Genomic DNA, 576,716 nt, shown 5'->3' on the forward strand with positions numbered 1-576,716 from the left:
CACGCAGAAGGTGATGTTCCTCCTGCTCAATGTTCTCGTCCTCTTCCAGGGAAGACCTCTTCAGCATTCGCAGGTCATCAACCTTGGTAATATCCCCTCTGTGCCTACTATCATTGTGATGAGCTCAGCATGTTAGAGTTTTGAGGCACATTCTGTCTGGCCTGTACTGTAAGGCATCCACAGACTGAAACAAACAGTTGATGGTAGCACTCTTCAGGAGGCTCATCATCTGTACCACCATGGCCCTGATCAAAGAATGGGCCGCAGTTTATCGACATTCTGCCTCAGTCAGGGAGTTGTGTAACGTGGTCATCAGCTGTGATCAGAGAGGCTAGCCTTGTGTCAATAGATGTAGAGCTGGAAAATGCACAACATATCAGACAGCATTTGAGGGGCAAGAAAGTCAGCATTTTGAGCCAAGGACTGATGAAGGGATTCAGTCTGAAACGTTGACTTTCCTGCTCTTGGATGCCGTCTGATGTGCTGTGCTTTTCCAGCTCCACATCTACTGACTCTGGCTTCCAGCACCTGCTGTCCTTACTGTCTCCAGGGCAGCCCTGACTTCATTATAACCACCCTCATTATCATTTAGCCTTTGAAATGAAACAGGACCACGAGAGTTTTCAAGGATAGAAGTGTCATGGCTGTTCCAACATCACAGACTGAAAACCTCTGAGATGCGGTAATGATGATCACACACATCTTGCATGTTGAAGGAATGGAACCTTTTCTATTGAAGAAGTTGGTGTGCTATGATGTAGAGCTCCCCCAATGCACAGTGTATACAGCCTGGATCTGGGGAAAGCCAGCTATTGAGCTGAAACCTATTGCTCACTGGATCACTGCCCACCCATATCACGGGAAACTGATGTATAGCTATGTGATCTGGCACAAATGGCATGAGTCACTATCTTGATTTGTTTGTGGGTGGGTCATTGAGAGAACCCACACAGGTTCCCAATGATGCTTGAGAGGAGCCTGTCACGTCAAGGTTTAACATAGCTGTCACCTTGATAGCAGTGGGAATAAGATGGTCACCCACTCTTTTATGTCACAGGACCCACTGCAGCAGTTGGCATCATTCTGTGACTGTACTGGGGATTTCCTCAGCCTGTGGTGACACTGCACCTCACTCATCTGGGAAAAAAAAATCACCAAGGACAATAAGAATTTCTGCACATCCCCAGCAACCCTTCAGTTTCAACCTCTTCATGTGGAGGCTGTTCAGCATTCACTGGAGACTGCATCGCTCACAAATGGCAACTTAGCACATTACTCCACATGATTGGACATGGATCATTCTGACAAGGAGTGCCATGGAATAACTCTACATGGAGCTGTGACATTGGACTTTTATTCTAATGAATACACCACTGGTTATGCCATTAAAAAGACAGTAGGAGATTGCAAGTGTTACATGAATGCTGAACTCTTCTTCCCCCAGATCTATGTCAACAACAAGATGGAATAATGACCTGTAAACTCACATTGTGTTATACTTCCAGTTCAAGGTGACAAGAAATCAGTTCTGTGCCCCTGTGTGTGGGTTACCTCAAGATGTTCCAGTTTCCTCTGACAATCTAAAGCTGCGCAGGTTAGGTGGATTGTCCATGCTAAATTGCCCATAGTGTCCAGGGATGTGCAGGCAAGGTAGATTAGCCATGGGAAAATAAGGGTTACAGGGATAGGGCATGATGTCAGGTCTGCATGGGATGCTGTTCAGAGGGTCAGTGTGAACTTAATGGACCAATGTTCTGCTTCCACACTGCAGGGTTTCTATGAAAATGGCTGCCAATATGACTTGACTGAGGTCTACCCCACTTCAACTATGAGTCATGGCCATTTGGTTAATGCATATGAAGTGTGTTTGCCATATGAGCTGCTGCCACATGTTATGAGACTGACATTGCACTATGTTGTACAGAAAACTGTCCACTCTTTTGACAGATGACTGCTGACATTCCTGAGAAACTTCCAGGTTTTCTGTTTGCACTAAAACGCAGGACAAGACAGAAGTACTCTGAGTCTTTAAGAGCTGGCTGAATGGCCAAAGCCACAATGAAAGCATGCATGCAAACAGCTCAGACAAATTCACTGATCCAATCCTTGAATTGGGTGCCTGTCCCTGTGTACAAAAAGTACTTGAACTAGCATTGCAACCTAAGGTGCTGGTGAGCAGCAGTGTGCAGCATTAAAGAGCAGAAACATACTGTACATGAATTGGAGATGTGCCATGATGGTAAAGGGAGGTGTGTACTTGTCAAAAGCCAATATTGGTGGAAGTGTTTGCCTGCATTCATTGCCCATGGGTGTGCTCTGTGATGCTGCTGCTGGGTGTCCAAGATGGAGGTCCAGAGGAGCAAGTAATGAACTGGAATCACCAAATACTCTTCCGACTTGCATAACAGCAACTCTCAGCACTGAGTTTCAGTCTAGAATTTGGGAGAATGGACAACTCCATAGTAATTATTAATCTTGCCTCATGAGCATGAGAATAGGTGATAATTCAATCTAGTAGGCCTCTTATTGCCCCTTCACAAGAATCTCATCCTAGTGTCCAAAACTTGCTTAGAAAATGTGATGTTTTGTTCTAAATTTCTAGACAGTCCTTGCTGGACATGATACATGATTTTCTCAAATTTCTCACCATGTGAATTATTTTTCCCCTCAAGTTGCTTTTGAGAGGCTATTTTGGTATTCAGGGAAGATTTTTCATTACTGTACATAAATCTCAGGAAGTTCCATGTTGGGAGAGAAAATCTTAGGAACACAACTGGCATGTTAGCTGTTGTTACAAAGCAGTTGAAGTGAGGAAGAAGTAGCTTTGTCTGGTAGGGAGAGAAATGAAAGTTTCTTAAATTGATTTTCGGAAGAAAGGGTTGACATCTGAGTATGACCTCCTTATGTTTTCAAGACTTCATAAGTAACACAGGTGATCTCTTTAAAATAGAACATAAAATTAACATAAAGTTCTCAAAGAGTCAGGCAGTGCATATGCTGAGAGCTATTTTCCCCTGTGAAGGACAGCCTAGAGAATTTCAGAATTGAGCATTATTTAGGATTGAGGTAAGGAGAAATGTTGACTCCGTTGAGCTCTGAATACTCAGTCATTGAGTTAATTCAAGGTTGATCAACCTTTAGATGATAAGAGAATGGAGGAATATGAGGGCAGGCTAGGGAAATTGAGTTGTGCAAGTTCAGCCGTAATCTTATTGAAGACAGAGCAGACTTGTCGCGCATGGTTCCATTTTGCCGGTTATCTTTTGAATGAATTACATGATGATTTAGCATCAAACTATGTAATGCTAAAAACATCACTTGTCTATTAATATTGGTTTATTAAGAAATGTTCGTGATATTAAAAAGATTTTTTCAGCCATTTTTTGAAGGCATTACAATTGAACTTACATCATTATTTGGATGACACTTAAGGTGTCACTGTTTAAATCTCTTTGACTTTGTCAGTAGCTTACCCACAGCCTGTAATAACAGCATGGAGAAATATCTCTTTTAAAAAATATGTAGTAACTCTAGTGTAAAATCCATTTTGTTTCTGCCAGAAGATTTTCAGAGAATCATAGAATCCCTACAGTGTGGAAGCAGGTCATTCAACCCATCGAGTCCACACCAACTGTCCAAAGGGCATCCCACCCAGACATATTACGCTTCCTTATCCCTGTAATCCTGCATGTCCCATGGCTAATCCACTCAGCCTGCACATTCCTGGATGGTAAAGGAAATTTAGCATGGCCAATCAATCTAACCTGCGCACCTTCGGACAGTAGGAGGAAACTGGAGCAGCCAGAGGAAACCCACACAAACACGGGAAGAATGTTCAAACTCTATACAGACAGTTGGCCGAGGGTGGCATTGAACGCAGGTGCCTGGTGCTGTGAGGCTACTGTGCTAACCACTGAGCCACGATGCTGCCCATGCATTTGGCATGCATTACATCACTGCATTTTCCCATCATGCACATTTTGGGGGTTGCCATTGTCCTAACTCAACTGGAGAAGCCAGATAAATACTGTGACTACTAGAACAGGTCAGAGGCTAGGAATCCTGCAACAAGTAACTCCTCTCAAGTCCATTAACTATCTGCATATCCCACATGAGATGTGTAATGGACTGCTCCCCACTTGCCTGGATTTTTGCAGCTTGAACAGTATTCTCAAAGCTTGACACGATCACAAGTTGACAAGTTGACAGTAGATTGACAAATATTCATTCCCTCTAACACCAATGTTCAATAGCAACAACGTGCAACATCTTTGAGATACGTTGCAGAAATTCACCAATTGTCCTTAGATATCACCTTCCAAACTCATGACCACTACTATCTTGAAGGATGAAGATACCAGATATATATAAACATTACTTCCTGCAAGTTCTCCTCCAAGTCACTCACCAACTTTATTTGGAAATATATTGCAGTTCCTTCAGTGTTGTTGGGTCGAAATCCTGGAATTCTGTCCCCAATAGCATTGAGTTCTCTCTGCCAGTATGCCTTATAAATGTAGTGGTGTTTGTGGATAGATGTTTATTTCAGGAAGTGCTGATGATTCTAACCAATGTGTTAGCTTAATTGGTGAAGTTTGTCTTTCTGTTTGAAAAAGCTATAGTTTTGAATTTGATGCCAATCCTTTAAGCTTAGGATTGAAGATAACAGCACATGGTGCGGCACTGTTGAAAGTGGCATTCTTCAGAAAAGATGCAAAAGCATAGCCCCATTTGCCAGTTTCAATGGATCAGATACATACTAAAAATGCCAGAGTAAAGTTTGAAGGAGGGAGAGTTTGTCCATTGTCCTGGTTAATATTTTTCCCTCAATAGTGAAAAGCAGAGATCAACTAAAGGTGATTCATGTATTGATGTTGCTGGTGTAAAATTACGGCCAGATACTACAAGCTAATTCATTTTATGAAATTCTTGACAGTATTTTGGTGTACTAATACGCCGTATAAAGCAAAAATATATCTTAGTATACTTGCAAGAAAATGCACTTCTGTATAACATTTCCAATTTTTAGATGAGGAGAGAACAGGAGCAGTCATTTTATAGTGAATGTTTTCAAAATTCACTAAAAATTCAATATAAAAATTACATGAAATTAGATCAAGAACTGCTGATTTGAAACAAAATTAGAAATTACTGGAGAAACTCAGCAGGTCTGGCAGCATCTGTGCTTTGAGTCCAATCATACTTTGATAACTGAGGTTTTATTAGCTAGTATTATCCTAATGTTAGTGGTACAGATTAAAAAGGTTTAGTTTCTGCTTTATGCACAATAAGAGATTCTAGCAGAAATTGTGCCCATCTTCAAATGTTTTCATTTCTTTATTTTCTATCCAATGCACTGGCTTGCCAAAATAAACTGCCAATATCCAGCACATTCAGGTAATCTTTCAAAAACATTTTATTCTCAGTTTGCATATAAAAGCATTAGATTCCCTACAGTATGGAAACTGCTGGAATTTTTTTTAACAGCAGAGTGCTATGGAGATTGGGACTTTATGTACATTCAAGGCTGAGTTGTTTTTAAAAACAGTATAGAAAATCAATAGGGGAAAAGCAGGAAAGTAGAGTTGGGGATTATCAAATCAGTCATGATCTAATTGAATTATTAGCAGATTCAATGGCCAAATGACCTAGTTATGTTGCTATGACTTACACTGGTCTGGAACTCACTGATTAAAAGATTGGTGAAACTGCTCCTCAACTCCCCTTTAACTCGACCACCCATCACTTCAAATTGATGCACAGCATTTTAGTTGTTAATCTATTTGATATTGGTGGTAGATTCTTTCTATTCATTTGATCTAGCCTTTCAGAATTATATCAACTTTAATTAAATCTCTTTCAGTCTCTTCTGTTTCAAAGAAATTAACTCCAGTCTTTTCCCAATTGTTCAGCAACCATCACTCTAGGTGAAGTAGCAAAAACTTTCACAAAGTTTACAAAACACTTCGATATGCAACTGAGGAAGCTTTAATTGTTGCCATAGAACCTCTGTTTATTGATCTCATGCCTCTAGATATCTCTTGTTAAGCAACAATTAGCAATTGGCAATAAATGCTGTCCTTGCTATTTTCATCCAGTGAATGAATTGGGAAAAAAAAAGTACTTAGTTAATTTTTGTGTCTATTTCAGCATGATTTAATTTATAAAGTCTGTGTAAACTGTTTATTTTTTGATGGATTTTAGTTTTGTGTTGTGGCCAAGTGGAAATTATGATGCACAGTCTCAGAGAAAGGGTTTAAGAATATGGGATTGTTGATGATGGGGAATTTGGCTTGTGTTGCTGGTATTGCTCATGAATTGTTTACTTGTGTGTAGCTGAGTGAAAAGGGGACATTACAAAATTCCTTCCTCTTTCTTGTCCACCTCTCTCTGTCTTCTTGCAAGTTTGCCTCACCTCTGCATATTCTATGAGTAAAAAATGAGGTCTGCAGATGCTGGAGATCACAGCTGCAAATGTGTTGCTGGTCAAAGCACAGCAGGCCAGGCAGCATCTCAGGAATTCTATATTTATGCTCAATGTCAAGATGAAGCCTTACTAGGCCACTTCTGAAGCAACTGGTTCAAAAATGGTACTTCACTAGCAAAGAGATCATTCCCATAATGCAACTTTGCGATATGTAGAAGTATTCCAAAGACTAACTTATAAGTATTTCATGACCTCGGTTTCTTCATGTGTTTAATGTCATGTTTGTCTTCTGAAGCTTAAAAGATGACATAGACCGAAACGTGGAGCTCCAAAAAGGCAGTTCTAGCATCTAATTGATTTTCTGTGCATACTGTTAATGGTAGTTCGGTATTTGCATGTTATGTTTCTATGAAGATGTTGATTGGCATGATTCCCTGAAGGAATGTGTGCACATTGTTTCAACAGTTTCACACTGCTGCTAAAACAGGTGTTACAGAATACCATTTCCCACGCCTCGAGCTTTTTATTTCGGTGTAGGAGTTTCTCTGCCCTTTGCTAACTAGAAGTTCAAATATTACTCAAACATTTAATTTTGTAGTGCAGCAAATCCATGGAAATTGCATCAGCATGTATTCCATTTTAAGGGCTTCATGCATTTGCAGAAGCATACAAACTCAATGACATGATCAAACCTCTCCCTGAGACTTTAAGACATAGATAAGACAGACTTGTCTTTGATAACAACAAGAGCACTGTGTGCTCAGAGATAGTTCATTTACTTTTACAGGAAGGCAATGGCCTGTTAGGTTATTTTTGCTCAACCTTATTAATCCTTATCAGCAAACCAGAAAAATAGTTTTATGTAGAGATCCCATTTTAATGCTTCTTTCAGATCTATGTACAAGCAGTGTAGTGCACTCAGGGTTTCTCAGTTCACCAAATGGATCGCTTGGTGTCCTTGGGTAAGGCAAGAGGAAATGGGGTCAGCTCCTAATCAATGTCACCCGGTACTCAGACTTGGTGACCCTAGTGAGAAACTGCTACCTGGATCTAGAATCACTTACAGTGAAGAGGGGACCCAATACCTGCTATGCAAGTTCACCTCTGCTATTCCGACAGCAGTCTATATCCCACCCCATGTGGAAGTGAAGACTACCCTTGATGTAATACAGATTAGAGTGGTGCCTTGATGTAGCATACAATGCTCCAAACAGTCTTGAGACAGAATATCTCAAGGCCTTGTTCATCATAACCAGTGACTTAAATCTTGCCAACCTCAAGAATGTGTTACCGAAATGTCATCACCATACTTCCAATTCCAATACCGAACAACCCAGATGGCCTCCTCCTTCAAAGACCACAATGTCCCCTCAGACGTGGTTGACAATGCTCTCCAACACATCTCCTCCACTTCCTGCTCTTCCGCCCTTGAACCCTGTCCCTCTAATCACCACCAGGACAGAACCCCACTGGTCCTCACCTACCACCCCACCAACCTCCAAATACATCGTATCATCTTTTGTCATTTCCGCCACCTCCAAACAGATCCCACCACCAAGGATATATTTCCCTCCCCTCCCTTATCAGTGTTCCGGAAAGACTACTCCCTCCGCGACTCCCTTGTCATGTCCACATCCCCCACCAACCCAACCTCCATTCCCGGCACCTTCCCCTGCAACCGCAAGAAATGCAAAACTTGTGCCCACACCTCCCCCCTCACTTCCCTCCAAGGCCCCAGGGGATCCTTCCATATCCATCACAAATTCACCTGCACCTCCACACACATCATTTACTGCATCCACTGCACCTGATGTGGCCTCCTATACATTGGGGAGACAGGCCGCCTACTTGTGGAACGTTTCAGAGAATACCTTTGGGACACCCGCACCAACCAACCCAACTGCCCTGTGGCTGAACACTTTAACTCCCCCTCCCACTCCACCAAGGATATGCAGGTCCTTGGCCTTCTCCATCACCAGACCATGGCAACATGATGCCTGGAGGAAGAGTGCCTTATCTTCTGCCTAGGAACCCTCCAACCACAAGGGATGAATGCAGATTTCTCCAGCTTTCTCATTTCCCCTCCCCTCCACCTTATCTCAGTCCCAACCCTCGGACTCAGCACCGCCTTCTTAACCTGCAATCTTCTTCCTGACCTCTCCGCCCCCACCCCCTCTCTGGCCTATCACCCTTACCTTAACCTCCTTCCACCTATTGCATTCCCAACACCCCTCCCCCAAGTCCCTCCTCCCTACCTTTTATCTTAGCCTGCTTGGCACACCCTCCTCATTCCTGAAGAAGGGCTTATGTCCGAAACGTCAATTCTCCTGCTCCTTGGATGCTGCCTGACCTGCTGCGCTTTTCCAGCAACACATTTTTCATACTTCTATCCCACCAGAGGTTTGAACATTTTTGACCATTCCTATCCAATCATCAAAGAAACCTATTGCTCTATCCCGGATCATAATATTGTGCGCTTCCTCCAGCTTATAAGCAGAAATTGAAGCTTGACGACCAAGTACAGAAAACATTGCAGTGTTGGTCTGAGGAAATGGAAGGGCTTCTATGGGATTTTTAGAGTCAGTGAACTGGTACAAATTCCAGAACTCAAGCACTACTGTTACAAACTTCATTAGTAAGTGTGTAGATGACTGTGTGCTGAGGAAGTTAATCTGAATGTTCCCAAACCAGATACCATGGATGAACCGGGAGATCTATTCCCTTCTGAAGTCCAGTTCTGAGGCATTCAAGTCGGGTGACCCAGACCCAAACAGGAAATCCCGATACGACCTTCATAAGGCCGTCAAAGATGCCAAGAGGCAATACCAAACTAAGCCTGAGAGCCAGACTAATCAACTGGACACCTGTCGATTGTGGCAAGGCTTACATGACATAAAGGGTTACAAAACAAAGTCGAACAGAATCGTGGGGCAATAATACATATGTATGTATTATACTCAATTCATTTTACTCTCGTTTTGAGAAGGTCAGTGAAACAATGTCATCTATCCCAGCAGCCTTGGATGCACTTGCATGCATAGTCAATGCTGCAGACATTCGATCAACCTTCTTGAGAGTGAATCCATAGAAAATGACTGAGTGGCCTGGAAGGAGTCCCTAGCTGTGCACTCAGATCCTGTGCAGACCAACTGACTGGAGAATTTCCTGACATCTTTAACATCTCCCTGCTGCAATCTGAAGTCCAACTGCTACAAGGAGATCCCAGGACGAAAGAAAGATCATGCAGTGTGTCTCAATGACTACCACCCGCTGGCTCTGACCTCTAATATCATGATGTACTCTGAGAACTTAGTCATGGCTCACATCAACTCCAGCCTTACAAATAAACTTGATCCTTTGTAATTCATCTATAGCACAATATGTCCATCTCCTTGGTCCTACACCCATCCCTGGAACATCTGGATAACATGGATCTATGTCAGACTCATACATATTGACTACAGCTCCACCTTTAACATCATAATTCCAAATAAACTCATCTCTAAGCTCCGAGACCTAGGTCTTGGTTCCCCCCTCTGTAACTAGATCCTCGATTTCCTTACCAGTCACTGCAGCCTTTTAAAAGATCTGGTGGATCAGGCCAAATTCTGGAGATGTGGTTTCAAAACCAACCATGGCAATGATGAAATTTGAATTCAATAAAATCTGGAATAAAGATATGGCTTAATGGCAACTATGTAGCCATTGTTGATTGTCATAAAAGCCCATCTGTTTGCTCGTGTCCTTTAGGAAAGGATCTCTGCCTGGCCAGGCCTATGTATGACCCAGGACCCACAGCAATGTGACTAACTATAACTGCCTTCTGGGCAACAAATGCTGGGCAGGACCCACATGCTGTGAACATTTTTTTAAAAACTGTGGAATCTTCTGATCTAGTACAAATAAGTGCATATTACAAATGATCAATTATGTGTTTTTTTGGGTTAGCATTTAAGTACATTTTTCATTGATGAAACCATCATAATGAGCAGGCACTGGGAAATGCTGTCCTGACTGGATTTCTATTGTATGCTTGTGGTGAGCAAAGCACTCCAAGTTCACCAAGAAGTCTTTCATTTCAACAGCACTCAACTGGTCTGAACCCAATAAAATATCATTATTCATGCCAGGGCAAAATTCCCAGGGATCCGTATAATGTTTCATTCTGTGTCAGATCAGTTTTCCAGAGGTAGTCAAACCTTGAAGTAGAGTTGGTAGATGGCTCTAACATACTTTGACATGGTAGATGGTGCCCAGGACAACAGCAGCGTCATGAGCTGCACCTTGCTTAATATTGCACAACATCAAGCAAGAGCTCCAATAACCAGACGGAAGGATAACAAGAAAGAAACAATGATATGCTATGGTCACCAGTAGCTGCATATATCTTTCAGAAATGCTGAAGACAGGCTGATTCAGTTGCCCCTGGGATGCTGCCTGAACTGCTTTGCTTTTCCAGCACCACTCTAATCCAGAATCTGGTTTCCAGCATCTGCAATCATTGTTTTAACCTATCTGAATCAGTTGCACTTCATGCTTATGGCACGATTTTGAATCCACTTGGCTTTTCAAATGCAGCACAAGTAATCAACAGTCAATAATTAATTCCTCTCCCGGATACATATTGCTTGTCTTTATTTCTTGTCTTACTAATCTTCATTAAGCAGAAATGTGAAAACAAGGTAATGGTGCGTAAAATAAATTTAATGTCACATATCTATTTCAACTTTATATACTATGTCATGCTGTGTTGTGCAGGCAAGTGAATATTTCATTGCAACAACAAATCCTTTAGCTTCCCTTTCTTTGACTACTCCAACATGGCTAAAGCCCTTTGAGTTAGGTTGCTTGAATCACAGCTCTGACTGTTGAGATGTTCTTTGTCAATGTCTGAATGTTTCAGAGATCACGAAGAACCCAACAAGCAACCATGCAAAGGCAGACTTCACTATCAGCTCAGGCAATCGTACACGGAGCTGCAATGGGGAGGTAGGTGGGGAAAGAGGTTGAAAGCAGATCCCTTGCTTCCAAGCTCTCTTTTCCTATCTTTTGTCTCATGCCTGCATGTCCCAGCTTGTCAAGTGCTAAAAAGCGGCATTTCAGTGAGGTTTGAGATTTTTCTCATATCTTAACAAAGTGATATCCTGAGTATGCAGGTTATTAATGAGGGCCAGCCTGCATGTGGTTGAGTGTCACATCTGATAGTCCATGTTAGTGATATCCTTCACATGGATTTGGGCATTTGTGCCAATGCCTGAGACATTATGGTGATGTTCTTCACCAATCAAATGAAGTGTATCTGGCAATGCACAACATCTTTGTACTGTAGCTCCAGAATAATCTTTTTTGGCAATAGCCTTGAGGCTCAGCATCTATACCAGCTGAGCCCAATTGAGAGGACCCTGTTCCTGACAGCTCTTTTTCTATTATATATTTATCTCCATCATTTGCTGCTTATTTGTGGAGTGCGATCCATCATGTGAGAACCCAATCCTCACTGTGATGTGGATAACTGAGCTGATGGAGGATGGGCTTGATTCCTCTAACAGAACGGCACAGAAATGAATGACTCCTCTGTCAACTCTTTGCTTTCTGTCTCCTCTTCCTGAAGGATGCTTGAAGGGCCTATGGAGGGAAGGTCAGTATTAGAACTGACAAAGTGTGAAAGGATTCAAATTCATCATTGTCCACAATATCATTTCTCACTGTCTGTTGAAATCAAGCCAACATGGGTGAATGTTGTTTGGCCCATAACTGTGATATTTAATTCTGTTAGCAGGTCACTGGAAAGCTCCCATGTCACCATCTCCAAAGGCCAGACAGACTGAAACACAGTTTAGCTTTAATATCTTCTCTTCTATAGTGGGAAGTTAAATTAATTATAGCATCATCTTCAATTATCTGATAGGTGAAAGTGAGGACTGCAGACGGTGGAGATTAGAGTCAAGAGTATAGGGCTGGCAAAGCACAGCAGGTCAGGCAGCATCTGAGGAGCAGGAGAATCGACATTTCGGGCAAAGGCCCTTCATCTGGAATGAGGCTGTGAGCCAACGGGATGGTGAGATAAATGGGAGGGGGGTGGGGCTAGCGGGGAAGGTAGCTGAGAGTAGAATAGCTGGATGGAGGTGCGGGTGAAGGTGATAGGTCATAGGGGAGGGTGGACCGGATTGGTGGGAAGGAAGATGGACAGGTGGGACAGGTCATGAGGGTGGTGCCAAGTTGGACCTATTGCACTCTCAGCTACCTTCCCCTCCAGCCACATCCCCCACCCATTTATCACACCACCCCCTTGGCTCACAGCCTCATTCTTGATGAAGGGCTTTTGCCCAAAACGTCGACACTCCTGCTCCTCGGATGCTGCCTGACCTGCTGCATTTTTCCAGCACCATATTCTTGACTTCAGTTAGCTGATAGTTCCTTTGTAGATAATAGTCAACCACATTTGATATGGTGTGGTTTGTGATACCCAGTTAGAATGTAACTGGGTTAGAACTGGGCATAAGTACAAACTATAGTATATGATCAACTTTGAATGAGTTCAAACCAGGCATCATGAGTAAAACACTTTCTGGTTGCTCAGCCATTTCAGGTCTATAAAAATCGAAAGAACTGCGGATGCTGGAAATCAGAAACAAATCCAGAAATTGCTGGAAAAGCTCAGCAGGTCTAGCAGCATCTGCTGAGGGAAATCAGAGTTAATGTCTCTGATTCAGAGTTAACGTCATAAATTTTCCAGCAATTTATGTTTTAATTTCAGGTATGCATTATTCACATCACAGCTGGATTATGAAATCTAGTGTGGTATTTGTTAAAACCTCATGAAGAATTTAAGTCTTGATCCCTCCATACCTACGCCATCTACAAGGCTCATCAAAACCAATCGTTTAGATGGTTGTTGCCACAATACTTTGGCTTGATTGTTACTGAACTAATTATTCCAAGTAGAACATTGTTTTTCCTCTTGTTGTCAGTCATGGAATTAGCTAACAGAACTTGTATAATTCAAAACTGAGTTTTTTAAAATAACTTTTTTTAAATACTTGGAAAATACTTTGGGGTAAAAAATATTGCCCTCTCTGTTAAGGTGTAGAACTGGACAACAGGCAACATTTTCAATAAGATAATTGGACGATGAATGAACTCGATACATGACACCTTTAATCTGCTTTAACATAATTAACAGAGTAGGATTTACCTATCTGATCTTTAGTATAATTAACATAATGAGATCCACCCAACTCAAACAGCAGGTAATGTGAGATATTCATACGTTTCCTGTCTTTCAATGTTCACTGAGCTATGTTGTTTAACCATATCTGTTCCTGCAGATCTTTAGGGGCTGGGAGTCATGAGCACGTTTTTCCTGTCTCGGAAATGCTAATGTGGGAATGTTGGCGAGCCCTCTGCAGGATTATTGCGATCTGACACCAGCCCGGGATTGCATGGCGTCGACTGACTGCGTTCGCTGACTTTCTGCAGCTTTCTTTTGATGGAGACCCTGCTGGGAATCAGCAAGGACTCAGCTGTTCGGCGCAGTACCGTGGCGCAAATGCAACGCTGAAGTCACCATGGGTCTCCCGAACCCTTTCCTTTTGCCAGCATCATCTGGTTACTATCATTTCTTTGGGCTTTTTCTGCTCAACGTGTGGCTATCTCTTGCCCAGTTTGGTAAGACTTAAGGTTTTTTTTTAAAGTGACAGTACAACTTTTGCACACAAGTGCTCTTTTTAAGCTGCTGTTTTGCGCATTAATTATGGAAATGTGAGGGCTGATTAATATGTTTGTCAAAAGATATTGGATCTCTAAGTGCTTAATCAGTCTGCATTATAAGAGTTGGCAGTGAGATTCAGCTGGTTTACTTTAAGAGGGCTGTAAAGCTACGTGAGTGTGTCAATTGCAAGTTTTCCGTGTGTGAAGGTTGAAGACAGTTTTGTGGCAGTCTATTGCTGTGCCTAAATCTTGGGAGGTCGCTGGCAAAACTTGCAAACAACAGGATATTTTTGGTTGAGGGTGGTGGGTAGATCAGGCGAAAAAAAAAGTTGAAAAGACGCAAAATGCATTGAAGAGGATGCGGGTTTAACGAAAATAGCACACACTCCTTTCAGTTAAGGTGCCGGTTCTATCATGCTCTTGGGTAGGGGGCACGCTGTCCGCTATGGTATTCTTTATGACGGGTAATGCACATGTATTTGATTTCTTAGAAGGATTATGTTGGAAGAAATACATTGCATTCCCCCACATTGTCACAGTAGAACCAAAACAAAGTCAGCGTGCTCCTGGAAGTTGTGGACCAGGCGCAATATTAATCACTGCAGGCACCGATTTACAGTGTAGTGTTGACAGCGTTGGGAACATTATAAAGTGTAACTCTCTCAACCAAAGGGGTTGAGGTCTTTTTTTAAATGAATCCCTTAAATGTGCAGTCAATTAGTCATTCCTTTCTTGCACTGAAATTATCAGCACTATCTGCAGCAAAAGGTGTTAATTGTTGCTGCAGCAAACTTCTGCTTTAAACTTGAAAGCTTCTTACAAACCACCTTCTGATACTCTGTGGGGACATAGTACAGAAGGCACATCAACTAGTTTTTGATTCAAATCTACAATCCCTAGTCAACATGATTTAATAGGTCCATATTTCTGATTTGTGGAATCTGAGGATTTTTTTGGAAGATATTGCAGCCATCAATTAACTGCAAAATAATATCCCAATAATGAAAGTTGAACACAGCTGATCAGTGACAGGCATTTCTAGTGTCATTGGAGATAGGTATTCATTTCAAAGCTAACTTCGACACATCTGTTGGTCTCGTAATGCGTAAACCTTTGGCCATAAAAGGAAAGCCAATGAAAATTTATGACAAATTTTAACTCTACCTGAAACCTGGGAGGAATATATTTAGTCTAATGCTTGTGCAACCAAAGAAAAGTTGAGTACAGCTGAAGTAATGAAGATTTTCTGGCTGACTTTGATAGAAACAAAACTAAACCGCTTTGGTAAATTGTAGTGATTGAGGACACATGAGAATTTCTGAAATTCTCAGAGGATAAATATTAAAATTACCAGATTGGCGTTTGAGTTGAAATGGAAAGCCTCAATGGAGTCAGGAAATAATTGGCAATTACTAAACACTCCTGCTTCCAGTTTTCATTTAAATAGAAAAATAACAATGTCTCACTGACCACCGAATGCATTACAAACATTTTGGGAAGGTCAGTTTACAATAATCTGTAATAGTTTATAAAGCTAATGTCCAGAACATTGTTTGTGGCAATGGATTAGTGCTTGTTATAGATCTTGTAAAGTTGTCCTCCAGGATCATTGTCATGTGAATTTCCCCATTCTCAACTTTAATTTGAATCTAACACCACGTCCTGAGATGTCCTTGCTTCCAGGAGCAATGATGTCATCAAGAATAGTAAATAGCTAATCACACAGAAGTATTTTCACATACCTAAAATCAGGATGGGAAGGCACCGATTATGCATCGGTTTTAATATTTTACGAAGTGTGAAAGAAACGATTGGAACATTCAGAACAGATTTGAGGCAGGAGCTGAAATAAGCTTGAAAAATATCTTTTTTTAAAAAAAATGCTTTTTGTCACATCTCTGAAGGCATGATGGTTCAGTGCTTAGTACTGCTACTTCACTGTGCTAGGGACCCGGGCTCAGTTCCAGCTTCGATGACTGTGTGGCGTTTGCATGTTCTTCCCATGTCAGAGTCATACAGATGTACAGTATGGAAACAGACCCTTCAGTCCAACTTGTAGTTTCCTCCCATAGTATAAAAATGTGCAGGTTCGGTGGATTGGCCATACTAAATTGCACATGGAGTTCATGGATGTGAAGGCTAAGTGGATTAGCCATGGGAAATGCAGGATTGCAGGGCTGGGGTGGGTCTGATTAAAATGCTCTTTGGAGGGTTGCTGTGGACTTAATGAGCCGAATGGTCTGCTTCCATACTTTGGAGATTCTATAAAGTCTGATATTTTCTGAATGCAATTTGAGGTACAGTAATGTTTATCAGTGATAGTTATGAATTTAGTACCCTAACAGCCTAGTTACACTTCATTCAACAAAGGGTAACTTTTTTTTTCAAGAGTTTTACAGCGTGACTAATAATGCAAGAATGAATGTTGTCATCAGTCTATTAATTTCTGAACGATTGCGCACTGTGTAGAAGCACTGACTGCAAATTCTGGATTTCTTTGCTTCACTGCTCATATGCAGACTCCTGAAGTTCAGTTTCAGAAAAGTAATAATGGTGAAGTCATGATTCCTTAAACATCCAGCCAATGTTATCAGTAACTGGGTAGAGAGTGGAGACTGGGAGTTCAGCCAAGACAACATTGGAACAGTTGAATATGGACAGACCTGAGGGTTTCGAGAGCAGATGTGTCAAGGACAAAATCAACAATGCTAAAAAGTAAAACCAGGTGGCCTACACGATGAAGTAGATATGCATTAAGATCTCAACTCCGGATCAAATAGGATGTCAATATTGTGAACAATATACATCAGCCTGTGGTAGGGGCAGGGCTGTGGCGTCAAATTGTTGGGAAAGAATTAGAACCTGTGTTGGATAGGGGTCGAGAGTGGTGCTGGAAAAGCACAGCAGGTCAAGCAGCATCCGAGGAGTAGGAGAAACGATGTTTCAGGCAAAATCCCTTTATCAGGAATAGACTTGTTAGCTATCCACTTTAATCTCTTTGGAAACTTAGAGGAAGCTGGGTCCCATTCAAAACTGAATTTGGAGAAGCAAACTGATAACAGACGCTGTGGAGTAGTCAGTTGAAGTGGGATGTTTTCAGGGTTTTTTTTACATTTTTTAGATTAGATTACTTACAGCGTGGAAGCAGGCCCTTCGGCCCAACAAGTCCACACTGACCCACCACCCACCCAGACCCATTCCTCTACATTTACCCCTAACACTACACTATACCTAAGACTATGGAGTCAGGAAATAATTGGCAATTACTAAACACTCCTGCTTCCAGTTTTCATTTAAATAGAAAAATAACAATGCACCCCACTGACTCCAATATTATAAGTCCGAGCTGGATTTAAGACTAGAGGTCTCCGACAGATTAAAGTATTGTATGAAGAATGATAGAAGCCCTACAGTGTAGAAACAGGCCATTTGGCCCTTCAAGTCCAAGCTGCCCATCTGAAGAGCATTCTACCCACCCCATTCCTGTATCGTTGCAATTTCCCAAAGTTAATCCACCTAGCCTGGACACTATGGGGGATTTAGCATGACCAATCCACCTAATCTGTACATCTTTGGACTGTGTGTGGAAAGCAGAGCACCCAGAGGAAAATCATGTGGGCACAGGGAGGATGTGCAAACTCCACACAATCAGTTGCCCGAGAGTGGGATCAAACTCCGGTCCCTGGCATTGTGAGGCAGCAGCGTTAACCACTCTTTTGCAAGGTTTGTGAAGGTGTTAACCACTCAACATTAATGTCCAAGGTTCTGATTGACCCATCTAGATACCTCCTTGCGTTTCAGTGGACACGGTGTCTTTAAAAAAAAAATTGAGATTCAAATCACTTGCGATGAAACATCAAATTTAGTAAGCCAGGCAGCTAAATTAGATTAATTTCTCATCTAGAATCACAGATGCTCAGGTTTTCAAAATCTTATCTGATGATCTGGTCGCTCCCTTGGCCTCCATTTCTGGCTTTGATATGCTTGGCAGTAAAAGTATAATTATTATTAAGGTCTGATGTGAGCTGACAGGAACATTAGAGTGGAAGAATTGAAAGAGTTAGCCACAAACACACAAACCTTGGCTGTAAATTTTCTTATGTTCCTTTTTTTAAAAAAAAATAATCTGCAATCATGATCTATGTATGATTGAAGCCCATGTAAACAAAAGATAACTAATACTGTGGGTCTGAAATTGGCTGAGAAACAGAAAAGGAACTGTACGATGGAAAGATCTACACACTCTGAGTAAGCAGCAACTGGTTTCATCGAGCACCCTTTTATAAAGAGGATATTAAGAGGGGACTTCTTATCCAGATCCCTTCCGACCCAGCTCCAGTTCCATGTGATCTCCATCACTATGACACAATGACGGTATGTTAGCATGTTCTCAGAAGTTACATCATCAGTAAAAGTCCCTTTCATCCAATTTATTTTTATGATATTCGATTTTATCATTAACATTTAATTTAAAAAAATTGGCACTTCATGCCATTCTTTTCCCACATTCCCAAATCTCTTTTGCTTCGGGACTAATCTCCAGTGTGGCAGGTCAGTTAGCTTTGTTGGATGCTAGTTTATGGTGCAGAGTGATACTAACAGTGTAGGTTGAATTCCTACACTGGCTGATATTATTATAAAGGACTCCCCTTCTCCTCTCACTTGAGGCATTGTGATCTTCAGGTAAAACCACCACAAGTCATCTCTTGCTGTCTAATGAGAAGGCAGCCCTATGGTCAGACAGGCCAATGCTGACTTTACTTTTACTTTATTCTCCAATAGCATTCCTCCAATAGCATTTTCTTAAAGGATGAGTAGGACGTACACGTTTTATTATCGTTTCATTGGAGAACTAGCACAATATTAGAGAGGAATGACAGTTTCTGATGAGGGCTAATCTTTGAGCTTTGACCCACACAAAGACTTGAATGGAGCATCAGTGAGGAAGGATCAAGGATAAATAAATTCAAAGGAGAAGACTCCAGGGCTCAGGATCCAACCTTTTGAAATGCAAGACAAGGAAGTAAAATTCTTACTCTCCTTTTTTGTCTGCTTTGCTCTCCGGTCTAGAGACAATTGAAATGAGTAAGTACAACAAAAGATGTCCTGTAGATTTTGCTGTTGGTAAGAAGTTGAAAATTTATCCAGCGTTTCTAAGACAGAAATTTCTCCTTCTGAAAGTATCACTTTGACACATGCTGCAGTGTAAGGCTGCTGAGGTGCAAGCAAGGGCATGATTTAATGTTTGATGATCATCCCATCCCCTTCAAAGTATCTTCACAAAATCACAGAAATGCCTCACCTCACAAGGAGATTATTCGGCCAGTCATGTGTGTCATCTCTACAAACGGGGAATTCGCCCATCTCCCTGTCTTCTGTTCATGAGCCTGCACGCTTTTTTTTCCTGGATAACTTGATAATTTGGTTTTTGTTGAGTAATTTAGTGTCCTTAATGCTTGGGCTATCATCTAAAATCATCGCATGTAAAGCAGGAATTCAATTTGATTTTGTTTATTGATTGTTATAACTTTATACTGGATTTGCCTTTTTTTTTGTCTTCTTCCCATCTGTCATTATATTTAGTATAATTTAGAAATCTTAACTCTTTAAAATTTTAAACAATATTGATAGTTAATGCTCTTGAATAAGTAATTATTTCATGATAGAGGGTCAGTCTCATTGAGGATCTGCTTTTAGTGATTTTAAACAATGGTGGAAGTACGTACCGGGGTGAGAATGGGTATGGACTAAAGGTTTGAATTATTTTGTGTTAAGAAGTTACATACACAGTCACTGGAACATGCAGAAGGAGTAAGACAATTACAGCGCTTGTTAATGATTTATAGTAAAATGTAGGTTCTTTGAAGTCTAATCAAATGGATGAAATCATTATATTTCAATTGGGTAGAAACATTAGTTTTTCTTTGGTGAGCTTCTATTATAGTCAAGACTGTAGTCCAGTGTCTTTTTAGGTCAAATCACCAAAGTGACCTACATTTCAACTTTCAATGCAGTGGATGCATGTAATACAGGATGAAGTCCATTCTTTTGTTGAATTATGTACATGTAACCCTTGTTTAGCACTCTAATATGTTGCTAAAGATCGGTGTGCTAAAAGAAGAGGTGCTAAATTAAAACTTCTTTCGAAAAAGCAAATATGCAACAAAGGCAGAGTTACACTTCTGATCTGTAATTTTTACTTTAAAATCCTATTCGCTGCTTTAAATCCAACTAGTCCAAAACTCCTCTTCCTCAGTCTTTTTTTTTTGAAAATTAAGAATTCTACTATTTTAAAGGACCAGATTTTTGTCTTTTTGACCAGATTATGGATATCAGGAATTGGGAAGGTTCCAGCCTGTAAACTTGTTTCTGTTAAATAAGTACCTCCTAGCCAATGGTGAGAGGTATGGCCATGATAGTTGTGGGTGAGGGGTTTGAAAGAGCAAAATGGTAAGCTGCTGTGTCTAATGAAGACAGCAGCATGGCATGAGAGTTTTCCTCCAACAGGATGTTTTACCTGATGCAGCAGTGCTTATGTTATCACTGTAATATAAACCAGACATTGGATGATGTGGCATTGCAGAATTCAACAGACAGTTATTACAACTAACTATTCCAAACAAAAGTTACAATCCTTCAAGAAATAAGTGTCTGGGCAAATGTAAGCTAATCACTTAGAACAGAGGAACATGACTTCAATAGAACATCGTGCTTCAAGTGAACAGAGGTGAAATGGAGCCGGAGATCTTTACCCCGACAGGCCGAATGCAATTAAATAGTGATGATATCACAAACATGTTTCTGAAATGCTATGCTGACATGGTACAACCGTGAACTGAGGGTTAGGGAAAGGCATATCGAGCAGGAGCTATATTGGAAAAGTATGATACGAAGGGGATGCAGTATTGCTTGGAATGCCATCTCTCAAATGAGCGATGGATTTCAGAGTCTGTATGGTCTAGTGTTCCAGGTAGATATAAATCAAAAGTATAGTACTTAATGTTTTCTCTACCTTTCCTTGGCCACTCCATCTGTAGTGTTGTTAGTTCTTCCATTTTTGTTTTTGATTAAAAGACCTTGTATTGTATTTTCTACAGAGCAACACAATTTGGGAGATTTTAATCAAGATTAGTGGTTAATGGCTATATATACCATACTTACTTCAGTAGTGGTCATTCTTGTGTAAAAATTAACTGCTGACCTTATGCCAAAACAAATTGTCTTTCAAACATCCCTTGTATACCTTAAATCCTGACTTACAGATAAAAATCCAAAGTCTTTGCACATGTCCCTGCTCATTGTTGAAGTCAAACTTGCCCTGCTGCAAAGCTACTCGTTGATCGGATCACAGAAAGCACATTATTGAAGGCAGCCATTCAACTTGTGCCTACACGCACCAAAACATGATATCAATCCTACATCCCAGTGGTGTGCCTTGCTATCCTGTTCCCCCACCTCTCTCAAATGGAAGCCAGAAAAACCTGCAAAACTCGCTTGTAATAAAAAATGCCCTTTGCCACTTCTTTTGAGCTACTTTTGGGGGGAAGGAGGTGGGCTTGGTGGGAACAGTCTGAACTGGCAATGGAATCCAAAAATCTCTGCAATTGTGAGATATTTAGAGAAAGTAAATTCGAACCTCCAGGAACTCTCACTTGTGGAAAAGTCGCTTCCCCAGCCCACCACCCACCATTTTCCAGCTAAACATTTAGTCTTGGAAACTCAATTTTATATGGTAACGATTATACCAAAATTGATCAATTATTCACAATTTCTGAAAAATAAGCTTTGAGGGCCAACTCTTAATTAGTGCAGTATTCCTTGCAGAATAGTGAGTTTGTTTTGAAATTGTCGGGAGTCAATTTAAATTAGATTGCAGCTTGTTAAGACCACATCACAAATGTAAATCCAGTAATTTAATGATGCACCTTCTTCAGCACAATTATGTTGTGCAGAAAATTCAGTGACAAATCAATAGAATTTTAAACCACTAACCACTTCAAGTAAAACTAATTTCGTTGAACTGTAGGCTAATTTTAAGTGTGTAGCAAGCCATATGCAAATACTTCTTTTTAAGCATAAATTGATATAAACAATAGCCTAGAGGCATTATCACTAGAAACTCAGCTCATGTTCTGGGGAGCTGAAAATGTGTTGTTGGTTAAAGCACAGCAGGTTAGGCAGCATCCAAGGAACAGGAACTGGAGATATCTCCATCGCCCCTCCCCCAAGTCCCTCCTCCCTACCTTTTATCTTAGCCTGCCTGGCACACTCTCCTCATTCCTGATGAAGGCCTCTGGCCCGAAACATCGAATTTCCTGTTCCTTGGATGCTGCCTAACCTGCTGTGCTTTAACCAACAACACATTTTCAGCTCTGATCTCCAGCATCTGCAGACCTCACTTTTTACTCATGTTCTGGGGATCTGAGTTCAAATCTCACCATGATAGATGGTGGAATTTGAATTCAATTAAAAAGGTCTGCAATTAAGAATCATGACCATGAAACTATTAGCAATTCTCGGATAAATCTATCTGGCTCACCAATGTCTTTTGGAGAAGTAAATCTGCCATCCTCCTCTGGTCTGGCCTACATATCACTTCAGAGCTACAACAATGTGGTTGGCTCTCAACTGCTCTCTGAAATGGCCAAGCAAACCACTCAGTTGTATCAATCGCTACAAAGTCTTAACAAAGAAATTAAACCAAATGGATGACCTGACCTTGATTTGGGCACTGGAAACAACAACAACAGCTAACACAGCCCTATCAACCCTGCAATGTCCTATTTAGCAACATTTGGGGGCTAGTGTCAAAATTAGGAGAGCTGTCTCACAGGTTAGTCAAGTAACAGAATGACAGAATCATTGTTATAGACTGTGTCCCAGACACTGCCGTCATCATCCGGCAGGACCCAGCAGAGATTGTATACCATTGTGCTACCATCAGGAGGGAGTTTCTCTGGGGGTCATCAGTATTGACTCTAGATAACACGAAGTCTCATGGCATCAGCCTAAACATGGGCAAAGGAAATCTGCTGATTACCATGTACCATCCTCCCTCGGCTGATGAATTGGTACTCCTGCACGTTGAACACCACCCGCAGGAAGCACTGACTGCAGAAAGGGTGCAAGGTGTGCTCTGGGTGAGGGATTTCATTGTCCATCATAAAGAGTACCTCAGCAGCAGTACTGCTGAGTGAACTGGTTCACTCTTAAAGGGCATAGCTATGAGGCTTGGTCTGTGGTAGGTGGTGAGGAAACCAACAAGAGGAAAAAATACTTCATCTTTACCAGTCTGTTGGCTGTTGATGCATCTGTCCATGACAGTGTTGCTCAGATACGTCCTGCACATACAAAACGAAGAAATCCAACCTGGCCATTTACTGGCCCATCAGTCTGCTATGATCATCAGTAAAGTGACGGAAAGTGTCATTAACAGTGCTAACAAGCAGCATCTACTCAGCAACAATCTCTCTAAACAGTTTGGGTTCTGCCAAGGCCACTCAGCTCCTGACCTTGGGTCAAACATAGACAAAGTACCAACTTCCAGAGATGAGGTGAGAGTAACAGCCCTTGACATCGCGGCCACATTTCACTGAGCGTGGTACCAAGGACCCCGAGTAAAACTGGAACCAATTGGAATCAGGGCAGACTCTGAAATGAGGAGTGGTACCTGACACATTGATGGTTGGGGTTGTTAGTGGTCAGTTATCAGGAGTTAGTCAGGTAATGTCCTAGGCCCAACCATTTTCAGGTCCTTGAGCAATGACATTCCCTCCATTATAAAGTCAGAATTGGAGATGTTTGCACAATAGTCAGCATAATTTGTGACACTTGCTACATCAGCCACATCTCCTGAATGCAGATTTCTCCAGCTTTCTCATTTTCCTTCCCCCCCCCCCCCCCAACCCTTGGACTCAGCACCGCCTTCTTGACCTGCAATCATCTTCTCGACCTCTCTGTCCCCACCCCCTCTCCGGCCTATCACCGTCACCTTAACCTCCTTCCACCTATTGCATTCCCAACACCCCTCCCCCAAGTCCGTCCTCCCTACCTTTTATCTTAGCCTGCTTGGCACACCCTCCTCATTCCTGAAGAAGGGCTTATGCCCGAAACGTCGATTCTCCTGCTCCTTGGATGCTGCCTGACCTGCTGCGCTTTTGATACATGGGGACACCAACCTGCAAGTTCCCCTCCAAGTCAGTTGCCATCCTAACTTCAAAATGTATTGCTGTTCCTTCAGTCACTGGGTCTAAATCCTGGAATTCCTTCCCGATTATCATTTGTGGGTCAGCCTACAGCACATGGACTGCAGCAGTTCAAGAAGTCAGCTCACCACCATCTTCTCGAAGACAGTTAGGGAAGAGTACTAAATGCTGGCCAGCCACTGCACACGTCTGAAAAGTGAATTCAAAAAACAAATGATCGTTTAATGCGGGCCTGAGAAAACTGAAAGTTGTAGATCGTTCATTTGTGAATTATTTCAATGATTTTCAAAATGTTACAGGCAAATGACTGTATTCCTTTTTTATTATAGGAATGCAGTACAATTGTTTCAAAATCAAAGATGATGAACAAAGGCAAAAGCAGTTTATTGAGAAAATAATAAGGAAACATTAGGTAGCAAATAACAAACGGTATCGTTTGCAAAATGTATTCAATATTGATTTACAGTGAATTTAAAATAAAATCACCCTGTATCTGTCAATGCATGAGAACCTGCACAACTGTTTTGGCCATTTTAGTTCAATGTCAGTTATTTCTGTTGTGTAAGAAATAAAGCCCATTAGAATGGTAAGAGCAGTGCATTAGACCTTCAATTAGATGATTACCATTGAAGTGTATTTAATCATTTTTAGTAGGTTGGATTTTACTTACCATTCTCTGTGAGGATGTGCAATTGTTCTAACTGAAATCAATGCTACGTATTGCATGATATCTTTATTGCTGTAGGTGTATTCTGTATGTTTTTTGTGATGCAGTTCAGGTAGGGCCGAAAAAAAGGACTTAGAGGAATTCTTCCTGCATAAGTCTGGTCAACGCGCTTTCTTGCTGAAACAGTCCAATCCAGCCAGAGATTCAGGCAAAGTGGATTGGCAAGGAATCCGCATCTTCTACACTCAACAGTTCGTGCCATCTTCCAGGATTTAAAGGCCCTTAAGCCACAGGGATTCAGATCGGGTTAGGTCAGGGTGTCCGACTCTGCACCGGAGGTGCTGGGGTAAATGTGTCAAGTGTCTGTGGATTGTTGAAAGGATGTCAGCAGTGGGCTTTAAGGGTTTTCAGTACTTTACCGGGTGGTTTTAATTCTGCTAACCTTTCCTGGATAATTATTAAAATAACTCCTGACTTTGACTCAGAACGGAGAAAGTGAGGACCGCAGATGCTGGAGATCAGACCTGAAAAATGTGTTGCTGGAAAAACGCAGCAAGTCCGGCCGCATCCAAAGAGCAGGAGAATCGACGTTTCGGGTTCCTGAAGAAGGGCTTATGCCCGAAACATCGATTCTCCTGCTCCTTGGATGCGGCCTGACCAGCTGCGCTTTTCCAGCAACACATTTTTCAGCTTTGACTCAGAACTGTACATTTATAAGAGGCTTTCAGATGCCAGATAATTGCCCATCAGAGGTTTTAATTTCTAGGGAAACGCCTGAGGAGTCAGCTGCCTCAGGACATGTGCGTGATCCCAATGTGGCATTTGTGTCTAAACCGCTGCAGTGCTTCTTCTTGCTATTAGAAGATCTGGCTCACAAGAACCAAGTGAGCAAGGCCATCAGCTCCTCCGTTTTCAGTCTCCTTGTTTGGCTACGACAAAAACGTTTACGTTCTTTTAAGCAGAAGACTAAAACTCCCCTGGTGAAACAGCATTTTTTTTTTAAAGTTTAAAATATCAGTAAGGAGCTTATTGTGAGAACAATACCAAAGATGTGTTGGCAAATATACATACAGAAGGCACAAAATGAACAAAGATTAATGTCCATTACTAAAGTAAGATTTAAAAAAAAATCCTTGAGGCTCAGAGATTTTTAACCTGAGACCACTGGTTTCAATTAATGTTTGTCAGCAGTAGTGAATATTAAATTATCCATTTTGAGCTCTTGGTGTTCTGATGTTTCTTTTTTAATCACTTTATCACTGGCCATATTTCCTCCTCGAAATGTCAAAAGAGTACTTTGTCCAGCTGGTTCCAGTCACAAATTCAGCTCCTCTGCACCGCCAAAAGCAGGCTCCTGAAATAGTCAAATTGGACTCCAATATTTGGACTCCTCTGTTTCTGTCTGCACAGACGCTGCTGATCAGCTGAGTTTCTCCAGCACTTTGTTTTTAACCCTGAAATACAACTGGTTTACGTATTCCAATGTTAGAGGACCTTGCTTCTGAGTTTGATAATTGAAGATGTTGCCTTTCATCTCCAATATGTGAAACTTACACAGGTTTAAATCCAAACAGGAGATGGGGCTTCTTCTAATTGGATGGATTTGATTCAGTGCTTTTTTTTTTTGAAAAATTCAAACAATTTAGTTTATGCCATGTTGGTTTTATGAACTGTGGCTAACCTGTGTGAGTAGTTGTATGCTGCGGCTATGTCAAAGCAGGGTTTTTCTTCTTAAAACCATATTAATCAATGGAAGTCCCAGGTACTAAAATTAGGGGATTAAATTTGAAAACTTAATAGGCCACTTTTATCACTATCATAGCAGAAGGTAAAATCTGTTTCCAAATGAATATATGTGAGACATTTTCTGCGTTATTTGTCTTATCTAGCAAAGATGTATTTTGTGAGAGATTAATAAGTGCAGGCTAGATAAATATGGGTCACAAAATTTAAAGATGTATGTAGGGCATGTTTTCATTTAATTTAGCATTTGGTATATTTAGAAGATTTTTATTTTAAAGTCTGTATTCTGAAGCAAAGCAGCAGAATAGAATTTCTAATTTGCCCAGTTATTTCATCAGGGGGGTGCCAAACCGGCAGGAAAATGCAAGAAAGAAGTGCCTGACAGTGTCATGAATGGATTAAAAACAACTCTAGTGTATGTCAAGATATACTTGGGAATGGATTTTAAAAAAAAAACATATTAGACAGATTAGTCAAGATTGCTGCTATCAAACACAGAATGAGCCTCACTCTCACAATTCAGTGTCTGACCTGAGATATCACCTTTTGTATATTCCTATCGCTCTGCCTGATTGTCGTCTTGTCGTGTTATCGTGTCATCACTGACATTTGACTTTTTATAAACACTTCACATACCGTCACACTTGATCACATGCCGAGACTTATTATTGGACACTTCACTCACACGAGTTGTATGATCTCTCTGCCTGCCAACTCTGGGTCTGTGTGCCTGCTCTCTCACCAACTAAAGAAGGGGCTGCGCTTGTGATTTTCAAATAAACCAGTTGGACTATAACTTGGTGTCATGTGGCTTCTGACTTCGTTTCACCCCCCAGTCCAACACCGGCACCTCCCCACCATGGCTACCATTGACACTAGAAATAGTGCCATGGAAGAATGTGCATGTGAAAGTGTGTTGTGAACCATTGCCCCAGGTTATGAATAAATCCTATTTTGATTTTTCCTTTTGAAAGGAGTTTGCTGTGGGTAAATTTTAAATTAGATTTCACAAATAGAGTTTGGGGAAACCCATCACTGCCAATCTTTTTCAGAAAGGAAGGGAAAACAAGACCAGAAATTTTAACCCACTTCTGTTGAGGATAGAAGAGAAGAGTAAAAATAATTCAACTCACCTTTCCTTTTGAGTCATGACATCAATTAAAATATATTTGTCTTCTATTTCTGCTCCCCTGTCTGGCAAGTTATTTCATACACTTCATAGTAAGATGCTTTACCTGGATGTTAAACTTCTGTTGCATAACTCTTGGCCTTGCTGACCAGACCAGTGGTATATGGTTTCTCACCATTACAGAAGATCAGCTAAAATACGCGCTAAATAAATGTGCAAATGATCATGGGGAAAAGGGGGCTCCAAGAATGACAGTCTGCCAAGTCTGTGGTTGCTAATTCAGCATTGTGCAGTCTGCTACATGATTGCTTTTAAAAATGTGTTCATGGGATGTGAGCATCACTGGCTAAGCTAGCATTTATTGCCCAGAGTCAGCCACATTGCAGGTCAGAAGTCCCATATTGACCATAGCAGGAAAGGTTAGCAGATTTCCTGAGTCAATCAGATGCCATATTACAGCAATTGACAGTAATTATGGTCATCATAAAATTTGCTTTTCTTTTCCAGGATTTTAAAATAAAATTAAATACAGATTTCGCCATCTGCTGTGGTGAGATTTGAATCCATGTCCCCAGAATATTAGCCAGAGGGCTCTGGATTAGTAACCCAGTGACATTATCACTGTGTCACCCCCTCCCCAATTTATAAAATCTTACCTTTCAAGCATAAGTAATGTTATACATATCACAGCAACAGTCTCAGCATGTTACAAAACCAATGTTCTTCAAATATGAGGTTAAAAATGACACAACATCAGGTTTATTTGGAAGCACTAGCCTTCGGAGTGCTGCTCCTTCATCAAGTGGTTGTGGAGAATAAAATCGTAAGATACAGAACTTATAGCAAAAGTTTACAGTGTGATGTAATTGAAAAAGACCCTGGATTGTTTGCTATGTCTTTCATCTTTTAGAATGACTATGTTGGTTTCAGTTCTTTCATGTTTAAATTGCAAAACTTCTTTTTATATTAAAAAAGTTACATTCTCAAGTGAACTTTAACAATTGGTGTCATGTTGGCCCAGATAAGGTTTTGAAGGTGTTGGCTTCCTGTGAGGCTGTCTGTGCCAGAATGGTCAGACTGATTGATTCTAAAGAAATGAAATACTTTGGATGAAATTATGACTTTTGAGGGGGAAATTTCTCCTGGTTGGATACTTCAGTGTATCAATCAATCATGGCACATTAAATAGGAAGTAAATGGACAAAAAAAGTTTAGTGTAGAGGGAACCCAACCTTACATTTCAGGTCATTTTAGGATGCATTTATTCTCCATGAGTTAGCCTTAATGTAAGGCCAATCCAAATTTACAATAAGCTTGTGAAAATTAAACATTGATTCAGTTTGAATTTTAATCAAATTTGAATAAACTCTCAATAGACAATAGGTGCAGGAGTAGGCCATTCTGCCCTTCGAGCCTGCACCACCATTCAATATGATCATGGCTGATCATCCTTAATCAGTATCCTGTTCCTGCCTTAACTCCATAACCTTTATTCCACTATCCTTGAGAGCTCTATCCAACTCTTTAAATGAATCCAGAGACTGGGCCTCCACTGCCTTCTGGGGCAGAGCATTCCACACAGCTACCACTCTCTGGGTGAAGAAGTTTCTCCTCATCTCTGTCCTAAATGGCCTACCCCTTATTTTTAAGCTGTGTCCTCTGGTTCAGGACTCATCAATCAGCGGAAACATGTTTCCTGCTTCCAGAGTGTCCAATCCTTTTAATAATCTTATACGTCTCAATCAGATCCCCTCTCAATCTTCTAAACTCAAGGGTATACAAACCCAGTCGCTCCAATCTTTCTACATAAGATAGTCCCGCCATTCCAGGAATTGACCTCGTCAACCTACGCTGCATCCCTCAATAGCCAGAATGTCTTTCCTCAAATTTGGAGACCAGAACTGCACGCAATATTCCAGGTGTGGTCTCACTAGGGCCCTGTACAGCTGCAGAAGGACCTCTTTGCTTCTGTACTCAATCCCTCTTGTTATGAAGGCCAGCATGCTATTAGCTTTCTTCACTACCTGCTGTACACTTCTCTCCACTGACTCCAGTCAGGATGCATTTTCTGTTGAGTCTAAGGCAAATGCAATGCAAAACTGCCTGGAACTGACGTCACGTGTGTGTGTGTGTGTGTGTGTGTGTGTGTGTTGCAACCCTGTACACTTCAGTTCATATACAGTGGATTTGCTTTTTAGATATCTCTCGTGCATCAAGATTAATTTGTCTTTCAAGGTTACTTGATTGAAATTTTGAGTTAATTCCATGTTAGGCAACTATTTTTAAAAGTAGCTCACCTTTGTAAACTGGCAGAACATGTAACAGAATCATTTTATGTATTTATTTAGTGTTCAAAAATGTTTGAGAACCCCAATACATTGATTTAACTTGTCGCATATTCTGTGATGCAGAGCGTGTGAAATGTTCTGACTGATGTGGTTTCAAGAAACCATTCAACCTTGTGATTGGTCAAGTGTTCACAGTCATACTGTTCTGCAACAGCAACAATTGTCAATTACTTTTAAGAATATACTCCTCTGTTAAAGGTAGGTGTGCAGGTTCTGGGGAATGGGCGCAGAGCATCACTTCAACAGGTCAATCGATTTTATCTTTCCTTCCTTCTCAACCCCATTCTCCTGCTTTCTCCTCAGAATCCTTGATTCCCTTGCTAATCAAGAACTGATGTATTTGTTTTAAGTACACTCAATGACTTGGCCTCCACAGGCTTCTGCAGCAATGAGTTCCACAGATTCACTACCCTGCTGCTAAAGAAATTCTCCCTCATCTGTTTTAAAGGGTTGTCCCTTCAGTCTCAGGCTGTGCCCTGGGGTTCCAGTCTCTCTCACTAGTGGAAACATCATCTTCACATCCACTCTATCCAGGTCTCTTTGTATTTAAGTTTCAATGAGATCCCCCTCATCCTTATAAACTCTAAGTATGGATCCAGAGTCTTCAACTGCTCCTCATATAATAAGTCTCTCATCCCTGGGATCATTCTTGTCAACTTCCTCTGAATTCCTTCCAACACCAGCACATTCTTCCTTTAAATAAGGGCCTTGAAACTGCTGTCAATATTCTAAATGCAATCTGACCAGCGCCTTATACAGTCTCATCTGTACGTCTTTGCTATTGCATTTTATCCCTCTTGAAATGAATGCTAATATCATATTTGTCTTCCTAACTGCCAAGTGAACCTGCATGCGAACCTGAAGAGAATCCTGAACAAAGACTCGTGAGTCGCTTTGTGCTTTGGATTTCTAAGGCTTTTCTCCCTTTTGGAAAACAATCCTTGCCTTTAATCGTCCTATCAAAGTGCATAACCACACACCTTCCTATATTGTATTCCAAGTGTCACATCTTTGCCCATTCCTCCTACCCTGTGCAAGTCCTTTTCAGCCTCCCGGCCTCCTCAACACTACCTATGCCTCCAATTGTTGTGCCACCTGCAAACTTAGCAACAATGCTTCTCAGTTCCTTTGTGCAGATTGCTAATATATGGCATGGCCCCAAGACAGACCCCTGCCGAACTCCGCTAGTCTGCGGCTGCCTTTATAAGACCCTTTATCTCTACTTCTTAGATTATGCCAGATAGCCAATCCTCTGTCCATGCACGTCTTTGCCCCTAATGCAATGGATTCTTATTTAGCAGCTTCCTGTGGGCACCTTGTCAAAGGCCTTCTGGAAATCCAAATAGATCGCATTCAATGGCTGTCTTTGGTCTAACTTACTTGTTACGACTTCACAAATTCTAACCGACTTGTTAGGCATGACCTTCCCCAACAAAGCCACGCTGACTCAGACCTTTTAATAATGGTCGTTGGCAGGATTTTAGAGTTCTAGATCAGGCGAGCTAGCCTACAGTTTTTCCTTTGCCCCTCTCCCTTCTTTTAAACAGGGATGTTACATAAGCCATCTTCCAGTCCTTTGGCACTGTTTCTGACTCCAGTGATTCCTGAGAGATCACTCCTAATGCATTCACAGTCTCCTAAGCCATCTCCTTCAGAATCCTGGGGTGTAGTCCATCTGATCCAGTTGATCTATCCACCTTCAGACCTTTTTCAGCTTCTCCAGCACCACCTTAGTGATGGCCACTATACACCTTAGCCCAACAAGTCCACACCAACCCTCTGAAGAGTAACCCACCCAGACCCATTTCCCTCTGACTCATGCACTTAACACTATGGGCAATTTAACATGGCCAATTCACCTGACGTGCACATCTTTGGACTGTGGGAGGAAACCCATGCAAGCACAAAGAATGTGCAAAGTCCACACAGTCACCTGAGGCTGGTCCAATTTTTGTAACACGCTACCAACCTGACTTACCCAGTCCATCTGCATATTGACGTCTTCTATGATTATTGTAATAGTGCCTTTGATGCATGATTAGAATTTTTTTTGAATCTCTACTTTGTGAAAACAGGCCCTTCGGCCTGACATGTTCATACCGACCTTCTGAAGAGTATCCCACCCAAATCCACGCCCCGTTACTCTAACCTACACTATGGGTAATTTAGCATGGCGAATTCACCTGAACTGCATGTCTTTGGATTGTGGGAGCAAACAGGAGCATCTGGAGGAAACCCCCGCGGACACTAGGAGAATGTGCAAATTTCACACAGTTGCCCAAGGCTGGCATCGAACCCTGGCGCTCTGTGCTGACCTGTATATTTTCTATCTCCTGATTTATTTTTCCCAACATCCTGACTACTGCTAGGTAAACAACTCCTAATGATCTTTTACTTTGTGGCTCAACAACAGGTGACACAGTGGTTAGCAATGCTGCCTTGCAGGGTCAGGGACCCTGGGTTTGATTCTATCCTCTGGGTGACTGGGTTGGGTTTGCACATTCTCCCCATGTCTGCATGGGTTTTCTCCAGGTGCTCTGGTTTCCTCTTACAGTCCCAAGATGTGCAGGTTAGGAGATTGTGCAATTTAGCATGGCCATACTGTCCAGGATTGTGCAGGGTGGGTGGAATAGCCATGGGATACACAGGGTTAGATGGATAGGGTCTGGGTGAGATACTGTTCAGAGAGTTGGTGTTGACTCGATGAGTGGAATGGCCTGCTTCCACACTATAGGGGTTCTATGATTATTAATACTATCCACACAGATTTTACATCTCTGACTCTATCTCACTCTTGCTATTGATTTAATTTCTTTCTAATGAAACAACCTTGCCCCACTCTGCCCATCCGCCTGATGGTTTGAGAGGATGTATATATCCTTGGATGTTTATTTCCCAGCTCTGATTCCTTGCAACCACATCTCTGTAAAACCCATCTTGCCCATTAGAACAAATCTGGTTCAAATTTGGCAACGTGGAAACCAAAGTTTTATTCTTGATTTGTTGTCTGTGAGAATACTTAAGTTTGATTGGATCAACTACACTGTTTGACATCATAGTTGCATATCTGGAGATTCCCTTGACTTGATTTAAAGTTAGGTCAGGCTGAGGTGCCACAGATGCATCTCGATCCTTGCAGGTAGTTTCTTGGTGGTGAATGAAGAGTACAGTTTTGGCACTGATCGTAATGCTGCCCAGTTCATGAAAAATTGTGGACAGTTTGGTACAGGTGGAAGTGTCTTGTGAAGGTCACTCAGAATTCTCTGGTCACCAACACACTGGTTATAATGCTTGGAACTGTTAGAAGCTGCATCAAAACTTGACTGAGTTTGCCACGATAAGTAAGTAATGCTGAAGAAGCAGACGGTTGTGGTAGAGATGAGATGTAAAAGCATGCAGAATATGAATAAGAAATTAATTCAGATGTTGCACCATCAGACTACAAACTTGTTTCCATTTATGTGGACATTTGGACAGTTGAATGTTGGGTGATATGTTTTATTGCCTAATTCTACTTAAGCAATAACTGACCATTGATCATTTTAACAATCCATAAACTTGAACCAGAGTCCTCCAACAACTTCAATGCTATTCATGTTGCAAAATCTGTCCCGGTATTATCTGCTAATGTTTCTGGCTGTTCCAGTTCTTTACCAAAACTCTGGTGGGAAAAGTTATGTGTAATTTGAAAAGGTTCCATGGAATTTTCCAGCAGTTTCTTTACCCAGAGTATTTTACAATTACATTTCCACAGCTATTTTACACAGTTATCTTCAGCATTCAATGTAAGTGTGTTGCAAATTAATATTAAATGCTTCCATACTTGACAGTATAGTTTAAACCCTGCACCATTTACCGTTGAATCCCATGGGAACTGCGTCTGTATGGAGATAGCTTTGTGCAGGATTTCAGAACAGCAGCAGCAGCAAGAGAGCCCTGTGAGCAGATCACTTTCTCTTGAATGTTTGGTCTATGCCCCTTAGAGATCAGCAAGTGAAGAGAAAAATAGAAGTAAAGCTCAATCAAAATACAAAGACACAAATAGGCTGCCACTTTACATTTCACATCTTTGAGATTAACAGGTTTACAATTCCCCAGGCAGGGTTACAATCATTCAGGTTTTCAAAATGGTATAATTTGATTAAAGGAATGCAAGTGGAGGAGATTTGCTGTGAGAAGTACCTTGGGGTTTTGAATACTGCTGGAGTATAGCTTGAATGTTAATGAAAGGCATGTGTGGATTTTGTAAGCATTTTTCTTCCATCGATTTGTTCCCTATGTTCTGTACACAGAAATATAGTTTCCCTGAATGGAATAAGGTTGAGCATTCCCCTCATGATTATACAGGAGGAATTCCACAAAACTTGGTGGCCCACTATTACCTAGTGCAGGTACCAGTTCATTGTGTGTGAAGTTAGGCAATGAGAGCCACGGGGAAAATAGCTTCATTTATAGCTCCGCCAAACACTGCAGATTTATTTCCAATAAATAAATTGCTTCTAGGAACATTAGGATTTAATTGTAGTATAATGTTCAAATGAGATTCATGCAAACTGTGAAAATGTAACTGATCACATGGCTCAGTTATCAGTAAAAGAGAAGACTTAGACACTGTAGTAGAGAGTTGCATTTGAAAACACAGCATATACTTGATGGAACAGACTTGGTGTAGTACATAAGGAGTTGAAGAGTTTCACTTAGAGTTAAGGAGCAAGGAGTCTTGGTGACAGTGTGTGTATCAACAGCAACAATCCAAGATATTCCAGACTAGCGTAACAGTGTGCAGGTATCAGATTTGTTATTAAGCACGATATAAAACATTAGGGACAGGAGTAGCCCTTTGAACCTGATCTGCTATTCGGCAAAATCAAAGCTGAGCTAGTTGTGGTCTTGCAATCCATAACTCTTAGATTTTGATGATATAAAAGAATTATCTAACTCATCCCGAAGTCATTTCAGTGATTAAAAACAATGACTGCAGATGCTGGAAGCCAGAGTTTAGATTAGAGTGGTGCTGGAAAAGCACAGCAGTTCAGGCAGCATCCGAGGAGCAGTAAAATCGACGTTTCGGGCAAAATTCCATCATCAGGAGTACAGGCAGAAAGCCTGAAGGTTGGAGAGATAAATGAGAGGAGGGTGGGGGGTGGGAAGAAAGTAGCATAGAGTACAATAGGTGAGTGGGGGAGGGGATGAAAGTGATAGGTCAGGGGGGAGGGTAGTGACCCAGCTGTACTGTTTTTTTTCTCTCTTGGGGAAGAGAATTTCACAGACTAATCCTAATCCACAGGAGGGAATCTGTGTGGTGCCAGAAGAAGCAGATGAGGTCCTAATCGACTACTCCAGCTATTCACAATATCTATTAATGGTTTGGATGAGGGAGATAAATATACTAAATGTCCCATCTCTCTCCTGAAGGGGTCCTGATTGAAATTTATTGTTAGGAATGTGGAACTCTTTCCAAGAAAAGCAGTGTGGCAATCTTAGTATAGTTGCCAATCCTCAAAATCTGGCCCAATGTCTCTGACAATATAATGGTTCATCAGTGCTGAATGTGATTGTCAATCTAAATTTTGTGCAAATAACTTCTGGAATGGGCCACTAGAACATAGGGCCGTCTCAGCCAACTCCAAGCAAGTTCTCACCTAAGCTTGTACTGTATCTTTTCACTGGCGGTCACTTGACAGCAATTTTTTTTTTCTTGTCCCTCACCTCTGCAGAACTGCCTCAGTCAACCTCGCTTGAACATGTCCGTTGGCATATGCTTCACTTTGGCTGTTGGTCTTACTCCACATCAGTTAGGAAGTTGAATTTGGTTTGTAGAATTGGTCTTGATCATTATAAATCTTACAATAATTTATCAAAGCCAATGAAAAGGACAGCATTTTTCTTGGCTTGTGCAGGCCTGCTGTATTAAGTCTGTCTCCACTATATTTTTGTTGCAGATGTTTGCCAATATACTTGCAAAAAAAAAAGAGTCTGTGATTCGTTGAAGACAACCTTACTGTGCTATCACTGAACTCCAAACTTCCACTGGTGGTTGTTGTGATTTCCTAGATTAGTGATGGTTTGGAAGCCTGATTTAATGCACAAAATTTCTATAAAGTACAGGAGATCAGTTTTGCTTGCTCTTCGTTCTGCTCTTCTGTTCTTTCCCAACAGTCCTTTTTATTAGATTAGATTACTTATACTGTGGAAACAGGCCTTTTGGCCCAACAAGTCCACACTGACCCGCTGAAGTGTAACCCACCCATACCCCTACATTTACCCCTTACCTAACACTACGGGCAATTTAGAATGGCCAATTCACCTGACTCCCACATCTTTGGACTGTGGGAGGAAACCGGAGCACCCGGAGGAAACCCACGCAGACACGGGGAGAACGTGCAAACTCCACACAGTCAGTCACCTGAGTCGGGAATTGAACCCAGGTCTCAGGCGCTGTGAGGCAGCAGTGCTAACCATTGTGCCACCATGCCGCCCACACAGTTCTTTCCGTTTTCCCTTTTCAGGTTTTTTTTTCCTTTTCAGGTTTGCAACCTTTGGGGGGTGTGGGTGTTTGACTGCATTTGGTCCTACCACATTTCAGGCAGTGCATTTTGGTGTTAACAAAATGCTGCTGAAAAACCTTTTCCAAGTCCTATCCTTTTTGTTCGCTGCAGAGAGCAGGAAAGCTGAAATTTAGATGGCATATTATATGAAGGTACAGCTGAAGAACACAACGAGAAAGTAGCAGCATTAATGAATTTAACATTACAGGTCTGGGCTTATTTAGTGCATGTGTAAGTTATAAATGTGCTTTCCATTCATGATGCCTGTTATTTCATTTTAATTCTACTCAATGTGACGTTGCTTTGGAACAAATCATTCACCAGAGATTATAAACCTGTTTCTCTGCTGCTGAAGTTGTAACTGGTGAAAAAGAAAATTTTCAAGTTGTCAGTCACTTTTTCGATAAATTTTATACATGCTTTGAGAAATGTCATCTGATTAGCTCCCCACTGGGGGCATTAAACTTTAACACGTTGGGTGTTGCAAGATAATTGTGTTTTGCAATGCAGGTGTAGTACTATTATTATCTATCTACTGCTAGAAAACCTAGTTGAAACACAGTGCACATATTTTTTAGAAATTTATCAGAGTTTTTTCACGTTTCCCTATTAAGTGTATGCTATCCATAATTTTGTGGGATGAATATATTAAAGAGACCAAAGAGTTCTTCCAGCTCATGACTCGGCATGTCACAGGCTCCCATCAGGATAGACGGTTCAATATGCAGAAAGTACAACATGAAAGTTAATGATTGCTTTCACATTAGAAATTTCAAGCTGTTATGAAAAGTTGCAAGGATTAAAAGCAAAAGTGGGACATATTGAAGCAAAAATGAATTGGAGTAATTTAGAGTAATGGTGATATTTTTCCAATCTGTGTACAATTTAGTTCTCATTGAATTCAGTTCCACTTACTCAATTAGTCAGCAACTTAATCATTTGAAATGCATTTTTTTCTTATCTTCAAATCAGATCGTTAAGAAAAGCAGTAATCAGTCAATCATTTTGAAAGAAAAGCTAGTTTATCAGGCACTGCTTTTTAACGAAATAACTTCTACCCCATAACCTATTTCCTTTGGACATTGTGCAATTATTGCCATACATTCATTCCTCCCCCCCCCCCCCCCCCCCCCCCCACCTTGGTAACCGACATTTCTAAGCATTTAATTATTATAATACCTAAAATATTATTTATTTTTCACAACTGCAGAAAACATCAATATTATTCATGCCACCGAGGCATAGCAACTAGAAGCGAAAGTAAAACTATTGGTCAAAACATTTCCTTTAAGGAGAAAACTAGAAGACCAGTTTCAAAAAGCTCACTGACATAATAACAGCAACAGGATTGAATTTTATATAGTGCCTGTAACATCCCAAGTTGTGTCACATAGGCAGTGCCAAGCGAAAATGGATGATGAAGCAAAGTGTGAGATATTGGGAATAGAGGCTAAAGTTTTGTCAAACAAGTTGGTTTTGAAAATCTTTAGGAGTAGGATGTGGTGAGCCCAGTGGTTGAAAATATGGTTGCCAGTGTTGAGATAAAGGAGGGAGGGGGAATTGGTATTGATCTATTAATCAGTGGATGGAATCTCCTCCATTTCTGGATGATGTGGACCATGGTGAGAATATTAGGAAAATTTGTGTGCTATGTCAAGTGAGGAGCTTCTCAACATTGAGAGAAAGAAATCCCATTTTCCAACCAAGTGTTGAACGTCAAGACTGGATTCTCCCTCGAGAGCAGTGTGGCTTGTTTGCGTGCTTGAACATACTTTTGAATATAAAAGTCAGAGAGGTTGTCAACTCCAGGTCGCCACTTGTTCCTCTGCATCATCAACATGGACATCCAGCATCAACATCTCGGGGCACACTTCATAGGGTGTGGCTGCATGCATTCTATGTCCACAGATATTGGCATCCAACATATACCAGCCTCACCACATCATCATGGAACATCTCCAATCCACTTCTCACAAAGCTTTGCATTTTAGCGCTGCACTCTGAAGCAAATCTTTAATTTGCTGTTGTAAGGACACATTGAATATGGGGCTGGGCATCCAACTCATGGAATGAACCAGGCTGCACCCCAAGGCTGCTCACTCCTTCACTTTGATGCTGACAAATTCCTTGTCTTTGATGCTAATCCCTTTAACCACATCTTGAAGGCTAGCAATGTGTCTGTCTTCCTCTGCTGCTTAGCACAGATATGAAGTCAGGTAGCACACTGCGCTTATCAGCAATGATCAGCCAAGATTGTCTTCAGTCCTGGGTCAAGGGCATGGACATATTTCTGTATGGCACGGTGCTGTGTCAGTCTCACTAACAATATGTACCAGCACCGATGTGCCAAGTGCACTGCGTGTGTTTCAATCAAATGTCCAGGTCAAAAGTTGAAGAGAAGTAATTATCTGTCAAGTCATGGGAGGCTGCTGTCAGTCAGGAGATCCCACTATGGCCTGTCAACAGCATTGTATTATCATACTGACCTCTGTAATCATAGTATTGTGCAGGTGTACAACAGTTAGGGCTGCAAATGTTGGTCACAAGCAATCATACTCTGTCCCAATCTCCGAGTTTTCTGTCTCTGTACATCTTCTGATGCCACCTTTTTTCAGGAGGGCCTCAGAAACATTCAACCAAAGATTCCCCACTACCACGGTTGACAAGGCCTTATTTCTGCCCTGAACCCTTCTCTTTCCTCCCACAACAATAAAGTTGTCCCCTTGGCCTCTCTTAACACCCCATCAGCATCCAAAGCCAAAGGATCATATACCACTATTTCAAATGTCTCTAGCCGGATGCCACGACCATATACTCATTCCCTTCCCTTCCCTTGTTCACATGTCACAGTGACTGTTCCCTCTGGAACACCCTGGTCCACTCTGCCTCCACTCCCAATATCTGCCTCCAGTCCCAGGCAATAGCAGAAGGAGTGGCATCTGTCTTTTTACCATCACCTCCTAACCATCTAAGGCTCCAGGCATACTTTGTAGGTGAAGCAGTGATTTACCTGCACTTCATTCAATTTAGTCTACCGTCATCATTGTTCTCAAAGTGGTCTTCTCTACATTTCTACACTGGGGAGATGAATTGCGGACTGGATGACGTTCCGTCCATATCACCAAGCTTCCAGTTCCACTTCAACACATACTGCTTCTGTGGCAACATTTCTGCCATGGGCCTGCTGAAGTGCTCCAGGTTCAGTGCAAGCTCAAAGAATAGTATTTTATCTGTTGCTTGGGGGCCCTGCAGCCTATAGGACTCAATACTGAGTTCTGTCCTTCCATGTTTCTTGACCACTCTCACTCTGGTGTTTATGACATGAGTTGCTTTCAGCATAACTGACCCATTGTCTCTTACTCAGCTCTCATTTATCACTTATTGGCATTTCTTCTGTGTTGGCTTACGATCAACCATCCCCTTATCTGTATACCCCTTTCATCTCTTACATGCGCTGTCTTTTGCACATGCTTCATTCTCTCCCTCTCTCCCTCTCTCCCTCTCTCCCTCTACCGTGCACGCGCTGTCTTCCACACTATGAATTGGAAGACTAAATGTGAACCAATCTTCATCCATGTTCTGCTCTTCAACTACGCAGCAGTAGATGGCTTTGGGATGGGGAGAGATAAAGAATATTAAGGAGCTTGTTACTTTGTTATTTGTCTCTTCAGCTGTAACACTATATTTTGCATTCTGTTCTATTACCCTGATGTACTTATATAAGATATGATTTGTCTGGTTAGCATGAAAAACAATTACTTTCACTGTATCTCTGTCATGTAACAATAATAAATCAATTTTAAAAGAAAATATAAAAATGGACCATTCCAGCCCCTTACCTTTGTATTCCGATCTATTAGATCATGGCTGCTCTGTGCATCCACACTGTCCAAACCTATTCAGTACTCTATTTGGCAATTTTGTACTCTGGCAGAGACAGAAGCTAAATTAACTTTCCTCTTGCAATTGCCATGGGCTTCAAACATATTTGTTTTCCATTTGGTCGAAGAATACTTGTTCAGCTTTTTTTGTCGTGATTACTGCCAGTGAATGAGATGGTTTACTCCGATTACAAATTCCCTCCTCTAACATCGAAAAAATGACTATCTGGACTCTGGGCTTTATGTATCATCCTTTTTAGAATGTTTATTTGGAGACCAGCCACATTGCAGGCTTAACAGAACAGCTATTTACAGCTGGTATTATTTTGGTGTTGAGCACAATCTGAGATTGAATCAAATCTGTTTTTGTTTTTAGGTTTGATGCACATAATTCATTTGTCTTCAGTTAATAACATAACTAGATCAGGTTTAACTTGAGTTTATTATTCTGACTCTACCAGATGTTGTGACAATCACAGCTTTTAAATTTTCACAAGTTCTATTGGAGACTCCATTTTGTGGATGTGCCCTTTAGCTTGCTGTTCCAAAGTTTGCATCCACCTTTAAAATTGTACTGGAAGAGGTTTTATGTTATCATTAACTTGTGGATGAGTAATGATGTTGCATGAAATACATAGTAAATCACTGCCCACCTTGTGCAAACTCCAGTGTTTCCAATTTGATTACATTAGATTAGATTCTCTAAAGTATGGAAACAGGCCCTTCAGCCCAACAAGTCCACACCGACCCTCCGACGAATAACCCCACCCAGACCCACTTCCCTCTGACTAATGCACCTACCTCTATGGGCAATTTAGCATGGCCAATTCACCTGGCCTGCACCTCTTTGGACTGTGGGAGGAAACCACACAGACACTGGGAGAAAGTGCAATTCTCTAGTGGTAGTTTCATATCTGAATGAGCTTTTGAATATTTCACTTCTTCAGTGCTCATAGCTGAATGATGGTTGTTGCTGTAACTTTGATCGTCTTGATGTAGCACCTCCCTCTGTTTTTGAGGAAGCAGACCCCAACAGGAAAGAATTCCAAGGGAGGTCACAAGGCTGTACAGTGCATTTTAATTTATAATAAGTGTGTTCTCTGATCATAATTCCTATCAAAATGTTGCTGTGTTTACTTTGGAAATTAGTTTGAGATTTGAGGGAAAGTATTAAAATATAGTTTCAAAAACAAAAACAGAAATTGCTGGAGAGGCTCAGCAGGCGTGGGGCATTACCTGTGGAATCTACTCTTTTCTCATCTGATGAAGTGAACTTGCTGTGTTGAGAGAAAAAAAAAATAACTTGTGTGAACTTCCAAATCTAATCTGCCAGAAATTTCAGGATATGACTTGAGAGTATACTATTCTGAGCAATATTAGCTAGTTACATTCCACACACAACAGTTGCATAGCTTCCAAAGCACAGGGGCTATCTTGTTTAAGAGAGATTTTCAAATTATCCACATAGAAAAACAACAGAAGATTTAGATTTATGAGAACTCTATGCAACGTAGAGGCTCAATACGGAAAAAAAGAATCAGGCCTTATCATTTTTTTAGCTTGATAACTTTATTGCTTTTAATCTCAAGCCTAAGAATATAATTTGACAAATGTGATTATATTTACATAACTGATGTCTTGCACTACCTGCACTTAGTGCTGTTCTGATGTAAGTACATGAAGGGCTGAATGATAGATGTGGAAAGATATCGTGAGCAAGGGGAGATGAGGGATGTAAAATAATCCGTATATTAGTGCTTCGTTAGCTCAAATTGCTCCATCTCAGTTCACTGTTCTAGTCAAAAGAAATAGGAGACCTTTACATATATTGTTAGGATGTATTTTCAGGTCCCAGAGGGAAAAAAGGGCAGTGTACTTCCAATATATTAAGTATATTATTCACAAGGGTTGGGTATTGTTCACTGGCTTGGGTATTTGTTAAATGGTGCTGATTAATATGGTTTCAAGGGATATCTTTAAATGTTCATTACGCAGCTTCTGAAACCAATGCAGAAGATTGTCAGAAACACTGCCTACACATTTATCCAGGATTTGTTGTACTTCTCCTGTCTTAGGCACTTTGGTTAAGCTTTTGTGTTAACTCGTTTTGCATTTGTTTTTTGTTACAACATGTTAATGCACATTATTTTCGCAGTATTCAATGTCTATTATATACGACAATACTGCAAGTAACATTACCACCCCACAAATTCCAGGCTCTGACCATCACCAATAAGAGTTTAACCACTGCCCCTTGACTTTTAATGATGTTACAGCAACTGAAACCCCATCTATTAACATCCTGGAGGTTACCATTGCTCAGAAACTCAACTGGACTCACCACAATAACAGTGACCTGCTCTTGCAGCCAGAGGCTAGGAATACTGTGCAGGGTAAGTGACCGCTTGTCTCTCCAAAACCTGTCCACCATCTACAAGACACCAGTCAAGACTGTGATGGAATATTCCCCACTCGTGTAGGTGAGCGCAGCTCCTACAACACTCCAAGAAGCTTTGGCATAATCCAGGACAGAGCAGCCCATTGGCAATGCGTCCACAAACATCCATTCCCTTCACCACCGATGTTCAGTAGCAACAGTGTGTACAATCTACAAGAGGCACTGCAGAAATTCACCAAAGATCCTTAGACCGCACTTTCCAAACCCATGACCACTTCCATCTAGAAGGACAGGGGTAGCAGATATATGGGAAGACGAAGTTCCCCTTCAAGCAGCTGACCATTCTGACTTGGAAATATATCACTGTTCCTTTACAATTGCTGGGTCAAAATCCTGGAATTCCCCTCTTAAGGGCATTGTGGGTCAACCCACAGCAGATAGGCAGCTCACCACCATGATAGATATAGGACAGATGTCAGAGGTAGTTTCTTTACTCAGAATAGTAAGGGTATGGAATACCTTGCCTGCAACGGTAGTAGATTCACCAACTTTAAGTTCATTTAAGCCTTTATTGGACAAACATAGAAGAGTGTAGGTTAGATGGGCTTCAGATTGGTATGGGTAAAAAAATGAGGTCTGCAGATGCTGGAGATCAGAGCTGAAAATGTGTTGCTGGTTAAAGCACAGCAGGTTAGGCAGCATCCAAGGAATAGGAAATTCGACGTTTCGGGCATAAGCCCTTCATCAGGAATGAGGAGAGTGTGCCAAGCAGGCTAAGATAAAACATAGGGAGGAGGGACTAGGGGGAGGGGCGATGGAGATGTGATAGGTGGAAGGAGGTCAAGGTGAGGGTGATAGGCCGGAGTGGGGTGGGGGCGGAGAGGTCAGGAAGAAGATTGCAGGTTAGGAGGGCGGTGCTGAGTTGAGGGAACTGACTGAGACAAGGTGGGGGGAGGGGAAAATGAGGAAACTGGAGAAATCTGAGTTCATTCCTTGTGGTTGGAGGGTTCCCAGGCGGAAGATGAGGCGCTCCTCCTCCAGCCGTCGTGTTATGTTCTGCCGGTGGAGGAGTCCAAGGACCTGCATGTCCTCGATGGAGTGGGAGGGAGAGTTAAAGTGTTGAGCCACGGGGTGGTTGGGTTGGTTGGTCCGGGCGTCCCTGAGGTGTTCTCTGAAGCGTTCTGCAAGTAAGCGGCCCGTCTCCCCAATGTAGAGGAGGCCACATTGGGTGCAGCGGATGCAATAGATGATGTGTGGAGGTACAGGTGAACTTGTGGAGGATATGGAAGGATCCCTTGGGGCCTTGGAGGGAAGTGAGGGAGGAGGTGTGGGCGCAAGTTTTACATTTCCTGCGGTTGCAGGGGAAGGTGTCGGGAGTGGAGGTTGGGTTGGTGGGGGGTGTGCACCTGACGGGGGAGTCACGAAGGGAGTGGTCTTTGCGGAACGCTGATAGGGGAGGGGAGGGAAATATATCCCTGGTGGTGGGGTCCGTTTGGAGGTGGCGGAAATGACGGCGGATGATACGTTGTATACGGAGGTTGGTGGGGTGGTAGGTGAGAAAACCAGTGGGGTTCTGTGTTGGTGGCGGTTGGAGGAGCGGGGCTCAAGGGTGGAGGAGCGGGAAGTGGAGGAGATGCGGTGGAGGGCATCGTCGATCACGTCTGGGGGGAATCTGCGGTCCTTGAAGAAGGAGGCCATCTGGGCTGTGCGGTGTTGGAACTGGTCCTCCTGGGAGCAGATGCGGCGGAGACGTAGGAATTGGGAATATGGGATGGAGTTTTTATAGGGGGCAGGGTGGGAGGAGGTGTAGTCCAGGTAGCTGTGGGAGTCAGTCGGTTTATAGTAGATGTCTGTGTTGAGTCGGTCGCCCGAGATAGAAGTGGAAAGGTCTAGGAAGGGGAGGGAGGAGTCTGAGACAGTCCAGGTGAATTTCAGGTCGGGATGGAAGGTGTTAGTAAAGTTGATGAACTGTTCGACCTCCTCGTGGGAGCACGAGGCAGCGCCGATACAGTCATCGATGTAGCGGAGGAAAAGGGGGGGTGGTGGTGCCAGTGTAGTTGCGGAAGATGGACTGTTCCACATATCCTACAAAGAGGCAGGCATAGCTGGGGCCCATGCGGGTGCCCATGGCAACTCCTTTAGTTTGGAGGAAGTGGGAGGATTGAAAAGAGAAGTTATTCAGGGTGAGGACCAGTTCAGTCAGTCGAAGGAGGGTGTCAGTGGAAGGGTACTGGTTGGTGCGGCGGGAAAGGAAGAAGCGGAGGGCTTTGAATCCTTCGTGATGGGTGATGGAGGTGTACAGGGACTGGATGTCCATCGTGAAAATAAGGCGTTGGGGACCGGGGAAGCGAAAATCCTGGAGGAGGTGGAGGGCGTGGGTGGTGTCCCGAACGTAGGTGGGGAGTACTTGGACTAAAGGGGACAGAACCGTGTCGAGGTACGCGGAGATGAGTTCGGTGGGGCAGGAGCAGGCTGAGACAATGGGTCGGCCAGGGCAGTCAGGTTTGTGGATTTTGGGCAGGAGGTAGAAATGGGCGGTGCGGGGTTGTGGGACTATGAGGTGGGAGGCGGTGGATGGGAGATCCCCTGAGGTGATGAGGTTATGGATGGTCTGGGAGATGGTTTGGTGGTGGGAGGTAGGGTCGTGGTCGAGGGGGCGATAAGAGGAGGTGTCCGCGAGTTGGCGTTTGGCCTCAGCGGTATAAAGGTCGGTGCGACAAACTACTACCGCGCCTCCCTTGTCTGCCGGTTTGATGGTGAGGTTGGGATTGGAGCGGAGGGAGTGGAGGGCTGCACATTTTGAGGGTGAGAGGTTGGAGTGGGTGAGAGGGGTGGACAGGTTGAGTCGGTTAATGTCGCGGCGGCAGTTGGCTATAAATAGATCAAGGGCGGGTAAGAGGCCAGCACGGGGTGTCCAGGTGGATGGGGTGCGTTGGAGGCGGGAGAAGGGGTCGTCAGAGGGTGGGCGGGAGTCTTGGTTGTGAAAGTAGGCACGGAGGCGAAGGCGGCGGAAGAATTGTTCAATATCTCGCCGCGTGTTGAACTCATTAATCCGAGGGCGTAGGGGAATGAAGGTGAGGTCCCTGCTGAGGACTGATCTTTCATCCTCAGAGAGGGGGAGGTCTGGAGGGCTGGTGAAGATCCAGCATGGCTGGGAGCTAGGACCTAGTGTGGGACTGGAGCTGGGGGTGGGAGCGGGGTTAGGGACGGGGACAGAGATCAACGTAGGGGCGGGGTTAGATGTGGTGACGTTGCTCGGTGTGGGGGCGGGGTTACATGTGGCGGCGAAAGTCGGCGTGGGGGCGGGGTTATGCGTGGTGACGAAGGTTTGCGTGAGGGCGGGGTTACATGTAGTGACGAAAGACGGCGTGGGGACGGAGAAACCTGAGGCGATGTGGTCCTGCAGGTTAGTGATGTCAGTGGGGGCGGAAGTGGCTGCGGCGACGGCAACCGTAGGGGCGGAAATGGTTGTGGCGACGAAAGAACCGTAGTCATTCCCGGTAGCCGCGGGGGTCGCGAGTCCGTCGGCGATCGTGGAAGCGGTTGTCTGTGCGGTGATCGCCGGGGCGCTTGTTTGGGCGGCAATCGCGGAGGCTTCGAGGTTGGTGGGGGCGGAAGTGATGTCACGGTCGGCAGCGGCCGTTGGTGCCGCGGGCGCTGTAGCGGCCACATGTGTAATGGCGTCCGACAGGCCGATAGAAGATTCTGGAACAGTTGAGGAACCACGAGTGTGGGGGTAAGTATGACTGGTCGGCGCAACATCGAGGGCCGAATGGCCTGTACTGCGCTGTAATGTTCTATGTTCTCAAGGGCAACTCGGGATGGGCAATAAATGGTGGCCACCCAGCGCTGTCCACATCCCACAAATAAAAAAAAAACTACACTAGTATTTGTGCTGATATGTTTCTATCGGTTAATGTGTTTATTTTCCAAGACTTGTATTACGTATTGCAATTATATTTCTTCACAGTTGACATTTTTCCCCATGCTTATTTCACCACAACAGAATTCACAAAATCAAATGTTATCAGAAAAGAACTCTCCAAGGTATTTCATGATAATCGCTTTAGGAATAACTGGCGAAACAGATAATTCATCTAAAATTCTTCATAGAAATGAGCAAATCCTTAACTCCAACAGTCATCCCATTTTTGCCTTTGTTTCTTTTTGGAGCTGTGCTTCTGAACATGGTGGACTCCGTGGACATCTGTTCTCCCCCTACAACACAATCACCATCTGATCAGCTGGTACTCCTATGTTTTGAGTTTGGTGTAAAGAAACAAAAACATTAACTAGAACTCAGTGTCTGACGAGTACAATTTCTGTGTACAACTGTCAAACTTGAGTTTCTCAAAGTATTGTACTTCTTAGCAAAGAACTTTGGCACCTTTTGAATGTGCTTCAGAGTTGCTGAGCAATGATCATCTATTTTTCAAATTCATTTACAGGCGGTGGGCGTTGCTGGTTGGGCTGTATTTATTGACCATCTATAATTGCCCAGAGGGAAATTACTGTGGGTTTGGAGTCACATGCAGGCCAGCCAGGACCTCTAGCTTCCCTAATGGAAGGCCACAATGGCAGTCACCGCTAATAACCCCTGCCCCTCGCTCCTGTAGCCTGCCATACCCTCTAAAGTAGTTCTGCCTAACATCCCTCCTTATAACTTGTGTTTCACCCATCTATATTGTTGACCCCATCCCAACACATTGTCTCTATATTCCCCTAGCCTTGATTGCCCAGTCCATTTTTGTCAGATGATAGCCCCTATCCCTTCATCTCCCCCACCTCCATGATTTCATTTATCCTTGACCTCTGAGCAACTTCAAGCAGCCCCTAGATTTGACTGCCCAGAATGCGACCACTGTAGTCTTGGCTCTCTGGACTGATGATATGCGATTCCCTAACTGCTGGTGACAGCACTTCTGGACTGACCTGTTGTCTACTCCACCTGTAGTCAAACATATAGCCTGACCATGAACCGAAAACTGACTTCTCATGTGATTTTTGTCAGAAATCTCTCCATACCAAATATCGTTCAGGTGCCTTATAAGATTTGCCAATAGGACACAAAAGTCTGAATGTTCTGATTATGTTATTTCAACACTTCGTAAGATCAGATTTGAAGTTTGAATGTAGTTTTGGGCTCCTCACAACAGGAAGGATGTACAGACAACAGATGACGTGGAGTGCGTGTTGATTACGAAGCTGTCTTGTATCAGGAAACACCAATACGAGGAAATCTTTCATAAACTGAGAGTACTTAAATCAGAACAGAAAAGATTTTGATGTGCTTTGAGTGAAATACGAGTGGTAGTTCAGGGTTATCGAAAATGGACTGTTTCCAGTAGGGCTGAGGAGCCTGGAATAATGGGACATAGAAATAAGATTAACCATAACAGACGTAGGGCTGAGAGAAGTGTTTTTACACTGAGAGCTGAGGCTAAGGAATGTTACTTGAAATAGGAAATGAAACAGAAACCATAGGGTTAGTTTAAGCCTACTCTGATGAGATCATCTGAAATCTGCATCACCCCTTCTTGATTTGTGGGTGTAGTGCGAAATTGGGTGGCATATTAAGACACTCAATCCCATGCATTCCCTGCCCATCGATTTTGGTTGAAATTTCTTCTTAAGTCAACTGTTAAAAGTAGGTAGACTTGAGTCTGAAGCTAGTGGGGTTGAATGCTATGGGGGTTATAAAAAGAATATGGGAATGTGGTGGGCTGATAGAATTTGACCACAAAATAAAACACAGATTGGTTAAGCTATGGTACCTTTTTATTCTGTATTGTAATTTTTAGGCTGCATACTGAACTGAAGTTTATGGCCGAAAGCAAATTTATTGATAAAACTGTAAGAAGTGATCAAAAGCAATTTCGCAGCTAATATTTCACTTTCTATATTCACAAAATGATTGAGAACCTTTTTAAGATGCGAGTCTCGCATGCAGGCTTGCCGATATAACTATTGGCATCTTGGTTTATTAGCTGAGTGGGAGTGATCATGTTTAAAATTGCACCTTTTAACACTGGAACCTTTGAATCTTTTGATCCTGACTCCCAGTTTTGATCTATCAATAAGCAGTATGGCAAAGTGTAACTAAAGCAAAGCTTTGGTCTCTCTTCAGTTTGTTGACTTAGTTTCTAAATATCCCTGTCACTCATTCTCAGCACTGCTCAGTTTTCTCCATTGTCACTCCCCAATACCCCACACAGGGTTAACATTGTCAGGCATGCAGGAGCCTGGCCACGCTGCAGAGGAGTCTTCTTAAAACTTTTCCTGTTATTCATCACTGTTGCTTACCTGTGACTACAGTATGAGGAGAGGATGATTTCGAAAGTATGGAGCATTAAACCCGTTTCTGATGCTAAGATCAGCTTTGCCAATAAACAATGTTAAGAGCTGAAGTAGGCTGTTTAGTCTATCGTGCCAGATTGAACCAGATCAGTGGCCTTGCCATATCCCACCATGAATCACCAGTCTCGTGCTCAATGCTGGGAGAGCCCAGCTGATCCAGCTTAAGCCAGGAATACCGAACCAGTGATCCAACTTAGCCTTCTTCTGACATCCACAGCATCACCGAAGCCAATTGTTAGCCAGTTTGATATGATTAGATTTTTTTTTAGATTATTTACAGTGTGGAAACAGGCCCTTCGGCCCAACAAGTCCACACCGACCCGCCGAAGCACAACCCACACATACCCCTACATTTACCCATTACCTAACACTACGGGCAATTTAGCATGGCCAATTCACCTGACCCGCACATCTTTGAACTGTGGGAGGAAACCGGAGCACCCGGAGGAAACCCACGCAGACACGGGGAGAACGTGCAAACTCCACACAGTCAGTCGCCTGAGGTGGGAATTGAACCCGGGTCTCTGGTGCTGTGAGGCAACAGTGCTAACCACTGTGCCACCGTGCTGCCCACAAATGCTCCATGTGTGATCTAGAAATGACTGGATGCAGTGGATACAGCAAAATCTATGCACCCTGAGAACATCTGACAAACTTGTACTCTAGATATAGCTGAACACTTGGCTAAGCTCTTCCAGTACAGCTACAACACTGGCATTGACCTAATAATGGGGAGAATTACCCAGTTATATCTTATATGTGAAAAGCAGGGCAAATCCAACTTGGCCGATTACGTCCCTATCAGTCTACTCTGTCATTTCCAAAATGATGGAACTGTCATTGTGTAGCACTTATACAGCAATTACCTGCTCTATCAGGGCCACTGCACTCTTGACCTCATTACAGTCATGCAAACGAGCCCAATTCTTGAGTTGGAGTGAGAGTGACTACCCTTGACATCAAGGCTGCAATTGGCTGTGTGTGGCATCAAGGAGCCCTAACAAAACGGGAGTGCATGGAATTCCTAAATTCTTGAGCACAAGAGAAAGTGTTTGGTTGTTGGAAGCCAATCATCTCTGCCCCATGACATCTCTGCTGATATTCTTCCAGGCAGTGACCGAGGCTGAGACGTCTTCAACAACAGAAATAGAAATTGCTGGAGAAACCCTGCAGGTTTGGCAACATCTGTGGAGAGAAAGCAAAGTCAATATTTTGGGTCCAGTGACCTTTCTGCAAAACTGATTGTAGCTCAGAAAAGATTGTATATATGCTGAAAAGGGTTTGGTTAGGGTGGAGGGGGTGGTAATGGAGTAAACAGCAGGTGGAGATGGATCCCAGAGATAGAGAGAAAACAGCAGCTGGGCAGCCAAAGGGATGGACAATTCTGTGCCATGGAGAAAGAAAAGGTGATAATAAGGACCATTAGTGGGTGACAGTGGCTACTTTCATTGCAACCAACCCAACATGATAGCAAAACCAGGGTTGTGGGGATGGTTAAAGGATATGAAAGGTGGTGTTTAGGCCCTAAAATTATTGAACTCGGTTTTGAGAGGTGTTCAGTGTTTTTGTTTGTATTTTTGAAATTTCTTCACATGCTTCAGCAATGATCTTCCCTTCATCACAATATCAGAAATGTGAATTTTTGCTGATTGCATAATTTTTGGTACCGTTTGCAAGTACTTGGATTCTGAAACAAGCTCTGAATGGATGATTGGCGCAAGAAGTAGCATTCATGCCACACGTGATTATTTTTAACAGGAGAGAATCCAACTACCACCCCCTGACATTTAACAGGATTACTGTCCATCATTTCCCCACCATCAATATCCTGATATAGCTACAGAAACTAAATTGAACCAGCCATATAAAAGTAGTGTTGAGGTAAGTGGGAAGAGACTGAGGGATTTGTGGCACTTCCTGTCTTACCACAGTCTTCCCTTTATTGATAAATATAAATCAGAAGTGTGAAAGAATAATCTGCACTGACCTGGAAGAGTGCAACTTGAGCTCATCCCATTTATTTAAGATATAGATAGATTCGTGATTGTCAAGGGGATCAAGGGTTACAGAGAGGAAGCAGGAGAATGGGGTTGAGAAACTTATCAGCCATGATTGGAACAGACTCTGTGTTGAATGGCCTAAAATCTGTTCCTCTGTCTTCAGGTCTAATACTCAAGAGACTCGACAACATGCGGCTTGGTCAGTGGCATCCCATCCATCACCTTAAACATTTCACTTCCTCCATCACTGACAGCAACATGTATCATATATAATGCATTGCAGTAATTTTCCTCAGCTATTCTGACCATATGTTTCAAACTCTTCAATCTCTAACCCTCTACAAGGGCCTTAGACGCATTAGAATACCACCACTTTCCAGTTCCCCTCCAAGTTACTCAGCATCCTAACTTTGAACAATATCACTACTCCTTTGAAACTGGATCAAATTTCTGGAACACAATCTCTTTTAGCAAATGGGTGTATCTACACCACATAGACAGCTATGGTTCATGCAGTTTGCTTATGAAATCTTTCTCTTGGGAAATTAGAAATGTGAAATAAAAGCTGGATTCTGGTAACATTCCTATTCCCTGAATAAATATTTTTAAAAATCTGGATCATTCATCTAGCTTCATGTAATGTTGTCATGACTGGGAATCATTTATAATTTGATCTGACAGAAATTTGTGTCAGTAATTATGCATTTCTGATTGGAGTTAGAGTTCAGGATTCTTGAAGGTTAATCCTGAAAGATGCAGTTTCTTTGCTGTTACCTTGTGAGAGGAAGTCTGCTTGATTCCACAAGACAAAAAGGAGATCGGTACGTTAATGAGTTCACCCGGAGAGTTAATGAACCAACCATTGAAACTATTATCCATAACCATCTGGGACAGCGGATAATTTGTTATCTCATTTCAGATTTCCAGTAGGCATTCAAACACGAGGTGCTTGGAGAAATTCTGTCCATGCATACAAAGCATGATGTAGTGCATAAACAATATGGAATTTTCTGGTTGGAATTCGCACATAGGAAGGTAGTAGCCTGGTAAAATGTGCAGTGTTTTGGCCAAGTTACAGACCGGGTCAAGGGTAAAAATTACAGATTTTTTGATTGAGAGGTTGTCGAAGGAATTAAGACAAATGGTAAAGCTGTGAAAATGTGAAACGTAAATCTGTTGCAAATGAGAAAGCCTTGCATGGAAATTACGAGAACAATTTGTCAGATTTCAACCTTGCCTACCTAGAAACAGGACAAATATAGAGTACAAATAAGATAGCACTGCTTTTTCATATGTTATGGAGAAAGCCAAGTCCCTAAAATTGACTGCTAAACTCAAATGTATGCTGTGAACATTTCAATCTTACATCCATCCCTAACTGAAGCATTCACCAATTCCATCTTTCAGAGGATGTAAGAAATCCTTATGAAGATTCTAGTATACATTTTGTATAATTTTTTTGACATTTTATATGCTTAGATACCCTCATTTTTAATAGGACACAATGGCCTACTTGTTTGACACCTCAACTGCCATCCAAAATAATGACTCCCTTCACTTCTGGCAGCAGTACATCCATTGATAAGATGCATTGCATGAATCTGTCATGACTTTTGTCACGAGTCTTGACATGGCTGTCATAGGAATATGTGAAAACAAAAAACAACTACTCCACTGAGCTGCCGCCTCACAGCGGTGGTTCAACTGAAACACACTGTTTCAGACCTAATACAGGCCCATCCCTCTCCTGTTTGGAAAAGGAGAAAAGATATCAGAGTAGAGTTTTTAGGAAATTTGACCTCAAATTTCAGTTGTGATCTGAACTTGATCACAGTGACATACATTATGTAGGAGGCTGTGTTGATCACAGCTGCAAATTTGAGGTTTTTCTTGCAAAGAAGACTTTGCTCTTGCTATTGAAAGATTCTCCAATGGCTTGAGAACATTAGGGTTTAATTGATTATTTATTTAGTTATTTATCTATTTATTTATTTATAATTCCTCTTTTTACTTAAATTTAATAATTATTTTCTCTACGATGCAGGGCAGTTGACATTTTTATACCAGCACATATGTCAAACTAAGCTTTCTGCAGGTTAAGATCAGTGCCATTACAAGAAAGACATTTGTTTGGAATGCAAAATCTTAACTTTATTGTGTATATTTGAAGTGTTAACACATTTATCCAAGTAATTTCAATGGAAGCATTTTCTGGAAATTTCCTCACTGCCCAAAGAAAGTCAGAGTTAGGCAAACTTCACTGAGTGAATTAGTGATGTTATGGCTATATTTTACATCTGTATTCTGTATATCCTTTCAGAGCGTAGAACTGTCAGGGGAAGGAAAACCTTACCCTTTTTCATGGCACGTATGAGGGGTTAGGTTGCCAAATGGGCAAGATGCCAGGGTGCCGAATGAGCGAAGGGGTAGAGTGCCAAGTACAAATTGACAAAGGGGCTGAGTAAGTGATGCAGTGTCTTGGATAGTTGATTGTGAGTTGGTGAGTGCAGCGGAGAATAGGTGTTGGATCAGGGTGATGTAGGTGTGAGCCTCTGGGGCTGAGGGGGTGAAGGCCAGAGTGGGGAAGGAATGAGGTCAGATGAAGGGGAATCGATTCCTGGGTTCGGTGAAGGAGGTTTTGGTTGTGGAACAGCCTGGTGGACAAATTGGGACAGTGAGAAACAGAGATCAGGCCCGGAGCAGGCGAAGGGATGTTAGGTCCAGAATGGGGTCAGAGTTTCACATCTTAGGGCTGTCAGATCAGGGTCTGAGAGTGCAAGTCATCTGGAGGAGGTATAGTCGAAGGTGTATAAAGTAAATATGGCGTCAGTTGAATAGTTATTTGGGTGTTGCACTATATATTCAATAGTTTAACCTCTCCCAGGTAACTGGTTACTTAATTTTATTGGAACTATTTGAATTCTTTGATTTTAATGGAGACTTTTAGAGGAATCTAGGCATAGTGAAATTGTCCAGCAGAATCTTCAATTTCCCAGACAATTCCTGGGGAATCTATGATGAGGATTCTACAGGATCCCCGCACTCCTCTGCTGGCACTGGAATTACAATTGTCTAGCCAGTAGAAAATCCATGCCTAGGTTCTCATGCCAGTCTTGAATGCCAATTTCAGAGCTGCACTGTTAAAAGCCTGGATGTTAGCCAGTTGCCTGACTTTTCACCTCTGTTTTCACTTAACTAAGATGTTTCTCCAACCCAAGTGTATTACAATCTAAAATGGTGGAATCTTGTGTTGTCTTTGTTATTGTCTGAGCAGTTTGGGAAAGATGATAAAACTATGATTAATATTAATTTTTGATCTAGATTATTATCTTCAATTTCAATTGTATTTGTTTCAGTAACAGGAGTTGTGTTTATTGTTTAACATCTGATACGTGAAATGATTTTTGTCATCTAACAAGTTTTGATTGTAATTTTCCATGTTAAAAATACTGTTGAAAGAGTATTGGAACAAATGTCTTCTCATTGCTATTTTTTAATTTTAATTTCCTCTAGCCCCAGAATGCTCCCCAGGTGGACATCACATACTTCAGAACTCTCAGCGCAGCATTCACTTTGATTCGATCGAACTACAACAGTTTGCAATCCAGGACCTGATATGTGATCATTCTCTAACACCAGGATGGTACCGCTTCATGATTGGAGATGAGCCAGCAGAAATGCCAACCAAATGTATAGAAGTTAGTAGTATGTGTAGCATTTGTTTTCTAAGCATAGTCTAAATATATAAAAGTACAACATAGGAAAGTGAACTGTAAAAATGTATTCCAACTGTTGGCATTGTTTAACCATTCACATTTAGTAATTTTGAACTTTAAGTGAAAAATGATTAGAGACAAGATTGCCTTCCCATCAGAGAACCAACTTGTACTTCCATTTGTTAATTTAATTAAGGGTCAGTTAGCCCAGGTGGCTGGCTGGCTAGATTGTGAAGCACATGGTGCCACAGCATGGGTTCACTTCCTGACCATCTGAGGTTACTTTCCTTCTCGCCCTTTCCCCTAGTCTTGAGGTATGGTGACCCTCAGGTTAAACACTACCAGCCATCTCTCACTAACAAAAGAACAGCTCTTTGATGACTTAATCTTACCTTTTTAATTTGGGAAGGTTTTGTTATGGACATGTGATTTTCCTGCCTGATTTTTCTCCCTTGATTCAATTTTAGCTTTATATCCATCTGACAAAGTTGAAAGTACGCCCTATTAAACTTCCTGTTTTTGTTATCTGGTCCATTTCCAAATTTTGGGATTAGAGATTGCATCTGTGTGTCTTTGGGTCAGCATGGACAAGATGGGTAGTATAGCCCCCTTCTATTCTATATCATTTCTATATTTCTTTTTCAACTGTTTCTCACCTATGATGGGAAAGAGGTCATAGAGATGTACAGCACGGAAACAGACCCTTCAGTCCAACCCGTCCATGCCGACCAGTTAGCCCAACCGAATTTAGTCCCACCTGCCAGCATTAGGCCCATATCCCTCCAAACCCTTCCTATTCACGTACCCATCCAAATGCCTTTTAAATGTTGCAATTGTACCAGCCCCCACCACTTCCTCTGGCAGATCATTCCATACATGTACCACCTTCTGCGTGAAAAGGTTGCCCCTTAGGTCCCTTTTATATTTTTCCCCTCTCACCTTAAGACTATGCCCTCTAGTTCTGGACTACCCCAACCCAGGGAAAAGACTTTATCTATTTATCCTATCCATGCCCCTCAATTTTATAAACCTCCTATGAAGTCACCCCTCAGCCTCTGACGCTCCAGGGACAACAGCCCCAACCTGTTCAACCTCTGCCTATAGCTGAAATCCACCAATCCTGGCAACGTCCTTATCAATCCTTTCTGAACCCTTTCGAGTTTCACAACATCTTTCCAATATGAAGGAGACCAGAATTGTACGCAATATTCCAAAAGTGGCCTAAGCAATGTCCTGTACAGCCGCAACATGACCTCCCAACTCTTGTACTCTATACTCTGACCGATTAAAGGAAAGCATACTAAATGCCTTCTTTACTATCCTATCTATCTGCGACTCCACTTTAAAGGAGCTATGAAGCTGCATTCCAAGGTCTTTTTGTTCAGCAACACTCCCTAGGACCTTACCATTAAGTGTATAAATCCTGCTGAGAGCTGTCAGGCAACCACCTGATGAAGGAGCGGCACTCTGAAAGCTAGTGCTTCCAATTAAACCTGTTGGACTATAACCTGGTGTTGTGATTTTTAACTGAGTCCTGCTAAGATTTGCTTTCCCAAAATGCAGCACCTCGCATTTGTCTGAATTAAACTCCATCTGCCACTTCTCAACCCATTGGCCCATCTGATCAAGACCCTGTGGTAATCTGAGGTAACCTTCTTTGCTGTCCATTACACCTCCAATTTAGGTGTCATCTGCAAACTTACTTAATATACCTCTTATGCTCACATCCAAATCATTTATATAAAGGACGAAAAGTAGAGGACCCAGCACCGATCCTTGTGGCACTCCACTGGTCACAGGCCTCCAGTCTGAAAACTACCCTCCACCACCACCCTGTTTTCTACCTTTTGAGTCAGTTCTGTATCCAGTTGGCTAGTTCTCCCTGTATTCCGTGAGATCTAACCTTGCTAATCAATCTCCCATGGGGAACCTTACTGGAGTCCATATAGATCACATCTACCGCTCTGCCCTGATCAATTCTCTTTGTTACTTCTTCAAAAAACTCAATCAAGTTCGTGAGACATGATTTCCCATGCACAAAGCCATGTTGACTATCCCTAATCAGTCCTTGCCTTTCCAAATACATGTACATCCTGTCCCTCAAGATTCCCTCCAGCAATTTGCCCACTACCGACGTCAGACTCCCAGGTCTATAGTTCCCTGGCTTATCCTTACCACTCTTTTTAAACAGTGGCACCATGTTAGCCAATCTCCAGTCTTCCAGCACCTCATCTATGACTATCTATGATAGAAATATCTCAGCAACAGGCCCAGCAATCACTTCACTCGCTTCCCTCAGAGTTCTAGGGTACACCTGATCAGGTCCTGGGGATTTATCCCTTTACGCGTTTCAAGAGGACTGTCTCCAAATCATGTTTAAGCTATCTTTGCTTTCCAAAGACAATTTGTCAAAGCTTTTTCTGCGTGTTTCTGTGCTTCAGTTTCTTTCTAAAACAGCTTTCTAAAAGTTATAAATATTTTAAGTTTTAACTAGTCAGCTCGGCAGGTTTTATTTGTGAGGCTTTCATCATTAAGTTATGGAGCAACTTACAGCAACCACAATAATTTCTTGCCTTCATTTAGGGATTTCAACATAGTCAAAAGTCCAAATGAACTTTCCATGAACATTATCAAAACAATTGGACACCAAATCACATAAGGCACTGTAGGAGCAGTTAGAGGCTAGTTCTATGGCATATGTTATAAGAATTGATGGAGTTAACTAAGCAGCTGAAAGCATTATCGCTACTGGTGAGCAAGGAGATTCTAGAAGGTGAGAGAGCTGGAGGAGATTGAGCTTGTGACTATAATGAGGGGTGAGACCACTGACATTTGAAAGCAAAACATTTATTTTTTAAATTGAGAAGTTAAGCCGAGCCAATTTAGGCAGGTGAGCACATTAGTGCTAAGTAAACAATATTTATTGAGAGAGCATCTCAATAGCAGAGTTGTAGATGAGTTTAAATTTGTGCACAGTGAGACATGAAAATGGGCAGAAGTATTCAAAAAGACCAACCATGTTGGAATGAAGTCGTGGATGAGAATTTCAGCAGTAACTGAAATGAAGTGACGTTGGAGATGGAGCAGCTATGTGGTCGGAAGCTCATTTTGGTGTTAGCTAAGATGCCAAGACAGCAAGTGGTCTGCTGTCTGATAGAAGAGTCCTGAGGAAAGGTCAATACCCGAAACATTGACTTCTCCACTTGCTGATGCTGCTGGGCTTGCTGTGTTCTTCCAGCTTCCTGTTTGTCCACTTTGGATTCCGGCATCTGCAATGTTTTGTTCTCTAACTCAGTTTCAGAGAATGGACTTCTTCTAACAAGCTATGTAATCTGACAGAAATTAGACCAAACTATTTGTGTTTATGAAATCTTGCCACTTCAAAACCCTACGACATTGGACAACTTGGAAAAATTAGTTGTTTGGACAGAAGCCTTGGTTGAGTTAATATATAGACTAGATTAATAACATTTATTCTTTCCACTATTTCCAATTCAGTAAAAGTAATCCACAAAATAGAAGATGACCACCTCTTGTTCCTTATATTTCCAATATCATCGATAGTTGTGGGGTGGAAATTACTCTCCAAATTTATATAAGAATAAGTAATAAAATAAATTTGCATCCGTCTCATTCATTAGAGTGTAACCTGCGTCACTATATCTGTGCCCAGTGATTTCAAATCTAATCCAAAGCTCTACCTAATTTTTAAAAAATAAGTTATAATAGCCTGAGTTATAAAGCTGTACAGAAAAAAAAAGTTTCAGAAATAATATATAAGCTTATTACATTTAATTTAAATTTAATAAAACTGTCAAAATAATAAATTGAGCATGCCAGTTTTTACGGTAGAGCTACAGTTTTGGACTTGGTAGATCCTTTTCTTAGAATCAATACCATGGAAAGCAACTTGTTAACTGCTGGTAAGAGATATGCTGCTGAAGGCTTTTGTCTTTCTCTAATCCAAAAGGATGCAAGAATGTCAAATTTCAAAGACAGCAAAAGTTACTGTTGTGTGAGAAAAGGGTAATGATTGGCTGGTAAGGTGGCTCTGATTGCTGTCTATATGTGGAAATGAATAACCACGATGTTGTCCTTGCTTGTGAAACTTGGAACATGATGTCTAACTAGAGATATGATTGCAAGGTTTGTGAAGGTGTGTGAAGATATGATTCTGTTACTGGACAGCATGTGCTAAATACTCCTGATTGTGACAGGATTTACACTAACAGCCAATTGAAGGTAATCGCTTGGATCACAATGTAACTCACTGATACTTGCTACTAGCTACATTTATTCATATACCAGGATCTGTCCTCTTCAGGATAAAGTAAAATGTCTTGTCATTTTGTATTTTTTCAATTGAAACAAAATCTTAGGAGGCAGTAGTTCCCTGATGTATTTGCCTCGGCAACACTTTCACCAATCTGTAAATTTCCAACCGATTAGCATCTTTTTTTCTCATGCTGTTTTAGTTGTTTCCCACATTAAAAATTGTTGTTCTTGCAAATGTCCTGTGGGTGTAATTGGAAAGTTTCAACTAACTTGATTGCTTTTAGCACAAATTGTTCATATGTTATAAATTACTTTAAGTGCATTACTGTTCAAAACGTATTTGACAAAGCGTATTCTCTTTTGAATCATAACTTGAACTCTGATTGTAACATTTTATATGAACTCAGATGAATAAGTGTGGCACGCAAGCTCCCGTTTGGCTTTCTCTTGAAGACTCCAACTCGTTGCCTCGTCCAGGTGAAGTAAAGAAACTTACAGCCTGCGCTACATGGCAATTCTTCATGGGCAGCATCAAAGACTGCTGTTTATTTCGGATCCCTGTCTCTCTTAGGAACTGTGGTTCATTCTTTGTTTATTACCTTCAGCCTACTCAGGGATGCATGGGCTACTGTGCTACTGAAGGTTAGTAGATAAATTATCAAAATTTTTAAGTGCTGACTATCCTCTGTAGATTTAAAATATACATGTTTGAAGACCTAATCGTATTTTGGTACTTCTGATGTTTTTAAGATATAATTAACTATATGATATAACCACACACAACCTCGCATAAAATAATTTAAATGAACCGAAACTTTGTTTTATGTTAAAGCTTGTCTGAAGTATTTGAAAATGAGTCCGATTACTGTGGTCAATGTTCGGGCAAGGATGTTTATCTACCATATGCCAAACCATAATAATGAAGAATGAATCCTTAACCTTAACACTTATCTCCAAGGCAAGGCCAACATATTATCAAAACAATATCTGACTTGTCAAACTGCCTTCCCTGAAGCAGTTCAGAGCATATTATTGTCTTAAGTTTCTAAATTTCCATTGGGATCTGTGCACTTTATGAATGAATTGACAACAACCCTCCAGGTGGACACGAAAAATGTGGAAGAAGAACAGGGGATTTGTAACAAACAAAAGAAGAGGAATTGCTTGAAACACTCAGTAGGTCTAGCAGCGTCTGTAGAGAGAGTAAAACAGAGTAAATGTTTTGAGTTTGTGTGACTTTTCAATATCTGTTCCTGGTGTCCTCATCAATATTTATCTTTGGTAGCAGTATCCTTTTTAAATAGATATTATGCAGTCATTTTCCATTGCCCTATGTGGAAACTTGCTGCACATAAATTGTTTGCTGTTACCTGCATTAGTGCAGTGACTTAAATACCAGAACATTTTTGAGATTTGAGAAAGGTCATGTGGAAATGCACTTATTCATTCTTTTCTGTTTTGTTTCTTTCTGTTCCTGCTTTTCCTCCCATATTACTTGACCCCCTTGCCCCTAAGTGTTATATCCAACTCCTAACTCATACAATGTTTTGACCTTAACTGCTTAACTCCATAGGCTCACCACTGTCTAGGTGAAGCAATGTCTCTTCATCTTTGTCCTAAATGGTTTACCTCATGTCCTTAGACTGCGACTCCTGGTTCTGGGCTCCCCCCCCACCCCCCACCATCGAGAACCTCTTTCCAAGAGTTAATTGAATAGACATGTCTTTTAAGGGAACTTCAGTTATACCAAAGTAATTCAGTATTTACTATCTGCTAATTTTTATTTAATTTACAATGGAAAGTAATGTCTGAAATTGCTATCTAAGGATTTGACTCCTTAGATGACTGATAGTTTAACACTATTATAGATGTCTTTTGAATAGTTCGTATGAAATCAGATTGTTTGCATGTTAAAAGAATCATTAGACTTCCCAAGCAGTGTCTGTTGGACATGTGCACACTTTGAAATACCTTGCATTAGACACCCTTTGCTAAGGGTGAGAACAAGTATACATTGATCAACTTCTGAAAATTTAAAGAGCTTGTAGACCATTACCTTAATTTAATGGAATAGGGAACATTTTGAAGCCCAAGGTTCCAGCTAATGCTGTCACACATTGAACTGATTCGGTAGCAGTAAATATCCCACATCAGCTCTATTTTAAAGTGATAATTGACAACTTAAAATTTAGTTGCTGGTTGATTTCTTTTTGCTTTCTTTTCAATTTCTTTGAATGTTGATACCTTTTCCACTTGAGTGGTGTTGTAAGAGCTGGGAAAATTGGTGAGCTAGCTCCTTAAGGGCTTTTTGCTGATTTTAGGGTTATGCACATGCCTGTTGCTTCTGGACATGTTTCACTGGTAGAGAGAATCCTCAAAATACAAGCTGAACGGCAGACTGGCAATAGGCTACGCATAGCAGGACAAATTGTTAGACGAAGAGAGTTGTCTGAAAGAGGCCGTTTCTGCTTGGTTTTCAGAGATTGATTCTCTGACCTTGATTTTCATTGTTAATAGTATCTGAATTTTAACTGGCAGCAATATGCCAAATCTGTGTTCTACTGAGTATACCTTTACAACCACGACTTTAATATCAGAGCAGCTGCGACGTGGACTGTGTTCTCAGTTGCTGTGGTGTAGCTCTGGCATTGAACTTTTAGATTCAGAATTTCTCTAGGCAGTAACTGGAGATACTTGCAATACTTTGTAGTTAGTCATCTCTTATTACAAATTACATTTCCTCAGCTCTTTTAAGAGAGCAGTAGACAGAGCCAGCATGTGACTTCATTAAGATTGTAGGACTTGCTGTGTTGCAGAGTGATATAGGCTGCACGCACATTCCTTTGCATTGTGCACCATGCCAACTTTGCCCTAATTGGAATCGGGAGGAGAAAGTGAGGACTTTGGATGCTGGAGATCAGAGTCAAGAGTTTGGTGCTGGAAAAGCACAGCCAGTCAGGCAGCATCTGAGGACCAGGAGAATCGACGTTTCAGGCATAAGCCCTTCATCAGCCCTGATGAAGGGCTTATGCCCGAAATGTCAATTCTTCTGCACTCTCGACCCTAATGGGAATCAGAAGGGATTCTCAGCTCTCCTTGCCCAGCTGGAGAATCCTACCGGTCACTGTCCAGTATCTTAACAGCTTTATGATACTTTTTGTTTTGCAGAAGTGTTATGTCAATTGTATTTGAGCCAGCAAGTTATCTTAAAACTGTTACCGGGTGACAAGGATATCTGCTGAACAAAACCTTATGACTCCCTGGTATACAAACCATGCTCATGTGGGCAGCATGTATTCAATATAAACCATGGTGCCATATAAAATGTGGTAAAGCAGGCTGTTTAAATAATACTTCCATTACCTAGATGGCTCTAGAGGAGCTCAGTAGTACTCAGAAGAGTAAGGTCTCAAAAGTAAGTGCATCAGTGATGGTTGTGCAATATATTTGGTTGATGTGGTTGTCATGATTGAAAGCAAGCTGTGACAGGTAAATGTGCTGACTCTTGAGAGGGTGGGGGAAACCTCACAATGTTGGTCTGAGTTTTGACTGACTGTTTACTGAAGATTATCTATTAAAATAAAAGACTTAAGTGACTGAAATAGCAGGTTTCAAAATGTCTGAACATTTGCAAAACACCATTTGACAATTTACAAAATCATCAGATAGGAGCTGGGCTGGCTCAAGAGTTAAGCAACATCAGGGATAAACAATTAAAACTCAACCTCCTGAACCACTTTTAAAACATCCACTGCTTATTCTTAAACGTTTTGGAAAGCCTGTGTCTTCAGGTGGGTGCAGGTCAAGATGTTGACTCAATCACTTTGGACAATAGACTCAACAAATATGTAGAATAATCACTTTCAACGATGAGTCTGGAATAAGGATTTCTCACTCTGTTCAGACTATTTGCTAACTGGCCACTTGAATTATATGATGAGGAAACCAATCCTTTGTCTTTAAAGAAACTGAGTCAGTCATGCAGATGATGAGTAAGAGAAAAGAGAATAGGCAGTGTACCCCTGTCACACACTCAGGCATGTGCCCTTCCTCTGCTCTGACCAGTCAAACCTCTTAGGCCGTGTTTCTGAAGTAAGCCAAGCAATTGCTGATTCCAGGGGAAACAGATCGAGATGGCCCAACATCTTGATTCAGAATCTGGATAAATAATCAAACCCAGCATTAATCCATCCAAATCATCAATTTACTTTGGCAGAGAGTACATTTGGTGTAGTTTCCTAGAGCAATCTGCCAGGGAGCAGGCTACCTTGGATCAGGTAATGAGCACTGAGTCAGGTTTAATAAATGACGACCCGAGTAGAAGATCCGCTCGGAAATAATGGCCATAACATGATAGAATTTAATATCTAGTTCAAGAATAAGAAACTTGGGATGAATATAACTGTTTCACTGAAATAAAGGGAATTGCAATGAAATGAGGTGACCGTTAGTGAAAGTAAACTGGATGGATAGGTTCTCAGGAATAAGAAGAGGCAGACCCTAAAAGAGGTAATTCACGACTCTCGGCAAAATACATTTGAGTAAACGGGAAAGATTCTAAGAGGCATAAACCAACCGTGCAAGTTAAGAGGAGTATTAAGTTGAGAAGAAAAGTATATATGGAAACCGAAGTCGGTGATTGCCTTGAAGACGGGGATGAATTCAGAATCCAACAAACGTTGACTGGAAAGGTTAAAAAGAGAAATAAACTGAGGGCAAACCAGAAAGGAATATAAAAATGAAGAAGCACATCTTTAAATAAATAAAGGGAAAGCAAGGTCAAAATGAACAAAGGCCCATAGAGTTTTGCATTAATTTTTATGATTGAGGATACTTCAAATGTTCCATTAATACTAAAAAAATGGAGGAGAGGAATAAAGTACCAAGACTATCATGAAAGAAACAGTGTTAGACAGAATAATGGGGCTAAAGGCAGGTGGTTCCCTGGCCCCGATGGCTTGCATCCTCAGATCCTAAAAGGTAGCTACAGAGATAATGGATCCATTGATTGTAATTTTCAAAAAATATTGGATTCTGGAGAAAATCCAGAAGTTTGTAAAATTGCTAATGTGACATCCCTCTCCATTCAAAAAGGGAAGCAGGCAAAAAGCAGCTAAGAAGAGGCAGATTAGCCGACCAACTATTGTTGGAAATATTTTGAAATCAATTACTGAGGGAATAATAGCGGAACATTTAGAAAATCATGATCTAATTGAGCAAAGCGAGCATGGCTTCATGAAAAGGAAATCATGTCTGACTGATTTATTTGAGCTTTTTGATAAAATCTCAACCAGTGTGGATCGAAAAGGACCAGTAGATGTGTTGTATTGAACCAGAAGGTTTTGACAAGGCACCGCACAACAGGTTAAGCCATATGATTAGAGCCCATGGTGTTGGAGGTTGTACATTGGCACCAATAGAAAATTGGCTAATAGGCAGAAAACAGCAAATGGCATAAGTGGTTCTTTTTCAGGTTTGGTGATCTGTGACCTGTCGGATTCAAAAGGGATCGGTGTTGGGTCCACAAATATTTAGATTATAGATTAATGACTTGGAGGAAGGAAGTGAGTGTACTGTAGTCACATTTGCAGATGACACAATAAAAGGTGGAAAGGCACAACAAAAGATGGAGAGGAATGCATCAGATTACAGTGAGATGTTGATAGGTTAAGTAAGTCAGCAAAATGTTGGCAAATGGAGTATAGTGTGAGAAAGTGTGAAGTTGCTCATTTTGGAAGGGAGAACAAAAGAACAGAATGTTATGGGCGGCTCAGTGATCAACACTGCTGTCTCGCTTTGGCAAGAATCTGCATTCGATTCCACCCTCGGGCAACTGCCTGTGTGGACTTTGCAGATTTTCCACGTTCTGTGTAGGTTTCCTCTGGGTGCTCCAGTTTCCTCCCACAGATCAAAGGTGTGCAGGTTAGGTGGATTGGTTATGCTACATTACCCTGTGGTGCCCAGGGATGTGCAGGCTAAGCAGGTTAGCCATTGGGAATGTAGGGTTACAGGGATGGGGTGGGTCTGGGTGGGATGCTCTTTAGAGGGTCAGTGTGGACTTGATGGGCCAAATGGCCTGCTTTCACAGTGTAAGGATTCTATTTAAATGGAGAAAAGCTGCAAAACAAAAGGGTTTCGGGTATTTGTGCGAGAAACACAGAAGGCTAGCACACTGGTGCAACAGGTAATTAGGAAAAATTATGAAATGTAGACCGTTATATCAATCTCCTCGAAATAAAAGAGTAGGGAAGTCTTATTGCAACTGTGTACAAGGTGCTGGTGAGACCACATTTGGAGCACTGAGAGCAGTTTTGTTCCCCTTATTTAAGGAAAAATATCATTGAATTGGAGGCAGTTCAGAGAAGGTTCAATAGGATGATCCCTGATATGGAAGGATTGCTATGAGCAAAGGGTAAACAGGTTGGGATTGTACTCAGAGTTTCGAAGATTGAGAGGTGATCTGTATGAAACGTATTGGATTCTTAAGGGAATTGACAGGGTCAATGCTAAGAGGATGTTTCCCCTCATGGGCGAGTCTAGGACCAGAGGGCATAGTCTCAGAATAAAGAAATGCCAACTTAAGACTGAGGTAAGGAAAATTTCTTCTCTGAAGGTTGTAAGGCATTGAAACTCCTTCAGCAGAATAATCGTGAGTTACGGGGAAATGTAGGATTGTGGGTGTAAGGAATGTCAGATCAGCCATGACATTTTTTTGAATGATGGCCTACTCCTGCTCCTATTTCATATGGTGGTCTTGTGGCCTTATGGGATCTACCCTTCCTGTTTATAACTTTTGTGAGTATGCCTGAACTTCTTGAAAGCATGTTTTGAAACTTGGAGCATTGTTATTATATTGGGCATTTTATCACAATAAGTAGCACTGATGCTTCATAGCACCAGAGACCCAGGTTTGATTCTTGCCTCGGACAACTGTGTGGAGTTTGCACATTTTCCCCGTGTCTGCATGGATTTCTTCTGGGTGCTCTGGTTTCCTCTCTCAGTCCAAAGATGTGCAGGTTAGGTGGATTGGCTATGCTAAATTGCCCATTGTGTCCAGGGATCTGCAGGCTAGATGGGTTACCCGTGGGGAATGTAGGGTTACATGGATAGGGTGAGTGGGTAGGAGTGGGATGCTCTTCAGACGGTTGGTGTGGACTCGATGGGTGGAACATCCTGCTTCCACAATGTAGGGGTTCTATGAAACACTTTCATTTAGAACTTAGAAAACTGTTTTTAAAACTAAAACAAAGAATGTATTGGAGTTCTCAGTACCACATCAATGCAACCTTGAGAGATATTAATGACCGAGACTTGGATGTGCAATGCACAATATCAAACTTTGTGGATGACACAAAACTTGAGAAATTGTAAGAACTCTGCAGAAGGCAGTGATGGACTTCAAGGATATAGGCAAACAAGATTGAATGGGCAGACAGGTCGCAGATAAATTTTTAATCCAGACAAGTGTGAGGTGATTCATTTTAATTGGAAGAGCAAAGAAAAGAATAGAAAACCAAAGAGAAGTGCAATCCAAAGGTGGATGCATGAACAGAAGGATCTGGGCATGGGCATAATTTGTTATAGATGACAGGTCGAGAAAGTTGTTAAAAAGGCATGTGGGATTTTTCTTTATAATTGAGGAATTGTGTGCGATAGCAAAGAAGCTAACCTTTCCACAGCTCTGGTTTGGCCTCTCTAAGAGTGCTGTGTCCAATTCTGACCAATGTTGTATAGCAAAAGATGTGAAGACTTTTGAGAAGATGCAGGAAATTAGAAATAAGATTGGATGCAGGAATGAAGGACTTCAGTTAACTGCATATATTGGGGACACTGGGGTTGTTCTCCTTAAAAAGGAGACGGTTAAGAGGAGATTTGATCAAACTGCCCAAAACTGAGAGTTTATTCAAAGTAGATGGAGAGAATCTGTTTCTATTTGAGGACCTGCCAAGTGGCAGAGGACAACGACTAAGATAAATGGCTGAAGAATCAACCATGAGATGATTAAAAGCTTTCATATGCAGCAAGTGTTTCATATGTAGATTTTACTGACTGACGATGTGATGTATCATATTCACTTCTGGCTTTCAAAGGATATTGAATTAGCAAATGAAATGAAGCAATGTGCAGAGCTGCAAACAAACAGTGGAATTGGCTGAGCTGCTCTTGCAGAGAACCAGCACGGACATAATGGGTTGAATGACATCCTCTACTTGAACTGTTCTATGTTTTTATAACGTGATGGCCACCAGTGAAGCACTGGCACAATAATTACTGAGGTACTTGTTTACTCCATAACATCTTGAGTTTGTTCACACAAAGTCTATCGTTGATTCAGATCAGACAGGATAGTTTTATGATCGCCTTAACAATTTGTCTCTGGTCCTTTGGCTTGATTTCTCTCAATAGAATGGAATATTTTGTTTGTTTAATCATTCACAGTTTAGTCAGCATTAGCTTCTTCCTATCTCAGCATGCTGCTAATCAGAATTCCACTTTGAAGACTCATTGAAGGCAATGCTTGAGAGGATTGCTCCTGTATTTGCATTGAATGCTCATTTTGGGTTGATTTGGGAGCTTTTTGAAAGTGATTTCTTCCTTCTCCACGTAGTAGGTAATGATTCGGAAGTAATGCAGCTGACAACAGAAATAATTTGAAGCATTTGCCTTTTCAAAATGTATGGTTTGTTACAGGATGCATGCCCCTTCTTTTACTGTGCAGAGTGATTTCTGTTCTGATGGTTCTGCCTTCTTGATAATGTCATTATTTATGCTTCTGTGAAAGGTTGACAAGCTTGTGTGTACTGTGTCCATTGTCAGTATGGAAGCTGCCATTCGCTGATCTGAAAATGTGCAGTTGATGTTTGGCTGTCGAGGTCAGGGGTCATGACCTATCCCTGCCTGTTTCCTTTGAGATCAGAATGTACAAATCTGATGTTGCCGCCCTATTACATGGTGGTAATGTTGGTCCAAGTGGAGCCTGTGTTAGTGGCTTGCTGAGCACCAAACACGAGTACATTGGTGTAGCCAGCTTCGATAGTGTTTGCTCTTTTTATTCAAAACAATTTAATGGAAGGGAGCTGTTGATGGCTCTGGCTTTATGTGAGGGCGGCATATAAGGACCGCTGGTGTAGTCCGAGGTCAACTAAGGGTGAAAGCCTTTGTGTTGGAGGGGACAGGAGATGGGGGACTGAGTTAAAAGTTCCCATTTTGAGATAGCCATTTGTTGATTGATGTACATGGTGCTTATCATGCCATGGCCTGGGGCCTGGATTCACACAACAGGAGAGGCAGATGTGCTCAGTACTGCTGGGACCTCCTAGCGTTCACACTATTGGAGGTGTCTTTAAAGCCCAGAGGCACAGCACCTCTTTCGCTACAAGCTGGAACTAGTCCTTATCCTGCGTTGCTCAACAGTTGTAACTGAGGAGATGGCCCAGAAAGGAAAGATGACACCCTGTTTCACCAACAAAAATCTGGAGATATAAGTGGTTTGGATGCTAGAGAGGTGGGCCGTACTTTGTCTTGCTGATCATTAAAGGAGGCCATGCCAACGGACCCAGACAGCCTGGACTGAGAGCACTGCCTGGGTCAGTGCTGTGCCCACAGATAAATGTCAGGCACGGGAGTGCAGAAGGAAGGTCATTGAGCTGCATTTTGCAGGGGTAAGTGCCACTATCTTATCTTTGTCCCTCACATGCGCAGGGCCACAAATCACTCCCACTCTGCCATTACATATATCTCTTACCAAGACACAAGGACTACACCTGTCACTATTGCATTCAGCATCTTTGCTCAATGGCTTTCACCCACCTCATCCTCCCAAACTACTATCTATTCTGCATGCTGTATTTCTTACTCGCACACTGGGGACCGCTCACCATTACACCTGCTCCTCCATCACCATTAAGTGCTGTTCCTGCCACTTTGACTGTAGTCAATCCTGCCCTTTTATCTCATCTTGGGAGATTTGACTGACGGCCAAGCTGAGAGCATCAAAAGCGGTGATGGGGGGTGCTGACAGACACGAGGCTCCTGACTATGTAGGATGGAAAATTCTTGAACTGATTGGAGCAAAGCATGATCACTCTTGTGGAGATGGAGAGATGTTGATTGCCAGGCAACCTATTGAGCTTTATTGGACTGTGCTGCGCTGCTCCCCATTATCACCAGTGCTAACTCAATCCTAACCTGCACAGACTTTTATTCAGCATAGACAACTAATTATCTTTCTTCTCTAATGTAGTCCTTCAGAACCCAAATGGAGGATATAGACTGTAGAGAAATAGATGGTGACACCTTGGAAAATGTCCATATTAGAGAGGAGGAAGTTCAAGGTTTGTGCGAAGATTTGTAGCTCGGGTGCTCGTTGTTGTGATTCTGTTCGCCGAGCTGGAAGTTTTTGTTGCAAACGTTTCGTCCCCTGGCTAGGCAACATCATCAGTGCTCTGGAGCCTCCTGCGAAGCGCTGCTTTGATGTTTCTTCCGGTATTTATAGTGGTCTGTCCTTGCCGCTTCCGGGATGTCGCCTAGCCAGGGGACGAAACGTTTGCAACAAAAACTTCCAGCTCGGCGAACAGAACCACAACAGAGGAGGAAGTGCTGGATATCTTGAAACGCATAAAAGTGGATAAATCCCCAGGACTTGATCAGGTGTACCCTCGAACTCTGTGGGAAGCTAGAGAAGTGATTGCTGGTCCTCTTGCTGAGATATTTGTATCATCGATAGTCACAGCTGAGGTGCCGGAAGACTGGAGGTTGGCTAACGTGGTGCCACTGTTTAAGAAGGGCGATAAGGACAAGCCAGGGAACTACAGACCAGTGAGCCTGACGTCGGTGGGCAAGTTGTTGGAGGGAATCCTGAGGGACAGGATGTACATGTATTTGGAAAGGCTAGTACTGATTAGGGTTAGTCAATATGGCTTTGTGCGTGGGAACTCGTGTCTCATGAACTTGATTGATTTTTTTGAAAAAATAACAAAGGAGATTGATGAGGGCAGAGTGGTAAATGTAATCTATATGGATTTCAGTAAGGCGTTCGACAAGGTTTGCCATGGGAAATTGATTAGCAAGTTTAGATCTCACGGAATACAGGGCGAACTAGCCATTTGGATACAGAACTGGATCAAAGGTAGAAGAGAGAGGATGGTGGTGGAGGATTGTTTTTCAGACTGGAGGCCTGTCACCAGTGGAGTGCCACAAGGATCGGTGCTGGGTCCACTACTTTTTGTCATTTACATAAATGATATGGATGTGAGCATAAGAGGTACAGTTAGCAAGTTTGCAGATGACACCGACATTGGAGGTGTAGGGGACAGCAAAGAAGGTTACTTCAGATTACAGCAGTATCTTGACCAGATGGGCCAGTGGTCAGAGAAGTGGCAGATGGAGTTTAATTCAGATAAATGTGAGGTGCTGCATTTTGGGAAAGCAAAACTTAGCAGGATTTATACACTTAATAGTAAGGTCCTAGGGAGTATTGCTGAACAAAGAGACCTTGGAGTGCAGGTTCATAGCTCCTTGAAAATGGATTTGCAGGTAGATAGGATAGTGAAGAAGGTGTTTGGTGTTTATTGGTCAGAGTATTGAGTACAGGAGTTGAGAGATCATATTGCGGCTGTACAGGACATTGGTTCGGCCACTTTTGGAATATTGCATGCAATTCTGATCTCCTTCCTATTGGAAAGATATTGTGAAACTTGAAAGGGTTCAGAAAAGATGTATAAGGATGTTGCCAGGGTTGGAGAATTTGAGCTATAGGGAGATGCTGAACAGGCTGGGGCTGTTTTCCCTGGAACATCGGAGGATGAGGGGTGACCTTATAGAGGTTTACAAATTGAGGGGCATGGATAGAGTAAAGAGACAAAGTCTTTTCCTTGGCTTTGGGGAGTCCAGAACTAGAGGGCATAGGTTTAGGGTGAGAGGGGAAAGATATAAATGATTCCTAAGGGACAACTTTTTCACACACAGGGTGGTATGTGTATTGAATGAGCTGGCAGAGGAAGTGCTGGAGGCTGGTACCCATCCAAATGCCTTTTAAATTTTGCAATAGTATGTGAATAGGAGAGGTTTGGAAAGATATGGGCCAGGTGCTGGCAGGTGGGACTAGATTGGGTTGGGATATCTGGTCGGCATGGACAGTTGGACCGAAGGGTCTGTTTCCATGCTGTACATCTCTATGACTCTGATTCTATGACAGATGACCTAGTTGAATGATGATGAACTGAGACATCCTTAATTGGTGCTTCCACTGTTTCTGAAAACTGCAGGAAATGATGACTTAGATTAGACTTACAGTGTGGAAACAGGCCCTTCGGCCCAACAAGTCCACACCGACCCGCCGAAGCGAAACCCACCCATACCCCTACATTACCCCTTACCTAACACTACGGGCAATTTAGCATGGCCAATTCACCTGACTCGCACATCTTTGGACTGTGGGAGGAAACCGGAGCACCCGGAGGAAACCCACGCAGACACGGGGAGAACGTGCAAACTCCACACAGTCAGTCGCCTGAGTCGGGAATTGAACCCGGGTCTTCAGGCGCTGTGAGGCAGCAGTGCTAACCACTGTGCCACCGTGCCGCCCACAAGTAGACTCTCGAGTAGAATTGCACCATTCTAATGTGCTTCCTTGAGAGAGCCTTTCCTGCTCCCTTTTCCCCTGGAGGCTGCCGCTGCAGTTGGAGGTTGCAGTTTCTCCTATTATATTGTCATCATATTTGGGGCAGCGCCATATCTACTCCAGCCATGGCAATTTACTGTCAGGCTGGATGAGCAGAGGATCTGTGGAGAATAGCAGAATGAGAACACCACTCCTGAGAACAGTATTCCTGAGCGCTCACCTTAACAAGAAAGCCCCCTATTCTGTCCTAACTGCATGGCATGAAAGCTTCTCAAGGAGGTCTGTGTCATTCTTCAATAAGAAGCACTGAGCAATGACACCTGATTCAAGTGTACGTTGCACCACGAAAGTAATTCATGCTACATTGGGAAGTAAAATTCTAGCAGTATGCCAGTGTGGTAAATCCAGTCCACCACCACCCCACTCAGAAAGGCACTTTTGCACATAACAGACCTCATTCTTGCATTTTGTAGTTCTGTGTACAAATGTGATAGCTTTGAGCATTGTCTTCCAGCATATATGGTGAATGATCATAATGAGCTGAAAATGTGTTGCTGGAAAAGCGCAGCAGGTCAGGCAGCATCCAAAGAGTAGGAGAATCGACGTTTCGTGCAAGAGCCCTTCTTTCCTGAAGAAGGGCTCATGCCCGAAACGTCGATTCTCCTGCTCTTTGGAAGCTGCCTGACCTGCTGCGCTTTTCCAGCAACACATTTTCAGCTCTGATTTGCAGTCTTCACTTTCTCCCTGAATGATCATAATCCCAAATTATTTATGACTTTATTGAACTTTTCAGTAAGACAGCTTTTTCTAAAAGCATTTAGTCTTAAAATGGAGTGCAAGCCAAAGCTAATTAAAATGTAATTTAGTGTCTGGAAAAGCTGTCTGTGGATTATACTCGGGACCGAGAGAAAGCCGCGTACCTAGAAAGTATAGAAAATTCAGAGGATGAGGGATGACCTTAGAGGGTTTATTAATTTATGGGGGGCATGGATAGGGTAAATAAATGAAGTATTTTCCCTGGTGTGGGGGAGTCCAGAACTATAGTGCATAGATTTTGGGTGAGAGGGAGAAGATTTGCCTAAGTGGCAACTTTTTCACACAGGGGGTAATGTGTGTATGGAATGAGTTGCCAGAGGAAGTGGCGGAGGCTGGCACAATTACAACATTTAAAAGGCATCTGGATGGGTATATGAATAAAAGGGCTTTAGAGGGATATGGGCCAAGTGCTGGCAAATAGGACTAGATTCATTTCAGATATCTGGTCAACATGGATGAGTTGGACCGATAGGTCTGTTACCGTGCTGCATGTCTCTGATTCTAAAGTAAGCAGTACAGCAGAGGAACAGGGCCTTTCGCCCACAACATTGTGCTGAACATGACACCAAGTTAAACTAATCCCTTCTGCCTGTCCATGGCCCATAACCCTCCAATCCTTATTCATGTGCTTATCAGTAAGCCTCTTACATGCCCTTATCGTTTCTGCCTCCACCACAACCTATGGGCAGCGTGTTTCATACATTTACCACTCCTTGCTTTTCTCAACTCCCAGCTCACCCTCATTCTTCTGCCTCATGGTCAGCAAACTGCAGATGGTGTGACCATGCATCTCTTGCTTTCCTTTCCACTCAACATGCTTCATGCTGAGCTTCCCATTTCTGATTTTCAGCTTTCAGGCATTCATGCTTCTATCTGAGGAAGAATGTGAGCAACAGTACAGGACAAATGTAGCATCCTCAGCACTTGATCTGATACTTACAGCCCCACCAGCTCAGATGCTAGCACTGCACATGTGAAGGAATCTGTTAGAATGTCAGGATTGTGCATGGTTAGTCACAAGGCACAAGTGGACTATACTCTGCCTGGATCAAGGATAGCTTGTGGATCAGCTCACTGAAGGGCAAGGATATGAGTTCTCTCCAGGGGAGTCCCTAGAGAGAAAAAAAACCCACAAGGAAATGAAGGTAATGGTCATACTGGAGCTCTATTTTCTAAGTATACAAGATATGTCAGACCAGTACGTTTCATTTGTGAGTTTTTCTGTCTCTTTTCCCTCTTTGTTTGGGGTGATGTACAGGTGAATACTGATACGGATGCACAACCACTCACCAGGTGCATGTTTTAGGCATGCCAGACAGCCTTCTGCTACTATCTAGGAATCTGTATGAATCTGACTGCGTGCTGGCTGAAGTTATCAGGCAGAGCTTGCCCTGTTTGTACAGTACTTTTGCAAATATCTTCCCAACACCAACATTCATAGCACAGCCAAATTTTCAGCCTGTTTGTTTTAAAAAGACCTTAGCTAGTATTCTTTTAATAGCTGTTTCAAGCTTTGAACTACAATATACACCACATCTTCACTCACACAGCAGGTTTATACATGCTAACACTGATTCTGTTCATAATCTTTTCAAATGCTTTGACAACTCTAGATTGGTCCAATAAGGCCCATAAGTATGCTTCAAACTGATTTCAGTTGATATGCTGCATGCATTTATTTGAGAATACTTTAGTAAAATAGATGAGTTTCCATTAAAATAATGGCCATAGTAATTTCATACAAGTATGCTAATAGTTTATATCCACAGTGTGACTTTTTAGGATTTACTGCAGCTATGGTAGTAAAATGAGAGAGAAAAAATAATGATGGATGTTAGGATTTAAATTTAAGTGAAAAGTTTTTTTGTGATTGGGGATTCTGATAACATTATGACTCTGCGTTGAGGAAATAAAAAGAGAGCTCCACCTTTGTGATAAAAGATCAACTTAACAACTGCCTCTACTCCTTACTGACTAATTATGGGATGGTGAAGTTATTCATTTAATGCATCTCTGAATGAGTGCACTTCTGGTCACTTTGGAAGTAGTTGATAAATGTAGACACTCCCCATATGCAATGCACTACTGCAGAAATGGTGCTCGCACTAACCAGAGAATGGAAGCATTCTCTTTTGAATGAGAAACCTTTTAATCTGATGGTTATTGAGAGAAACTGTAAAGCACAACTTTTGGATACCACACTTTCAGGAGGTTGCATTGGCATTTGGAATAAAATGTAAATTTGTCAAAATTGGAACTGGCAGGGAACAGTTCAATTGGAAGGAGAGATTATATACATTTAGATGATATTCACAGGAACGTACAAGATTTCATGAGGTTTTGGATGCATGGTGGTGTAGTCATTGGTCTATTAATCCAGGGTTTCAGCCCATGCTTGTGGTGCATGGGTTCAAATCCCATCATGCTAGCTGGTGGAATATATTCACTTAATAACACTGGAATATAAAGCTCATTTGTATTGGTGACCATGAAGAATTATTATTTTTTTTAAAATGCAAATCAATCTGGTTCACTTCAGGGAAGGAATATGTCCTCCCATCTTGCCTGTCCTTCTTTAACTTCAGACAGACAGCGATGCGTTTGACTGATCTGTCCTCTGCTATGGTGTAGCCAGCCACTCAGTTCAAGGACAATTACGGGTGGACACTAAGTGCTGCCCTAACTAGTGACATCAATATCCCACAAAAGAATAAACAAAATGAGTTTTCAAGCTACTAAGAGGATAAAGAATGTAGATAGTGGTTATTTTTTGCTGGTCAGGGACCAAAGTCCAAAAGTTAATTTTTAGAAAAAACGTTTGGTCAGGTTCTTAGGAAATAAAGGGGAAATTCGAGAGGGTACGGAGTTGTGTCACAGATCAGTCATAATCTCATTGAAAAACAGAACAGGCTCAAAGGGCTAAATGGCCTCCTCCTGTTCTTTTGTTCCAATGTCTTTAAATCTGAAGTGACCCAAATGAGCTGGAGGGAGAGAAGGGAGACATGTCAGTCTGATTGAACCATTCTGTGACATCTTCTCCTGTGGTTAATCATCTTTCAAGGGCTATAACATTCAAGTGGCCAGTTTATCAAAACCTCTCTTGCTAAGAATTGAAAAACTGAAGTTTTATGACAAGCAAGCAATCACTTTTTTAACGAATTTTAAAACTTCTCATTGCCACTCTTGTCAGTGAGTTGAAAAGTGTGGTGCTGGAAAAGCGCAGCAGGCCAGGCAGCATCCGAGGAGCAGGAGAATCGACGTTCTGGGTATAAGACCTTCTTCAGTGAGACAATATAGATCAAAACGCTAAAGCTGAGGTGCTGGGGTGACAATGCTCCATAGTATGACACTGTTCACTAAAACTCACCAGAAAAATATCAGAGATTAAATTTATACTCTTGGTTTTGTATGAGAAAAATCATGTCTCTCTCTATCTTGAGTTTTTAAATGAAATAACCAAAAAAATTGAGGGGGAGCAGTAGACATTATTTACTTGGAGTTTAGTAAAGCTTCTGACAAGGTTCTGCACATAGACTAATTAATAAAGATAGATCACATGAGTCTGAGAAAGGGTCACTGGATCTGAAATGTTGGCTTCGATTTCTCTCCACAGATGCTGTCGGGCCTGCTGGAGCTTTTTCCAGCAATTTCTGTTTTTGTTTCAGATCACATGGGAATCAGGGTGAGCTTGCCAATTGGATACAAAATTGGCTTTATGGTGGAAGACAGGTAGTGATGGAGGGTTGTTTTTCAGACTAGGAGCCTGTGACCAGCAGCATTCCACAGGGATCAGTTTGCATTGTTTGTTTGCATTGAATATGTGATTTCAATGAGAATATAGGAGGCATGTTTAAGAATTTTGAAGATGTCATCATAATTGGTGGGATAGATTAGATTAGATTTACAGTGTGGAAACAGGCCCTTCGGCCCAACAAGTCCACACCGACCCGCCGAAGCGAAACCCACCCATACGCCTACATTTACCCCTTACCTAACACTACGGGCAATTTAACATGGCCAATTCACCTGAGCTGCACATCTTTGGACTGTGGGAGGAAACCGGAGCACCCGGAGGAAACCCACGCTGACACGGGGAGAACGTGCAAACTCCACACAGTCAGTCGCCTGAGTCGGGAATTGAACCCGGGTCTCAGGCGCTGTGAGACAGCAGTGCTAACCACTGTGCCACCGTGCCGCCGAAGAAGGTTATCAAAGATTGAAAAGAGATCTTGATCAATTGGGTCAATGAGGAGTGGCAGATAGAGTTTAATTTGGATAAATGTTAGATTTGTTCACTAAAACAAAGAATGACAGGACTTATACAATAATGCTGGAGCTATGGGTAGTGTTGTAGAACAGAGAGACTTGTGGTTCAGGTACAGAAATTCTTTGAAATTTGCTTCACAGGTAGATAGGATAGTTAAGAAGGCATTTAGCACTCTTGCTTTCATTGCACAGTCTTTTGAACATAGGAGTGGGGATGTCATGTTGAGGTTGTACAAGGCATTGGTGAGGCCACTTTTGGAGTAGTTTGTGTAGTTCCAGTCACCCTGTTACAGGAAGGATATTATTAAATTAGAGAGAGTTTAGAAGAGATTTACTGGGATGTTGCCAGGAATGGAGAGTTTGAGATTAAAAAGTAGACTGGGACTTTTTTCACTGGAGTGTAGGAGTTTGAGGGATGACCTTTTATTGAGGTTTATAAAATCATGAGGGACACAAATAAGATAAATGACAAGTATCTATTCCCTAAGGTGGGGTAGTTCAAAACAGGGAGGCATAGTTTTAAGGCAAGAGGAAAAAGATTTAATAAGGACATGAAGAGCAACTTTTTTTTTAAACAGAGGAGTTAGTAAATGGAATAACTGCCAGTGGGAGGGGTAGATGCAGGTACAGTTACAACATTCATAATGTGAATAAATCTGTGAATAGGAACATTTTGGAGGGATTTTGCAAATTTAGGCTGATGGAACTAGTTTAGATTGGAAAATTTGGTCGGCGGGGACTGATTTGGACTGAAGGTCTGTCTCCATGCTATATGACTGTCTGTCTGACTATAGCTGTTCCCACAGAGGTAGAAAAGTTTAGTGGGTTGTTTTAGAAAAATAATTGATTAGTTAAGTATAGGTAATAAGGAAAGACTAATTAGACAGTCAATGATCAGAGTATTATAATATGACAAGTTCACTAGGAGAATCAAAAGGAAGTTCTTTGTAAACAATATTATTCAGGATTTCCTTTGTGTAGTTGAGGTGAAGATCACTGCAAGGCTGGATATTCAATAAACATTCAAGGTATAGGAAGGTTGAGAGAGAATAGGTTTGTTTTGGATTGGTTTAATAGAATAGTTGCCGAGATTTAGTGACTTCCTTCTGTGATGCAAACTTTTATTATACCATGTTGACAAACTGGCTGATGACTGAAATCATCAGGAAGACCTTTCAGTACACAGCTCTAAAAATTCAGATTGAAAGGACTGGCTGCTACTCAAATTGGCATTGGTTGATTGGGAATTAACCCAAGACATATCACAGAAGATAGCTTTCAGGCCAATGTAATAAGTAGTTTTCATTGCAAATGTGTCTTAGATGTTTTGAACCAGCTTAATCTTTTATTTTCAGACAACAAGGCATTCCAGTTTTTAATAACCACAACTTTGTAGATTGAGGTGGCGTAGGTTACATTATCATATTAGAATTTAATGCCAACCATGATCAATGCCTACCCTGGAAGATCACTTTGCCTTTGGATAGAGTTGAAATTCTTTTCTGGTAGCAACCATGGATGCTTCTCACTTTTTCAAAAGAAGGAACTGCAGTTTGCAGAATCCTTTGACAAACTGAAATTCACATACAGCTGTGGGGACATATCACTTTGACAGAACTCTCTTCACCTTCTGTTATAATGTACCTGGAGTGGTCTTTGTATTAATTATACTTGTTGACGGATGAAGGAACATGTTCAACACATGAAGTTTTGTCACTTAACTAATCTCTGTTGTTTTGAAAATAAACTAATTCAGAATAATTCTTTTTTTTTTGCATGCTGCTCATTCTAAATGCTTCATTCTTTATCCTCCCCGTTGTGAATAGCTAATGCAGAAGCAAAGTCGCTGTCCTGTGCTCCAGGGGGAGTAATAATAGATGGAACCTGTCAAGGTAATGAAGAATTTTATGAATTTATTAACATCATCTCTTGACTAAATAATAGACTCTTTTATGTAAATTTTTAGTTATCAGATTAGTCCAACTGTGGGATCTGTCAAGACTGCTCTTGGTAGGTAAATGATACTCTGCATTAGAAAAATTGAAGGAATGCATGATGTACTGTACACATTATGTTCTGCCAAGATGAAGATTCTGCTTAAAATGACAACGTCTAACTTTATGTAAACGCAGTTTCATTACTGTCAGGGGGATGATGCTTACAGCTAGAATTTTAGACTCCAAGTCAGAAAAATCTAAGATGTAGGGCCTTGATTTCCTTCCCATTTGTTAAAGTTGATTTGGATGGAAACAAAAACAAACATTTTGAAGTGTATTTCAAAATTGTATAAAACAGTGGTGTTAATCATATGTTTCTTAAAAGTAAACATTTGAAAATTGCTGTTAATTACCAAATTCCTCAGACAATCATATAAGTTGGACGATTCTACGAACAAGTTGATTCCCATCCTGTGGTAAGATCAGGCCTGATCAATGTTTCTTCTTACACTATCAAAATGATGGGTACTCTGGGAATCTAAAATGTAACCGGAAAATTCCGGGAATGTTCAGCAGCTCTGGTAGTACACCTGTGGAGAGATAAATGCATGTTAATGTTCAGATTTGCAATGTTTCACCAAACCGCAGTCTTATTTGTTTGTGGTTTTGTCAGTTAGAGCAAGGACTTTTCAAGACTAATCCATGTCAACAAATAGTTTGATTAAAAACGAAATGTTTTATTCAAAAGTGAGCAAAATTGAATTGAAGGAAGCTGGAAATGTTTTGAGGAAAACAGGCATTTTTGCCAACCATCCAGCATGTGAGCCATTTTGCATTCTTAGCTAGTTAGCTCAGCCTGAGAGTTGGCTCATTTACCTTAGTATACAGTGGAACTACAGAGGCATGATGACCTGTAAAATTGGTTCACATATTTCTTCCTTTGTTAACATTACAGTGCCAGCAGTGAACATGGAAGTGTAAAGTTTTGGTAGTGTATAAAGTTGGATCACTTTGTACACCTAACTGATTATCGACACCCAAATGCTGACGTACTTGCTAATTCCATTTCCAGTACCTGAAGTATTGTGCTTGCGCGAAAAGGAAAGGGTGGAGATTTTGATTAGGACATTTGTCTTCAGACAGCTATTATTGTAAGGGTTCATTTATATTGATTTTTCAGCTCAGAATGAGCTTTCCTAACCAAGTCCAGGAGGAATAAAAGGAAATCTAAGTTAATGACTAAATAAATAAATTTGGAAATCTATCGTCCTTCTATGGATTATGCTGCTTCCTGCACTACTTAAAAACAGATTAGATACAAAATAATGATCCATTATATGGAATGAGCTTCAATTGTATTGAATACTTTAACAATGTCTGACAAATGGCAGCCACATATTTAAAGGTGGAAATTTACTGTACTAATGGTCTGACATAAGGTTTTAACTGGGAACTGCCTTGGTTGATCACACATAATCAAAATTCTTTGCTAAGCAGTTTTTAATAACTGTGAAAAATATTGAATTATTTTCCACTTCTAAGATTTACTAGCCTTGTGCAGGAGAATTGTATTGAAGAAATAAGTAGGAAATTATGCAGACTCACCTCAAATAGAGAGATATTAGTGCTGAACCCAGTCTGTAGTTACATTCCTCGGTCAGGAGAAATCGTGGGGATAAGCTACGTGCTGCCTTCTGATTGGCAATGGTAAAAAGTTGAATTTTTATGAGCTTCTAATGTAGTTAAAATGTTGCGTGGTTCTAAATTGAATAAGAGCTGAAAATGTGTTGCTGGAAAAGTGCAGCAGGTCAGGCAGCATCCTAGGAGCAGGAGAGTTGACGTTTCGGGCATGAGCCCTTCTTCAGGACGACTTCTAAACTGAGTAACGAAAGGAGATATTAGAACCAATAACAAAAAGGTAGGTTTTAAGGAGCATCCTAAAAGAGGAAAGAGTGGAAAAGAGTAGGAGAGGTTTATGGAGGGAATTTCAGTGCCAAGGTGTACAGTAGCTAAAGCACATTAGCTAATGGTGCAGTGAATACAATTGAGGATGCTGAAGAAGTTTGATTTGGAGAAGGACAGACATTGAGATGAATAATCAGATTGAGGGAGGTTAGAGTTGAGGGGACTGAAGCAGGGAGACATCTGAAAACAAGCACAAGAATTTTAAAAATGGGGCCATGTTAACTGCCGCCAAAGCAAAACAACAAGCACAGGGATGGTGGTGTGTGAATGGGACATGTTACGACAAGGTTTTGGGTGACTTGAGGCTTACAGATAAGAAGCATGGGGGAGAGTAGACAAAACCATGTTGGAATTTGTTAAGGCTACAGGAAGCATGGTGCAAAGAGAAAGGTGTATGAGAGGAATAAAGAGAAATAAAACAAAAAGAGAAAGAAAACAAATGTAATTAGATGGGATGTCCTCTGAATTGTCAATGGAAACAGGACAAATTCAAGTTATGATATTCAGACACATATGCTAATACAGTAGTGAGAGTAAAGAGTTCAGTCCTGAAATACTGAGTGCATGGGTCTACACTAGCATTAATAGTCATTTTCCATTTTCAAATGCATGAATTATTTATTGGTACCTTAGATTAAGCACAAGTGATCAATTGGGTGGTACAGGCTGTGTTTTTACAAAAATACATGCATTTAAGATAGGCTCATTCTTTACATTGGCATCCAATCACATTTGAAAGTGGTAATCATTCACATTAGCACCAGAGGCTTTGTTTTATGCACAGCATGAAAGTTGAATCCTGTTTTTACAGGGAATTTTCATGATTTCAAGTTTTGTCTTGAATGCAGACATCTACAGTGCTTGAATTGAACGCACAGCACTGATTAGACCACCAGAGAGAGAGAGAGTTATTTAAGGCACAGAATAGTACTATTCAATCCATTGAATCTGTTTGCTATCTATGGACAGTCAATCGCACTCCTTTAAATATCCCCTGGATTCCATGAGTTCATTTCTTTCCACTGCTCATCCTACTTCTGTCTGATATGAATGATCGCTTGATTGATAGTTTCTACTACTTCTGACCACATGTACGACAAGCTCTTGTTCATTACAACTCGAACCCAAAATCGGGTAAATGTTAAGCTTTGTCAGATATTAAGTGATCACCTCACCACATCTTTCCGTTGTTTCATGAGACCAGGAATGTAGTTATTGTAATGTGGCCAGCCAACCTCCTATAATATGCATGATTTGGAGATGCTGGTGGTGGACTGGGGTGTACAAAGTTAAAATCACACAACACCAGATTATCGTCCACCAGGTTTAATTGGGAACGCACTAGCTTTCGGAGCGACGCTCCTTTGTGAGTTCCCTAATTGGCATTGTTAACCTGGTCGAATCAACCCTGGTTGACAAGTAAAATGGACAGTTCCAGAGGTTCTGTTCACTCCGCTGGCTCTGAGAAAGTGAGACCAGCATCACATACCATGCATATGTAAATAAAGGTTGACTCTGATAGGAGTCTGGCTTTTGTGGAGTTATAAAGAGCTTAAAAATGTGTTGTTGGAAAAGCACAGCAGGTCAGGCAGCATCCAAGGAACAGGAGATTCGACGTTTCGGGCATAAACCCTTCTTCAGGAATGAGGAAAGTGTGTCCAGCAGGCTAAGATAAAAGTTAGGGAGGAGGGACTTGGGGGAGGGGCGATGGAGATGCGATAGGTGGAAGGAGGTCAAGGTGAGGGTGATAGGCCGGAGTGGGGTGAGGGCGGAGAGGTCAGGAAGAAGATTGAGGTTAGGAAGGCAGTGCTGAATTCGAGGGATTTCAATGAGACAAGGTGGAGGGAGGGGAAATGAGGGAACTGGAGAAATCTGAGTTCATCCCTTGTGGTTGGAGGGTTCCTAGGTGGTAGATGAGGCGCTCTTCCTCCAACCGTCGTGTTGTTATGGTCTGGCGATGAAGGAGTCCAAGGACCTGCATGTCCTTGGTGGAGTGGGAGGGGGAGTTGAAGCATTGCTTTTGTGGAATCTTCTATTTTATTTATTTTGTTCACATTGAAGTTTCACTGAGATTTTATTTGATTATTTATTGTGTTGAGTTTTGTGCTGCTGCTTTCGTTACTTTTCTTTGAGAAAAAAGCAAATGCTAAGTACTTAACTAAAGCCTCTTCCCTCTTCCTCCGCTACATTGATGACTGCAATGGTGCCACCTCGTGCTCTCACGAGGAGGTTGAGCAATTCATCAACTTCACAAACACATTCCACCCTGACCTTAAATTTACCTGGACCACCTCTGACACCTACCTCCCCCTCCTAGACCTCTCCATCTCCATTAATGACGACTGACTCGATACTGACATTTTTTACAAACCCACCGACTCCCACAGCTACCTGGATTACACCTCTTCCCACCCCACCTCTTGCAAAAATGCCATCCCGTATTCCCAATTCCTCCGCCTCCACTGTATCTGCTCCCAGGAGGACCAGATCCACCACAGAACACACCAGATGGCCTCCTTCATTCGAGACCGCAATTTCCCTTCCCACGTGGTTAAAGATGCCCTCCAACGCATCTCGTCCACATCCTGCACCTCCGCCCTCAGACCCCATCCCTCCAACCGTAACAAGATCAGAATGCCCCTGGTGCTCACCTTCCACCCTACCAACCTTTGCATAAACCAAATCATCCGCTGACATTTCCGTCACCTCCAAACAGATCCCACCACCAGGGATATATTTCCCTCCCCACCCCTTTCCACCTTCCGCAAAGACCGCCCGCTCTGTGACTATCTGGTCAGGTCCAAGCCCCCCTACAACCCACCCTCCCATCCTGGCACTTTCCCCTGCCATCGCAGGAATTGCAAATCCTGTGCCCACACCTCCTCCCTCCAAGGCCCTAAAGGAGCCTTCCACATCCATCAAAACTTTACCTGCAAATCCACCAATATCACTTTTTATTGGATCCGTTGCTCCCGATGCGGTCTCCTCTACTTTGGGGAGACTGGACGGCTCCTAGCAAGAGCGCTTTAGGGAACATCACCGGGACACCCGCACCAATCAACCACACAGCCCTGTGGCCCAATGTTTCAACTCCCCCTCCCACTCTGCCGAAGTCATGGAGGTCCTGGGCCTCCTTCACTGCCGCTCCCTCACCACCAGACGCCTGGAGGAAGAACACCTCATCTTCCGCCTCGGAACACTTCAACTCCAGGACATCAGTGTAAACTTCAGCAGTTTGCTCATTTTCCCCTTCCCCCACCTGACCGCAGTTCCAAACTTCCAGCTCAGCACTGTCCCCATGACTTGTCCAACCTGCCCATCTTCTTCTCCACCTATCCATTCCACCCTTCCCCCCCACGCCCCCCAACCTATCACCTTCATCCCCTCCCCCACTCACCTATTGTACTCTATGCTACTTTCTCCCCACCCCCACCCTCCTCTAGCTTATCTCTCCACACTTCAGGCTCTCTGATGAAGGTTTTATTCCTGATGAAAGGCTTTTGCCCGAAACGTCAATTTTACTGCTCCTCGGATGCTGCCTGAACTGCTGTGCTCTTCCAGCACCACTAATCCAGAATCTGGTTTCCAGCATCTGCAGTCATTGTTTTTTCCTACAATAACTCTGGCACCATGTCCTTGTCTAATTACAACCAGATTTGGCTTCAAACAGCCTTTGCATATCGTTAGACTTGCTTTGTGTGGTTCTTTTATTTATTGTTTTTCAAAAAAAAATCAGCAAAGTCAGTCAGGTCTTCAGAACGTTTTAGTTGGATTGAGAGCACTCCAGCACAACTTTCTTCTCTATGTTAGAGTTGTTCATACCAATTTACATGAAGACTGTGAAACACTGTGCATCAAGTAGTCTCAGTCCAACATTTTTATAGCTCTGTTGTGATATAGATAAAGTTGGAAGTAATTTTTATGTTTATCTAAACAGTACCTCTACTTTTACAATGTGCAATATAATGGTATATATTGCGTCATCTCAGAGACAAATTAAAAATTGACAGAATTACAGCATGTCTGCCTAAAGTTGGAAGCAGTAAATTTTTGTTTGCTTAGAAGTGACCATGACTAAGTCTGAGACATTTTATTTCCCCTCAAGTTACATTGAATAGCTTATATAAAATCTGTTGGCTCTGAAACTCGCTGTAAAATAGTTACAACTTAAAGGGCAACACGAGTTTGGTAGTTAATTGTTTTTTCACCACTTTTTAAATTCATTCATGGAATTTTGGCATTGTTGGGGAGGCTAGTATTTAATGCCTGCTCTAATTACCCAGCAGATGACCTTTCCTAAAGGATATTAGTGAACCAAGTGAATTTTCCCAACAATCAACAGTGATTTCATGGTTACCATTAGAATAACTTTTTTTTTAAATTACAGAATCTTTTTATTGAATTTAAATCTCTGCCATGTTCTGAGAACATTTAGCTTGGGTTTCTGGATTACTAGCCCTGTGACATTACCACTACTCTATGACCTCCCATCTGGCATTATTAAGGTGAAGTTGCATAAGGGTAGATTTTGCTCTGGCTCTGTTTTTTGAGGATGTGTGTTTGAACAATGAAGCTTGGATTGGCAATAATTAGTTTTCTGTATTTTGGAACAATCTGTTGACTCATGTCAAGCCTCTGCAGCCAACTCACCACTTGAATAAAATCATTGTAGTCAGCCCTGAGATAAGTAAAGGGTATTGAGTGAGGGAATGGGGGCTGGTGAGTTCTTGACCTGGAAGAGTGAATAAAGAAGGAATGGGAAGGAGCGTTTGGTTGTTGAGGGGGTGACATGGTAGAGAACAGATTAAATTTCCATCTTGTCAATGGGTTGAAATGATTTACATTGACCCATCTTTCTGTATTAGGTCTTATTATTCATTCAGGTTAGGTTTTTTAGCTTCATATCAGAAAAGAGGGCACTGGCCATTGCTCAGAAGAATAGTTGGGCACAGAGCCCTGAAGATTGATATATTAAGCTTTAAATAAAAGTGGAGTGCTGGAGATCTGAAAGGAAGCCAGAAAGTGATGGACAATCTCTGCAGGTCCATCAACAACACTCCATAGTGGCAGGTTGGTAAAGTTGGGAGTTAAGAGTTAATCTCTTGCCTTTGAATCTAGTACTAATTGGTGATAGCTTTTCGAAAAGCTATCAGTTATTTAATAGGATTTAATTTTAAAGGGGGGACTGTTAAATCTCTTTTTTTAGGGATGAGAAGTATAAACACAGTCTCTTCTAGTAATTGGGGCTGCTATAGCTTGTGTATTTTGGGGTTAAAAGTTAATCCAGTTTAAGACAGTTTGCTGAAACAGCTGAGGCAGAGTGTGAAAAAACAGGTCACTGTGCAACCAGATCTGTGTCCTGCCACTCCCCACCAAATGTCTTGATTGCGTTTGTTTGCTCTCAGGTTAGCTCTGCTGTTTTTCACTGTTAATACCTACAATTAGCATGCCCATTCTTTATTTGTATCTTTCCTCCACTTCCATCACTCCTTTTGCCTTTTGTCCTCTGATCTCTTCATTTGTTCTAAATCGTCCTCCTCCCCCGCTTTGTCAACAGCATAAAAACCGTTGTTCTCCAACTCTTCCCAAGGAACATTATTGTCGAACTCTAATGTTTCTTTCTCCACCAGATGTTACCAGACCTGCACTGTTTCTCCAGTGCTTTGTTTCATTTCAGATCTCCAGCATCTGAAGTACTTTACTTTTAGTGCAGGAAAATTTATGCTGGGGTTGGGGTGTGATGCTAGAACCACTTGTGAACATATTAGCATGCCTTCTTGTGTTAGCTGTATACTTTCTAGCAATTATACAAATTCATCTTTGACTTCTCTGACCGTTTTAAAGGCTAATCATTTGGATAATTGAGCTAATTTTAATTGTTTATATGTGAAACCAATTTGCAGGTTTTATAACATTGTTTGAAGTATGTGCTTCTCTTTTTGTTTTGCAGCTAAGCTACTCGATCTACTTGACAAACCGGTGATTACTCCAGAGTTAGTGGGTACCAGCATCCATCTGAAGTGCACTTATGTGAAATCTGCTTTAAACAGCACTGTAGCATATGTGGTGATATGGTCACGGGTTTCTCCACTTAACATGAAGGAAGAGATAAAGAGAGACACAACCCGTCAACTGTTCTCATTTGTGGAGTTGGATGGGATGACTTTAAAACTGGGAGATACGGTAATAATTTGTAGGTCTCTTAAAACGAAGGTCCGGCATTCAGTTAGCGGGGTGTGTGAAGGGAAAAGGTTTAGAGGGATATGAGCTGGGTGCTGGCAGGTGGGACTAAATTGGGTTGGGATATCTGGTCGGCATGGACGAATTGGACTGAAGGGTCTGTTTCCATGCTTTATATCTCGGACTCTATGACATTCAGTTATATTAATGCACAAGACCTCACTTTAGTTCTTCCTCAAGTTTCTCAGCCTAACTCGTTGATTAAAATAGCATACTCGAAGTAAAATTATTCTTCGTGGATCAAATACAAACAACTATTACACACAACTATTCCACTCTTGCAACAAAGTTTTTTTCTTTGCAGCAGAAAAGAAGCCTTTCAAAGCATGTGCTACCAGCCAAGTGAGATTTCTGCCCTTACCTGATGGTCTGCAAATACCCATTTAAAGGTAGCTGCCAGGAAGTGGATGAAAATCATTAGTATTTCCTTTCCATGCTTAACACCTTATCTGGATGACATGACCTAGATCAGTGACTTACTCCATAAGACATTTAACATTTAGTTGAGAAATATGCATGTGATTGACAGTAACCTGCTATTTTTTGGATGTGGCTTTGGAACATAGGAGCAGGAGCAGGCCATTTGGCCCTTCAAGCCTGCTTCACAAGTCCTTTTTGATCATGGCTGATTATCCAAATCAATAGCCTGTTTTCCCCCTTATCCTTTAATCCCTTTTGTCCAAAGTGGCTATATACAATCCTTTGAAATCATACATTATTTTGATTGTGTCTGCTTTCTGTGGTAGCAAATTCCACAGGCTCACCATCCTTTTTATTTACTTGTGGGATGTGGGTGTTGCTGGCTGGCTGGCCAGCATTTTTTGTTGCTCTTTCTAGTCACCCTGGAAGATGGTGATGAGCTACCTTCTTGAACCATTTCAGCCCACGTGCCATAGATAGACCCACCTGCTGTGAGGGAGGGAATTCTGTGATTTTGGCCCTGTGACTGTAGGAGTGGGGATGCATTTACAAGTCAGGATCGTGAGTGACTTGGAGAAGTTGCAAGTGGTGGTGTTCCTATATATCTGCTGCCCCCTAACCTTTTAAATGGAAAGGGCCACAGGTTTGGAAAGTGCTATCTGAGGATCCTTGGTGAATTTCTGCAGTGCATCTTGTAGGTAGTAGCAGCCACAGTATTGAGTTACAGTGGTGAAGGGAGTGAATGTTTGTGAATATGGTACCAATCAGGTGGGCTGCTTTGTCCTGGATGGTTTCAACCTCCTTGAATGTTGTTAGAATTGCACTCATCCAGACTACTCTCATTCCTAAATGGTTCACTCTGTATCCTTAGATTGTGACCTTTGGTTCTGGATTACCCCGTTGTCGGACAAGTTTGTTTTTGTTTTATTAGGGTTTTCTTTACAGCTGGGATAAAATTTCAGATGACTGAGCCTTTCTTACAGCACCAAGTTGTGATTACCTCTGCAGTATTTCTGGATGAAAATGTGCCCATCTCCTATTAATCTCCAATTCCACCCCCAGCCCAGAAGTAAAATTAAATCATCCAGAATGCACTCTGTCCTGAATCAAGTTTGTGGAATTGGTGCTTTCGACTTGGAAGAAAAAATTGAGGCCTTATAGAGTCAATCTCTACTCTCTTTTAGTGGAGTCTTTCATCCAACTTGCTGCTGCATTTAGAGTTCACACACCCCGGATATTACTTTTTATATAAATGCCTTGACTTGTACCTCATGAACTTACTTTCTCCAGAGAAATTGTTCAACTGCAACATTTTCCTCTGTTTAGATTACCTGAGATATTTCAGCTTCTTGCTTTTCTTGTGCTCATTCTATAAATGCAAGTGATAAAATCTGATTGGTTGGATTATTAAATTCAGGACAGATAAATGCAATCAATGTAAGGGTCTCCTTCAACCATATCTATCATGTGATATATGGGTAAATTCACTGATCTGGTTTGAGCCCAGTGTCATACCTAAATGAACTGTGGTCTGGAGAATCGGTTGTTATAATTTTGTTTCCAACATGCTCTTCCCTAAGAAAGTGGCAAATGAGTTTATACTATTATTTCTGAAATTGAAGGATTTGTATTACTCAAACTGACATTACTTGAATTCCCTTGGCAGCCATAATAATTGGTAAATTGGATGCTTTTAGATCAGTAATGAGTAATTACTGTTTCTGTGCTATGAGAGTGAATGAAAACAATACAAGTCAAAACCCATAAATAACTCTGCATAAAATAATGTTTGGAATTTCAAATGTGTAATTTTGTAAAACCTTTATCATTAATAATACAATTTGTGTTATTTACATTCTGTTTGGAAATAAATTTTCATCCATCATAATTAATTGGAAATAATATTTGTTGTTAGAAACATCATGCCAATTTATTTGTATGCATGAACTGAACAGTTAAATATTTGTAAATGTCTGTTTGAGTGTACCTGATGTATTGTTGGATACAGTTGCATTTGCAAAAAACATCAGACTTATCTTTAAAATATGCATGTGCAAGATCCCCTCCAAGCCACTCACCATCCGGACTTGGAAATAGATCATTGTTTCTTTATTGTCACTGGGTCAAAATTCTGGAATTCCCACCCTAAGGGCATTGCGGGTCAACCCACAGCAGGTGGACTGCAGCAGTTCAAGAAAGCAGATGGCCAGCATCTTCTCAAGGGCAACTAGGATTGAGTAATAAATGCTAGCTAGGCCAGTGATGCCCACTTCCCACAAGTGAATATAAACAAAAAAATACTGATCACTGTGGGGTGTAATTCAGGATCTATCACTAAAATCACCAAGATGCTTATAACTCTGAATGAGAGTGAATGGGCGGCACGGTGGCACAGTGGTTAGCACTGCTGCCTCACAGCGCCAGGGACCTGGGTTCAATTCCTGCCTCAGGCGACTGACTGTGTGGAGTTTGCACGTTCTCCCCGTGTCTGCGTGGGTTTCCTCCGGGTGCTCCGGTTTCCTCCCACAGTCACAAAGATGTGCGGGTCAGGTGAGTTGGCCATGCTAAATTGCCCGTAGTGTTAGGTAAAGGGTATATGTAGGGGTATGGGTGGGTTGCGCTTTGGCGGGTCGGTGTGGACTTGTTGGGCCGAAGGGCCTGTTTCCACACTGTAAGTAATCTAATCTAATAAAAAAGTGTTTGGTATGCTTTCCTCTTATTGGTCAGAGTATTGAGTACAGGAGTTGGGAGGTCATGTTGTTGCTGTACAGGACATTGGTTAGGCCACTGTTGGAATATTGCATGCAATTCTGGTCTCCTTCCTTTCGGAAAGATGTTGTAAAACTTGAAAGGGTTCAGAAAAGATTTACAAGGATGTTGCCATGGTTGGAGGATCTGAGCTATAGGGAGAGGCTGAACAGGCTGGGGCTGTTTTCCCTGGAGCGTTGGAGGTGGAGGGGTGACCTTATAGAGGTTTACAAAATTATGAGGGGCATGGATAGGATAAATAGACAAAGTCTTTTCCCTGGGGTCAGGGAGTCCCGAACTAGAGGCCATAGGTTTAGGGTGAGAGGGGAAAGATATAAAAGAGACCTAAAGGGCAATTATTTCATGCAGTGGGTGATAAGTGTATGGAATGAGCTGCCAGAGGATGTGGTGGAGGCTGGTACAGTTGCAACATTTAAGAGGCATTTGGATGGTTATTTGAATAGGAAGGGTTAGGCAGGAAATGGGCCGGGTGCTGGCAGGTGGGACTAGATTGGGTTGGGATATCTGGTCGGCATGGAGTGGTTGGACCGAAGGGTCTGTTTCCATGCTGTACATCTCTATGACTCTATCGTTCTATATATCTATGCTGTCAGGGTTCTGCCATTAACTGTACACTTGTCTTAAAATCTGATCTCCCAAAGTGCATCACTTCACACTTACCCGGATTCAACTCTATTTACTATTTTTCTGCCCGTACCCACAACTAATCTGTATTCTTTGAAAATTTTCTGCACTATCCACAACTGCACCGATCTTTGTATCGTATGCAAATTTACTAACCCACCCATCGATATTTTCATTCAAGTCATTTATAAATGTCACAAACAGCAGAGGTCCCAATAAGGATCCCTATGGACCATCATGATCATCATGATTCACAGATCTCCAGCCTGAAAAATATCTTCAACCACTATCTTTAGTCTTCTATGGGTAAGCCAATTCTGACTTCACGTGGCCAAGTCACCATGGGTCACATCCATCTTAATCTTCTTGATGAGCTTACCTTGAGAGACCTTATTAAAAGCCTTACTAAAATCCATGTTGACAACATCCACTGCGCTACCCCATCAAGAAAAGATGCATAATTCTGCATATGTCTTACAGAACTGAGGGTGGAATCCTGTTGAGGTAGTGGAGGTCCTGCTTGACGGCTGAGAGCCAATGAAGGACCGTGTTACCTTTTCATTAGGCAGTGTTGAGGCGACCAACCGTTCTATCCCATGAAACAAAACCCTGGGAGTAGTAGCTTTGTCAATTAGAAGCCAGTTGTCATGGTACTTTGCAGCATCATTGTGTCAGCTGAGTGACCCAAGGTCACAGGGTAATAAATGTGAGGGAGGAATTTGCAAGTGAAATGATGGTAATTGTTAGCAGGGGCTAGTCTTATGGTTCTTGGCTTTGAGGCACTGAATACCTGTGATCAAGGGACCTTCACCACCCCCAAACCAAGAGAGGTGTCAAATTGACTGCATAGTTTTTTTCCTCTCTGCTGTCCATATTGTATAGCAGCAGGCCAGCTAACAGCTGGGTCAGTGCCAGCAGCAATAGAATGAGGTCCCTCATTGATCATTTAATTGCAGCAGGAGCAATAATGTTGAACTTGGCCTTCATTCTGGTGGAGAAAGGAAGGCAGCAAGGTTCAGGCATGCCAGCATTCTGCCTGATTACATGGAATAGAATCCACCTGGACAAAGCCAGTCCTTGCGGATCCAGAATTGCGTATTCTCCAAAGGCATCCTTGTGTCCCTATTGAAAATCAGCAGCCTTCCATCAGTCACGCAGTTGCAACTGGACAGGATTAGGGCAGGCAAAGCCACATGGAAGACTGGAAGCAAAGAAATACGCAAGGGGAATTGGCCTTTTCTGTGCAATGTAGATAAATTTGGTTCGGAATTGTTTTGTTTCATTTTGGTGCTCATTTTTGTATCGAGGTCAACTGAACAAGTCAGCAACAAAAGGTGGAATGGTTGGTGAATGAGGAATTTGGGATGCTGTTACTGCACTGTCTATTGATGGACATACCAGCCAGAAAGGGGCAGTCAAGCTTGTCTCCACTCTTCCCTTTTCTCCTGCTCCTCTGCTGCCTGGTGTATACCTGAGCTGGAAGCATCAGAGCAGAATAATTGCACGTTGAGTCCCTTGCACCCAGTCATAGGGCTGTGGAATTTTAAACAACTGTTTCGTTCAGAGAGTGAGAAACTCATTATGCTTTGTTTCAGAGATTTTTGTATGTTCAAGTCAGACCTCATCTTGACTTTCAGACAGAGGTTAAACTGGCCAGTTATAAGAAGAACCCAGGATATGCGCAAACACAAAATTTTTCCAGCACGCTTCAATGAAGTTAAGGTAGACAATCTAAACTGTCTCCGGAACAGAAAGTATTCACAATGTTGTTGCTCACTCTTACTTTAATGTTTCTGACCCTTTATCTGAACCAGTGGAGCAACTAACTGAATATTAGCTTGCACAGAAAGTTCTGTACCTTAATCCTACTGTTTGTTGGTGTTAATGCAGATGTGGGCTAAATTGGACAACTCTTTCAAAGGCTCCAGCAAATGCTCAAAAAGTAAAATGGCACCCTTCTGGGCTGCATTCCTTTATTTCTCTCATAGCTGTCACTTTAATCAAAGATCACCCAGCTAAGTTTTTTTCTCTACTTTTATCTCACTTACATCTACAAAAAAGCAGGTCTATTGAAAAAGAAGAATCAATTATTGTCTTCCAACTCCTTCACTGGGCAGGTGATCTGTCATACGTGGAGGAAAATAGAACTCATACCTTCAAGGCTTAACAAATACTAAGATGCACATAATTTTATGCTGACAAATTTTGCAAGGCATGTTCAAATATCCTGTTATTGTGATTAAAGAAATTGGCAGAAACCCTGCGTAAGAGGAATGATTGCAAAAATGTAAGGGGCACATGTTCTTCTCTCAAACTAACAATGCTGGAGAAATTCAGCAGGTAAGGCGATAGCTAGGGAGAGAGTTTTGAGTTTGATGTGAAAGTTCAGAATAAACAGCTAGAGAACAGATTTGGCCCTTCTGGTTTATGCCTCAGGTAAAAATTACTCCCCATTTCCTTAACCAAGCCTAAAAAATTCAATATGTTACCTCATGTTAGACCCTGACACCAGGCTAATGCTCCTGGAACAAAGTGGATAGGTAGATTTTTGTTTATCAGCATTATTTTATTTCTAATTTTTCCATTTAATTAACTTGTACAGAAGTGTGCCTTTGCTGCCTGATTTGTGAATGTTACTTGTTTGTTGGTTTTTGAAAGGTCATCTGTGTGCAGTGACATCCTGTGTTATTTCCAGTATATACTGCATTGTTGTAAAGGATTCATTGTGAACCACTGGCCTGATATGCCAGATGTTTTGCATACAAGGTTCACAGTATATACCAGCTTGCAAATAGTAGCTGCATTTTGTTCAGAACATGAATAAGGAACTTTGCAGTCCGAGAACAGTCCAAGTTGTAACATGAAGGAGGATTTTGCCATTCCAAATGCTTTCACTATTTTTGATGAAAGCAAATTACTGTGGATGCTGGAATCTGAAACCAAAAGTGAAAATGCTGGAAAATCTCAGCAGGTCTGGCAGCATCTGTAAGGAGAGAAAAGAACTTTGATAACAGGTCAGTTAGACTCAACGTCCGCTCTTTTCTCTCCTTACAGATGCTGCCAGACCTCCTGAGATTTTCCAGCATTTTCTCTTTTGGTTTCATTATTTCTGATTGATCTTGGGATATGAATATTGGCATGAATGGTCAAATGGGCTCCTCCTGAGTTACAAGGGCCATCATAGTACCATGTTGAATAGTATCAATTTAAAAATGTTTTCTCAGATTAACTTGTCAAGGTTTTTTGCTACTTTTTGTCTTTGCTTTTGCAGGTTTACTGTAGTGTATCAGTCTTCTTGAGGAGTTCTCCAGATATACGCACTTTTCCCAGGGATAGTGAACCATTCTTTGCTGGGATTAAGGTGAATTAAATGTGTAATATTTAAAATGTATTCAATTAATACTAAATGTATTGCTAAAAAATCTGAATATCTTATTGTACACTGATATTAAAAATAAATATGCTATTCAGCAAACTTAACATTAGGTACAGAAGAAATATTCTGACATGTTTTATAGAAGTTAGAGGAGATAGTGAGCAAATCTGATGCATAAATAGCATCAGGGATGTTTGAATTCAGTCAATCTGTGTAAAGGTAAGTCCCATCTTATGATATCACTTGCTACCATCAATCTCTGGTGGAAATGCTTGAGGTAGAATTTTACCTTAATCCTATTTTTGTTTGGAGTTGCAAGGTTAGAGCAAAAGATCACTTGAAGAACAGGAAAAATAATGGGAGGGCTAATATTTCTGTTTCTATGCGATTTACATTGATTAAATCAATGCAGTTAATGTTGGAAAATATAGGAGACTACATGGTCACAGTTTCAGGATGAGGAAGTGATAATTGAGGATTGAGATGAAGAGAGAGCTCTTCATTTAAAGGATTATGAATCTTTTGAATTCTGTGTCAGAGAACTATAGATCCTTTGTCAATGAGTATATTTAAGAAACCTATTTCCACTGAAATTAATACATTTGTGTGTTCTGAGATAGCAAAGGGCCACACCATGGAGAGATTTGGAGACAAAGATGAGGAATTTTCAATTGAGGGCATGACTTAACAAATCCAAGCATACTTTCACCAGAATTGTAAAAGTATTTACATGAGAAAAGGAGGAGGTTGTACAAGATGTGTATATGAATTCTGAACATGGTTTCTCAGTCACTTGCAGGCAACTACTGGAAATCATACATAGTTATGCAGTGCTGAACATTCAGCTAGGGGGTATTCAATGTCAGGCCATGGTCATCCCCTATCAGGAGGTTCTGGGCCAATTCTCATGGGGCTAGCATTGGATCTGTTGAAGTGGCACCACAAGGTGTAGACAATATAGTTTACTACCTCAGTCTATGGGTGACATGGTGACTCAGTGGTTAGCACTGCTGCCTTACAGTGCCAGGGACCCAGATTCAATTCCAGCCTCGGGTGACTGTGTGAAATTTGTACATTCTCCCCATGTCTGCGTGGGTTTCCTCCGGGTGCTCCGGTTTCCTTCCATAGTTCAAAGATGTGCAGGTCAGGTGAGTTGGCAATTCTAAATTGCCCATAGTGTTAGGTGCATTAGTCAGAAGGAAATGGGTCTGGGTGGATTACTCTTTGGAGGGTCAGCGTTGACTTGTTGCGCTGAAGGCCTGTTTCCACACTGTAGGGAATCTAATCTATGGGAGGTAGGGAATTGTCTATCTTATCACTATCTTCTTCAATACTCGATAATTTTTTAGCAACCATTTCTGTAAAAAAAAATGAAGTTGCAAGATAATTTTTAGGAACAGCTAAAAGCCATTAAACTTAACAAATCCAAACCAAATTTAAGTGTCAACCCCATATTCTAAAGCTACCTAAATAAAGCTACAACTTAAATATTTTATTACTTAGGGCATCTTATTTTAGTAAAGATATCAAGGTCATGACCAGGATAAGGAAGAGAATTCATACAATGATATTGTTCATGCAACACTTTTTTCAGTTATGAGCAGAGACTAGAGAAATTAGATTTATTAAAATATTTAATGTTCAACAGCAATCTAAATTATTAGAGGTTTGAATCTGAATTATTAGAGGTTTTGATAAAATAATTCTTGAGAAACTTTACATTGGTTGGCGAGCTGGTAGCTCGAACTCAGAATCATTAAGAAAAAAGGAACTAGTCAGGACAAAGTTACCAAAGTAAGACTCATGAGATGTTTTTTAAACTTATTCTTGTTTTCAGGTTCCTCAAGTTTTACCCCTTCTTATCACTGTAATTTTGCCAGCTCTACAGCATTCTGAGATCTCTGGGCTCTTCCAATGCTAGCCTCTTGCACAACTTATATTACAGTCACTCCAGCATTGGCAGCCAAACATTCTCCTGCTTCCAGTCAGTCTAAGCTCCGAAAATCCACTCTGAACACCTCTACTTCTCTACTCTCTTACTTCTATTGAAGTATTCTTTAACATATTAATGTAAAAATAGAAGCAGGAGTAGGTCAGTAAAGGCTGTAATATAGGTTAAGGTAAACATGTTTAGACAAAAATAAGTTATTACTGGACAGTCAACATGGTTTTGTCATGAGTAGGTCATATCTAGCAAATTTAGTTGAATTCTTTGATGAGGTGACACAGGCGGTGGATGACGGTTGTGATGTGGATGTTGTATATTTGGACTTTCACAAAGCATTTAATATGGTGCCACATGGTAGGTTGGCGAGCAAATTAGAAATGTTTAGAATTGCTAGGTCTCTGGCAGCATGGCTTAGAAGGTGGCCAAAAAATAGGAAATAGAGGGTAGGTATAAACAACCCAAAAAGAATTGGTATATATCGGCATTTCTCCGATTTGGGATGGGTTGAAAGTGCTATTCCCCAGGGATTGATGTTGGGATCCTTGCTTTTTCTGATTTATATAAAAGCTTTGGAGATGGATGTTGAGGACAAAATCTCTAAAATTGTAAATGATATTAAGCTGGAGTTGGACGAAGGGTCTGTTTCTGTGCTGTATGACTCCTATGATTTAGAGAGAATAGTAAACTGTGAGGACGATGCTGACCGATTTCAGAGGGGCATTGACAACTTGGCCAAATGGCTGATGAATTTCAGTGCAGAGAAACGTGAGGTAATGCATTTTGATCGAAGAAACACAAAGAGAATACAGGCTAGATGGTACAACAATTTTGACAGAGTAAAGCAAGATATTCTGTTTCCACTAGTTGGTATGTCAGTAATTGGGGTTACAATTTCAAGATTATCAACAAGAGAGCAAGGAGTGAGATGAAGAGAAACCTCTTTACTCCGAGTTGTTAGGATTTGGAATGAACTGGGAGAGTGTCGGAGGTGGACTGCATATAAGGTTTCAAAAGAGAGCTGGATATATATTTAAAAGTTTAAAAAAACATTTGTGGATGCCGGAAAGCAGAAACAAAGACAGAAATTACAGGAAAATCTCAGTACACCTGCCAGACTTGTTCAGTTTTTCCAGCAATTTATATTTTTGTTATGTATCTGGAAATGATTAAATTAGGAGGTTATGGAGATTGGACTGGACAATGAGACCGACTGGCTGACTCTTTTGGGAGCCAATACAGACACGATGGGTCAAGTGGCCTCCTTTAATACTGTAAAATTCTGTGATTCTATTAGGCCCTTCAATCCTGCTCCTCCACTATCCAACTCCGTACCCTCTTCCTGCATTCTCCCTGTATCCTTTGATCCCTTTAGTTCTAAGAAATCTTAACTCCTTCAATATTCTGGCCTCATTTGGTTTCTATGGTAGAGAATTCCACAGGCTCATCACACTCTCTGGGTGAAGATATTTCTCCTGATCTCAGTCCGAAATGACTGACCTCATACCCCTAATTCTCGACTCTCCAATTCTTAGATACAATCTTCCTGCATTTACATTGTTTCATCCTGTTGGGATTTTATACGTTCCATAATATTGTGATTATTAATTATAAATTTTATAAATGACATTCCACACACCCTTATTCTTCTTAACTCCAGTGAATGTAGATCTAACCAGTTCAGTATCTCTTTGTACATCACTCCAGCCATCTCAGGAATCAGTCTGGCAAATCTTTATTGAGCTCCCTCCAAGGCCAGAATATCTTTCTTGAGTTAAGGAGACAAATTCTACTCTCAATACCCCAGATGTGGTCTTACCAAGGCTCTATACAGTTGTAAAAAGTGAGGTATGCAGATGTGGAGATCAGAGCTGAAAATGTGTTGCTGGTTAAAGCAAAGCAGGTCAGGCAGCATCCAAGGAACAGGAAATTCGACGTTTCGGGCCAGAGCCTGATGAAGGGCTCTGGCCCGAAACGTCGAATTTCCTGTTCCTTGGATGCTGCCTGACCTGCTGTGCTTTAACCAGCAACACATTTTCAGCTCCATACAGTTGTAGCAAGACATCCCCCCTCCCACCCTATACTCAAATCTTCTTGTGATGCAGGCCAACAGATCATTTGTTACCTTCATTGCCTGCGATCCCAGCAACTGGTGTGCAAGCACCTCTGGTCTCGTTGCATCTCCTCTTCCCAATTTATTGCCAGTCAGATAATGTACCTGCTTTTGCCACCAAACCACACATTTATCCCTGTTAATCTACCTTTTAAACCAAGTTGTTTAAACAACTTTCACCCTCATAATGTCTTACAGGACTTGGTATCAAATGTCCAGTTTGATAATATTTCTGTGAAAGGCCGCAGAATGTATTAATACATGTGTAGTGTTTCATGAGTTCAAGTTGTTGCTGTTGACAAACTTAATTTCATAAAATCCTGGAATGAATGTTAAAAGCTTTTAAAAATATACTTTTGGAAATTGTCTCTGAAGTAATTAGCTGGGGAATAGGTGGTCTTCGTAATCAGTAATGAGGGATATTTACAACTGGAATGACTTCTAATGTTTTCACTGGAACAATATTTTCACACACTTTTGCCTTTTAAAACCTCTTTCTTTCAAACAGTTTGACCCAGTGTCTTTGCAAATCAGAGAAGATGGCAAAGCACATACTTTGTTGATCCAAAGTACGATTCCAATTGCTTGTCTGGAAGAAGGACAGAATGTAAACAGTTGTAAAATAACATTGCAACTCACTATCAATGACTCAGGTAAGACTTGAGTTTGTAAATGAATTTTAAGGATTGTACATTTGTATGTCACGCCTTATAAACTTTGATAAAGCCAATCAAGCACGGCTACTAATTTAAAATAGAAAAATTACTAGATATTGTGTGCCCAGATTTTAAAATCAAAAACACATTGTTTTATATTGTGTTTTTATTAAGCAACTTTATTTTGTTGTCTCTGGTATCACATACCTATCCCCGCTTTTGGCAGAAATGGCTAACTCATTCTCTTTGCTGATAAACTGAGATGATAAAAACGGAGTCTGAAAAATCAAATATATTCCCAGGGAATATGTATTTTAAATAGGTGTATTTCTGTCTGGACAACATCATTTAATATTTTCAAGCTCATTTGCTTTCTCTGAAAACACTGAAATGACTCTGTGGATTTAATGACTAGCAAGTAAAAACTCATTTACTTTAATCCAATACAAAAGTTCAGACATTACTTTAGAATTGATACATAAATGGCTATATAAAAATAATATAATACTTCACAGTATGCATCTCTGACAGCAGCGAAATAGCAGAAATGTTATCTGCTCTGGAAATAATAATATGCAAATCTCCAAAATCTGTTGGTTTGAAATAAACATGCTAAACAATTTGTTGAAATAATCAATGCTGAAATTTCATAGAAACATATGAAGCTCTCAGAGATGATGATGTTTGCACAGGATAATTTGTCCATTAGGGACTTTGGGTAACGTAGCATTGTTTAAATGAGACAGTGAGTTAGTAATCTGCTCCCATCCCCCAGTCAATATTTTACTGAAACTGTCCACTCATGACTGGTTCCTTTAATCTGGTATAATGTTCTTTTTATTCCTTTAGTCCTTCCAGCTATAGTTTATTTGGCGAACTACTAATGACAGTGAAGAGTGGAGGTCTGAATACCATTTTCTGAAATTACAACTTGAAAGTCGATAGTTAAAAACATAAATAAAACAAAACCATATCTTCAAATTATCAAATGAATGTGACAATTATTATAATCACTTAGCGATTTAGAAATGATATTAGAATTAGCTTGTTTGGATTTACGATGTTTCATCGTTTCCAAATATGAATGTATTCCGCAGGATGGGAAGCCATTAAAATGTGTGGTAAGAAAGCAAAGCCCTTGGTGGTATTTCTCAAGAGTGTTTATACATCAGTTCTCATTTACAAGCAAGAAACACTGACAGCTGAGATCACTCGGCGGACAGCACTATTTAATTTGTGCCAGAAAATAAGCACAAGCATATTGGCTCAAAGGCAAAAAAAAGTATAATTTACTGAAATGAGCACTTTGGCAGTTAGCTCCTTCTGCATCTCAGCCAGAAATAGCAAACTCCAGTAATCCCTGTTCCTATTTCATGATGATATTCACCGCAGCAAATTATGTTTTGCAAAATCAACATTAAATATGCTTTTCAAGCCTGACAATTTGGTTTGCAATCGCATCTGTTGCCTTCTAACTTTACTGCGCTCTGTATTTAAAGGAACAGAGCTGTTAAATTTGAACTACATTTGTTACATTGGTGTTGATATAGCTGACTCCAGCTGAATAAGTATCTGATTTCAAGCAAGGAGTCCCATTGTTTCAAATCACATCCAGATCACTGCCACTCTGTAGAATTCCAGATCCAATCGTGGAAATTGCATTTAAATTTTTAAAACTGATCTCATTTTTTACTTTTAGTACCCAGAACATAATGTAACAAATAGAATAAATGATCTGCCAAAGTTTTGCAATTTGAAAAACCAAGCCCTTTGTGCAAAATGATTTTTAGCTACAGCTCCGGTATTATTTAGATTGAGTTGCTAAACGCATGATTACCTAGATTATAAAACAAGGGTTTAACCACAGTTTACACAAATCTGGTTCGGCAAATATTCATCCAAGCATAAAATGTCCTGGCAAAGAATGCTGCTGGCCTGCTACCCAAACACAACAACCAGAAAGCAATGGAAAATCGAATGGCTGGAAGGCACCTGTTGAGCCCACGTAAGCATGTTGGGACAAGGACGGTGTGACTGAGGTGGTTTAACTTCCTTTTGGGATCGGGGAAGGATCACTGAGCTCATCCCCTAAAATAATTAAATAGTTGAATTATAGACTGGAATGGATTCCCTGCAGTGCGCACAGTTTGCTCTACTGAGAGCTGACAGCAATAAAAATTCAACATCGGTGAAAGGAATTTACATTTATGAAGAGCCTTTCGTAGTGTCAATATACCATAAAATATTTTTGAAGGAGTAAATTCAATTTTATCCCATTTAATCGAATATAGGAGTACAGTGAAAAGTATACAAAGTCACCATTCCTGGTGCCATCTTAGATGCAAAGATATCGAGGTACAAAATCTCAGGTATAAAGCATTAGGTAAAGAAATAGAGAAATAAAGAAGAATTGAAGTGATCATTTCAATGCTAAAAAAAGTAGCATCAACTTTGTGGATTTACAATTTAAAAAAAATTAAAGAGAAAAGCATAATTGTAGGTGTTCCAAATTGCTGAAAAGAGAATCTGAAACAGAAGAAGGTGAAACCATGTCTTTTAAGAACCTGTTAAAGGATATTGGCTCAGTCAGTATGTGGTTGGTTCGATATGGCTGGACAAAGGTAGGTGGTTCGAGATAAAGTGAAGCAAGTGGACACAGTGTACAAGTACTTGGGTATGCAAGTCAAATTAACAGCAATGTATTCAGTAAAACAGAAAAGAAAAAAGTTGAGGACAAAGTAATTTGTCTGTAAAAGAAAACTAACAATATATTAATTCAGAATGAAATTTGACAAATAGAAATGTAAATTGCGAGTATTCAGATTTGAAAAGGATAGTACTGAGATATCTGATTTTTTTTCAAAAGACATTTATCCAGGAATGAATGTCCTTGGGCAAATAGATAGGTTAGACCAAATATTCGGGTGAGAAAAAGTAATCCTTCCATGGAAGGCAATAAAAATAACAGTCAGAATGCATGTGTGCATAGTGTAACTGATTTGGAGTGCACCATTCGGGTAAATGACGTGGTAAATTAAGCTGATTGAATAGTGAGACTATTAAAAGAGCACAAATTTAAGATCACCATTAAAAGAACTAAAAGGGAGTTTAGAAAAAAAAACCCAAGAGCTTTGCTGGACTAGAATTCTAGCCTGCAAAAGTTCTGGAAGCAGAGCCTATAAGTTGTTTTAGACCATAACTAATTTGCTTGAACATGGTAAATTTTTAAGCCTGTGGTGAGCAAACAGGTGAATGGGATTAGGCCAAATGTTTCATGGATGAGAAACCAGCACAGATTTGATGGCACAATTGGCCTGTTTCAATGCAACAGCTTTCCATGACATCAGAACTAGTTTTCTCTTTGTAAATCTAAGATCTATCCATATGCTACTCATATTCCTTTCAAAGTGGAAGCATTGTATCTTGTAGTGATCACAGCACAAATGAGACTTAAAAATGTATTGGACTTCAGGGACAGTTACTGAATTAGCAATTTCTATGTTTGTTACAACTAGACCTCAACTATGGTTGTTATTGGTCGTTTTTATGATGGTGTTATTAGCCACCATCTGTGTGTATATGACAAGAAGGAGTAGAAATACCAGAAATAAATATTTCCAACAGATCTTCATCTATCTGGATGGTTTGGAAGAGAAATCTTTGTAAAAAGGAAGTAAATTGGAGAATAAGCTTGACCCTATCCGGCTTCAGATGTTGAAATTACTTGACTAAATATTGAACACATCCTGTATTATACCTTACCATCTGCAAATACAAGCTCACACTTGCTCCATAGGTTTCATAAGTTCCATTTATTGTTGTGTTTTCAGACAGTCTGACCTCCACAGTGTTGAACATAGCACTGTCCTCATGCCAGGTGGATTTGGTACAGATGCCTGCTTGTATGAGTGGCAGTTGTGCAAGAAGCTCACTCTCTGTGATGGCCGTTACCGATTTTGCACGAGATGGAAATCGTGTCAGCACTATTAGAATTGAGCCGATTAAATCAAAAAATCTCCTGTGGCGGGGTTACTCCCCAAAGGAAATAAAGGTCAGTGCCAAAGCAAGCATTTTAGTAGCTTGAACAGATGACTGTTCTGTATTTCACTCTCAAAAAGCATGAACATATTCATTGAATATCAATGCATGAAACTGTAAATCATGTACTTCGATTGAAATAAGTAAAAGTAACTCAATTTGCAATCTCAGATGTAGTAAACTCCTGGTCCTCCTATCTTCCCACCATATGAAATCAGAGAACACCATATATGGAAAAAGTTCTCAGGCAATGCTGGTGTAATTCTCCAGACAAACTGCCTGGTCTAATCATCTGAAATAGTTTACTTCCCATATTGTTTGTTTTCCCTTTTGTAACTTAGCATATTTCCTTGTTTTTATTGTTTTATTTCCTCCACTGTACACACTGGTGGGAGAAATTTATTAGTGTATTGACAAGCCTTGTGCTAATCGCTGGAAGAAAGCAAGAACTTAGTTGAACGATATTACTTTCTTCAATGATATTAGTAAGGAAACTGTTACTGGGGAATCGGCATGAATTGGTAATGCTAAGGGCTGAATTCTATGTAAAATCAGGCAAGTTTTGATCTTGGCAGCATTCATGGAGGGTTTTCTTTCCCTTAGCCCTAGAAAGTTTTCTAACTTTATTCTCTGTAACTCACCTGTTACTGGTGCAACATAACTTAAAGGTACCCAATCTTCATTCTCACCAGAGGAAGTACTTGCCACTGCTGGGACCTTCTGGGAATCCTGGTATTGGTGCCATATCTAAAGCCCAGCCATGCACCAGGTCAAACAGTGCCAGGCAGGCAATGACTCTTCACTGAAAACAACATATGGTGGAGATCACAGCGGGTCAGACAGCATCTGTGGAGAGTCTTGAGTCTAAATGAATCTTTGTCAGAGGTTTATAAAATCATGAATTGCATGGATAGGGTGACGAGTTAAGGACTTTTCTCCAGGTTAGGGAAGACAGAAACTAGAAGGCATAGTTTAAGGTGAGAGGGGAAAGACAGAAAAGGGACCTAAGGGGCAACCTTTTCATGCATAGGGTGGTGCATGTGTGGAATGAGCTGCCAGAGAAAGTGGTGGAGGCCGGTACAATTGCAACATTTAAAAGGCATCTGGATGGGTATATGAATAGGAAGGTTTAAAGGGATATGTGCCAAATGCGACTAGATTAATATAGGATATCTGGTCAGCGTGGATAAGATGGACTGAAGGATCTGTTTCCATGCTGTTGCCTGTGATTACTTCTGATTTTGATTTGATTGAATTATTGTCACATGTACCTAAGTCCAGTGAAAACCTTTGTTTACGAGCAGCACAGGCAGATCACAGTGAACAAGGACATACAGATCATAGGGTGAGAAACAAAACGTAGACAGAGGCATACAGGCTACATCACACAGGATGTGCACTCGACAAGATTAACGTGAGAAAGATCAGCAATATTTGAAATATTTGATCAGTCTAATAACAGCTGGGAAGAAGCTGTTCCTGAGCCTGCTGGTGCATGCATTCAAGCTTATGTGTCTTCTCCCTGACAGAAGAGGTTGTAGGAGACGATTACAGAGGTGTGATGGGTCTTTGATGATGTTGACAGCCTTTATGCAACAATGAGCTGTGTAAATGGAATCCTTGGATAGAAGGGTGTCTTCTGTGACGGGCTGGGCTGTGCACACAACCTTCTGTGGTTTCCTATGGTCATGGGCAGAACAGTTGTCAAACCAGGCCATTATACACCCAGACAGTATGCTTTCAATGATGCATTGTAAAGTTTTTTGAGGGACCTTGTGGACATGCCAAATTTCCTGAGTCACCTGAGGAAGAAGAGGTGTTGTTGTGTCGCCTTGACCATCACATCTACGTGGGAAGTCCAGGACAGATTGTTGGTTATTGTCATTCCAAGAAACGTGATGCTCTTGACCCACTCAACGTTAGCTCCGTTGATGCAGATGGGGGTGTATTCTCCTCCTTAAGTCAGTGATCAGTTCTCGTTTTGGTGACATTGAGACAGAGGTTGTTCTCCTTGCACCACATCACCAAGCGCTCTCTCTTCTTCCTGTATTTTGACTCGACATTGTTTGATATCTGTCCAACCATGGTGGTGTCATCAGCAAAGGTGTAAATGACATTCATTTGAATTTGGTAACACAGTTGTGGGTATACAGGGGCCTGAAAACACACCCTTGGGGGCCTCCAGTTTTGAGCGTTATTGTGGAGGAGGTGTTGTTGTCTGTCTTCACTGATTGCGGTCTGTGGCTCAGGAAGCTGAGGATCCAATTGCAGAAGCCAGAACCGTGACCTACCTTGGAATTTTGAGATCAGGGGATAATAGTGTTGAAAGTGGAGCTGTAGTCGATAAGCAGGAGTCTTTGCTGCCCAGGTGTTCCAGGGCTACATTCAGGGCTAAGGAAATGGTTTCCAGTGTGCATCTGTTACATCGGTCGGCAAATTGCAATAGATCAAGGTAGGCTGGGAGACTGGGTTTGTTGTGTGCTGTGGGCAGTAGACATTAAGGCACATTGCATATGCTTTAATAGGTATGGAGATGATGGTGGGCATCTTGAAGTGGGAAGGGACTTCAGCATGTAGGAGTGAGGGATTGAGGATGTCTGTGAATACGTCTGCTAGTTCATCTGCACCGGGTCCAAGTGCTGGTCGAGGTATACCGTCCAGGTCTATTGTTTCCTGAATTGACTCAGAGTTAGACCCATCTGACGTCTGCAGCGGGGACATTGGGCACAAGTATGCCCAGAGCTGTCGTGGCAGGTGACACTTTGGCACTGGCATTCTGCTTGAACTGAGCATAGAAACCATTGACCACTTCAGGGAGGGATGTGTCTTTGTCTGCTACCCTGTTTTGCTTCATTTTGTATCCTGTACCGTTGCCTCAGGCAGTGGGAATCTGTGAGGTTGGTTTAGGCCTCTAACTTGGTCCAGTACTGCCTCTTGGCTTCCCTGATGGCTTTGTGGGGGTCAAATCTGGATTTTCTGTTTAGGTCTAGGTCATTTGACTTGAATGCTGCATCCTGGTCTTCAGTAGGGAGTGGATTTCCTGGTTCAGCCAAGGTTTCTGATTGGGAACATTTCGATTGACTTCTTTGGTACACAGGGAAAAAACAATGACTGCAGATGCTGGAAACCAGATTCTGGATTAGTAGTGCTGGAAGAGCACAGCAGTTCAGGCAGCATCGAAGGAGCAGTTCCCTGTGCATTCTCAGGTGATTGTGATCATTCTGTAATGACAAATGACATGATCGAGATTGCTTGCGACTGGGATTGGTATCCCACACAGTTTCAAAACTGCATGCAATTTACATGATTTAAAGATGACTTCACCCTGAACTGTGAAAAGGCCTGATTAATGCAGTTGCCCTCTGAAGGGCCTCCCATCACACTCAAGTCAAACCCACATGCCCAGGCAGGAAAAATATGCTTAATTTGCCCACTTGGGTGTAGTTGCGGCCGTTTTCCATTTACAGTGTGCAAGTTACCTGAGGTATGGTGAGTTGTGGTCCCCTCCCCAGCTTTTCACCCCATCTGCCTCCCACACTTCCCTCCCTGTCCCCCGCACTTCCCTACCCCACTTCCTGCACTTCCACACCCCTACCCACACATCCTCCCCACACCTTCCCAAACTTCTCACCCCCCCCCCCCCCAGCGCTTCTGTCCCCCCACTTCCCGCTCTTGTCTCCACCCATGTTCTGCACTTCCCTACCCCCCCGGCACCTCTGCACCCCTCTTCCTGCACCTCCCTCCCCACCCCTTCTCACACTTCCAAACCCACCCCTTCCCGCACGTCCTTCCCTAACTTTCTGCACTTTCCTCCCCACATCTTCGCTGTACGACCCTCCTCCATCTTCCTGCACTTCCCCCTCCCCCCGCCTTCTGAACTTCCCTCTCTCCACTTCCCGCATTTCTGTCCTCACCCCTTGCTGTACTCGTCCCACCCCCCTCCAATTTAACTCTGAATTTCCAACAGTAAAACTGATAAACTGCTTGTTTGCTGCTTGTCAGGGATATCTGTGCACATTACGACAATATTAAAAATTCAAAAGTAATTAATTGGCTTTGAACCTTTTAATATGTGTTATCTGATGAGTTGACAAAGAACATATTTGTGCCCCCCATCCCATTTGCACTGGATAGCTCCCTCTCCATCCCCTGCTCATCCTTTCAAGTTTAGCAGCATGAGTCTGTTCAATTTTAATTTCATGGTCTAGAACATAGAACAATACAGCACAGAACAGGCCCTTCGGCCCACGATGTTGTGCCGAACATTTGTCCTAGCGTAAGTACCTATCCATGTACCTATCCAATTGCCGCTTAAAGGTCTCCAATGATTCTGACTCTGCCACTCCCACAGGAAGCGCATTCCATGCCCCCACCACTCTCTGGGTAAAGAAGCTACCCCTGACAACCCCCCCCCCCCCCCCCAGACCTTCCACTCCTCACCTTAAATTTATGTCCCCTTGTAACACTCTGTTGTACCCGGGGAAAATGTCTCTGACTGGCTACTCTATCTATTCCCCTGATCATCTTATAAACATCTATCAAGTCACCCTTCATCCTTCGCCGTTCCAATGAGAAAAGGCCTAGCACTCTCAACCTATCCTCATACAACCTATTCTCCATTCCAGGCAACATCCTGGTAAATCTCCTCTGCACCCTCTCCAAAGCTTACACATCTTTCCTAAAGTGAGGCGACCAGAACTGCACACAGTACTCCAAATGTGGTCTTACCAAGGTCCTATACAGCTGCAACATCACCTCACGACTCTTGAAGTCAATCCCTCTGCTCATGACACAAATACACCGTAGGCCTTCTTACAAGCTCTATCCACCTGAATGGCAACTTTCAAAGATCTATGAACATAGACCCTAAGATCCCTCTGCTCCTCCACCTTACTAAGAACCCTACTTCACAGGATGCGCATTCTTATTTGTCCTTCCAAAATAGACAACCTCACACTTGACAGGGTTGAATCCATCTGCCACTCCTCAGCCCAGCTCTGCATCATATCCAAGTCTCTTTTGCAGCCGACAACAGCCCTCCTCTATCCACAACTCCTCCAATCTTCGTATCATCTGCAAATTTACTGACCCACCCTTTGACTCCCTCTTCCAAGCCATTAATAAAAAGTACAAACAGCAGAGGACCCAGAACTGACCCCTGCGGAACTCCACTTGTAACTGGGCTCCAGGCTGAAGATTTACCATCTACCACCACTCTCTGACTTCGACCGGTTAGCCAGTTCTCTGTCCAACTGGCCAAGCTTCCCACTATCCCATGCCCCCTGACTTTCTGCATAAACCTACCATGGGGAACCTTATCAAATGCCTTACTAAAATCCATGTACACTACATCCACTGCTCTACCCTCATCCACATGCTTGGTCATCTCAAAGAATTCAATAAGACTTGTAAGGCAAGACCTACCCCTCTCAAATCTGTGCTGGCTGTCCCTAATTAAGCAGTGCCTTTTGTGGTTCTGCTCGCCGAGCTGGGAATTTGTGTTGCAGACGTTTCGCCCCCTGTCTAGGTGACATCCTCAGTGCTTGGGAGCCTCCTGTGAAGCGCTTCTGTGATCTTTCCTCCGGCATTTGTAGTGGTTTGATTCTGCCGCTTCCGGTTGTCAGTTCCAGCTGTCCGCTGCAGTGGACGATATATTGGGTCCAGGTCAATGTGCTTATTGCTTGAAACTGTGGATGAGTGCCATGCCTCTAGGAATTCCCTGGCTGTTCTCTGTTTGGCTTGTCCTATAAATAGTAGTGTTGTCCCAGTCGAATTCACGTTGCTTGTCATCTGCGTGTGTCGCTACTAAGGATAGCTGGTCGTGTTGTTTCGTGGCTAGTTGGTGTTCATGGATGCGGATCGTTAGCTGTCTTCCTGTGTAGTGTTTTGTGCAGCCCATGCAAGAACATCCTTCCCTGACAGCCTATGCTCCCAATTTATGCTCCTCAGATCCTGTCTTGCAGCATCGTATTTACCCTTCCCCCAATTGTAAAACCTACCCTGTTGCACCTACCTATCTCTTTCCATAACCAAGGTGAAAGTCACAGAATTGTGGTCACCATCACCAAAATGCTCACCCACTAACAAGCCCATCACTTGTCCCGGTTCGTTACCAACTACCAAATCCAATATGGCCTCACATCTGGTCGGACAATCTACATACTGAGTTAGAAAAGCTTCCTGGACACACTGCGCAAACACTGCCCCGTCCAATCTACTTGATCTAAAGAACTTCCAATCAATATTTGGGAAGTTGAAATCGCCCATGACTACTACCCTGTGGCTTCTGCACCTTTCCAAAATTTGTTCCCCAATCTGATTCTCCACAACTCTGTTGCTATTGGGGGGCCTATAGTAAACACCCAACAAGGTGACTGCTCCTTTCCTATTTCTGACTTCAGCTCATACTCCCTCCAAAGGCAGATCCCCCTTGAACTGCCTTTCTGCAGCCGTTATACCATTTCTAATTAGCAATGCCACCCCGTCCTTTTTTACCACACCCTCCCCCACCCCATCCTACTGAAACATCTGTAACCAGGAACCTCCAACAACCATTCCTGTCCCTTTTCTATCCACGTTTCCGTGATGACAACAACATTGTAGTCCCAAGTACCAATCCACGCCTTAAGTTCACCCACCTTATTTCTGATTCTCCTTGCGTTGAAGTATACACACTTGAGCCCATCTGTGTCCACAAGTGTTCCCTGTCAGTGCTACCTTCTCCACAACCTCCCTACATTCTTGGACATCCTGAAAAACAACTAACCTACTTGCTGGACTACAAGTCCGGATCCCATCCCCCTGCCAAATTAGTTTATCACCCCCCGAAGAGTGCTAGCAAACCTATCTCCCAGGATATTGATGCCCTTCTGGTTCAGGTGCAACCCTTCCTGCTTGTACAGGTCACACCTTCCCTAGTATGCAGTCCAATTGTCCAAATAACTGAAGCCCTCCCTCCTACACCATCCTTGCAGCCACGTGTTCAACTGCACTCTCTCCCTATTCTTTGCCTCACTGTCACAAGGCACCGGCAACAACCCAGAGATGACGACTCTGTCCGTCCTAGCTTTTAGCTTCCAGCCTAACTCCCTGAGCTCCTGAATGACCTCCCCACTCCTCTTCCTACCTATGTCATGTCATTGGTGCCAATGTGCACCCCGACTTCTGGCTGCACACCCTCCCCCTTAAGAATTCTGAAGACACGGTCCGAGACGTCTCAGACTCTGGTACCCGGGAGGCAACAAACCATCCGAAAGTCTCACCCATGTCCACAGAACCGCCTGTCTGTCCCTCGAACTATAGAGTCTCTTATAACTAGCGCTCTCCTCCTCTCCCTCTTTCCCTTCTGGGCCTCAGAGCCGGTCACTGCAGCTTACCCCTGCTAGGCCGTCCGCCCAACAGTATTCAAAGCGGTATACTTATTGTTGAGGGCCCTGACCACAGAGGATCCCTGCACTGCTTGCTTCCTCCCCTCCCCACCTCTAACTGTTACCCAGCTACCTCTGTTCTCTGGCGTAACTATGTCCCTGTAGCTTCTATCTATCACCCTCTCAGCCTCTCGAATAATCCTCAGTTCATCCAACTCCAGCTCCAGTTCCCTAACGCGGTCTGTGAGGAGCTGGAGCTGGCTGCACTTCCTGCAGGTGAAGTCGGCAGGAGCATCGGTGGTCACCCCTATCTCAAACATCCTGCAGGAGGAACATTCCACTGCCTGCGCTGCCATAACTCTACACTTAGTCTCCAAAACAAGACCGCTAAGTAGCTTACCTGTTCAGCCGACTGAGTCCTTTTTTAAGGTTAGAGGAGGAGGGAGGGTGCGAGACATTACACATGTAGTGACTCGGGTTCCTTCTCCACTCAAACTTCTTACTTTCCCAGAAGCCTCTGTTGACGATTTCCAGGTTCCCGCTCCTAGTTGAAAAAAAACAGACTGCAAAAAGAAAAACGTTAATTTCAACTGGTCTCCGCTTACCTTCCGGCTCCCCTCTCTGTGCGCCCGCTGTAACACAGGTCTCTTCTGTATCTTCTGGCAATCCCCAATGGGTAGCAAATATTAGGAGGTCAGCAGGAAGGAGCAAGGTTTCAGGAGGTTGTTGTCTATATGGAGTAGAATTGTGAGTTGTGTACTCCTACTATTCATGTAAAGAACGTTAAAAAATGTTGAAGAAACATGTCTGTGTACACCTGATGTATCTACTAACTTCACCAGGTGAAAAATCCAGAATAGCTTTTTCACCACGAGTTAAAATTGTAATCAGTTCATATGATGGCCTCTCACCCTTATCAGCATATTGAAGTAGGAGCCCAATCAGCTTCAGGCAGTGGTAGCTTGGCAAGTTAGTTACCTGATTACTGTGTGATTCAAGTAAGTTAAAAATCTCTCAACACCAGGTTAGAGTCCAACAGGTTTAATTGGAAGCACTAGCTTTTGGAGTGACACTCCTTCATCAGGTGATTGTGGAGGACATAATTGTAAGGCACAGAATTTATAGCAAAGGTTCACAGTGTGATGTAACTGAAATTATACATTGAAAAATACCTTGATTGTCTGTTGAGTCTTTCATCTGTTCAAAAACCATGATAGTTTCACTTTCCATGTGTAAATCACAAAACCTTTTTTTAAAAGTTGCATTCTCAGGTTACCTTACCACAAACCCACAGACAACCTCACAATGCTACACTTCGCCAGCTTCCACCCAAAACATATTAAAACAGCCATTCCCTATGGACAAGCCCTACGCATACACTGGATCTGCTCAGATGAGGAGGAACGTGACGGACACCTGGAAGTACTCAGGGATGCCCTCACAAGAACGGGTACGATGCTCAACTCATCGACTGCCAGTTCCGAAGTGCCACAGCAAGGAACCGTAATGACCTCCTCAGGAGACAGACACGTGCTGCAACCGACAGGGTACCCTGTGTTGTTCAGTACTTCCCAGGAGCTGAAAAACTATGCCATGTTCTTCGTGACCTGCAACACATTATCAATGAGGATGAGCACCTCACCAAGACCTTCGCCACACCTCCACTGCTCGCCTTTAAACAATCGCCAAACCTCAAACAAATCATTGTTTGTAGCAAGCTGCCTGGCTCTCAGGCCAACTCCATACAACCCTGCCACAGTAGGTGCTGCAAGACGTGTCAGTGTGTGGACATGGATGCCACCATTACATGTGGGGACACCTCCCACCTTGTACATGGCAGGTACTCATGTGACTCAGCCAACGTTGTCTATCTTATACGTTGCAGGCAAGGATGCCCTGAAGGATGGTACACTGGGGAATCCGAGCAAAGGCTACAACGACGGATGAATGGACACCGCACAACAATCAACAGACAGGAAGGTTCCCTCCCAGTTGGGGAACACTTCAGCGGTCCAGGACATTTGACCTCGGACCTTCGAGTGACCACCCTCCAAGGCGGACTTCGGGACAGGCAGTAGCGAAAAGTGGCCTAGTAGAGGCTGATAGCTAAGTTCCGTACCCATAGTGAGGGCCTCAACCGGGACCTTTGGGTTCATGTCACATTACAGGTGACCACCATTGCACTGTATGTATGTATGTATGTATATGTGTATGTATGTATATACTTATAAACACGCGCACACACACACACAGACACACTCTCTCTCACTCGCAGACACCCTGGCAGACACCCTCGCAGACACACACACTCCCATACTCTCTCAGGCATCCTCTCAGACTTCAACCACTCTACACTCATGCACACACATATCCACTCTCTCTCACAGACACTCACAACCTCCCACCCCAGACATGCGCACATACTCCCACATTCACGTATGCGACCCCTCACAGACTTAAGACACTGTACACTCACTCTCTCTCACTCTCAACACCCAACCCAGACAGGGACAAACATATTTTGTAGGGTGAATTTGTACTTGCAGAGTTACATTATACTTTGCTCAAAACTGCGTGGATTCATGCATAACTCCGTTATCTCACTTTTTAGAATAGAATCAATCTAAACATCATGACATTGACAGAGAACAGGGGGCTAACGCCTCCAACATATTGTCTAGCTAATGCCAATTGTTACAGCTAACCTGAGAATGCAACTTTTAAAAAGAGTTTCATGATTTACACATGAAAGAAGTGAAACTATCATGGTATTTGAACAGATGAAAGACTCAACAGACAATCAAGGTATTTTTCAATTTATAATTTCAGTTTCATCACACTAAATTTTTGCCATAAATTCTGTGCCTTACAATTGTCCTCCACAACTACCTGACGAAGGAGCATCGCTCCAAAAGCTAGTGCTTCCAATTAAACCTGTTGGACTATAACCTGCTGTTGTGAGATTTTTAACTTTGTACACCTCAGTCCAACATCGGCATCTCCAAATCACGATTCAAGTAACTTTAACTCTTGGCTATGTACATTTGATGTTTAGGGTGTAGGTTTGCTTGCTGAGCTGTAGGTTTGATACCCAGACGTTTCATTACCTGGCTAGGTAACATCATCAGTGGCGACCTCCAAGTGAAGCGAAGCTGTTGTCTCCTGCTTTCTGTTTATATCTTTCTCCTGGATGGGGTTCCTGGGGTTTGTGATGATGTCATTTCCTGTTCATTTTCTGAGGGGTTGATAGATGGTATCTAGATCTGTGTTTGTTTATGACGTTGTGGTTGGAATGCCAGGCCTCTAGGAATGGCATGTCTTTGCTTAGGTAAAAACAATGACTGCAGAAGCTGGAAACCAGATTCTGGATCAGTGGTGCCAGAAGAGCACAGCAGTTCAGGCAGCATCCAACGAGCAGCGAAATCGACGTTTCGGGCAAAAGCCCTTCATCAGGAATAAAGGCAGTGAGCTGGAAGCATGGAGAGAGAAGCTAGAGAAAGTGGGGGTGAAGGGAGAGTAGCATAGAGTACAACGGGTGAGTGGGGGAGGAGATGAAGGTGATATGTCAGGGAGGAGAGGGTGGAGTGGATAGGTGGAAAAGGAGCTAGGCAAGTCGGACAAGTCATGGGGGACAGTGCTGAACTGGAAGTTTGAAACTAGGATGAGGTGGAGGAAGGGGAAATGAGGAAGCTGTTGAAGTCCACATTGATGCCCTGGGGTTGAAGTGTTCCGAAGCGGAGGATGAGGCGTTCTTCCTCTGGGCGTCTGGTGGTGAGGGAGCGGCGGTGAAGGAGGCCCAGGATCTCCATGTCCTCAGCAGAGTGGGAGGGGGAGTTGAAATGTTGGGCCACGGGACAGTGTGGTTGATTGGTGCGGGTGTCTTGGAGATGTTCCCTAAAGCGCTCTGCTAGGAGGCGCCCAGTCTCCCCAATGTAGAGGAGACCGCATCGGGAGCAATGGATACAATAAATGATATTAGTGGATGTGCAGGTAAAACTTTGATGGATGTGGAAGGCTCCTTTAGGGCCTTGGATGGAGGTGAGGGAGGAGGTGTGGGCACAGGTTTTACAGTTCCTGCGGTGGCAGGGGAAAGTGCCAGGATGGGAGGGTGGGTCATAGGAGGGGCGTGGACCTGACCAGGTAGTCACAGAGGGAACGGTCTTTGCGGAAGGCGGAAAGGGGTGGGGAGGGAAACATATCCCTGGTGGTGGGGTCTTTTTGGAGGTGGCGGAAATGTCGGCGGATGGTTTGGTTTATGCGAAGGTTGGTGGGGTGGAAGGTGAGCACCAGGGGCGTTCTGTCCTTGTTACGGTTGGAGGGGTGGGGTCTGAGGGCGGAGGTGCGGGATGTGGACGAGATGAGTGGGGGGCATCTTTAACCACGTGGGAAGGGAAATTGTGGTCTCTAAAGAAGGAGGCCATCTGGTGTGTTCTGTGGTAGAACTGGTCCTCCTGGGAGCAGATACGCCGGAGGCGGAGGAATTGGGAATACGGGCTGGCATTTTTGCAAGAGATAGGTTGGGAAGAGGTGTAATCCAGGTAGCTGTGGGAGTCGGTGGGTTGGTAAAAACTGTAGGTGTCAAGTCGGTCGTCATTAATGGAGATGGAGAGGTCCAGGAAGGGGAGGGAGGTGTCAGAGGTGGTCCAGGTAAATTTAAGCTCAGGGTGGAATGTGTTGGTGAAGTTGATGAATTGCTCAACCTCCTCGCAGGAGCACGAGGTGGCGCCTTAGCCTGTCTCAGTACAAATGTGTTGTCCCAGTCGAAATGGTGGTTTTTTTTCCCTCCGTGTGTAGGGCTACGAGGGAAAGAGGGTATTGTCTTTTGTTGTGGCTAGCTGGTGTTCGTGTATCCTGGTGGCTAACTTTCTTCCTGTTTGTCCTACGTAGTGTTTCTGGCAGTCTTTGCATGGAATTTTTGTAGACGACATTGGTTTTGTCCATGGGATGTACTGGGTCTTTTAAGTTTGTTGGTTTGTGTGACACTACGATTCCGAGGGGTCTTAGTAGTCTGGCTGTCATTTGATGTTCTTATGACTTTAATTGCACTGGAAAAAATTTTGATGACTGTCAACTCAGAAGAAACACCTCCTAAGGCTACATTTTTGAAGCAAAATCATAAACCTGCATTAACATATTATGGAAGTTTAATTGTATATCGTCCTTGTCAACCTAAATTGGGCAGTAAACTAATCTGTGCACTTGAATGATCTGCCATTAAAAACAATAAGTATGCTTTTAACTTCACTTTTAAACAAACAGCATTTAATTATTCAGAACGATCCTGTTTAAAGTGAAAGCTGTAAATATTCGCAGAGCTGCTGAGTAGATTAAGTCAGTTGAATGTACGTTTAGCAGTACGAGTTCTGTTCACTGGTGCCTGAAACACATTAAACGGAAACACCTCTCACACTCAGCTTAAGTGGTGTTAGATCAAGATGTGTTTGGTGCAAGGTTTTTAATCTGTAAAGAAACAACAGTAAAGAGATACCCAGTGATTAAGTTTTTGAGCAGGTCTGTAGTAATTTTCCACAAAGTAAAAAATGAGGTCTGCAGATGCTGGAGATCACAGCTGCAAATGTGTTGCTGGTCAAAGCACAGCAGGCCAGGCAGCATCTCAGGAATAGAGAATTCGATGTTTCGAGCATAAGCCCTTCATCAGGAATAAGAGAGAGAGAGCCAAGCAGGCTGAGATAAAAGGTAGGGAGGAGGGACTAGGGGGAGGGGCGATGGAGGTGGGATAGGTGGAAGGAGGTCAAGGTGAGGGTGATAGGCCGGAGTGGGGTGGGGGCGGAGAGGTCAGGAAGAGGATTGCAGGTTAGGAGGGCGGTGCTGAGTTGAGGGAACCGACTGAGACAAGGTGGGGGGAGGGGAAATGAGGAAATTGGAGAAATCTGAATTCATACCTTGTGGTTGGAGGGTTCCCAGGCGGAAGATGAGGCGCTCCTCCTCCAGCCGTCGTGTTGTTGTGTTCTGCCGGTGGAGGAGTCCAAGGACCTGCATGTCCTCGGTGGAGTGGGAGGGAGAGTTAAAGTGTTGAGCCACAGGGTGATTGGGTTGGTTGGTTCGGGCGGCCCGGAGGTGTTCTCTGAAGCGTTCCGCAAGTAAGCGGCCTGTCTCACCAATATAGAGGAGGCCACATCGGGTGCAGCGGATGCAATAGATGATGTGTGTGGAGGTACAGGTGAACTTGTGGCGGATATGGAAGGATCCCTTGGGGCCTTGGAGGGAAGTGAGTGTGGAGGTGTGGGCGCAAGTTTTACATTTCCGGCGGTTGCAGGGGAAGGTGCCGGGGGTGGAGGTTGGGTTGGTGGGGGGTGTGGATCTGACGAGGGAGTCACGAAGGGAGTGGTCCTTGCGGAACGCTGATAGGGGAGGGGAGGGAAATATATCCTTGGTGGTGGGGTCCGTTTGGAGGTGGCGGAAATGGCGGCGGATGATGCGTTGTATGCGGAGGTTGGTGGGGTGGTAGGTGAGAACCAGTGGGGTTCTGTCTTGGTGGCGGTTGGAGGAGCGGGGCTCAAGGGCGGAGGAGCGGGAAGTGGAGGAGATGCGGTGGAGGGCATCGTCGATCACGTCTGGGGGGAATCTGCGGTCCTTGAAGAAGGAGGCCATCTGGGCTGTGCGGTGTTGGAATTGGTCCTCCTGGGAGCAGATGCGGCGGAGACGAAGGAATTGGGAATATGGGATGGCGTTTTTACAGGAGGCAGGGTGGGAGGAGGTGTAGTCCAGGTAGCTGTGGGAGTCAGTCGGTTTATAATAGATGTCTGTGTTGAGTCGGTCGCTATCTCGGGCGACCGACTCAACACAGACATCTATTATAAACCGACTGACTCCCACAGCTACCTGGACTACACCTCCTCCCACCCTGCCCCCTGTAAAAACGCCATCCCATATTCCCAATTCCTTCGTCTCCGCCGCATCTGCTCCCAGGAGGACCAATTCCAACACCGTACAGCCCAGATGGCCTCCTTCTTCAAGGACCGCAGATTCCCCCAGACGTGATCGACGATGCCCTCCACCGCATCTCCTCCACTTCCCGCTCCTCCGCCCTTGAGCCCCGCTCCTCCAACCGCCACCAAGACAGAACCCCACTGGTTCTCACCTACCACCCCACCAACCTCCGCATACAACGCATCATCCGCCGCCATTTCCGCCACCTCCAAACGGACCCCACCACCAAGGATATATTTCCCTCCCCTCCCCTATCAGCGTTCCGCAAGGACCACTCCCTTCGTGACTCCCTCGTCAGATCCACACCCCCCACCAACCCAACCTCCACCCCCGGCACCTTCCCCTGCAACCGCCGGAAATGTAAAACTTGCGCCCACACCTCCACACTCACTTCCCTCCAAGGCCCCAAGGGATCCTTCCATATCCGCCACAAGTTCACCTGTACCTCCACACACATCATCTATTGCATCCGCTGCACCCGATGTGGCCTCCTCTATATTGGTGAGACAGGCCGCTTACTTGCGGAACGCTTCAGAGAACACCTCCGGGCCGCCCGAACCAACCAACCCAATCACCCCGTGGCTCAACACTTTAACTCTCCCTCCCACTCCACCGAGGACATGCAGGTCCTTGGACTCCTCCACCGGCAGAACACAACAACACGACGGCTGGAGGAGGAGCGCCTCATCTTCCGCCTGGGAACCCTCCAACCACAAGGTATGAATTCAGATTTCTCCAGTTTCCTCATTTCCCCTCCCCCCACCTTGTCTCAGTCGGTTCCCTCAACTCAGCACCGCCCTCCTAACCCGCAATCCTCTTCCTGACCTCTCCGCCCCCACCCCACTCCGGCCTATCACCCTCACCTTGACCTCCTTCCACCTATCCCACCTCCATCGCCCCTCCCCCTAGTCCCTCCTCCCTACCTTTTATCTTAGCCTGCTTGGCTCGCTCTCCCTCATTCCTGATGAAGGGCTTATGCTCGAAACGTCGAATTCTCTATTCCTGAGATGCTGCCTGGCCTGCTGTGCTTTGACCAGTAATTTTCCACACACAACAATGTGCCAATGAGAGTGTAAAATCCATGTGCTGAATTGCGTGAGCTGTGTAAATTTAAAATGAGATGTACTTTGAAGCAGATTACATCCTAAAATATTAAAATATTTGAAATTGTGTTCCTGATGAAAGAACTTAAATTATGAAAGTCACTACTCACACTGAATAATTATTTGTTTGCAGATCCTTTTGTAATGTGATATTATTGGCAGTTCATTTCTTTGTGTCATTTTGTAAATTTAGACGAGAGGCAAAACTTAATAGTTACTTTTAGAGCATAGGTTGTACTATAATTTCTCTTCTTTATTTATTTTTATTCACATAGGTGATCGTTCAAGACCTCCCAACAGGATATTGTTATTCTTTCACTGATCCCCATATTATCACTTTTGATGGCAGGTCAGTTTTTAACGACATCAAAGTTGTTATATTTCATGAGGAATTCTGTGTTCATCAAGATGTCAGATGCCATTATTGGGAATGAAACTTTTTTTTGTCTTTTTTAACATCTAGTTTCAGTACTAGAATCTGCTATTTGAGATGTTCTTTGCCATTTAAGGTTAGACACATGCAGTTGGGTTTTACATGGTTGGAAAATCAGGTTGAACTCAGCTCTGCTGGCTCAGGAGCCATGACTGGTTTTTATGGACATAGGTAATTAGTTGAGTGACGTTGTGATTTTCATCTGCCGTGTGGGAGAATACCCGTCTGAAAGAAACCCTGGCCAAACAGTCGACAACAGCTCATTAGCCTCAGATGCACCAGCAAGAGTGATGGTCACCGCTGGGACTGCAGTCTGTCACTGAACAAGAGCAAAGAAGTGATTTGGATGGTAAGTGGGACACACTTCCCTGGCTCTTGGGCAGGTTGTGGACAGGGAGTGGGGCTGCAAATGGGCCTTGGAGGAAGATAAAAGCTTTGGCACAGGGTGCCGAAAACAGAACACCCCTTCTGGGTGTGCTGGAGAATGTACAAAAGTAGGGCTTCTTTTTCTTGTACCCTGAAAGGGAAACCAATAGAACTTGCAAGTGACACAGACTGCTCTGACACATCTTGTGTGCTTCAAAAAGAAGGCCCAGTTTGTTCATTTCAAGTGTGACTGTTCCTTACTAGTTTTTTTCTCTGGGTGTTGATTCAATTGTAATTCTTTGAAATGAAGTCCTCTGCCAAAATTCTGTGTTTCTTCTGTATTCTGAAATTTCAAATATGTATGCCCTCAAAATGAATGACTAATCCATAAAATTGATATCTGCAAGTTTCTGGCCAATCTCTGATCTTCCATAAACTCGTGCCTGTGCTGATTCACCTGGGCTAGCTCCACAGCTCTGATTTTCATCAGTGTCCAGCTGCGGTGGCTATGCCTTCAAATACCTCATCTCTTATGTCGGAATTCCTTCAGTGAAGTCGTCCAAAGCTCCATCTCTTGTATTTACTTCAAAATTTTGTTTAAATGCTACATCATTAACCCACCTTTTGAACATCCATTCTGACATTGTCTGATGTGGCTTGGTTTAATATCACTCCACTGAAGTCCCCGAGTAAAGCATTCTAACTATGTTAACGGAGCTATATAAATGCAAGTTGTTATTATGCATCTTAAATCTCAGAGCAAATTGTGTAGCCTACAGCAAGTGATTTATTCATTTGGTATGAAAAAGAGATGGAGGAGATCAAACATACAGCTGCCAGCTGGGTGGAGCAAAATATATACAGTAGATAATTGGGTTTGAGTTACAGGAAATGTCCGCTATCTCTATTGATGTAAGCTTCAATGTGATAGTTAGAATAAGAACGCTTTGAACATTCACAACAAAAGAAGTGGTTTATTTTTCATCATTTGATCAGAAATCATTATCTGGAGTCTTTATTAAAATGAATTCAGTATGCCTCCACATTAACATGAAACGTGACGTTCTAGCCATATACTATTGATTCAGAAAAATACCCATACTATATGACATTTGATTTTTTTTCTAATCTTCCAACAACATCAATGTTCCAGGGTGCTTGATCAAGATGTAAGGGAAACAATAGACACTGACTGAAAGGTGGAGATACCAAGAGAAGTGTTTGAAAGTTCAGTGAATATTTGAAGGTAGATGTTAAAGATGAAGAGATAGATAAATGGATGCAGGGGTTTGGGGAGGCACTTCTGGAGTACACAGGCAGCTGGAAACAAAGCTACTAATTGTAGGATAAAAGGAGTGAAGAATATGCTTGAAACCAAAGTTATAGAAACAGAGTCTGACTGTGGATGGTGGCCAAGATAATATACCACTGGGTGAGTAATGGCTCGAAGCAATTTAAAGACAAGGATTTCATATTGAGGTTCTGGGAGCTGGTGTAGGTCACTGAGAATGGGGTGAATGGGTAAACAAGTCTTAGTGTGTTATGGAATGTAAATAGCAGAGTTTTGGTTTTGAGTTGAGGTTCACAGAGAATAGTGAGTGAGAAGAAGTTTGGAATAGTCTAGCCTGGAGATGAAGAAGATACGAATAAAGTTTTTAGGACTAGACAAGCTAATGTAAGGAGAAGGTGGACAATTTTAAAGAAGCACAAATAGGCAGACTTTGTAAAGAATATAGTTTTGGAAGCTCATTGAGATGGAATTATACCTGCAGAGAGTACCCATGTGCAAATGTGAAGAGTTATATTAGGGGTTTCCAACATAGTCCCAGTTCCTGACTGCATTTGAAAACATCTAGAAAATTGGATGTCTCGGGAACCCCGTCTAGCCCCATTTGGATTTAGTATGCTGAGAGAAGGTTCCACTTATTCCCAGCTGAGAGGTTTTAATCTTAGTGGCTTGAGGTGGATTGAAATGTGGTTCCATTCTGAAAACACTGTTCACATCATTGCATCAACTAAATTTTCACATTTTTTTTCATCCACTTCTGAGAACAGCTGCCTATTTAAAGAAAGCAAACTGGAATACCAAAGAAACTGCATTATATATTGAAGGTTATAATGACTTTCCTGATTTTAGACATAAAAGTACTGCTATTAGTCACTCTGCCACCTTGCAGTGTGAAAAGGAGAACTTAATTTGAAACGCAGTTTGTATCAGGAATGTATTGTTGCCTGATATCATTAACTATCTATTCTACAGCAGTAGACTTTCGATGTGTTGAGTGAGTGAAGCATTATTTATTCTTTGCAGTTGACAGCTTACATGTTGTTTATCTTATTTATCAAGATGACAGCTGGGAAAATAATGCCCACACATTCTTAGTGACATCTGGCCTGTGTATCTCCTTTTATGAACTGGAATTGTCTACATCAAAAATTTATTCTTTTCAATAAGGAATGTTATGAATATATCTTTTGTAAGGCACTGTGATATTTATTTTGAGACTATCTTGAGTTGTCACTTCTATCTAGTTGTCCAATATAGTTTATTATATAAAATGTTAGATATATAGCTACCATCTTTGTGGCTGCTGGATTTAATTTTACTTCAGTCTTTGATAGAATTTGGGATAGGGCACAGTTGAACAAGTTTAGGGATTTAGAACATATTTCTGCTCTGATAGAATCATAGAATCCCTACAATGTGGAAGCAGGCCATTTGGTCCATTAAATTCACAATGATCCTCCAAAAAGTATCCCATCCAGACTCCCTTCCCTACCCTATCCCTGTAACCCTGAATTTCCCATGGCTAGCCAACATAGCCTGCACATCCCTGGACACTGCGGGCAACTTAGCATGGCCGATACATTTAACCTGCACACCTTTTGGACTGTGGGAGGAAACCGAACGCTGAGAGGAAACCCTGTAAGTGATTCCATGATTCTAGGATAAGTTTTCATTCTTTCTTTTTCTTAACCACAGTCTTTGGACGGGAAATACCGTTGCATTGCTGCTGAAGACAGTTACAGAAACAACACACTCTCCTAGTGGTGCATGCAGCTCCTGGCATGTCTCACATGGACCCAAACATGGGAGTATACTCGTGCATGTTTCCTAATGCATACTAGAATCAATCGAGGTCTGTCATAGCCTTGCACAGCCCTACTGGTTGACGTGACCCCAAACATCCCAATTTGCCCTGTGCAGCTCCATTGGACAAATTCTGTTTTCAATCATGAAAGAACAAAGTTTCATCAGCAAGAGATGCCCAACCCTGACATCACCTAAGGGGAGGTGATGGCCTAGTGGTATTATTGCTGAACTGTTAATCCAGAGACCCAGATAATGTTCTGGGAACCTGGGTTCAAATCCTGCTGCGTTCAAATCCTGCCATGGCAGATCGTGAAATTTGAATTCAATAAAAGTCTGGAATTAAGAGTCTAATGATGACGATGCAATCCATTGTCGATTGTTGAAAAAACCCATCTGGTTCAGGGAAGGAAGCTGCCATCCTTACTTGGTCTGGCCTACATGTGACTCCAGACCTACAGCAATTTGGTTAACTCTTAACTGCCCTATGGGTAACAAATGCTGCCTAGTCAGCAACGCCCTCATCCCATGAATGAATACAAGAAAAAGCTGCTACCACTTTCAAGAAGGGGTCTGATTGAGACATATAAGATTATAAAAGGTTTGGACACTCTGGAAGGAAATTTCTGCTGATGGGTGAGTCTGGAACCAGAGGACACAGTTTAAAATTAAGGAGTAGGTCATTTACAATAAAGTTGAGGAGAAACTTCACCCAGAGGATGATGGATATATGGAATGCTGTACCCCAGAAGGCAGTGGAGGCCAAGTCTCTGGATACTTTCAAGAAAGAGATGGATGGAGCTCTTAAAGATAGTGAAATCAAGGATTATGGGGATAAGGCAGGAACAGGATACTGTGCATGATCATGTGCATGGTCATAATGAATGGTGGTGTGGCTCAAAGGGCTGAATGGCCTACTCCTGCACTTATTCTCCACTGTGTATAAAGAGCCAGACATCCCAGCTTACAGATCAGATGCATTTAGTAACCTTTGTCTTTGTAATCTGCCTTAAAGCACAGTGGAATCTTTTTGGAGATGCTGGGTCAAGTTGGATTTGGCAAGGACTTTTGCTACATCCTGGCCTGGTGTACCCAGTTATATCCTGTGACTTAGTTGCTGGCTGTGAGCGTCAGATTAAATGAGGTCCTTTTGATCAGCAGTCTGCTATTGCCCTTCCTCCTTTTCCTGGGCTGGCACTGATGAGGGGAGCGTGTTTGAAGGAAATAGGTTGAGGTGAAAAGCAAGTGGTCCAATGATCACCTCATCTGTCACTCCAAAATTATGACATACAGCAAGATGTGCTGGGAGTTGACTAGGGGCACAGACAATATTTTTAGTGACTCTGTCATAGGCCCTCTCAAAGCTGACACCATGACACTCAACTGCCTCATCCTTACATTGAATTGAATTAGCTTTTGTCCCATGTACTCACCTGAGGGCAGTGAAAAGTTTACAAGTTGTCAATTATGGCAACACCTTAGGTACAAGATACATAGGTACAGATTCTTCAGAAAAACAATTAGAAAAATACAGAAATAAGTTCAGCATTACAGATAGTGGGAATAAATTAGAAAATAGAGAAATAAACAGACCAGAACAACAGTGCTTCCAAATCTGTCCACACTGGCATCTGGTCTCCAGTCCACATCAGGTCTTCACTCCAGACCGCTGGGCTTCACGTCAAGGCTCTCGTGACTGGGTTTTGAACCAACATGGAAGTCCACGCTGAGGCCATGTCAGGCTGGAAGACCGTCATGCCAGGTCGGGAGACTGCCATGCCAGGCCACAAGATGTGCAATTGTTTTTGCGCCTGCCTGTTCTGCTCTTCTCCTTTCCTCCCTCTTCCACTCTGTCTTGCAAGTGAGTGAGCAGAATCTCAGGCATTGTGTGTGTGTGTGTGTGTGTGTGTGTGTGTGTGTGTGTGTGTGTGTGTGTTGTGGGGCCTGGGGGGTGGGGGTGAATGGTGCTATGCTTGCCAAGGCTGAATAGCTGAACGTATGTGGATGCAGTGGGAGCTGAGTATGGAACCAGCCTCATTTGAAATGTGTCTCCTCAGAATGTCTGCGCATTTCCACTTGCTGACCTGTCCCAACAGCTCCATCAAAAACTGTAACTCGTCTTGTCAGGAGGCATTGAGGGCTTTCACAACTTGACATTAATCACAGGCAGTCGAATTAAACCATGGGGCCCTCTCGCCAGCCCACAGTCGCAGTTTCTGTTTATATCGGTTAGGGAGGCTTGAGGTGGAGCTTTTTGAAAAGGAAAAATCAAAAGAGAAAAGCTAAAAGCATGTTGAAGCCATAGCAAAAGGTGGATGGGAACAAAATGAAGGTTCTGGGCAACGTATTACTGTCAACCCTTTTTGGTTCGAAGATCACTTTTAACTGTATCGAAGATATGTCCGTGGATTTGCAATTGAAAATCATTCCTGAGGATTTAATCTTAATGTCAGGAATATCGCCAAGTTTTGGACTCTTGCTGCTAAAGCAGCTTGTCTTGAGGCAAATCTTCTTTTATCCCAGATACAGACACTGTTGGAGTAGCTGTCTTGTTATCATCCTACACCAACCGAGGTCAGGCTTTTTTCAGAACTGTGTGAAAATCCTCCTGTGAAACCAATTTTCTCTAAGCTCCAGCAAAACATTTTGGCAACGAATCAGCAAATTACAAGGTTACTTATCAGCTCAGATAATAGCAGTGAAAAAAAATCAGATGATTCTGAAAACACAACTGCTGTTATGCAATCTATTCTTTCCACAACAATGTATCTTCACCTTCAAAGTGACATTAGAAAAGAAAGAAAAGGCATGATGGCATTATGCTTGAATGTGCAAAGCATTCACAACAATACTAATGAATCAATGATAGAGACAGCAATGAGCAACAATTAAAATCAAAATAAAATAGATCTTCAAAGATCTGGAAAATGAAACAAAGTGCTGGAGCACCTCAGCAGATCTGGCAGCATTTGGAGAAAGAGAAACCAAACTGATGATTAAAGTTCAGAATGAGTCTTGTTTGGAACACGGAAATGAATAAGTTTGGTCTGGGAATTATTGTGGAGACTTAGCTGCACAGTGACAACATTGGGAATTAAATGTTTCAGGATCTTAACTTTTTAGATGAGATAGACAACTTGGGAAGGAGAAGCCTGGTAACGAAAGATGGATTGAAGAGCCATCTAATTCAAGAGGAAAAGCCTTGAAATGTAGTTTGACTGGAATCAGATAAGCACAGCAAGGGCAGAGAAAATGGTGCAAGTATTTTGAGTTATCTAGTATGAGTTATATTGTAAGGCAGAGTATAAATCAGGAAACAAAAGTGCATGTAACAAGAGTCTTACACTAATCAGAGGAACTTCAATATTCATATTGTCTGAGCAAAAGAATTTGCAGTAATAATGTAGGGAGCTAGTTCATCAAACGTACACACAGATAATCAGCTGTATCCATTTGTCAGAGAATCAACTAAGAAACAAAAGGATTTAGATTGGTGCTAACCTATCTGAATGGCTGATTGAACTGGTTGCCTCTACATCTATTAAATATTTCTGAAAACCACTTCTGGACAGACTTAAATCAATATTTTTGGATCAATATATTCGATCTGATCCTACCAAAATAAAAAAAACATCCAGAAAGTGCCTACAAAACAAAACAAAGGTGAGTTACAATGGTATTTTGTTTTCTTCCAGTTTTTATCCTTATATATTCCGAATTTTGGAACCAAAGTATCTCTTGTTTGAGATCTGTTTTACGAAACTATATCATATTTGTGGTAGGAAGACCACCATATATTTTTCAATCCTGAAAGTCCAGCATGATCTTCAGTCGTTATCATCCAACAAAAATATTTTTCAGTATGATGATCCTTCCAAGCTTAATCTTTTGAAGTAGATGTATTCCGCAAAAGACTCTATTATAGGGAGACAGTCTTCTTATTTGGTTCTAACCTCTTTATGACGGCTCAGACAACCTTCTCTAACATGAAGAGAAAAGCTCTCATTCTTGTTTTTGATATGCAGAGATTCCATATTCCTATTTGGCAAGTAGTTATATTGTTTGTACTGATCAAATACAATTGGAAATGATTGTCAATAACCCCTCCTAAGTACACCTCCCTGCCTACGACAGCTACTTGTCAAGATCCAAGGATACAGTTGCAAATTACTATACACACCAGCGCCTCAGATGATTTCCAGGTTTAACTAGAAACTAAGCTATTTCCCTGAACATTATTGAATCAGAGTTGGAAGGTAGTCTTCACATCAATATCATTCATTTTGATTATAACTAAGCAGAACATGTTCAACAAACTAGGTCCAGCTGCAAAGCTCAAGAAAAGCATCATTAGAGTGACCCAAACATATGGAACAGGATGCTGAGTGAACATATTCTTAGCCATTCAGAGAAAAACTAGAGCTCTTAAAACTAGGAATGTAATTTTCAAAGCTAAACAAGTGAGTATTCCACAAGCTCTACTTGGAGATGTGCTTGACCATGTACATGCAGATTACATGGACACAGAAAATTCACAGGATTAGCAGGTCATTGTATCTGAAAGCCTGGCATCAGTAAGATACTGCTCAACTGAAATCACGTGAAACATCAACTCAATCAACTTCAGCACCCAAGAAAACCTTTTATCCCACGTTCAATTCCTTCTGATGCAAGATCACAAACAATATTTTCCACATCCAAGGATATAACCACATCATAGTGATTGACTTTGACCAATTTTTTGAGAGGTGAAATCAAGAGTGCAACTGTTGTTGGCTTGTTAATCACCATATTTAATATTCTGGTATTCCTAAGTATATTGTGTCCAACAATGGTCCACAAAACATTTGTGCAACTTCCAGGATGTGCCGGAAGTGGGGTGGTCTTCACATCACCTTTTTACTCCTCCCGATCCTGAAGTCCATAATCATTGATTGCAAAACTGCATATCAAGATTGACAGCCTGCTAAGTGTCTGTGCTAATCCTCAAAGCATTGGTCTACCCTTGCTGGCAGCACTCCTGTTAGGAGGACAGATCTACATAGTTCTTCGTTCATAAACTGGTAGAAGTGACCATCACAAGAAGGACGGATTGCACTTAAATTGGAAGAGGACTAATATACTGACAGGGAGATTTGCTAGAGCTGCTTGGTAGGATTTAAACTAGATGGGGGTGGAATCCAGGAAGATAATGAGGAAAGAGATCAATCTGAGACCGGTACAGTTGAGAACAGAAGCGAATCAAACAGTCAGGGCAGCAGGGACAAGTTAGGACTGATCAAGTAAAATGCTTTTATTTCAATGTAAGAGGTCTAACTGGGAAGGAAGGTGAACTCGGCATGGTTAGGAACATGGGACTCGGATATCATAGCAAATACAGCAACATGACTCAGGGATGGACAGAACTGGCAGCTTAATGTTCCAGGATACAAATGCTACAGGAACGATAGAAAGGGAGGCAAGAGAGGAGGGCGAGTGACATTTTTGATGAGGGATATCATTACAGCTGTGCTGAGGGAAGATATTCCCGGAAATACATCCAGGGAAGTTATTTGGGTAGAACTGAGAAATAAGAAAGGGATGATCACCTTATTGGGATTGTATTATAGACCCCTCAATAGTCAGAGGGAAATTGAGAAACAAACTTGTAAGGAGATCTCAGCTATCTGTAAGAATAATAGCATAGTTATGGTAGAGGATTTTAACTTTCCAAACATCAACTGGGACTGCCATAGTGTTAAAGGTTTAGATGGAGAGGAATTTAAGTGTGTACAAGACAATTTTCTAATTCAGTCATGGATGTACCTACTAGACAAGGTGCAAAACTTGACCTACTCTTGGGAAATAATGCAGGGCAGGCGACTGAGGTGTCAGTGGGGGAGCACTTTGGGGCCAGTGACCATTATTCTATTCGTTTTAAAATAGTGTTGGAAAAGGACAGACCAGATCTAAAAGTTGAAGTTTTAAATTGGAGAAAGGCCAATTTTAATGGTATTAGGCAAGAACTTTGAAAGCTGATTGGAGGCAGACGTTTGCAGATAAAGGGACGGCTGGAAAATGGGAAGCCTTCAGAAATGAGAACCAAAATCCAGAGAAAATATATTCCTGTCAGGGTGAAAGAGAAGGCTGATAAGTATAGGGAATGCTGGATGACTAAAGAAATTGATGGTTTGGTTAAGAAAAAGAAAGAAGCATATGTCAGGTGTAGACAGGATAGATCGAATGAATCCTTAAAGTATAAAGAAAGTAGGAATATACTTAAGAGGGAAATCAGGAGGGCAAAACAAGAACATGAGATAGCTTTGGCAAATAGAATTAAGGAGAATCTAAAGGGTTTTTACAAATATATTAAGGACAAAAGGGTAACAAGGGAGAGAATAGGGCGCCTCAAAGATCAGCAAGTCGGCCTTTGTGAGAACCACAGAAAATGGGGGAGATAATAAATGAATATTTTGCATCAGTATTTACTGTGGAAAAGAATATGGAAGAGGGCCTTTACTGCGCTGTAATGTTTCATATAGACTGTAGGGAAATAGATGGTGACATCTTGCAAAATGTCCAGATTACAGAGGAGGAAGTGCTGGATGTCTTGAAACGGTTAAAGGTGAATAAATCCCCACGACCTGATCAGGTGTACCCGAGAACTCTGTGGGAAGCTAGAGAAGTGATTGCTGGGCACCTTGCTGAGATATTTGTATCATTGACAGTCACAGGTGAGTTGCCGGAAGACTGGAGGTTGGCAAACGTGGTACCACTGTTTAAGACAAGCCAGGGAACTATAGACAGGTGAGCCTGACCTCGGTGGTGGGCAAGTTGTAGGAGGGAATCCTGAGGGACAGGATGTACATGTATTCGGAAAGGCAAGGACTGATTTGGGGTTGTCAACATGGCTTTGTGTGTGGGAAATCATGTCTGACAAACTTGATTGAGTTTTTTTGAAGAAGTAACGGAGAGAATTGATAAGGGCCAAAGCAGCAGATGTGATCGATATGGATTTCAGTAAGGCGTTTAGCAAGGTTCCCCATGGGAGACTGATTAGCAAGGTTGGATCTCATGGAATACAGGGAGAACTAGCCATTTGGATGCAGAACTGGCACAAAGGTGGAAGACAGAGGGTGGTGGTAGAAGTTGTTTTTCAGATTGGAGGCTTGTGACCAGTTGTGTGCTGGGTCCTCTACTTTTTGTTATTTACATAAATGATTTGAATGAGAGCAGAAGAGGTACAGTTAATAAGTTTGCAGATGACACCAAAATTGGAGGATTACGGGACAGTGAAGAGGATTACCTCCGATTACAACAGGATCTGGACCAGATGGGCCAATAGGCTGAGACATGGCAGATGGAGTTTAATTCAGATAAATGTGAGGTGCAGCATTTTGGGAAAGCAAATCTTAGCAGACTTATACACTTCATGGTAAGGTCCTAGACAGTGTTGCTGAACAAAGAGACCTTGGAGTGCAGGTTCATAGCTCCTTGAAAGTGGAGTCGCAGGTGGATAGGATAGTGAAGAAGGCATTTGGTATGCTTTCCTTTATTGGTCAGAGTATTGAGTACAGGAGTTGGGAGATCATGTTGTGGCTGTACAGGACATTGGTTAGGCCACTATTGGAATATTGCATGCAATTCTGGTCTCCTTCCTATCAGAAAGATGTTTTGAAATTTGAAAGGGTTCAGAAAAGATGTTGCCAGGGTTGGAGGATTTGAGCTACAGGGAGAGGCTGAACAGGCTGGTGCTGTTTTCCTGGACCGTCGGAGGCTGAGGGGTGACCTTAGATGTTTACAAACTTATGAGGGGCATGGATAGGTTAACCAGGCAAGGTCTTTTTCCTGGGGTCAGGGAGTCCAGAACTAGAGGGCATAGGTTTAGGGTGAGAGGGGAAAGATATAATAGAGACCTAAGGGGCAACTTTTTCACGTAGAGGGTGGTATGTGTATGGAATGAGCTGCCAGAGGATGTGGTGGAGGCTGGTACAATTGCAACATTTTAAGAGGCATTTGGATGGGTATATGAATAGGAAGAGTTTGGAGGGATATGGGCCGGGTGCTAGCAGGTGGGACTAGATTGGGTTGAGATATCTAGTCGGCCTGGACAGGTTGGACTGAAGGGTCTGTACATCTCTGACTCTAACTGACAACCTGTCCTGAACTTCATACGTAGATGTGGTGGTCAAGAAGGTATAATAACGCCTTCTCTTCCTCAGGTGACTGAGGAAAATTTGGCATGTCCACAATGTCTCTCTCAAACTTTTACAGATGCACCATTGAATGAATACTGCCTGGCTGCATAAGGGCCTAGTATGGCAACTGCTCTGCCCAGGACCATAAGAAACTGCAGAATGTTGTGTGTGCAGCCTAGGCCATCACAGAAGCCAGCCTTCCATTTATGGAGTCCATTTGCACAGATCGTTGCTGCGGAAAGGCTGCGAACACCATCAAAGGCCCACCACGCCCTGGTAATGCTCTCCCACAACCTCTTCTGTCGGGCAAAAGGAACAGAATCTTAAACACACACCAGCAGGTTCTTCTGTACCATTATTAGACTGATGAATGGACTGTCCAATTTCAAATATTGCTGATCTTTCTCATGTTGATCTTGCCCAGTGCACGCCCTGTGTGACATAATTTTATGCCTCTGTCTCAGAGCATCCTAGGATATGTATGTTCTTGCTTACTATGATCTGAGTGTATTTCAACAACTTGTAAACAAAGGTTTTCACTGTGCTAAGGTACACGTGACAAAAGACCAAATTAATCAATAAAGTATGAAATCGCAGTAACTATTGAGCTAAAGCCGGCGCCAAGAAAAGCATTGTCACTGATGATGGTTAAATCCTACAATGAAACAGATGACACATTCAGGTTTTCTATGACAAATCATCCATCATACAGATGAGTCTGATACCAAAAGTGTCAGACCAGACATTGGCTAGACATCTATTATGCATGATGTATGTTCATTCAACAAAGTACATGACTTAGTCAAGCCATGTTCATTGTATAATGATTAGATCCAGTTGTGTTGTGCATCTGCCAAAGAGTTATCTTAACGTATAGACATGGTACTAATGTACATCCTTCTACATATTCATCAGAACAGGTTTCCTATTCTTTAGAGGGAAAATCTAGGATATTGTATTATTGCACAGATCTCAAAGGCAATCTACATTTAAGACAGCTAGATGAGATCATGATATGTGAGCAATCGTATAAGTGGTCTCTATCTTTCTGTACATTCAGTTGGTAGTCAACGTGCTGATCAATCTGTTAGTCAGCCAGTCAACCATGTATGTTATAGTAATTAAGGCTGAAATGCAAGTCTGAGCAGCCATATCAGTATTACATAACTAGTTGAGTAAATTTCCACATTTCTGACTCCATATATATATGACTGGTATACATTAAAATTTAGAAAACTACACAGCACATTAATGTCCTTCCATGTTTTAGGCTTTTAGAGCCTTCCTAGACTATCTCCTTGTTGTGGTTCTGTTCGCCGAGCTGGAAGTTTTTGCTGCAAACGTTTCGTTCCCTGGCTAGGGAACATCATCAGTGCTATTGGAGCCTCCTGTGAAGCGCTGCTTTGATGTTTCTTCCGGTATTTATAGTGGTTGGTTCTTGCCGTTTCCGGGTGTCAGTTTCAGCTATAGTAGTTTGTATGTGGGGTCCAGGTCGATGTGTCTGTTGATGGATGTTCTTGCCGCTTCCGGGTGTCAGTTTCAGCTGTAGTGGTTTGTATATGGGGTCCAGGTCCATGTGTCTGTTAATGGAGTTTGTGGATGAATGCCATGCATCTAGGAATTCCCTGGCTGTTCTCTGTCTGGCTTGTCCTATGATGGTAGTGTTTTCCCAGTCAAATTCATGTTCCTGGTTGTCTGAGTGTATGGCTACTAGGGATAGCTGGTCGTGTTGTTTTGTGGCTAGCTGATGTTCATGGATGCGGATTGTTAGCTGTCTTCCTGTTTGTCCTATATAGTGTTTTGTGCAGTCCTTGCATGGTATTTTGTAAACTACGTTAGTTTGGCTCGTGCTGGCTATTGGGTCCTTTGTTCTAGTGAGTTGTTGTCTGAGTGTGGAAGTTGGCTTGTGTGCTGTTATGAGTCCTAAGGGTCGCAGTAGTCTGGCTGTCAGTTCTGAGACGCTCCTGACGTATGGTAGTGTGGCTAGTCCTTTTGGTTGTGGCATGTCCTCGTTCCGTGGTCTATCTCTTAGGCATCTGGTGATAAAGTTGCGTGGGTATCTGTTTTTGGCGAATACCTTGTATAGGTGTTCCTCTTCCTCTTTTCGCAGTTCTGGTGTACTGCAGTGTGTTGTGGCTCTTTTGAATAGTGTCCTGATGCAGCTTCGTTTGTGTGTGTTGGGGTGGTTACTTTCATAGTTTAGGACTTGGTCTGTGTGTGTTGGATTCCTGTGTACCCTTGTGGTGAATTCTCCGTTGGGTGTTCTCTCTCCTAACACGTCTAGGAATGGGAGTTGGCTATCCTTTTCCTCTTCTCGTGTGAATCGGATTCCTGTGAGTGTGGCGTTGATGATTCGGTGTGTTTTTTCTATGTCTGTGTTTTTGATGATTACAAAGGTGTCATCGACGTATCTGATCCAGAGTTTGGGTTGGATTTGTGGTAGGGCTGTATGTTCTAACCTTTGCATAACTGCCTCTGCTATGAGTCCCGAGATTGGTGATCCCATGGGTGTTCCGTTGATTTGTTTGTATATCTGATTGTTGAATGTAAAGTGTGTGGTGAGGCACAGGTCTAGTAGTTTAAGTATGCCGTCCTTGTTGATAGGTTCGGCCTCCTGTGTTCTGTTATGTATGTCCAGTAGGTTGGCTATTGTTTCTCTGGCTAGGGTTTTGTCAATTGATGTGAACAGTGCCGTCACGTCGAATGATACCATGGTTTCTTCTTTGTCTATGTGTGTATTCCTGATGATGTCCAAGAATTCCTGTGTTGATTGTATGGAGTGTTTGGATCCGCTGACTAGGTGTTTCAGTTTTTGTTGTAGTTCTTTGGCCAGTTTGTATGCTGGTGTCCCTGGTAGTGATACTATGGGTCTGAGTGGGATGTCTGGTTTGTGTACTTTGGGTAGTCCGTAGAATCTGGGGGTGTTGTTGCTTTCAGGTTTCATTCTTTGCTGGTCCGCTTTGGTTATCTGTCCGTTTTTTTGTAGATTCCTTAGTGTGTTGATTATTCTATTGGTGAGTTGTGGTGTGGGGTTGGAATCCTTCATTTGGTAGGTGTTGGTGTCTGCGAGTAGTTGTTGTGCTTTATTGATGGAGCCTGATTTATCTAAGATGACCGTCATTCTGCCTTTATCTGCCGGTAGTATGATTATGTTCTTGTCAATTTTCAGTGCTTTCAGTGCTTCCCTCTCCTTGGTGTTGAGGTTATGTGTATGTCGTTTTCTTATCATCATAGGTACGACCGTTTGTCTCACTGTTTGTTGTGTCTCTTCTGTCAGTCCATTGTTCCTGAGTGTGCATTCTAGTGCTGCTAGGAAGTCTGCTGTGTTGGCATCCCTGTAGTTGTATTTGAGTCCCTTGGCCAGTATAGTTCTTTCCGTGTCTGTGAGCTGTCTGTGGGAGAGGTTTTTAACCCAGGTGTGTGTCGTAGTGTCCTCCTGTTTGTGGGTTAGTTTGTCCATTTTTTCTTTTAGTGCCGTTTTTTTGCGAAGTGTCTCCTTAATGGCCCCTTGAGAGTGACGATGCTTCCATTCCAGTCTGACCAGCTGTGAGATATCTGATAAGTCCAGTGTGCAATCTGCAGACTCTGCCAAATATGGGGCGGGTGATGTTTGAAGATATGGGTAGATGGGTGGAAACTGTATTAGCAATGAGGAATAGATGTTGACCAATTTAAACATCAAGGCCCAAGATGGCTGGTGTTTTTATCCTCCCAAAAGTAAATAAATCTACTTCACCTCCATCCCCACATACCCCAACATTCCCTCAAAGCTGCACGGCTGTGTATTTGTGCTGCTGTTCCGAGGTTCTACCTGCAGTAATAGGTCTCAGCATGCCATTATGGCAATGACTGCAGGTTACGGATGGCTACTGCCATGTATGGACCTCCAGAGGCGCTCTCAGCCGGAAAGAAAATCTGCCCCTACTCCGCCTCACTCCCCATTCCACTCATAGTTTAATTTCATTGTCCCTGTCTCATTGTAGTACAGAGTTAATATGAACAATTGGTTTGGATTGTTTCAAAATAGCAAAACTGTTTACAGCATTATCACAGTCTCAGTCTGATGTGTCACAGCTGTGAGGAAACTTCAATTGAGGTTTAAAATTCTCCTGGAGGAGTTGCAGGCTTTGATATTTCACAACATAAAAGCCTAATAATTGGCATTCTGTTAATGGAAACAGTTGGTCAGACACTAATTAACTCCCATGCATTCCACAGGATTTGTAAAATATGAGTGATGGGGTGAAGGAACATTTCTGTTCTACAGTGAGTTATTGGTCATGTTTCTATTAGAGGCTTCTGTTAGATAGAAAGCCCATATTTACTGGTGGTAATGATAGTGTCAAGATGCTCTATTAGTAGGTTCCATAAGCACTGGTATAGATGAGTTTGTGTCTAAGTGTGAAGCCTAACATGGTACAATTACAACATTAAAAAGACATCTGGATGGGTATATGAATAGGAAGGGTTTAGCGGGATATGGGCCAACTGCTGGCAAATGGGACGAGATTAGGTTAGGATGTCTGGTCAGCATGGACAAATTGGACTGAAAGACTTGCTTCCGTGCTGTATACCTCTATGACTCTATGAACTTAAAAGGTTTGGTTTCTTTAGATAGAATTTTCCCTTCTGAGAGTGGTGAGTGAGATGACTTAAATTGGCTGAGATTCTAGATATCAAATCCTCATGTCAAGAAAATCTCTCCCAGACTTGGAGTTCACAACCTCCCTGTTGTGTGGTGAGAAGCTTACTTCCATGCATTTACAGCTCATTAATATCTCAAATCATCCTAGCAATATTCCAACTTCCAACTCTCCTCTCTTCTATCAAGAAACCTGACGGCATACAAACTTGAGCAGCAAAACATAGTAGGTACCTCACATCTTGTCTATCAGCACAAGTTGGAGCATGAGGAATGATCATGCCGGCCATTGGCTTCTGTTTATACGAAACAGCTTTCTCTTTACAAGGCCCTGTGTTGTGAATGATCATGCTGTTCCTAACCCTTTAAACCATGTACTTCAGAATTGGAAAATATCCAGCCTCACAACTCATCAGACTTGGTCTCAGCCCAACTCTGTCATGACTTCAAGTCTTTGACCTCTTTGAGCTGAGGGGTTGTCAGGACTTCAATGCATATGGTTGGCAGTTAGTGCTCAGGAAAAGCCTCTATCTAAACAGATATTTTAGCACTGAGTTGGAGGCAGACAATCTTTGTTCACCCTGAGGATGGTAGGAATCTGTGACCGAAGGGTCTGTTTCCATGCTGTACATCTCTATGACTCGGAGGTCATTGCAAGTCCTTAAGTAAAAATAATGTATGTGTTGCTGAATGTTGTGGTCTATCACCCTTGGTGAAAAGCACGTGCAGGTGCAAATTCAGCATAAATGGTGGGCCGGTGAGTGAGCATACGGAAGGTGGTATCATATACTTTTGCTGAGCACAGGAAATCATTGAGCTTCTTTCTGCACCAATGGATGGTCCTTTTCAGAGTTGAGACAGCACTGAGCCATTCTAATATTGCTGCCCAAGCGGGCTACGTCTGGGGGAATGATTACTTATTGCAGTCTATCACTCATTCACCACTCCAAATCTTTCTTCATGAAGTGAGGCTAAAGCTTAGTTTCTTTCATTGCCATCTGGACAGAGTTCAGAGGCAAGCAGCAGAGTGTATCGGCAGCTGAGTTGATAGGTTGTGCGTACATATGGCTCTAGAGCCTGGACAATCTTAGTAGTGGTGAACACAGCTGTCCCATTTGCTACGTTATTTAATGAGAAACAAGTCCAACATTTCACTTGCATAAAACTTGAGGAGAGAAGCTTGTGATTGTCCAAGGTAACTGAACCAAGGCATGGCAGAAACCATGTGGTTAAACTTATCGGCCACCATTTTATAACTTCAATTGGGAAAATTGCAGCCTTTGTTATTTTATCTAAGATCAATTTGTGAATCTTTAGCCTGATGTATACAATTGCTCATACTTTGAAATTTAGACAATAGACAATAGGTGCAGGAGTAGGCCATTCAGCCCTTCAGCACTGCCATTCAATATGATCATGGCTGATCATTCCTAATCAGTATCCGCTTCCTGCCTTATCTCCATAACCCTTGATTCCACTATCTTTGAGAGCTCTATCCAACTCTTTCTTAAATGAATCCAGAGACTGGGCCTCCACTGCCCTCTGGGGCAGAGCATTCCACACAGCCACCACTCTCTGGGTGAAGAAGTTTCTCCTCAGCTCTGTCCTAAATGGTCTACCCTGTATTTTTAAGCTGTGTCCTCTGGTTCGGCACTCACCCATCAGCGGAAACATGTTTCCTGCTGCCAGAGTGTCCAATCCTTTCATAATCTTATATGTCTCAATCAGATCCCCTCTCAGTCTTCTAAACTCAAGGGTATACAAGCCCAGTCACTTCAGTCTTTCTATGTAAGGTAATCCCTCCATTCCAGGAATTGACCTCGTGAACCTATGCTGCACTCCCCCAATAGCCAGAATGTCTTTCCTCAAATGTGGAGACCAGAACTGTACACAGTACGCCAGGTGTGATCTCACCAGGGCCCTGTACAGCTGCAGAAGCACCTCTTTGCTTCTATACTCAATTCCTCTTGTTATGAAGGCCAGCATGCTATTAGCCTTCTTCACTACCTGCTGTACTTACATGCTTGCCTTCACTGACTGGTGTACAAGAACACCCAGATCTCTCTGTACAGCCCCTTTACCTAACTTGACTCCATTTAGGTAGTAATCTGCCTTCCTGTTCTTGCCACCAAAGTGGATAACCATACATTTATCCACATTAAACTGCATCTGCCATGCATCTGCCCACTCACCTAACTTGTCCAGGTCACCCTGTAATCTCCTAACATCCTCATCACATTTCACCCTGCCACCCAGCTTTGTATCATCAGCAAATTTGCTAATGTTATTGCTGATACCATCTTCTATATCATTAACATATATTGTAAAAAGCTGTGGTCCCAGCACGGATCCCTGCGGTACCCCACTGGTCACTGCCTGCCATTCCGAAATGGAACCGTTTATCACTACCCTTTGTTTCCTATCTGCTAACCAATTTTCAATCCAATCTAGTACTTTGCCCCCAATGCCATGCGCCCTAAGTTTACTCACTAACCTCCTGTGTGGGACTTTATCAAAAGCTTTCTGAAAGTCCAGGTACACTACCTCTACTGGATCTCCCTCATCCATCTTCAGAGTTACATCCTCAAAAAATTCAAGAAGATTAGTCAAGCATGATTTCCCCTTCATAAATCCATGCTGACTCTGTCCTATCCTGTTACTACTATCCACATGTGCCATAATTTCATCCTTTATAATAGACTCCAGCATCTTTCCGACCACTGAGGTCAGACTAACTGGTCTATAATTTCCTACTTTCTCTCTCCCACCTTTCTTAAAAAGTGGTATTAGCCACCCTCCAATCCTCAGGAACCAACCCCGAATCTATCGAACTCTGGAAAATAATCACCAACGCATCCATGATTTCCCGAGCCACCTCCTTCAGTACCCTGGGATGTAGACTATCAGGCCCCGGAGACTTATCAACCTTCAATTTGTTTGACATATTTCTTTTACTTAATATTCTTAGCTTATTCTAAGCTGCCTGTATCCAGCTTGGTACCAGGAGAGCTAATAATTTCCATATCTGCAATCTTGCATACCTTACATACCAAATTTTCCAGACCATGAAGAATTAGTTGAAAATGTGACACTATTTGGGAAGAATCAACATTTTCATGGGCATTTGTTTGGTGATGTTGAAGAGGAAGATGAGAGATAATGTGTGAGCAAACGTGTATATATATGGACTGTTTGAGATGGATTCTCCACATCAACTATGAGGTAAGACATGCAAACAGCTTGCTTGGAGAAGCCAATAGCATCTGTACTGAGTACATGATCATCCAAGTAACTCTGCTGGGCCGGCCACATGCTTAGGATGCCTGAGCTCCAAACACAAAGCAAGTGCTCTTCACCCAGCATAAGGAACACAGACAAACAAGAGGAGGATTAATGAAGCATTTTGAAGACCCCCTGAAGGCTTAGCTCAAGAAACGCAACATAAACGTCCAAGTCTCTGAGACCTTCACTCAGAAAAAACTGACTTGGAGGAAACTCCAGTATAATGGGTCACCATTCTTCGATAACAGCCACTGACAAGAAGAAGTACAGAAAAGGATTTAGAGAAATGATTTTAAGGCCTAGAAGCAATTCCACCTCAAAAATCTGAACATGTGGGGTCAGTGCTGTGGCTCTAGATCTGGCTCAGCAGCCAGTAAGGATACACAGAACACATGACCAATGACACAGAATTTCCTACATGGACAATGGTGCTTGTTAGCAAGTGATTGCCAATGCAGTATACATGCAGACTTTCAACCCTTCTATTGCTGAAGGTAAATACATAGTTTGTTCGAAACATTTATTTAGAGAATGATTAAGAAGGCGATGTTGGAGGAAAGAAGCTCTTTTTAAAAAAAGTTAATTATATTACAGTTAAAAAATTAAGCAGGTAACCCAACAGCAATTCCGATAGAATAGAAGGCATAAAAGCCATACAGTGTGGAAACAGGCCATTTGGCCCAACAATTGAAAATGTGTTGCTGGTTAAAGCACAGCAGGTCAGGCAGCATCCAAGGAATAGGAAATTCGACGTTTCGGGCATAAGCCCTTCATCAGGATGATGAAGGGCTTATGCCCGAAACGTCGAATTTCCTATTCCTTGGATGCTGCCTGACCTGCTGTGCTTTAACCAGCAACACATTTTCAACTGTGATCTCCAGCATCTGCAGACCTCATTTTTAACCATTTGGCCCAACAAGTCCACATCAACCCACCAAAGCATGACCCACTCCCCTATCCCATTACTCTACATTTAACCTGAATTATTGCACCTAATCTACACATCCCAACACTATGGGCAATTTAGCATGGCCAATTCGCCTAACCTGCACATCTTTAGATTGTGGGAGGAAACCCACGCAGGCACTGGGAGAATTGCAAACTCCACACACTCCAAACTCAGGTCCCTGGCACTGTGAGGCAGCTGTGCTAACCACTGAGTCACCATGCTGTTCCTAATGAGAAATCTGGAGCATTAGGTATTACACATTCAGGGAAAAGTTCTGGAACTTAGTGGAATTCAGGAAAATTTGGGAAGGAAGAATTGGTGTTACATTGGCTGTATACCCATTTATATGATTGGTACACAGTTTTTTTTTCTTTTGAAGAGTCGTAAAGATTAATATGGTAGCGACATGTCTGCCATTGTTAAATCGCGATTATCAGAGAGAGAACTGCTGGTGTAGAGATTCAATTGGGAACACAATGAAGAAGCAGGCATAGGTACTCAAAGCTAGGCTTTATGTGTGTTGCCTAGAAACCGCAAGAAATGGATCTATAAAGTTGTCAGAGAATTTTATGACATCTTTGAGCAGAATTTACACAACACAGGATGGAGAAAGTGAGGACTGCAGATGCTGGAGATCAGAGCTGAAAATGTGTTGCTGGAAAAGCTCAGCAAGTCGGGCAGCATCCAAAGAGCAACGGAATCAACGTTTCGGGCATGAGCCCTTCTTCAGGATGGATAAAACTGGGTGGAATGTCAGATCTGCTAACAGTCTGCAGGACATAGTTCCTCCTTATTCCTCTCCCATCCCTACCAGTGTCAAACTGTTCCTATTAAAAGTGATGTGCAGCAACTGGGATTTCCCAGGAAAACAGTTCCTGCATACATGGTGTAGTGAATTGGTTCACTTTGAATTATAAAAGCAACTAAATTCAGAGTTGCGCTGATGGGAGAGAGAAATAGATACTCTTACATAAGGGGCAATAGTCTGAAAAGGTTAATGCTGAGGAATGGGACCTACTACGTGAGGATAAATGCACAATGGTGAGAGATGTTCAAAAAGAAATTAGGAAAAGTACAGGCTCAACATGTTCTCTTTAAGGTGAGATGTAGGACCAACATGCTTAGAGAACCCTGGATTCTAGGAATATTCAGGACTAGTTAAAAGGAAAAGAGAGTTATAACAGGTACAAAGGGAACAATCTTCTGATAAAGGGCTTTTTGCCCTTAACATCGATTTTTATGCTCCTTGGATGCTGCCTGAGCTGCTGTGCTTTTCTAGCACCACTCTAATCTTGACTCTGTTTTCCAGCATCTGCAGTCCTCACTTTTGCCACAATTCATGGAGACCCCAGTGGAGTATAGCAAGTGTAGGGAGGTGGGCATAAAGCAATAAGGAGAGCAAAAAGGGTGAAATGTTAGACTATTATAAGATATGTAATAGACCCTTTGGAAATATATAATTGGATAAGTAGGATCAACATGGCTTCAAGGAAGGGAATCCTGCTTCTACAACTTTGTGGAGTTAGCAAGCAGAACAAATTTTTTAAAAGCTAGTAGTTGTAATATATTTACATTACTAAACAGCATTTGATACATTACCACAAATAAGGCTACTTATAAGAGCCCATAAGAATGCTGAATAGCAGCATAGATAAATGATTGTCTAACTAATAGAAGACAGAGAGTTGGGAATAGTAATTTTTGAAACAGCAACTTGTAACTAGTGGTGTGCCACAGGAATCAGTGCTGTGACCACAATTGTTTACAAAATCATTCAAAGGGAAGTGAATGTACTAACATCACTGACATGAAAATAGATGTGAAGGCAGTTGGTGAGGATGACGTAAAGAGTGTGCAGACGGACATAGATTGTGAGGATAAAAATATGCCATGTTTCAATATCATGTGGGAAAATGGTAGGTAATGCACTTTGACAGAGGTTTATAAGAGATGCATATTATCTAATTGGAAAGAGATAGAAGAAAGCTGCAGCACAGAAATTTGAGGACCAAATTGCAAAAGGCTAGCATCCAAGTTCAGCAGGTAATAGGAAATGCAAATGGGCAGTTGGCCATTATTTCAAGGGAATGGATTCTACAAACATGAATAGGCCACTTGTCCTTTTGATTCTGGATTAGTGGTGCTGGAAGAGCACAGCAATTCAGGCAGCATCCCACGAGCAGCGAAATCGACGTTTCGGGCAAAAGCCCTTTTTACCACTTGTCCTTTTGAGCCTGCTTCGCCATTCATTGAGATCACAACTGTTCTGGTTTTAACTTCAATGCTACATTCTTATAGCTCCACCCCTGGTAATCAAGATTCTATTAAACTCTGCCTTGGAAGTATTGAAATATTCTGCTCTTTTGATGAAGTGAATTCCAAACTCTTACAATTTCCTGAGAGAAAAAAGATTTCCCATCTGAATTTTAAACTGTTATCCCTAGTTCTAGATTATTTCACAAGAAGAAACATGCTTTAAATATCCATCAAGTCCCCTCAGGATCATATTTTTTAATTAAGTCATCTTGAACTCCTCTAATCCCAGGGGATACAGGCCCAGCCAGTTTAGCTTTTCTTCATAAGGCTCATTCTAGGTATCAGTCCAGTAAACCTTGTCTGAACTGCTTCCAAAGCATTAACATCCTTCTGTAACTATGGTAATCAGTACTAGCAAGTTTTGAGAAGATTTGTATAGGTTGAGGTTCTGGATGTAGGTTTGCTCGCTGAGCTGGAAAGTTTGTTTTCAGACATTTCGTCACCATACTAGGTAACATCATCAGTGAGTCTCTATGTGAAGCTTCACCCTGAGGCTAACTGAAGATGTTACCTAGTATGGTGATGAAACACCTGAAAACGAACCTTCCAGCTCAGTGAGCAAACCTACATCCAGGTAATCAGTACTGTATAAAAAATGGAAACTTTGCTAAGACTATATAAGGCACTCTTCAGACTACACCTGGAATAGTTTTGTTCCCCTCATCCAAAGAAAGAAATATTGCCATTGGACTGTCCAGAGAAGGATCACTGGGTATGGGTGAATTTTCTTATGACGAGAAGTTGAGTAGGTTGGGCTTGTATCCATTGGAGTTCAGAAGATTGAGAGTAAACTTTACTGAAATATTGATAGAATATGAAAAGTTAAAGGTGCTGGACAGGGTATGTACAGAGAGTGTGTTTGCTCTGTGTGAGTGTCTAGAACCAGAGGCCATCCATTTAAGATAGAGATGGGAGGAGTTCCTTTTCTCAGGTTAATAAATCTTTGGAATATTTGGTGACAATGGGCTGTAGAGGCTAGATTGTTAATAATTTGTGAGGTGAGAGAAACAGATTTTTTTATATATCAGTAAGGGACCCAAGGGTTATTGGGAAAAGACAAGAAAGTGAAGTTGAAGTCTGTCAGATCAGCCATGATTTCATAGAATGGTGGAGCAGACTCGATGGGCTGAATGACCTACTTCTCCTCCTGGGTCTTAAGGTCTAACTTTGCTTGAAATTCTCCTTTTCAATCCTATACTGAAAATGTGTTGCTGGTTAAAGCACAGCAGGTTAGGCAGCATCCTAGGAACAGGAAATTCGACGTTTCGGGCATAAGCCCTTCAATCCTATAACCAGTATCCACCTGTATTTTTTTGTATCCAGGTAGAAATGCAGGCTGGATATTCTTTTGCTTAACTGTCCTTTATTGCAGGGTAAATGGACAATATAAAGTAAAACTATTTGCAACCAAATAGTGTCAACAAAACTGACAGTATGGAGTCTCTGATTCTGTCCTCTGTTAGCGCACCATTGTATCCGAGTGGTACTATCTTCTGGTAAAACAGCCCTGACAGCTGTTTAAACTTGACTTGCTGTAAGGCAGACTTCAGGACAGGTCATGTGACCTTTTGATTTGACTTCACATTAAAGACGCATCCCCAAAGAAAGCAATTCTGCAGGTTGTAAGATTGTTAAGATTCTATTAAGTTGTATTAATTCAGGGAGGCATCCATGGGGTTAATGCATTTGTCATTTTATTGCAGACGCTATGACAACCATAAAACTGGGACTTTTATTTTGTACAAAAGCCTTTTGCGAGAATTTGAAGTTCATGTGCGTCAGTGGGATTGTGGCAGCCGCCACTATGCTGTATCGTGTAACTGTGGAGTGGTTGCCAGGGAGGGTGATGATATCATTGCATTTGATATGTGCAATGGGCACTTTCAAGAGACCAGGCCTCATTTGTCAGTGAAAAGCAGTGGACCAGAGCCACATCACGTCAAAATAATGGAGGCACACCAAGGAAAGAAGATCACTGTGCGTATTTCAGTTCTTACTTGTGACTTAGTTGTTCATCCTCAATCCTTTATTGATTAGCCATAAGCAAAACTGTAGCACCCTCGAACCTGCCTCCCCATTCTGTAAGATCAAAACTTGGATCAGTTTGTATTTTGAATTCCACACTCCCATCTACCCCCAATAATCTTTGATTTTGACTACTAAACTATATCTAATACCTTAAAAATATTTAATGACCCTACCTCCCCCATCAGGCAGAAAGTTGCAAATTCACACAAACTTCAGAGAAAAACATTTTGTGCACTCAACCTTTCTGTTCATTTGCAACCTCCTTTACATTTTTCAAAACATACTTTCCACTATCTTGGTTATCAGCAAATTTAGCTCATCTATATGTTCATCGGAAATAGGAACAGGAATAGACCATTCAGCCCCTCAAGCCTCTTCCACATTCAATAGGTTCATGATGAATCTGACATTCTTCACATCTGCTTGCCTGCTTATTTTCCCATAACACTTGATTCTCCTACTTGTCACGTATCTTTTTATCTCAGCCATAAATATGTGCAAGGACCCACAGCTCTCTGTGGCAAGGATTTCCAAAATATCTCAACCCTCTGAGAGAAGAAGTTCCTCCTTATCTCGGTCTTAATTTTGCACCCCTTTATTCTGAGACTAAACCCTATGGCTCTAGACTCTCCCATGAGGGGAAACATCACCTCAGCATTTGCCCTGTCAAACCCCTTAAAAATCCTATGTTTCAATGAGATCACCTCTCGTTCTTCTAAACTTCAGTGAGTAGAATCTCAACCTGAAGGCAATCCTCCTTACCAGGGATCGTCTTGGTAAACTGCCTCCAATGAAATGATGTATTTATTTAAATAAGGGGCCCAAAACTGCTCAGAGTACTCCAGATGTGGCCTCACCAACATCTTGGACATTTGCAGTAAGACTTCCATACTGTTATACTCCACACCGCTCGAAATAAGGGCCAACACTCCATTAGTCTTCCTGATTACTGCTGAACCTGTGCGCTAGCTTTTTGTTTTTCTTGCACAAGTTGTCCCAAGTCCCTTTGAGTTGCAACTTTTTGCAGTTTTTCTCCATTTAAATAATACCCTGTTCTGTCATATATAAACTATCACACTTTGAACAACCGGTAATGTCTATTAAGATTATATCCCATCAAATCCATGTGATCAGTGGCGTATTTTGTCCTGTTCTTTGTGTCTTTAATTCTAGATTGTAACAAAATAAGCATAATTAATAGCACTTGTAATGTAAAGTTCATATTTGCCTCTTAGCTTACACAATTATCTCCTTATTGGGCTTTTATGCCACTTTTTAAAATTGCAACCTAATTTAGTGTACTAGGTATCACCATAACATGAAATCATAAGATTAAATTGATAAAGTAAAAGTGATTTGCTGATGCCCTGTACAAAGAAGAGTTAAAAAAATTGTCTATTTTGACCCTGTGCTGATCAACATTAAACTGAATGGAGGTCTGAAGTTACATCTCATAATAACAAGCATATAAAAATTGTTTACGGAGTGCATAAAAAGACATTAAAGTATCTGTGTAGAATGCAGTTTGAAAACTCATTTGCACTTCAAATGTTAGGTCACAAATCCTTACAGTGAACTTTAAAAATAACAGGAATACAACTTCAAATTTAGTTAAATTTAAATTTGGCCAACAATTTCTAACTTCTGTCAAGGTTTCACATAGTGTTTTCTGCTAGATAATGTATTGAAGAATATTAATTAATTCAGAGAAGTCAGCATTTAGATATGATTGAGTATTAATAGCAAGTCTGTTTTACTATATATTTAAGGCCTATATATCCTATTCTTTCTTGTTTATTTTTCAAATGGAATACCACCCTATGGATAGCCATGTACTAGATGTTCTTAGCCCTCAATACCATGTAATACTCTCCAGAAGATACTACAGTCTGCTGTAACCAGCATACTCTTCTAATATTACAAAACTCATGATTAGATACAAAGGAGGAAGAAACCAATTCTTTTACAGAACAGAACTTTCAGGGAACTTTGATAACCTTTGACAAAAATGCGATTTTATTTGTTTATTAGTAAAATGTTAATCTAGAAACTCTCAACATGTTCACATTTTCCAAATGTAATTTCCATTTTTTTAAACAGTAACTTAATAAAAATAAGCTAATGTACTTAGCGCATTAAGTCACATTTAGTTTATTTTGATTTTTGAATATCTATTTCTATAGATCATGTTCCCGTCAGGAGCATTTGTCCGTTCAGATGTAAGTGACTGGGGAATGAGCATAACAGTACGGGCCCCCAGCATTGATTTCAACAATACGAGAGGCCTCTGTGGGATCTTTGACCGAAACAGTAATAATGACTTTCATGGTGCCGATGGGAATCTGTTGTCAGGTGGATATTGGAATAACGCCCCTGATGATTTCATTGAAGAATGGAGGTATGCATTAAACCAAAATAGCATTTTTGATTGAGTAAAACTAATGCAATGTCTATTGAAAGTGAAAGTTTACATAGTGTAAAGTGATCACTTATGTGATAGATTGACTGTTAATGAATGGTTCCAACTTATCACTAGATTAGATTCCCTACAGTGTGGAAAGAGGCCATTTGGGCCAAGAAGTCCACACTGACCCTCCGAGGAATTACCCATCCAGACCCATTCCCTACCGAATGCATCTAATACTATGAGTAATTTAGTGTGACCAATTCACCTGGCATGCACATCTTTGGATAGTGGGAGGAAACCGGAGCACCTGGAGGAATCCCATGCAGACACTGGGAAAATGAGCAAAATCCACACCGACAGTTGCCCGAGGCAGGAATCAAATCCGGGTCCCTGGCACTGTGCAGCAGCTGTGCTTCCCACTGAGCTACCGTGCTGCCCCAATAATCAATCATCAAGAAAGAATAATTTGTGGTTACATGCTGCCTGTTCCAGACACATTTTTCGTTTTGAAAAATTTCAGTTAAATACTAACCCTAATTTTAATACGTTTACATTTTTCCACACAGAACATAATGTCTTAAGAATGAGCAGCAGGAGGAAGCCATTCCTGTTTCTCCACTTTTCAAATAGAACCACAGTTGAACTTTTATATCAATGCAGCCTTCCCACCACAGGATTCTGAAATCCAATTTAGCATCAATTATAAGTCTCAAGATCTGACCAAATACAAAGCTACTCCAGCTATGAGTGTGGTCGACAAGACATGTAAATTTGTTAAGTTATCAAAACAAGCACTATGCGAATGACACTTAACAAGGCAGTGGCATCAGCCACTTCACAATAGTCCTCAGATGGCTAGGTGCTGTCTCTTCCAAAATTATTCAGCATTCTGCTTTCTACACACTGTACCACTGAAAATTAGGCCTTATTAGCCCTTTCCAAATCACACCCACAGTATGACTAGAGGTATCCCTGAATTCTGGCCCAGACGCTGCATGATTACACCTGTATTGATTGCATGAGCAGTGCATAGTGTGTGCTTACCTCCTGGTAACAATTCATCCTAGGATAGGAAACACGATGAGTTATTTGTCTCAGATTTTGCTGATTAGTGTAAATTCCTAATTAAATCAGGCACAAGTTACTGTGTCTGTGCATTGTTGATGAGATGAGTTGCTTTTAAAAGACTCTTTGCTTTTTGGAGGCCTCATGCTGGGTGAGGTGGCTGTTGTGTTTGGAATGGCTACTTTATCTTTTAAGAAGTGATTGCAGTTATTTGTAACTTTAAACAATGCAATATCAAAATACTGCAGAGGATTATACAGTGGATAATACTTTAAAAATTTGCTACAAAGTGTATAAGTAACATAAGTGGATAGTAGTTAACCAGTGGTGATAGGTAAAATACAAGTTCACTTGGTACAGGCATAAGTGAGAAAAGTCATAACAGATTGCATATCAATCGCTCATTATGAGAAATTGCATTTATACAAAAGGGACATTAGAGAATTGATTCTGGATCAAAATAAACTGGTAACTCCTGTTCCTCATTTCCATATATCTTAATCCTCTGACTTTTCGTTAATTTACGAACATTTCTTCATCTGATCAACATCTGAGCCGTTCTGCAGGGCAGAGGATTCTAAGGTCCACAACCACTTAAATGAAGAATTGTCTCCCCATCTCATTACTGCGTGACTAACTCAGAGATTGTGACATTTAGTTTGAAATGCCGAAGCCAATGAAAATATCTTTACAGTCTGTTCCAAAAAGTCCTCAAATTAATTTTGAGTTTAAATAAAACCATTTCTCATTCTTCCAAACTCTATTGTATGCAGTATATGTCTAGTCTACTCAATCTCTCCTCAAGGGACAATCCACTGACTCCAGACATCATAGAGTCATAGAGATGTAAAACATGGAAACAGACCCTTCGACCAGGTATTCCACTTCGGTCCAACTCGTCCATGCTGAACAGATATCCCAACCTAATCTAGTCCCATCTACCAGCACTTAGTCCATATCACTCCAAGCCCTTCCTATTCATATACCCATCCAGATGCCTTTTAAATATTGTAATTGTACCAGCCTCCACCATTTCTACTGCCATCTCATTCCATACACGCAGCTATGTGTGAAAAAGTTGCCCCTTAGATCCCTCTTATATATTTCCCCTAAACCTATGCCCTCTAGGCACCCCCACCTGAGGGAAAAGACTTTGACTATTTATCTTATCCATGCCCCTCATGATTTTATAAATCTCTATAAGGTCACCCCTCAAACTTCGACTCTCCAGGAAAACAGCCCCAGTCTATTCAGTGTCTCCCTATAGCTCAATTCCTCCAACCCTGGTAACATTCTTGTAAATCTTTTCTGAATCCTTTCAAGTTGCACAACATCATTCCAATAGGAAGGAGACCGGAATTGCATGCAATATTCAAAAAGTAGCCTAACCAACATCGTGTACAGCTGCAACATGACCTCCCAACTCCTGTACTCAATACAAAGACAACAAAGAACAAAAAAAAATTACAGCCCAGGAACAGGCCCTTCGGCCCACCAAGAGCAGTAAAATCGATGTTTCGGGCAAAAGACCTTCATCAGGAATACAAGCAGAGTGCCTGAAGGGTTGAGAGGTAAATGAGAGGAGGGTGGGAGTGTGGAGAAAGTAGTATAAAGTACAATTGTTAATTGGCGGCAGGGCGGATGAAGGTGATAGGTCAGGGAGGAGGGTGGAGTAGTGGATAGGTGGAAAAGAAGATAGGCAGGTAGGACAAGTCATGGGGACAGTGCTGAGCTGGAAGTTTGGAACTAGGGTGAGGTGGGGGAAGGGGAAATGAGGTAACTGTTGAAGTCCACATTGATGCCCTGGGGTTGAAGTGTTCCGAGGTGGAAGATGAGGCGTTCTTCCTCCAGGCGTCTGGTGGTGAGGGAGCGGCGGTGAAGGAGGCCCAGGACCTCCATGTCCTCGACAGATTGGGAGGGGGAGTTGAAATGTTGGACCACAGGGTGGTGTGGTTGACTGGTGCAGGTGTCCCAGGGATGTTCCCTAAAAGCGCTCTGCAAAGAGGCATCCAGTCTCCCCAATGTAGAGGAGACCGCATTGGGAGCAATGGATACAATAAATGATATTGGTGGAAGTGCAGGTAAAACTTTGATGGAAGTGGAAGGCTCCTTTAGGGCCTTGGATGGAGGTGAGGGAGGAGGTGTAGGCGCAGGATTTGCAATTCCTGCAGTGGCATGGGAAGTTGCCAGGATGGGATGGTGGGTTATAGGGGGGCTTGAACCTGACCAGGTAGTCACGGAGGGAACGTTCTTTGCAGAAGGTGGAAAGGGGTGGGGAGGGATGCTGCCTGAACTGTGCTTTTCCAGCACCACTCTAATCTAAACTCTGGTTTCCAGCGTCTGCAGTCATTATTTTTACCTTCGGCCCTGGGAAATAACTTGTCTCTATCCACCCTGTCTATACCCTTCACGAATGTGTAAACCTCAATCAGGTTCCCCCTCAATCTCCTTTTTTCTAATGAAAATAAACCTAACCTACACAACCTCTCTTCATAGCTAGCACCTTCCATACCAGGCAACATCCTCGTAAACCTTCTCTGCACCCTCTCCAAAGCGTCCACATTCTTTTGGTAATGTGGCAACCAGGACTGTACACACTATTCTACATGCAGCCAAACCAATGTCTTGTACAATTTTAATATGACTTGCCAGCTCTTATACTCAATACCCTGTCCAATGAAGGCAAGCATACTATATGCCTTCCTGACCACTCTATCCACCTGCGCAGCAACCTTCAGGGTACAATGGACCAGCATTCCCAGATCTCTCTGCTCATCAACTTTTCCCAAGGCTCTTCCATTCATTGTATAATTCGCTCTAGAATTAGACTTGCCTAAATGCATCACCTCACATTTGTCTGGATTGAAATCCATCTGCCACTTTTCCGCCCAACTCTCCAATCTGTCTATATTCTCCTGTGTTTTTTGACAGTCCTTTATGCTTTCTGCTACTTCACCAATCTTCATGTCATCTGCAAACTTGCTGATCATATCAACAGTGCCCTCCTCCAGATCATTTATGTATATCACAAACAACAGTGGCGCCAACACTGACCCCTGTGGAACACCACTGGTCACCTTTCTCCATTTTGAGAAACTCCCTTCAACTACTACTCTCTGTCTTCTGTTGCTCAACCAGTTCTTTATCCACCCAGCTCGAACACCCTGCATACCACGTGACTTCACCTTCTCCATTAGTCTACCATGGGGAACCTTATCAAATGCCTTCCTAAAGTCCATGTATGTGACATCAACAACCCTTCCTCCATCTATTAATTTGGTCACTTCCTCAAGGAACTCTTAAGTTGGTAAGGCACAATCTCCCCTGCACAAAACCATGTTGCTTAACACTGATATGCCTATTCTTTTCTAAATATAAATAGATCCTATCCCTCAGTACCCTCTCCAGCAAATTTCCCACAACCGATGTCAGGCTCATTGGTCTGTAGTCACCCAGAATATCCCTACCACCCTTCTTGTACAGGGGGACAAGATGAGCAACCCTCCAGTCCTCCGGCACCTCACCTGTATTTAAGGATGCCACAAAGATATCTGTCAGAGCCCCAGCTATTTCCTTTCTCACCTCCCTCAGCAACCTGGGATAGATCCCATCTGGTCATGGGGATTTGTCTACCTTTATAACCTCTAGCCTACCCAACACATCTTCCCTACTTATGTCAACGTGATCCAGACTAATCAAACTTCTATCTCTAATCTCACGATTCATCATGTTCCTTTCCTCAGTGAACACTGATGCAAAGTAATCATTCAGAACCTCACTCATTTTCTCAGGTTCAATACATAGCCTTCCTTCAGTGGACCATATCCTTTAGTGGACCAATCCTTTGTCTAGTTACCTGCTTGCTTCTTATATAAGAATAAAATGCTGTGGAATTCTCCTTAATTCTGCTTGCTAAAGCTATTTCATGACCCCTTTTAGCCCACTTGATTCCTCGTTTAAGACTTGTCCTACTCTTCCAATATTCCGCCAGTGCTTGTTCTATTCTTAGCTGCCTAGACCTTATGTGTGCTTCCCTTTTCCTCTTGGCTAGTCGTACAATTTATCCTGTCATCCACGATTCATGAATCTTGCCCTTCCTATCCTTTTCCTTCAACGGACCATGCCTATCCTGCACTACTGTTAACCTATTTTTGAAAGCCTCCCACATATCAAATGTGGACTTCCCTTCAAATAGCTATGTCCAATCCACATTTCCCAGCTCCTGCCTAATGTTGATATAATTGGCCTTGGCCCAGTTTAGTATTCTTCCCTTAGGACCACTCTCATCTTTATCTACAAGTATTCTAAAATTTACAGAATTGTGGTCACTGTCCCCAAAGAAATCCCCTGCCGCAACTTCCAACTCCTGTCCTAGCTCGTTCCCCAGTACGTGGTCCAATATGGCCCCTTCCCTCATCGGACTGTTGACATACTGCTCTAGAAAACTCTCCTGGATGCTTCTTACAAATTCTATCTCATCCAGACCTCTGACGCTAAGTGTATCCCAGTCAATGTTGGGAAAATTAAAATCTCCCATCACCACTACCCTATTGTCTCTACATCTTTCTATAATCTGTTTACCTATTTGTTCTTCTACCTCACGCTCACTGTTGGGAAGTCTGTAATACAGCCCCAACAATGTAACTGCACCCTTCTTATTTCTCAGCTCCATCCATAATGCCTCACTACCCAAGACCTCCATAGTATCCTCCTTTAGCACAGCCGTGATATCATCCCTGACCAGCAATGCAACTCCACCCCCCTTTTACTTCTCTTCCTGTCCTATCTGAAGTGTCTATATCCTGGAACATTTAGTTGCCAATCATCATGCCCTTCCTTCAACTAAGTCTCTGTGATTGCAATAACGTCATACTCCCAGGCGCTAATCCAAGCCCTAAGTTCACCTGCCTTACACACTATACCCCTTGCATTAAAGTAGATGCATTTCAGGCCACCAGTTCTTTTGTGCTCATCTTTTCCCTGCCTACTGTTCTGTTTATTAATACTATCTTCATGATTCTTACAGTCTCCAGTCTCCACCTTGCTACCTACTTGTTTTCTCTTCTGGTTCCCAGTCCCCTGCCGCATTAGTTTAAAACTTCCCCAACAACAGTAGCAAAAACTCTCCCAAGGACATTGGTTCTGGTCTGGTTCAGGTGTAGACCGTCCATTTTGTAATAGTCCCACCTTCCCTAGAACTGGTCCCAATGTCCAACAAATCTGAATCCCTCCCTCCTGCACCATCTCTCAAGCCACGTGTTAATCCTGCTTATTTTTTTCATTTCTACGCTGGCTAGCACGTGACACTGGTAGTGATCCTGAGATCACTACTTTTTGAGGTCCTCCTCTGTAACTTCTCTCCTAGCTCCTTAAATTCTTCTTTCAGGACCCCATCTCATTTTCTACTTATATCATTGGTGCCTATATGCACCAAGACAACTGGCTGTTCACCCTCCCCTTTCAGAATGCTCTGCAGCCGATCGGTGACATCCCTGACCTGAGTACCTGGAAGGCAACATACCATCAGGGGGTCCCTTTTCGGCCACAGAATCGCCTATCTACTCCCCTCACAATAGAATGCCCTATGATTATGGCCCTATGAGTTTTTTTCCCGCCCTTCTGGACAGCAGTGCCCGTCACAGTGCTATGATCTTGACAACTGCTGCCCTCTCATGGTGAGCCATCTCCCCCAACAGTATCCAAAACGGTATAACTGTTTTGGAGGGAGATGATTGCAGGGGACACCTGCACTGCCTTCCTACTCTTTTTCTGTCGTTTGGTCACCCATTCACTGTCTCCCTCAGCAATTCTATCCTGCGGTGTGACCAGTTCACTAAACGTGCTATCCACGACCTCCTCAGCATCGCGGAATTTTCACAGTGAGTCCATCTGCAGCTCCAGAGCTGTCATACAGTCAAACAAAAGCTGCAGCTGGACACACTTCTTGCAAGTGAAACAGACAGGAACGTCAGACACGTTCCTAAGCTCCTACATCAAGCAAGAGTCACATGCCACGGGTCTGAGGTCCCCTGCCGTCGTAACCTTAGCTTTATACGAACTAACTAAAACCAAACAATATATGAAATATATGAAAAAGAAAGATAATAAAGAAATAAATACCTTACCTTAGAGTCTCTTTCTTCCGGTTAGAGGAGGCGAGGGCAGGAGGGAGATACTGCACGTGTAGTATCTCGGGTTTAGTCACTGCTAAAATATAAATTAAGCTCTTACCTTCCCAGCAGCCCTCGCTTCACCTCACCTTCTCTCCTTGCCGCTCTGTCAAAATGGAGGCCCGACTCCTGAGGTAAGTCCCTTTTTAAGCAGGAAACCTTACCCTTTCCGGCAGCCCTCGCTTCACCTCGCCTTCTCTCCTCGCTGTTCTGTCAAAATGGTCAAAATACTCTGACCAATAAAGTAAAGCATACCATCTTCACTATCCTATTTACCTGTGACTCTTCTTTCAAGGAGCTATGAATCTGCAAGGTCTCTTTGTTCAGCAACACTCCCTGGGACCTTACCATTAGGTATACTAGTCCTGCTAAGATTTGCTTTCCCAAACTGCAGCACCTCACATTTATCTGAATAAGACTCCATCTGCCACTTCTCAGCCCATTGGCCCATCTGCTCAATCTGAGTTGTAATCTGTCCAACCTTCTTTGCTGTCCACTAAACTTCCAATTTTGTGTCATCTTCAAACTTACTAGCTATACCTCTTATGCTCACATCCAAATTATTTGTATAAATGACGAAAAATAGGGGACCCAGCACCAATCCTTGTTGCACTCCATTGGTCACCGGTCTCCAGTCTGAAAAACAACCCTCCACTACCTGCTTCTGTCTTCTACCTTCAAGCCAGTTCTGTATCCAAATGGCTAGTTCTCCCTGCATTCCATGAGATGTAATCTTGCTAACCAGTGTCCAATGGGGAACCTTGTCGAACGCCTTACAGAAATCCATGTAGATTACGTCCACTGCTCTGCTCTCGTCAATCCTCTTTAGTACTTTTTCAAAAAACTCAAATCAAGTTCATGAGACATGATATCGCATGTACAAAGCAATGTTGACTATCCCTATTGAGTCCTTGCCTTTCCAAATGCATGTATACCCTGTGCCTCAGGATTCTCTCCAACAACCTGCCCAGCACCAGGCTTCCTGGCTTCTCCTTACCAACTTTCTTAAATAATGGCACCACGTTAGCCAACTCCAGTCTTCTGGCACATTACCTGTGACTATCAATGATATAAATATTTCAAAAGGAGTCCAGCAATCACTCCCCTAGCTTCCCACAGAGTTCTAGGGTACTCCCAATCAAGTCCTAGGGATTTATCCACCTTTATGGGTTTTAAGACATCCAGCACTTCATTCTCTGTAATATAGACATTTTTCAAGATGTCACCATCTATTTCCCCGCATTCTATATCTTCCATGTCCTTCTCCACAGTAAACCCTGATGCAAAATACTTATTTAGTATCTACCCCATCTCCTGCAACTCCACACAAAGGCTGTCTTGCTGATCTTTGAGGGGCTCTCTTCGCTCGTTAGTTACCCTTTTGTCCTTAATGTCTCTATAAAAACCCTTAGAATTCTCCTTAACCTTATTTCCCCTTCTGATTTCCCTCTTAAGTTTAGAAATATTCTAAAGAAGAATAATACCAGATTTAGGATATTAACTCTGTTTCTCTCTCTCCATTGCTCTCAGCGTTGCTGAGTTTCTCCAGCATGCTGTGTGTTTGTCTCAGATTGCTAGCATCCACAGTATTTAGCTTTTATTAACTGGTACTTAGATTTGTTCATGAAGATTAAATAGTCTACTGGACTGTTTGGAGTTACATAAAATTGCTTGTGCTTTTATTTAAAAATAAAATGCTGAGATCTTCTGATCACTGAATGCTAAGATCACTTTCAAACATGCAATGTCCCTTCATCTTTGTGGTTGTACAATGTTTATTGATTGCAAGAATTAAACGGATTAATGCACCTTTCTTGTTTTTACAATTAAGCAGAAAATGATTTTCGTATGTTTTGACTCGTAGTGATTTCTCACTTAATCTAAAATAACAGGAGAAATTGTGTCATTGTGATAATACAGCACATATTCTCAAGGTAAATGTTTGTATGTTGATAAGAACAGTAGTTTGAAAAGAATATTTATTAATTAACTAACTTGGCTGTGTTTGTTATAGAATACATCCAGGGGAAAGTTTGTTTGATAAGACACCACCACCCTCTGAGAGAGAAAAAAGAAAAAAATATTGCAGTTGTCAAAAGGAATACACTATGTCTCTCCATTCGTTTAATAAGCTGACCACTAGATACGGTCATTCTCATCTATCCTCTCGTTGCCAGGCATATGACAATGTAGATTTGACTTCAATGATTCCTTTTTTGGATGTTACCGCAGAATACATAAGCAATCCGGAACTGTCAGTATTCAAAAAGCGTGATGTAACCCAGTCTTCTGAAGAGTCAAAAGGACATAGAGATCTGCAAAAATACTTGGAAACACATGGTTCCAAAGGCCAACCTTTTACATCTACTGGTCAATCAGTGGGGTATTCCAGTTGGCCAGACATAACTGAGTTTGTTGAACCAAAGATTACATTACATAGAGTAAAAAGGCAAGGTTATTATGAATACCTACCAATATTCACATACCAAAGCCTGAGTCAAACTGATCTGGAAAGCTTAACTTACTTTTTCCCAGAAGACCATCTATCCAGAAACCGGCCTGGCGTGCAGCCAACATGGCCAACTCCGAGTGGACTCACGTCAGCCAAGGCTCTTGAGATTTGCCAACAAACGCTTAGCAACTCCACTATTGGTGTGGTGTGTCAAGACTTCCTTGGAAGAAAGCTTATTGAGGCTGTGGATCTCTGCATTTTAGATTTGCAACTTAAAGACGATCTTGCATGGGAGGAAGGGATGCTGGCGTTTCTTGACAATGAGTGTGAAAGAAAGCTTTTGGAAAATAGGTATAAATGGACCCACAGAACAGATGTTGAAGGAATAGTTACAGCTCTCCGATGTCCAAATCGGTGCAGTGGGAATGGGCAGTGTACAGTATGGGGCTGCCGGTGTTTTGTTGAGTACAGCTCCCATGACTGCAGCATTTCTAATGGTAAGCATAAAGCTAACTTAATTGTTGTGACTTCTTGGACAGAATTACATCTTCAAAGTACTACTTCATGTGCAAAAGTTAAAAGTTCACTGAAGATTCACTCCTCTTTGACAAACAAACCTGCTCTTTCAATTGCTTGTTTATTTTTATAAGCAATAACACAAATCTTACTGTGGTGGACAGATGTTCTAGTAGGTTTGATTGGGGGGAATAAAACAGTCTTCCAGGGCTTTAGGAGAAACAGAGCCAAATTTAGGCTGCTAAAATCCCATAGATTAGCTCTGTAGAAATGTAAAATTTTGGTTTGCTATAATGCCATATTTTGATATCTGAAAAATTACCAAACTAAGTTTACTACTTAATTCTTTTGTATGGTTTCAGGTCAGGCTGGAATTCTAACCTACATTTTAATTTCTCTTTACTTTCTACTTTGGAACATAATGTGCATTTTGTTTTCAGCTGCATCCATGCAGAGAAATGGCTGCACTTCACCATCTCTTCAGGGGGAGGAATTTGTACTTTGGATCGTCACTATGATCTAAATTTTGGTTGTGAAGAAGCAACTTAATGGGCAAAAAGCATACAATGTTTGGATTAAAATTTGACACCATACAATCCAAATTGAATCAAAGCTTAACAAAATGTTCCTGCCACGCCAGTGTTTAACTGGAGGAAGTTGCGTCTCATCAAAGACCGGATATCAGGCCGGTCTCAAAACAGAAGGATCAAAGGAGGTTGATTCTAAGACATTCCATAGAGTCTTATCAAACAAAAAACAAAATTTACATATGATATGTTACATTTAGCAAAACAATTTAGAATTTTAGGGTGTAATGGATCTTATTGTACAAATTTGTACAACAGATATTTAGTGGCACCTCTCAGTACTGTAAAATCTTTGTCTAGTATCATTGTCAGTTTGTGTTTTAAAATAAATATCTCCGTTTAATAGCTTTTACTGAATGATCTTGTAGCAGGGATGGTTTCAGATGATTTCAGTTTCACTGAGACAAAGCTATAATCTGTTACAATGAGGAAAGCGTATACTAACACAAACAGTGGAAGTGATTATGAGGTCTGCTTTCACACAGTAAAACATTTACTCTCTCTTTGGATAGAACAGATGTTGTCATATTATATATTTGTATTATACCTGAGATTAGTTGATACCTGGGCAGCAATTCCCATTGAGGACTTCAAATGCATTCAGCTACACTAAACTAATTCTGACTTTTCTAAAGCTGGCAGCTGGTGTTGGTTAAGTGGCTTTTAAGAAATGTTAATGTGAAGCTTAAATGCATCAGAAACCTGGCTCCTTCCCAAACGATTCAAATTGATTCGCTTTGAGTAACTTGCAATTGGGAAAACTCATATTTTCACCTTGGTTTTTATTTGAAATGTTCTGACTGGAGATCAAAGACAGGATAGGTTGGGATTTGGGTAATGGCATTTTGTTTTTAATTAAATTTTTTGTTGATGTTGCTGGCAAGGAGAACATCTGTTGCTCATTCCTAATTGCCCTTCAGCTGAGTGGCTTGCTATGGCAATTTCAGAGAGCTGTTGAGACTCAACCACATTGCTATAGGTTTGGAGTCATATGTAGGCCAGACCAAGTAAGGATGACAAATTTCCTTCCCTGAAGAACATTAGTGAATAAGTTTTCATAAGATTCGATAGTTTTATGGCTGCCATTACTGAGACAGTTTTATATTCCATTGTTGTTAATTGAGTATAAGTCTTGCCACTGTATTCCCAGAGCTTTATTCTTTGCCTATGATTCTGTGTGCTACCCTCCAACCCCCCCCCCCCCCCCCCCCCCCGCCACCTCTCTGTCTCTGTCTCTCTCTCTCTGGATTTAGGAAATCAACAATGTGTACTTATATCAGATACCATAGACTTTCATGTCTGACAGGCTTCCTGTAGGATTCTGTTGTGAGGGAACCTGGTACAGGGCAACTATTGCTATACAAGTGCCCTAAACTTCAGTCAATGGGCCATCCTGTAGCCCTTGGGAGGTCCGAAAGAAAGCATGTACGTGTTGAATTCAATGTTTAAAATTCATGCATGTACAAAGAGTCTAAGCAGAGCAATTCTATGCCTGCAGAGATTTAACAAAGACTGTTATATTGCAGCTAAAAGTCAATATGTTTTGTAAAGTGATGCAATTTGACCAAACAGCCGTCTTTTATTTAATATGCTACATGTCTAATCCTCTTTGCTTATCTGTTGCTTCATACAAGAATCTTTGAATAATTTGTGTGGACACTTTGTCTATAGCAAATCCCTAAGTGAAAGGTTTTAATAAAGAGTATTTATTTGGAGCATATATCTGGAGAACTCAACTACAATCTTGATTTGAATATGTGATGTGGAAGTCAAGAGCATGTAATTCCTTTAGGTTGGTTTTAATGTTTTGTGTGAAGGAATCTGTTAAAACTTACACTTGGATGTAATACACCCATAAGACAGGAAATCATTGTGTTGTGAGTGCAAGAGCTTTTTAGATTAATGCAGAGGCTTCTGGTGTCTCTGGTGCCCTCACTGTGTGTGTAAGTGCTGCAGACACAGAACATGACTTTGCTTAAGGGCAGTTAACTCAAATTTGCCATCCAGCTGGATCTTAGCAATATAATAATTTGTGGTTCCTGGAACAAGTTGCACATCAAGACTAAAACGCTGATATGAGTGAAAGATTTAAAGTGGTTAATATCAGCAGAGAAAACACATTAAAGAAACTAGAGGGATTGAAAACTGACACATCTCTAGGGCCTATGGCTTACTTCCAGTAATTATAAAAGACATTGCTGCATGATTTTCCAAAAAAATCCTGGACTAGAGAACAGTTCCAGAAATTGGAAGCTATCAAAGGTAGCAATACTATTCAAGAAACATGAAAGAAAACAAACACATTGAGCTGCAGAGAAATTAGTCAGACATCAGTCGTTAAGAAAATGCTGGAATCTATTTATTAAGGAAGGCTTAACAATGCACTTTAAAAAACATGGTATAACTAGCATGAACATGTTTTGTGGAAGGGAAATGATATGACAAATTATTTTTGGAATACTCTGTTCAATTCTGGTCGTGTTGCTATAGGAAAGATGTTGTTAAATTTGAAAGGGTTCAGAGAAGAGTTACAATGATCTTGCCAGGGTTGGGGTGTTTGAGCTGTAAGGAGAGGTTGAATAGGCTGAGGCTATTTTCCTGGAAAATCAGAAGCTGAGGGGTGACCTTAAGGGAGATTTACAAAATCATGAGAGGCATTGATAGGATGAATAGCTAAGATCTTTCCCCCAGGTAGGGGAGTCCAAATCTAGAGTGCATAGGTTTAAGGTGAGAGGGGAAAGATTTAAAAGGGAGCTAAGGACAATATTTTCACACAGAGGTGGTGTGTGTATGGAATGAACTGCCAGAGGAAGTGGTGGAGTTTGGTACAATTCTAACATTTCAAAGCATCTGGATGGGTACACAAAAAGGAAGGATTCAGAGAGATATGGGCCAAATATTGGCAAATTAATTTAGGATATCTGGTCAGCATGGAGGAGTTGGTCTGACAAGTTTGTTTCCATGCTGTATATCTCTATGTTTCTATTCAAGATTTCTGAGGATGTAAATAGGAAAGAGGCCCCAAAAGGGTGAAAAGAAAGACTTGTATTTATATAGTGTCATCAACCACCATTGGACATTGAAACAATAAGATATAAGAGCAGAAGGCTGTCAACCAAGTAAAATCATACCTAATCTGATCATCCTCAACTCCACACTCCTACCTACGAGCCAACGTCTATAGCCTTATGCGGTAAAGATTTCCACAGATCCACTACCCTCTAAGAAAAGGAATTTCTCCTCATCTCTGTCTGAAGAGGGCAACCTGTTATTCTTAAATTATGCTCTCTGGCCCTAAAAATAGGAAATAAACTTTTCGCATCTACTGCATCAAGTCCCTGAAGAATCTTGCATACCTCAATAACTCTAAAAACTCTTCTTTTAAATTCCAATGAATACAGGCCTAGCCCACTTAGCCTGTCCTCATAATACCGATGGTATGATGCTATTCAAGAAAATGAAAGAAAGAAAACATTGAGCTGCAGGGAACCTCCATACCCAGAATCAATCTGTGTAGCTTTTCTGCACTGCCTCCAATGCCTGTACATAATTCCTGAGATAAGGGCCACAAAACTGTTCACTGTATTACTGCTGTGGTTTGACTAATGCCTTGCATAGTTTTAGCATGGTTTCCTTTGTTAACTCCATTCCCTTTCAAATAAAGGCTGACATTTCATTTACCTTTCTTACTTGCTAAAGTTGGATTCTAGCTTTTCGTGTTTTATGCATGAGGACTTGCAAATCCCTCTGTAGCTTTCTGCAGTCTTTCTCCATTTAAATAATATTTAGCTCCTTTAATCCTTGGGCCAAAGTGCAAACTTCATGTTTCCCAACATTATCTTCCATCTGCCAAGTGGTTGCTCACTCACTTAACCTGTTTATATCTCTCTGCAGATTCTGTCATTCTCATCACTTGCCTTCTGACCTATTTTTATGTTACCTGCAAACTTGGCTAGAGTTCATTCACTTTCCTCATCCAAGTCATTCATATGTAGTGTAAATAATTGTAGTTCCAGACCTAATCCCTGTGACACACCACTAGTTGCATGCTGTCATCCTGAAAATGCCCATCATATCCCAACTCTGTCGTGGGAGTTGCCACCCAGATGGATGATGCTGTTAAGGAGGCATAGTGCGTTAGGCTTCATTCGTAGAGGGATTGAGTTCTGGAGCCGCAATATCATGCTGCAACTGTACAAACTGCTGGTGCAGCCACAGTTGGAATATTGTGTACAGTTCTGGTCCCCATATTTCAGGAAGAATGTGGAAGCATTTGAAAAGGTGCAGAGGAGATTTACTAGGATGTTGCCTGGTCTGGAGGGAAGGACTTATGAAGAAAGGCTGAGAGACTTGGGTCTGTTCTTCTTTCTAATAAGAAGGCTAAGAGGGGGTTTGATAGAGACATACAAGATGATCAGAGGATTAGATAGGGTAGACTGTGAAAGTCTTTTTCCGAGAATGATGTCATCAGCTTGTACAAGGGGGCATAACTACAAATTGAGGGGTGATAGTTTAAAGACAGATGTCAGAGGCAGGTTCTTTACACAGTGTAGTAAGGGCATGGAATGCCCTACCTGCTAATGTAGTCAACTCAGCCATATCAGGGAAATTTAAACAATCCTTAGAGAAGCACATGGATGATTTTAGGATAGTGTAGGTGGACGAACTGAGAATAGTTCACAGGTCGGCGCAACAATGAGGGCCGAAGGGCCTGTTCTGCACTATATTGTTTTATATTCTATCTATTACCTAGGCAATTCTTTATCCATGTTAACATACTATCTCCAACGGCATGCACGCTTATCTTATTAAGTAGTCTAATGTATTGTACCTTATTAAACACCTTCAGAAAATCCAAATATGTTACATCAGTTTCTTCCACTTTTTGGTCCTGCTTGTTAGCTCCTCAAAGATTTCTAATTAATTTGTCAGGCATGATTTCTTGATAAGGAATCTGTGGGACTTACTAAGATGAGAGAGAGTTACTTTTAGACAAGGATAGAATAGAGCAGCCTCAAAGAGTGCAGCACAGGTTTCCAACATCCGAGAGAATCCAGGATGGATAGAAGCCATGAAGAGACAACAATGCAGGCTTAAGCGAATAGGAGTACCATAGTCCACAGCTACAGTTGTAGCAGCATAAAGGCTGCAAACATTCATATTTGTTGAAAGTGTATCATTTGAGTATTTTCACTTTTGTAGTAGGAATATAAATGAAACTTCTAAATGCTCATATTGAGAGAGACTTGGATATAGTCATGTAAAATATCTTTAAGTAGCACATAGCTCAAATAAAGTGTCATTCAAGTACAGCAAGCAATTGTGCAAATGACATGGACCTTTATTGCAAGAGGACTGGAGAATGAGTATTGCTGCAGTTATAGAAAGCTTTGATAAGGCTATGCATATGTACTGTGACAATTTTTTTGTCTCTGTGTGTAAAGAAGGTTATACTTAACTATGAGGCTGTGTAGCAGTGCTTCAGCAGACTGGTTACTGTGATAAGAAGATATTTGGGTATGACATGAGTAAGTCGGACCAATACTTTCTAGAATTTAGTCAAATAAATGGTGTTGCATTTGAAACATGGACAATTCTGAAGGGATTTAAGAGTAGACACAGGAGTTAATTCAGCTGAATAATCTAGGCTAGCGATTCTAGAATGCTGGGGCAGTGATGTCGGGAAAAAGGAGCTGGTCATTTGGAACTGAGAAGTGAAATTTTCTAACTCAGGGATTTGAACCTTTGGAATTCACTACCCCAGAAAATGTTCCTTAGTTGTTTATAATTAAGGCTGAGTTGGATCTTTTGGTTTCTCAGGGAATTGAAGGATACAGGGAGAAGACAGGAAAATGAGGATCAACTATAATTGAATGGTAGAGGAGGTCCACCCCTGCTCCTATTTGTTATGCTCAGACACCGGTTACACTTTCTTCTTCAGGCCGTTTGCAACAAAGCCTATAATTCTGTGGCCAGGGAGCTTGTTCTTCCCGATTTACATTGTTCAAAATGGGGGAGGGATAAAACCAGCAATCGCAGCCACATCACTTCAATGATGGAAAAGCTTTGAAAATTAGTCCTGGACACTGCTATTTCACAATCTGGGAAAAATATGGGGTGCTAAATAACTTTGATCACCCCAGTTGCGTTCTTAGTTGAAGTGAAGGAGATTGTTGTTGGAAGCTATGTTTGGCATTTTAATTTTGAACTTTGAAAAGCACCACATAATAGGCTACAATTTTGAAGTCTACCATCGTCTGTAAGATTAATGAGCCTCTGGCTGAGTGGTTTCATAGAGAACTAAGGGACAGGAAACAAACAGTACTGCTGAATGGTAGTTTACAGACTGAAGGGAAGTATAAATTGACATTGTCCTGAAGATTGATATTGGACCCAATGCTCTTTTGGATATATTCATAATATCTACTTGGACATACATAGCATGATTTTAAACATTTTATACAGAACAAAGCTCAGACTGTAGTAATCAATGAGGAGGATGATAACAGTGTGTAGGAGGATTCATATAGAGAGGAAGGAGGAGGAGAGAGAAAATTGCTACAATTTTAAAGGAATACAGGAACAAAAAGAACTCGATTCAATATGTGCACGTTTTTGACAGTAGCAGAGAAAGTTAAAGGGAAATTTGAGAGAGGTGTTGAAAATCTTGAAGTGCTTAGCAGCCGTAAATGAAGGGAATCGATTTGCAGTGCAGCAGTTTTCGGAGGAGGCAGATTTACATAATTGGCAAAACAACCAGCAATAAGATAATGCTTTTTTTTAAAGCAGTGAATCATGATCTGGGATGCATATCACCTGAAAGGGCAGTGGAAACAGGTTTAATAAATTTCAGAAAGGATTTGGATAAATATTTCAAACTAAAACCTGTGGATTAAATGGAAATGACAGTAGAATGAAACTAATTGAAATGGTCGCCTTCTGTGCTGTAGTATTTTATCGGGGTCAGGGAGCTGCCATAATGTTGACAGACCTGCTGTGCTTTTCCAGCAACACATTTTTCGGCTCTGATCTCCAGCATCTGCAGTCCTCACTTTCTCCTCTGTTGGGGAGACTCAAGTTGTTGCAGCAGCTTCCCATGATGGTCTCAGAGTACAGTAAGAACATTGGACTGACTGTAAGGAAACCGGTTCATGGGCCCAGCCACCATCCTCCATTATTGGGTGAAGGGCGACCCCTAATGATCATGGGAAGGGAATGACCGTGCACACCAGTGAAGAACCTGTAAATCTCAACTACCAAAATGGTTGAACTGAAGTTTTATTGTCCAGTGCTATCCAACCTGATGATCAGCAGGATTATGAAAGAGGTTGCAGTCCTTGGTATCCCTCCCCTTCCATTTGAATAGCTTTAAGTCTTGCCTTTAGTGCTTACTCCAACCGTGTAAACATGATTTGGAGGAGCTAGTGTTGGATTGGAGTGGACAATGTTAAAAATCTCACAACACCAGGTTATAGTCCAACAGGTTTGTTTGGAGGCATTAGCTTTCAAAGCACTGCTCCTACATAAGGTGGTTGTGAAGCAGGACCATTTGCTACAAATTCTGTGTCTCATGACCCTGCTTCACAACCATCTGATGAAGAAGCAGCACTTCGAAAGCTAGTGCTTCCAAATAAACTTGTTGGACTATAACCAGATGTTGTGTGATTTTTAACTTCAACCATGTAAGCTCATAGCAACAAGGGAGCCTGTTTGTTTTCCTCCCATCAAAAATGCTTCTGGCACATATTTTGTTGCTGACTGACTCCACCTGAATTTACTTCCCTTTAATGATGCTCATCATTTGAACAGGAGAGTAGAACATTCAGCTTCTCAAACCTGCCCCATTATTCTCTGAGATAGTGGTTAAACTATTTCTTAGCTTTATATCCTTTAAAAACCTTGGCTAATAATAATCAGCTATTCTCCGATTTAAAATTATTAAATGAGTCAGCATCTACTCAGTTTTTCTTTTACAAGCCTATCTGGCAGGCTTCTAAGTCTGAGTCAAGCAAATCCCGTGTAGAGGAGGAAAGGTTGATGATTGATCAAAGAACTCATTTATGGAGCCTGTCATGATGTTGAAATGTTTCACATTCAGCTCCAGGTAATCAGAAAACAAAGTTCTGGCCAGAGTTCCTCTGGCTGAATAAGATAGCAGGAAAATTATTTGCTGCCTAAACTGTCAACAGGCTGTCTATACCAGCATTTCCCTCGGGCTAGGTGACACTGAGTCACTCCAGTCTTAGATAAGTGAGATGAGTTTTTGGGGAGAGTTACATCTGCTCCATATTGAGCAGTGAAAACTCTCACAGGCATGGATTTTCAATCACTTGGAGACACTCAAAGCATGCTGATGAAATTTCATGTGTGTTACACATTCACTGTGGAATGAGATATTGTGACATAGAGTATTTTATAATAAACTGTAATCCATCATGCTATCTACAGGACACCAGGCCCAATAAAACCTGTTCAAAGCACGAACTTTTGTTTGCCACTGAATAATGTGGCAATTTGCAGGCAACCCTCAAACTTCAAGTAAGTAAATGTCTTGAATCCCAGTAGTGATTTATTGATCAGTGGATTTAATAGGAACTATTTTAAATCCTGAGAAATGGATACCTGCTTTGCCAAGAGAAGTCTGAAATTGAATTGGATAAACTGAAAAATGGGTGCTGGGATTGCTGTTCATGATTAACCTGTGCACATTCAATGCAATTAATGAGACACATTAACTTCACAGCATCTGCTGTTTTAAATTATTTCAGTGTCCAGCCAGAACTCAGCAAACACTGCTGATTGTGAATGATTCAGTAGAGTTAAACTATCCCACAGCATTTAAAAGGTAGGTGTACTCTGGCTGGAGCACATTCTGAGAGTTATGCAGAAAGCTAATCTGATTGGTGAAGCATTGAATGATGGTGAGACCCACCCCACCCCACCTCACCTCTCCACTCTATTTTTGGGTTAATACTGTCATGACTACAGGCCAGAACTGTGGACATTTTTAACTTGCAATTCCACAATATGTTCTTTAAAAGAAGACTGATACAGTCAAACATGGCTGTGGCTACAAATTAAATGTGAATCTGAAGAGGGAGAGATCCATGGAAATTTCAGGCATACAGATGTGAAGAGAACTTCCAACTACAGCCCTAGAAGCAGGGATGATTGGACTGTGATCTCCTATGACTACAAAGATGATGATAGTGAGGCAAACCTCTAGAGCATGCTACTGCCTGCAAATTCCATTCCAAACTGCAGACACATTTTGTGCTTTTCCTTTTCAAGAATATGCAAGGACAGAGATTAAAAAGTCAGTTTGAACTCTGTTGGGGTGTGCTGTTGCATTCAGAAACTGACACTGCCTGTGGTTTAGAGGATAGCCCCTGTTGTGCACTCCCTCCCCTTTGGGTTGATCTAATAACTGGACTGGTGCAGAATTAAAGTGTCAGGGTCTTCTAGGCTACTAGGCAGTAACCTGCATGCTGGTCTACCTATGGTCACATACTAGTTGAACCTTATGAGAATGGAATCCCTCTTGGTTTTAACATTGAACAGTGTTGACATGCAGCAAAGCGACATACTTTGAGCTCATAGCACCTGTGGAAGACCTCAGCTTAGCAAAGCCACCTGCTCATTCCATCTGTTTTACTCTGGCACGAGAGAATGGAATTAATTAACTCATTGAATAGAGCACCTCATTGACCTCACTTATACAACATCAATGACAAATTGTGAAATGTTGCAAATATCTCCGACTCCAGTCCAAAAGGAGTCAGATGCAAGAAAGTTCATTGCCACAGTTGCATTCATAAAAATTGGCAATGTAACCCCAGTCTAGCTCTATGGCTGTAGCCAGTGGCAGATATCAGTGAGTGTTTCCTTATTGAAACACTGATATTCCACACATTACTTTGCTCCTGAGGTTTAGTTGGTGAGTGCCTGAGCTCCCAGAGTGAATTTAACTACTGGATCTTTTCCTACTCTTTCTCCATCTTCACCAATTCATTTTGTTCTGTCTGACCTCTGTTCTTTCACCAATTCATGGAATATTCCAAAGTGAATACATAATATTGGACCCATGTCTGGTACCAATGGATTAGTGCAGAATTCTTCAAGTAGTAAAAGCACATGCAGAACTGTCTTGTGTAGACCTTTGTACTTAAAAAGCTACAGGAAATGTTAAATACTCATTGAACCATCACACGTAGAAGAATTAATCAATCAACAATTCATTTTAAGCAGTACTGTTGAGTGCCTGGACAGATATGAGAGTGGTGTCTACTCTTGTTGGGAAATTAGGGTTCACTGTAGGGGCTTCCAGGTCATTTAGTGGAGTATTGAAAAGTGGTGCAGTGGTAATGATCCAGAAGGTCTGGGTTCAAGTCCCATATGGTCCAGAAGTGTGCAATAACATCTCTGAAGAGGCTGGTTAGAAAATATCAAGTTGAGTATTGAGGTTCAAAATAGATATCACTGCTGGTATCAAATCAGCAATGTCTGCTCTGTACATTTCGACAGCCATTCATTGTTTTGGCTCCAGTGTCCTAATCAGCATGGCATTTCCTGTGACAAGAATTGAAGCCTGAGGACACTAACTAGCATAAAATGAGAATGAGTGATGGTAATTCGTGCTGACTCTTTGTACCAAGATCAATGCAAGTGAAAGTCAGAATGGGTGAGGTTTATCATATCATATCAAATTCCTGTCAGATCGGATTGACTGAAATTCCTCCCTGGGAAGAAAAAAAGATGTCACTTTGTAAATCTGTAACAAGCACAACATTTAATTATCTATTTAGCAATTCAATTTAGGACGAGGCACTTAGGAAGAATGTTTTTTTGAAGGTAAGATTGAAGTTTGAAAACGGGTGGTGTTCACAATTAAAATGAGAGCAATGCTGGATTTGTTGTAAAACGTTCAGCAAAACGCATATGATATGATTAAGTAGGAAGCATTCTCTAAGTGTCAAAATAAATTGGGATCAGTTGCCCGTTTCTGAATGCAAATAGGCTGTGTTCCACAACATTAAGGAAAAGTCAGAGTTATCTAAAACACAACCATTTTAATTCTAAAGGAAAAGCAATACATCAATGTGTGCAGAGGACAATCCATTTCCAATTGTATCAATGTATATGTTTATATAACTCATTATTTTCTTAGCAACTCTTTATTTATTCTGAATGAATCTTTCTTTACATTTCTAATGTCATCAGTTGATCTTTTTGCTTATTGGCACAAACATAAGTTGGGGACGCTTGCATTTTAGCTAGTTTACTTTATTCTGTGTAGTACATTGCTTAAATGATGCCCTTAGATCATAATCTTATGTAGTGCATCCTGCCAAGAGCAATAGATCAGTAGCATAAATATTTCATTCACACAATCTCTTAAAATTAGTTCTTCATGGAGAAATCATGTTTGAAGGAGTGATATGTCCACTGGTCCTCTTTCACTGTTTAACTGGCCACAGACATTAACCAGGAAATAGTTCATGGAGATAATTCAGCTTTGTTATGCTTGTATTAAAAGGTTTTTGGAAGTTTCTCAAATTCTTTACCCTGAAAATCAAAACAGAACTTGTCACTAATTACATTTTCCACATAAAGAGTGAGCATTTACACAAGGAAGTCACTTTGTAATTTTCAAATGTGTGAACTAATTTGATTCATCTTTGTATTCACACATTCATGCAATGATTCAATAGTTCTCTATAATTCTCCAGCATCAACATCAGGAAAAATTAGCATTTTTAAGGGGTCACTTGGTCTATCTGTCACTACAGATTGCATTTGATCATCTTACTAATTCAAATTTACAGTGTTAAAACTCATACAACACCAGGTTATAGTCCAACATGTTTTGTTTGGAAGCACTAGCTTTCGGAGTGCTGCTACTTTATCAGATGGTTGTGGAGTATAAGATCATAAAACATATATAGCAAAAGATTTATAGCAAAAGTTTACAGTGTGATGTAACTGAAATTATGTATTGGAAATCCAGGTCTTTTTCAATATATAATTTCAGTTACCTCACACTGTAAACTTTTGCTTTAAATTCTGTGTCTTATGATCGTATACTCTACAACCATCTGATGAAGGAGCAGCGCTCTGAAAGCTAGTGCTTCCAAATAAACATGTTGGACTATAACCTGGTGTTGTGTGATTTTTGATTTTTAGTTTTGTATACCCCAGTCCAATACTGTCATCTGTAAATCATCAGATATACTGTGTACATTTTGGTTTTAATTTCATAAGTGTCTTCACCCTTCATGAAAGCTGTGTACTCCTATAAGGATGAGATCGGACAAATGCAAGGTGGGGGGGGGGGGGGTGCACCTCTGAGCTTCTCTTCAATATTATTTCCATAGTAAACAAGATCTCAGTCTGCATTTTTGTCCCTCCATCTGTGTCAGGACAGACGCCAGGAATGAAAAACCATGGGCAAGACCGAATTCTAAGATTCCTGCCCCCATTACTACCTTTTTTTTAATGGCCCAGGATAGAGTGCTCATATCTATCCAACCTGTACCTACTTCATGGGAATATCAGCCTGTGCTAGAATTGAGAGAAGATGTTGATGGCACTGTAGAGGAGATGGAGCCCTTGCAGGAACCCCAACCTCACCATCAAACTGGCATACAAGGGAGGCGCGATAGTAGTTTGGCGCACCGATCTTTACATTACTGAGGCTAAACACCAGCTCGTGGACACCTCCTCCTACTGCCCCCTTGACCATGACCCCACCTCCCACCTCCCACCAAACCATCATTTCCCAGACCATCCATAACCTCATCACCTCTAGGGGTCTCCCATCCACCATCTCCAACCTCATAGTCCCACAACCCCACACCGCCCGTTTCTACCTCCTGCCCAAAATCCACAAACCTGTTTCAGCCTGCTCCTGCCCCACCAAAAGCATCTCTGCATACCTCGACCCGGTCCTGTCCCCCTTAGTCCAAGAACTCCCAACTACGTTCGAGACACCACCCATGCACTCCACCTCCCCCGGCCCCCAACGCCTTATCTTCACCATGGACATCCAAGTCCCTATACACCTCCATCCCCCATCACGAATACCTCAAAGCCCTCCGCTTCTTCCTTTCCCGCCGACCCAACCAGTACCCTTCCACTGACACCCTCCTTCGACTGACTGAACTGGTCCTCACTCTGAACAACTTCTCTTTCCAGTCCTCCCACTTCCTCCAAACCAAAGGAGTAGCCATGGGCACCCGCCTGGGCCCCAGCTATGCCTGCCTCTTCGTCAGATATGTGGAACAGCCCGTCTTTCGCAGCTACACTGGCACCATCCCCCACCTTTTGCTCTGCTACATCAATGACTGTATCGGCGCTACCTCGTGCTCCATGAGGAGGTTGAACAGTTCATCCACTTTACTAACACCTTCCACCCCAACCTCAAATTTACCTGGACCATCTCAGACTCCTCCCTCCCCTTCCTAGACCCCTCTATTTCTACCTTGGGGGACCGACTCAACACAGACATTTACTATAAACCGACCAACTACCACAGCTACCTAGATTACACCTCCTCCCACCCTATCCCCTGTAAGAACGCCATCCCATATTCCCAATTCCTTCGCCTCTGCCGCATCTGCTCCCAGGAGGACCAATTCCAATACCGAACAACCCAAATGGCCTCCTTTTTCAAAGACCACAATTTTCCCTCAGACGTGTTGACGATGCTCTTCACCGCATCTCCTCCACTTCCCTCTCCTCCGCCCTTGAACCCCGCCCCCCCCCAATCGCCACCAGGACAGAACCCCACTGGTCCTCACCTACCACCCCACCAACCTCCAGATAGATCATATCATCCTTCGTCATTTCCGCCACCTCCAAACAGACCCTACCACCAAGGATATATTCCCCTCCCCTCCCCTATCAGAGTTCCAGAAAGACCACTCCCTCTGCGACTCCCTCGTCAGGTCCACACCCCCCACCAACCCAACCTGCACTCCCGGCTCCTTCCCCTGCAACCACAAGAAATGCAAAACTTGCGGCCACACCTCCCCCCTCACTTCCCTCCATGGCCCCAAGGGATCCTTCCATATCCACCATAAACTCACCTGCACCTCCACACACATCATTTACTGCATCCGCTGCAACCGATGTGGCCTCCTCTACATTGGGGAGACAGGCCACCTACTTGCAGAACGTTTCAGAGAACACCCCTGCGGCACCCGCACCAACCAACCCAACCACCATGTGGCTGAACGCTTTAACTCCCCTTCCCACTCTGCCAAGGACATGCAGGTCCTTGGCCTCCTCCATCGCCAGACCATGGCAACGCGACGCCTGGAGGAAGAGCACCTCATCTTCTGCCTAGGAACCCTCCAACCACAAGAGATGAATGCAGATTTCTCCAGCTTCCTCATTTCCCCTCCCCCCACTTTATCTCAGTCCCAACCCTCAGACTCAGCACCGCCTTCTTGACCTGCAATCTTCTTCCCGACCTCTCCGCCCCCACCCCCTCTCCAGCCTATCACCCTCACCTTAACCTCCTTCCACATATTGCAATCCCAACACCCCTCCCCCAAGTCCCTCCTTTTATCTTAGCCTGCTTGGCACACCTTCCTCATTCCTGAAGAAGTGCTTATGCCCAAAACGTCGATTCTCCTGCTCCTTGGATGCTGCCTGACGTGCTGTGCTTTTCCAGCAACGCATTTTTCAGCTGTGATCTCCAGCATCTGCAGTCCTCACTTTCTCCTAGGAAGCCTATTATGTAGATGATGAAGGGCTTATGCTCGAAACGTCGAATTCTCTATTCCTGAGATGCTGCCTGGCCTGCTGTGCTTTGACCAGCAACACATTTGCAGCTGTGATCTCCAGCATCTGCAGACCTCATTTTTTACCCTATTATGTAGATGAGTCAACTCTGGAGGTATGGCTTCAAAACTGCAATCCTTGCCCATTTGCCTATCTCCTTTCTTGCCTCTGGACTGCTTCCACAAGTGGCGGCCCCAACTCTAGTTATTCCAACCAACCCATGGTAGAAATTGTATGGGATCATTACAAGCCCAACTCTGCCTCACCTCAGGGATAACAGTCTTAAGAATTATTTCAACAGTATAATGCAATATATCCGGTGGTTTAACTTATTTAAAAGACAAAGGTAGCTCTGTTAATAAGCTCTGCTTAAATATACATTACAGTTGCTATATTTAGAAGACATGTTTTAAAAACTTTTAATGCATATGTTACTTAAATGTAACCACCACTCACCAGAAATCAGATAATATTGATCTTCATATTGTGAAGCAGATTTGTTTCAAACGTGCAAATGGTCAGAATTTGACATTGTGATAGAGGGTGGTTTGTTATTCTCCAAGCCATGAAGGTCAAACCAATAATGCTGCTGCAAAAGTTGATGGAAACAAAGTGGTCAGTGTTTGTGATTGTTATGAGGAAATCTGTGTACTCATCCAAGGATGAGAGAGGACAAATGCAAACAGAGCTGAGTGGGAGAAGGAAAAGGAGACGTAGCCAGGAAGAATTTTTGATGAGTGAAGAGATGGGAGTAAGAGGAGAACAAATGATTGTCTTTCCAGTTTTCCAGTCAGTCACATTTTACTGCCTGCTTGTTTTGCTGTAAAACTGAAGACAGCTGGGAACCATGCTGGGTATTTACATACATCCAACAGTCTAGTGCTGATGTGATGTTTAATGATCAACATTTCTGGATCCTGCATGCTGCCAGAGTTGGTTTAGATTTAAATCTTATCTGGTATGGTGAAGTATTTTCCATCTGTTTGTGCCAAAGCTAAAACCAGGCCTTTTGGGTGTGAATACACTTCCTCCTACTAAGTTTCTGAAAACTTAACTAGCCATCTTATAAGTGTCAGAAGTATTGTTGATTGTTTCCTGTAAAGTTTGATAAAGAATGTTAAAAAGATATGAATTTCCCAGTAGACAATGTAAATATTCTAAAAATTGGTTTCTATATCTTTGAATGTACATGATAATAAATATACTAAACACTCCTTAGCAAATAAATAATCCTCTGAATTATAGAAAAAACCTTTACTCTTGTTTATTTCTTAACACAACCAAAAGGACCCATTGACGCTTTCTACTGTACTCTCAGCAGGAATATAGTCTTCTATATAATGTCACAGGCTTGTCCCAACATTAACAGGATCTCTTTTCTCTGTCCACCCAGGGTGAACTGGCTCATATCTTTTTAACACAAAATTGCTTCACTTAACCTTCCCTAAACTTAATCACGTAGACTTCAGTAGTGCAGCGCCCACTGTCAACCTTGATCTTTAAATCTCTTGTTTCTTTGAGTCCAGAATTTGTCCTCCCCAGTATCCTCAGTTATGATTAACCCAAAACAGCCCTTTTTTTTCAGCCTGACAACATGTGTTATGAGTTTTCTTACCGTCATTTGTCTGTCTGGCTACCTCTGAGAATTTATTAATATATTACCAGCAAGACCAACTGCCTCACCTTTTGGATCCAGATGTTAACACTTGCACCTAATTTCCGTTAGTTTTACTTTGAATTTGTCATGACTAACTGAAGCAGTGTACCAGAAATGCACTTTTATCTTCTCTGTTGAAGTTAAGGATTCCTAATTTAAACCTTACGCATTTAAAACTCCTCTCCCAAACCCCAACCAGACACACAACAGAAAAGGAAAGGAAAAACAAAATGTCAGGATTCAGCCCCAGTCCAAATCACAAAGCAGCCATATTAGATTTGAAACATTCACTTTGTTTCTGTCTTTACAACAGCTATTAGACCAATTGAGGTTCTCCTGAGTTTTTGTTTTGTATTTCACATTTACAAAATCTGTAATATTTTGCTCTTTTAAAACAAGATGGGTTGGTTTCACAATACTTATAATTCTTTGATGATGTCACCATGATCGTTGCTGTGTAGGTAACAACAGTTTTTAGTTCACTGGCTGATTTGTTGTACTTGGGTTCAGTCCATCTCCCTTTGTTTTATGATCATTTCTTTCATTGTCTCTAAATGTAATTTTTTGCTCTTTTGACAAAAAAAATTTGGAGAGCAACCTTTTTGAGAAACAGGAGAAAGAGTGAGAGATTGATCAGCCAATTTCTGGAAGTTTCCTTGATTTCTTCATTCTCATTTCCCCTCAGAGTCAATATTAAGCTTCAACCTGACCGAGCGAAGGCTTGTTATTATGCTGAGTTGTCCTCAGGCCACAATATCTGGTGCCAATTCATCTGGACTAAATGCACCCGAGAAGCAATATTGTCTCATATGTGTCAGTTAGCTTTCCTTTGTTTATTTTCTGCAGATGCAAACAAACTCTGGCACACACTCTCCTTTTAAAGCCGTATCTATTTGTTTCATTTTTAGTTCACAGTCAAAAATAAACACATATGGACTTTTCCAAGTTTGTCTCTTTGACAAGCAGGTCACATAGACTCATCCCTGGTCCAAGTTAGTATGATAGGCAGGCAGGAGGCTGGAAGAACAAAGCAAGCCAGGCAGCATTAGGGGGTGAAGCAGTTGACGTTTCAGTGAAGCCACCTAGGCATATTTTGCAGGGCTTCACATCACCGTGTCCAGGCTAGTTAATTTAGCTTGAATTAGAGAAGACAGTTATCATAAAGTCCAGCATTCATAACCACATTAAAAAAGGGAGCCCAGGATAAAACACAGATGAGTTTTACTTATGACTGTGTAAAGGGTAGAGCTTGTTAATTGTTAAGTTGTTGACAAAAGTCTATGTTATGAAAATTCTCCTACTTAGGACATGTCCAGAGCTGACATTGTATTTTTCAATTGTTATTTTATCTGGTTTACGCTTGGACAAAGAATCAGGTAAAATGACTGAGAAAATTGAGTCTCAAACGCATTTATCAATATCAATCAAATTTGGGATTAAAAGCAATCCAGTTCTCTTTAATCAACTGTGAGCGAAGTTAAACTTTATTGCTGTCACTGAACATCATTGCCAGCGAATGATTTGATAAGAGTAACCCAGTGTGCATCCTCTAGTCAAGTGGCATCAGACCAAGAGTTCTATTTTGAATTATAATTGGTTCAGCATCACAAATTTCTGTGTGAAAACAAAATGCTGGTGTTACTAAAACCCTTTCCTAACACTGCCCCCACCCTGGATGCTTTTTCTGCCAAGTTTCTCCTCTTACCATGATGGCTGTGTTTTCTTTTTGGATATGACTGCATGTGAACTATAAGACTATAGGACGTATGACCAAATTCAATTTCTAAGTTTAATTCAGTCTTGCTTGATGTATACAAGATCTCAAGCCCAACAAGGAACACTGGCTGTGTTTTTTTCATTTTTAACAGGCTTTGAAACCATATGTAGCATCATTATCATGTTGTGGCAAACTCAACAAGAATCCAGTAGAATAAGAAATCTGTTTTCCATTTATAGAGTGACAGGAAAATATATTGGTGATTTAGATTTCATTGTCGAAACATACTGAAAAAGCTCAATTTAAGTACATAATTTGTAAATGCCTTCTTTCATTGAAGGTTAGCAGCCTTGGACAGTGCACATTTTGTTCGCTTGAATTTAACATTCGCTGAGCTGCTTTTGTAAGGCATTTTTTGTACTTTCTCGATAAGACTGCTCATGACCTGCTGCTCAATGAATCATTGTTTTCATTCCTTGTTTCTAGCTCTTTTGTTAAAAAGTTGTGATATTTAAGGAATTTTTCCCAAATGCCAACAATGCTTTCTCAGTACCTTGCAGGAAACCTCTTATCTACAGGTCTGCTGAAAGGCAACATGGTCAGAACTTAATTTAAGAAATTGGAAGTTAGTGTTCAACATGTTACTGAATACATAAACCAAACCATTGTCTCCCTGGCAAATTGTACCAATAAGAGGGACAAGAGCAGCATAGAATCCCTAAACTGTGAAAACACGCCATTCAGCCCATCGAGTCTCCAAAGAACAGCCCACCCAGCCCCAACTTCTAACCTATTCCTGTTATCCTGCATTTCCCATGGCTAACCCACCTATCCTGGACACTGGGCAATTTAGCATGGCTTAACCTGCAGACCTTGCAGGACATTGTGGGAGGAAATCAGAACACCCGGAAAAAAAGTCACACAGAACCCAGGGAGGACATGCAAACTCCACGCAGACAGCCACCTAAGGGTGGAATGGAACCTGGGTCCCAGGTGCTGTGAGGCAATAGTGCTAACCATTGAGTCACCAAGCCACCCAGCAGCTGTTGTGGGAATACAAGCAAGATTCCCTCAAAGCTGTGTGCAGATGCATGGCTTGGAAGCCACTGCCATGCATGGCCTAAGGGTGTCTGGGCAGCAGTAAATGCTCGTGAAAGGCTGTTCACCCGTCAGACAGTTAATTTTCCATTAGAGTGCCTCACCTCAGCACCACCATTGGTATTCAAGGAACCTGGCGTCAGAGTAGGGGTCTCTGCTCAGTGACATTCCCTGCGCGCCCCCCTTTCCTCTTACAACACCAACCCTATGAGCCCTACGCAGCAAACCTCCCGTCTCCCATTCAGTTGAGAGCTTCAGTAATCTCTTTCTGAATTAGTATGTTGCTGGCTATTTCCAGTGCTGTTATTGGCACTGACTATGCCAATCTGCCAGCCTACAGTTGTTTAGGAGCTCTAGATAACAGAGTTTCCATCCCCACGGCAGTGCCTGATATTCCTTTAAGCAGGTTTCTACATACTCCTATAAACACAGCCAATCCTTTCTTTTAATCCACAGGATTCCATAATTTATTGATTAATTTCTATCAATTGGTTGATGAATTAGATAATGTTGGTCTTTCTTGTGTGGTCACATTTACAGCTTTGGTATCTGTTGGAATGGCCTTGAACAAATTGATAATGCTTTTTGCTTCATTCCTTTGAAGTTAGTCTTGTTAACCTCAAATTATAGTCTTTGAGGCTGGGTTTCCATTCCGGGCTCAAAACCAAACATTAAGACCAGTTTTCTTGACAAATTGGAAAGTGTCAGCCAGTTAGTAGCCAGTGAACAAGTTTGCTGTCTGATTAAGGACATATGTGGGAGGGCCCCCAGCAGATATTGATGGCAAGGAAAAGGGCACTTCAACGTGGAGTAGTCCTCGAAAGTAAAGCTCAGATTTTTAAAATAAAAAAGTAAAAATTATTGCATCAGCTTTGCAATAATCCCCTCCACAGGACAATTAACAGCTGCAGATGTGGCCTGGCGACCATGGTGGATCCATGATGGGTTTCAGCACAGAATTAGTTAAGGGCCATCCCTTCCTGCTGTCTGCCTGCATTGTTTCACTGGTCCTGTTGTGACCCAATGTGTAAAATCTGCATGCCATCTGGAAATCCTGACCAGATTCCAATCTGGTCTCTATAAAAATGGGTTGGGATCTTTAAACTGAACAGATTCAGTGGCTTGCACTTTGAATTTACGAGTCCAGTTGGTTCAGATCCCAACCCCATGGCCATCTGACAATCTTACCCTGAGTCTTGGCTGTATGTGGTTGAGCCTGCTCTGGTGTGTTATTATGACAAGCCGCAAAACTGTTCTCTAACATAACACTGTGATATTTCCAATTTCCAAAGTGAAAGATTCATTGTGACTGGCAATTAATGACAAGCTGTGGAAAGCTTATCATTTGAGATATGGAGAAAGTGAGGACTACAGATGCTGGAAATTAGAGTTGAAGAGTATGGCACTGGAAAAACGTGCTGCCTGACCAGCAAAGCTTTTCCAGGACCACACTCTTCAACATTAGAAATATGCTATGAACCAAGATTGTCTTATCTCATTCTACGTAAGACGTTCGCCATAAAGCGATGTTTGATGCTTTAAGCTTTTTGCTGTAGAGTCCTCTGTGACAGAATATGCATTCCACATCACTGCATTTTAAGTGGTAATGCATAATCCAAAGATTCAAACCACATTCTGCTGTTCAGAAGTTTTCGGTGTATTCGAATAGGTAACTTTTCAGTATGACCTATTTATTAACTTAACCTATTGGCAGTCATGACGTGTTGAATACTCCTGTTTTGTGGATGCAGCTCGAAATTCTCATTTCATGCTAGGCCATCTGACAATCAACATGGACAATCAATACCTGGTGGTATTATCACTAGACTGTTTTTAGATTAGATTACTTATAGTGTGGAAACAGGCCCTTCAGCCCAACAAGTCCACACCGACCCGCCGAAGCGCAACCCACCCGTACCCCTACATTTACCCCTTACCTAACACTACGGGCAATTTAACATGGCCAATTCACCTGACCTGCACATCTTTAGACTGTGGGAGGAAACTGGAGCACCCAGAGGAAACTCATGCAGACACTGGGAGAACGTGCAAACTCCACACAGTCAGTCGCCTGAGTTGGGAATTGAACCCGGGTCTCAGGCGCTGTGAGGCAGCAGTGCTAACCACTGTGCCACCATGCCGCCCACCAGGTAATGTTCTAGGGACTCAGTTTTGAATCCTGCTACAGCATATGGTAGAATTTTAATTCAATAAAAATCTGGAATTAGGAGACTAATGAAGACCATCAAGCAATTGTCGACTGTAGAGGAAAAACTAGTTTTCTAGGGAAGGAAACTGTCATCTGCTAACATGTGACTCCAGACTCACAGTAACATGGTTAACTCTTAACTGTCCTCTCAGCAACTAGGGAAGTGCAGACCTAGCCAGCGATGCCCTCAGCCCATGAATAAATACATTAAAAAAATTAATGCATTCTGACTCCATTGTCCGGTCAAGATCGTAAATAATCTGGACTTTTGCATTTCAGTTTCCCAAAAATTTCATCCCATAAATTGCATTGAATTTCAAAGGTCAGAGATCTTCTTTCAGGAGAATTTCCCAGGAGAGTGCATTCTTTGTTTGTCTCCTTTCCACTAATTTTGGACTTCCTCTGATTTGTTTGCCATCTCACTAAAGGGCTTTTCGATGCTTCGGGGCAGATTTACTCTGTTGTACTTTAGTGACAAATAGGTATGAGCTTAAGTACACAAGTGCTTGAATAATTTTGCCTTTCATCTGAGTCTTTAAATGGATAACGTTTTGTTCATGCCATGTAATTTGGGTAATATGCTTCACAAGGAATCTGTATATTGTAACGTTAAGCAGACTTGCCTAGTGACTATCCAGTCTATTAGAGGGGGGAACATGAAAGCAAATTTACAAAATCCTGCAAAATAATTGCACATGAGGCAGGTCATTTGAGTAAATTTTAACCTGGTCCAGCATGTTCATTAAAAGCTGCAAATACTCACAGCAATAAGCAGCAGACAGGTCAGTTATTGTGTCATGTTTTATAACAGCTGTAACGGCACACTGAATAATGCATCTACCACAATACTGCCAATTCTAACATTTTTTTCAAAGTTGCGTTTGATGTGTAAGTTCTCCAGGAATACTTTTCAACTGTGCTAATTCAACAAAATTGGCTACTCATTCAGAAGCTAACAGCAGACAATTTCAAATCCCAACAAAATCCTGAACCAACCAGTATTTTGTTTCAAAAGTGCTAAATATTTAATAAATTTTTTGATGGTGTTTGCATTTTAATATTTCACAGTTTATTGGGTGTAGTTTTGTCAGTGATTTTTACCTTTTCACTTTTGTTCTATTCTTGTTGGTTTGACTTATTTGGAACCATTGTGCACTGTGTATTTTGTGTGAAGCTTACATAGATTATTTGTATAATCTGCTCGCTCATGAATTATTTATGACATTAAGTTAAAACTACAATCCATTTGAAATTTCTGCAGATTAAAGCGTTCGCTGGAAGTACTCTCTTTGAACAAGATAATCTGGTCTCTGCCTGCATTACAAACGGTTCATTGCCAGCAATTCACTATTTGCTGTTTTATACCTGGTTTTATAGAATATGGACGCTGTTTACTAGATTTGTTTTGGGATGTTTGATTCAATTTGTATCATCGATAGTCACAGATGAGGTGCTGGAAGATTGGGGTTTGGCTATCGTGGTGCCACTGTTTAAGAAGGGTGGTAAGGACAAGCCAGAGAACTATAGACCAGTGAGCCTGACCTCGGTAGTGGGCAAGTTGTTGGAGGGAATCCTGAGGGATAGGATGTACATGTATTTGGAAAGGCAAGGACTGATTAGGGATAGTCAACATGGCTTTGTGCGTGGGATATCATATCTCTCAAACTTGATTGAGTTTTTTGTAGAAGTAACAAAGAGGATTGATGGGGGCAGAGCGGTAGATGTCATCTATATGGACTCCAGTAAGGCATTCGACAAGGTACCCATGGGAGACTGGTTAGCAAGGTTAGATCTCACGGAATATAGGGAGAACTAGCCATTTGGATACAGAACTGGCTCAAAGTTGGAAGACAGAGGGTTCTGGTGGAGGGTTGTTTTTCAGACTGGAAGCCTGTGACCAGTGGAATGCCACAAGGATCAGTGCTGGATCCTCTACTTTTTGAAATGCTGTGAAACTTGAAAGGGTTCAGAAAAGATTTACAAGGATGTTGCTAGGGTTGGAAGATTTGAGCTATAGGGAGAAGCTGAACAGGCTGGGGCTGTTTTCCCTGGAGCATCGCAGGTGGAGGGGTGACCTTATAGAAGTTTACAAAATCATGAGGGGCATGGATAGGATAAATAGACAAAGTCTTTTCCCTGGAGTCAGGGAGTCCAGAACTAGAGGGGCACAGGTTTAGGGTGAGAGGGGAAAGATATAAAACAGACCTGTGGGGCAACGTTTTCACACAGAGGGTGGTACCTGTATTGAATGAGCTTCCAGAGGAAGTGGTGGAGGCTGGTATAATTGCAACATTTAAGAGGCATTTGGATGGGTATATGAATAGGAAGAGTATAGAGGGATATGGGCCGGGTGCTGGCAGGTAGGACTGAATTGGGTTGGGATATCTGGTCGGCATGGATGGGTTGGACTGAAGGATCTGTTTCCATGCTGTACATCTCTTTGACTCTATAACTCTAAGTGAGACACGACTTGTGTAAATGTATAGGTCAGGGAATTTAGAGACAACATGGGAGTTCAGTGCAGATGGGAAGGGGTGCTTCTTGCTTGCATTGTTTTAGCTCATTGTTTTTGTAAAGTCTTTGTAACAGGATAAATTGAAGCCCAGGATCAGGGGTCCAGCACAAAAGAGTGATATCACAGTTGCATAGAAAATTGTGGAAAAAGTCTAATGTGAATGTAGAGCTTGACAGAGATTATTGAAGTTTCTCGAACAAATAATGAGACAGAGAGTATGGACAAAGGGTCAGGAATCTAGTTTCAGGCACATCGGATAAGTGGAAAACTATGAAATGGGGGGCAGTCAGTACAGGACTGAGAGTATTATACTGAAATGCATGCAGTATCCAAAACAAAAGCTTGTAGTACAGATTGAAATTAGCAGGTACAATGTGGGTGTCACAGATGAGGCTGCAAGGGGATCAGGGCTGGAAATGAATATCAAGGGATAAACATCCTATTGAAAGGATAGGACAGAGGGTCAGGATTGCCATGTTGGAAGAAATTAAATTAAATCAATAGCAAGAAGTGACATATATAGTCAGAAGGCATGGAATCGGTGTGAGTAAAATTGAAGAACCACGAAGTATGTGAGCCTCCTAACAGGAGTCAGGAGATGGAAAAGGAATGTAAGAAAGCGACTATTATAATAATCATGGGGGTCTTCAATATGCAGGAGGACTGGGAAAATCAGCAGATCTCAAGAAAAGAAATTCATGGAATGTCCATGAGATGGTTTTTGAGCAGTTTGTGGTAGAGACCTTGAGGAAACAGGCAATTCTGGATTGAGTGATGTGTAATGATGCAGACCTGATTTGAAAGCTTTAGGTAAAGGAGAGCCCAAGGGAGCAGTGACCATAATATGATAAAATGATGGAATTCACCCTGTAGTTTGTGTGGCAGAAGTTGGAATCCAATTCAGTGGTATTACAATTGATTTCGGATAACTGCAAAGATATGAGGGAGGCACTGGTCAGAGTTGACTGAAAGGGTAGCCCAGCAGAGAAGATGATAGAACAGCAGTGGTAGGAATTTCTGGGGATAATTTGGGAGGCACAGCATAAGTTTATCCCAAGGAAGAAGAAATATACTAAAGAGGATGTTGAGGCAACCATGGAAGGCCAGGCAAGTTAGTAACAGCATAAAAGCCAAAGAAAATTCATACCATGTGAAGATTAGTCAGAAGCCAGAGGATTGGCAATCTTTCAAAAACAATCAGAAGATAACTTTAAAAAAAACAATAACAGGAAGAAATACAAAAATAAGCTAGCTTATATTTTGAAAGAAAATTGCAAGAGTTTTTTTATTTTGGTATCTAAAAAGTGAGAGAGAGACAAGGGAAATGAGGCTGGAGAATGAATAATGGAGAACAAAGAAATTGCAGAAAAGCTGAATAGGTACTATACATTAGTTTTCACAGTGCAAGACACCAGCAGCATAACAGAACATAACAGATAGTCAGGAGCAAGAAGTGAATATAATGGCCATCACTAAGGAGAACATGCTGAGGTAGCTGAAAGGTCTGAAGGTGGATAAATCACCCAGACTGGATGAATTACACCCCAGAGTTCTGAAGGAGATAGCTGAGGAGATTATGAAGGCATTGATGTTGATCTTCCAGGAATCTGGAGTCAGGGAGGGTCCCAGAGGACTGGAAAAGGGCTAATGTAGCACCCCTGGTTAAGAAGGGAGGAAGATGGCAGGAAACAGTAGGCTGACTTCCATAATTGGTAAGATTTTAGAGTCCATTATTAGGGATGAGATTGCAGCATACTTGAAAATGCATGCTAAAATACCATTACACAGCTTCGGCAAGAGGAGGTCATGCCTGGCAAATTTGTTAGAATTCTTTGAGGCGGTAATGAGTGTGTCACACAAAAAAGAGCCGGTGGACATGGTCTATTTGGATTTCCAAAAGCCTGTGACAAAGTGCTGCACAGAAGGCTGCTAAATAAGATAAGAGCCCATGGTATTAGAAGGCAGAGAGCAGGAGTAAAGGCACCTTTTTTGAGGATGGCAGCTGGTGACTAATGGAGTTACACAGGGGTCTGAGAATGTATACTATTAATGGTTTACTTTAATGATCTGGACAAAGAAACTGAGGGCATTGTTGCTAAGTTTGCAGATGTGCAGGAAGTGCTGTGGAAATGAGGGTGTGGGTGAGGTTCAGAAGGGCTTGGACAGGCTCGGAGAACGGGCAAAGAAGTGCCAAATGGAATACAATGTGCAAAAATGTAAGTTTATGCACGTTGTTAGGAAAAACAGAGGCTTAGACTATTTTCTTAACAGGGAAGTGCTTTGGAAATCTGAAACAAAAAGGGATTTGGGAGTCCAAGTTTAGGATTCGTTTAAGATTAATATGCAGGTTGGCAGTAGGAAGGCAAATGCAATATTAGCATTCCTTTCAAGAGAGTTAGAGTAGAAGAGCGAGATGTACTGCTAAGACTGTATAAGGCTATATGGACTACTTTCTAAATGGGGAGAACATTCAGAAATCTGACATGCAAAGGGACTTTGGATCCTAGTCCAGGATTCTCCTAGGATAAATTTGCAAGTTGAGTTGCTAATTAGGAAGGCGCATTTATTTCGAAAGAACTAGACTATAAAAGCAGGGATGTACTTCTGAGGCTCTATAAGATTCTGGTCAGATCATATTTAAAGTATTGTGCGGGATTTTGGGCTCCACACCTCCAGGAAGGATGTACTAACCCTGGAGGGGATCCAGAGGAGATTCACGAGAATGATCCCAGGAATTAAAATCTTAGCACATGAGGAAAGTTTGAGGACTCTGGGACTATATTCGATGGAGTTTAGAAGGATGAGGGAGGATCTGAATGAAACTTACAGAATACTGATTGGCCTGGACAGATTGGACATTGGGAAGATGTTTCCAGTGGCAGGAGAGACCAGGACCTGAGAGCACAGCCTTAGCGTAAAGGGAAGAATCCTTTAGATTAGAGATAAGGAGAAACATTTTCAGCCAGAAAATGGTGAATCTGTGGAATTTATATCCGAAGAAGGCTGTGCGGGCCAGTTCATTAAAATATTTAAAACAGAGGTAGATTTTTGATTGCCAAAGGGATCAAAGATTAAACAGGAAAATGGGTTTGAAAAAACGATCAGCTATGATTGAAGGGCGGAGTAGACTTGATGAGCAGACCGCATTTGAAATGTACTGATCAGTTTTGGGCTCCGTATCGATGGAAGGATGTGCTGGCCTTGTAATGCTCCTCCTGAGCTTCTCCAAGGAAGATCCCTGGAGTGAAGGGCTTGTCATGTGGGGAGCAATTGAGGACTCTGAGTCTGTACTCCATGGAGTTTAGGTGGATGAGGGGGAGGCATCTCAATGAAACTTACAGACTACTGAGAGGCCTGGAGAAGATGTTTCCACTAAGTGGAGAGATTAGGTACTGAGGGCACAACCTCAAAATGAAGGGATGACTCTTCAAGAACTAAGATGAGGAAGGATATCTTCAGCCACAGGGGTGTTAATCTGTAGAACTCATTGCCACAGAAGACTGTAGAGGACAAGTCATTAAGTGTATTTATGACAGGTTCTTGATTGGTAAGAGGATCAGGGGTTACAGAGACAAGGCAGGAGAATGGGGTTGAGAAACATACCAGCCATTATCAAAGGGTGAAGCAGATTCAAAAGACCAAATGGATTAATTCTGTTCCTGTATCTTTTAGTCTCATTAAGGTCTCAAATACTTCTGCAATTCAACAATTTTGTAGGAATAAATACTGATTTAACATTATTAAAATATTCAGATGTCAAACTTCGAATTTAGACCATAGTTAGGTACACATTAACAAAGCTAATGCAACAATTACTGAAGGGTTTGTAATATATTTGTGTTTGGTTGCCATTATTTACTGCTTTGTTTTTATGAAAGCATGCCAAAGACGTTTATGAAAAGCTTGAAGAAGAAATTGGTCTTGGCAGCAATCAAAAATGTGTAATTATCAAATTCACTGCCTGTTATAATCACTGGCCCACATTCATTTATTTAGAAGTCAGTGGCTGATAATATAGAAGTCACTATGACACTGCACATTTGTGCTCCTACCCAGAAAAATTTCTACTCCGTGATATGAACAGCGATTAGCGGAGGCCATGGTCTAATTATATTGTCACTAGACTATTAATCCAGATAATGTTCTGTGGACTTGGGCTTGAACCCCACCCGTGGCAGATCGTGGAATTTGAATTCAAGAAAAATCTGGAAATAAGAGTCAAGTCATGATCATATAAATCTTTGCTGTTTGTCAAAAAACCCAATGGAAAGAAACTGCTGTAAATATCTATTCTGGCCTACATGAACTCCAGACCCACAGTAATGTGGTCAACTCTTAACTGCATTCTGGGCAATTAAAAAGGGGCAATAAATGTTGACCGAACCAGTGACATGCACATCCCATAACTGAGTTAATGTCCTCAAGTAAATGAAAACGTCACAGAACATTTATCTGGAAATAAGGACTATGAAGATACTTAATGACCTTTCTTTGACTCAGGGACATTAAGGACTGCAGACACTGGAAGCTAACGTCAATAGATGTGAATCTGGAAAAGCACAGCAGGTCAGATAGCATCGGACAAGCAGGAAAGGCAACATTTTGAGCCAAAACCCTTATTCAGGTTTTGGCCTGAAACGTTGTCTTTCCTGCTGTGTCTTTCCAGTTTCACACCTATTGAAACTGACCGTCCTTTGTTTTTATTTGTTCTGCTTCTGTCCTTCCCTCCCTTTCCTTCTTTTCCTTTCTCTCCTTCCCTCCCTTCCACCCAGAGTCGAGCACTGTATTAAGATTTTTAGAAGTGACTTAGGGCCACAGGTTATGTGTGGCCAAAGTTAGAAGTTCAGAGGTCAGTAGGTACATAACTTATTGGGACTCGGTGAGAAGTCAAGAGCATTTGACAAGCTCTGTACAGTTAGAACCAAGATAGAAATTAAGAAGTCAATAGACACAGCAGAGTGTTGGACTTAGGGTGCAGGAAAAGTCCTGGGAGCTGCTGGATTTCAGAAGAACCCAGTAATAGTTCACTGTAGCTGTGAATGAAGGTGAAGGAAACACACAAAAGCTGTATTTGCTTTGTAAACTGACCCAAATTGTAGTTCAGGTAACAAACCTGGAGCAATACTGGCTTGGCAGACCTGCTTTTTTGTGAAAAGTTGGATGATGAGGTACATTTCCCAGAATCTAGGAAGCAAAGTCTGGGAAAGGGAAGCATATCACCAGACTTAGAGCAGTCTTTATGGCAGTTGTTGAGGGAATCTCAAGGCCAGATCATCGAAAGGGTGCAATTGGAGACTCTTATGACATTCTGTCGTGGCTTGTTTTGTAGCCAAAATATCTGGGACAGTGACAATGCTGAGAAATCCATGGGATCCTTCTCAATTAGATTTGCAGTTTGATGTGGTCAGCTGTTGTTTGTCTGTTATCCATATTTGTCTTCTGTTTATTTTGTGATGTTAGAATATTTCGTATCCGTCTTTGCACTGTCTAAACCTTTTTTTTGTCAATAATCTTTGCATGTTTGTTTAAGTTTTATTTGTAATAAATGAATAAGAAAGAGTTAAGCATTACTGAATAATATAGTGAAGAAATGATTTGGAGATCCAAGGTTAGATGGTGGTGTACAAAGTTAAAAATCACACAACACCAGGTTATAGTCCAACAGGTTTAATTGGAAGCACACTAGCTTTCGGAGCGTCGCTCCTTCATCAGGTGATAGTCAATTAAACCTGTTGGACCAAAACCTGGTATTGTGTGACTTTTAACATAGTGAAGAAAAGAACAGTCTTTAGGAATCAACGCACCTCTCTTACCTGTGGCAGTAAAAAAACGTATAACTGTTAACCATTACATACAGAACAAGTTGTTACACTAGAGGTTCTGACCTGTATTTTATGATTTGACACTTAACTCATTTAATTGTATGTGACTTTCATTAGACTACCATAATCATCAGCTTTATACGTATGGCAGACGTATACTGCTTGTTTAGAACAGCAATCACTTAGAAAAAAAAGAGTTCTAAAATGGAGGCTATTAAAAATTAAGTGATGCACTTCTTGTATTATGACAGTGGGAGCATTTAAATTCACTGAAATTAAGCGTTTTAACACTTGAATACAACTTGCTTGCTGCCAGAATAATTCTTTTTACAGTCTATTTGGTTAATGTACCCTGCAATTTTTTTTCCACTTTTAAAGGTCAGATTCCTGAGATTACTGATCTGGAGAATGGTGGCCTGTGTGATATTCGAATCTATGAGTGCAACAGTATTCGAGTATTTGGTCTGGGCTTCAGGGACTCGCCCAGTCTCCAGTGTGAAGCTACTACTCTAAAGGTAAGAGGTATGCATTCATTTGGATGCTTTCGCAGAATTGTCCATTCCCTTGCCAGTGCTTATGCAGGCTCGTGGGTCTGTGAAATTCCCTAGATGGTCCTTCGGCCCATGTACCTTGAACTATCTGCAATTTTATGAGCAACTGGTGAGGCCTAAGGCCACCAGCCCACCATCACCCCATTCCTGCCCAGTGTCCATCCTGAAATTGACAGGAAACGTTCAAGGGCAGGTGGAAAACAGGCCAGTAACACTGATCAGTCCTCAGCTCTCTTTCATATTGGGGGATACAAGCGCGCGCACTCAAGCACAGCCAGACCCTCACACATCACCAACCCTACCCCACTCCACTCACATTCCCCCCACCACCACCAACAACCTACCCCACTCCAAATTGGCGTATACATCAAGACCATAGAGGTTATGTCTCTAGATAATGAAAACACCTCAGTGTGCAATTCCCTGCTAATTCTTGTTGAAGGGGCAGGTAGTCACATGATGAATCCTAACCTACTGTCCCATTTATACATCTTTTATCCTTTGTGTCAATAAAACCTTAAAGACTATCATCTTACTGATAAACTAGATATTGTGAACTATTAATGTGTGACGAACACATTTTACCATCATTGAAGCATCTGCAGGTGAAAATCTGATTCATATTTAAGAAAAAAAAACTATTGACATTCTTTCTGCAAAGATTTATGAGATATTAAATGATATGGATTTTTTTTCAAGGACATACAAATTGCTGAGTATATTTTGCTGCACAACATGAAGTATGGAATGAAAAAACAATAAAGCCAAATTTATTCTCAGCTAAATCTTAACCAGGGCAACAATTTACTTCTATAGCGATAGAATTGAAGACTCAAGAGTTGAAGATAGTTAGTTAGACAACACTTGGAAAGTCTCTGGTCACAAGGGCCAGGGCTTTTAGGATAGAAAGGTTTCTCATTCTGCCAACTGAGGAGTTGGTGTCTATGTATGTCAGCCAATGCTGACTTTCTGTAGCCAATAAGCATTTCAAGGAGCAATACTTGGATAGGGTAATTCTCATCCTGATAGACCAGACACAGCAATGGACAGAGCTGGGACAGTAAGTAGTCAGCTGAGTTGAAGACCATGATTTTCCCTCTTTCTCGCTCAGTTTAGGACCAAATGTGTTATATGTAGACTAAATCACTGACCCCATTGCCTGTTTCTATAACATATATTCTATGTAATACTACCGAATAAAAAGACCAGGGGCTTAACTTTTGGCCCCAGTCGAGTTTGCTTAAAAAAGACTCCACTGGCCTTCATGTCAAATCTGAAATGACTCCACAAAAGCTGGTATCCCATCGCCAAGTCACCCTTTATTTAGACATACATTGTGCACGACACTGACCCAGCTAGCACAGAGCCAGCTCTGAGTGAACTTAATCTCTGACACTCCTGTTTATATCTGACAGCTAGGAATCTTTGATTGGATAACATTAACAGCCCCAATCAGAGAAATCTTATTTTGAGATCCACGTGGCTGACCTTGTTCCAATCATAACATGCTTCTGGCTCCAAACTGCCAGATACACACATCCTTCCCAACTTGAAGCACTCTCTCCCTTCTCTTGTATTGCAACCTGCTGCTTCTTTCAAGCATTAAGGCTACAAATTGGCTGTCCAGCTTTGCAAATCTTCCAGTCTCCCTTAGTTGAATAGACTGTACAAAGTTTAGGAGCTAGTCACCTCGCACCTTGGACTGTAAAATGACCACACCTACTACATTATACGCCTGGTGCTTTTATTGGATGCTTGTGGAGGTTAAGCTGGAGTGTGAGGTTGTCATTATTGTTGGCACTTACAATCTCCTGTTGAGTGTGTGCCAGTCGGCTTGAATATCAGAATCAGGGCAATGATATGCACCCTCCATGCAGAGGTGTCCCACTGTCAGGAGCCTTCATGTCCTGTTGTTTTGAGGATCCTCCATCTTAGCATTAGTTGGGTGGCCTGGGGAAAATTGCAATGATGGTTTCCCCACAGTCTTTTACCCACAGTTTAGCCTGATGATGAGCTCAAGAAGTGTCAGGGAAAAATCATCCTCTGAGAAGGAATAAACAAATTCATGTTGATGCAATGCAATGCAGTTCTGTAAAATTCGGATTCATGCTTTCTCTTAATGCAGTATTTAATGCTGACTAACTGACAGACAGAGAAAAAATGTTCTTACCTACAACCATGGCAAACCTTGAGCAAAAAAATACAACAAAATGCATTTCAAAACATTTTATTTTATTCAGCCTTATTGATTGGTTTATGCATTCTATTAAATCACAGTGTAGGATTTATAGATGAGTCCCTTTCATAAGCAAGATCATTGATCTCGTATGGCAGGTGGTTTGTTATTGCTTTGAACTACTCAGAAACCAAACCTTTCACTGCATCAATGACTTAATATACAAAATTGGAGGCTCTGGCAGAAATCTAAAATGTAATCCAAGTTGTATCTAATCATTTGCCCTATTCAAACAATATTTGAACACGGTTATTTATCTTTGCTGTCAACTTTGAACTCCTTTTGCATCACACATTGAAGCCAGAATTCCTGTAGAATGAAATGTTTAACTCAGTTGGCTGGACATTTGGTTTATGAAGCAGTGCGATGCCAACAGTGTGGTTCAATTCCTGCACCACCTGAAGTTACCATACAGGACTTTCCCTCTCAACCTCTCCCCTCGCCTAAGGTATGGTGGCTCTCAAGTTAAATCACCACCAGTTGTCTCTCTAATGAGAGAGCCGCCCTAAGGTCTGGTAATGCAAGAGTGATACAATACAACAGCCCTTATCTTTGTTTCAAATATTTGATTGCACTTTGAATGAGAAGGCTGTGAAAGTGCCATAGCCAAATTAATATCAAGCTTCGTACAATTCTAATACCGTATTGAGGAATCTCACCTGTTGCCAATTCACATTGGGGAAAATACTGCAAATAATTTTGCAGTGCGGCTTATTGGCGGCAATGTTCCTCATTCTTAAAGCAGTCATAAAATTTCAGGCTTCATATCAATTTGATTTTCTGCTAACTTGCATTTTTACCAGTACACAAAAGCCAGTTTGCCGCCTAGATAGATATGCAAGGCTGTGTAATACTATTCAAAGTGTCCTGGCCAATACTACTCCCTGAACAAACATCAAACATCAGAATATTAGGTTGTTATCTCATTGTTTGTGGGACACTCCTGTAAATAAACTGTATCCTGCTTTCCTTGCCCTGCACTAAAAATCCCAAAGTGCTTCATTGGCTTTGGTCCCAATACATACAAAGTGCTATACATGCAAGCACTTTGTTTTGTTACTTGCATCTATAATTGTAAAGAAGTATTCTGCTGATTTTACCATCAAAAATGTAATTATCCGTGGCTTATTTTACAATGTAGTTATCAATAATACATTAAATAAAGTGTTAGATGATGCATAAATTAAACTTTATGATCAGCAGACCCTGTAGAAGATCAGAGAATGATCACAGTTTAAGAAAAATGGATGAATGTCCTGTGGTGACGTCGTAATTGTACACTTTAATATATTTGGAGTATAACATTAATACATCTGCAATGTGAGCTGACAGATTAAGAGCATCTGTCTATTTGTTTTGGCAGCATTTTTATTAGAGCAATTTTAGACTTGTGCTGTGGCCATTTAACAGTAGATGTACCATTAAATATGGTGGCAACTGATTTATTGGTAGTAACAGAGTTACAGGTCCAGTAACTGCTACTTGACATTGTGGTATTTCCCAGTACTGATTAGATTAGATTAGATTGGATTACTTACAGTGTGGAAATAGGCCCTTTGGCCCAACAAGTTCACACTGACCCGCCGAAGCACAACCCACCCATACCCCTACATTTACCCCTTAACCATACAGACACGGGGAGAACGTGCAAACTCCACACAGTCAGTCACCTGAGGTGGGAATTGAACCCGGGTCTCTGGCGCTGTGAGGCAGCAGTGCTTACCACTGTGCCACCGTGCCGCCCACTGCTGGTACTTTTGTGGTATTCACCACCTTTACCAATATGTGGCACTGTGTAAGGCTTGGTCGAGGTAGTTCACTGCCACTGATCCTTCTTTGAAGTTGCTTTGTCTTCTGCCTATGTGGGGATTGGTGGTACTTTCTACAAAGTCTGGACTGAACTGTTTTGGAGCTTTTGTGCATATAGATAATTTATGAAGAAAGCATAGTTTTGTGGAAAAAAAAGTGATAGATGATAAACACTGTAGAATATCTACAGAAGAAGTACTGTTCTTGGATAACAAGAAGGTTTATTGCACATCAGCAATAAATGTATCTACATTTGGTTAGGAATAAGTATTAGTAGCTTAGGGAGCAAGTACAGATATACCAGCACCCTCTGAAAACACGAGTAGAACTCCTTGTTTCCACAGAGTGTATGCAACGTCAGTAGAATGAGTGAAATCAATGTAACATGAACATAAATAACTTGAGAGAAACTATCTTATTTGCCAGAGGTTTTGACCACCCAGTAACTGGTGCTTTCAGCGAGCATAAATCAATATTGATTTTGATTGTGAGAAGCAAATGAGGTTGAGGTTTAGAAATTACAAATTGGTGGTTTCTTCTGTGGTGGTTAATGGGCTCACACAGATTATAATGTGAACATGTGGTTTCTGTTTCCTGCTAATGTGGAGAGCAGTATGTGAATGAAGAATGGATTCTGGGAGCTACGCAGATAACGACGGCAACGTTCCTGAGTACCAAAGCTGTTGATTGCCAAATTCCAGCACTGACAAGTTTAACTACTGAGTCTGTGGATTTCATGTTTTCAGATAAACCTTTTGCCAGGTGGCAAATAAAGGTAAGATGTTGAAACACTGAAGACAAAAGCATTCTAGACTGAAAATCAAACTGTAATTTGGTATTGGGACTTGATTGGAATTATAGGCAGTTCTTCTATAATGTGATCATTGCATTCTTATGCAACCCCACAATTTCGAAATGGCGCTTAAAGTTTTAGTTGTAATTACATTACAGTCAACACACATTTTAATAGTTTGCACTTTAGAAACAGTGTACGCAATTCGTCAATCGTGTTAATAAAACTTGCATTATAGCAGAACGAGCTGTGTTGAACTGTTTGTGTTTAATGTTGGTATTGAATATCAAACTGTTATTATTTCCCCTCAATTCATTTTCTTCTTTATTAATCCTGTGCTGAATATGCAAGGTTCTCCTGCTCACTCATTACAGTAGCTCGACTCAGGAGCTTGACCTTTTACTGCTGGGAATGTAAATTCAAAACAAATCCGCCCTACTAATATTTCGCTGAGCAAGTGGTAATCTGTCGGCTTGCTGAGGATGGAGTGGAAGCAGTTTGTATTGATTTATTCTAATTATTGTTATAGGTTTCTCAGGATTTTGGTTGATGCAGTATATGTATAATTTATGTTAATTATATGAATTAAGGTTAAGTGTATTCAGTTGGTGGTACTTTCTGATAATTACTTGTCCACAAATAAAAAAATTGATGGTGGATTGCAGAGTTAGGAGCTATTCATTTGTTATGTTTTAATTTGTGACTAAGTGCAAAACTGAAGGTTAACTTCTAGTCTCCTCTTTAGTAATTGGTTTAACAATTGGCTACATAAAATGTATGCTAACGTGTGTTAGCATTCTGAAAAGAACTGGTGACTTTAAACAGATGGTTTCCAAATACGCTACCACTCAAGACTAGCAAGTAGATATTATGTGTGAGGATTCATCAATAACACCACTATCCCATAATACAATCACCGAGATAGTTAATGGCAAACTAGATGAGTTGTGGTCTATTTTCCCCCGTAAATTCTATGCTTTTGTTCAACCTTCTCCACATCAAACGACACAGACTGCCAACAGTAGTATCAGATTTTCATTCTTACAGCAGATGGTTATCAGTGTATGAATATTATCATATTAATGGGTGAGATCACATCATTCATTTAGGGATTGGGAATTTTATGTTCTGTGAGGCTCAAAACTTTCAATTCTTTCAAATGAGATTAGATTAGATTCCCTACAGTGTGGAAGTAGATCCTTTGGCCCAACAAGTCCACACCGATCCTCCGAAGAGAAACCCACCCAGACACAGTTCCCTCTGACTAATGCACCTAACACTATGGGCAATTTAGCATGGCCAATTCACCTGGCCTGCACATCTTTGGACTGTGGAAGGAAACAGGAGCACCCAGAGGAAACCCACACTAACACAGGGAGAATGTGCAAACTCCACACATTCAGTTGCCCAAGGCTGGAATTGAACCCAGGACCCTGGTGCTGTGAGGCAGCAGTGCTAACCACTGAGCCACACTGTCACCCCACGGATAAGCCATTCCAACTGGTTGCTGGGAAGTCCAACCATTATAGGTTGAATTTTACAAAAATAATGGCTAACTATCAATCTTAGAGAGTTTCATGGTTAGTTTCTTGCATCCCTAGCAGGCTTTCTAAATTTACATTCCTCATCTCATTATATATACACCACGCCCCTGTGGCACCTTTCCTGTGCTAACTCATTTGTCAGCAGAAAGTGCACTTAGCCTGGCTGGGACCTTCTGAGATTCCCATTGCCAATGCCATATTTAAACTCCAGCTAGGCACCAGCAGCCAGCAAGGGACTGTTATTCATGGTTACATTGGCAAAAATGGCAAACAGAGGCAGGCTGGCAGCTAATTTGATGATAGGGATCCGGTGGTCCTGATGAACAGAATGGTGGAGAGGAGGACTGTTTCCTCAGGAGTGGCAGAAGGGATCATGGCACAAGAGCTTGACAGCCTGGTCTGAGGGTGTAGCCCAGGCGAGTGTGATATCTATAGTCCAGAGGAACAGCCAGCATTGCAGGAGGAAGGTAAATGATCATCTGCCCTCCACAAGTGTAAGTGGTACCAGCCAATCTCTGTTACCTTGCACTCCAGAACATGTCAGCAGAATTTCCTCAGGGTAATGTCTTTGGTCCAGTCATCTTCAGTTACTTCATCAATGACCTTCCCTCCATCTTTGGGTCAGAATTTGGAAAGTTCACTGCTGACTGCATCATGTTCAGCACATTTGTGATTTCTCCGGGACTGAAACAGTCCATATTGATATTTGGAGAGACCTGGACAATATCCAGGTTTGTACTGACAGGGTGCCAAGAAACATTTGCACCAGACAAGTGCCAAGCAATGACCATACCCAACAAGGAGAAATCACACCTTCATCCCTTGACACTCAGTCACATAATGGTGTATATGTCTGTATTCTAAGTGAGTCGATGATGTGCCATGATGATGTGAACTTGTTACATATCCAATGCTAACCTCTATGGACGAGAGAATGTAGATTGTCACTGTTGATAGAACATGCTGAGATATTGGGGACTGCAGGCCTAAGTGCTAACCAAGAGGAGCAAACAGAGAATTGGAGTCACCAAGTACCTGCTCTGATGTTTATGTCTGAAATTGTCACCATTGAGTTTGTGTGAGAAAATAGGAAATTGATATCAATGAGGTAAGATCAGATATTAACGAGATATAAATATCGACAAATAAGCTTCAATATCAAAATACAGAACTCAATTGTTCTTATTTGAAGTGAAAATTGGAATTTTATTTTTCTTGATACCAGGAATCAAATTTTTCAGATCTCGCTACGCTTTTCTAATCAACTTCTCACCTCATACAGGGGCTGGGAAAATTCAGCCTATCATTTGAAAGCATTGCCTGTTTCAACTTCAACCAATAGTATGGTGCTCTAGATTTATCTGTCTGTTTCTTTTTTCAATTACCTTTCAAATCTTCTCCAGCAGTATTCTTTGCTTTCCAAACATTTACAGTCACTACATTTTATTCCCTTTTAATTTCTTCCGTGCTGATGTAACCAACATGGTCACAGCTCATTCTACTAGATTTGGATTAAAAATGAATCCACAAAAATATTGAAGAATAACTTTTGTATATATTTTATCGATGATCTGGAGGAAAATGTAGATAATCTGATTAAGTTTGTGGATAACACCAAAACTGGAAAAGTTGCAGATAGTGAGGAAGATTTTCAGAAGGCAGAGCTATAGATATAGATAGATTTGCAGATTTTGGCAAAGAAATTGCAGATGAAGTTTAATCTGGACAAATGCGAGTTTATGGATTTAGGAAGATCAAATTCAGGTGCAAATTAAACAATAAATGGCAGAATCCTTAGGATTATAGAGGAATCTGGGCATACAGGTCCACAGATCCCTGAAAGGTGTAAGACAAGTGGATGAGGTGGTCAACAAGACATACAGCATATTTCATTGGCTGTGACTTCAAACATAAAAGTTGGCAAGTTATGTTACAGCTGCAGAAAACTTTAGTTAGACCACATTTGGAATATTGCATGCAATTCTGGTCGCCACACTACCAGAAGGACGTGGATGCTTTTGAGAAGGTGCAGAGAAGGTTTACCAGGATGTTGCCTGATCTGGAGGGTTTTAGTTATGAGGAGAGGTTGAATAACTTCAGATTGTTTTCACTGGCAAGATGGAGGTTGAGGGACCGACCTGATATAGGTCAATAAAATTATGAGAAACATAGGGTGGATATTCTGAAGCTTTTTCTTACAGTTGCCCTTTCCACTGTAAGAGGGCACAGGATCAAGATAAGGGGGAAGGTTTAGGAGGGAAGTGGGGAGTAACTTTTTCACACTGATGGTGGTGGGTGCCTAGAATGTGGAGGTGGTGGATGCAGGCACATTAATAATGTTTAAGTTGTATCTTGATAGACACACGAACATTAGGCAAGCAGAGAGATAGAAATTGTGCATGGGCAATACATAGCGGAAAACATGTTGCTGGAAAAGCACAGCAGGTCAGGCAGCATCCAAGTAGCAGGAGAATCGACGTTTCAGGCATGAGTCCTTCTTCAGGAAAGGCTCATGCCCGAAATGCGATTCTCCCGCTCCTTGGATGCTGCCTGACCTGCTGTGCTTTTCCAGCAACACATTCTCAGCTCTGATCTCCAGCATTTGCAGTCGTCACTTTTTCCCAATACATAGCGGGTCTAAATAAATTTCAGGAATCACTGCAGGCTTGTTGGGCCAAAGGGTCTGTGCCTGTGCTCTGCTGTATTGTATTGTAAGAAACAGCTGGGGAAACAATAGGGACAGGACAGAGCAATGTAATAGGGAAAAAAAACCACTCCCCCACTGAGGTTGAATTCTATGCTAAATTCTGTGGTGCATCCGAAAGCAGCAGCTGCTTTTAGGTTTTACAATGTGAGCCTTAGCGAGGGAACCAATTAGACAACGTTCTGTGGAAGCAATCACTGCTGTTTTTCTTGTCAATGTAAGAATAAAAAATACGTTTCATGAATTCTTTGTTGTTTAAGTTGGAGTTAAACTTTGTTTTTAATCTCCGATTCTAAAATGCTGGAAAATAATCATGTAGACATATTTTGCTGAAAATAATATGTTTTTTGACTTGACAGATTACAAATGATGGAACCTTGTTCAGTAATTCAAAAGTCCTAACACTCTATGATGGGGTTTGCCAGATCTGTGATAATATGCCTCATGGAGTTTGTAAATTGAAGGTAATTTCAGTTTTTGAATATTGATACAACAGAAAGGTTGAATTATTGGTATAATCTTGCAGCTTCAAATGACAAAATGTTTGAAAATAATTGTGATTTGGAGATGCCGGAGTTGGACTGGGACGTACAAAGTTAAAAATCACACAACACCCGGTTATAGTCCAACAGGTTTAATTGGAAGCACCTTCAACATGTTGCCTAGCTATCACCATTGTTAACAGCTAACCCGAGAATGCAACTTTTTAAAAAAAGGTTTTGTGATTTACACATGAAAGAAGTGAAACTATCATGGTATTCTAACAGACAAAAGGCTTAACAGACAATCAATTTTTCAATGTATAATTTCAGTTATATCACACTGTAAATTTTTGCTATAAATTCTGTGTGTTAGGATTGAGCTCTCCACTACCACCTGATGAAGGAGCGAGGCTCCGAAAGCTAGTGTGCTTCCAATTAAACCTGTTGGACTGTAACCTGGTGTTGTGCGATTTTTAACTTTGAAAATAATTGGCATTGAGCGTCTCAGTTATGAAAGTAGAAGTTTTGGTCAGCTAGGAGTCAGCAAGTCACTGAGAAAGACCCTTTATTATAACAAAGATTTCCAAAATAAGCCATTTGAGGAAAAAAGACCATTAAATAAGACTGGTTTCTCTTTCGAAAGTGAAAAATTGTCTCCTTGTAGGAATGCATGGTACTTATCTGAGATTATCAAAGACCAACATATGGGGACACTCGAATGTATCTGGGGATATAGCTTATTAAACTTGGCCATTAGTTAACTTCACACTGTTTATCGAGGAATGGATATCTTACCCTTCAGGGCTTGCATCTCTGGGCCTTTGCATAACTCCAATTCAATGCAATAGACCAGACAATACAGTCTATTTTTTACTTTCAAATCATATAGCCTGATATATTACTGAATATTGAATGCCTGGCATGTACAATTGCTAAGAACCTTTCATGAATTCTGACATTCCAAATTGCTTCACAGACAATGAAATACATTTCCTTTAAGCCTTCATGGTCATAATGTGGGCAAACCAGCAATAAAGTTTTAAACAGCAAACATCTCCAAACAAGAATTTGAAGATCTTGGGATAAGCTATATTCCCTGATGTTAATTGAGGAATTAGTATTAACCAGGGCCCTAGAATTTATTCCCTTCATTACTTCTAAATTGTGCCATAGCTCTTTTATATTCCATCTGAGAAAGCAGATTGAGTCTTACTCCTAGGGTCACAGAGTCCTATAGTACGGAAACAGACCTTCAGTTCAACTCGTTTGCGCCAACCAAAAATCCCAATATGACCTTGATCGATTTGCTGGCACTTGGCCCATATCCCTCTAAACCCTTCCTATTCATGTACCATCCAGGTGCCTTTTAAAAGTTACAATTGTACCTGCTTCCACCACTTCCTCTGGCAGCTCATTTCATACATACACCACCCTCTGTGTGAAAACCTTACCTCAAAGGTCGTTTTTAAGCCTTTCCTCTCTCACCTTAAACCCATGTCCTCTAATTTTGGACTCTCCAACTGTAAGAAAAGGACCTTGGCTATTCATCCTATCCATACCACTCGTGATTTCATAAATCTCTATAATGTCACACCTCGGCCTCTGAAGCTCCAGTGAAAAAAGCCTATTCAAAGCTCATTTAACATCTCATTTAAAATACAGAAGAGTGCAAGTTTTGTGAAGAGCTGTATCTAGGATACTTTGAATCACATACCAACCTTCATTAATATGCATAATGAGATAGATAAGCAGTTTGATGCTATGAATTTCATGCAGAGAATAAACACAAAATCTGAAGCTTAATATAGCAATTTACACCAAATCCTTTTTACCAGCATTCCTGTGTTTGCTCCACTACACTGTTTCCTGCTGTAGCAATGCTTGGATTTTAAAATTTTCACCCTTTTTCAAATCCATCCATGGCCTATCTGCCCCCTAATTCAGTAATCTCCTACAACCTTTAAGCCTTTTGAGGTGTCTCCACTTCTCCAGTTCTGTGCTGCTGTGCATCCCCAGCAGTCTCCGCATCCAATGCATCATCCTTAAACACTTCTGCCACCTGCAATTAAATCCCATCACTAAGGGCAGCTTCCCCTCCACAAGTCTTTCTGCCCTCTGCACTCACCATTCCTTTTGCCAGTCCTTGGTTCGCACCACTCTTAAACCCCACCCCCCCAGACCGAATCCTAAAGGGCCTTCCCCTGCAACCGTAAAAGATGCAAAACTACCTGGTACACCACCCCCCTCACCTCCATCCAAGGCGCCAAAGAGCCCTTCCACATGAGACAGAGGTTCACCTCCTTCTCCTCCAACCTTGTTTACTGTGTCCAGTGCTCGACGTGGTCTTCTCTACATCGGAGAGACCAAATATAAACTCAGGGCATGTTTCGCCAAGCATCTCAGCTGAGCCCATGGGCTGACCTGACCTCCCAGTCATTGCCCATTTTAATTCTCCTTCCCACTCCCTTTCTGACATGACCATCCTTGGCCTCCTCCATTGCCACAGTGACTCAGACTACAAATCGGAGGAACAACCCCTCATCTTCCACCTGGCCAGCCTCCAGCCCAGAGGACTGAACATTAAGTTCTCCAATTTCAAACAACTTCCCTTTCTCAGCCCCTCCCTTCCATTCCTCTGGTTGACTCTTTCTTCGAAACGGATTCATTCCTCCCATTGACCAACCAGGTCATACCCTCTACCTGTGTTCACCTATCCCCACCTCACCCAGCCCTCCCAACCCACTCGCCCCTTTATCTGTAGCTCCCCTTGCACCCATCCCCAAAGCTTTAGAAGAGTTATACCCGAAATGTTGACTTCTCCGCTTTCTGATGCTTCTTTAATTGAGCTGAAGCTATTTGTCTTTTTATTAATGACCAGATTTTGTGCGTAGCTTTGTACATAGCAATACAGTTACTTTCATGAGAATAATAATATTGACTGTGGAAATAATAAATTAGATGCTAAATTTAAACGCCTTGAAGAGAAGTATAGGAATAGCAACTGTACGTGAAATACTGTAAAATGGTTGCAAATCTGTGATAAGAAACAAAAGTAGGCATACAAGTATGTGGTACCTGGGCTTTAAAAACAAAATATCTGCCTATACGTAATGCCCTTTGTGACCTATAACTTTCTAAGCAGTGAAGTATGTTAGAAGTGTGAAATTAGTTTGCAAGTAAAGACATTACAAAGATAAAATTGCCACAAAAAAGCAGCAATTTCCACAAGATTAGGCAAGCACAACGATTTATATACACTTGTTGCTATATGTGATTGTCATCAATTATTATACTAACTGAAAGCAAATTACTGCTGATGCTGAAAATCTGAAATGAAAACAGAACATTCTGGCAAAGCTCAGCAGTTTTGGCAGCATCTGTAGAGAGAGGGACTGAATTAACATTTCAGGTCAATTACCTTTCTCACCACAGTTTTAGCAGTCAGAATGTTCCTCGCATTAAATGCTGCCAGACCTACTGGATATTTCTACCATTTTCGGTTTGTGTTAGAGTGATTCTATTCATTGATCCTTGTGTTAATTTACAAATGTCACTCTTATCCGTAGGAGAAGACCTGTAATATAGATGGCCTATGCTATGGTGAAGGAGACACAAATCCAACAAGCCTTTGTTTACATTGCAGGCCTGACATATCCAAATTCACCTGGTCTATAAATGAAAGTAAGGTTAAATTCATGGCTTTTGCATTTGATTAAAGGGAATTTATTTATTTGTTTCCGTACAGAAGATTGGGGAACAATTACTTTATGTGGATTTATTAATTACCTTAAATTTTCAATTTCCTTAAGACAATCAGCCGCCAATTTACCAGCCATCTACAGCTAAGCTCCAGACCTTCTTTGGTGAAAATTTTGTTTACCAGTTCACAGCCATGGACCCAGAAGGATCTGCAGTACTCTTCTTGTTAGAATCTGGACCACAAAATGGCAGCCTATCACCTGCGGGACTTCTGATCTGGAAAGTGAATTCTCAAGAGTCTGGCAACTTTAGCTTTAGTGTAGCTGATGAATGCAATGCACAAAGCACATATTCTGTTCAGGTGAGTACAGAAAGACCTATTTAACTAAAGAACTCTTAGAAGTTTATTTACTAGTGGTCTGAAGTATTTTTGAGCATTTCCATATAAAATGGCACTCCAGCTCATTTTGACAAAAATTAAGAAATCAGCTTGAATTACAACTTGTGAGCATGCACGGAGTTGGTTACCTCAATGGGCTAGATAGCTGTTTCTGATGAAGAGTGACAGCGACAGTGTGGGTTCAATTCCTGCTGAGGTTACCATGAAGGACTCTACTTCTCCACCACTCCACTCACCCGAGGCGTGGTGACCCTTGGATTAAACCATCACCAGTTGTGTCCTTCTTTATTGAGAAAGCAGCCTTATGGTCTGGTGAGACTATGACAGCTTGACCCTACCTTTAATTACCAAATAGACATTTGCAGATAAAGCTTCAAATAAAGAAAGGGTATATTGCTACAATTCAGCAAATGCAACTAACTTTTAATACACTTCCTCTACTTTTTAAAAGAAAGGTACTTCTTACAGGAGAGTGTTCTTAAGTACAAGGTGAACAGTAATATTTCCTTTGAGTTTATGTATGACATATTCCGATTGAAGTCACAGTTTAGACATGTAAGTATAAGACATAATCAATGGTCAGCTATTGTTGGATTCGATTTAAGTCCTCTACATTCATGCACAGTTTTCAATATAACAGAATATTAATGTCTCAATGCAAAGATTTGGCATGGAGGAATTTGGACTGTGCTGTGAAGTGATGTGTATCAGGACCAATTTCAAGTAATTCACCCATTGGGAAACTGACAGCATCAGATGCAACACTTTGTTACACACGAGTCCAATTTTACTCTCCACTGAAGCAAATAGAGTGTTATGTTAAATGGTAGGAGTGTGTAAAATCATTGTCCTGTCCAATTTCTTTGGTTTCCTGACCAGCAATACTACGCTAAAATTGCCAGGGTTTCTCAAGATAGCAGCACACTTGTTTTACTTTCATCAGGGCTGTTAAACATGCCATTAATTTGCCTGCAGCAGGAACTGATATGTGCTGTACAACTAAAATGCATTTTGCAAAGTAGCGACCTCATTAAATTTTACTACATAAACCAAGTAGCTGTTAAGTAGGAAAAACTTAATTCAATATTGACCAATTGATAATGCAATGAACAAACAACCAAGGTTAACAAACAGTGTAGTTTTAGCATTGTATTGACAGTCAGGAGGCCAAAGAAATTGGAAAGGACAATGATGGAGCTGGGTGGGCACCTATTCGATAGACTGTCAAGTGCCTCTTTTAAGCCTGAGAAATAACCACATCAGTCTATATTTTAAACCTGTTTTTTTTCTGGTCTTTTAGATAGAATTTGATGAAGCCTCTGTACCAGGGCAAAGAGTCATAGGATTTTAACAGAACACTACATGCAGCACAACTTGAGTTTCTAATTTTTTGCACGCATTTTTAAAAAGTGCTAGAAGCATATTCTGGCATTGTTCCCAGGATGAATTAATTACCATTGTAACTTTTGGCCTGTCTCACTCATTTATGGGCCTTTTAAAGATACTCTTAAATATCAGGCCATTAATTGGAATAAATGTTTTTGAGTACATTCCTTCCAATTTACTAGAAACTGACAATTTTTCCAATATAACTCGCAATGCTACTCTTTCTTTTTACTTCACCCTTAGGCATTTATAATCTGATTACTCACGGGCTTGATTTGATTTATTATTGTCATATGTACTGAGATACAGTGAAAAATATTGTTTTGCATGCTACCCAGGCAAATCGTACCTTATGTAAGTATTTCGGGAAATAGAATAGAAAGAAGAATATAGTGTTACAGCCACAGGAAAAATATAGAGAAAGATCAACTTTAATATATGAGAGCTCTACTAAAAAAAATCTAATGATAAAGACAGGATTATGTTGGCTGCATTTCCAAGACAGCGGGAAGTGAAGATGGAGTCAATAGAAGGAAGGCTGATTTTCGTTATGGACTGGACTGTGTTCATAAGCTTTAAGTTCTTGCAGTCTTGGGCAGAGCAGTTGCCATACCAAGATACGATCATCTCCAAACTCTGAGACCTAAGACTCTGCTCCCCGCCTCTGCAACTGGAGTCTCACCTTACTGATTGCAATTGGTGAGTCAGGAAGGATAGGCTACCACACCTCCTCCATAATAATCCGCAATATCAGTGCTTCGCAAGGCTGCATACTCATGTCCTTACTCTCTTCCCTATTTAATCATGACTGTGTGGCCAAATTCAGCTCTAATTCCATTTACTAGTTTGCTGATGAGATAACTGTAGTGGGTTAGATCTCAAACAATGATGAGACAGAGTGCAAGAAGAGATAGAGAGCTTTGTGGCATGGTGTAAAGACAACAATCCCTCCTTCAATGTCAGCAAAATGACGAGCTGGTCATCGACTTCAGGAAGCAGAGTGGAGGATGTGCCCCTGTCTGTATCAATTTGCTGAAGCGGAGATAGTCAAGAGCTTCAAGTTCCTTGGAGTAAATTTCACTAACAATCTGTCCTGGTCCACCCAATGCCTCTTTCCTCAGAAGGCTAAGACAATTCGACATGTCCACAAAGACACTTACCAATTTTATAGATGCACCATAGAAAAACATCCAATCTTGGATGTGTCACAGGTTGGTATGGCAACCACTCTGCCCAAGGCCACATGAAATTACAGAGATTTGTGAACACAGCCCAGTTCATCACAAATGGAGTCTTTAGAGATGGTGCCAAAGAGGTTTACTGGGATGTTGCCTGAATTGGAGTGACGTTGCTATAGAATGAGCTTGGATAAACGTGGATTGTCTTTGCTAGTGTCGGAGGCTAAGGAGTGAACTAATGTATATAAATTGTGAGGGGTGTGGATAGATGGAGTCCTTTACCCAGGATAAAAATGTTCTATACTAGCAGGCATAGGTTTAAGGTTAGAGGGGGAAAGTTTAAATAGAGATAGATGAGGCACGGTTTTTATGCAGAGAGCGGTAAGTGCTTGGAATACACTGTTGGCGAGGTTTGGAAGCAGATATGATAACAACATTTAAGAGTGATTTAAACAGACACATGAACGGACAGGGAATAGCAGGATACAGACCATGTGCAGGCAAATAGGATTAGTTTAGAATAGCATCATGGTCAGCACAGAATGGTGGGTTGAAGGGCCTGTTCCTGTGCTTTGCTGATTTATGGCCTACCACTCACTTTCAACTGAAGGAAGGTCAGGCAGGTGTGAAACCTGTGATTATCTCCTTTCAAGTGGGAAATTCTAAAATTAAGTATCTAATGGCCCTTAAAATTTGAAGAGGTTTATCTCTGATGAAATATGACTGCTTCTTGAAAATAAATGAACCAACATTGTTTAAGTTGAAAATACCTGTCCTTTCTCTTCTGAGAATAAAATTCCAACTGCTCAAATCTTTTTTTCCTTACCAATTTACAGTGTTTTATTAAGTCACTTGTGAGATATTAGTTGCTGTATCTCTCATCTGAAAAAGAAATGGTATTACACATCATACTCTGAGGCAAATTAGACCAGCAATTGGCTAAGAAATGAATAGCTTTGGAATGGTTAGTCTGGGCATTGTCACCCTGCAGGAGAAGGATCAGCATCAAATAAACTAATGGATTGTAAAGCAGGAAATATGCCTTAAATTATTATCACTGCAGATATTTCTGCTGTTTTTTTTTGGCAAACAAATGCTGTTGTATTTCATTCAGGTAAAAAGTGAAATGGCCATTAGCACACTTGCCACAGTGTTACCCGCAACTCTGAAGGTAAAGAAAATGACACAAATCAAACAGCAAACTTACAAGGGCAATCAAAAACTAAATTTATTTTATATATTTGTTATTAAAACAACACGTGTTTATAATTGTGATGGTGTGTTATTGCAGTGCTGCCTAAGCTGTCTCAACTGTTCCTCATTTTCCTTTTATAGGTTTTAGTGAAGCCATGTGGCTGCACTAATGGTGGAACATGTGTTACAAATATCAATTTCCCCCCAGGAAGTGGTGAATACCTCTGTGTGTGTCCTGTTGGTTTTGAAGGGGAGCTTTGCCAAGAAAACATAGACGAATGTAAATCAAATCCATGTGGTGTTGGCACCTGTGTGGATGGCATCAACAACTACTCATGCAACTGTCCAGCTGGTCTCACAGGTAGTACCTACATTACTGTATATAAATAATATCATAGATAACAATGCAAGTTAAACTAAAATTGAAAAGATGTGAATATATTGAATCTTTCAATCAGATATGGCTACGATAAATATTAACTCTTTCACATTAAGCAATTCTGGATTATTACATTTGTTTGGTATGTTGTAGTTATATGAAATAATGTTTGCAAGTAAAAGTTGAAAGTATGTTCGTATAGAGCCTTTCATGGCTGCCAAATACCCAAAGGGTTTTACAGTCAATTTATTAACTTTGAGTACATTCCCTCTTGTAAGGTGGGTAGTACACCAGCTGATTAAGGTAGCAATCCCCTTCATGCAATAACAAGATAATGTTCGTTGGCGGGTAGGTCTTAGGGCACAGTGAATAGCTCCCTTGTTCTCCTTCGAAGTAGAGCTATATTCAATTTTTACGTCCAGCTGAAAGGGCAGGTGAGGCTTCAGTTGTACCAGGTGGTTAGCTGAGGAGTATTGTGCATCATATGGAAGCAGCAACATTCACTTTTCTCTGCAAGTACCCTGTTGAAAGAGGATTAAAATGTGTTTAAAGACAGTGAAAAACAAATTCTCAACCAATGAATGAATCAGCATACACCCTTAATATCCATGTCTTATCTATTTCTGTATGTCTATCTACATGAGAGTGGAGATTTTAGGAAGGCATGGTGTTTAGTTTAGAGGGTTATAAATTCACAATTCATATTTCTTAATTATCATTGATTAAAGACAGTTTTTTTTTTGGTACTAGCCATTTGGTCAGTCAGGAAAATTGGGAACTTTGGACAGTCTGGCTTAATCTTTTCACATTTGTGATGACTTCAGGAATAAAGGGAATTGATTTCTAGCATATTACCCCATTGACTCAGACTTATTTTCATGATTTTCACAACATCTAGCCTTACCCGGCTGATGTTTATCTTTGTGTTCCCGCCACATATTGCTTTTTTACCTTGATCTCTTTCTTTAATTTATCCCATTTTCCCTTACTTGATCCCTCACTCCCAATGTATGATTTAGAGCTGTCTCTGTTGTCCCATATTATACAACGTACCAGACTACTGGTGCCAGCATGGTAAAGATCCTCCCAATTGTACAGCTTTCACCTTTCTTAATGCTGTTGGTGTGTCCCATGAACTGAAACTCATTTCTCCCACACTAACCTTCTGTCATTCATTTCTTTAAAACTTCTCCCTCTTTTAACTAGGCCTCATTTTCTCATTCCTTGTTGTGATGTAATCTTTGGATATTCTCTTTAGTAAAGGTGCCATATATGTAAGTGTGTTGTTTTTGGTATCTGTTTTTGAAACTCATTGGAAAATGATCTTTGAATTTTCTGTGCTTTGTTAGCTCACTTATCAAAGTTCTTTCTCTCGAACAACATCAAAGACCGGCATTGCTTGAAGTAGTCACTGGCCAGTCAGTACAGAATAATCATTTACTATTCATACATTCCTATGAAACTATTTTATGGGCGGCACGGTGGCACAGTGGTTAGCACTGCTGCCTCACAGCGCCTGTAGACCCGGGTTCAATTCCCGACTCAGGCGACTGACTGTGTGGAGTTTGCACATTCTCCCCGTGTCTGCGTGGGTTTCCTCCGGGTGCTCCGGTTTCCTCCCACAGTCACAAAGATGTGCGGGTCAGGTGAATTGGCCGAGCTAAATTGCCCATAGTGTTAGGTAAGGGGTAAATGTAGGGGTATGGGTGGGTTGCGCTTCGGCGGGTCGGTGTGGACTTGTTGGGCCGAAGGGCCTGTTTCCACACTGTAAGTCTAATCTAATCTATTCTCTTGCAGTCATTCAGAAATTATTTTCTGTCCAAAATAATAAAGTACTAGTACTAGATCCTTCTTGCAGGAAAATAAATAGTAAGTCAACAAATAAACCAGCATCTGATACCTTGCATTGTTGATTTTGATATGAAACATCAATCTTGTGTATAACAATCTTTCTTTTACAGTAGTTTTCCAGATTAAGTGTGGTCTGACACCATTTACACTTCTTTTTCCAAAAGTTTAATCTGTTTAATTCAGTTTTTAATAGTCTTTAACCCAACTGGATATTTTAAGCCTCATAATTATGTAAATGTAATTCTCCTTTATGACCAGCGAGGAGGCATGAATTGGCTCCTGTCTTTTTACTTCTGCAACAAAACGTTTTAATTCAATTCAGCATGCAGTTCTATTACACTTTGATTAAAATACAGTTTGCTCGTTCAAAGTTAAGAATCCAATTACAGGGTTTCATTGAGTGAAAGTAAAAGAAATGTTATTATTAACTTTAAAACAATAATTAAATGCAATATCAAACATGGAGATAAAGTTTAAAAAGAGCAAAAAAAACAAGAATATGCAGGTTTTAAAAATCCCTTAGTTCTAAAATGTTAGGTTTAACCTGAGACCTTGGTTGTTAAGTAATGACTTATATCCTCAAAAGTAAGGACATTTGCAGGTATCTTTTTGAGTTCTCTGTCAATTGATATTTCATGACTTTCCTCTCTCAAGAGACACTGATTTTTGAAAGATTAAAAGAAAAAGGTTTTTCAGTTCAGTTTGAAATCTGTCACCCAAAAAATAGTTCATGTGTGCATTCCAATGTCTGGCTTCATTTTCTTTTAAACTATCAATCTTAATCAAGTTTTCATCCCAATACATAAAGCTTTCAGCAGGTGTATATTAAATGGGAGACACTGATCTCAGTGGTTAGTTTCATTAACTTTGAAGATATGTTAATTTCAGTTTAGATTGGGTCCTGAAAACTGATGGTTTCGTAAAGACTGGCTCATCTTGTTCCAGTGATTTCAAAGAATTCCTACGTTGTGGAAGCAGGCCATTCAGCCCAACAAGTCCATATCGACCCTCTAACGGGTATCCCACCCAGATGCAGCCCCCCTATTCTATTCCCATAACCCTGCATTTCCCATGGCTAATCCACCTAACTTTCATACAATGGACAATTTAGCTTGACCAATTCACCTAATCTGCACATCTTTGAATTGTGGAGGGGAAGCTGGAATACCCAGAGAAAACCCACACAGACACAGGAAAATGAGCAAACTTCACACTGACAGTCACCTGGGGTGGAATCGAACCTGAGCCCTTGGTCCTGTGAGGCGGCATTGCTAACCACTGAGCCACTGTGCTGTCCGATTACTGCAGCCATCTTAAATTAGCATTTTTCCTTTCTTAAAAATCATTGCAGTTCATTAAAAGTTCCACATATTGAAATGAGATGATAGGTGTCGCAAATTGAGAGTCCCATTTTTCCACCATCAATAACATATTCAATATATATTTTTAAACAATCTGTATAAAAATATTCTAATGGAAGTAGCAGATGCCAATTCAGTTGTAACATTCAAATATAGATTTTTAAATTGCATTTTGTGGTCACTTTATATACTTTATTATACAGTATTTTACTACATTAAATTTCATACACAACTTCTTAACATCATGGAAACTACATTTTTTGAAGACGAGAATAATTTAGTGGCATTCTTTGAGTCAGTAATCATGTAAGACTTCATCAATCCTACCTGTCAAGGTGGGATTGTTATATTGGATTAGCTCAATTTCCAGCATCTTGCAATAATGCTCAAGTAGAAGAGAAATCATGCACAAAGAGAAGAATCTACAGAAGTTGGAAAATTAATATGAAAACAAAATTACTCATTGGGTCCAACAAGACCCTATGGCAAAAGAATTGGGGAGAAATGTTTCTTTCATCGAAGCAGACAATGTTAAATATTTAACAGGTTTTAAACAAGTACGAGACAGGGAAATTAGGAAAGAGGTGCGGGAGAGAGAAGGGGAGGGTCAGTAATAGGACATAAAAGAGCAACAATTAAAAGACAGAAATGGCAATGGTGAGAGACAAAAGGAGCTATTAACCTGAAAAGAAACAACAAATGGATCTTGCTGTCTTTATCTCAGCGGCCATATAGGGGTTTGAGTTCACAAATATTGGGTCACAGTCACTGTCCTCCAGTAATTATTCTGCTGTTGTCATTCAGAGCAAAGCATTTCATGACAAAGTCTTCAAACCTGACACTAAGCTCATATCTACAAGGCAGCGTTGTTACCTGTATTTCTTCATGAAATGGAGATTCAATCAATATACAACAGACACCCCAGTGGTGCCTGTGTAAAATCCTACAAATCCAATGGCAGGATAGGCACTTCAGTATCGGTGACCTCTCTCAGGCTAACATCCCAAGCATTAAGGCACTGGTTATAATTCATCTATTGCAATAGACTGGCTACGTTGCTAGTGTGTCCGACTGAACACTTCCAAGACAAGTCCTCTACTCTAAGCTTTACTGTAAGTGGCTATCAGGAGCTTCGAGTTCAAGAGCATCCTCAAAGCCTCCCTGAAAAAATGTCACATTTCCTGTCTAGTGGGAAGCTCTTGCCCCAGACTGCTCAAACTGGAGAAGGAGCATCTGAGAAACTGCCAACCATTTTAACAGTCTCTGACAGACCAGAGATTGCTGCCTGTATATATTACTCATGAAGGGAGTGAACATTGAAGGAGGCAGATGGGTTGATAATCAAGCCGGCTGCTGTGTCCTGAATGGTGTCAAGTTACTTGAGTGTTGCTGGAGTTGCATCTATTCAGGCAAATGGAGCATACCCTATCATACTTTTGATTGTGCCTTGAAGATGGTAAACAGAATTTGAGAGGTCAGAAGATGAGGTACTCACTGCAGAACTACCAGCCCCTGCTCTGTTCTTGTAGCCACAATATTTATACAGGTTCTGGTCAATAGTAATCCCCTGCTACAATGATGTTGTTAGTGGGTGATTCAGTAATGGTAATGCCATTTGTTCTAAACTAAAGGGCAAATAGTAGTCATAAATATAATCTTCTTGACTTCTTTGGTTTAATACAAAATTTTCTGTGCTTCTGTTCTTCATATTATCACTACTCTTTTTTTGGATCATATTTTCAATTGCTTATTATTCTCTCTCAGAAACTAGAGGAGCTTACCTCTGCAGCCTCTGGGAGGTAAATCTCCCATTGAGTGTTTCTGCTTTTCTCGCACCTGGGTGTGTTAATCATGATTAAGTGACTGTATTGATTGGATACCTTTGTTTACCACATGTGATAAGCCAAGATCCTGCTTAATGGAAGTTTTTCTGTTTCCATCTGACGGCTATTTCATGGTACAGTGGTGAAGACAATTTAATATTAGAAAGGGTCCATTAGGCAGACAATTGCCTCAAAATGCTTTTGACAAAGGTAAAATAACTCAATGAACCTATACTTGGAACATATGTGCAGTACCTGAAGACAGAATAGAGGGGAACTGCTTTATTGGCAGAATTGGAGAAACTAAGTGGTGTTTTGGGTATTAGTTACAGATCCCTGGTTGGATTGAAAGTAGCCATTATTAAAAATGAAATTATCTGAGACAGAATTCTGAAACATATGGAGGCCTGTAACAGCAGATAACAGCTGAGAATTCATTCAGACCCTTCTAAAACTGTTAACAGCTGCTCAGCTTGGATGCAATTGTCTGGTATGACTGAGGATTACTTATCGTTTTCTGCCAGAGTTCCAGAATTTTTTTGAAATTTATGTTTAGAACCATAAAGCTGTAGCATATTTTCTTCTGTTGCCATAACTGGAAAAAGAGTTTCAAAAAATAAGTACAGGTCCTAGAAACTGTTTGATTCGCTAATGCATCCTTATATTGAAATATACAGTTCCTTCAACGCAACATCAAACTGCTATTTAAATGATTCCAGTGTGTCTATAACCAGCATGCAGTGTAGAGGTCCCTTCTCGGATATTAATCATTCCTTTAAATGATAATCTCCCTGCCGTCAGTATTTCACTCACCTGGCTGGGCTCAGGTCCAGTATAACCCCTTTCCTGGTTGGATTGTTCACATATTGTGTCAAGAAACCCTCCGAAATTATGCTTACAAATTCTGCACCATCCAAGCCCCTAGCATGCAGTGAGCCCCAGTCAATATAGGAGAAGTTAAGATCACCCACCACAACACCACTGCTGTTTTTACATCTTTCCAAAATCTGGTACATATTCTGTTCTATAACTCCTGCTGCTTGTTGGGAGACCTGTGGTACATCTCCAGCACTGTGATTTCACTTTTTTTTATTCCTAAGTTCTACCCATATTACCTCACTGCACAGGTTACTTGATGTATCCTCCCTCAGTACAACTGTGAGATTGTCCTTTTATCAGTAATGCAACTCCCCTACTCCTTCTACCTTTTCTATCAGACCTGAAGCATCTAAATCCTGGGACATTCATCTGCCAGTCCTATCCCTCTTTCGGCCAAGTCTCTATAATTGTCAATAATGCTATAATTCCAAGTACTAACCAAAGCTCAAAGTTCATCTACTTTGCCTGTTATACATCTCACATTGAAACACATATTTCAGACCACTGCCTGTGCTCTTTTCAATAGGGACTTTCCTGCCTGTTCTTGTGCTTAGTCATGTTTACCCTGGTTTCTACCTCTCACTCAATTTCTGCATCTATTACCCTACTCCTCTGGTTCCCATCCCCTTGCCACAAGTTTAAAGCCTCCCCAACCAAGCAGCCCTGCCAAGGACATCAATCCCAATCCTGACCAGGTATTACCAGTCCAGGTTGTAGATTCCCTCTCCCTCACACCATCTTTTCGGCCACGTGTTCAACCTACATTTCCTGCTATTTCTATTCTGATTAGCTTTTGGCACTGGTAGTAATCCTGAGATAACTACCTCGGAGGTCCTGCATTTAAGCTTCCTTCCTAGTTCCCTATATTCTGCTCTTCAGACCTCATTCCTTTTTACCTGTGTCGTTAGTACCAATGTTTATCACAACCACTGGCTGTTCACCCTCCCCCTCGAGAACATCCTGCAACCCCTCTGAGACTTCCAGGTACCTACCACCAGGGAGGCAACACACCATTCTGGGCTCTCATTTGTGGCTGCAGAAACGCTATCTAATGCCCTTACAATTACTTACTAGATTACTTACAGTGTGGAAACAGGCCTTTCGCCCCAACAAGACCACACCGACCCGCCGAAGTACACCCACCAGACCCATTCCCCTACATTTATCCCTGCACCTAACACTATGGGCAATTTAGCATGACCAATTCACCTAACCTGCACATCTTTGGACTGTGGAAGGAAACCGGAGCACCCGGAGGAAACCCACGGAGACACAGGGAGAATGTGCAAACTCCACACACAGAGTCGCCTGAGACGGGAATTGAACCCGGGTCTCTGGCGCTGTAAGGCAGCAGTGCTAACCACTGTGTCACCGTGCCGCCCACAATTGAATCCCCTTTAACTATAGCATTTCTATCCCATTCCTGTGCAGCAAAGCCAACCGTGGTGCCATGAATTTGGCTGCTGCAGTTATTTCCTGAGAGGCCATTCCACTCAACAGTATCCAAAACGGTCGAACTGTTTTGCACAGGAACAGCCACAGGAAATTCCTGTACTGTCTGCTTAGTCCTCCTGCTCTGCCTGGTGGTTACCCATTCCCTTCCTGCCTGTGGAGTCTGAATGTGAGGTGTAACCACCTCGCTATACATGCTATCCAAGACACACTTTGCCTCATGACTACTCAGCAAAGTCTCAAGAGGTCAGTCCAACTCCAAAACCTGGACTTCCTGGAGCTGTAGCTGGAAACACTTCTTGGAAACATTGCCTGGTGAATGAAGTTTCAGTGGGGGAGCATTTCAGGAGTAGTGACCAAAATACCGTGAGTTTTAAGTTACTTATGGATCGGGCTAACAGTAGTCCTCAGGTGAAGGTGTTAAATTGGGGGAAGGCGATCTCCAACAATATTAGGCCGGAACTGGAGAAATTTAGAGGCAGCTGTTTGAGGGCAAATCCACATCAGATATGTGGGAGTATTTCAAATGGCAGTTGATAAGAGTTCAGGAGCAGTACATTCCTGTGAAAATGAAGGAGAGGTATGGCACGTTATGTGACCTTGTATGACCGTGGATGTTATGACCTTGGTCAGAAACAAAATGGCAGCATATCTAAGATCTAGGAGGATGGGAACTGATGAAGCCCTTGAAGTAGATAAGGAAAGTAAGATCTTAAACAAAGAATTAGAAAGGCTAAAAAGGTCATAAAAAGTCATTAGCAATCATGATTAAGGAGAATCCCGTGGTTTTTATACATGTATAAAAAGCAAGAAGGTAGCCAAGGAAAGGGTCTGGACAAGCCAGAAGAGGTAGGTGAGGTCCTAAACAAATACATTGTGTTGGTATTCACCAAAGAGGATGATCTCAGGGAAGGGAGTGGTCTAGTTTCTTGACCAAGTTGCTATTAAACAGAAAGAGGTGTTGTCTGTCTTAAAAAAAAGTATGAAGGTAGAAAATCACTGGATTGTGATAGAATCTATCCCAGAACATTGCAGTCAGCAAGAGAACAAATTGCTGAAGCATTGACAGACATCTTTACATCCTCCTTGGCCACAGATGATGTCCCAGAGGACTGGAAAATAGCCAGTGTTGTCCCATTATTTAAGAAGGGTAGCAGGAATAATCCTGGAAATTACAGGCCTGTGAAACGCATACTGGTGGTTGGGAAATTATTGGAAAAGATTCTCAGGGGACAAGATCTATTGACAATTAGAAACAAATGGACTTATTAGAGATAGACAGCATCGGTTTGTGTGAGGGAGATTGTGCCTCACTAATTTAATCAAGTTTTTGAGGAGGTGATGAAGATGATTGATTGGGGAAAAGTGGTTGATGTTGTCTACATGGACGTCAATAAATCCTTTGACAAGGCCCCTCATGGCAGACTAGTACAAAAGCTGAAGTTACATGGTAGCAGGGTGAGCTGGCAAGTTTGATACAGAACTGGCTTAGTCTTAAGAGACAGAGGGTAGCAGTGGAAGGATGCTTTTTACAATAGAGGGTTGTGGCTAGTGGTGTTCCACAGAGATCAGTGTCTGAACCTCTGCTGTCCATGATCTACCTAAATGATTTGGAGGAAAATGTAGCTGGTCTAATTAGTATATTTGCGGACTATACAAAGATTGGTGGAGTTGCACATAGTGAGGAGGATTATTAGAGAATACAGCAGGATGTAGATTAGCTGGAGGCATGGGCAGGAAATTGGCAGATGGAGTTTAATGTGGACAGATATAAGGTGATGCATTTTGAATGGTCAAGTACAGATTGAAATTATATCGTGAATGGCAGAACCCTTAGGAGTATTGATATGCAAAGGAATCTGGGTGTGCAGATCCACAGATCACTGAAGGTGGCAGTGCAGGTAGATAAGGTAGCAAAAAGGCTTATAGCATGTGTGTCTTCATTAGAAGGGTCATTGAGTATAAAGGTAGGCGAGTTATGCTGAGATTTACAAAATTTTAGTTAGGCCACACCTGGAATATTGTGTACAGTTCCGGTCACCAATTACAAGAAAGATGTGGATGCTTTGGAGTGGGCACAAAAAAGATTTACCAGGATGTTGCCTGGTTTGGGATATTTCAGCTATGAAGAAAGATTGGCTAGACTAGGTTCATTTTTACTCGAATGCAAAAGGTTGAAAGGTTTTTTTTTTGTTTTACGTGCAGTACAGGCAGATTATACTATACAAATTGCATAACGGAGCGAGGAATGCAAACCACTGCAGAGAAGGTGTACGAAGAGCAAGATCAACATTAAATTTGAAATTTCAGAGGTCCATTCAGAGGTTTGATAACAATGGGGAAGAAGCTCTTCTTGAATTTGTTGGTACTTGTGTTTAAGCTTTTGTATATTCTGCCCAACAGAAAAGGTTAGAAGATAATATGACCAGGGTGGGATGGGCATTTGATTATGGTGGCTGCCTTTCCAAGTCAGTGGATGGAACGTTGGCTCGCGTGATGGACTAGGCTGTGTTCCTACAGTACTGGGCAGAGCAGTTGTCATACCAAGCCGTGGTGCATTTGGACAGAATGCTTCCTTGATGCATGTATCAAAATTGATAAGAATCTTTACAGACATGCCAAATTTTCTTGTAGTTTCAAAACTATTAAAATAATATTGATCATTGCAGTGTACCATTAAGTAGGTGTATTATAGAAGGAGGTTCACACTGTCTGCCTTGTTGTTATCTCTACTGTTGAAGTTGTTCATTCCAATCCTTTTCAGTTATTGCTGTCCATTCGGCACTTTTCCCCAAATTGTTTTCTATTCTTTTCAAAGACTTGTCAGATTCCATCTCATGTGATTGTACTTTCTGCCTCAGTAATTGCTTGTGCTTAAAGTATTTAGGTTCTAATAGCTCACTGTGTGAGCAATATCTACTTAACTTTTGCTTTGGCACTTTCCAGTGTTATTCAGGCTATGTTTGTTAGTAATTTCCCAACTAGTAGAAGAGAAAAGTTGCTTATTTACCTTTTCAAAAGTTTGATGCTTCTGTTAACCTCCCCTCCAATGCTCTCTGTCTTGCTAGCTGCATATAACAGGAAAACCTTATGGACAGTACAACAGATGTGTGGATTTAAAACATCAGTTTTAGAATGGAAAATTTGACTACATAATGTTTTCAGTTATATTGAAGCCAGAGTGAACTTAAGGATGCAACAGCCTCCGGTGGGTATTACACCCAGGATAAAATTTTGTGCTAATGCTTGCTCTGAATTTAAAAGATATGCTGGCTTTTATTTCAGTAAAGCACCAAGGCAATTTTCCAAATATGCAAAATCAAATACAACTGCTGAGTGCAAACACCTAAGTATGCCTTTTGAAAGTTAGAAATTGCAAAGCATAACTGGACCCATTCGTCAATAATAAACTTAATTTCTCATTATTAACATTAACTATTTAACATCATTTCCAACCTTCACATTATGATATGCAACTCATCATTCTCTCATAAATTACTGTACCACAATATACATGTTCCAAGTCCAATCTGGCCCAAAGATCCAGATATTCTAACTCCTCCAGACCCAGGTGATGGCGTTGGGGGTGGAGTATTTTAATTGTAAAGTGAGTGTGTTGAGGTTTGGGAGTGTACTAATTGCCCAAAACAGCAGCACCAATATTGAGAGTTTTGGGTTAACTTGATCTTGTCTTAGTGCGTGTGTGGAAATTCCTTGAGAGACAAAACTTACTGCATGCAAAATTTAAGTTCAGCAGTTTCAGCAAGATTTCATTTGAAGTCAGCCTCAAATTCACGGATTTCCTGTGCTTTTTGAAAATTACCGTTCACTGGAATGTGAGGCAATTCACGAGGCTGATTAAAGGTTATGAGTGTGAACGTCAATAAATTCTCAGTGCTGACAGCTGAACTCTTTGATCCCCTGAGGAAGGCTTAGTTGATTTATGAGTTATTGAACCTCTCAGCTTGAGGAGGGGTCACATCATTGTAGCCTGTTGATGAGAGACCTGCAGGAGGTCTGCAGTTGACCACTTGTAGGAGATGTGTTTGCAGTTGCTAAAATGGTCATGTCAGATGGAGAAGGAAGTCTGTTCATCCTGGACCATATGTCTATGCATTACCTATTGGGAAAGTGCCTACTTATTCAACTTGCTTTGTATCTTAGTTCTTCCAGGCTGTTACCGGAGAGATGTCTGGGATTTCCTATGTAAATAATAACATATGCACTTTCATATGTCAGGTAATGAGATTGTTTGCTAGGGCCAGCAGTTAACGTTAACTTTGCCTGCACTGATGCAGCTCAGAGTGAACTGCCCCTCAGTTTTGCATCTCTGACTGGTTTTCCACAAGTGTAGCTTGTTATTAACTGCATGCACATGATAATTTGATCCACCAAGATTTGACACAAACTGCAAGGAACATTCCATTTTATGCAACTACAGGAAATGGCTTTAACAAGTGTTTTGCAGACTTCCATACAACTCCCATGATACTTTTATCTTGTGCTAATCCAAGTTCCTGACCTTTTTTGGAGGAATGGTTGCTAGCAGACAAAGGGCAGCCAGTAGAACCTGGCTGACAAACAGCTGTGAGATATTTGACCAGTGAAGCCTGAAAGCAATGTTAGCCATATCATCACTTACTTTCTATGCAAGGCTGGGGTAGATTCCTGAAGAAAGGCTCATGCCCGAAATGTCGATTCTCTTGCTCCTTGGATGCTGCCTGACCTGCTGCGCTTTTCCAGCAACACATTTTCAGCTGGGGTAGACTTTTCACCATTAAGGCAATAAAGGGTTAAGAAGAAAAGACAGGAAAATGAAGTTGAAGGTTATTAAATCAGCCATGATCTCATTGAATGGTGGCGCAAACTCAGTGGGCTGAATGGCCTACACTGTTCCTGTGACTTCTGGTTTTGCATTATGCTCCAAGTAAATGGCTAGGTCTTGAAGTACCCTTCAGTCCTTCAGATTAGATTAGATTACTTAGTGTGGAAATAAGTCCACACCGACCCACCGAAGTGCAACCCACCCATTCCCCTACATTTACCCCTTTACCTAACACTACGGGCAATTTAGCATGGCCAATTCACCTGTCCCGCACATCTTTAGACTGTGGGAAGAAACTGGAGCACCCGGAGGAAACCCACGCAGACACGGGGAGAATGTGCAAACTCCACACAGTCACCTGATTTGGGAACTGAACCCAGGTCTCTGGCACTGTGAGGCAGCAGTGCTAACCACTGTGCCACCGTGCTGCCCACAAGTCCTATCTAGCGAGAGCTTCCAAAATGATTGTGGTGTGCTATGCACCGCACAGTACTCTGCAGTGGTGAGGTTTTGGTACTTCAGGAGAAACAAGGTATCTGGCACGCACACACAATCTGCAGATGATCCTAGAGATCAGGAAGACCAGGATGAGATTGATTTTTTTTATTAAGTAAATGTATTAAAGGATATGGGTCAAAGGCTGGTGTATGGAGTTAGGTCTAATGATAGCCATGATCACACTGAATGGCAGAATAGGCTCGAGGAGTTGAATTGCCTACTCGTATTCCTATGTTCCATTCACCCTTGTCCATTGTCATCAAGGTTTTTCATTCTTCAATAAGTAGCTGAAAAGGTATCTTCTCAGCAACCAAGCATCACTGAAAAGTTATGCATTTTTTTGTATAATACAACATAAACATGCCAAAATAATTGGTCAAATGCCACCTTTGCTGATGCATAGTTTTGTGAACTGCAAGGCTTTTATGGTCCTTTTTCTTACTGGCAGCAATATAGTCACAGCTCCAGCACCTTCAGAAGCCGGGAGGGGCTGGGGTGGTGCAGGGAGGCTGCTCAGATGCTAGCTCTGTTTGCAGAGAGGCAGTTAGCTGGCAAGCTTTGGGTGTTGGAGTCCAAAGCATTCTGTACCTGGGGCACCATTGCAAGATCAAACACAGTGTCGAGGAGAGTGATCAGCGTATCAAGTATTGATCTTGGAATTTGGGGGTGATTGGGAAAAAAATCATGTGGGAATCTTGCCTCCCATGTCTCCTTTCCCTCAATGGCCCAGCCACCACTTCATTTCTACTACACTACAAGGTAACTTGTTGATGCAGTTCGGTGAGGGGATGTAAGGCCAAAACTAAATTGTCCATGACCCAACTTAAGATGCCAGATATGTTGTTATTCAGAGCCTGCATGGATGGAAATTAATTTGATTCCCTAGCTCGATGTTCCATGAAGTTGTTGCAGTTTATTCACGGAGAAAGACAGTTTTGCTCTGTGACATGACTCGTGCTTCAGCTGGACTTCCCTACTATCCCTACCATTATCATTTTGATCATTTCGACAGGCGTTGCTACGCCATGACCAAGCAACAGATATAATGAGCAATCCATATGCCATCAACATTAGTTTGCACAGTGGCCAGGAAATGCCTATAAACTAATAAAATTGTAAAAACGCTTCCCAAAATAGCATGTGTAAAATGGCTTGAGAGATTTTGGAATTGTTGAAGAGGTAGGATATTCACACACATCAGTTTGCAATTTACACCAGGTTGCTGCCTGATCAGCATGTAATGCTATTAAAATCTGCCGCTTTATTAGCTCAAGAAGTGTTAAGAATGGCAGTATGCTATTGGTCACCATTTCCCAAATGGTGCACCATGGCCTACAATGCACCGTAACATTTTTGCAATTATAGAGTAATTTTTATTTGCTAATGTCAATTTCCCATCAATTTCATAGAGTTGTAAATTTTCAGTTTTAATTTATTTTCGCTTTAATGCAAAATATAGCAGGAATTTTTATCTGTCTTCATCAGGAGTAGCACTCTGTCCGCCAAGTGGAGTTATTTACATAGCCACAATAACTTCTGGGAGATCCAGTACTCAGCTGCTAAGGGTTGCCATGGTATTGATGACATGATTGCTTATTATATCAATACAGTATCACCATTGATCAGATGAAAGTTACAGTATTCAGGAGTTCTGATGGAGTGTACAAAAGCACTTGAAATTTTGAATTCCATTAGAAGTTGTCAATCTTGTCTTCCTCAGTGGTCTTTATTCTGTTGTTGATGTTGGCATGCTTGTAAATTTAATTTTCACAGCAAGGAACAGAGGTTTGCTTTTTCTTCAAAAATAATAACGTGTGAAAAGTCAGTGACAATTCAAATTCGGGTAGTTCAAGCTTTTTGCGTGAGGACCACATTAATTATCAGGCACTAATTGAAAGGCCACATTATAAACAACCTATATTACATTAAGCAGAATTATGAGCTGTAAAAACATGTGCATGATTTAACAGTGTTGACAAACAACCTGTGAAAACCATGAACACTCACTCATCATAAAGTAATGTAAAGTGTGCTACTGAGACTTAATATTCATGTTTCAGATTTATTTACAAGATGTGGGTGTTGCTGGCTAAACCAGTATTTATTGCCCATCCTGGATGGACTTCAATCTGGGTGATATTGGTTTTGAGATTTATGGTTGTGAGTTGCAGAATGTCACCAAGATGAGTGTTAGTTAAACTCAATCTCAGGTGATTCTTGTTTAAGGTCAATGTAAGAAATATCTATTCACACATGTATGTTGAACTAATCAGACTCAACATATTTTGTGTGGTGTTTCAGCTGGAAAAATTGTATCTTATCCAGAAACTTGTAAAACCTGCTGATCATGGCAATAGACAATGTTGGTGGACCATAGTTTGGACAGTCCAGATTTAGATTATTAGGTTCATTGCATGTCTTATGTACAGTAAATAAAGACACACCATTTACCAGATTTAGATGCAGAAATTAACCCACAATCACAGATATCTTTCTGAAAAGGGAGTCACATTAGATGCACTGGTGGATTTGCAAAACAACAGCAGCAATGAGACAACAGACAAGAAGACCAAGGTACAAAACAGTACCATGATGATTCCTACCATTTGGATTCATTTGGTTTGATAATCCCACAGCTCCTCAATTTGAATTGTCAAAATGAGTTATCAAATGAAGCCATGGTTCCACAGAAACTGAAACAACATCTTTTCACAAAGCACCCCACTTACCTCCAAAAGGATATCAGTTACTTCAAAAGGTTGCAAGAACAGGATGCAAAGCAAAAAGTTGTCTCAATGAGAACAATAGTAAAAGTATTGAATCGTGCGTAAAAGGCCAGCTATGGTGTTCCAGATTGATTATCAAAACCAAAACTTTCAATGTCTCGCACTTTTCATGACACACCAAATCATTTTAAAATAATCAATACTAACATTGCAAGAAATAACATGTATTTGAATAGAAATTAGGATATTAATGAGAAATACCTTCACTTTTTTAACAAGAATTTTAATGTGAGGTTGTGTCTACTGTTCAATATTTGGTTGAATGGCATAAAGAGCCACAGCTTTTTGCAATTGTTGCAATCCTGATTCTGCCAGCTTGCCAGGAAATTGCTACGCTCTGATTGGCAGAGAAGCATGGCAAGAGTTCCACTTTCAAACAATACCAATAGCAGGTGCATTAAAGACACGTCACAAGACATCGAATCAAAACTGATCCAGAAAATTCAAAGGTCCATCTGTGCAGAATGATAATTTTATAGATTTGATGGTGATGTGCAGCTGATTGCAGTTGTTTGGATTGCTGAGGAGGATGGGGTGTAAGAGCATTATTTATCCTGCAAAAAAAGTCCCCAGCACATGACAAGAGGAGAAATATTCAGTTTCACCAAGGAGTATTTCAAAACAAACAGATTTCCATGGCAGAACTGCACAAGTGGATGCATTAATGATACAGCTGCAATGACAAGAGAATGTGAAAGGCTTTGTGTCCAATGTCCAGTGTGAGAAACCATCTATGAGTTCTCTTTAAGCAAAAAGGAAGAATCCTGGATCTGAAGAGTGATCGCACCCTCAAACTCCAATTCATAGAGATTTTATTGAATCACTTTTGGCAGCAAGTGAGAAATGAATATCCCTCGATCACAAATCAAACAATACTTGTTCTGCTGTCATTTTCATCCACTTACCTTTGTGAAATTGATTCTCTTCCTTGACAATTCTTAGGATGCCACTTTTGAAATACTGCTTGTATTTCTGGTCTCCCTGCTACAGGAAGGATGTTGTGAAACTTGAAAGGGTTCAGAAAACATTTACAAGGATGTTGCCAGGATTGGATGGTTTGAGCTATTGGGAAAGACTGAATAGGCTGGGTCTACTTGGAGAGTCTGAGCCTGAGTGCTAACCTTACAGAGGTTTATAAAATCATGAGAGGCATGAATTGGGTGAATAGCCAAGGTCTTTTCCCTGGAGTGAGAGAGTCCAAAACTAGACAGAATAGGTTTAAGGTGAGAAGGGAAAGATTTAGAATGGACCTAAGGGGCAACGTTTTCATGCACAGGGTAGTGCGTGTACAGAATGAGCTGCCAGAGGAAGTGGTAGAAGCTGGTACAATTGCAACATATAAAAGGATGGATATATGAATAGGAAGGGTTTAGAGGGCTATGGGCCAAATGCTGGCAAATGGGATTGGATTAATTTAGGATATCTGGTCGGCATGGACGAATTGCACCAAAGGATCTGTTTCTGTGCTGTACAACTCTGACTCAATTCAGAAGAGATTGTGTTTGAAAAGTATGGATGAGGAGCTTTGTGTGGATCTTTAAAGCATTGAACCAAATATCAAACAGTTAAATTAATTGAAACAACCTCACATATCACATTGAAATTCCAGTTTAAAAAAGTGAAGTAAAATGTTTCTCAATATTGTAGTTCCTGTTCAAAATAGATAGCAATGTTAGTGCTGATTATTTTAAAATGATTTGGTGTGCCTTGAAAAATGTGGGACATTTTCAGCTTGTGGCACACTTTCAAGGTTTGGGAAAGGCTGTTATATGTAATGGGAATAATGCACGATAGGAAACTTGTAAACAAAAATGTGCAGTTTCAGCATTTAAGCTGCTCATATTTAGATTGGATAAGTGGTGCAAACCATTGCAATAACTGTTATAGTCAGTTACAGTGTTATTAGTTAGTTTGAGCAGAAACTATTGTAAAGGTTGCAGCTCACACATTATTAAGTTATAATTGTCTACACTCCTGTGGAGCCATACCAGGAATTCCACTGAAGAGAATCAGGACCAAGTTGACTGATCTCTGCTGACAGCAACAGTACCAGAAGTGAAAGTTAATTTTGTTTTGCATAGTCTTGTCAATGTGAGAAGATTGCACAGTAACTTGGGAGTAAATTGTATTCGAGAAAACATGAACAGATTAGCAACGAAAGGCACTGCGTACTGGAAGTCCTTCCAATGTCCCTCACAATTACAGGACCTTTTTTTTTGCATTTGCTGCAAAATGCCATTATAGGTCCTTGCCAGTTTGAGTTTCTTTCAAAATTGGTAATTTTAAGTGATAAGATTTTTTTAAAAGTTGAGATATTTTGATAGCTGTTATTTTGGACAAGTTATTTTCACGAAGAAAAGTACTGCTCTTATGATGAAAATTTCCAAGTCAATTTTGAATAAGCTCTGTTTTAATTATTCGAATGAATGACAACAGTATGTTGGGTCCTTAGAAAGAATACTCGGTTACTCCTGGACAACAACAATCATGACATCAATTTAGATAGCATGTCAAACAATGAAGACGTTATCGTAATTGAACATAGAACAGTACAGCACAGTACAGGCCCTTCGGCCCTCGATGTTGTGCCAACTTTTAATCCTACTCTAACATCAAACTAACCTACATACCCCACTTTTTACTATCTTCCACGTGCCTATCCAGGAGTTGCTTAAATGTCCCTAATGTATCTGACTCTACTACCACTGCTGGCAGTACATTCCATATACCTACCACTCTGTGTAAAGAACCAACCTCTGACATCTCCCCTAAACTATCCTCCAGTCACCTTAAAATTATACGCCCTTGTGATAATGAAGATCATAAGACCATAAGAAATAGGAATGGAAATAAGGCCATTCAGACCATTGAGTATGCTCCACCATTCAGTCATGGCTGCTGGGCATTTCAATGCCACTTACCCGCATTCTCCCCGTAGCCCTTAATCCTTTGTGAGATTAACAATTTATCAATCTCTGCCTTGAAGGCCCCCAAAGTCCCAGTCTCCACCGCGCTCCGTGGCAATGAATTCCACAGGCCCACCACTCTCTGGCTGAAGAAATGTCTCCTCATTTCCATTCTAGATTGACCCCCTCTAGTTCTAAGGCTATGCCCATGGGTCCTAGTCTCCCAGCCTGACAGAAACAAATTCCCAGGTCCACCCTTTCTAAGTCATGCATTATCTTGTAAATTTCTGTTAGATCTCCTCTCACCCTTCCAAACTCTAATGATACAATGAAGAAACAGATTACAAGTAGTGGAGGATAGTTAGGAGAGATAATTAAATGTCTTATTAAATGTCTGATGGTGAGTTTTTAAAAGCAAACAAAAATCAGAAGGATTTAATGAAGAAGTTGCAAGCATTAAAGCTAAGATTGTGGAAGACTCCGGCAATGATATTGAAATGATGTCAGTTGCCTGTCAATCTCGGGTGCACCTGTCCCCACAGTCACCACCGCAGATGTCAGATTGACCTTCCTGAAAGTGAACCCACAGAAAGCAACTGATCTGGATGGAGTTCCCAGCAGGGCACTCAGATCCTACGCGGCATTTACAGTATTTGCAAACATCTTTAACCTCTCCTTACAACAAGGTGTAGTTCCCACCTGCTACAAGAAGACCACTATCATCCCAATGCCAAAGATAAATCAGGCAATGTGCTTTAGTGACCGCCAGCCAGTGGTTCTGACACTGATCATTCTGAAGTGCTTTGAGAGGTTAATAATGGCACATATCAACGCCGGACTTCCAGGTTGCCTTGATTTAATACAATTCGCTTGCCATCACATTAGGTCCATATCAGATGCCATCTCCCTGGCCCAACACTTGTCCCTGAAACATCTCGATAACAAGGACATCTACATCAGACTCCTAATTACTGACTTTAGCTCTGCCTTCAACAGCATAATTCCAACCAAACGCATCTCCAAGCTCTGAGACCTATGACTCTGTTGTCCCCTCTGCAACTGGATCTTCAACTCCCTGACCCGTAGACCACAATCAGTAGCAATAGCTGACAAGACCTCCCCCGCAATAACCCTCAACCCCACTGCTCTGCAAGGCTGCATACTCAGCCCCTTACTATACTCTTTAAAATGCTCATATCTGTGTGGCTAAATTCAGCACTTGCTCCATTTTTAAATTTACTGATGAGACCACCATAGTGAGTTGGATTTCAAAAAAAGACAAAACAGAGTACAAAAATGAGTTAGAGAGCTTAGTGGCATGATGTAAAGACAATAATCTCTCCCTCAGTGTCAGCAAAATGAAGGAGCTGGTTATCAACTTAAGGAAGTAGAATGGAGGACACGTCCCTGTCTGTTTCAATGGTGCTGAGTTGGAAATGGTTGAGAACTTCAAGTTCCTAGGAGTAAATATTACCAGCAATCTATCCTGGTCCACCTATATCAGTGCTACAGTCAAGAAAGCACCACCAATGCGTCTACTTGACCAATGTGTCCACAATGACCTTTATCAAGTTTTGTAGATGTATCTTTGGAAACATCCTATCCAAATGCATCACAGCTTGGTATGGCAACTGCTCTGCCCAATCCACAAAAACTCAGATTTGTGAACACAACCCAGTCCGTCGTGAAAACCAGCCTTCTTTCTATTGACTCTGTCTTTGTTTCCCGCTGCCTTGAGAAAGCAGACAACATAATCAAAGACCCCTCTCACCCAGTCATCCACCACCCTCTGCTGTCAGGCAGAAGATACATATGTTTGAAAACATTTATCAACAGCTTCAAGAACAGCTTCTTCTCACATATTACACACTTTTAAATGGACTCTCGTACATTAAAGTTGATCTTTCTTTGTACCCTATTGGCAGCTGTAACACTGTATTCTGTTTTAAAACCCTGATGATTTAAGGAAGGTGTGATTTGTCTGGATTGCACGGCAAAATAAGACTTTCCACAATATCTCTGTACACGTGACAATAATAAATCAAGTAAAATCAAAAACAGAAAGACAAAGAGTAGGGATTATGCGTTTCTAGAGTAGCGAAACTGCAGAGGACAGAGATAAAAATAGTTAATGTTGTGGAGGTGGGATATCAGCAGGGATAAGAAATGGAATTGAGAGGAAGATTATAATCACTAACGATGAAGTAATGCTTGTGGAAAGTATAGGGGAAGAGAAAATCAAAAAAGACCTAACCAAATATAATACTGGAAACACACTGATGGAGAATGTACACAGAAATTTTTGTTTTTGTTTCAGATTTCCATCATCCAAAATATTTTGACTTTTCTTTCACAGAAATGAAAACCCCCTAAGTAGTGGTGTTATGCGACGGCAGAATTAAAATAAGTGTGAAAAATACATAAATCAATCTATTCTTTCCATATTTTGAATACTGATACACATACAATGTATTTCCCAGCAAGTTTGATTAATTATTCAAGCTTCAATAAATTTTATGTCAATGCAAAAATGATAACTAGTCAATTTTCTCCTTATTTGTTAATGTCAAACACTCTGTGTTACTCATTTGTTCTACACTGTGTTACAGGGTTTGCATGTCAAGAAGATATTAATGAATGCAAAAAAGCTGCATGCTTTCCTGGAGTCGCTTGTTTCAATAATTTTGGATCTTACAAATGTGGAAGTTGCTCAGGGACAATGCAGGGCGATGGCCGATCTTGCAAACGTGAGTATCCTATTGTGCTGATTAATTGATGTTCACAAAAAGACATTTATTTATAGGGCAGGTGCCATCCAAATTCTTTTAGTTACTGCAATTACGTTCATGACAATTGTGATCGCTGTTACTGTAATTTAGATTGACTGCTGTTTCTTGTATTTAACCTATAAAATGTAAACATCCGCACAGCATCTGCACACAACTTTTAAAGACGGATGTGATTTGGACAGTGAAAAATCAAATTCTGTACGCACAAAATTAGCTTTTTGAGTTTATAAACAATTCAAAGTTTGTGCGAAGATTTGTAGCTCGGGTGCTTGTTGTAGTGGTTCTGTTCGCCGAGCTGGAAGTTTTTGTTGCAAACGTTTCGTCCCCTGGCTAGGAGACATCATCAGTGCTGTGGAGCCTCCTGCGAAGTGCTTCTTTGATGTTTCTTCCGGCATTTATAGTGGTCTGTCCTTGCCGCTTCCGGGTGTCAGTTTCAGCTGTCCGCTGTAGTGATTGGTATATTGGGTCCAGGTAGATGTGTCTGTTGATGGAATTTGTGGATGAATGCCATGCCTCTAGGAATTCCCTGGCTGTTCTCTGTCTGGCTTGCCCTATGATAGTAGTGTTTTCCCAGTCGAATTCGTAAGGACAGACCACTATAAATGCCGGAAGAAACATCAAAGAAGCGCTTCACAGGAGGCTCCACAGCACTGATGATGTCTCCTAGCCAGGGGATGAAACGTTTGCAACAAAAACTTTATAAACGATTAGCAAGGGTGTGTAAATAATGAACAATTGCTTCAAGTGGTTTAGCAAATGGACACGAAAGACTCGGCGCAATCATTAGACCAAAAGACATATTAGATAACAAAAGAAAATTTAAGGTAAATCTTCAAGAGCTAACACTTATCCTCAATATATCTGGTGGATGTGCCTGAGCAATTTGCAGGTACTGTTAAGGGATAAAGTCTCAAAGTGCAAACTCCCGAGTGTGACCTCAATTGTAAGGAAAGTATTCAGACCTTAATCAAGAACACTGTAAGGGATCATCTGGCAAAATGAGGTAGAGACTGGATCTGAGTTGAGACAGGGTGGCTTGTGTTTCGCCAATCTGTTGAATGTTTTTAAGCTAATGACAAAGCTTATGTCATGAATCTCCATAACTTTTCAAGAAGCATTTGAACGTCTCATTTTTAATCTAATTTTCAAGATGTGTGTTCATAGAATAGATTAAATATTGTTAAGTTGAATTAAAGAATGCCTTAAAAGTAGACAAAAGAAATCACTAAGTTGTCAGAATGGGTCAGTTCCAAGTAGAGTACCACTAGGTCAATGTCAGTATCGCTGTTGCTTATCATTTTTATGAATGACCCAGAGGATGAGGTTTTAATGTCTGAAATTTGCAGATGATACCAACTAAGTTGTCTTGGCTAGTGATGCTAATTGGTGCAATAAGCTGAAGAGAGAGAAAGTGAAAAAGTTAGCTCAGTAAGTAGACATGGACAGTTGGCGTTTAACAAGTTATTATAAAGCCAGAAAATTTGAAAGTGTTGAACACAAAATTGATTGCAATGAATAGCCAGACAGATGTCTACTACAAACCTACAGACTCCCATAACTACTTGAACTACACCTCCTCCCACCAGTATCCTGTAAGAACTCCATCGCATTATCCCAAGTCCTCTACCTCCACTGCATCTGCTCGAATGGGGAGACATTCCACTCACAAGCATCCCAGAGGTCCACCTATTTTGAACAACGTGCTTTTCCTCCCTCTGTCATCCAGACAGTCCTCCTCCACACCACCTCCATTCCCCATTTCACCACTCCTAATACCCCCCCCTCCATGCAATACAGAGTCCTCCTTGTCCTCACCTACCACTCCACTTGTCTCCACATTCAATGCATCATCCTCAAGCACTTATGCCAACTCCAAATAGACTCCATCACCAAGAACATCTTCCCCTCCGCACCCCCTCTGCCTTCCACAAGGACCATTCCTTCCGACAGTCCTTCATTCACGCCACTCCTGCATCAAGGTACCTGAAACCAGAAAAGATGCAAAACCTGCTGGTGCACCATCACCTCCATCCAGGGCCCCAAAAACAGTCCTTCCAGGCGAGACAGAGGTTCACCTGCCTCTCTTCCAACCTACTTTACTGTATCAGGTGCTCCCGATGTGGTCTTCTCTGCATTGGGGAGACCAAACGCAAACTTAGGGAATGATTCACTGAGCATCGTAGCCTGGTCTGCAAGGACTGACCGGGCCTCCCAGTCACCACCGATTTTAATCCCCAACCCCTCCCTTTCCGACATGACCATCCTTGGCCTCCTCCATTGCCAAGACAAACCACAGCTTCTAGTGGAGGAACAACACCTTATCTTCCTTCTGGGCACCCTACAGCTCAGAGGACTCAACATTGAGTTCTCCAATTTCAAATAACCTCCCTTCATATCTCCTGAATTCCTTCCCAGCCCCTCCCCCTCCCTTCCACGGCTCCTTGCCACCCACCGGATTCGTTCCTCCCATTGACCAACCAGGTTGTACCTGTTAGGAGAAAGTGAGGACTGCACTTGCTGGAAATCAGAGTTGAGAGTGTGTTACTGGAAAAGCACAGCAGGTCAGGCAGCATCCGAGGAGCAGGAGAATCGAAGTTTTTGGGCCGGAGTACTTCATCAGGAATTCCTCATTCCTAATGAAAGGGTCCAGCCCAAATGTCAATCCTCCTGCTACTCAGATGCTGCCTGATATGCTGTGCTTTTACAGTAACACACTCTCGAGGGTGTACCCTCTGCCTGTTTTCACTTATCCCCACCTCCCCACCCTGCCCCTGCCACCTCCTTTATCTGCAGCTCCCTCCATACCACCCACAATCCTGAAGAAGGGTTTTACCCAAAATGTTGACTTCTCCACCTCCTGATGCTGCCTGGCTTGCAGCGTGCTTGCAGCCTCCTGCCTGTCTACTTTATCATTATTCTGTCATTTTCATGCAAGTTTGGTGAACAGTAAACGAAATCAACCTTTTTTTGTCTCGTAATTTATTTTCTGATGTAGTGGGATTGACATTGTATTGAAAATATGTACAAGGTTTGATAGTTCAGGCATTAAAACAGTTGAGACATATTTACATATTTACATCAATGACGGAAGGAAAATGTTGGGATGTATATTTATGGCTGTGATTTATGAGTGGAAGGAGTTGATTTTCAATCTGCGTCTAGCCTTGTTGAGGCTGTCTTTGAAGCATTAAGTTCAAGTTGGTCTCTGTCTTTCAGAAGGAACATTGGAGGCAGTCCAAAGGGCACTATGAGGCTGATTCTTAAATGTCGTGCATAAAAGGGAAGGGTAAATTAAATCGTGTTGTGGTTTGCCTGCTCTGTCCATGATAGAGGATGATTTTGTTTTTTTGCCTAAGATAGGCTGAGGTGTAATCGCCTAAATTTGCTATTTATGAAGTCAAATTTTTGAATGATCCTTAAAGTTAAAACAAAGGGATGCTTTATTCAGGTGTCTAAAACCAGGAGATGAAATTTCACAATGCAGACGTGCATGAAATCATACAGGGAAGAAAGAAAAGAGAAAAAAAGGAAATCTAAAAAAAAGAGAAATTACAACTATGATTTTTTTTAAAGTAATTGGCATAAATGCACATGAATTAATATTCAGTGAAGATTCTTGTAACTGGTTGTGCTGGCAGAATTACTTTTCCTAGAAGCTAGGTTGCATTTGAAGGTGTAAAGGTACATTTTTGTACATTGGGCATTTTTCAGTGGGGACGATTTCTTACTGGAAATCAGGGTTCCAGCTGTGTGCTGTCGTTTCAATGTTAAAAACACGGTCTATGAGAAGAGTTCAGAGCTGCAGAATCAAAGCTATTCAGAAGTTAGAAATTTCAATTACTTGGCAAGATTCATGAATGGGACAATTCAAACGACCAAGGGAGTTTTGTTATCTCTTGTCAAAACCATTGTGTGTTATAAGTGACAACTATGGGGGGCACAATAGCTTTCAGTGTTTCTTTTGTTCAGAACTAGCTGGGCAGACACATTGCAGTAAAACTCATACCAAGGAGCAACAGACAATGTTCATACATCTGGGAGGTGTGACATGCCACAGAATTGGTGAGAAATAAAATGCCAGATTTGAGAATAGCAGACGTTTTAAGGAAATCAAGGAAAATAATGGATGGAGGAATTTTTTACCATTGGGTATGTAAAATTAATTTTGAGTGAGAATTGGTAGAAAATAAAACTTCAAGGTTGGAAGAACCACATTCCTACTCTGCTGAGTTCCTTGGCCATTTCCATTTATGTTTTCTTAGTCTGAGAAGCTGTCATTCTTCCTTTCAATACTTCACTGCAGCCCCTCGCATCCTCGAGCTGCACCCCTGGGTTAAGAGATAGAGAGCTCAGGTGTAGCATCTGTATGACTCTTCTCATTGCTGTGGTTTCTATAGTCTTGAAAATCCTTATCATATTGCTCTGTTGTGCCCCAAATCAGACTTTTATCATCCACATTGTCCTCCTCTGCTAGACACATAAGCCATTGTTATCAGATATAATTCTCTCCTAACACCAGAAGAGAGCTCACAACTTTGGAGAGCGGCAGAGGTTGAAGGTAGGGGCTGGTGAGATTTCCCTTTGTTGACAGTTTCTTTGAGAGCAATTTGCAGTCCATGCATTTCCGTCATCTAGGAAGGAAGTCTTGTTCCAAAAGACTTCAGATGTCGGAAATGATCTGTAATCAATGCCTCAGTTTTCTAAGTCAGTAGTGCTCAAATAAAAGAGCAGATCTTCGGGTCTGTAAAGAAGGTCAAGCCTCCTTAAAACCGGATTTCTATCACTTCTGCCTTGTGGAAAAGCATATCCTTGAAGCAAAAGCAATTTGTGCTTCCACTTCTGATACTGGAGCTGTTCCTTTGGCCGGTGATAGCCCTCGTTTTGTCAGGTACGATGTCAAGCTGCATGAGATGCCCCCATGTTGCAGCAGGGAAGTGTAGCATAAAGTAAGTGGTAAAGTGCAAGACAGAGGAAAACGACTGCAAGAGGTTGGCAATTTCCTGTTGAACACTGAAAGCTCAGTCCACAACAAAATGCTGTGAGAAGCAGCCTCGTTTCTGGTCATGAGTGGAACTCTTCAGTTTCACTGATCAAAGGCTGTCCAGCTTGTCAGTTTCACTCAAGAAGCAATTCATTGCCATACATTTAGCCTTGATGATCCTATTGAATTGTACAGAACTTGGGGAATAAATCCAAGTGCAGAAACAATGTTAAAAACAAGACAGAATTAATATTATAATTAAATGCTTTACCCAACAGCTCCATTGGGGCTCCATACCTGCCTTCAATTTGCTTTGCTGAAACCCAGGAGAGGCCATCTGACCCAATGTTGCCATTCTGGGATTTACGTCTCTCCAGGCACCCAGACCATTTGCTTGTGAAAACTAGTCCACTTAGTCCAGATGACTATGTTTTTATAAGTTAAGAATGAATTTCTAGCTGCTAATTTATTGGGATTAGCAGACTGATAGGGACAATTGTTCTCTTTCACAGTGAGTCGTTATGAAAATCCAGAAAAAGTAGATGCAAAAAGTTGATGCAGAATGATTAATATTTTATCTCATATAGCGTAACATATCATTGAATTATAGAATCCCTACACTTTAGAAGCAAGCCATTTGGTTCGTCAAGACCATACCAATCTTCTGAAGAGAATCCCCCCCAAGACCCACCCCTACCCTACCCCTATAACCCTGCATTTCCCATTTGCCAGTCTACCTAACCCGCACATCCCTGGATACAATGGGCAATTTAGTGTAGCCAATCCATTTAACCCACATATCTTTAGACTTTAAACATTTGTTCAATATTATTGATCAAACAGTAACATAAAAGAAAATTCATGATGTAATTCAAAATGGGTTATAGCCTAGGTGAAGGCATTCAGACAACTTCTAAAAACACAGGTAATGTCTTCCGTCGAAACAGATTAGATTAGATTTCTTACAGTGTGGAAACACGACCCTCAGCCTAACAAGTTCACACTGTCCCTCCAAAGAGCAACCCACCTAGACCCATTCCCCCCTCCACCTAACACTATGGGCAATTTTCAATGGCCAGTTCACCTAACATTGGATTGTGGGAAGAAACCAGAGCACCCAGAGAAAACCCATGCAGAGATGGGGAGAATGTACAAACTCCACACAGACAGTTGCTCGAGGTAGGAATTGAACCCAAGTCCCTGGTGCTGTAAGGAAGCAGTGCTAACCACTGTGCCACCATGCCGCCCACTTCACTTGGTGGCTACTTCATCCAAAGGTCCTGTTGTTAGTCAGATTCTGTAAGACATACCAACCTGAATTTAATCTAGCTGAAGTGGTCCGACCAATGGTCCTGAAATCAGGGACGGTGGGGGGATGCAGTTTTAATTTGGTGGTCAATTGACCTATGGCATAATTAACTTGTGCCATCCTTAAAACGTGCAGGGACCAATCCTAAACCTTCCATACTTTTCTTGTTGTCTCTGTCCCCACCAATTTGGGATATCGCTGAAAAAATGCATTCCTGTCCATTTCCTGCAAATTAGAATACCTGCAATGCTTTTCAAATTCTTTCCTACCCTGCAATCAGTTTGACCCAGTATCTAATACACTAATTGATTTTTCATTTACTTGCTACTTGAAGATTGCAGCTTGTTGATATTCTAAAAATGAAATATTTTAAGAGCCACGGCACACGTCTGCCATATCTGTATTGCCAGCCTTGTTTAAATGAGCAGTTCCAAGTTTGCCTCAGTCCAATGTACTCCTATTTCCTCAGTGTTCATTGACGTGCATAATAATTGCCAGTTTGAGACAGTCTCCACCAAAGTCTGTCAATATTCTGGACTACATTCAGGGTCTTTTTCAACAAAGTCATCCTGACAGTACCTTGGTAAAGCAAAGTGCCCAGCATTGCAGAACGTGCCCACTTTTCAATCTCCATGACTTTTACAGGATGAAATTAATCAGGTTCTACAAAATGAGAATCAAGGCAGTAGGATCAGCCTCTGGCTGCTGCACAATTCAGTGAGATCATATCTGATCTTCCCCAACAGCTACATCTTTCCGCACAATCCCAGTATTTCTTGATCTCCATACTGACCAAAATGTACACATTTCTATCTTGAATTACTCAACAATAAGCTGACATTTTATTTCACCAGGCAGTTTAGTGGAAAAGTTTTCCAATGATTTCCTACTCTTGGGATTTACTTGTTTTGAGTAAAGATGTTTATAAGAAAATCTTGCTTCCTACTCTTTTTATTACTGGTAAGAAAGACACATTGTTCTTGTTTTCCTTTGCAAAATCTTGTTGGATAAAGTATCCAACTATAAATATTTATAATGGATATGTCCTATGTAAAGTTATCAAATAGTAATTACACTCTCCCATCAGAGCAGTTTTTACATGTTCGGCAGCTCTGCTTCTACTAAAGACGAGCTCCTTTTCTCTGTTCTTTTCTGTTTCTTAAACTGCCATAAGTCATATTAGTTACCAATACTGGAAAGTATTACAGAAAATTGTGATTTGAATATTTGACTTTAAAGCAGCTTCTGAATTACGTCAGCACCCATCTCTGGTGTAAAAAGTCCCTATGCGTTAATTCAAGACTACACCTAGACTCAATTCCCTGTGTGCATTTCTAAGGAGTTTGACCAGTAGACAGAGAGATGGGCTTATTCTGGGTTTGACACCCTTTTAGCCCTTATGTTAGATAAAGTAGGAAAGAAAGCAATCATTTAATATTTTATACCTGGTATGAACAGATTGACGTATGAGAAAGATCAGACAGGCTTAGCCTGTGTGCACTGGAGTTTACAAGAGTCAGAGTTAATTTAGTTGAAATGTATAAGACCTTGAAGGACTAGACCAGGTGGATGTTGAAAGAATGCTTTCTTTTGTGGGACAACCTAGAACTAGGAATTGTAGTTTTAAAAAAATAAGGGGTCATCCAGTTAAAAAGGAGATGAGGAATCATTTTCTTCTCACAGAACATTGAGAATCTTTGGAGTACCCTTCCTCAAAAGGCAGTGGATGCAGAATCTTAATATATTTACAAGATAGATAGATAGATTACCAAGGGGATGAAAGGTTATTGGGGTTATGCAGAAGCGTTGAGTTGAGGTCAAAATCAGATGAGCTGTGATCTCATTGAATGGTGAAGTAGGCTCAAAGACCTACTCTTGTTCCTTCTTCACATGTTTGTATGCTTTTCTAACAGAGGGAAAATCTTCTGTGCTTTTGGTCTAACTACAGAGCGTAACAACCTTCATGAAAACGACTTTGAGAGAGAAAGTTGCTACCAAGTACATTTTATAACATGCTGATATATATTTGTTTCTCAGACAGTATATATATGCCTAGCCTCAGAGCTGCTCTTGCAGCCATGGTACTTATATGGCTAGTCCAGTTCTATTACTGGTTAAAGGACACCCCAGGATAATGGTGGTGGGAAGTCAGCATTTGGCCATTGCAAAATCTTCAGTACTATTGCTGGAATGTTGTCAGAGCCCAAAGCCTTTCTAGTATCCAGTATCTCTAGCTGTTTCACATGAAGTAAATTGAATTGACTAAAGACTGACATTTGTGATGTTGGCAACCTCTGAAAAAGGCCCATATGGAACACTTACTCAGCACTTCTGACAAAAGTTTGTTGCAGATGCTTCAGTCTTGTTTTTACTGTTGTGTTGGGCTCCCCCATTATTGAGAATGGGGATGTTTGTGGAATCTCCTCTTCCAGTGATTTATGCAATTGTCCACCACCATTCATGACTAGTAGTGTAACTGAAAAATGTGTTGCTGGAAAAGCGCAGCAGGTCAGGCAGCATCCAAGGAGCAGGAGAATCGACGTTTTGGGCATAAGCCCTTCTTCAGGAATGAGCAAGGTGTGCCAAGCAGGCTAAGATAAAAGGTAGGGAGGAGGGACTTCAGGGCGGGGCGTTGGGAATGCAATAGGTGGAAGGAGGTCAAGTTGAGGGTGAGAGGCCGGAGAGGTCGGGAAGAAAGTAACTGCTGGTTTTGGGACTGCTTAGGTCTGTCTACCCCTTATATTTTATGCTGTTTGACGTGCAGGTAGCACTATGATGTAGCTTCACCAGGTTGATGCCTCATTTTTCATTAAAATAAGGATGGTCACCTAGCTTACAGGTAATGGTAAAGTGGGGAATATTTCGAGGCATGAAGTTGCAGATTGTATTGGAGTATGATTCTGCTGCAGCTAATGGCCCAGGGCACTGACTGGATGTTTAGACATGAGTTGTCTCCAGGCAGTGATTTTTTTTGAAAAATCAGAGACATGGAACAAAGAAGGTGGCAATAGCTTCCGTTACATTTTGTGTTTTTATACATACTTTGGATAGCATTCAGCTTCATTGGCAATTATGAAAATTCACAGCACCCCATTGTCCATGACTTGTCAGCATATTTCCTGTAGACCAATCTTACCCTGACTGTCTCAGGACTCAACTGCAAATAGCGCACACACAACAAATAACAAGTTTATCCTCTGACCACAGAATTTCTAGTTGCTGCAGAATCTCTATCCCACCAATAATTGCAGCTCCAAAAGCTTGAGAATTCAAATAAACCTGCTGGACTGTAACCTAGTGTCATGTGACTTCTGTCCTTGTCCACTCCAGTCCAACACTGGCCCCTCCACATCGTGGCTTATATTTAAATAATAGAGAGATCCGTGTTCCTTATCTGAAAAAGCATAATGCATAAATGAGATCAGAAGGTGTCGGAATAAACGTATGCCATTCAGCCCATTGAATCTGTTCTGCCAATCAATTAGATCATTGATCACTTTCAAATCCATTTTCCTGCCTTTTTCCCATAATCCATGATTCCTTTACGAATTAAAAATTGGTCTCTCTCAACCTCAAATGGAGCTAGTGACTCGGCTCAATATCCTTCTGCAGTACATAATTCCACAAATTTACTATCCTCTGAGAGAAGAACTTTTGACTCATCTCTATATTAAATGGGCAACCTCTTAATCTGAGATTAAGCCCTCTGGTCCTAGACGCTCCCACATGGAGAAATAACCTTTCCACATCTATCCGGTCAAGTCCCCTCAAAATCTTTGTGTGTTTCAATAGGGTCGCTTCTCATTCTTCTAAATTCCAATAAGTGCATGCCCACCTTACTCAGTTTCTCTCTGTAAATGTTACCAGATTCAGCTTAGTAAACCTTTTCTGAACTGCTTGTAACATCATTATGTATTTCCATAGAAAAAAAAGGCCCAAACTGTTCACAGTATTACAGTTGTGGTCTGACTACTTCTTCATATGGTTGTAGCGAAATCTCCTTTTTCTTTATTCTATTACCTTTGAAGTAAAGACCAACATCATCATTTACCTGCCCTATTATCTGCTGATTTTGGATGCTAGCTTTATGAAAATCATGCACAAGGATTCCTGAATCCCTAAGTGCTGTCACCTTCTGCAGTCTTTCTCCATTTAAATAATATTCATCGCTTCTGTTCTTTCTGTCAAAGTGCATAACGCCATTTTTTCCGCGTTATGTTCCAAGATTTTGCCTGATCGCTTAAGCTATCCCTATCCCTTGAAGACTCTTTGCATCATCTTCACCACTTACCTTCCTAACTAATTTTGTATCATCCACAAATGTGGCTATAATACATTCACTTTCTTCATCAGGGAATCAGGGACCAAATATAGGAATAGACTTCTGTTTGCAATTTTCAGGTCCAAGTGGACAAGGCCTGTGGCACATTCTTTCCACCAATTTGTACCGAGTGTGAATGGTCTAAACAGTGTTTTGTGCCGGGACTAACTGTTGAAGACTGCTCAGAAAACAGCTCAGAACATGTTTACTTTGGTTTTGATGGGTTGTCAGGGACCTATAAAGTACTTGGCAATGGCAGTGTTCTGTGTGCAGTCTCCTGCAGTTTGTAAGGAATTTTCAGCTTGGCATAAAAAGCTAACTCCTCATTGTTCTCTCACCTCGAGCTCTGTGAAAGATCAGGTTTATTGTTTTAATGTTTGGTGACCATGCTGTTTCACAGCCTGATGTTCAGTTTTCAACTTTGCTTCAGCTCTGTTTGTTTTCTTTAGATAAGGAGAGATGAAAAACTGTGGAAAAACATAGTTGAACATAGCCAAAATAAGCAAACAAAACCATCAAAACCAAACAACAAAATGGCAAACCATAATATCACAGCATTGTTATATTGTGCAGACATTTTTACAAGTCTCAACACAACAGTAAAATTGAACCATGTGATCATTTCAAAAATTATTTATCCTTCATTTCAGTGACCCCCATTGTTAAATGTCTAATATGTAATTCAACTAGTGTCCATTTCAAGCACTCCTTTATCAGGTATAGAGTCATGGAGATGTACAGACCCTTCGATCCAACTCGTCCATGCCAACCAAATATTCTTACCTCATCTAGTCCCATTTGCCAGCTGTTGGACCATATCCCTTGAAACTCTTCCTTTTCATATACCCATACAGATGCTTTTTAAATGTGGTAATTGTACCAGCCTCCACCACTTCCTCTGCTAATTCCATACACGCGTACCCTCTACATGAAAAAGTTGCCTCTTAGGTCACTTTTATATCTTTCTCCTTTCACCCTAAACCTATGCCCTCTAGTTCTGGACTCCCCCACCCAAGGGAAAAGACCTTGTCTACTTACCCTATCCATGCCCCTCATAATTTAATAAACTTCCAAAAGGTCACCCCTCAGCCTCTGGCACTCCGGAAAACAACCCCGGCCTGTTCAGACTCTCCCTGCAGTTCAAACTCTTCAATCCTGGCAACATCCTTGTAAATCTTTTCAGAACACTTTTAAGTTTCACAACATCCTTCCTATAGGAGGGAGACCAGAATTGTACTTAATATTCCAGAAGTGGTCTAACCAATGTCCTGTACAAACTAGATATACTTTCCTTGCCAAATATCTTTATAATCTCTGTAGGAAAGATTGGCCAGTTGTGCTGTTTGTGACCTCGGTGTTCACAAGGAATTAATTGACAGATTGACTCAAGTAATTTAATGCGGTGATGCACAGTATAGAGATTGTTCAGTTTGAAGTTAGCTTTGAAATCAGCGAACAGGAACACAATGTACACTCAGACCCAACAGAGAAGGATGATGATTCTGCCATCCTAAGCTAGATTGGAATTCTAGCCTAAAGCGAAAAGTACAGGAAACTAAAGCAGCAGTGCATGATGAGCCCTGCTATTTATTTTCCACCAGTTATCAACCTTCCTCTTTTGTAAGAATCAACTCTTGGTGAGAACCAGTTGGCAGCCCTCTGCTACTTCAGTTAAGTGGCTGTAATTTATGAATGAACTCTAGTGAGAGTTGGCAGCTATGTGGTCAAGGAGACTGTAAGAACCTAGCCGCTCTGTCTTCATCGAAAATAAGCAGATCCATGTTGGAGCTAAAAAGTGAAGTTTTAAAAAGGACCAAAGATCAAGATGATTCAAGGAAAGACTCAACATGAGAAATACTAAGAAAAAGATACAAAAACAATTTTGAGAAGTAAAATCCCTATAAGATAAACATATTTAAACAAACACAGATGTTGAGAAAATGGTTACTTATTAAAATATAAGGGGAAATATTAATTTCCTTAACTCAATAGAAAGAAACTGGTAGTGGAGTTGAAATAGAGATGGTTGGCCTTGCAGCTATACCATTTCCAATGCGGTGTGAGCTGGGTGATAAATAATCCTATCTGAACCAGAAGGGTGCCCCTTCAGTCCATACAGATCAGGTCACAATAACGTACATAACACCCCAATTCAAATTTTAAGGCATATGAAAGAGTGTTGCCAACACTCTACTCAGTAAAAGTTAATGATACAACTGAAAAGTCCCAACAAGTTGTATTAAAATTACTCCTTTTGCGACTCTGAGAGTCAGAAAAGTTTCCTTTGACTCAATATTTATATCAAAAACTCCTCCCAAGACCCACGTTCCCAACTCTACCATTTTGGACTAATTTTCCAACTGGCTGCTTTGTCCCTGGGCTGCCCCAACATTGCTACTGGTTGACTCGAGATGCCACTGACCAGTCCAAAATTTAATGAAAGCCAGCCATTGACAGCTACATACAACATTAAAATCCTGCCATGGCAGATGGTGGAATTTAAATTCAATAAAAAAGATCTGGAATAATTGTTTAAGACCATACATCTATTGCTGGTTCGCTGAAGTATTTCAGCAAAGGAAACTGCCATTTTTTTCTTGGCCTGATTTACATGTGTCTCCAAACTCACAGCAATGTGGTTGATTCTTAGCAACTCTCTGGGCAATAAGTGCTGACCTAGCCAGCGTCGCTATGTCCTGTGAATGAATAAAAAACAATACTTGAATTTCTGCTAAATGAATATATTATACCAACTTAATATTTGAAATGTGCTATTTAAAATGTGTTTAAATAGGAGATGACATGTCGAAATAGGATTGCCTCATTTTCAGGACACTCGATTATATCAGGCTCATTTCAATTAGATTTTTAATTGCTGTTAAAAATCTTAGCACTCAACTGTTCCACCTCCCTTTTTACTTGCAGCAAAAAAAAGAACATTACAAACTCCATTTTATCAATGTTTGAAAATAAGCTGTTTACTGAAGAACCTACACAAAGAAAAAGATGGATGGATATGAATGACAATTTACTGGCACAATATTATCTACTCTTAAATAATTTGCCTTGTGAGCATTAAAGCTTTGGCCAAGTTCATTGCACAAACATCTGCAAATATCTGCATTTTGACATTAATCAGTTTCTTTCAATGCAATAGGGTATGTTCAAAATCACCCAGCACTGAATTCCAGCAATATAGTGGCAGGCTGGATTCCCAAGATGCAACACCATATGTATCTTCCAGCTGCGATGTACTGTATATCAAAGTCCAATATTTTGATTTTTTTTAAAACTTTAATCTGAATATCTGTTAGAGTGTTCTATATTATAAATGCTTACATTTATTCTTTTATGTCACAAGCAGAAATATTGGAAAAATAATCTCAAAAGCAACAGGACTGTTTATTCTTTGATTCCACCAGCAGCCATTCACGATTCATTTGGAATCCTTCCCATGTGAATAGTTAATCATATGATTATTGCTTTATACCATGACTATATCAAGGATTGGTTCTACATTTAAATAATCTCCCAGTTTGGCGATCATTGCTGACATGATTTTATTGTCACCTACTTAAATAATCTCTTAATTATAATGATTTTTGCACACAAATACCTTTTTGCATATAAATCACTTTGAAGATTAAGTTTAATTTTGGGTAGAAACTGAACATAAGGACTGGTTTTACAAGGAGATTATTCACTCATTTCTGACGGATTGCAATATGCTCGCTGAGATTTCTTTTTTTAATAACAGGACATCAAATGTCTGTTATGACTTGCTCTTGCGAATTCCGATTTTTCAATCATTTACATGGTAACTTACTGAAAAAGGGCTCAGAAATCAGCAAAGTGAAGGGAAGAATATCTGAGTGAACAATAACTTCTGTGTACCCCTTAAACAACCAAATTGAAGGTCCGATAAGGGAACCAAACAAAGACTGAGAAGGAAATATAAATTAAAGTGGGCCATTCAAAGTCAAATTAAGTTTGGAAAAAGAAAGGAAAATTGATCGGAGAAAGGGTTGGAAGAAGAAAGGAACAGTAAATAATTGCTATTTGTATAATGCTCAGTGCTATCCAAAGGAATAAAACTGCACATTTTAATTGTTAATTTTTGATTTTAGAGACATTACCACTTTGCATATTGTTGGTGTCATTCAAAATGACAAGTTAATTTACCTCCAGCGCAAAAAATGTTAATGAAATGTGGCACATTTCAATGGTGAGACATGCAGCAAGATCCATTCTTGTGAAGCTATTGGTGGATGCTATGGTTTAGACATCAATTCTTGGACATTCACAGTTAACTGTGGATGTCACCTTTACGTGATGTTCCAAACCATTTGGATATAAATAATGGTATGCATCATTAGTATTTAGTCCGTTCAGCTCTTGAGATCAAGGAATGCAAAGATAAAGGAAGCCATTCGATTGTAATTCATAGGTGGAGTCTTGGTAGCCAAAAACAGGAAACAAGTGCTCACAAATTCCACTATATTTTATGTGTTTGTAAATGGCAGGGTACAACTCTTTCTCCATTTGATATGATGTAACATAAAAGGTTATTGCATGAGATAGGAACTCATGGTAATGAGGATAATGTATTAACACCAATTATGGATTGGTGAACACAAAGAAGACAGAATCCGGATTATTGGGTCATTTTTCAGGTTGAAAAGACAGAACCAGTGGAGTGCCATAAGGCCTCAATCATTTAGTATCTGTATTTATGACTTGTGGAGGAGGGGTCAGAGTGTAATATATCCAAACTTGCTGACAATACAAAAATAGATGGGAGGACATGTTGTGATGTACTTTTGTATGGAAAAATCAAAAGGCGATCTGTTCTTTAAATTATTTACATTACTTCTCTTGATGGTAGTTAATGTGTAGATTTCTCAGAAAGTTGTGGAGGCTGAATCACAAAATATTTAAAGAGGTGGGAGTTAAATTTTTGAAATATTGGGAAGTTGAGGGCTACAGTGATCTAGCATGAAAGAGGAGTTGAGGCCTGGGGCAGATCATCGATGATCCTATTGAACAGTGGGGCAGGCATGAGAAGCTGTCTGGCCTCTTCCTTATATTCCAAATCTCCAGTGAATACAAAACTCCTCAGTTACTTAGCTGCTTCATAATCAAAGAGTTTCTTAGTGCAAACACTTAACTTTGTTGAGGTGAAGCCTCTCCGTGTTGATCAGTTCATGCAATGTCTCAGTCATATGCAGTGTATCACCTTGGTGTTAACTGCCAGAAGTGTTTAGAGGTGAAGCCTGACAGGACCGACAAGTTTGTCAAGTGAAGCAGCCACCCTAGCTGACACCAGAAAACCAGATCGAGATTCACAAGAATAATTCCCAGAATTAGGAACTCCAGAGTTCCATAGATGGATTGAGAAGCTGCACCTGTTTCTTTGGCAAAGAGAGAGTTGACAGGAATCAAAATCATGAAGATGGAGTAAATATAAAATGAACTATTCCCATAGATGGAAGGATAGAGAACAAAGGGGCATAGGCTTTATACAACTGGCAAAAGAAACGACAGAGTCATGAGGAAAGACTTTTTTACATAGTGAATGGTTAAGATCTGGACTGCACTGCCTGAGTGTGTCAAGAACAAAGAAAATTACAGCACAGGAACAAGCCCTTCGGCTCTCCAAGCCTGCACTGATCCAGATCCTCTATCTAAATGTGTCGCTTATTTTCTAAGGATCTGTATTGCTCTGCTTCCTGCCCATTCATCCATGTCCAGATACATCTTAAGTGATGCTATCATGCCCGCTTCTAACACCCCTGCTGACAACTCCATTCCAAACACCCACCACCTTCTGTGTAAAGAACTTTCCACTCATATCTCCCTGAAATGTTTCTCTCTGATTTTGAACTCGTGACCCCGAGTAATTGAGTACCCCGCTCTGGGGGGCGGAAAAAGCTTTTTGCTATCCACCTGTCTATACCTCTCATGATTTTATAGATCTTAATTAGGTTTCCCCTCAACTTCTGTCTTTCTAATGAAAATGATGTTAATCTACTTGACCTCTCTTGATAGCTAGCACCCTCCATACCATGCAACATCCTGGTGAACCACCTCTGCACCCTCTCCAAAGCATCCACATCCTTTTGGTAATGTGGCAACTAGAACTGTATTCCAAATGTGGCCGAACTAAAGTCCTATATAACTGTGACATGACCTGTGAACTCCAGTACTCAATACCCCATACAATGAAGGAGAACATGGTATATGCCTTCTTGACCACTCTATTGACCTGCATTGCCACCTTCAGGGTACAGTGGACCTGAACACATACATCTCTCTGTACATCAATTTTCTTCAGGGCTTTCCATTCACCATATAGTCTGCTCTTGAATTGAATCTTTCAAAATGCATCACCTCACATTTGCGCGGGTTGAACTCCATCGGCAATTTCTCCGCCCAACTCTCCTATCTATCTATATTCTGCTGCATTCTCTGACAGTCCCCTTCACGATCTGCTACTCCACCAATCTTAGTGTTACCTGCAAACATATTAATCAGAATGGGCGGCACGGTGGCACAGTGGTTAGCACTGCTGCCTCACAGCGCCTGAAGACCCGGGTTCAATTCCCGACTCAGGCGACTGACTGTGTGGAGTTTGCACGTTCTCCCCGTGTCTGCGTGGGTTTCCTCCGGGTGCTCCGGTTTCCTCCCACAGTCCAAAGATGTGCGGGTTAGGTGAATTGGCCATGCTAAATTGCCCGTAGTGTTAGGTAAGGGGTAATGTAGGGGTATGGGTGGGTTTCGCTTCGGCGGGTCGGTGTGGACTTGTTGGGCCGAAGGGCCTGTTTCCACACTGTAAGTCTAATCTAAAAAAACCACTTATACCTTCTGCCAGATCATTACATATATCACAAACAACAATGGTCCCTCATAGATCCCTGTGGAACACCACTGGTTACAGTTCTCCATTTTGAGAAACTCCCTTCCACTACTCCTCTGTCTTCTGCTGCCCAGTCAATTCTCTATCCATCTAGCTAGAACACCCTGGACCCCATGCAACTTCACTTTCTCCATCAGCCTACCATGGGCAACCTTATCAAATGTCTTACTGAAGTTCATGTATATGACATCTACAGCCCTTCCCTCATCAATAAACTTTGTCGCTTCCTCAAAGAATACTATTAAGTTGGTAAGTAATGATATTCCCTGCACAAAACTATGTTGCTTATCACTGATAAGCCCATTTTCTTCCAAATGTAAACAGATCCTAACCCTCAGTACTTTCACTGGCAGCTTCCCTACCACTGATGTAGGCTCACTGGTCTATAATTACCTGGATTATCCCTGCTACCCTCCTTAAAAAGGAGATAATATTAGTAATTTTTCAATCTTTCCAAACCTCACCTGTGTTCAAGAATGCTGCATATATGTTCAGGCTCCAGCTACTTCACCGCCTCCCCCCCCCCCCACCCCCCTTGCTTCCCTTAGTAACCTGGGATAGATCCCACCCGGACGTGGGGACTTGTCCACCTTAATACCTTTTAGAATACCCAACGCTTCCTCCCTCCTTATGCCGACTTGAACTAGAGTAACAAAGATCTCTCCCTAACATCCGTCATGTCCTTCTCCTTGGTGAATATGGATGCAAAGTACTCATTAAGAATCTCACCCATGTTCTCTGACTCCATGCATAACTTGCCTCCTTTGTCTTTGAGTGGGTCAACCCTTTCTCCAGTTACCCTCTTGCTCCATATATACAAATAAAAGATTTTAGAATTTTCTTCAACCCTGTTGCTGAAGATATTTCATGACCCCTTTTATCCATCTTAATTCCTCATTTCAGATTGATCCTCCACTACTGATATTCTTCCAAAGCTTTGCCTGTTTTCATTCACCTAGACCTTATGTATGCATCCTTTTTCCTCTTAGCTAGTCTCACAATTTCACCTGTCATTGCTGGTTCCCTAATCTTGTCATTTCTATCTCTCATTTTCACAGGGACATGTCTGTCCTGCACTCTAATCAAACTCTCTTTAAAAGCCTCCCACATATCAAATATGGATTTACCTTCAAACAGCTGATATCAATCCACATTCCCCAGTTCCTGCTGTATTTTGCTATAGTTGGCCTTCCAAAAGTGTAGCACTCTTCTTTTAGGATCACTCTTGTCTTTGTCCATGAGTATTGAAAAACGAATAGCATTGTGATCACTATTCCCAAAATTATCCCCTATTGAAACTTCAACTACTTGGCCAGGCTCATTCCCCAACACCAGGTCCACTATGGCCCCTTCCCAAGATGGACTATTTACATACTGCTCCACAAAACCCTCCTGGATGCTCCTTACAAATTCTGCTTCATCCAGACCTCTAACACTAAGTGAATCACAGTCAATGTTGGGAAAATTAGCATCTCCTATCACTACCACCCTGTTGCTCTGACATCTTTCCATAACCTGTTTACATATTTGTACCTCTACCTCACACTCGCTGTTGGGAGGCCTGTAATATAGCCCCAACATTGTTACTCTACCCTTCCTATTTTTAAGCTCTGTCCATTTGCCTCACTGCTTGAGTCCTCCATAGTGCCCTCCTTCAGCAGCAATACAACTCCTTCACCCCTTTTACATCCCTCTCTATCACACCTGAAGCATCTATATCTTGGGATATTTAGTTGCCAATTATGCCCTTTCCTCAACCAAGTCTCAGTAATAGCAATATCATCATACTCTCAGATATTAATCAAAGCCCTAGGTTCCTCTGCCTTACCTAATACACTTCTCGCATTAAACCAAATGCTCCTCAGACCACCTGTCCCTTTGCGTTCATCATCTGGTCCCTGCCTACTCTTCCCCTTAGCCACGCTGACTTCATTAACTAGTTCCTTACAGGCTTTTGTTGCTACGTCCTTACTGTCCACTAACCTCCTCATTTGATTCCAATCCCTCTGCCACATTAGTTTAAACTGTCCCCAACAGTGTTAGCAAAAGCAACCCAAGGACATTGGTTCCAGTCTGGTGCAGGTGTAGACTGTCCAATTTGTAATTGTCCCACCTCCCCCAGAACCAGTACCAATGTCCTAAAACTCTGAACCCCTCCCTCCTGTATCTTCTCTCATGCCATTCATTCATTCTACCTATTCTTTCATTTCTACTCTGACTAGCACGTGGCATGGGATAGCAATCCTGAGATTACAATCTCCGAGGTCCTACTTTTTAACCTGGCTCCTAACTCGGTAAATTCTGCTTGTAGGACCTCATCCCATTTTTTTAACTTTATCATTGGTGCCTAAATGCACCACGTCAACTGGCTGTTCACCCTACCTCTGCAGCCAATCTGAGATATCCCAGACTCTCTGGAAGGCAACATACCACTCGGGAGATTCGTTTTGACCACATAACCACCTATCTACCCCCCTTACAATTGAATCCCCTATGACTACAGCTTTTCCACTCCTTCTCAGCCTTCTATACAGCAGAGCTAGCCATGGTGCCATTAACCTAACTACTACTTCCTTCTCCTGGTGAGCCATCTCCCCGAACAGTCTCCAAAATGATAGACCTGTTTTGGAGGGAGATGCACCTGCACTGCCTTCCTGCTCTTTCTCTGCCTTTTGGTCACCATTCCCTTTCACCTTTAGCAATCCTAATTTGCAGTGTGACCAATTCACGTAACGTGCTATTCACGACCTCCTCAGCATCGCGGATACTCCAAAGTGAGTCCATCCACAGCACCAGAGCTGCCATGAGGTCTAACAGGAGTTGCAGATGGACACACTGTGGGAAGCTAGAGAAGTGATTGCTGGTCCCCTAGCTGAGATATTAGTATCATTGATAGTCACAGGTGAGGTGGCAGAAGACTGGAGCTTGACTAACGGAGTACCACTGTTAAAGAAGGGTGGTAAGGACAAGCCAGGGCACTATAGACTAGTGAGCCTGATGTCAATGGTGGACAAGTTGTTGGAGGGAATCCTGAGGGCCAGGATGTTCATGTATTTGGAAAGGCAAAGACTGATTAGGGATAGTCGACCTGGCTTTGTGCATGGGAAATTATGTCTCACAAACTTGATTGAGTTGTTTGAAGAAGTAACAAAGAGGATTGATGAGGGCAGATCAGTGGACGTGATCTATTTGGACTTCAGTAAGGTATTCGACAAGGTTCCCCATGGGAGACTGGTTAACAAAGTTAGATCTCATGGAATGCAAGGAGAACTAGCCAATTGGATACAAAACTGGCTCAAATTAGAGGGCATTGGTTTAGGGTGAGAGGGGAAAGATATAAAAGAGACCTAAGGAGCAACTTTTTCACACAGATGGTGGTACATGTATGGAATGAGCTGCCAGAGGAAGTGGTGGAGGCTAGTATGATTGCAGCATTTAAAAGGCATCTGGATGGGTACATGAATAGGAAGGGTTTGGAGGGATATGGACCGGGCGCTGGCAGGTGGGACTAGATTGGGTTGGGATATCTGGTCAGCATGAACGAGTTGAACTGAATGACCTGTTTCCGTGCCGTATGTCTCTATGACTCTAATATTCTTTTCAGGTTGAGCATAAATTCCTTGCTCTATCATTCTAAAAATGAAGTGTTCTGCTTCATAGCCTTTTTGAAGGTCTTGCTAATGAGTGGCATAACTTTTCATGATTGGTGTATTTGTACTCTGAGATCCTTTATTTCTGCACTTCAACAATAATGCACCTTCCAAGTATAACATGGATTAATCTTCCTACAAAATTCCCCATATTTATCTGTGGTGCAGTTTTTCTGTAAATCATTTTTCCCACTGTGAAAGTTTGTTAAAGTTATCTTGGTAATTTGTTTTAGGCATCCTCCGTATTGATGATACCAACTGCATCTCCCTGTAGTCGTCTTCTTCCATCTCCCCCTCATCTCCAGCAAAATTTGGTACCATCTGCATATTTAGAAACTTTTTGACTCCCTATCCAGACTGTTAATGGAGGTTGTGAATGATTGTGGTCAACCACTGAGATTTGTGAAACATACTTCCAAAGTTCTGCTTCTCCAAGTAACTACTATTTACTCCCATTCTCTGCTTTTTGCTTTGAATCCATTCTGCCTCCCGTCTCCTGACTCTCCAAGGTCTGACCTTATACATTCCTTTATTATACGGCACTTTATGAAGGACCATGAACTACTTCTGGGGAAAATAATCATTTGTCAGGGCTTCAGGAGACAATGCAGAAAGAAAAATCCTGAAAAGATATTCATCATACAGCTTTACTCAACTTTGATTCAACTCATTCCTACTGTTATCCAGAGATGGGATCATTTAACAATTTTGGAAGACCCCAAGGATATTTAAAGTCGAGTCATATGGGCAATTTACCAGTCCAACTTGATTAAATGCAACATTCTTATTAACTCATATTTGAGAACATTATTATTAAGCTCATCTAATCTTTTTGTATTTTTTATTTGAATAACTTGAATAATGCTGCATTAATTTACATGATATATTTATTTATTTTATACACTTTTGAAAGGTAACACTTGTTTTCTGATCTCTGTTGTAAAATTGTTACTAATAATCTGTTAATTTGCATTTTGTAAATCTAACTCTTACATGGTTTACAATAACCAGTATAAGATAAATACAATAATGGAACCCATTAATATTCATATTAATATTAGTTCTTCAACTTGGACACCTGGCAGAACTGTTTTAGAAATATACTGAAAACTTTTTCTAAAAGCTACATCATGACTCTTAACCATGAGAAGCTCATAGTTTGCCCTATGTATTGTAAAAAGAAAAATGTTTTCCCTATTTGAAGCTATTGTGTTTTGCGACTTCAATAACAAACCTAATCTCCAAATATGTATTTTGAAGTATGTTTTGAGACATACAGCTTCGAAAACTGCAAGTTGTTCACAACCTTTGCATTACTTCATTTTGGATTAAGTTATTTGCTGAATATAGAGAGGATTGATGAAAATTATACTTTCTGAAGCATGTGATAATAATTAATGGATTTGGAAAAAATAAGTGTGTGGTACAAAAAAGGAATGTGAGGCAGAGGATAGGGAAATATGGACTTTTTTTTCCTGACCAGAGAGAATTATACAATTGTGACCCCAAACATTAACATTTAGAACAATATTTCCAATTTACAGGTACCATTATAGAATTTGAAAGATGATCACTATCTCTGTAGCTATCTCTTAACATTCCAGGGTGAAGGGCATTGGTTCTGGGATTTGTCAACATTAATTTCTAAAAATCTATTGTTTATAAGTATTATTTTTTGACTTCCTCATTCTCACACGATCCTTGGATCTTAATTATTTGCTATCTATCTGCTCTGGCTTGTCTCAACTATCTGATCAAACAGTGTCTCTGCTATTCCACTTCAACACTCGTATCTGTACTCTTTGATCTCTCCTGTTTCAGTTGGTGACTTTGTGACCTTGTTACCACACAGTTCGGAAAACTTCCAGGATATGTGTCCTACAGTAGTTCAGTTGCTCACAACCTTTGCATTACTTCATTTTGGATTAATTTATTTGCTGGCTTTTCAGTTACAGTAGGCAGCGCTCCTACAGGTGAATCAACGCTATCATTAGCAAGGACAAATTGAATTCGTGGAGCTGAGAGTTTGTCCAGTACGCCAACCACAAATTCTCCACTCTTCACTGGACACTCTTACCTCACTTTACATAACTGAGCGTTTTTTTGTCTCACTGTGAATTCCCATTACTAGTACCTTTTCTGGCAATAGTCCTTCAGAAGTACATATCTCTTCATCTTTCAGCATCACAGACTGAGAGGATCCTGTGTCTCTTAATATTGTAACCTCTTTAACCTGCTGCTCCTGGCTTATGCGAATAAACGTTACCTTCACAGGTATATGGTTTAAGAAGATTTGGCACTTCCTCCTTAACCAACCTGTGACCAGCTTGTACATTGTGGTGCAGCTTTCTAGCCTCCATTGTGCTTTCCGTTACCACTCCAACAAAATTCACTGGCCTATCCTGTTTTGCTACTTTTGGCTTCCTCCTAACCCACCAACACTGTGATTTCACATGGCCTACTTTATTGCAGTGAAAACACCGGAGCTTTTTAACTTCTCTGTCCCCTCCAAGGGTTTCCTTTTTGCCCTGTGGTAAGTTATCCTGATGTTCTCCACTGAGCTCCATCTTTCCATTTCCACGTGAGGATTTCTGTTTTCCACCAATTTCTCTCCCCCATGGATTGAATTTGATTCTGAAAGCCAAACTTTGCTTTATGTACCAACTCATAATCATCAGTTATATTAGCTGCTAATCTTGCCATTTTAACTCTCTGCTCTTCCACGAGTTCTCCCTACTTCAGAAAGTGAATTTTTGAGTTCCTGTCTAAATGTCAATTTCCAAAGTTCAAACTCTGTCTCTTTTTCTCCCTCTTCTACTTTTAAACGTAATTCCTTGTCTTTTGCCTCTGACTTATGCTGCTTCATTTTCAGTTGAACTTTAGCCATCTCTCAAGATTCTGATGATGTTTCCAGCAAATTTAAGTGCTGAGCTATTGCTGCAATTATCTCTCCTTTCCTCATGGAAGGAGGCAGTTCCAACTCCAGCTTGTCTGCTAACTCCAACAGCTTGGCCTTAATCACCTTTTGTAAAACCCCCAAGGTCACTTCTTCTACCCTCCGAAAACTCTTGGACTGAAAGAGCCAGTGCTATCCCAAGCACTGTTTAAACCAACCAAATTCAACAACCAGAACAAAAGACACCAACACCTACCACTTGCTGCCTTTGAGTCCAACAACTCTCATTCCAGTTTTGAACTACAGAACAAATCCTGCAAAGAGCCCCAATCTGTTATGGACCAGGCTAGACCCCTCGAGACATTTCAAGAAGGTAGCCCAGACTCTAACATTGCTAGTTGTTTTAAGCAGATGTAAGGTGGATATTCCAGAAGAGAACCAGCTGGTCAAACCATTTAATTTTAAACAAAACAGAACTTATTTACAAGATCACTGAATGAAACACAAACAAAAGAAAACAGAATACCAAGTTATTTAACCTCTCCGAAAACCCAACAGATCATCCCAACAATGATGCTGTTTCAAATGCTTGCAACAAACCCCATAAACACCCCTTGGCACAAAAGGTAAAAGCAACCACAGGTTCTTACAGGATAGAAGTCAAAGAGAGAGAGTACCAGCCTGGACCTGCTTCTGTGGGTCTAACTGCCTTTCTTTCACACTACGCTTAAAAACAAAACAAACCAGGGAAAAGCTGAGCTGGCAGAACTGGCCACTCCCCTTTCATTGTACCAGTATTTATTTTGAACTTGAAAGCCTTCTGCCTGAGGCAGCCTTTGTTAGCTATTATCAAATTGGCCCAAAAACCCTTTATCTCCAGACTTTTCAGAGTCTGTGTCATTTACAACCTCTGGAAAAAAAAAAGCCAAGGACAGCATCACCTTGTTAAAGGAACAGCTTCATCACACTTTCTTACCGTACAATTTTTTTGTCCTCCTTGAGGGAATTTCAAAATTCTCCCAATTCCAAGGCTTACAACTTCTTTGACAATTTTATTGGCTGCTTCCTTTGACAAGGGAAGTTAAAAATAGTATTATTGCCTTCAAGGAATATATATATATATATATATATATATATTTGACAACAAACATTAAATCTTTAAATACTAGCCATTGCGTATCTACCATCACACCTTTTAATGTTTTTTTTCCCAATTTACCATAGTTAACGTCTCCCTCGTACTTTCATAAGCTTATTGCAATTTAACATGTTGGTTTCAGATTGAGTACAACTTTTCAAATGTAACTGAATGTTTCATCAAACTATGGTAATTATTCCCCAAAGATATTTTTGCAACAAGATTTTAATTATTCCTTTCTCATTGTGTAATACTAGATCGAAAATAACCTGTGCCCTAACTGGTTCCTCGGTTTGCTACAGAAAGTATCTCAAGCACACTCAGGCGCTGTGGGCAGCACGGTGGCACAGTGGTTAGCACTGCTGCCTCACAGCGCCTGAGACCCGGGTTCATTTCCCGACTCAGGCGACTGACTGTGTGGAGTTTGCACGTTCTCCCCGTGTCTGCGTGGGTTTCCTCCGGGTGCTCCGGTTTCCTCCCACAGTCCAAAGATGTGCGGGTCAAGTGAATTGGTCATGCTAAATTGCCCGTAGTGTTAGGTAAGGGGTAAATGTAGGGGCATGAGTGGGTTGCGCTTCGGCGGGTCGGTGTGGACTTGTTGGGCCGAAGGGCCTATTTCCACACTGTAAGTAATCTAATCTAATCTAATCTAATCTAATACTTCCTTCACCACATTGCTTATTGATATACACACAGACTGGGTAAACCTAATGTCATCTATGATTACTCCATTCCTGTTGCTATACACAAGTCAAATTTCCTGATTTGTGCCATATTTTACATTTACAACTTGGTGGCCTATAAACCAGTGTTACTAATGTTTGCTACCCCTTTCTTGGGGTATTTAGCTCCACCAAACAGTTTGTACATTCTGTTTTTCCCATTGGAGATCCCCTCTCATTAATGCGCTGATCCATCCCAGATTATAAGCACTACTACACCTTATTTGTTTGTGCCTATCTCTCTTGAATGTCAAATGTACTTCAACATTCAGTTCCCAGTTTTCGGCACCAGCAGCTGCGTCTCTGTAATGGTAATTAAATCATACTCCTTTACTGCTAATGCAGTCAATCCAGCTGTGTTGCTCTGAATCCTGCATGTATTCAGACAGAATGTTTTACTCTTATCTACCTTCACAGTGTCCTACAGTTTAACCTTCATTGATTCTATGATTTGCTTCTGTTGTTTTCCATTTTCATTTACGCTTTTTCTAATTCTCGCTATGAGTCTTGTTTTTATTTTATCTTAATTCCTACTTACGTTCCCACTGTCCTGAAAAGCTAGACCAAATCCTTCCCCTGTTCATCCAGTTATGCTAAGATATGTTATTCTCCTTGTACAGATCCTACCTGCCCTAGAATTGGTCTCAAAGTCCATAAATCTAAAACCATCCCCCCATCAACATGTTTCCAACAATGTGTTCCTTTGTCCAATCTTCATATTTCTACACCCACGATGTGGCACTGGGAGCAATCCTGAGATTACTGTCTTGGAGGCTGTGGTTTCAGTCTTTTGCATAGCTCCCTAAAGTCTACATTCAGGACCTCATTCATCTTGCTGCCTATTTCTTTTGTTCCAATGTATACCATAAATACTTGCTCTTCACCCTAACCCAAAAGAATGCCCTACAGCTGTTCATTGACCTCTTTGATGGTGGCATCATTGGCTACAGCCACAGAAATGCCTCTGTTTTTCTAAGTATTGAATCGCCTACCACTTCTGTCCCTTACCAGTATCCAACGTGGAAAACCATTCAGTGATTCAGGCTTCAGAATTGCTGCAATTATCTGCCTGATCTTCCAATACGGTTAAGCAGTCACCCATTCTCTCTCTTCCTGTATGGTCTTAACCTGTTGTGTAACCACTTTGTTAAATGTTCACATGTCTCTCAGATTTACAGCTGCACAGCAGTGATTCCAACCACCACTCATGCTTCAAAACCCAGAGCTCATATATTTTTGCAGCTACAGACGATATATATCCCACACTTGCGATCATCTTGGCTACAGTGAAGTGTCTATGACTTACCACATGGCATCAGGTGGATATTCAACATAGATGGTCTTTTCAGCCATGCCTGAAGCCCTCTTTTGGACTATCCAATTTAAACTAGGGATGAGAAAGCGGAAAAAAAAACCTCTTGCCAGTCAGCTTCAATGATTCTATGTCTGTTGGTGATTGCCTGTCTCAGGTTACTTTACTTGCCTGACCCTCTAGGTAATGCTGACTGTCTGTTTCAGAGTCCTTATTTTGTATGTTTCTCTAGGTATCACAGGGTCCCTCTTTTGCCTGGTTCTCTAGCAGGTAGAGATGTCCAGCTTGAGCAGCTGACTGCCTCCAGCCTCCATGTTTGATAAGGCAGCATAACCAGCTCAGAAGCAGCATGTTCCAGTAAACCTCTGTTGAGGCAACAGGCCAAAGGATCTATAAGGTCTCAACTCAAAATAGCTTTGCCTGAAACCTACTGCCTGGTGCAAGGTGTTTCTGTTTCTGGTACATAGCCTTACTGAGCCTGAAGACAGGCAGCTGCTGCTAGATCTCAGACCACTTGTAAACAGATCCTCTTTCTTGCTGTGTATCAAAGTCTCAAATTCACAATTGCTCCAGGTTACAAACTTGGGGAAACCATTTGCTCCAAATTTCAGGTTTCCTATGAGCCTGAGCAATGAGTAGGGTATGACTGATTGATTGAAATAAAGTACTTCAGATAGAGTGGACACATGCAGAGAAACCCCTGCGTGTTGCAATTAATCACTCTGTCTTAGCTCACACCATCATGCATTTTTGACTTTATAATTGAAATAAACACTTTTTAAACAAGTTTAACCCACTTGTTTGTAGGTTTATGACTTGGTAACTGATGACTTTCCATTAAGTAAATTGCTCTGATTTCTTAACCTACCTTCTGTTTTTTTTTGTTTAGCCCGAACCTCTGTCCCACTGAACACAATTACTTGTGCAAATAAACCCTGCTTCCCAGGAGTTCAGTGTTTTGATCGGAAACCACCTTCTGTTGGTTTTGCTTGTGGACGCTGCCCTGTCGGATTCTTGGGCACTGGGCGAACATGTATGAAGATCCCACGGCACGGTGAGTTACATTTCAGCATTATGGATCCATGAATACTTCACAGGCTAAGACACAGAGTTATAGAATGCAGGAACAGACCATTTGGTTCATTGTGACCATGCTGTCTATTCACAAACAAATCAACTAGAATCATAGAATCCTTACAGTGTGGAAGCAAACCATTTGCTCCATCAAGTCCTCATTGACGTTCCGAAAAGCATCTCACCCAGACCCAGCCCCTCCCCTATCCCTGTATCCCTGCATTTGCCATGGTTAATCCATCTAGCCCACACATCCCTGCACACAATTGGCAATTTAGCATGACCTTTCCATCTAACCTGCACATCTTTGACCTGTGGGAGGAAATCAGAGCACCCAGAGGAAAACCCATGCAGACACTGGGAGAATGCACAAACCAGTCCAGTCTCTTGCCCTTTCCCCAAAATCTTCATTTCCTTCCTCTTCAATTCCCTTTGATAGTATCAATTCAATCTGCTTCCACTACAGTCCCAGGCATTGCATCTCAGATCCTAACCAACTGCTGTGTAAAAATAGATTTTTTTCTAAATTCCCAACTGGTTCTTTTATCATTCACCTCAAATCAATGTCCTCTGGTTCTTGAATCTTCTGCTAGTACGAACAGTTTCTGCAGGCCACTCATGATTTTGAACATTCCTATCGTACTCCTGTCAAGCTTCTCTAACTAAGAAGAACAAACCTGGCAGCTCCAACATTCCAACGTACCAACAGAACTAAAGCCCCTTCATCCTGGATCCATTTTCAAAACTCTTTTCTGAAGCCTCTGTAAAGCCTGAGAGCAAGCTTACATAGAGGGTCAGTGTGGACTTGTTGAGCTGAAGGCCTGTTTCCACACTAAGTAATCTAGTCTAATCTAATCTACATATTGAATGGGCCAAATCTTGCATCCCTCAGCCCATCTCTCATACATTTCCCATGTAAAAAGTGTAATTTAAAAGAAAAGGACCATTACCCTGATATCTAAGTAGCATAATATGTATGCCAAAAATTAAATGGTTGCGTGTTGTTTCTTATAGCTGAGTAAATGTTATATTTTACTTCATCTGGACTCGAAGCTATGTTCTTCTACTTGCCATTGATTCAAGAATTAATCCTGTTCCTTTTTTGAATGGCTTGTCTGTCATTATTCACTGTCAGTTTATATTTCGTACATCATTTACTGTGAATATCGAAATCACACTGTATTTTGAGAGATATTGATGTGATGTTGAAAAGGATAACCCAGCACCACCATCTTCTCAAGGACACTAATTGTCTGATTTGTCAGTGACACTTAAATCCTGAGAATGAACAAAGCAAAATTGTTGTTCAGGCAAGTTTGAATAGTCAACAAATCTGTCAGAGCTGACAAATATTCCTGAAAACTCGTTGACCGCTCCAACTGTTACCTTTTGCTACAATAGTAAAACATAAAATGAAACACAAATTAAATTTTAATACTTGCACAGAATTTTTTCATGGCTTGATAAGCACGGATTTCTAAAGTCATGGTGCAGGTAAGGTTTTGAGTACTAATAGCTTTACAACTCAGGGACTTCGAATCAAAATGGCACAGTTACAAATCTATGTAAACTTCGCACTCAATGGACCCATTAAAACCAACTTCCAGGATAGATTGTTCACAGATGTTTCCCATCTGTGTTCTGAATCCATTTACAATAGTACTATGAGGATTTTATTTCTGTATACCACACATTCTTTTTGTTGTCACTAATGAAATCCATTGTGGCACAATGATCTATGTTCACTATCTTGCAATTTGCTTTTAATGACCACCATAAGGACCTCCTATTGCAGATTGTCCTAAATTGGGTTATGCCAGATTGTATCAGCACACTTTGTAATTGTGGATGAAATTAATGTTTTGACAAAAAATGAGAGTACCAATCTTACTCTAATTGCCAATTCAAGATTGATATCATGTGCTGAGTAAGCAGTCATTTCAAAGCCACATATTGATCCAATTTTGTTGTTGAGTCATTAGTCAACTAAAAAAATTGACATTTTCACAGATTTTGTTCAAAATGGGGATAATGTTCCTTGAGTTCAAACAGCCTGAATATTTCTTCTTTGTACGTTACTATCCAGAATTGATCCTCATCCAGATGTGGCTAAGCTGACAGTACTCTGAGTCATAGGCTGTAGGTTCAATTTCCCTCTCCAGGACTTGAGCACAAAATCTGGGCTGATATTACAATGCAGTACTGAGAAAGTTCTTCTTTTGCTTGGGTGTCACTGCCAAGACCACCATTAATTGCCCTTACAAGAGTGAGATGGTAGCAGATTGGGAATTACTTTAGACTTTGTTGGTGCTGTGTAGATAGATACATTCTGACCAAAGAAAGTATGGGTTTGATCAGTTTGAGTGTTGGATGGAGGCATTAAGTTGAGAGTTACATGGATATCACATTTTTAGATGTGGTCACTGCAGCTTGAAGTGCACACAGAGAAGGAATGGGTGACCACCAGTTAGAAGAAGCAGTAGCCATTATCCTGCAGAATGGCTTTGATGTGGCCTAATTCAACATCAAGCTTGCACAGTTAGCAAATGGCTCTGAACCTGTTTACAAGCTTTTTTTTTATTTGTTCATTGAGTTTGGGCTTCACTGGCTAAGACAGGCAAGTAGTCAAGGAAGCCACAGACGGCATCTCACTCAGAAAGAAAGTTTTTTCTGCTTTGCAAAGTGCTGAGAATGATGGTTCCACAGGCGAGTGTAGTCAGAGCCCAGTTGATCAAGGGTGAAGGAGAAAAAGAGGGGGAACACTGGAGGTAGGAAACTCAGCAGTGAAGGGTACAGACATCAACATGGCTTCAAGGATAATGTCTTCGTGGGGCCAGAGAATAGGATGTCACGAGACACATGCCAGTGAATATAGCAATAGGCAGTTAGAACAGATGAATGCATGGCTGAAGATTTGGTGTTGAAGGAAGGGCTAGAGAATCCTGGATCACGAGGCTGGTGATTGGGGGTTTGGGAGGAGTGGGGGGAGCAGTAGCCATTATCCTACAGGATGGCTTTGACGTGGCCTAATTGAACATCGAGCTTGCAAGGTTAGCAAATGGCTCTGGACCTGTTTACAAACATTTTTTAAAAAATTATTCATTGAATTTGGGCTTTGCTGGCTAAGACAATATTTATTACCTATCCCTAATTGCCCTTGAGAAGGTGGTGACGAGTTTCCATCTTGAACTGTTGCAGTTCAAAGCAAGAGCTACGAGAAATGGGGTTTCCTAGGCTATAGAATCTATTTGGCCATACGTAGTGTCTTTAAAACTCAAATGCACAATTACTGAGTTCATAAGTTCAGTGTAAATTGATTGCCGGGATATAGTGCTGTCTGCAAACTTTAAAGTTTTTCCTGAGTAGAACACTGGTGAATAGGTTATTGTTGTCAAGTGAGCATATAGATACAGCATTACTATCAAGAGTTAAGATTAGAGTGGTGCTAGAAGAGCACAGCAGGTCAGGCAACATCCAAGGATCAGGAAAATCGACGTTTCGGGCAAAAGCTCTTCATCAGGACCCGAAATATTGATTTTCTTGCTCCTCGGATGCTGCCTGACCTGCTGTACTTTTTCAACACTCCTTTAGTCTTGTCTCTAAATCTCCAGCATCTTCAGTACCCAGTTTCACTTTATTGCTATCAATATACAAGTTCTGCATGGTTTTTGCAATTGTGAAGGAGTCCTTCGCAGTGAACGGTTGCGCAAATTGCATAGTTGGCCAGTTCTTGTTGTATGCAGTGGTCATAGATAACATAGGGCATGAAAGGACATCATATTTTTGCACCTTGGGCAGCCCAAATATACACAGATACCATGAGATGTCAGGATAAACCTTATCATGTATATCACCCGTTAGTTCAATGCTTTCACACAAGTCCTATGAGCATTTATTTTAGCTTGCTTTCAAATAAATATGTCTGGTCGTGTGGACTAGCTGTTCCAATGGATACAAATTTGGACCCATCATTAAGAATGGTCTTCATATTGTTGATATAATCACACTTGTTAAAGATAACTGTTCACATTCCTTTGTCAGGTTTACTGATGTATATGTCTGGGATGGCCTCATGGTGGATGTGAAAATCAGACAAGTCTTTCGAAATCCCGCAATTTGTTGTGCATTAGTTAGCTCGATCAATCATCAATCATTTCACTGCTGTTTTAATGCTAGATATACAGACTATATGTCCCAAGGACTGGAATATCATATCAAACAGCATATCCCTTCAGCCGTTCGCAACAATCAAAATACTAACTATGACTAAGGTTGATCCCATTCCTTAATGGTCATGGTAGATCGGGAGTTGGAGAATATGCTGGGCCATAGATGTAGAACAGTAATTTTTAATAGTTTCGTGTGAGAAGCAAATCACAGATGAAACTATACTTATTCCATCATTGAGGGAGCAGCACTGAACGCAAGCTGATCTGTGAATCAGACAAAAAGTGGGGAAAGCAAACAGAACTTAAAATCTTCACAGTTAATTAAATCATACATTGCCCTCAGGTCTTTGCTTGGATATCCCCAGGTTAAAGTGAGTTTGAATTGACAATACGATGTAGTAACTTTATTTTGACAGGTTTCCATAAATGACCTTGCTTGCATCTGCAATTGCAAATGTGATACTACTGATGGAATTTTTCCCATTTTCAGTGGTTAAGAGTAAAAATGCCATATGGTAAAGATGACTAATTTCCTGTAATTTCAAATGGTGATACATTAAAAATGATCCTTTTGAAATTGTTACACATGCATTTATAAATTTTTGTCTCTGTTCCTCTAGTTTCCCCACATGTTGCTTCAAGATTTCATCAACACTGGTTTCCCACTCAAAGAATAAATAACAGGCCAGTTAGACTGCCACCAATGAGCCAGAAAACCACTCCTGGCTTTACTCCTTTGACTGGCAGAGTGACAATGGAGAAAGCAGTTACTAAAGCAAAACCAGCTCCAGCTCTCAAGACAGATAAGCCATACGCAACTTTGAACTTACCTTCTTCCATTGACTCAAAGATAACAGATACTGCAGCTCTAAGCTCTGGAACCATATCTCAGGTTGCTGTTCAACCTAAGGTTTTACAAAAAACAACCACACTTTGGAGACCTGCTGCTTCTGCACTGCGAGCTGTGACAGCATCGCAAGCCATTTCCATCACCCAAATCAGTAATGAGTTAGTTCCTACTGAGAAAAAGAAGACCTGTGCTGACATGCCTTGCTTCAATGGAGTTCCCTGTGAGCCCACAGAGTTTGGGGGCTTTAAATGTGGACGATGTCCTTTTGGATATACCGGTGATGGTTTAACATGCAAAGGTAAAATGCACTGACTGTGAAGAGACTTTAAGTAGCTCACAACTGTATTGGTTATGTTGCTTTCTGTACAACAATTGTAAAATCCACATATCCACATAACTGCTTCAGAAACTGTCAATTCAGTGTGCACTCTCAATGGCCTCATATGATCCTATCTCACACCTTTAGGCTGTATACCGCTACGTGAATATTCTGGTAGATAGTACTGGCAGATTGTCTAGCCCCTGTCATGCAATTCCACCTTAGTCACTAGCCTCCCACCATCCTCGATTGCTGTCTTATTGCCGTCACACGTTTTCTCATCATGTGCTTGCATAGTTCCGATTCTTCCTCGGCCCCTCCCTTTCTGTTCGGTGACTACCACCTGTTGTAAGATGTGTCTCAGAACATGAGAAAGACATGTTTTCTGCATCTGCAAACCACAGAAATGTAAACTTGTGTATATTTTAAAACTAACTTAGAATTGATGTATAATGGATTATAAGCCCTACTCTTCCCCATGTACACCTGAATTCTGTGTCCAGTATGATCTCTGGCCAATCCTTGAGATTATACACAGCTCAACTTCACCCCCTCCGTTTAAGAATACCCCCTTCCAGTAGTCCTTTCAAGGAGATTGAACATATTTTCTCACCGGAAAGTCCAGCTGGGTCACAGCTGGCTATTTTCTTTCATCGTGCCACCTGTTCTCAATGACTTTTCAGACAAATGTTGCAGGAATGATAGTCATGTGTGGCATTTAAAAAAACAATAGGCCCCAACTAACAACTGTGATATTTATTAGCTATATGCAGGTACCCTTGTGGAAAGAATATGGAATGTGCGGCTCCTAATACATGTCGTTGCAAGCCTGGGTACACAGGGTATAATTGTCACATAGGTAGGAACTCTACTTTGCTTAAAGAGGTTGTGCAAGAAATGTCCTCATTTGAAATGTTTAAATTTGCAATGTTATTGGCTACAAATGAATGACTGCAGAGTGTTTTATTGGCACAAAGTCTAATGTTATGCTCACTTGTCTTTATTAGCGATCTGTCGGCCTGATTGCAAAAACAGAGGGAAATGCATCAAACCAGATGTATGTGAGTGTCCCCGTGGATACAATGGCCTGACCTGTGAAGATGGTAGGAATAGGTTTTTTTGTGTTCACCTCCAGAAGGGATACAAGTTGCATGTTGCCTATTCGTCTGCCTGTCAGGGTCTCTACATAGTATGAGAGCCAAGATTAATATTGGTAGCATTTACAGAATTCATTTGGCAGCTTTTGTACTTCCCCTAACACTTTGGACTGCTATTACAAGAATTATTGAAAGTTATAGGTTATATTACCAGCTATCAGCCTGCACAAATCTTGCCTCTCCAATTTCTCTCTTTTTAACAGAGAGCCATGGAATCCCATTGTATCTTTGTTTGGAAAATCAAGAGAAAAACAGAAGCATTAACTCCCTCTCTGACACTAATTTGATTTAGTCCCTCCCTTGTTTCTTTCCATTTTTGTTACATTTTGTTATATTGACACTGCCCCTAGGGAACAGTGTTTCTTTAAATAGGGGTTTATGGTACAGTGGTAGTGTCCTTGGCTTTGGGCTAGGAGGCTTTAGTTCAGATCCCATCTTTTCCAGGATGTGTCATAACATGTCTGAACAAGTTGATTTTGAAAAAAAAATCTAGAAGCAATACAACACACCATCACATTTTGATCTCAAAAGGATAGCTCCTGAATGATCAAGATTTCTCCTGTAACGTTGTCTGAGCACCTTAATGAGATCCATGCCCCCACTACCAAGTAAGCACATCATTAGTATGTCAAAGGCATGTTCTTGTTGTCTGGATTGATCTGGAGACATCCTACAGTACTGGCTTAAGTTTGTGTTTAAGGTTAAGGATACCAAAGGCTTCATGAGAAGTGGCTGGAGATATAGCAGCAGCCTGAAGAGGTTGCAGAGGAATATCCATTCCAAGACAGATTCATACAATTCTTAAATGGAATATCTCCGCCTCCAAATCTGGTGAATGCATTGAAGGTGTTCTTTACCCTTCTTCTTTTCAGTAAAATTTCAACAGCTGCTTTCCATTCCATATAACTCTCAAAACTCCCATACATTCAAATCCATGAAGGCAACCTGCCTTAAAATAACAGTTTCAACATGGGTGTTTCTCTGCTGTACTTCATCAGACAGGCAATGTATTGAAAAATATCTTAGCCAGGTATCTGAACACTCAATTATAGTGCCTCATGAGCATTTATGTGTCAATTTTGTTTTGTCCATGCGAGTGCAACATACTTATTTACTTCCGTTTAGTAAAGATGTGTTGCAAGAACTTTCCATTAACTTCTCATCAGTGCTACTTGTGAAACAATGGTGTCAAACGTAGACTTTTCAGACTGAGCTAATCCTTGCCTCATCCAGATAAATACCAGGGTATACCTCTTGTACTCCTGTTTTAAACTTGTCTGAAATTAGACAGTAAAATCTGGAAAACTGAGAAGAACAATCTACTCCTATTCTGGCAAACCAAACCTAAATAATAGGTATCTAACCATAATGGAGGAAACACTCTCCTGAGAGCTACTGCTCCAAATGTGGCTGAAGCTGCCAGGTTAAGTGAATTGCCTTGCATTGTGTTTAAACTGTCAGTGAATTGGACTGAAATGTTAACCTGAAACATGGTGATGGCACTGCCATTAATTTATGATGTTCTATCAGGGTTCTTCTGGTTGTTGTTGCAAGGAACCATGGGGAAAGGAGGGTTCTTTCTCCACAAACGTTTCAGTTGCATGGCTGAAATGCCTGCCCCAGGATTTATAATTGTATTAACCTTACACTGTGTTTAGAAATCTCTGTTGTGTGTACAGGCCATTCTGCTATAATGCACGTTTTACTGACATGAATTCACTGCAACGCGATTGACGAATTGGTAATACTTTCTAAAGCGTAAACTTTTGAAACATCTGTTGGCTGTAACACGAATACATTGCCAATACTTTAAGCACTGTTTCTAAAGGGTGATTTTTCTATAATACGGGGTTGCACAAGAACGCCACCATCACATTGTAGAAGAACTATCTGTACATTGGCCATATGGTGCTATCCTCATCCTTGGCTGAATCGCATACTTAATTGTTAAAACGGTAACACAATAGTCACGGTTTTCAAAGATGGTGTCAAAGAAAACTTGATTTCTGATTTGTAGATAATGCATGCTGCTGCTCCTCAGTCAATCGGGATGAAATACATTCCCAGCATTCCGAGAATGTAACATTCAAAGACCAGAGCATTTCAAAAAATAATTGCAGCATCTGTGGAGAGAGAAACAGAGTTAATATTCTTCAAAGAGTCATATTGGACTTGAACCATCTTTCTTCACAGATGCTGCCAGACCTGCTGAGCCTGTCCAACAGTTTCAGTTTTTATTTCACATTCCCAGCACTTTGCTCTTACTTTAGCATTCCAAAAGCTGTGAGGTAACAACATGCAACATTCTACCCTGGATAAGGGTGGATATTATTGCTGTCAAATTATGTATTCTGAACGTTGTTCTTTGTTCAAAACCACGGAACCTTGTGACTTTATTCTCTCAGTGAGTCCTCTAGATCTCATCTGTTGTCTACTTTAAAGGTTACTGCTCTCTAAAGTTGGATTATAACAATTTGGTGATCTTGCTTGGGATCTTAACAAACATCATAACATAACATGTCAGTCTGGTCTAAATAATACAAATGACAGCAGTAATACAATCTAATACAATACAAATTATTTCTTAATATCCAGAACTAACTGGGAAATATAGGCAATATAAAGTGATCAGACCTATGGTGCATGTCAATAGCAAATGCGATCAAGACCGTTCCCATGAATTTCTCATCCACCCCCTGTGCCCCAAATTTGGATGGATCATCAAATCTTACTAAACTTCACAAGGGATTACTCTTCTTTCCATTTGTCTATCCTGCCTTGATACTCCCTCAAGAATTATTTCTTTATAGATTGCCTCAACAACTGTTCCTATTCTAGTTTGCTCCTCTTAGATTCTGAAAGTAAACTCCAGTACTTACTACAGGAACAATTATAGCTTTTTGCTGATAGCAGATTACGTCAAACTTGAAACTGCCTCAGGGTTTTCACTGAGCTCTAATATTCCTCAATTGTATTAAGCTGTAGTTTTCTAACTCCCATTCTCTCAGCTATACTGAGCTATTCGTCCTCATCGGATTCTTCTGAGCCCCTCATGATGCCCCCTTTCACCAATCCAGTGGTTTTCTCACTTCTCTAGCTCCTCAGGTCTGTACTGAGTCCTGTTCTTAGCTGCCTACTCATTTCTAGCAGTTCTATCAGGGCTTGCTATCACAGAGAACATGACAGAGCCTCTTTTTCCCTCCTGTACAGCTCACAATCAACACCCCTAAAATAGGGTCTGCTCTGTCACATTAGAGTCATAGAAATTTCTAGAACAGAAAATGTCCCTTTAGCCCATCATGTCCATGCCAGTCAAAAACTCCCATCTAACTATCCCAGTTTCCACCACTTGGCCCGCATCCTTCCGAGTACCATCTAAATATTACTTAAATGTTATGAGGATTTCTGTTTCTACACTCTTCCAGACAGCGAATTTACAATTCTCACCAACGTCTGGTTGAAAAACAAATTTCCCAATATCGCTTCTAAATCTTCCCCTCCCCCCCACCATTGCCAAATCTCTGCACCCAGTCATTGATTCTTCCATCAAGTGGAAACATTTCTTCCTTTCTAACCTACCTACGCTCATGATAAATGTATATATCTCACCTATGATCCCCCTCAATCTCCTCTGTTCCGAGGGAAACAATCCAGACTATCCATTCTCTCTTCATAACTTACACTCTCCAGCTCAGACAACATCCAGGTAATCTCCTCTGCACCCTCTCCAGTCCTGTCACATCCCTCCAATTATGTGGATTCCAAAACTACGATACTCCATCTGTGGCTTAACAAATTTTTTGCAGGTCCACCATAAACTCCCGAACTCTTCCTCCAACTATCCATGATACCCCGAAACTGCTTTTCAGTAACCATTGAACTGTCTCGAATGAGCTACCAAAAACCTTGCAACAAACCCTGTTGCTATCACAGGGTAGATTTAAATATTGCCACCCAACATCTTTTGGAAAGATCTGTTCTGTCTCACTCTCGCAGAAATCTTACACTGCAGGGCTGTTTTGTATTGCCTTCAGCTGACTGTATCCGTTATTTTAATCAATTGATATTTAATCAGTGAAAAAATGTTTCCTCCCAATTGATTCCTTTAATGATTGATAGCAAATAGATGTTTCAACACCAACTACAAGGCATTAAGTTACAATCCAGCTTCTATTCTATTTTCAATAATGAAATTGATGACACTGATGAAATATGAAAATATAAGGCAGCTCAATGTGCATATTAATGCTATGGTGCACTAATGATTTTTCTTCTCCAAAAAAGCTCTCTGTATTCCACCCTGTGAACATGGCGGATCTTGTATAACCAGAAATACCTGCTCTTGCCATTATGGGTTTGTGGGACCAAGATGTGAAACAAGTAAGTGTACTATTTGGCATGGTATTATCTTGCATATTAAAAACTTAAAATTTCCTCTTTAATGTAAGTTGGACTTTATTAAAGAAAGGATCAAGTACAAATTAAATCCACTTTACATGAAAAATTGGCACCCTGATATTTATTACGTGTGAGGACTGAACCATTCTGCTCCACTGTGACAAATCATCTGACTGTTCTGGAGTACCCGACAAAGGAGTAGTATTGGTCATTTGCTCAATATAACTTAAAGCTAGAGCAAGACCTTGTCTCAAGGCAGACTAAAATTATGGAATAGACTACTTGAAAATGTTGTTCATTCTGACATTATTTAATATCTTTAAAAAGTTTCCTAATTAATACATGTCAAGATCGCAGGTATCGAGTCAAATCTCAAACTGTGGATGTTGGAAATCTGAAACAAAGACAGAACCTGCTGGAAAAACTCGACAGTTTTGGCAGCATCAGTGAAGGGAAAAGAGAGTTACCATTTTGCGTCCTGTGATAGTTTGTTAGAACTAAAAGAAGCTGAGAAAGGATGGCATTTATGCTGATGAAGGGGTTTGGGGGATGGGTGATGGAGTGGGAATGAGATGAATAGATGGAACCAACATTCAAAGAATGAGATTGGAAGATCATAAGAAACAGGTATAGGACTAGGTCATTCAGTCCCTCCAACCTGTTCTGCCATTCAATAGGATCATGGCTGATCCGACATTCCTCATGTCTACTTTCTTGCACTTTCCCTGGAACCCTTGATTTCCCCAACTGATCAAGAATCTGTCTGCCCAAGCCTTAGGTATTCACAAGAACTCTGCTCCCACAGCTCTCTGTGGCAAGGAATTCAAAAGATACTCAACCCTCTGAGAGAAGAAGTTGCTCCTCATCTCAATCTTAAATTGGTGCCTCTTTATTCAAAGACTCTGCCCTCTGGAATAAGAGTGCATTTTGAGGAGAAGCATCCTGTCAGCATTGACCCTGCCAAGCCTTTTAGGAATCTTACATGTTTCAATAAAATCACCTCATATTCTTCTAAACTCCAGAAAGTATAGTCACAAGCTCTTTAGCCTTTGTTCATAAGAATGTTCTTCAGTACCAGGGATCACCTCTGTGAATCTTCACTGAACTGCCTCCAAATGAAATAATATCTTCCATTAAATAAGAGGACCAAAACTGCTTAGAGTATTACAGATGTAATCTCACCAGCATCTTTTGCAGTTGCAGTGAGACTTCCCTACTTATATACTCAAATCCCCATGAAATGAGAACCAACATTTCATCAGCTTTCCTGATTACTTGCTGCACCAATGTGCTAGTGTCTGTGTTCTGTGCACAAGTACCTGCAAGTCCCTCAGAGTTGCAGCTTTCTGCAGTTTACCCCATTTAAATAATAGTTATTTTGCTTTCCCCTCCAAAGTGAACAACTTCAAATTTCCCTACATTATACTCATTTGCCATCTTTTCTCCACTTACTGTACCGATCTGTACATTCCCTTCCTTCCTCCAAGTCATAAACATATATATTTTAAACAGTTGCAGTCCCAACTCTAATCCACATGGAACCCTATAGACTACAGATCACCAACCTGAATAATAAATCCTTATCCCCACTCAGTGTTTCCTGCCCATTAGCCAATTCTCTATCAATGCCAATGTACTACTTCCAACCTCAAACCTCCTATGGCTGTGCTAGGAGCAACCCACAGAAAACAGAATCCAGGGATGTGGAACTGGGTAAGGAACAAAGGGACTTGGGTTTTACATCATGTAAAAGTACTTGTTCTGTTGAAATTGTGAAGTCCTTTATTTCTTTGTGCCAGTGGACACATTGAATGCAATTGTTTTCTATTTACAGTGGTTTGTAATAGACACTGTCAGAATGGCGGGAAGTGTATTTCCCCTGACGTGTGTAAATGTAAAGATGGTTGGTCGGGACCCTCCTGTGAAACAGGTAATTCAATTGGAATCTTGAGTCTTAAACTTCAAGTCTGTATTTTTGTCTTCACGTGAACATATGTTTGTGTTGTCAACTAAAACTTTTACACATCTCTCCAAGGAGAGCTTTTGCAAGATTTAACGAAATGAGAACCCACAGCAAATACCTAAGAAACAGAAGTTATTCTGCTTTTCTAAACATGCAATGTATATTGTCACCCAACTCTTAACTGATATACTGATTAATTTCTCATTTTCTGCAGCTGTTTGCACCCCTGTGTGTCTTAATGGCGGAACTTGTGTTCGACACAATATATGTATTTGTCCTCGTGGTTTCTATGGACTTCACTGTCAGAGTGGTATGTTCTCTCCCTAAGGGCTTTTATTTATGATTTAGCACTATGCACCATTCTGAAAGCACTGGGTTTCTGCAAACAATCTAATGTCTAAGAAATACATGGAAAAAGCATTGCATTCCATGTTCAGTCTGGGTTGGAATAAGTCATTCTGAGCCATTCTGTTCAAGGGTTTTATTTAGTTCAGACTCCAAACGTTTTATTGCAAAAATCAAGGATCATTTCTCGAATGCTCTCCACTTCAAGCACACTCATTTGTTTTCAAATATGTATTGTTCCCTGGGTTTCTGCTCAAAATTAAACTGCATATCAGCAAAGGTCTGCCATGAACGAATGCAGTGTTCCAGTTTAAAACTTTTTCAAAGTATTTCTGTAAAAAATAGTCTCTTGATAAATTGTAACTGGGAATGAACATACTACACCAAAAAACACACTAAGTCACAAATAACAAAACAGAAATTGCTGGAGAAACTCAGCAGGTCTGGCAGCATCTGGAGAGAAGGCAGTGTTAACATTTCAAGTGTGCTGATCCTTCTTCAGAACATACCAAATCACAGCATGAATTCATTAGTTGTAAGTAAACCCAATTTTAAATGACTGAAAACAATTCTTTTGGAAAAAAAAAGTCCAGTTCCCTCATGGGACCATAATGAACTCCAGCATAACAAATGTGTACCAGAAAATCTTTCAAAATACAAATAATAGCATCCTTGCACCCCAAGTATTTAAGCTTAAGTTTTGAAATTTCCTCAAAGGCCCGAGAAATGAAAATTATGTTATGATGCAAAGAGAGGCAAATGAGGTCAGCTGTTCCCGACCTGAAACTCCAACTCCCCTTCTTCTCTGATGCTGCTTGACATGCTGAACGTTTTCCCAGCTCCACAGTTTATCCACAATAAAATCAACTCCCTGCAACCACCACACATCCCCCCCTCCCACCGCCCCTCAACCACTGCATTTGCAACACAAAATAAAAACATTTAAAATTCTTCAAAATTAACCCCAGTGATTTACTAACTGGACTTTGTGAATAATCGATTCCAGATACCAAGTTTGTAACTTAAACAAAAGATTTAATGAGTTATTAACAATTCAGAAATTTTAACAGAACAAAATTAAGCAAAGCAATTTAATTAATGTCTATGATTTAAACTCAAATAACCTCAGTTTTCAGCCCAATTCTCAGGAAAAAAAAGAGACAGACACAATGAAAGATTATTTTTAATAAGTAACAAAACTGGCCAGATTACTTAATCATTTTTCACAATGTTTTGTTCCGCAGCCATATACCGTTGTTTCTTGGATAATTTCCTGAGGATGTTGATCAGTGCTACCTTTTCACTCTAAAGGAAGTTTACAAAAAACAAAGGATGGGGATGCTGGAAATCTTAAAGGAAAACAGAAATTGCTAGAGAAACTCAGAAAGCTGGTAACATCTGTGCAGGGAAAACAATGTTAGAGTTTCAGGTCCAGTGACATTTATTCAAAATCATTCCACAGATGCTACCAGACCTGCTGAATCTCTCCAGCAATTTCTGTTTTGTTTCAGTAACACTAAAAACTTAGATTCTAGTCTCTGAACTTCCAACGGTTAATAATTGAAGATTAGGCATCAAATCCTCATCCCATAGCATCAACAGCCAAACTCCATCTCTCAGAAATACCCAGTTCAAATCAGTTCACAAGCTCTGGTCTTGCCTATGTTTGACCAGCATGTTCCGTCCCAGACTTCATAGCAACAATTCCCAGGTACTGACCTCTTAATAACCAAACATCGCCTGGTTAAACATACTGCTTTCCCAAAACTGAAAAATCTGTAGAAACCTATGATCAAAAACCAACTTGCAGTTCACCTGCTGTCTCAGCTCACATTCACAGCTGCAAACCAAAAGGTTGTTTAATAAACAAAGTAATAAAAATCAGCAATGGTTCTAACAATTGCTAGTGATGATCAATGTACCTCAAGGATGGACCTGCTCCCAGGAAAGTCAAGCTGCAGTGAATACAGTTTGTTCTTAAAACTTGAGCACCTGTTGATGCTGATACCAGGGGAATTGTACCAAGTAAACAAGTGTGACCAAGCATAAACTCGAGGTCTATTTCCTTTCTTTGTGAAGTGTATAACCAATTATGCTTCTTTTAAAGAATAAATATATTTATCTTTCCTTTTGTGATTTTTTTTTCTCATATCAGCAAGTTTCAGAACATACAGCTTGCACAGCACTTCCAAATATTGTTGTGCTAGTGGGAATTAAAAAGAGCTGATAAGTCATTGCGTAATTCTGTACAAATCCAATGTACCCTTCCACCTTTTAAGAAGTAGGTGACGTTGCTTATAAACTATTTCACGGGTCGTCGTGCTCAAGATTAACGCTTCAAAATTAACCCTGATACTTTCCATAGTAAACTTTCAGAATTTCAAAGTCAGCACAGCACACTAAACCAGCAATTGAACCCTGAGTTTTAAAGGGATCATTGAAACCTGAACCCAAGCAACACGACCAGTTCTGAACTGTCATCATTCATCTGCAATATAAAGTCAGAGATTTATTTTAATTTGTTTAAATAATTGTGTAATAGTACTGCTTTGTCTAAGATGTATTTTTATACATAAGGAAGTGTCTGAGTGGAAGTGCCCATGATAACATTAAAATATAATCTCCTGTTTTATAGCTGTTTGTAGTCCCCCTTGTAAGAATGGTGGTCACTGCATGAGAAACAATGTGTGCGCCTGTCCTGATGGTTATACGGGAAGAAGATGCCAGAAGAGTGAGTTCTATTCTTCTCTGTGTTAACAGTTTTAAGAGTCTGATCATCATAAATATTAAAAATATGATCTTCTATGTTTAAAATTATCAATGAAGCTAATAGCAAAAGATGAGCCAGTAATACATATATATTCCATTTGTAGAGTTTGCTTTTATTCCAGTATGATGCAAACTCATATAGCATTGTCATAAAGCTTTATGTAGTTTCTTTTTATTATTTTTGCACCCATTTTATGGCTCTTTATGGCTTTCATCATCATTAAAACCCCTTTGTGTTTTACACTGGGTCTCTTGAACATCCCCCCCTTTGCTCCTTATCGAAACTATAAAAAGATGTTTTCCAAATACCTTTCAGTTCTGAAGCAGAGTCATACCGGACTTGAAATGTTAACTATATCTCTCTTCACAAATACTGCCAGGTTTGCTGAGTTTCTTCAGCATTCTCTGTGTTTGACTCAGACTTAAAGCATCAGCAGTAATTTGCTTTTCTTCTTCATTTACTGACTAAACAAACTTTAGGATTAGGATCATTTTGCTCTTGTGTTGACTGTCTCCCATTCTAGTCATGGATAAAGGGTAGGTACTCACTTAACTGTTGCAGCATGAAGACTAACCACAACTCTCTGCATTTGAATACTATCAGTTCCTATCAGTCAGGAATCCATTTGGATTTCTACATAAACCTTCCAACTGTAAAGTTGTAAACAAGATAGCAAATCAGCAGAGGATTGTTTTGGTGGACTCCAGTTATATTTGTACTGCATGTGAATTTCCTGTTGATATATTAGGCTGTGGTTTCACATGGACCATTTGCCAAAGCTTTGTTGAACACTCAATTCCAATGCAAGAAAAGAGGATTTACTTGAATGAGTAACTATTGTCCATGGCACAGGTGTCTGCTGTACATGTGACTGTGAATTTACCATAGTTTTTGAAAGCAGCTTGCCATAAAATATCCGTAGATTTCATTGAATAGATTAATGTCAGTTCAGCAGATATGACCATTCAGGCTTTGATCCAGCTGTCAGCAAATGTACTCTAATTACAGTGTTTGAAATGAACTTTGCTATCGAAGAGCTATATTATATCAGGATAATGAGATCTGCCACATAGCTTGCAATTATGATCCATTTATCATTTGTTAAATCAAAGTATATACTTGAAGATGCACAAAGGTATGCTTCTCTTTTTTTCAAAAATCTCACATAGATAAATTGTTACTGATAGCAGTATTGAACTGGGAGTGTAGAAAATGACAGCAGAGCAATGACCACACAGGCTTAAAAAGGCTGTATTTGAAACAGGCAGAAAAAAAAACAAATAGCCTTAAAAGTATAAAACATTTTAACTAAGAATTTCAATCTCCTGTGCAAGATCAGATCCTAGCAATTCAAATCACTCATTTTACAGACTTTGTTCCAACCTAGTAACGTAATGCAGATCACTATCCGATCAGTTGGGAAGTGTGAGAGATTTCAAAGGACTAGCAGCTCCACGGTCTGTGAGGGAAGGCCATTGGTCTTCCGAAATTTGAAATATTTGTCCACATTATCCTTTGTGCAGGTGTCTGTGAACCAATGTGCATGAATGGAGGGAAGTGTGTGAGCCCAGGTATCTGTGACTGTCCATCAGGCTGGAAAGGAAAGCGATGCAATCAACGTAAGTGCACCTTTGAATGCATTGGAGGGCAAATAATATGGAATTTGATTAGGTTAATTCTGATTTTCAAGACTGCATTTGGTTTGGTAGAAATTGATATTGAAAATTTAGCAATTCAGTAACCAGTGAAAGGCATTATTCATTCCATTCAGCATGCACCAATTTATTTCTGTACACGAGCCATCTGGTATAATTCAATGAACCTGCTCATTTTGCATACTATTTAGTATTCTTCCTTATAAATTCTTTAGGAGGGGAATTTGACAAAGTCTGCATTCGCAAGTAATTTACAGCAATGAATTCCATATCGAACAATTTGGTATGCCAGTAACATTTCCCCTAACCTTTAATCCTTTTGTGACAATCTTAAAACATGTGAGCTGTCAGTGTAGCCTCATTAACATTTGGAAAATAATGGACCACTAAACTAGTCACAACCTTGAAGACTTTTACAAGTCACTCATTATTTTTCTCTACACCAGTGAAAAATGACTGGATTGTCAAGAGCAGCTTTAAGATTTTGTTTTCATGCTATTTCTCACTATTGATGTGAGAATATAAAGATCTCGCATTCCATCTCAAATCACATGAAGCACGGCACTTTATTGGAAGCAGGCTTCCAGTAACATGATAACTTAATGATAACCCAGACACTTAAATGCCTGAAGAATGTAATGTTTGTACGTAATAGTTTGTGATAAATATCAGTTGAATTCTTGATGATAGCCATGCCCAGATTCTTGTTATGAGAGATGGCAATCATTGCCATATCAGGTAAAACATCCTGTTGGAGGAAGATTTAGACCAATGCATAAGGTTTATACAGTAATATTATTGTAATCTGGCATTCCACCATCCGGAATCTCTGGAATTTTCCCCAAAATTGGCTTCAGCTACCACCATGGTGCTTAATAACATACACATAACATGTCAAGTTGTGTAATCTAATTTGGAGATGCTGGTGTTGAACTGGGGTGTACAAAGTTAAAAATCACACAACACCAGGTTATAGTCCAATAGGTTTAATTAGCAGCACTAGCTTTCGGAGCGTCGCTCGTTCATCAGGTGGTTGTGGAGGACACAATTGTAAGACACAGAATTTATAGCAAAAATTTACAGTGTGATGTGACTGAAATTATACATTGAAAAATACCTTGATTATTTGTTGAGTCTTTCATCTGTTCATATTTGAACAAACAATCAAGGTATTTTCAATGTATAATTTCAGTTACATCACACTGTAAACTTTTGCTATAAATTCTGTGTCTTACAATTGCGTCCTCCACAACCACCTGATTAAGGAACGACGCTCTGAAAGCTAGTGCTTCCAATTAAACCTGTTGGACTATAACCTGGTGTTGTGTGATTTTTAACTATGTCTCCTAACTTTTCCATTTTTATGAGCTGTACCTCAAAGATCAGTAATATAATTTGGCACAATGAATTATGTTAATGATGTTAGGTTTATGAGCCAAACCAATTGAAAATGTGACTGACTTCCTGAGGTCATGACTATGCCTGCTTTTGGTTTTGCATTATAACTCTAGAAGTGTTATAATATTTTAACTCCCTCAAGATGCCATAAAGCTCTCTCTGCTCCGCTCATTCAGGTACATTTTTGAGCAGTATTCCTTCTATTAACTGACATTGATGGTTTACCCAGCATTGCCCATTCCCAGTGTGTGCTGGATGCATGACTTTTACACTATTTTCACTGAACAGATTTTCTGTTATTAATTGTGTACCCAGCAATCTGTCTGCAGAAGTGCTTGAATGGTGGAGAATGTGTGGGAGCCAATACCTGTCACTGTCAGCCTGGCTGGGAAGGAGTACTATGTCAAATCCGTAAGTAACTAGATCTAAATTGTATGATATGCTGCCAGTGTTGTCGCCTTTTCACTTCCCTGCCCTGTAACATATGCTTTCAATATCTTTATATTATGAAGAAATTAAGCTTGACCTCTTTAAAATTGATCGCATAAACCCTGCAGATGAGAAATTGCCTATACTTTTTTGTGGATCAGAGCTTGTCTAAACTGTAGAATCACAGGTTACAATACATAACCGGTTCACTTGGCCTACTTTGTGGGAACAGGCATGTTGTAGAAACATTCCTAATCTAATCACACTCCATTGTTAAAAACCTTTCTGTGTTTCAACGAATGACTTAATTATGCCTTCAACAAGCAAAGGTCTCTGTCTCAACCATTTCCTGTGGCCAAGTAATCAATGGAAATATCTCCTAATCTCTCTCCTCTGTGGTCATTTTGGTTAGAACAAATTTAACATAATGTGAACACTTCTAAGCAGTGTATTTAAAGGTTATAACGGTACTGAAGAAAGTGAAAACATGTCATTTACTAGCAAGAGAAGCAGAACCATTAGGGATGACCTAACAGAGGTCTTGGAGATTGTAAAAGTGTTTGATAGATTAGATATAGAGAAAATATTTCCATTTGTGGACAGTGCTGGAACTGTGGGCCATTAACATCAGACAGTTAATAAATCAAATAGAGAATTTGTGAAAAAAATCCTTTATCAAACCAACAGTTAGAATCTGGAATTTGCTATCCTATTGGTGTAGACGGACTTTCAAAAATATGCAATAATGTGCCACAGACCTTGATGGAAAAAGGACAGTGACAGTGTGGATCTGAAATTGGTGAAGTGGAAAAAAAGCAGTAGTGTTGAATGGTTAATTTTGAGGACTGGAGGAAGGTAACTTGTGCAATTTCCCAGGGGGTTGGACAAGGAACACTACAGTTTTTAATTTGTATTAATGACCTGGAAACAGGACACAAATTTCAAAATGTGCAGAGATTGGTGCCCTTGGAAGTATTGTGAACCGTGGGAAGGGTAGTGATAGACTTGGAAAGAACATAGGCTGCGGTACTTTATGAAAACATTTCTTTGAAATTTTCATTGTATTTTTTTCTAACATATTCTGGTTATTTATCATTATCAACACACAGAAATTCATTGAGCATCTTTTCCAAATGAGCTTTCCATATTGGTGAAGCGTTTCTGGCAAAATTTTAAACTTTTATTGATACTATGTCAGTGTCAGTCATATTCCGGCAGCATTATGCCTCGGTCCACTGCCAGAGTAGGGTACATGAAAAGGGAGCACAATGAAATGTTGGTACAGGAGCTGATTACCCCTCTCACAGACTGATAATCAATTCTAGATTCTGACCCATTTTGAAAACCATTCAAGCGAGCACTACCTTACAGAATGATACCTATACACTCATGTAGCTAAAATGGCTGTACTGTGTTCTCCACTCACAATGTTTTATATGAAAGAAGTTTTATTTTTAAATCCTAAATTTCTAGGTAGGTGCTGATGCTAGTTACACTAAATAGGAAAAGATTATTTTTTGACATGGGGAAGGAGGTCAGTTCGGGAAACAATGCCATTTATTTGCACTTTCAAAACTGTTACAGGCATAAGTAAATTCAGAATAGAGCAACAGCATGGCTATCCAATCAATAAGTAGAAGGTTATAAGACCAGATGACCTTTTATCTCTATAAAACAAATAGCCAATTGTGTCAATGATTATATTTAATCATCGGTTTGTCAACTAAGCAGTGGTAGAAACACCACAACTAACTGAAGTACCCCAAGCACAGAAATGAATATTAATCAGGGTTCTCTTTAGTGATTGCTATACTGAGACAATTGCAGAACATGTGTTACATGTTTACATGTTTGCATGTCAGCAGAAAATGTTATTTCATGTCTTCCTATTTAGTTAGATAAGTAACCATCTTAAATGTGGAAATTTGGCTTCATATTCATGCTTGATTATCTTTCCAGCTATCTGTGAGCAGAAATGTTTGTTTGGAAGTAAGTGCATCAGACCGAATGTGTGTGCCTGCAGGAGAGGATACATGGGCTTAGCCTGCGCCAGAAAGGTAAAGCTTAAAGTGAAATGATGAAAAATTGTTTAGGCATATGCATTCCAAATGAAATCTCCATCGCATTGATTGATTAACATGTTTTGGATTCAATTACCAGCAACTCACCATGATTTACAGCAGTTTATCCACATTTATGGTTCTTCCACTTTTGGAGGAGCAATTTAGATACAGGAAATAAATGTTGTCCTGGCCAGCGATGCCCATATTTCCATGAAAAATTTAATCATGCTCTATCCATTCCTAATGTAGATCTGGAGGGCTATGAATATCCCAGAATTATATCCCTGACTTCAGTAGAGAGTGATGGAAATTTTTGATATTCTTATATCAATCCATTTTTTTTTTTGGGGGGTGGCGGGGGGGGGGGGGGGGGGAAGTGTGGGAAGAAACAAGCATCATGGTTCTGTTATAATCCCAATTGATGGTTAGACTGACAAGTTAGATTCCACAAGGGAGCCTGACTTGATAGATCCTGTGTTTAATTTTTGCTGTCTGTTAATATGGTTAATCACTGAAATACATTCATGTAAAGCTCCAGACATTCTTTAACAACACAATGCAAGTTAATTATATTGCTTTGTCTTTTTTAAAAATTATTCTTTATGTATATCAAAGAAAGTTCAAAAGATCATGACACAAACATCAAAACAAGTTTCAACCTGTTTCTCCACACTACCTTTTACAGAAACTCAATCTGAGAGACAAATCAGCTTCTTAAATCTTTACTGAACTAAAGCTTTGCAGTTCCTTTTCCTTCAACTGCTGAGACTTTTAGGATTCCTTGCTGAGTCTGCTGGTCTTTATAAAACATTGGAGCAGATTTAGGCTATTTGGCCCACCGAGTCTGCTCCACTATTCAATCCAATGGATGTGATCTTCTCCACATAACCTTTGACCCCCTTACCGATCAAGAACCTCTCGATCTCTGTCTTAACTACACTGAATGACTTGGCCTCCACAGCCCATTGCGGCAATGGGTTCCACAGATTCAGCACCCCCAGGCTGAAGAAATCCACCCTCACCTGAATCGTCCCTTCAGTCTGAGGCTGTGCCTTTGGATCCTACTCACTCCTACAAGAGGAAACATCTTCTCCAAGTCCACTCTACCCAGGCCTCTGTTTTCTGTAACTTTTGAATCAGACTTCCCCTTCAGTATTCTAAGCTCATTGAGTACAGACCTAGATTCTCATATGACAAGCCCTTTATCCCTATGATCATTCTTGTAAACTCCACTGGACCTCGTCTGATGCCAGCACATCCTTCCTTAGATACAGGGTTCCATACTTCTCAACATTCCAAATACAATCAGACCAGAGCCTTACACTGCCGGAGCGTTAAAACCCCTGCAGCTGCATTCTAGCCCTATTCAAACATATGCTCACATTGCATTTGATTTCCAAACCATCAACTGAACCTACATGTTAGCCTGAAGAGAATCCTATACCAGCACTCCCGAAATGCTTTAGATTTCTGAGGCCTGTCCCTGTTTAGACAACAGGGCGAAAGTGAGGACTGCAAATGTTGGAGATTAGAGTTGAGAGTGTGGTGCTGGAAAAGCACAGCCAGTCAGGCAGCATCTGAGGAGCAGGAGAGTCGATGGTTCAGGCAAAAGCTCTTCAGCAGGAATGACACTGTGAGCCGAGGGAATGATGAGATAAATGGGAGGGGGTGGGACTATAGGGGAGGTAGCTGAGAATGCGATAGGGAGATGGAGGTGGGAGTTATGGTGATAGGTCGGAGAGGAGGGTGGAGCGGATAGGTGGGAAGGAAGATGGAACAGGTCATGAGGGCAGTGCCGGGTTGGAAGGTTGATTCTGGGATAAGGTGGGGGGAGGGAAAATTAGGAAACTGGTGAAGTCCACATTGATGCCATGGCATTGGAGGATGGGTTGGTGGGGAGCGTGGACCTGACGAGGGAGTCGCGGAGGGAATGGTCTTTATGGAAGGCGGATAGGGATGGGAAGGGAAATATATCTCTGGTGGTGATGATCTGTGGGTCTCCAGGTTCTACGATTGGTCAACAAACACAACTGTAAATGACTCTTTGTCTAATATGCAAACAATCATTTATTGTATGTTACAGCGCTGGGTTGGCAGGTTCTGATTCGCCCAGAAGTATGAAAACTTCTTGGCAATCAAAAGAATCCAACAACCTTACAGAGTTTGCATAAGGTTTATAAACATTATTCATCATCAGACATGGAGCATGATTGCATTGTAACAACCAATCAATTCATGATATCACTTCATGGGTGGTTGCTTGAACCAGTGATATTGCTTAAGTCATCATGGTTTATATCACTTTTACAAAGATTCACGGCTTGCAAAGTGTGGTTTAGTATTTCCTCTACGAGGACTCACAGCTTGCAAAGTGTGGTTGTTTTTTATTTTTATATATGGCTTTAGAGACTAGCTGCAGGTGATCACATAGGCATAGGAACCAAATAGTCACATAGGTGCTGGGAACTATTTTGTCTCCAGCTGCAATTTAGAATTAACTGTTATTTTGCAATCTAATTTAGCAATACAGAAGTCTTTTTGTGCAGGTCCTTAATCCATTTTATCCTACCTCCCAGAGGCCCATATCCTCAGTGGTGGGGTCCGTTTGTAGGTGGCAGAAATGGAAGAGGAAGACGCAATGTATGAGGAGGTTGGTGGGATGGAAGATGAAGACGGTGAGGGTTCTGTCCTAGTTGCTGTTGGAGGGGTGGATTTCGAATGCGGAGGTGCGGGAGGTGGATGAGATGTGCTGGAAGGCATCATCAACCATGTGGGAGAGAAAATTGTGGTCTTTAAAGAAAGAGGCTATCTGTTGTGTTCTGTGGTGGAACTGATCCTCCTGGGAGTAGATGCGGTGGAGGCAGACAAATTGGGCTTAAGAGATAGCATTTTTACAGGAGGCAGTGTGAGAGGAGGTGTAATGCAGGTAGCTATGGGGGTTGGTAGGTTTGTAGAAGATGTCAGTGTTGAGTCAGTCACTGGAAGGGGAGCGAGGTGTCTGAGATGGTCAGGTGAATTTTAGGTCGGGGTGGAATGTGTTGGTGAAGTTGATGAACTGTTCAACCACTGCATGGGAGCACGAGGTGGTGCCGATGCAGTCATCAATGTAGCGAGGAAGAGGTGGGGAATGGTGCTGGTGTAACTACAGAAAATGGACTGTTCCACAACCACCTAAGTCTCTCATCTTCCTGCCAAAGTGCATAAGCTGACACTTTCTTAAATTGTATTCCATCTGCCACTTATTTTCCCACTCTCCTAGTCCTTCTGCAGCCTCCCCACTTCCACAGCATGACCTGGCCCTCCACCTTTCTTTATGTCATCTGCAACCTTAACAACAGTGTTCTGGGTTCCTTTGTCCAGATCATTAATATATAATTATGGTCCCAATACTGACCCCCGTTGAATTCCATTAGTCACCAGCTACACCCTTTTATCCCCACTCCCTGTGCTCTGCCAGTCTGCCAATCCTCTATTCATGCCAGTATCTTATACAGAACACCATGGGTTCTTATCTCATTTAGCAGCTTTGTGTGCAGCACCTTAAGGTTTTATTTTAGTTATCCTCAGTTGGTTTTTAAAGACTTCCTAATCCTCTGGCTTCCCATTAATCTTCATCAGATTGTTTACAATTTCTCCTACTTTTATGCTATCCCTGGCATCTCTTGTCAGACATGGCTGCCTTCTTAGTTTGTTTCATTTTCCTTGGAATGAATTTCTGCTGTGCCTCCCAAGTTATCCCCAGAAACACCAGCCATTGCTGCTCCACCATCTTTCCTGCTAGGCTGCCCTTCCAGTCAATTCTGGCCAGATCCTCCCTCATGTCTTTGTAGTTATCTTTACTCAACTGTAATACAGCACATCTGATTCAATCTTCTCCCTCTCAAATTGTGAAGTGAATTCTATCATATTATGGTCACTAAGCCTTAGGTTTTCTTTCACCTTCAGCTTCCTAATCAAGTATGCCTCATTACACATCACCTAATCCCAATTTGCCTGTTACCTCCTGGAATCTACCACAAGCATCTCCAAAAAAAACCCTATCTCATCAACATTTCACACATTCCTTGGGATTCACTGCCAATCTGATTTTCTCAGTCCACCTGCATATTGAAGTCCTCCATGATTATTGTTATAGTTATATTGTTATAGTGCCTTCCTTGCATGCCTTTTCCATCTCTTGGTTTATTTTCTTTTCCACATCCTGACTGCTGCTAGGAGGCTTGAGTGTAACTGACAAGACTGACAAGTAGTTCCTCAACTTTACCAATACACATTCTATGCCTTCTGACTCTATATCACTTCTTGCCATTGATTGAATTTCATTTCTTACAGCAAAGTATTCCTGTCTCCCTGCTCATCTGTCTGTCCTTTCAATAAGATGGATATTCTTGAAGATTTATTTCCCAGTCATGTCTCTGTGGTACCCATAACACTCTATCTGCCGGTTTCAATCTGCATTACAAGCTCATTTTCCTTGTTTCATATATTGCCTGAATTTAAGTATGATTCCTGCATTGACTGCCCCCTTCTCATATTTGTCCCCTCATCAACTGTGCTTGATGTTAGATTCCTGTCCCTTTCCATACTCTGTCCTTTACTTGTTCTGAAAGCTTTAACCTCTGCTGAGCCCTCCCCACCTTTAACATTTTCCACGATTTTCCAAGCAACTGAACTCACCCCACTATTTAGTTTAAAGCTCTGTCTACAGCCATAGTTAGGCAATTCAGAAGAACTCTGGTCCTGGCAGGATTCAGGTGGAGACCATTCCATCGGAACAGCTTCCTCTTCCCCGGGACTGATGTCAATGTCCCATGAATTTGAGCCTGTTTTTCTTGCACCAATCTTTGAGCCACTTGTTTACTTCTTTAATCTTGTTGACCCTGCCCCAATTCATTCATTCAGTAGCTTCAGGTAGTAATTTGGAGATTATCATCTTTTCAGTTCTGTTTAGCCCTGATGTGCCTATATTCCCTTAGCAGAACCTCTTTCCTATATCATTGATACCAATGTGCATCAGGACATCTTGATCTTTGCCCTCCCACTCCCAAGTTCCCCTGCAGCCCAGATAAGATACTCCTAACCTGGGTACCAGGTAGACAACACAGCCTTTAGGACTCTTGATCCTGGTCACTGAGAACAGGGACTATTCCTCTGACTCCTACCACCAATTATATCTGTGTTTCTCTTTTCTGCTCCCCGTCACTCCCCACCTCTTGAATGTCTCTCTGTATCACAGTACTATCACCTGTTTGCTCATCCTCCCGACAGCTAACATCCTCACCCACATCAGCAGCAAGAATCTGAAACCAGTTGGACAAACTCAAGGGCTGAGGCTTCTTCAGCAATATCTCCTGGATCTATCTTCCTGCTTCACAATTCTGAGAGCCTAACCTTTGTCAGTTCAACAACTTGCAAATTTCAATCCAACTCTCTCAGCTTGGAAACTCGACAGAGTTGAAACCAATTCTCCTGAAGTGACTGGTTCCCCTGATCTGAACAACTTGGTTTTCTTGCTAGAAGAAAAATTGTTACCTTCTGAACTGAAATCTGAATTTTTCTGAACTAAAACTTTGAAATTTCTGTTCCAGAGTCAAAGCTAAACTAGTTGTCTTAAGTTTATAACAGAGAATAAACACAAAACGGTGTAATCAGTTTCTCAATTTGCACTACAGGGGTTCTCTCAGGCACTTAATCGCAATTACATTCTATTTAGAAATTATCTATTTAGATCACTATCCAAAAAACTTTGACTTTTTAAAAGAAAACAGACTTGATTTACATTTATCTGACTCTTATGTAATCCAAAAAACAAAATGTGTTAGGCAACTTTCATCACAGTAAGTAAAAACGACAACATAACAAAAAGTCTGTCAAAGAAATTTGTAGTAAACCATTGGTAGAGTTGCTACCTTGTTGTGAGTTTGAATCCACTTTAAACTTAGGTTGCTTTAAATTCTTATGAAGGAAAAATGCAGTAAAATTTTAACATTACTTTTTGTTGCATGCCACGCGTTGCTAGCATGTCTAAGAAATTAATTTTAATCATTTTCTGAAGATTGCAGTTAATAATTGCTTAATGCACAATTAAGAGAACCCATAGCCATGCTACGAATATTCATTACCCGCAGTGAAGCACTATAGTTGGGTCAGTATTTTGATTCCTTCACTTCCTTGGACAATTACTTTGTTTTCCTAGGTGTTCCCCCCCCCCCCCCCCCCCCCCCCCCCATCATTGACTAGAGTTTGATATATTTTCATTTGGATTTTTAGAAGTGCGCCCCCTTTAAGACTGCAGTTACTTTGAAAGTTCATCCACACATCAGCAAAAGATCCGAGGTGCCACACAGGAAAAAAACAAAGTAGCGAGTATAGCAAATGTAATAACTGAATGGATAGTGGAGGCAGATTCAATGACTGTAAAAAAAAAATTTGGAGGGGATAAATTTACAGAGTTGTGAGGAAATAACAAGGCAATAGGAATAGTTGTTTAATTTTACCAAAGAGCCAACATTGGCACAATGGGCTGACCGGCCTGTCTCTATGCTCTATTATTCATGAGTACTAGTCGTGCCAAATCAACTTATATAACAATTTGGGTAATGTTGCTGCATCCAGAAGCTGAGAAACATAAAATCAAATTTTATACCGAGTTTTCGAAGAGCCTTTACTAAGAAATACCTTGTGATAAAATTATTTTTGTTCTTTGCAGCAGATTACTAGTGTAGCTAAAGTACTGAAATAAGTGTTTTTGGAGACAAGTTTGTTCACTAACACCTTCTCAAGATCAGCTGATAGCAGGTGACAAGTGCTAATCCTACCAGTATGTGCGTGTGCCAAGAAAAAAACATCCCGAGTATTAAGAAATTTGTCCCAATAACCAGCACACTTACTTTGTAAACTTACCACTAAACTTATCAATGTATTAAAAAACCTAATGTTGAGCTGTTAGGGAATGTATAGACCTAATAACAACCGTGTAACCACTGTTAATTGGTGTGAAAACCCAGCTGGTTCACTAATGTCCTTTGGGGACAGAAATCTGTCATCTTTACTTGGTCTGGCCTACATGTGACTCTAGTCCAATGTGATTGACTCTTAACTGCCTACTAAGCAATTGAGGATGGGCAATAGAAGTTGGCCTAGTTAGTGACACACACATTCCATGAACAAATAAAACAAATTCCTCTCCTGCTCTGTTTGGCTTACTAATTGGAAGCTAATGTCTGCTCACCAGTCTATCCTTACTAAATCAATCAGGAAGAAAAATACATTTCAACTAAAATTCTGTGTATTTAAGGAAGAAGCCTGCTGCATAAACCACTCTGTAGGTTTTCATGACCAAACTGATGTCATGATCCAGTCACTGGAATGTTTGGGTTGACACAGAATGATTGCTTCTCATTTTCACCCTCCCAGTGAAGAAACATCTGACAGCATATTTTCCAATCATCTATGCCAATTAACAGGCTTGAAGGCAACCTATTTCGAGCCCCACCTGATGTTACAGTTGGTATCTGTACTGATGCCAGAAGCACTCAGCAGTTAATTAAAATTCACAAGAGAACCCTTTCTAACATCATTCAGCTATCCAAGCAGTTTGCTGACAGTTTACTCTGTGGTCACATATCAATTATCATTCATGTTACCTCCTGTGTTAATATAATACTTGAAAGTAGTTTCATTCTTCTATATTACAGCTTCCAGTTGGACGAGGATAATGAGCCTGAATTGTCAAAGCTGCTTATTCTGACCTGCGATAGGTTATAATGGTGGTTTGCGCAGTGAAATTGGGTGTGTACATCACTGTGTGTATATTTTCATATCAGTGTGTCTCAGAGAAGTGTCCTGCAAAACAAAACTATCACCATATTATTGAAAATAGTAATTGCAGGATGTAAAAGATGTAAGTTATTGTATAAATAATATATATATAAATATATCAGTTAAATACAATTTCCAAGTCATGTTACAGGGTCATAGATTATACTGTTCATTCCACATTTCTTTTGCTTATATTCCCCTGTCTTCTACTTCATAAGTACAGGTTTTTTTTCTCGTGGGACGTAGGTTTTCAACCGAGACAGCTAAACTTCAAACTGCAGTATGTGCAAGTTGTATCTCTCAATGCCTCATCATTGACTTACAATATACTTGTATATCATAATATGAAATTCATTGATTTAATTGCAGTGGTGCCAATACTTTACACTTTAGTTCTGATTTTTGTTCCATGAAAATGCAGCTCCCATTGAAGTGGATTTATTAGATTTTCTTTCTCTCTGTATGTTTTGCACCCTTAAGATTTAATGTATAGTCCACAGCATGAAGCTGTTCATGACTTGACACCAATTGACAGTCATATCTAGAAAGAACAAAGGTGACTAAAAGGAGAAATTGAAATGTCAGCTTGCTGCATTGAGAAATGGAAGTAAGGGAAAATTTTTTGAACAAAATATAGGCTCCACGACTGCATCTACCCCACGCCATTACTTGGCTCAGAGTTGCTCAGACCAGTTTCCAACATTACAAAATGTTCTGTTGCCCTGTACTGGCATTCCTTAGTTGGATAAAGTGAGGACTGCAGATGCTGGAGATCAGAGCTGAAAAATGTGTTGCTGGAAAAGCGCACCAGGTCAGGCAGCATCCAAGGAGCAGGAGAATTGACGTTTCGGGCATAAACGTCAATTCTCCTTCTCCTTGGATGCTGCCTGACCTGCTGTCCTTTTCCAGCAACATATTTTTCAGCTTCCTTAGTTGGATGTCAACAAAATATACTTTGGAAAGTTGCATCTTCGTCATCAAAGACTACACTTTACCTTTTGAAGAATGCAAATTATGTTTGGCAAGGGTACCCAAACAAATCCTTACTGGAGCCTTGAAATATTTGAGTTGTCAATATTTCAGTCAGTTTATGTTATGCATTTGAGAAATGCAAATATAATTGTGTATTTGATCAAACATTATTATGTGAATTATATTTACAAATTAGTTCAGGTCATGCCAATCCAGATTCTCAATGACAATTATCCTTTGCAAACAGTCAAAACTGTTTCAAGCCATAAAATTAATCCACATCCGATACAAAGTGAAAACGAAGAGTGAAGAGTGTGATCAATTGGTGTCTTTCAAAGAGCAGGCACAGGCACTATAGGCTGAATGGCCCTATTGTATTTCTTTACACCAAATGAATGAAGAAAATGTGAGGCTTTGCTATATATAGGGTAGAGTGCAGTGATCTGGAAACAGTTACCATTTCAATTTGACAGAATGTTTCATGTAACCAAAAATGCTTGGCTCATAATTCTCAGTACTCCTTCAGCACTGCCATGGTGTTGTCTTTTAGATTTCGACATGACACTTTTGTGTAGCAAGCCAGCCAGCCAGCCTTGGAATTTTATTCATTTGAATTTGGTACTAGAGTACTGCATGCATGACATTCTTACATTAAATCCATTAACAGTTCAGTGCATAAATGAAAATCTAAAACTATCCTTCAAATCCTTTTCTGGAAGAGATAATATTTGTAATTTAACACAAAGGTAAAGGTCAGGTGCTTACAACTCTGTCACTGGCAACAGAAATTTCAGGTCACTGGAATGATGGTACCAAAAGGGCATTTAATTGAAGTGTAGAGATTTAGTCAGGTTTTATTTTCCTTTGTTATCACTGCTATACTGATATTTCCTTCAACAGACAATATGCCGTATTCTTTAAGCAAGGCATCATTATATCTGTGCTTTCACCATTACAGAGGCAGGCTGAGGGTTAGTTGTGTTACTAATTAAAGGATTAATAGCCTATTAAGGCCACATGTCAGAGATTGATTGGAAATCTCCAATTGGTCTGTGGGCCCTTTGGGGACAGAACAATTTCTTCCACAACTTCTTGTTAGGATTCCAGGGAGGCTTTAAAGCCTTGCCTACCTGTCTTAACACAGACTATAGGCTGTGCTTCTGTACCATTGTGACTCTGCTGCTGAACCCATTATTTGTTCATTTAAACTTAAAATTTGCAGATAGAGCACAGATGGAAATGCCACCTATCTTTTTACTCACTCACCTGAACCGAACTTGTTGTTGAGTTGGAAAGCCTCCTGTTGGCCCCCCAGTTTCGAGATCCCATGCCTACTATTGTTACAACAAGGCGGTGAATCTCTCTGTTAATTAAACCAATCACCTAGCCTCGTTACCTGTTAAAGTATGAGTGACCAAGAACTGCCAAATGCCACTATTTAAAGAAAAAATATCAATTTATTCTTTAACACTAAAAATGAACATTAAACAATAACTATTTACAAATCTAAATCTCCTTTCTCCTAAGTGCTGTTTATCTACCTCCAACTCTATAACAATATACTGTTCCCATAAACACCCCTATTGAAATTACATCAACTTAATTTTCAAAACCCTACAGTAGCTGTCGTCTCCGGTGACTGTCTTCCTCTGGCTGAAAATCTCCCTGGGTCATCTTTGGTCTTTTGCTGCAAAGATGTTTCGTATAAAGAGGTAAATTTGATAAAAAGCGATTTACTAGCAGATACTCTGACAATGGCAGTTGGTCACTCTCTCTGGCTAACTCTCAAAATGCCAGCTTCCTTATAGCCCAAACATCAGATCGTCTCATTGGTTCCGTGTTGTCAAAACAGTAAAATTCAAATTTGATTGGGTTTTAGTATCTTGGGCATAATTTAAACTGATCAGTTAAATTTGAACTGTTGTGAAAACATAAAAACCAAAAGTCAGGTATTTGTTTCAAATTCAAGTGTTACATATTTTCAATTTTCCGTTATACTCTGAAATTATCAGTCACATGACATGTGCCTGCAAGCTCTCAGTGCAAAACAGCCTTCACTCTCTCTTATAGGTACAGTACATGCCTACAACTTCATAACACTACCCTTAACTGGATAGTCATCTGGCTATGAATTGACCAATTCAGGGAAAATATGGCGCGATGTTAATGAACTTTCCTCTGATCCAGGAGGTCCAAGTTCAAGTCACACATGCTCCAGAGGTGTATCTTAACATCTCTGAAGAGATTGATTTTTAAGAGATTGACTGTGTACTGTGCAGGTTGTGATCCCTGTTTGATTCTAATTCAAAACCCACTTCAAAAGTAATCAATTTGCATTTAGTAGGTGCCAACTGGATTAATGCAAAACATTAAGCAGCCTTACGAATTTGATGCAGTTTCTCCATGAACTTTCAACAGCCCCTGTTAAGATCTAAAGCAATACATGGACATTATTTCATCCTGTTCACTCTTTACTACCTATAACTAACTTATTAATGATTGAATGTGAAAATATTAGTTGGAGTTTTTGTACAATTTACTTTTGTATATAATAACAAAATATCTTTGTTATTAAATAAAATCATATTTGTAATATTTCTTCTGGCTCATTATTGGAAGGTATTATTGATTTCTGAATGTATATAGGCCTGGTGCTAAGATAGTTGTATACTCTTCATACAAGGAAATAAAAAGCTTTGGAAAAAATGATGACTCATTCTTTAATTCATTTTCTGCCTTCAGTTTTCTCTATTTAATAAATAGTCATCTGTTTTAAACAGACAGAGTTCTAGGAGACCACATTAGCCTATTATCCATCAACAACCTAGGTAACAATTTACCTGAATATAATTTGAAATGTTCATAATGCCTAGGAGCACGGTAAAGAAATGCAGGAAAACCTTATACACCACAGATGGTGATAACTTTTTTTGCTCAAACTGCACCATCACAATTTGAGCTGTAAAAACAAAGTGAACATGAGTAGCAAGAATTGTTCCTTACCATTCCATAGTAAATAGCCCGAAGTAACAAGTCCGAAATTAGAACATAATTGCGATGGTATGTTAAAAGGGCGAATCTCAACTAAAATGTGACCAGACCTTTTTAAAGAATGCTGAGCAGAGGTCTCACCACCTGGGCTGAAAGCAGGTTGTGTATCTAACGTGGCCCATGGCTGGACTGAGGGATTCATTTTGACCAATTACGTAACAATAGTGGGATTATTAAAGATGGTGACACCTCCTCCCCCAAACCCCTCTCTCCAAGAGCTGCTGGCCCCATTATTGAGGGGTGGGGAAGAGACAACTCAGCAGCATTGCCAACTGTGATGACCACTACTGGGCACTCTTGAAAGGGAGGGAGTGAACTGGCAGGGCTGCCCTGGTGTTTGGGAGTGACAGAGTGACATCGAGGGTGGATGGAATTGTCACTGCTGGAGATCCCTCCCACCTGAGCCACGGAGTGCCCCTAATCCATTAATATTTGACCAGGTAGTCTCCTCACATGCCAACATGGCTAACATTGGAAAAGTAATCCTTAATTGGCAACATAAGTGACTTGATGGGCTGCCCACCAGAAACTAATCTGCTAATTCTCCTGTCTTTACATGGTATCTTGGTGGAAAGATACAGGATTCCTGTGTCCCTTTGACAGCCTTCCTGCCACCCCTCCTGTCTGCAAGGGGCTGATAAAATGCTGTCCTCCATAGGTTATGCTATGGTTCATAATTTAAATGGTAGCTCTTATGCCAAATTATTGGCTGTTTTGGGACCGTCTGTATATGATTCAGAATTACTAAGGCGAAGAAGAATCAGGATTAAACAATGCAAGGCTATTTTGAGATAGTGATGGAACCTGGTTGATGCTTACTGAACTTGGTAAAGTACACTGATCAACACAAAAACTAAGCATACAAAGAGCTGAGTCTAAATTTTCTATATTACCTACATTGCATTTTTAATGGTTTGCACTGGAGTTAGTGATGAATGGACTGAGGACAATCATGTGAACATAAAAACAAACTGAGGTTAGCTTGTTCAGCCCTCAAGATAACATTGCATTACTGTATTACACTTTATCTTTGGATTCAGATGTTAGAGAGCAATCATGTGAAAAAAAAAGCTTTAGTTATTATCCGATAATTCACATCAGTGGATAGTTGTTTTAAATCGATGACAACACAAAATAGTCTATCTTCTGGCCTGATGCTTTCCCTAAATGATGACTATAGACTATCAAAAATGTCCTAAAAAAAATCATATTCAAGATAAACAAAAGCCTTAAGAGTGCAGTACATCAAACATTCTCATTTTCACCTGAATAGTTAATGTATTGCTTCCCAGGCCATAGAAGACACTGAAAATATTATAGTTTCCAATTTTAGCTATTAAAATGTATTTCTGATTTCTTTTATGAAAGTGACAACTTATGACTCCATAGGATCAGCCACACCAGGAGACTTGAAAACAAAAATTTTGGCTGACCCTCCAACGCAGTACATAGGGAGTGCCACACCATCAGAAGTCTTTTGGATGTGACATCAAACTGAGAAACAATTTGTTCTCTTGGGTGAGCATACAACTTCCTATAAAAGTATTTTGCATAGCATGGGATTTAGCTCTATGTCCTGTAAATATTTATCCTTTGATTACCATAGTCAAAACTGTTTATTGGTCATTATCATATTGGTATCTCTGGGAGTTTGCAGTTGCAATGCTCCCATCATTACATTCATGACCAAACTTCAAAAATCCTTAATTGGTTGTAAGCATTTTGCACCATCCTGAAGTTTTGAAAGACAATACAATTGCATTTGTTCAAATTTTAATAATCATTTATTGATTTATTGTCTATCCCTAATGACCTAATTGCTTTTCTACACATATTTAAGAGGGCAGTTATGAGTCAAGTGCACTACTGTGAATGTGGAGTCACAATTAGGTCAAACCAGGTCAGGGTGACATTTTATTTTGATAAAAACAGAAAAGGACAGTAGTGAACCAGATAGGTTCTAACAATAATCATTTCTTGGTTATCATTGGGCCATCTTTTAATTCCACGTTTTATTAAATTTAAATATCCCCATCTGCTGCGGTTTGACTCAAACCAATGTCCCCAGAATATTGTCCTCAGATACAGGATTCTGGATTACTAGTCCAGTGACACTACCACTATACCCCCAGCCAATACCTTCTTCCATGGCAAGTGGCTTGCCTGAATTCAATGCCTAAGCTTTTATGAGAAAGACCGGATATTTCACAGACGTATTCCAAAGAACATCATATATATCAGGTACTGTCGCTGTTATGTACTCAAACCCACCAGCCATTTCACCCAGCAAAACATCTCTCAGTTGGTGGGATAGGAGAGTCCCTGAATTTTCTTCAAATGTTGGTTTAGTATTACAGTAGAGGGACGCTGTTACAGCATAATGTTCCCTCCATACTGCATCAGAACATCAGTAAAGCTCATCTGTATGAAACTTGAACAAACATTTTGTTGAGCAGCAACAACCAAAAGAAGATTAGCTATAAATGTTGTGTATTGAACTACATTTCTATTGATACTTATCTATCTATTTAAACTGTATCGTTACAAATAAGTATCAATATTTCAGATTAATTTCAGCATAAACATTCCTTGACACCCTCCAAAAACTGAAATACAGCAACTGGTACCAATTGAATGGCACAAGTCAGTTAGATTGCAAGGCGAAGGCTGTATGAACCTGGATTTTATGGTGGAAATGACAGGAAAACTGCCAGAACTTGTCTTCCTCACTCATTTGAAAGTCATGGCAATTTCTAGAAACCACACATATGCAGTTCAATTTGGAAATTTCTGACAGTGAATGGCAAGATTCTTTTGGATGAAAGTATTTCCCTGAAGAGTCAGTGGTAATGCATATCCGTTGGTTATGGAAGTTCTATATAAGATTTGCGCCTTCGAAGATGACTTGCTTCCATTCCATGGAGGGCAAGGACTGAATAGTCTGATGCTGGAGCTACAGGTATGACAGATGATGTATTGTCGATGAGGTAGGGCGGGGGGATGGGACTTTCTGCATTCTGCACACTATTAACTCCACTTACACTTGGCCTTTATGTTTTCCACTCGGTGTTCCTCGAAGTGGTTGGCACTTTTGCGAATGCTCCAACTTGTGCATTCCAGGATGAGTGATTCCCACTTGCTGGTGAAGATGGTACATTTGTTTAGGGAGATTTCACAGTGTCCTAGTAGCATTTCATCTGCCCTCCTAGATCACTGTTTACCTTTGCAAAGTACGGTGTCTTGGGGAGTCTTGTTCAGGCAATGTGGCCCACCCATCGCATTGAGCATGGCTGACCAGTGCCTCAATACTGGGGATATTGGCCTGGGAGATGATGCTCACATTGGTATTCCTACCCTATCCAGTGGATGTGCAAGAATTTCTGAATGCAGTGCCCGGTGATAACTCTCCAGGGATTTGAAGTGTCTGCTATACATTGTCTTATGTTTCTAACATATATGGGAGGTTGAGGACAAGAGCTGCTCTGTAAACCATGAGCTTGCTGCTGGGTTGGAGGTCTCAGATTTTGAACACTCCGTTCCTCAGATTTCCAAAAGCTTCTCTAGCACATTGGGGTCGATGTTGGATTTTGTACTCACCATCTGCTCATGCCGAGAAGAGGATTCTGGGGTATAGGAAATGATCCACGTTGTCCAAGGGCTCACCATGTATTTTGATGGTTGGGACAAATTATTGTGTAGCTGGGGCTGGCTAGTAGAGAACTTTCATTTTCCAGACATTTAGTCTGAAACCCATTCTCTCATACACCTCAATGAATGTGCCCGTGATAGTTTGTAGCTCAACCTCTTGAGTGTCTACACATTGCAGGTCAGGATGAAAGGCCAACCTTAAGGAGCTAATAGCCAAAATTGTCAGCCTGACTGGTGAGCAACTCTGCAGTCCCAGCAGTTTTCCCAGGAGTGTTGGAGGCTGAGGGGTGACCTTATAGAGGTTTATAAAATTAAGAGGGGCATGGATAGGATAAACGCACAAAATCTTTTCCCTGGAGTGAGGGAGTCCAGAGCTAGAGGGCATAGGTTTAGGGTGAGAAGGTAAAGGTATAAAAGAGACCTAAGGGGCAACTTTTTCATGCAGAGGGTGTATGGAATGAGCTGCCAGAGGAAGTGGTGGAGGCTGGTACAATTCTAGCATTTAAAAGGCATCTGGATAGGTACATGAACAGGAAGGGTTTAGAAGGATATGGGCCAAGGGCTAGAAAATGGGACTAGATTAGATTAGGTTAGGATATCTAGTTGGCATGGACGAGTTGGACTGATGGGTCTGTTGCTGTGCTGTACATCTCAATGCCTGGAAATTCAAATAGGTCCAGGTAGGGGCGGGAGAGTTTCATAGCAGGGAGGAGTGCAGAGACCCAAGGAGATAGGAAGACAGGAGTAGAGATTGTGACCTAAGGTTGGGATGGAGAGAGGACCCATGTTTGGATCTTGGGGGAAGTAGTGGTCAATGCGTATCAGTCTGTTGTGGGAGTCACTCTCACCTCCCCACCTAAAGCTTGAATAGAGTGAGCTGACAAGGTTCACTTCCTCCCCCAAATTCCTGCTAACATCAGATTTGAGACAGGGAAGAAAGCAGTTCAATGAGGGCAAGATTGCCATAAGCCTCTCCCATCCTATGTAATGTTGCAGACCTGGGGGTTTGGGACAGATGAGAGGAGATGGTGATAATGCCACCTGGGGAAATCTACTGGCATCACAGTAAGTAATTTATGTAACATGTTTCATAAGGTCTACTGTGAAGTATCCTCAGACTGCCACAATTAGAAAATCAATAAACTACCAAGAATTTGATCATTTGTGCAATTAGTCTCACTGTGAAAACCTTTTGAGTCATAGAGGTTTTGCAGAACTGAAAAAAATCTGCCCTTTGACCCATTATATCCATGACCAGTCACCATGCTTTGTAATCCCATTTTCCAGTGCTTACCACATAATCCTGTCTGCTATAGTTTTTCAACTGCTCTTTTAAGTGTTTCTGAAATGTCTTCATGGTTACTGCCTCTACCATCCTTTTAGATGGAAAATTCAGATACACACCACTCTCATGTTTTCTTCAAATCCCCTCCAGAGGTTGTAACTTTTGGTAAGGGTGCATTAAGTTCATATTTACTTTTGAAGATCAATAGTGATCATGAGAAAATCTCCCTTATATTTGTGTAATATCACATTTCAATTAGAACAAAAACAACATTTTTTTGGCATGTTTTTAGACAAAATTAATATGCTGTCGATATACTTATAATATGAGTTTAAGAGTAATGAAAAAAAAAGCCCTTCAAGGAATAGCTATATTAGTGACCAGTAGGTGCCTTTCAATAACATACCAATCTAATATCACATCTATCTTGACTAGTTCAGTTCAGGAAACCTGGTCAGCATGAATAAGTGGAGCCGAAGGCCCGTTTTCATGCTTCATACCTCTATGACTCTAATAGAAGATAGCTGTCAGCAAAGACTAACAGACTGGGCTCTTTTGTCTGGAACAGAAGTCTTTAAAATAATGAAGGGTTTTATGGCATTGAGATACAGAAGCAGTCTCCACTTATGTGGGAGATGAAAATTAGGAGTTATAAATATGATAGTCATTTATAAATCCAATAAGGAAAAGAAGAAAAGACTTCTTTCAACAGGAGCACGCTTAGAATATGAAATGTACTACCAAAAGAAACAATTGGGATAAATTACATGGAGAAGCTAGATAAACACATGCTGGAAGTGGGAATAAAAATGATTATGCTGATTCGATCAGATGAAGAGAGGAGTGGGAGAAACTTCATGTAGAACATAAAAATTGATATTAATCAGTTGGGCTGAATGGTCGGTTTCTGTAATGTACAGTCTTTGTAACTGTTTATAATTCTATGTTTGTGCTATTTCAGCTTTCAGCTTAATTGCATCTGTGTACACGCATCTTGTTTTACTCACAATAAACTACCTTTAAAAACTGAAGAATAACCTGTGTAGTTAACTTGGTGGTTTTCTCTCTCAGGGACTAAATCAGTGTGATTGACTGATTACTTTGTCTTATGATTCCACTCTGGAAGGACGCTGGGGGAATTCTCTTGGCTTTCCATCAAATTCAAACTCATGGCAGGAAAGTAGGAAAAACTACACCATAGAGATTGCTAGATATTTGTGAGCAGGTTTCTTCGAGGTCAGTTGCAAACACCATCACTTCACTTCATCACACCCTTACTGGGTTCTGATAACATTGCATGGAGACCCACAACAGGTGGAGATCGAAGAATGGGTCATGAAGTTAAATTGTAATTTATCAAAATTTCTGTCTGCTGACAATTGCACAGTTTGATTCAATAATTCCAATTGCATCATAACCTTGTTTCTGTCTCATGAGTAGCGGCTATTCACACTAGCGTTTTAGAAATCAGTCTATTCACATACAGCTGTCTTGCTCCACCAAGCTCAACCATAACCTATGCAACCTCAAGTTAGTTAAATTAAATTGAAGCTTTGGGTCAATGACTTACACAGAGCATATTTCAGCATTGAATAGCAATTTCGCTACAGCAATTTATAAAATGGCAGCTATGTCAGGCAAAGAGCAGCAATTGCCTGCTGCAGGCATCTGTGTCATTTATTGTACCTACCAATATCTCCCATGTTCAATGATCAGTGCAATGGAAAAAGATGTAAATAGCCTACCTTCCCATCATGAGGACATGCTAACTCAATCACAAACAGCTGCAAGGAAGTCTGAACACCAGCAAACCTGATAGTGAAACCACCCAACACTGTCAACTCAGTAGTCTTAAAAGATATTAGAAGGATCAAATAGATGAATTTGATGTAGTTAACAATAACATATTTTCAATTATTTTTGTGATGCAACTTCAGATGTGGTGCTAATAGTAAGTGGGACCTCGAACTGCTTGCCCACAGATCCCTGAATGTAGATCGGGTAATCAAGAAGGATCACCACCTTGTCTGCCTGTCCTCTAAATTCATCACTTTCAAAACATATATCCAGCTCACTCATCAACTAACTCTCAAAAATACTCACACAGATTAATATTAGCAACAATATTTAAACGATGTAATTTTGGATTTCACATTGCCATCGGATGCAATTAGATTGCTGTTGCAACTTTATACAGTCAAGTCAAAGTGAATTGTCTTTTTTTAATGATTTGAAGTGTAATTTGCCTTTTTATTCAAATGTGAATTGCAACAGGAATTCCCCAAGGTTGTGTCCTAGGTCCAACCTTTGCAATGCCTCAATGACCTTGCCTCGATCATATTGTCTGAAGTGTGATGTTCACTGATGATTGCACAATGCTTAGGACTTTTTGCAATTTTTCAGAAGCTGAGGTAGTCCATGACTAAATGCAGTAAGATCTAGATAATACCCAGGTGTTTGGCTTATAAGTGACAATTGACAATATTCCTGCCCCACAAATACCAAGCGATAACCATGTCCAGCAAGAAAGAATCTAACTCTTACTTCTTATTATAGTGTAAAATTAGCATTACTGAATCCCAAAATCCTGAGGACTAACTGTAACCAAACACTGAACTGGAAAAGCAACATAAATACTGTGGCTAAGAAACAACAGATCAGAGAATAGGAATTCTGCACGAAGTACCTCACCACTCGACTGATCAAACCCTGTGCACCAGCTACAAGAGACAAGTCAAGAGTGTGATGGGATACTCCCCTCCTGCCTAGATGGGTACAAATTCAACAATAGGCAAAGCTTGATGCCATCCAGGACAGCAGCGTGTCTACAGCAATTTTAACTAAAATGCACCTAAGATTTTAGATCAGTGTCTCTAAAATACTCCAACTAGAGCATGTTTATTTTTAATTCCTGCTGTCAACTGCAGAATAATATTAATTGTTTGTTTGAGTAAGGGGGAAAATTCTCCATGGCATTCAATCTGGAAAACTGAAAGAGAATGCATTAAGTATTGAGAGGGCCAGAGGAAATGAGAGACTGTGGAGTTCATGTTCACAGATCCTTGATGCTGACAAAATTGCATCATCAATCTGCAGGAGCATTTTTCGAGAGATAGTTGGTGAGAGAGCGAGACATAAATTTGAAAATGATGAATTTAGAGGACAGGTAGTCAAGGCGGTGATCTTTCTTGATTACCCAATCTACATTCAGTGATAGTGTCCCTTCCTCTGAGCGAGAAGTCCCAAGATCATGTCTTGCCTGCTCCAGAGGTACACATTAGCATCTCTGAACAGGTAATTATCTACAATGGGATTCTTTAGCATGCAATGAAGATAATCACAACATCTATTATGCCTAAAAAATTAATCAGTTAATTCACCAAAAGAACTGTGGACGCTGTAAATCAGAAACAAAAACAGAAATTGCTGGAAAAGCTAAATGTGTCTGATAGCATCTGTGAAGAGAAATCGGAGTTGATGTTTTGGGTCTGGTGACCCTTCCTCTGAACATGTTGACCTGTTGAAAACAAAAACAGAAATTGCTGGAAAAGTTCAACAGGTCAGCATGTTCAGAGGAAGGGTCACCAGACCCAAAACGTTCACTCAGATTTCTCTTCACAGATGCTATCAGACACGTCAAGCTTTTCCAGAAATTTCTGTTTTTCTATCAGTTAATCTACCTTCGGAGAGGGAAAATATTAACCAAGATGACATAAAGTAAACTTCCTGCTCTTCTTCCAACAGCAGTATGGAATCATTAGCCCACTCACATAGTCAGTTATAAACAAAAAAAATTGCAACAGAAACTCAGAAGGTCTGGCAGCATTGGTGGAGAGAAAGCAGAGTTAATGTTTTGGATCCAGTGATCCTTCATTGTTCTGAAGCTGCCAGATCTGCTGAGTTTCTCCAGCAATTACTGTTTTTGTTTCAGATTTCCAGCATCCACAGTTCTCTCTTTTATTTTAGTCAGATAGGACATTAGTTTATCATCTTATTTCATGGATGGTAACGTTGCAAGTTCAAGTGCTGATGTGGGACTGCAGGCTACAGATCTCACCCTCTGCAGTAATTGTGCTACCAACTAAAACAATGTAATGCTCAGATTTCACCTGCTCAGAATAATTTTAATCAACAGTTCCTCACTCCCCTTGTCCTGTTCAGTCAGGAACTGAACTTAATCCTTTCCTCGTACCAGCTGGTATCAGGATAGCTTCTGTAAAGTTACATTTGAATAGTTTTCAAATCATTTAGTTTCAATAGCCAAAAGACTTCACACACAGTTCCTCGCCTTGAACAAGCAAGGTCTCATTCTGAGGGACTATCACACTTGTCACGACTTGACTGGGAAAAGTGCATCAATAATCAAGATCTATTAGTCCATGATGAGACCATAATATATAGGTGTAGAATTGGGCCACTCAGCTCATCAAGACTTCTGTGCCATTTAATCATGGCTGAGGTACACTCTGAGACAGAGAATTACTTGGACAACATGCTCAGAGAGATGGTCACAGCAGAAGTTATATGCAAGCAGGCAGATAGGGAATGAGTGACTGCAAGGCAGTCCACAAGAAACTGAAAGGTAGTATTGTAATCTCAGAGGGTCTGCTCAATCACTGGCTTTCTGTTCTGGAGAGCAATGGAACCTTGAAGGAGGGCAGCATGAATTAAGCCCTTGGCACCACCAGTGGCCCAGTTGTATAGGAGGAGAGGTAGAAGAGCAGGAGGCCAGTTGACATGGGATACTTCAAGTTAAGGATACACAGAGACATTTCTAAAACCATCAAAGCAACTGCAGGATGGTTTGTTACCTCCCTGGTGCTAATGTCATGTATGTCACAGAACAACTGCAGAACAATCTTCTGGAAAGGGCAAAAGCCAGGGGTCATGGCTCATATTGGTATTAACGACAAGGTAGGAAGAGAGATGTGGTCATGCTATTGGAATTTCAGGAGCACAACTCTAAAACGGCAACCTTTGTAATACACCCACTGCCACATGCAAATGAATACAGAAATTGTGTTCAAGCAATTTACTGGAGCTTTCTGAAGAGATAACAGGAAGGTTTGAAGAGGGGAAAGCCATTTTAGTGCATATTTTGACTTCCAAAAAGCACTCCACAGAATGCAACACAGACTTAATGGAAGTTTATAGCTCATGGAATAAAAGTGACAGTAGCAACATTGAATATGGAACATGAGATCCAATATTGAACATGAGTAAAGTGGGCAGTGGGATTCGAAATAACTTAAAGCAGCCTTTGATTTCAAGAATCAAGACAATTGTGTTTAAACCAATGGAGGCTTTCACTTTAGTTTACATTTGTAGGAAGCCACTTAAATCAGCATAATGTTTTTACTGAACAGTATTAGTATCTTGCCTGCCAATAAGGCTTAGTTTGTGAATTGTCACATCTAGAGATACATGTTTTGCCATAAACTTTGCATCTTGCCGTTTATTGTTTAAGATTGTAATAATCCTGCCTATTATCTATCTACACAGAAATAGTGGATGAGGATTAAAGTCATTGTAGGCAGTGAGTGATGTCACTGATTTTCTCTCAGATTTTCATTGAGGGACCATTTTTTGGTTTCACCTGTGGGGAATTATGAGGCTTTATACACAAGGGAAATATTTGTTTGCCATAACATCCAAAGGGCATCCACGGTAACTATTGGACATGGATTAAAAGATTTATTTACCAGATCATTTTGGAAGTCTTGAGCAGGAGTATAAGTATTTTGTGTAATGGGAAAAGTAGGCTAAATGGCCTTGTCTTCTTTTATGCTTTCTTGTGCTCTTAAATATGAACCTTCACTTAATATTAGTTGCTTTGAATTAATTTTGATGGAATTAAATATGTACAGAATTATGGCTAGAATTCGATATTTTTGCAAGGTTGTTCACAGTCAGTGACATTCATCCAGAAACATCAGGATACTTTCATAAATGCTATGGCATAATTCTGATATTCTAGACTGCTCACATACCAAGCATCATGTGAAAAATATACCAACTAATCATTGATGATAGCCCAATATCCTCATCTGCTCAACGATGTGTAAACATTCACACATTAATGATCTGATTACATTATACTACAATAATGATCTAGAATCAACTGTTTTCTTTCATAAAGAGTACTTTTTTTAAGCAAACCTCTCTTTTTCCTGATTAAGGAAGAATTTTGTGATATTTATAAAAGCAGCAATAGTCAAAAAAGACATCTTTCCAGGACATCTTTCCTTGTATGCTTTTCATACAAGGCACACAATTGCAAACAGAAAGGAATCAGAGGGGTCACTGGGCAATAGCAGTGTGGTACCCAATCCTGTGAAAATGTACTTCCCCTATCAGATCAGCAGCTTAATGAGCAGGAAATGAGACTCTTGACCCCATGACAGAGCTTGCCCATTTATCCAGATGTGCCAAGGAAAACAAAAAAAGAACATTTTATGGGCAAGGAAATATCTTTCATTGCTCAGCATGGAGGTTCAGGAGTTCAGTGAATTTTAGGGTGTAAGCACACTTGACAAATGCACGCAGCAGAAAATGTTTCTGAGGCGAACTAATAGCTCAGTTAAATGCCAACTTCACCAACTGAACAACTTCCATTAGTGTACAGAGAAAAGTACAAATAAAGCTATCTGCATCCCCACAGACCAGTGAAGGACATTCACCTGTCAAGGTAGTCAAATAACAAGGAAAGGTCACAGACCTGAAAAGGTAACATCGTTTCTGCACAAGCCCCCAACAACCCCCACCACAATCCAACCTGCTCAGTATTTCTCATTTTTATTTCAGATTTCTAGCACCTGCAGTTCTTGGTTTAGTCATACAGAGGATATCTTGGCTTCAGAACAAAAATGCAAGATTGTGAGGTCAAAGGTCAGAAGCTCCTTCAGCAACAACACCAGCATTGATGAAGCACCTCTATTGTACTGCACAAAAGGAGGTACTAGGAAGAAATGGAAACTTGAACACTAGAATAAAAGAATCAGGGATGGTAAACAGAAATACAGTAAATAAGCTTGGAGGAGGCTTTTGAATATGGAGAGAGAAATAGCAAAAATGACCATTTATATGTCGATTACTGACAAGTTAAATTGCTAAAGATTGTACTATCAATAGTGGAAGAAGGAGGAAGACAAAGATGAATATATTAGAATGTAAACAGTTCAGAAATTAAAGGAGATCATACATGGAGAGGAGATTAAGGCTTTGAATCAAGCTTTAAATGACGGTCGTTATCAGTTAGCTCAGTTGGTTAGATAGTGGGCTCATGATTCTGAGTGTTACCAAGAGTATGAGACAAGACAACTCCTGGCACCATTCTGGATGAGTCAGTACCTTGCTTGAGTAAAAAGATTTTCCCAATGAATCTGCTTTTACAACTATGCAGTACAATGCAGCCAGCCCTGCAGCTTGGCCCCGCACAGTCAACAAATGTATAACTTCTGCAAGTTACCAAAACAAGCTGCCAGAAAGACCCTCATGGGGTCCCGTAAAGTTTATATTTGATCTGCAGCCAACTACAAAAGATCATCTCTATGGAAACCAGCTGCTCTAATGAGGGTTGTGTGTAATGTTAAAGCAGTTGATTGACAGAATGGACATGTCCAGTTCTAGATTGTACTTACATACTCAGATCAATTTAATAATGTCATCTACTGGTATCTCTAGTTCGCTGGATTACTGACAGTTTCAAATCAGCTCTCCGATTAATCACAAATTTCCATCTCTAATAACTTTCAAAACAAAAAGTGAAATTTATCAAGGAAAATGAAGACATACAGATTTCTAATGCCCTTGAAATTGTTCTCCTGGGTCACTTACAACAGCTTCCATGAGATTAATCTGTCATTCCTATAGATTCCAGGATGCACTGAACTGTTGTCAGCACTGGTGTCAGGGAATATTGAAATATGTGTGACTCAGCAGCATTAAAATAGAAGGAAATTTAAAGCGGGCAGCCAGATAGAAATATTAAGAGATTCTGGAACATTATTAATCAAGAATTCAAGATTATAAGTAGCATTATTTAAGCCTATTAAAAACAAAAATGATATTGAGAGTGTTGACCCACTTTAACAATTGATCCTAAGTACAAAACGTGCATTGCTTACACCTTGCTGAATTTGCACAACTCATTTATACCAGCTCCACTTGTAGCCAAAGTATTTTCGTCAGTATGATGGAATTGTAGCATAGCTAAGATAAAGTGAACCCACACAATGTTAGCCACAATTACTGCTTCTGAAACAAATTTGGTAAGCTCATACACTATTGTAAAATTGTGTTAAAGAAGAAGTTTAGGATTTGACCTCATAGAGATATATAGAAAGGTAGTAACTGATATGATTAAAATTAATCTGGAAAATTATTAAACTGGAAGAAAAATACCATGTCAATTTTGCTATCATCTCAACAAATTGTGACTGAAAGAGCGATAAAAATATTAATATATCACAAAGGCTAATTAAGAAAATGTCCTGACAAACTTTTTAAGACCAATTAAACATTGCAGTGAACGTTTAGGGCCAGGCTGGGTGGACATAGAATGGAAAATTTGTCATCTTCATCCATCATTATAAGCTTGTAATCAGATGGTTTTTCTGATCTAAAACCAATGTTTCATCACCTTGCTGATCATTTGAAAAGCATCAAAAATTTAGTAAAATTGTGTATCAACCTATAGACTAACTTACTTGCTTAATGTCAAGGCAGGAAGTATTTAAAATATCAGATTGTTGTCATTTTACCAGATGACAAAATGTTTCCTTGCCAAGCACAAGACGATAATAAATTACAGGTGCCACAGAGAATCTTCTGTTTCTACAGGCCTAAGGGAGAATTACTACATAAACAAACAAAAACAGAGAGAATGATGAGCATTTTGAATCAATTAGTGACTAAACACTGGCATATGGATTGTTTGAGTCCTTGGATAATGATGGCTTAAAACTAACATCCTGATTGTTAAATCCAAAAAGATAATGAAAGACCCACATGCTTCCCAATGTTTGCTTCTACATCCCTGAAGGTATAAATGGAGATGCATTCACCTCTGCTCTGCATCCTACATCACAGAGAGCTATGCAAAAGATTGTCAATCATGTGGGAGAAATGTTGATAACCAGACTGCAGAGGAACTGCAGTTTGTAATTCCACAACTGGATATTTTAACCAATACATAAACTGTACAAATCCAAAGTAGTGACAATATTCCATTTTGTCCAGGGATAAACTGCTCTGCACCGCAAGAGCCCAACAGATAATAGCACGTGAACATATTTTTAAAATAATCTGTTCAGATGTGTTATGACATGCTTCTGGAGCAGATGAGACTTGTACCCAGGGTTTCTTAGTTCTTCACTAGACTACCAGATACTCCAACAGCCAGAGAATGTGTACTAGAAGAGAAGAAGCAGAAGCAAATCAGACTTTGTCTGGGGCAGTAATTATATATCCCAGCCTCATTAATACTCTCATCTGAACTTTTGAGCACTGTCAGGTTTAAAATCACTGGAATCCCTGGAGATATGGTGCAAAATGTTCAACATGACCTTTTTCTCCTGATGTTCCAAAGTTGCCAAAGTTGCAGCAAGAGATTATGACAATGCTGTAAATTCAAAAGCTCAGTTTTACATTTTTGCTTGGTGCTTAAGATACCAAATGTTACCACATATGTTTTTGTACTCACAGCATGTATTACATAGAATGCAAAAGATTAACAGGAAATGTACGGCCCATGTTACTCAAAACATGCCTGAAATTATGTCCACCCCAAATGAAAACATTCAAAAATCTTTCACATGTGACTATGTTGATGGAAGTAACAATATGTTGAAGTATTTGGAAGACTATTATATGTGTTGAAACCAGGTGAGTAGGGGTGAGTCAGCTTCTCTCTTTTTAGTCCTCTCACTTAGCGGAAACAATTTTTAAAAATCACTTTCAGCAGTCCTGAAGAAGAGTCAAACTTGAATCGAAAGGTTAACTCTGTTTCTCTGTCCACAGATACTGTCAGACCTACTGAGGTATCCCAGCATCCTCTGTGCTTGTTTCAGTTTTCCAGAATCCACAGTGTTTTGCTTTCCTTTGAAGATAAAGCAATATTCAATTTAAAAGTCCCTAGTGTGTTCATAATGTGTTAGACTTTTCCTGAGATTATGCTTTTCAGTACCAGGTAACACAGATTGCTTTGATTTCTTGGTGAATAGGTGTTTCTCCAATTGCTTTAATACTGCATTAGAGCATAAGACATAGGAGCTGAAATTAGGCCATTCAGCCCAACAAGTTTGTTCTGCCATCCAATGCTGGCTGATAAGTTTCTCAATCCCATTTTTGCGCTCTCTCTCTATAACCTGTGATCTCCTTGACAATCAAGAACCTATCTATCTCTGTTTTAAATACACTCAATGACCTGGCCTCCACAGCTTTCTGTGGCAATGAATTCCATACATTCCCAACTGTCTGACTGACAACATTTCTCTTTATCTCCATTCTAAAGGGTCTTCCCTTTACTATAAGGCAGTGTCCTCGAGTCCTAGTCTCTCCTCATTGGGAAACATCTTCCCAATGTCCACTCTGTCCAGGCCATCCAGTATTCTTTTCAGTATCAATTGGATTCTCCCCGTCATCCTTCTAAACTCCATCAACTATAGATCCAAAATCCTCAAATACTTCCCATATGTTAAGCCTTTCATTCCTGGGATTATTCTCATGAAGCTCCTCTGGAACCATATTGTGTCCTTTCAAATAGAGATTGAGATTAAGCAGGGAGAGAGAAAGCAAGGCTTCTCTAATTCCAGTTATAATTTTACTTTTCCCTTGAACAGATCATCAAAGCAGCAGAATGATCGCTCATTCATGTATTCCTGTGTCTGGCTTATTGTTTGCTGAGTTGACTAACTTGCAAGTGGCTCTTTCATCTCCGAGTCATGAAACCTCTCCATAAAAGGTGTAAATCAAATAGAAAAATTAGGTCTGTATTTTACATTCTTTTGAAAATATTAATTTTGCCTCACACAGTCTTTGTTTATCTCAGTTAACATTTTGTCACTGCACTCGTAAGGTTGACACTGCTTTCTCCGCACAGATGCTGCCGGACCTGCTGAGTTTTGCCAGTAATTTCTGTTTTTGTGTCAGATCTCCAGTATCCCAAGTTATTTGTTTTATTTTGTTTCACTTCATTTATGTCACATTGATTCTGTGAATCTGAGCTAACCTATGGTCAACGGAATGCCGTGGCCACTTTAAATCATTAAATTTCCTTGTTAACACAACTTTAACCCATGAATGTCTAAGGTTTTAAAACTAGATGATGGCAATCAAACATTGTTAGTCTAAATTTTGCGACTATCATGACATAATTTTAACATAAAGTTAAAATCCCTCTCACACAAAATGATAATCTGATATACAGAAGCAGGATTATTACATTCAGAGTAATGCTGTATCATTAAATGAACATTTCACCGAGGAAAATGGCTTGTCAGAAACTAATCAAGAGCAAAAGTAGTTGTAGATGGATGGATTTTCATGTTATGAGGATAACACAGACAGCTGCTATCTGTAATGCTTCAATGGTCAGAAACCTGTTTTTAGAAACCTGATTAAGGACATGCTTTGCATATCATGAGATTAGCTGCATTTTTTAATACTTATAGACCTATTACACAAAACATTGGCTCACTTTATAGTACGATTAGAAAGTGCTCATATACATTTTGCTGAATAGTACAATTTGTGCAAAAATGTAATGCCTCTTGTGTAGAAATATCTTTAAAATAAAGTATAAAATCAAAATAATGGTTATGATTGGTTTCAGCATCTTTCCTTATTCAAGCCCAAAATAATGAAAATATCTGACTCAATGCGCACCTGAAAAATCCCACACCATGTTCTATATTCAAAACAAAGCATTTGAAAAGACAAAAACAACATAACAAACAAAAAGATGTACCTCATACTCTTCTTCATCAGTTCTCTGCTCAAAGGCAGATCTGACTCATGACACTGCAATCTCCATCATGGTTCGGACAAGGTCCTAAACCCATCCCAACCAGAACAAGGATTGAACTCTTTGCTGTTGGCACCAATTTGATCCACACTACCTATCCAGTCAATCTGCACTCTCCCACCCCACCCCAAGAAGTCCAAGTTGTTATGACAGCATGCATTTTATGTCCATGCTACAGGCTGGAGTTATGGGTTATGATGAGAGGGGCTCCAACATTTTTTCCATCACATGAGACAAAATCATTTCAACTGGAATGTGCTGAGAGAGCCTGTGCATCCCATTGCCCTTGGGAATTTGATTTTTTTTCCCCAGATCTTGATCGAACAGGTGACATAGGTTAGTGACTGCCTGGCTGTTGAAGCACAATCCTCTGTCATATCCTGGAAGACTGAATTATGCTTCTTATGTCTCCTCACCCCTTCCCTCCTTTATGACATCCTTCCACCTTCAGAATGTCATGTTGCAGCTTTATCAGACTATGTTTAGACCACACTTAGAGCATTGCATTCAGTTCTGGTTGCCACATTATAGGAAACATGTAGAGGCTTTGGAGAGGGTGGACAAGAGGTTTACCAAGATGCTGCTTGGATTAGAGGGTATGAGCTACATGGACAGGTGAGAAAAATTTGGGTTGTTTTTTTCTCGAGTGGTGGAGGCTGAAGGGCTACTTGATAGAAATCTAAAATTATGAGATGCAGAAAAAAGTTTGACGGTCAGAATCTTTTGAGTTGAAATGCCTAAAACAAAGGAGCATGCACTTAAGGTGAGAAGGAGAAATTTCAAAGGAGATATAAGGGGCAAGTTTATTTTACACTGAGTGTGGCAGGGGTCTGGAATGCATTACCAGGGGTTGTAGTGAAGGTAGATATGATAGGGGCATTTAAATAAGTACATGAACATGCAAGGAATGCAGGGAGATGGACCAAGGGCAAACAGAAGGGATTAGTTTAATTTGGTATCATGTTTGTCTCATGGTTGGCCGAAGGCCCCATTCCTATGCTGTACAGTTCTATGTTCTATAATACCTGTGCTTCTTCTGATTCTGAACTGTAGTCCCAGCCTCAAATGGGCAGCACAGCTCAGTAGTTAGCACTGTTGCATCACAGCACCAGGAACCTGGGTTTGATTCCATCCTCGATTGACTGTCTGTGTGGAGCTTGCACTTTCTCCCCGTGTCTGCACGGATTTCCTCCATGTGCTCCAGATTCCTTCCACAGTCCAATGATGTGCAGGTTAGGTGAATTGGCCATGCTAAATTGCCCTCAGTGTCCAGGAATGTGCAGTCTAGGATTAGCTATGGGAAATGTAGGGTTACAGGGATACAGTGGGTCTGGATGGGATGTTGTTCAGAGGGTTGGAATGAATTTGATGGGCTGAATGGCCTGCTCTCACACTGTTGGGATTCTATGATTCTAAGCATTTCTTGTCATCCTAGCAGCATTCCTTTTTTTTTGTAGTATTACTTCCCATGTTGATTGAATAGAAACCTCATCTGTAGCCAAATCCAGCCTTCCTAACAGTTCTACCCTCTCAGAAACTAGCAAAAAGCTCCCAAAATGACTTTTCAGTATTGTAGTCATGGGTTATTTTTGAATATCACTGCTTCTACCAAACTCTGGGTTTCAGCATTATGCACCTTAGTCCACGCATACAAAATCAGCAAAACAAGAGTTCCCAGGCACTAATTTCCAAAATGCATCTTAACATAAGAATATGATTCCTAATTGTACATAAATAGACTAATGCTAGAAATGTTCATTATACATCTTGAATAATGTGGTGATGACCACTTTTGTGCAATCATCCAGAACGGGATGATGTCAGAGCAGAAGTTAGCTATTCAGACTATCCAGTCTGTTCTGCCATCCAATGAGATCATTGCTGATCTGATCCATCAGGAGGAAGTGAGGACTGCAAATGTCAGAGAGCAGAATCGAAAAGCGCGTTGCTGGAAAAGCATAGCTCGTCAACCAACATCTGAGGAGCAGGAGACTCAACTTTTCAAGCATGAGCTATTCATCAGGAATGTGGGGGAGGGCCCAACGGGGCTGAGAGATAAATGGGAGGGGGCTGGGGCTGGGAGGAAGGTAGCTGGCAATGCGATAGGTGGATGAAGGTGGGGGTGATGGTGAGAGGTTGAAGAGGAGGGTGGAGTGGATAGGTGGGAAGGAAGATGGACAGGAAGGATAGTTCAATAGGGCAGTGCCGAGTTGGAGAGTTAGATCTGTGATATGGTAGTGGCACGGGAAATGAGGAAACTGGTGAAATTGACATTTATCCCGTGTGGTTGGAGAATCCCGAGGCAGAAGATAAGGCATCCTTCCTCCAGGCGTCAGGTGGCTAGAGTTTAGTGGTGGAAGAGGCCAAGGACTTGCATGTCCTTGGTGGAGTGGGAGGGAGGAGTTGGATTGTTCAGCCATAGGGTGGTGGAGTTGTTTAGTGTGTGTGCCCCAGAGATGTTCTCTGAAACATTCTGCAAGTTGGCATCCTGTCTCCCCAGTGTAGAGGGGACCACATCGAGAGCAAAGGACACAGTAGATGATGTGCGTGGATGTGCAGGTAAATCTCTGTCAGACATGGAAGGAACCTTTTGGGCCTTAGATGGAGGTGAGGAGGGAGGTGTGGGTGCAGGATTTACACTTCTTACAGTGGCAAGGGACGATGCCGGGAGTGGAGGGTGGGTTGGTGGGGGGTGTGGACCTAACAGGGGAGTCACAGAGGCAATGGACTCTGCAAAATGCTGATAGGCGTGAGGAGGGAAATACATCCCTAGTGGTGGGGTTTGTTTGTAGGTGGCAGAAATGGCGGAGGATAATGCACCGTATCCCGAGGTTGGTAGGGTGAAAGGTGAGGGCGAGGGAAGGTTCTGTTCTTGTTGTGATTAGAAGGGTGGGATTCAAGGGTGGAGGTGCAGAAAGTGGAGGAGATGTGCTGTAGGGCATCGTTGACCATGTGGGAGGAGAAATTGTGGTCCCTGAAGAAGGAGGCCATGTGGGATGTTCAATAGTAGAATTGGTCCTCCAGTGAGCAGATGCGGCGGAGGCTGTCCTCTTGGCACCCCACCTCACCCCTCCCTCCAACTCATTCCTGATGAAGAGCTCATGCTCAAAATGTTGAATCTCCTGCTTCTCAGATGCTACCTGATCAGCTATGCTTTTCCACTTTGATCTGATCCATCCTCAGTTCCACCTTTCCTGCAATTTTACCTACAGCTCTTGAATCTCTTATAGATTAAATCTGTGTCTCAGCCTTGATTTAAAAAAAATCATTGAGGGAGTGTGGGCATCATCGCCCATCCCTAACAGCTCAGAGTTCTGTTTGCTGTGGGTTTGGAGTCATAAACAGGCAAGACCAGCTGTTTCCTAAAAGACATTAGTGAACCAGATGAGTTTTTCCTGACAATTGTCAATGGTTTCATGGTCATCTTTTGACTCTTAATTCCAGATTTGTTTCTACTGTAATTCAAATTCCACCATCTGCTATAGTTTGTGTCTCCAGTATAGTTCCCCTGAACATTAGTTGGGTCACTAGATTAATACTCTAGCGACAATGTCTCTAGGCTATCACCTCACCCGCAATATACTTAATCACCCAGCCTCAACAAGTCAAGGGAAGTTATTTGGGTGGAACTGAGAAATAAAAAAGGGATGATAGCCTTATTGGGATTGTATTATAGACCCCCCCCCCCCACCCCCAATAGTCAGAGGCAAATTGAGAAACAAAATTGTAAGGAGATCTCAGCTATCTGTAAAAATAATATGGTGATTATGGTAGGGGATTTTAACTTTCCAAATACCAACTGCGACTGCCATAGTGTTAAAGGTTTAGATGGAGAGGAATTTCTTAAGTGTGTACAAGACAATTTTCTGATTCAGTATGTGGATGTACCTACTGGAGAAGGTGCAAAACCTGACCTACTCTTGGGAAATAAGGCAGGACAGGTGACTGAGGTGTCAGTGATGGAGCACTTTGGGGCCAGCAACCATAATTCTATTCGTTTTAAAAAAGTGTTGGAAAAGGATACACCAGATCTAAAAGTTGAAGTTCTAAATTAGTGGGCGGCACGGTGGCACAGTGGTTAGCACTGCTGCCTCACAGCGCCTGAGACCCGGGTTCAATTCCCGACTCAGGCGACTGACTGTGTGGAGTTTGCACGTTCTCCCCATGTCTGCGTGGGTTTCCTCCGGGTGCTCCGGTTTCCTCCCACAGTCCAAAGATGTGCAGGTCAGGTGAATTGGCCATGCTAAATTGCCCATAGTGTTAGGTAAGGGGTAAATGTAGGGGTATGGGTGGGTTTCGCTTCGGCGGGTCGGTGTGGACTTGTTGGGCCGAAGGGCCTGTTTCCACACTGTAAGTCTAATCTAATCTAAATTGGAGAAAGGCCAATTTTGATGGTATTAGGCAAGAACTTTCAAAAGCTGATTGGAGGCAGATGTTCGCAGGTAAAGGGATGGCTTGAAAATGGCAAGCCTTCAGAAATGAGATAGCAAGAATCCAGAGAAAGTATATTCCTGTCAGGGTGAAAGGGAAGGTTGGTAGGTATAGGGAATGCTGGATGACTAAAGAAATTGAGGGTTTGGTTAAGGAAAAGAAGGAAGCATATGTCAGGTATAGACAGGATAGATCGAATGAATCCTTAGAAGAAAGTAGGAATATACTTAAGAGGGAAATCAGGAGGGCAAAACAGGGACATGAGATAGCGTTGGCAAATAGAATTAAGGAGAATGCAAAGGGTTTTTACAAATATATTAAGGACAAAAGGTAACTAGGGAGAGAATAGGGCCCCTCAAAGATCAGGAAGGCGGTCTTTGTGTGGAGCCACAGAAAATGGGGGAGATACTAAATGAATATTTTGATCAGTATTTACTGTGGAAAAGGATATGGAAGATATAGACTGTAGGGAAATAGATGGTGACATCTTGCAAAATGCCCAGATTACAGAGGAGGAAGTGCTGGATGTCTTGAAACGGTTAGAGGTGGATAAATCCCCAGGACCTGATCAGGTGTACCCGAGAACTCTGTGGGAAGCTAGAGAAGTGATTGCTGGGCCTCTTGCTGAGTTATTTGTATCATCGATAGTCACAGGTGAAGTGCTGGAAGACTGGAAGTTGGCAAATGTGGTGCCACTGTTTAAGAAGGGTGGTAAAGACAAGCCAGGGAACTATAGACCAGTGAGCCGGACCTCGGCGGTGGACAAGTTGTTGGAGGGAATCCTGAGGGACAGGATGTACATGTATTTGGAAAGGCAAGGACTGATTCAGGATAGTCAACATGGCTTTGTGTGTGGGAAATCATGTCTCACAAACTTGATTGAGTTTTTTGATGAAGTAACAAAGAAGATAGATGAGTGCAGAGTAGTAGCTGTGATCTATATGGACTTCAGTAAGACGTTCGACAAGGTTCTCCATGAGAGGTTAGGTCTCATGCAATACAGGGAGAACTAGCCATTTGGATACAGAACTGGCTCAAAGGTAGAAGACAGAGGGTAGTGGTGGAGGGTTGTTTTTCAAACTGGAGGCCTGTGACCAGTGGAAAGCCACAAGGATCGGTGCTGGGCCCTCTACTTTTTGTCATTTACATAAATGATTTGGATTCAAGCATAAGAGGTACAGTTAATAAGTTGCAGATGACACCAAAATTGGAAGTGTAGTGGACAGCGAAGAGGGTTACCTCAAATTACAACAGGATCTTGACCAGATGGGTCAATGGGCTGAGAAGTGGCAGATGGAGTTTAATTCAGATAAATGCGAGGTGCTGCATTTTGGAAAAGCAAATCTTAGCAGGACTTATACACTTAATGGTAAGGTCCTCGGGAACGTTGCTGAACAAAGAGAACTTGGAATGCAGGTTCGTAGCTCCTTGACAGTGGAGTCACAGGTAGATAGGATAGTGAAGAAGGCATTTGGTATGCTTTCCTTTATTGGTCAGAGTATAGAGTACAGGAGTTGGGAGGTCGTGTTGCGGCCATATAGGACATTGGTTAGGCCACTGTTGGAATATTGCGTGCAATTCCGGTCCCCTTCCTATTGGAAAGATGTTGTGAAACTTGAAAGTGTTCAGAAAAGATTTACAAGGATGTTGCCAAGGTTGGAGGATCTGAGCTACAGGGAGAGGCTGAACAGGCGGAGGGATGTTTTCCCTGGAGCATCGGAGGCTGAGGGGTGACCTTATAGAGGTTTACAAAATTAGGAGGGGCATGAATAGGATAAATAGGCAAAGTCTTTTCTCTGGGATTGGGGAGTCCAGAACTAGAGGGCATAGGTTTAGGGTGAGAGGGGAAAGATATAAAAAAGACCTAAAGGTTAACTTTTTCATGCAAAGGGTGGTACGTGTATGGAATGAGCTGCCAGAGAATGTGGTGGAGGCTGGTACAATTGCAACATTTAAGAGGCATTTGGATGGGTATATGAATAGGAAGGGTTTGGAGGGATATGGGCTGGGTGCTGGCAGGTGGGACTAGATTGGGTTGGGATATCTGGTTGGCATGGATGGGTTGGACTGAAGGGTCTGTTTCCATGCTGTACATCTCTATGACTCTATGACTCTTAAGTCCATGTGGTAAAGGATTCCTTAGATTCACTTCACTCTGAAAGATTAAGCTTCTCTCCATCTGTCCTAAATAAGTGACCCATATTCTGAATATGCCTTCTTGTCCTTGACTGTCCAACAAATGAAAACAAGCTTTCTGCATCTACCTTGTCAAGTCCCCTAAGAATCTTGTTTGTTTAATATGATCACTTCTCAATCTTCAAAATTCTAATAAGTACAGGTCCAACCTCAATTGCTCCTCATAAGACAGTCCTTCAATGAATAATTTTACATTCAAAACTTCAATGAATTGTAAATTAATTTTTATCTGCTGCCTAACTTGTTTACTGGTTGACTAATTTCAGGAAACAATCCTTCAGAAGAAAACAGGTCCCAAATTTACAGTTATGATGCCTATTTTAATTTTCTGTCTGGGAAATGTAAGGAAAGGACCTCAATGGTTTTGCAGTGAGGACAAATTTGCATAGATATGGCAGTAAATTGACCTGCTCTACATTTATGTAACTCCCAAAAAGGAGTCCAGGCTGTCATTACTTACAGGGAATAGTGTACTGGAAATCAAATCCCACTGTTCCTTGAGATGTTGAAATGTGAAAGTTTCATCAAACCACCAAACTGCCTAAATCAATCTGTTTAATTGAGCTTTAAGAATATACATGCCAGGGTTTTTTCCCACTAACAATAACATAACAATTCATTGTACTCACTTTTTTAGCAAATGGACAAATGTAAATCAGATAGAACATAGAACATAGAACAATACAGCACAGAACAGGCCCTTCGGCCCACGATGTTGTGCCGAACATCTATCCTAGATTAAGCACCCATCCATGTACCTATCCAATTGCCGCTTAAAGGTCGCCAATGATTCTGACACTACCACTCCCACGGGCAGCGCATTCCATGCCCCCACCACTCTCTGGGTAAAGAACCCACCCCTGACATCTCCCCTATACCTTCCACCCTTCACCTTAAATTTATGTCCCCTTGTAACACTCTGTTGTACCAGGGGAAAAAGTTTCTGACTGTCTACTCTATCTATTCCTCTGATCATCTTATAAACCTCTATCAAGTCACCCTTCATCCTTCGCCGTTCCAACGAGAAAAGGCCGAGAACTCTCAACCTATCCTCGTATGACCTATTCTCCATTCCAGGCAACATCCTGGTAAATCTTCTCTGCACCCTCTCCAAAGCTTCCACATCTTTCCTAAAGTGAGGCAACCAGAACTGCACACAGTACTCCAAATGTGGCCTAACCAAAGTCCTGTACAGCTGCAACATCACTTCACGACTCTTGAATTCAATCCCTCTGCTAATGAACGCTAATACACCATAGGCCTTCTTACAAGCTCTATCCACCTGAGTGGCAACTTTCAAAGATCTATGTACATAGACCCCAAGATCCCTCTGTTCCTCCACCTGACTAAGAACTCTACCGTTAACCCTGTATTCTGCATTCTTATTTGTTCTTCCAAAATGGACAACCTCACATTTGGCAGGGTTGAACTCCATCTGCCACTCCTCAGCCCAGCTCTGCATCATATCTAAGTCCCTTTGCAGCCGACAACAGCCCTCCTCACTGTCCACAACTCCACCAATCTTCGTATCATCTGCAAATTTACTGACCCACCCTTCGACTCCCTCATTCAAGTCATTAATAAAAATTACAAACAGCAGAGGACCCAGAATTGATCCCTACGGAACTCCACTTGTAACTGGGCTCCAGGCTGAATATTTACCATCTACCACCACTCTCTGACTTCGACCGGTTAGCCAGTTTTCTATCCAATTGGCCAAATTTCCCTCTATCCCATGCCTCCTGACTTTCCGCATAAGCCTACCATGGGGAACCTTATCAAATGCCTTACTAAAATCCATGTACACTGCATCCACTGCTCTACCCTCATCCACATGCTTGGTCACCTCCTCAAAGAATTCAATAAGACTTGTAAGGCATGACCTACCCTTCACAAATCCGTGCTGGCTGTCCCTAATCAAGCAGTGTCTTTCCAGATACTCATAAATCCTATCCCTCAGTACCCTTTCCATTACTTTGCCTACCACAGAAGTAAGACTAACTGGCCTGTAATTCCCGGGATTATCCCTATTCCCTTTTTTGAACAGGGGCACAACATTCGCTACTCTCCAGTCCCCTGGTACCACCCCCATTGACAGTGAAGACGAAAAGATCATTGCCAACGGTACTGCAATTTCCTCTCTTGCTTCCCACATAATCCTAGGTTATATCCTGTCAGGCCCGGGGGACTTGTCTATCCTCAGATTGCTCAGAATGTCCAATACATCTTCCTTCCTAACAAGTATCTCTTCTAGCTTACCAGTCCGTTTCACACTCTCCTCTTCAACAATACGGTCCCCCTCGTTCGTAAATACTGAAGAAAAGTACTCATTCAAGACCTCTCCTATCTCTTCCGACTCAATACACAATCTCCCACTACTGTCCTTGATCGGACCTACCCTCGTTCTCGTCATTCTCATGTTTCTCACATATGCATAAAATGCCTTGGGGTTATCCTTGATCCTATCCGCCAAGGATTTTTCATGCCCTCTCTTAGCTCTCCTAATCCCTTTCTTCAGGTCCTTTCTGGCTATCCTGTATCCCTCCACTGCCCTGGCCGAACCCTGTTTCCTCAACCTTATGTAAGCCTCCTTCTTCCTCTTTACTAGACATTCAACCTCCCTCGTCAACCAAGGCTCCCTCACACGACCATTTCTTTCCTGCCTGATAGGTACATACATATCAAGGACACGTCGTATCTGCTCCTTGAAAAAGTTCCACATTTCCACCACATCCTTCCCTGACAGCCTATGCTCCCAACTTATGCTCCTCAAATCCTGTCTTACAGCATCGCAATTTCCCTTCCCCCAATTGTAAAATCTACCCTGTTGTGCGCACCTATCTCTCTCCATAACCAAGGTGAAAGTCACAGTATTGTGGTCACCATCACCAAAATGTTCACCCACTAACAAGCCCATCACTTGTCCCGTTCATTACCGAGTACCAAATCCAATATGGCCTCCCCTCTGGGGATTAATTGCTAATCCATGACTGTATCACTTGAAAAAAGAATATTGAAGGATTATGGTTTCTAATTTATGTGACTTAGCTTTAATATTTTTAAGACTTACACACCAACACACAGACAGACAAACATGAATATTATACATTGAATCTTATACAGAGGAACAACAGAGCCTTTGTGCCAGAATCAGATGAGAAGTCAGATTAAAACCATCTTGATATTGGAGGTATCTCGCTCCATCTTTCATCTTTTGACAAATACACAGTAGGTTTTTCATCAATTAAATGCAAATTGTTGTTTCTTAAACACCTTGTTGACCTCAGTAATATTCAGTTTGCTATCTTGCCAAAACAAACTAGATGACAAGAAAACATGACATGGAAAGCAAAGCAGACCTGGCAAATTAGCTCGTCGCTTGCACCAAAAGACCTCCATGTTGGTCACTGGGCACCAACATCTCAGGGCACACTCCATGGCACTGGCCACATGCACCCCACTTTCATGGACATTGGCAATTAACAAATCATCCCTGGGCTCTTTGTTTGCTGTCATAGCATTCAATCAATCTGAGCCCACCTGGATGCTCACAGCATACTTGCCTTGCTCTGCCCTTCTTAGGGCTAAACGGATCAAAGGACATGTTGAGAAAACCAGAAAAGAGTACTGGTTTGGATGATCAGCCATGATCATATTGAATGGCAGAACAGGCTTGAAGGGCTGAATGGCCAACTCCTGCTCCTACTTTCTGTTTCTATGTCTGCCTTTTTGCAGACATAGAAACATAGAGCCAGAAATGGCATGCTCATATTATTTCATCTGTCACATTTTGATAGGTAAAAACAATGACTGCAAATGCTGGAAACCAGATTCTGGATTAGTGGTGCTGGAAGAGCACAGCAGTTCAGGCAGCATCCGGGGAGCAGTAAAATCGACGTTTCGGGCAAAAGCCCTTCATCAGGAATAAAGGCAGAGAGCCTGAAGGTGGAGAGATAAGCTAGAGGAGGGTGGGGGTGGGGAGAAAGTAGCATAGAGTACAATAGGTGAGTGGGGGAGGGGATGAAGGTAATAGGTCAGGGAGGAGGGTGGAGTGGATAGGTGGAAAAGAAGATAGGCTGGTAGGAAAAGTCATGGGGACAATGCTGAGCTGGAAGTTTGGAACTGCGATGAGGTGGGGGAAGGGGAAATGAGGAAACTGTTGAAGTCAACATTTATGGCCTGGGGTTGAAGTGTTCCAAGGCGGAAGATGAGGTGTTCTTCCTCCAGGCGTCTGGTGGTGAGGGAGCAGCAGTGAAGGAGGCCCAGGACCTCCATATGCTTGGCAGAGTGGGAGGGGGAGTTGAAATGTTGAGCCACAGGGCGGTGTGGTTGATTGGTGTGGGTGTCCCGGAGATGTTCCCTAAAGCACTCTGCTAGGAGGCGTCCAGTCTCCCCAATGTAGAGGAAACTGCATCGGGAGCAACGGATACAGTAAATGTTATTGGTGGATGTGCAGGTAAAACTTTGATGGATGTGGAAGGCTCCTTTAGGGCCTTGGATGGAGGTGAGGGAGGAGGTGTGGGCGCAGGTTTTGAATTTTTTGAGGTGGTGATGCTGCAATCGTCTAGGCTTCTGTCTTCTCCATTTTTCATTCCCTCTTTAAGGGTCTGAAGCTGGTCCAATGAAAGGTTATTGCTGTGCTGAGCTCTTATGAGCCTACAACATCAGGTGACAATTGAAAAGCCGATCAAAGGACAGTCTCTGTGCAGATACAAAAACAGAAATTACTGTTCTGAGGAAGAGTCACTTGACCTGAAAAGTTAACTTGATTTCTCTCCACAGATGCTGCCAGACCTGTGGAGCTTTTCTGGCAATTTCTGTTTTTGTTTCTGATTTACAACATCCACAGTTCTTTTAGTTTTTATTTAGTCTCTGGTAGGAATGCCATGATAGAGTCAGACAGCACAAAAATTGACACTTGAGTCCAGCTCATCCATGCTGACCAGATTTACTAAACTGAGTTAGTCCCATTTGCATGCGTTTGACCCATAACCCTCTGAACCTTTCCTGTTCATGTACCTGGCCTTTTAAATATTATAATTCTAATTGATCACATACAGGTGGTACCAATTTGTCATTACTTCTCCCTCCCTGCTCCATTCAGTTAATATTGTGTATACAACTCGCATGTGCTCCAGTAACTTATTTTTAAATCTCCAATTACCTCATGCACAGCTTCCTTGGTTTAAATCAATATGTGTTCCAGTTTTAGTCAACAGTCCAAAATAATTCTTTACAATGAACAGAAATTTCTACATGTTATGCCCATTTATTTTGAAGTATCAGAAACTGAAATTAACATTTTAAGAAGAAAGAAAATCTAGTATAAATGATATACAGCAAAAAAAATAATACTGAAGAAATAAAAAATATTATTTTGTAGGCTGAATTATATAAAGCAGACATCAAGATGTCTGGAAAGGGTGCTTCTTCCAAATGACTGAAAAGAACAGGAAGCCTGACCTCAGAAGTTTCCGAATGGGAGATGATGGTGGAGAAAATTAGGGCAATTATTAGGAAATTGAATCATTATAACATGAATTGCAACAATGCCCTGACATTACAAAGGAGGAAGAGTTAGAGGAAACCAAGGAGACAAAATGAGGGAAGGATAGAACAGCTGAGGACTGTTACTTCGAGATGTCAGATTTTGTTGTCTAAGTGATGTGTTGCACTATTCGTCAGGTTGTCCAAGCTTTCCATACTATTGCAGATTTGCTGCCACCATCACCAAGCTATAGTTAGCGGCATGGACCTCCTGTGCATAACCAAAATATGCAGACACCACTCCTGTATATCTCTCCTGTTTATTGTGCGGTTGGTTTACCATGGAAAAAGAAATATTGGATTTGAGGACAACCTCACAAGTATGCAGATATGCAGGTAGCAATTTAATAGATAATGAGGGCTGACTGTAATGGGAAGATAAAGTTAAATATTCTGTTTAAACTTGCTTCTTCCAAGTCACCTGAGTGTTTCATATCAGATTTGACCCTGTCATAATTATTTCTTCACCAAGGTATGTTGCACTTTGAATTACGTTGGTTCAAGACTCATTAATTAGTTCAGTTAGGATATGCTGCTCACTGGCTATCTGGTTGCTTATGTCTTCTCTCAAACCTTGCTAGGTTTTGCAATCGGAATGATGCTAGAAGGGGAAATCATTTCCACCAATCCAGCATGAAACAAATTTATTTGGTTTACATATTAGATCTCAATGAAATTTGATTATTGTTTGGGTTCCATTGTAAGACCAGCAAACCCTATGAATAATTCTATTGGTCATCCTTTGATTTATTATTCTGTGACTGACTGTTCTTTGACCAATTGTTTCTTGATTTAAACTAGTTCAGCTCCTTCTACAACTTTAAGCAGATTGAGATCAGGCAATGCATTTATATTCAAGAATGATTTTTACTGATTGCAAATTACATATATGTTCTGTAGTAATTGACATGCTTGATATAGGAGAATTTATTGTAGCATTCTTTTAAATTAACTGCCATACCTCCCGAGCCATGGCTGTACTGCTGTTGGCTGCAGACTGTGTTTCTTCAACAATAGTACACCATCTGATAATATAGGGTGGAATTTTATCAGCCTCTAAGCAATGTTAGGAATGACGAGATGTTTGGTAAAATTGGACGAGCTGTTCAGTGAAGTCTACCTTGATATTGAGATCATCTCATTGAATCAGGTTAGCTTTTGCCCCGAGTGCTGTGGCAGGATTCATGCTAACCTCCTGTGAGTTCCCAATTGGCCCTCCTTATTACTTATTAAATGATTTGTTAACAGCCCAACTCAGCACAGGTCCTGGTCTTATTAAATTCACCGTATTAGTTAATTATTGGGAAAATGCAACATGGTAAGCAAAACAGGTAGAGGCATATTCAACTCACTCCTTTCTCCAAAAGACATCCATGTTGTACATCCAGCATCAGACACATTCTATGGGCACTAGCCCCACATACCCCAGACCTACAGACATTGACAGACATTTCCAGCCTCTAAGAGTGCTCATGGCGTTATATTTCCAATCATTTACAGGACATGTTCTGACACTTACAGAGCTGAAGGGGGGTCACTGGCCCTGAAACATTTACTCTGGTTCCTCTCTCCACAGACATTGCCAGACCGGCAGAGTCAATTTCTGCATTTCATTGCTAGACCTGTGGAGGCATTGTAATGTTGCAGCTTGACCCAGTTCCTGGAACAAATCAGGCTGTAACTCTGGGCTTTTCATTTGGTCTCCTGGTACTCACTCACTCTGAACCCAGCCTGATGCTTGCAGCATCTCTGTTATGAGTTGCCTTTTTGCATATTGCCCCATCACAGAACAATACCAGGCTTAATGTATGACTGTCTTGCTGAGGCATTCAGCACACAGTAGCTTGCCACAAGTATCAGCAAGTCTCAGTCTAGTTGGGGGAACTGTTCACAGGATCTCATTTCAGAGCGAGGCACCTGCTCCACCAATGTGTCAATGTCCTTTTGACATTCTGTACTGTCCTCCCCATAGATTAAAATTATCCAAAGTTTAATGTCATTCATAAACTTTGAAACTGTTGCCTGCTTATTCAAGAAACTGACCATTTACATAGACAAGAAAAAGCAAGAGTCCCAATGCCAATGCCTGGGGAACTCCACAACAAATCCTCGGCCAGTCTGAAAAATAGCTATTAACCATTACTCTCTATTTCCTTTTCCTCAGCCAATTTCATATTCATGTTGCTACTGTCCTTTTTATTCCATGGTCTATAAGTCCGTTGAGTGGTAGTGCATTAAACATTTTCTTTGTTGTCCACGTACACCACATCAATGGCCTTCCCCTCCTCAACACTGCCTGTTACCTCTTCAAAAAGCTCCAACACGTTAGTTACACACAAGTTTCCCTTCACAAATCCATGCTGACTCTTCTGAATTGATCTATATTTTTCCATATGACTATTAATTTTATCCCAGATATTTATTTTATAAGTTTCCTCACCATTAAATCAAAACTCATTGGTCTGTAACAAGTGGAGTCTATGTTTTCAAACATTTTTGAATGATGGGCGTTGAATTTGCAATTCTCTAATCATCCAACTCCCGAATCCAGAGAAGATTAAAATTGCTAATGCCTCTGCAATTTCCACTTGTACTTTCACAGAAGTGTATCTTGGGTAAACATGATATCTAGATATCACTTCATAAATATTCCACATCTTCAGACTATATCAAAATGAACATGCAGATATGCTTAAGGAGATAGTTTCTTTTTCAATTTGAGCTATCAAAAGATGAAATGAAAACAGTGAGGTGGGTCATTCAGATTTCATTGGGTGGGATAGAATGGGATATAATGAGGCTATTAAAAAAAATAGGTGAGAACTATTTGCATTTATAACAAATCATTAGAAATACTCAAAGTCCAGGGACTCAAGAAAAATATATTATCAGCCAAAGAAGTGACGGTGATAGCACAAAAGTTCAATCAAAGAAATAGGTATTAAAAGAGGAGAGATAAAAGGAGAGGTACAAATTTTGTGGGGGACTGGAAGTGGGGCTCACACAAATGGTTGGAAGAAAAGAAGTGGAACGCACAAGAACCTAACAGTTTGCTTGTAATTAAATGTCTGAACTGAGAAGAGGGAAAAAAGAACAGTCAGAAGATGGAGTGAGAAGTTGGAGAGTCAACAATCCCAAAGAAGAGACACCTTGGACTTGAAAAGTTAATTCTGTTTTACTCTCTATTTTTGCTGCCAGACCTGCTGAGATTTTACTAGAAATTACTAGTTTATTTCATATTTCCAGCATTCACAATATTTCGTTATAAAGGAATATCATTCAGGATTTTCTTATTTAGATTACTTACAGTGTGGACTTGTTGGACTGAAGGGCCTGTTTCCACCGAAGAGCAACCCAACCAGACCCATTCCCCTACATTTACCCCTTCACCTAACACTAGATTTAGGCTCCTTTAAAATATCACTTTCCGTATCTAAACATTAATCAAATGGGGAGTAGATTTTTTAAAAGGTTGCACTGCAGTAAAGCCTAATTGCAGCTGTTACATGACAAAGTGAGGCCCAGCACAGTGTGAATGCCTCTCATTAAATAGGAAAGACAGATAGCTCAATTAATTATACAGAAACCTAGGGATAAGAAATTAGAGCTTTTTATAATTCTTTATTTTTCATCACATGCCAAATCAAGAAAGATTAGCTCTAGATTTATTTCCAAATATTTGAAATATTTAAAGAGCTACATCCAGAGCCTTAATTCGCTATTTCCTTTATCGATCCTGCTGAAGTGAATGCATGTTTTCAGCATGTGTTCAGAGTTGAAACATGCTTCCTGATATAAAATCTGCCAGGAATCCTCACCTATTTTTGCAAAAAGATTATCAATGATTACTTCTCAGTTTCATTAATAGAATACTACATAATATGATACGATTTATTTATAGGTATTCTCGTAACTGTATTTGGCAATTTTGTAAACAAGATTGGTTTGAATGTTTGGAATCACTAATCCAAGGGAGGAGATATTAATCAGGAATATGTTTTTTGACACATGTGTACGTATAACATTCAGGAAAAAAAGATATGAGAATCATTTTGTTGTCGTAAACCAAGATGTTTGTGATTGATGATCCACAAGAGTTAACCAATATAACTGCATTTTAAACAGCCTGCCTTTACTGCCATCTTGTGGTGTTAAAAAAAATTCTGTCAGTACTAAATGTACATGTGAATAATAATTCAGTTTAATAAGTGTAATACACATAAAAACAATTCTCCATGATAATTTAATAGTCATGGTCTAGGTTAACAATAGCAGATGTAACACCTCACTTTTAAAAGCATGCAAGATTTTCAAAATGACTTTTGGGGTGCCAATTGTGGTTTGCTATTGCATGGCCTGAAGGATATCAAGATTTCTTCAAAAGCTAAAATGTTTTTGTGGAAAGCCAGAGACCATCCTAACAGATAACAAGAGGGTATTACACAAACATATTCCAATGTTCCCTATGTTCCTGTGAATGGACTCCCTATCATACAGTACTTTAAAAGGAATTGCAAGCATCCCAAGGGGTGATGAAATAAACTTTTTATTACTCTTGAAATGAAAATAAATGAGTTCTCATTATCTTGGGACTGTATTAACTGAGAAGCAGAGCACCAGCTTAGGAAACTATTACTTTCTGAAGGGAAGATTGGGAGTCTATACTCCAATGATTTAAGGCAGTTTTATATTTGAACAGGAAAAACATCAATCGACCTAACTGGATGGTACTCTTCTTCTGCCTTTTATATGCCCCATTTATATGTGCAGTCCTATTGAAGTCAATGGAAGTTTGCCATCCTTAAGCAGAATAACTGATAGCAAATTTGATCCACTCATTTTATATACCACCCACAGTGAATTTCACCTCCATGACAGCAGATCAAACAATGAAGTCAGGCCATTTAACTTTACAAATGCATCCAATTAAAGAAAAGATTAAAAATTCACTCCTGGGTTCACATTTTCAAAATGAGAGAATATATTGCAGACTCCTTCTTCTGAGACAGCCAAATACAATTTACTATTTAAACATCATCTTTCAATACCTTAATTTCACTCAGCATAGGTTTGCCCACTTCATTATTTAATTTGAAGTTGTGAATTTACTTCAGAATTATGAAGCTACAAAAGCAAAGTATAAATCAAAATAGGAGCAAAAAAATTTGAGTGCCATCAAAAATGGGAAGGGGATTGGTGACGTGAGTATCCTAAGTCCATTCAATGTAATACCGGCAACACAAATTTTGTGCTGTTTGTAATTTTAAATGATTCTGGCTTAAGCGTGCTACTGAGTGGCTGCATGTCTCAGTAGTTGATCATGCAATACCAGGACCACTAAGAAATGGCAGTACTGAAAGTCAGTCTTCATTTCAAAAGGGAAGGTACAGTCTGGCTACAGCAGGTACTGGCAGTCAGTAAAAGACAGTCTGATTTATACAAAAAATGAAAATAATGCAACATCGCCCTTAAAGTTACTGATGCAGGATTTCAAACCATAATACAATTGTTTAACATTAAATGGGTACACATTTGAATCTCATAAATAGACTCAAACAAAATCCATTCTTGGTAGCATCCAAGATGCATGTTTGCAATGCTTAACTCTGTAAATAAATACAATAGGGCACGGGAGCTTGGTCGTTAGCACTGCTGCCTCACAGTGCCAGGGACTAGGATTCAATTCCACCCTCAGGTGGCTGTCTGTGTGGAGTTTGCACATTTTCCCTGTGTCTGCGTCGGTTTCCTCCAGGTGCTCCAGTTTCTTCCCACAGTCCAAAGATGTGCAGGTCAAGTGGATTGTCCATGCTAAATTACCTATAGTGTCTAGGGATGTGCAGGTTAGATAGGTTAGTCATGAGAAATGCAGAGTTACAGGGGTTGGATGGATGCTGTTCGGATGGTTGGTGTGGGCCTACTTCCAGACTGTAGGGATTATATGATTCTATAACAACGTGTAAAGACTGGCTCAGTTCTATCCTTCATTCAACTGACCTTTTGAAATAGAACACTGTCGAGTATTTTGAAAGGAATGGGATCAGAGAGTAATGGTGGCTATGTCAAAGAATTCACGTGATGGCTTCTATATATTGTCACAAGAAACTTAATAGTGTCTCATGTTTTGTGAAAGTCACTGAACTCATTTTTCTTATGCCTTACCTTAACAGCTGAGCCATTATATTCGCATCCACCTCACTCACATAACATCATTTTTTCTTAATTCTTTCATAAGGTGTGAGTATGATTGTGGAAGCCAGCATTTGTTTCTCATCCCTAATTTGTCTTGAACTGAGTACTTGGTAGGCTATTTGAAACAGTAGTTAAGAATCAACTACAAGTGATAGATGGCGTTGTTAACAGTGCTAACAAATGGCACTTGCTCGACAATAAGCTGCTCAGTGACACTCAATTTTTATTCCACTAGAGTCACTCAGCTCGACCTCATTACAGCGACATCAACATCGACAGAAAGCTGAACTCGAGAGGTGAGGTAGGTGTAACTGTTATAAAAGACTAGTAGATCCAAACATAGTACGGTACCTGACAGCCAATGTTTCACCTTCTATTACAACATAAATTGAAGCCACCCACAGTCTGACTGGGGTCCTGTGGTGGAGCCTCTAGACTGAGGGCAGAAATTTTCAGTTTGGTGCCATGTCGTCTCAGACTACAACTTCCATTACTGCAGACCCCAGTCTTTAAAGAGGTTTTCAGGGTCTTACCGCAGTCTGTGTTCCAGTGGTTACTTGGATTGCTGATATGCTTCCCTGGAGAAGTGTCAGAGGCTCCACTTTGTATGGACTTGTTGGTCTCTCTCTCGATGATTGTGATCTCCTATGGTCAATGACCAGTACCCTAGCAGAGACCTGTCAATCAGCCAGTCCAGACTACTCACACCAGCCTGAAGTTATGCAATCCAAAATCTGACTCTAAAGTATGCATGAAAACATCTTCGGATTCCCTCTAAGTTGTATCCTACCAGTTGATGGTCTGTACCAAAAGAATGGTAATGTTGTACAATGGATAAATGAGTCATGTTTGTGGGAAGCAACATCAAAGTTTGTGGGAAGCAGTGTCAAATCAGGTAATCACATTAAATTGCCAGTTGCCTCCTCCTACCTCTGCCTCTTTTTTTTTGCATCCTCCTCCTGAAATGCTTGCCTTATACCGAATGGTAGAGGATCCAGTTGATGATAAGGGATGTACAAACAGGGATAATCAAGAATGCTCAAGGATGAAGGACTGCTGGTTTTGTCCACGATGCTTCTCACTGTAGCCTGGCTCTCATTGTATGAATGATTGCTCTATGTGGCTACATTGCAGAGTGAAATCATGAGCCAGGTGCAAAACAACTGGCACCCAGCAACCACCATCTGGTTTGGCATGATGCCTGAAAGATTGAGGGAACAGTAGATTGATGCAAAACAAACTATCATGACTGTTGTAGGCATTCGTTGGCATAATGTGTTGAATTTTGTCACAGATTCAGAAAATGGTAAAATTTGCAGTTGTAGAATTTCTCTGCATTGAGATCACTGCCCTGTAAAACCACAAAGCCAAGTGGCAAAAGATGAGGTGTTGTTCCTCCAACTTGTTTTATTCAGAGAATTAAAATGACAGTGAGTGGAAACATAGGGTTTCACATGTTGATTGAACAGAAGTATTCTGAAAAACGATCATGAAAAATCTGGAGTTGGTGTTCCCAATGTAGAAAAGACTATATGATGAACACAATATGTTAAAGAAAGCATAAGCAAATTATTTTCACCTGAAGGACAACGTGAACTGCTTTTGCATTGTTGCACTGCAGACTGGCAATGCAGGCTCCTGCCATATATAGTAAACCTATGAGTATGATAATGTCATTGCATGTGAAGAACCAATTTCAGTTGGTCTTTCTGAGTGTGATGAACTTGCTTTGGAATTCCTGCCAGCTGTATGAGAGCTACAAAGTAATAGGTGGCATGATGGAAGAATGATTAGTATGACTGCCTCACAGCATTAGGGGCCCAGGTTCGATTCCAGCCTCAGATGACTGCCTGAATGGAGTTTGCACATCTGTGTGGATTTCTGCTGGGTGCTGTGTTTTTTTTTCCCCACAGTCCAAAGATGCGCAGGTTAGGTGGATTGGCCATGCTAAGTTGCCTCATATTGTCCAAGGACGTGCATACTAGGTAGATTAGCCATGATAAATGCACACTTATGGGGATAGGGTAGGTGGGCAGGATCTGAGTGGCATGCTGTTTTGAGGGTCAGTGGACACTCAATGGGCCAAATGGCTTCTTTCTGCACTGCAGGGACCCTATGAACATTTGGAACAGATGATGATATAAATTTGGTTTTCATTCTGTTGACTCATGTAGAGTTAGGAGAAGATATTTTCTTTAAATATATGTTACTGAGTCCGGTAAAAGTTAAATATAGACAACATGACTTGAACCAGGTCTGTGATGCATGAATTCTATTATATAATGCCTGTTTTGGGCAAAATATGAGCCCCTATCCAAGGCAGGTAAGAGCTTTTCAGATTTCAAAGCGTGTTCATGTCATTCTGATTCCTATGGTATTTTAACCAACAACAGTAAAGATGTTGGCCTGGCTTGGGGACTCTGGAAAACAGCAGTGGGCCCTGACATGATGGAAAAGACAGAGGGCAAAGGACCTAGGCACTATCTGTGAAAGAAGGGAATTTAAAGGCAGTTATGCTGTCAAAGTTGCAGTCTGATTTGGTTTGAGTAAGTTGATGGTACAAGAGTATGGATTCAATGTTGAAGGAAGGAGACAATTGCCTTTGTGATGCTTAGCTCGAGGTAATTACACCTCATCTATATAGTGAGATCATGGCTGGGTTATTGATAGGTCATCATCAGCGTACATCAACATCCTTTATTAAGGATATGTACAAAGTTTAGGAGGCACCCCTTGGAACCCTAAACACTCCGTGCCAGTTCCACGTGATCTGACATGATTATGACACCGCTCCTTATACACACACCCAGTGAGTACTACTTAGAGTAAAGGTGAAGGTGATCCTTCAGTCTACAATCAAAACTTTTGAGGATAATGTGCCTTGCAGGCTATCCACAATTTCAAATAAATGTAACCCACCACAGAATGGCATCATCCACATTTTCTCTATTCTCTAACTTCTGTTCAATCTTCATCCTTAGTCTGAGCCCAAAATATACAATGCAAAATATACAATATACAAGAAATGAAAAACACAGTTAACAAGGGAGTCAAAGATTATCAAAGATACATGGATTTGAGGACACAGATTTCCACTCCTCACCTTCCCTCAGCAATGAGTCCATACTCTTGCACCACTAACTTACTCAGATCAAATCAGATTGCAACCTTGATCGCATAACTGACTTTAAACTCCTTTCCATCACATTCTTAGGTCCTTTGTCCTATCCTTGTCTGTCTTTTTAGTCATGACAGGGCCAAGTACTGTTTTCTGGAGTCTCCCAGCCAGCTCAGCATCTTTGTTGTTGCAGGTTAAGATACCATTGGTATCAGAATGACATGACTACACTTTAGAATCTCAAAAACTCTAACCTGCCTTGGACAGGGGCTCATATTTTGCCCCAAACATGCATTTTAAGATAGAATGGATGCATTACAAACCCAGCCCATGTCACATTGGTAAAGGTAATGAGGTAAAGTCCACCAGTGGCTGGTTTTGGTTACACTGTTGCATGGATTTTAAGAATCCTGATGAAGGGCTTTTGCCCAAAACGTTGATTCTACTGCGCCTCGGATGCTGCCTGACCTAATGTGCTTTTCCAGCACCACACTCTCGACTCTAATCTCTAACACCTGTTGTCCTCACTTTCACCTGGATTTTAAATTTGTTTGGCAGGGGGATGGGAACCAAGGAGAGGCTCTGAGTTAGCTAGAGTGGATGAGGGCTTAAGGAAAAAGAGAATTAAGACAGTAACTAAAAAACAAGAAGCAGCTGAGCAGTGTAGGGCTGAGATGAGTGGAAACCAGGTCATTACAGAAAAAGAGAGAATGTTTTTAAACAAAGGTTCTTCTGGTGAAGATATTTAGATTCAAAAACAAGGTATAAAATCCAGTATAAGGGCATTTTATCTAAATGCTTGAAGCATTCAAAACAGGGTAAATGAGTTGACACCACAACCCATCATGAATGGGTATGAATGGCCACTACAGAAACATGGTTGCAGGTGGTCACACTGGGAGTTAAATACCCTGGGGTATCAGATTATTTGGAACTACAGACAGGAAGGAAAGGGAGGTGATGTAGCTCTGGTATTTAGAGATGGCATCAGGGCTGTAGTGAGAGATGGCATAGTTTCTATGGAGAAGAAGGTTGAATCAATTTGGGTAGAAATTAGAAATAGCAAGGAGAAAAAGTCACTGATAGGCATAGGCTATAGGCTACCAAATAATAACAACATCGTAGGGTGGGCAATAAACAAAGAAATAAACTTGAAAGGGTTCAGAAAACCTTCACAAGACTTTTGCTACAGTTGGAGCGTTTGAGCTATAGAGAGAGGTTGAATACGCTGGGGCCATTTTCTAAGGGGCATTGGAGACTGGGGAGACCTTATAGAAGTTTATAAAATCATTAAAGGCATGGATAGAATGAATAGCCAAGGTCTTTTCCCCAGGATAGGGGGGTCAAAAACTAAAGGGTATAGATTTAAGGTGAGAGGAGAAAGATTTAAAAGAGACCTAAGGACCAACTTTTCATGTAGATGGTGATGCATATATGGAATGAGCTGCCAGAGGAAATGATGGAGGCTGTAACAAATACAACATTTAAAAGGCATCTGGATGGGTATATGAACAGGAGAGGTTTTGAGGGATATAGGCTAATTGCTGGCAAATGGAATTAGATTAATTTAGGATATCTGATCAGCATGAATGGGTTAGACAAAAGGGTCTGTTTCTGTGCTTAATCTCTCTCTCTCTATCTCTGTCTATCTAACCGATGCATGAAAAAATGGTATAGCAATTATTTCGGGGAATTTTAATTTTAATCTCCATATTGATTGGTTAAGATAGCCTCGAGAAGGAGTTCACAGAATTTATCCACAATAGTTTCCTCGAACAGTATATAATGAAACCTATAAGGGAACAAGCTATTCTAGGTCTGATCCTGTGTAATGAGACAGGAATAATTAATGATCTCATAGTTAGGGATCCTTTCAGAAGCAGCCATTACTGTATGATTGAATTTAAATTAGAGATGGAGGGTGAGAAGGTAAAATCGAATAGCAGTGTCTTATGCTTAAACAACAGACACTAGAATAGATTGAGGCAGAAGTTGGCGAAAGTAAACTGGGAACTATATGGTGGGACAATTGAGGAACAGTGGAGGACTTTCAAAGCAATGTTTCACAGTGTTCAGCAAAAGTATACTCCACTGCAAAGGGAGGACTGTAGGAAAAGGTATAATGAGCCATAGATATCTAAGGAAATAAAGGATGGTATGGAATTGAAAGCACATGCATACAAAGTGGCAAAAGATTAATGGGAAATTAGAGGGTTAGGAAATCTTTAAAAGTCAACAGAAAGCCACGAGAAAAGCTGTAAAGAAAGGTAACAGGTTATGAGCCTAAACTAGCTCAGAATATTAAAAAAAATTAACAATTGCTTCCACAAATATGTAAAACAAAAGAGTGTCTAAGGTAAACATTGGTCTTTTAGAGGATAAGCAGGGGGATTTATTGAGGAAATGGGTGAGACATTGAACAGATATTTTGTGTCAAACTTCATAGTGGAAGACCCAAATAACGTGCCAATAATTAATGACAAGGAGGCAATGGCAGGTGAGAACCCAGAAACAACCATTGTCACTAAGAGATAGTGTTGGGCAAGCTAATGGGGTGAAAGGTATTTCCTGATCCTGATAGAATGCATTCCAGGGTACTAAAGGAGATGGCAGGGAAATAGCAAATGTGCTCACGATAATTTATCAAAATTTATTGGACTCTGGGGTGGGTTCTGGCAGATTGGAAAACAGGAAATGTGATGCCACTATTTAAAAAGGGAGGTAGACAATAGGCGAGCAACAATAAGCCCATTAGCTTAACCTCTGTCATAGGGGAAATGCTTGAATCTATCATTAAGGAAGAAATTGATACCTCGATAGAAATTGTTCCATCGGGCAAATGGAGCATGGGTTCAAGAAAGGCAGGTCATGTTTAACCAATTTACTAAGAGTCTTTGAAGCGTAGTGGACAACAGGGAAACTAGTGGATGCAGTGTATCAGGATTTCCACAAGGCATTCGACAAGATGCTGCATAAAAGGCTGCTGCATAAGATAAAGATACACAGCATTACAGGTAATGTATTTTCATGGAGAGAGGATTCGTTAACTAACAAGTAGCAAAGAATGGGGATAAATGGGTTTTTTCCTGGTTAGCAACCAATGATTAGTGGTGTGCCTCAGGAATCAGTGTTAGGATTGCAATTGTTCACAGTTTACACAGATGATTTAGAGATGGGGACCAGGTGTAATGTATCAAAGTCTGCAGATGATGCTAAGATGAATGGTATAGCAAAGTCTGCAGATGACACTCGGATAAATGGTATGAAAAGTGTGCAGAGGACATTGAATATCTGCAGAGGGATATGGAGAGGTTAAAGTGGGCGGACAAGGGTCTGGCAGATGGAGTACAATATTGGCAAATATGAGGTCTTTAATTTTGGTAGAAATAACAGCAAAATGGACTATTAGTTAAATAGTAAAGAATTGCAGCATGCTACTGTGCAGAGGGACCTGGGTGTACTTGTGCAAGAAACACAAAATGTTGGTTTGCAGCAGGTAATTAAAAAGGCAAATGGAATATTGTCCTTCATTGCGAAAGGTATGGAGTTTAAAACAGGGAGGTTATACTGCAGCTGGAGTGGGTGCTGGTGAGGCCATACCCATAGCACAGTGTACAGTTTTGATCTCTGTACTTGAGAATGGATGTACTGGCATTGGAGGGGGGAGAGAGGAGGTTCACTAGATGGATTCCAGAACTGAGCTGGTTGGCTTATTAGGAGAGATTGCAAAAACTAGGACTATAGTCATTGGGATTTAAAAGAATAAGGAAGGATCTTAAAGAAACATAAAATTATGAAGATAGATAAGATAGAAGCAGGGAGATTGTTTCCACTGGCAGGTGAAGCTACAACTAGGGGGCATAGCCTCAACATTAAGGGGAGCAGATTTAGGACTGAGTTGAAGAGGAACGTCTTCACCCATTGGATTATGAATACAACATAGAACATTACAGCACAGTACAGGTCCTTCGGCCCTCAATGTTGTGCTGGCCTGTGAAACCAATCTGCTCCATTTTCATCCATATGTCTATCCAATGACCATTTAAATGCCCTTAAAGTTGGCAAGTCTACTACTTTGCAGGCAGGCCGTTCCACACCTCTACTACTCTCTGAGCAAAGAAACTACTTCTGGCATCTGTTCTATATCTATCGCCCTTCCATTTAAAGCTATATTTAATGAATCTATGGAATTCCCTGACCAGTGAAGTACAGGCACGTAATCCTTTATCAGAAATGTTCGGGGCCAGCTGGTTTTTGGAATCGGAACTTCTTCGAATTTCGGAATAAGTGATAGTTCAATGATGAAACTTTTTAAAAAATGTTACTGAACAACAACCTCAATGTGAGTAACAGGCCCTGAGACAAAATTGAGACCTGCCTGTGCTGGGCCACGCCCACCCACGTCGTATCTGAGTGACATGCAGCGAGTGGGTTTGGAGTTGCGTCAACTGTTTGCACGCCAAACAACCTTGTTAATGAGACAAAAAAAGCTTCTGATTTTGGAGCTTTTCAGATTTCAGGATTTCAGATAACACGTTGTCTACTTGTAGTTGAGGCTATCTCGTTGAATATTTTTAAGACTAAAATAGTTAGATTTTTAAATAGTAAAGGAATTAAAAGTTATGGTGAGAGGGTAGGTAATTGAAGCTGAGTTCATGAAAAGATTACCTCTGATCTTATTGAATGGCAGAGCCAGATGGCCTACTCCTGCACCTATTTCTTAAGTTCTCACATTCTTACATTGCCTATGTTCAACTTCAGTTCAAAACAGTTAACAAAGCAGTCAAAGATAATCAGAGATATGTGGATTTCAAGATGCAGACTCCCCCTCCTCACCCGGATTCAAAATCTATCACTGCCTCCTCAATCCTTACACCCATTTCTGCAATCAATTCTCACAACCATGATTAAAGAACCAAAAAAAAACTTAATATATAAATTGAACTTAAATTCAGAGTATAAAGTGAGGTCTGCAGATGCTGGAGATCAGAGCTGAAAATGTGTTGCTGGTTAAAGCACACCAGGTTAGGCAGCATCCAAGGAACAGGAAATTCGACCTTTCGGGCCAGAGCCCTTCATCAGGAATGAGGAGAGTGTGCCAGGCAGGCTAAGATAAAAGGTAGGGAGGAGGGACTTGGGGGAGCGGCGATCGAGATGTGATAGGTGGAAGGAGGTCAAGGTGAGGGTGATAGGCCGGAGTGGGGTGGGGGAGGAGAGGTCAGGAAGAAGATTGCAGGTTAGGAGAGCGGTGCTGAGTTGAGGGAACCGACTGAGACAAGGTGGGGGGAGGGGAAACTGGAGAAATCTGAGTTCATTCCTTGTGGTTGGAGGGTTCCCAGGCGGAAGATGAGGCGCTCTTCCTCCAACCGTCGTGTTGTTATGTTCTGCCGATGGAGGAGTCCAAGGATGTGCATGTCCTCGGTGGGGTGGGAGGGAAAGTTAAAGTGTTGAGCCACGGAGAGCCACCGCATCTCCTCCATTTCCCACTCCTACGGCCTTGAGCCCCGCTCCTCCAACCGCCACCAAGACAGAACCCCACTGGTTCTCACCTACCACCCCACCAACCTCCGTGTACAGCATATCATCCGCCGTCATTTCCGCCACCTCCAAACGGACCCCACCACCAGGGATATATTTCCCTCCCCTCCCCTATCAGCGTTCCGCAAAGACCACTCCCTCCGTGACTCCCTCGTTAGGTCCACACCCCCCCACCAACCCAACCTCCACTCCTAGCACCTTCCCCTGCAACCGTAGGAAATGTAAAACTTGCGCCCACACCTCCTCCCTTACTTCTCTCCAAGGCCCCAAGGGATCCTTCCATATCCGCCACAAATTCACCTGCACCTCCACACACATCATCTATTGCATCCGCTGCACCCAATGTGGCCTCCTCTATATTGGGGAGACGGGCCGCCTACTTGCGGAATGCTTCAGGGAACACGTCTGGGACGCCCGGACCAACCAACCCAACCACCCCGTGGCTCAACACTTTAACTCTCCCTCCCACTCCACCGAGGACATGCAGGTCCTTGGACTCCTCCATCGGCAGAACATAACAACACGACGGTTGGAGGAAGAGCGCCTCATCTTCCACCTGGGAACCCTCCAACCACAAGGAATGAACTCAGATTTCTCCAGTTTCCCCTCCCCCCACCTTGTCTCAGTCGGTTCCCTCAACTCAGCACCGCCCTCCTAACCTGCAATCTTCTTCCTGACCTCTCCGCCCCCACCCCACTCCGGCCTATCACCCTCACCTTGGCCTCCTTCCACCTATCACATCTCCATCGCCCCTCCCCCAAGTCCCTCCTCCCTACCTTTTATCTTAGCCTGCCTGGCACACTCTCCTCATTCCTGATGAAGGGCTCTGGCCCGAAACGTCGAAATTCCTGTTCCTTGGATGCTGCCTAACCTGCTGTGCTTTAACCAGCAACACATTTTCAACTCTAAATTCAGAGTATGGCAACATTCCACTTTCATAATTGTTAGAAGTCACCTCTCTTTACTTCAATATTTATATATTTACAGTCCCTTCAAGTATTTGGACTTATGTCCTTTTCAAGACAGAAGCATGAAATATAGCCAAAATCTAACCACTTGAATAGTAGTGCACTTCTGTTTCATACGGAGTGTGTGCACTTCCTACCCAAACATAGAGGGACCTTTAGCAGTAGCTGAATATATTGCCCTGTGTATTTAAAATCCCATATTTTCTCCATTCACTCATTCCTTATTGGATAGCAGAAATGAAATAGGAAAGAAAGTGATTCCTGCAACTTGAAGAGCTATTATGAGTCACCAAAACAAAAAAGAAGATTTTGAAATGTTGTCAGAGGTCTGGCAGAAATGAATTGCAGCGTTTTTTCACTCTCGGCATACATTCAACAGTCAATGATGGTTATCTGTTAATGCAAAGAGAGCAAAGATGTGTAGGAGGATGGAACTCCAAGAGTCAAACTAATCCAGGCAATGATTAACTACATAACGCTTGCTACTTGAATGAACACAAGAAACATCTCCGATTGACACTGGAAGGAACAATATTGATCCTTCTTAATGCAATGGATTAGCAAAACAAAAATAGAGTAACAGAACAAAGGGAGGCAGACAACAAACCACTTTAGTAACTCGATGATGTCTAAATTGACATTTTTGTTGTGTACACTGTCTCAATTTCTAATGATTTTGTCTTTTACCACATGGAAGTAAAAGCTCTGTAAAGATAGCTTTTTAAAAAAACTTTTGTTCCAGCTGGGTCACAATGTAATCATCCCTACTTGGTAATGTATGCCTCTGCTCACTAAAGTATTTAGCATAACCCTTCAACCTACACGTATAGAAAGCAAAATTGAGCTGGTGGATGCCTGCTGAGTTGTTAGGTGGCTTTCAAGTGGATTCTGTTCACTTCCTCATCGCTTGCAATAAACATCTTTTCACTGGGTCCTTAGTGCAGTTAACTGTTACATATTGCATCGGAACTATTAGTGGAGAGATAGATTGAAGTGCTATTGGTACCAGGTTTCCAACCTTGTAACACCTGCAGGAAGTGACAGTGCATATGGAAAAGGCATTGCCTGTGACTCCAAGGGATCAGATTCCCCCACTTCCTCCCCAACATGGGAGTAACAAACACCTTAGGCTGCATCATGAGCAGTACAAAGGCAACAAAGGAGACAAGAGACTCACAACAGAAGGGGAAGGATGTGAAGCGCTCTCAGCTGGAGTCCCTATCTACCTAAAGGCTTCCAGGGGCACTATATTTTATGTAAGGCAAAAGCTGTGTATCTGCGTGCCACCAAAGAAGTGGACACAGAACTTTGCCTCCATTTTAAACCAGACCTGCATCTTCAGAGCAGAATGAGGGCAGCATTGCTGGTAGCTGGGGCCCTTAATTTCTTTATGCCCAGAACTTGCAACAAGAAAGGAAAAAAAAAGAAAACTTCTATTTATGTCGAACATTTCAAGGCTACTTGATATTGCAAAATGCTTTACGGCCAATGAAGTACTTCTGAAACATTACCAATGCTTTAATGTTGCAATCATGATGGTCCATCTGCGTGTACCAAGCTCGCAAAAAAAAGGAAAAGTTGTGATCTGTGTTTCCATGATTAAAGAATAAATATCAGCTATGCACTGGGAATTATTCTACTGTACATCTATACAATGGAGCGATACAATCTTTTACATCCACTTGAGAGCAGTCAGTGCCTCAGTTCAGTCGTGATGGAGGAAAGACTTCCATGAACAGGGACAGTGGGTTACAGAGAAAGAGAGGAGCACTTTTTTAAAAAATTCATTTTTGTTGGATGTGAGCATCGCTGGCGGGCCAGCATTTATTGCCCTTCGTTAGTTGCCCTTGAGAAGGTGGTGGTGCACTGCCTTTTTGAACCACTGCAGTCCACCTGCTGTGGATTGATCCGCAATATCATTAAGGAGGGAATTCCAGGATTTTGATCCAGTGACAGTGAAGGAATGCCGATATATTTCCAAGTCAGAATGGTGGGTGGCTTGGAGGAGAACTTGAAGGTGATGGCATTTCCATATATTTGCTGCCCCTGTCCTTCCAGATGGAAGTTTATCATGAGTTTGGAAGGTGCCGTCTAAGGATCTTTGGTGAATTTCTGCCGCGTATCTCATAGATAGTACACACTGCTGTGACTGAGCATTCACATGGACCAAGTGCAAATGACAACAGCGGGATAGAAAGAAAAGTGTCAATGTGATCAGTTACTGCAGGGTTGGCGGGGAAATAGCAAGCTGAATTGAATAAAAAGGGGGCAATTTATGGTCCCATGAAATTGCAAAGGAGGGGAGATTTGTAAACAAGCTTAAAACAATTTCACAAACAGATGTGGTGACTGAAAATGCATGTGCATGGTCAAGATTATTTTCCAAGATGTAAGATAAAAAGGCCATTAAGTTTGCTTTGGAAGTGCCAGTGTTGGAGTGGGGTGGACAACATTTAAAATCACACAACACCAGGTTATATTCCAACAGGTTTATTTGGAAGCACTATCTTTCAAAGCATTGCATCTTCTTCAGATGGTTGGCCTGATGATAAATCCCAAATGATAATTGATATAGGGTATATACATCACCAGAGAAATTGTTGATACTAGTTTAATTGGACATCATGATCTCAGTGATTCTTGTGATCTTCCCTGTGATTTTTAACATTAATTTTGCTGGAAGCAACAGTTTGCAGTAGATCTATCTAGTCATGTGTACTGGCTCAGACAATTCCACATGATTTCTCACCCTTCACTTTACCCCTCACTTTCCAACAGTCTCGAACTAATGGAGTTAAGAAACCTATCTACATACATCTCCACACATAAAATTGGCCAGCTATGGGAAATCCCATAAAGTTGGTAAAACTATCAGCTACAGTGAGAATCCAGTGTCAAAGCTTTAATAGATGTCCTGGAATGAAATTAAAGTCTTGGGTATATGTCATGTGAGCTGTGAAGTATCCTTAACCATTAAAAAAAGTTAAGGATATTCTATAATTGCAAGGACCAAAACCATGGATGGGTATACCATGTGACCATCCTTGACTTTTATCTAGATGGAAAAATAGAGAGTCTCATTTGTACTTCAACAATGGATGTAATGATATGGAAAAGTTGGATGAAGGAAAGCTTCTTTAATGCCACAGGTTCAGCATTTCCCTTTCTCCAATGCTGTAACTATTTGGATGGGAAAATTCAAGCTTGATTGCTAAGCGTATTACTGTTGTTGCCACAGATGAAAATAGCAGTTACATGAATACACCAAGAGGGATTTATACTCACTGTAATTAGTTCTCTAAATACTTGCAGTAATGAATAAGAATATATTTGATATTAACATGTTTACTTTAAATTCTTTACAATTAAAGTTTTTCTACTTGCCAGAGCTCAAAATAAAACATTTACCCTAGACATTACATAAACTTTGTGGGTTGCATTGAAGTGAAGTGCTGCCACTTCATAATGTTCAATGCTGAAGTAACCCTATATCCACTATAAGTGTTATAAATGTAGGCAGATATTTTTAACATGGGCTAAACATGGTATATTGCAATCAAGCAAGTGACTGCAAGCATGATTAATAAATACACCTGCACTGCTCACTCACAAGCATGCTTGTACTGTTCTGCAACCTTTCCTTAAAAGTCCCATTGGTTTACATTAGTGTTTTAAAATTATATTAGATTACTTTTGAATATAATACCACTGCAAGTCAGACTTTTAAGAATACACAAGTTAGGAAATGGAAAGAGTCAATCTCATTCTAACTTCAGACAAAATAGTGATGATCAATAGATAGGTGCACAATATATAGTTACATGAAGCTATGCCATGTTGTATTAGCTCCCTTCAACTGGGGAGACAATGGAGTTGCTAAAATTCACCACGAGTGGAATGGGGGAAGGGTTCCTACTCCTGATAACTAGTATTGAAAATTGAAGTACCTTTAAAACTGCATTTGCTGGGTAAAGAATAAATACCTTGAGATTTCATTTAATTGTTGTGACAGCACTCGGCATTTTTCCCAATTTCTAGCATATGAAGTAAAAGGGAAGGTCACAAGAATCACTGAGATCATGATGCCCAATTAAACTAATATCAACAATTTCCCTGGTGATATGAATACCCTATTATCAATTATCATTTGGGAAAATAAGACATCTTTGTTTTAGGAAAAAAATAATAAACTAAACCTCAGAGGAAGGCGGGCGAGGGACAATAGTCATGCCTATTTCATGAGTAGTTGCCCTTGGTCATTGGCTCAGGAGATTTGAGAACAGCCCCATCATGTTTTTGCTGACCATGATGCCATTCTAAACCAAACCTGTTGACCAACAAATGGCACACATCCCTTTATTCTCCACCTGTTTATGCGCCTGTCTTACTGATTCTTGGATTTTGCTCATGTATCTGCTTATAGAGTCAAGGGCCATACAGCACAGAAACAGACTGTTCAGTCCAACCCATCCATGCCAACCAAGTTTCCCAAGTTAAACAGGTTTGAGCGATAGGGAGCAGCTGACTAGCCTGGGAATTTTTTCTCTGCAGCATCAGAAACTGAGGGGTGAGCTTATAGAAGTTTATAAAGTCATAAGGGACATAGAGTGAATAACCAAGGTCTTTCTCCCAGGGTAGCGAAGTCCAAAACTAGAGGGCATAGGTTTAAGGTGAGAAAGAAAAGATTTAAAAGGGACCTGAGGGACAACTTTTTTACACAGAGGATGGTGCACATATGGAATGAGCTGCCAGAAGAGGTGGTGGAAAGCAAGTACAATTACAATGTTTAAAAGGCATCTGGATAGATATATTAACAGGAAGGGTTTAGAGTGATACGGGCCAAATGCTGATAAATGGGACTAGATTAGGATACCTGGTCAGTGTGGACGAGTTGGACCAAAGGGTTTGTTTCCATGCTGTATAACTCTATAATTCTAAACTAATCCTACCTGCCTGCATTTGTCCTATATCCCTGTAAACCTTTCTTATTCATGTACCTGTCAAAATGTCTTTGAAATGTTTTAACTGTATCTGCATCTATCACTTCCTCTAGCAGTTTATTCCACATACAAACCATCCTCTCTTGTGAAAAAGTCACCTCTCAGGTTCTTTTTAAATCTTTCTCCTCTCACCTTAAAAATACCCCCCTGGTTTTGAACTATGTCATTCCAGGGAAAAGACCTTTGCTATTCACCTTATCTATGCCCTTCACGATTTTATAAACCTCTATCAGGCCACCCCTCAATCTCTTATGTTCCATTGAAAATAAGTTCCAGCCTATCCAACCTCTCCTTAAAACCCAAACCCACTAATCACGGTAACATCCCACTAAATCTGCTCCAATTTAATAATATCCTCCTTATAGTAGGATGACAACAACAGTACATAGTACTGCAAAATCTGCCCCACCAACATCCTATACAACCTCAACAAAATTTCCCAACTCCTACATTCAATGGTCTGTCCAATGAAGGCTAGCGTGCTAAACATAGAACATAGAACATAGAAAAATACAGCGCAGTACAGGCCCTTTGGCCCTCGATGTTGCGCCGATCCAAGCCCACCTAACCTACACTAGCCCACTATCCTCTATATGTCTATCCAATGCCTGTTTAAATGCCTATAAAGAGGGAGAGTCCACCACTGTTACTGGTAGGGCATTCCATGGACTCATGACTCACTGAGTAAAGAATATACCCCTAACATCTGTCCTATACCTACTACCCCTTAATTTAAAGCTATGCCCCCTTGTAATAGCTGACTCCATACGTGGAAAAAGGTTCTCATGGTCAACCCTATCTAAACCCCTAATCATCTTGTACACCTCTAGCAAGTCACCCCTAAACCTTCTTTCCTCAAATGAAAACAGCCCCAAGTGCCTCAGCCTTTCCTCATACGATCTTCTTACCATACCAGGCAACATCCTGGTAAACCTCCCCTGTACCCATTCCAGTGCCTCCACATCCTTCCTATAGTAAGGCGACCAAAACTGCACACAATACTCCAGATGCGGCCGCACCAGAGGTCTTATACAACTGCAACATGACCTCAGGACTCCGGAACTCAATTCCTCTACCAATAAAAGCCAGTACGCCATATGCCTTCTTCACAGCACTATTTACCTGGGTGGCAACTTTCAGAGATCTGTGTACATGGACACCAAGATCCCTCTGCTCATCCACACTACCAAGTATCCGACCATTAGCCCAGTACCCCATCTTCTTGTTACTCTTACCAAAGTGATTCACTTCACACTTACCAACATTGAACTCCATTTGCCACCTTTCTGCCCAGCTCTGCAGCTTATCTATATCCCGCTGTAACCTGCCACATCCTTCCTCGCTGTCAACAACTCCACCGACTTTCGTATCATCCGCAAACTCCACCGACTTTCGTACCATCCGTTCTTAACTGCTCTGTCTACCTGTGATGCAAATTTCAAAGAACTATGTACCTTAACACCTAGGTCTCTCTGTTTAGCAACACTACCTAGGGTCAATAAGTGTGATGCTGGAAAAGCACAGCAGGTCAGGCAGCCTCTGAGGAGCAGGAGAATTGACATTTTGGGCATAAGGAATGATGACAGGCTTATGCCAGAAACGTCGCATCTCCTGTTCCACGGATGCTAAATGACCTGCTGTGTTTTTCCATCACCACACCTATCGACCCCGATCTCCAGCATGTGCAGTCCCCACTTTCTCCTAGCAGTACCGAGAGCCCTACCATTAATTGTGTGAGTTCTGCCCTTGTTCGCATTACCAAAATGCAACGCCTCACATTTATCCAAATTAAATTTCATCTGGCACTCTTCAGCCCATTAGCCGAATTGATCAAGATCCATTTGTAATCTTAGATAACCTCCTTCAATGTCAACTACATAGAGTCATAGTCATAGAGATGTACAGCATGGAAACAGACCCTTCAGTCCAACCCGTTCATGCTGACCACATATCCCAACCCAATCTAGTTCCACCTGCCAGCACCTGGCCCATATCCCTCCAAACACAGCCTATTCATATACCCATCCAAATGCCTCTTATATGTTGCAATTGTATCAGCCTCCACCACATCCTCTGGTAGCTCATTCCATACACGTACCACCCTCTGCGTGAAAAAGTTGACCCTTAGGTCTCTTTTATATCTTTCCCCTCTCACCCTAAACCTATGCCCTCTAGTTCTGGACTCCCCGACCCCAGGGAAAAGACTTTGCCTATTTATCCTATCCATGCCCCTCATAATTTTGTAAACCTCTATAACGTCAACCCTCAGCCTCCGGCAGCATATTCCAAACACTTATCACCATCACCCCATATGAAACCTTTCCTTGCACTTCTCCTTTAAACTTATCCCCTTTAACCTTAAACCCATGTCCCCTAGTTTTCGCATTTGCATCCTGGGAAAAAGAAAAACTCTGACTATCCACCCTATCCATGTCTTTCATAATTTTACATATTTCTATCAGGCTACTCCTCAGCCTCCAACGGTCTAGCGAAAACAATCCATGTTTATCCAATTTCTCCTCATAGCTAATATAAATCCAGGCAACATGCTCTTTCACACCTTCTCCAAAGCCTTCACATCCTTCCTATAGTGTGGTGACCAGAACTGGACACAACAGTCCGAATGTAGCCTAATTAAAGTTTCATACAGTTGCAACATGATTTGCCTACTTTTATACTCAATGTTCCATCTGATGAAGGCAAGTATGCTGTACACCTTCCTTACCACCTTATCCACTTGTATTGCCACTTTCAAGGAGCTATGGACTTGGACCCCAAGATCCTTCTGTATATCAATGCTCCTTAGGGTCTTTCATATATTGTATACTTTCCTCTTGCATTTGATCTACCAAAACTCATCACCTCACACATCTCCAGATTAAATTGCATCTCCCATTTCTGTGCCTAAATTTTGAACTGATCTATATCCTGCTGCATCCTTTGATAATCTTCCTCACAATCCACAACTCCATCAATATTTGTGTGGTCTGCAAACTTACTGATTGGGCCACCTATATTTTCATCCAAATAATTTTTATATATTTCAAACAAACAGAGGTCCCAACACTGATCGTTGTCGAATACCACTGGTCGCAGATCTCCAAACAAAAAAAAAATCTCTTCACAACTACCTTCTGTCATCTGTGAGAAAGCTCATTTTGTATCCTACTTGCCAACTCACCACGGATTCCATGCGACTTAATCTTCTGGACCAGCCTACTATGATCGACCATGATAAATGCTTTAATAGTCTATTCAGACTACATCTGCTGCCCTACCCTCATCAATCACCTTTGTCATTTCCTCAATCAAGTTTGTGTAACAAGCTGTACCCCAACACAACGCCATGCTGATTGTCTCTAATAAGTCAATTTTCTTCTTCAAACGTGAGTAAATTGTATCCCTAAGAATCTTCTCCAATAATTTTCCTACCACTGATGTAAGGTTCATTGGTCTACAATTCCTTGGATTATTCCTATTGTCTTTCTTAAACAAAGGAACAACATTAGCTATTCTCCAGTCTTTTGGAACCTCAATATGGTGAAAGAAGAAACAAAGATCTCTGTTAAGGCCCCAGCAATCTCCACCCTTACTTCCTTCAGAATCTTGGGATAAATCCCATCAGGGTCCAGGGACGTTAATGTTTTTCAAGACAACCAATATTTCCTCCTTACTAACATCAACATGTGACAGAATATCAACATACTCCTCTCTAAATTTACCATCAGCATCCATAGCTTTCTCCTTGGTGAATATCAATGCAAAGTACTCATTAAAGACCTCACCCCAGGCTCCACACATAACTTCCCTCCTTTGTCTCTGAATGAGCTATCCTTTCCCTAGTTACTCTCTTGCTCCTTTTACTCATATGAATGATTGACACAGCATAGATTTACAACCTCCAAAATAAGATGCCTCAACAGGGGAAGGTGGGAAGTAAGAGAGCGAGAGAACGGATCCAGGGGAATGAGGCATCATCTGCTTGGGAGAAGACCAGGTGATCCCTTACATTAAAACCAAAAAAACAGAAACTGCTCAAGAAACTTAGCAGGTCTGGCAACATCTGCGAAGAATTAATGTTTCAGGTGCAGTGATCCTTGTTCAGAACTCAGATCTCTGACATCAGCCCAAGAGAAGAATAAAGACTATTATCACAGGAGACTACCACCAAAACCTCAAACATTGGAGCTGAACACTCCACAACTCCAAACTCATAACAGTCCACTGCCTCTGCATTCCACAGAAAAGTTTCAGGGTCAGTAAAGTATTTTCATCTATGGTGGATCGTACATTTCCTTTCTTTGTTCAATTAAGTAATACATTATTCCTAAACTGTGGCCTCTTAAGAAACTTACTAAGTTAGCTGAAAATTGCTGATAACGGTCTGTATAGGGCAACTATGCTCACATGGCCCACCACCCAACGCAAAATCTAACATTGTATAACAGCTGGAAGTCCACAAAAATCATCAAGTCAGCCATGACTGCAAAATCCTAATGATTAACAGAACTACTAAGTTTTAATGCTCAGGCTGGACATGGGCAGATTATTAGATAGCTGTAGACCTTATCAAAACAGCAGTGTCTGCAAAGCACTGTGCAAGAGACAATGATAATATAAAGCAATGGAATAATTATATAGTAGCCTGTTTTTGTGCTCATATACTTGTGCAAACTCCTTTATTATGTGACTTTATGCCATACCACAAATTTAGGTTCAAGAAAGTTGGGTTGAGGAGAAGGTACGGTCAAGCACTGTCTTCAAGTTTAGTCTTCAACATAACACTATTTATTAGGCATACTAAATACTGCTGTGCACGATAATCATAGATATACCATACTCTGACTTATTGTTACATGAGGTAGGGTCTAATCTATCCTCACGTACTTAGGTTCAAGTGTTCATGAGAGTTTCCACAGTGAATATGCTAACTCTGTCCACACTGTGCTTTTTTTGCAATGTTACTCCAAGGTCCTGAAGCCCTAACACAACTCAAATGACTTTTGAAGGATTACAACCATTTTTTAGAATGTTTAATCGTATCTTGTAATTAATTCCTTATTCATGTTTTGTAGCTGTATCTAATTTAACAATGGCTATTGAGGAAAGCAGAATGTATCTGCTAAAATTAAAAACATAAGACAACTTTTTTGCTTAAAGAATACTTTGGAACTTTAGATTTCTATCATCCTATAAAAGCCCCATTGAAAACTCCTGGGGAAATGAATTCTTGTTAATATATATGCAGTCTGAAGGGATTTCTTCAATCAAATTTGAAATGCCATAAATCAAAATTTATACTATTAAAACAGAGCAATATTAACATCCTTTTAAGGAAATTGGATACTTAACTAAAAAGGAACATAAATAACTTAGACCACTCAAGATAAAGGGCTAACATTGGCACATTCAACACAAGCTGAATGAACAGAGGAACAGAGGAGGACCTTTTCTTTAGATTCACCACATGTGGCGTCACTGCCTGGTCGAGGATTTATTGTCCATCCATAAATAAATTCAGAGGGCAGGGGTTGAGTCAAACTCTTGAAATGCTGCAGTCCACCTGGTATAGATATACCCACATTGCTATTAAAAAGATAATTCCAGGTTTTTAATCTTCTAGGTAGTAGGGTCATCGGTTTGGAAGGTTTTATTAAAGGTATCTTGGTGAATGGTTACTGTATATTTTGCAGGTGGCACATACAGCTGCCATTGATGGAGGGAGTGAATGTTTAAGGTGTGGATGTGATGCCTATCAAGCAGTCTGCTTTGTTCTGATGGTGTTCAACTTCTTGAATATTTTTGGAGGTGCACTCCAGATAAAAGTTGAGAGTATTGCATCACATTTCTGATTTGCGCTTTTTCGATGTTGGACAGATACTATTGCAGGCTTACCATACTCTGACTTCCTTTTGTAGTCAAGTGAAAATTATACAGTAATTTCAGGTCAGTTTCTGGTTAATGGTCAGTCCCAGGAAGTTTCTCGCAGTGGATTCAGAAATAGTAATATCATTGATTGTCAAGCAAAGATGGTTAGATTCTGTCTTGTTGGATATGGTCATTGCCTGGCCCTTAACTGATGAGAATGTTACTTTCAACCCCCTATGCCTGTCACATCATTCACATGAGATCATAGAAAACCTCATTCCAGATACTAGCATTTGTCCTACATCCTTCTCTAGCTTTAGTTTAGTTTAGGTTAGATTCCCTACAGTGTGGAAACAGGCCCTTTGGCCCAACAAGTCCACACCGACCCTCTGAAGAGTAACCCACCCAGACCCATTTCCCTTTGACTAATGGGCAATTTAGCATAGCCAATCCACCTAACCTGCACATCTTTGGACTGTGGGTGGAAACTGGAGCACCAGGAGGAAACCCACGCAGACACAGGGAGAATGTGCAAACTCCACACCGTCACCCGAGGCTGGAATCGAACCTGCGTCCCTGGTGCTGTGAGGTAGCAGCATTAACTACTGAGCCACCGTGCCACCCAATAAAAACGTATTAATTTTGGACTTTAAATTAACAATTGATTGAGCATCAACACCTTTTCATGTGAGAGATTTTCATCTTTTGGATGATATTTTCTTCAAAGGATTCCTATGAATTTTTAAGAACATAAAAAGATAGGAGAAGGTGAAGATAATGTGACCCCTTGTGCCTTTTCTACCATTCAATACAATCATAACTGATCTACTTTGTCAACATCACTTTCTCCATTTTATCCCCATATCCTTGAGAGATCAAAGACTTATCCACTTCAGTCTTAAATATATTCAATGATGAAGCATCCAACACACTCTAAAATACCAAATCCAAGCTTTCACAATCTTCTAAGTAAAGATATTTCTCCTCTCTCACAGACTAACTGTTATCCTGACACTGTACAACTGGGTTCTGGATTTCACAGCCAGGAGAAACAAACTCTCAGAGTCTACCCTGTCGAGCCCCTTCTGAATACTTCTTAGTTGTCAGCTATAGTTACTATTCAATTTCTGTGCTCCTTGTGCATCATCGCCAAGTTTCTCTAAACAATTATAGACAATGTTCCCTAGTCCTCAATTCCTCAATCAGTGAAAAAGGTTTCTCCCTGTCACTTTTAACCGCAACTGAAAACCGCAACAAAATCTCTTCACCTTCGAAGTTCCAAGCGGTACCATCCTAGCTTGTCTATTTCCATTTCCAGGTATCACTTTGGTAAATCTATGCTGAATATATGCTGCACACCTAAAAAAGATATATATCCTTCCTATTTTGTGGTGTCTGACTGCAGGGTAGCAAATATGGATCATGTGACCTATATTTAAGATAGATGTTGTCCAGCTAGAGTGAAATATCTTCATTGTGGACTCATAAACGAATGTCATTCCAAGATCTAGATGAAAAACGAGTTTAAAGTCACAATAAAAGTGATATTTCACTTTTCCTGTAACATTAATTTATTGAAGAAGACCTGACCTTTAATGATACAATCAGCTCACTGTTTTTTACATTACTTTATTCTTTGTTGTTAGTGTACATTATTTTGATTTCAATAATCAACATCAATAATATGGAAGAATTCTTGTATATATTTTATATTTTCTACTCGTAACACACCAAGGCAATCCGTTCCCATAATAACACTGCGCTACTCAAGGTTTTGGCAAGGGCAACGAAAAAAATAATCGTAGGAAGGCGACTGATAGTCCAGCATTTCATAAACTGTTCTTTGCACAGGTGAAGTTGATCAAAATGACCCCATTAACGAAATCAATATTTTTGTTAACTTGGAATAAAGCATTGCTACAGCTTTAATTGAATGACATGTAGAGATTAACAGCTCCACCCCCTTGCCTTATACAGAAGCCACATGGTTCTGCCTATTTGTAGAAATCATTCAGAAAATGGCCAGCTGAACTGCTTGGGGATAAAGTGAACTTTGAAGTTTGTCAGTATTTCTCTTTAGAACTGCTGGGCGGTCCTAACATTGGAAATGGTAGCACTTTCTGACCCAATTCCCAGCTGTTCCCCCTCATAGAAGCGCAATGAAGTCTACAGCCAACCTGCAAACCTGTCCAGCAAAATCCGGTGATTCTGATATCGAGGAACTTGAAAGTGGGAGTGAGGATAGCCAGAATGGCAGCACTGGGAAAAGGAAGAGGAAGAGTCATCCAACCGGTATTAACAAACAACGGCAAGCTGCGAATGCGAGAGAGCGGGACAGAACCCATAGTGTCAACACAGCATTCACAGCTCTCAGGACTCTCATTCCCACCGAACCCGCAGACCGTAAACTATCGAAGATAGAGACTTTGCGTTTGGCCTCCAGTTATATTTCCCATCTGGCAAACGTCCTTCTCCTGGGAGAGGATTGTCTGGACGGGCAGCCCTGTTTAAAATATCGAGCTGTCATGCAAGGCAGCAATAGTGATGTAAACTCTGCAGCGCCCAGACCTATATGCACCTTCTGCCTGAGTAATCAAAGGAAAATGGTGAGATTTCTGATCACATTATTGATATGCTTCACAACTCTTTAACGAACCCATGAACTTGCTATTTGGAATCATTCTCGTGTAATATTAATACCAAAAATGATTAGAAATTCGACGTTGACCCCATATTTTTTGATAGCTGCATTCTTTAGAACAAATAAAGGGTTTTCTTCAAAGTTGAAGAATTGACAGAATTTCGAGTTAGAGAATTGAGAAACGCAAATTTCTTAAATACATTTTTAAAAAAAATGTTATTTGATGGAAGTTGCCTTGCATAATTGTTCCATACATGTATATTTTCAGCTTAGAGAAGGGGAAAAACACCTTACTGTTTGACGTTTATGAGGACATCCGAGTGGATGAGATGCACAACTACTGCATTGACTGTGAATAATTGCAAAGCAAATTTGCTGCACTGCACTGATATGTTTACATAATGAATTATTTATTGTAAATGAGGACTTTATTGTTCTGATTTGTCCATAAGAGGATGTCTATTTACACTTGATGTTTACAATGTGAATTTCGGAATCAGGATGTTCTATCAATGAAACCTAACACTGTGGGCAAAGCTGCACCTGGCATTGCAGTTATTTTTAGGGACAAGAATGGTGAACCTCAGCATCTTCAACCTAAAGCAGTGTGGCGCTCAGGCCAGTGCCACATGATGTAACTTGAGCAGAGACATACAGTGTCCCCCGTCAGTGTGGTCTTCACAACACATCAGCAGCAGATTGCAACAACCAATCCTCGGCCACGCTCTCCAGTGCTAAAATAACGGGAAATATCTGTCTACAACGAACATGCTGCTTATCTCAATAGATTATGAAAATAAATCTGAATGTATTTTAAAGGAAGATTGTTTGCTACGAATCTAAATTGCAAAAGTATTGTGAAATTGACACGCTTTTTTTTTAAAAAAAGGAAATCAACTGCAGTTTCTTTTCCAGTATAGAATGACAATATATTAAAGTGCACTATGTGCACTTAAATTAGTTTGAGGTATTTCAGGAAATGAAAGGATAGTTTCTTGCTAACTGCGTTTACCGTATCACTGCAGTTTAAGTCTGGATCATTTGTTTTGCTGCTATTGATTAGGGAGGGTGTTGTGGTTGGGCGGGCAAAGTCAGGTAGATTTACGTACTGCTCTCAAAATTGTCAACTGTTCACTTTGGTAGCAGGCAGACTGGTGCAAAACACACAGCTGGTCAGAATAGCTGACTGTCTTATCCACCACGTTGGTGGGAATGATGGAAGAATGGTTCCTGTCTTCCAGCAGCTGCGCGCAATTGCCATTCCACCTGAAATTTAATTAGTTTTGTAATGCACTTTCTCAGAACATTGTGTCTTCTAGCTTTACTGTTAGATTCTCATCTTCTGAAAATAGGAATCATTTTTCAAAGGGGATGTTTTGCAATATCTCAACTATACTGGTGGCAACTTGGTTAATTGTACATTTTAGAACGAGCCAATTTATCAAAATGTTCTCAAAGCTAAAGTGAGTTGAAGGGAAAACAAAGTGCATTAGTTCACTTTCCTCTCAATGTTGTATTATTAATTACTGATACAATTGCACAAATAATAAAGTAAAAGGTAAGTATTTCCAATGAAGACAGGCACTAGTCTGCAGATTGAGTTACATTGGCAATTATTCACTGTACTCCACTTCATCATGAACTTTTAGGACTTCTTTGTCTCAACTCCAAGCCTATCATTGCCATTAAATCTGTTGACAAATATGGCACTGTTATTATTTGGTGAAATAATCTTTATGACAGTTCTTCCAATCTTCTCTGGACCACGACGCCACCTCTGAACATCAAGCCATCATTTCCATAGCTGTCACTGACTTCAGCTCCTCTGAAGGTCTTCATTCTCAAACTTGCAACACATTTCCCTAAAGTAAAAAATGAGGTCTGCAGATGCTGGAGATCACAGCTGCAAATGTGTTGCTGGTCAAAGCACAGCAGGTTAGGCAGCATCTCAGGAATAGAGAATTCGACGTTTCGAGCATAAGCCCTTCATCAGGAATAAGAGAGAGAGCCAAGCAGGCTGAGATAAAAGGTAGGGAGGAGGGACTAGGGGGAGGGGCGATGGAGGTGGGATAGGTGGAAGGAGGTCAAGGTGAGGGTGATTGACTACTATTTTCCCCAAAGTCCACTAATTTGATAGCACTGATAAACTCATTATTTCAACCCATCCATGCCTTATAACATTGATTTCTTACTTCCTTAAAAATGTCATTTCTCCCCTTTTCCAGCCTCTTCCAATCCACATCTGTAATTTTCCTGTTGCCCTGAAACTTTAACAGTTTCTACTTTCTTGCATCATCTCCTCTCAATGTGAGTGTCCTACCTTTCTAAACTCCAACACATGTTGAACAGCCTGAAAGTTTCCCCTTCTTCCTCAAACAGAGGCCCAAACGGTCACCCGGGTGATGTTGTTCTCCCATTAAATAACTTATTTGGTCCCTAGAGAGACCTTTTTTTTCCACATGGTAGATGGAACATTCTTTGTTCTAGTCTTTCACAGGATCTTTTTCCCTATCTTTCCTTGCATGACCAAATGGCATGGCATTTTGTGAAATGAAAAAAATCCACCTTGCTTCCAATTTCTATCCTTTGTTCACTTTTACATGGTTCCCCTTTTACTCTTCAATTTTATTTTTCCCTTCCTCAACTGCATTATTACCACTTCTGGGGCTTGACCAACAACTGCTATAAATCTATTGTCTTCCATTCACCTTGAAAACACTTCCTCCTGTCCTCCACCTGTAAGGAGCCTGCCTCATTCTCCCAATTTCCATCAATGGACAATACCATTTTGTTACTGATATATCTTCACTTTTCTTAAATCACGGATTCCTTGTTTGAGTCCTCAACTTTGTCTGTTTTATTTCTCACACTCTCACTCTAATCATTTCTCTCTCTCAAAGAAGCATGATAGGGTTCACTTGATCCATACCTTTCACACCATCTGTATCTATTCAACAAGTTATCCTTCATTATTTTCTCCATGCTCCAGTATGCTGCTACCATCAAACATATCTTCCACTCAGATCCACTTCCAGCATTCTGAAGGAACTGTTCTCTCTGTGATACCCTGGTCCACTCCTCAGTAAACTGAAACTGGCCCTCCCTTTCCTATGACACTTTCTATGCAGGTCTAAGAGTCGAAACAGCTGTCCATGACATCTCCCTCTCCAAAACTTCAAGGCTCTAAATTGCTCTAAACAGCAATTTACTTGTTTTTTTCGGTTTTGTGTCCACAATCTTGGTGTGATATCTTCTATAGTGGAGGAGCTAAATATAGGTTGGCTTCGTGAAATGCCTCCATTCCAACCAGAAGAGTGACCCTCATGTTCATCAAGCATTTAATACATTGACCCTCTTCCACTCTGACCCCTCTTCCTCAGCCTAACATACTGTTGCAATGAAGTTTAATGTAAGTAGAAAGAATGAGATCGCATCTTTTGATTAGGCACTTTATAGCTTTTTGGATTCAACACAGTGTACAACAACATAATTTCAGATACACTGCCCCTATTTCCCTGCCTCTATACCTGGTTAAAATGTGTTGGCACCATGAATAATTTCCAGTATTAAAAAAAATCAACCTCATAAATTAATTCTGTTTCTTTCTTCACAGATGCTGCTTGGTCAGTATTTCCAGCATTTCCTGTTTCTATTTCAGATTTACAACACCCACAGTATTTTTTTGGACCCAGCATTAATTGGTCCAGAATCATGGTCTGGATAACATTTGGCCATATTAGGTGCACAGACTAAACAAGTTCTACCTTTATAATGTACTGATGGAACAAGTTTCACTTTTATGCACAAGTCACCAAGATTTGTTTTTCACACAGTTTTATGTTGAGAATATTATATTTCTCAGGTAAATGTGTTTTAAAGAGTCTGGTTAAATTTATATGTGCATTTGTATAAAAAAATTAGCATGCAGTCTTCCTCTAAAGATAAGGTTATTTTCTTAAAATTTTACTTATTTAAAATTATGCAAATAAAAGACTTTTATTTAGATTGACTTACATTTTAATTATTTTCATGTGTTATGTTGGAAACATAGAAAATTTACAGCATAAGAGGCCATTTAGCTCATCATATTTGTACCAGCCAAAATTGACCTAACCAGCCTGATCCCATTTTTTCAACTCCACATCCATGTAGATTTGTCGACTTTGGCACCTCAACTGGATATCCAGATGTTTCTTTTTAAAGGTAATGAGGTTTCCTACCTTCAATATCCTTCAGAGAATGAACTCCATCAACCCTTGCCAATTACCCTAACTCAGTGCTGTTGACTTATTGCCTTCTGTTAAGTTTTAGTTTACATTATTTATTTTATTCACTCATCAGATTTGGATGTCACTGGCTTGGCCAGCATTTATTACCCATCCCTCGTTGCCTTGAGAAGGTAATGGTGAGCTGCCTTCTTGAACCTCTGCAGTTTATTTGTTGAAGGTAGATAACAATGCAGTTAGGAAGTCGTTTATAATATTACACTGACGCCATAACAATTAGTGTGTTTAATGAGATTATTTAAATACAATGGTTATTCTAATTATTACATTTTTACTGAAAATGTTATTTTCCCTCTCCTTCACAGCATGCCAAAGTACATACCTTAAATAATATCTCTTTTAATATTCATGCAACTGATTACTACCTTCTTGAAATTCGCGAAGAAGATGTAATTAAAGGTTCATTTTATGGAATGACAGGATATTTGTCTGCAGATGCATTCGGCAGTATTAAACAGTTTTAATTATTGCTTTTTATCAGAGCTGTAACACTGGTTCACAAATGTATTTGATTATTTAATGCATCTTAATGACAGCGAAATGCTTGATCGAGTGTATTTTAAACATGTTGATTGACAGGGACAACAGTTCTGCCATCATCCTACCCTCAACAGATTAAAATGTTCCCAATGCACTTCATAATTTGCACATCTCATATGTTACATAGGATTTTATAAGTCACAGGAGTGGTTCCTTGTTAGGACAATGAATACTGGCTAATGTCAGGTTCTTAGGCAGAAGCTATACATTGTGTGAATTGGTAGACTTCACAGGAAAACTGCTTAAGTTGATTTTCTGAGATTAATAGGTATATATAAATAAAAATCTGTTTAATTTTTTTTGATAAACATTTAAAGGAACTATTAAATTGAGTTATTGTTAATACATATGAAATACACAATGATAAGCACTTTCCACAATTGTGTTTTGGCCACAACACTTCATATCCACTTCAGCACGCATCTCCTGATTTGATGTTTTGCAAGTATTTGGTGAAAGGGAAGTGCTGGTAAAAGTCAAATGTTTTAGCCTAAATTCAAGGTCTTTGTTCACTGAAATGAATTGAAAACTTCTACTATGAGAAAGGCACAGGGGTGGAATTGTATATCATTACTGTGTTGCAAAGGATTTCTCCATGACTACGGGGCCTGTATTGTTGCTGTAAGTAGAACCAAAATGAATAAACTAATTTTTCAAGTCTCTCTAGAGATGCATGTTGCCACATTATCATAAAAGCCTGCATTAAGTTACATTCTAACTTATATTGTCATACATAACAATTGTAGCACTATGGTCTGTCACCAGGCGGAGAAGTCAAAGCCATTCACAAGTTCACAATTTGTTTAACAGTTACACAAAGCAGTTGAATTTTAATTTGCAAAAGTAGAAGGGCTTGCATTGTGTAAGAGGTTAAAATGCAAGAAATATGAAACAAAAGTCAAGCCTACCTTGCACCCACCCACTTCCAGTTTTATCAGCGGTAGATGACCAAGATACTTGCAGGACAAGGGGTTGTCATTTAAATACTAAAATGAGGCTGTGAGGCTTCACTTCCCCTCAACGCCTACCCCATAAAGTAGAACCTTTTATGATTCAATAAGATTGCCTCTCATTCTCATAAATGTAAATAAACATAGGTCCAATATGCATAACATTTCCTTAGTTCACAAATGCCTTATCCCAGGAATTAGGCAAGTGAACCTTTGCTGCATGGTTTTCAACACAAGTATGCCCCTTTTAGAAGGTGACCAGAATTAGATTAGATTACCCACAGTGTGGAAACAGGCCCTTCAGCCCAGAAAGTCCACACCGACCCTCCGAAGAGCAACCCACCCTGACCTACCTCCCTCTGACTAATGTACCTAACACTATGGGCAATTTAACATGGCCAATTCACCTAACCTGCACACCTTTGTGACTGTGGGAGGAAACCGGAGCACCAGGAGGAAACCCACACAGACATAGGGAGAATGTGCAAACTTCACACACAATTGTTTGAGGCTGGAATTGAACCTGGGACCCTGGTGCTATGAGGCAGTAGTGCTAACCACTGCACCATTGTAGACTGTGTTCTGGGTTCGCTCTCGCTAATGTGCTGTAGTTATAGCAAATTTTCCTACTGATATAATCCATTTCCTTGCAATAATGACCAACAGTCTTTTGGTCATCATAGTCACATTTTGTTTCTGCATGCTAACTTTTGGCAATTCATAGACAAGGACACCCATAATCATTTGCATATAGAATTCTGTAGTTGCTTTCCATTTAAATAATATTCTGCTTTTCTATTCCTTCTGTCGACATGTGCAACTCCATAACTTGACATTTTATGCTCCATCTGCCAAAACCTTGCCCACTCACTTAACCTGTCTATGTCCCCTTACTGACTCAAAGCATCCTCTTCACAATTTGCTTCTTACCTATGTTCTTAGAACCATAGAGATGTATAGCACTGAAACAAATCCTTCAGTCCAACTCATTTATGTTGACCAAATATCCTAGCTTAATCTAGTCCCATTTGCCAGTACATGACCTGCTTTTTAAATGTTGCAATTGAACCAGCCTCCACCACTTCCTCTGGCAGCTCATTCAATACACGCACCAACCTCTGCGTGAAAATGTTGCCCCTTTGGTCCCTTTTAAACTTTTCCCCTCTCGTCCTAAACCATCTAGTTCTGGATTCCCCCACCCCAGGAAAGAGGCTTTGTCTATTTACTCTATGCATGCCCCTCATAATTTTATAAACCTCTATAATGTCCCGCCTCAGCCTCTGATGCTTCAAGGAAAACAGCCCCAGTCTATTCAACCTCTCCTTATAGCTGAAACCCTGGCAGCATACTTGAAAATCTTTTTTGAATCCTTTCGACTTTCACAACATCCTTTCTGTAGGAAGGAGACCAGAATTGCAGAAAATATTCCAAAAGTGGCCTAACCACAGCCGCAACGTGACCTCCCAACTCCTATACTCAATGCTCTGACCAACAAAGACAAGCCCATCAAATGCCTTCTTCACTATCCCATCTACCTATGACTCCACTTTCAAGGAACTATGAACCTGCACTCCAAGGTCTTTTTGTTCAGCAACACTTCCCAGGACCTTATCATTAAATGTATAAGTTATGTCCTGATTTGCCTTTACAAAATGCAGCACCTAACATTCATCTAAAATAAACCCGATCTGCCACTTCTTGGTCCATTGGCCCATCTGATCAAGATTCCATTGCACTCTGAGGTAACCTTCTTCACTGTCCACTACACCTCCAATTTTGGTGTCATCTGCAAACCCACTAACTATACCTTCAATGTTCACATCCAAATCATTTGTATAAATGACAAAAAGCAGCGGACGCAGCATTGATCCTTGTGGCACACTACTAGTCACAGGCCTCCAGTCCGAAAAACAACCCTCCACCACCATTCTCTGTCTTCTACATTAGAGCCAGTTCTGTGTCCATGTGATATAAGCTTGTTAACCAGTCTAACATGAGGAACCTTATTGAATGCCTAACTGAAGTGCAAATAGATCACGCCCACTGTTCTTCCTTCATCAATCCTCTTCATTACCTCTTCAGAAACCTCAGTCAAGTTTGTGAGACATCTTTCTCCACACATAATCCCATGTTGAATATCGTTAAACAGTCCTTGCCTTTCCAAATACATGAATGTCCTGTCCCTCAGGATTCCCTCCAACAATTGCCTACCGATGTCAGGTTCACCAGTCTATAATTCACTGGCTTTTCCTTACCACCTTTCTTAACTAGTGGCATCACATTAACTAACGTCCAGTCTTCCGATACCTCATCTGTGACTATCGATTATACAAATATCTCAGCAAAGGGCCCAGAAATCACTTCGCTAGCTTCCCACAGAGTCCTGGGGTACAATTGATCAGGGCCTGGGGATTTAGCCTCCTTAATGCATTTTAAGACATCCAGCACCATCTGATCTGTAATATGGACATTTTCAAGATGTCACCATCTATTTCCCCATATTCTAAATCTTCCATGTCATCTCCATAATAAACACTGATGCAGAATACTCATTTAGTACCTCCCCCATCTCCTGCGGTTCTACACATAGGCTGCCTTGTTGATCTTTAAGGGGCCCTATTCTCTCCCTAGTTATCTTTTTGTTCTTAATGTATTTATAAAATCCCTTTGGATTCTCCTTAACTCTATTTTTCAAAGCTAGCCATGTTCCCCTTTTGCATTCCTGATTTCCCTCCTAACTATACTCCTACTGCCTTTGTACTCTGCTAAGGATTCATTCAATACCTGCAGTCTATACTTGACATATGCTTCCTTCTTTTTCTTAACCAAAACCTCTATTTCTCTCATCATCCAGCATTCCCTTTACCTACCAGCCTTGCCTTTCAACCTAACTGAAACATACTTTCTTTGGACTCTTGCTATCTCAGTTTTGAAGACTTTCCATTTTCCAGCTGTCCCTTTGCCTGCAACCATCCATCCCCGATCAAGTTTTGAAAGTTCTTGCCTAATACTGTCAAAATTGGCCTTTCTTCAATTTACAACTTTACCCTTTAGATCCGCTCTATCCTTTTCCATCATATTTTCCCCAAAGTGCTTCATCATCTGCCATCTTATTTTCCAAGAATAGATCAGTTTTGCACCTTCTCCAGTAGTTACATCCACATTTTGGATCAGAAATGTTTCTTGTACTCTCTTAACAAATTCCTCTCCATCTAAACCCTTGACACTATGACAGTCCCAGTTTATGTTTGGAAAATTAAAATCCCATACCAGAACTACCTTATTATTCTTACAGATAACTGATATCTCCTTGCAAATTTGTTTCTCAATTTCCAGTTGACTATTAGGGGGTCTATAGTACAAGCCCAATAAGGTGATTATCCCTTTCGTATTTCTCAGTTTCATTCAAATTTTTTTGTATATATTCCCAAGAATATCCTTCTCAATATAACCATAATGTTATCTCTTATCAAAATGCCACTCCCCCTCCTCACTTGCCCCTTCTTTCTATCCTTCCTATAACATTTGTATCTTGGAACATTAAGCTGCCAGTCCTGTCCATCCGTGAGCCATGTCTCTATAATTGCTCTGATATCCCAATCCCATATTCCTAACCATGCCCTGAGTTTCTCTGTTTTCCCTGTTAGGCCTCTTGCATTGAAATAAATGCAGTTTACTTTATCAATGATATCATCAGCAAACTTGGCTACAATGTAATCAGTCCCTTCATCCAAGTTATTAATATGGATTCTAAGTAGTTGAAGCCCCAGCACTGATCCCTGTGGCACACCACTGGTTATTGTTCACCAATCTGAAAATGTATCATTTAGCAAACTCTCTTTTTCCTTTCAATTAGCCAATCTTCTATGTATGCTAATATACCACCCACAATACCATTGGTTCTTAATTAGAATTAGAATTAGGTTCCCTACAGTGTGGAAACAGGCCCTTCAGCCCAACAAGTCCATACCAACCCTCCGAACAGTAGCCCACCCAGAACCATTCCCTGATCCTATATGTGCCTTATGCACCTAATTACACATCCCTGAACATGATGGGAAATTTAGCATGGCCAATTCACCTAAACTGCACATCTCTGGATTGTGGGAGAAAACCGGAATGTCTGGAGGAAACTCACGCAGACACAGGGACAATGTGCAAACTTCATACAGACAATCGCCCGAGATAGGAACCAAACCCAGATCCCTGGTGCTGTGGAACCTTTATGTGACATCTTATTAAATACATATTGGAAATCTAAATACGCTATATCTACTTGTTCCTCTTTATCTACCCTGCCTAACAACATCAAATAAATCTGAAAAATTTGTTCAACTTGATTCCCTTTTCGTAAGCTAAAAATCACACAAAACCAGGTTAGAGTCCAACAGGTTTAATTAGAAGCACACTAGCTTTCAGAGCGTCGCCTGATGAAGGAGTGTCGCTCCAAAAGCTAGTGTGCTTCCAATTAAACCTGTTGGACTATAACCTAGTGTTGTGTGATTTTTAATTTTGTACACCCCAGTCCAACACCGGCATCTCTAAATACTTTTCATAAGACCATTTTGACTCAGCGTAATAGTATGGCTACTAACTCCTTCTAGTTTATTTATAATGATAAGCATTAGGCTAACCAGTCCTGTTTCTGTCCCATTACTCGCTTGGGACCTATATTTAAAAGTTTCCAATTGTGGGGACATTTCCAGAATTTCGGGAGTTTCCAATTAATGCATCCATTATCTCTGAAGTCACATTTTAAAGACCCTAGACATATGACCTGTTTAAATAAAATCTCTAAGATGGATGAGTAAACATGGATAAATATCCTTTTGAAATACTAAACAATAAAATTATTAAGGTTGGTTGGGTTAAAATGAATTGGTGATCGCATCCATCAATTCCATCTTAGACTTGTAGGAAGTAATTCACATGGGCATAAATCTGACAGGATTAAGTGGAATTTCTTTTCGATTGCACTCAACATTTCCATGTTGGTGTTTTCGAAAGGCCCCAATATTGCAGATACCAGTCTTCAGCCAACTGAACTCACTCCACATGAGATCAAGAAATGTCTGGAGGCTCTGGATGCTGGAAAGGCTATGGACCCTGACAACATTTTGGCAATAGTACTTGAAGACTTATGCTCTAGTACATGCAGCATCCCTTGCCAAGTTGTTCCAGTACAGTTACAACATTGGCATCTACCCAAGAATGTGAAAAATTGCCCAGTTATATCCTGTCCACAGAAAGCAGGACAAATCCAAATTGGACAATTACCACCCTGTCCATCTAATCTTGATCATAATTGAAGTGATGGAAGGAATTTCCATGAGTGCTGCCAAGTGGACACTTTTATGTCCACCTAAGAGTTCTGCAGTCCCCCACTGCTACCCTGGAGTTTAGTAGATTTTTGTGTTCTGCTGTGCCTGTAGTACATTAATAAGTAGGCTCTATAGTTTGAGATTACGTACACTACTTATTTGCTAGATGTAACACCGAATCTTACTGAGGCCTGAGTGACTTAGGATTATGCTGAAATTTCTGACAGAATCAGACAAGGAGTTTGGCCTAGTGTCAGAAGTATCTCGCTTCATCATTTATGTTTTTCACAAGTGACGTGGTGAATTTTTTGTTAGGCAGTCTGAGTTGCCAATTAATGGTGACCAAAGCTTGTTAACTGCCTTGCTGATGGTTCAAGTCATCTCATTAATATTCACTTGCTTTCCCTCCAAAATTGCCAAACAATCTGGAAGTCAAGGAAACTTGACATAAAAACCAGAGCGGGGATCTGGCAAATTCAACACACTGTAAAAAATGAGGTCTGCAGATGCTGGAGATCACAGCTGCAAATGTGTTGCTGGTCAAAGCACAGCAGGTTAGGCAGCATCTCAGGAATAGAGAATTCGACGTTTCGAGCATAAGCCCTTCATCAGGAATAAGAGAGAGAGAGCCAAGCAGGCTGAGATAACCTGCTTGGCTCTCTCTCTCTTATTCCTGATGAAGGGCTTATGCTCGAAACGTCGAATTCTCTATTCCTGAGATGCTGCCTAACCTGCTGTGCTTTGACCAGCAACACATTTGCAGCTGTGATCTCCAGCATCTGCAGACCTCATTTTTTACTCGAAGATTTTAACCTACTGCGAATCCTCTTACAAGGATGCCTTCCTTGAAGAAGCTCTCTTCCTCCCTCTACAAGGATTTCAGTGAGTCCCTCTCTCACTGCACCCCCCAGGTCATCTCCTCTGCCACCTATCCCACCTCCATCGCCCCTCCCCCTAGTCCCTCCTCCCTACCTTTTATCTCAGCCTGCTTGGCTCTCTCTCTCTTATTCCTGATGAAGGGCTTATGCTCGAAACGTCGAATTCTCTATTCCTGAGATGCTGCCTAACCTGCTGTGCTTTGACCAGCAACACATTTGCAGCTGTGATCTCCAGCATCTGCAGACCTCATCTTTTACTCGAAGATTTTAACCTACTGCGAATCCTCTTACAAGGATGCCTTCCTTGAAGAAGCTCTCTTCCTCCCTCTACAAGGATTTCAGTGAGTCCCTCTCTCACTGCACCCCCCAGGTCATCTCCTCTGCCACCTATCCCACCTCCATCGCCCCTCCCCCTAGTCCCTCCTCCCTACCTTTTATCTCAGCCTGCTTGGCTCTCTCTCTCTTATTCCTGATGAAGGGCTTATGCTCGAAACGTCGAATTCTCTATTCCTGAGATGCTGCCTAACCTGCTGTGCTTTGACCAGCAACACATTTGCAGCAAATTCAACACACTGACTGGTCCAAAGAAATTCCATGTTTTCAAGGCATGTTCCATGTGCTTAAATCACACACACCCAACAGCAACAGAATGGCATCCACTATGTGGCAGCCTTTAAGAACCCACATGTCATATCTCCAATCCATTGTAGGGATGCTTCTACATTTCAATGTTGCACTTTAGGATGCACCAGCATCTGTTACTACAGTGCTTCAGCAAGGACACTGTGCACTCTGGACAAACATCCAGCTCATAGACTGGATCAGATCTGCATCTCCAGTCTGTTTCCTTGCTCTTATAGCTCTCCCTCACTTTAAGCCTACCTGGATGGTCACAACATTGACGCATTGCAATTTTGCACTTTGACCCCATACTCAGAGATAACAAGGTTCATATTATTTCTGTCTTGCTTTACTGTTTACAGCACACACAAAAGGTAGAAAGCTTGTCTTGTCATTTGTAGACCTGAGGCAAGACAGGGGGAATAGCTTTCACTCGGGGGATCTGCACAGTAAGTCAAGGGCAGCTTCTGATATCAGACCAGGGACTTAATTTGGAAACTGACAGTCAGCTACCTGGGGCAGCCTGAGATAGGTACCTGTCCACTTTAGTGCTGAGGAGCTGAATGTTGGAGAGTACACTAACCATCTTTTCTCTTTCTGCCTTATGGGGGCTGTTTCTCTCCCAGAGCACGAGAAAAGCAAAAAGCTTTTACTTTTGGTGTAGATGTGGAAGTATCCTCAGCTCGTGAGTGGGCAACACAGAAGGTGCAGCGTTAGTGTTGGGCTGAGTACAGTGAGTGAGTAAATATGTTGCAGCTATTAGAGTGGTGGAGCATGGTGACTTGGTAGTGGGAGGTGTGTAAAGTAGCAGAGGGTGTAAGGGATCAAAGAGAAGATGGTGCCACTTATACTGGGAGAGTGCAGAGACATGAAAACGAGGTTCACATTATTTCTGTCATGCCTTACTGTTTAGAGCACTGGAAATCACAGTGGGTCAGGCAGCATCCATGGAGAGAAAGCCAGTCAACATTTTGAATTCAGGTGATTTTTCATCAGAGCTGAAATGAAGTGTGAAGAGGACAGCATTTATGCAATAGTGGAGCGATAGAGTCCTGGGGGAGAGAAGCTGCTAATAGTGCAGATTAAGTGACCAGGATGTGAGAATGGCAGAATAATGGTGTGTCTAACTGCCAGACATGAAAGAATAGATAATTCCACTCGAGTGGGGGTAGCGGTGAGAGGTCATATGGCAGAGAATGCAATAAATAAAGTGAAAAGAAAGGGAAAGAATGGAGTGAGCTCCTATTCTAATGGTGTTGAACACAATATTAAGTCCAGAAGTGCCTAGTCTGAAGATGAGATGCTCTTCCTCCAGTCTGTGCTGTGATTCGCCGTTGCATTGCACCATGCCAAAGATGGACAAGTGGGCATATGAGCAGGAAGCTGTGGTAAGATGACTGGTTATGGGAAGATCGGGGTCATGTTTACAGGAGCAGAGGTATTCTGTAAAGCGGTCACCCAGTCTGCATTTGGTTTCTCCAATGTAGAGTAAGCCACAATGAGTGCAGCAAATGCAATATACTAGATTGAAGGAGGTATAGGTGAAGTGCTGCTTCACCTGGAAAGACTGTTAAGGCCATGGGATAGTGAGTAAGGAGGAGGTGAAGGGGCAAGAGGAAATCCCACCTCAGCATCACCCGGTTATTCAGGAGCTCAAGGACCATGCTTGCAAAGTATGGCACCAATTTCCCACTGTCTGCCAGGTCTGACGTAAACATCTAGGTCTGTGCAGGGCAGCTCTGGACCATCAGTGCTTGTCCAGGTGCGTGGCAGCCTTTCAAAGATAGATGCACGGGATGCCAGTGATTTCCAGAATATCCACTGAGTGGCGGGTTTTTCGAGCAATAGCACATGGCAAAATGGAGCTGGAACCAGACATGATGGATGCCATAAGGAGGGGTGGATGGTTAATAAGCCAAGTTTGATAAGATATGGCAAGAAAAATCTGCAAGACCTCACACCGGGAATTCCTTCAAAAGAAACTTGGCACTACTTTGACTTAGCTAAAAATATAAAATAGTCAGCACACATTTTGTAAACGTAATTTAATCCAACTTCAATAACATTGAAACATAGCATAGTTTGGGCAGGAATGGGCCATTCAGCCCCTTGAGTCTGCTCATCTATAAAATGAGATCATGTCTGATCTATGGCCTAACTCCATATAGCTGCCTTTGGCCCACATTCCTTAATACATTTGCGTAACAAAAACATTATCTATCTCAGATTTAAAATTAATAATTGACCTAGCATTCACTACCATTTGTAGAAGACAGTTCCAAATCTCTACCTTCTGCATGTGTAGAAGTGCTTCATAACATCTCTTGTGAATGGTCTAGCCCCAACCTTTAGACTGTGCCCCCAGCTCTAGAATCCCCAACCAGCGGAAATAGCGTATCCTCATCTCTCCTGCATTTTCCTGTTAATATCTTGAAGATTTTGATCAGATCACTCTTTAACCTTCGAAATGCATGTGAAAACAGGCCTAATTTGTATAATGTCCCCTCATAATTTAAGCCTTGAAGTCCATTCTTGTAAACCAATGTTGTACTCTCGACAAAGGCAACATATCCTTCCCAAGGTGTGGTGTCCAGATCTGCTCACAATACTCCAAGTAGGGTCTGATCAGGGTTTGGTGTAACTGCAGCATAACTTCTGCAACCTTTCCTCCAATCCTCTTGATATAAAGACCAGCATTCCAATAGCTGTCTTGATTATTTTCTACATCTGTTCATGGCATTTCAAAGATCTATGCACCTGAACCCCTAATACTCATTGGATATCGACTGTATTGACTAACCATCCAGAAAGATCTAGCCTTATCAATCCAAAATGGATAACCTCACACTTGCTTACATTTTACTCCATCTGCCACTGTTTCAGCTAGTCCACCAATATCCCTTTGTAATTTTATGTGATCATTTACACTGAAAGCACCCAGTTAACTTTGTGTTATCAGCAAATTTGGATATCTGACTTTCTACGACATTACCCAAGTCATTAATAAATAATGTGGATAATTGGGGCCCTCACACAGATCCTTGTGAGACACCATTAGTCACATTCTGCATAAATTTATTGTAACATTTCATCTTCCATGGATCATATTTATTCTAACATTGACAAATAACAATTGTTTCCTGTGGATGATAATGTTAATTTGCACATCAGTGTCAGTGAAGACAAGTTATAATTCATTTCCAGTTAATCGTGTTTGTGAAATCCTACGTTATTGTAAATTTTTAATTTTCATCAAGTAAGATTTTCTCACGCACAGTGCATCTGTAGTCAAATTGACTTAAGGGATGATCTTTTCTCAGTTTTCTTTGGCTGGCTAAATACAAATGTACTCATCATTTTACTGTGAAGGCAAAGCTGTTGCGTGAAAACTTCAACCTTATTTGAAAATGTGCGAGCTGTAAAGATATTGCCCTCAAATCAGAGACCACAACTTCCTGTTTGACATTCAAGTAAATTCTTCTCCACAAAGGAAAGTTTGTTATTTTAGGCTGAATCAATAGAAGTTGGAATGAAAACGATGCCAAGTAATAAATGCTTCCCACTTAAGGCATCTCTAGACTGTTGTATCTTGGGAGATATTTGCAGAATTCAGTCTTTAATACTCCTGACTGTTGATCACAGTACAAATCACTGTTTGAAGCAAGATTTCATTTATGCCTCCCCTCCAGTCCAAGAATCACATTGGAGAATAATCATTGATATAATGCACATAATTCCTATATGCTTCAGTGCACTTTAAAAAAATAATAGGACATGATATGTTAAATGCATTGGTAGCACCTAGCACCAGTTTTGACAGCCTACCTACTTTGAACACTTTTCATCTGTTTGATGATACTTAATGAAGTCTCAACTGACCACTGAATACTCATCCTTGCTGAGGCACTGCCACAGGACAGTGGTTGGTTTTTTCTTTCTATTGCCCAACATTTGAAGTAGTTACTATAATTTCCCTCATTGATATTTAATTTCAAGTGTCTCCCTTTATGCTTACCTGAGTGTACATTTTATTCACTTTTGATGCCTGATCTGGCTGGCTAAATATAGAGGCCACACAGAATAAACCCAAACCTGGTTGATAACTATGCATGCTGTCTTTGTACAAGGCCACAAAGTAGCAGTTATAGAATGATAGCATTCCTACAGTGTGGAAGTAGGCCAATTGCCCCATCGTGTCCATACTGAACCTCCAAAGAGCATCCGACACAGACCCACCACCCCCTACCCTGTAACCCTGCACTGCCCATAGCTAATCCACTTAACCTACACATGCTTGGACATTATGGGCAATTTAGCACAGCCAATCCACCCAATCTACATATCTTTGGACTATGTGAGAAAACTGTAGCACCCTGAGGAGGAAATCCATGCAGACACGGGGAGAATATATAAACACTGCACAGACAGTTACCTGAGGGTGGTATCGAACTTGGGTCTCTGGCACTGTAAGGCAGCAGTACTAACCCTAAATAGACTCTGCCTAGAACCCACGATCCTGCAATTAAGGACACATGTTCTACCAAATAAACTAACCTGGCGTCCCTACCAACTGAGCTGACGTGTCCTCAATAATTTGATCCATTTTCAAAGCGTTCTACATTTATACCTGTTTTTGAATGGGTAGGGATTAAATTTGCTTTCTACCCTCAAAAGAGAAAAATTAAGTATTAGAAAATAATCCTTAATGAATAATATATGTAGAAAATGAAAAAATAACACATTTTGCCTGTTTAAAAAATTTTTCTAATGATAGCTGTATTCAAAGAATAATGCACATTTTATTATTGCTTTAATTCAATCATATTTTCCCAAATGAAAGTATAAAATGAGAAAAAAAGTATGTATTCCATTTCAAAGTAGAACAGATAGTGGATAGATGGTGAATGAGTTTTAATTTTGGTGATAATGATGAAAGGAAACTGTTTATCAGAACATTAGGAAACCTTGCTAACCTTTGAAAAGTCTTTGTTTTAATATTTAATCAAAAAGTAACATAATATCATAGTACAATAATTGCACTGTGAATTGGAGGAACAAATTCAACTACATAAATGATCCCAACTACAAAAACAGTATTGTAGATCTGTTTTTCAGCCACTTGAGGGCACTGGTTAGTTGATTCTGGATTCCAAAAAGCAACACTGGTACAGAATTTTAAATCCAATATAATTTTTACTTAGAGGCTGATTGTCACATCATAAATAAAGCGGAATGTCAAAGCAGAAGAAGTGCATTTCATAAAGTCTTAATTTATAAGGGAAAAAAATCAACATCTGCCTGGTCTTGGTCATTCATCTTATTATGATTCAAATGCTGATCACAACAGAACATAAAATGCAGTTTGAACAATTTAGATTGAAAATGTAGCTTAGCTATAACTGTTTTCCCCAGTTCCTCTTTATGAATTGTATGAACTATCTCAATTTTGATTCCAAATCCTTTTCAGTGTTCACAGGAAATCCATCCACTTTATTTTGGGAGACTGGGCAGGATGCCTCACCAACTCGGTAAAGATGGTTTCAGGTCAGTGCCTGTGCAATGCTGATAGTGGGTTTTCCTCCAGTTTCTTTGGGGCCATTGATCTGGCTGTATTTGCCAACCTTTCACAGAGCAAATGCTTAAAATTGGTGATTCAGCATTATGGTCAAAACATTGATTTACATATCACTTCTTCAAGTGTCAGCATGTAATTGTTTTCATTTTTATAATGGTTTTACACTGCTTTTGTGACTGAATCTTGGATTTATCAATAGTTGAGGAAATCAATAGAATTGAACTGTACATTGGAAAGTGATAGTGAGGCAAGGTGGGATCTTCTACCTTCATGAATATTACAGCATATGTAAGACATAATTGAAGATTTCAGTTTTAAACAATGTATAGGAAACTGTTCAAAGTTTATGAGAAGATTTGTAGCTCGGGTGCTCGTTGTTGTGGTTCTGTTCGCCGAGCTGGGAGTTTTTGTTGCAAGCGTTTCATCCCCTTTCTAGGTGACATCCTCAGTGCTTGGGAGCCTCCTGTGAAGCGCTTCTGTGCTGATTCCTCCCGCATTTATAGTGGTTTGAATCTGCCGCTTCCGGTTGTCAGTTGCTGTCCGCTGCAGTGGCCGGTATATAGGGTCTAGGTCGATGTGTCCTATCAAATTCTATCAACAGACACATCGACCTGGACCCTACATACCGGCCACTGCAGCGGACAGCAACTGACAACCGGAAGCGGCAGATTCAAACCACTATAAATGCGGGAGGAATCAGCACAGAAGCGCTTCACAGGAGGCTCCCAAGCACTGAGGATGTCACCTAGAAAGGGGACAAAACGTTTGCAACAAAAACTCCCAGCTCGGCGAACAAAACCACAACATAGAAAACTGTTGCAGCAATTTTTATTTCATTTTTCTTTTTTAAATAGCAGAATTTAAGGGAAAGATTGTGACAGGCACCCAGCGCACCAATTGGACCAGATTGCATCTCAAGACTGCCCATTTGTTGTCTTAGCACTTATTCATTCAGCATCTACTGACAATGTCAATGCCTTGCCTTGGTATACCCATTAGCAGGTTGGTGTTCTAGCCTGGGCCAAAGGCTATCAGTATAGACACACAGACAGTCTGCTTGTCATTCAGGATCAGAATAAGGGTCATCCTTTAATTGAAAGCCCACTGATTGTGCCAACTTCCTGTACAATGAACACCCACACATTTATGCGGCACGGTGGCTCAGTGGTTAGCATTGCTTGCCTCACAGCACCAGCCCCGGGCGACTGCCTGTGTGGAGTTTGCACATTCTCCACATGTCTGCGTAGGTTTCCTCTGGGTGCTCTGGTTTCCTCCCACAGTCCAGGTTAGGTGAATTGGCCATCCTAAATTGCCCATAGTGTTAGGTGCATTAGTCAGAGGGAAATGGGTCTGGGTGGGTTACTCTTCGGAGGGTCGGTGGTGGACTTGTTGAGCTGAAGGGCCTGTTTCCTCACTGTAGGGAATCTAATCTAATCTAATTATTCAACTAAATACCCATATCAGAAAAAGGTGGTCCTCAGTCCAATCAAAGGGGTGGGGCCAAGATCTTTCAGCCCATCCTGACATCATCTGTCCAGGGGCTTATCTACAGTTAACCATCTGCTTGGTCATGGGCAAGGGGTATGTCTAGCGAGCTGTCCAGAAAGTGGGTGCCCAGTCAGTCCCATAGTTCTAGTACTAGCTGGGAAGGGAGTTACATATCATCAGTTAAGAGCTGCAATGACAGCAGTCAGGGAACTGATCAGTCAGTCCAGGGGCTGCTCACCAAAGTCAATGTTCAGAAAGAATACAATTCTTGGGAATCTATGCATTGATCTTTGAGGAGGAGGAAAGGATGACTATAGGGCAAATGGATGTTAACTGCCAAAAGTGGGTGAAGGTGGAGTCAAAGCTGTATCAGAGGGGAAGCAGAGGCACATGTTGAGGTGGAGGCAAGGACAACTCAAGATATGATGTCATAGGATGTTAGTATTGGAAGGCATGACAGACTACAGTAGGTTGTGTTATTGGCAGTGACCACCACCATAACTTCCTGCTGAGAATCAGGGTGGCACCGTGAAGATTTAATGCCAGGGTTCAGAGGGCATGAAGTATATTTGGAAGTGAAGTTCAATGTAATGGATATCCACATAGGGAGGTAGGTGGAAATGGGCTATTTGGGGTGGGTGGAGGCGGTAAAACAGAACATGGACAGTCCAGTGTGGTATCAAGTGACTTCAGGATGTGCGGGGTCCATGGAAAGACCAAACTTCCACACTCTCAACTCTACTTCCTCTGGATGCATGAGGAGCAGCATTGAAAGAGGTGGGAGCAGGACCTTAGGGGTACAGAAGTGTGCAATTTTCCTCTTCCGGTGGCTGTGAAGGTGATCTTTATGTGGTTGGCTCCTTTTCATGGGTGATCTGTGTGGGATCTCTCAGTCAAACACCTACAAATGAATCAGGACAGTGACTGATGCCATCAGTGTACGATCATAGCAATTCTTTTTGTTTCCTGATAATGAAGTCAGTATTGCAGTAGGATACAGAATTATATATGGGCTCCCATGGGTACAGAGTGCCATCAACTGCACACACAGCACTGAGGGGACTGTATCCCAACATCACCACAAACCCCAGCCAGGGCAAACATATAAATAGAAAGCAGGAGACAACAGCTTTGCCACTGATGATGTTACCTAGCCAGGTAATGAAATGTCTGGATATCAAACCTACAGCTCAGTGAGCAGACCTACACTCTAAACCTCAACCTGAGCAACAAACCTTCACAAACCTTGCTACTGTATCTCAACGTTTGTGGAATTCATCCATAAAAACAGGTTCCACTCAATTAATATCCAGTGATCACCATTACCCTTTCTTGGTAGTTTGTGTCTGTTACCTTGGCAGCTGCCAGGGTTCCTACATCCTGGAGCTCTCTCATGTACCTGGTACAGTTACCTGGTTCATCCCAATCCAACACTGGCATTTTCATATCATGTGCCTCATGTGTTTGAGGATCCAAATTCCTTGCAGGATTGGTTACTGGGGACAACAGCAACTCGCTGGGTCATAAAACTATTAAAACCTCCATGACTGATGTGGAGCACAGATGACTAGAGCTATGATCAAGCAGACAATAGTACTGCTGCTTGGATTTGTCCGAAGATAGAGTGTAGTCCGTCTAGTCCAGATAGAGTGTACCATGTCATCTTGGAGCATTGTGCTCTGCACAACTGAAATGATGGGATTGATGCTGAGGATCTGGGGAAATAGCAGAAGTTTTTCAAGGAGGAGGAGGGAGACCAGGACATTGGGGAGTAGGAAGGTCACCTTGTGCATGACAGACTTCATTGACATCTGCTTCCAGTAAATAAGAGCTTGACACAGCCGACCATCATGAAATGTAAAATCATCGTTAGTCATTTTGCCATTATTTGGTTTTCAAATGTGGAGGCGAACTTCAGTCTTTCTTTATTTTGTTTTTGTTTACTTTTACTGGCTGTCAATAAAAACATTTGCATGGAAACAGACCTTTTGGTCCAACCAGTTCATGCTAACATAATCCCAAAATAAACTAATCCCACCTGCCTGCTCCTGGCCCACACTCTTCAAACCTTTCCAACTCTTGTACTTATCCAAATGTCTTTTAAATGTTGTAATTGATCCACATTCACCACCTCCTCAGGAGGTTCATTCCACATATGAACCACCCTTTGCGTAAACAATTTGCCCTTCATGCATTTTTAAAATCTCTCTCCTCTCACCTTAAATATGTGCCCCTCATCTTGAAATCCCCTATCGTAGGAAAATGACAACTACCATTAACTCTATCTATATCCATCATTATTTTATAAACGTCTACAAGGTCACCTCTCAAATTCCTATGCTCCAGTGAAAAAAGTATCAGCCTTTCTTGATAACTCAAGCCTTCCATACCCAGCGATATCCTGGTAAATTTCTTCTGATCCTCTCCAGCTTAGTAATATCCTTCTTGTAACTGTCCAATTGCTTGCCTGTACATAATGCTCCCCTCCTGGATGATGAGAAGATTCGGTCTACAGTGGAGATTGGGGACAGAATCATAGTGATATAGAGAGATTATTTATACCAAATGTAGCTAAGGACTGGTAAACTGTCTGGCCTGGTGGTTTAAAGTGAGAGTATGGGGTTACGTATGTGAGAATGTATCAGCATGGCTTTGTAGCTGTTGTTTGATTACCTTGCCACTGAAGGGCAGTAACAGATTGCCAAAGCTTGTTTGTATGCACAGTGACCTTTTAAAGATGTTTTTATTCATATGTGAGATCTGAGCATTGCTGGCTGGCCAGCATTTATTGCCCATTCCTTCAGAAGGTAGTAACCAGGAATGAGCAATAAATGCTGACTAGCCAGTGATGCTCACACGTCTCAAATGAATTTTTAAAAAACTACTGTGCACCCAGGTATCCAGATCCAGGCATCCAGATGGCACTTGACGTAAAATGTCAGAACATTCAAGGTTATGAGCTAAGTGCTAGTAAGCGAAATATGAGTAGATAGATCAGCATATACTTGATGGACCTATTCTATGCTGTATGACTCAATGATTTAGCCCAATTTGTTTATTTTCTCTGTACTTATAACTTCCCCTTTTGTTTCTCCCTTGATTGCATGGACGCTGGTAATTATCATTATGTTTGATAATGACAACAAAGGAATATGAGGTACTAGCAATCATGATCCAATCGAATGGCTACAGAAGGCAAATTGTCTATTTTTCCCATGGCCCTAAGCAGGTAGTCTTCAATTATACTGTATTTTACTGTAATCTGGTTTCTAGATATTTTAATCAAGTAGTCCAAACATGTTATGACATATCTCTGGAACAGGTGGGACTTGAACCCATGACAACTATTGACAACTATTTCTATCCCTGTGTCACAAGAGATCTGTAAACGCAGTTTCTATATTACAATTCATGATAATGTGGGCCTGACTTGGTGGGAATACAGTTCCTCACCAACTCCCAGCAGCATGGAGGAATACACGTCAGTAGTGCTGGGAACATTCCCATTTATTTATCTCCATTTGGCTGTTGCCTGCCTCAATACAGCTGGAGAAATATTTTTAAAAACTCTTCTTGAGGACACGCAATCCTTGTCATAAAGTTATTCCATTCAACACCTCTCTGCTGTCAAAGACTACATGGGGATATTGTTGTCTACTTGAAGTACGTCTTACAGACTGATGTTAAGAAGAAGAATTAGTGGCAGTGAAACTACTTAAAGCATCTCAGATGGTTCTGCAAAATATATCATGCTTTACAGTCTCTTTCTAACTGTGACTCCATCTCAAGGCTTGAAAATTGCTTCTGAGAGAGTTGGGCAGGGTGTGATGAGGCAGATGTGAGGGTTGGGGGGCAAAATGTTTAATCTTCAGGTATTCTTTCAAAAAAAAGGTTACTCTGTCATTTGGATTTTTGGAGCAGCTGTCAGATGTCAAAGATTGGTCAACGCTGTCGTTAAAAACGGGCTAGAATTCAAAAGGGTCTTGCAGCTGTTATTCTGTCCAATCTCCATGACAACTATTACTGCCTCAGAACTCACACCAGAATCATGACTCATGAAAATCCACACATTGATGATATGCTAAAGGATTGCAAAAGCACATTAAGTTTAGTACAAACGATATTAGGAACAAAGCAAAATTATCCTGAAAGGTAAAAGCAGATAGAAGACAGACAGATTAGATCCATGATTGGTTGCATTTTATTGTAACATTACAGCATCACATGGTTTTTCATGATAATTGGTGATAGATTCATGTCACTATCACTGAGACCAGCTTTATATTCCAGAATTATTAACTGACTTTAAATTTAATCAACGGTCATGGTGAAATTTAAACTCATGGCCCTACAGTATTAGTGTGGGCCTCAAGTCCCTGAACACAAGTCAAGCATCATTACCATCTCCCCTCTATTTCTAAATAGTACTCATGGTCACAAGCTAAGTGATAATTCATCGAGTTAATTTACATTTCTTCCACATACATGTTTTATTTCAACCTTTACATAATTTGGGTTTGGGGTCTTTAAAAGAGTGATAAATAGATGTACCATTTTGTGGATGTGCCATCATTTTCAAAAACATGAATTGTGATTTTTGATTGGCATACATCAAATAAAAGTTATCTATTTTTATATGATTCTCTTATCACTCTGATGTAGACACTGACTCATTATTCAATGGATTAATGTGGCTAAGTGGAGATTATATTGATCATTGACTGTTGGCAGGGCCTCACTGTGAAAAAAAATCAGTTATTGCATTAATCCACATAACAGTGCTTATAACTATTACCTCATGGGTGTATGATGCTTTGCAATGCCTTACAGTCATGAAAGGATCTACAGATGTGCAGTTATTTCTTCCAAAATGTATTTGTGTTTTGAGAATCCAATAATATAATAAGACATTATATAAATAAAATGTTTTTCTTCCTTTAGAAGTAGTTACCTATTTTTCAAAAAAACCTCGAATGGAAGTCCTTCCTGGATTATTAACCCAATTCAAATGAAGCTGTGGAGCTTAATCATTTGCCATCTAAGAATATACACATTTGCCAGAGACCTGCTGGTTTGACATGGTTTTTTTTTCACTGCAACAAATAACAACTAAATATTTATCCTATGGCATAAAGATATAGGAAATAAATCAGCCAAGCAGTTTCTTGGAGGGAAAGTTCAGTTTGTGTTCCAGGTGAGATTTTCCATCAAAACCCACCAATAAGAAATGCTAACTTTTCATTTTTGGATACTGAGTACACCACTGTGCATGTCCATTATCTCTTTATTTCCAACTCAAAATTTCCAAGATTTTTCCTATTGAACCTACGATTTAATTTGCTACAGTATTAATGCAAAGTGAAAACTTTTAACCCAAATAAAACAATTAGCAATTTATTGGGAAGAACTAACAGTTCTTAAATGATCATCTTTTCACTATCCATTATAATACATTTGGAACACATTATAAAGCAATTATTTTGTATCCCAGGGGCTATATTCTGGTTATGTTTAATACCCATTGAAATCACGTGAAAGGAAGACTTAATTTGATTAATATTTTGGGAATAGACTCGAAGTACCAGCACTTCACAATGAATACTCCATAATTATTACATAGTAATATATATTGGACAGTTATTATACTGGGAAATACATTTTTCACATTTCAGATAAATGGTCTCTGTCTGTTATATGAAGAAGACATACATATTATTTTCTAGTGCAGTTTGCTTCCTCCTGAGCACAATGTCATGGACCCAGCAAAGCTTAGTCAAAACATTATGCCAAAAAATGTGATTATAATGGAATGGAAAGATGGAAGAAAGAAAACAAGAAAAAAAAAAGGAAAAAGGTAAGAAAAGAAAAAAGAAAAGAAGAAAGGAAAGAAAAAAGGAAGGAAGGCTTGCATCTTCGATATGATAAGTGACTTCCTTATTTTGCCTGTAGCCTGCACTGCTTCATAATTATTTTTGTTGATCTTAATTTGCCATGTATTTGCTCATTCTGTAAGTTTCTTAATGTCCTCCTACATTTGGTTTCAGTCCTTCTCAGTACTGACTATTGCTTTCTATTTTGATGTCAGCTGCAAAAATAGAAATTGTGTTCTTGATTCTCAAGTCTCAGACATTAAGCATTACACAGCAGCAGTCCTAGCAGCAAACTTCGGGCAGCGGTACTTCCCACCTTGTGAATAATCATTGTTTATTCCACTCTCTGGTTTCAGTCTTAAAGCTACTCCACATTCTCTGTCTTCGCTGTTAAAGTCTAATAACGGGTAGCTCAGCATAGGCCTTTTGAAAATTCCGAAGAGTTACATTAACTGCATGTAAATGTTTCATCAAAGAGATCAACCTTTGGCACATATATTGCAGTGGTGCAAGAAAGCAACTCACTACCACCTTCTCAGGAACAATCATGGACAGATAATAAATGCTGACCAACCAGCTATGCCCATGTCCCATGAATGAAAAAAAACAAAAAACAGGACTTGGAGAACATGGGAGAAAATTAAATAGGGGAGGATTTTGACAAAAGAATAAATGGAGTTTGGAATTTATAAAAAGATGATTACATAAAAAGTGACAGAAAAGCCTGTAATGCTGACTACTGCTTAGTCTGTTTTTTATTGCTAGATTTTTAAAATTCTTCATTTTATCTATTTACTCTTTTCAGGAGTCTCTGAGTATTTTGTCCAATTATCTTCAGCAGCTTCATGAATGATCATCCTTCTGTCATAACATCAGAAGTGGGGAATGTTAATTGATGATGACACAATGTTTAGCACCATTCACAACTTCACAGCTATTGAAGCAATTCATGCTCATAAGCAGCAAGAGTAAAAAGTGAGGTCTGCAGATGCTGGAGATCACAGCTGAAAATGTGTTGCTGGTTAAAGCACAGCAGGTTAGGCAGCATCCAAGGAACAGGAAATTCGACGTTTCGAAGGGCTCTGGCCCGAAATGTCGAATTTCCTGTTCCTTGGATGCTCCTAACCTGCTGTGCTTTAACCAGCAACACATTTTCAGCCATAAGCAGCAAGACCTGTACAACATCATGTTTGGGCTAATTGATGTTAAGTAATATTTACACTGCACAGATTCTAGCAATAGGCCATCTCTGACAAGACAGAATCTGAACATCATCCCTTGATCATTAATTTAGACCAGTGCTAAATGGGTGTTGCCATTGAACAGAAACTGAATTGGACTAAACATCTAAATTCCATGGCTACTAGAGCACAGTTATGAACCTTGCAGGAAGCAACATATCCACTGGCTCCCAAAAGCTTGACAACCATCCACAGTGCACAACTCAAGAATTTGATGGAATACTCCCCACTTGTCTGGATGAGTGCAGCTCCAAGAATACTCAAGCAGCTTAATACCATCCAGAACAAAGCAACCCACTTGATTAGCACCATATCCACAACCAATGATATCTGCTCACCATTGACACACTGTAATGGTAGTGTGTGCTATCTGTAAGTATGACAGAAAATCACCAGGCTTCCTTCAGCAGCATTTTTTTTTCTCAGTTGCTGTCCTGTGAACTGTAAGGCCTTTCCCTGGAGTGTTCACACAAGCTAGAGCCATAGAGTCAGAGAGATGTACAGCATGGAAACAGACCCTTCGGCCAACTTGTCCATGCCAACCAGATATCACAACCTAATCGAGTTCTATTTGCCAGCACTTAGCCCATATCTGTCTAAGCCCTTCATATTCATATACCCATACAGATGCCTGATAACTAATGCAATAATATCAGCCTCCACCACCTCATCGGGCAGCTTATTCCATGCACACATCACCCTGCATGAAATATTTTCCCCATAGGTCCCTTTTATGTCTTTTCCCCTCTCACCTTAGACCTATGCCCTCTAGTTCTAGACTCCCACACCCCAAGGAAAAGACTTTCTGTATTTATCCTAACCATCCCCCTCATGATTTTATAAACCTCTATGAGGTCACCCCTCAGCCTTCGACACTCCATGGAAAACAGCCCCAGCCTATTCAGCTTCTCCCTATAGCTCAAGTCCTCAAACCCTGGGAGCATCCTTTTAAATCCTTTCTGAACCTTACCAGTTTCACAACATCCTTCCAATAGGAAGGAGACCAGAATGGCACACAATATTCCAAAAGTGGCCTAACCAACACCCTGTACAGCTGCATCATGACCTCCGAACTCTTATATTCAATGCTCTGACCAATAAGGGAAAGCATACCAATGCCTTCTTCACTATCCTATCTACCTGCGACTTCACTTTCAAGGAGCTTTGAACATACACTCCAAGGTCTCTTTGTTCCCTGGGACCTTACCATTAGACTTGTCTAATCTTTGAATAATCAATGCATATTTTTAACAAGCATTCCTGATTTGAATAGTTTCCTTTTTTTCTAAGAGAGAGTAAGCCTGCTTCTGAATCTAGTTGTTTTTCCTTCAAACTGCTCAAAAGGTTTCCAATCTTTGGGTTTTTCTAAGCCAAAATAAATTCTTGATCATTTTAAACCGGGTGTATTTCAATGTTCTCCCTCTGCTGTTGTAAACCACCATAACATAAACAAACTTCCATTAATACCCCAGACGGTCTCAGAGGCCTACATTCTGACACCGAATAAACAAAGAACAAAGAAAATTTACAGCCCAGGACAGGCTCTTCGGCCACCCAAGCCTGAGCCAATCCAAATCTACTGTCGAAACCTGTCGCCCAATTCCTAAGCATCTGTATCCCTCTGCTCCCCACCTATTCATGCACCTGTCCAGTTTTATCTTAAATGAATCTACCGTGCCTACCTATACTATCTCTGCCAGCAATGCGTTCCAGCCACCTACCACCCTCTGTTAAAGTACTTGCCACGTGAATCCCCCTTAACATTTTCACCACTCACCTTGAAAGTGCGACCTCTCGTTATTGAATCCTGGGAAAAATGGTTTAAAATGATGATTTGGACCAAACTAGAAAATGATCTCATTCATTATTAAATCCCTTCAAAATACAGACCAATATCTGATCTGATACCTTTTAAAATCCAAAGTCCAAAAGATATAATATTAGCATATACAAATCACACAGCTTTTTTCACACATGGGCACACATTTTTTGCTACATGTTGTTACCTACATGATCAACATTCTGACTAGAATGTGAATCCAATAATTCTTTCCCAGCTGTTGGAACTAGACACTCCTGTGAGTTCTCTGTTTACTTTTTAATGTTACATTAAACATATGATTGTTTCTCACAATGAAATTAATGTTTAAAGAGTTAACAATGATAGTTCACAAAGGGGCTGAGCTCCTAGTTGAATTTAGTTTCTTGTCACATTGGTTCAAAATGTTGAAACTTCAGTGCTATAAAGTTCTATTAAAACTTTTATTGGTTGCAATTTCTTAAATAGATTCATTCAGGATTTTATTAAATGAAAGTTGTAAAAATATGTATGACAACATAACTTTACCTCATGCATTCACTGTCTACAAACATTATATCATTTAGTTAACTGGCCCGTTTTAATGTAACTGTCATGTACATTACCATCACTGAAATATGCTGCAGGATATTTATGCACTAAACCTGTATTTAACATTATTTAATATTTTGCACTGTCATTTATTGAAAAGAACATTTTCATTGCAGATTTTTTCCCACTTTACATACTTAACATACCAAACACTATTTGTCCTCAAGCTCTATATAAAGACACTTTCAAAAACTGTTTGAACTCACTCCTTAACAATAGCTTATAGATTAATATCTACCATAGATAGTGAGAAACAGTTACCACTGGAGGAAGAATCGAGATCCAGAGGTCACTAGTCTAAGATGATTAGTAAAAGAAGTAGTACTCAATGAGGATTTTTTAAATGGAATGAGTAGTCAGCATCAAGAAAGCACTGAAGAATGTATGGTGGGAGCAGATTCAGTTGTGATCTTCAAAAGATAATTGAATCACTATCTTCAGCTGTGCAGAGATGTCCTGGAGCTGAGATGACTGACATCAAATAACCACAACCATCTTCCTACATGCCAGAAATGACACCAACTAATGTAGCTTTCCTCCAGTTCCCATTGACTCTGGTTTTGCTTGGGCTGCTTGATGCCCCACTTAGTCAAATGCTTATTTGATGTTAAGGTCAATACTCTCAACTCAACACTGGAGTTCAGCTCTTCTGTCCTTGTTTCAGCCAAGGATGTAATGAGGTTAAGTGCTGAATGGCTCTGAACATGAAAGGATTATTCCTTTCCAAGTCTCACTAGCAATAAGGTTACAGTCACTGTTTTGGGCCAGAATTTGTACTGCCCTCTAATGGGCAACCATAAACTGCAATCCTGGAATTAGTTGATTCCACATTTGCTAGCTTAGAATCTTTTTTTATGTAAGTGATGTGCAATCACAATATTGTGCACTTATGCTATTGTTTTAAAAAAGGGCATAACTATAAACCCTATAGGCCAGTCAGTTAAACCTGAGTGCCAAATAAGCTTTTAGCAATGATAATCAGGTACCAAACTTCATAATCATTTAAAGAATTGTGAGTTAATTAAGGAATGTCAGCACCAGTCTATTCAAGGCAAATTGTATTTATCTAACTTGATTGAGATTTCTGATTAGATAACAATGGGGTTTGATTTGATGAATATGATTGATGTGTTGCAGCCTGGATTTAAAGTTAGTTGAATGACAGGAAACAGAAGTAGCTGGATTAGTTGTTTTTCAGACTCCAGGAAGCTGTACTGTGGGGTTCACTAGGGCAGTACTGGGATCACTGATATGCTTGATGCATATCAATGGTGTAGACAGAGCACAATTTTCAGAATTTGCAAATGACACAATTTGGAAGTTGTGACCTGTGAGAAGGATAGTGATAGACTTCAAAAAGGTATAGAAATGTTGTGGGCGATAACATTTAATGCAGAAAAGTGATATATTCTGGGAGGACGAATGAGGGAAGGCAATACAAAATACGATTCCAAAGGAGGTGCAGGAACAGAAAAAAATTGAGGTCAAATTATACAAGTCATTGAAGGTGGCAGGGCAGTCTGGGAGAAGACATAGGGCATTCTGGGTTTTATAAATAAAGACACGAAGTACAAAAGCAAAGAAGCAATGATGAGCCTTTATAAAATGTTGCTCCATGTGGAATATTGTGTCCAGTTTTGTGCACAATAGTAGAGGAAGAATATGAAAGTGAATGAGTTAGAGAGGGTGCACAGAAAATTGATAAATTGTTCAACGTATGAGAGACTTAATTTATGCAGACAGATTGAAACCTTAGAGAGGTTGCTCTCCTTAGAGAAAAGAATGTTTGATCGACATATTCAAAATCCTGAGGAGTCTATTTAGAGTGGATAGAGAGGAAGTGATCTCACTAGTGGAAGGTTCTGGAACCAGAGGACACCAATATAAGTTGAATGACACTAGAACCAGCAAAGCATAAGGAGATAAAGACAAATCACTGGAAAATGTCACCAGGTCTGGCAGCATCTGTGGAGAGAAATCATGAGGAGATACCTTTTTTTTTGCATGGTGGTGGTTAGAGTTCAAAATAATTCCAAGTTTTGTATCATCTAGAAATTTTGTAAGTGTGCTTTCTTTCAGCAAACCTAGATATCAAGAAAAGCATTCCGAATGACCCCTGAGGAATCCTACTGTATGAAGTCTGACCCAATTGCGTCTTTCAAAGGGGAATAACACAAACACCTGAGATGAAAGAATTTGATGGAGAGGAGTGGGGCGTGCTACCAGCTGAGTTGCTCTTGCAGAAAGGCAGCATGGACATGACAGGCTGAAGAACATTCTCTGTGTAACACAAGGAGCATACAGATGGCCTGAAGATCATGAAGCAGGGACTCTTTATTCCACGAGTATCAGGACTTAATAAACGAGAGGGAAGTTAACATGCAACTAGGAGTACTTATATGGAATTAACACTATAGTTCACATCTGTTTGAGGAAATCTTTTATTTTTCTTTCTCTTTCTCCATGAATTTGCTTTCTGGCAATGATCCTTTATTATCCAAGAAGATCACTTGACTTCTCCAGCTCCCCTACTCAGTGTCCTCCCTTCCAGTTGCCACCTGCTGCTGGAGGTGTGTGATAGTATCTGTGATGTAATTATTCTATAATTCAATTTGAAATTTTAGGTAGTTACTCACAGCAGCTTAATTGTGTAACAAATATTGTAAGTCACTTTATCAGCCAAATTAATAGCACCGGCCACTTTGACTCCAAAGATTTCTAATGTCCCTGGTTCTTCATCTACAAGTATTTCTTCCAGGAAGTGATGGTTGCGTTCCTTTGTGACCCAGCACACTGTACAAAAATCAATACAGCATATTACAAATACATTTAAAATGTTGCTGTTATCACATTATATTCAACACACATTTTAAAAGTTCACATTTTAGAAACAGCATTCCCTATTCACCCAATTACATTACAGCCAATTCACATTAATGAAAGATGTATTATGCAGAACTACCTGTATTTGCCCCACTGGCTGTTTGCATATGAATGATTCAGCCCAATAGTCTATGCTGGCATTTAGTCTCCATTTGGTCTTCCTGCCATTATTCCTCATTTAAATCTATCACATTTTTAATCACTCATGGAACATGGGCATCACTGGGTTGACCAGTATTTATTGCCCATCCCAAGTTGCCCTTGACAAGATAGTGGTAAGCTACCTTCTTGAATCTCTGCAGTCCTTAAGCTTTCCTTTATTGATCAGAGCATTGAATATGGGAGCTGTACAGGACCTTGGTTAGGCCACAGTTGGAATATTGCCTGCAATTCTGGTCTCCTTCCTATCAGAATGACGTTGTGAAACTCAAAAAGGTTCAGAAAAGACTTACAAGGATGCTGCCAGACCTGAATAGGCTGAGGCTGTTTTCTCTGGAGTACAGAGGCTGAGGGGTGATCTTACAGAGGTTTATAAAATCATGAGGGGCATGGATAAGATAAATAGACAAGGTCTTTTCCTTGGGGTAGGGGAGCCCAGAACTAGAGGGCATAGGTTTAGGGTGAGAGGGGAAAGCTATAAAAGGGTCCTAAAATGCAATTTTTTCACCCAGAGGGAAGTGCATGTATGGAATGAGCTGCTGGAAGAAGTGGTGGAGGCTGGTACAATGACAACATTTTAAAGGCATCTGGATGGGTACATGAATAAGAAGGATTTAGAGGGATAAGGGCCACGTGCTGGCAAATGGGACTAGATTAGTTTAGGATATCTGGTCAGCATGGATGAGTTAGACCAAAGGGCCTGTTTCCGTGCTGTACATCTCCATGACTCTATGACTCTAAGTTGACTCACAGTGCTGTTCAAGGAGGCAACACCAGGTTATAGTCTAGCAGGTTTCTCTGAAACCACAAGCTTTCAGAGCGTAGCCCCTTCATCAGGTCTAAAAGCTATTGGACTATAAACTGGTGTTGTGTGATTTTTGATTTTGTCCAACCGAGTCCAACACAGGCACTTCCACTTAAAGGAGGAAATTCCAGGACTCCGGCCAGCAACACTGAAGGAACAGCAATATATTTCCAAGACAGGATGATGAGTTGATAGGAGGGAAACTTGCAGTGGTGTTGTTCCTCTACGTCTGTTGTCCTTTGTCCTTCTGGATGGAAGCTTTTGGAAAGGCTCTCTAAGGATTTTTGGTGAATTTTGGCAATTCATCTTGGAGGTATCTGCTACTGAGTGATGGTGGAGAAGGGAGTGGACGTTTGTGAATCTGGTGGCAATCAAGTTGGTTGCTTTGCCCTTGAGTGTTGTTGGAGCTGCCTCCATCCAGGCAAATGGGACATATTCCATCACTCTCCAGACTTGTGCCTTGGGGGATTCAGGAGGTGAGTTACTTGCTGCAGTATTCTACCCACTGACCTTCTGAGAAAAGGTCACTGGATCTGAAACGTTAACTCTGATTTCTCTCTTCAACTGCTCCCAGGGCAGTTGAGCTTTTCCAGCAATTTCTGTTTTTATTTCTGATTTTCAGCCTCCGCAGTTCTTTCGGCATTGTGTTGGGTCCACTGAGGTCATTTGAGTGGGTGTCATGGTAAGAGGTCGGGGGAGGCAAAGTTGGAGGTGTCAGTGATTTTAGCCAGGCGTTCAGTTTAATTTGAACAGATCTTTAATCCTCTAACGTTTCTTGAATAACTATTTGCAGGAAATGAGTGGGAAAGCTCAGGAATTTCGTATCCTGGAGATGCTGTCGTGGATTGTCCAGTGAAATTTCCTTATCGATCTTTAAAGGGGTAAACCTCACTTCAGTTCTGTACCTCTGTTAAACACCATTCTTTGAATGCCGACACCGCCTTGAATTTGATCCTTAGTTTTTGTTTTAATTCTGGATGGAATTTCCGAAACAATACCTCCTGGATTTCCCACGGAACAGTCAGTTCGGCGTATCAGTTCTATTGGGAACATTAAAACTGCCTACGTGGTTGTAATGATCCACACTACATTGGAGGTGTGTTGGGGGGGGGGGGGGGAAGCAATCAGATCATTTCTTTATTTAAACATATGGGTTAAGTTTATTATCTATTAATTTCATTTCAGAATCTATTGAGTAATGGTCACAAATTATCCAATCCTCCTTATGATGGATTGACTGGAATTAAGTTCTCTATTCTACAGTTCCCTGTTGGATATGTTCTATTTATTACGGCATAAAGCCCTATATAAAAACAGACTGCAGAATCAACAGAAGACAGCCGGTAATAAAAAATCCCGAGATTGAACCCAGTATGGAGTCAGTGTAATGTACATCCCAGACTGACCGCTAGATCGCGCTGATAGAGTGCCTTTTTACTTGAACGGCCCACTGCCCTGACACGATTCGGATTAAATATTCCAAATCCCCGCATACTTGCCTTCAACCTCAGCCCTTTGGGAGTGTGGGATGGGGCAGGGATTGTTATACAGTCAAGTGGCAAGTCAAGCAAGTAATTGCTGGTGAGCACCTGTCATTGACGGGTTAACCCTTTGACAGGGCAAACTGTCGGGCTGCAGAAGTTCGCCAAGATTCAGGCAACAAGCGGGAACAACTCCCTCGAGATGGGTGACCATTCGGCCGGACAAACAACGCCTATCTCTGAACGTTGGGCGTTCAATCGACGTTAAAGTTGAGAAATACTTAGATTTGCAAACTGAAAGTGTCCTTGACTGAGGATGTATTTCATGGCAAGCTGTTCCCCACCACCGTAGACTGGAGCAGGAGCCAACAGCTTCATTCTCGGTCAAAATTAAATCTGTTAAAGTGGACAGTTCCAGAGGAAAGGTTTGGGTCTGGGATAGGCACTGCATCTCATTAAAAATAAAAACCACGAGTGTGTCATCAATCTGAGGCGGGGAATATTGTGTGGCCTTAATCTGATCAGTCTGGGAATGATAGAACCATGGGTCAGCCAAATGGGAAAATGATGGCAATTTGAGCGATTGTCCTCCCCTCTCATTTCACTTTCTTGGTGCCGAGCCTAGTGTGGAGCCAGTACTTTTGCAGACGAGATGATGCTGCAACTGTGTTCGGTTTAAAACCCTTTCCTGATGGTCGGTAACATACATCTATAACACAGAGGAGTGGCAGAGACTCGCCAGGCCGGGTTCAATTGCAGGGGTCATCAATCGTGGTGTCAGTGACAATGGGGAACTGGACTGTAGTCCCACTCAGAGGCAATATCATTGCTGTGTGTGTGTGTGTCAGAATTACCACGTGGGCGTGTGTTAGAGCCACTGGAGCAAAACCGGGAATCAGCAACATCCCCAGGCTGCAAGGAGTCAGTCGGATAACCAAATTTACCAGCAAAACCTGACTCTGGGGCGAGGGAAGACTAAAACAAACAAGCAGCATTTTTTAAAAAAAACCTAAAAAAAATCTCTGCACGCTCCGAGAAAATAAGGGGGCGGAGAGCCGAAAATGTGTTAACTAACTTGCTCCATCGCCGAGAGAGTGGTGAGGATAGCGAGAAAATAAAAACCCTGTGGGATTTTCAGTCAGATTTAAGGCGGGAGCGTTTGTCAATTTGGAAGTGACGGTAAGACACGCGTTTCTCATTCAATCTTATTACTGTCCACGAAGGCTTGAACTTCGCCAGAGAGCAAGGCATTCGGTGTTTCGTTTTGTGTTTAAAATCCCTCTCCCCTTCCTTGTCTCTGTGCAGGACCCGCTCTTTTTGCTCCTGTCCATCCCTAACACTGGATATATGCGAGAGCCGAGTGAGAGGCAGCACCTCAGAGAGAGCAAGCCAGGATGAGGTATCCCGTTCATCATCCGCTCCTTCTCGTTCTACTTCAATGTTTCCTTCACACGGTGAGTGTTATTTACACGGTGCTTTTATTGAGAACTTTTCCTTTTTAAAAAAAACAAATCTGAGTGTGTCGGGCAATATTCATTAGCAACCGTTGGGCAGACAGAGCACCGATCGATACTGTGGAAGTGGCTTTGGTGTGGAATCAGGTTCCTTTGGTAAAGTGACTACAGCCCCCGTGCTCCCCTAGATGTGAGCGCCCCTCTTTTTTTATATAATCCCCCTGTTAATGCCAGGAGCTGGTTAATTCTCACGGAGAATGGGACGCAGCTCCAGGATGTCACTTGGCTGCGGTTAATAACTTGGCGTGAAATAGGCGAAAATGGGTCGGATTCTCTAAATGGCCACGTTTAGTGACTGCGAGGGTTTGCTGGAAGTTATTTTCAAATGGTGGGTGCACTGTGGAGTGCTGTCCCAAGAAATATTGGGTTTGTTTGATCATGGGCTTCCCGGTTTGGCAGCCTAAAGATAATTATCTGGGAATATTGGTCCGCTCCTTCGAACTGCTTAAGTCGAACCTTCAGTGACTCGGATCTTCCAATCGGCGAAATGTGTTTTACTTTGTGCCAAGACACGGTCGCTGCTAATTCAGTAATGCAACTTGCGGAGATTAAGCACTCTACTTAAGCACTGGTTTCTGATGTTACAGCAAGGAGTTGATTGATTAGGTTTTGAGTAAGCTTATGTCAGAATCTAATCCGTTTTTGGATTGTGTCAGTGTTGTAATGTTTTCTACCCTGGTGCTTTATCACGGCAATGAATTACAGAGCTGCAGCCGAGAGATAAGGGATTCAGTGTTCCATTCCGTGCCCTTCCATTCAATAAGGCAGCCTTTTGTTCCAATCTTCTCCACACCAAAGTTTCAAATCAAATTGCTTTAAATTGTGAGGAGACTTTTTACAGATACTGAGGCATTACAGACCGAGGCAATCCTGGGTTTCAAATATTGTCTCTTGGATAATTTCCATGTGAGAAATAAATTACTTGCCGATTTCAACCACGTCCAGTCTTAGAATACTAGCATCCATCACTTTGATTCCAAGGCCAGACATTGTCAAGAGACCATCGAAAACAGCAGGTACACTGTTCCCTAGCTGGGAAACGACTTCTAGCGTTAGAAAAGGCCGAAGTTCCCGTAGAACTCATTAACTCCCTCTTGCCACGTAAAGGGTCCCCCAACCATTTGAATTTCTGAAGTGCGCAACATAACTTGCAGCTTTATAGTTTGAAGTTTCTGTTTTCCAGGAGTCGTTTGTCCTTTTTAGTTGTTTATTTATTGCGCATGGATTCATTAGTTAACGTACAAAAAATGCCTAACGATAATGCTTGCTTTCAACTCAACGAGATGCTCGCCCGTGGTATATTCTCGGGACAGTTTATCCCGTCGTACAGATAAGGATACAGTGATGAATATGCTATTTCCCAGAACTGATGATGCTACAATATTCTAGCTGTTTTAGGCCTAATTAAATACAACGTTTGAAATGCAAAACCCACAACAGTAGAGTTCTAAATGCGACCGATACATTGCCTGCCGCAGAGGAAGCCAACGGGGTTGGTGTTGTAAAAGCCTTTTTTGAGAACAGTCCAATATTTGTCTACCTGTTCCTTTAAACTAGTAAAGAAGTTGGTGAGGGATATGAAATTATGGAATTCTGACAGGGTCATATTTCATTGACCAAACTGACGATAATCTGACTGCGATTGATGGTTAAATTATACTTCAGCTCTGCACTTTTCATGTTTTGAAAATATGTAACTATACAAACAATTTTAGAATTTCTCTACACCATCAAGGGGCTCATTTTCATTTCTCTTCATCAGTGCAAGTGCTAATTAGGCAGTGCCATCCATCCACAGTCACTTCCAGGCAGATTTATCATGTTGCAGGAATAATTTCTTTCCCAGAGCATTCAAATGAATCTAAACTGCATGTTGGCCCAGACTCATGATGCCCATTCATCAAACAGTACAGCTAGATGAGAAACTGGTTAATAAGTTGTTGCGATGGCCTCCATATTTTCTACATACTAGTAACATCTTGCTTATTCCCACTTCAGAAATTTTTCTGAAGCCAACACCCCATTTGGAATGTGATGCTATTGAAGGTGATATCTCATCATCACTGATGCCTTACTGAAGTGGGTGGTTGATGTGAGTGAATTTTGTATTGGGGAACTATTCAATCATAAGAAAATGAAAGTTGAACCCCAGTCCTGCCATTCATGTGGCTTTCTGAGCACAGGCTGTTTGGTGATCAGCAACCCCCAGATGCTATCTTACTGACAGTATTTCCTTGTCCTGCCCTCCATTCTGTCAAGTAACAAGGCATGGAACTATTTTGGCATATTAGTGTCACCCCAAGTCACTTAACAAAGGACATGAGCAGAAGACCTTTCTGATCATATGGCTTTGTATTACACAGTTCATTTCCCCACAGTGCATTTTCGGGGAGGTAGACCATCTTTCTCCAGTAACAGTTGCAAATAATAAGTCTTGAAAGATTGTCTACCTTTGTAAATATACTTGAACAATTATGTGCTTTAACTATCGATTTTTGATATAGATTGTGCTTTTGGGTATAAACTTCAGGCTCTATTTGTCAACCCAAGCTGCTATGAACAATCTCTCCAATTTTTCTGTCCTGTACTCAATTCCTCATAGGTCTGTTAGCAATTTATGTATCTTATGTAATGTATGGCTGTGGATTTATTTAGCATTGTGGAAATTTTTCATCTAATAATCTTTAGAACCTCAAAGCTGACATGCTAAAATTATCATTTTGCAAGATTTAATATTTGAGAAACAGAATCAATTAATCCTAACATGTTGTGAGTGTACTATGTTGTGATCACACACAGAGCTTCATATGTGTGAGTACCAGAATACACTTTACATCAACTAAATAGCTTTAATTCATCAGTTTAGTTTGGGAAACTTGGTCAGCATGGATGTGTTGGACTGAAGGGTCTGTTGCTGTGCTGTATAATTCTGTGACTTTACAATAAAATAAATAGCTTAACATATTTTGATCTAGTGATGAATTTCAAAAGTACTTTTGCATCCAAAATGTTTAATGAATAATTACCGATCTAACGGTTTAATTATTGAATCTGAATCATTCATGAGAAATGAATGAAACGCAGTACAAAAATGTTTACTTGTAATTTATTTGCATCTTGGAAAATGTAGGACCACAAAAGGTGTACTGATTAAAATATGAATGCATTGATTTGTTCAACAGAAAAGTCTAAATGTGTGATCAACAGTCCTGAACAAATAATGTAATAAGGCACTCATTCACATGGAAAATTATGGAATGTTGCATTCATCTCAGTATATTTCAGTGGCAAATTTGTAGGACCTTGTCTCTGGTCTTGGATCATGGAAAAATGTGTTTTAGGGATTATTTTTGAAATATATGGATAATAATACTCCTTTAATGATTCCAACAACAATGAACTGAGAAGATTTCTTGATATTCATATGTTTTAACACCCTGGGGACTATTTTCAGATGAGAAAAAACCAACAGTGAAAATGGACACTGGTGCACCAAAATCTAGATAATTGGATGTCTTTGAAGTAGTTCATTATCGATGTGTGGCATTTCACATTTTCTTATAGGAATTTGCATGCAATTTGCATTGCTAGTTATTTGTTATCTGTTGACTTCACAGCAGCAGCTCTGATACAGAACAATGAGGCACTAAGACTGAGCGAAATGGAACATTTTTGTAATAGTTGCCAAACAATCAGAATCTTCCTTTAAGACTAGCTTTAGGCTATTACTATGATAATTTTGGTCAGGAGCAATGATCATTTGTGCACAGTCTTGTATTGAAAATTGCCCCTATCTTTTGCATCTAACAGCATTTTGTATATCGTTAAATGTGTAGATCATGAAACGTGAATAAAATAAGGTAATTACTTAGACCTTTTCAAATTACAGGTATTACAAAATATTTTCGAATTGGGCCGTTCAAATACTATTAATCGTTAATGGTAAACATGGTAACAACCATGTAAAGGATGGTTTGAATAATTTTACTCTATTTTCATCTGATGCATCAAAAGATGTTGCAGAGCCTTCATTTGGTAGAAATATCCCATTGTTGTTTTACAATTGTTCAATAAGCATGCCATTTGAATAAAACTTGAAAAGTATACAGGACATCTTTATGGTCACCTAGGAGAACGTGAGGACTGCAGATGCTGGAGATCAGAGCTGAAAAATGTGTTGCTGGAAAAGCACAGCAGGTCAGGTAGCATCCAAGGAGCAGAAGAATCGACGTTTCGGGCATAAGCCCTTCTCCTAACCTGCCTGACTTGCTGCGCTTCTCCAGCAACACATTTTTCATCTTTATGGTCACTATTATTTTACTCTATCAATAATCTAACAAGAAAAGGAACAATCAATAATGAAGAGTTTCAGTATAAAATTGCAGTACAAATGATTTTTTTAATCTCACAATTTTGCTAACAAAATTATTACAAATGTGACTGATTATGGATTACCTGCTTATCTCATTAATTTGTATCTTGGTAAATCATGTTGTTTAATACGTAATGTGGCTTTTCTGGGTGAAGGCAGAATAATGCAAGGCCAGTCATTGATAATGATATAAACAGCAATATTGTCATTGGATAAATTTTCAATATTTTCTTTTCTGATGCAGGATTTTCAATTAATTTTTACTATATGAAATATTTTAATGAATTACATGTTTGATGTTGAAATAAATCTTTAGCAGATAGAACTTACATATCTTCATGTTTACAAAATTATCTCTCTGCACCTAGTACTAATATTATTATACTGCATGATGTGCCTCAGCTACTGCATTAAAAGTTTAAAACGTTCAGGATTTTTCAATGCCTTTTTTTTCACTCAAGACATAAAACACAGGACATTCTATATTTAATTATTTTGCCTGAATGTTATGTTTATTCCAGGTCAGTTTTAGTATCCCTGGATCACAGCCTCAAAAGTCCCCTGTGCTGTGCTAATCTATGATTCTATTTTCTAATGCATTTCTTGCCAAACATTAGTCATTTATTATAGGTCTAGTCTGCCCCTCTTTAAATACCAATTTCATTTGTAGATTTTAAAAGTTAAATAATTAGAATTTTATTTAAACCAGATTGATAATCTGTCAGGATCAACATTTTAATATCTACCTTTTCAATAAAACTGAAATATCTAAAAGTCCAATAACAAAATTAATATAATGGAGCTTGCTTGCAATTCATTTTGTGTTTTCTTAGAATTTATTTTGGCATTTACTGAGATAACAGGCTGAGCTTTCTATTGCAGTTTCGAAATGTAAAAGAATAGCATTGCAGTAGCCTGTTTACATTCCTTTGTTTTCCACCAACATCGTACCACTTGAATAAAAGCATTGTCTTTGCATTATATTGCCTTAAAAATTGCACTCATTAAAGAGCTAAGCAGGAATATTACAAAACAGTTTTTTTTAAGAGAGCTGGAGAATCCAGGTTGGTGTAGCTGCATTTTGAATCATTAAACAACAAGGGACTATGACTGACCTGTAAAATGCCAAATCAAATCAGGACATATGAATGATTCTTACAATAGTACCAATAAATTGGCTTTTCAATCCTGATTACACAAGCATTGAACCCTTCAGATAAATCTGTCAAATTTATGAAGGGTTCAACGCTTGTATAATGCTCAAACTCTCAACCATTCTTTAATGCAAGGCAGTAGGCTTGCTTTCATCTGAATCCCACTTGTCTTTGACTGCATCGAAGTGTTATTTTTCTGGTTGAAATCTAACCATATCTGATTATAAATATCATTGATTAGTAAAGGTAAAGCCACCATTGTTCCAATCAACCGTTGGGCTGCTCTCATGTTAGAGCTGATTGTGAGGGTCACTACAATTCCAGCAAGGTGGCAGGATTGGGAAAGCAGGATCTTCATAGTAACCTCAGCCAATACGGGAAATGAACACACGCTATTGGCATTATTCTACTTTGCAAAAGAGCCATCCAGCCAAGTGAGCTCAGAAATCTTCACCACTTTTATTTCTACATTTAAAGCACTCAGTAAAGAACATTTTCTTTTGTAATGTTTACCAGCTCATGATGTGATGATATTAAAATGTTCCCAAAAATGATTCTTGTATCACTAAGCCCAAGCTATTAATGCTAATAATATGTATTTTTCTTGGCTTTTGAACTGCTTCAGCATAGTATATATGCAGATATATTTCTTTTCGACTACCTGCATGTTTGCAATAGAATTGTCTCTTTTCCCCACAACCTCCTACTCTATTCCTGGTGCTTCATGCTAGTTTCATGGTCATTCGTAACCTTCCAGATGAAGTTACAGTTGTTTGCGTGTAAAGTCAAGAGTGTCATCATATGTCAAACTGATTCATATCATTGATATCCACTTTCCAATTCAACGTGGTTAGTGGATAACGAGCAGGTATTGAAACATTGGCTAAATTTTCTTTCTGCTCCTTTTCTAACTTTGGGGACAAAAGTCAATCGTAGTGCTTCCATACATACTAAAGTTGAGACCATGTGTCAGCAAATATTAGGGGACATAGGTTAAAGGTGAGGTGGGAAGAAGTTTAAAGGAGTTGCATGAGGCAAGTGTTATTTTTTAAGTGGTGGGTGCCTGGAACTGGCTTTTGCCATGACTATTATCCTATGTTTTATTTAAGAATGTGCAGACATCAATCACTAAGGTAAAGAAAATGCCATGTGCTGACTTCCTGATGAAAACAACTTATAAATTGAAACACTTGCATAATTCAGCATCATCAAAATCAATGAAACTTTCTAGTTTTATTAACAGTCTCATCAACTGGCAACTACTGAACTCTGTGATGGTGTAAATTGTGTTAAATAACAACGCAGCCTATGAAAAGTGACAATTACTCAATACATTTTGTCAACTTTCCAAATCTCAATGTCAGCCCCTCCGTAGCTGGCTACAATAATATACCTGAACTGACGAGTTGTGAAAAGGAAGATAAAGAGCAGTACATCTCCACAGGTTAAGGCTTAGTCATCAATTCTCACTAATTTGCAGTGAATCTTAATCAATTTGGTTTAAACCTGCAGTTTGTTTTGATGTAACCATATAAAATAAACATTGATCTGTATGCTTAACTCGTTTTATGATCAACTTCCTTTTTTACGATCACCAGGGAAATGCAGAACAGTTTCAGATCTTGGCTGTGATTCTAAAAGGATGTAAAATACAAGTAACTATCCAACTACTTTGAGATTCACTGCCACAGAGAATACATGTAAAGGTGATGAAAGCTATAATTGTTTGCACTTTAACATTTTATTTAGGAATCTACTTGAAGGGTCATTAATTTCAATCAATAATTCAGAGCTACAACAATGGATTCTTAATAAAAGTAGAATTGAAACTTGGCTCTGAGCTAATTTCCACAGCAACTATAGTCACTTCTTCATGAAGTTATCACTCATCAATAATCACAAATTAAAACATAGAATAAAATTGGGCCAATTTTTTTCTGAACCAGGGCATTCCATATTGTGGTTGGTCAGTTAGAGTTTAACCTGCATCAGTTAGACTTCAAAGTGAACCATTACCTCTTCTGCCACTATCAAGACATCGAGGGTTACCATTGAGTAGACATTGAACCGTTTGCCGTGTGAACATTGTGGATACAAAAGCAGAGGCTAAGATTCCTGCAGCAACTAACTCATCTTCTGAATCCCTAAAGTCAATCCACTGTCGACAAGCACAAGTTAGAGGTGTGATGGAAGATATTACATTTGCCTGGATGACTGCCACTTCTACAACGTTCATAACGCTCAAAACTATTCAAGACAAAGTAGTCCACTTGATAGGCACTGAGGTTTGTTAGAAACTTTCTAAAATCAATGACCACAATCTTGCATAAGATTAAGAGCAGAGGATAAATGGAAACACCACCACTTGCAAGTCACCATCCTGACTAAATCTAATGGGCCAAAGTCCACTGGCATCTGTGCTTAAATAATGCAGACTGTTACTAATGTATTCATTATTCAATACATTCAAAAGAAGCATCCTGACTTGGTATTACATTTCTATTCCTTCAGTGTCACTGGGCCAACCTATTGGAACTCCATCTTCAACAACATTATGGGTCTACCTACACTGAATATTTAGCAACAGTTTAACAAGGTAGCTCACTGCCATCTTCTCAAGGCCAATCAAAATCAGGCAATAAATGCTTGCCCAACAATGTCCAAATCCCATGAATAAATAAAATAAAACTCTTGGGTGCAAAATGTTTTTGGGAGTAAGTTGGCAATGGTGTGATAAGAATAAAAATTCATCTGGGACTCTTGTTCCAGAAATAAACTGAGGATGGGCTGATGAGTGTGAATTATAAGTGGGTGATTGAATATGAAATCAGGTATAGAAAGAGACATAAAGCAAGGGAAAGCAAAATGGAATAGAAATGAGAGACAGTTATTGAAAGGAGTTACAGCAGGTAGTCACATCTCAGGTAAAAGAAGAAGGTAGATGAGTTACCATCAGGGGACTGGCAGGCAGTGCAGGGATCCCCTGTGGCTGTTGCCTTCGACAACAAGTGTACCATTTTGGATACTGTTGGGGGGATGACTTAGCAGGGGTAAGCAATGGGATACAGGTCTTTGGTACAGAGCCTGTCCCTGTTGCTCAGAAGGGAAGGGGAAGAAGAGCAGAGCATTAGTCATTGGGGACTCCATAGTTAGGGGGACAAACGGGAAGTTCTGTGGGAACGAAAGAGACTCACGGTTGGTGTGTTGCCTCCCAGGTGCTAGAGTTCGTGCTGTCTCTGATCATGTTTTCGGGATCCTTGAGAGGGAGGGGACCAGCCTCAAGTCATGTTCCAGATAGGCACCAATGACATTTATAGGGAGAAGGATGGGGATTTAAGGCAGAAATTTAGGGTGCTAGAGTGGAAGCTTAGAGCGAGGACAAACAGAGTTGTTATCTCTGGTTTGTTGTCTGTGCTACATGCTAGCAAGGCGAAGAATGGGGAGAGAGCAGAGTTGAACATGTAGCTACAGGGACTGTGTGGGAGGGAGGGTTTTGGATTTTTGGACAATTGGGGCTCTTTTTGGGGTCGGTGAGACCTCTACAAAGAGGATAATCTTCACCTGAACTAGAGGGGTACCAGTATCTTGTGGGGGTGAAATTTGCTAATGCCCTTCGGGTGTGTTTAAACTAATTCAGCAAGTGGATGGGAACTTAAATTGTCGTTTGAGTACAGACGAGGTTGAGAGTAGGGAGGTCTGAAATAAAGTTTCAGGGTCGCAAGAGGGCACCAGCAAGCAAGAAGTTGATTTGAAGTGTGTCTACTTCACGCCAGGAGCATCTGGAATAAAGTAGTTGAACATACAGCATGGGCCAGTACCTGGAATTTCAATGCTGTGGCCATTTCAGAGACATGGGTAGAACAGGGACAGGAATGGTTGTTGCAGGTTCTGGGATTTAGATGTTTAAGTAAGAACAGAGAAGATGGTGAAAGAGGTGGGGGTGTGGCATGGTCAGTCAAGGACAGTATTGCGACTGCAGAAAAGACATTTGAGGACTCGTCAACTGAGGTGGTATGAGCTGAAATTAGAAACAGGAAAGGAGAGGTCACTCTGTTGGGAGTTTTCTATAGGCCTTCAAAAGGTTCTAGAAATTTAGAGGTAAGACTAACAAAGATGACTCTCAATAGGAGCCAGAGTGACAAGGTAATTGTTATGGTAGACTTCAACTTCCCAAATATTGACTGGGAATACTATAGTTCGAGTACTTTGGATGGGTCAGTCAGTGTGTGCCGGAGGGTTTTCTGACACAGTATGTAGACAGGCCAACAAGGGCAACACCACATCAGATTTGGTACTGAGTAATGAATGTGGCCAGGTGTTAGATTTGGAGGTAGGTGAGCACTTTGGTGCTAGTGACCATAATTCAGTTATGTTTAGTTTAGCAATGGAAAGAGATAGGTATACACCGGAGGGCAAGAGCTACATCTGGGGGAAAGGCAATTACAATGTGATTAGACAAGATTTAGGATCCAGAGGATAGGAATGGAAACTGCAATAGAAATGTGGAGCATATTCAAGGAACAGCTACTGTATGTCCTTGATAAGTATCTTCCAGTCAGGAGGCGAGGAAACTGTCGAGCATAGGAGCCGTGGTTTACTAAGTAAGTTGAATATCTTGTCAAAGGAAGAAAAAGGATTATGTTAGGCTCAGTTAGGGCGATTGACAGTTACAAGTAGCCAGGAAAGACCTAAAGAGAGAGCTAAGATGAGCAAGGAGGGGATATGAGAAGTTGTTGGCCGATAGGATCAAGGGAAACCCTAAAGCTTTCTATAGGTATATAAGGGATAAAAGAATGACTAGAGTAAGATTAGGGCCAATCAAGGGCAGTAGTGGGAAGTTGTGCGTAGAGTCAGGGGCGATAGGGGAAGCGCTAAATGAATATTTTTCATCAGTATTCACACTGGAAAAAGACAATGTTGTCAAGGATAATACTGAGATATGGGCTATTAGACTAATGAGATTGAGGCTCATAAGAAGGAGGTATTAGAAATTCTGGAAAGTGTGAAAATAGATAAATCCCCTGGGTCAGTGGGAATTATCCCAGGATTCTCTGGGAAGCCAGGGAGGAAAAGGAGATTGCCGAGCCTTTGCCTTTGATCTTGATGTCATCATTGTCTACAGGAATAGTATCAGAAGACTGGAGGATAACAAATGTTCCCTTGCTCAAGAAGGGGAATAAAGACAATCCTGGTAATTATAGACCAGTGAGCCTTCGGTTGTGGGTTAAGTGTTGGAAAAGGTTATAAGAGATAGGATTTATAATCATCTTGAAAGGAGTAAGTTGATTAGGGATAATCAACATGATTTTGTGAAGGGTAGATTATGCCTCGTAAAGCTCATTGAGCTCTTTGAGAACGTGACCAAGCAGGTGGATGAGGGTAAAGCAGTTGATGGATTTCAGTAAGGCGTTTGATAAGGTTCCCCATGGTAGGCTACTGCTCAAAATATGGAGACAAGGGTTTGAGGGAGATTTAGAGATTTGGATCAGAAATTGGCTAGCTGACAGAAGACAGAGGGTGGTGGTTGATGGGAAATATTCGTCTTGGAGTTCAGTTACGATTGATGTTCTGCAAGGATTTGTTTTGGAGCCACTGCTGTTTGTGATTTTTATAAACGACCTGGATGAAAGCATAGAAGGATGGGTTAGTAAATTTGTGGAGGACACTAAGGTCGGTACAGTTGTGGATAGGTATGGATAGTTCAGAAGGATGTTGTAGGTTACAGAGGGACATAGATAAGCTGCAGAGCAGGGCTGAGAGGTGGCAAATGGAGTTTAATGCAGAAAAGTTTGAGGTGATTTACTTTGGAAGGATTAACAGGAATGCAGAGTACTGGGCTAATGGCAAGCTTCTTAATAGAGTAGATGAGCAGAGAGATCTCTGTGTCCATGTACATAGATCCTCGAAAGTTGCCACCCAGGTTGATAGGGTTGTTAAGAAGGCATATGGTGTGTTAGCTTTTATTAGAAGAGGGTTTGAGTTTTGGAACCATGTCGTTGTGCTGCTGCTGCACTAAACTCTGGTGTGGCCACACTTGGAGTATTGCGTGCAGATCTGGTCACTGCTTAAAGGAAATATGTGGAAACTCTGGAAAGGGTTCAGAAGAGACGTTTGGAATGGAGGGAAGGTCTAATGAGGAAAGGTTGAGGGACTTGACGTTGTTTTCATTAGAGAGAAGATTGAGAAATCACTTAATTGAAACATAAGATCATCAGAAGGTTAGATCAGGTGGACAGTGAGAGCCTTTTTCCTTGGATAGTGATGGCTATCATGAAAGGACATAGCTATAAATTAATGACTGGTAGATATAGGTCTGAGGTCAGAGGTAGCTTCTTTACTCAGAGAGTAGTAGGGGTGTGGAACGCACTGCCAGCAGCAGTTGTAGAATTGCCAACTTTAGAGGCATTTAAATGGTAATTGGATAGGCATATGGATCAGAATGGAATAGTGGAAGTTAGATGGGCTTCAGATTGGTTTCATAGGGTGGCACAACATTGAGGGCCAAAGGGCCTGTACTGCACTGTAATGTTCTATGTATAAAAAGAAAATAACAAAAGTAATTAGAAAGTAACAAACGTAATGAGAAATTTGACATTTTTAAAATTTCCAGTATCAGTTACAATGTGAAGAAGTGAGAGTCCATGCTCTCTTATTAGTTCACTTTCTGACCAAGAGAGGTTGATTGGCTGTCATTGATAATAATTCAGAGTTACATACTAGGTTACTACATTAATTCCTAAACTGAGCTCTCTGTGGCAATTTTAATGAGCAATTAATTTGGAAATGCTATATTATAAAAGGCACAAGAAGGTTAAGGATGAGGTGTAGTTTATGAAGCTGCAATTTATCATTATTCTGAAATCATAGGTTTATGACTTAGTCCTCTGAATTTACAAAATGATTAATATATTAATAACAGTGTGCATCATCCAGACATTGGTACTTGCCAGCAGAGTCTGATGCAATAGATTTAATTCAATGTTGGATGTCTGCTGATACTTGAATCCAAATCTGGATCTCCAATATTTGCCCTGTGCAAATTGTCACTAGTTGCTGCTTCACAAAAATGGCATTTCACCCTTAATCTCCTTGTCATTTTCATAAAATTGGATTTCATAGAATTGCAGAATTGTTACACCACATAAAAAAAGGCCAGTTAGCCCGTAGTGGCTGCACCAGCTCTCTAAAATGTGCATTTCATGAATGATGTCCTCCTGCCTTGCATGCCATCCTTACTCAAATACCAATCTTCCTATTGAACATAGCAATTGAACCTGCCCCCACTGCACTCAGAGGCAGGCTGTTCCAGACCACAACTGTTCACTGCAGGGCAAAACCTTTTCTCATATTAGTTTTGATTCTTTTGCCAGTCATTTTAAAGTAGTACCCTATTGTTTTAGATCCTTTCATATGAGGGAACAGTTTCTTCCTATGTATGCTGTCTAAACCTTTCATGAATTTGAATATATCAGATCCCTTCTCACTCATCTCTTCTTCAAGTAAATTGTCCCAACTTCTCCAACTGATATTCCAAACTGCAGTTCCTCATCCCTTGAACCATTCTTGTAAAACTCTTCTTCACCCTCTCCAATGTCTTCACCTCCTTCCTAAAGTGTAGCATTCAGAGCTGGAAGCAATACCTAAGCTGAGGCTAAGCTACTGCATTGCATATCCTCCATGTTAACAGAGCCTAAGACTTTTATTACTCATTCTCTCAATCTGTCTTGCCAGCCTTTTGCAAATATACACTCAGGTCACTTTGCTGCTATAACCACTTTAGAGTTCTGTCTTTTATTTTATCTTCCATTCCTATGTTCATCCTACCAGGATGAATCACCTTACATTTCTCCACACTGAACATCATCTGCCACATGTCTGCTCATTCCACCACTTGTCAATGTTCCTTGAAATTCTCCACTATCATTCTTAAAGTTTACAATGCTTTGAAGTTTTGTATCATGTATAACATGTTGTAATTATCCACTGTAAAGGTGATAAAAATATATCAGAAAGAGTGAAGGCCAACATAGACTGCTTGACAGCTGCACTGTCCACCTTCTTCCAGACAAGAAACATTCATTAACCATTATTCTGTTTCACATCACTCAGTCAATTCTATAATCATGTTGCTGCTGAACCTTATAATCAATGAACTCTGGTTTTGCTCAGCCATCTGTATTTTTTATTAATTCAAAGGATCTAGGCTTTGCTGCAAGAACTAGGATTTATTACCTATCTCTAATTACCCTGAGAAGGTGTGGGGATTTGCCTTCTTGAACTGCTGCAGTTCATCTGATGTAGGTGCACCCACAATACTGTAACAGAAGGGTTTCCAGCTTTTGATCCAATGAAAGGGGAAAAAATGATGATATATTTCCAAATGAGGATAGTGAATGACTTAGGGGTAATCTTATTGATGGTGAAGTTCCCATCTATCTGTTGCACTTCTCCTTCTAGTTGGTAAATATCATGAATTTGGAAGGTGCTGTTGATGGAACCTTGGTGATTTTTGGCAATGCATCTTGTAAGTCGTGCATGTTGTTGCTATGCCATGTCATTGATAGAGTCAGTGAGCATATGTGAATGGGGCGTAAATTAATTGGGTTGCTTTGTCCAGGTGGTGTCAAGCTTTTTGACTGCTATTGGAGCTGCATCCAATCAAATGAGGAGCATTATATCACACTCTTGATGTGCTCCTTGTAGCTGGTGGACATGTTTTGAGTTAGGAAGTGACATGCTTGCTGATGCTTGCTAGCGCCTCTAACTTGTTCTTGGGTGATATGTACCAAACACCTTTTGCAAGTCCTTGTACATCATGTCAACAGAATCAGCCTAAAAAAACTCCAACAACATGGTTAAATATGATTTTTCCTTAAAAGAAAATCCATGCTTACTTTCTTTAAAGTCCTTCTATCTAATGGTCATTGATTTTATTTCATGTTATTGTTTTTGGATGTTTCCCTACCACTGAAATTAATCTGACTGGTCTATAGTTTCTGGGCTTATCTTTACACTCCTTTTGTATTTTAATCTCCCATTAAAATGATCACAGAATGGTTATCTAGCAATTAGTAATGGAAACAGCTTTTAGTGCTGCAACAGTTATCAACAACAGTGATTCAACCTCTCTTTACCAGAATGAGAACAGAGTTTGTGTCTCATTTCTTCAGGATGTGAATTGTTGTTTCTTTCCACTGTAATAGAGATTTCATTTCACCCTTTTCATTTATTTAAAGTAGATATTCCCATTTGTTGCTGCAGACTGTTTTAGGGAGTCATGCACCATGCATATCTCCCTCCTACCCTTTTTAGGAAACAGTAGATTGCAGTTGACAACCATTTTTTCGGAATCCTGAATACTGCACAATATTTTCTATACTACTTTTTTCTGTTCTACCTTTTTCTTCCTCTAAAACCTTCCATTTCAGCTGTATAGCGAGGGTACTGACATAGCATGTGCATTTTGGTTAATGGTGCATTGGTTGCTTTCTGAATTTGAGGTATAAACCCATGTATGTTTATTCATTCCTAACAATCTTGCTGTGCTGTCCCCACCAGCAATTTCAGAACTTCTCACTGACATATTTAATTAATTTTTCACAGACTTAAGGACTGGTTGAATAGATTGTGTTTAAAAATGTAATTCATCATGTGAATAGATGTCTTCCATTATATCATTGCTGCACAATACATTTGGGCTGACATTATATGTGTGCTGAATATAACACTATATTTACTAATTGCTAAATTGTAGAAATTCTGCTTCGAGTTCCACCTGTACACTTTTCATTCTTGACTGAAAGATGGTTTCTGTTCATGTTCCAAGGTTTCCAATGAGGTCTGCGAGGCTCACTTAATATTTGATTCTGCTCTGTGAATGCCTGGTATATATTTTCTCTCATTATTATTCTAGGAAAACACGGTGCTTGTGAATGTAGCCTGTAAACCTTTCAGAAATAAGCTGCACTGAAATCCTATGCTTATGATTAGAGATAAACAAGAAATGGCTTGAGTAATAGTCAGACAAGGACTAAATGCCAGAACTGTACTTTCATTATCTTCAAAATACTTCATCATGTATTCAGAGTTGGTTTCTATTGTTTATTTTAACTTGTACCTGTCATCATAGAATAATGAACAGCTGTTATAAGACAGTATTTTCTTTTATGTATAAAGAATTCCCAAATATTTCTCCTGCCATTCTTTAGACATTTCATTGCATACATTGATCCAACCTGGAATGATGGTCAAAATGTTGTTGTCAATGTCATTTGTGCCCATCAGCCTGGAGGTAATCATCCACACATCAGTGATCTCTCTTGACCTTTTCTCTTCCCTGTAAGGTGATCCAAATGGGCATCTGCCCCTTCCAAAGTACTAAGCAAATATCTTGATAAAATACCAATGCAAGATATGTGTGAATAAATAATTCTGAAAACAACTAACCTGATGTAATCATAGACCAGTGAAAAGTTTGTTAAAAGTTCTGCTGATACAGAAACAAATTCAATTATTCATGCTCTCAAACAGACCATTAAATTGCCACACCATCACTTTTTAGTTGACTGCAGTTGAAGGTGATGTGACACAGTGAAATTGGATGTGAGAAATAGCAAAAAAATACACTTCTATTTTCATTGTTATTATGATTATGTCTCCAGAGACCATACTAATTAGTTGGTTTTGGTGCACTGTTTTGGGGGTCTTATTTGATGATTCCATTCTCCATCGTGTTCCAATGTGAACATGAAGGGCAAACAAATGTTTGAGAATAAACTGTAAGCGTGCTGCCAATTGGTGGAACTTAAAATAACATAAATTCATAAATTGACAAAATTCAGCTTAAGGTAGAAGATAAGGTAGAATTATGGATGGCATAGTGGCACAGTGGTTAGCACTGCTGTCTCACAGCACCAGAGACCTGGGTTCAATTCCCACCTCAGGCGACTGACTGTGTGGAGTTTGCACATTCTCCCCGTGGGTGCCTCCTGGTGCTCTGGTTTCCTCCCACAGTCCAAAAATGTGCAAGTTAGGTGAATTGGCCATGCTAAATTGCCTATAGTATTAGTTGTAGGGGAATGGGTCTGGTTGGGTTGTGCTTCAGCAGGTTGGTGTGGACTTGTTGGGCTGAAGGGCCTGTTTCCACACTATAAGTAATTTAGTAACAGTCTATTATTTTAGGCTATAATGCCACACTGTTTGTTTAATTTTATGCACTAATTTGATATTATTCTGGTTCATATTTATGTCATCTTTGACATAATGCACTGATTGTCAATGCTGTCAGATTAGGCTGTGTGTCAATATCATAGAATCATACAGCACGGAAACAAAATCTTCAGTCCAATTTGTCCATGCTGACAAGTTTCCCAAACTAATCTAGTCTCGCTTGCCTGCGTTTGATCCATATCCCTCTAAATCTTTCCTATTCCTACCTTTCCAAATGTTGCAACTGTATCTACATCTACTACTTCCTCTGGCAGTTCATTCTACACATGAACTGTGTGAAAAAGTTGCCCCTCAGGTCCATTTTAACTCTTTACGTTGAAAGATTTAACAATAATATGTCATATATATAAAAATGTATACAAAGAATCTTTCAGCAATCAACCATAGATTCTGTCTCAATAATCGTGATTGAAATAAGTGACACTGACTTTGAGGTCATGAGGTTCCTAAACAGTTGGCAACCATGCTGAATGCCAAAGCTGGTATGAGTCATTGATCAATAGTGAGTAAAATCAGTATATTAAACTGAAATTATTTCATGATTATGTATCCAAAAATATGCAACTAGCAAATCCTCTGTGTCATCGCTGATGGACAGTCAAGGGATCCATAGTTTAAGCTTGTATCATACACATATTATAGTTTGTAATTCATCATGCTTGAATGATGGGAAGTGCATTTAATTTTATTGGGATGTAAGTGCAGGTTTAAGTTTATGTTATTGTATTATCTGTGCCATTGGAAACCATTTTTGTTATGTTTAACTTCATATCCAGTTTCTTGTTCACCAGTTGTTTTTTTTAAATTCCAGGACAGACAAAAAGGTGGCATTGTAGTGGTTGTGTGGTTTAGTAATTGTGATGCAGAGGTAGTGAAAGCAGTGGATGGATGAGATGCAGAAGGCGATGGGTGAAGTATGGAGGTGGGTGGCTAATGGCATTGGCAAAGGCATTCTTTTTGTGTTTTGGGGTCTGTGATTGGTACATTGCAAATATAGACATAGTAGGAAATTTACTATTGTTACTTTGTAGTACCAAATAATAAGCACGATACAGTTATTCAAAAAATGTTCCTTTCACAGTTTAATTCAGTGTTGTCTTCATGTGATACTTAAATATGCTGCAAACATTATGGACAATAATCAGAAGCATGTTGTGAAGAAAGGTCATTTGGACTTGTAACATTAACTCTGTTTTCTATCCATGGATGCTGCCAGACTTGTTGAGTTTCTCCAGCAATTTCTGTTTTTGTTTATTTCATAATCAGAAGCAAGAGTTCTGATGGATTTTACACCTTAGTTGAAATTTAAACAGGTTGGCCGCAGTGAGCCCTAACAAGAGGAGTCCAAACTGAGGCTTTACCTTAACACCACGTCAGGTTTAAATAATGAAGAGGCATTATTGTAAATCCCGTAACAGTAAAGGAGCTTGACACCTTGTAAGACAAAGCAGCTTGCTTGATTGTCAGTTCACATTCACTCCATCCACCACCAAAGCACCATGGCAGCCATGTATACTGTCTACAAATTGCACTGCAATGGTTCACCTAGGCTCCTTAAAGAGCATCTTCCAAACCCATAGCCACTATCATCAGGAAGGACAAGGGAAGCAGACATATGGTAATATCGCCTTCTGGGATTTCTACCCCAAGCGACTCACCATCCTGATTTGGAATGGTTTCCTTTCCTCTCCTCCATTGTGGATCACAATCCTGGATCTTCCTCCTTAACAGTATTATTGGTCTGCCTACACCACAAGGATTTGCAGTTTAAGAATGTAGATCATCACCACCTTCTCTTGGTCAATGGAAAATGGGCAGTAAATACTGGCCTAACCAATAATGACCACATCACATGCTTGAGTATAAAAAATTATATAGTCTTTGCGTCCAAGTGAGCAGGTTCCTGCGGATGTGACGATTGTACACCATGATGTTATAAAGTACAGCACATAATCTGTTCATCCTTCATAACCCAATTTAAATGTGGTGTAAATTGGTTTACCATGAGGCCCTGTGGCAAAAAATTACAAATGCAAATTTACATTTAAAAATTAGGCTGTGCAATCAGATTTTTGAATGCAATCAAAATGCCTCTTAACATTCACACTGTCTAATACAGGATCCTTTGTACAGCTTACACTGAACTACTGATATTTACCATTTCATTAAATATTATTAACAAGGATAAAACAGATCAGGCATCTTGAGGCAGACTATTCATTCCCTTTCTTAGTTGCTGGAAAGAGGATTTCACTATCCCTTTATTAATGCCAGGCAGAATTTCATCCAGATGTTATTTCTTTAAAAAGCCTGAAACAAAGCTTGATTGGCAGACATTGCAATTAAGTAAATAGCACCCTGTTCACCACTAATTAGAGCATTTTTTCTAATATAACCTAAAGTGCTTTGTTAGTGCAGAAAGACATTTACAGGTTATACCATTAATGAAGCCACTCCGAACAGAGCAAGTTTGCATATATTTCCCCTCATTAAATTTTATTGTATTAAATCCTTATTAACCTCAACGCTTCTAACTTCCATGAGGATTTAGAATCTTGATATTGCTTATGTTCATTTCCTTCCCCTGTCTCCATTTCTTTTCCCTCAATTCATCTTCACCCTGCCCTACTTTATCACATCCCCCTCCACAGCTTCTTGTCTTCTCTTATTCCATCTTTGTCTTTTCATCCTCTTATCTCTCCCCAACTGATGTTTCTTATTCACTCTTCTTCTTTTCTCTAACCCATCTTCTTACACTCCTTTCCTGTGTCCTCAGTTGCTGTCCAACTTTGTTGTAATCTTTCCACTTCATTAATGTTGTTACTATCTAATCAATCAGGATTGGTTACAACCAGGATGGTGGGATGTTTGTCTAATCAAATTTCAATACAGGACATAATATAGAACATAGAACATTACAGTGCAGGACAGGCCCTTTGGCCCTCGATGTTGTGCCAACCTGTCATACCAATCTGAAGCCCATCTAACCCACACTATTCCATGTACATCCATATGTTTGTCCAATGACGACTTAAATGCACTTAAACTTGACGAATCTACTACCGTTGCAGGCAAAGCATTCCATACCCTTACGACTCTCTGAGGAAAGAAACTACCTCTGACATCTGTCTGATATCTATCACCCCTCAATTTAAAGCTATGCCCCCTCATGCTTGCTGTCACCATACTTGGAAAAAGGCTCTCCCTGTCCACCCTATCTAACCCTCTGATTATCTTATATGTCTCTATTAAGTCACCTCTCAACCTTCTTCTCTCCAACAAAAACAGCCTCAAGTACCTCAGCCTTTCCTCATAAGATTTCCCCTTCATACCAGACAACATCCTAGTAAATCTCTTCTGCACCCTTTCCAAAGCTTCCACATCCTTCTTATAATGCAGTGACCAGAATTGTACACAATACTCCAAGTGCGGCTGCACCAGAGTTTTGTACAGCTGTAGCGTAACCTCATGGTTCTGGAACTCGATACCTCTATTAATAAAAGCTAAAACACTGTATGCTTTCTTAACAACCCTGTCAACCTGGGTGGCAACTTTCAAGGATCTGTGTACATGGACACCAAGATCTCTCTGCTCAGCTACACTACCAAGAATCTTACCATTAGCCAAGTACTTTGCATTCCGGTTACTCTGACCAAAATGAATCACCTCACTTGCCCACATTAAACTCCATTTGTCACCTCTCAGCCCAGCTCTGCAGCTTATCTATGTCTCTCTGTAACCTACAACATCCTTCGTCACTATCCACACCTCCACTGACCTTAGTGTCATCTGCGAATTTACTAACCCACCCTACTACGCCCTCATTCAGGTCATTTATAAAAATGATGAACAGCAGTGGACCCAACACTGACCCTTGCGTTACACCAGTAGTAACTGGACCCTAGGATGAACATTTCCCATCAACCACCACCCTCTGTCTTCTTTCATTAAGCCAATTACTGATCCAAACTGCTATATCTCCCATAATTCCATTCCTCCACATTTTGTACAATAGCCTACTGTGGGGAACCTTATCAAACGCTTTGCTGAAATCCATATACACCACATCAACTGGTTTACTCTCATCTACCTGTTTGGTCACCTTTTCAAAGAACTCAATAAGGTTTGTGAGGCACAACCTACCCTTCACAAAACCTTGCTGACTATCCCTAATCAAATTATTCAAATTATATATTAATCAAATTATATATTAGCTTTGGAGAAGGAAAACACTCAGTGATAATAAATAGTGAGTACCTTACTGGCTATCTGAAGAAGGAATGGTGCTCTGAAAGCTTATGGTTTCAAATAAACCTGTTGGACCATAACCTCATGTTGTGTGGTTTTTGACTTTGGTCACCCCAGTCCAACTCCAGCGCCTCTGTATCATTCCAGATCAGGCAGTACTACTGTTGCGTGTTATCAGCTTTTTACTTATTGTTGATTCACATTTATATTCATAACTTCTTATCTATTAAAGAATGTCAGTGTAGATCTAACCTCAAGAGTTTCTCTGCACTACATGCTGCAGTGAGGTTTCCCAAAGCATACTTAATATGTTTTTCAGGGATGTACAAAGTTAAAAATCACACAACACCAGGTTATAGTCGAACAAGTTTATTTGGAAGCACTAGCTTTTGGAGTGCTCCTCCTTTATCGGGTGATTGTGGAGAATAAGTTTGTAAGACTCAGAATTTGCAGCAGAAGTTTACCATGTGATGTAACTGAAATTATACATTGTCCAAATCATTTTCAGGGATGGATCTGGTTAAATTATTGACAAGAGTTTTTTGTGCTGCAAGATTTACTAAGATTTCAAAATGACCAATAAAAAGATGAGTTCTTTGTCTAAACCACATTGTGAAATCCTAACTTTAATGTTATCCACTTGCCATTAACCTCTTCAGCCTTCATACATGTTGTATGACCTCGATCAGTCAGTCCCTTACCTCATCCTGTACATATTTCAAGTTCTCCTGAAAAGTTGCATTCTTCCAAGAATCATTTCATCTTTGACCTTCAAAGCTAACTAGCTGAAGTTTCACGATGTGTAACTGTTCTTCCAGTGTTTAGTTGTATTTAGGGTTATTTATAAGGCCTGTTTATAATCATTCAATTCAGTTTTTTGTTTCAGATCAGATTTTTGAACCATGTTACGGTTCACCAAATTAACTTCTATTCTACTTTCACACACTAATTAACTCAAGTTTTTTGACAAGTATCCTAATTAAACTCCACTAAACGGAAAGCCCAAACACAGTTTTGCTGCATGGTTATTGAGGTAACCAACCAGCTTTCCCAGTATTAAAAAGACCTCATACGACCATGTTCTCCTTTCCATCATAAAAACAGGCCATCTGGCTCATCGTGTCCTCACCTACCCTCCAAAAAGCATCCCACTCAGATCCATCCTGCTCCTTTAAGCTTCTTCCCTGTATTCCTGCACTTCCATGACTAATCCACCCAACCTATGCATCCCTGGGCACCATGGGCAATTTAATATCATTAAAGTAATCATTTGACTGTCTGTCTCTGGTGAATCAAAACTTTAGCAGTTTCTATTAAAATGAAACCTACTGAACTAATTTGTTGTTTTGTCTATTGAATGTTGATGACTGCATATGTTTATTTGAAGAAAACTTTCAAAATTCTAATGCGACATATTTTGCATCCCTATTAAACAGCATGTAGTGAATGCAATGACATCATGTCAGTGGACCTCATAGTATATGAGTTCCCTGATTGGGGCTGTTAATTGGTCCAAACAGAGAGCCCTGACTAACAGGTAAGAATAGGGGTGTCAGATATCCTGTTTACTCTGAGAGCTGGCTCTGAGGGAAGAGGTTCAGGGTCAAGGAATCTCCATGTGTAAATAAAGGATGACTCAGTGATGGGATACCAGCCTCTGTGGAGTTATTTCAGCTACCATAATCACTTCCTCCATCTTTCTTTCTCTTTTTTGTTCTTCGGTCATTTGTCTGCTTTCCACCAATACATTATAAATCCTCCAAAAGCACTTCAGCAGCTGTACATATGCTTTAAGAGAGCTGGTGATTATTAAAGGCTTTATAGAAATCCAATATTTTCTTTTCTTTTTGCTGAATGTTTCGAATTTTACACAAGGTATTGTCAATCAGTTCATAATTACTTTCCACATTATTTACCAGTATGTAGACTAAATAAAGTGACCACAGTTTTCAGAAGACAGATCCTCTGCAAATGGAACAATGAAGACCTTGTTATTTGTGCATTTTCAGTGCTGTTCATCAGAAATTAGGGTGTGAATTTTATGTGGATAAGTAGTCCTCATCATCCCTTCTGTCGAAAGGTTGGTTGAGACCACATTGCTTTAGAACTTGGCTAACACAATGGGGTGGCTTTAATGACTTGATCATGCAACTTCCATTGTACAAGGATTGACATCTCATCCCTATGAGCTGCCATTAAAATTATTTATTTGTAGCTTTGTAATCCCAGCAAAAACATAGTAATGACAGCTGTTAGGGCAACAAGGAGTCCTGAGAAAACCTGAATTCTCCAAGGCTTAAAATAAACCTAATCATTCCAGTCAGGCAGTGATTCCATTCCTCAGGATGTGTTGTGCAGAGGGAAGGTCAGCTGTAGATGCTGACTGAGACATAAAGAAGTGAATCCAATCTTGGAGGGGAAATGGACACATGTGATGCCTCTAAAGGAAGCATACCTGCTTCCAGCCAGTCTTTTAGCTCGTGAGTGAAACCTGCGAGGCCAGTCTTCCTTCTTCCTTCCTCGACTGTATGTTAAAGCTGATAGGAAAACTTAAAGTAACCATTAAGTGTCCATTTGTGGGCACTACAGCGGCTCAGTGGTTATTACTGCTGCCTTACAGCGTCTGGGATCAAGGTTCAATTCCAACCTCAGGCTTTGTGAAGTTTGCGTGTCTGTGTGTATTTCGTGTAGGTACTCCGATTTCGCCCCACACACCAAAGATGCGCAGGTTAGTTGGATTGACCATGTTAAATTGCCCTTAGTGTCTATGAATGTGCAGGCTAGATAGACTGGCCATAGGAAATGTGTGGTGACAGGGATAGAGTTGGGGAGTCGGTCTGGTTGGGATGCTGTATGGATTGTTGGTGTGGACCCGATTGGCCAAATGGCCTGCTTCCACACTGTAGGGATTCCATGATTATCCAGGGCCCTAGTAGGCCTAAGGGAGGGCGGGCTGCCTGACATCTTGACCATACACCAATACAACAATGGACTGGCCACCTGCTTTAGTTTATGTATCTGTCATCTTCAAATACACTGGACAGGAGGGCTGCATCAGTGACTGTAAAACTCACTCCTTCGTGACAGCTTCACAGTATTGTACCTTCAACTGTGTTCAATAGGCCAACTCCAAACTGATTAGTTTAAGCAACTCTTTTATAATCAAATTCATTGCCTTAATAAAAGATTGGCAGCAAAGCTTTGTACCTACTGTACCATGACATTGCCAGTGAGGGGCAGCACCAGATTGTCAACATTCTTCTGGGTGCACAGTGGCATTTCTAAGATGGTGTGGAAGCAGATGATTCTGATCTTTCAGCAGAAATTTGCTGAGGTAGTGAGCTGTTCAGGGAACATTGTGTGGTAAGATGGGACCCAATAGAGGCTGGATAGGCAGGTAATGAGGTGAGTTTGGCTAAGGTACAGTGAAAAAACACTTTACACCTCTCAATGAAAATCCCTGAAGAAAAAACTCAACACCATTCGCCCTCAGTTTAAAAAGTGTATGTTTCAGCCTGCAGAGTTTAATGTTTCAGGTGTTTGACCTTTCAGCTGAATATTCTGTGTTTTTGTTTGACAACTTCAATTTGTTTCGTTCTATCTTTTAGCAATTCCAATTTATTGATCACATTCTTGTTTAGATTCTTTTCATTAGTTAGAAGAGTTGTGAATATTTAGATTTACTTTTATTAAAGACAACTTTTAATTTTAAGAGATCTATTAAATTCTTCATGTTTTACAATTTCTGGTCACACAATGTATCTCTTACTGTTGCAGTTTCAAATTCAATTTATTCCATGCAAGAGGTTGAGCTTCCAATTTTGCTTCCTCTGGTCACAATAATCAATTACTCTGACTTCCGGAAATTATTGATTTTTATCCCTGTTTAAGCCCATCAGCTACACAAACTCTTTTTCATATTTTTGTTACTTGAGGTGTGATTACTCCCATGGTCTCCATATCAACCTCTGAAATTCTTCATTATCTGTAAATGTGAGACAAACTTCCACTGCCCATGTCCTTTCCTGCACCAACTCTGTACTCGATGCCCTGCTCAGCTCTCCAGCACCTGCAACTTAAGCCGCTGAGTTTCATGTCTTAATCCCTTCATGCCATTTTCCTCTCCATGTCAGTCAAACACCTCTAACATAATAAGAAAATACTGTGGATACAGAAATCTGAAATGGAAATGAAAATGCTGGAGAAACTCAGCAGTTCTGGCAGCATCTGTGGAAAGATAAAGTGTGTTGATGTTTTGAATCCAGTTAGGACTCTTTTTCATAACTCTTCCTCCAAAAAAGAAGCATTCTGCACTTCAAACATTAACTCTTATTTCCCACTCCACAGACTCTGCCAGATCTAATGAGTTTCTCTAGCACTTCTAACATCCAACAAAACTTGTGCATAATCCCTTCTTATGTGATGATTAACCACTGTGCCTTCAGTTGCTAGGGTCTTATGCTCTCTTCATCAACCCTTCCATCTCACTCTTCCTCTGAAAGCTTTCCTTAAAACCTGTCAAAGTTTCTGATCATCCCCCAAAAACCTTCTACTATGATTTGGCAGTGACTTTTATTATTCTTTAGTGAAATAGCTTGAGACACTTTTTCTCCACTTATTGATATTATGTAAGTGCAGGTTTTTGTTGTTAATCCTCTGATTTCATCATCTCATCATCTTTAAGTATGAAATGCCCATCTGTGGCATTTGGGGAGGTATGGGTGCTTCATCTTGTCAGGTCTGGATTATTCAATTAATTTTAATTCTATCCTTAAATCAATTACAATAATAGAACAAGTATGAGCAAGTCAATTGAAAAGACCTTTCAGTCTTAACAAACTATAAGTTCACTTCAGATATCAATATGTTTTCACAAGTTTCACAGAATTTATGAAGTTTTATATATCCAGTGGATCAGTCAGTTCACTTCAGAACACCAAGTCACAAACTTCTGGTCGACTGAATGCATATCTTTGTTCATTTTGGTTGGTTGAAGTGCTTTTCTTTCTATTGCAAATTAGGCTTCTATGAATGATTGCTTTTTAACCTTTGCCAGGCACTAATTCCTGTGCATGCTTAGTGGCATCTCTGGGCACTAATTGGATTGCCCCCAATGAGTGAACAGCAAAAGATTAGTCTTGCATTGATGAGGCAGTGTGTGCCATATCCTGATAAATTCTTTATGGGTAAAGATTATTATGCTGAAATAGCTTTTGACTATTTCCTAACTGGTTTCCTAAGATGACAATCATTTATGAGACCATTATACTCCTTACAGCTTTCTCTGGTAGCTTGCTAGCTTTATAGATCTCTACTAAGATTATGAATACTATCAAAATAATTTGAGTACCCACTTCCAGGATTTGTTGTGCTATATCCTGATGATTAATATTGTCCTACATGTTTGAATAGCATGTCTAAATATTCCAGGGAATTCCAGATTCTATCAATACATTTCAGTTAAAAGTACCCTTTGGTTAATGTGTGCCTCCATAATACCTGCTGCTGCCTAAAACAAGACAACTTAGAAATCGATTTCTTTATTCTCCTGAGAGATAGTGGTAACATCACCAGGAGTCAAATCTTGCCACTGTATGAAATCTGAACAGCCTTGTTTATGTCAAGAAATTATTCAGGCAAAAGTTATTACAGAACTTAATTCCATAGTAATATATGTTTACAGATCTGTTACATTCTTTAAAATAAATTATTTCTTGTTTAAAGAAAGATAAACCTATTGATGATATAGCTTTGTGTGGCCTTCAGTTGAAAGCTTTTCACTTCAAAGTGGCTTTCCAGCCATGGTCAGAAGTCACAAGACAGCAGATAATAGTCCAACAGGTTTATTTGAAATCTTGGGCTTTCATCAGGTGAAGTGAAGGAAAGCACACAGGCTCAAAATTTATAGGCAGAGTGATGAATAGGTAGAGAGATCAAATAATCATACAAATGGTGTGAGTGGACGTCGAATAATAAGTTTCTGCAGGTGATCAAAAGTGTCAGATGGTGTGAGTATAGAGTCAATAGCTGAATAGAAAGTGAAATGGATGATCTATAATCAAATTAATTGAGGCAGAGAGTTAATTACAAAAATACAAAAATAAGGTGGTGCTGGAGACAAACCAAATGGATGGAATAATATGATAGGTATAAGAGTCGCATGCCGAGGGTCTAACCAAAGTAATGGGTAATCCAAAGCTGTACAAACTAAGGTATAGAGATCACAACCAATTATCAAGGTGATGGTCTTAAAACAGGATAGTAAGGAAAACTTAACAATTACAGAACAGTATGGTGGGGTTACATGTAGTGCTACATGAACATAAGATCATGTTTGAGGCCGTCCTCATGGGTAAAGAATTTCGCTATCAGTCTCTGTTCTGCCAGTCTGCTTTCATGTGCATCTGAAGGCCAGCTTGGAGGATGCTTACCCAAAGAAGAGAGGCTGAATGTCCTTCAGTACTGAAGTGTTCCCCAACTAGGAGGGAAAATTCTTGTCTGGACATTCAAAATCCCTGCTGGTAAATGATGTCCTGTTGTTCATGGCCAATTCTCCTGGGATTCTGTGTATTGCGAATGATGCCCACAGCTTCTCAATTGTCACCCCTGAGTTTGCGGAATGAATTGTATACATATCCAACCTCTTTGAATGGGCGTCCACAATGACCAATAGCATTGAGCCCATGAAAGAACTGGCATAGCTGCTGTGCACCTGAGTCTAGGGTTCACCCAGCCATTCCCACAAATCTGGGGGCCCTACTGGAGGCAATTTTTGTCCTAGTTGATACTCTGGGCATTGCCAAACCATACGTGCTTCCAACCCTGGCCACCAGTAATAGTTTCTTGCTAGCATCTTCATCTTGGCAACCTTTAGATGACTCTGATGGAGTTCAGCCAGTAACTGGTGACAGCTTTTAGTTGGGGTAATCACCCTTGCTCCACATAGTAATATTTCGTCCTCTACAGTGATCTGCTCTCATCAGGTCCAGAAAGGCTTCAATCCTGGTTGTGATGGCCTTCCCGTTTCCCCCATTTACCACCAGCTGTTTTAATTTTGCTGGGACAGGATCTTGTGGTGTCCACATATTGTCGGATATTATCAGCGGTGACTGGAAGGGGGTCCAGGAAGATTAATATCAAAATGGACTCTTCCAGGGAGGCACTACTGGTGGAATATCTGCCAGTGGGAGGCAGTTTAAGGCATCCATATTAGCCAGTTGGCCTCTTGGATGGTGATCTAACTTGTACGCATTGAGAATAAGGGCCCATCTCTGAATTCTACCAGAAGTTATGCGCAGCACCACCTTAGAAACACTGCAGTGTGGAAACTGGCCTTTTGACCCAACGCGTCCACACTGAGCCTCCGAAAAGTAACCCACCCAAACCCATTCCCTTATTTGTCTACATTTCCCCTGACTAATGCACCGAACACTACCAGCAGTTTAGCATGGCCTAACCTGCACATCTTCAGATTGTGGGGGGAAATCGGAGCATCTGGAGGAAACCCACACAGACACGGGGAGAGTGTGCAAACTCCACACAGGCAGTCGCCCAAGGCTGGAATCAAACCCGGCTCCCTGCCGTTGTGAGCCACCATGCTGCCCCTTGTCTTCCTTCAATGGCCTTAGGAGGGGTTGGTGATCTGTTACTGTCACACATTCCTGTCCTTAAAAAGATACTGGAGGGACTTCTTTACATCAAAGGTGATCACCAAGCCTTCCTTCTCTATTTGGACATATTGGCATTCGACATCAGTTAAGGTCCACAAGGCATACACTATCAAGTGTTGCTGTCCATTGGGCCACTGCTGAGCCAGCACTATCCTGAGACAGTACGGGGAAGCATTGCATGTCAGCACTATTTAGCGCTTCGAATCATGGTGAGTCAACACCTTAGATGATGAGAGCTCCTTTTTAACTTCACTAAAGGCTACTTCTTGATTATGTGACCACTTCTAAGGCTGACTCTTTTTCAATAGCAAATGTAAGGGGACCAAAATGGTGGCCGGGTTATGCATGAATTTTCCATAATAAATCACTAACCCAAGGAAAGACCTAAGCTCCAGTACTGATGTGTGAGCCAGAGTTCCTTTGATCACCCTCATTTTGTCTTCCAACAGGTGTAACCTGGTTTTGTCAACCCTGTACACCCCACTAGGTCACTTGGCGGGGGTGGGGGGGGCGCCTGAAACACATTTTCTCCTTCTAAGACTCATGAGAAATATTTAAGCACTATGTCCAAGTACTTATAGTTTCATAGTAATAGAAGCAGGAGTAACCATTTGGCCTGTTGAGCCAGCTGTGCTATTCATTAAGACCTTGGCTGATCTCTCCATTGTCTCAAATCCTTCTACCTGAATTATCCTCATAACCCTTTACTCCCCTACAATGCCAAAAACCATCCAAATGTGTCTTGAATATATTTAATGAAGCTGCTTCTACTGCTGCCTTGGGCAGAGATTTCCATAGATTCACTACTCTCTGGGAAAAGAAGTTCCTCCTCATCTCTCTCCTAAATCTACTCCACCTAATCTTGTAGCCATGTCTCCTCTTCTTATCTCACCCACCAGTGGAAATAACTTACCTGCCTCTACCTTATCTATCCCTTTCATAATTTTATCCCCTCTCATTCTTCTAAATTCTAGCAAGAACAGTTCCAGGCGGCTCAACATCTCCTCTTAGGGTAACTGTCTCATTTCAGGCCTTGTAGGACTCCTTTGCTGTTTTGAATCTGCTTAACAGCAGCAACTACAAAAACTTTCCAGCCCAGATCTTGAAGAAGTATTTAGCCATTTTGCCCAGACTTGGTATTGTTGTGGGGTTCTGCTGTGGGTTGGCCTCGGGTCCCTCTACTCAGGATATACCCTGAGTGAGGCTCTGCAATTGCCTACAGTCAAGTGGTGTTCTCCAAGCTTAGTAAGAGAGGTGAGGGAGTCCACTACAAATGGGATACCCGGCAGCTCCCATATTCCAATGACAATGCCAGCTGCAGTGCCTGTTTGAAGTCCACGTGGGCTTTAGCTAGTAAGTGTTTCTGCGTAGTTACGTCATTAATCCGACATACCGAATGGTGTCTCAGAAATTCACTGATGGTTAACCCAAAATCACATGCCTCTGCCAGACATTTCAACAGTGTCAAAAATTCCAATACGCATTCCCCTGTTTCTTGAACAGTCTAATAAAACTGATAGCATTTCAGAATTATTTCTGGGGTCGTAATATTCCTTAACCAACTCCGTTAACTCTTGGAAAGTTTTAGTGTCTGATGCCTCTGGGAAAGTTAAGCCCCTTATAACCAAATATGGTACAGGTCTGCAAGCAGTCAGAAGGATTACTCGCTGCTTTTCATCTGCCCCAATGTTGTTTGTCCATACAAATATCACATTCATTCCACATATTGAGTCTAGTCTTCGACAGCAGGGTCAAATGAGTCAAACGTCCAAACAAAGGCATGATGCCAGGAATGTTTACCCCAAATCCAAGTTGACTGATGCAAGTGACTGTTCTTCAGACATGTTCTGTTTTCTCCTGTCGCCACTGAGATAACTGCACAGAGGCTGGTATCCTGACACCAAGTCACCCATCATTTACTTGTGCCAGCTCAGTCAGTCGCCTGTACTGATGATATTCAAATCTTCAGGTTATATTAGTCAGTTAGAGTTTTTTCCTGATTGGGCAAGGTTAACAACCCCAATCAATGACCTTGTAGTCAATGAGGTCACCTGTTAAAGCAGTATGATCATCAATAGAATAGAATTTTCCATCAAATTTGTTCACAATGTAGTTTAATCTAAAAAGTCTCCCAGGAAGATGGTGATGGAGTAGAGATTCTGAGCCTTGGGCTCCTCCTCTCCATTTGCTTTTCTTTTCATTGCTTTTCTTTTCTCTCTTCTCTTCCTCTCTTCTTTTTCTGTTTCTCTTTTATTTTACCTTATTTTACTTGCCTCCTGGTTAAGAGCTCAATCGCAGTGATGGCTTTGACAGTGGTAAATAGGCCTAGTAGCATGGACTCACAGCAACGGAGGCCAGTTTGTGATCCCTGTGGCTTCTGCATTGCTGAGTGCTGACTTATGGCTGCTGCGGCAGAGGTGAGTTTGGGTTCCTGGCAGTGTTCGCATCCAGCTCAGGTTCATGGAGGAGCTGGCATAGACAAGTTTGGGCCCAGTGCGAGATCTGGTGAGGTGGGCTCAAAGTAGACTTGAGTAGGTGGAGTCGAGTTTGGGTTGGTGTGGTACGTGGTGGCATGGCCTGGACACTAGGCCCATGACAGCGCACCGAACAAGAAAGACTGTAAAGTTGAAGAACTTTTCTTTATTTCTTCATTTTTCTGCCATTATGTTCTAGGTTTTGGTTTATTTATCTGTGTTTTAAGATGTCACTGGAGATTGGTGACACTATAAAAACACTTCTTACTGTATTTTGTTTCAAAATATACTTGTCAATAAATAACTCAAATCAAATTTTAATTCCAAGCTGAGACCTTTGAAGGTCTGAGGAGCTAGATGGCTACAATGGATTCAGAAACTGCATTAAAAAGTATGATGCTAAATAGCAAAAGTTAGAGCTGCTTGGATTCCTTTAAGGTATAAAAGATATTAACAGGTATATTGAATGAACAATGCTTAATAGAGGGAGTTAAAGATTGTATTAGATCAAAGGAGGAAGCATATAAAGTTGCCAAAAATGTGGCAATCCTAATGATTGGAGCATCTTAGAATACAGCAATGGTGGAGAAACAGAGAAAGGGAGAATGAATTACCAAGGTCAACTGGCAAGAAAGATAAATATAGACTGCAAAAAGCTTTCGTAGTTTTCTAAAAATGAAAAGATCAATAATTGCAAATTGGTTTGATTATAGACAGAGACATAGGAATAAATGTTGGGAGAGGCAACTTTTGTTTTTATAGAGAATGATTAATGTGTGGAATGAACTGCCAGAGAAAGTAGTGGATGCAGGCAGTTACAATGTTTAAAGATATTTAGATAAATCCATGTATAGGAAAGGTTTGGAGGGATTTGAGCAGGTATGACTATTTTAGTTTGGGAACTTGGCTGATGTGGATTGGTTGGACGGAAGGGTCAGTTTACATTCTGTGTGACTTCATGACTCTAAGTCAGGGATTCCAAGTCCAAGCTCTGAACCCTGCATCTCTCTTTTTCATGGGGGTGAGTTTGAGAGCAACCATAGTTCATACATAGGGAGTTCCTGGACGTGACCAGGTCTGTTAATACATTCTTTTAGGTCATCAGAGATACCCTTTGACAAGTTAAGCACCCGTCTGAATATGGCCTTTGGACACTTTCTGGAAACGGTTCAGGTGTTCTTTGGGAACTAGGAATAAGGCATTATTTGTTGGGGGGAGAGGAGGTTGTCAGCTACACTTTAGGAATGTTAATCTGTGGAGAATATTGGGCATAAAACTTCATAAACCTATTGGAGCTGTCTAACATGTCAATCCTTTCAGAAATTGTCTCTGTGTGTCAAAGTGTGTTTAAAGTATGAACTTGCTTTTATTAATGAAGTGTTTTGCAATACAGACATATAAGTAATAGATCCTGTATTTTTTCTTATACATCCATAGGTACTTGTAGATACTCAAGTGAGTTGACTTGGAAGATGAGGGGGAAAGGGTGGTGAGTTGAAATTTGCACAGATGCGTGAATGGCCCTGGAGTATGGGAAGAGGACATTAGCTTACAGGGATATGTATGAGTTGCACATGGGTGTTTGTTGGTCTATGGGAGAGTGAGTAGGATGTGAGAGGTGAGGTTGGAGGAATGTTTCATATTTCTGCCCTTTTTGAGAGATCGGGAGAAGTTTAGAACTGTTCTCTGGACACCTTTGGTAAAGATAAGGCACTTTTTCTGTTTGTGAAATGATAAGCTTAGTGGTACACATCGCACTAAGTAACAAAGTTGGAAAGAAACCGTCCAAAACAAGATAAAGTGTTGAGCTGAAGCTTACCGGGAATTGCCCAAGTGCCATTTTTGGTGAATATCATAAAGGCCTTCTCTCCATATGGCCCTCCCAAACCCACCTCACTAGCTGTGTACCACACCCCTATGGTGTTACACTAGTTTTATTTTTCCACTTCCCACAGACAGAGGTATTGGCCCATCTGTGCATCCAGTCAAATGCTGGCATTCTACAGCTGCCCTGCATGGTTCTTGTTAAGTGCGCCAGACATGTCAGAGAGAGAAATTGGTGATCTGCTTTGCCAACAGGAACCTGGAAGTTCTGGTGAGTGGAGATTGCAAACAGTTGCTATTCTTGTAGCATGCCTGTTGTCCAAAATCAAGGCCCAGAGGAGCAGCAGCAAGTTAGAGTTTCCAAGTATCCAATCTATCTTTCTTGTGGGGAATTGTTCCGGCCTTGTTTCTCTGCAGTAATTGGGAGAATGGGAGACTTCAAATCACTGAGACGAGATGACTATATAATGGGGCTGTTATTGCATGCAAATCAACCTCTTGCCACTTGGAGGAATCTCTCTTGCCGTTCAATATTTGTTTGGAAAATTGAATATGTTGCTCTTGACATCAGGAACCTCCATGAAACCAACCTTACATGGTCCTCCTAACTTTCTGGCCATTGTCCACATTGTTCAATAGCTGGGAAGTTTCTGCGTGTGCAATTTAAATAAAACATTAGCTAACATAGAATGTTTGTCCATGTAAAACTATGGTGTGGGGCATCACTGATTTCTCAAACTATAGTTTTCTCAATGGGATGGCTATTAATGTACAGCTCCAAATGCTTATTCAATGGAAGTATTTACTTGTGTAAGGTATTTAGCACTTTAATGAGATATTTGTTGACATGAGATATTAATCACTGATGTAAAATGTTGATTTACACAGGGAATTAAATGAAGCAATTTCAATGTTGATTTTGTATCTATGAAATATCAATACAGACATTATTAATAGATTAATAATTTTGCTTCCTATCAAGATTCTTCTTGATAAATATCCATGTTAGTAAGTGACTTGGTATGGAGAGGGAAGGACAAAGGGGTGGTAGGTGTGGAATATGAATAAGCAAAATGTTGGTATAGGAGTTATAAGGGTCACAGGATGATTGTAGACATATAGTGTACGTAGGACGGTAGATAATGGATAGCTTAGTTTACAATATGAGAGGCCGAGGTGGGGATTGACGGGTTGGGGCGGAGTGTGGGTGCCAGAGAAAAGGTAGCTCATGGCATATAGCGGTCCAGAGGGGTGGATATAGGGGCATAACTTGTCATAGATGGTATGAAGACTTATAGAGGCAGGTACAGGACATTGGTTGGTATGGAGGATCATGAAAGAAAGGAGGAAGAATGTTTTCTGCTTAATCTTTATTTCTAATCTTCAAGTACAGTGTCTGACTCCTCCAATTGGCAATGCTTCCAGCCTGCCTCAGGAACCAGGCAGCTTCTGATGTTCATCTCAGATCACTTTAGACACAGTCTTACGGGCAAACCATTTTGGACTGAGATGAGGAGGAACTTCTTCACTTAAAGGGTAATGAATCTTTGGAACTCTCTAGTCCAATGGGCTGTGGAAGTTTCTCATTATTGAGAATATTCAAGCCTGATAGATTTCTTGATACTAATGATATCAGGCGATATGGGGATAGAACAAGGAAATGTATTTAGGTAAATAATCAGCCATAATCTAGAATGGTGGAGTAGGCTTATGGGCGGCACGGTGGCTCAGTGGTTACTACCTCTGCAGCATAGTGCCATGGACCCAATTTCGATTCCAGCTTCAGGGACTGTCTGTGTTGAGTTTGTACGTTCTCCCTGTGCCTGCATGAGTTTCCTCCAGGTAATCCAGTTTCCTCCCACAGTCCAAAATATGTAGGTTAGGTGGATTGGCCATGCTAAATTGCCATAGTGTCCAGGAAATGCAAGGTCATAGAGTAGGGCCATGGGTCTGGGTGGGATGATCTACCAAAGGTCAGTGTAGACTCAATGGACTGAATGGCCTGCTTTCATACTGTAGGGGTGTTATGATAAATGGTCTAGTCTCTATGACTCTAGTCCTGCTCCAATGTTCCTACTTTCCTACTTCGTCTCCAAATATGCACTCATACATTTTCCATCTTGGACATTGGATCCTCTAGAGAGGATTCTTTGTGGGTGATCTTATTTCAGAATTCCGAGTGAATTTTGTTAGCATTCTCTTGCAGTTCAACTCCCTGAATCGCACTCGCCAGTTTTCACTGCTTGCAATTGTAAGATTACTGCATAGTTATTCAAAAGATTTGTGCTCAATTAGTGCTTTAAATTTATTTCCTTCAGTATCTCCTCGCTCGTCTTATTGTTGACATTTCAAAATTCCTGCTCTTCCTAGCAGCATTTCAGTCAATCCTTACACCACTTGGATTTAGACATATAAATTGAATATTTGTCCACTAACATCATTTCAAACTGGGCTTGTAATATTTTAAAGTAAAACAAAGAACTGCAGATCTGGATATGAAATAAAACCTGAAATTGCTGAAGAAGTTTGTCAAGTCTTGCAGGAATAGTGGAGAGAAGAGCAGAGTCTAGTCTATTTTGAGTCTAGTCACCCTTTATCTGAACTGTTCTTCCACAGAAACTTAGAAGATAGGAGCAGGTTGGGCCAATCAACCTCTTGAACCTGCTCTGCCCTGGCTGATCATTGAGCTCAATAACCTAATCTCTTGATCCCTTTAGTCACAAGACCAATATATCTACCTCCTCCGTGGAAAGCACAGAATGTTTTGGCCCCAAGCACTTTATGTGGTAGCGAATTACACTAGCTCGCCACTCTCTGGGTGAAGTAATTTCTCCTCATAGAATCCCTGCAACGTGAAAGCATCCCTGCACACTATGGGCAATTTAACATGGTCAATTCACCTAAGCTGCACATCTTTGGACTGTGGGAGGAAACTCACACAGACACAGGAAGAATGTCCAAACTCTACACAGAGAGTTGACTGAGACTGGACTTGAACCCGGGTCCCTGGTACTGTAAGGCAGCAATGCTAACCACTGAGATACCGTGCTGTCATTGCAGTCCTAAAAAAAATTACCCCTTATCCTTAAACTTTGACCCTGGTTCTGAACGCCTCCTTCAGGGGTATCCTCTTGCATCAAGCCTATCTGGTCCTATTAGAATTCTTCTAAAAGCCAGTGGATACATTCCTAACTGAGTCAACCTCTCCTCATACACCAGTCCTGGCATCCTGCGTATTCAAGCTCTGTTTCTCTCCCTATAGATGCTGCCAGACTTTGAGAATCTCCTGTTTTTTGTTTGTAATATCTTATATCGTTTTCCTTTGAGCCTGATAGGACCTTTTCCTTAGCCCAGGAAATAGGATAAATCCAGACAGAGAATTATTTTGGGAAGTTGTGAGGTGATGAATAAAGAACAAAGAGAGTAGCAAAAATTAAAACATAACAAAACTCAGGTTAGGTCCCTTGAAGTTTCTATTTTTGTAAAAATAAAAATCGTCCTCCCTTCCTCAGTTAAAGCAGTCAGACTTACATGGGGGTCGATCAGAATTGCTTTTGGGCTCAGCAGCAATGCTATCATGGCAGTTCAGTAGGGCTGAGAGCACAGCCAGTCCAGGAACATTGAGCTACTTTAGTTTTCTGCAATTCTTTAGGAGAATATCAGTCACTTACATCACCTGCGGACTTACTTTGCGCCGGTATTCAAAGTAAATTGATAGAATGTATTCCCATTCATTTCTTTATTCCTGACTCTTTCATGAAACAAGATAATTTTAATGCACACTTTTTCAAAAATACCCACAAATCATGATTTGAGCTATTTTACACTTGATTGGCTAGTTGATAAAATTGATTGGTTATTTTCCAAAATAACCGTTAAGTATCCGTTAAGTTAGCAGAAATGATAAGGAGGGCAAAGATAATCAGCAAATGCACTGTTACTGCATGTATTTACTCCTTTAACAACTGCACAAAACAAATTTGTACAAAAATACTTGGAGTGAGAAAAATGATGAAAATCCGAATTGAATCTGATTTTAAAGAAAATTCATTTCTCCGTTTCTTTTTTCCATTGTGCTTTTAAATATTTTGACTGCTCAGCTAAATGTGGAGCCTGGCTTGAAAGACTATGTTGTCATGAAAGTCTGGAAAGAGACACCATCAGTAATCCTGCATTATGTGTTTGTTCATTCCAGTCTTGTACATTGGCAGGTTCTTTCATTTCTCCAGTAGAGTTATTGAAACAGAAATAAAACACAGAAAGGACAGTAACATAGACCAAGATCCATGTCTGTTAGTAAAATACAGTAAAAAGTGAGGTCTGCAGATGCTGGAGATCAGAGCTGAAAATGTGTTGCTGGTTAAAGCGCAGCAGGTCAGGCAGCATCCAAGGAGCAGGAGATTCGACGTTTCAGGCGCAAGCGGCTTGTGCCCGAAACGTCGAATCTCCTGCTCCTTGGATGCTGCCTGACCTGCAGCGCTTTAACCAGTAAAATACAGTGATGCAGTTAAGGTGGTACAATGGGTTAATTCATGAAAAAAAAACAGGAAAACTGAGGATGCTATAAATCAGAAACAAAACGAAAATTGCAGGAAAAGCTCAGCAGGTCTGCCAGCATCTGTGGAGAGAAATCCTCAGTGGTTAAGGGTTAATTCATGATTTTGACTTCCATTCGGTTCTGATATAACGCAATAGTTCCATTCTCATACGATCTCGCCATATGACAAAATCGCGCAATAGCCGGACCATGTAAACTAATGGGGGCCAGAATTGTCTTATGGCCAGTTCAGGTAAGGAAAGTTCGCATTTTACAAATAATGGTCTAAACTTTTTAATCGGGTTAAAGTCAGCTTAGGTTGAAGAATCACACGTTATGGCATAATCGATTATACTTTGGATTGAGCTAAAGCGTATAAGGATTCAAAATGATAAAATTGGCAGCTTAAATTTGAGATGTGGGTAGCTAAATTGTAACTTTGTGCATTATACACAGGTTTACATTGCTCTTCATTCCTATAGGCACCTCACCAGGTTTTAGATTAAATTACTTACGTGTGGAAACAGGCCCTTCGGCCCAGCAAGTCCACACCGACCCACTCCCCTACATTTACCCCTGCACATAACACTATGGGCAATTTAGCGTGGCCAATTCACCTAATCTGCATATTTTTGGACTGTGGGAGGAAACTGGAGCACCCGGAGGAAACCCACAGGGAGAATGTGCAAACTCCACACAGTCAGTCACCTGAGGCAGGAATTGAACCCGGGTCTCTGGCACCGTGAGGCAGCAGTGCTAACCACTGTGCCACCGTGCCTCCACTGTGGAAGATAGCAAGTGAATTGCTGACTGATTTCTACTGGCCGTTGTTGAATTTGTTTTGCATGTTTTGGTGGCTTGTGCTATTACTTGACCGGCTTGGAACGTACCGGGAGCCATGTGGTCATGACTTCAGCCGCTCTGCTAAGGTGACCTGCTCTGGCAACAAAACAAGAAAAAGATTAGTAGAGGGAAGACAGTCATGGACACGCTACAGAAAGGAGGAGGGGGACAGGGTGGAGATGGATCTTCAGCAGGAAATCATACCTACCCAGAGTCTTCAGAGACAATTGTATTAAGCATCAGAGTATCCTGCACTTCACCAAGAGCGTCCTCCCTGAAATCTGTCATCAGCTTCACGTCAAACTGCAGAGTTAGATTACTATTGCCAGTTGATGTGAGTGTCAGGAACCTTTATGTTCCAGATTACTTTCTGGTTGGAATAGATGATATTTTCATAGTCTTCCAGTTCACCTGAGCTCAGAAGGCCTGTTGCTGAGATGCTGCAACCAAAGAGAGATGCATGTATTTTACTTGCCAGGGTAACAGCACCAGCATAGTTAGGAGTGTTAGGGCTCCTGAAACTTTGTGCCCCAGGCCGCCTCATCCTTCTCTCTCCCTCTCTCCTTTTCTTTTTCTTTTTTTTCCTCTCTTCTTTCATGTTCTGACACCATGGGCAGTCCAGAGTGGCATCAGAGGGTCCTCTGACAGAAGTGGTGGTGCCCGGATGGAGGACTGCTGGTGTAGATAGGCCCAGAGCCTGGACTTGGGAAGTCGGTGGGCCGTGGGTTGCCGTGGAGCTTGGTGCCCAGAGTGGAGCCGCGTCTTGTAGCGGGTCCTGTTCCTGCTTTACTCCGCGCTGAGTCGGTATCTGACAGGGTGGCCACCTGCGCGTGTCTCGCACCAGCTGGTTCTAGGAACCGGGGAAATCCCACACTATGGGATTCCCTCTGGGGCGAGCGCTGAGTCAAAACTGCTGCAGGCTGCACAGCAAGTCTGACCCTTATATCACCCAGGTAACCCACTGCCACCAATACTCAGGCGATTCTCCCTTCCGTCAGTGGTTTAATGGCCACCCCGTTGTCTACCCACTCGGGCAGTTTCCCCGGAAGAGAGAAAAGGACTGGGCTGTTTATGCCTGACCAGACCCAGTCCTGAGTGGACGGCTTCGAGGTGTCCCAGGAAAAACCCTAGATTCTCGACTCCGGAATTATGGCAAGACCTTTTGAAACACCATGACTTTACCAGAGGTCCGTGGTGAGGGTGCAATGGAGCAAACAAGACGCAGAGCGACAGTCCAACACCATTTTATTATCAACACCCACCAGAACCCGTAAGAAAGACAAACATTAGACACTATACAGTTTACTGTGACTATGGGAACAAGATGCTAACGCACACAACGTAAGGCCTTACTTTACACAAGTTAGCAATGCTTATAACTATGACAGTGGAGAACCCCCTTTCCCACAAAGCCTCAACCACTGATATGGTTCTCGGAAAACGCCACGCTTCTGGGTAAGAAACTTACAGCCAGGCTTGAAATTGAGTGCGAGGGTGAACAGCAGACTTGTTCCAGCAGCCAGCGAAGAGAGAGGGAGAGAGAGATCTGTTCCAGCAGTCAGGAGAGCCCCCTCCAAAGAGCCCAGGTACCTCTGCAGTTATAGTCTGGAAATGCCCCCAGGGCACTGGCAATGTCCGATGTATTTTCCACCTCCCTACTGTGCAGGTGAAAAATGACCTCCGTGGCTGTGTCCATTGTTTCATAATCTCTCTGTTTGCTGACACGGAGGTGCTAATGGCTCTCTTCTGTTCTCCTGAGCCAAGCCCAGACATCGTGACTCCAGGCTTTGTTGGCTTATCAGGCTTGCATAGTGGCCACTTCCCCCCTCCAATACACTTAGGTGTCTGGCCGATTCCTGCCAGAACACCTTGGGGGCTGGGCTCCCTTTTGTACAGGCACAGAGATAGCAGCCAGCTGAGCCTGCTGGGAAATCATGTCAAGCTTTCAGAAAAAGGTGGCTGCTCTGTCCATTTTAGCTGCTTTTCCCAGGTTCCACTGCTTGCTCCCTGCTTCTGTGTTGCCCGAAATTGCTATAGTCCTTAATGCAATGTAGGGTAAATCTCGGCACAGACTGGATGCAAGGCCTAGCATGGTCTGGAGACATTTACATGGCACGAATGTTACTTGCCAGTTGTCATCCCAAGCCTGGAAAATGTCTGGATCTTGTTGCTTTTGTACACGGACTGGTTCAGGATCTGAGGAGTCACAAACAGTGTTGAACTTCGTACAATCATCAGCAAACATCCACTTTCTGACTTTATGATGGCAGGAAGATGAAGCTCTGAATACTCAGTGTGAGTTATAAATTGCAGATACTATGGGTAGGTGAGTGAAGGGGGTGAGGTGCATTGAGCAGCTTCTGAGACCAGTGCTTCAGTTGGTGGGATATAGTATTTGGCCTGACCATGACCACCTGTGTAAGGTCATTGAAATTCTTGCAGCACTGTACCCAGGACTCTGGGACCGTAATGCTTGCACCAACCACAACAGGTCCAATTACCTTCTATCTGCCTATCTGAAGGGCCTCCTGGCACTGAGGGCTCTCCCCTCATTTCTACCTCCTGAACCAGTTTAGCATCTGAGATCCTCAGAATATGTGCTAATTTGCTTTGCTATTACTTTTTAATGCAGCTCTAACTTTCTTCCTCTGTCATTTCCAGCGTTTATTCTGCTGACTGCACTTTAAATGGTGTCAGCAGACTTTATTTTTATTTGATGCTATCCTTGGAAAAACATGTACACCCTGCTGAAGTGTGTAGCCACTCAATAGTGCTTTTAGTGATAGCTGCACAGTATAATTATTTAAATTACCCGGCAGAAGGATTACATCTTGCGTACATCTAAGAAATTGCTGCAGGTTAATCATACATTGTGAACCCTGTGGAGAAAGTGAGGACTGCAGTTGATGGAGATCAGAGTCAAGTGTGGTGCTGGAAAACCACAGCCAGTCAGGCAGTTTGCGAAGAGCAAGAGAATAAATGTTTCAAGCATTAGCCCTTCATCAGGAATGAGGCTTGTGGCCCAAGGGGGCTGAGAGATAAATGGGAGGGGGTGGGGCTGGAGGGAAGGTAGTTGGGAATGCAATAGAACATAGACCATAGACAAGTACAGCACAGTACAGGCCCTTCAGCCCAAAATGTTGTACCGAGGATTATTCCTAATCTAAAATAAAATAAACTAACCTACGCACCTCTCAATTCACTGCTGTTGATGTGCATGTCCAGCAGTCACTTAAGCGTCCCTAATGACTCTGCTTCCACCACTGGCAATGCATTCCATGCATTCACAACTCTCTGCGTAAAGAACCTACCTCTGATGTCTCTTCTATACTTTCCTCCTAAGAGCTCTTTCCTCCTATGATCCCTCATGCCAGTCAATCCTGCCCTGGGGAAAAGTCTCCGGCTATCAGCTCTATCTATGCCTCTCATTACCTTGTATACCTCGAAGAGGTAACCTTTTTTCCTCCTCTCCAGATAGAAACGTCCAAGCTTACTCAACCTCTCTTTGTAAGACAGGCCCTCCAGTCTAGGCAGCATCGTGGTAAACCTTCTTTCCACCCTGTCCAAAGCCTCCGGACCTTTCCAAAATAAGGCGACCAGAACTGGACACAATATTCCAATTGTGGTCTCATCAGGGTTTTGTAGAGCTACAGCAAAACCTTGCTGCTCTTAAACCTGATCCCTCTGTTAATGAAAGCCAAAGCGCCATATGCTTTCCAAGCAACCCTATCCACTTAGGTGGCAACTTTGAGTGATCTATGCACTTGAACACCAAGATCCCTCTGTTCCTCCACACTGCCAAGAATCCTGTCTTTAATCCTATATTCAGCATTCAAGATCGACCTTCAAAATGCATCACTTCACATTTATGCAGGTTGAACTCCATCTGCCATTTCTCAGTCCAGCTCTGCATCCTGTCTATGTCATGCTGCAGCCTGCAATAGCTCTCGATGCTATCAACAACACCTCCAACCTTTGTGTCATTGGCAAATTTACTAACCCACCCCTCAACCTCCTCATCCAAGTGATTTATAAAAACTCCAAAGAGCAGAGGCCAAAGAACAGAGTCCTGCGGGACACCACTCACCACTGACCTCCAGGCAGAATACTTTCCATCTTCTGGAAAGCAGTGACAGAGACACTCACTGAAACCCTTGTAGAAAGAAGAGGAGAACTTCTTCAAGGTAAGCATCCTTGGAAGAGGCTTTGCCTTACTGCAAAGGACCTCAGTGATCTCACCTTCATCCTACCTTCATTTACCTATTGCATTCCCAGCTACCTTTCCCTCAGCCCCACATGCCTTCCATTTATCTCTCAGCCCCCTGGGCACAAGCCTAATTCCTGATGAAGGGCTTATGCTCGAAACATTGATGCTTCTGTTTGTCGGATGTTGCCTGACTGGCTGTGCTTTTTTAGCACCACACTCTTCGACTGTGAACCCTGTGTCTGCCTCAAGGAGTATTCTAGTTTGCACCCCCATTTCAGGCCACCTTAGCAGCTCCCATAAATTTCTGATGTGCATTGCATAAATGTTGGTCTCGGCTGAATATTTCTCCTTTGATTAAGAATTATAGATTCTAAGTCTATAGAATTGTGCTGAGGCCAAGCTACTTGCCATGTGTGGTTCCTTATTGAAAATCAGCTTGGGTCATTTTCATCTCCTAATGTTTTGGACAAAGCCATATTTTTATTTCAATTAATATTGTACAGAATGTGTTCAACATTGGGATACCTCATGAGGTTAGAGCATCTTGATTTTCAAAGGGGTTAACACATATTTATCGTCAATGATTCTGTATTTACAATCTTGTCTGGTTTCATCTGATTCTAGAAATACCACAAGAACACAGAAATAGGAAATTGTCATCTGTCTACCCCTTGGATCCAGTTTTTGTCCATATATAGCAGCTATCTATCCCATATTAATATGTTTGAATTGATGTTAAAAATTTAGTTTAAAATCCAAGGCCACTTTAATAAGTTTGAAAAAAGCAGTACTTCCTAATTTTTATCTTGCTCTTTTCATAAATTATACTTCCAGGAAAGATCTTGGAGTATAGATACATTATCCAGTAAAAGTTATGTCATTAAAAATGATCAAATTTCCAACTTTTGTTTATAGGGGATTAGAATTGAGAATTCAGATGTTATGCTAAACTGCATTGGACTTTGGTTAGACCCCACTCATAGTGCACAGTTCTGGTCACCATATTATAAAAAGGCTCTAGAGAGACCATGAGAGAAGATTATCAAGAATTATACCAAAAATGGGCCAACTGTACATACCAGGAATAGATTACAAGGACGACTCTGTTTTCTCATGAAAAAGAAAGATGGAGGATCTGATAGAGATCTTTAACATTATGAAATGCTTTGATAGAATACATAGAGAGAATATTTCAACTTGTATTGATACCAGCTTGAATTGATAATCCAAAAGGGAATTCAGAGAGGACTTCTTCACCTAATGACCATAAAGTACAAGAGCAGAAGCAGACCATTGCTCCTGTTCCCACATTCAATGAGGTCATGGCTGATCTGATAATCCCCAACTCCACTTACCTGCCTTTTACCCATGATTCCCTGACTAATTAGAATCTGTCTTTCTCAGCCTTGAATAGTCTTAATGATCCAGCCTAGACATTAATGATTTTGATGACAGAACTAAGTGCATTAATTCCAGATTTGCAGATGACACAAAACTGAGTGGGATGTTGATCTCTGAGGAGGATGCAGAGATGCTCAGTGTGATTTGGACAAGCTAGTGAGTGGGCCATTGACTGGCAGATGCAATATAATGTGAATAATTATGAGGTTATCCATTTTGGGAGCAAACACTTGCAGATTATTATCTGAATAGCTATAAATTGAGAGAGAGAAATGTACAATGAGGCTTGAGTGTCCTTGTTCACCATTTATTGAAGGTAAACATTCAAGTGCAGCAGCCAATCATGAAGGTAGATGGTTGTTGGCCTTTATAGTGAGAAGATTCAAGTACAGGTGCAGGGATGTTTTACTGCAATTACACAGGGTCTTGGTGAGACCACACCGGCCATTTTTGATCTGCTTATCTGAGGAAGGATGTTTTAGCTATAGAGTGAGTGCAACAAAGGCTTTCTAGACTAATTGAATCAATTAGAATTATATTCACTGGAGTTCACAAGAATACAGGAAGGGGGATCTCATAAAAACTTACAAAATTCTAAAATGATTAGACAATGTGGATGCAGAAATGATATTCTTGATGATAAGGACATCCAGAACCAGGGATCACAGTCCAAGATACAGGGTAGACTATTTGGGACCGAAATGAGGAGAAATCTCATTAGTTATGAAACTGCAGAATTTGCAACAATAAGCAGTCGAGGCCAAACCAAGAAGGAGTAGGATATAGCACTTGGGGCTAAAGGGGTCAAATGGTATGGGGAAAAGCAGGAATAAGCTAATGAGTTAGATGATCAACCTTGATGAGAGCAGGCTCAAAGGGCTGAATTGCCTACTCCTGCTCTTATGTTCTTTGTTTCTATGCCCTAAGACAATGCTTTGCAGTAAAGTGTCCCACAGATTCAGTACCCTCCTGAGGGTGAAAATACAGAGTCCAGATTAGAGTGGTGCTGGAAAAGCACCGCAGGTCAGGCAGCATCTGAGGAGCAAGAAAATTGGCGTTTCAGGCAAAAGCCCTTCATCAGGAACCGAAATGTTGATTTTCCTGCTCCTCGGATGCTGCCTGACCTGTTGTGCTTTTCCAGCACCACTCTAATCTGGACCCTGATCTCCAGCATCTGCAGTCCTCACTTTCGCCTAGGTGAAAGTACAGAACCCACTACCATAAAAAGTGGTTGAGAAAAAGTCTTATAGCATAATTAAAGGAGAAGCTAGATAAGCTTGAGACAGACAAAAAGCAAAGTACTGTGGATTTGTGAAGTCTGAAATAAAAAGAGGAAATGTTGGAGAAACTCAGCTGGTCTGACAGCATCTGTGGAGAAGGAACAGAATTAATGTTTTGAGTCTGATATGACTATTCTTCAAAACGTTAAGGGAAAAGGGGAATCAATGTTTATGATTCAGATAAAAAAAAAGAGTCTTGAATAGAGCATAAACAGTGGCACCGGCTGATTGGGCTCCATGGCCTGTTTCTGTGCTGTATATTGTACGTAAAATAATATTTAAATGCCATCAAACCAGTAAATGGTCCATAAGTCCTCAGAGTATACTCCCCTGTAGTGATATATCTTGCAACTTCTGCTTATACTTGATGCCAACAATCCAGGGAGGCTACACAATTCTCTACTCATTTCATTTATTTAATACGTTGAAACCACTATATTCATCTGATTACAGCAATATGCTTCATTTTGCAAATGTTTTAATTTGTCAGGATGATCTAATTTACTTCAAAAACTAAAGTTCTCTAAAATGTGTCAAGTTACCTTCTATAAATTGTTTATTTTGTTAAAAACAGTTTGTTATCCTGCAGATGAATGATTTTTACCCTGAAGTTAATACTGCCTGGTTAGCAACATCTGGCTTGTTGTAATTGACTGACTTTTCTTTTTAGTAATTATATAAAGTCATTTGATTTTTTAAAAAAAATATGGTCAACCTGGAGAAATATGAGAAGGTAAATGCAAGAGGAAAAAAATAATTGAGATTGAATGAAGTCCAGGACTTTATTAAAGGAGAGCATAAGCTGTAGATATAATACTGAAACTCCAGCTCTGTTTAATGCAAAAGGATTTCTGTATTTGGAAATAACTTGTTAATAAATGTCAGTCAATACACACAGATTTCCCAGCAGTGATAAAAAGCACTAATAATTGACAATTACAAGTGGTGACTTGTGGTTAGCAGGATCATTTGCAATATCCAACTTTTTGTATGACTAGATTAATTAGTTTGATAATAATCTGAATAATCTCCCTCTCAATTAGCAAACTACACTTTTGTAAGTATGAAATCTGTGATATCTTTCATTTTAGTACTAATTCTACAATGTACTGATTCTATTTAGTTTCTATTTAGCATTAATTCTATTTTCTGTATGTGCAAGACTTTTTTATAAAGCACTCAGTCTAATCAAGCTTGACCTGCCTGTCCCCATTATGGATTTCAAGGCTGTGTTGCCCCTTTTGACAACTTCAGGGTAAGTCAACATTTCCTTCAGCTTTGTACTGACACTAACTGCATTAACTATTCCAGCTGTCCACACAAGCTAAAATTAAAATGATGTGCATGATTTTAAGTCATTTCATCTCCACATCTGCAAAATCAACAGGACCTACATTTTTGCAGATATTAAAACACTGCTGGAAATTTTAAAACAAAAAATGGCCCTTGGAAATATTTAGCCGATCAGGCAACATTTGTGAAGAAACAAAAACTAGTTTGACCATGTTAAAGTTCCTTTCTCAGGATTTGTTTTTTCATTGTTGCAGTACTGCTTGCTTTCAGCTTAATCTTTTCTCCTTAAAATGCAATATCAATATGCTTGTTGACCTAAAATGTCACACACTCATCGCCTCTGTCCTTGCACTCACTCCCCAAGCATTAAGCGCTTCAAGTCACTTTGGTTTTCATATCTCATAATGGTCTCACTTGAGGTTACATGTACAGTTATCCTCAGCCACATCTCATAGCTTGCATTCTTCACCTCTCTGAATCTCGATAACTCAATTCTCTCCTTTCACCTTGATGTCCTCTGCCCACAGCCAGTGCTATACTTCATAAAATGTAGGAACAAATTATTGCTGATGCTGGAATCTGTACTGAAGACAACAAATGCTGGAGATCACAGCCAATCAGACAGCATCCATGGAGAGAGATCAAGCTCATGTTTCGAGTCTAGATAACTCTTCATCAGAGCTGAAGTGAAGTAAGGAGGGGACAGCATTTATGCTATAGATTTTTTGTGGTGGGGTGGGGGAGGGGTGGCTTGTCAGCAAAGAAAAAAAAAATTGGTTGTTCAGTTAAAGTGATCAGAATGTGAGAATGGCAGTACAATGGTGTGTCACCTACCTGACGTGAAAGGATAGTAAGAGGTCTGTCTGAAAACCGGAAGCTGCAGAGACAAATCACTATAAATGCCAGAGGAAACAACACAGAAGCACGTCACAGGAGGCTCCCAAGCACTGAGAATGTCACCTAGACAGGGGATGAAATGTCTGCAACTCAAATTCCCAGCTCGGCGAACAGAACCACAACAACAAGCACCCAAGCTACAAATCTTCTCACAAACTTTGAAAACCTATGGATGAGAGATGCTAAGACAAGCCAGGAAATGGGAATCCTGTGCCAACCGCCTGAACGCCACATAGGAACAACTCCGGTTCCTGCACGAATGCTGAAAGAATCGAATCCTTCCACCATGAGTCAGATACAGACCACCAGTCAACAACCCACAAGCCAGAGACACAGCCAGACAGAACGGATTCAGCATGATCCAGGTAATGATTACAGATGCACACAACAGACTATACAAATACAGACAAGAAACTGCGCACCAAAAATCGTTAATTTCAAAAACCACCAATCAGGAATGGACCCGGACCATAGAACAGGCCATCACCATAGGACAGAACAGGGCCACACACCGCAAAAAAACGGCACTAAAAGAAAAAATGGCCAAACTAACACACAACAGAGAGGACACCACAACACATACCTGGGTTAGAAACCTCTCCTACAGACACCTCACAGAGACTGAAGGAACAATACTGGCCAAGGGGCTCAACTATAACCACAGGGACGCCAAGACAGCAGACTTCCTAGCAGCACTAGAATGCACACTCAGACACAATTGACTGACAGAAGAGACACAACAAACAGTGAGACAAAGTATTTTACCCCTGATAACAAGGAAAAGACAAACACATAACCTCAACACCAAGGAGAGGGAAGCACTAAAAACACGAAGAAATGATAAGAACATAATCATACTACCAGCAGACAAAGGCGGAATGACGGTCATCCTGGACAAAGCAGAGTACATCCAGAAAGTGCAACAATTACTTGCAGATACCAACACCTACAAAAAGAGGGAGTTTGACCCCACCCCACAGCTCACCAATATGATAACACACTGAGGAACCTGCAAAAAAATGGACAGATAACCAGGTTTGACCTACAGAGAATGAAACCTGAAAGCAACATCATCCCCAGATTCTAAGAACTACCTAAAGTGCACAAACCAGACATCCCACTCAGACCCATCGTATTGCTACCAGGAACACCATCACACAAACTGGCTAAAGAACTACAACAGAAACTGAAGCACCTGATCAGCGGATCCAGACACTCTATACAATCAACACAGGAATTCTTGGACATCATCAGAAATATACACATAGACAAGGAAGAAACTATGGTCTCATTTGATGTAACATCACTGTTCATCTCTATCAACAAAACTCTAGCCAGAGACACAATAGCCAACCTGCTGGACATACAGAACAAACAACAAGATGGGGAACCTATCAACAAAGACTGCATACTCAAACTTCTGGACCTGCGCCTCACTTCACATTCAACAACTAAATGTTTGAACAAATCAACGGCACACCCATGGGCTCACCAATCTCTGGACTCATAGCAGAAGCAGTAATGCAAAGATTACAACAAACAGTCTTACTGTAAATTCAATCTGGGTGAGATATGGGGATGACACCTTTGTGATTATTAAAAACACAGAAATAGAAAACACGCACTGGATCATCAACGCCACACTCACAGGAATCATATTTACAAGAGAGGAGGAAAAGGACAACCAACTCCCATTCCTAGACGTGTTGGTACAGAGAACACCGAACGGAGATTTCACCACAAAGGTATACAGGAAAGCCACACACACAGACCAAGTCCTGAACTACGAAAGCAACCACCCCAACACACACAAAAGAAGTTGCATCAAGACACTGTTCAAAAGGGCCGCAACACACTTCAGCACACCAGAACTGCAAAAAGAGGAAGAAGAACACCTCTACAATGAATTCGCTAAAAACAGATACCCCTGCAATTTCATCAACAGATGCCTAAGGGAAAGACAACGGAATGAGGACATGCCACAACCCAAAGGACTAGCCATGTTACCATACATCAAGAACATTTCTGAACTGACAGCCAGACTACTATGACTACTAGGTCTCATAACAACACACAAACCAACAGCCACTCTCAGACAACAACTCACCAGGACAAAGGACCCGATACCCAGCATGAGCAAAACCAATGTAATGTACAAAATCCCATGCAAGGACTGCACAAAACACTACATAGGACAAAGAGGAAGACAGCTAACGATCCGCATCCATGAACACCAACTAGCCACGAAACGACACGATACCAGCTATCCTTAGTAGCCACACACGCAGATGACAGGCAACATGAGTTCGACTGGGACAGCACTACTATTATAAGACAAACCAAACAGAGAACAGCCAGGGAATGCCTAGAGGCATAGCACTCATCCACAGATTCTATCAACAAACACATCGACCTGGACCCAATATACCGGCCACTGCAGCGGACAGCTGGAACTGACAACCAGAAGCGGCAGAGACAAATCACTATAAATGCCGGAGGAAACAACACAGAAGGCTCCCAAGCACTGAGGATGTCACCTAGACAGGGGATGAAATGTCTGCGACACAAATTCCCAGCTCAGAGAACAGGACCACAACAACGAGCACCCAAGCTACAAATCTTCTCACAAACTATGAGAAATTGTTCCTCCAGTTTGTGCTGTATTTCACTGGAACACTGCAGCATGCCGAGGACAGACATGTGGGCATGCAAGCAGGAAGCTAGAGATCCTATTTTCAGACAGACCAGAGGTATTCCAGAAAGGGATCACCCAGTCTGTGTTTCTTTTCTCCAATGTAGAGTAGGCCACATTGGGTGCAGTGAATATAATACGCAATACACCAGCTTCACCTGGAAAGCTTAGATCTTTCTGTTTGCCATGCAGTGTCTTCTGCACTCTTTCTCAGATCAAATCACTTCTTCCAATGCTGTCAACCCTGCCCAACGACTGCCACCATTCCTAATTTAAAAGTTGCAGACTAACTAACTGGGCAGCCTGCTGATGTGTGCTGCTAATGAACAGCAGTTAACATTATTGGCATTCAGAAATCATTCAAGTGAACAGGCAGTATGAAGTTGGAATGAACCTGCATTACATTGACCAGGTACAAATTGATCACAATCCTTGTGCCCGTTTTCAGCACCTAACCATATTAGCCACCATACTTTTTCCTTATATGAGCCTCTTACAAGTGTATAGATTCTGTGAGATCAAAAGCTGCAGTTAGACTTGTTCTGCATATACATGATAACATTTATTTTTATAGTGACAAAAGCAGGGCAGCATGGTGGCTCAGTGGTTAGCACTGCTGCCTCACCATACCAGGGACCCAGGTTTGATTCCCATCTTGGGTGACTGTCTGTGTGGAGTTTTCACATTCTTCCTGTGTCTGCATGAGTTTCCTCCCATAATCCAAAGATGTGCAGGTCAGGTGAATTAGCCGTGCTAAATTGCCCACAGTGTCAGGTGCATTAGACAGGGGTAAATATAAGGTGTGGGTTACTCTTTGGAGGATTGGTGTAGACTTGTTGGGTCAAAGGGCTTGTTTGCACACTGTAGGGAATCTAATCTTTAGTAATTCAAAGGAACTAGAAGTGGGGCTTTATTTTAGAAGATGTTGACAAGAAAAGCTTTAAAAAAAACTGTTTACTTAACTCACCTAAAATGTGGTTACACTTAAACTATAAAATCATTATTAATGCATTAAAGTAAACATGATCAACAGAATTATATAAAAAGATCATCATCAATTCCATGTGAAATTGATATGAAACCTACAGCATACCCTCCAGAAAAGAAGCAATATTTTCATTAATTGGAAATCTATGAATAATATTTGCTCCTTTGAAAAAAATGTACAGACGTAATAATGCAGTCATTTTCTACTTTAATTAAGTGTCAATCTTTTATCAGATAACATGCTTCAGTCCCTTTTTACCCAGCAACGTGATGATTTACCTTGTCATTGGTAAACATCATGCTAATTGTTGCATGGCCCTCAATTGCTGAGAAGTATCGGCTTACTCACCGGTTTAGAGATGGTGATTGCCAAGCTCTTCACAATATCACCTTCACTATTATGTTATGTTGATAGGCATGTAATTAGATCAGATACACGTATCATTGCTGACACAAAGGTTGGAGGATGTTGTCAGGTTGATATTTCGAGTCCCAGCAATTAAAACTATAGAGAAAGTGTATTTACATACAAAATTCCAACTCTTGGGAGAGGCTGAGTAGGCTGGGGCTTTTTTCACTGGAGTGTTGGAGGCTGAGGGGTGACCATATAAAGGTCAATAAAATCACGAAGGGCATAATGAGTGAATAGGGGGCAACTTTTTTCATGCAGAGGATGGTGCATCTATAGAATGAGCTGCCACGGGAAGTGGTGGAGGAGCATACAATTACAAAATTAAAAGGCATCTGGATGGACACATGAATAGGAAAGGTTTAAAGGGATATGCCGAATGCTGGAAATGGGGCAAGATCACTTTAGGATATCTGTTTGGCATGGGTGAGTTGAACTGAGGGGTAGGTTTTGTGCTGTATAACTCTTTGACTGTTTCCCAGATATGCAGAACCCCAACCACACCATCTTTGCAATCTTTGATTAAGCTTGTCAAATGAAGGCTGGTTTTGTGTGACAGGTCCGTATTCATGATTTGGAGATGCAGGTGTAGGACTGGGGTGTACAAAGTTAAAAATCACACAACACCAGGTCATAGTCCAACAGGTTTAATTGGAAGCACACTAGCTTTCAGAGCGACTCTCCTTCATCAGGTGGTAGTGCTTATGCATTTGTAATGGAGTTAGAACTGTCCCAAGGTTCTCACTCTGGTCAAATTGACAAAGGAGATTTTTACTACATCAAAATGGGTCAAATTTGAACCTAATTTCCAGAGATGAAGAATGGTTTACTAACCTCATCAGTACGCCCCCAGAAAGTTGTGTTGCTAGCAAGTGAACCAATTTCTATTAGCTCCTGGTTATTTTAACAGACTGTAAATAAACATTTTGAAACTCTGAGCTAAGTAATCTAGATGTGACCACAAACCAACAAACCGATATTTCTTCTGAGAAAAGGTTACTTGACCTGAAATGTTAACTGATTTCTCTCCACAGATGCTGGGCTTTTCCACCAATGTCTATTTTTGCCTTTGAGACTGATATTAATTCAGATTTTCAATTTACTTAGTAGAAAAATGCAAACCATAATCATTCAGATTAATATATTTATTCCAGTTGCTATACATACTCAGTAGCTCACAATGAAAATGAATAATAGACCACACATTTTGTAGAGTACATTGGAAGAAGCTGTCCATACTTTCACACAATTATGATTTATCACTTTCAAAACAATTATTCACATAGGTTGCTATGTAAGTATGCAGGTGTTACACAGTAATTAACAAATAGCTTTGATGTTTCAATCAAAAAGATTTCAACAACAATTAATAAGAATTTTTTCTTGTGTGAGAAATCTATTGATGTAATAAGACATTGCACTGGTAATATTACTTGCATAACCGAACTGTGGTATTCTTTGTTCCTTATTTCACCCAGCAATCCAAGAGGACTTTTGCTGGATTTGATGAAAATGACTCACAGTAGATATTGAAGGTTATGATATTTATAATGAACCACTGACACACACGTGCACATGCACAAACACACACAGGCACAAGCAAGCCTGGTTACCTAAGCCTTGCCTACCAAAACTCCAGTTGGTATAATTTGTGACATTACCTTCTCTAAATGTGGATATGATGTTCTCCAGTTATCAGTATGTGGCTGTTACCAGCATCACCCTGGTTAGCAATGCAAGCTAACAGTGTTTTCATATTTGCTAACTTTCTGGCAATTGTAAATCTCTTGATTTTTTTTCAGTCTTGGTATATTGGCTGTTAAGTAGGTCACACTAAAATCATAATTATGCAGTTTTCTGATAACAGAGATCATTGAACAGTACAACACAGTACAGGGCCTTCATCCCTGGATGTTGTGCCGACCTTTTATCCTACTCTAAGATCAAACTAACCTACATTCCTATCATTCATGTGCCTATCCAAGAGTCACTTAAATGTTCCTAATGTAGCTGACTCTACTACCACTGCTGACAGTGCATTCTACGCACGTGCCACTCTCTATGTAAATAACCTACCTCTGAAATCTCCACATAACTTTCCTCCAATCAACTTAAAATTATGCCCTGTCGTGATAGCCATTTCTGTCCAGGGGAAAAGTCTGACTGTTCACACTATCTATGCTTCTCATCATCTTGTACATCTCTATCAAGTTGCCTCTCACCCTTCTTCACTCTAATGAGAAAAGCCTTTCTTCGTAAGACATGCCCCCTCCAATCCAGGCAGCATCATGGTAAATCTCTTCTGAGTCCTCTCTAAAGCTTCCACATCCTTCCTCTAATGAGGTGGCCAGAAGTGAGCACAATATTGCAAGTGTGGCCCAACCAAGGCTCTATAGAACTGCAGCATAACTTCACAGCTCTTAAACTCAAGCACCCTGCTAATGAAAGTCAACACACTAATAGCCTTCTTAACAACCCGATCAACCTGTATGGCAACTTTGGGGGAACAATTTGGGGGATTGTATTCTGCAATCAAATTTGACCTTTCAAAATAAATCACTTCGCATTCTTTCCAGATTGAACTCCATCTGCCACTTCTCAGCCCAGTTCTGCATCCTGTCAATGTCCTGTTGCAACCTACAACAGCCTTCCACACTATCTACCGCTCCACCAACATTGGTATCATCACCCTTCCACTCCCTCATTCAAGTCATTTATATAAAAAAACACAAAGAGCAGAGGTCCCAGAACTGATCCCTGCGGAACACCACTGGTCACCAAGCTCCAGGCTGAACACTTTCCATCTATCACCACCCTCTCTCTTCTATGGCCCAGCCAGTTCTGTATCCAGACAGCAAGATTTCCCTGTATCCCATGCCTCCTTACTTTCTGAATGAGCCTACCATGGGAAACATTATCAAATGCCTTGCTAAATTCCATGTACACCACATCCACTGCTCCATCTTTATCAATTTTCCCTGAAGCATTGGAGGCTGAGGGGTGACCTTATAGAGGTTTATAAGATCATGAGGGGCATGGCTAGGGTAAATAGTCAAAGTCTTTTCCCTGGAATGGGGGAGTCCAGAACTAGAGGCCATAGATTTAGGGTGAGAGTGGAAAGATATAAAAGAGACCTAAGGGGCAACTTTTTCATGCAGAGGGTGGTACGTGAATGGAATGAACTGCCAGTGGAAGTTGTGAAAGCTGGTATAATTGCAACATTTAAAAGGCAGGTGGATGGGTATATAAAAGAAAGTGTTTGGAGGAATATGGGCCAAGTGCTGGCAGGTAGAACTGGATTGTGTTGAGTTATCTGGTCGGTATGGACAAGTTGGACTGTACTGTGCATCTCTATGACTCTAAGACACTATCCCTGAGGCTCTCAGTTCGAGGGAACTCCAGAGAATAGATCTCAAAATGTAGGTTGACACTGAAGTGCAGTGCAAAGAGAGTAACACAAATGAAAGTCCTATTTCTCAGATGAGATGTTACTCTGAAGCCTCATTGTCCTCTTTTGCAAACGTAAAACATCTCATGCATATTCTAAGAACAGCATTGTGTTATCCAGTGTCCTGGTCAGTTATTTATCTCCCAATCAGCATCACATAAACAGAGTACAGTAATGGGCATAATTTGGCAGATGTGCTTTCTAAGTCAATAAACTTTCAAAGTATTTTCGGTTCTAAAGTACTTTGGGACAGCACTAGATCATGAAAGGTATAATATAAATGGAAGACCCCTTTGTTTTGGCAAGAACCTCAAATGTGCATTGGTGTCAGACATTGTGAAAGATGCTTAGTGGTATTGTTGACACAAAACAAGCGAAAACTGTAGCATATAAATAGACTGTCAACTACCTGTGCAGACACAATCATTTTACATGATAGGACATTTGCTTCCAGGTTATTCATAAATGAAGGGAAGCCATTAGAGGTACACCTACCCTGGTCTGGCTCATTGATAATTTTACCATAGGTAGTGATACTGGATTTCCAAGTAACTGCACTCTTGGTCACTGGCACAGCTGAAGTTAAAGGTAGCAGCTCCAGAGTTCAGTTAAAAATCCCAGTGCTTCTGGAATATTTCTGTATTTTTGAAGGGCTTCATTACTCAGACCTTTGTGTATAGGACTTGAGATTCCACAGGAATTTGATGAGGTTGCTTTTGGAGTACTGTGTACAGTTCTGGTTGCCTTGCTATATGAGGGATATTATTAAATTGGAGAAAGTTTATAAAAGATTTACTAGGATGTTGCTGGGACTAGAGGGCTTGAGTAGGAAGGAGATGCTGGATAGGCTGGGACTTTTCTCCCACTGGAGCGTAGGAGGTTGAAGGGTGACCTTATAGAGGTTTATAAAATCATGAGCAGCACAGATAAGCTGAATAGCAAAGGTTTTTTTTTCCCTAGGGTGGGGTAATTCAAAACTAGAGAGCATATTTTTAAGATGAGAGGAGAAAGATTTAAAAGGGGCCTGAGGGGCAACCTTTTCAAACAGAGGGTGGTTTGTATGCAGAATGAACTGCTAAAGGAAGTGGTAGAGGCAAGTACAGTTATAACATTTAAAAGACATTTGGATAGGAACATGAATAGGAATTTTTAAAGGGATATGGACCAACCACAGGTAGGTGGGACCAGTTTAACCTGGTCGGCATGGACGGGTTGGACTGAAGGGTCTGTTTCCATGCTGTATGAGTTTTTGAATGGCATGGGGGAGGGAGCTCATTAAAGGCCTGACTGTTCACAGTTGTAATTTTTAAAATTCAATTTAGCAAAGCTGATTAGCCAAACCGTTGCAGGAGCCTGAAATGAACTCCATCAGTGCGTGAATCCACAGAATTGGTTTTTAGTAGGGAGAAAAAGGAAGTATATATCCCTCTGCCATATGATATGGCTCAAGATGATCTGAAAAGGAAAGAGAAAAGCTCAAGCCATCACTGAGCTGTGGGTCAACATCTTGCAGAGAAATCGGGCATATCATAGAGATGTCTCTTCTTCTACTATAACATCAGGAAACAACAATGGGTCAGATGTCTGCACTTTATTAAGATTGTTTTCATTGAACTCATCACCTCTGCCACAGCCACAAATGCAGAAGGTGAAGACAATATTTCTAATGACTCCCAAAGTGGTTGTACCTATGAATTTTTAAGTGTTGGGTTCTGTCGAGATTGGATGCAGACATTATTTGCAACATTTCCCAGTTTGCTATCCATGGCAGATCATAGGAGGTGACTGGGGCTTTGCATTCTAAGAGAACATTTCATATTCTCTTTGTAGAAAAAATCTTGATTGAGTTTTTTGAAGAAGTAACAAAGAGGATTGATGAGGGCAGAGTGTTGGACGTGATCTATATGGACTTCAGTAAGGCATTTGACAAGGTTCCCCATGGGAAATGGTTAGCAAGGTTAGATCTCATGGGGAACTCACCATTTGGATACAAAACTGGCTCAAAGGCAAAAGACAGAAGATGGTAATGGAGGGTTGTTTTCAGACTGGAGACCTGTGACCAGTGGAGTGCCACCAGATCGGTGCTGGGTCCACTACTTTTCATCATTAGTATAAATGATTTGGATGAGAGCATAAGAGGTAGAGTTAGTAAGTTTGCAGATGACACCAAAAGAGGAGGTGTAATGCACAGCGAAGACGATTACCTCAGATTACAACGGGATATTGATCAGATGAGCCAATGGGCTGAGAAGTGGCAGATGGAGTTTAATGTAGATAAATTTGAGGTGCTGCATTTTGGGAAAGCAAATCTTAGCAGGACTTATACACTTAATGGCAAGGTCCTGGGGAGTGTTGTTGAACAAAGAGACCTTGGAGTGCAGGTTCATAGCTCCTTGAAAGTGGAGTCGCAGGTAGATAAGTTAGTGAAGAAGGCATTTGGAATGCTTTCCTTTGTTGGTCTGAGTATTGAGTACAAGAATTGGGAGGTTATGTTGCAGCTGTACAGGACATTGGTTAGGCCACTGTTGGAATATTGCATGCAATTCTGGTCTCCTTCCTATCGGAAAGATGTTGTGAAACTTGAAAGAGTTCAGAAAAGATTTACAAGGATGTTGCCAGGGTTGGAGGGTTTGAGCCATAGGGAGAGGCTGAATAGGCTCGAGCCATTTTTGCTGGAGCATCGGACTTGAGGAGTGTCCTTATAGAGGTTTACAAAATCATGAGGGGCATGGTTGGGATAAATGGACAAAGTCTTTTCCCTGGGGTCGAGGAGTCCCGAACTACAGGGCTTAGGTTTAGGATGAGAGGGGAAAGATATAAAAGAGACCTAAGGGGCAACCTTTTCACGCAGAACGTGGTATGTGTATGGAATGAGCTGCAAGAGGAAGTGGAGGCCAGTACAATTGCAACATTTAAAAGGTATCTGGATGAGAATATGAATAGGAAGGGTTTGGAGTGATATGGGCCAGGTGCTGGCAGATGGGACTAGATCATGGGATATCTGGACGGCATGGGCAAGTTGGACCGAAGGATCTGTTTCTGTCCAGTACATCTCTATGACTCTATGACACTAAACAGGTGGATCAAACACACAACACTGCAAGGATCTCAATTTAACCCATCATGACAAATAAAGGGTGGTTACTAAGAGGCACAGATTGATTGATAACTCACAACCACTGTATGCAATCCGCTCAAACAAGAGCAGCATGCGTAGAGCAAGGGCATACTTCCAATCAAAATTGAAAAATTCGCTAGAGTCATAGAGTCATAGAGATGTACAGCATGGAAACAGACCCTTCAGTCCAACCCATCCATGCCGACCAGGTATCCCAACCCAATCTAGTCCTACCTGCCAGCACCCGGCCCACATCCCTCCAAACCCTTCCTATTCATATATCCATCCAAATGCCTCTTAAATGTTGCAATTGTACCAGCCTCCACCACATCCTCTGGCAGCTCATTCCATACACGTACCACCCTCTGTGTGAAAATGTTGCCCCTTAGGTCTCTTTTATATCTTTCCCCTCTCACCCTAAACCTATGCCCTCTAGTTCTGGACTCCCCGACCCCAGGGAAAAGACTTTGCCTATTTATCCTATCCATGCCCCTCCTAATTTTGTAAACCTCTATAAGGTCACCCCTCAGCTCCAACCCTCCAGGGAAAACATCCCCAGCCTGTTCAGCCTCTCCCTATAGCTCAGATCCTCCAACCCTGGCAACATTCTTGTAAATCTTTTTTGAACTCTTTCAAGTTTCACAACTTCTTTTCGATAGGAAGGAGACCAGAATTGCATGCAATATTCCAACAGTGGCCTAACCAATGTCCTGTACAGCCGCAACATGACCTCCCAACTCCTGTACTCAATACTCTGACCAATAAAGGAAAGCATACCAAACGCCTTCTTCACTATCCTATCTACCTGCGACTCCATTTTCAAGCAGCTATGAACCTGCACTCCAAGGTCTCTTTGTTCAACAACACTCCCTAGGACCTTACCATTAAGTGTATAGGTCCTGCTAAGATTTGCTTTCCCAAAATGCAGCACCTCGCATTTATCTGAATTAAACCCCATCTGCCACTTCTCAGCCCATTGGCCCACTAGTCCGCTAAAATGATACTACCACTGCCTTGGCTGCTATCTGAAAATCTGCAGTACATGTCAACCTTCCTGTGGTCTGCTGCATACTGCACAACCTTACCATTATGTAAGCAATGTTCTTGCTACCCATTATATGACACAGCTAAGGAGGAGGAAGAAGAGGAGAAGGAAACTAGAAGAGGGAAAGTCTGTTTTCTCACTAAACTGTGATTGATTGCAATACCAGTGAATATAACCCGAACTTCCGCTACCAATTGCCTCACACCTTCCCTCCTCTCTTGTGGACTGTAACATTGCCATTTTAGCCACAATGCTAAAATAAATGCCACCATAACCAAACATTTCAAAGCAAATGTATTAATCTAACCATCTGTATTCCATAGAAAATACAATAAATCACCCTACATTTCCTTCTTCACAATCGTCTGTGCCTGTTCTTTTAATCCTATGTAGTGTTACTATATTGGTTGAGATAACTGGTGAGGGAAGGCGGATAAACTAGGAGGTTGCCACATGCTGAATATCAGAAGTGATATGCATTGAGAAGTAAGTGAGATTGAGAAAGAGGATTCGTTATGATCATGCTGTCATATTTGATAGATTCAGCCCCACCACTGGTTACAGTCTCAGTGATGATCACTACAATGAAAGCAAGCACCATCTTCAGGACGTATAGCTACACCTGGCCGGTTAGGTGCTGCTACCTTTGGCCCTGCATCACTTTTTCCTGCAAGTAAGAGAGTTTTCAGTAAGTGTGGTGCAATCTGTTTGAATAAAGTGCCTGTCAGTAGCTAACAGTTTGAGCAAGCAGAGAAATGTGGACATGAGGTTTGTAACAGTACTAAATGTGTCAGAGTGAGGTGGATATGAGGAGCAAGGTGTGATTCTGAGACATTGTTGGTGACCTTATATAAAATCCTGAGGGATTTTGACTGAGTTTTGAGAAATGCTGGAATGATGTTTCCCCTTATGATAGAGACTAAAACTAGGGAATACAATTTAAAAATAAAGGGGTCTCCCATTTAAAATTGAGATGAGATTTTTTTTTCCCTCAGTCTGTGGATTCCTCCTAGATCATTGAATATTCTTAAAACTAAATTGAAGAAAATTGTGACTCACTCACAAAGGGTACAGGGCTAGACAGGAGAATAGGGGCCACGGTCATATCAGCCATCAGATCACAGAAGTCTTATGGTGCAGACGTAGGCCATTCAGCCCATCATGCCTGTACCAGTTTGTTAAATGAGCAACATTACTTAGTACCTTCTCCTACTTTCCCCCTATACCTTGCACATTTTCTTATCAAATGGCAGAGTAGGCTTAAAGAGCTAAATGGCCTATTCCTGTTCCGAAACTGTATATTCATGAGTGATAGGAGTATCATGCAAAGAGCAGCCTCTGAGGTTAATTGTTCAATTCTAAGGCTGTGACACTTGAAAATAATTCATTAACCATGACCACTTGTGTGAGGTTAATAAACTTCTTGTGGACCTTTGTTCTCCACATTTCCTTTTCAGAATTTATCTCCTGATTGCTGCATCAGAGAATCTTCAAGCATGCTCTCTGACATCTTGCACCATTTGTCAGCCTTTTGTTTTTGAGTTTCACTTTTTGCCCCAGCCACTTCCTGAGTGTACTTCCCCTTCAAACAGTGATACTGGTTTTGAATAGTGCTGACTCGGTTTAGATATGCTCATCTCATAAGTTCGGGTCTCGCACTGAGGCATGTAACCACTCAGCAGCATATTTTAGTCTGCCTGATCTGATTACTTAAATTAGCAAAGACTGTAAAGTTTCCATATTCCCTGCATGATTAGAACTGGTGTAGGTTAATGACACATATCATTTACCATGTCCACTTTCTGATGTATTTTATCATTCATTCTTGCCCAGTGTGTAGCTAGACCTCTGATGATGTTGAGAACTTCTGTAAAACACTTGAACCCAATTCCCATAGTTTATTTCCACCTCTTTACATTTTTTGCTTTTTTTTTAAGACTTGTCCCTTTCCCTGATTTATCTGCCCAGCTTTCCTCCATTTTACTCTTCTAATTTGGTATATGTCTGAAATGATTCAGTAACTCATGCTGCAAGATTTTTTTATTTCTGCTTCCTGGAGTTTCCTGTGGGTCACATTTCAAGTGTTATTCAACATGAAGTGGGTGATGGGATTGGGTCTCTGGATGCTTCGAGGAGAAAGTGAGGACGGCAGATGCTGGAGATCAGAGCTGAAAATGTGTTGCTGGAAAAGCGCAGCAGGTCAGGCAGCATCCAAAGATGCTGGAAACATCTCTGGATGCTTCCACAGTTTATGGGTTAATAATCAGCTCTGACAGATATCTCCAGTCTTGTTTATAGGCAACCTCATCATCTGGCATACTCAGAACCCAGCAAGAAAGTCTTATTCATTAAAGTGGTTTTCAAGAACCAAAAATACTAAAACATAATGAACAATTATGACAACAACTAAATGTTCCCAGGAAATAATGCAGACAAGGTATAACACCAATGAACAGGATATGTGAAAATTCTTGTTGTTAATTTTAGAGGCAAGACTCAATATCCCCAGTCAAGCTCTTTAAAATGGGCAAGTCGCATGTTAAAGCTGGCGCCTCTGCTTCAGGTGTGATTATCAGTAAAGAATATAAATTAAATAAGCACTCAATACAAACGAGCATTGTGCAAACTGGTAACATGCCTTCATTTGCAGTCTGGTAGTTGCTGGCTGGGAAATAGAGCACCCTGCAACCTGGGTGCCAGTTGCATTAAGGTCCATTGCTGCAAAGTTTCAGATAATGAGGGCTAGTTCATCTTAGAGTCATTTTCAATACAAATTATAAATTATCTTACAAGAATGTTTGCAGTTTAAGGGCTTACATTGTATTATACTATTGAGAGAGCCATGAACTATTCTGCTTTAGGAAATCTAGAGGAAAGGATGCACATATTCTCACTTATTAAAAATAATCAGATTGTATATTAAATGCATACAAGTCTATTTAGATAATTATGTGTGATTTGCTATATTTTTCATTAAACTAAAAAATTATCATGTTACCACCAAAATCTGGGCATGCTTACACATTTCCTGACACATCCCAACAGGATACCCCAAACTGTTAAGCTCCCAGATAAAAAGGATAAATTCGCTCCCTATCTTCATCCCATCATTCCTAAATCAGTTTTGCCCAAGCCCAGGAGCTATTAACTGAACTGTGATGAACTTAGTCTTAATTTTACTTTTATTTATTATGAATGGCTTCTATCATTGATGTAGGTGTTGTGGTGGGGCGACTTATAAAAGTCTTCACTGTATTTTTTAACTAAAAGTACAAGTGACAATAAATTTCTATTTTATTCTATATTTCACTAGCCCCTCAGTTGGTTACAATAAGATTAATTTGAAAAGCATCTCTTCTCTTTCTCTCACAATGTGTACAATGTATCACTGAATACAAGATGAATGAGTAATGCAGCACACAGCTTAGAAATAAGAGGAGAATTCAAATGATCTTTTAAAAATGATTATACAGATCATTCTCTAAATTGTTCATGAAAGGGCAGTTAGTTGAAGGTTACAGTTGTTGTATGGTTTATCAGCAATTTTAATGTTGGTAACTGAATAGAAGAATTCATATTTTGCATTAGTTTTGCAAATTTATTGAAACCCTAGTTCTAATGTATTTTGTCCATGGTTGATTCCAGCATTCAGAGTGACAAAAAATCCTTTTTTTGTCCAGACAGTTCTGTTCCTTGTTTCCTTTGAGGTATTCAGGGTAAGAGAGATCTCAGCCAGCAATGCAGTGCAACTAAGGGATAATTTTTAATTGTGACCATCACAACATACTGACCTTCAAATACAGGTGGAATCAGATGAGAGCATTCAGTCCCTGGATAACCTGGATGAGGATGTAGAAGGATGTGTTAGTAAATTTGAGGATGATACTAAGGTTGGTGGAGTTGTGGATAGTGCTGAAGGATGTTGCAGATTACAGAGGGACATAGGTTTGCTGCAGAGCTGAGCTGAGAGGTGGCAAATGGAATGTTATGCAGAAAAGTGTGTGGTGATTCACTTTGGAAGGAGTTACCGGAATGCAGAATACTGGGCTAATGGTAAGATTCTTGATAGTGTAGATGAGCAGAGAGATCTCGGTATCCATGTACATAGAACCCTGAAAGTTGCCACCCAGGTTGATTGGGTTGTTAAGAAGGCATATGGTGTGTTAGCTTTTATCGGTGGAGGGATTGAGTTTCGGAACCATGAGGTCATACTACAGCTGTACAAAACTCTGATGCGGCTGCACTTGGAGTAGTGCGTATAGTTCTGGTCACCACATTATAGGGAGGATGTGGAACCTTTGAAAAGGGTTCAGAGGAGATTTACAAGGATGTTGCCTGTATGGAAGGAAAGTCTTAGGAGAAAAGGCTGAGGGACTTGAGGCTGTTTTCATTAGAGAGAAGAAGGTTGAGAGGTGACTTAATTGAGACAGATAATCAGAGGGATAGTTCAGGTGGACAGTGTGAGTCTTTTTCTTCAGACGGTGATGGCTAGCATGAAGCGACATAGCTAGAGGGATGATAAGTATAGGACAGATGTCAGAGGTAGTTTCTTTACTTAGAGAGTAGTAGGGGCGTGAAATGCACTGCCTACAACAGTAGTAGACTCGCTAACTTTAAGGGTATTTAAGTGGTAATTGGATAAACATATGGATGAAAATGGATTAGTGTAGGATAGATAGGCTTAGATTGGTTCCACAGCTCAGTGCAACATTGAGTGCTGAAGGGCTATGCTGCACTGTAATGTTCTACGTTCTATGTTCTCACTAGCACACTACAAGAGTTTGGGACATAATGCATATGGGCAGTGGCTTACTGTTGAGCAGAAAGTTATCAGCCCTTTGTTATTTTTGTAGTCAGTCCATCATTCAGTGTCATGCAATCATGGTTGACATGTTTCGCAAAACTATTTTCCTGCCTTTTCTCCATAACCCTTAATCCTTTTACTAAACAAGAACCTATCTATGTCTGTCTTAAATACACTCAGCGACTTGGTCTCCACAGCCTTCTACAGCAATGAGTTTCACAGACTCACCACCATCTGTTTGAAGATATTTCTTCTCACCTTCTAAAGGGTCATCCCTTCACTCTGACAGTGTGGCTTAGGTCTCAGTCTCTCCCACTAGTGGAAAGATGTTCTCCACATCCACTCTGTCCATGCGTCTCTGTACTCTGTAAGTTTCAGTGAGATCCCCCTTCCTTTTTCTAAACTCTATTAAGTGCAGACTCAGCGTCCTCAACTGCTCATCACATGACAAGCCCTTCATTCTCAGGTTCATTCTTGAGAGCTTCCTCTGAATAATTCTGAATGTCAGCATATCCTTCCTTAGATACAGTATTCACAATTACTGCTTTCATTGCATTTGCCTTCTGAACTGCCAACTGAACCTGCACGTTAACATTAAGAGAGTCCTAAAACAGGGCACTTAAATCCCTTTGTGTTTCAGATTTCCAGAGTCTTTCCCCATTTAGAAATAAATCCATGCCTCTATTCTTCCTAACAGAGTACATAACCTCACACTTTCCCACATTGTATTCCATCTGCCTCTTCTTTGCTCAATCTCTGAGCCTGTCCACATCCTTCTGCATCCACCCAAATTCCTCAAAATGACTTACTCCTTCACCTATCTTTTTGTCATCTGCAAAGGCCTCAGTTTCCTCATCCAAATTATTCAATGCATTACGTGGACAGTGTGATCCCAACACTCACCCCTGCAGAACTCCACTAGTTACTGGCTGCCATCCTGGAAAACACCACTTTACCCCACTCTCTGCCTTCTGCCAGTCAGCCAATCCTCTATCCATGCCAGTACCTTGCCCCTAACACCATGGACTCTTATCTTATTTAGTACACCCCCGAGAGGCACTGTGTCAATGGCCTTCTGGAAATCCAAGTAGATCATATCCACTGGCTCTCCTTTGTCTGACTTGCTCATTATCTCCTCAAAGAATTCGAACAGATTTGTCAGGTGTGACCTCCTCTTGAAGCTGTGCTGACTCAGCCCTATTTTGCCATCCACTTCTAAGTACTCCGCAATCTCATTCTTAATAATGTACTCCAAAATTTCACTAACCACCGAAGTCAGGTTGATTGGCCTATAGTTTCCTGGTTTCTGCCTCCCCCTCTTTTTAAACAAATATGTTGCAATCAGCTGTCATTAAATACTTTATGTATGATTTTAATTAAGTAATCAATTTGCTACTGTATTTCATTTAGGACTGTTATCCATCACTATCACTGCAAATCTCAACTCCATCAATAAACTCAAAGAAATAACTAGATTTAATGGATTAGGGAAAGGAAAGCTTCCATTTGAGTGTCCTTTCATTTGAAATGACAGAATATGATGAGATGTGTCTGTGAGTCTGAAGCTTCAGTATGTAATGAGTGTCAGTAAGTCAGAAATGACAATAAAATGTTGAAATCCCAGATCAAAACTGAATGAGGATCTATTACTAGAAGAACTGGGACTTCAGAAAAAAAGATGACAGTACACAGACTATAATAATAAAATATGCCAATCAGTGGACTGTGATGCATGGAAGAAACAAGTATGCCTACATTTCATGTTCAGGTTGCCAAAGGGATGGCAGCCAGCTGCTTCATCTATAAATTAAACTAATTTGAAATTGGCATACATGTGTACAATCTCTTGACACAATTAGCATTTTGCATTTTTAAACCCTTGCCAGGTCAGGTTTTGACTTATTTTAATGTGCATGCATTAGTCACTGCAAATAACTAATTTCCAATAGTTCAATATATACTTCATAAGTAAATAAGTGATGTGTAGCATACATTTTGACTTGTGTATTAAAATACCTGTCAGAGAATTCATGATGGTAATCTGAGCATAATTTATAATAATTTTCAGACAAAATATCTCTGTTACTGTCACGTGATACAGTTAGCAAGGCACAAAACGCTATTAGCAAGCATCTGAACATTATTGAAAGCTCACTCCTTTATCTAGATTGGAGTGTGAGCACAAGAAAAAATCATAAACTGAAATTGGGAAATTGCAAAGTCTAACTGGACAGCTGAATTGACCAAACAAGGACAGAAGCCGGTTTTAATGTATAACAGTTGAGTACAATGTAAAACCACAATCTGAAATCATTTAGGTGAACAAAACATTGAAAAAAATTGAAAATAGAGCATAGTGTTTTGAAATTTCCATGTTGGGGAGTTGCCAGGAACATGCAACTTCTTGTTTCTCAAGATACTTCTTGTAGAAATGTCTGTGACGGGGGTCCTTGAGTACTGGAGGGTTTACAGTTTTTCTTGTGAGAAGGAGATCAATGTTGCCTTTTAGTCTGCAAGGCTAAAGAGATCAGAAAAGTACTTTCACAACAGAAACTCTGTCTTAGCGAAGAGGTAGATGTATTATTCTTTGTGAAAGTATTGGGAGCAACTCTAAAAATGGGATTAAACTGCAATACCCATTGAACATTCAGTCAATAAAAAGTCACTATGGGATAATCTTCAACAAAATGTGTGAATGAGAAATGACTGGATCATTGTTGCAGTTTTAAAACAGTGATTGGAGACAAGAGAAGTCTCCAAATTGAAATGGGTTGTTAGTAGCTATTAGCTATCTGTTTTACAAAGAAAGGAGCAAGCTCAAGGAAATAACTGGCATTCTGGAAAAGAATGCTTGGAACTTTAATGAAGAAAGAAGAAAAAACTGGTCTATAATATTCTATCTTTTTTCTATATGATAACATACATGTATTTATTTATTGAAAAAGAGAAATGTGAACCTGTTATCATCTAGGGCGGCAAGGTGGGTCAGTGATTAGCACTGCTGCCTCACAGCACCAGGGACCTGGGTTCGATTTCACCCTTGGGCGACTATGTGGGATTTGTGCATTCTCCCTGTGTCTGCTGGGTGATCCAGTTTCCTCCCACAGTCCATTGATGTGCAGTTTAGGCTGATTGGCCATGCTAAATTGTCCACAGGCTCCAGGGATGAGCAGACTAAGTAGATTAATCATGGGAAGTGCTGTGGGTGGAAGGGTTGGTATGGTCTCGGTATGTGCCAAATGATCTGCTCCCACAGTGTAGGGATACTATGATTAGATCTAGAATCTAATCTAAATCTAGATATTATTTATAGTATAGTCTGAAGGGATGCCTGAGACTTAACAGAATGAGAAAACAGGTGTAAATTAGGGGGGCACGGTGCTCAGTGGTTGGCATTTCTTCCTCACACCGCCAGGGACGCAGATTTGATTCCAGCCTCGGGCGACTGTCTGTGTGGAGTTTGCACATTCTCCCTGTGTCTAAATGGGTTTCCTCTGGGTGCTTCGGTTTCCTCTGACAATCCAAAAATGAGCAGGTTAGGTTAATTGGACATACTAAATTGCTCATAGTGTTCAGGGATGTGCAGGTTAGATGTGTTAGCCAGGGTAAATGTAGAATATTAAGTAGGGGAATGGTTCTGGGTGGGTTACTCTTCAGAGGGTCGGTGTGGACATGTTGGGTCGTATGGCCTGTTTCTGCACTGTAGGGATTCAATGATTCTATGATAAATTGGATATATAAATGTAGATCATGAATCTATAATTCTTAGTGAAGATTCTGGTGGAGACACATTGGGCTGAATGGTCTCTTTCTGTGCCCTTCTATGGTACTGCCTTTCTATGGTACTGTGAAGAAAAAAAGAAAATCTTAGGGGTGGTATTATATAAGGTACAGGTTCTGAAAGGGCTAATGTTCAGCTGTAGTGAGGTCCACTCAATCTGTTGATCTTGCTCAGTCTTTGGATGGAGAAATATTTGCATGAGGTTGTGACCAAAACAGACATGATACGCTTGGCTCCTGATAATTCTACTTATGCCTAACTAGTTAATGTTTAATGTGACTTTTGGTATCATGCAATAAATTATACCTTATCATAATCAATGTCTTTTTATGTTAAGACTGTATGATGGTTTACCCTGAACCATCAATAATAGACATGCACTTAGCCTCAGAATTGAAAGGAGGACTGGAATTTTCTAACTTGTTTAATGTTTATAAGAAAGTGTCCACTGAGTTGTTAATGTGTGGCATGAACTCCTAGAGGAAGTGGTATATGCAGGTGCAGTTTCAACATTTAAATGACATTTTCGTAAGTACATGTTTAGGAAAGCTTTGGAAGGATATGAGCCAATATGGCCAGGCCGGACTAGTTTAGTTTGTAAACATGGTCGACGTGGACGAGTTTGACTGGGGGGGGGGTCTGTTTCCATGCTGTATGACTCTGAGTCTGGCTCTATAAATTGACCATATTAATTTTTATTGAAATTCAAAGCCTAAACATGAAATTTATTTGCAATATTTTGACAAATTCATTCATGAAAGACATATTGAGAGGAGTAGGTGAGCAGTGGACCTGGATTTGAATGGAAAAAAATGAACAGTGGCATCACAGGAAAACCTGTCCTAAAGCGACATAACCACGTTGTGGAGTAAAATCTCCAGGTAACTTTCCCCCTCTGTCATGTCTGTAGTTTGGCCTTTATCTCAAAAACACTGAGCCAAATCTGCTCGAACTGCAGACTGACTGCAGACGGGTCTGCCCTTGGCAGGTGATTAACTGAGAGAGGTACAGATTGGTTCGGCTAGGGATACACAGAGCAAGGAACAGGAGAAATATGTCGGGTGTGGGAAGCAAAATCAGTGACATCCCAGGAAAGGCATGGTTAGTTGATAACTACATTCATAGGTTGTGTGCAAAGTGATGAAATTGAGAAAAAAGATGTTTTTTAACAAACTGCACTTAGAATCTGTAATTAAGACACTGTAGCTGTAAGTGTTGTCATTATTAACCTTACTTTGAAAACGATAAAGTTTATTGGATTCTAAGACTGAAGTTAGTAAACTAAGTAGTAGTGAGAAGATATTACAATAATTAATTACTCAATTAAGACACAACAAAGATTACATGCTCGCCATGTGCTTCAATTGCAGAATGTGTGGCCATCCTGGATATCAGGTTGACCAAGGGCAGACATGCCTGCAGTCAGTGTTTGCAGCTGAAATGGATTTGACTCTGAGTTTGTGAAGTAGCGACCAAACTACAAACATTGTGACACATGGGGGATGGGATAATTACTTGATGTGTTAATTGCACAAGGTGGTCACAAGAATAGAGCCTTCTGATTTGGTGACTAATATGGAAAAGGAGGGAGCACCCTCAAGTGAGGCAGGTAAAGAGACTCAGAGGGTAGGAGTATAGGAACCTCCTACTCTATTATTCCTCAACCCACCTCCTACTTGTCTAACAGGTTAGAGATTATTTTAGCTTGTTTGTATAAGAGTGACAGCTGCTAATTGACTGCAGTACAGTGGTCCATGAAGCCATTTAAGCGAGGGGTGCAAAAGAAATGTAAAGTAAGCAGGGAGTACTGTAATGCGGGCCAGTTAATGTCAATCTTTACAGTAAACAGTGGAAGACCAGAAGGTAATGTTACCTCACTGGGCAAGCCAGGACTTCAGGGCTGGAGAGAAACTTACTATGTGAGGGGAAGTATTGTTTCATCATGATCCATGTCAGAGTCAACATTAGGAAAAGTCAACTGGGCAAAGGTAAGAAATTCAAAGAATGTTCTTGAGAGACATTCTTAAAACATTCTGTTTTAGAGCTAATCAGAGCGCAGCTATATTTGACCTGACATTGAGCAGTGAGGATTAATGAATGACTTTGAGGTGAAGGCATCTTTAGTAGCAGCGATTATAGTACGATTGAATGTTGCATTTAGTTTGAAGGAGAAAGGAGTGTGTTCAAGATTAGTAAACTAAATATTGGCAATGATGAGGCTATAGAAGTTGAGCAAGGTAAAGTAGTTATGGACTAAATCCCCTCAAAATATATTAAAAAGATAGTCAAGTCACTTACCTTTTTTTAATTTTAAAGTTAAGTTTAAGGTGCTGTTTTCCAATTGCAATTTGATTGGTCAAACTGCGAGATTTGATGCAAAACACTCTTTATTAATACACTCTAGTGAAAATACAACAAAATAAAGAATAAAGGAAAACATTGGTTTATCTGTAACTCTATTGGAAAACTTAGCAGAATAATAGATTAATTCAGTGCAAAACAGTATCTGTTAAAGTATAGTAACATCCAATAAACACAGCCTCGGCAAAAGGCAATTTCAGAAAACTAACCTTTTCTGGCAGCCCAGGAGGAAAAACATCAAAAGAACTCCGAGAGAGTGTAACAGGGAAAGATGTACTGCAGCAACAGACCCAGCAACAACAGCTACAGAAAAACTAAGGAACTAAAAATCCTGGTCTGTGAAAACTTGACCACACCTATTCAGGCTGCTCCTCTTGTTCCAACTTTTAAAAAAAATCTCAGGCCTCACAAACTGTTTACTTTATTGGTTTTCCAAATAAACACCTGGTCTTATAACCACTATTTAAAAGAAAACATGATGAAAATAAACCTCATAAAGCCATAGAAGTGTCACAAAATGAACTGGTTAATTAAGTTAAGCATAAGTCTTGACAGCTAAATTAACTGACATTAAGGGAATAAATCAGAAGAGGTCTAGGTTTGTTGTTGCATCTATTCGCATGAGTGCAGTGAAACATTTATAAAGTCACTACTATGGCGCCATCTTAAGTACAAAGGTACCCAGGTAGAGGATCTTAGGAATAAATTAGAATAATAAAGCAATAAAAAGTTCAGCATTATAGTCCTTCAAGCAGACTTTGCCAGGCCTCACATCCAGACCATGCTAGGCCTCACGTCCAGACCGTGCCGGGCCTCGCCTCCTGTGCACATCAACTTCACTTCCAGACTCCGCTGGTAACTCACTTACAGTCCATGCCGAATTCAACTATATACTGACAAAAGGCTCAAACTGCTCCATGCACCAAACCCCACTACAGCCAAAGACCCACCAAGTTGCCGAGTCCAGGATCTGGGCCTACCAAAGGCAGGTGTCTTCAATCCGGGCACCGCCACTGTTGCTGTCAATGACCCTCCAACAACACTTCAGCTTCTCCATGATGTTAGAATGTGAAAGTAAAGAGAAAAACAAATATGGAAAAGGGGAGGGGGAGGGGGAGGGAGAGAGAGAGAGAGAGAGAGAAAGGTGTGGCCCGCCTGGATTATATAGCTTCAGGAGCCCTAACACTCCCTACCATGCTGGTGCTGCCACCTTGGAAAAAAATTTGGAATACACTGAATGGATACATTCCAACAAGAAAGAAAAATTCCAGGAGGAGAACGCCACCCACCCTCCATCTCTGGTTAACTTGAAAAACTAAACACAGTATCACACATATAACACTTGTAACTCACGTACTTTTGCAAAGATGGGTGACAGATCAGAAAATTAGGCAGAATATAAAAAATGGCAAAGAAAAGCTGAAAGATTATTAAGGAGGGAAATATAAGAGTGCAAGAGTAAGCTAGCTGGAAAAATAGATATATTGTGTAGATATATTTGGAAAGAGGGGTTCACAAACTGAATGTTTGTCTTATAGAAAGTGAACCTGGTGAATTAATAATGGAAAATAGGGACATGCTAGATGAACTGGACATGTAATTTGCATCAATCTTCACTGTAGTAAATAGAAGTAACATCCCAGAAATAGCTATAAATCAGGAAGTAGAAGGTAAGGAGAAACTTGGGCGAAGAGAAAAAGATTGGTGAAGAAAATGTAGGTCAGTTACAGTCAGAAACAGGAGAACCTTTAATGGGGAACAAGGAGATGGCAGATGAATTAAATACATATTGTGGTTTTGTCTTAACAAAGGAAGATACACATAATGTCTCAGAAATGTTGGGGAATCCAGGTTTTAGTAAGAGGTAGAACATAGAACATAGAAAAGTACAGCACAGAACAGGCCCTTTGGCCCATGATGTTGTGCTGAGGTTTAATCCGAATGTAAAATATAGTAACTTAACCTTTCCTGATGAAGGGCTTATGCTCGAAACGTCGAATTCTCTATTCCTGAGATGCTGCCTGGCCTGCTGTGCTTTGACCAGCAACACATTTGCAGCTAACCTACATACCCCTCAACTCACTGCTATTCATGTGCATATCCAGCAGTTGCTTAAATGTCCCCAATGACTCTGCTTCCACCACCACAGCTGGCAATGCATTTCATGCATTCACAATTCTCTGCATAAAAAACCTATCTCTGACGTCTCCTTTATAACTTCCTCCTAATATCTTCAAACTATGACTCCTCGTGCCAGTCAATCTTGCCCTGGGGAAAAGTCTCTGGCTATTGACTCTATTTATTCCACTCATTATTTTGTACACCTCGATCAGGTCTCCTCTTTTCCTCCTTCTCTCCAGAGAGAAAAGTCCAAGCTTATTCAAACTTTCTTCATAAGGCAAGCCCTCCAAACCAGGCAGCATCCTGCCATTTCCCCAGAAACTGAAGGAAATCAATATTAGTGGGGAAATGGCGGTGAGATGACTGGGATTTAATGGACAATAAAATGCCAGGGTAATTGACAGGACTGGTGGATGAAGAGAGACTGAATTAGTTAATACCATATTCACTGGGGTTTAGAAGACTGAAGGCAATCACGTAGAAAGCTTGAAAATGCTAACAGGACTAGACAGGGTAAATGTAGAAAGGATGATTCCAATGAGTAGGTAGCCCAGAAACAGGGATCACAGTTTAAGGATACCATAGAGGCCATTTCAGGCAGATGAGAAATTTCTTCACCCAAGCAATGGTGAGCCTATGGAATTTTCTGCCATAGCAAACAGTTGAGATGTAAAGATTGAATGCTTTCAAGACAGAGGTAAATATAGTTCTTAAACCTAAAGGAATCAAAGAGTGTAGTGAGAAAATGGGAACAGGGTACTGAGTTGCATAATCAGCCATGATCCTATTGAATGGTGGCACAAGCTTGAAGGGCCAAATGGCCTACTCTTACACCTATTTTCCATGTTTCTATGTAGCTCAAATTTACAATCACCAGGGAAGTGATACTTAGCAAATTGTTAGTGCTGCTCAGGTCCCTCAGTCATGATGGACTTCATCCTAAGTTTTAAAAAGAAATAGCTAGTGGGATAATTCCTCAGTTCTGAAGAAGGGTCACTGGACCCAAAATGTTAACTCTGATTTCTGTCCACAAATGCTGTCATGGCTGCTGATTTTTTTTTTCCAGCAATTTCTGTTTTTATTTCTGATTTTCAGCATACTCAGTTTTTTTTGAGATTGGTAATGCATTGGTTTTAATTTGCAGAGATGCTCTAAATTTGGAGAAGGCTCCATTAGCTGGGAAAATAATGAAGGTGAATCCTTTATTCAAATAGGGAAGGAAACAGAAAGCAGGAAATTTACTGGCCAGTTAGCTTAACATCTGTCATCGGCAAAATGTTGGAAGCAATGATGGAAGATGTTACCTTTGAAAGGTTTGAGGATGTCAGGCAGAATCACCATGGTTTTGTGAAAGGGAAGTTTTATTTAACAAGTTTGTTTGAGGTCTTTGAAGAAGTAACATGTGCTGTGAATAAAAGGAAACTGATGGAAATTAAATTTTCTAATGGGTGAATTTTAAATCCCAACTGGTTATTATCGCATCCAGTGAAAGGTTAATTTGAGAGGTACGAAAGTGTTGAAGAAAGCCTAAAATAGACAGTTGTGAACAGATTGAAAAGGGTGAGAAGTGTAACATTCTGATGAAAGAATGTAGTGTTGGCTCAACTACAAAATACAAAAATACTATTGAAGTTTTCCACTAGTTTTGAAGTAAATCAAGTGGTGAAGGATGTTGTATTCAACATGGACTGAAGCTAGAGCAGGTAGTGTTTTATATGGATGGCTTTCATTGAAGCATTCAGAGGATGCCCCTACATCCAGCCCAATATTCATTGAAAAGGCAAAAACAAAATCTTGTCGATAAGTAAAGTTATCCTCAGGGATGCAGCCTCAACACTTTACTATTTATTAAATAGACTTGGATGAAGGACATGGCTGCTGAATTTGCTGATGATGGAAAGTTGTGAAGAGGACATGATGAGGCTACAAATGGATATAGATAGGTTAAATGAATGGGCAAATAGTATAATATGGAAAAATGTGAAGTTGTCTATTTTGGCCGTAAGAATAAAAAGAAGCATGTTGTCTAAATAGTAAGACATTGTCGAACTCTGAGCTATGAAGAGGTCTGATTGTCCTAATGTGTGAAGTGCAAAAGTTCAATGTGCAAGTAGGACAATGAATTAGGGAAGCTAATAGGACGTGAAATTAGAAATATCTTGCAATTATCTTGGAAATCATCATATCCCCAAACCAAAAAAATGAAGCCACTAATGTTTTATTGATATATACGATAGCTAATTTACCACAGAATGGTACTGAAACTATGATATGAGGTAGAGAGGCTATTAATCTGGTTCTTGTAGCATTGTTTGAGGAGACAATGTGAACTAGAAAATCAGAAGAAGCCCTTGCACTTCTGATTGTGCCCATAGTATTTGGTATGCACCCTAGCTAGAGAGGTAAATTGGACATTGCTTTAATATTTCCCCTCTCAGTCAGCACTTGGCCCATGTAATCTTAACAGTACTGCAATGAAATCTCAAGCAAGGTTACATGTCCAAGTGCTAGTGGAAGGTTTGAATTTTGAACCTTCTGATACAGAGGAGAAAGTGTTACCAACCAAACCAAATTGAAATTGGAGGCATTCAACAAAAGCATATTCACTGTGTGACTATGAGCTTCCCTTGGTGAAAATTAAACTATAATATTTAAGATGAAACATTCAGATCAAAGTCATGCCCATGTGATATTCTCTCATACCTGAAATTGACATTTCAAAATGTGATTTCAAAAGCTAACGCCACCTGTGATCATTGGAGCAGGTTTTCCTAACGCTTGTTTTATGTTAAATCAAAACATTTAATTTATAAATAAATTAAGTGAAAATTTGTAACATTTATTTTCAACCACATGTTACAAATTGTATTAATTAGCACTTATGTTCTCTCAGGTTGACAATATAAATTTGATCAAAACATAGTCTGTGTTCAAAAATTAATTTGGTAAAGAGTTGGCAATATTTTTCTGCAGCTTCATGTTTAGCAGATTTTTGTTTACTGGATGCATCTGACTTTCTAATGAGATGATGGTATTAAAACATTAAGGCACATGGTTTGGTTAATAGCATTTATCTTCGTGATTTTTTTTCTGCCTTTTCAGTGAACATTGGGCTCGAGATAACGGCATGCGCTGACCGCATCAGTGAAAGCTATTCGTACAAACATTGTCCAGCTGCTGAAATTAGATGTGTGTAGAGTGCAGCACCCTCCACCAGCTTTGATTCAGAACTAGCACAGAACCTCAGTGATTGTTCTTTTTGATCCTGATATTTTACATTATGATTGAGACAACAATCGGTTCTTCATTTCATCCTGTTCAATACGTCCACACGTTAATTTTTAGCTTTATTCAACTCTTACAATTCTCAAGTCAACCTTTTACTGGTTTATCAGATGCCATGATAACTCATGGGGTTTATAATTCACATGTCGGTAAAGTTAAAAATTACAATGGCAACAAGAACAGCCCACCTTGTTGTGAGAGGGGGAATCTTCAGTTTCTGATTAACTTGTGAATACTTCCCGGTCAGGAAAGTGACAGTTGAAATTGGGGTACTTTAGAAATTCCATTTAGTAAAGAAACCAGATTGGTAAAGTGCCACATAACACAGTTTCTTATAAATTAAAAAGAATGTCAGATTTCAACCATATTTATATTATCCTTTATATATGGTAAAAACAAGAATGAACTTTGATCTGTTGTGTTTTGGAAAATCAAATGACCAGACGTACTTTTGGTGAGCACTGTTTGTGAATGTAAATCATCTCTCAAAGATCTTAGCATATTTTCATTAATAGATATGAATGGTGGACGTGAGAAAGTGAGGGCTGCAGGTACTGGAGATCAGAGTCACAAAGTGTGGCATTGGAAAAGCGCAACAGATCAGGCAGCATCCGAGGAACAGGAGAGTCAACGTTTTGGGCATAAGCCCTTCATCAGGAATGGTGGATGACACTGCATTTTTTCTTACGTGGAATAAAAGCGCACAGATGTTACTTTGAAAGAAACAATGAAACGACAGATCTGGAGATGCAGTTATATGCACTGTAGGGAGTCACCATTTGAATTGACTCTACAATATTTCTATACTACTTCCCAGTCTTAACAGACTGCATCATTGATTATGGTAACACTCATCAGTAAATTAAGCCTAAGTGAAAGTCTATTAGCGTGAATGTGAACTGCACAATTCAGGATAATCTTGGCTGCTTCGCTATGTTGATGGACAAGGCATGCTTTAGCCAGCAGCAATGATTTACTAGAAGTGTCTGCATGGTCAGCTGAAGCACTTCCCTGAAAGCTTGGCTTTCATCAGATTTAGATGTTTTTAAAAAATATATATTTATTGAAAAAATGTTTATTCTTTTACAACAGGAAAAAAATTATAAAAATAGAAAAATACAGGAAAACAGAAATGATCTCACAGTATTATACTACAGTAATGTTAACAATAAAACTACCTACTACTCTGCGCGATACAGTCATTCCATATTTACTTTACTTAACTCAAATTAAAATAAACTTGAATTAAATAAAATAGAATTAAGTAAAATTACATGATATGACTCCAATCACCGCACCTCCACCAAAGCTCCTGTCCACGGGAGCAACAGTTATTATATCTGTATTTACTAGACCTCCTCCCTCCAGGGTCCCCGGACCATTAGACACGGCCCTCACATGCTTTTTAAAGGCCCTAACTGGTATCGCCGAAAGGTCCATGTCTATGTAGTTTAAAAAGGGCCATGATGAGATTTCGACCTTTTTTTAAGCATTCAGTCATTTATTGAAATAATCCTGAAGTAATTCTTGGACATCAGGGTGATTGAGTTTAATATTTTGTTTGCTGGCTCACAAGTTTTATTTGAATCTTGTAAAATGAGAACAACCAAGTAATTCTAAAGAATCATATGGCAAGCTGTATGGTATAGACACCTAGCATTGAACTTGATTGTGTCAGGATATCCATATGCTAGCCATAAATTGCTGGAAAATGTCAGCAGGTCTGGAGGCATCCATGGAGAGAAATCAGATTAACGTTTCGGATCGAGTGACCCTTCAGAGTTTTTATTTTGCTCTTTGAACAGTATTTTAAAAAGTCACCAGGATGGTACGGGTTATCATCACTGAAGTCCAGTGTGTGGAATTGATCTTCCAGATATTGATTATTCTTTTTGTCCAAATGTCACCTTTTTTTTTACTTTCTCCCAATTCAGGAACTTGTGCATTTCCTTCCCAGAAGAATTCCACAGAATTTGCCTTCACTGTTTGACGTATGACTTCATCCCAATGGAGAAATTCAAAGTGAGAAGAAACTTGTTTTTTTCTCATGAGGTTGTAAAGTTGCTTGCACCAGCCTCCCACAATGGGCTTTTGCTTCATTAGATGCCATTGCAATTTTAAATGTAGAAGTAATTGCTTTCTTTTAGTTTTTTTTAATATTAGAACCTGAGTCACACTGCTTCGTCTAATCAGCCTAGGCTCTCCTGTGGTTAGACTATCACTCGCTATCTTCCTTCGAATGGTTCTGCAGCTTTTTTTGTAAGTGTAGTGATCGGAACTAGCTGCAGAAGCCCAGGTGGTGCCTCTTGGAATATTATCTTGGACTTTCTATTCTAGGCGTTATACTATTCTGGTTGCCATGACTTACTTACTGCTGGGTTTCAATAGTCATAATTGCTCAGTTTGAATTGCTGCTATTCATGACTGTTCTCTGTATTGTCAGACCCATTTTTAATCCAATTTATTTGTTGACTCCTCGATTCCTTCAGCCTTAAAATAGTTGAACAAATTGTTTTTCTCAATCCCTTTGTCTAACTCCTCCTTTATCATAAAAATCAGTCACAACCTTAAAACATTGAATAAATTCAATAAGAACAACCTTCGTTCAATAAACTCCTGCTTTCTCATATATATAATGTGTTATTCTGAATTTCCATTACTTTGGATTTCTATTCCTTTATCAATTTTTTGTAATTTAGTTTCAGCTCTATAAGTGGTTAAATCCTGTCAAAGAAGCCTAAAGCTTCACTTCAAACAACTTATACCAATTTAAATTGAGAAATGACTTTGTGCAGTTGTACAGACATTTTTACTTATCAGTTTTTTGGTATTATTGAAGCTGAACCTCTACAATAAACTATAATTCCCATTTTTTTGCTTGCTAGTATATTTCTTTTACCACCTGAATGTTGCCTTTCCATTTTGTTGCATTTACTTTACTCTAAAAGAAAATATACATCGTAAGAACCAGGCACATGCACAGAATGGTCAGTGGATTGTGAACTAAAACATCTTCTTTAGACTGTTTGTTTTTCATTTGTATGATTCCAGTTCAAGTAGACAAACATTCAAGCTGTTATTTAAACAGGCTAAAGTTTAGATTATTACAATGTTGCTTAAGGTTCCTTAAGAATGAAGAGGTAAGCTTATTAACTAAAAAAAAGATAACAAGATTAAAACAAGTACAGGTAAGAGAAAGCATATTTGAGTGCCGTTAAGGCTGTGTAGTGTAACATGAGCAATGTTGCTTGAATTATTCCTTGCTGAAGTACAGAGGTTAATGAGTTGGAGGTAGGATATGAATGTACTGTACCAAAATGTGTGGATGGCACAAAAATAAGTGGAAAAACCTGTTGCAAGAGGGCTACAAATAGTTTGTGGAGAGATCTGGATAGGCCCAGTGAGTGGGCAAAACATTTGCAGAAGGAGTACAATGTAGGCAAAGGTAAAGTTGTTCATTTTGGAAGGTTGAACAAAAGAACAGAGTATTATTTAAATAGAGAAAAACTGCAGAAAGCTGCAACATAAAGAGACTGGGGGGTATTTGTACATAAAACACAAACATTGAGCACAGAGGTAAAGCAGGTAATCGGGAAGGCAAATGGAATGTTAGCCCTTATTTCAGGTTAGAGTATAAGTGTAGGGAAATCTTACTGAAACTGGACAAGGTACTGGTGAGACCATAACTGGAGTACTTTGAGCAGTTTTGGTCCCTTTATTTAAGAAAATATATTATTTCATTGGAGGCATTTGAGAAGGTTCACTGGGATGATCTCCAGTATAGATGCATTATCGTATGAGTAAAGATTAAACAGATTGGGTCTCTATTCGCTGGAGTTTAAACGAATGACAGGTGACCTCTTTGAAACTGATGGGATCCTTTAGGGGCTTGTCAGAGTAAATACTGAGAGGATATTTCTTCTCATGGGAGAGTCTAGAATGAGAGAGCATAGTCTCAAATTAAGGGGCACCAAATTAAGACCGCGATGAGAAGAAACGTCTTCTCTCAGAGAGTAGTGAGTCTTTGTATCCTTGCCACAGAGAGCTGTGGAGGCAGAGTCACAGAAACAAACTGAAACAGTACTGAAACAGACCCTTCGGTCCAACTCACCCATGCTGACCAGATATTCTAAATTAATCTTGTGTACATGTAAAACCCTAATTAGTAGGGTATAAAGAGTTATAGAGAGAGGCAGAAAAGTGGATGTGTGGAGTATCCAATCAGCCATGATTCTATTGAATGGTGGAGCAGGCTTGAAAAGCTGAATAGCCGCCTTCAGTTCCTTTCTCCTATGGTCTTAATCATCAAAGTTAGATCTATCCGTTGCGATAGCTTCTCTAGATAAATAGCTGTGGCTTTTCTTCTTGGACAGGTGGATTCAGCAGGAAACAAATTTTAGGAGTAAGAGCAGATTTCTGGCTTTGCATTCTGTAAGTGTAGCAGTTTGAGCTGCCCAGTTACTCCATAGAAAATGACTAGGTATTTTGAGGTGTTTAGCCGCCTGTCCCTCCTGCTCTATTTCTTCCTGGCTGTGAAGGTAGAATTTCTATTTCTATTTCTCTAGGCAGCCTACTTGCCCTTTTGTATTATTCTTAGCTGGCAAGCTAAAATGGCCACTGTTATCATGTGATCTCTTCATAAAAGCTAAATCATGTTCAATTATGGCACTTGCACTTTGGGAAATAGACTTTCTCCCACTGTGGTTCTGAACTTTTGTTTGATTCAACGCCTAATTTACATTCTTACAGTGAATCAACAATTAAACTTCATTATCTCCTGGACAACACCAGTGAAATGTAATTAAATTGATAATTCAATTTAGTATAGCTCCTGAGTTTCAGACTGGAGGCCTAGTTTGAAATATACAGTTCTATCTAGGTCATTTAACTTGCAGTCATTTCAAAATCGTGTTTTCCAAGGTTTTTCAAAAAAAATAAAATTTTGCTGGCCTTTTAAAAGAGCTCTTTCTGAAAGGCAAAGCATAACTTGGTATTGGAGATTGTTAGGTCAGGCTAGATTTCATCAAGTCGACTTGTATCAGGACTCCGGAATTTTCCAAGCTCCTGTCTCTGACATTGAGGAGCTCACCCAGATGCCTTTGTGATAGGGAGACAGACATAGGCCGGACACAAGCCTGCTGTCTGTATAAAGGCAATGATAAATCTGGTGATGCCTAAAATGTTCCTTAAACTCTCAACATGAGCAACAGTGCTTTGAAATATTCCTGTGAAACAAAACTACTCATCTTCATAAAAGTGTCACTCATGCACAGCCATTTGCAATAGCGATGACAAGAAGCTAAGCTCCACTTAATTTATCTTAGTTTTATATAAATAAGTAGTCTACAGAAAGATTAGATGATTACAACATCAGAAAAGTTTCAAAAGAGTCACTACTCTACTAAATTGTGACTAAGATTAGTCAATCACAGTTCTTTGATCTCAGCCAAGTATTCATAACAAGTCAATCCAGAGTTTTCAGAAAAAAGTTCATTTCTGGCCATCTTTTCAACTTAAGTGTGTTGATACTTGCCCTAAGTGTTAATTTTAGAGCATAGGACATCAGTTATGCTGGGAATGTCAGGTCTGTTGTCTTTCTGTATTTCCATTCATTTATTCATTCATAGGATGATAGGTATTGCTGGAAAATGAACAATTATTGCCCAACTCTAATTGCTCTTGAGAAGGTGGTGGTGATTTGCTTTCTTGGACAGCTGTAGTTTACGTCGTGTAGGTATAGCCACAGTGCTGTTAGGAAGATTTTGACCAGTCAGCAGTGAAGCAGTAGGGATGTGTATCCAAGATAGTGTAGTGAGTATCATGGAAGGCAATTTGCAGATAACAATGTTCTTGTCTATCTGTTTCTTTTGTCCTTCTAGGTGAGAGAATTTGCAGGTTTGGAATGTGCTAGCTAAGGAGCCTTGGTTAACTTCAGCAGTGTATTTTATAGATAGTAGTACAAGGTGATACCAACGTGTTCATGGTTGATAGGGTGCCAACGAAATACGTTGTTTTGTCTTGGGCAATATTGAGTGTTAAACCATTGATATAAGAGCAGACATAGCCTATCAAATCTGCTTCACTATTAAATCATGGCTAATGAGTTTCTCAAGCCCATTCTCCTGCCTTGTCCCCATAACCCTTGATTCCTTTACTAATAAAGAATCTATTGATCTCTGTCTTAAAGACTTGGCCTCCTTCTGTGGCAATGCATTCCACAGATTCACTACTGAAGAAATTCCTCCCCATCTCAGTTCTAGAGGGTCATCCCTTTAGTCCTACTAGTGGAAACATCTTCTTCACTTCCACTCTATCTTGGCCTCAGTATTCTATAAGTTTCAGTGATACTCCCCCTCAACCTTCTTAATTCCATAAAGTACGGACTAGCCTCAACTGCTGTTCGAGTGACAAACTCTTTGTTCTTGAGATTGTTTTTGTGTAGCTATGGACTCCTTCTAGGTATCCAGCACATCCTTCCTTAGATATGGGGCCCAAAACTGCTCACAATATTCTAAATATGGTTTGACCAGAGCCTTATACAGCCTCAGCAGTATATCCCTGCCCTTGTATTCCAGTCCTCTCAAAATGAATGCTAACATTGCACTTACTTTTCTATCAATAGAAACTGCATGTTAACCTGAAGAGAATCCTAAACTATGACTCCTGAGTCCCTTGTGTTTCAGGTTTCCAAAGCCTTGGCCCATTCAGAAAATAGTCTATGCCTCTATTATTTCTAACAAAGTGCATACCCTCACACCTTTCCACATTGTATTCCAACTGTTATTTATTTTCCCTCTCTCCTAGCCTGTCCAAGTCCTTCTACAGTCTTCCTGCTTGCACAACAATACCTGTCCCTCCACCTATCTTGGTGTTAGCTGCAAACTTAGAAATAATGCCCTCAGTTCCTTCATTCAGATCAGTAATGTATAATGTGAATAGTTGTGGTCTCAACACTAACCCCTATGGAATTCCACTAGTCACCAGCTGCCATTCTGAAAAACCCTCTGTATCCCACTCTCTGCCTTGTGCCAGTCAGCTAATCTTCTATCCATGCCAATATCTTGCCCCTAACACCATGAGTTTACTAGCCTCCTATGTGACATTCTGTTAAAGGCTTTCTGGAAATCCAAATAGGTCATGTTCATTGGTTCTTCTTTGTCTAATTTGTTTGTTACCTCCTCAAAGTATTCTAACAGATTTGTCAGGCATGACCCCCCCCTTGACTCCACCATATTTTACCATGCACTTTCAAGTTCTCCGCAGTCTCATCTCACCCTTAATAATGGACTCTAAAATCTTACTAACAACCCAGGTCAGGCTAACTGCCCTATAATTTCTGTCTTCTACCTCCCTACCTCCTTAAAAAGGAGTGTTATATTAGCTATTTTACAGTCCTCTGAGACTTTCTCTGATGACAGTGGTGTTTAAAACGTCGAGTAAAAAATGAGGTCTGCAGATGCTGGAGATCACAGCTGCAAATGTGTTGCTGGTCAAAGCACAGCAGGCCAGGCAGCATCTCAGGAATAGGGAATTCGACGTTTCGAGCATAAGCCCTTCATCAGGAATAAGAGAGAGAGAGCCAAGCAGGCTAAGATAAAAGGTAGGGAGGAGGGACTAGGGGGAGGGGCGATAGAGGTGGGATAGGTGGAAGGAGGTCAAGGTGAGGGTGATAGGACGGAGTGGGGTGGGGGCGGAGAGGTCAGGAAGAGGATTGCAGGTTAGGAGGGTGGTGCTGAGTTGAGGGAACCGACTGAGACAAGGTGGGGGGAGGGGAAATGAGGAAATGTTTAAAACGTCACCAGCATTTCTTCCACAGTCTCCTCAGCTATCTCCTTCAGAACTCTGTGATATAGACTATCAGGTCTGGGTGATTTATCCACCTCACACTTTTCAGCTTCCACAGCACGTTCTCCTTAGTGATGGCCAATACGATTCCTTTGCCCCTGACTGTCATGAAGCTTTAACGTGCTACCGGTACCTTCCACCATGAAGACTAATGCAATATACCTGTTCAATTCCTCTGCCATTACTTTGTTCCCATTACTACTTCTCTGGTGCCATTTTCCAGTGCTCCAATGTCCATTCTTCCCCCTCTCTCTTTTTCTATATCTAAAAAAAATTCTTCCAATTTTCTTTTATATTAAGAAGTCGCTTGCCCTCATATTTCATCTTCTACCCACTTATTGTTACTTTAGTTGTCCTCTGCTGATTTTCAAATCTTCGCAATCCTGTGACTTCACACTAATCTTCACCATACTATATGCTTTTACTTTTATGCTGTCCCTGACTTCCCTTGTCGGCACGGTTGTCTCAGCTTCTCCTTAGTATATTGCTTCTTCTTTGGGATTAATTTCTGCTGTGCCTCCTGAATTACCTCAAACCCCTACCATTGCTACTTCACTGTCTTCTCCGCTAGACTGTAATTCCAATCAGCTCTGGTCAGGTCCTCCATCATTTATTTGTTTTATCTTTACTTCATTGTCATAACATTCTATCTGGTTCTAGTGGCTCCCTCTCAAACTGCAGGGTGAATTCTATCCTATTGTGGTCACTGTCCCCTCAGAGTTCCTTCTCCTTAAGCTCCACAATCAAGTTTACCTCATTAAACATCACCAAATCTAGAATTGCTTGTTCCTTCAGGCTCTACCTCAAGCTACTCCAAAAATAAACTCATAGCCATTTCACAAGATTCTTTTCTTAAGGACCCACTAACAACCTGATTTTCCAAGCCCACCTGCAATTTGAAACCCCCATGATTATTGTAATAGTGCCTTTCTTTCATGCCTTTTCTTTCTTTATCTTCTTCCCCACATCCTGACTACTGCCTATACATCAGGGTCATTTTACTTTTGTGGTTCCTCAACTCTACTCATACAGATTCAACACTTTCTGACCTTATATCACTGCTTGCCATTGATTTAATTTCATTTCTAACAAACAAGGCGATCCCACCATCTCTGCCCATCTGCATGTACTTTTAATAGGACAAGTATCCTTGGATATTTAATATCCAGCCCTGAACCCCTTACGGCCATACTTTCTGTTGCCCACAGCACTGTACCACTCAATTTCAATCTGCAATGCAAGCTCATTTACCTTGTTTTGTATACTGTAAGCATTTAAGTACAACACCCTCAGTCCTGCATTGACTGACACCCTTCTCATAGGTGTCCCCCTTATTTGCTGTGCCTGAAGTTAGATTCCTGAGCCTTTCCAAACTCTCTGCTCCATTACTTGTTCTGGACACATTAACAACCTCTCTTGAGCCCACCCCACCTTTTATGGATTTTAAAGTCTTCCGTTAGGATTCTGGTCCAAGACCAATTAATGTGAAGTCTGTCCCAATGGTACAATTCCCTTTTGACCCAATTCTTATGCCACAAAAGGGAAACACTCTTTCCTGCATCATTTCCTTAGCCACGTGTTTACTTCCCTAAACTTCTTAACTCTTTGCTAATCTGCATGTGGCTCACAAAATCAAGAAGTTACAATATCTAGGTCCTGTTTGTTAATTTTATTCCTAATTCCTGATATTCCACCAACAGGATCTCTTACCTACTCTTGCCTATGTTGTTGGTTCCAACATGGACAACAACAAGTGGATCCTCCCTTCTGTCTCCAGTAACCTTTTCAAGCCAACTTGAGATGTCCTTCAACTTAGCATCAGATAGGCAACATTCCACACAGCACTCTTGATCGCGCTCATGAAGGATGCCATTTCTCCTCCTAATTATAGAAACCCTTACCACTGATAGCAACTACCGCATACCTGTTAGACAAGATCAAGAGCTGAGGCTCCTCCAGTGATATGTACAGGATCTATTTACCTGCCTCACTTGTCATCATACACTCCTGTGTCTGATCATTGGGCAAATTTGACTACCTGGAGCACAGCATCAAGTTAACGCACGCCTTCCATGATGTGCTGTTATGCCTGAACCTTGGGTTCCTGTTCATCAACTCTGAGTCAGAGTTCCTAAAATTACAGACACTTCCTGCAGATATGGTCACTGGGACTCACAATGGGATCCACCAACTCCCATGTAATGCAAGAACAACATATTGCTCATACTGCCGTTTCTACTAATACTTAATTATGTTTTATTTATTGTTTAAAAATTATTATACTCAGATAATCCCTAAATTATTGTACCCTTTTCTGAATTTACGACTATTTAAGGTGAATCGCTAATGTATGCTCCTTACCAGTCAAGCAGATCGCACCTTCTATGTGTTATTGGAGTTGTACTCATCCAGGCGAATTAAGATTATTTGAAAATACTTTTGGTGTGTCGTTTGTGGGTATTGAACAGGTTTTGTGAGTTAAAGAGGTGAGTTATTTGTTGTTGAATTTCCTTCAACCACCAGGGTTGGATTTGAACCTGTCATTCTGGAGTGATAGTGAAAACATCTGGATCGAAAGTCTAGTAACATTACCTCAGAATCCTCAGTGTGTACCACAATTGATTACATTTTTAACACTTACTCTCACCGTCTTTACCACTCATGCCTACAGAGGTCAGGCATATTTCTACTGAAGAGGATAACAAGCCAAATTGCTAAAAATCTGCTAATTATACTCTTGGATTGGCCAATAAAATCTGTTCTGTCATTTTCACTTCAACTTTGCCAGGCACTTTACCCAGAAAGCCTTGTTGAGAGTAGGAAGGTGAAACCTGGACCCTTTCCACAATGTGGTGCAAGAGATTAAAATGCCCTATGCTGTGTTATTGGTCTACATCTCTGTAATAATCAATCTAGTAATACATGGTTCACTTAATACAATGGCTATTACTGCAATCAAAACATAATTTATGTTCCTGTTAGCTAATTTAGTTAGCTTTTTGAGATCTCTAGAGCTTACCCGTTTAAAGTGGAATGCCAACTAATATACTATTATGGTATGAGGACACTGGATATGTTCAAAACATCCAAGGATCTTTATGGAACACTTTGGCTGTCAGCCCACCATTGGATTAAGCCAGGAAAAATGCTATTATCTTATGTCAGAATTCTGTGCACTGTCAGCGTATTGAAGGGTAAAAGCTGGAACTAAGTGGAAAATATTTATTGAAAATAACACAACATAACTATACTGACAGTAATGAATTCAACAGTGTGTCCTTATCCAAGGTTTCACAATCATTTTGTTTATTGTTAAATTTAACCATTGGTACACATGATTAATGAGTTCTGACTGTTTTATTGCTTTCCAAATATTTTCACACTGCCTTTGAATTTGGAGTTGACATTTTTGCAGACTAAATAGTTGAGCTTATCTATGCTGATTTTGTCTCCATGTTCTTCATTCTATGTATGCAGTCCTGATGGTGGCATGCATCCAACAATGCAAGATGGTGATAACAACTGAGTGGAGCACAACAGTAATCATTTATAGGAATCTACTGCATTGTTTGGCAGATATTAATTTCAAGCTTGTCGATGGCATCTTAGTAAGCTGCTGTTGGCAACGATGTTCTCAGGAGGATAATCCTCTGCAGGAATCCTTTAAAGCCTGAAGTTTAATACAGAATAAAGTTTCAATGTGATAAATTTGTTTGCAGTTAAAGCTTGTCACATATTATTTGAGACAAGAAAAGAAAAATGGCATTGTTTACCAAAACAGTCTGAGATTAGACTGAAAGAGGAAACACATTTTGTCCAGAATCCATTTGTATCTCTCTGGTACCTCATTTTTGCACATTAGTTCTTGAAAAAAACTATTAACTGACAAAAAGGAATAGGTTTCATTAAATTAAATCTCATGCTAATCAGTATAAATTCATTGAATTGAATTTATTGTCACACGTACCGAGGCACAGTGAAAAGCTTTGTCTTGAGAGAAATACGGACAGATCACAGAGTTAAATAGCATAGATAATAGGTAAATAGCGGCAAAACAAAAACACAGGTACAGGCAAATGCGAAGAGTTTGTACGTCCATTCAGTATTTTAACAACAGTAGGATAGAAACTGTTTTTAGTCTTTAGCAAATAGAATAAAGGAGAACCCTAAAGCTTTTTATAGGTATGTGAGGAATAAAAGGACGATTAGGGCCAATCAAAGACAGAAGTGGGAAGTTGAGTGTGGACCCTGTGGAGATCAGAGAGGTGCTTAATGAACATTCCTCATTGGTTTTCACTCAGGAAAAGGAGAATATTGTAGAGGAGAAGAATGAGGTACGAGATATTAGACTAGAAGGAATCAAGGTTAGTTACGAACAGGTGTTATCAATTCTAGAAGGAGTGAAAGTAGACAAGTCTCCTGGGCCGGATGGGATTTATCCGCGGATTCTCTGGGAAGCTAGGGAGGAGATGGCAGAGCATTTGGCTTTGAGATTTGAGTCATCATTGTCTACAGGTTTGGTACCAGAGGACTGGACAATTGTAAATGTTGTGCTCTTGTTCAAGAAGGGCAGTAGAGATGACCCTGGTAATTATAGACCAGTGAGCCTTACTTCTGTTGTAGGAAAGGTTTTGGAAAGGATTATGAGATAAGATTTATAATCATCTAGCAAGCAACAATTTGATTTCAGATAGTCAACATGGTTTTGTCAAGGGCAGGTCGTGTCTCACAAACCTCACTGAGTTTTTTGAGAAGATGACCAAGCATGTAGATGAGGGTAGGGCAGTTGACGTGGTATACATGTACTTCAGTGAATTCTCTATTCCTGAGATGCTGCCTGGCCTGCTGTGCTTTGACCAGCAACACATTTGCAGATGTACTTCAGTGAAGCCTTTGATAAGGTTCCACATGGTAGGTTGTTGGAGAAAAATGCAAAGGCATGGAATTGAGTGTGATTTAGCAGTTTGGTTTTAAAAGAAGGCAGTGAGTGGTGGTTGATGGAAAATATTCAGCCTGGAGTCTGGTTACTAGTGGTGTGCCACAAGGATCTGTTTTGGGACCACTGCAGTTTGTCATTTTTATAAATGACTTAGACGCAGGCATAGGTGAATGGATTAGTAAATTTGCAGGCGACACTAAAGTTGGTGGAGTAGTGGACAGTGTGGAAGAATGTTACAGGGGAACTTGCATAAACTGCAGAATTGGGCTGAGAGGTGGCAAAGGGAGCTCAATGCAGCTAAATGTGAGGTGATGCACTTTGGGAAGAATAACAGGAAGGCAGAGTATTGGGTCAATGGAAAGATTCTTGGTTGTGTGGATATGCAGAGGGATCTTGGAGTCCATGTACGTAGATCCCAGAAAGTTGCCACCCAGGTGGATAGTGCTGTTAAGAAGGCATATATTGTGTTAGGTGTCATTCGTAGAGAGATTGAGTTCCGGAGCCGCAATATCATGCTGCGACTATACAAAACGCTGGTGTGGTACAGCGTTGGAATATTGGAATATTGTGTACAGTTCTGGTCGCCATATTTCAGGAAGGATGTGAAAGCATTGGAAAAGGTGCAGAGGAGATTTACCAGGATGTTGCCTGGTCTAGAGGGAAGGTCTTATGAGGAAAAGCTGAGAGGCTTGAACCTGTTCTCATTGGCAAGAAGAAGGCTAAGAGGGGATTTGATGGAGGAATGCAAGACGATCAGAGGATTAGATAGGGTAGACAGTGATAGCCTTTTTCCTATGTCAGCGTGTACGAGGGGTGATAGATTTAAGACAGATGTCAGAAGCAGGTTCTTTACGCACAGAGTGGTTTGGGCGTGGAATGCACTACTGCTAATGTAGTCAACTCAGCCACATTAGGGAGATTTAAACAATCCTTAGATAAGCACATGGGTGATTTTGGGATAGTGTAGGGGGACGAGCTGAGAACAGTTCACAACATCGAGGGCCAAAGTGCCTGTTCTGTGCTGTACTGTTCTATGTTTCGAAATCGGCTGGTGCAGCTGTTCAGGCTTCTGTACCTTCTCCCCGATGGTAGTGGTTGGAGAAAAACATTGCTAGGGTGGGATGGATCTTTAAGAATGCTAGCGGCCTTTCCTTGATAGCGGGCCTAATAGATAGATTCTGTCGATGGGAGGTTGGCCTTTGTGATTGTCCGGGCCGCGTTCACCACTCTCTGTAACCGTCTCCGATTTTGAATGGTACAGTTGCCACACCAGGTGGTGATACATCCAGACAGAATATTCTCGATGGCGCACCTATAAAAGTTGGCAAGTGTATTCGCTGTCAGCTGCCTGAGGAAGAAGAGACGTTGTGCCTTTGTAATCGTTCACCTTGCACCTGTGAACTTCCTATAACAATGGATATTATGAAGGCAGGGGTGATGAAATTTTGATAAGATATTGTAGGCAGGTTATGGTGCACTCAGAGAGTTAAATACCCTTCCAAGAATGAACATGGAATTGGGATCTAGAAGTCACCTCACCTTCTTCTGGTTTTCAAGCAAACAGCAACCATTGAACAAGTTATTTATTATGCAAATGGGCAGTTGAGTTCTCCTTTAATCAATAAGCATGCACTAAATTTCCAATCTGCCAACTACTCACCAGTGTCACTGTGTTGATGCCAGGGAGTGCTTCTTCAGTCAGACCAGTAGGCTGGGAAGCATTTGATCAGTGTGAGTGAAGATATCCAGCCTTGCTCATTTGAAAGGTTGCTGCCCCCAGCACTCTTCTCAGAGAGTCTTTTCAGAGCTTGATAGTTGAATACATACTTCTTAGAAGGCAGTTCTCCTGTCTTACTTACTAAATCTGCACTGCCTTGCTTTAAGCCCTCACCACTACAAGGGTGTAACGTATTTAATATTAGCTTGTAGATATGCTGAGCGACTAAAAGAGCAGGGGGAGCCAACACGAACATCAAAAGCAGCACATGGAGCAGTACCAGGGACAGCTCCCTCCTATTCAACTATGCACTACTCACAGGGCACGGGCAATGGACATAAATGCAGTTATAAAGAGGTGAGGTGGACATCTTGCTGAGCACCAGTGTCTTTTGAAGTTCATCAGGTCATTAATGATATTAAGGCCTGCTGGAATATGGCCTCCTTCCCAGTGGAGTAAATATAAATGCCTTATCCCGGAAGAAAAAACGAATAAAATTGCAAATGACGCATACTAGTCCTGTATAGTTTAAATCGGAGCTCCAGTCTAACCAGTTCTTTCATTTCCAAGTATTACCAGATTTTTGCAGTTTTTTTTCTTGTGGACTGCCAGTGGTCACCCAGGTGCCTGTCACTGCATAGCCACAAAGGTATATTGTTCTGAGGAGTGTTTTGCAAGAGAATGCTTAAAAAGTCAATATATTGGAAATGTCAACTCGAAATGTTCTGCTAATCAGTGCACCCACGCTCCTGAGCACCTAGATCACTTTGATACAGTTTCTTCAGGCTGGATAGACCACACGTCTGCTGCAGACTTCCTTAGCTTTTCCATCCAAGCCTGCTTATCCCTTTGCCTCTTCCTGCTGTCTGTGAGAAGCATCAGCTCACTTCCGATCCTCAATAGGACGTGCAGGCAAAGTGAAAGACTCAGGGAGCAACTTTCTCAAGTCTCATTTCTACTTTTGGAGTCTTGAAACTGCAGCAACTGCACTGCTGAATGTACAGCTTTCGTGACCCATACCAGAGATCTCCGAGAATCAGAAATCCTTCCCTTGTCTGATCTGGTATTGTGATCCTGCTTTACCTGCTCTGATCAGAAAGTCAGAAGTGGGTCACAAGTGCTTTAATTGAACTATTTATTAATGCAATGTAAAATGATCATGATAAAGTCTATTCAAGCTGTCAATGGTCCCTGATCTGCTATTGGCCCTGTTGTTTTGCAGCAGCAACCACCAGTTGAAAATTACGTACTATGGTTAGAATTTTCTCAGTTACTGAACAAGTGGGCCACAATGAGAAAGTTGGGAATATTGCATGACATATTTAGAGCAGAGCTTCTCAATGTTGAAAACAAAACATCCTATTATCCAACCAAGTAGTGAACAAGAAGACGAGATTCCTGCCAGTAAGCATTAAAGGCCTAATTGCATGCATTCACAACTTTTTGTTACTTGATGTCACCTCATTAACGTATACATTCCCATTCTCTCATCTGCCAGATAGAAATTATATGTTAAGATTTCCCAACATGAAAGCCAGAGTGATTCCCTCATGACTGCAGCTCGCCACTTGCTCCTCCTGACCTCCATCTTGGTCCCCAGCAGCAATGTCTCAGGGCACTCTCAATGAGCAGTGACTGTACTCATCCCGATTGACCTTGGCATCCAACACATACAAGCTTCACTGCATCATAATGACTCATCTTTGATCCATGTATATACTTTAATGTTACACTTTTGGAGCGCACTGGCATCTTTCATTGTAATGCTGCTGGAAGGACACATTGCGCAAAGAGACAGTCAAACATCTGATGGAATCAAGCAAAGCGCATCTCAGAGCAGTTCGCTCGTTCCCTTAGAGCTTACCGACTTTGTACCTACCTCAATGTTCACAACAATACTTTGCCTTTTCTAGCCTTTTTGCACTTTTCCCTCCACAGCACTTTAGCATTGATTGGTCTTTGAGTGCAGGCACAGAGCCAGGCAGCTTGTCATAGTTGCCAATAGTGATCGAAGAAGGGGATGGACATGCTGCTGTGCATTGCCATGCCACACTGATCTCACTCCTGCTGGCATGTGCCTGCAGCCTATGTGCTAAATACGCTGCATGCACATTAACCAAATGGCTATGTCTCACAAACTAAGGGGAGTAACCATCAGTGAAATCAAGGGAAACACTCTTAAGTCAGTGCGTCCAGGCTCAGTAGGTTAAGGGTAGTCTCCAATGTTAGTCTAGAGGTTTGAACACAGTTAATCAGCCATTTAGGGCAGATGTCAGTAATCCAGAGGATGTATCATGGTCAGCCCTGTGGGTCCAATGTAACCAGTCCAGGAAACAGCTGGTAATCAGTCGGAGGGCTGTACAGAGATGATTCAAGGATCTGGTCACCAACTGTCTGAGTCTAATTTGCTCAAGAGGGTAGATTATGGTTAATCCTGGGAATCCATTCACTAAAAGTCAAGGGGTTTGTCATTAGACTTAACTGCAAGAATTAGAGGCAGCAAACTGGGATGCAATGGAAATGACAGTTGTGAAGGAGAAAACTCAACATATAAGGGAGGAAATTATTATGTGTTGAAACGAAAGGGGCAATGTGGGAGGGGGAGTCATTGGCAAGTAGAAATGTCCTGACTTTAATGGGTGGGTGATTGTACAACTATATGTGGCATATTTATTCAAAATGCCTGGGGCTGGGGAATAAATTAGAGATAAGAACATTTAGATAACGGTTGTCTGAGAACTTGGGGAAGGTCAAAGCCAATACGGTTGACAGTGAGGATCTCCAAGGAGGGAATGCAGGGATTGCATACACTTGGAGATTCACCAGTAGTAAGAAGCTGAGCCTGAGACCTATTGAGTGAGGTGTGGCTTATGTTTCCTTTCATTGTGCTGTAAATAACAAGAACCCCTACACCTGGAGTGAACCGTGGTAGTAACTTCAGACCAGATTGGCAGGGTCTTGTGGCATGGTCTCTTTTGTGTTCCTGAGAAAGGAAGCTGGCTCTCATTTGCCCAATCCTATTCACCAGGATCTCCTGGTCCCTGTCAGCAAAGCATGGACCTAACTTGCCACTGCCTCCTTCCTCTCAGCCAGTTGTGCAAGGCAGTTCCATGCTGCCAGCTCTTGACTGGTGCACAATAGCCTGTGCCAGGAATCCTGGCAACGTGAAGTATTCTGCCTATTGTGCCTGAGAGAACCTGACCAGTGGGGCACCATAGGGACATGGTTCAATGAAATGTGATGAGATTTGGACATTTGCATGAAAAATCTCCCAAGCCTCAAAAAAAAACCTCCATGAAACCTGATGAAAATGACACTTTGCCAATTTCTGGTAAGGTTCAGCCCTGTATTTCCATTCAGTGATGGACAATAGAGGAGAAAGTGAGGTCTGCAGATGCTGGAGATCAGAGCTGAAAATGTGTTGCTGGAAAAACGCAGCAGGTCAGGCAGCATCCAAGGAACAGGAAATTCAATGTTTTGGGCATAAGCCCTTCATCAGGAATCGGACAATATCCATGTATTTAAAATCAGCTCACAAAAGCTTCATTTGCAAGTAAAATTAAAATAATCTGTTGAATGTTGTAATCTAGTTCAGCAAAAAGTTAAGATGTAATTGCATAGTTTTTCTCATGAATTATTTCAGTAAGGAACTACAATAGGCAATGAATTTGAACAGATAACAGCATACTCCACGTATCTGAATACCTCACAGTATATTATTGTCACATGGAAAGGAGAAGGAAAAAGGAGAAGCAACTATCACAAACTGCAAAGTTTATAGTACCTTTTTTTTAGCACAAGGTTGTGCTGTTTTGCTTCCAAAATGGCAGCAACCGTGTATCCATACATTTCTGGTACTCACCACATCAGACACCCTTTTTATGAGTGTGCACAGATAAAACTAATGGAAGTATGCAGAGTAAGCAGCATATTATATCAATCAGAAGATGAAACTAAACACAAAATAAACTCCTGCATGTTTTGTGGCTAGTAATAAACATTAACTGGAGAGTTTAGAAATGAACTCCCATTAATGACAAAAATGGTTTCTAGAGGATGTAATTGGTGTGTTTTTTTGATACAAATGTGTTTGAATTGACTGAAAATTAAAGACAAACAATGCATTAGCAGTGAAAATGCCTTGTCAGCTTATGTTGGTCTTTTAATATGGCAATTAGATTAGACTTAGACTAGATTAGACTTACAGTGTGGAAACAGGCCCTTCGGCCCAACAAGTCCACACCGACCCGCCGAAGCGCAACCCACCCATACCCCTACATTACCCCTTACCTAACACTACGGGCAATTTAGCATGGCCAATTCACCTGACCCGCACATCTTTGGACTGTGGGAGGAAACCGGAGCCCCCGGAGGAAACCCACGCAGACACGGGGAGAACGTGCAAACTCCACACAGTCAGTCGCCTGAGTCGGGAATTGAACCCAGGTCTTCAGGCGCTGTGAGGCAGCAGTGCTAACCACTGTGCCACCGTGCCGCCCACCACTGTGCCACCGTGCCGCCCAACCACTGTGCCACCGTGCCGCCCAACCACTGTGCCACCGTGCCGCCCAAAATAGATTTCTAAAATCCCAAGAGCAAACCTGTAAATAGTAGAATGTTAGAAAAACCTACTTAAGTCAAGCAGTGCATCAGTAGGTATGCAAGCTGGTTTTAGCACTGTTACAGATGTTACACATCACATTTAGGAAAGGCATGTGTTTTACTTCTGTCTAGATTGAGACAAAGTTGGTCTATGTATTAGTGGTACTTATATTTCAACATGTGAAGAGAAATCACTTAGAAATGTAAAAATTCTATAATAAAATTTGTTTAGAAATGCAATAAAGTATTCTCGAAACAAACTGAACCATTAGTATTGGGAAAAGAGGAAAATACAAGTCAATGTGAGAAGTCTTCATTTGGAGTGCAAGGCCAAGTGAATTGAAGAACTCCAGTATTCCTTACACAATGACACTCCAGATAGTCAGAACCATCTTCATGATCAAACCATTGAAAGCAGATGATTTTGAAAAGCAATGTTAACTTGCTCCATTTTTCAGCTTTAGATGGTGGGCAGATCTAATCTCTCACAATGCTTCACAAAGTATTTAAAAGGGGAGGCAGTTTGTCATGGCAATTTCATTGTGCTCGTAAAACCAGAATCCCACACGGATATTGTAGTGACATGGATTCACAATCCACCTCAGCAGATGGTAATGTTTGAATTTAGTGAAAAGCTGGCCTTCACTGAGGGGGCACAAATATCCTTCAGGAAATGCTAGGGGACAGAGGGTCAAGCATGAAGGAAGAACTGAAATAAATCCTTATTAGTCTAGAAATGGTATTGGGGAAATTGATAAGATTAAAACCTGGAAAGTACTCAGGGCCTGATGCTCTGAGTATTTAAGGAAGTGGCTCTAGAAATAGCAGATGCATTATTGATCATTTTCTAGCATTCTGTAGACTCTGGAAGAGTTCTAATGGACTGGAGGGTAGCTAATGTAACTCTACACTTTAAAAAAGGAGGGAGAAAGAAGATGGAGAATTAAGGCTGGTTTGGGGAAAATGTTGGAGTCAATCATTAAGGATATAATAACTGAGCATTTGGAAATCAGGAATAGAGTCCATCTTAGTCAGCATGGATTTACTAAAGGGAAATCACGCCTGACAAATCTTGTGGAATTTTTTTGAAGATGTGACCAGTAGCATAGACAATAGTGAATCAGTAAATGCTGTGTATCTAGACTTCCAAAAGATCTTTGACAGGGTTCCACACAAGAGATTAGCAGAAAAATTAACGCTCATGGTACAGCAGATAATGTGTTGACATGGATAGAAAACTGGTTAGCCAACAGGAAGCAGAGAGTTGGAATAAATGGGTCCTTTTCAGAATGGCAGGCAGTGATGAGTGGGGTACCACAGGGTTCAGTGCTGGGGCCCCAGCTGTTCACAATATACAGAGGAACCTCGATTATCTGAATATCAACTATCCGAGTATCGGATTATCCGAAGAAGGTCTCGAGATCCTGATAGAAACATTTCATCAAAGACGTGTTTCTAACACTGATCACTTCTTTTGTTTACAATGATTAAACAGGCACCATCTCCAAATGACTGACCACTCGCCCTCTCTCTGTTCCCACACGTTCTTTGGAGTTCTACACAAGGGTGTGCTCGAAACTCCCCCTTCCGCAGATAATCTCTCCAACATTGTCCTGAACAGGGTATAGATAGAACTTGTCAAAACGTTGCAGTGAAAAGGTGTGTGTGTGTGTGCGCTATTTGGAGACTTACCCCACAAAGGCAGTAGCAGCAGCAGTCTTGTTGTTGGTCCAGTCCGGCTGTCCCAGAGAAGGGGCGGGGGCGGTGTTGGATGGGGCAGGTGGTGGGCAGAGGGCGATGTTGGATGGAGGGGTTGGGGGCTCGCACGCAGTGTGCAGCTGCACCATCTCCTGAATGGGGAACAGACTTTAAAAACTCTGAGCCCCCAAGGAAAGGCATTTCATCGATTAACTGAATAATCGATTATCTGAACGAAATAGTGCCCGCCCATTTCATTCGAATAATCGAGGTTCCTCTGTACATTAATGATTTGGATGAATGAATTGAATGCAATATCTCCAAATTTTCAGATGACAGTAAGCTGGGTGGCAAAGCAACTTGAACAGACTGGTTAAGTGAGCAAATACTTAGTAAATGCAACATAATGTGGATAAATGTGAGGCTTTCCACTTTGGTCACCAAAAACAGAAAGGCATCTGAATGATGGCAGTTAAGGAAAAGGTGAAGTGGAATGAGACCTGGGTGTCATTGTGGAACAGTTGCTGAACTTTGGGATGCAGGTGCAGCAGGAAGTGAGGAAGGCTGAAGGCATGCTCACCTTCTTAAAAAGAGGATTTGAGTATCAGAGGATGTCTTGCTGTAGTTATACAGGGCCTTCATGAGGCCACACCTTGAGCATTGTGTGCAGTTTTGTTCTCCTAGTCTGAAGGACATTCTTGCTATTAAAGGAGTCCAGTGAAGGTTCACCAGACTGATTCCCAGGATGGCAGGACTGACTATTGCTATTACTTAAATGGAGAATGGCTGCTGAAATCCAAGGTGCAGAAGGATCTAAGCGCTCTTTTTTATTTATTCACTCATGGCTGTAAGCATAGCTGGCTGGCATAACATCTATTGCCTGTTCCTAGTTGCACTTAAGAAGATGTTGGTGAGCTGTCTTCTTGAACTGATGCAGTCTACGTGCCATAGTTTGACCCACAATTCCCTAAGGGAGGGAATTCCAGGATTTTCACTCAGCGACAGTGAAGGAATGCAATATATTTCAAAGTCAGGATTGTGAGTGGTTGGAAGTGGAACTGATGTTCCCATGTAGCTCCTGCGCTTGTCCTTCTAGATGGAACAGGTTGGAAGGTCCTGTCTAAGGATCCTTGATTAATTTCTAAAGATAATGTACACTGCTGCTATTAAACATTGGTGGCGAAGGGTGTGGATGCTTGTCGAGGTGGTGCCAATCAAATGGGCTGCTTTATCCTAGATAGCGTACAAGCTTCTTGAATGTTGTTGGAGCTGTACCCAGTCAGGCAAGTGAGGAGTATTTCATCCGATTCCTGACTTGGGTTTTGTAAATGATGGACAGGCTAAATGGACTCTTGTAACAACTGTGTTTATGTGGCAAGTCATGTTAAGTTTCTGATCAATAATAATCCCAAGTAGGTTGATAGTGGGGGATTCAGTGATGCTAACACCATTAAATGTCAGGGGGCAGTGATTATATTGTCTGTTATTGGACATGGTCATTGTCTGGCATTTGCATGGTGCAAATGTTACTTGCCAACCCAAGCCTGGATATGGCCCAAGTCTTGTTGCTTTGTACATGGGATGCTTCGATATCTCAGGAGTCACAACTGTGTTGAATATTATGTAATGATCAGTGAACATCGCCACTTTTGACCTTATGGTGGAGGGATGGTCATTGCTGAAACAACTTAAGATAGTTGGGCCTAAAACACTATCCTGAAGAACTCTGGCAGAGATCTCTTGGAGCTGAGATGACTGACCTCCAACAACCATGATCATTTTCCTGTGTACCAGGTATGACTCTAACCACCAGAGAGATTGTCCCTTGATAGTCATTGATTCCAGTTTTGCTAGGCTCCTTGGTGCCACACTCAGTTAAATGCAGCCTTGGTGTTAAGGGCTGTCACTCTCACTTGACATCTGGAATTCAGCTCTGATTTCTATGTTTGAACCAAGGCTGTAATGAGGTCAGGAGCTGAGTAGTCCTCAGCATCACTGAGCAGGTTATTGCTGAGCAGATGCTGTTTGATAGCACTGTTGATGACATCGTCCATCACTTTACTGATGATTGAGACTAAACTGTTGGGGCAGTATTTGGCCAGGTTGGATTCATCCTGCTTTTTGTATACTTGACATACCCCGGCAATTTTCCACATTGTCAGGTAGATGCCAGTGTTGTAACTGTACTGGAACAGCTAGACTAGGGGTAAGGCAAGATCTGGAGTACAAGTCTTCAGTACTTTTGCTAGTATATTGTCATGACCCATAGCCTTTGCAGTATCCAGTGTCTCAAACTGTTGCTTGACGTTACATGGAATGAATCAAATTGGCTGAAGACTGAAGGTTGCTGCAACTGTTCCAGCCTAATCCTTTGCACTCTTGTCTTGGGCTCCTCCACCATTGAGAATAAGGATAGTTATGGAGGCTCGTCCTCAAGTGAATTGTTTAATTTTCCACCACCATGAACACCTAGATGTGGCAGGACTGCAGAGCTTAGATCTAATCCATTGTTGTGGGATTGCTTAGCTCTGTTGATCACTTACTGCTTATGGTACTTGGCACGAAAGTTGTCCACTTTGGTAGCTTCACCTGGTTGACCCGTCATTTTTAGTTATGCCTGGTGCTGCACCTGGCATGTCCTCCTGCACTCTCCATTGAACTAGGGCTGAACCCCTGGCTTGATGGTAATGGTTGAGTGAGGGATATGCCACGCCACGAAGGTAGAGACTGTGCTGGAGCACCATTCTGCTATTGTTGATGACCTACAGCGCCTCATGGATGCCCAGTCTTGATTGCTTGGTCTGTTCAAAGTCTGTTCCATTTAGTATGGTGATAGTGCCACACAACGCGATGAAGTTTATTCTCAATATCAAGGCAAAAATTCATCTCCACAAGGACTGTACAGTGGTCATTCTTAACAATATTGTTATGGACAAATGCATCTGTTACTGGCAGATTGGTAAGGATGAGGTAAAAATATGTTTTCCCCTCTTGTTGGTTCTATCCCCATCTGCTGACTTTTCCAGTAACTTCTCCAGTAACTTTTGTTTCTGATATACAAAATCACAGTTCTTTTTGTTTTTATCTATTGTCAAGTCTGTTGGCTTTGGAGTTTTTGTTGACAACTCTGGAGGTGGAGGGCATGGATACCTCTGGAGTGTTCTGAGATGAGACTTCTGAGTTCCTGTTTGTGATTCTTCCTTCTGCTATGTGTCTACTGGAACTGCCCTGTCTCCTTGTGAGGAAGGTGCACCTGGAGTGAAATACAGGTCTCATGTCGCCATGTTGCCTTGCCAATGGTGCTGAGTTGGACCTGGTTCTCCATGGCAGCTGCCAACCTGTCCACATAAAAGAAACAGCACAGTACAAGCAGCCCCAGTGAAGACGTCAAACCTTCAATTCCATTTGCCAAGTGCATCCAAAAATCTTGCCTTCTACTCCTATGCCTGCTGATGCATTTTTCTGAAGTCAAGAATGGCCAACAATATGGAGTCCTCTCCTAGCTGGTGCTGAGCAGGTACCTAGATTTTGGAAGTCTTCCGAGTGCCAGTGACCTCGGTTACTACTTCCTCAGCCAGCTGTAGAGATGTGCCCATGATGCACTGACCAGCATGTGCTCCCAATTCTAATCGAGGTAACCACTGAGGTAGCAGCATCTGAGCTGGTGGAGGTTGCAAGAGTTGGCTTCACCAGTGCATCTCCTGAGGGATTTGAGGCTTCGTCCTCAGGCATGGAGGAGGAAGAAATATTTTCTAGAACCAACCTCTTGATGGCAGAGACTGTGCAGATGACACTGATACCTGCAGGAGACAAAAGAGATGATGCATTGGGAAATAAGGATAGAAAATCCGCCTTGTGAAGAATACATTCTCAGTGGTGATAATGGGAAGGCAGCACAGCAATACACAATGAGTTTAACTTGGTTGCCAGGACATAGAAATTTCAGAATCACCACATGCATAGTCAGAGACCTTTCCAGCCAAGGTAAGGATTCTGTCCTTGTAGGAAGCAAGAAGACAAATATTCAACACCCCACCACCCACTGAGACTCATTTAGCCTTGTGTCATCGACACTTTTCTTGGCATAAAGCAAAGGGAGAGACTGAGTGAAACACCTGTTAGTCCTGATGCAGGTGAGGGAAAGGTGGTGGGGTTTCCTGAGTGAGTGGTAAGGTAGTGCACAGTCCATGCAGGATCAGTAGCCTTGGGAAGGAGTTGGTGTGGGTGAGAATGAGTAAAGGAATTTGTTGCATGCAATAGTGAAGGTGGCAGACCGTGAGTGCAGCAACAGAGCTGGAGTGAATGTGAGGTAACAGAGGCAAGATATTGGCAGAGAAGGTAATTAATCTTCATGCAGCATTGTTGGACATTTCTCTGGACTGTCAACTCTTCATTGATCCTGGTGCCAACTTTAGATCAGAATGGCAGGGTCTGGTGGTGTGGTCTCCTCTGCCTTTGTTGAAGAATGAAGACAGCCCTTATCTGCAGTACCCCATTCACCAGAACTTTCTGGCCCCTCTCAGGAAAGCTGAGCTAACTGATCTCCTTCTCTGTGGTAATTTCCAGGAACTTTTATGGCAGTTCTGTTCTGATAGTGCTTGATCTCCCTCATAGCTATGTTTAAAAGATAGCACCGGCACCAGGAATCCCAGGAGGTCCCGGCAGTTGTGAGTACTTCCTCCTGTGGAGAGAGGGAAGACAGGATAAACAGGCTCAGGACATTGTGAAGAATAGCATGAGATAATTTGCCAAAATTGATACTTAGCTGATTTTTGGTCAAATTCGACCCAAAAGTACACAGCAAGTCTCTTTTCTTGCCAGTCGCTTAACACCAAGGTTGGCTCTCTGTCATTCCACAGTCCAGAGTTTTGGAATGCTGAGGTAACAAACCAATCCAAAGCCAGACTGGCATAGGGGCAAGATTGTATTTGAAGAATCGAGTGGCTGAGATGCTTGGGTTTCTGCACACTTCTTCCACTGTTTGCGTTTGACCTTGACCTGGGCCAGTCAGCAATGCTGAAGATAATTGGTAGACAATATAGACAATAGACAATAGGTGTAGAGTCAGCCATTCTGCCTTTCGAGCCAGCACCACCATCCATATGGTCATGGTTGATCATCCTCAATCAGTATCCTGTTCCTGCCTTATCCCCATAACCCTTGATTCTATTATCCTTAAGAGCTCTATCCAACTCTTTCTTGAAAGTATCCAGAGACTTGGCCTCCACATCCTTCTGGGGCAGAGCATTCCATACACCCACCACTCTCAGGTACTTCTCCAGTTTTCAAAGCCTTGGACAAGAGATTCCAATGATTTATTACATATATTCACAGCCACACAATGCCTCCTCAGCATTTCATAGCCAGTTAAGGATTGTTGAAGTGTAATCATTGTGATAATGTAGAAAAATGTGGTTAGCTTTCTTGGAACCTTAGGAACCTACTTGAGTAGGATTCAATGGCATCCACAGATGCATTTCAGAATTGGATATGTCCACTGTGCACAAATATAACATTTCTTCATACTCATAGCATAATTAGTTGTGATTTATGTGAAGTAATCAAAAAACAGTCCTGCAGCGCCAATCTATAAATGTTTATAAGCAAGACCTTAATTTGAATAAACTCATGTGAGTTAATTGACCTACTTAACGAATTATTGAACATCTTGCATTTTTTTCTTCAGTAAAGTAGCTGCATTCATGGAGAAACTGATTCAAGAAATAATCTAAGACTCAAACAATCACTCAACTTAATAAACCTAATCAGAAATCTTTGGACGTACTCAGGTAAGGGGAGGCCTCATGCTATTATTGCTAATCCAGAGAAGCAGGTAATGTTATGGGCATGGGTTTGAATCCCACAATGACGGATGGTGAAATTTGAATTTAATAAAAAAATCTGTTGCAGATTGTCGCGAAAACCCTATCTAGTTCACTAATGCCATTTAGGGAAGAAACTGCCATCCTTGCCAACTGTGCTCTACTTGTGACTCCTAACCCGCAGCAATGGGGTTGACCTTTCTGTGGGTAATTAGTGATTAGCAAGAAATATTGCCTAACCAATGACACCAATGTTCAATTAATGTATATTAAAAAACTCTTCTTTCAATACAGGCAAAATCCCGTTACAGAGCTTTTTAAAGCTGAGAATACCTTAAATTTAAAAAAGAACTTCAAGTGAAGCTTGAACACATTAAAACCAAGCAAGAGTTGGAGAAGTCTTAAAAGAGTCCTAAAAGAGACTGCTTAACTAAAAGGGAAGCTGTTTGCAATTATACAGTGCAATCAAACAGCAGAATCACTGTCTGAATGGAGCCCACACTGGCTGTTCTATCTACTGCCTCTAGGGCGCGCCTTCTCTAGAAAGTGCCTGATATTCAGTTTGATTTTTCAGCAAGCCTGTAGACCAGGGTATATCATGGGAACATCCTTTAGATCCTAGTCCAGATGTATATTCCTTTGTTGATGATGGTGTAATCATACTTTCTGATGATGTCTTTGACACATGATTGTTTGCACCAAATCACTCTCATGCTGAAGCAGGTGTGGAAGTCTTACAACTGTCTCCAGGAAGAGAAGTTTCTGCCCTAGATGTAGTGGAATTCTTTGACTCCAGAATAGTCTCAAGAATATTCACGGTTGTTTTGAGTCCTCAAGTGTTGTTTCTTGATTCAGTTTCTCCATGATTTGTCTTCGCTGCTGTTACATCCAGCTTTTCATCTGTGGCACAGCCCAGGAGTCAGCTGTTGTGAGAAGCTGATCTCCACAAATATGTTTGCCTTCTCGAGAAATGATAAAGAAGTGCTTACATTCTACACATCCTGTAAGAGAGTTGAGGATCCTGCTGGAGATTAATGGCTCTGGCAAGACACTCAATGTGGGGGTGGAAGGGATGTCAGAGTGGAGAGTTAATATGTTAATAGCCAGATAGATTACAGTGAAAGAATTTGAAGGAGATATGGAGTAAAGGGTTAATAATAACTTGAAACCTAGAATAATGTCTGTTCATATGTGTAAGGAGATATGTTGTAGTGACATCAGGTCACCTGGAACTGGAACTTAAACTTGTACAGCTCCAGAAGATGTTTCCTCTTAACATTATTTGTATGTAGTTATGTCTAATAAAACCAGTTAATATTCACTCACCTTATCTTACTATATCATGAATCAATCCCTCCCTCAGACCTTCTTGTGAAGAAATTACCACTTGGGCAATGCTTCCCTGACATGATATCGAGTGGGCACAGGTACCTTGTCACTGCTCATGCTCTTGGCAAGGAGATCACAAATGAGGATTGTGATGTGGAATGGTTTGATTAGATAAAGGGCTTGAGGAATGAATCCCTGCAATATACTCTAGCTGTCTCCCTGTGCTGTAATGGGGCACTGCACCAGGTTCAAAGCTGCACATTTAGAACTCAGTTAAATTAGATTAATACCACATATGCATATAATATGTAATATATGTACACACCCCAGAAACTTGAATGTAACTCCCTCTGCTGGTGAATAATATAACTTTTCACTGAAGAAATGAAATAATGAGCATTAAAGAATTTTAGATTTTACTTAAAAGTTTAGAATAAACTGTTTTAGAAACTGTTCATTCAGTATGTTACCATAGTCTTTGTGTTTTTCTTATTCTAGCTATATTTATACTTATAAAGTAAATACATTTACTTATTTTATTAAAGTGCTTTATTTCAGAATTTCTGATTATGCCAGGTGCAGAGGCTTTGGAAACACAAATGTTAAACATGTTCAAAACCGAGCACATCAGGGTTACATTCAGGCATCATCAGAGCTGGAAGATGAAGTGTACCATGTAGACTGAATATCTGAGCCAAAATGCTTTAAACTACAAATGGCAGTTTGGGCTTTTGTCTGATCATTTATGTCAGTTTTAAATGGAGTGATTTAACTAATTTAAGTTCAGCAGAAATGGTTGTCCAGATTAATCTTGTAGTAACTGACCTCCTGTCATTAGAGTGAATAAGAATTATGGGGAATAAACAATATACAGTCATTCAGATCTAACAAAGATTGAAAGAAGGCAAACCTCATCTGAGCTTGGAAATAAAGATTTTGTATTTTTGTTCAATCTCACACATTTTGAAGCATACACCAGCTTGATTCATCATCAATTTTATCTTAATCATTCAGACTTAGCTGAGTATCAAAAGATTAATTACTGAAGTTGCTTTCAGACTGCAAAGCAAGTGGAGCTACCAGGTATATAAAAATGGTCAGATGGACATTGAAGCAAGTCAAATTGTTTCAGGACAAACCTACCCATTGACACTGACACTGAATTCAATTGGGTGGATGTGAGAGAACTCCACTGAACAGCATCACAGGATTGACCTGTGGGGAGACTACTTGTTTGTGTGAGAGCATGAGCAGCAGAGAGGACCTAACACATGTACCCTGCATGTGAAAGGTACCAGCAAATCCAGCTCTTACTAGCTGTTCTCATCCACTTTTTCCTGTGAACTGCTTTTTCCATAAAGCTACAGAGGAAGGGAGAAAAAAAAAGCCTCCTAGTGTTTAAGGACCAATTCTCAACCAGCAATCAAAAGACTAAATATGATGCAATCAACTACCTGCCATCAGCAAAGAAGTGAAAAGTGCTCCAGATTAACATTATTGAACTGCATTGTCCATAGGTTTTGGTCTATCTAGGTAGTTACGAAAGGTGAGTCATAGAGTTTTAACTTAATAGTTCATAATTCTTTTGTTGCCTTCTTTCAATCGTTGTTAGATCTGAATGACTGTACATTGTTTATTCCCCATAATTCTTATTCCCTCTAATGACAGGAGGTCAGTTACTACAAGATTCATCTGGACAACCATTTCTGCTGAACTTAAATTAGTTAAATCACTCCATTTAAAATTGATCATAATAGATATTTTCCTTCAGATTAAATGTATATATTATTTTGACCTGGTTACCTGAAAGGTAAATTGAATAGGTTAACTCAACCTTTTAACATTTATTAAACTGAACCTTTTAACAGGCTATCCTGCACCCTTTCTTTGGTATAAAAACCAACCTTACTCTAGCTAACATCAGTTCTGAGGAAAGCTGCCAGATCTGCTGAGTTTTTCCAGCTATTTCTGTTTTTGTTTAACATTTGTGATATCTAGTGTGCTACCCCAGTGGATCATAACTTTGGACCTTTCACGATATATAAAAGCAAATTGTGTATATAAAAGCAAGCTATCGGGAGAAACTAATGCCATAAATTCATGGAGTAGAAAGTCCTGAGAGGAATGGTTAGATGGAAACCTAGAAGATGTTTCATCTCATTTGGGAGACTGGAAGTAGGAGATGTTGGTTAAGAATAAAGGCTCCCTTTTAAGACAGAGACAATGGGAAATTTTTACTCACAGAGGATAGTTATTGTTAGAATTATGTTTCCCTGAAAGCTATGCCCAGAGTTACACAACTGAGTAGTACTTGGATATTATTGTACTAGTAGTGTTTGACTTTGATTTTGAAGCATACTGAAACCATCCAGGTCCAAGTGCAGCAAAATTAGAACAATATGCCAGTGGCAAATGACATTGGTGCTACACAAGTACCAAGCAATGGCCATCTCCAACAAAACAGAACCTGTGTATCACTCCTTAAATTTTACTTGCATTTCCATCGCTGAATTCCCCCACTATCAACATTCCGGTGATTACCATTGACCAGAAACTGAACTGGGTTATTCATTATAAATACAGTGCTACAAGATCTGCTCAAAAGCTAAGAATCATACAACACGTAACTCACCTCTTGACTCTCGGGAGCCTGTCCACAATCTACAAAGCAGAAGAGAGAAGTGTAATAGAATACTCGCCACTTGCATGGATGAGTACAGTTCTCTCTACACTCAAGAAACTTGACAGTATGCAAAACAAAGCAGCCACTTAATTGGTACCAGATTCACAAAGATACCCCACTTCCCCCAACTCCGGCCTCCTGCCTCCCCACTACCATTTCACAGTATCAGTGGTGTATGCCATCCATAAGATGCCCTGCAAAAATTCCATAAGTGTCAGGAGACAGCACCATCCAAGTATTTGGCCACTACCATCTAGAAAGGCAGGGCAGCAGATACATGGGAACACCACCATCTGCAAGTTTCACTTCAAGCCAGTCACTAGCTTGACATGTAAATATAGTTATAGACCAAAAGATAATAAGAGTAGAATTAAGCCATTCAGCCCATCAATTCTGCTCCACCATTTAGTCATGACTGTTATGTTTCTTAACCTCATTCTCCTGCTTCTCCCCCAAACTGTTGGTCTCATTACTGATCAATAACCTATCTACCTCTGTCTTAAATACACTCAGTAACTTGTCCTCCACAGCCTTCTGTGGCAGTGAGTTCCACAGATTCACCACTCTCTGGCTGACGATAATCCTCCTAATTTCAGTTTTGAAGGGTTATGCCTCCACTCTGAGGCTGTGCCCTTGGGTACTAAACTCTCTTACTGGTGGAAACATTTTTGTTGTGTCCACTCTATCTAGGCTTCTGAGCATTCTGTAAATTTCATGAAAGCTTATTCATGCTTCTAAACTTGAGTACAGACCCAGAGTCCTCAATCACTCCTCATATGACAAGCCCTTCAGCCCTGTGATCTTTTCTTGTAAACCTCCTCTGGATCCCCTCCAAGACTAGTGTGACGTTCCTTAGATATGGAGCTCAAAACTGCTCATAATATTCCAAATATAGTCTGAGCAGAGCCTTATACAGTCTAAGCAATACATCCCTGCTACTGTATTCTAGCCGTCTCAAAATGAATGCTAACATTGCATTTACCTTTCTTACTGCCAATTGAACCTGCATATTAACAGAGCCCTAAAGTAGGATTCCTAAGTCCCTATGTGCTTAAGATTTCCAAAGTCTTTCTCCATTAAGAAAATAGTCTACACCTCTATTCTGAAAATGTGTTGCTGGAAAAGCGCAGCAGGTCAGGCAGCATGCAAGGAACAGGAGATTCACGTTTTGGGCATAAGCCCTTCTTCAGGAATCATTCTACACCTCTATTCTTCCTACCAAAGTGCATAACGTCACACTTTCCCACATTGTATTCTATCTACTGTTTCTTTGCCCATGCTTCGAGCCTGTCTAAGTTCTTCTGTGCTTTCCGCTTCCTCAATACTACCTATCCCTCCACTTTCTTTGTGTCATTTGCAAACTTAGTAACAATGCCCTTATTTATTTTGTACAGATCACTAATGTATAACATGAATAATTGTGGTTCCAACACTGACCCACTGCAGAAGTCCACTAGTCATTGGCTGCTATGTGAGAAAGACCCATTTAGCCTCACTCCCTGCCTTCTGCCAGTCAGCCAATCCTCTATCCATACCAGTACAATGCCCCTAACACCTTGGCCCCTTTCATATTTAGCAGCCTCCCATATGACACCTTGACAAAGGCCTTCTTGAAATCCAAATAGATCATGTCCACTGGCTTTCCTCTGTCCAACTTATTTGTTACCTCCTCAAAGAATTCTAACAGCTTCAACAGGCATGACCTCCCATTAACAAAGATATGCTGACTCAGCTCTATTTTATCATGCACTTCCAAGCATTCCACAATTTTGTCTTTAATAATGGACACAAAACCCTTACTCACGACTGACATCAGACTAATCGGTCTATAATTTGTCACCTTCTGCCTTCCTCCCTTCCTAAACAGAGGTGTTACAATAGCCATTTTACAGTCCTCTATGACCCTTCTGGATTTCAGTGATTCCTGAAATATCACCACCAATGCTACCACAGTCTCCTCAGCAATCTCCTTCAGAACTCTGTACTGTCATCCAACCAGTCTAGGTGATATATCACCTTCACACTTTTCAGCAAACAGACCACAACAGTTGAAGAATCCAGCTCATCACTACCTTCTCAAATGGCAATAAATATTGACCCAGTCAATGACAACCACATCCCATGAGTAAATATTTAAAAAAAGACAAGTCAAAACAATATGTCTTACGAGTTTTACTCACTTTTCTCCTCTGAGAAGCAAAGTTGGGTCATCAAATTTATTCAAGGCTGGCTTAGATAGATTCTGAGATTATGAGCAGCAGACAAGAACGTGGTGTTCAGACCAATCTGATCAACCACGATCTTATGGAATGGTGGAGCAAGCTCAAAGAGCTAAATGATCTACTCCTGCTGCCAAGTCCTATGTTGATATCAATGTGAAGCAGATTAGAATTTGTAAAAGATATGCTGTTTGATGTGGGGATCATTGAATTTAATGGAAGTTCAGGAGTATACATTTCCATTGAAACGATTAAGTCATTTCGCAGATGTCTTTTAAAGAAACAACATAATTTGATGTGCTTGATTACTCAAAAATATATAGAAAATTCCTTACCCATTGCAAATAGATAAAGACATTTATTCATTCAAATGTTATGTTGTATAACTAGTATAGTATTATATAGTACAGCTCCCTACTGTACTCCCTGTATGCCATCACTTTGTTGCCTAATTCCAGTTGAATGCCATCTACAAGTTTGCTGATGACATCACTATGCTAGGACAGTTATCAAACAACAATGGGTGTGAATAAAGGAAGGATATAGAGGTATCATGGTGCAGTGGTAACAACCTCTGTCAATGTTGGCAAAACAAAAGAACTGAACCTTGACTTCAGAAAGAGAGGAGAATGTACCCCTATCTACATCAACAGAGTGGAGGTTGAGAGGGTTGAGAATGTCAAGTTCCAGGGGGTGACAATAGCCAACAACTTGTCCTGGACTTCCCACATAGATGCAATGGTCAAAAAGGCACACCAATGCTGCTTCTTCCTCAGTTAGCTTAGGAAATTCAACATGTCCATAAGGACCCGCACCAGTTTTGCAGAAAAGAACGAGCTTTGGAGGAATATCAGGAGAATAGGACCAATCTTAAACGAGAAATCAAGCAGGCTAAATGGGGTCATGAAATAGCTTTGGTAAGCAGAATTAGGGAGAATCCCAAGGCCTTTTATTCTTATGTAAGAAGCAAGAAGGTAACCAGAGAAAGGGTTGGTCCACTAAAGGATAAGGAAGGAAGGATAAGGAGGGTTGCTGAGAAAATGGGTGAGATTCTCAATAATTACTTTGCACCAGTGTTCATGAAGGAACAGGAGGTGATGAATGCTGAGAGTAGAGATAGAAGTTTGTTTATTCTGGATCCAGTTGACTTAAGGAGGGAAGATGTGTTGGATAGGCTAAAGGATATTAAAGTGGACAAATCTCCAGGACTGGATGGGATCTATCTCAGGTTGCTGAGAGAGGCGAGAGAGGAAATAGCTGGGGTTCTGACATCCTTAAATACAGGTGAGGTGCTGGAGGACTGGAGGGTTGCTCATGTTGTCCCCCTGTACAAGAAGGGTAGTAGGGATATTTCAGGTAACTACAGACCAGTGAGCCTGATGTTAGTAGTGGGAAAGTTGCTGGAGAAGGTACTGAGGGATAAAATCTATATATATTTGGAAAAGAATGGGCTTATCAGTGATAGGCAACATGGCTTTGTGCAGGAAAGATTGTGCCTTATCAATGTAATAGCATTCTTTGAGGAAGTGACCAAGTTGATAGATGAAGGAAGGGCTGTAGATGTCACGTACGTGGACTTTAATAAGGCATTTGATAAGGTTCACCATGGTAAACTAATAGAGAAAGTGAAGTCACGTGGTGTTCCACTTAGGTGGATAAAGAACTGATTGAGCAACAGGAGACAGACAGTAATAGTTGAAGGGAGTTTCTTGAAATGGAGAAAGGTGACCAATAATATTCCACAGGGGTCAGTGTTGGGGGCCACTGTTGTTTGCGATATACATAAATGATCCAGAAGAGGGCACTGTTGGTCTGATCAGTGAGTTTGCAGATGACATGAAGATTGGTGGAGTAGCAGAAAGCATAGGGGACTGTCAAAGAATACAGAGAATATAGATAGACTGGAGAGTTGGACGGAGAAGTGGCAGATGGAGTTCAATCCAGGCAAATGTGACATGATGCATTTGGCAAGCCTAATTCTAGAGCAAATTATACAGTAAATAGAAGAGCCTTGGGAAAAGTTGATGAGCAGAGAGATCCAGGGGTCCAGGTGCATTGTACCCTGAAGGTAGCTGCACAGGTGGATAGGGTGGTCAAGAAGGCATATAGTTTGCTTGCCCTCATCGGACAGGGTATTAAGTATAAGAGCTGGCAGGTCATGTTAAAATTGTGCAAGAGTTTGGTTCCGCTGCATTTAGAATACTGTGTACAGTTCTGGTCACCACATTACCAAAAGGATGTGGACATTTTGGAGAGGGTGCAGAGAAAGTTTGTGAGGATGTTGCCTGGTATGGAAGGTGCTAGCTATGAAGAGAGGATGAGTAGGTTAGGATTGTTTCATTAGAAAAAAGGAGATTGAGGGGTAGACCCGATTGAGGTTTACAAAATCATGAAGGGTATAGACAGGGTAGATCGAGATAAGCTTTTTCCCAGAGTGAAAGATTCAATAACGAGAGTTCACACGTACAACGTGAGAGGTGAAAAGTTTAAGGGGGATATAAGTGGCAAGTACTTCGCACAGAGGGTGGTAGGTGCCTGGAACGCGTTGCCAGTAGAAGTATTCAAGGCAGGCACGGTAGATTCATTTAAGGTGCATCTAAGATGCATGAGTAGGTGGGGAGCAGAGGGATACAGATGCTTAGGGATTGAGCAATAGAGATTTGGGTTGACTCAAGCAAGGAGGGCTGTAGAGTCTGTTCCTGGGCTGTAAATTTTCTTTGTTCTTTGTTCTATGTACCATGGAGAGCATATTGTCAGGGTGCTAACTGCCTGGTATGGCAACTGCTCTGTTCAGGACTGTAAAAAACTACAGACAGTTGTGTGTACAGCCCAGACCATCTCAGAAGCCAACCTTCCATCCATGGACTCCATTTGCACTTCTCGTTGATGAGAAAAGGCTGCCAACATCATTAAAGTCCCCTTCCATCCCAGTAATGCTCTCCTACAATCTTTTCCAACAGGCAGAAGATCCAGAAGCTTGAACACGCACTATCAGGTTCATGAACAGCTTCTTTCCTGCCATTATTAGACTGATGAATGGACTCTCTAGCTTCAAATATTGCTGATTTTGCTAATGGTGATCTTGCCCAGTGCATGTTCTGTGCAATGTAACCTGTATGCCTCATTCTGCCTAAGCACTCCATAAGTCATTTCTTACTACAATCTGGTAGTACTGCTCACCAGCAAAGCTTTTCACTGTACTTAGGTACATGTGGCCATGATAAATCAAATCAAATCAATAGATACACAAGCTATTTATTGGTCAGATGATTGGACTGTGGCATTTTATAACAAAAGGTTAAAAAAGATGTAATTTGAAGTGATAAATTTATTTGAGCAAGTATCTCTGTATCACAAATTCTGGAAGAAATCCCAGCTGTGAACTTTTGTTCTGAACCTGTCTCAGAATCTTGAAAAATTTGTGTTTGCTACTGTGCAAAGTACTACAGAACAATCAATAAATGTGCACTCAGGCTCCATTCCCATCTACTGAGTTTCTCGTCAGCTGTGTTTGCGTTTCCTTTTCTTATTGTACTTGTCAACTGTTGTTGTAGGACATCAGATAGTTTAAATTATACATTGTTTTGCTTTCAAAGCCACTTCAGAAAAAGGTGATGAGTTCATGTTTTTAACCTTGGTTAAATGTCCTATAATCCATGTGTTTAATAATCTTATTATTTTACGCAGGAGAGATAGTGAGGGGAAGTTGAGAGTGCTGGCCTTCAGCTGCAGAGGGCTGCGGCATGTTGAATGTATCGGAAAGTATTTTTATAAATTCCTGCCTTTACACAGCTTTCAATTTTGCAACAAGAATCAGACCTCAAGGATCTGGGCGGCACGGTGGCACAGTGGTTAGCACTGCTGCCTCACAGCGCCTGAGACCCGGGTTCAATTCCCGACGCAGGTGACCGACTGTGTGGAGTTTGCACGTTCTCCCGTGTCTGCGTGGGTTTCCTCTGGGTGCTCTGGTTTCCTCCCACAGTCCAAAGATGTGCGGGTCAGGTGAATTGGCCATGCTAAATTGCCCGTAGTATTAGGTCGGGGTAAATGTAGGGGTATGGGTGGGTTGCGCTTCGGCTGGTCGGTGTGGACTTGTTGGGCCGAATGGCCTGTTTCCACACTGTAAGTCTAATCTAATCTAATCTGTCTATTGGGGTAGATCTCGGGTAGGGGAATGGGTCTGGGTGGGTTACTCTTGAGACAGTTGGTGTGGACTTGTTGCTGGCATAGTGGTAATATTACTGGCATGAGTAATCCAAGCCTTTCCAAGCTAATTCTCTGGGGATGGAGATTCAAGTCCCAAATGATGACAAATGGGATAACAATTAGTACATCCCAAAAATTACATGTACCAAATAATTAGTTATAGTATTATATGTTGAATGTCTTCATACAGTGACTGATAAACTCTTAATCTCGCAAGGAATTATGGGACACGGGGACAGTGGGGTAAGTGGCGTAGAAGTGCCCATCAGCCATGATTGAAAGACGGAGTGGACTCAATGGGCTGAACGGCCTTACTTCCACTCCTATTTCTTATGGACTTATGGTCTTATTAGGTCATGCCTGGCATTAAAGACAAATGTGAATATTTAAAGGAACCTTTCAACTTTTAGTATTTAGTCCAAGCTCAATGGCTTCCAATCTTGCCTCAGTGCTCAAGAACTCAAAATCTCAACCTTTGATCAAATTAAGAGTTGTAGCACTTGGGAAGTTCTGTTGTAAACATCAAGTCCTAACATTCTCCTTGAAAGGCAAGTCTGCTCATTCAAATTGTGTGGTTGTATGGACAGATGTTCTCAGAGTGTTTGTAGTTTGTTATCTTGAGTCTCCTTAGTCTACAATGTCTGCAAATCTACATGAACTTAAAGGTGCATATGTGATTCACCAATAAAATTTAGCACTTGAAAGTCAGGAAATGCTATTTCATAGATAAATGCAAATACTTTCTTGCACATTTTGCAGTTAATTATGATTTTTGCCATGCTACAAATCATATTTCCAGTTAGAAATTCTTAATTTAGTAGTGATACCAGGACATGTTTCAAACAAATATGTGGAATGTTTTTCTTGGATTGTGATATGCAAATGATTGTTCATTTCTTATTTGTGGTTTCTTTTAACTGCACAATTAGTGATCTTATTTCACCTTGCTATTGCTGACTGATATTTTCAATTGTGATTTGTTGCTGTTTTATGAATATTAAATTTGAGGCAATCAGGTGCATGCAGGACATAGAAATTTGCATATAGACAAGTGTAATAAATAGCTTCAGTGCTTTGATTAAATGGATTAGCCTACAGTCTCAGCATCCAATTAGCACAAGATATTTATTATGGGACCAATTTTCCTCTGCGTAACATTCTTTCTATGTGGGCATTAGAGAAGGGAAATTAAAACCAAGACCTGTCGTGTTTAGTCCCCGCTTTCCATATACATCTCTTGCTGTGGATTAGATGGAGACAGATGGAATGCATTTAAAGCATGGTGCTGACATTTAGCTTCAATTATAAAGCAAATGGCATTAAAAAAATACCTCTAGATCAATTCTTTCCTCTCATGCTGATCACAGATCATGTGCTAATATCATCAATGTCCAAACTAGATATTTTCTAACTAGCCTGTTCAGACATACATCTCAGGAGCAGGTGTAATCTGAACCCAGCCTTTGAGCTCAACAGAGTCATTACCACTATGCCACATGGGCCCTCTCTGAAGACTCCTGCATAGAGAGCAATTCACTGGCGACAACTCAGTTCTTTCTAAAATGAACACCACTAAATCACCCATATCACTACTTAAAATAATAATCAATATTCAGGCAATGTAATTTGTATTAACAAGAAACACCTAAAGTCCAAGGGATTGAAGTTATTTCAGTGTCTGGTTTTGATTTGATTTGATTTGAATTGATTTATTGTAGTCACATGTACCGCAGTACAGTGAAATGTTCTACTTTGCAAGCAGTACAGGCAGTTCGTAGCAAACATGGACATAGAGATCATAGAGTATTTCGATAGAGGGAGGCATGCAAGGTTACAGCTGAACAGGAGGTGCACAAAGCAAGATCAATATATTTGAACTTAGAGAAGTCCATTCATCAGTCTAATAATGGCAGGGAAGAAGCTGTTCTTGAACCTGTTGATGTGTGTGTATGTGTGTGTGTGTGTGTGTGTGTGTGTGTGTTCAAGGTCCTGTATTTTCTGCCTGATGGAAGACGTTGGAAGAGAGCATTACCAGGGTGGGAGGCTGTTGGCAGCCTTTTCATGGCACTGAGGTGTGTAAATGGAGTCCATAGATGGAAAGTTGACTTCCGTAATGGTCTAGGCTGTGAACACAACTTTCTGTCATTTCTTACAGTCCTGGGCAGAGCAGTTGCTGTACCAGGCCGTCATGTGCCTGGATAGCATGCTTTCTATGGTGCATCTGTAAAGGTTGGCGAGGGTCCTTATGGATATGCCAAATTTCCTAAGCTGCCTTGAGGAAGAAAAAGCGTTGCTGTGCCTTCTTGACTGTTGCATCATTGTGGGAGGTCCAGGACAGATTCAAAAACAGAAATTGCTGAAAAAACTCAGCAGTTCTGGCATCATCTGTGAAGAGAAATCAGAGTTAACGCCTCAGGTCCTATCACCCTCCCTCAACACTGATGATAGCTTGGAAAATATCTTTTTTTAAGGACAGATTGTTGGTTTTCATCATATCTAGGAACTTGACACTCCCAACTCTCTTCACCTCAGCTCCATTGATGATCTTAGAGGTGTGTCCTCCTCTTTTCCTTTTGAAGTCAATGATTAGTTATTTTGTTTTGCTGATTATGAGACAGAGTTTGTTATCATTGCACCATGACACCCTATCTCCTTCCTGTATTCTGACTTGTTTGCAATCCGACCTACCACAGTAGTGTCATCAGCAAACTTGTAGATGACATTCATTTGGAATTTGGCTACCCAGTCGTGGGTATACAGGGAGTACAGTAGGGGGCTGAGAACGCATCCTTGCAGGGCGTCAGTGTTGAGGATTATCATAGAGGAGATTTTTAAAATTTTATTAAAAAATATACTTTATTCATAAAATATTTTGATGGTCTGTACAGTTAGTCATGCTATACGTACGTAAACATTCCATTACTTTGCATACAGAGATCAGAATTTATCATTTGAATATACAGGTCTGTAAGTATATCAATTATATATCCATATATTTAGCTGAGGTGTCAGCGGAGCCCAAATGACTGGGTGGGCCCCTGGTTCTTCCTGGGCAGGCAGATGTTACATGGTGGTCTTTCCCCACAGTGCCTTGGCGGCAGCTGCCCCAAGCTTCAGCGCGTCCCTCAACACGTAGTCCTGGACCTTGGAATGTGCCAGTCTGCAACACTCAGTTGGGATCAACTTCTTCAGCTGGAAGATCAACAGGTTTTGGACCATCCAGAGAGCATCCTTCACCGAGCTGATGATCCTCCAGGCACAGTTGATGTTCGTCTTGGTGTGCGTCCCGGGGAACATACCGTAGAGCACGGAGTCCCGCATCACAGCGCTGCTTGGGACGAACCTCGACAAACACCATTGCATTCCTCTCCAGACTTCTTCTGCATAGGCACATTCCAGAAGGAGGTGTGTGACAGTCTCATTCCTCCCCGCAGCCGTTTTGAGGGCAGCGTGCGGTGCGGCTGAGAGTCCAGGCGTGCATAAAGGATCTCACAGGCAGAGCCCTTCTCACTACTAGCCAAGCCATGTCTTGGTGCTTGTTGGAAACGATGAGGCATTCTGCCAAATAACTTTGACAGTCTGCTCAGGGAACCGCTCGACAGGATCCGCCCTCTCCTTTTCCCGAAGGGTCTCAAGGACACTATATGCTGACCACTTACTGATGGACTTATGGTCAAAGGTTTTTTCTTCATAAACTTCTCCACAAAGGACAGGTGATCTAGAATGGTCCAACTACTCGGAGCATTCCGCAGCAGCGAGGCCAGGCCCATCCTTCGCAACACTGGGGATGGTTAGAACCTTAGTACGTAGTGACACTTGGTGTTTGCGTATCGGGAATCCGTGGCACAGCTTGGTGCGGCCACACACAAAGGTGGCCATCAGGGTGAGGGTGGCATTGGGTGTATTTTTTTCCCCCATTGCCCAGGTCTTTATGCATCGTGTCTCTTCAGACCCGGTCCACCTTTGATCTCCATATAACATGGAAGATGGCCCGGGTGACTGCAGTGGCACAGGTTCTGGGAATAGGCCAGACCTGTGCCATGTATAACAGTAATGACAGTGCCTCACACCTGATGACCAGGCTTTTTTTCCCACGATGGAGAGAGACCGTAGCTTCCATCTGCCCAGTTTCTGCCTCACTTTGCTGATACATTCCTCCCAAGACTTGGCACATGCCCTAGACCCCCCCGAACCAAATACCCAGCACTTCAGGTCCTGATGGTGAAGGGGATCGAGGATAGGTCGGCCCAGTTCCCGACCTATTGTCTGTCTTTACTGATTGCGTAACTGTGGAGCCAACTGTGGAGCTGAGACTAGGGTCTCTGAGTTTTGCAATTAGTCTGGTAAGGATTATGGTGTTGAATGCAGAGCTATAGTTGATGAGTGGCAGCCTGATGTAGATGTGCTTGTTATCCAGATGTTCTAGGAATGAGTGTGGGGCTAGGGTAATGGTGTCTGTTATTGACCTGTTTTGTCAGCAGGCAAATTGCAGAGGATCGAGGCAGTCTGGGAGGCTAGAGTTGATGTATGCCATGACCAAACCTCTCAAAGCACTTGATTATGGAGGTCAGAGCCATTAGGCATAGTCATAAAGGCACGTTGTGTGTGTATTCTTTGATACTGGGATGATGGTGGTCTTATTGAAGCAGATGGGAACTTCAGATTGTAGCAAGGAGAGGTTGGAGATGTAAGTAAATACCTCCACTAGCTGGTGCCCATATGGTTAGTTTGGCCATCTAACTTTTCAGCACCACAAATGCCATTTTGCACACGTTTCTAGTGTAAGCCATGCCAGCTGCCATTCTGATGCAACACGTGCCCAACAAAGCAATAGTTCAGAATATTGGGAGAAAAAGTGATATGCAAGAGGATGTGTAGCTCAACTTCAGGGTCGGTAAAACCTAAAAATAGTCTTTTTATGCCTTGGAGATTTTCCAGGGATTGGATATTCAGCAACATTAGTCAAAGTTCAGTGGCTTTGCTGTATAAACATGTTGGCTGAATCACTCCCCGAGTTCAGATGAAAACATTACTTTTGGACAACCAGAAGCAGTAAGACAGTGCTGTAGGCTAGCCCATAGTGGTCTGACAGAACCATGAAGACATTATTTGTTCAGTTTGTGTTAAACCAATTGTTTTAGATACTGCAGGGGTATGCAGTAACGTACAGGAAACATTCCATTTTATATCTGTTGACAATAGATTTACAGCTCAGGAGGCCCACTTTGTCCAAACAGCTAACAAGGAACCATCCAGCCTCACCTCCAGGTTCATTGCTTTGTAAGTTACAGCATTCCAAGTTCACGTCTGAGTACTTTTTAAACGTCATGATGGTTTCTGTCTCAACGCTCTTTCACTCAATGAATTCCAGATCCATATGAAAAAAGATCCTCTGAAATTCCCTCTAAATATCTTGCTTCTTATGCTAAATCTATATTCTCTGGTTATGAACATTTCATAGGACTTATCTATCTTCTGTATTAGTCAATGATATTCAATTATATTTTTTCTACATAATTGTATAATATTAATTATCTCTGTCCTATATTCCAAAGAAAACAATCCTGAGCTATCCAAGGTTTCGTGATAACTAAAATGTTCTAGTGCAGGAACATCCTCATATGTTTCCTCTGCATGCTCTCTAATGCAATCAGATCTTTCCTGTAATATATTGACCAGATCTATCCAGTGTTCCTGAGCTGTGTCCAAACTAGCGTTTTATACAGTTCCAGTAGAGACTCCCTGGTCTTGGATGTCTTGACTATGAAGACTATGAAGACAAGCATTAATCAACCACACCGCCCTGTGGCCTAACATTTCAACTCTCCCTCCCACTCAGCCGAGGACATGCAGGTCCTGGGCTTCCTTCACCACCACTCCCTCACCACCCGACGCCTGGAGGAAGAAAGCCTCATCTTCCACCTTGAAACACTTCAACCCAGGGCATCAATGTGGACTTCACCAGTTTCCTCATTTCCCCTTCCCCCACCTCACCCCAGTTCCAAACTTCCAACTCAGCACTGTCCCCAATACTTGTCCTACCTGCCTATCTTCCTTTCCACCTATCCACTCCACCCTCCTCCCTAACTTATCACCTTCATCCCCACTGCCATTCACCTATTGTACTCAATGCTACTTTCTCCCCACTCTTACCCTCTTTTCATTTATCTCTCCATCCTGCAGGCACTCTGCCTCTATTCCTGATGAAGGGCTTTTGCCCGAAATGTCGATCTTCTTGTTCCTCAGATGCTGCCTGAACTGCTGTGCTTTTCCAGCACCACTCTAATCTAGAATCAAGTATCTTGTCTGCCTTCTTGACTTCCTTATCCATGTGTCAAGCAACTTCAGGAACCTGTGGAGAAAGTGAGGACTGCAGATGCTGGATTGATCAGAGTTGAGAGTGTGGTGTGGAAAAGCACAGCTGGTCAGGCAGCATCCGAGAAGCAGAAGAATCAACGTTTCAGGAATCTGTGGACATGTACCCTGAAGCTACCCCCGCTCCCATCGTGGCCCTTTTCTTCTACATTTTTCAGTATTGTGCTATCCATTGTGCAATCTCTTGTCATGTTAGCATCTCTCAAATGCATTAACTCGTACTTCACCTGACTGAAGTCAGCTCGTGACTGAACTCAGCTGTTTCAGCCACCTGTTTTGAAAAATGTGGTGCTGGAAAAACACAGCAGGCCAGGCAGCATCCTCACGTTCTCCCTGTTTCAGCCACCTGACAAGTCCATTGATGTTTTGCTCCAGTCTAAAGCTTTCTGCCTCACTTTTAGCTACTCAACCAATACTTTACCTTTCTGTCTACAAACCTCTGTACTATACCCTCTACTTTCAAGTCCAACCCATTGATGCAAACTGCAAAAACCCAGAGACCAAACGCTGTGTCCTGCAGAACTCTCCTGGACCTAGCCTGTCCATCAAAAAGACCCAATAACCTTTATTATTCCCTTCTTTTGTGCCAACCTTTATTTACTGATACCCAGCAAACTAATGGTGAAATTTCTGACAAATAATAGAAATGATTATATTTAAATTCTAGTAATGTTTGTACATACAAACTCTCCTACATTGTTTCATAATTATATTTCTTTGGAGATGTGAAACGGCAACACCTAAGGGATTCCAACTGTTTTAAAACAATACTATGTGTTTGCATGTGAGATTGATTTGGATGCAGTTTAACTATATTTGTTCATTATGATTTTGCCAATATAGTGAATATTATTTAAATTTAGAACTAAATGGTTGGGGTTTATTCAGATTGTGACAAGCAGCAGTTTTCTAATTAACCATAAGAGGGAGCGTTAGGGTTGTATTCCACTAATGTCAGTGCTGATGGCTGAAAATACTCATAAAAAGGCCATTAAGAAACATTTAGTTCTGTTGTTTATTATTATATTTCTGCTTCTATAGCTGTTACAAAACAAAATGTAAAAGTGAGTGCAATGAATCAGATCCATGGATTGTGCATTACTCACATCAGGGTCGGTTTTAGTTAATCATTCATAACATTCATATGGATTTTAAATGGGAAGAAACCTGACTTATCTCAAATTAAATTAAAAGAAACAGTTTCAAGGTGGTTGTCTTTGATTTTAGAATAAGAAGGCATGTTGTGCATGTGTTTTGAGAGTACTTGAGATTCAAAACAAATCTAGACATTGCATAATTTACCAATAGCTTTACACATATTCCATATTTTTTCTGTCAATCTTCCAGTACATTTTTTTTTCCCTATGGGTCATAATTTCTGTTCATTAACAGCTTTTCACTCTTATTTCCTTTGCTGTTGCAATATTTACAAACCTTGTAAGAAGCTTTTAACCAACATTAATAACCTTTACATGCAAGATAAAGAGATTTTCTCCTTACTATTAAATCTCACAGCTATTAGTGATTCAAATTGTGCTGTTTGGGATTTCAAGTTTTACTGAAAATAATTTTAATTATCACATTTGTACAATCATGAAGCTGTAAAATCAGGTAATGTAATAGAATAGAATTGCACCTACAAGCTGAATTTGACCAAAAATTGATCAAGTGTCAATTGTGGGAAGTGTCCTGGAGAGTTTCCTTCTGTAAGCTGTCGTGAATAATCTCTCTCAATTTATTTTTAATTAAATCATGGCACACGGGTATTATTGGCTGGCCTGGTATTTATTGCCCATCCTGAGCAGCCCTTGAGAAGATGATGGTGAGATGCCCTCTTGAACCCCTGCAGCCCATGTCCAGCAGATCAATAATGTCTTTAGGGAGGAAGTTCCATGATTTTGACTCAGCGACACAGAAAAAATGATATACTTCCAGTCAGTGGCATGGAGGGGAACTTGCAGGTGGTGATGTTCCCATGTATCTGCTGCTCTTGCATTTCTAGGGGACAGGAGGGTCATGGGTTTACAAGGTGCTGTCTAAGGATGAATTTCTGCAGTGCATCTTGTAGATGGTACATATTGCTGCTACTGAACATCGATGACGGAGGAAGTGAATGTTTATGGATTTGTTGCCGATCAAGCAGGTTGCTTAGTCTTGAATTTTTTTAAGATTAGATTCCCTACAGTGTGGAAACAGGTCCTGCAGCCCAACAAGTCCACACCGACCCTCCGAAGAATAACCCATCCAGACCCATTTCCCTCTGACGAATGCACCTAACACTATGGACAATTTAGCCTGGCCAATTCATCTGTTTTCAGGTTCTAAAATTATTGAATTTGATATTGAGTCCTGAAGGCTGCAGAGTCCCCAAGTGGAAAATTTGAAACCATGCTTTTAGCATGAACTGAGCCTCACTGATTCACTGCAGGAGGAGCACCTATATTCTGCCCACAAAAATGACCCAAGCTTCCAGTTGCCTGCCACTTCAACACGCCGCCATGTTCCCTGGGCCAATATTTTCATCTCAGGCCTGAAGACATAAGCAGGTATGAAGCACAAGATGTTGCTCAAATACAGTAGTAGATTTTTGGTGCTATGGAATTACTGAATTTTTATTCTCACACTCTCAACACTACTTAAGAAGGTAGCAATTCACATTAAGGGAATGTTGTCAAACCTGTACAGTTCAAGGCAAGAGAAAATCAGTGCCACACCCTCATACAGCCTCTGAGACTATGGATTGTCTTTGAGAAAGATGGCAGTATCCTAGGAACAGGTAAATCAAGGTTTCGGGCAGGAGCCCTTCATCAGGAATCCTTCAAAAACAGAGCAAAAACAGAGATTCCATCCCATTCTTTAGTTAAATCTTTATTTCCTAACATTACCCTCTGAAACCTGGGCCTACAGCTTAATTATTCCAGTAATGTAATGCACTGCTTCCTCTGTTGAAGCTAGGATGGTGGAGACTGTCCATGACTCACCTCATAATGCATTTAAGGACACAAGTTACTATCATCACTCTCCCTTATATATTTGGGGGCCACTATTGCAATTATTGTCCTCTCTAATCCCAGCATGCTGCCTCCAATCCTCACAACTCACTTCCCTAACTTGCTCACCACAGCAATATTCCATAATAAAGCCTTTGACATTCAGTGAAGACATTCCCTGGACTGACTAGTGGTCACTCTCCAAAAAATATGAAGGACTGTTCCAAACAATGAGTGACCAGGTCCCTGATTTATGTCTGTGCTATTCCTAGAATTACTTAGCATAAATCCCTGGACTGGTTGCACTGGAACTGCAAATCTGACTATGGCCCATCCTCGAACGGTAATGATATGAAGCCCCTGATCCTGACTGTCCCAAGTAAACAATTACACATGTCTAAGCCCTTGGATTGTGATCAGACTATGTCCCTGATTGACTTTGAAGGCATACTCTGAGTGATGGCTGTCCCCCTTGACTTAACCTAGGACAATTCCCTTTAGACCTGGTCATTTCACGGCTGCATGGTGGCTCAGTAGTTAGCACTGCTGCCTCACAGCACCAGGAACCCAGGTTCAATTCCAGCCTCAGCAACTGTCTGTGTAGAGTTTGCACATTGCACCCGTGTCTGTGTGGGGTTCCTCTGGGTGCTCCAGTTTTCTCCCACAATCCAAGATGTGCAGGTTAGGTGAATTAGCTGTGCTAAATTGTGCATTGTGTTCAGAAATGTGTAGGTGCATTAGACTGGGGTAAGTGTAGAGTAATAGGGGAATGGGTCTGGGTGGGTTACTCTTTGGAGGATCAGTGTGGTTTTGCTGGGCCAAAGGACCTGTTTCCATACTGTAGGGATTCTATTTCATTAAAGCACATTTAGCGTGTTTGCTGCCAACTCATGCTATAGGTGTGACATTGATATGGCACGCTTCTGTACAGCAGCATGTCCACTCCCTTCACTATATCACTACTGGCACCCATGACAAGCTGCCTGGTTTTGAGTCTATGCTAAATGACAAGGCAGGGTAGAAGTACAATGAACCTGTTAGTTCTGAGTGTGGCAGCAATGCACAAAAAGTCAAGGTCAGGCAGAAATGCAGCAAGCAATTAAGTAAGTTAAAAGTAAGTGACTACTAGGAGAGTAAGTTAAGATGTCTGAGATATATTGTGTTGCTATGCATGAAATGGGAACCTGTGCCTGTGTACAAAGTGGCCTGACGGTACCAGTTCATTGATAGGTTTTGATGCATTCTAAACTTCAATATTGAAGTGGTGAACTGCATACTGTGTTAATACTGTTCATGCCATGATGATGTGGTGAGGCTGATGCTAGTCCAGTGCCAACCTCTGAACAATGGGTGCAAGCAGTCTCTGCCCAGCTGAGATATTGGGGAACACTGGTCAAAGCAGATGCCCAAATGACCAAACAGAAAGCTACAGCTCCCAGGTATTTGCTCAGATTTGTTTTTGGGAATTATCGCCATTTTGCACTTCTCACCACTGCCTGGAAAAAAAGCAAACTACATAAAAGTGAAGTGATATGAGAGCATAATGAGATTTAATCATATGTGAATAGGCCTCTTGCCATTCACCGGCAAGATTACCGACCTTGCTGTTAAAAATTGGATTTTCAGTTCTAGCTATCAGGAACCTATTTTTTCTGTTTCATATTTTACAGGCTTACTTACCTTTGCCTATACCTTTCAGGGGATGGGAAGTTTCTGCTGTATGATGAGCATGCAGCCATATATTGTAGCAGCAGAAATAGGCCATTCAGCTCATCAAGACTGTAATGCCATTCAATGAGACCATGACTACTGTGATATTCCTCAAGTCCATTTTCCGACCTTTTCCTTATAACCCTTAATTCCCTGACAGATGAAAATCTGTTTACTTCAGCTTTAAATACACTTAATGACCCACCCTTAACAGCCCTCTGGAAGTGAAGAGTTCTACAGTTTCACTACCCTCCAATGAGATAGCATCTCAGCCATCTGCGGTGGTCCCTGGCATGACAAATATCAATATTCAGTTAATTTGATTCACTCCACGTGATATCAAGAAATGGTTGGAGACATTGGATAATGCAAAGACTATGGGCACTTATAATATTCAGACAATAGTACTGAAGACTTGTGCTCCAGAATCTCTCAGTCAAGCTGTTCCAATGCAGTTACAAAACTGGTATCTAAACAAAAATTCCCCAGGTCTGCCTGCTATATAAAAAGCAGAACAAATCCAAACTGGCCATTTGTTGCCCCATCAGTCTATTAGATTAGATTACTTACAGTGTGGAAACAGGCCCTTCGGCCCAACAAGTCCACACCGACCCGCCGAAGCGCAACCCACCCATACCCCTACATATACCCCTTACCTAACACTACAGGCAATTTAGCATGGCCAATTTACCTGACCCGCACATCTTTGGACTGTGGGAGGAAACCGGAGCACCCGGAGGAAACCCACGCAGACACAGGGAGAACGTGCAAACTCCACACAGTCAGTCGCCTGAGGTGGGAATTGAACCCAGGTCCCTAGCGCTGTGAGGCAGCAGTGCTAACCACTGTGCCACCGTGCCGCCCGATCATCAGTACAGTGGTTGAGGATGTCATCCACAGTGCTACCAAGTAACACCAGCTCAGCATTAACCTGCTCACTCAGTTTGGGTTCCACCATGTCCACTGACCTTCTGACCTCATTACAGCCTTGGTTCAAACATGGACAAAAGAGCTGAATTCCAGTGGTGAGAGGTGGAAGTGATAGCCCTTGACATCAAGTCCACATTTAATCAAGTATGGCAAGGGCGGCACGGTGGCTCAGTGGTTAGCACTGCTGCTTCACAGTGCCAGATACCCGGGTTCAATTCCCGCCTCAGGCAACTGTCTGTGTGGAGTTTGCACACTCTCCCCATGTCTGCGTGGGTTTCCTCTGGGTGCTCTGGTTTCCTCTCACAGCCCAAAAATGTGCAGGTTAGATGAATTGGCCATGCTAAATTGCCCATAATGTTAGGTGCAGGGGAATGGGTCTGGGTGGGTTGCTCTCCAGAGAGTCGGTGTGGACTTGTTGGGCCGAAGGGCCTGTAAGTAATCTAATTTAATCAAAAAGATGGCCTTAAGGAGCTGTAGCAACAATCATATGTGACGCATAGGAAGATGGTCGTGGTTGTTCCTCAGGGTAGTGTACTAGGTCCAACCATCATTAATTGCTTCATCAATAACTTTCTCTCCATCATAAGGTCAGAAATGGGCATGTTCACTGATGATTTCACAATATTCAACACTGTTCATAACACTTCAGATACTGAAGTAGCCCATGTTCAAATGCAACAGGATCTGGACAATATCCAGGCATGCGCTGACAAGTGGCAAGTAACACTTTCATCACATAAATGCCGAGCAATGACCATCTCCAACAATAAACAATCTAACCACCACCCCTGTTACCATCACTGAATCTCCCACTATCAACATCCTGGGGCTTACCATTGACTAGAAACTCAACTGGACTCACCGTGTAAATATAATGCCTACAACAGCAGTTCAGGGGCTGGGAATACTGTGGTGGTAACTCACCTCCTCACTCCCCAGAGCCTGTCCTTCATCAACAAGGCACAAATAAGGAGTGTGATGGAATACTCCCCACTTGCCTGGATGGGTGCAGCCTCAAAAATACTCAAGAATCAAGGCAAAGCAACCCACTTGATTGCCACCACATCCACAAGCATCCATTCCCTTCACCACTGATGGTCAGTGTGTACTATCTAAAAGATGTACTGCAGGAATTCACCATAGCTCATAAGACAGAAACATTTAAGCACATAACCACTTACATCTAGAAGGACAAGGGCAGCAGATACATGGGAACACCACTACCTGCAAGCATCAGTCAGGTCTTTGAAAGATTTTGTATATTTCACTAAGGTTGCCTCTCATTCTTCTAAACTCCAATGACTACCTACCCAACCAACTGAACCTCTTCTCATGAGAATATCCCTTCATGCCCTACATTTATCCTTCCATTAAAAAGACAATAAAGCTAGTTCAATTCAATTCTTCCTTGGTGTATTTAATGATGGTAACTTAATTTTTTTAATTAATTTGGCTGAAAAAGGATTTATCAAAAGAAAATGTTGAACAATGGAATCTAACCTTCCCCATGCACAAGGAGCTTTAAAATGACTGAAAATGACTCTAAACATTATAGTGAACCATTTCATAGTTTGATTGATAAGTGTACACTTGTCAATCTCAAGTTAAATATTTCAAGCATCGTTCCTGTTGCTTTTATCTGCAAGAAAAAGGAACTCAATTTGAAGAGCTTTCCCTAAGTAGTACAATGGGAAGGATTTCATCGTTTTTTCACTGAGTGTGGCCAATGTTGTGGATGGGGTCACATCCTAGTGAGTTTAATCTTGGACCAAATGTAATAGATTGTGAAAAACATGAATGCAGTTTCAGTGTCCAGTCAATTCCACTTGATTTCTTTTAGTATAAATCAGTAGAAATTTAGCCAATTACTCATTTCACCCATTCCAGCATGGTACAGCAATGTTAGTGCAATTAAAAATGTACATTTCAATAATTCAACTTGATGGACAAGATGCAGCCGAGCATTTGGGTTAACACTGAATGTACACTCTAAAAATCAGCGACTCAAATTTCCCTTGTTACCTACATTTTTACATTCACAATTTGAATTGTTCCTGGGTAATCACTTATGTTTTGAATATTTTCTGATATAATTTATGAAAGGACCCTATTTCGTGCTTCAGAAATACCCAGCTGACCTCTCAGCCAGAAGAGTGCTGCTGTATCATTTTTGCTGCCTAATTCTGCTTCAGGCCTTTTTATTCCATCCTTAAACATTGGAGCAGTATTCTGTATGGTTTCTGTATCAGTAATAAAATCCTTTAGATCATCAGCCCTGGATAAGAACCTGCATCCTAATTGCCAACAAAATTCAAGCTCAACTAATCCTGATGAATTATTGAGTGTGATTAACTGGAGCAGATCTCTACCTGTCGGAAATTTCAGTAAGAAATGCAAGTTCCAATGTTCCCCACTTTAATGACAGTGTCATTCTCTGACTTTAATTAACATAGGTTGTGCTGTAGAGAAGAAAGTGCTGAACAATCTCAAATGTCCAATTCAATGGGAGGATTGTTCGTTCATTTAACAACCATATTTGCTGCTGAGATAATTTTTGACAAGATTTAAATTTGCTATAGTTTTGACAAGTATATTGTGGTACGATTACATTAAATTTCTTCATCTTTAACCAAGGCAACTGCCAAAGCAGTGAAGCGATTGATGTCTATGAACAATATACTATGTGTAGAATGACCATTTAATCTGCTGAGGTATAATAAACTTTCAAGCATCTCTCCTCTTGGAAGAGAGGTCAAACAGGTAATTTAAAATTAATGCTGCTGATGCGAAGTCATTTCAGAAAGTATGCTGATTTATTAATGAAGTGGAGGGAGCTCATCATTAGTGAAAGGACACAATTACTTAATTTCTTTCTTGAAGTACCGTTATGATCAGGTAAGAATGGATGAATCAACTCCCCTCTTTACAGCCTTTTGGATTGGCCGCAACAAAGAATTAAGTCCAAAACTCACATGGTTTTACTAAGTACGAGCTCCTTGAGGTTTTGGAGGGTTTTCTGCTGCAAGACTTTGATTTCTCTTTGTGTCTCACCAAACGCATCTCAATAACTATTTGCCCTTCCCCATGATGTCCCTCACCACCGATTCTATCTGACCTTACCAGGTGCTGTTCTGGATTAACTTGTCAGTCAGTGGATATCCATGGAAAGATAGACATCCCCCATGCTACACCACCTGGGAAAGGCTGTTAGGCACTGGATAAGCATTGGCAATCCAACATTGACTGTCACCGGCAACACATTGGTACAACAGCTACAAAGCCACCATACTCCCTCGTACATAGAAACCCATTCTGTCATCTTCATCATTGTTTCAGTACCAGGCGACACAGTTTGCCTATCACTACATCCCATCCAAACACTCTCCCTAGATCACTGTGACTCTGTCCCTGTTGCCCACTGTAGATCCACATCTTGTCATAATTGAATAGAGGAACAGGTAAGCAATTTGCCAATTTCAAGCACGATCTTTTATTTACAGACTGCAACAGTGACCACCTGCAAAACAAATAGAGGCTGCAGGTCACACCAAAACACCAACCAAACGTTAGCAGAAAGACTGATGGTGATTTTGCATTCCATGATGGTTCTGCTGCAATCAGCTCTCATCTTCTGGAATGAGGTGTGACTGAGGTCCTGTCTAGCCTGTAGTGGCTGATACAGGTGAGCTCTGTCATAGACAAGAAGAGATTTCTCCTCCCCAAAGCCCAATTCCTATTTCTCAACAGCAGACTGCTCTCACTGCCTCATTGTCTGCACCAATGGACCAATGGGCCAATGGACTGAGAAGTGGGAGATGGAATTTAATTTCAATAAATGTCAAATGTTGCATTTTGTAAGTCAAGCCAGGACAGAACTTACACAGTCAATGGTAGGGCACTGGGGAGTGTTGTTAACCAAAGAGATCTCGGGGTTCATGTACATAATTCCTTGAAAGTAGCATCACAGGTAGACAGGGTGGTGAAGAAAGCATTTGGCATACTTGTCTTCATCAGTCAGGGCATTGACTATAAGAGTAGGGACATCATGTTGCGGGTATCCAGGACATTGGTGAAGCCGCTTTGGAGTACTGTGTTCAATACTGGTCACCCTGCTACAGAACGGATATTATTAAATTGGAAAGTGTGCAGAAAGGATTTGCAAGGATTTTGCTGGGACTGGACGGTTTGAATTATGAACGGAGGCTGGATAGGCTGTGATTTTTTTTTCCCCCTGGAATGTAAGAGGCTGAGGAGTTATCTCAAAGGGATTTATAAAATCATGAGGGGCATAGATAAGCTGAATAACAAAGGTATTTTCTCTTGGGTAGTGGAGTTCAAAACTAGAAGGTGTAAGTTTATGGGGAGAGGAGAAAGATTTTATACACAGAGGGTGGTTTGTATATGGAACGAATGGTAAGCGGAAATGATAGATGCAGGTACAGTTACAATATTTCAAAGACATTTGGACAGATACATGAATGGGAAAGATTTAGAGGAATATGGGCCAAATGCAGGCAAATAGGACTAGTTTAGTTTTGGAAACCTAGTCAGCATGGATGAGTTGAACTGAAGAGTCTGTTTCTGTCTGTTTGGCTCTATGGTTCTGTAACTGTGCAAAGCTTGGCACTCTAGGATGATGGAGCGCACTCCATCCAGACTATACTGGTGGGTCCCCACAAATCAGTTCAAGCAGAGCAGCTGTCCTTCAGCAGCCCTATCATCTGCTCCATGGCCTTATTAAAGCGTGAACAGCATTTTAAACACTGTATCTGCACTCTGCATCAGTCAGGAGATTGCAAAATGCTGTCATGAGCCATGGTCACAGTACGATGCCCTTGCGAAGCAGGTAGCAGCCTTGTAAGGCACCTTGAACAGGTAGGTACACGTAAGCGCTCCAGGAAATAGGAGTCATGGCATGGCCAGGGTAGTGGGCACATTTCCAGGAGGTGATATAGACTCAAAAACAGAACCCATTCCTGTTGATGAATTCTGAATTATTTTATATAGCCCTCTCAGTGCCATGTGTGTGCAGTCAATAATAGCCTGCACCTGAAAAACCCAGCTTTGTTTCTGAATTCTCCTACCCAGGCTACAGTACGGATCTTGTCATAGGCAAATGAATTGAACAGGTCTAATCTTGCACAGACAGCAGCAGTCTCTGCTCTGATGTATTTGTGAGGGCCTAACTGAGTCAGACAGGTTACCTATCACTCCCTTGAATTCACGTGGAAGCTCAAAGTGCCCTTCACCTTGAGAGCCTCCAAGAGAGGATGGTCTCTCATCTGTCAGCCCTTAGGTCCTGCTCCAGCATTTAGTATCGATCCATGATGGTGCCACAGGATACATGAATCCTGTGTTGCCTCTGTTCCTTGATCATTCCCAGGAAATGAAGTCATAGATGAAAATCTCTGGGCTTCCTGCACAGCCCATGCATCCTGAAGGGTTGTGCAATTGTGACCTCTCCTTGAGCTGTGTGCATCTCATCCCCCAGGGCAGCCCACTGTTGCTCTTGGGCTTACTGTCAGCCCTGCTCCTCCTGCATCCATCTTTGCCTTCTTAGAAAGGGTACCAAAGTACCCAGAGTGCCTCTGGGCGTAACACTCTTGCTGGATTAGGTAGTAAAGAGCTTGTTAGGCCTCAGAAGAGTCGATGATGACGTACTCTGCAGACAGGGACTGCAACTTCTCCAGAGAGTAATACGTGCAGCACCCCAATAATGACAGTTATGCCTCCTTCATTCTTTCAGTGTCAGCCTCAGTATGTACAGAAACTTGGTGAATTTACTGTTGTGGTTAAGTGGCCATTATATGAAAAAGGAAATGTCAGGGAACAGAACCCATGATCAATAATTTCAACACTGGGCTCCACCTGATTGCCAGATACCCTCTCAGATCCCCTTTCATCATCCAGTACCATGACAGCCCATTTTTACCATCCTCCAATCTGGAAACACAATATATTGAACTTCCCCTCCAATACATTTCCCTGCCTTTTGAGCCCCTACATTACATCTCACAGATGGTCCTGTTGCTCCTTTATGCTTCTTATGTGGAAATCACAGTGAGAATCATTACCATGCTCTCTGAAGCTCTTCCACCTACTCTCCACTCATCTTGAGAATGCCCATGTCACTGTTCTTGCTCCCACCTCTTCTTTTCCCTGAATACCATTTGATGCATTGATGTCACATCTCACTGGCAGTGATCCACAACTGCCCCTACAAACTACTCCACCCTCCAACTTCCATTCACTTTAATAAAAAATAGATGGGCCCCCAGGACTGTATCAGCCCAGATCTCTAATCCACTTCGATGAGCAGCCCATCGAGATGATTGACCAGTCTTGACTATTGTGTTTGCATGTCCCAGATGGGCAATACACAATTCCCCTCATTATCGATGGTGATCATACAGAACTGACTGCTGCTCATTACCCTAACTGTAGTTGAACTCTTGGCTGTGAGTATCCCAAGCAGATGACTGATGGTACCAGGTGCCTTGGCAGACAGCACCTCCTCCCTCCACCTCGACTGAACTGAGAACCAGACTCTACCCGGTTTCTGATATGGTCATTTGGTCGAATAAATGAGAGTTGTGTTTGTTGTGCTGGGAACTGGCACATGCTTTAGGAGTTAGGTTGATATTTGGGTGTGTCATTAAGAAAGATGACCACCTTTGTCCCCACTGGACAGATCCCTAATGATAAGCAGCCTGTCCATGTATCTACATGAAAGAGTATGCCAATACAATATTACTGATAGCCTTTGCCTCTGGAACAGGCAGCAGGTGCTCTAACAGGGATAGCTTGGTAAACAAGACATGGCATAAATCCTATGAGCATGCAAGTCGGCAATATCGAAGCAAACATGGAAGGAGCAAGTTTGCAGCCATGAGATTCAGCTGGGTCCAAGCCATGAGCTGGAACCTGCACCTGGGGGATATCCACCTCCAATTAAGTATTTACATCTTGTCCATAAACTTTCTAAATTTGATGGTGATGTCATTCGTGCGCCCCCAATATTCTCCCACTGAAACGTGCTCCATTACATTCACCAGAATGAGAACCAGCACTGCTTCTTTCCTAGATGGGTTGGTTACTTATGCAGTGGATTGAATTTCGAGTAGGAAGGAGACCCTTCTTTCAGTATAAAAGTCAGGGTTGAGTTGGCCCACGTTGTGCTGGCTTGCCCTGCAGCCAATTAATTTTAATCAGGCCTGTTTTAGCTTGAGTCTTCCAACTCCATCATAATAGAGGTCCACTCTCCACCAGTGAGAATTACCAATGAATCAAATGGCCAGCATTCTATTATCCCAGTGGCACTCTTTGCATCAATATTTTGAATTCAAGCAGAAGGGGTCATGTAGTAATAAGAGTCAGATTTAAAGGTAGATGTGGGGTTAGCAAGTTTTGAGAAGATTGTATCTCAAGTTGAGGTTCTCTCCCACATATCAAAGACATCTCGAAAATGACTGCCAGATTACTCAGACTCCTTGGCATCATGGTAGCCCACAAACCCACCAACACACTAATACAGCAGCTAATGAACTTGAAAGACCCTATACAGACAATAAGCAAAACTAATGTCATTTACAAAATACCATGTAAGAATTGTAACAAACACTAGGGCGGACAAACAGGCAGAAAACTAGCCACCAGGATAAATGAACTAGCCACCACAAAATGACATGCCCCTCTCTCCCTAGTATCCTTACATACAGATAAGGAAGGACACCACTTCAACTGGGATAACACATCCATCCTAGGACAAGCCAAACAGAGACATGCACAAGAATTCCTAAAAGCATGACATTCTAACTAGAACACTATCAACAAACACATTGACTTCGACCCTGTTTACCACCCCATGAGAAAAAGAACACAAAATTACATCACTATAGGAAATGATATCACCACGGGAAGTGACATCATAACATAAAGTGACATAATCAATCCAAAGAAACCCAAACAGAGAAATAGAAAGCAGGAGTCATCAGCAGTGCTTCGCCCGGAGGCTCAGTGAAGATGTCTCCTAGTATGGTGACAAAACATCTGAAAATGAGCCTTCCTGCTCAGTGAGCAAATCTACATCCAGTAGCCATGGGATTGCTGGAGCCAGGTGGGAAGCACCAGAGAGAAGGGTGGAGGGTTGAAATTATCAAGTCCAAGTTTGAAGGGGAATCTTAGGAGAGGGAAATTAACTTGACGAGCGTAGGCTCTGAAGGGCACAACAGACTCAATAAAGGAGGCACCTGCCCAGCCTTGAACAGTCAGTGGTTGACAGGTTTCCCTATCAGGCTGGACATCAGACCTCCCTTGTCTAGTAAAATCTATTACCAATAGTTCAAAGCCCTTAAATAGCCATTAATTGACCACTTAAGGATTGGTCACAATTGGCCTTTGGACAAAGGGGCACCCAACTCCTCCACAGCTGCTGGTAAAATTACAGCAGGAATGGGTGAAGGCACAGGTGGCAACATTGTTATTGTGCCTAATTTTTCCAACCCTGCCTCAACTACCATCCTACCCTCTAAATATAATTCCTTTCTACACTTTTCAGGAACTCCTCACAAGCTTTTTACTTCAAAATGTTGCTATCGCAATCTTTGAGCCCTGAAATGCATCATTCCCTTTCATCAATACAATCGGTTCCTTGATTAAAAATGCTGTCCTTTTGTCTGTATCCAATCATTCCTGAATATATAGGATTATTAAGTTCTTGGTTTAAAGAAGCGAAGATTAAGAAATTAATCAGAGGTTAAATGGCATATTCCAATTTCAATGTTCCCGTGTTCGAATGAGGTGGTCGAGCAGCTTGCAACTTTTTATTCCTTTATGCTCGTACATTGTGATCAATTGACAAGTGCAGGTCAAAGATTTGCAGTATTCCATATATTGTGGACTGCTGTCATTATCTTGAAAGGAATAACAAGTCTGCTTACTTTATTCGGGTTGAAAATGTAGCTGGAAAAGCGCAGCAGGTCAGGCAGCATCCAAGGAACAGGAAATTCGACGTTTTGGGCATAAGCCCTTCTTCAGGAATGAGGAAAGTGTGTCCATCAGGCTAAGATAAAAGGTAGGAAGGAGGGACTTGGGGGAGGGGCGATGGAGATGTGATAGGTGGAAGGAGGTCAAGGTGAGGGTGATAGGCCGGAGTGGGGTGGGAGCGGAGAGGTCAAGAAGAAGATTGCAGGTTAGGAAGGCAGTGCTGATTTCAAGGGATTTGACTGAGACAAGGTGGGGGGAGGGGAAATGAGGAAACTGGAGAAATCTGAGTTCATCCCTTGTGGTTGGAGGGTTCCCAGGCGAAGATGAGGCGCTCTTCCTCCAACCGTCGTGTTGTTATGGTCTGGCGATGGAGGAGTCCAAGGACCTGCATGTCCTTGGTGGAGTGGGAGGGAGAGTTAAAGTGTTGAACCACGGGGTGGTTGGGTTGGTTGGTCCAGGTGTCCCAGAGGTGTTCTCTGAAACGTTCTGCAAGTAGGCGGCCTGTCTCCCCAATACAAAGGTGGCCACATCGGGTGCAGCGGATGTAATAGATGATGTGTGTGGAGGTGCAGATGAATTTGTGGCGGAAATGGAAGGATCCCTTGGGGCCTTGGAGAGAAGTAAGGGAGGAGGTGTGGGTGCAAGTTTTGCATTTCTTGCGGTTGCAGGGTAAGGTGCCGGGAGTGGAGGTTGGGTTGGTGGGGGGTGTGGACCTGACAAGGGAGTCACGGAGGGAATGGTCTTTTCGGAATGCTGATAGGGGAGGGGAGGGAAATATATCCCTGGTGGTGGCAGAAATGATGGTGGATGATACGCTGTATATGGAGGTTGGTGGGGTGATAGGTGAGAACCAGTGGGGTTCTGTCCTGGTGGCAGTTGGAGGGCGGGGCTCGAGGGCGGAGGAGCGGGAAGTGGAGGAGATGCGGTGGAGGGCATCGTCGATCACGCCTGGGGGGAATCTGCGGTCCTTGAAGAAGGAGGCTATCTGGGCTGTATGGTATTGGAACTGGTCCTCCTGGGAGCAGATGCGGCGGAGACGAAGGAATTGGGAATATGGGATGGCGTTTTTACAGGGGGCAGGGTGGGAGGAGGTGTAGTCTAGGTAGCTGTGGGAGTTAGTCGGTTTATAGTACATGTCCTTTATTAGGGTGACCAGATGTTCAAAAGCCAAAAGCAGAACACATTGAAAATCCATGGGATAGTGCGGCTCCATGATGCTTGATATGTTAAATGACCAAATGCAGGACTCTGGAAGGAGGGTCATTGAAAGTCAGGAATCATGTAATGATATCTCGCAGAACATGTCCAAAGTTGGGAATAAAACTCTGTAGATCAATTTGAGTTGAGATCCAAGGAGAAGTGACCTTAGAATGTTTTACCCCCATCACCCTTAGTGTTTCTTGTCAATCAGCGACCAAATGCTTAGCCGCAAGGAAGTGAACTCGCTGTAAACTCATCTCAAATGCTTAGGATAGACACAGAGCTGCCAACCTCTTCTTGGGCATAATACATGAGGTTTGGGCTTTGAACTACATCAGATGATATTGGCCAATTGAATGATCCAATCCAAAAGCATTTTCTTATCCTAAACTTTTATAATAAATAAATGTTCAAAGAGTACAGATATTTACATACACATTGTTAAATGCATCTGTGATGTTCATCTGGCCTTTTGCTTTCAGTAGCATCCAAGAACTCAGTCTTCAATTTCTAAAAATGTCAGGGCAATTCAGGAGTGTTGGTAATTCCATTTAGCATGTTGGTTATGGTGGCACACTGGCAATTAACCCTAACTTTGAGCCAGGATGACCCACGTTCAAGTCTAACCTGCTCCAGAGGTCTATAATAAAGTCTTGGAATGGGTGGATTAGAAAATATTTAAAATGCTGGTTAGTAGTTGTGTAACCAATAGTTGCAGAAGTTCATAATGAAAATTCTAATGCAGACAGCTCGGTCATGATTGATTTTAGCTGCATTTTGTGGTGCTGTCTCTAGCTGGCAACCTATACATTTCACGTTCTCACACCAGGCAATGAAATGCCTCCTTGCCTGGCAAAACTTGTCACAAAAACTCAATTTTATGGTTGCTTTAAACTGGTTATACTTACTGATTGTTCTGATTGCCTCATAAAAAGGAGCTAATTAGTGCAAATACAAATATTTATTAGTGGTACACAACAACAAGTGTGGAGAAAAATTCAGTCAGTTTCAAAATGTCACCATCTGTTTCCACAATTTCTATATCTTCTATGTCCTTCTCCAAGTAAACACAGAGCAAAATACTCATTTAGTATCTCCCCCAACACCTGTGGCTCCACACATCGGCTGACTCGCTGATCTTTGAGGGGCCCTATTCTCTCCCTACTTAGCCTTTTGTCCTTAATATATTAAAAAAAACCCTTTGGATTCTTCTTAACCCTATTTGCCAAAGCTACCTCATGTCCCCTTTTTGCCCTCCTGATTTCTCTTGAAAGTATACTCCGACTGCTTTTATACTCTTGTAATGATTCTTTCGGTGACTCCTGTCCATACCTGACAATATAGGGAGAACTAGCCACTTGGATACAGAACTGGCTCGACGATTGAAGAAGAGGGTGGAGGAGGAAGGTTGCTTTTCAGGCTGGAGGCCTGTGACTAGTGTTGTTCCACAAGTATCGGTGCTGGATCCACTACTTTTCATCATTTATAAATGATTTGGATGTGAGCATAAGAGATATAGTTAGTAAGTTTGCAGGTGACACCAAAATTGGAGGTGCAGTGGACAGCGAAGAATGTTACTTCACAGTACAAAGGGATCTTCGTCATAGGGACCAATGGGCTGAGGAGTGGTAGGTAGAGTTCAATTTAGATTAATGTGAGGTGCTGCATTTTGTAAAATCAAATCCGAGCCAGATTATACACTTCGTGGTAAGGTCAGAAGGAGTCTTGCTGAACAAAGAGACCTTGGAGTGCAGGTTCATAGCTCCTTGAAAGTAGAGTTACACGTAAATAGGATAGTTAAGAAGGCATTTGGTATGCTTTCCTTTATTGGTCAAGTATTGAGTACAGGAGTTGGGAGGTCATGTTGCAGCTGTACAGGACATTGGTTAGGCCACGACTGGAATATTGCATGCAATTCTAGTCCCCTTCATATTGGAAGGATGTTGTGAAACTTGAAAGGATTCAGAAGAGATGTACAAGGATGTCGCCAGGGTTGGAGGATTTGAGCTATAGGGAGGGGCTGAACAGACTGGGGCTGTTTTCCCTGGAGCGTTGGAGGCTGAGGGGTGACCTTATAGAGGTTTATGAAATCATGGATAGGATAAATAGACAAAGTAATTTCCCTTGGATGGGTGAGTCTAGAACTAGAGGGCATAGGTTTAGGGTAACAGGAGAAAAATATAAAAGGGACCTAAGGTGCAACTTTTTCACGCAGATAGTAGTGTGTGTACAGAATGAGCTGCCAGAGGAGGTGGGAGATGCTGGTACAATTGCAACATTTAAGAGGCATCTGGATGGGTATATGAATAGGAAGAGTTTAGAGGGATATGGGCCAAGTGCTGGCAAATGGGAGTAGATTAGGTTAGGATATCTGGTTGGCATGGATGAGTTGGACCGAAGAGCCTGTTTCCATGCTATACATCTCTGTGACTCTATGATTCTAAGTATCATGCCCTACAGGGTGAATCTCCCTCTATGTCTACTTATTAGTATGCCTCAATGTACCACTAGAATCTCAGAAATGCAAATGATTTTAGTTTGCCACACAATCACCTTGACTGATTTCATAGCTAATGGTATAATAGAATTTGGGGATTAGTTTATTCCGCAGTGTAAATGCAGAATGAAATCTGGGAATGAAATAGCCAATTACACTTTGATTTAGCTTTTCTGTTCAAAGGACGTTCATCCAAATAAATCTCAGTGATAGAACATGGCTCTTCTATCTAGATGTAATTAAAGTTGCCACAGCATCTCACAGGCTGTTGCAACTTGCGAAATTGAGCAGTTACTTAGAGCCATAGAGGTATTTGGCATGAAACAGACCTTTTGGATCAACTTGTTCATGTCAACCAGATAACCTAAATAAATCTAGTCCCATTTGCCAGCATTTGACCTGTGTCCCTCCAAGCCCTTCCTATTCATATACCTATCCAGATGCCTTTTAAATATTTTAATTGTATTAGCCTCTACCACTTCCTCTGGCAGCTCATTCCATACATGCGCCACCCTCTGTATGAAAAAGTTGCTCCTTAGGTTCCTTTTAAATCTTTTCCCTCTCACCTTAAACCTATGCCCTCCAATTTTGGACTCCTCCACACCGAGGAAGCAATCTTGTCTATTTACCCTATCCATGCCTCTCATGATTTTATTAACCTCTATAAGGTCACCCCTCAGCCTCCTACACTGCAGGGAAAGTAGCCCCCTGTCTATTCAGACTCTCCTGTAGTTCAAACCCTCCAACTCTGGCAACATACTTGTAAATCTTTTATGAACGCTTTCAAGTTTCACAACATCCTTCCTATTGGAGGGACACCAGAAATTGAACACAGTATCCCAATCATGGCCTAATCAATGTCCTGTACAACCGCAACATGACCTCCCAACTCCTATACTCAATGCACTGACCAACAAAGGCAAATGTCTTCTTTACTACCCTATCTACCTGCGACTCTATTATCAAGGAACTATAAACCTGCACTCCAAGGTCTCTTTGTTCAGCAACACTCCCCAGGACCTTACCATGAAGTGTATAAGTCCTGCTCTGATTTGCCTTTTCAAAATGCAACATCTTGCATTTATCTAAACTGAACTCCATCTTCCACTCATTGGCCCATTGGCCCATTTGATTACCATTGTACTATGAAGTAACCTTCTTCGCTGTCCACTACACCTCCAATTTTGGTGTCATCTGCAAACTTACTATACCTCCCATGTTCAGATCCAAATCATTTACTTGCAGGAATTGACTTCCTTACTGTATACTGGTGGATGCATGAGCATGTTGAAGTCTGTAAATCCAGTTAAAATTGTATAACTGATGGCCTAATTCATCCAGCATTTGAAATAATAAATGCATATATGGAATTTTGGAGAAAACTGGATTCCTGCTACAAATATGTATCTCAAAACTTGGTTTCAATAAATAAATGGTAATTTGATTGTATCATAAAACAAAGTTAAGGGTACAGTTAAACAATCAGTTTTTAATCAGCTTATGGGAGTGGGATCCTTGATTAAGTTTATTGACTTCCTACCCCACCAATAATTGTAGTACTTAAGTGTATTAATACATACGTAAGGACCTCATCCCACCAGTAATGGTATTAACCCCAATGACAGAAGGGAGGCAATGGAATAGTGGCAATTTCAAAAGGACGAGAAATCCAGCAACCTAGGCTCATGCCTATGGGGCAGATGGTGGAATTTGAATTGAAACTGGAATTAAAAGCTGGCCTAATGGTAACCATGATCAATTATTGTGAAAACCCATCTGGTTCATCGGGGTCCATTAGGACAGGAAACTGCTGGCCTATGTATTATTCCAGCCTCACAGCAATGAACATTTAATTGCCTTCTGGAATAACTCTAGCAAGCCACTCAAATCATGGGTCAGTTCAGGGATGGGCAAAGATTGTTGGTCCAGCCAGTGCTACATCTCATGAGTGAACTAAATAAAAAACTTGTGATGTGAGAAGCAAAGTAAATAAACCCTGGCACATTTGCTTGTAGGCTCCCAGCTGAGTCCTCTGTTTACAAGCACTCACTGCCTGATTGCGGGATCCAAAATTGGGAAGGAAGCGACCCTCTGAAAGACTCACCCTGCTTTTGCTCCCCAACCTTCCTCCCCATGACACCTACCCCTTGAAGCTGAAACCCCCCTCACGTTGACATAGGAACCGGAGTAGGCCATTCAGCCCCTTGAGCTTATTTCTGAAATAACTCCACAGACGAAAGTATCTGAACCTTTGTACATGACCCGTCCTTGACTCTAGTACTGCCTCTTGAGAGTCAGCTATCAGAGAGTCAGCATCTCTGACACTCCCCTTTTTATATGTCAGCCAGGACTCCCTGATTGGAGCAATTCAATACATCAACCAGCAAATAACCCTGATTAAGTGCCAGCATGAATAGTTTAGAACTCAGTCCTCCAGCTAACATCAACTCTTAAACTTCTGGATCTGAACATAAATTCATCAGTAGCAAAGAACACACATTCCTTGACTCGTATGCAAAGGAACCATTAACAACTTTCTAGTCAGTTGCTGATTGATTTCTATTAGTGCTGGCAGCAATTGGAGAATTGGTTGATGGCTTCTGCTGTTTAAAGTTGCTGAAATCTACAGGGATTGTCACAGCACAAGCTAAAGAACTTTATCATGAACTCAAGTGCTCAGCACAAACGTCTTGCTCCCAAACAAGCGTGTAGTCTTTGCATACAGTACGGCAGGAATTAAAACAAAATACTGAGGATGCTATCAAAACTGAATGCTCTGGCAGCACCTATGGAGAGAAAAATTGAGTTAACAGTTCAAGTCTGAAAGAGGAACTGAGAGCTAAAGAACTGTGTTCCCAAGAAGAGTCAGAGGAAACTCAAAACATTAACTCTGTTTATCTCTCCACAGATACTGCCAAAGCTGCTAAGTTTCTGTTTTTATAAAACAACAGGGAGAATGAACAGAGGTGACACAGAGCAGGATAAGTTGCTGGAAGAAGTGTGCCAGGAGAGGAAAGTCGAATTCTCTCAAGCATTCAGGGAGCAATTCTACAATGTCTGTTCTGCTACCCTGATGGACTTTGTATGGTATGATCTGTCTTTAACATGGAAACAACACAGTTCACTGTATGTCAGTACATGTGACAGCAATAAATCAATCAATCTGAACGGCAGTGAAGAGCAGTATGTCAGATCTCCCTGCCTCACTAAAGCAATTCTGACAAAAGCCCGTCCTGACTGCTACCACAGAGAAAGACAACTATTGCATTACCAATGGCTATGAAAGTGGCTCTGTCTAAGAATGTTTACATGTCTAACTCCTCCCGAGTTGGAGCAGGAGTTACTTCCTACTGCACATTCACTGTTCAATGTCATAGCTGTTAACTCATTGGGTTTTGTCTGATGGCTGAGAATGACTTCATCGGAGCAGAGGGCCTAATGCCTCGTCTTCCTGAGGCTGCAGAGAAGAAAGATGCCTACTGGCCAACCTGAAGAAAATCATCTTAGCCTCCAACTGTGAGCTGGAGAAGAACAACATCTGACTGAACCAGTTGGTCAGTAAAGTGGTGAATGTCAGCTACCTCATTGAGAACAGCACCGGCACTACCTCCACCCCCTGCACATGGAGGAAGGAGGGAAGGCATTCAACATACTCCCTTCTTAACCAGGGATGCTACATTAACAATTTTCTAGTCCCTAACTCCAGTGATTCCTGAAAGATCACCTCCAGTATCTTATAACTTCATCAGCTATCTCCTTCAGAACTCTGAGATGTAGTCCATCTGATCCTGGTGATTTATCCACCTTCAGACCTTTCAGCTTCCCCATCACTTTCTTCTTCTCCTCTACACTCGCCTCTGCCTCTGGACTATCTTGAAGTTCTGGTATGCTGGTGGTGTCTGGTGTACAATGTAAGCATTGTACATATTGATGCAAAGTACCTATTCAGTTCCTTTGCATTTCTTTGTTCCCCACTTTTACATTTCCAGCCCCATTTTCTCATGATCCAGTGTCTATTCTTACCTCTCTCTTTTATAGATCTAAAAGAAAGCTTGTGCAGCCTGCTGTTATGCCACTCGCTCATTTTTTTTTGTCTTCTCCATTTTTTTTAGTTGTCTTCTGCTGGTTTTAAAGTCTTCCCACTGATCTTCACCATATAACATGCTTTTGCTTTAGCTTTTATGCTATTCTTGACTTTTCTTGTCAGTCACGGTTGTCTTGTCCTCCCCTTAGTATGTTTCCTCTTCCTTGAGATAAATTTTGGTTGTGCCTCCTAAGGTTACCCAGAACCTCTTGCCATTGCTGCTCCATCATCTTCCCTGCTAGGCTGCCCTTCCAATCAACTCTGGTTACCTCCTCCCTCATATCTCTATGGTTACCTTTTCTCAATTGTAATACCATTATATCCGATTCAATCTTCTCCCTCTCAAACAGCAGGGTGAATTCTATCATACTGTGGCCACTGCCCCCCTTCACATTAAACTACCTGATCAATTCTGCCTCATTACACATCACCAAATCAAGATTGCCTGTTCGCTGGTGGGCTCTGCTCCAAAAATACATTCATAAACATTGCATGAGTTCCTTCTCTTGGGATCCACTGCTAATATACCTGCATATTGAAGTGGTCTTTCTTACGTGTCTTTTCTATCTCCTGATTTGTTTTCTTCCTCACATCCTGACTACTGCTAAGAGGCCTATATAAATCTCCCATTGGGGGCCTTCTTTCCCCTTTGCAGTTCCTCAACCCACATAGATTCAATGTCTTCCAACTCACTATCGCTTCTTGCTATTGATTTAATTTTATTTCTTACTATAAGCAACACCCCCGTCCTTTCGCTAGGATCCTTATATATTTAATTCCCAACCCTGATCCCATTGAAGCTACATCTCTGTCTTATCCACCTGTAAATTTCAAACTGTGCCTCAAGCTTATTTACCTTGGTTCAGATAGGGTGCATATTTAAGTACCTGTCCTGCAGTGTTTTTCCAGAAATTTGAGATTTTATTTCTGAAAGTAATCTGTAATAGATAGTTAAATTAGCAGCTATTACCCACCAATAAACTTACGCAAACACTGGTTTGCCTTTGATACTGCTGTTGATTTTGTGCTGGGCCCCTGATCCTGGGCTTCAGTTTATTCTGTTAAAAAAATCTTATCTCTTCCCTTCTGCACTGAATTACCCACACTCCCCCAAAGTCCCCGAACTATATATTCACTTGGTTGTGTCTCACTCCTGATGCAGCCTTCCAGATAATGCAAAGATTACTGAACAATGGATGTTCCAACAACCATTTCTAAATTTTTCAGCGGGTGAAAGGCTAACTGGTAAGTATCATTCTCTTCTTTGAAAACAAAGAAGCAGGGTAATAGCAGGAAATTGTCTGACAGTTACCTTATTGCAATCATCACAGTTTATAACAGATTATATGACAGGAGTTAATCACACTTCCCTCTCTAATCGCATGTAGATGTGCCTACAGTGTATGGTCAGCAGTGGTTCAAGAGGTTGTGTCACTATCACTTTCTCAAAGGCAACTTAGGATGGGCAATGAATGCTAGCTCAGCCAGAAGTACCCACATACAATGAAAGAATTCACTTTGAAACATCAGAGATGGGCAAGATGGAATACTAAAGAACTGGCATTCTAAGCCAGTTTTATAGAATGTCTTGCTGACAAACAACAGGGGGTTAAAATTCACTGTGAATTGATTATATGGATTTTCAAAAATAAACACATTTGATAAAGTACCACACAAATGCCCAAAGCAAGAATAATGACAAAAGAAATTTCTAATTGTACAAAGAGGTTGGAGATCAGAAAGGTATAGCTGCAGTAAAGCCAAGTTTCAACATGAAAAACAACAATGAGTGGTGTTTCAGAACATCTGTACTGATTCAATGTATTGATCCTGAAGTGATCTGACATTTGGAATCCAGGGAGGATATCAAAGGCTGCTAATAACACAACATTGGGAGGTGTGGTAGACTGCAATGAGGATTTCGAGAGAACAGAAGAGAAGCAGGATGGGCACATATAGTTCTGCTTGCAAAAATATACCATAATTTTAGAGGTAAAGGAGAGAAAATAAGTACACTATAACTGGTGAAATTTAATATGGAATGGAAGAGTGGAAGGTTATCAATGTGCAAATCCGCAGGTCACTAAGGTGGCAGTGCAAGAAGATGCAATGTAAAAAATGTAAAAGTTATCTTTGGTTTTGTACTTAGAGGCATGAAATTGCACATGCAAGGAGGAAACGTTGAACTTTTAAATAACCTTATGTGCAATTTTCAATCTCCCATTATAAGAAGGATATAAATGAAATGGAATAGGCACTACATACATTTATTAGGTGTTATAGTACTTTGGGATACTTTATAGCTACCTGGAGCCTCAGTTCAACATTGCTTTTAAAAGTCGATACTTCCAGCAATGCAGATGCAATAAGTGACATCTTGGACCATATGGTCAAACTATGGATCTGGTGTTGAATGCAGAGGTGACCCAGAGGTGAAGGTGCTAGCAACTGAATCAAGCTGAGATGACGGGTGATGGAAATTCTGAGTGCATTGGTGCTTTAGGCTCATTCCTACGAGAAACTGACGAGACATTTTTTAGAATTCAATCCACATAGAACCCTTGTAATCAGCACAGAAAAACTTTCATCCTGTCAACATGAGCTGCATTCCAACTCAACTAGCATAGCTAGGAAAATATGCTTTTTTTGCCACTTAGTTTTGAAAATGTCTATAATAGGGACTATCAGCATGCTGCTGCAATACAACTGAATATATTCAGTCTGGTCCAGACATATTGCTGATTGCTCTTGACATTTTATAAAAACAGTTTCCCATACTTAATGGCTTCTCAGACTTTTTCTATATGCCACAGACTATTCTGGGAGAATTGCCCCTTGCAATACCACATACTGTGATGTTTACTAGATGACATTAATCTTTGCTGCTTCTTTTTAAGCACATCATGTTTTTTATGTTTTACCTTTTTCTTGAAGAGGGTATATTTATTCTTCCAGGTACAAAGAGAAAAAATGGAGTCTTTGCTGCAGGAACCTTGGATCACTGAAATTTATTGAAAATTTTGCTTGTTCTGGTTTTCAGTGCTTTTGGAAAAGCACAGCTGGTCAGGCAGCATCTGAGGAGCAGGAGAGTCAAAGTTTCGAGCATATGCTCAATGTTGACTCTCCTGCCCCTCGGATGCTGCCTGACCAGCTGTGTTTTCCTAGCACCACATGTTTTGACTCTGATCTCCAGCATCTACAGTCCTCACTTTCTCCTTTTTATTGCTTTTGCTTTGTATCAACTTGTTGTTGTGGTTCTGTTCGCTGAGCTGGAAGTTTTTGTTGCAAACGTTTCGTCCCCTGGCTAGGAGACATCATCAGTGCTCTGGAGCCTCCTGCGAAGCGCTTCTTTGATGTTTCTTCCGGTATTTATAGTGGTCTGTCCTTGCCGCTTCCGGGTGTCAGTTTCAGCTGTCCGCTGTAGTGGTTGGTATATTGGGTCCAGGTCGATGTGTTTGTTGATGGAGTTTTTTTAGATTAGACTTACAGTGTGGAAACAGGCCCTTCGGCCCAACAAGTCCACACCGACCCGCCGAAGCGCAACCCACCCATACCCCTACATTTACCCCTTACCTAACACTACGGGCAATTTAGCTTGGCCAATTCACCTGACCCGCACATCTTTGGACTGTGGGAGGAAACCGGAGCACCCGGAGGAAACCCACGCAGACACGGGGAGAACGTGCAAACTCCACACAGTCAGTCGCCTGAGTCGGGAATTGAACCCGGGTCTACAGGCGCTGTGAGGCAGCAGTGCTAACCACTGTGCCACCGTGCCGTTTGTGGATGAATGCCATGCCTCTAGGAATTCCCTGGCTGTTCTCTGTCTGGCTTGCCCTATGATAGTAGTGTTTTCCCATTCGAATTCATGTTGCTTGTTGTCTGAGTGTGTGGCTACTAGGGATAGCTGGTCGTGTCGTTTCGTGGCTAGTTGATGTTCATGTATGCGGATTGTTAGCTGTCTTCCTGTTTGTCCTATAGTGTTTTGTGCAGTCCTTGCATGGTATTTTGTAAACTACATTTGTTTTGCTCATCAACTTGTGTAAACACAATTCAGCAGCATTGTGTCACCTTTGCAACAGTCAGCTAGTTGAAACTCTCTCTGATTTTTTTAAATCATTGATAGGATGAGGACATCACTGGCTAGACCAGCATTTATTTCCCATCCCTAAATACCCAGAGGGCAGTTAAGAGTCAATCACATTGCTGTGGGTCTGGAATCACCTACAGACCAGACCAGGTAAGGATAGCAGAATCCTTCCCCAAAGGACATTAGTGAATCAGATGGGGTTTTCCGGGTAAATGACAATGGATTTATGGTCAACATTAGACTCTTAATCCCAAATTTTTATTGAATTAAAATTCCACCATCTGCCATGACAGGATTTAAAACCAGGTCCCTGCAATACTTGGATTAACAGTCCAGCAATAATCTCACTAGACTGTCACTTCCCTCAAATAGGATTTATCATATACCACTGCCTTTTCTATCATCTAATGATGTATCCCTGTGTATGAACTGCAAATTTAGGTTCTTTACACAGAAGAGGGACCAGAGAAATTAAATATGTTTCCCTCCTTAATTCCAGAGAATGTATTTAGCCCAGAAACTAAAGGTTGAATTTTCCCTCAAATCTCAAAACCATGATGGCAGGATCAAATAGGGGCCCTGAGCCTATACTTGTGAGAGAACAAATCAGCTTGACAATTTTCTGGGAGACAATTTCATAACTGGCTCCCTGCTGTGACCTCTGTCCATGAAGAATGGCATGCTGACCCCTGATACTCCAGCAGTGCTACTGAGAGAGGTGGGTGCCGCTGCAATAGAGAGAGATGGTCTCAACCATCACAAGTTAAGTTAAATTGAAAAGTAACTTACATGTTAGGTAATGACCATCTCCAACAAGAATGAGTCTAACCATTCTCTCTTGAAATTCAATAACATTTCCACATTGACTTCGCCAAGGAGGGTTGCTACTCACCAGAAAATGAACAGGAATCACTACACTGTGGCTATAAGAGAAGGTCATAGAATGGCAATACTGTAGTGAGTACCTCACCTCCTGATTATCCTAAGCGTGTCGATCATCTAGCCAAGACATAAGTCAGAAGTGTGATGAATACTCTCCATTTACTGGATGGGTGCAGCTCCAACAACATTCAAGAAGCTTGAAATTATCCAGAACAAAGCAGTCCTCTTGACATTGCATCCACAATCATCCCTTATAACGGCACACAGTAGCAGCAGTGTGCTGGAAATTTCACAAGTACCTTCCAAACCACGTGCATAACCATGTAAAAGGACAACGGCAGCACAGACCTGGGAATACTATCATCTGCAAGTTTACCATAATGTCTCTCACCATTCTGACTTGGAAATATATCACCATACCTTCAGTGTTGCTGGGTCAAAATACTTGAAATCCCTTCCCAACTGCTTTGTGGGTCTACCCACAGCACAGAGACTACACCGGTTGAAGAAGGCAGCTCACCACCACCTTCTAAAGGCTAACTAGGCATGGACAAAGACAAATGGCTCTGTCAGTGATGTCCGCATCACAGAAGTGAACTAATTAAAATAAAAAGTTACTGGTGTTCAGAGACGGCAGGTTCTGTGCGTCAGAGGAGAAGAGCCCTCCAAAGGGATCATTGGGTCAAAGGGAACTAAATTTCCTGCCAAAGAATGGCAATGGCTCAAATATCTCAGCATATCTGGCAGCACCTGTGGAGAGAAATCAGAGTTAATATTTCAGGTCCAGTGACCCTTCTTCAGAACTGATTTCCTGCGCATTGCCCATTTTGAAGTATCTGAGTATCTGACTCCAGTGGCTGTTCAAGCTGCCAGCTACCTCAAACTAGCAGAGTAACTATGCATTGGGTTTTCGAACGGTTGTGGGGGAAGAAGGGAAGGGGGGGTGGGGGGGGGCCTGGTGGTGTACCTTGTCATTATCAAAATCCCAGCAGGTCCACTTAATGGTCCATCACAAAATCCTAAATCATGCAAATTATCAGCAGTCCTCCTTTGTGGATTAGGTAGCTGACACATATGCCAGTTTTACCCTGTCTGCTGCTGAGATACCTCACCAGTGACAGAGCAACATTGAGGAACCATATCAACTCCTCACTCTTCCTCCCCTACCATCACCTTGACTCTCATCAGGGAGTAAAATTCAGCCTTATTTTATTTTCCTGAACACTGAAAACTTAGCCTTACAGTTTGTGTATTAGACATTTGTTTTATAAATCCCCCTCCTACTATGCTCTTTTCTCCAACATTTTATCATTAAACATTTACTAGTATCAGAAACATGTCATTGATAGTGTGGCCCTTTCCTTACTTCTTTCTGTTTGTAGATACTAATTTAACTTAGTAATCCTTTGATGTAACATTGACATAGGGTCAAGATTCTGCATGGATTCTACTCATCTCCTTCCCTAACTACAGCTGGAGATTGCAAGTACTTCCAGAAAATGGTGGATGCAAGGTTGCACTTAATCTTCTCCATTTCTAGAAAGTTCTCTTTGTCTTTTATGGGATTTTTTGCTTTGATTTATTATTGTCACATGTATCTAGGTATAATAAAAAGTTCTGTTTTGCGTGCAATACAGACAGATTATACAATACAAAGTCCATTAGGGTAATAGAACAGAGCGAGGAACACAATGTTATGACTGCAGAGAAGGTGCACAAAGAGGGAGGTCAACATTAAATTTGAACTTTGAAAGGTTCATTCAGAAGTCTAATAGTAGCAGGAAAGAATCTGTCTGTCTGTACATTTAAGCTTTTGTATCTTCTGCCTGATGTAAAAGATTGGAAGAGATTATAACTGGGATGGGAGGTGTCTTTGATGATGTTGGCTGCCGTTTAGAGGCAGTGAGAAGTGTAGGTGGAGTCAATGGATGGAAGGTTGGCTTGTGTAATGGACTAGGCTGTGTTCTCAACTTTATGTAATTTCTTGCAGTCCTGTTGCCATACTGTGCTGCATTGGATAAATGCTTTCTACGGTGCATCTATAAAAACTGGTAAGAGTCTTTAAAGACATGCCAAATTTTCTTAGTTCCTGAAGAAGTAGAGGTGTTGTTGCGCTTTCTTGACTATCACATCAATGTGGGTGAACCAGGACAGATTGGTGATCATCACTGCTAGGAACTTGATACTATTGACCATCTCCAACTTGAGCTGATGTCGATTTGAGTGTAAGGACTTGCATGATAACATGTGGATGTACCAGTAATGTTCAAACTCAGCTAACAATCTTGGCCGCAGAAAAGTTATATTTTTATCTGAAAGGTGGGAGTGGAGTGAGTTTTGGGCAGCCCTCTTCTAAGGGGAAGGAAGGCAGCAGATTTTCTGGCAAACAGATACCAAGGGTATGCTGATTTGGTCCATATCTTAATGTCTGTTAGGTTGTTTGGCCATGCCCATAAATCACCTGAGGTTTTGCCAGTTAAATATTAGTGATGTCCTCTTAGAGCTAGGGAATCTCCCTCACAAACTGCAATGGATTTGTCCTCTGTGGATCAGCCAAATTATCAATGAAGTATCAGTTCTGCTGCCTCATCCCTTATTCCAGTATTCCAATATTTCTGGGATTGACCCCACAAGCTCCAGCAGAGACAAACACGTGGAACATACTGGGCACAATCCTGATGGTTATGATAGGATTTCAATCTAATGTAAAGTATTTCAGGACCAGTTAATTTATTTGTTCCCACTATCAGTTTTTGTAATACAGTGCACTTAACTTAGCAACACCATGTGGATGGTGCATTGGCTTGTTTTATTCATGAGTGATGCAATACACACATACACTCACTTGGCTCTACCCTAATTATCAACTGTAAAACTTGCATCATTGTCTGTGGAAATACATCCAAATACAATGATAAACAGAGGTCATTGCATTCATGAAGCAACGGTTTATAGAAGAAACATGAATTATTGTGTCATCTGTATATATTAATGATTTGTTTCTGCAGAATGTAATAGTGAGAGTAATGATGTAAGGAACTTATGGAATCAAAATTAAAACAAAAAGACATTTATTAGCCTTTCAGAATGCATTACCTGTTAAGGAATAATTGTTCATTAACTGAAATTATTATTTTCAATCAAAAATGTTAATACTTTCATGGGCTTTGAAAATATCACTTTGTCATAGTGAAATATAGAGAGTTATCAATTTCCAGTTCTCTCACAAAATTAAATAGTTCATTTTCTCCTTACAGGACAAATTGTTAAAAACAATACACATTAACTTGTAGGAGACCTTAGCTAAATTTAGATCATCCACACAATTGCTTCCACAGTATTTACTGGCTGTCTGTTTCATCGAGTATTCATAGTGTTTAAAACAGAAAAACTATTGGGAGAGCTCATTTGCTTTTGTGGACTTGATTAACACTTTGTTTTTTTTACCTGTAGATCAGCTCTCGTGAGAATCATTTGGGAAGAACTTTGGAACTTTTGGAATTAAGGAACAAGGCAGCAGGACAAACACTTGCTGATAATTTGGCTGATCCACAGAGAGTAAATCCATTGCGGCTCTTTGTGAAGGAAAGTCCCAAACCGAAACAGGACATCACTGATATTTCACATATTAAAGCTTCAAATGACTTATGGGCATGGTTAAACAACCTAACGGATATTCAGGAATCCCACTCACGGACCAAACGCAGACCCATTGTTAAAACAGGAAAATTCAAGAAAATGTTTGGGTGGGGAGACTTCCATTCCAACATCAAAACAGTTAAATTGAATCTTCTCATTACTGGGAAGATAGTTGACCATGGGAATGGGACTTTCAGTGTTTACTTTAGACACAACTCAACTGGTCTTGGGAATGTATCTGTAAGCCTGGTTCCACCATCCAAGGTCGTGGAATTTGACTTCTCCCAGCAGTCAACAATGGAGACCAAGGAGTCCAAAACATTCAACTGTCGAATTGAGTATGAGAAAACAGACAGAGCAAAGAAGACCGCACTATGTAATTATGATCCTTCAAAGATATGCTATCAGGAGCAGACCCAAAGTCATGTTTCCTGGTTATGTTCCAAACCATTCAAGGTTATATGCATATATATAGCTTTCTACAGTGTAGATTATAAACTTGTGCAGAAAGTTTGCCCCGATTACAACTATCATAGTGAAACTCCTTATTATTCATCTGGTTAACAGAATATCCATGGGCTTGTGTTATGTGAAGACCACCCCTCTGTATGTAACTTATTTATACATAGTCAATGTCATGGAATAATAATGATAGTAAATGCTTAAGACAGGCACATCTGGTTTGATGCAGCTGTTACCCCAAAGGGAGCACCTGATGGTGTAAATGCATGATGAGCATTTGTAAAATGAAGAGACTGTTATTAGCAGTCCTCACAGCAAGAACAAAATTAAAATAATATGCAGTTATAAAAATAATAAACTTTATCTTTGAAACTTCAGCCTAAGGCTAAACTGCATATTTATATTTCAACCACTGCTCCCTATACAAGAATGAGCAATTTTCTAAATGTCAAATTTGCACATTAATTGAAGAATGCAGTCTTTATAGTTTATTTTCCCCCCTGGGGGAAATAAAGAAACATGCAAGGTAGTTTCGTCAACTAGCCAAAACATAACATAACAATGTAAGAGAAAAATGACTGAACACATTTTAATGTATAATATAGTGTGTTTTGTAAATGTAGTCCTGTAAAATTGTTTCTTTACAAAAGTCTGTTTGTGTCAATGAAATATTGAGGACACAAGGAAAGCAACTTAGTAAACCAATACTCTGTTCTCCATTTGTTGTGCAATCCTTCAATAAAATGTCATATGGCTTCATCTCAACATGTCTTCGTATTTATTGAACATTTTAAAATGAAATGGGGTTCACAAGGGCCATAGCTTATTAAATCAAAACATATTTTTACAAAATCTTAGCAGAGTTTCAAACAAGATAAACTCTACTTTCTTTAGTCTACCTTAATTCTACAGACTTATTTATTCAATTTTGCTTTGCACTTCACTGCAGCAAAGGAGCAATTATCCCCTTCTGGATGTGGCAAGTCAGATGGTGATGAGGGCAAATCAAGTTGGTCTCACCTTAGTAAGTAGGTATTGGATGAGAAAACGTATCAACTCTCCACCAATTAATGCCCTTAAAGTGGTCAATTACCAAACACTGAAGAGGCTTAACATTACTAGCCCAATTACCTGCTCTACTGCCAAGTAGGGAAAGTAACTGAACTTCCAAATGGGATAACTTGCCTGCTTGCATTGGAGTGTGTGGCATTCTCTCTTTATCCCAATCTGGAGCCAACTGGGAGCAGAGATGAGGGAACTAAGAGTGTGGCTGATGAAAGCTACTGTCCTAGTCTTGCATCTAATGCCACTTCACTTCACGCAATCCCAAATTGTCAGACCAATAATAAAAGTACTTACCTTCTTGGGGTATAAGCCCCTAAGATCTATGCCTCCAGCAAATGTGATCCAAGACCAAAAAGCTGCCAGTCTCTGATTGGCCAACGGCTTTTTACCATGTAGACTTTCAACATTGAGGCTTATGATTCACCAGGAAGTTCACCTGTCAGCTTCCAATGGTTGGTTGGAGCTGGATTTGGAGTGTTTTCTCTCTGGTAGATACAGTGACCCCCTGAACGTGTGTGGAAAAAGATCTGCCACCCTGCCAACTAATAATTGGCCCACAAAAGCAAAATTGGCCAAACTGTACCAAAAACACCCAGAATGCCCACACAGGCTCACAAGCCAAACCAGACAGCACACACAGACAAAGGAATACACTTCAAGCTCACTAACAATGACAGAGCACCACAGATATTCCAAGCCCCAAGGGCAGTTTCAAAACCCAGCAATACCAAAGCCAACAAAGAGCAGATCAGATAGAGAGGCACCAGCAAGGACATTGCTCCCAGAACAAGACAATGGAAGCACCTCACCACTTCAGAGGAGACATTAACACCTACCTGTGAAGAGGAATGGAACCATCGGTACTGTCAGGATGTTGCATTGTATGAAGGAACAAGACATTCATCCAATAACTGTTTTCCAATTGGCATCCTTGTAACTAGATTACTCCATTTCCAGATATGTTGTATGTTCCCACTTCTTAATCAGCCTTATTGTGCAGCATTATTATAAAAACCGGTCTCTTCCTCAGCTCGGGGAAGAGAATCCTTGATTGCCTGGGGAGACTGTCTGTACTGTTTCAGCTTAGTCAGTTTCGCTTCCACATATCACTGTACTAATAAACTGCTTGTCAATTTCACTTCAAGTTGTGCTTTGTGATCTCTAACCTACTGGGCAAATTTCTCCAACAAAGTGCCTGTCCCACACCTTAGTACATGGAACACAAAATCACTGGCAGACTCTTCAAAGTCAGTGTTCATCAAATGTACATCATTTTAACACCATTAAATGAAAAGAATAAAACACAGAAAGGATCAGTGTTATATCTGTTATAAGATGTAACATTTTGGCTAATGGTAATAAATGAAGAGTTAAATATGGCACGTAAAATCTACTTTGTAAGAATTTTTTTTATTTAGACTTACTGTGTGGAAACAGGCCCTCCGGCCCAACAAGTCCACACCGACGCACCGAAGCGCAACCCACCCATACCCCTACATTTACCCCTTACCTAACACTATGGGCAATTTAGCATGGCCAATTCACCTGACCCACACATCTTTGGACTGTGGGAGGAAACCGGAGCACCCGGAGGAAACCCACGCAGACACGGGGAGAACGTGCAAACTCCACACAGTCAGTCGCCTGAGTCGGGAATTGAACCCGGGTCTCAGGCGCTGTGAGGCAGCAGTGCTAACCACTGTGCCACCGTCAGTTCAGATGCATTGTTGAAAATGTGCTGCAGGTCAGGCAGCATCCAAAGAGCAGGAGAATCGACGTTTCGGGTATGAGCCCTTCTTCAGGCTCATGCCCGAATCATCGATTCTCCTGCTCTTTGGATGCTGCCTGACCTGCTGCACTTTTCCAGCAACACATTTTCAGCTCTGATCTCCAGCATCTGCTGTCCTCACTTTCTCCTCAGATGCATTGTTGCCTAATTACAGTGGAAGCTTTGGCTTGAAAACAAGTATGTCACTTGTGTATCATTTGCAATTCTTTTTTCATCAGACATGGGAGTTTCTAGCAAGATTAGTATTTAATGTCCAGAGAATAGTTGAGAGTCAATGACATTGCTGTAGATACACAGTTATGTGTGGGGCAAACCTGGGAAAGATGGCAGATTTCTTCTTTAAAGGAATTAGCAAACCAGGTGCGTTATATCAACAGTTGACACATGGGCACCATTAAACTCACTTTCTTATTCCTAACTATTGCTATCATAGTGGCTTTGAACACTTAATACGAGAACATTACATTAGGGTTTATAGATTACTAGTCTAGTGATACTACCACTCTACCACTCCCTCCCAAACTGCCAGCTAATACCTAATGCTATTGTTCCACTGCATGCATCCTATTATGTATGAGGAGGTGCAATTTACTTCTGTAAAACTCAATTTACAAAGCATTTTCATTTCAAAGGAATCTCGAGTAAATAGCTTGTGGACTCAGCAAATAAGGTGTGATTTTTCCATTTTCAGTTAAAATGTTTTGTCAAGTGAGGCTATGGTGTCCAGTCTGCCGTGGCTTATACTGATCTTTCCAATGCAGTTTTCTGCTCCTCACCTCATTGATTATGTAATCAGTTTCATGGACACTGGAAAGGGAGAAGTGCTCATCAGTACCAGAATAATCCAGATTTTACACCTTTGGCTCCATATTTAAACTCAAGCTTCCCACCATTTCAGATGTTGCTAGCCAAGAATTATCTGTCACACAGCTGTGCCCACCTATTATTCCCGAATACATATCCCAGACTGTGTATTCTCCAACTGGCAGTAGCCTTAGGTGTTTCCCCCTCACCCATCTGTGTCTGAAACTCATTGTGCATCAATATAAATCCCACTGAGATGTCCTCATCTTTCCTGCTTGGGAGATTCTGGAGCAATACTCCATCTAATACTTTTTCTGAGTGTGTGGACTTCCAAGTTCTGCACAGACCACAACTGCACAACCAAGAGCTGAAAGGAAATGACATCCAGGAGGCAGTGTAGATGATAGTCCCTCCAATGTCCCTGCAATATCATCTGAGCAGACTCCAGCCACCCTATCTGTGGAAAAATGGTACATAGTGTGTCACAGTGGGAATGAAAGGAGGAGAAAAGTCTACTAACAGCGTGTGTGGGCAATGGCTGGAAAACCCATGCCAATCATTTATTTTGTATACAATGTGATGTAAATAGTTTGTTCAGCAAACAATGATAATTGAAAAAAAACCAAAAGAACTGCAGATGCTTCAAATCAGAAACAAAAACAGAAATTGCTGTAAAAGCTCAGCAAGTCTGGCAGCATCTGTGAAGACAAGTCAGAGTTACTGTTTCAGGTCTCGTGACCCTTCCTCAGAACTTCCAGAGGTGCAATGATTATTGCAAATTTGTTTTTCAAAAAATTTTATATCAGTCATTGTTACATTTCATAAACATTTGTGTTTTACTGTTCATGGGTTATCCCTCTGTCAGTTTTGCCTTTAGATGCATCATTGTACCCTGTGGCATCATTCCTTGGCCATTAACATGGTGCAATAGTTGAGGGCATATAATGAGCACCAGCTACATCATTTAGGAACAGGCGGTAGCAATGTGAGCGCATAGTATGGCTCACTCTGAACCTTGGTGCAAGGGTGTATATCTGAGGACCCAATGACAGTGATATGGAGGAACAGAAGAGAGTCAATGGTGCAGGATGACCAGGGAGTAGGGACCCCGCACGCTTGTGTTACCTTGATATCTAATATTGAATGACAATTTTATGAGTGTCCAGAGAACACTTGCAAATTCAACTTCCTCCCTCATATGTTGGCTCACATACCCATCTCATTGCTCTTTTCACAGCCTATTCTCTTCAACATTGCCATCAATCCATTGTGTCATGATCAGGTCTACTACCAGTATCTTTCGGCCTTAACATTGACATGCGCCTACATCACCCTTTCCTTTCTCCCATTGTATCAAAGCCACAGACTTCACATTTCCCCAGATCATCACCCAAGCTGTGTGCATGTAATTACAATCCCACCGGTGCACCTCCTACCCCCAGCAGTCCTCCACACACCCCCTTAATTTCTCTGAATGGATACAATACCTAATTGGTGAGTTCACTCTGGACTACCCCCCTAAGACTTTAAGACATGTTGGGCTGCTGTTGCAAATGCTGTGAGTGTGCTGTGAACACTGAGGCTATGGGGTAGAGGTGCTAGGTTGATGTACCACAATGAATTAAGTTAAAATACATTTGCCCTTGACTGAGGACGATTGCACAGCATGGCCTAGTTGGGGAACTGTGTCAGTTACCAAGACAAGCCATGATAGAGCAAGGCAAGACAAAGCATGCTGCAGGAGGTATGAGGGAATACAAACTGAGGGAATAATGGAGCAAACCTAAGAGGCTGCCTGGTTCAATTGATTCCCTTCCCTGCACATCTGTACATTTGACAGTTGCTAATGTGCCCTGCTGAACCAATTTGCCATTGAAGGCACAGTGATAATGCATTGAAGAATGCTATGGTGGTAGTGATAACTACCTTAAAGTGATGGGTTAATATCCATGGTGGAAGGGTAAATGCTATTTGGTGCTGGTGGATCTTGATCTGTATTACAGATTATCCATGAACAAAATTTAGGTATTTTAGAGAAAACAGTGAGTTAATTCTGCTTAGAACCCCTTTTGGTGTCCATATTGAGTTTTCCTCATGGTTAATTTGCGTAATAAGTTTGGTAAGATAATAACCCATGGAAAGTGCAGCTGTTAACAAGGCATTTAATAAACAATAATGCATATTATTTGGGAACACGCCATTGGAATCTTGCCACACTGCTTGAGAAATTGAACAAGATAAGACAAAATGATCCTGATGTTGAGATGGGTCTCACTGAACATCTCACCCAATTCTACCACACATCCTGTCATAGCCCACGCAGCTCAGAGCCTGGTAACAGTCCATTCTGTGTGCTGAACAACAAAGCAAATCTTCTTGCACCAATGAGCTAGGAATTGTCATCCCCAGGACAATTTATGCTCGAAGGCAAATTTTTCAATATTGCCACAGACAAATGCCATGTTAGATACAAGTACCTCGGTACAAAAACGTAAGAACAAGGTAAAAAGAAATAAGGAACACAGTCACACTTGGTATAGTGTAAAAAAAAGAAATAAAGTTACAAGTTAATATTAAGTCTTTCTTAAATGTTTATCCTTCTGGGACTACACTTCCCACAAGGGCTCAATCTCTTCCACTTTGGCATGATTTCCTTGGGCTGGCATGATCTCTCCTGCTCTTGTCATTGCTGCAGATGTCGGGGGAACCTCCATCACTGCACTAGGCTCACTGCCTTGATCTCAGACTGCCAAGGTCCCAGCCTAGGCCTTCAGCTACTGCCACACACTGGACCACCAAAGCCTTGATCCAGGCATCGTCCATGCTGGGCCTCAGCCTTGCCTATGGTTCATGCGCTGATCCTTGGCCTTGCCTTCGGTCCACATGCCAAGAATCAGGAACTCACTGAGTCCTAGGTCAGGGCCCATTCGCTGCCTTGCATTGGACATTTGGCTGACCACCAATTTCAGTGAGCCTGCCGTTCTCCAGAAGGTTAAGTTGGTAGAAGAAAAACAACAAAAAAACAGAATATAAATAAAAGGGAAAAAGAGAGTAGATGGAGTGGTTGCGCCTACTCCATGACAATAAAGCTGAAATCTAAATCTAAAAATGTAAATCAAAAAGTGAAAATCTAAAACTGTAAAGTACAAACAACATTACCGAGCAATTAATTGTTTAACTATTCTGAGCCGGAAGGCATTCTTCTTCAAAGCTGAAAATGTGTTGCTGGTTAAAGCACAGCAGGTTAGGCAGCATCCAAGGAACAGGAAATTCGACGTTTCGGGCCAAAGCCCTTCATCAGGGGCTCTGGCCCGAAACGTTGAATTTCCTGTTCCTTGGATGCTGCCTAACCTGCTGTGCTTTAACCAGCAACACATTTTCAGCTCTGATCTCCAGCATCTGCAGACCTCACTTTTTACTTGGAGATTCTTCTTCAAAGGTAAAGGAGAATGAGAGAAATGCACAATGGGAACTGGTCACTGAATGGGAGTTAGAAATACAAGTACAAATATTTAGACACCAGCAAACATTTCTGAAATATGCAATGAGCTCAGAAATAATCAAGCAAATAGCTCACCCAGAAGACACCTGGCCATTTCAGATTGAAAGTTAACTGCACAATAACTTCACAAAAGGTCCAACCTGTCCATGCCAACCAAATATCCCAATGCAATCTAGTTCCACCTGCCAGCACCTGGCCCATATCCCTCCAAATCCTTCCTATTCATATATCCAACCAAATGCCTTTTAAATGTTGGAATTGTACCAGCCTCCACCACATCCTCTGGCAGCTCATTCCATACACGTACCACCCTCTGCTTGAAAAAGTTGCCCCTTAGGTCTCTTTTATATCTTTCCCCTCTCACCCTAAACATATGTCCTCTAGGTCTGAACTCCCCGACCCCAGGGAAAAACTTTATCTATTTACCCTATCCATGGCCCTCATAATTTTATAAACCTCAATAAGGTCACCCCTCAGCCTCCAATGCTCCAGGGAAAACAGCCCCAGCCTGTTCAGCCTCTCCCTGTACCTCAAATTCTCCAACCCTGGCAACATCCTTGTAAATCTTTTCTGAATGCTTTCAAGTTTCAAAACATCATTCCAACAGGAAGGAGACCAGAATTGCACGCAATATTCCAACAGTGGCCTAACCAATGTCCTGTATAACTGCAACATGACCTCCCAACTCCTGTATTCCATATTCTGAGTGATAAAGGAAAGCATACCAAACGTCTTCTCCATATCTTATCTATCTGCGATTCACTTTCAAGGAGCTATGAACCTGCACTCCAAGTTCTCTTTGTTCAGCAACACTCCCTAGGACCTTACCCTTAAGTGTATAAGTCCTGCTAAGATTTGCTTTCCCAAAATGCAGCACCTCACATTTATCTGAATTAAACTCCATCTGCCTCTTCTCAGCTCATTGGCCCATCTGATCAAGATCCTGTTGCAATCTGAAGTAACCTTCTTCACTGTCCACTACACCTTCAATTTTGATGTCATTTCCAAACTTACTAACTATACCTCTTATGCTCACATCCAAATCATTTATATAAATGACAAAAAGTAGAGAACCCAGCACCGATCCTTGTGGCACTCCACTGGTCACAGGCCTCCAGTCTGAAAAATGACCCTCCTCCACCACTGTCTGTCTTCTAGTATTTGCAATAATCATTGTTCAAACATGCAGGCTAAGAATTGTGTCAGGTACGTGGAACAGTCCATCTCCCACAGCTACACTGGCACTACTCCCCACGTGTTCTTCTACTATATCAATGACTGTATCAGCACTACCTTATGCTGCCATGAGGAGGTTAAACAGTTCATCAACTTCACTAACATGTTTCACCTCAACCTCAAATTCACCTGGACCATTTCGGATACCTTCCTCCCCTTCCTGGATCTCTCCATCTCCATCTCTGGTGACTGACTAATCACAGACATCTATTACAAGCTCACTAAGTCACACAGCTACCTGGACTACACCTATTCCCACTCTACCTCCTGAAAAAACTCCATCCCTTATTCCCAATTCTACCACCTCCGTCGCATCTGTTCCCAGGATAATCAATTCCATCAGAAAAAATCTCCCAATGGCCTCCTCCTTCAAAGATCGCAATTTCCCTTCCCACATGGTTGATGATGCCCTCCACTGATGATTCATCTCCTCCACTTCCCGCATCTCTGCACTTGAATTTCATCCTTCCCAACACAACAAGGACAGAACCGCCATTTTTCACCTTCCACCCCACCAACTTCCGTATATATCACATCATCCTCTGCCACTTCCGTCACCTAAAAACAACCCCACCACTAGAGATATATTTCCTTCTCCACTCCTTTGAGCATTCCAGAGAGACCATTCTCTCGATGACTCCCTTGTCAGATCCACATCGTTCACCAGCCCACACCCCACCCCCGTGCAAAACCTGTGCCCACACCTCCCCCTTCACTTCCATCCAAGGCTGTAAACGGTCCTTGCACATCCACCAATGTCACCTACTGTATCTGTTGCACCCAATCTGCCTCCTCTACATCAGAGAGACAGGACACCTTCTTGTGGATCATTTTAGAGAACTTCTGCACCAACCAATCTCACTGCCCTGTGGCTGATCATAGCATCTCTCCCTCCCACCCTACCAAGGACATGCAGGTCCTGGGCCTCCTCCACCGCCAAACCCTAATGACCCAATTCTTGGAAGAAGAAGTCCTCATATTCTGCCTTGGGACCCTGCAACCACACCAGATCAATGTGGATTTTACTAGTTTCCTCATTTTCCGCATCACCACAATATCCCAGTCCCAAGCCACCAGCTCAGCACTGCCCTCTTGACCTGTCCATCACTTTTTCCATCTATCTGCTTCATCCTCCTCTCTGATCTACCACCTTCTCCCCCACCTTCATCTACCTTTCACATTTTCAGCTACCTTCCACACAACCTCACCCCTCTGCCATTTATCTCTCAGCCCCCTGGCTTACAAGCTTCATTCCTGATGAAGGGCTTGTGCCCAAAACGTTGATTATCCTGCTCTCAGATGATGCCTGACCTTTTCCAGCACCACACTCCTGAGGCTAAGAATTGCAGCCTCAAAAATCATAGCCATTACATTTTGTAAATTAATCCTTGTCATTTTAGTTAAACAAATGTAATGTTTCAACTAAGCATTTCGTATCAGTAACACATTCCATGGCTAGGACTAGAAGCCCATGCTTCTCAGCCTCTACATTCACCCACTGTGATTTGCAAAGATTCCTCTTCTCTTGAGGAACGCCGTACTGTTGACTTACTGTCACAAATTTACTGCACCAGTGTAGCATGAAAATTATAGTTGTGCAATCTACATTTGAATGAGTGTACATACAACAGAACTCTTGATAGAGGTGTGGAATTTAACTTGTTTAGAAGCCTCTCTGACTTAACTGCCATTAAGAATGTTTCAGATCATCATTAGCTAGCTGTGGCATCTGCTAGAAAAACACTAGCACTTGGAAGGGCTCAGTGGACATCCCACCCTGTAGACTGTCATGGGACCCTGCAACCACACCAGATTAATGTGGATTTTACCAGTTTCCTCATTTTCCACATTGCCACAATATCCCAGTCCCAAGCTAACCTGAAACTTTATGCCACTGGCTCATTTTAAGAAGCAAATTGGGAACATCAAACTTCCACCTAGAAAGGTCAACAGGATGTCACTGATGCTCTTATCTCCAGAGCTTCTCCAGAGCAAGCTCTTCATTTCCTTCTCCTATTAAAAAAAATCAAGCACCTCAGGAATGGGATTCACTGCCATGGCCATTTGCCCTCAGGTGTAAGGTGCTATCAACAGTAACCACAATAAGAGATTGACTATGTTGGAAGTGGGTGGAAGAGCACTTGGTGGTGGTGAGCAGGAGTGGTGGTAAGGTGTCCTCATTGAGTGAATAGGAAGTGCAGAGGACAAGAGAGGTTAGTAGTTTGGAATGGTGGAAGTTGTCAAAGTGAACATGAAGAATGCAATGTTGAAACTTGAAGATCACAAGCCTTAGTGTGAGGTGTGTGCAGTAGTAAAGTAAAAATTAATTATGGCCCTGTGAGCCTGATCTAACAGAAAGATGGCGATGCAGTAAGATGACGATTATGCTTGCAGAGCCCACATAATCATAAACCTTCTTCCTGCTCTACTGACTGTCCCTTTTAATTTGAGACACAGTGCTGACTTGGCTGCTAACTCGTTTCAAGCCATCAGTAACCAAAACAAAAGCAGAAATTGCCAGAAAAACTCAGTAGGTCTGGCAGCATCTGTGGAGAGAAATCAGAGTTAATGTTTCAGGCAAGTTCTGAAGCAGTGTCACTGAACCCAAAATATTAACTCTGATTTCTCTCTACAGATGTTGCCAGACCTGCTAAGTTTTTCCAGGAATTTCTCATTTTTGTTCTTGTTTCTGATTTCCAGCATCTGCAGATCTTCAAATTTTTGTTTAAGCTATTGGTGTCTGATGCTATGACATCCTTAGAGTAATCAGCAGGACTGGCTTTTTTTCTACCCGTGTTTCCCAACAAATTAATGCCTGGCATTTACTATCTGCATTATATATGATTACATGCAACGTAATCATGCAGAACACAATTAATTTTAAGTGAAAAATGTTGCATATATTATAATGGTTGGGAATACAAGGTTCTGTAAAACAAAATCATCGGGAATGCCTTTCATGTCCAACATGGGGATAATATTTAATGTATTCAATACCTGTAGGTTTTAGGTAAACTGTAATTAGCATGGGGAAAAAAAATCAACATTACAAAAAATGTTCGCAATCAGCTGTTTTTAACTAAATTGCCAAAATCCAGACTTTCACAAAGATGCCCTTTCTGGATATTCTCATTGTGAGGTAAAAATATTGATCATCATAATTAATTGTGATGAAAACAACCTGAATATTAGTCCAGCAATATCATCACTTGGAGGGCATTATGACCATTAGCAGCTTTGAGGATCTTATTATTGTCTGGGAGATACCCTTAGGACTGTTCATAACTAGAATGCCAAAACATGTTAGCAGCACTCTCTGAGTCATCTAACTGTAATTTCCTTGTGTTTTACAATATTAAGCAGAGGTTAGAAATTGCAAAGTGGCTGTCTCATCTTCAAAATCCTTCAGCCATGTGTGCCCTAGGCTCTAAAATGCCATCCATGAACCTTTTTGTCCTCCTAATTCTGTCTCCCTTTATAGCCTTCATTAAAAGCTACTTCTGTGTCCAGGTTTTTTAGTCACAAATCCTACTAACTTCTTATTTGATTCTGTGTCAGTTTTTGCTTGATTATGCTTCTCTGAAGTACCTTGGGTCACTTAACTAAATAGTGGTGCAACATTAATACAAGTTGTTCTTGATTTGACAGCAGATTTCAGAAATAATTTCAGCTATTACTACTTCCTGATTTTCCAAAACAAAACAAGTAATTACTATCTTTGCCAAATATTCGAAGGAACGTTGATTTCTACTATCTTTCTGGTGTGCAGATGTATAATGGGAAAATCCCAAATAGTTTAAATTCCACAAATTCCTCAAAAGGAAAGAGTATGCTTCTGATACCAGAAATACTTCACATCTACATGACCCTGTCACACAACAAAACACTCCTCAGCAAGAGATTCTTTCCCATGTTGTCATTATGTTGGATATTGTAATGATCAAGTGAAAAGAGATCAAAGGTTATCCCTCTTTGCCCTATCTTTGTTTGAGTGAAATACAGTTTTAAAATGAGTATATAACTGTTTACTTGTTGTGATCATAGAAGAACAAAGTGGACTAGTTTCCTTAGCAATAAATAAAGAGATTAGCTTTATTTTACTTAAATTGATCTAAATAAAATACATACTGGCTCACACTCCCTCCCCATAAATACTCAGTTGATTTCTTATTGAATCTCCATCGCCCCTCCCCCTAGTCCCTCCTCCCTACCTTTTATCTCAGCCTGCTTGGCTCTCTCTCTTATTCCTGATGAAGGGCTTATGCTCGAAACGTCGAATTCTCTATTCCTGAGATGCTGCCTAACCTGCTGTGCTTTGACCAGCAACACATTTGCAGCTATTGAATTTAATAGTCTTGAAGTTTTCAATTTGAAAATGTAAACACTGTTGTGGAATTGAAGTCTTTCTTTAAAACTTTCACCAATTACACATACAGAAAGTCAACAACAGGCAAAGCTCAAAGCTGGTGTGCGCTGTGGAGAGAGAAAGAGACAGGCTATAGCTTCTCAACTACTTCAGCATGTCCTATCCCAGTAGCATGTGCTTAAAAGCACCCAAAGTTATTTCTCACTCCAACTTTGATTGCATGTTCCAATTGTAACTTGATTAGCCCATTGATTAGCTCATGTCTTTGTGAGCTACTTGAAATCAGTGTCTCAAATAAGTAGAGTCAATAAAATGTGGAGCTGGAGAAGCACAGCAGGTCAAATTGCATCAGAGGAGCAGGATAGTGGAAAGTTGGGTCAGGACCCTTCATGAGAACTGATGATGTGTAGATTAGGTGGATTAGTTGAGCCTCTGTCTCAAATAATTAGCCTTTAATAATGCATCTGCAATCATTGAATATCTCAAGTGATTGTCATGGGTGCCTTGTTAATGAAGCAGGTGATACAGGGCTGTTGTGGAAGTGGTAGTCCCTACTTCTGAGCCAGGAAGGCTCGGATTAATCCCATCAACTCCAGATGTGTGTGATAGAATCTCTAAACTCGTTGATCAGAAAAGATCTGAAGCAGGTGATATATGGTTTAATGAACACAAAATAATTCATTTATTATAAGCAAGATTTTTCTTAAACTAGTGGCAAAAATGATTAGCAATAACTAGGCTACTATCCAAAATTAAAATATATTCCCTCAATCACAAACACACATGTTCACACACAGACCAGACAAAACAACATATTTCAGCAGAGATATTATGAGTTTGAGACAATAGCCAAAAAAGAAATAGCACCTCATTTAATTTGACATTTGACAGTGGCTTCGATTCCATGAATCAAATTGCAATGATATAAGTTCTTCAGGCCAGAAATTGGATTCAGTTGGAAGTAATTATTTGATCAAAGTTTGTGAGAAGATTTGTAGCTCGGGTGCTTGTTGTTGTGATTCTGTTCACCGAGCTGGGAATTTGTATTGCAGACGTTTCATCCCCTGTCTAAGTGACATCCTCAGTGCTTGGGAGTCTCCTGTGAAGCGATTCTGTGATCTTTCCTCCGGCATTTGTAGTGGTTTGAATCTGCCGCTTCCGGTTGTCAGTTCCAGCTGTCCGTTGCAGTGGTCGGTATATTGGGTCCAGGTCGATGTGCTTATTGATTGAATCTGTGGATGAGTGCCATGCCTCTAGGAATTCCCTGGCTGTTCTTTGTTTGGCTTGTCCTATAATAGTAGTGTTGTCCCAGTCAAATTCATGTTGCTTGTCTTCAACTAGCCACAAAACGACACGACCAGCTATCCTTAGTAGCCACACACGCAGATGACAAGCAACATGAATTCGACTGGGACAACACTACTATTATAGGACAAGCCAAACAAAGAACAGCCAGGGAATTCCTAGAGGCATGGCACTCATCCACAGATTCAATCAATAAGCACATCGACCTGGACCCAATATACTGACCACTGCAGCGGACAGCTGGAACTGACAACCGGAAGCGGCAGATTCAAACCTCTAAAAAGGCCGGAGGAAAGATCACAGAAGCGCTTCACAGGAGACTCCCAAGCACTGAGGATGTCTCCTAGACGGGGGAACGAACGTCTGCAATACAAATTCCCAGCTCGGCGAACAGAACCACAGTAGTTATTTGATATTTGAAACTTTATCAGATTTTCAAATTAATTCACCAAGAGGATGCTTTCAGCTAGTTTTGCTTTAAAATCATTTCTTACTAGAATCGTGGAATTTCTACAATGCAGAAAGAGAGTATCGGTCCATCAAGTCTGCGCCGATCTCTGAACAGGATCCTACACAGATCCAGCTCTCCACTCGATCATAACCCCACATTTACCATAGCTAATCCACTTAACCTACACATCTCTGGGCTGTGGAGGAAATCAGAGCAGCCACAGAAAACTCATACAATCATGGGGAGAATGTGCAAATGCCGCAGGGGCAGTCACCCAGGTTTGGAATTGAACTCGGGTCTCTGGTGCTGTGAGTCACCATGCAGTTCGTAACAGAGATGCTTTCGGCTGAAACCTTCTTGGACAACTCTCCTCCACAGTGTGTGAAACATATAACAACCTGATCCCAGGCATTGTTACTAAGCAATGAACAGTGCAGATCCTAGGCTTCTCCAAGCCCTGCAACTAAGGAAAATGCACTTCTTATTTTTCTTAAAAGCCTTTTTTGCACTCTTTTTCCCAAAATTACTTGTTTAATCAGTAAACAACAGATAATACAAAGTCATCTTTTACCTTTTTTATTTCCAAGAAAGGCTCAAAGGTAGGAGACAGAGGGCTGTTTTTTGGACTAGAGGCCTACAAGGATTGGTGCTGGGTCCACAGCTTTTTGTTATTTACATTAATGATTTGGATGTGAATGTAGGAGGTATGGTTAGTAAGTTTGCAAATGACACCAAAACTGGCAATGTTGTAGACAGTGAAAATCTACTAGGACTGGATGCTGGAGATTAAAGTTGAGAATGTAGTGCTTGAAAAGCACAGCAGGTCAGGCAGCATCTGAGGCAAAAGCCCTTCAAGGTTACCTCAGTTGCAATGGGACTTTGATCAGTTGGGCCAATGGGCCATGGAGTGGCAGATGGAATTTAATTTAAATAAATGTGAGGTACTGTATTTTGGATAGGCAAATCAGGGCAGGACTTATACACTTAATAGTAAGGACTTGGGGAGTGTTACCGAACAAAGAGACCTTTTAGTGCAGGTTTATAGTTCTTTGAAAGTGGAGTTGCGGAAAGATAGGGTGGTAAAGCAGGTGTTTGGCATGCTTGCCTTTATTGGTCAATGTATTGAGTATAGGAGTTGGAAGATCAGGTTACATCTGTATAGGACATTGGTTAGGCTTTTTTTAGAATACTGCATTCAATTGTGGTTTCCTGCTAATTTGTTGTTAGACTTGAAAGCATTTAGAAAACATTTATGTGGATGATGCCATGGTTGGAGGGTTTGAGCTATAGGGAGAGGCTAATTAGGCTGGGTTATTTTCTCTGGAGCAGCAGAAGCTTGAGAGGTGACCTTGTAGAAGTTTATAAAACCAAGACGGGCTTGGATAAGGTAAATAGTCAATGTCTTTTCTCCAGGGTAGGGGAGTCCAAAACTAGAGGGCATAGGTTTAACGTGAGAGGGGAAAGACAACAACTCTTTCATGAAGAAGCTGGTGCATGCATGGAATGAACTGCCAGAGGAAGTGGTGGAGGCTGGTGCAATTATAGAATTTAAAAGGCATCTGGATGGGGTATGTGAATAGGAAGGGGTTTACAGGCAAACGGGCCAAATGTTGGCAAATGGGACTAGATTGATTTAGGATATCTGGTCAGAATGAATGAGTTGAACTGAAGGGTCTGTTTCCATGCTGCATATCTCTGTGACAATATGACTCTAAATCACCTGATGAAGCCTCATTGAGCCAGAAAACTCAAACAGTTCCACATCCTCATTTCTTGTCATCTGAATATAAAGGAAATCATTTCTTCTTCCTAATGCAGAAATATGGTCAAAGATCATCAAAGGTGACACTACAGCTGATAACAAAACAAAATTGATTTCTAATGATGGGCAATTTGCCATTTCAAACAGAAGAGTTGGTAATGCTTAGTTTTCACCAAATTAAGGTATACTGTTAAAAGGTGTAAAAAATGCATCTCCTCTGACACCAGATCATTCAAATGGCATTCATACCTGGAAATCAAATTTACAGCTTCTAGATTATTAAGTAAAGCATATGAATACTACACCACTGGGCTGAAACCATGTCTTCTGTTGACATTTCATTTACAAATCTCAAGCAAGAAGGAAGCCGGTTTAAGAGAATAAAGGGCAAAGAATTGAGAAGATGGCTCTGAAGAACATTATTAGAGCTGAACAGGGAGCTCCAGAATTTTATTTGCAGTACTCCTAGCTGCAAAACAGTGGATATATTTCTGGCTAGAAAGTAATTTGTTCTATTAATGGGCATGAAATTTAAATGATATGCCCTTAAGGAATGAAAAAATCCTCTGAGAAAGAAAGAAGCCTTATTTAAAATAGAAACATAGCATTCAAAGAATATAAGTTGCATTTCAGGTATCAGTTGGGAGGAATAGAGATATTAATGGTGGTATAATTAATCCTTTCTTATCCTGCCAGCAAAACTGCATTGAAAAATAAAAACATTGGAAATGGTTCAAGAATATGAGTGCAGCACTTTGGAAGGCATTTAGCAAATTTTCAGCAATCCAATTTGGCTGAGATCATTACTGCAGTTATTCTGTACTGACTGGTCAGAAACCAGACAGGATTTTCCATTTTGGAGGTAAAGTACAATGCCAGAGCAATTATTCGCTCTTTAGCTCATTTCATATGCAAGTGAGTTTAATGCATTTTGAACGAAGCAGTACCAATGTTTTGATGGAATAAATTGTGAAAGAGTACTCCCTAGTATTTCCATTTTTTTTAACCTGATATGAAGTTTTACATCTGCATTATTCTCTTTGAGTGGAAGAAGAATTAAGTCATGAAATCTCCACAACAATGACTCCAATGGAGCGCAAAATTGGGATTTTCAGGGGGATGCATTCCAGCTCCAAGATAAAGACTAAAGCTATTCCTGTACTGACGGAGAGATCGATTGAGGAACATTGTATTTTATTGTTCTCAGATGTTCAGCCACTCTAACATGCTCCTCCATATGTGCTTCTTCAACTGAAAAAGGTTCTATAACATCTCTTTCACAAATCTAAGTAGACAGCAGACTGTGAAACAGTAAAGGGCACAAAGTCCGAGGACAAATATATCTGTGGTGCATAAGTGACGACATGTCACTGAAACTGTAGTATCATTGGAGCAATGCAGCAAGTGCTTACCCTGAGGGTATGAAGAGGGGATCCTCACCATGTATTCACTTCTGCTTTGCTGTTGGGTTTCTGGTGTCATGTTTCTTGGTTGGATAGAATATACTGTGGAAAGCAAAGCTAATTCTAATGATTGTATTGTTAATGAGATGCTTGTACATATATATAGGCCTCTTGTCATCTGCTGATAACCATCCTCAACCCACCAGTTAAATAGAGAGAAACTAATGACTGAATTTGATCTCAATGGCAAGTACCTTAAATCGCCCAAACAAGTTCACCTCGCCAACCTTCTTCCAGTGTCAGTGACCAAAAGCTCCACCAGAAGAATGTAACTACCCCGGAAGGAAGTGATTACTCCTTGAGATCCAGATATCACATTCAATCAATTTGATCAATCTGGTAGTTAATAAAATGTTGTGAAAATTCTGTGGGTTTCTATCGTTCAGATTTAAATATAAACAATCACATTAAATTCAAATATAATAGCTAACTTGAAACAAATGAACTCAGAAAGCTCAATTTCTATATGGTTACCAGAAACCAGGAATTCCAATTTACATCAGTACATTAAACATTGTTACTAAGACCATGAGGGAGACATTAATCTGAGGTCCGTCTTCTTTGAGATCCAGAACTCCAACTCAAGTCTACGTAACATCACGTTTCCCGGTACTTAACGTGCTCTCAGCATTAAGCCTTTCAGAGCCGAACAATTTATACAACAACACCTTTAATATCAGAAATATTCCAAATTATGGCACAAAGACAGAAACAAATCTCACAGAGCAATAAGAGAAGACCAAAGGACAATGACAAGAAGCGTGGTTGAATGAGGAGCTTATATGGCTTTATAGGCATAGTATTGAAACAGCTGTAATGAAAGTACTTTGTACGACTTGGCTGCGAAGCACTTTTCCCCCTCATCCTGTTTAATCTATCTGCAACTTCTGATGCATTTAACATCAGTATTCACCACCAACTCTTCATGCAGAATTTTTTATTGCATCTGTTGTGTTTGTCACTTCTATTCAGGGGCATGTCAAATTTGCACACTGGATCATGTGATTTTTCAACTCATTATGCATGTATGAAAGATGTTGGAGTATAACTCCAGAGTCCTCAAATGTTTCTCATGTGTTAAGCTTTTCATTCCTGGGACCATTCTTGTGAATCTTTTCTGAACATGCTCCACGGCCAGTACATCCTTCCTGAGATATGGGGCCCAAAACTGTGTACAAATTCCAAGTGTGATCTGACCAAAGCATGAGAGACCCTCAGAAGTACATCCCAACTTTTACATTCAAGTCCTCAAAAAATAAATGCCAACATTGCATTTGCCTTCCTAACTACTGATTCAACTTGCAAGTTTACCTTGAGGGAATCCTGCACTAGACCTCCCAAATCTCTTTGCACTTCAGACTTCTGAAATTTCTCCTCATTTAGAAAATAATTCATGCCGCTGGTCTTCCTGCCAAAGTGTGTGACCTCACACTTTCCCACATTATACTCCACCTGACACTTTTTTGCCCACTCGCCTAACCTGTTCAAATCCTTCTACAGCCTCCCTGCCTTCTCAATGCTACTGGTCCTTTTACCTATCTTTCTATTGTCTGCAAACTTGGCCAGAATGCTCTCAGTTCCTTCATCCAGATCGCTAATGTATAACGTGAAAAGTTGTGGTCCCAACACAGCCTTGCAGAACATCACTTGTCACTAGCTGCCATCCTGAGAAGGACCTTTTTATCCTGACTGTCTGCTTTCTGCCAGATAGCCAAACTACTATCTGTGCTAGCACCTTGCCTGTAACACCATTGGCCCTTATCTTATTCTGTAGTCTCCTATGGCCACCTTAGTAGATAAGGTAGATATCCAGGTAAATAACATACATTGGCTCTCCTTGGTCTAACCTGCTTGTTACTTCCTCAAAGAATTCTAGCAGATTTGTCAGGCATGATCTCCCCTTGATGAAACCATGCTGACTTTGCCCTACTTTATCATACACTTCCAAGTATTCGGAAATCTCATCCTTCACAATGGATTCCAGGGCCTTACCCGTGATCGAGGTTAGATTAATTGGTCTGTAATTTTCCATCTTTTGCCTTACTCCTTTTTAAACAGGGATGTCACATTAGCGATTTTCCAGACCTCTGGTACCCTCCCTGATTATCATGATTCCTGAAACGTCACCGCTAAAGCCTCCACTATCTCTTCAACTATCTCCCTTAGAACACTGAGGTGTAGTCCATCTGGTCCAGGTGGTTTACCCACCTTCAGGCCATTCAATTTTTCTAGCACCTTCTCCTTGGTGATGGTCAGCATACTCAGCTCTGCCTCCTCACTCTGTCTTGAAGTTTTGGGATTTCACTCATGTTTTCACTGTGAAGACTGAAGCAAGGTAATTATTTAACTCCTTAGTAATTTCCTTGTTCCCCACTACTATCGCTCCAGTGTCATTTTCCAGCAGCCCAATGTCTGCTTTTGCCTCTCTTTTGCCCTTTGTATTTCTAAAGGAACTCTTACAGTCATCCTTTATACTACTGGCTTTATTATATTATATTCCTTTATATTATGGAAGTAAAAGTAGGCAGTCTTGTTGATCTCAATGAAATTGGCCTTCTTGACGTTAAATTGATGGAATTTCAACTATTGGATGAAACACTGATAGAGAAATAGAAAATGTTATGGATGTAGGTTTGCTTCCTGAGCTGGAATGAAATAGAGAAATTTCAGAGAACTGATACAGAAATAGAAAATGCTCGTAATATTCATCAGGTCAGGAAACATCGGTGGATAGGACAGCAAAAAATACCTAATCTGTTCTTTTTATAGAGATTGTCTGACCTGCTGAACTTTTCCAGTATTTGTAACATTTTCTTTTTTTTCAAAATCTTAAAGCCAACCAAAAGTAATGGGCCCTCAAAACTTCAATACTGACCAGGCATATTGGAAACTGAAGGGCAATTAGAGATGAACATTAAATGATGGCCCAACCATGAATGAATAAGAACTCACATTCACAATACAACCTGCGGTAATAAAAACGTTACAGCGTCGATCTCAATGTCAATTTATGTACGATTCAGTCAATATAAAGCTCGCTTAAATTGGATGTGTTCTATGAAAAGATGATGCCAAACTATTTATTAAAGGAAAAAAAGTTTATTTTATCAGAATATTAGAAGTCAACAATCTTCCACTGCATGTGTAGAAGGTAATTTACCATCGTATGTGCTGCTCACTTTGCATTTACTACAACCAGAGTGTGCAATCATTCAGCGTCAAAGCTCAACTCCACATCTCATTTTCTGCTTATTTGATCTATTTAGAAAACAAAATTGCCTTTAAACATTCCATTTCATTTAACCTGGTGCATTCAAGGAGATTGCACATTAATAAGAGACTGGCAAAAGGCAGACAAGATATTCATATGAACTGATAATGTTCTTCCAACAGTGGAGCAAAGTGAAGATATGTAGCGGATTTATTTGATAACAATAAGAGGTGTTTCCAAAATCTTAGATGCTGGACATCATTTTTCCTTCTCAATTCCATGGGTAGAATCATCTGCTCTGTCTACTGGTGAGTTGGAGGGACAAGGGCATTTAATTACGTGGGGTGATTTTGTAACTGAACATGCTGTATTTTCAACTTCTCCAGAGTAATGTTATGGCTGGACAGATCAATGGTTGACCTATTGCAAGGTGAATCCTCACTCATGCTCATCATGTTGTATGAACCATTGGGTAGATTTTCTAGTACCATCCTTTTTCCTGGTAAAGATCCACAGGGACTGCTTTGTCTAAAGGGGCAGAGGAAAAAATACTTACTAATCTAATAAGCAGTCTCTTGCCTTAACCAAGATGTGTTTATTGCATAATCGCAACTACTTACATATTACATAAATAGGACAGATTGGACAGACACTATAAAGAAGACCTTTAAGATCTTAAGCTATCTTCCATCACCATGTTCATATAATATTGTCATGGTGGCTGATGCTAAGGCCCTCCTCAGTATTATCCCTTAATGAGCATTTCATCCTTATATAATATTTTGTCTCAAAACATTATTTTGTTATAAAAATTTCAATTTCTGTGTATATAATTACTTTTACCACTAACCTATATCCCCCAAGTCCCTGACTTCACAAGTTCAGGTAGTCTGATGGTTTCATACTCCTCCCAGAGCACATTGTCTTCTGATCTGGACAGTTGGTAGATTATTGAGTAAAACCCCATTGACCATAAAACCACCTCCAAGATATGCAGCTCTGGAATCCACATCTTCAGAGGGATGTGAAAGCACTAGAGAGGGTGCAAAGCAAATTTAGCAAAATGTCATCTGGTCTGGAGAGTTCCAGTTATGATGAGAGAGTGGACACACTTGGGTTGTTTTCTTTACTGTAGAGGAGATTCAGAAAAGACATGATTGAGATGTAGAAGATTATGAGGGGCATAGATAGAGTAGACAGGAAGAAACCTCTCTCCTTGATGGAGGGATCAATGATCAGGGAGCTTAGATTTAAGGTGAGGGACAAAAGATATAGAGGAGACGTGAGGAAAACCATTTTCACCTAGGGTGATGGAAATCTGGAGCACACAGAGGTAGAAACCCTCCTATCATTTAAGAAGTATATAGTTGTGACTGCCCTCCCCTCTGCTATCAGCGTTCCGAAAAGACCACTCCCTCCATGACTCCCTCGTCAGGTCCACACCGCGCCCCCCCCCCCCCATCAACCCAACCTCCATTCCCGGCACCTTCCCCTGCAACCACAAGAAATGCAAAACTTGCGCCCACACCTCCCCCCTTACTTCCCTCCAAGGCCCCAAGGGATCCTTCCATATCTGCCACAAATTCACCTGCACCTCCACACACATCATTTACTGCATCCGCTGCACCCGATGTGGCCTCCTCTATACTGGGGAGACAGGCCGCCCACTTGCGAATGTTTCAGAGAACACCTCCGGGACATCCGGACCGACCAACCAACCCAACCACCCCATGGCTCAACACTTCAACTCTCCCTCCCACTCCACCGAGGACATGCAGGTCCTTGGACTCCTCCAACGCCAGACCATAGCAACACGACGGCTGGAGGAAGAGCGCCTCATCTTCCGCCTAGGAACCCTCCAACCACAAGGGATGAACTCAGATTTCTCCAGTTTCCTCATTTCCCCTCCCCCCACCTTGTCTCAGTCAAATCCCTCGAACTCAGCACCGCCCTCCTAACCTGCAATCTTCTTCCTGACCTCTCTGCCCCCACCCCCACTCCAGCCTATCACCCTCACCTTGACCTCCTTCCACCTATCGCATTTCCAACATCCCTCCCCCAAGTCCCACCTTCCTACCTTTTATCTTAGCCTGCTGGACACACTTTCCTCATTCCTGAAGAAGGGCTCATGCCCGAAATGTCGATTCTCCTGCTCCTTGGATGCTGCCTGACCTGCTGCGCTTTTCCAGCAACACATTTTCAGCTCAGATCTCCAGCATCTGCAGTCCTCACTTTCTCTTTAAACTTGGATGTTAACATTTTTGTGATTCATGCATGAGGACTGCCAAATACTTCTGTTCTGTAGCTTTCTTCAGATTTCCTTCAGCCTATTTAAATAATATTCAGCTTCTCTATTCTTCCTGCCAGGTGCGCAACATCACAGTTTTACTCATCGGCCAAGTTTTTGACCACTTGTGAACCTATCTCTACTTCTTTGCATACCATTTCTGCTATCTGCATCAACTTGTCTTTTCACTTATTTTTGCCACATGCCAAATTAGCTATTCAATTTCACTTTCATCATCCAAGTCTTTAATATATATTGTAAATATATATTATAATTAAAAAATATATTTATATTACATATAAATATTGAATCACCCAGCACTAATCCCCATGGTAGTCTGCTAGTTACAGGTGGCCATCTGAAACTCCCATTAATTTGAAGGACCTTTTATCTCTTAGACTTCCTTCCGTGAAGAGCTTTTCATGTTGAAACAGAAAATTACTTGATTGTAGTGTATAGAAGATCTTTAATCTCATGATTTCATTTTGGAGGAAACAACTGCTCCATTAAAACAGGCATTTTCTTCCTGAAAGTATAATGGATTACTTTCTATTTAAAGTTAAAATGGGAAACACCAAGTGGACAAATTGTCCTTCAAAAAGTAAATAATAAGATAGAAGTCCTTGTTGCAATACATCTGAATGATGTCCACCATTGGTTAGACATATCCCTGCAAAACTCAGCTCCTCATCCCGATGAACCTCATCGTAGTATCATTGTCTAAATATTGGGCCTAATGTTTCAAATTTCCCTCAGTTCAGAGAAAGTTTAATTAGAATTGAAGATAGCAAGTGTAACTCCTTTACTGAATGAGGAAAGGAGATAAAAAGTTGGGAGCTACAGGATAGTTAGTCTAACATTTGGAAAAGGAAAATGTTAGAAGCTATGACTAAAGATGTTATTGGAGACACTTAGAAAGGTTCAAGGTAATCAAAAGTCAACATGGTCTTGTGCAGAGGAAAGTATATTTATCCATTTATTAGAGTTCTTGAAGAAGAAAATTGAAGTATGATAAAGATAAATGGTTGTATTTACTGGATTTCCCGAAGGGGTTTAAAAAGGGATGTCACAATAGATTACTGAGGAAAGTAAAGACTCACGGTGTAGGGGTTAACAAATTGATATGGATACAAAATTGGCTAGATTACAGGAAACAAACAGTAGGCATAAATGGGTAATTTTCAGATTAGCAAAATGTAATGAATAATGAGTGTGTCACAGGATCAGTGCTGGGGTAACAGTTTACAATTTACATAAATGACAATGGGTTAGTGCCAGATCCACAGTTTGGAGTTACAGCCAGTATGTAGGCCTATAAGGGCGGCACAGTGGCTCAGTAGTTAGCACTGCTGCCTCACAGCGCTAGGGTCCCAGGTTTGATTCCATCCTTGGGTGACTATCTGTGTGGAGTTTGCACATTCTCCCTGTATCTGCGTGGGTTCCTCCCACAGTCAAAAGATGTGCAGGTTAGGTGAATTGAACATGTTAGATTGCCCATAGTGTTAGGTGCATTGGTCAGAGGGAATTGGGTCTGGGTGGGTTACTCTTCGGATGGTCGGTGTGGACTGGTTGGGCCGAAGAGCCTGTCTCCACACTGTAGGGATCTAATCTAAGAAGGTCAATAACCATCTCCACTACATTAGTGTGAGAGCCACCTTGTTCTGTACATTTCATGCTCACTCTATCTCTGTTACAGCCTCCACCTCTCATCAAGTCTCAACCCCATCCTTCTTATTGCTGTCTGCAAATCTTCACTCAGCCACATTTCCCCACCCAACCTCCCACACTAGTGACTGCATGGCTGCTGTACTGCCTGTTCATGACTGTGAAATATCTCACAAATTTTGACCACGTAAAACCGGACTGACAGGCATCTCACCCACTTTTATCTCCCTCAAACCACACAGGAGAAGACAGCCCAATAACAGAGCTGAGCAAACTTACGCAGATGGTGGAGTACACAAAACTAGGCTCCTCACCCTCTGTAGAAGGAGAAAACTTTGGTCCTCACAGGGGAAAACAAAGTACCATTCCTGTGGAGATACAAAGATGTCTATGTCCCAGTAAGCAAGTAAGTACCAGTCTTCATTCAACTGCAGATCTCATATTAACTCCACCGTCAGTTTCATTCTCTGCAAACTAGTTCTTAAAACTTATCATGATGCCTTCTTTGTATCTGTCTCTTGTGGTTTTCATGTACAGCCAGCATTTCTACCACCTTCATGGAAAGACACGCAGTTTCTCCAGAACCAACCTCCTGACCTTTGGCCTAAGATTACTTAGGCCTGAGAAGAAACATCAGTAAGGCTGCCTCTTGCATTCCCAGCCCAAATATAGGCACTTCGGTGGGAAAATTAGGCTTCAAGAGTGGAGGGACCACAAATCTGATGAGCATCTCTCTATGACAGCTCTGGCATCTGTTGAGGAAGAAACATTCCATACCCTCCAGAGGACTTCCAGAGACCAGGAACCTGCTCAGGCTGGCAGGAGAGGGTGCAGTGACATTGGCAGTCAGGGACTTTATCCCATGCACAGAGAGGAACAGGAATAGGAGAGAGCAATGTAGAAAGCAATGATTCTCATTGCCCAAAAGCTGCAGCAGTGCAGTGAGTTTTGTTACTGTCTGGTTTATTCCATGGACAGGTTGAACCAAGAAAGTCAGGTTGAGCACCCACAGTGTCTGCTAGAGCCTCAGTCACGGGTCCTCAGAAACAAAGGCATGGCAACAGGGAGATAGGGCAAGCCCTATCCTCATAAGGAGACAGGGCAGTGCCAGGAGGCTCTCAGCACGAGGAAGAACCACATGCAGCCCCTTCAGATGTCTCCACTCCAGAAGTGCTGGAAAAGGAAAGCAGGTCAGACAGCATTCAAGGAGTAGGAGATTCGACTTTTTGGGCATAAGCCCTTCATCAGGAAGGACGTATGCCTGAAATGTCGATTCTCCTGCCTGACCTGCTGTGCTTTTCCAGCACTACACTCTCAACTCTGATCTCCAGCATCGGGAGTCCTCATTTTCTCTACTCCAGAGGTGGCTGGGTCAGTGTTCTGTGCAAGACATAGATCTATGTGTAATATTCTTTACACTTAAAGACCCTCACTGGTTGAGTCACTTGTCCTGCCCACTATTAGTGTTTCTGAGAGTGAGTATTCCTCAGGCAGTGACAGATGCCAGGTGCCAAAATCAGACAATGCAGGTATGTATGGCTGGTGCCTGTGAATTTTACCATGGGCTAACTTTGATTAACTGAACATGAAAGTCATTCAGAGTGAGTGGTGAACTGAATCTGCTAAGTACCCACTGGATTTCTATATTGAGATTTCTTGGCATTTAGCTTGGTTGGTGAGTTTGGTAAGATAGGAAGCTGAATCTTAATGAGGTGAGCTGGACCATCGGCAATGTGTTTAACACATAGTATTCTTAATTGGCAACTTGTTGTTTCCTGGTGAGAAACTCTTCTTGTCACTTGTGAAAAGTATAAAAGATGGAATGCAATGCTCCCAATGTCGAGATGGGACTCCCTATCCAATTATGCCACAAATCTCATCGTAGACCAGATCACTCAAATCCCTGGAAGATTCCATCTGTAAAGACTCATCTTACTTTTCAATGGCAAATATATTGGACAATTAATGGGAAAATACAGTAAGTTTCTAAATAGAAGGGAGACTGATGCTGTGAGAGAGAGTACAGGAACTCACATGGCAACTGTTGGATATTCATCTTTAACTGCACATCAGTTTGCAACTTGAAGTTGCTGTAACATTTACCCATAAACAATTTTGAGCACCATTCACCTTGCAAATTCTGCCCCTATCACGTGAATATGTGTGTGCCAAAATAAAAGCGATTCTGCCGAAGTTGTATGCCTCATTTAGAAATGTTAAATTGAAAAGGATAATTAATGCATCGATTATTTTTTCTTAAGGCAAACAGCTGGTTAACAATCCATTTGGTTTTCTCAGCTTTCCCTTAGACATGTCCTGAAAGGGTTAATCATTTTGAGCTGTAGTTTCATGGATGAGATTATTCTTTGTGTTAGAACCCAGTGATTTTCAACAAGGGTATATTTGTCTGCAAGAACATGACAGCTTAAACTAACCTTGACTGTAACTGACATCCATGTGTCGACTGTACTTAATCATTTAAAGTTTAAGCAGCAAGATTAGTGAAGACAAATCGGAGAACTGAGTTGGCATTTGAAAAGTTCTGTTTTTTGAAATCAACATTGATATGAACTGGGAAAACAGCCATGCCTCCCAGTTGCAGTACTATTCAATTGTACCTGGCATTGAGACATTAGTGCAATCTAATAAGATTACAGTTAACAAACAAGCAATAGAATAATAACAAGGGATATAAATTGCAAGATTTAGGAGAGGAATCTTAACTCTGTTGCTCCATAGACTTACATTAATTCCACAAGGATAGGCATCACCAGGGCCAATACCAAATGACCCATATGGGCTGCATTGATAACAACAAATGGCACTGCCTGCTCCAAGGAAATCTCTGCAATTAAAAAGAATCTCCATAAACCCTTACAAGGCACAAGTGTGATGGAATATTCTCCACTTATCTAGATGAACGAAGCTCCGCCAACAATATGCAAGTTCAACAACATTCAAGATAAAGCCATCTGCTTGATTTGCACTCCATTCCTCACCTTGAATGAATCCTCCACTATCCAGGCTTAGTTGCAACAGTGTGTATCACCAACAAAAGCACTGCAGCAACTCATCAAGGGTCCTGCAATAGCATCTTCCAAATTCACAACGAAAGGCAGCTGATACATAGGAACACCACTATCTCCTACTTGTCCTCTAAGCTACATACCATCCTGACTTGGAACAAAATGCATGTTCCTTCACTGCTGCTGGGTCACAAACTAGAGCATTCTCTGTAACAGCACTAATGATGTACCTACATTTTATGGACTGCAGAGGTGCAAGAAGGTTCATTGCCCTATGTTCTCAAGGGCAATGAGGGATGGGCACAAATGCTGGCTAAGGCAACAATAGCAACATTTTATGAAAGAAAGAAAAATGGAGTCAAAGGATCAAGGTTAGAAAGTTATAGGATAGTTGCTTTGATAGATTTTCTTAATCAGGTAAAATGTGACAATAACAAAAGGTTTAAGTGAGACACTTAGAAATATTTTGATTATGACAAAAACAATAGTAATTTGGTTCAAAGCACTTATAACAAATGAAGCATTTATCGAACCACTCTGCAATATTCAACCCCTGGTTGGCAGCATAATAATAGTTACATAAATCTATTTTATATTGTAAGGTTAATCAAACCAAAGTCAATTGACAAATGCTACATGATATCAGTTTGCATACAGCTTAAACACCAGGTGAATTGAATTGAATTTATTGTCACGTACACCGAGGCACAGTGAAAAGCGTTGTCTTGCGAGCAATACCAGCAGATTACACAGTTAAGTAGCATAGATAAGTAAATAATAGGTAAACAGTGGCAAAAACAAAAACACAGGTACAGGCGAATGTTAGGAGTTTGTGAGTCCATTCAGTATTCTAACAACAGAACGGTAGAAACTGTTACAAAACTGGTTGGTGCATGTGTTCAGGCTTCTGTACCTTCACCCCAATGGTAGAGGTTGTTGAAAACATTGCCAGGGTGGGATGGATCTTTAAGAATGCTGGCAGCCTTTCCTTGACAGCGGGCCTGGTAAATAGATTCTATAGATGGGAGGTTGGCCTTTGTGATTGTCCAGACCGTGTTTACCACTGTCTATAACCGTCTCCGATCTTGAATGTACAGTGCCATACCAGGTACTGATACATCCAGACAAAATGCTCTCGATGGCACATCTATAAAAGTTGGTAAGGGTATTCACCATCATGCCAAATTTCCTCAGCTGCCTAAGGAAGAAGAAATGTTGTTGGGCCTTTGTAACCAATGTGACCGCATGAAGAGTCCAAGAAAGCTTGTTGTGGATGACCACTCCCAGGAGCTTGACACTTTCTACTCATTCCATCTCTGTGCTGTTAACATGTAGGGGGGCATGAATAACATCCTGTTGAAAGTCAATACTGAGTTCCTTGGTTTTGCCGGCATTGAGAAGTACATTGTTCTCAGTGCACAATATTTCCAAGTCTTCCACCTCTCGTCTGTAGTCTGTTTCACCATCTGAGATCCGACCGACTATGGTGCTGTCATCCGCGAACTTGTAAATGGCATTAGTCTGGTAGTTGGTGACGTAGTCATGGGTATACAGTGAGTACATTAGGAGGCTGAGTCCGCATCCCTGGGGGGCTCCAGTGTTGAGTGTTAGTGAAGATGAAATATTGTCCCCAGTCTCCACTGATTGTAGCTTGTGGGTCAGGAAACTGAGGATTCAGTTGCAGAGAATGGGTAAAAACAAACTCGGTACCACAGTCCCTCCCTGACCTATCACCTTCATCTCCTCCCCCACTCACCCATTGTACTCTATGCTACTCTCTCCCCACCCCACCCCCCTCTAGCTTATCTCTCCATGCTTCCAGCTCACTGCCTTTATTCCTGATGAAGGGCTTTTGCCCGAAACGTCGATTTCGCTGCTCGTTGGATGCTGCCTGAACTGCTGTGCTCTTCCAGCACCACTGATCCAGAATCTGGTTTCCAGCATCTGCAGCCATTGTTTTTACCTAGTTGATTTTAACCCAACTGCGAATCCTCTTGCAAGGATGCCTGCCTTGAAGAAGTTTTCCTCCTCTCTCTAAAGAATCTCAGGAAGTCCCTCTCCCACTGCAACTCCCAGGTCATTTCCTCTGCCCTGAAGCTCTTCAACCATGTTGTGAAACAAACTCGGTACCACAGCCCCTCCCTGACCTATCACCTTCATCTCCTCCCCCACTCACCCATTGTACTCTATGCTACTCTCTCCCCACCCCACCCTGCTCTAGCTTATCTCTCCATGCTTCCAGCTCACTGCCTTTATTCCTGATGAAGGGTTTTTGCCCGAAACGTCGATTTCACTGCTTGTTGGATGCTGCCTGAACTGCTGTACTCTTCCAGCACTACTGATCCAGAATGCAGAGAATGGGGCTTAGTCCGAGATCACTGTGTTTAGTAATAAGTCTCAATAGTGTTGAAGGCTGAACTGTAGTCAATGAGTAGGATTCTTACATCGTTATTCTTGGTGTCACGACGTTCTAAAGAGTGATATGGCATCTGATGTGGATCTGTTGGTCCGATACTCAAATTGGGGTGGGTCAAGAGTAGTGGGGAGACTGGAGTTGATTCATGCCATGACCAGCCTTTCAAAGGACTTCATGACCACTGAAGTTAGGCCACTGGGTGGTAGTCATTGAGACAGACTGCATGAGTCTTAGGCACAGGGATGATGTTGGACTTCTTGAAACGGACAGGGACAGTAGCCTGCTGCAGGGAGAGGTCGAAGGTGTTTGAGAAGGTGCAGATGTAAATTGAGGCTTTTTGCGCAACATTTGTTCCTGTTTAATGGCCCAGCACTTACTTAAATCATATTATTGTCAGAAATAATGATATGTTAATTCATCATTGCAATATTTAAAAGAGGAAATGCTATTTCATGTCTTCATTTTGGATCATTTGAATGACAAAAGATGTCATTTTCTCCTGTAGACATGATTGCAGGAATCAGATTTGCTCTCCTGCCAATATAACATTTCATAATATTGGGGTTTGGTGAAATAGTGGTGTGTGTCCCTAATTCTGGGTTCAACTTCAATTTCAACCTGTGAAAGTGTGCCATTATATGTCTGAACAGTTTGAATAAAAAAAGACTTAAAATTATGCCCTAATACTATCCTGGATGAGTTTGCCCAAAGAACACTGCAAATATAGTTCCATGACTGACTAAAGAATTTAATACAAATATACTTACTAATTAAAAAAACAAGATCTACCTAAAAAGGAATAAATAAGTATACTTTTAATTCTTCAAAATATTGTTTGCATTGAAATCATGCTTTTGTAATATTTGAAAATACTGAAACAGTTGAAGCTCCCTCATTGAATGTTTTTAAGGCAATGCAAGATAGAATTTTGAACAACTATGGAATTAAAGGTTATGGTGAACAAGTAGATAAATGGAGCTGAGTCCACAAAAAGATCAGCCATGATCTTATTGAACGGTGGAGCAGACACAAAGGGCCAGACAGCCTAATCCTGCTCCTAGTTCGTATGTTCTTATTTATGTGGGTGAATGTCCATAATCTGGGGTCCGATTGTGACATTGTTTGTGCTTGACTCTCAGCTCCTTCCATGTTTTGTTTAAATTAAATACAGCTATCTTCTTCCACATATGCTTGTCTAGTTTCTCCTTAATTACATTTATACTATTCATCTTGATTACTTCCTGTGGCAACAGGTTCCACATTCTTACCATTCTTTTGCCAAAGAAGTTTTTTTTTATCTCTACATTGGGGGCCCAATTTTAGTTGATGGCCTCTGGTTATGCTTTTCCCCATAAAAAGAAATATTAAACCCACATACATACTATCAAATCATACAATATATTAACACATGTCGATTACATACCACTCGACCCTTTACCCTCCAACAGCTTTGCTGCAACTTATTGTATTAGCCACAAGACATTGGCATGCTTTCAGGAATTACTAATTACAGTTTCAAAGGCACCATTGCTTTTTATTTTCATTTCCTTGTCAGAGTTATACCAAGAGTTGAAGTGGTAGCAGTATTGTTGTATCATTATTATCTTTTCAGAAATGTTGAGTGTTAGGGCATTTTTGGAGTGTTAGGACTCATTTGTTAGGACAAAAATATCCAAGGGAAACCTAATGGTTTATGTCAACCTCAGAGGCTTTCATTCAGTCCATATGGTGCTAGCTCATAATATATAATGAAGGATCATGAATGAATGTTAACGCATGGTGATCACTGTCAGCAAATAGTTATTGTGTCCTCAACCAGACATTTCTGATGCATGGGGAAAGTGAGGACTGCAGATGCTGAAGACCAGAGTTGAAAAGTGTGGTGCTGGAAAGGTGCAGCAGGCCAGGCAGCATCCAAGGAGCAGGAGAATCGATATTTCAGGCATAAGCCCTTCTTCAGGAATGAGGCTGGTGTGCCAAGCGGGCTGAGATAAAAGGTAGGGGGAGGGGTGCTGGGAATACAATAGGTGGAAGGAACTGAGGGTGAGGGTGATAGGCCGAAGAGGGGGAGGGGACAGAGAGGTCGGGAAGAAGATTGCAAGTCAAGAGGGCGGTGCTGAATCCTGGGGTTGGGACTGAGAGAAGGTGGGGGGAGGGGAAATGAGGAAGCTGGAGAAATCTACATTCATCCTGTGTGGTTGGACGGTTCCTAGGCGGAAGATGAGGCGCTCTTCCTCCAGGCGTCGTGTGGCCAGGGTCTTGCGATGGGGGAGGCCAAGAACCTGCATGTCCTTGGCGGAGTGGGAGGGGGAGTTAAAGTGTTCAGCCACGGGGCGGTTGGGTTGGTTGGTGTAGGTATCCCAGACGTGTTCTCTGAAATGTTCCGCAAGTAGGCGGCCTGTCTCCCCAGTGTAGAGGAGACCACATCGGGTGCAGCGGATACAGTAAATGATGTGTGTGGAGGTGCAGGTGAATTTGTGATGGATATGGAAGGATCCATTGGGGCCTTGGAGGGAGGTGAGGGGGGAGGTGTGGGCACAAGTTTTGCACTTCTTGCGTTTGAAGGGGAAGGTGCCGGGAGTGGAGGTTGGGTTGGTGGGGATGTGGACCTGACGAGGGAGTCGCGCTGGGAGTGGTCTCTCCGGAACGCTGATAGGGGAGGGGAGGGAAATAAAACCCTGGTGGTGGGGTCCATTTGGAGATGGCGGAAATGACGGAGGATGATACGATGTATCCAGAGGTTGGTGGGGTGGAAGGTGAGGACCAGTGGGGTTTTGTCCTGGTGGAGATTGGAGGGGCGGGGTTCAAGGGCGAAGATGCGGGAAGTGGAGGAGATGCGGTGGAGAGAATCGTTGACCACGCCGGAGAGGAAATTGCAGTCTTTGAAGAAGGAGGCATTTGGACTGTTCGATAGTGGATTTGGTCCTCCTGGGAGATGCCTCCGCATCTTCCACTCCCGCCAACCCAACCAGTACCCTTCCACTGACACCCTCCTTCGACTGACTGAACTGGTCCTCACTCTTAACAACTTCTCCTTTCAATCCTCCCACTTCCTCCAAACCAAAGGAGTGGCCATGGGCACCCGCATGGGCCCCAGCTATGCCTGCCTCTTCGTTGGATATGTGGAACAGTCCACCTTCCGCAGCTACACTGGCACCAAACCCCATCTTTTCCTCTGCTGCATCGATGATTGTATTGACGCTACCTTATGCTCCCACGAGGAGGTTGAACAGTTCATCCACTTTACTAACACCTTCCACCCCAACCGCAAATTTACCTGGACCATCTCAAACTCCTTCCTCCCCTATCTAGACCTCTCCATTTCTATTTGGGCGACTGACACAACACAGGCATTTACTACAAACCGACCGACTCCCACAGCTACCTAGATTACACCTCCTTCCTGCCCCCTGTAAAACGCCATCCCATATTCCCAATTCCTTTGCCTATGTCGTATTTGCCCCAGGAGGACCAATTCCACTAGCGAACAGCCCAAATGGCCTCCTCCTTCAAAGAACATAATTTCTCCTCCGACATGGTCAACGATTCTCTCCACCGCATCTCCTTCATTTCCCGCACCTCCACCCTTGAACCCCGCCCCTCCAATCCCCACCAGGACAGAACCCCACTCCTCATCTACCATCCCACCAACCTCCGGCACATCGTATCATCCTCCGTCATTTCCGCCACCTCCAAACAGACCCCACCACCAGGGATATATTTCCCTCCCCACCCCTATCAGCATTCCGGAGAGACCACTCCCTCCATGACTCCCTCGTCAGGTCCACATATCCCACCATCCCAACCTCTGCTCCTGGCACCTTCCCCTGAAACCGCAAGAAGTGCAAAATTGCGCACACACCTCCCCCCTCACCTCTCTCCAAGGTCCCAATGGAACCTTCCATATCCATCGCAAATTCAGCTGCACCTCCACACACATCATTTACTGTATCCGCTGCACCCAATGTGGTCTCCTCTACACTGGGGAGACAGGCCGCCTACTTGCGGAATGTTTCAGAGAACACGTCTGGGATACCTGCACCAACCAACCCAACCGTCCCGTGGCTGAACACTTTAACTCACCTCCCACTCCGCCAAGGACATGCAGATCCTTGGCCTCCCCCATCGCAAGACCCTGGCCACACGACGCCTGGAGGAAGATCGCCTCATCTTCTGCCTAGGAGCCCTGCAACCACACAGGATGAATGTAGATTTCTCTAGCTTCCTCATTTTCCCTACCTCCAACTTATCTCAGTCCCAACCCCAGGATTCAGCACCGCCCTCTTGACCTGCAATCCTCTTCCTGACCTCTCTGCCCCCACGCCATCTCTGGCCTATCACCCTCACCCTCACCTCCTTCCACCTATCATATTCCCAGTGCCCCTCCCCCAAACTCCCCCCCACCCCCACCCCACCATTTATCTCAGCCCGCTTGGCACACCATCCTCATTCCTGAAGAAGGGCTTATATCTGAAACGTCGATTCTCCTGCTCCTCGGATGCTGCCTGGCCTGCTGTGTCTTTCCTGCACCACACTTTTCATTTCTGATGCATGGCCTGAAAGGCTTCCCGAAAACATGTTCCTAATCCACTTTCAGCATAAAAGGTGGCCTGCTGCAGGATGGAAAATAAATTATTCCTATGTAGTTGTCTAGTATATTTCAGAGATTCCAATAAGAAGCCTGACCAATACTGGTAAATTCTATATAATGACATTGAATTTGGAAATGTAAACAAGATTTGTTTTGAAGGTTCAGTATTATAATCCCAGTGTAAATTCTGAAGAAATGAATCCATTTAAATTGAAGCTACAATAACCAGCCATCTGCACCATAAGATACCAACTCAGCTGAAGATCATGGCCAGGTTTGTGGCTGAAATGACAATGAAACTATCAATATTCGCTGTCATTACAACTGTGAAATTGATACCAACTTTAAACATCCATATGTTCACAGTTAAATGTTAGAAATGCAGAAAGTCCTGTTGATAAGTTCCTACACAATCAAGGACTATATTGTTGAAGTCTTCACAGGCAGAAATTTCCTCAAATCATTAATTTGATGTGAACATCCACTTTTACACATTTAATCTTGCAGCAAAATCTCTTCAAAATGTTGAATGAAGTGTGATTACATTCTTAATACAATATTGAGTTCATCATTATTTATGAACAACCACTCTGGCTTGAATAGCTAATTTTATATTTGTAGTGTCAGGCTCCTTCAATATGATAAATAATCCATATATATTCAAAATAATTTATTTCTTAAGGCTGCAATTATAATTCTACACATATCTCCAAATATCTATTCTTCTCTCTTTACATAATTAAAATGAATCACATAAATCAATGGTTTTACTTTCTGACTTGCTGTCTGTGAGAATTCTTCAAAGCGATTGGCTACTTAGCCTTCTCGAAGATATTATTGTTGCTAAGTACCAAGGACATATTGTGCTGTTCCTGTAATGAAAGTAACAATGAGCAAGGTGAAATCAAAGGCATAGACCTTGCTAGATTTTTGTGGGCAGCTTTCATCAAGAACAGCGATGAATACTATTATTTTACTATTGACCGTGAAATCTGAGCCATCTGTATTCTTCCACTGGTACTGCCTGTGACTTAGAGCATTTTTTGACTGTTATCCTTTCCTATTTGATTGACTGGTTACTGTTCTATTACAGACAATGCAGTTCTATGATACTCCTGGATGAAAAATGTGTGTCTTTCAATTGTTCTTAAATTTCTTAAATTCTCAATATGAACAATTATTGCCGGCTATTATAATTGAACAGTGACAGTTGTAGTTTAAAAGATGTTGTTGCTCAAATCAATCTTATTTCCTTCAAAGAAATGCAGCAACAATGAAACATCTGAAAAGATGAAAAAAAAGGTTACCTGCACATTATTTTTCTATTGGAAGGAAAATTTATTTATTTTCACTTAGTTCAATTTTAAAATAGGACTCAAGAGCTGTATTGACATAATAGAGATAGAAGATACGAAATTTATATTTAAATACTTGTGACCATGGCATGTGTTGTATTCACAAGAAAATCACTGAAAATGTTATTTTTGCCTTCTGTCTCTCGGTTTTTCATTACTTGTCCGCTAATGAAGTCTAGGGAAATAACAATAATAAAGCTCTGACCAAGACCATCATTCAGGAACCACAATAGGCTCACTTGACTCGACATTCTGACAGTAATTAAATGTAGCTCTGACCTGTCTCTCGTAATTGCTGCTGTGATTTAAGCTCTCACACTGAAGGGATAAAGGGAATTTAGCCATGTTTTGCACTGAGAAACATTCCTTTCCCTTCTCGACAGATTGTATCCTATTAATGAGAACATTCGCTTAAAGAAAGTATTAGTCAGGTACAAACAATTTAACTGTCCATGCAGGTTAATGGAAAAATCATTCATTTAGACAAGAAGTTTAAGAAGTTGAAGTGCATCTAATCTATTAGTGGATCTCCAAGTATGAATATTTAAAATCAGATCATTGAATTTATTTCTGCGTAACTTTTCAAATATTGTGACTTGTATACAAAGTTTACAACAGGAGTTTAATTAGCATAAATTTTGTTAAGTCTCTTTTTATTATCACACAATGTTAGAGAAGTTTCATTGACAAGTTTTCTAGCTCTTTGTTCCCTGAATCAGCCCTAATGCAATGTCGAAAGCTAGCTATGGATGTGTGTTCAATGTATAGTACTGAGAGTCAATAGATTTTTAAACATTTGTTCTGATCCCTCTCATTTCTCTGACAATGCAGTGTACCAAACCATTTCAATCTCCTCGTGTCAACCTGGGATAATTATCTTTATGACCTCCGACATCTTTGGCCTCCTCTTCAACATTTGTCGCCTGGATTTGTGCTGACTGATACAGTTTTTCAGTCTTCCCTGGACTCAGGGGAGATGCCAGATGCCAGGAAGATTGCAAATATTGTAAACTTGTTTAAGAAAGGTGGTAAGGATAATCCCAGCAATTACAGACCAGTTCATTCGATTTTGGTCGGGAAACTTCGAGAAACTATTATTCAGGACAGAATTGCTAATCACATGAAAACAGTTGTGCTGATGAGGAAGAGTCAGGATGGATTTCTAAAGGGGAAAGCTGTTGAGATAACAGAAAGGCTTGATGAAGGTAATGCTGATGATGTGGTTTACATGGATTTCCAGAAGGCATTTGATATAGTGCCAGGTAAAACATGTGAGGAAAGTATATGAAAGAAACAGTAACAACGTAAATACAAAATTGGCTGAGTGTTAGGAAATGGACAGCAAGGATAAGTTCCCCAGGCATTCGTTTTGGGACTCCTACTTTGCCTGATTTATCAGGATATTATTGATCAGGATCTTGATGCACAGGGGACAATTTCAAAGTTTGCAGATAACATTAAACTTGTAAGAATTGTAAACTGTGAGGACAATGTGGAAGTCCAAAAAGACACTTAAAAGTTGGCACAGTGGGTGTATAAGTGACAGATGAAGTTCAATGTAGAGAAATGTAAGGTAATACACTTTGAAAGGAAAAACATTGAAAGACAGCATAAAGTAGTGAGTGCAATTCTAAGAGGGGTGATGGTGTAGGAGCAGAGGGATCTGGGAGAGCAAATAATAAATGACACAGTGCTCTCAGCCTTATTAATAGAGGCAAGAGGTAAAGTTGAACTTGTACAAGACATTTGTTAAACCTCAGCTGGAGTATTGTTTACAGTTATAGGTACCACATTCTAGGAAAGATGTGAATGCATTTGACAGAGTGCAGATATGATTTACAAAAATCATTCCAGGAATGAGAAACTTCCATTGCACTGAATGTGCAAACCCAAATATTTTTGCCATAGAAAATTTGTAACTTGTTGCTAAGTAGAAAAGCTTCATGCCTTTACATATATATCAATGCAGAGTGTTACAACACAGGGTAAACCCCCCTGCTTAATTTAAACCAGCAACACAGAAAAGACTTATCCCGTATAGTAATCTGTGAAAATTTGAGAGGCCAAGGACTATTTAAAGTAAAATTAACAACTTTATTTCTTAAAGTATAACAGAGAATAATTAACCACCAATATTTACAACTCCTTCCTCTAAACTATCTTTTACTTTCCCTTCTATAATACTAGTCCGATAAAACCCCGATTAAGATTTACTGAAAAATTCAATTTTCAAAACCAGCCAGCTGTCGAATCTTCTCTTTATATCTTGCCCTGTAGATTTGCTCTACAGGTTGGTGTTGATATTTTTCTCTGCGCAAACTTCTTCTCTAGACAGGTACCTTTCAGACAGTTCTGATTAGCAGCCTACATCTATTGGACTTTTGGCAATTCTCCCCCAACCGTTCAATTTTCCTCAGTCTTATATTCCCAAAGCATCGATTGTGTTATTGTCTGTTAATATTGTTAATGTACTAAATTCAAACTAAATTCAAACTTGATTGGAGTTTGGTGTTTTTTAGGGTATAATTTAAACTGATTGGCTTAATTCAAATTTGTTTTGTTTTCATCTCCAGGCAACCAGCTATACTAGCTGCTGGACCAAAAGATTACCTTGTATCTTGGTCAGACCACTTGGGGCTGTCAGATAGTTCTGCTAGCTTTTAGCTTTCTTAAAGATACAGTGCTCCCATATTTTCATTACAAGAGTGCATTAATAAGATAATTTACATCACCTGCAGTGTGTACATTAGAAGAATTACCATGTCCATTCTCAATGCATCTGACTGCATCATGAATGTGCTCTCTCTGACCATAAGGTTTTGGAATGGGAGTTGAACCTAACTCGGCCTCAGAGTTGACTGTACTACCCATTGAGTCACATGACTCATTAGTACGATGAGCATCACTGTCGGCTAAGGTATTATGCTTAATTGCTTACTTCTGGTTCAGGTGCTCATACCCTTCTTATCAAACCTTTACAATTGAAGCCCCACTCAATTTTATCATTGTTTCTCACTAATCACAAGTGTTTGATTGTAATCACTTGCCCACTTAATGTGAATGGAGCAGGTACAGCATTAAGATGGTAATGGGGTTGGTCATACTATATTCGAGGTGATATGGTCTCAGAATAGGTGGTAACTACTTTGTGATGTCATCAATGCTGTAACTAAAGAATCACATGAAATCCTTGTTATCGCCTGCTCACAAATGTCAGAGATGTTATAGAGGATGGCTCATTGAATCAGATGCCTGAATGACAGCAAGTCTCCACTGCAACATCAACAAAAAGTCCGTAGGAGCTGTCAGCATGATGGAAGTCAGGTGCTGTTCGTTCACTGCTGATTGCAAACCCCACGGCAATTATGTTTTCATTATTTTGTTTATGGTATGAAATGTGTCTACAAATGTATGAATAATTCTTGTGGTCAATGATAAAGTGCTTCTTCAAATCAGAACATTGTCCTTGAGCTCCTCTCTCCAGACCTTGCCTTGCCTCTCCTTTCCAATGGTGTTTCTTGATATATTGAGAGCGTGGTTACTGTAATATTTATGTTTACTGTAGCATTAAATAGATTTTTCAACAGTGAAGGAATGAAGGGCTTTAGAGCAAAGGCAGGACCGTGAAATTGAGGACTGTCAAATCAGCTGTGCTTACATTGAATGGAGGACTCAGTTGGCAGAATGGCATATTTGTGTTCCTACATCCTATTGTCTAATGGTTTTATGTTCTTTTAAGCTGAAAAGTGATCTACAAAGATGGTCATTTCCTCTGCCCTGACATCATCTAAGGGTTAAGGAAACTCACTACATCTAGATTGTTTTGAATATATTTCTGATCGCACGGTGTGCTTTGCTGCATTAACCGAATTGCAATGCCCATGACTGAGGTCAGTCACCTCAGTAATCATCAGCTACAAAATTCCTAAAAAAGCTTGTAAGAAATAATTTGATATTTTCGGGTATAACTCATTAATGCGAATAAAACGGATTCAGCGAAATATGCTCACAGAATTTTAATACAGCAAAGGAACAGAAGTAGGCCATTCAGCCCCTTGACCCCTGTCCATCATTCGATGAGGTCATGGCTGATCTTTGGCCTGACTCCACTGTCTTTGGGAGAAAGTGAAGACTGCAGATGCTGGAGATCTGAGCTGAAAATGTGTTGCTGGAAAAGCGCAGCAGGTCAGGCAGCATCCAAGGAGCAGGAGAATCGACGTTTCGGGCATGAGCCCTTCTTCAGGAATGAGGAAAGTGTGCCAGGCAGGCTAAGATAAAAGGTAGGGAGGAGGGACGTTGGAAATGTGATAGGTGGAAGGAGGTTAAGGTGAGGGTGAGGTGAGAGTGATAGGCCGGAGTGGGGGTGGGGGCGGAGAGGTCATGAAGAAGATTGCAGGTTAGGAAGGCGGTGCTGAGTTCAAGCGTTGGGTCTGAGACAAGGTGGGGGGGGAGGGGGGGAATGCGGAAACTGGAGAAGTCTGAGTTTATCCCTTGTGGTTGGAGGGTTCTTAGGCGGAAGATGAGGCGCTCTTCCTCCAGCTGTCCAGTTGCTATGGTCTGGCGATGGATGAGTCCAAGGATCTGCATGTCCTTGGTGGAGTGGGAGGGGGAGTTGAAGTGTTGAGCCATGGGGTGGTTGGGTTGTTTGGTCCGGGTGTCCCAGAGGTGTTCTCTGAAACGGTCCGCAAGTAGGCAGCCTGTCTCCCCAGTATAGAGGAGGCCACATCGGGTGCAGCGGATGCAGTAAGTGATGTGTGTGGAGGTCCCCCAAGTCCCTCCTCCCTTCCTTTTATCTTAGCTTGCTTGGCACACTTTCCTCATTCCTGAAGAAGGGCTCATGCCCGAAACGTCGATTCTCCTGCTCCTTGGATGCTGCCTGACCTGCTGCGCTTTTCCAGCAACACATTTTCATCTTCGATGCCTTTGGCCCATATCCCTTAATACCTTTGCTTAAAAAAGAATATATCTCAGATTTCAAACTGACATCTGATCTCGTAGCAACTGTCATTTATGGAAGATCTGCCACCTTTTGTGTGTAGAAGTGCTTTCTAATGTCCCTCCTGAGTGGTCTAGCCCTTTATTCTCAGGCTATGTCCTAGTTCTAAAATGTCCAACCAGTGGAAACAATTTATTTTTCTCTATCCTGTCTTCTCCTATAAATATCTCAAAGACTTTGATCAGACTACCCCACAACTTTCTAAATTTGAGAGTAAAAGGCCTAGTTTGTATTATCTCTCCTCGAAACATAATCCCTGATGTCCAGCTATTATTCTTACAAGTTATTGATTCTCAGGAACTAAACATGTAGAAATATGTTAGAGCTCTGATAATGATTAAAGATAAATAGGTTTATAATGCATATACTAGGTAAAGTGGCAAAATTATCTTTCCATCTTGTACCAGTTGAATTTGAACATAGCAAATAGCATGGCAATTTTAATATTAATGAAATTGGTATCTTTCAGTAGTTTCAAAAATCTTGTGTTCAATTTATTCTATTATTAGGGGTTATCCCATTGGATAGCAAAAGCGATATATATATTAGTTTCCTGGATGAAGAAAGTGAGTGTACTATTACCTAGTTTGTGGATGACATAAAAACAAGTGGTGAGGCAAGTGGCAAGGATGACACAAGTAGTCTGCAGAGAGATACAAACAGGAGTGGGAAAACATTATTGGCAAACAAGAATAATCTGGGAAGTTGTGAGGTTACACACTTGGCAAGAAGAATGGAGCAGCTGAAATGGGGAAAGACTGCAGAAAACTGTAGTAATCAGGAAATATTGCGTATGAATCAAAAAAAGCTGGCATGCAAGTCCCATGAAAATTAGGGGAGACAAGTGGAATGTTGGCCTTTATTTCAAAGTAAAGTCAGTAAAATATGGAAGTCTTGCTAAAACTATAGTAGGAGTGGGTACTAGTTAGATTATAACTGAAATATGGTGAACAATTTTGGTTTCCTGATCTAAGGAAACATATATTGGCATAAGAGGCAGTCCAGAGAAAGTTTATTAAGTTGATCCTGGGATGAGTAGGTTGAGCCTCCAGTTATTGGAGATTAAGAGAATGACACCAATCTTATTGAAACATATTAAATTTTTAGGGAGCAAAAACAGAAATTACTGAAGAAAGTCAGCAGTTCTGCCAGCATCTGTGGGAAGGAAGCAGAATTAACATTTTGAGGGCAGTGACTTGAAGATCCAGACCTTCTGAGTTTCTCCAGCAATTTCTGTTTTTGTTCCAGATCTGCAGTTCTTTGTTTTATTTTAGGATTCTTGGGGAGCTTGATGGGGTAATGACTTGGCACTCACAGACTTCTGAGGCAATGAGTTCCACAGAGTCATTACTTCCTGGCTGAAGGAATTCCACCTCACCTCAGCTCTAAAGAGTTGTCCCTTCACTCTGAGGCTCTGCCCTTGAATTCCAGTCTCTCCTATTAGTACAATCATCTTCTTCATGCTCACTCTGTCCAGGTGTCCTTGTATTCTGAAAGCTTCAATGAGATCCCCCCACCCCCCGACCTTTGAAACATCATTGAGCACAGATTCAGAGTCTTCAAACACTTCTCATATGACAAGCCCCTCATCCCCAGGATCATTTTTGTATACCCTCTCTGGACCCTCTCCAACACCAGCACATCCTTCTTTAGATGCAGGACCCAAATTTGCTCACAATATTCCAAATGCAGTCTGACCAGAGCCTTATGCAGCCTTAGCATACATCCCTGCTATTGTATTCTTGACCTCTTAAAAGGAAGGCTAACCTTCCTAACTGAACCTGAATGTTAACGTTATAAGAGAATACTGAACAAGGATGGCTAAGTTCCCTTGTGTTTCAGATTTCCAAAGCCTTACCCCATTTAGAACATAAGAACAAAACAACATAACAACTAGGAGCAGGAATATGCCATCTAGCCCTTCGAGCCTGTTCTGCCACTCAAAACAATCATGGCTGATCTTTTCATGGACTCAGCTCCACTTACCCATCCTCTCACCATAACCCTTAATTCCTTCATAGCACAAAAAAAATCTGTCTTAACTTTAAAAACATTTACTGAAGTAACATCAACTACATCACTGGGCAGGGAATTCCATAGATTCACAACCCTTTGGGTGAAGAAGTTCCTTCTCAATTCAGTCCTAGATCTGCTCCCTCTAATTTTGAGACCATGACCTCTTGTCCTAGCTTTACTTGCTAGTGGGAACATCCTCTCAATATTTATTTTACCTATTCCCTTCATAATTTTATATGTTTCTATAAGATCTCCCCTCAACTCTGGAATCAATCCTCTGCACCCCATTTCGTGGCAGTACATCAGTTCTCAAGTAAGGAGACCAAAACTGCACAGAGTGTTCCAGGCATGAGCTGAAACTGTGTGGCTGGAAAAGCGCAACAGGTCAGGCAGCATCCAAGGAACAGGAGAATCAACATTTCAGGCATGAGCCCTTCTTCAGGAATCC

At 41.1% G+C, this 576,716-nt stretch overlaps 2 protein-coding genes across 4 annotated transcripts; both read left to right on the plus strand.

Moving 5' to 3' along the window:
* The first annotated feature begins 13,855 nt into the window (after positions 1-13,855).
* Positions 13,856-287,657, plus strand: LOC132817050 (von Willebrand factor D and EGF domain-containing protein-like). Of its 3 annotated transcripts, XM_060827117.1 has the most exons (31): positions 13,856-14,095; positions 54,927-55,111; positions 59,812-60,046; positions 78,935-79,000; positions 86,961-87,193; positions 94,335-94,424; positions 99,006-99,150; positions 102,984-103,204; positions 118,888-118,961; positions 143,572-143,845; positions 146,080-146,294; positions 155,553-156,487; positions 187,277-187,413; positions 192,108-192,269; positions 196,895-196,999; positions 200,584-200,698; positions 200,827-201,077; positions 205,016-205,235; positions 226,244-226,381; positions 254,558-254,722; positions 259,532-260,059; positions 260,844-260,939; positions 261,088-261,183; positions 265,522-265,617; positions 267,470-267,565; positions 267,813-267,908; positions 270,579-270,674; positions 272,237-272,332; positions 274,082-274,177; positions 276,155-276,252; positions 283,956-287,657. In XM_060827117.1, exons 1-31 carry the CDS (start codon positions 13,996-13,998, stop codon positions 283,974-283,976), a joined length of 5,481 nt encoding a protein of 1,826 aa, XP_060683100.1. In that variant the 5' UTR covers positions 13,856-13,995; the 3' UTR covers positions 283,977-287,657. The 3 variants fall into 3 exon arrangements, with proteins under 3 accessions (XP_060683100.1, XP_060683101.1, XP_060683102.1); XM_060827118.1 differs by lacking the exon at positions 260,844-260,939; XM_060827119.1 differs by lacking the exon at positions 13,856-14,095 and having other exon boundaries at positions 54,988-55,103.
* Positions 287,658-511,938: 224,281 nt separating this feature from the next.
* On the plus strand, positions 511,939-533,064 carry LOC132817332 (neurexophilin-2-like). Its single transcript, XM_060827741.1, has 2 exons — positions 511,939-511,998; positions 532,315-533,064. Exons 1-2 carry the CDS (start codon positions 511,939-511,941, stop codon positions 533,062-533,064), a joined length of 810 nt encoding a protein of 269 aa, XP_060683724.1.
* Positions 533,065-576,716: the final 43,652 nt, after the last annotated feature.

Source organism: Hemiscyllium ocellatum, chromosome 7 (genome assembly GCF_020745735.1).
Source record: "Hemiscyllium ocellatum isolate sHemOce1 chromosome 7, sHemOce1.pat.X.cur, whole genome shotgun sequence".
Lineage (NCBI taxonomy): Eukaryota > Metazoa > Chordata > Chondrichthyes > Orectolobiformes > Hemiscylliidae > Hemiscyllium > Hemiscyllium ocellatum.

What these genes read in the sequence shown, in the direction of transcription:
- LOC132817332 (XM_060827741.1), top strand. Translation starts at nt 511,939, where the DNA reads ATGGTCACAGTACGATGCCCTTGCGAAGCAGGTAGCAGCCTTGTAAGG. An exon ending in TTGTAAGGCACCTTGAACAG is followed by an intron (nt 511,999 to 532,314) that starts GTAGGTACACGT and finishes TTTTACCTGTAG; the next exon opens with ATCAGCTCTCGTGAGAATCA.
- LOC132817050 (XM_060827117.1), top strand. Translation starts at nt 13,996, where the DNA reads ATGGGTCTCCCGAACCCTTTCCTTTTGCCAGCATCATCTGGTTACTAT. An exon ending in GCTATCTCTTGCCCAGTTTG is followed by an intron (nt 14,096 to 54,926) that starts GTAAGACTTAAG and finishes AATTTCCTCTAG; the next exon opens with CCCCAGAATGCTCCCCAGGT. An exon ending in AATAGATGGAACCTGTCAAG is followed by an intron (nt 79,001 to 86,960) that starts GTAATGAAGAAT and finishes TTTGTTTTGCAG; the next exon opens with CTAAGCTACTCGATCTACTT.